Consider the following 576716-nt stretch of genomic DNA (forward strand, 5'->3'; position numbering starts at 1 on the left):
AGGTGCAGGTGGGTACAGAGGTTGCAGAACCCTATTGGCACGAGTGGAGATATCTGGGCATCACTTTGTGCTCTGCTGAACTCCAAAGGAAACTTTGTGCATAAGGCAGATGTGAGGATAATGTGTGGTGACTGATGGGTTCTTTGCTTTTATCTGCTCATGGGTGTCTGCAGACTTGCAACATGATGATATCACTGTTGTTGAAAAGGTTTGATTTAACTTTTTACTTTTGGCTTGGATTGTGCGCAGGGAATGAGGAATTCAGTGTTAGCAGCGTGAGCATTATCGGTTACTGGTGTTGTGGGAAATGAGGCACATCCCACTGTTTCTGTGCTATGTGTATCCAATCCCAGGTGTGTAAACTTAAAGCTGTCTTGTCTGACCTCTAGGAGCCCTTATTTGATAGGGACCCTGTGAGGCTTCAGCATGCATCTTCATCTAGTGGCTGAGTTAGCCGAAGGCATTAATTGCTGGTCCCCTGTGTGTCCTGACCACTAGGTGACATCGCACACTTAGCGTATTTTGCGAGCACTTCCAGTGGAAATGTTGCACGTGTAACCCACAAACTTGATTTTGCTCATGCAATGCACACATCTGCTTTTTAGACGTGTCTGTACTCGAGCTCTGTGTGATAATAGAAGGCAAACTAAAGAATATGGATTTAAGCACAGAGCAAGTGAATTTTCTTAAGACAGAGTGGCTTGTTCCAGTAAAAATTGAGCTCGCTCTGTTCTGTTGTCAGTCAAGCTTTTCTTTAGGTGCAGAACTCAGAAGTGCTGTATGAGTTTGGCTCTGTTGTGTTCTCAGACACTCTCCTGTATATCCTGTGACCAGTAAATCCCCTTTTTGTTGCGATGGCTGTAAGTTTGGCATTCTGAAGGCTGCCTGCTTTCATTGCAGAGTCTTACAGCTGCTCTTGTGATGTCAGAGTAGCAATAGGACTTTGAAATTCTTCGATTACAATAGCACAGGGCATGTTTGTTTGCCCTCATCTTCGGGCTTCAGCCTGTAGTTAGGAAAACGAAAGCAGATCCACCTTTAAAACAAGTGTCTCCAGAGGGCAGAGGGGCCACTCAGCTGTGAAAGGTGACAATGTGGGGTGAACTCAGCCTGGGGAAAGCATGTGCAGCTCTGCTGACTTATATGGACAGGCAGGGTCTGCTGTATCTTTTGTTTTACCCAACTGAAAAAAAATTGCTCCCTCGTTGGAAAATCCCCATGGATCAGCTTCTCAGTCAAGGTCACATCCCCATCTCTTGTACTTTTCTTGGCCATTATTTCAAGTGATAGATGCACTATTGACTGGCAGCAGTGACAGAGCTTGGAATGATGGGGGAACTGAGGCATATTCAACACACTGGCACACAGCTAACTCATGCTAATGTTCAATAATCCCATCCTGCTGCTACACTCTAATGGCTGTGGGCTTGATAGAGCCCCCTCATTGAACTGGTGTATTTCTTATGGGCCTGCCCACCCATCCTTCATGAATTTTTATTAAACAAAACTGTAAGCGGATTGATTTTGTACTCCTTTATTGCATTTTTATTTAATTCCTTTCAATGGTGGAGGCTCCATCATGTTATCTCGGTGTAAATCATGCTGGGGCAGCATGCCAAAAAAATAAAAAGACTACAGGATCATACTTGCATCCAGTGTAAATTTCACTCCTATAACCTTTTATTAGCGTAGATTCATTGATTTTATTTTATTTTTTAATTATTATTTTATTTTAATTTTTTTTTTCTCCCTCCTCAGCCCTCTCCTTCCTCCCCAGTGCCTCCTTTTAGTTCAGCTCAGGTCAGAACTTGACAGCTCTACTTTTAAATAAAGGAATAATAATAATGAATCACCTTTTGGTGTATCAGGACTGGGAGCTCCTCTGGTTTGAACTCACCCATGTGTCTTCTCACTCATATGCATCCAAAAAAGTATGAGCGGTGTTTGTAAGCACAACACCTAAATACTTGCTATCAAATGCGGTCAGTGGGTAAACAAGGCACCAGTAGGTGGCATGCAAGAATCTATTGCATGGCCCAGCTGTGCTCCAGGTGGGCTGTAAGCTGCAAACTTGGAGCCTAGAGATGGGCTTATGGCCCACAGTGTATTGTAGGTAAGGCAGCTGTGAAAACAGGGCACAAGCAGAAATTTCTTCTCCATTAACTTCTTGAAAACTCCTAATTTTTATGTCTTAGTTGTCCGCTGGTATCTATTAGCTTATTTTATCACTGAGCTGGTAATTGCTAGTGGTAGTTCCCATGGTGGGCTTGCTCAGAAACAAAACAGAAAGGCTATTCCTGCCCCCAAAGTGCAAATAGTTTAAATGTAAGGTAGGAAGAAGGTGATTCACTGACACAATAGCTGGTACTCATTAGCGAGTCTAACCATTGTTGTGGCTTTGTATGTCTCCCGGGGGGAAGGAAGGAGAAAAAGAGAGAAACAGAGAAAAAGAGAATAATTCAGTGCTGTTAGGACCAGACAGCTGACTTTCAGAAATAATAACATTCACTCAACAGAGAACTCTCTAACATTGCTAAAGTCGGGGCTAAAAGCATTTAGGCGCTTCCTCAATTCAGTTGTTAGCCCGTTAATGCTGCCATTTAATTTCCCATAGGAGCTTGACATGAGTATTCAAGGTAAAGAGGGGCTGAAATGGCATCTTGCTGTGTGTTAAGGATTGTCTGACAGGATGCTTGCAGGAGCCAAGAAAGGGGCTCCTTGGTTGCTGCTGGTCTTGTCCTGCCTAGTCCTTGCAAGGGATGCATTGCAAACAGATCAATTTGTGGCTGAATTCTGCAGGGGGTTATTCTTTTTAAAACCTAAAATGACCGATAGTTTGCAAATAGTTCTGGGTCGATTTATTGATGGGGAAAGAACAGAGGTAAAGCAGTTTTAAGGGGTGGAGCGGGAGCAGCTTCTTTTGGCTGATAATTGGTCCAGTACAAAGCCAGTCTGAGTGGGGTTAATACGTTGGTTGTTCACGGTGGTTGGGAAGTGTTTCTTACAGGAACCACGGTATTAATCAGCAAACAAAGATGGCGATCTAGAAAGCTAATGACATTCCAGTTGATTTGATTATAACATAATGATTGCTTAAAACTGTCACTTCTAATTTTGTTAGAAGAAATAATACGAGTTACATCTATTGGATGGAGGAATATTTGAGACATCAAGGAGAAAAGTCTCAGGCCATTAGAGATGCCCTGCATGGGGATGCTGGATGTCTTGCTCATGCTAAATTAACATAGAGGGACTCAGAGGTTCCTGACCTTTTCTTAACCTTGTATGCTTGAGTTTTAGAATGAAGTTGCTGTTTTTTTACCCTCTGAAGGGGGGAAAAATAAATTGCTGGCTTAGGGGGAAGAGGGAATACTTATCTTAAGTCAAAGTGGTGGCTGGAGAGAGAGGTGTGATAAGGTTGTTTTCTGCTGCCAGCTTGGTTTACCTTTAAGTCATATCATGTGTTCAAACACTTAATAATGAAAACACAAAAGGAACTGTTTTTGTCCCTCAGACTTGAGAGATTTACTTGTATATACTTTTGTAGTACTGAGGGCAATATACTGAACATAAACCAAGCTAGACTATCAGAATTGTTAAGGGATTATTTTGGGATGCAGACCTAATGCCCTGTGTGGGTCTACTGATGAAATTCTGCAGTTCTGGACATGTCTCCTCCTTCCTTGGAACTATGACCTTGACAGCAGGCTTGAAAGAGGCAGAAAGGTGAAGGCAGAGTGGCTGTTTCTGTAGAGGAAGAGCTGAGCTGTGCTGTATGTGAGGCTGCTTGCACCTTCCAGCACCTACCGGCTTCTCTGCTGCAGGTGAGACGCAGACATCCCAAAGCCCAGCCTGCTGTTAACATGGAAATCCCAATGGACTGACTTGAGTTCAGAGCTCTGTGCCTGCATCTTGCTTCTCTCCCTGTCTTAGTCTTTCTTGCCATGTAATCCCACAGTCTGGCAAGCTCCATAATAAGTGCAGATAGATGAGTGTGTGTACATCTCCATTAACATGACTGTGCAGGCTAATGATGGGGACCTCCTGCTGCTCTCCGCTTGTTTTCTGTTGATTGTTATGTAATGTTCGGCAGCGGGAGGTAAATTCCTCTCCAATTTTGAGACCCGTTGCAGCATGCAAACCCCACTGTGAGGAGTCACGGTGATTGAGCTTTCGAATCAAGTCCCATGCTGATAACTATAAATCAGGCCTATTATACACTCCGACCGACAGCCGGAAACCTTCCGTACTGCATGTGGCACAGCGGAGTCTTGGAGCTGCACTGGAGTTTGTTTTGTAACTGCAAACACTTGTGTCTTTGAAAGGCTGTGATTTAGGTTCGGTGGGATGTTTGTGTTCTCTCCGATGAAGGGTCGTGGGTGTGCTGGGTGCTGAAGGTCAAGTTGGTGCTTGGGGTGTCCCTTTGAAGGCTCGCTCCTGCCCTGCGTGCTGTGCTGTGGGATTGCAGGGCTGGAAATGAAAGATCTCTTTTGGTGGTGGGGTTTGTTCCAGCTGCTCCTCGGTCAGCGTTGCCAGGCAGGGCTGATCTGTGCTTTGGGATCCTGCTCCAAATTACCTTCTGTTTGCTTTTATTTGAGAGGCTGATGTGTGTCAATTTGGGTCAAGATTTTAGGTGTGCAAAAAGTAGGATGCCCAACTTGCAGGTCTCCATTTCTGCAGTACTTCAGTGCAGTGTATGAAAGGAGCTGGCCATGAGGTAGGCCCAAGTAGTTGAGTGATAGGGTCCCAGTATAAAATTTCTCTTTTATCCTTGTTTGATAGTCAAAGATTAGCAAGCATTCAAGTAGAGATATACGGTCTAGACAGCATGTGATGGCTAAATGATGAATGTGAGCATGGGAGAGGCTTCAGAATCACCTCACATGCATAAATATCACAGGTGGGTGACAAGGACGCTGAAGGTCACTGAATTGCATTTGTGCTCATTGATGGCCTTTATAAACTCCGTCCTATCACAGAATCACAGAATCACACAGAATCACAGAATTACCCGGGTTGGAAGGGACCTCAAGGATCATGTAGTTCCAACCCCCTGCCTGGCAGGGCCACCAAACATACACCTTTTCTAGATCAGGTTGCCCAGGGCCCCGTCCAACCTGGCCTTGAACACCTCCAAGGACGGGGCATCCACAACCTCCCTGGGCAGCCTGTTCCAGGACCTGACCACTCTTCTAGTAAAGAACTTTCCCCTAACATCCAAACCTAAATCTAAGTCCTACTGGAGCATGTTCCCTCTAGGATAAAAGGGAAGCATGGTCAGATGTTGTCATACCCAGAAACATTTTCCTTGTGACCTGTGGAACTCATGTCCTCATAGCACAAGCTTTACAAAGTTGGTAACCTGTGTTTATTTTGTGGATTATGTGGTATGTAATTAGGTATTTATAACGTTTTTTCTTCCTATCTTTTCCTTTCTTTTTTTTCCATAAACTTTCTAACTCTTCTCCCCATCCCACACTTTATCAGTAAAACTTTACTTAAAGTTGCAAGTAAAAGAGCTTTCAGATCACTCTGACTTCCTCTTTACATATGCTAATAACTTATTTTGTAGTGCATTTTCTAGTGTAATTGCAGGTTCTACACCCAGGCTTTACTTTTGAAGGCTTGTAAAATAAGTGTTCTAACCTTGAGAGTATTTTGACTTCCAATAATATCAGCTAATGAAAACAGGCAGGCAATGATAAAAACTTCAGCTCCTAACATAAAAACCTGCAAAGATTAGGGCTGCTTCCTTTGAAGCAATCTATCTTAAGTGGATTTCCTTGGTTTCTAATGTTACAGTGTTAACTGTAAAGGTTGTGAGTGCATTAATTATTAATGATAATTAACCTGGCATCTTTGGAGTGCTGGGGAGAGAAGCAATGGGATTAGCAGATAGGCCCAGGTTATGTGTAGCTGCTTCTAGTCTTGTCCTTAGATTTCTAAGCATGGATAATTAAAACCTTTCTACTCCGATCTCAAGCTTGGTTTACTTGGCTGTCATACTGTAAGCTGTTGTCAATTAGCATTGTTTTTCTCTGTGCTGTTTATTTCAGAAGCATAAGAATAACAATAAAAGCAAGTGTTGGCCTGTGAAGCATTTGAAGTGTTGGAAGGAGCCCCGACTGTTGCTTTCTGCTCTTTGATGTAGTGAGGCTTAGAGGGCAAGCACGTGTACTGCTGTTCCAGACGTAGCACACTTGTTTGTGTTGCTCCTTCCTGAGCCCCCACAATTTGGACGTTACACGTTCAATCTGAGGGCTGCCCAACAGAACACATTAAGCCTCCACGTAAAGTAAGAGGGTCCAAAAGCTTCTGGGAAATGAGTCAGCCATGTTCTCAGCACCTGAAAGAAGGGCTGCAATGGTTTGGCTGCTTTGGTTATGATTGAAACCATCATTATGTAGTAATATCCAGGCTTTTTATTTTTGGGGGGAGGAGAAGGTGTCCTTCCATCAGTTCCTGCTTTATCTTGTCACAGCTGTAATGAAATAAACATGATACTTGTTAGGTTGATTAGTACAAGAAAGGAAAGGACCCAGCTTTTTAAAGAAGGGTTCTCAAGAGTACCTGGAATCTTTTTGGCCTGTTTCAGATAGCCAAAGGTCGAATTTTCATCACCGTGTTAATCAGACATCAACTGATGTTCAGTTATCACTGCAGGCTGGGGGAGCCTTAAACTTCAGTATTCCTTCATTTGAGGAGGTAGCTTGGTACACATGAGCGTCTTAGATCTTGATAGATGTTTCACCTTAAATCAGTCGATGTTGATACATAGGAAATGCAAGATTTATGTTGTCCATGTGGAGCTGTGCATCTCTGTGAGCCTGTTAATGAGAGCTGTGAGTGTATTGGCAGTGTCTATGCTTGAAGTCCACGTGTAAGTAAACAACAGAATGGAGTGGGATATTGGTGGGAAGGTTCAACCTCTGCTGCCATCCCACCAACATCCAGCATCTGACATCATGGGCCAGCATAATGAACCAGGAGGCATTACTTTCAGAGCAGCTCTTGTATATATACTCTATAAGATCAAAGTTAGGGAGCTTTATCTCTTTACTGTGACTGTGCAGATAAAGGAGTTACAGAGATGCTAAAACAGCAAAGCCTGCAGCTCTTAAGTCTCTAAATCTCTTGATTGAACAGAGGTGCATGGTTTGGTTCCTTTCTTAACTGTAACTGTTGAGAATAACTCCTGTGTAGTTTTCAGTGCTTGAAGTATGCAGAGGATGCTTCAAAACTGAAGATAAATACAAGCCTGTTCCTAACTGGTGGGACTCCACCTCAATTCAGTTCTGTCATATCAGAATAAATTACCAAATTATTCCGCTAATATCTCATCTTGTGAAAGAAAAGTGCAATTTATTCTTTGCTGAATCATTTTTCTTCTTTTGAAATGGCATTTTGGTTTTACATGCATTGTTTTCACTAATATTTGAGTAGGATGCACTGACACAACGGTCAGGTTCTCTCAGTCTTTCTCAAGTACACAGAGAACTCGGGGTAATTTTAGGTGTTCTAGCTGTGCTCTGCATCATGCGTAGCCATTCTGTCATTTCAAAACCAAGCTCCCTTTGTTTGGCACAAGTTTCATTCACTTGGTCAGTTCCCTGATGGTTTAAATATTGGTGTATTTTATTGGTGCATATTGGTGCATATTTTATGCACCATCTAACGTACAGAATAATGCTGTTATGTTATGGGCTTAAGGCTATTAAGGCTGCTGAGCTTGAGGTATGGCCGTTTCCTTCAGCAGCTGAAATGAACTTGGCATCACACCAGTTCCTGCGGAAATTATAAGAATGTGCAGGACCATTTTGCTTCAGCCCCATGGATCAGAACAGAAGGTCATCACTCATTTACATTGCGGGTGAAAAGGCATTTCAGGAAACGTGAATGCTCTCAAAAGTTGCCACCTCCACCCTTCTGGCTGAAAAACACCCTATTTTGAAAGGTCTTCACACCAAATGTTCCCTGGCTGTATTTCAAATGCAGGAAAGCAGTGCTGTTTCTGGAGGAAAACCCTAAATAATAAAGATTTTGTCAGCAAAGTGATGTAGGCCAGAGAGAAGCTAAAGGTGAATCAGAACTGAAAAATAAACTGATTCATGCAGGAAAAAAAATGGTATTTTTATGGTTGAAAAACAGATTATATTTGGTTCCTTATACTATAATTAACACAGAATGTAACTTATGCTGTGAATTGCCAGGTTCAGCCCTAGTATCTGAGTGTGGACTGAAGAATGTCACATGATGACCAAAACATGGCTGTGTTGGGTATAGGGAGACTATGGCCTGAACGTTGCCCTACGTGCCACTAGTGGGGCTCTGCAAGGCTCCATTTTGGGGCTAATTCTCTTTCTCTTTTCACTGTTGATTCCAATGAAGATCTGGAAGTTACATTAAGTAAATTTGTGGATGATTCTAAACTGGAAGGAGTTGATTCCCATTAGGGTAGAGAGGCTCCCAAGGGTGGTGGGCATGGCACAGGCTGCCCAGGACAGTGGGCATGGCCCTGAGCTCCTGCAGCTGAAGGAATGTTTGTGGTTGGTGGTCCTTTGTGGAGCCAGGGGTTGATGATCCTTCTGGGTCCCTTCCAACTCGGGATGTTGTATGATTCTATGATATTCAAAACTAAGGCTAAGTTTGGCACTCTCCTATAACTGGATGCATGTCTCAATCTCTGGCTCACACACACGCACTGAATAGCTGCAGAAATGTGCCTGTTCAATTCAGAGCTGGATTTATCTGTTATTTTGGCAAGAGCAGTTTTTTCTCTTGCTCTAAAAAGCATTTTTTTTTCCCCAAAGTGAAACAAGCATAAATTATGTTGTATCTCATTTATCTGCATTCAAACTATGCCTTATGTAAGTGAAAATGTCTTGTGTTTCCCAGAGGTTTCCCAAAGTTACTCCAAATAAGAGTGAGAACTTTGTAACTTTTCTCATAGTACTAACAAGTAATGCCTTACTGAAATGGAGCATCTTGCTGTCTGAATAGGGAAGAGTTGACAACACCACTGAACAGCAGAAAAAACAAAACATAGCAGGTTGTAAACTGTGGTTTGTGAGTTGCTAAGTAGGGAAGAGAACCTGAAAGGCAATAGTTATCAGACTCAGATTTCCAAGTGAATTCCTTTCTGCTAAGTCTGAGCTTAGAATCATAGAATGGCTTGGGTTGGAAGGGATCCGGTTCCAAGGGCTCAGCCATAGTTATGGGCACTTCCAGGGATAGGGCACCCACCGCTCTGGGCAACAGTGCCAGGGCTTCATCACCCTCTGAGTATAGTATTTCCTCCTAATATCTGATCTAATTATCCTCTTATATAGTTTAAAACCATTCCTCCCTGTTCTATCATCACACACTTGTTCTGCTGTTGCCTACAGGAGTGCCCTAGTGAGCAAGTGTTGCACAATCAAGTCCTTCTGAGCTGCAGTAAAGGCTGAAAGGAAGATAAACACCTTTTCCTCTTCTGGGTGTTGCTGATGGTGTGTGATTGTGGCTGTAGGTTCTGGGAGCCATGCTGGAGGAAGCTTTATTTATTGCCATTGCTGGAGCTAGAACCAAACCTTTTGAAGGTGGTGGATTTTTTTTTTTCTTTAATGCATGATACTTGAGTTGAGCAGTTGTAGTGCAAAGTGTGCTTTGCTGAATTGGGACCTTCGTGCTGGAGAGGGAACTACTCCTAAGCTTTGGTACGTGAAGAGCATTTCCCATTAGATCATAAATTATATACATTCAGGTCTGGTGAAATCCCTCCTGATTTAGAGTGATGTATGGGAAAGTCAGACCTATAAAGTTAGTTTGAATAATTCTTCTGGTAGATCTGGAAATATTTAAACACATTCATTTTTTATAGTACTGTAAATTTGAAGAATTTAACTTTGGAAAAAAATGTTTCCGCTATGTCATATAACTTCACTGTCATGAAACAGCCCCATAAGCACCCACCTGAACATTTGTGATGCATGGAGCAATTGCACGGCATTTCTGATCATCCGAGACACATCAGAGTGCAAGTAAGTTCATTTCAGTCCCAGGCAGCTGTCTCATGCACTTGCAAGAAGCCCTCATTGTTTCTCCCATGAAGGCTTTGTGTGCCATTGGCAGGGATTTGGTATGGAAGTGCAGGCAAGGAGCAGCCTGGTGCTGTGCATGGCAGGGCCCTGCTCTCTCTGCTTGCAGCTCTGCAAGGAGGAGCAGTGCCTGCTCCCTCTGTATGAGCCATGCTGCAGATATACACTGCACCTCCAACAGGACAGGAGGTGTGAGTGTGATGGAAGAACTTGAAAGTAAATTGAAAGTAAAGGTTTTCTGGTTTTTGCTGGTTTTATATACGTAGACCAATGTTCTATTGGGTTTTGGGCATCAGTGTTGGTGTTTCTCTTGGGTTTTAAGGGCCTGTTATGCTTTGTAGATACTAGATAATTGGTGATGTAAAGGCTCTACCAAGAGCCAAAATATTCTCTGTTTCTTATAAAGCACCTCAAAAATGTCAATACTGGCATAGGGAGATAAATAATACAGTACATTTTGTCTAAAGGGTTCAAAGAGAAGAGCTCAGTTTAAAAAGAAAAAGAAAATTTAGAATTCAAAGAGGGACACCAAATGAAATGGTCTGGAATAACAGCACCTCAGTTATAGAATGAGGTGATGTAACAGGGACATTTTTCACTTAAAATGTGTTTTTTATCAGTGAACACTCTAACTGAAGTTAACAACTGGAAGCTGAAGAAGCTGATTTTAAATTGTTTCTGTGCATCTATTCAATTCAGAAGCATGTAAATGAGCTAACATTTACTGGACATTAGATACTGGTAATTGATCTTCTGCATGAATTATGTGCTTTGGGAAAGTGATTTAGGCCTCTAGATCACTCAAACAGCTTTGAAATCTGTTCCCTCTTTGTAGAGCTAAATGAGACGTGTCCTGCACATTCATTTAGTTTTTAAATCTTACAATTCTATTACAGCATCATGGAGAACCAGAGAAGGCTGAAGAGGTTTCAAATAGCCAGATAATCTGCAGCCCCTCATTTCTGAGCAGCGCTTTGCTGTGATCACTCCTCAGGTTCTGAGTGGCTGATCAGTAAAACTGACCCCCTTAAAAAGGGGAATCCAAGCTCCTACTCCTGGCAAGTTGCTCTGTGCTTTGGGCCCTTCTTCCTCTTAGGAAGGTGCTGAACTTCTCAAATAAAGAAGCAGAGGATGCTCGAGCACAAAATTTCCCCTTGACTCACCTTTCAGCCGCCCAAGTTCGGACCTCAGCTACTTCACATCCTCCAAATGACACAGATGGCAGGATGGAGCCAGTCGGAAGCACTCGATAATAAAATGGCAATTCATTTTGCAATTCCTTCAGCATTCATGCTAACAATACTGGTCCTGATGGGCTCCTTGGGTATGAATGTAGCTTTCAATATGCAATTCCACAGGAATTACACCACTGCTCAGCTCTCATTAAGTCTGCTTTATTGTAAAGTGTTGCTGAGAAATCCTCCTATTACTGATACAGGACAACTGCTTTGCTTCAAAGAACTGCCTGATTTCCTAAAGCTCCTGTGTGTGTGTGTCGGCAGGGTTTCATTTGATACTCTCTTTACAGTGCATTATCTCATTTTGTTTATATTTTGGACGCTAATGTGATGTGTTTAAGTATGTAAATTGCCATCATGCGAGGAAATGAGATGTTAAAAATAGCTATGGAGTGCTGAGGAGAGTGGCATGGGGTAAGGTGGCCAGTGTGGGAGGAAGCGCTTTTGGATCCAGAATGTCTCTCTCTGACCTTATAGGGAAAGTGAATGCCTCTCTGATGTCAAACCCCCCCAAAGAAAGCTGTTTGTGAGTGCTGCCTTCTGCAGCTAAAACAGGTATTTCACCTACTTACTGCAAGTGAAAACCTCACCTTTTTAGTAACACCCAGTGTCTGCGGTGTGGGACTTCAAGGCTAAGCCCCCACAGTGGTCTTGGGATCCACTTCCTAGTGTGTGCCTGGCATCCATTTGAGCTAGCCATGTGATATAGGCATAGAATTAAGAATCCTAACCTCATTCCCAAAGGCGGGTGCTTTTTCCCTGCTGGATACCTGCTGCTGATCCACTGTTGATGGTGTCATGTCTTTTAAAAAGCAACAAGGGGAAAAAAAACCAAAACACAGGAAGAATTGCTGAGCTGTGATTGAACTGCACACAGCATAGCTTGGAAGGGCTGGAACGCATGGTCACCGTCAACCTGTATCAATTGCAGGGGCTGTTTCTGTGCTTTCCATCCATTTCATGCAAATGCTCTGGGCAAAAAGGCATAAAAGGTGGCTGAAGTAGTGCAATACTTGTAGAAGATTTGCTAAGAACAACTCTTACCTTCTCACTGTTTGTTTATCTGTGCTTGCGTAGGTGGAGTCAGTTATTCCCCACACAGTTTGTCTACAGAGAAGATGCCCAAATAGCTGGAAAAAAGCACTCCACAAAACGAGTAAAGATCAATTCCCCATCTCACGTTTTTAGACAACATGTCCTCACTCTCCCAGCCATCGTTTCCATTACCTAAAATCCCAAGTCCATTAATGTCTATCTCATTAATCACTTTCTCTGCTGTTGCCTGTGGAAGTTGGAGATTTACTGTCTTTGTCACAAGCTGGAGCTCCTCTTTCCTCAGCTGATCTCCGACACCAACACAGGAACCAACCACCAGCTCCCTGCTTCCCTCTTGGCTCTCCTGGCTGGTGTGACCGATGGCAATGTGTTGGGACATGCTGTAGGAGTTCTGTCACTGCTGTCAACCGTAAGCCCTGCATGATGTTGCCTTCACCAGTGATGCTGATGGTGAGAGCAGAGCTCAGAGTGCCTTCACGCCTCATCATGAGGCCATTGCTGGCTCTGTAGTTGCCTTCTAGGATTGCACTGTAGAGGAACGAAGCAGTTCCCATAAGAAAAAGCCTCAAAGTCACAGCACTCGAGGGGGTGATGTTGAAGTGATTGATAGGTATTCAAGCTGGTAGGCTGCGTTCGGGCCGTGCGCTTGTTTGCGTAGCGCTGGGAAGCATCTATATCTGGCCTCCAGCCCCGGAGGATCCGTGTGAAAGCCCTGATAATCAAAACATGTTGCCTACTGGCAGCACGGTATTAAAATCAAGCCTAATGAAGGGTTCTCTGTCGTCTCTTGGGATTTGCCTGTCACACCGAACCCTCCTCCGTCCAGCTGGGAGGAAGCTTGGGGATGAATGTGGCGGTGACAATGAGGCCCCCATGGCCCGCTGCTGGGCTGCTGATTTCCATATTAATGTGAGGCGTCCCAACTGAATGCTGGGCAAAGGACAGTACATCTTTAATTGGAAATATAAAGGACTGCTCATGGCCCGGCTTGAACTGGGAGGATTTATGTCTCTCCCTCTAGATGGGATTGAAGGGAATGGTATGATTCACTGAGCGGCCTGCACGTCGCCTGATTTACTGCCCATCATTTACATTCCACTAAAGTCAATCAGTGCAGAAGGTCATTCTCAACCTGAATTTTTTCACGTTAAATCTTTTCTATCCCAGACTTAGTCAGGCCAAGCGAGGCACTTGGCAACCCAAGCTGTTTTTGAGGTTGTTAATTTTAATTCTTCGATTAGGAGAAAGGAGACTATAAAAAGAAAAGAAAAATAGAAAATGCTTGAGAGTCTGTTGACGGAGTCTGCATATGTGATAAACTCCAGCAGACGCAACAAATAGTTGCTTCCCTTCTATAAAATCTGTACTTGCACATTTGTTGTGAGGCTGATGAATTCCTTATGCTGTGGGTCAGAAAGGCTAGTTCTGCCAATGGTGCCTGAATCACAGACTTGTGCAGTCCTTTGCCTAACATCTTTGACCTGTCCCTGTTCAGAGGTGAAGGATGACATGGTTTGGATGCTTCTCTTTCTTCATAGTGGTGCTTTGCACACAGGTGACCCTAAAATATTAGTTAATACATCGAAACTATTCTCATGTTTTCATAATAAATTAGTAAGTTGTGAGTCTTCTTGCAGCATGCTGCCAGTTTGTAATAGAAAACTAGGACCAGAGACCTGTATTAGTTGTACAGTTTGGTTTCCAAAACAGTTTAACCTGCAGGCTTGGTAATGGCTTTTAAATGACTTAGTATGGAGATGTGAACTAACACAACCTAAAGTGTAGCTTGTTGATCCACTTGCACAATCTTGTAGTATCACATATGATGCTTGGTTTTGATGAGTTTCCATTTAAACTCTAATCCACACTCTATGTTTTATGAAGTGATGGCAATTGAGGGTGTTTTTGCAAAACTGAGTGAACAGGAGCGGAATTGAGATCTAAAGCTTATTTTTTATTTCTTGTAATCCAGCTTATTTTTTATTTCTTGTAATCCAGCTTTGAGCAAATAATGCAAAATAAGTACGAATGTCAGTCTGGATTAAAGTGAAATTTCAATTACCTTTGTGCAGTGTGTATTTAATAGGACCGTTGATGTGTCAATAATAACTCTAGAGACAGGTGTTTGTTATGGCAGAAGAGCAAGTAATTTGAAATTTATTCTTCATAAGGTATCTTGATACAGAAAGAGAAACTTCAGAAAAATCTGTTATGTTCTAATTCATCTGCTTTAGTTATTCTTTCTTATATTCTTTTCTCCGTGTTTTGAATTGTTGAGAAGTTGTTGAAAAAGTCTTTTGCTGGTGATTGTTCATTAAAGAAGACAGTTGGGTTGGGTGTTCCTTTAGCTGAAGTGGCCGGCATGGCTGTGTGCTGCAGATGCTGTGTGTTGCAGAGGGAAGTCCTGTAGCTGACCCATGAAATATCAGAACAAGCACCAGATTTGTGTACATTTGTTTGTGGTTTTGTTGGTGAATGCTTAAACAAATGGTTTGGTATCTTTGGGATTACAGGAGCGTGTTGTTTTGAAGAGCATAATTGGCTTTCTTCCTTGGGACAAACTGGTGAATAGCCTGTTGTCCTAATTAAGTAGCCTTCCTGATTAACTCACAAGAGCAGCTTATTGGTGACCTAAGCCACTTAAACACTTCAGGAGATTATTGCAGCTTAACTGTTTTAGGGTCTTTTTAAAGCTCTTGAAGTACTTACTAGCATCTCTAAGCCTTTCAGACTTACAGGAGCAGTAGTCATTCACTTGACAGTTAAGCAAGAATAAACCACAGTGTGTAGTTCCTCATGATAGCAGATTGCTTTTGGTATTGGAGTATCTGCACTGCAACACTGCAGATAGTCAAAGATAATCTTTAGTGCTCAAAAATAGAGTCAGTGAGTGGTGTGTGCTAGGCTTCCACCTCAAATTCATTGCATGATGTTGCTGCCATTGTGTGCAGGATTGTGAAGGTCCTTATCCAGGCCTTGCTCTCAGGTGACTTCTACCTTTATATTAGATTCATTCTCAAGGCCTCAAATCGCTGATAATTATAATTCTGTGGCCCAACTTTATGTGTATTTCATATGTAAAACATCACTGTTTGTGCTGTTTTAATACAGATATAATTATGCGTCTCGGCTGTGGGAAAGGTTGCCCTTTTTTTACTCATCGGTGCAAGGATTACTCACATTTACATAGAGTCTCTTAGCGATGAAAAAACTAATTCATCAGGCTTGTGTTCCATGCTACGCTAATGCAATTTGTCTTCTTGAGAAAACCATTCTCTGAGTGTTTTGGGTCACTAGAGATCTTGTACAGTTAATGTAAGTATCCATTCAGAACAAAACTCTAACATAGACCTTTTATTTTCCCCCCTGGGTTACCTATGAATATCTACTCTTCATTCATAAAACTAAAAAAATCCCGTGGCTTGAGGTTTACGTTTTGTGCACAGTGCCTGGATCCTACTAGTTCATGCGTTATTGCAACACATCCATACTAATGCATTGTCTGAGAACAATCTGCTTTTGTGAAAGACTGTGCTCTCCCATTTACTTGTGCATAGGAGAATGCCATTGCACTGCAGTCTTATTTGGGTAGCCATAACCTGTTTCTTCTCCACGTGTGTGTTTTTAAGGACCATCCAGGTACACCATTTGCATTACATATAGTTGCCCTGTCAAAGCCCTTAGTCTGTTTGGGCAATGACTGTCCAACCTGTGCCAAATGCTGATTTATTTTTCAACTTATTGTAATAAACCTACCCAAGGAATAAGGGAGTAGCAGTACTTTGGCAGGGAGCTGTGTGTGATTTACCTGAGTTCCGGTGTGTGGAACCTACCAGTCAAATAAACTAAGTTTTCTCTACTATTTTAAGAAATGGAATATTTAGTAATTGTATGTTAACATGTTAACATTTTCCCCTTACGATGACTGTGGGATTAAATACTTTCTTTTCTACTTACTAAAAGTGCTAAGAGTGTGTGATCTATTCTGGGATTGGCTGTGGATTAAAATTCAGAAGGATGGTTATTAGTTTTTGAGATTTTATTGGACGTTGATGTTGTTCTTGCCTTGTTCCTCTTCAAGGAAGGTTGTGGAGAATGCTGTGCTCAGCAGAATGATTAAAATAGAGCAAACACCTGTCTTCACATTGACTCTGTGAGTGGTACCAAAAAAAAAATCCTATCAGAATGCTCTTTAATGTGTCCGATGTACGTGTTTAACATAAAAAGCGCACACTATATCTGTGTATATTCCTCTTATATCAGGTTTCTGTTGTGAAACTCAAATTTCTCTTTGGGAAGCATTGGAAGATCACGAGTTCCAGAGGGATTTGGCAGCTCTTCACTACCTGTGTTCAATGAGGATGTCATACTGACTGCAGTAGGGGGATATTTTTAAGCAACTTTATGCTTAATGAGCACAGAGACCAAATGTATTATCTTAGAAGTGCTGTTCATCGTAAAGCACAAACATTTTGCTACTCACTGGGATTACTGCGTGTGAGTATTGGCTGTGCTTTTCATGTATGGCTCAAGACCACCAAGTGTGCTTCTGTTTAGTGAGGAATGAGTTACACAAGCATCCTTTCTAAAGGCTGCATTATATCGTGCTTTATCTATGTGCCATCACTTATGTTGCATAAATAGAATAATGAATTGCATCCCCTTTTTAGGGCAGTGGTAACACAGGATGCAAACAGTAAAGAATTGTTCCATGTCCAGCTCTAGGTGGGTCATGATGGCCATATTCATTGCACAATGACAACATTTTCCTTTGTTTGCTTTCCTTATGTCAGTCTCTCGTATTTCTCCATTTTCTTAGCGTTTCAGTAGACCAGTGTGAACAGCTGTAACCACAAGGAAATTGGTGTAGTTTAAAAGCTGTTTCTGACTGGTCGGCCCAAATCTTAGATCTTCCCCTGTTATTAATAATCTTCTGTTTTCTCTTTTCTTTCCTATGGAGGCTTATATCTCTACCAGATGTTTGAGCAGTCTTTCCTAACACAGCCTCCACTCAGATGCTGAATGATTTTGCTGGGTCTATTCTTTCTCTATCAGACAACTTTTTGTCACTGTTATTCCCATAATCTCATCTCATTGGCATTCCTATGTCCTCTTTAAACATGACTCGTTACATTTGACCATGCTGAACCTGTGTGTGCCAATTACCAGTCAAACTACTGATGTAGAATTGTCCTAATTACATCTAGGTGTGCAAATAAAGTTGCATGCTCTTGAATAAGCAGCACTGAGACTGAACTGCAGGCTTTTTTTTTTTCCCCTTGGTTAAGTCACTGTATCATTTTCTGTGATGCAGAATCATGCTGCAAACACACAAAAATAGTGGACTAATCCTCTTTGAGAGCTGTTTCCCTATACTCTGTTCTCATCCTTTCTTTATAGTTTCACTGCAGGAGTGTCAAATGGAAGAGTCCTTAATGCTGAAAAATCACTGCTTTGATTGGACTTGAATCATATAGATCAGCCGTCAGTATTCAATGAGGATGAGGTGTTGCAGTTCAATAAGCAGTGGAGGTATGAATGACCGTGGTATGGGATGTCTGTCCATCACTGGGTGATTGATGCTACACCCAGAGGTACCTTGTGGAGTTAAAGACCCCCGAATAAGGGGGGGGTCTGAATTTTTTACTGGGTGGCTTGAAACATAAGAGGCTTCTCTGCTACTTGCTGCTAAGCTGTGTTGAACAGAGCCAAGGCCATTCTCAGCAAAGAACCCAAGGATCTGGGAGGGTACAGAATTAGGACAGCTGACTTATGGCGGCCCAAAGGGATGAACTGGCCATATGACATCAAGCAGGAGTTTTCAAGGGGGGTGAGGGTTCACCTCTCTCTCTCTTCTGCTGCTTGGGGGATAGCTGGGCATCGGTCATGGGGATGGTGAACGAGTGCCTGTGCATCATTTGTTATATACACCTTTATATATATACATACAGATGTATATATATATATACACACACATATGTATTTGTCATAAATATTATCCTTTTCTCTATCAGTAGTTTATCTCAACCCCCAACCTTGTGTTTTTTTCCTGATTCTCTCCCCCATCTCATTGGGAAGCAGGGAGGTGTGAGTGAAGGACTGTGTGGTGTGTAGCTACCTGCCAGGTTAAACCACAGCAACATTACAATACTTGGCTACTTTAACCTTTAGTTATCGAACCTGAGAGTCCTTTTTGGTAAAATGCACCAGATATGTGGAAGTACAAAAGCTGTGTGATGGTTTATTTTATTTTTGGTATGAAGAAAGCAGAAATGGATAGAATTGATTGTCATGAACAAAGTCCAGTAAGAATGTGAGAGGTGGATAGCTTTGTAGAGACTGCATGTCTTAGTCTGTTTGTTTCCATGTCGGCTAAAGAAGGCAGCATTTCTCTCTGTGAAACTACAAAAGGCAAATTTCTTTCCTCAGGCTCTATCCCATCCTTATTTGTCTATTCAATCCGTATTTCAGACTAGCAATCAGATTCTCTCGGGGGCAAAATCTTTGCTATCGTTCCAATGTGATTTCAGTCAAAACACATTCTTTTGCTTTTGTTGGCAAGCAATGATCTTTTTGGCATGGTTCTATCTAGTGATATCTCTCAATAGTGCGAGTTAAGTTCATCCTTGGTGGACATACGCATCCTCTTGGTCTTGGAATTTAATTAGTGGAATTTAGTTGGTCAATTTGGCTTTTGCCAGATCTTCTGCTTTCAGTGTTAAAAGATCTGTGGGCAGCCCAAGTGGGTGAACATCAAACAGAGAAGTGAGCAGACAGAGGAGGTGCTGTGGGAGATTATTCTGTAGTAGTTTGGGCACATTTCAGTAGTTCAGAAGGCTGGTTCCAAGGTCTTGTCTTGTTTTCTTGGCCATAATGTCATGCCTTTGGGAACACTTCTTGCAGATAATAACTAGCAATTATAAACCTTTAAACATTGTGGGCATGAGGTTTTGGTGCTTTTTTTTGTTGTTGTTTTTTGCCTTTTTTCTTTTTTTTCCCCCTCCTTTATAATTTACTTACCCAGAAAAGCTCAGCTCAAATCACATTTACCATCTGGAAACCTGTGTGGTCCAGCTCTTCATTATTTTATTAAATCCAGGAGTCAATTCCTTGCAAATGGTGTCTGCATGGCTGATGTGAGGTTGCAGTCCTTGTACCCAGAAAAATTCTGTTGCCAACCAAACCAAACTTGCCTATGGGACACCAATCGTGTGAGCCATCCTCTAGGAAACTCATCTTCTCTCTCCTGCAAGTTCAGAGAACTTCAGAAGAGTAAAGCAGTCGAACTGTTTTGTAAGAAGGGCAGAGAGAGCCCCAGGGTCTCTAGGACACTAAGCTGAACTTAAGGTCTACATGGGAACTGCCCTTTTCTGTCTCCTAGGAGTAACAGAGCCTGCTGGAAATGATCCACTGCATGTCATCTGAGGACAGTCTCAAGCTGAAAGTCCTGCTATCCCCACATCTCCTTTGATCAAGCCCCTCACGCATTGGCTTGGATGAGCGAGGGGAGGAAGGCAGTTGCAGTGGAACTGACTGCATTTCTCTATATGTGTGCTCTCAGTAAATGGTCTGACCAGCACAGTATGCGGTTCATCTGCTTACCAGGGAGTTCATTCTAGCGTGTATTTCAGGTTCTTCCAGTTTTCTTGGTGCAAATAAGTTTGTCTAATGCTTTTTTCCTGTCCATTGCAGCTTTGCATGTCTGTGGAATGTGAGAGTTGAAAAGCACAACTTTCTTTTATGAGCAGGAAAGAGGTCATTGAAGTTCATGAAAGTCCAGTAATTAGCAATCTGTCCTCATATGAAGTGCAAATGAGAAATCCGCCTGTCAGTGACATATGACACATGCTTTTGGAACCAGTACGCTTGCAGGAATGTAAAGGAATAAACTCAGCTTTTCTTCCACCATGGCAGGTTGAGGAATGAACTGTGGCAGTCTGTCCACTCCCTCCTCCCCTTGGTTATTTCACCTTTCACAAACGCAGGTTTTTTTGCTTTAAGAAACAAAAAAAATCCCACCACACCTATGCTGACTTCTCAGGAGTGTGCTGTGCTTTGAGTGATGCCGTGAGCTGTAGAGCTGTTTTTGCGTGGCTATTGGATAAAGATCCATCACCAGCTGACTGATATGTGACCCACAGGTACCACATACGTTACCTAATGACCAGTCACTTAATTATGGACTGGGTGACATGTTTATAAGGGTGAACTTTAGAGTGCTATTAGAGAATGGACAGATGAACTATACCGGTGCCCTCCGGGTAGACTTCACCCAGACTCTTCTGCCTCTGTGGACCCATTACACAGTAATTAGGGTGATTTTTAAGTAGGATGCAAGGAGTTAAATGACTAACCTTATTATTGCTTCATTTGTCACTGTGCTAAGTGCTGCTTTGAGGGAGGTGGCATGGAAAGAAAGTGAAAGAGGACAAGAAAGAAAAGAGGTGTGAGTGTAAAGTGCCTTCTTCTCTAAGTCCAGACAAGGAGAGCAAGAAGATAAAGAGAATTTAAGACTGGAGAAAGCTTTGAACAACCTGATTTTTGTTTAACAATGGAAATGTCCATGAAATGATGACAGTTGCATGATGGTGTTCCATGACGGTGGTCTTTTCATGCTAGTAATTTCCTTCATAGTGCTAAGAACAAAGCATGCATCTTGTGGGCATAACTACTGATCTGAATGACTGGGATCTCTTCAGAAAATGGTCTGAACATGTTTCCATTAATTAATTAATTAATTAATTTATTTATTTATTTTGCCATAGTAGGAGGTGGATGCCAGACTGGGATTCAGTTTATCTTGATTTGGTCCTGAGCTCTGTCACAACCCAGAAGAGATGCTTTCAGCAGCTTCTCAGTCTCTACTGTTTTGTAGCTCCACTCACTACTAGGATTTGGGGTCAGATATTCATTAGGGACTTCTTCAAGATGTTCTTCTGATAAACTGAGGGAGTGATCCAAGTCTTTATATTGATATGAATAGACTGTGTGCCATAGAGGGCCAGATGCCAGATCCTTGCCTTTGCCCTTCTGCCATTACCACTGCAGTGGAGATGTATGCAGCTGAGTTCTGGTTCTCCCTTTTTACCTGAGTTAGAATGTGATTATATTGCAAAAGCAACTTTCTGGTTCCTCTGTCCCCACTAAGAGCAGTAGTAGCACTAGTGTCAGGAGGGAACAGCATGGAGCCGAGTCAGGGGAGGGCCAGGTGGGTGTGAGGAAAATGTTCTGCCCCAAAGGTTGGTGGGCAGAACCTGGAGCTGCTGGACCTAAGGGTGTGTTTGGACTCTGCACTCAGAGACAGCATTTGGGTTTGGGTGGTGCTGTTTGTGGCCAAGAGGTGGATTCGATGCTGCCTGTAGGTTCCCAGAGATTCTGTGCAGGGTAACTGCTTGAGAACAGATGCCCTGAGTTTTGTTATCTTCCTTAACTGAGACTTTTCCAGGTAGTAATAATAGCAAGAAAAAACTGCAGGGCAGGTTTGCCTTGTTCTTTAGGAGACAATAATTGCTGCAGGGTGTCTCTAATTGAGCAAATGGAGATAGACTTGAACTTCTCAACCTGTGCTTTGCACTTGCTGGCTGGGAGCCAGTTCTGATCCAGAGGCCATATAGGTATTTTAACCAGTGATGTACATGAGCTAATATGTCCTGCTAAGATATCTGATCAGGCTTGTAAATGAGCTGAATGTAAAGCAGTGGGGCTTTTTGTCATTGATTGCATATCAACAGCATCTGCATGTGGCTGGGTGCTCATTTCTGCATCTGGCCATGGGTTTGTATGGACCATCTGCATGCCCCAAGAGGCAAACAGGTGTGACCCTGCTGTGCAGGTTCTCTAGCGTGTCTTATATATATTTATATATATGTCTTATTAAATGGGCTGCCTGTTCCTCAGGACTCTTGCCTTTCAGAATTCATTCAAGACCTTTCAGGGTCAGCATTACGGCAGAATAAAACAATTATTGATACCCAAGCTCCTGGAAGTTGGCAGTATTTCTCTCCCTATTGCGACAGGTATTGCTGTAAGCACTTAGAGGGTTTAGAAGCCTTTGAAGAGTCTTTGCCCTTCCCTTCTTCTAATCTCTGTTTATGCAAATAGTAATGGGGATGAAATTAAAGATTGAAATAGGTTTAAGAAATTCTCCCCTCCTTGGGGGAAAAACAAAAAAAGGTGCAGAAATACCTGGAAGACATAAAACACATGGAGGTCTGAATCAGGTTTCTGTTCACCTGAAGGTCAAGGTGGATGTATGGATTTCTTTCTTTTCCCTTCTCATGTGCAGTTATTGGGTACAGCGTATTTTTCTTAAAAATGTGGCTTTTCAGGCCTTCTAAAGGAGCAGGGATATATTTTGGAACTGAAGCTTTTCAAAGTACCTGGAGATGACTGCCAAAAGACTGTTTGGTTCCAATTTACTTTCATCCTTTTTTTCCTGAGGATGTTTTAGAGTCGGATTTATACGCCTACCCGCACATACCTGCTGCTGTTCTTGCTGAGTGATGCTGGGCTGCCTTGCCTCTCTCTTCTGCACCAAAGCGCCGTGGGCTTGCGCTTAGTTCTATGTTGTCCTTCTGTACTGTGTGTGACTGTATATCCCAAACCCCATGAATTTTTTTGGTGAAATACCAGTAATAGGTATTTTATTCTACTCTGTCTCTTCGGGGCCTCATAGTTGAGCTTGATCTCTTTTCTATGACTGGTTTCCTCTACAGTGACCATCTTGCCATTCATTTCCTGGAGCAGTGTGGGATTGGGAGTTTCCAGGTAGCTGCTTTAGCTGCCTTTCACCTCGAAATATCAATATCAAATGCAGTTTCTGGCCGTGGCATGTGGGCCCACCACTGCACTGTGATTTCTGGACAGCAAGTTTGGTGACAAAATTCCACTATATATGGTGTATATAGTATATATAGGGCTCAGCTCCCTCTCAAGGCAGGGAAGGTGTTGGCTTCTGTGGCCAGGGCGTTTGGAGACAGATGGCATTGCACAGACAAACAAGCAAATGCTTATATCTGTTGATTTTCCTAGATTTCTGTATGTGAAGGAGGATCTGGGCTTTCCAGGCTCTCTGTGCGAGGTGCTTAGGAAGTTGTCCCATTGGCAGGTGCGGATCAAACAGCTCATATGAGATTCCTAATAAATATCTTGTCACGTGGCATGATTGATTCCCATTGTCATCTGTGATCAGGTGAGAGCTGGGAGCTCTTATGCAAGAGATACTTCAGTCTAAGGTGTATAACAGACTCTTCTTAGTGGGTGATAGCATAAAAGTATGTGTTTTTGTTCTTTTTTAATTACTAAAGTAACTTCAAGAGCGAATTAGTTATTTTCTCACAGCAAATAGTGATGATGCAGTAATTGGGTTCATAGGAAAACGTTTCCATCTGACTACAAATAAAAAAAACTGTTTTCAGTCACGGAGAAACACTAGAAAAAAATAAATCTAAATATTGGCCTGATGTTGTAAAATCATTGTTGTTCTGGAAGGGAATACATTGAATTCTCCAACAAACGACAGGCGGAAATCTTTCCAAAGACTTGCTTATTAAACAGTCAAAATACCAATTAGGACTTTTTGGGAAGATGTCCATCTTGAAATGAAAAACATGTTAAACTTAATGTCACACTTGATTTAATACGAACGAGTAATTGTAGGGAATAAGAGAAGAATTTGACTATTGAAACAAACCCTGATCTCTTTTACACTTGCAGCTTGCTTTGTTATGTTTAACAAAACAACAGGGAATTTCAGATTTCACCCATCAGATTGGACTCTTTACAGACCTTCAATATAAGATTCAAGATTTTCCATGGCAGAAGGTTTTGATTTTGTTTGGAATGTTTGCAGCTTCTTAAATTTTACCTATTGCTGCAAGCGTAGAGATTCAAGTGGGTGCCCAAACTCGGGCTGAAATCACCTGGAGTAATTGATACTTCTGCAGGCTGTGTTGGTGTACGTACATGGCAGCTAACTTCTGTTAATACACTTGGCGTGACAAATTAAGAACAAGTTTCCATGCTGAGTTTTTGCTGTTCTGTGTTCTGTGTACCCTGCAGCTGTTTGGAGCTCATCTGTGCGCCAAGAGGTGGCTTCCATTTTAAGAACTATAGAGCCTTAGCTTACTTCTGATATCTGCAAATGAATGGAAGTGGATATTTTCTTTGCCTTAGCAATACTCAATAAGGAGGAGAAGCAGAGTGTGTGCAGCTGGCAGGGCCCTGTGCTGGAGGTGCAGAGAAACCCGACCCACGTGGCAGCCCCAGGAAATTCCACGGCGGGGTTGGAAGCTGGTACCCAGGAACTCTGGGTTGGGAAATGAATTTCAGATGGCTCTGAAATTTGCCTCCTAGATAAATAGTCTGTGTATTCCAAAATGAGTGTGTAATTTAAAACAGTGTGGGGCATTCGGAGAATTAGAAGCCAAAAAATGTTGGGAGTGGGGTTGGGAGTGAAGAGAGAAAGAGACTGAAAAAAAAAAGGTAATTTGAAACTGTGATTTAATGAAGAAAATCCAAAACCGGAGTGTTGACAGGAAAATTCAGTCAGTTATCAAGTCCAAGGGTGTCAATGAAATAATTAAAAGCACACAGCTTGAAACTGCTCTGGCTGCTGTGATAGACGTGGGGTTGCCCTATGTAGTCTGTGGTCCTTTTATAGAATAACATCAATATTAGGGTTTGGGCTGAGCCAGAACTCACAGGAACTCTGTGTTGGCCCTTCTTTTATTATTTTAGCCAGAGCAATTCATTAGCGAGGCCTGCCTTTGCTAATGACCTGGGAAGGAAAGCCATGTTTAGCTTAGTGCTGATGCCTAATCAGAACAGAGATGCCCTGAAGAAGGAGATGAGCACATGTAGGAAGTCACAGCAGTTTCAGTAATATTCGTTTCTAATCTAACTACGAATTCTAAGAAACTAAAACTATAATTCCAGCTCATAGCCATTAAAAGAATGAGTGGAAGCATCTGGAGACCTTTGCTTTTCCTGAGGAAAGTAGGATGCGTAGCTTTAAGTTCTGCTCTAAATGGTGTCACCCCCTGAGTTTGGAACTTTTATCAATTTCTGACAATGAACTTCTGGTCTGTTCTGTATTGATCATCTTCCCCGAGTCAATAACAGCTGGAGTGGAGGGTTGAAACTGGATGTGCATTGTGGTCCTTTTCAACCCAGGCCATTCTATGTGCTGCTTCAGCGTTCAGCAGTGAGTTAGGAAGCTGGCTGCTCCTCTGGTTTGATCCTGTACCCTGGAAAAGCCACTCTGGTGGTGGTCAGGACAGTTTCAGGGTGCTGGTTTGCATCAGCTGCTGGTGATGGGGAGCTGGGTGTGCTGGGTGTGTGGGTCTGTCCTGGTCCTCCTATGTGAGCAGTGGGACTGAGGGCAGAAATCCCCATGTGCTGCTTATGGAACTACATGGCTACAAGTACTGCCAGGTTTTATGATGTATATTTTATAGCACAATATTTATCATATTGTTATAGATTACAGAACGCGTCCTATTATATATAATAGCACATTTATAATGCATTGTTTGTTTGCATGTCTATAGATGTCTATAAAAATGTGGCATACATCTTCATATAGATGTGCGGCTGCATGCATGCATATTCATCGATCTGCACATTACTATCCAAAGAGCCTTATGGTGGAGTGGGGTTGAGCCGAGGTTAGATTTCAGATAATCTGTGAAAGGAGTTAATTAATTGTGAATCGTTTCTCCTGGAAGTCCACGGTGGAGAGCCCTGTGGTAACAAACGGCACCCAAGCAAATCAATGTTTCATTAGCATGTCTATGGGAGATGTCTGTTCTGCTTTGCACATAAAATGAAGCAGGAGCTTTCATCTCCCTGCCCTCTGCCTTTGAGAGGCAGTAAGTGGCTTTGTTCATTAAACTCCAAACTTTCAGAGGTGTACATCCATCCCCCTGCGCTTTTTACTTGGCTCTAAAGCTCTCAATCAGTTGAAAAGGAGGCAACCTCCATTACTGAGGTCCTGCCAGGTAGATGTTTATTTTCACGATGCATTCATTAAAGCGTGCTGTAATTATTTTTGGTGTAAATGAGGGGGAAACATTGCTGCAAGGAAGGACTGCAGTGTACTGTCCGTATTGGTGTATGCAGTTTGTGCACGTGAATTTCTGCATGAAGGTCTTTGCTGAAAAGTGCCCAATTGCACTTCGGGCTTTGCAGCATCAAGAGACCACCGAAGGCACAGCTATGCAGTTATTTAGCTATGCAGTTATTTAGCTATGCAGTTATTTAGCTATGCAGTTATTTAGCTATGTAGTTATGTAGCTATTTAGTTTTGCATGAAGCCTGAATTTTGGTAGTGCAGCTTTCCAGGCCTAGCTGTGATAACTGTAAGGAGGTTACAGCAGTGTTTGCACTGGTCAGGGACTGGGCTGAGGACAACGGGCATGAAATGTGTCAAGTGTGTTCCTGACATAACAAGTTGCTGCAGGATCCGGCAGGGGGATGCTGTGTTTTTACCTTGCACCAGGTTTGTTCTGAAGCTTTTCCAAACGTAACTGGTAATGCAGTTGTTACAATACTTGTCCTACAACTTCCCCAGCTGATAGTTTTGTAGCAGCCTGACTCTGCCTCCTGACTGTGGGGGATGATAAAGCTGTAGGTATCAATAGCATCATTAACAAAATGTATACCAGCATATGCTTTGTTTAAAAACATACTGCCTGTAGTACTAGAATTTGGCTAAATCCACCATTGCTTAAGTAAACAGGACGTGATTCTGGGTTGCTTGCTGTAATTCCTACCAGCTATGTTATATAAGAAACGTTTCTTCCCTGTTCTGTTGTTTCCCCCTTTGCCCCCCCAATAATTGTTGTGTGCTTCAGCTCATTAACCAGTAATCATCCTGGGTCCATTAGCCAGATATTGATAATGTATGCACTGTTGCCACTTGTCATGACTTCAAATTTTGCATTACCTGTATATGTTCTTTAAACCCCAGTTTCTTTATTTGTGTTATTAATGAGCTTTTTTAGCTGTATCTTAAATTCCTGGCCCACAGGCTCTGAAATGTAGAAATGGAACTCTAAAGTACCATGGAAGGTTTAAAATATAGCAGGCAAAGAGAGGGAGTCCCAAATATCGTGGCTTTTAAGGTATAGCTCTGTTATTTTTGAATCCATTGCTGTGGCGATATTTTTCTTCTATCTTGAACAAATATCACATATCTGGGTTCGTATCTTGAATGCACCTTCTTTGTGTGACACAAGCTCACTGTGGTTAAGAAGATGAGTATGAAGGAAAGCTAAAACAGCATTTCCCCCACCTCTAACCTTCCCCACCCTTTCCCATATTCTTCTTTTGTGTAGCAAACAAAAATCCCATCTCTGGCCACTTGTTTGGCCAACACGCAGGCTTTTTATAGTGAGTTTTCAGCATCAGGCCTTGCGTGTTTCCCAGAGCAATTGCAGAAGAGTTTTATGCTTCAGGATGCTCCTGAAGGAGCCTTGCCATGCTAGGTTTCTTTTTGGGTTCTCGCACTTGGGCCCAGTTAAGCTTTAGGAGCAGCAGGGGAAGATGTTTCTCGCAGATGTGGTGGCACATTTGAGAGCAGCAGGTTGGAATGGCTTGGCACTGGTTCACTAAGAATGAGGGACCTCTGATCAGTTCATGTTTAGATGTCGGATGTGGCTTGAAGTGTGTAGCAGCAAAACTGGAAATTGACCTGTTATCGTGGTCACAGAATCATGGAATCATTAGGGTTAGAAAAGACCACAAAGATCATCTAGTCCAACCATCAACCCACCTCCGCCATGTTCACAGATAGGAATTTCCACAATGGAATTCAATCCCTTGCACCACAGCTCTTAGGACTTATAAACATGTCCCCATTTTTCCTGTGTATATTAGCCAATAACGTTACATTCTTCTGTAGCATCCTCTTGTTCTGCTCGTAGAGCACATGTGGTAGGAAACTGTGGACAATATCCTCAATAAATCTGGCTAAATAGGTTTAAATTGAGTAGTAGGGATCTCCATTTAACTGGTGTGATATTTACATGCAGTTATTTCACAGCCTGGTTTGTAGTTTGCTTTTTTTCACTGACTTTCCATCAGTGTAGCCACCATGTTGGGTAGCAATTCCTGATCCTGTGTGAATGACTTGTTTGGACTTATCAACAAGGGGCTGCACCTGAGGCTGTTTGTGATCCCGGAGCAATTCTTCCAGAGGAGTTTTCAGGCTGGGGAATAATGATTTTCTTTCCATCCCAACAGGCACTGGGGGGCTGATGATTAAGATAGAGAACTGAAGATCTTTGACATGGTTGCTTATCAGAATCTCAGTGCTGGGTTCTACTTTGCCTAACCCCAAAAAAGGCACGTGCTTATCAACTGCAGTGGTGCCTCAGTGTGATTGTAACTGTGTAAGTTCAGAAACAAGTATATAATTAGCTATGATTAAATTACTATATGTGTACATGTGTAATTAACAAAGCAGATATTTCTGTGTTTGTGACTCTGCTTATTTGTTCATGAAAACTCCCCAACATTTTCATCAGCATATTCAGGTTAATTAAAATTAATTCTGTTTGTATCGACTGCCTTTTCAGTTATGTGAAGTTTGTGTGTGGTTAGGGCCTTCTTCCCTATAAAATCCATAAAGTTTGCTTCAGAGCTGGGGGAAAGAGGAATCAGAATTGCAGGCTGTTTGAAATTTAAATCAGAGCAGTGCTGGTCAATAGGATCAAGGTCACAATGCCCTGGAAGACTTTGACTGGGCACTGCCAGGTGCAATCTGGGTGACAAGGGAATGAAAGGGTGAATGGAATTCTAGGAGTTATGTTCTTTTATTTTGGGTTGAATGCTGGAATTCCTGGCTGGAAAATCATGGGGAGCCATGAGGTAACTTTATACAGGTTTGTTGTGGGGATGATGCTCCACTTGTGTCGAGGGAGAGCACGAGACCACAGTGCTTTGTGAATATCAGGATTCCTGAGACAAGAACTTCTACAAGAGACAGGAACATATGAACCAGTGAATAAACACAAAGCATGATACAGATGTTGTCCTGACGAGTCTGCAGCCTTAATAAATGGGACTGATGCACGGTGTGAGAAGAACATATGCACATGAATGTGAGGTGATCCTCATGATGAACACACTGAGAGGGTGCTGCCTGATGGCAGATCTTGCAGCTATTGTTACAGACTGTCTGCAGGCTCAGGATTGTGCTTCCATGTGGCGTTACACTTGATTTACGTTCCCTTGGTTTATTCCCCAGGGAGGGAGGTCATAATTCTTTCAAATGTAAATCTGACCATAATTCTGCAACAAGGTTGGACTCTATGGCTAATCATACAGCTACAGGCCTTATATCTCTGCAAAGCTTGTAGCCGTTTCAGTAGAAATGTGCAGATCATCTTCAAGAGAATAAAATAGTGATGTCCTTTATCATCCAGTTCATTTTTCCATAAGCCCTTGTAAAGGTGAACATATTTTGGTTTGTTTATACAACAGTTCTGTCATTTAAAAAGTATATATATATGTATTTTTCCCATTAGAGCTGAATTTTAATCTGCTTCCTTGACAAATGATGCTGATGGGATTTTTCCATTCCTGTCTACTCCCAGTAAGACTGAACTGTGTGCTTCTGTCTGTCTTGGCTCTGGTCGTGTTTTTGTACTAACATAACATAATGCCATACAATTAGAAATTATATGTTAGCTGTTAGTCATAGCCCAGTGAGTTTACATTAGACAAAAGAAATTAAATGGGAGCTAGAGGAGACCTGGTAAGCGCAGTTTATTGGGTTGTTGTTTTTTTTAATACATATATTCAGAAACATCACATTTCTATTGATGAGCATCATTTCTGTCTGTATGGGGGAGACTAACTGTGCTACAGGCAAAAGAATTGCTGGTCATCTCTTCACATTCAAATCATGCATAGTTTGTAAATGCAAAGTTAAAATAGTTTTCCTTTGCCTGGGAATGGATGGGTTGCTTTAAATTTTATGCACTCACTTGTGATTCTCTGTAATACTAAATGATGCCCTGCAAATTGTTTTGTTCCAGGGACTGAGAATTCAGGGTTCACAGAGGCTTCATATGTGGTTGTCTTGAGCAGAGCCTCTCGCCTGGCTCTACTGTGTCAGAGCAGTGACACTGCTGTCCTAGCTCCTGTGTACCTGCTGGTGATCATCTGCTGGAACTGCCTTACTGCAGAGGAGCCTGAAGGACCTGCTGTATGGAAAGTTTTCATCTGTTTCATTAGAGATGTGCTTGAGCCCTCAAAACACCAACTAGGTATGTTTGCAGTTCTTCAGGTATCTTTCTCAACCCTACTGTTATTTGCTCCTTTTATTTAACCTTTAATACTTGCTTCCAGATTCTCATTTAACCATCCACTCTGGAGTGGAAATACTTGTAACCTCCAGAGCTTGGTTGAATTACTCTGTTGTATGAAATCCTTGTCTCCCTCATACATGGATGTCTTTATAATATGATTGCCTATGGAAGAAGGCTTGGAAGATTAGATTTCATTGGTCAGTAAACATATTCATAATGGTTCAAAAATAAAACAAATTGTCCTATCTTTTTGGCTGGGGTTTTCAAAGTTACTGGGAAGCCTTAGATTAGATTCACCCATTGCAACAGCGCACCAAAACTAATTTGGAGACTCTCTGCCCTTATGTTTATCTTGTTTCTTACTTCTGTGATGTTTATGTAATACAACTTTGGATTATTAGCAAGTGCTGACAGATCCTTCTGAGACTGAGAGGGTAAGAATGAGAGAGAAGTTTGGCTTTTTCTATATCTTTTTTTCTTGACATCATTTCCGGAGTTATGTGTATAGATATAGATAGACTATACCAGCCTGGTTTGAAAGTGTTCTTACAAGTCTGTAAAGGACAGGTAAACAGTGAGGCACATGCTTAGAGCAGACCAGAACTATGTATGTTTAAGATGTGCGTATATACTCATACACATTTACCCGTACATTTATCTTTTCAGCCTGTCTTCTGATGAGATGCTTCAGTCCAGTGGAACAAAAGAGGGAGTGCAGAAAATAAATGGACTGAAAGGTGAGACTTGATTTCAGTACATCGGTGGGAATTCAGAGCTAATGAATTGCAGCTCTGCTGTGTGGGATTCAGATGACTGTATTCATGAAGTGAAGGATGAGCTTCAGGACATCTGATGGAAAGGTGTGACCTAGCGGGCGGCTTTAGAAGCTGATACTTGAATCCAGTAATGCTTCCAATTTCACTGTCATCATGGAAAGAATATAGAAGTGGGGGGAGGTGATCCTCTTGGCCCTACTTGTTCCTGTTAAGCTCTAAAGTTCTATGGTCTTAACATTTATAAACACTTGCTCTCTGAGTCTCAGACTTCTGAGTGTATGACCACAAGTAAGAAAACAGCATCAACAGGACAGTTAAGACCAATTAGCCACAAAGCAGAATCACAGAGCAGCCATTCAGAAACATCAGACACTGCAGTGGCGTTACTAAGATGTACTTTGGGAAACCACTGTCAAGAGTATCAAATGTTACTTGTTCTTGTAATAACTTTAATGGGGTGTTAGATTGCTATTTTTAGGTCTGTAGAGCTTAAATGCCAGCTTAATTTTTTTATAATCTGAAAAAGAAACATAAGATGACACTCAGGAAAAAGAAGGATTAAGTCTAAACTTGGGGTCATTAATAATATTCATTCGCTTGTTATAGAACTGCTCTTAGAAACCCTTTTAAAAGTTGCCATGAAAACTTCCTTTTTTTTTCCCCTAAGAATTTAATTAAGATCGGTTTAATTCCGCCACAGAGTTAAGGCCTTTCACAAAATAAGCTTCACAAGATCTACCTATACATAATTTATCTGTCTCTGATGTATTACAAAGGGTCTTGTAAGTGATTTGTTGAAAAATGTATACTTTGATCTTGCTTTGCTGTGAGCTCTGATGAGAAGGCTGTTCTTCTGCCCGTTCGTATTGAAGGGCATCCGACAGCAGCCAAGTAACAGCAGCAACTGTTGTTCAGTGCTGGGTTGTGAGAGAAGAGATGGAATTACCAAGATTTCTGCTATTGACATGTCATTAAGTAGCCAGTAGTTGTTCTAAAACCTTTTCTTTAGCTTCTCATACTGCCTGCAGGCAGGTGGGAAACTCACCATGCCTGTTCACCATTGGATTGTTTGTAGTAGGTGAATTCTGAATGGCTCATTGGGGTGAGGGACAGATAGTTTTATAATTCTTCTGCTTCTCTTACATGTCATGTCATTACAGTCATCAGGCTGTTGCTGCCCTGATCTTCCGTCTATTCCCAAACAGGTGTGAAAGATCAGCAGTCAGTTTGTTTCGTCAGCACAGGGTGGGGGACACAACCCTGCATTTACTGCTTTAGCTCTTGGAAGTTGTTAGTATTGTAAACACTGAAGCCATTAGTTGGTTTTGTTATAGACTCTGCTGCATGTAACAGAATGCAAAAGGGTTTCCTCTTAGAACAAAAAAGCAATTTTGCTTATGAGGACGTGTGGAGGAAGAACTTTTTCTTTCCAGAAGGTAAGTGGTGTTGCAGAGCCCAATGTAGTCATTATCCCTTAAGGCTGCCACCTGTAAGCACTGACTGAAAACAAAAGAGCCTTTGTCCACACTGTAAAATGCCTCTTGATTGCAGCTTCAGCATTGGTACTTAGGAAGAGAGGATGCTTGCGATGCTGTCAGTTTTTGGGTCATGTAAAATGATTTTACATGGATCTTCTATCAAAAGGTATGGATTTTTCTCAGCCTCAGTATTTTTGTTTGAGAGATAAGGCTACTGTAGAGATGTTTATTCATTTCACCAGCTCTGTAAATGGATGGCGGTGCTGCAAATCAAGATGACAGAAAGGCATGGATGCAGCTTGGAGCTGCAGGGGGTCGTGCAGATGGAGAGCTAACGACTCTTTCTAGTGGTAGCTTCAGCTTGGTTTTCCATCTTCCCTTACCGCACAGTGCCTGGCTTTGACTTGACTTCAAGCCTGGTCAAAGATTGAGTCCAGGTTTGGTTTCAGCTCTGGGTGAGGGTTCAGGTTTGTTGTTTTCATCCAAAAATATAGTAATGGTTTGTTTTCAGGCCAAAAATTTCCTGTTAAACCTGAACTTCATTTTGACTCCTGACCCGAAGGAAATCCTTTGGGATCTAGCACGTGTTCCTTGCTTTTGTTCTCCACTTGTAAAAATCTTCCTCACTTTTTGCATAGATTTCAGTCTGACAGGGTGTGCTTCTTCTGGCTGGAACGTGCTGAACGTGCAAGAAAAGCTATTCTGGTTGCCTTGTTTTACTCAATAATCAGGACGTTTCACTGTCTCTCTTTGTGGCATTCATTTGTAAGTTATTCAACTACCTCTAGCATAAGGAGCCTTCTGAATAGGATCATTTGCATTCCCGTTTATATTATGTGTAAATGCGTGGCTTCTGTAGTTTGGTTGGTGAGATGCTGAAAACGTCAAGGCTGTTAGACTCTGCAGTGTGCCCGCTAGGATTTCAACACCCGATTTGCCTAACGATATGTCTGCAGTGGGGAGCACCTGCCAACCGATTTGCTTGCCTTCGTCCCGAATGCCTCATTCTCTGACCCAAAACGCTCTCTGGGTCTCGGTAAAGCACATGGCACGTTGGCTTCTGCTTTATCAGCCTTGTGTCTTTCAGCAGAACGCTGAACCGAGATCCCCTTGCAGGCAAAGAAAAGCAGAAGCAAAACAACCCCTTCCCACACTTTGACGCTGAATGAAAGTCTGCTGTGGATATGCTTTTAAGAGAAGGTATGAAAACAAGCTCCGGAGCCGAGTGCTAAAAGGGCTTTATGCCTTAAGTGGCAAATGCCACTCTGACAAAGGATTAGTCAAACTTTGAAGGTCGAAGTGGGGTTTGGAAGCTCTGTCTGAAGCTCCTTTTTCCATCTGAAAAAGGGACCTTCAAAGGCAAATTTCAATACTTGACGTGCAGCTTTTTCCCCCTCTGTTTCAGCCTTGCAAACAACGAAACAACCAATGACAACAGAGCAAGGAAAGACAACAAAAGCATGTAAAACAGCTTGCAAATCTCTTTCATTCACTGCTGAGCTGCTCCTCAGGGGTGGGGGCTTTCTTCTGTTTTATTATAATTTTATTTCTTTTGCATTTTTTTTTTCCTTTTCTGGCAGCTAAATACTCTTGTTTTCTGCAGAGAGCAGCTTGAAAACAGGATATCTGATATGGGACTCTGCAAATACGTGAACAGAGAGTCAGACTTTCACAAGTGGCCTGTGCTCGACAGGCTGAATATTCTCCTCTATGCAGCTGCCACATAGAAACTACCCAGCCAGCCGGGTGTAGTTTCTCTTTGCGTAATAAGAGCACTATAAGGATCCAGGAACGGGTGAAGTGGAATTGCCAGATTATTTAGAAATCTTTTCTGGCACTGGTCTCTGTGCAGGTTGAATATTTCTAGACACGCAGCCAATGCTGCTCTGCTGCTGGCCAAGAACATGTCAGATTTCACTAGGTAAGCAAGGCAGAGTATGGTCAGTACTTGGTTGGGAGACCTCCAAGGAAAACTCAGGTGCTGTAGGATGTGGTAATTACTAATTCAGTAAATTGACTCTCAGTCTGTGCAGCATGTGTGTCCTATCTAGAAGGATATTGGAGTGGTGCTAGCAAAAAGCACGAGGTGGATGTTGGCAGGATGCATTATGACCCCATTAAACATTTTGGGATTATATGTTCTGTATCATAATGACATGAAGACCTTTTATAATTTGTTACCCACCATGACCCCCAAAAAGGATTCCTCCATAGGTAGAGGTTATGCAGACCAATGTGTTCTCCTTGCCTTTGAGGGTCTGAAGTACAAGTTACCTCTCAGGTGTTTTTCCTTGTCCAAATAAATCTGGCCATAGTGAGGGCTGCTGTGGCACAGGTCTTCATTTCTTTCTTAATTTGATTTTTATCTTGAGTCAATAATTAGATTATGGGACTGGAGAAATTCTTAACACTTTCAACTGAAGTTTGACCTATAAAGTTTGAAATCATCAGCTTTGCGTAGGTATGGGGGTGTAGACACAGGCAAAGTGATTTTGAAATTAATGTCTTCTGAAATATACTGAGGGAGATCAATATTTCTGCTTCATTTTAATCCATTTTTTGGCATTTTCTTATGATCTTAGTAGTGCATATTGGCAAAGGCAGCAACAAGAAAGTTCCCTAACAGCCGGTCTTTGCTTGGTGAAATGTTTGAAATCACTCTAAATTGAAGTGCTGGCTGAAGTAGCCCCAGTGCTGACAAACCCTGACCATTTTTTGCTGTTAAATGTCTGAAATCTGACCAAAACATGGATGTATATAAGGAGAGAGAAAGTAGTTAAGAAAAACATAAACTTTCAATTTTTCCTGTTGATTTTCCAAACCATATCTCTACAACCTGCTGATGCCAAGTCAGTGTTAATTACCTTGTTTCTGTCTTTTTCTTTCTTTCTTTTTTTGAAGATACTCAGGAAGTTTTGCAAATCAGAGACAGGCTGGTAGGATGTGCGGATGTGAATGTTTGGCCGTGACCATTTACCTGTTTCAGCCTTGGATTATGTACATCCAAGGCTGTTTGTTTTTATTTTAAACTAAAAATAAATAGAGTACAATTTCAGTGAGTACAAAGGTTCATATGCAGAATAAAGGATAGCAAGAAGCTCTTCCTTACTGAAATATACTCATTGCCAAGTAGACTGAGAGGAATTCTGGGCTTCCTCTGTGTACCATGGTCTTCAGTAGAGTCCTTTCTGATAAAGCTGTTGTCTCTGATAATGGCATTAAGGGATTGAGAAGCAAGTGCCGTTTGTATCAGAATGAGATTCTTTCCATCTGTTTGACTGATACACTCTTAAATCATGTAATTTCTTCTGTTTCCCTCCCAATAGTTATCATTTTAGCTGCATGACATTTTAACCTCCGTGACTTCTTGACTTTGGCTTTTCTTACCTCTTTTTGGAGCTACACCCCCCTACCTCCCTCCCCACCTTTACAGGCTTGCATTGGCTTTAAGGTTTATGTCGTGGTGCTTACTCTGTGCTGCCTTGCTTTGCAGCACTCGTGTCTACAAGCGGCTGTTCTTAGATTTAGGAAAAAAAAAAAAAAAAGTCATGTTTGCAGAGTGGAAAAATCATATTTATGATTTCAGTGATCCCTCTGCAAAACTTCTTTTGAGTGCCTACAGAACAGAAACGTGCCTTGTGTCTGCTTTCCAAAATGAGCCTTTCTGGAGAGCTTTTGGTCTGATACAAAACACTTTAACAGGAGATGGAAGGAGGCTCCGGCATTTGGGAAGAAACCTGTGGGGTTGGATTTCTGGAACAGCCCATTCTGTCCAGGCTTTGTGGAAGAGAGTGGAAAAGCACACTCAGTCTCTGCTTTGTAATTCAGCACGGCTCTTTGAGATAGATTTGGGGAGTGAACCACTGAAAAATCTGCCAACTCCTTCCCCACCTGTGTATTTAGGCAGTCTCCATCACTGCTCTTTCGGCACTGTTTATTTATCCTAGGGAAACTGATGGGGGAGTTGGACAGGAGAGAGGTGACACACAGAGGTGAGGTTTGAGGAGGGAGGGAAGTGCAGATAAGGGAGGGTTTTAGGAGGAGGATGGGTCTGAATTGCTTGATAGTAGAATAAGCAAACATGCAGGTAGTACTTCCTTCAGTCTCCTTCAACTAACACAAAACCAGGCTGAGCAGCCACGTGAGTGACTGTTCTGGTGACACTCAAATCTGTTTTCACATTTACAAACCACCACTGATTTGAATGAGAAATCTTTGTTCGGAGTTTTTTTGTTTTTTTTTTAAGTCTTTCTGCCTTTCCTGCCAATATTTTTCTTTTTTGAAAAAATATTCCCTTTCTGCAGTTTGGCTTTTCATTATATATGGTATAGAAATGGCTACAGAAGATGCACTTACCGTTTCTGCTCCACAATAAGATGTTTGAAATGTATATTTTCCTTCCCGTCTTGAACTTCCTCTTCTCTTTTATATAAATATATGTAAGTTTGGCTTCTGGGGATGTTCTGTAGGTGTTGGAGACTTTGTGCTTTGCGTGGCTGATACAAAAAAAGGTATTACAAATGCTAGTGGAATATTCAGGTAAGTAGCTGAAATGAAGTTATGTTTGTAGATAAAAGCCGCTTTTGTTTCTTCCTAGTCCTGCTCACAGAGATGCCTGGCAATAAGGATTTTAACAGCGGAACTGATTTGTGCACTGAAATACCCAGGGAAGTTTAGAGCTCATATATGTTTTATATATTCTACTGGTGGAATGGGCACAGAGCCTCAGTCTCTAAAGCCCTCCATGATATTCTAGCATGCTGCCGCCAAGATGTTTCTGCAGTCTTCCCCTTAGCCCTGTGCATGAATAAGATAAATCCCTCATGGCATAGGTTGCCTTCTCTGCTCAGTTCTTTAGGTGCTTTGTCTGGGCTTTCCATCCCTGTAGTCACTTACAGAATCACAGCAGGATCTTTCTGGGATGGCCTCCAAGATGATCCTTTGAAAGATGAAATGTAGCCACCAACAGGCATCTCCATTTCTTTGTCCCCTGTCTCTGCCTCCCACCTTGGGCAGAAAGCTGTTTGGCTTTGTGTTTGCACTCACAATAAGGAGGAGGTGTGCTGTCTCTTTTATCAGAAATAAATAGGAAGGTGTGATGGCAAGGACATGGCCTGTGAAAATCCTCTTTTCCTTTTTCTCTGTTGGAGTACGTTCGTGTAACTTCAGACTCTAAAAATGTTTTTTTAATATATACTTATATATTTAATGTATTAAAAAAAAATGAGTGCAGGAATCTTTTTCCTGCCTAACACCTGGACCTCCCCAGAGGGATTTCCTGCCAGCTGCAGCCTTTGAGGTTGATCTTGGTTGGTTGGTTTGGTTTTGCTTTGAATCAGAGCCGCACCATTTGGGCACGTATGTCCCAAGTCCCAGGAGCAATTCCTAATGCCTTCCTATCTGTTAAACCATCCCAGTTGATTCCTTTGCTGTCCTGCTGGGGGAATATGCTGGAGGTGGAGAGCCATAAGGGCTGGGAATGCCAGGCATCCCCATCTGGGCTCCCGTGGGACTGCAGGCTGGCCCCAGGCGAAGCTGGGAGCCTCCTTGCAGGCGTCCCTGTCTCTGGCACAGCCCTGTCCTCACATCGCTCCCATCTCCACGCGTGCTGCTGCCTCTGCTGGGAGCGCAACAACAAAGCTCTTAAGAATACCCAGGCAGCCAAAAATAATAGCAATAAAAATAAAGACGTTATTAAAGCCAGATACTAGTGGATCTGAAGTCACAGCGAGTGTAACATGACTCAGTCAAATCCCCAGGACAGTTGGAGACAGAAAGGAAAGGAGAGAGGAAAATCTCTATCTGTTTAAAGTTCTGGGCCCCAAGCTCCTTACAAGTCGGCTTTGATAATTCATCAGACGACCACAAAAAAGAATGCCTCCCCCGCTCCAGATGCAACCGTGTCTTGTCCCAGCCTCTTTTTCCACAGCCTGTGAATCTCGCCACATCAAGGAGGAGAGAAAATGCGTTTAAAAGTTTTCCTTATTTAGGTTGGGTAGGTTTGAAATATCCTCCAAAGGCAAACGTGCATGTGTTACTGAAAGTGTGCGTGCGGGTGTGCACATGGAGAGCTGTACTCGGGAAAAGGGAGAAATTACTGGAAAAAGCAGCATTTGCAGTTCACACCCAATGCAATTAGAGGAAGAGGCAGCTGCAAGCTTCTTTATTGTGGTGTGTCTAAGCTAAGGAGAGGAAAAACCCGCAAGCCTCCACTGAAGAGTGGCCTAATGCCTCTAGGCTGGGATGGGTATGGGACCCTCAGCTGTCGGTTGCTTCACATGTAATTGGGGAATAACTCCTTGTGGATGCATCCATTTGTTGTTGGGACACTTGCTGGTAAAGCAGCTCTGTGTACCACTTTGCAGGAGGAGTGGAAGGGAGGCCTGGGATACAGCACTGCTTGTGATTCTCTGCCATCACAACCAATTTTTCAGGTTTATTGTGGCATTTAAGGATCCAAAGGGTGCCATAAGGAAGTATTTCACAAGTCATGTGGGGAGACTGTGACTAGGGCTGGGACTAATGGACTTGAAGCAAATGGTGGCAAGGGGGCCAGTCAAGAAAAGTTGGATCTGCTTTCAGCGTCACACTGTGTGTGTGTTTTGTTCTTGCATTTTAGCTGAGGCCAACTTCGATGTAAACAGATGGACTTCAAAGTAGTTGGTCTGAATAAAAGCTTACATGATATTCTAATGATTCAAGTCTTTGGGGACTGTAAAACTAGATTGGAGACCTCAGAAGATATTTATGTTTGTTTTTTGGGGGCCAGGCAGAGAGACAAGAAATATATCAAGTTCCAGCTTTTTTGGTAGATACTTTGTGTGGTTTTCAGCACCCTACGACTCCAAGATGCTTTTCCACTTCTTACAAGGGAGTAGCACCTCATTTTTTTAATTTTTTTTTTTTTCCAAGTGAAATTGTTGCCTTTTTTTCCCTCCTAATTTCATCAAAATTTGGAACTTCTTAGTCTTCCTGGAGGTCTGATACTTGTTTTGTTCTTTCTTTTTCTCTTGTTATCAAACAGAAAGGAATTGCATCTTGCTGATGTTTTTTCTCTTTGACAGGTTTTGTTACTATCATTTTTTACTTCATTTTATCCATTTTGAAAAATAAGGATGTTTGGGAAAGGTCATGTGGCAAAAATGAGACATAAAGAACAGAAACTCAAAGGAGAATTTTGGTGTCTGCAGTGTTTTAAGTGGGCAGAATTTTTCCTTCACCCTGACAGCTCTTTGCCTTATGAAATGTCTGCTTCTGATGTTATTTATTATTATTGTTATTATTTTTAAATGAAAGATTGATGAGAATTTCCATAGACCAGTGATGAGGACAAGAATTTTAACTTGTGGTAGACGCGCAGCTCTGCTCCTAGCTGGGGTCAGGCAGTGCCAGCTTTGCATGGGGCACAGACTTCACTGCTCTTTTGCAAGCCTTAAAAGACTTTTGAGTGATCTTTTGAGGGATGAAAGGATCTCATACTGGATATTTCAGTTTGGGGTATTTCACATCTTCTGAGTCCTTTAGCTTTGCAGAACACCCATTCCTAATGTGCAGATCCCAACTTATTTCAGGGCCAGCACAGATGGACCAGTTTAAATGTTATCCTGGATTTCAAGAGTAAACCCCAGAGCTGTTATTTGCAACCCTCGTTCTGATAAACAACAAACTTTGTGATTTGCCCGTGCTCTGTTCTCCAAGATGTAAGCTGGGACGTGGTCTGAGGGTTTCCTCTGTTTGTGAATCTAACTCAGCAAAGCTTGACTGCAAGATTCAATAAAGTTTGGGCGCTTTATTTATTAGTGCCTGTTACACAAGTTCCAGACAGGCAGTGTTACTTGACTAATACCACAGACAGTACAACCACAGTCTTTCAAAATGTATTTGATGTCCCTAATAGAGCTTTGCAAGCTCAGTACTGTATACCCAGGCTAAATACAGAAGTTTTAATTTAGAAAGGCTGCTGCTTGCAGTTGTGTCAATATTACTTTGAACAGTGTACAGGCAGAGGCTGGGGAGATGAGAGGGCAATTTTGGACCAAATTCCTGGGAACCAATGTGTCAAAATACAAAATCAAATCTTGTATCAAGGATTGTACACAGAATGGAAAAAGAAAGGTCTGAAGAATTTTTGTGTCAAACACGAGCTGGCATGGACAAATACCTGTCCCTGTCCAGCTGTTTCATGCCCTCATTGCTGTCACATCTGAACACCTTCTGGTCACTGATGTGATGTAGGTTTGTCTCATACATTTCATTTGCTACTTCCCTGGTGGATCAATATGTTTTGTTCATAGCTGTGTGGTGCCTATACTGGAAAAAGTTGGGCTGTGTTTGTGCAGAAGGCAGAGGCTGCAATGGGCCATGGCTGATTGTGTTTGTTCTCTGGGTGCTGGGGAGGATGAGACTCTGGGTAATATGGATTCAGGTGGCTGTTTACAAGATGAGGTGGTAGTTTTCCTTTTTTCCCCCCCTTTTTAAATGCTTTTAGGCTTCAAATCCAACTAAGTCTTTTATTTCGTTAGATATCTAGGAGTTACATGACCTGTTTCTGTGTAATATGGGTATATATTGATATGCAGCTGCCTTAGGCTACTAAAACTATTCCTGCCTACTTGTTAATTATTGCTGAAAAAATGTGTTGAGTAAAGTAATTGATATATTTCCATAGCACAGCTATGTCCAGTGAGCTCTGGAACTATCAGTCTGGACTTGCAGCTGGTCATTTCTGTGCATGTACATACATTGCCTCCACTTGTGTTATCTTTTGTGGTAAATTCATACACAGCCTCAGGTGGGGTTCAGACTTGGGCTTCCTATTTGTGAGGTCTCTCACTTTATAAACTGCTTATAGCTGTAGACTTGACGTGGAACTGAGCTTCTACATTTCTAAAATATGGTAATGGATCAGGCAATAATGAATTTCTAGTCCATGTTCTCTGAAAGTTAAACACCTATTTGGAACTGTATCTAAATACAGAGCCATATTTCTGACCTTAGAGCTGTGTTTTGTGCCGAGATCATTCCTTTCCCAAATGTCATTATCGGCTGCAATTTGTTAGGTACAACCAGCAGCTGTACCTAGAGGGGGAATTTCCCAGGATCAGTGACTCTTGGAAGGTGTTTTAGTGTCTTTTGTAGTCACCTGAATTACTGTAAGAGATGTCTGTCTTGTGTGATTTTCTTGAATGAAATTCTGGCTGTCTCCTCTTCCCTGTCACTTGAATGGCAACACAGACTCGAGGTGAAGCCTCACTTCTTCTTTGGTCCTGGTACTTCTAAGGCATTTTCCAAGCACTGAATTTGAGTGTGAGCCCATAACCAAACTTTGTCATGGAGGAAGTGGGACAGATCTGAGGGCAGCAAGGTGGTGTTTGCCCGAACCTCCCAAAGTTTAAGATTTAATTGGAAGGATATTGTTGGATTGTTGCAACATATTGCTTTTCCATATTTCCATATGTGATCCTAGCTTGGGGTCATTTGAGAGCAGTCCAAGTGATGACTTCAGCAAGTATCTTAAATAAATTAGAATCAGGCAGTGACGGAAGAATTCTGGTTGTGGTTGGTCTGTCTTTTGGAAACTAGAGCGTATTAGCGGAAACTGACAACAAATTCAGTATCATGAATCTATTGGGAAAGGAGAAAAACTTCCACATCGCAGCATCTCCCGCCTCAAAGTCAAGGATGTGAAATATCTCAGTTGGCCAACACATCGTGAAGGGCGATTTATTGCATCTGTTTAAAAACAATTCTTTGTTCTCTGGGGGCTTTGTCCTTCACTAGAAGAGCTTCGGACTCAATGATCTAATAGATCTTCCATCTCTAACTTCTGTGGCTTGCCATATGTAGAGATAAATATCTTTCTTTCCAATCAGCGTTGACGGACAGACTTGCAGGCATGGAAACGTTATTGTGTGTGGGACGGGGGGAGGGGAGTGAGGCCATTTGCTGAGTGTTATTGTCTGCAGGGCATAGGATTATTGGAAAATGATAAATAGCTGGGCAGGCAAAGGAAATATGAAAACCCTGTCGCAGAACAGAGTTGCCCAAGATTTCTGTTCATATTGCAGTGACCAAAAGAAATTTACATTGGAAAAACCCTCTTGCCTTCAGGGCTGAATCTTATGAACCTTCAAAGCTATTCCTTAAAAGAAAAGGGGCTGGGAATGAAAGGAGTGGGAGGGTTTGCCATGCTGTTTCTGCGGAGCAGGGGTCAGTGCAGAATAACATTCATCATCTTGTTGGTGCCTTTCTGAGAATGGGAACAAGGTGGGAGAGATAAAAGCAAGGTTGAGCTGCAATCTGGCATGTGATGCTTGTTCTCCAGTCCCATGGGATCTGTGAATGGACAAAGTCCAAGCTTTTCTTCTGGATTTCATTCAAGGATTGTTTAGCTGGCCTGCAGACTGGGTGCCTTTACTGTAATAATTTGTTTTTCTCTTGACTTGCTTGGACTTCAGCCTTCCATACAAATGTATTGGTCATAGGAGTACGTGTAATGAACAGATCTGCTAGTGTAAGTCAGCATGGATCTTTAACACTTGTAGATGGGATCTGAGAACTGATGTGCTGGCCATCCTTTGTGCCTCAAAAAAGTAAGGGCAGAAATAAATCCATCATTGACACGCAGTTACTTAAATTTGGGGTTGTATTCCATTATAAAAATATCACCAGATGACTCTCGTTTTAGTTTACCTTCCCCTCAGGTCCTGTCCTGTACCAGCTCTGTGACCGGGCAGGACAAGATGTTTGTGGTACCAGAGGTTTTCCTAAGGCAGTGTCCATTCCTTACATCTTTGAAGTCAGGGTAATGGATGAACTGGCTGCAGTAGGTGGTTTTTCACGTTTCTTGGGTGAGTTTCATGGTACCATGGGAGACACCTGAAGAAATAAGCAGAAATATATAGTAGGGCTTTGTTGCACAACAAATATGAGGTGTACTTGAAAATTACTGGTGTTTTTAGTAGAGTTACAGTAAAAATAACTTTTGATCATCAGGCAAACAGACGTGGAGCTTCATCTTTGATTCATTTATTGGGCAAAATAATTGACATCCAACTGGGAGGTCTTATTTCCAGAGTAACTGTGCACCCTTCATTTCCCAGTGGAAGTTTTGGGTTCTGAATAGGAGAAAGGCATTGCATTTATCCTCTGCCTTCGCCGTATCTGAAGCTGCCATGAACTGTGTTGTACTTTGATGGTGATGGAGGCAGTTCATCAGGCCTAACAGCACAGCTTCAGCAAACATTGTGTGCTGTGTTTCCTTTTTAATGTATATTTAGACACAGCAGCCATCTGAGGCATAGGTTCATCATTCCTGTGGCTGGGCTGGCAGGCCTTCACTGCTGCTCTGCCCTCACCAGCTTCTTCCTGGCACAGCTCTCATTGAAAGGAGCTCATTTGGCGGATCTGTCCAGTGGAGATGAACACTCTCATTTTATCTTCTAATCCCTGCGTAGCTATTTAATGTCCCTTTTCACCCAAGTGGTGTAATACTTTGGTACAGCAGGGTGAATGACAGCTGTGTCAAGGTTGAGATCTTCACATGAGATGTGTTCAGCACTTCCCAGTGAAGCTTGCTTGCAATTTTCCCTCTGAATGGTGAAGTGGATTATAGCTTTAGTGGCTGAGGCTGTACTGGGTTGTGCTGGGTGATCACAAGAGCTGATTGAACTTCAGTGTGCTCCTAAAGCGCTCCATGTCACATCCCCATTTTCTTTCTAGAGATTCAGCTTGTCTTTGGACTGCCTTTAAATCACTCACTGCCAGTGCTGAGTTATAAAACTCTCTGCCTGTGCTGTCCACCCAGGGCTGGATTTGTAGCATCATCTCAGGGGCTGATGAGAGATGAATTTTGCTGCATCAGGTATGTGCATCCACAGCTGGCCTCTTGAGGGATAAATATACATCTGAGCGTGCTTGAAAGCACAACCAAGGTTTCCCCTTTGAGAGTGTTACATAGGTTGTCCCAGAATGGGGTAATCTACCCAGAAAGAGTGCACAGCTTGGCAGTAAGCTGGATTTGAAGCTTGGCCTTGAGGCAGGTCTGACAACAGTGCTGACACATCCACTACAGCAACAAAACTGCGTTCCAAAAGATAATGATGTATTTTAGAAGCTGTAGACAAGGCATTGATGTGTCTAAAATAATTATTAGATACAATTCAAAATGCAGAAAAGAAGAAAGGCTGATAGACACTGCTGTGTGTACTTGAACACTGTGCTTGTCTTCTGAAAAACAACATGCTTTCTGAAGTTAATTGTTCATTTTTGAAGCATGACTTGCACTAGAGCAGGGAGATGCCTTGTTCCAAGTCTGTCTTCTCTCGGTGCTCACTGGAGCTTTAGGAACCAGTGTTACAGGATCAGCCCCATGGTGTGGGGGTCTTCGGAAGGGCTGACAATAGCAGGACACGGGGAAATGGTTTTAAGTTAAAAGAGAGAAGATTTAGGTTGGATGTTAGGGGGAAGTTCTTCACTAGGAGAGTGGTGAGGCCCTGGAACAGGCTGCCCAGGGAGGTTGTGGATGCCCCGTCCTTGGAGGTGTTCAAGGCCAGGTTGGACGGGGCCCTGGGCAACCTGATGTAGTAAATGTGTATGTTTGGTGGCCCTGCCAGGCAGGGGGTTGGAACTATGTGATCCTTGAGGTCCCTTCCAACCCAGGTCATTCTGTGATTCTGTGTGTGCAGCGCAGTGGTCAACACCAGGTGCTTCTTCAAGGGAGATTTGAGTGCCTGGGAAGGACAGCAATCTGGTAACTTCTTCCAATGCAAACCGGCTTATGCCGTGCAGTTCTGGAGCCTAATGGGGACTTGGGTAGAATATAAAGCAGTTTTTCTAGGATTTGTAGGAAATCTGGTTTAAAACTGCTTGGAGGCTTTGAGGAGATGTGGGACCTGTTGATTTTGTACTGAGGCACAGAGGACTCTTCTCCTGGGACTGTTTTCTTTCTTCAGTGCTTCTCAACCAACGTTTTCCATTTGACAACCAGTGATTGCACCGACCGCATGTTTAAACCAAATAAACAAACAAACCCCACAGTTTCTTCTTTCCCTATAATTTCTGACCTGAGATGACACAAGCCATGACTGGATCAAGTTACGGCTGCACATCACCCTGCAGCTCTCCCAGAGACGCTGTCTGACTGCAGGCAGCCCAAGCTGCTGCTGTTGTGCCTGGGCAGGATGCAGGGCACGGTGCTCCAAGCCACCAGGCCTGGCCATCATCCCATGTGTCACACTGTGAAGGTCTGGTGGGAGCACTGAGCCTTGCACAAGTGATGGCAGTTACACCAGTCAGGTCACAGTCTAACTGTTGCCAACTCATCCGCTTCTGCTGTTGCACAAACATAAGCCTTGCTTTGTATATGATTGGGATAATTTATAGTGTTTTGCTTACCTTTGTTTTCCCCTTTGTCCATAATCCCTTAAGACGCCTGCCCCAAGATGAACTGTCTCCCAGACCCTGCAGCGTGGTTGTCCCAGGACACAGAGACATGCAGGCATTTTCATATCAGATGTAAAAACTCAGACCACAAAAACTTGGATACTTCACCTCATGGTTCTCGCTTCTTTTTCAGACTATGCAGAATCTTTATCAGTGTTTCAGTTATTAATAGATTGTTTTGCTTTTCTCAGTATTTAAGGCCTTGTGTGACCCTACTAATAATTTACAAGGATTTTTGTATGTCTGCATTTTAATTCCACTGGCTTCTGTGTCAGCTGATGAGCTTAGATTGCTTAGGTTTACCTAATATATAACCAAAAAGAGACAGTAACTGAATGTGGTTTATTCAGATATGTAGTTTCTTTCTAGGCATGTGATTCATCGTCTGCAAAGAGAAACTGCAGCTGGAGAGCAGAAGCTTTGCAGGCATGGAGATGAAGCTCTCGTTGTCTCTTGACATCTCTCCCTATCTTACAACCTTTTCAAAAGTCTTAAGAAAACTGAAAATAGTAAATTTGACAAGATCACAAAGCAGTAACTGTAGAGGTTTTAGTATTGTTAGAAGACAGACAAATTGCTGTTGACTGTAACTCGGAAGAAGTGTCTTTTCTGAAGCCATTTCACAGCAGAAAGGGATATATTTAATGATTATATAAGCAGTGTCCAATCTTCTAACAGTTATGGCATAAAACACATAGTAGTAATGGATAAAAGTACGTAGAAGCCTTTAATTTCATAGCTAAAAATATAGCAGAAAGTGTTTAGCAATTCTGAATCTCCTAACTTTCTATGGAAGAGTCAGGTGTTGGCTGTCAGCTGGCTGTTGTTCCCGTTGCAGTGGACATCCTGACTGTGGGTACTTGAATTTGGGCGGTCCCATGTGGAGCCAGGAATTGGATTTGTGCAACTCTTCCTATTTGGGATGTTCTGTGGTTCTGTGATAGTGAACCAGAATCTTTTGCCATCATTCTAGGTGTCAGTTCTGATTGAAAACCCAACTTCTTGACCCTGCCTACGAGATCCAGGGATTGCCCAATGCTGCATCTAAGAGGGAGCCTTTCTTTCAGGAATCAGTGGAGTTATTTTAAGCATGTTTGTGTGTGTATGCATGGACACAAAGGTACATACATACAGGCACGCATTGTAGAAGAAATATTATGAGGCCTTTAGCAAATATTTTAAGCTGGAAATGAGACGTGACTTAAATAGCAAGGCTAATTAACTATAGGAGCAGCTTACCAAGGGAAGTGATAAATCCATCATCACTTGGAGTCTGATTAGTGATTGGTCAGCTGCAAGGTACTGAGCAACATCCTACTTACCTCTATAGGAGGCACAGCCTTCCTCTGCTCTGCTTCATGGGAATGCATGTAGTCCATGTCCACAGAGCTCTTTTCTGCCTTACAGCTCATTTCTCCCACCTCCTCCAATTTTAAAGAGCTTTCTTTGTAGAATGAGAAACAACAACAACAAAACAATGAAGAAAGAGCATTTGGACTGTGATGGCTCAGGAACATGAGATAGTCAGGTATAAGACAAAATTATACTGCTTGCTTTCTGGGTTCTCAGAAAAGCCTCCTAAACCCATGTGAGGAACCTAAGAATGGCCTCTGTCATCATCTCACTGAAGATTTCCCACCTTGCTTTGGTCAGAATTGATGGTTTTTTTACCCCTTTTAAGGTAAAATAATGCTACTAAGTAATTGTGGCGAGTCAATCTTGCTGGAATGTTGTTCCTGACAAATGGTGTTGTATCACAACGGAATCATTTTTGAGAAGTCTGTTTCTGTATGTCTGTAATCATGCTGCTGGTGTGCTTTGCCTTCAGTATTGTGAGTTAATTCCTTGTTTCAAGCAGAAATTAGTTCTTTATGAATATTTGCTCCCTAACTGGTTCTCTTCAGCAGAGAATAGAAGAAGACTTGCAGTTGTGTTACACGTTCCAATTGCTGTTGTGCAATCTAATGCACAGTAGGAATAAAGAGCTTTGTGGCTTCTATCAGCGTGGAAGGGCAGAAGCTCCATCCTGAAGCACCTCAGCTTTTGGTTGTTCAAATCAGTGCTTGAAATAATGTGATTTCTGGAGAGCAGGAGGTTGTGATTTCTGAGGTTTGTGTTCTTTCAGGATGTCTCAAGCCACACTCCCTAAGTGACTTTAAGTTGTGAAAAACCCAGCCTGTGTATGTCATTGGTATTTCTCTGCAGGTACAATGTTTTACTTTAGGGTAAAGCATTTCTTTGTGAGGAAGACAGATGATGCTTTCATCTCAGACAGAGGCAAGCATGTGGAATAATTCTGCTGGCTCCAGTATTTCATTTTTGTATTGAGGAAGTTGGTCTTTTTATGCTGCTTTCTTCTACTGCATTTGCAGGTTTACAAATGCATGATTGGGGAAGGCCTGCTTTTTGGCATCCAAGTAGGATGGATTACTAAGAACTTGGTATGTGAGAATGTGCTGCCTTTCTTACAAGGCAACAGGGCAAATGTGGATGCCACTGAATCAAGCTGTTCCTGGGTACAGCATCCCTTCCAGTACCTTGGTGCTTCTGCTTAATGCAGCTTGGTCCCTGCACTTGGATTGCTCCTCTGTTTGGGCTGAGAGCGTGCCTCAAGTCTGATCATTTACTGCAAGACTATAATTAAGGTCTTGTATGTATTCAAAAAGATCACAGGCAACAGGGGCAGGGGATGTCATAATTTCCATAACCTAAAGATATATATATTTTTTTGGTTGGGCCATATATTCTTATTATTTTGGGCTTTGGCAGAAAACCCCTTTCAAAAGTAGGCCACCGTGTCCTTTCCTATGTTAGTTATAAGTGGGCTGCAAGGAAAGCCCCAGACTGACAAGGCCTCTATTTTTGGTTTCCTTTTGCAGTATGAGGACCAGATTTCCTTCACATGCAGCTCTAGCCAGGGAACTCAGCCGAAGGGCTGCAGCGTATAATTTTAGTTAAAAAGGGAGAAAAAAGATTAATCTGTAGGGGCTCTTTGCCGTACGTATCTCAAAGGTTCGCCTAATAGAGCAGGCGCCAGGAGCAGCCACTCCGTGTTAATTCCTCATGACTCCAGTTTGCATTGAGCTCTACAACTTGTGCTTCATTTTTCTAATACTGAATGCTTTCTCTTCATTTCTTTCTACGAATGAAAATGCTGATGATGTTTGAGATGGGATTATATTGAAGTTATGCCCCATTTATGCCCTTAATGTTATGTCATGTAGGTTGTGCTACTTAGGGGATTGCTTCTTCCAAGTTATGCTGGTAGCTGCTTCAAAAGCAAGATGCTGCTCAGAGCCTCACACTTCCCATGTTGGCTTTGCTACATTTTGCATTAGGTTCTGAGCATAAAGCTTTTCTTCTAAAAAGGAAAAAGTATTTCTGCTGTGAAGATGGCTATCAAAATAGAAGCAGATGTGCTTTTGCGCTGTCAATCCAGTTTTGCAAGATACTGTCTCTGAGCTCACTTGCATCAGCAGTGTGTGGATGTTATGGCCTGAGACAATGCAAAAGCTGTACAGGGAAGTGCAGGAGCCTTCCTGCTCCATAAGGGCTCAAACACCAGAAGTTCTGTAGTAAAGTTTAAGAAACTTCTAGTAGCAAAGGCCTATAAATAGTCTCTTTGGAATGCATGTGAAAATCAGGCCTGGCTATGGGCTCCTGCCTTACAGCCCTGCTCCTGCCCTTGTTTAGCAGGTGGCTTTGAGGAACAGATTCATTTCTGTGTCCTCCATGCACCAGCAAGTCAGAGCAGCAGATGTGTGGTGGAGCTGCAGCCCGTCCGTCCCATGGCGACTTGTGAGGCCATATGGTTGGACTGCTGAAGGAGCAAGTGCTCTGTGGGAGGAACGTGCAATTAATCAAAGCAAGTAGTGATGTTTTTAGTTAATTTAAATCTATTCGGTGCAAAAAGTGTCCCTGCTTCAAAGAATGGGAAAAAAGTCTTCACGATTTCCCGCATGCTTCTTTTTTTGGTGGCTGTCACAATCCACGTATTTGTTTGGTGAGATCTGTTCCATCTTTGTGACACAGAAAACCGCAGCTTGAAAAGAACAAATCTGCATCTCTACTAATGTTTTCCCTTATTGGATGCAGCGCACCCGATGTGGACGCACCAATCATTTAGCTTTCATTATCCTCACTAAATGCAGAGAAGTTAATTTATTTTCTCTGCAAGTCTTAGAAATGATCATTCCGGACTAAATTCTGTCATCCTGTACATATCCCAGTGTTGCTCAGTATGTCCGAGGCTGAGTTCCCTGCCTTCAGCTAGGGCTCCTTCCCTCCCCTTGCCTTCAATATTAGCAGGGAGAAAGTGTCTTGTGTTCATGCAGATCTCTTGAAGCCTTTAGCTGCTATTATGCTCTGGATATAAAGAGCTGACATTGTAAGTACTTGCAGGGTAGCTGGGATTAGGCTTTGGATCCCTGCCTGTGATCCTGCTAAGGCTGAGCAGGCGTTAGTGCTATCTGCAGAAGGCAGCAGCAGGGCCAGCACCCCAGGCAGGCTCTCCCTTGCTGCAGCTTTGTATGCTTCCTGTAACATGGCACCCTCTGCTGCAGCCGATTCACCTTCTGTATGACATCTTACACAATCAGGACTAAGGCAGGGCAATTAAATGGGATTTCTTAAGTGGCAGTGAAAGAATGTTAATTGATGTGTGAAATATAATTATCCTCCTGGGCTCCTTGGCTTTCTTTTGTTCGTGACTGGTTTTGATTAACCAGCTCTGCTTGCTGGGCCTATTGTATCCATTCACCCACTCCTTTCTTCCTCGAAGCAGGCGATGCCTAAAAAAGGCTGCCTGGTTGTGCATCCCAAACATTTCCCAAGGCAGGAAAAAATGGGGAAGGGAAGTGCAGGCAAAAATCAGTCATCCTGCCTGGTATGCGGGTCCTTTGCTGAATGCTGTTTTTGGGTTGGAGCCCTGCATCTGGACTCCAGCTCATGCCAGCTGAAAAGGAAACTTCTGTTTTGTTTGCTTAAAAGGCAACAAGTCAATGTTTAAAGAGGCAACCTGAGGGGATTTTTCAGGGACTTGACCTGATTGATCTGGAAAATAAGTTAAATGAGGTGTGGCCAAGAACTTCTTAAAGCAATCAAGCAAATACTTTCTTACCAAGATGGTCAGGAAGCAGGAGGGTGGGATCCTATATGTTCTGCTAAGCATTGCCACTAAATCACTTCCCTTATTTTTGTCCTGGTGGGCTGTCATAATGCCCTCCATATGGGTGATTATAGCCAGCGTGGTATGCAGTAAGTTAGGTGTCTGGATATTTGTGGAGAACGTTTCTTCTGGGTGAACAAATGGCATTATGAGAATGGGAAGAGGAAACCAGAGCATACACTCTGCGATGGTGTTCTCCATCCCAGGTCTATGGGTTACTGTTTCTTTACTGGGTGATAGGATGCGGGGAGCAACAAAATCAATTTCCTTTCTCTTCCCCGACACCAAGAAAATTGTGTTTGTATCACAGTCAGGCTAGACGTTTTTAATATGAACGCTAATTTTTGGTTCCTGAAATTGAGTGTTGTTATACATATAGCCTACATTAAAGTCTGCTGTGCTGTTGGTACTGGTGAGCAGTTCGGCTTCCTAAATCCACACGTGTGTCCAGCAAACATAGAGCTGCAGAACGTCTTTATGCTGAGCAAGGGAAGGTGCTGGCACCTTCAGAAAAAGGGATAGGGCAGAGTTGCAGTCTTCAAATCCCTGTCATCCACTGAAATTCAGGTGTCCCATAGTTGACTTTCTTTGCCCTGCACATCAGTGGATACCTGGCTGTACTTCAGAAGGCAGGCGGGTATCTTGGATGCAATTATACCTGGCTTTGCTGCCAAAGCATGTGACATCCAGGGTAGATGATCCCCTTCCCGATGTACTCCCAGCTTCCCAGCTAATGCTTGTTATAGTCCGTGTGGGCCAACCTCATGAAACCTTATGTTTTTCAATAAGAATGTAGTAATATTTTTTATACTTTAGATTATTGCTTAGCAACTAGTTCCACTTTAAATACATGTGGGATGAAAAGATCCTTTCTGTTGTAGCTTGCAGCCTTCTGTCTGTTTCATTGGGTAATCCCTAGCTCTTGTCTGGCTGCAAGCAGTGAGTAACCATTTCTGAACAACTTTCCTCATATGGTTGATGGTTTTATAGTGTTTTTTTTTTCTTGCTTTTTCAGACATCTATTGTAATCCCTCCTTACTCATTCCCCTTTTTAGTTTGTCTCATCCTTCCCGTATATCTGCTCAACCTTGTTGCCTTTTGTTTTGGGCTTAGAATTGTGCCGTTGTGTTTTTTTTTCTGTTGAGGTAGCCAGAGCTGCATGTGATGCTGAATGTCTTAAGAGTTCGGTGTAATGCAACGTTATGCATTTATGTGGTTAACAGTAACTGGTTAACAACAGTAACTGGTTAACAGTTAACTTTGTAAAAACAAAGTTTCTTTTTGGATTTCCTAAATTGCTGGCTTTCTATTTGCTCCTCACGCGTAGCTTTAATCAGATGCTGATTGTTGACAAGAAATGTGAGGAATATTTCTGTGAGATGTGGTGGGTTGGTATTGAGCAGGTTTGGCTTGGATTCTGTTTTCCTGCATGTTTTCACTCTGCAGGCATCTGTTCCCAAACACGGACAGCTGATGACCATTTTGAAACATCAGTCAGAATTCAGTGGCAGGGGAGAGCCTCTGCAATGGGATGCTCTGAAAACTAAAGGTTGAAGCAGCAGGGTTTGTTTCTGAAGGGAACTTGAATCTGCACTCAAGCTCAAAATGCACAGACTGTCGGCTTATTCGAACATCCCATCTTAGTTCTTTTTTCCATTAAAACCCTTTGATTTCTTGTGCCCCAGTGCGACGTGAAAACATGTTTTGGAATGTTATAAATGTCTGGCAAATGATTTGGGTTTGGATTTTTGCCCACCTATGTTCCTGACCCGCATAGACACTTGTGCGAAGCTTGTGCTTGATCTGCTAAAGCATGAACATAATACAGTTGTGGCTTGAACCGTGCATGTGAAAGATGATAAAAAATGAAAGTGAATTGATTTAAAACCCTGAAAGGTCAGAGGCAGCTGAAGGATGGATGAGGGGGAGACAGGATGACAGCTGGCTGCAGGAGGGGCTGCGGATGCCAGAGGGCAGCAGCAGCTCTGGGTGGCACACCCAGCCCATGGGATAAGGCATGTTTGTGGCTGTTTCTTTTTTACCGGGGAGTGCTACCATGAGTGCTGTCCATCCCCAAATGCTGGAGATTTGGTAGGAAATTGCAGACGCTCTGCTTCTCTGTGAAGCTGAGGCTAACGAATTGGGAAATGACCAAAGTGCTCCCAGATTGGGAGCAGTGATAAATGGCATCTAAATGGAACTATAGACTTAGGGTGTGTAAAAACAGCTAGCAGGAGCTGGGGGTGGGTGGGCGTCAGGCTCCTTTTCTGGCACAGTCCTGGGCAGGGAAGAGGGGAATGGAGAAACCCTTCCTTAGTAGAACTGCTCGACAGAGACAGCCCCTCGATCCCCTGGTGCTGCAGCTCTCGTTCTAGCTCATTTAGCACCATGGCCCTCCATAAACCAAAGGGATGCAACATGCCTAATGTAGCGTGAGCAGCAAGGCACGGTGTGCTCAGCTGGGATTTATGGCTGTCTGATGGCCACAGGAGCAGCATCGCCTCGAGCATCAGCACCCATCACCCCTCTGCCTCTTGCACAGCCCTTCACGTGCACAAGTACATAAGCACACATAAGCTCTAGAGGATACACTTTTGAGTCTTCTGTTTTTCCTCATTAAAAGTGCCAAGATGCACGGCAGATGCCTGGAACAGTCTCCTCCTTTATAGTTTTATTATAGTACTATTATGACTTCTGTAACTTCTTTTTGTCTCTTTATGTGCACGTGTCTTCCTATTTAGGCTGCGCTTATGTCAAGGAAAGACAGTCTTTGTGTGAGCTGTGTCTGTGCAGAGCTTTATTCTTCAAGGGGTTCTTAAAGGGGCCTGAATATTTGCCTTTCCCACTTCTTCAGGCCCGTAAGTGACTTAATTATTATGAGCTGGGAACCAGCCCCCATGCTGAATACCTTGGTGCTTTCCTAAAGGTTACAGTTCTGTAGGGTTGCAGCAGCATCTATGTTTGCTCTCAGATTTACACAGCTGTATAATGTAGGCATAAATTAGCATTGTGTACAGTGATGTGTATATCATGTCAGCAAGACTGGCACCGTTCTTTAAAGAGGAGTATTTACTGACATATATTTAAGGTAGGAGGAATGATCGGTTCTTTCAACGTGTCCATTAATTTTTTTCTTACGTAACGGGAATGCAATTAAAAATGTTTATATTGGTGTGCATGCAGAGTAGATTGCAATTAGTGGAGCACTGAGTTGTCCTCAAGTGCTTTATGAAACTTCCCTCTAGCTCCTGCAGGAGTGAACTCAGCCTGTTTGAAGGCTGCACGTGGGCACAGATGGGGGTAAAACAAACACAGCAATAGCCAGTCTGACTTTGCTGCTCTGAGCCTTCCTCTTCCTGCCCTGCTGAGAATGCCTCCTTGTGAAGTGTCAGCCTTCCTCAGAGTTCTTCTGTGTGTCCGTCCCATGAGCGCTGCTGCTGGCATCCCTCTGTCTGCTCGGTCACATCCAATGGTTGTCAGTGGGACCATCTCCCTGGCAGTTTTCCCCACAGCTTTCTGCTTAGTGAATTTACTGATCCATCTCTGCATGTGCAGATAATCCTTATGTCTCTTAAGAACCCCTATGTCTCATAACACGTTTCTGAGCAAGCTAACATTTCGCATTTGGCTCTGAAAGGCATCTTGGAATACCGCTTGCAGGAAAATTGCGTAGCAAGCTGCAGTGCATTGTACTGTATTTCCTCCTGTACAGCAAAGCCAAATCAGTCCAGCAGCTCACATTTCCCTTCGAGCAGCTCTCACTGCTTTGGCACTAATTGTCAGTGCCAGACTGAAAGCTCTAAGAAGGAAATCTAGGCCGAACATTGCTGTGGGGCCGGGACCTTGGTTTGGTGACTCATCCAGTTGGAGAAAAACCTGCCTCAGAGACTGTCCCGTAGAAATGACACATAGGAGAGACTCAGCCAAAATACAAATCCTGTTTCCACTTGTCGTAGGAACAGCGGAAGCAGATCTGCCTCCAAGCAGAACGTGAAACTGGGGCAGGACATCGCAGTATCCTTTTTCCTCTACGTTTGCCTTTGCTCCTACTCTTGCCCTTCCTTTAGGACCATTCTAACCTTTCAAATGGGAAAAGCAAGTAGCTTCCTGCCCTGCTGTTTGTGGAGTGAAATGGTGTGGGGAGGTTGGAGGTTTCCTGGCTCTTGCTCAGCCCATGGTGTCCTGGCCTCTGTGCAAACAGTGCCCCTTTCCCCCTTGCACTGTTGCTGCAAGGCTGGTACAGCCTGCCAGGTGGATCCATCTACACTGTGTTGAGTTCCTTTGTTTTCTTCAAAACTCAGTGAGAAGAATTGCTTTTCAAATCTTGCAACAGGTAGCATTTAGATGCAGAAATGTGAAGAAAACTATACCTGACTGGAGGGTATTTGCTGTCATATAGAATAAACTGGGACCCTCTTAACCATCTCTGCTGTGGGTGGTAACTTTATGGCCTAGTTTACTTGCTCTAGATAAGTCCAAATACTTTGCAATGGAAGCGGAGGGGCTGAGGCATGCCTTTCTAACCCTGGTATTAAGCTGACAATCCATTGGGTTACTATAGGACTGCGATCTCTTGGGAGCAGCTCTCTGTCTCACAGCAGAACTGACACACAGTCTGAGGCAGCTGATTTCCCATGGACAGTCTTCAAATGTTGTAATCTCGGACTTTCTAAGTACAGGGCTGCTATGCATGGACACACTTCCTGCTAATCGAGAGGCATAAACACTCAGCGGCTCCAGACACTTGGAGAAATAAACACACTGACTCAGTATTAATATTTCATCACAACACGCTAAAGTTAAACCTCACTGATCCAGAGTGACCTGCAACCACTCAAGAAAATGTTTCTTTTCTTTCTTTCTTTCTTTTTTGTTTTTTGTTTTAATAATTTAACTTTTTATGGAGGTGGGAGGGGTAAGTAAGAGGAAATGGTCTCCTTCATGGCAAGCTTAACGTGGATCAGCAGAGCTGCTTCAGCTGAAAGCTGCCCGTGCGTGGAGCTGCTGTGTTGGGAAGGGTGGTGAGATCAGGGAGGGCAGGGTGATGGCTGTGTTGCCCTGTAAGGGCAATGTGCACTTGTAGGGCTGTGGAGTAATGGGACAAGGTGCAGCACAGCCAGGACAGCAGCTCCTGGACACTGATAGCTGCTGTGGGATGCCGTATAGCCTTGAGAAAACACATTTCACATCTCTACCATCAGAAAGCCCTGCGGTTTGGTTAGTGGCAAATGACCTCACTGCTAAAGCCGCCTGTGAACTAGTGCTGTTAAAGCAATAATCCTGTTCTTTTGCAGCCAGTGCCAAGGGAATTCCCAGGCACCACTGGCTCTGAAGGATCTGAGTTGAAGTACGCTGAGTTTGGTGGCAGAAGCACAGTAAGCTGGCTTCACAGCCAGGCAGGGCTTAGAGGACTGGTTGGCAATTTTAGGCACTTCAGTTTCTCAGCAGTTGTTTGCATGATTCCTAAAGTTTGGAAGCAAAAGTTGTGATATTTTCCATGAATTAAGCAGGTCGTTTGTGATCTGGGGGTGTTAGCTGACAGCAGCTAAACATAATGAGCCAGCAGTGTGCCCGGGTGGGCAAGAAGGCCAGCAGTGTCTTGATGTGTATCAGGAATAATGCAGACAGCAGCACAGGGAGGTGATCATCCTATGTACTCACAGTACATAGCACCGGTGAGGCTGCAACTCATGTGCTGTGCTCAGTGTTGGGTGCAAGGTTCTGAAGCGTGTCTGTGTCTGGAGCACAAGTCTTATGGAGAGCAGCTGAGGGAACTGGGATGGTTCAGACTGGAGAAGAGGGGGCTTAGGGGAGACCTTATTACTCTCTTCAGCTCACTGAGAGGAGGTTGTGGTGAGACGGGGGTCAGCCTCTGCTTCCAGGGAACAGCAATAGGAAGAGAGGTGAGGCCTCAAGTTGCACCAGGAGAGGTTCAGGTTGGAGATTAGGAAAGCATTCAGCTTGCAGCTTGGTTTCCTTGCTTCTCTGTTAGGATGGAACAGATGAATAAACCTAATAGCAGATTTATTTTTCTCTCTGTTTTGTTGTACTGAGTTTTATGTGTTAGATCTTAAATAATTATCTAATTTGCTTTGCTTTTCCATTTATGTTCCCAATGCATTTGATGTTAATGAGTGCTAAGCACTTTGAGGTGTGCACGTGAAAGGTATTACATGTGTCTGTCCCTGGTCCACCAAAACAGGGAAAGTACAAGGGAGGCAAAAGCTCTGACTCAATGAGGGGTAGTCAGACCCGAGGACTATCAGGAGCATTGGGAAAAATAGCGAGGTAAAAAAATAAGGTAAAACACCCCAGAATTTTATCAGATTTACAAGGGCCCCAGAAAATATTCGAGGAAAAAATGTAAAAACTCAAGTGCAGCAGCGTGAACAGCAGCATTCTGATAAACTCAGGATCAGCTGGCTTTGATCGCAGCACTGTTTGGTGCAGGAGCACCACTTCTGCATTACGAGTGGGGATCGCAGGAAGCTTAAAGCAGCTGTGCTTCTATATTTGCTCACTCTCTGTATTCAGACCTTGGCTTGAGAGCTCAAAGGAAATGAGATGTGTTTTGCATAACCCAGTTGCAATCAGTGGAAGCACCTCCTAAGCTGCTAGTGCAATTTCTGACCTTTTCATGATGATAACTTAGCAGAAAATGGAAATGTTTTAGAAAGAGCAGTGGATTTGTTTATTGGGAGGGGAGGGTTTGAGAGAATTTGAAATACATTAGTGAACAAATAGACACACACACGCAAAACTGTGAGAGTTTTATTTTCCTGGCCAAAGAACCTTAGGTGGCCAATGCAAGTGTCCATTTACAGACTGATCTCCAAGATTATTTTGTACGCTTTGCATATTGGAGAATGCCTGTAACAGTGTATATCCTGACAGTATTAAAAATGCATTCCATTGTGTCATGCTGGTGGTGATAGACTTGTTAAAGCGCGGTTCTTCCTCTAAGAAGTGGAAGTGTAAAATGAGGCCTGGGGTCCTGAAAAACGGAGTCTGGGGAAGACCTTGAAATGGTAGGCTTTAGTGTTGAGAACTTTGAATAAATCAGGGTCATTCATGGAAATCACTACTAAGTCCCAAATTACTCGGCTGCTTCAGTTCCAAGTGTTTGTTTAGTAAGGCGGCAGTACAAGAAATAAATCCTGAATTATAATGACTTTGTGTGCTTCCCCCTCCCCCAGAATTTTAGCATCCATCTGGGAATCAGATCTTCATTTTCTCTCTCATTTTCTGCCTTCTTCTTCCAGGGCTTAAATAATCAGGCAGATCTGCAGAAAACAAAGAATTCAGTGTATGCAGATTAATAATTGGATGTGAAAAATGAATATCAAATGTTGAGCAAAAAATCTGCCAGGGATTTGGAAGCCTGTTCTGCGTTAGCAGGTGCTGACTGTTGCCCGAGCTGTGCTGGAAGCTGCTCCCTTCCGCACTCTGAAGCACGGAGGCGTTTTGCTGCCTTTCATCTGCCAGAATGGAGCCAGTGCTGCTGCTTGCTTGTTTGGTGAGGATGCACAAAGCCCAACAAATGTCATGTTAATAATGACCTGTGGAGACCTCTGTGCAGGTCTGGGTTCTAGCTGTGGTTTCTAGCAAAATGCAAATGCTCTGGGGAAGTTATTTGCACGAGTCACAAGGGTGCAGACTCCATCTGTAAAGGACTGTAAGGGTGACAGTTTGTCATTGCCAGCCTTAATGCAGAAGAAGCTGTCTTCAAACCCGTGTGGTAGCAAGGAGAGCCCTTCTCTCCTCACTGTGGGCTGCCTTCGCACTCTTTCAGTCAGGGCTCAGTGCAGGTTTGCTCACATATGTTCCCGTCTCCTTTGTAAACACAAAATCCCTTAAACAAATAGTGGGCAGATCTTTTTTTTTCCCCCTCTTCTGTTTATTAGAAGGACTTAACTAATCCCTGTGTTTACGAGTAGTCGGGTGTGTCAACCTATGGGCCAAGGGAGTTAATGAAATTCATCTGTTCTCTGTTTTCCAGCAGGATTGAAGGAGGGGGAAGGCCCATCCAACCTGCAGCATAGCAAAGTATGACTAACACGGTATTTGCAGGCGCAGGCCCAAAGAGAAGAGCGGCTGGGAGGAGATGAATGGGAGAAATGAGGGCAAATACTCCCCCTTCATTTAGAGTAATTAAAAAGTAGTAAAAATAAACCACCCAAATGAGAGTGTGGCCAAAAAAAGTCTCAATGCACGCTTGTGGATTCAAAAGTTGCTGCAGCCCTGGTGTGTCTACCTCTGAGGTGCAGCAAATGCAGCAAACCTCACTGCAGGTGCCCAGCGCAGCCCTGGTTCAGCACATTGTGTATGAGGAAGAGCTGCTGTAAGTTTGGCTTGATCTACAAAGGGTGATAACCCCCCGCCCCCCTTGAGAAAGCAGTGGAGTCCCAGTTGCTGTCTCTCTCTGGATTGTAATCTTCAAAAACACTTTGCCTAATAATAAAGTTGTCCTTCCTAGGGCTGCCATGGAAAAGAGGTGAAATCAGTGGCATTAGATCTTTGTGACTGTTAAGGGCTAAGATATATAATTCTAAAGACATATAAAATGCTTGGCTTTATAAGCCATTATAAAGTCAAATTCCTATTTCCGCAGGCAGTGAGACAAATTGACCAGATTTCCAGGGGCACGGAGCTCCTGGGGCAGTGGCTGATGTCCATGTGTGGAGAGATGTTGTGCTGGTTTTGCATATAATAACATCCGTTCACTTTGATTTTTGGTGTTGAACTCTGAATTTTCAGTCATCTACAATAGGAAAAGTTAGGTGTTGGGGGAAGAATTGTCTCAAGCATTGCACAGCTTGCAGTAGATCTGTTACACCTCCAGTGAGTGTTACACAGATGTGTAGAGTCTGGTTCCAGTGTGCAGGAGATGTGGAGTTATTCAGCACGTGCAGGGCTGATAGCTCCAACATGGCCTTGTCAGGTATTGATTTTTAATAGAAGAAAAATCTACTGAAGTAGTAACTAAACTCTCAAGGATTGTCATATTACTCTTCTTTTATTTTTAAAATTGTTTTTCTCTTTCCCACCTGTTTTCTGTCCATCTTCTTGCTGAGGCTGAACTGTGAGGAGCTGAATTTGAGCGGCCACTTTTGCAGCCACTCAGAATCCTGACAGCTGCAGTTTAGATAGCTATGACAAAACACAACTGAGTAATGAGAAATACATTTCTGTACGCTGGCTGCGTTTGAGAAGCGCTGCTTTGTATGTGCGTATTTTACCAACAGTTAATAAGATAGAGCATGTGCTACTCCCACTCAGGCTGAGTGCTCAGGATTTCCTATCAGATGTCTGAAATGGGGGAGGGGGGGTCATGAATGTGCCATGAAACAAAATAGCAGCACAAGCCAATGTTGTCAGGAAGGGTACCAAATCTGGACCTTAAGTCTACATTCTCTTGGCTGAGATCAGATGAGTAAGCGTAGAAAATTAAGAACTTCACAAAAGTCTGTTGTATTGTCTCTTACTGAGCTGAGCCAGTGTGGAACTGCAGCATCAAGTCTTGTTTGGGTTGGGCTGCAAAGATGGGAACCTGACACTGTCTGTGGGTTGGCTGTTGTCTCATGATGCAACCAGGGCTTGAAAGCAGCAGATTTTCTTTCAGTACAAGTAGAAGCCATTTTTATGGGACTTTGGACTTCACAGAAGGTAATGTGCAATGAAAACACATGGATTTTGTTGCTCTGATAGCTGTTTTAGTCACAAAGCCCAGTGTTACAATCAACAGAACTGGCTTCTTGTGTATTCTTAGCCTGGGCTGAAGCCCCTCACCTCTGAGAAAGCAAGGTTCTGTTTATCCTTGCATGAGGGATTGAGGATGCAATACCATGGTCAAGCCAAGGATATAATGTAATGGCATCACTCTTAATTCAGAAAAAATGCAGATCGAGGCTCTCTAGGAAAGTTTGTGAAGCTAGTTGGTTTTATACATGCAGCACTGATGCCTTAATAGCCAGTCACTACAGCAGTAGTACAAGTTACTGCAAGATATGTTATTAGTATGGTGGCTATGGGTAAACTGATGAATTCCGCAGAATAAACAAACTTCTGTTGCTTTTTACGACTTGTACAGAGATGACCTCTTGCAGCTATGAAGTTGTGCTCATCTTACAACACTGACTTAAGTTTTTGAGCCAGCTTTCATGCCTGAGTGGTCTAGAAGGCCCTTGGCATGGTGCAGAGGCAAGGATCAGTTACTGGGGGGGAAGAGTGGTTCTGGTGCAGAGGATAAGGAATCCAGATTAAATCATAAGAGAGAAGAAGACGCTATGATATTTAAAAATGGCAAACTGAATAATATATAATTTACAGAAAATAACAGGGTAATGCTGGTACTATTTTTAAATCAACAGCAAATTAGAATTCAAACCTCTGATAGGTTTAACAGATGGTCTGGATCCTAGAATCCAAAACCCACACACTTTATTTCCCAGTGTGTTAAGAACAAAATAATGTTATGCAGCCTTTGCGGGATGTTTCTTGCTATTAAGCTATGCTGAAGATAAGTATTGACCTACAGGAACTGGGCTGGGAATGGAAAAACAGGGTAAGCTGGTTCAGTAGGAAAAAAAATAGGCCAAGTACAAGCATGACTCTGAGTGTGTTACAGGTTCTAGGTAATGCAGATTGGAAAATTTGGGAAGTTGTCATTTCTGAACAGCCCTATGCGGTCTAGTTCACTATTGAATAGGGAAAATGAGTGGGTTTACCCACCTTGACTTCTTCAGGTCTCAGAAAACATCCTCTCATGGTGTTGATGGATAATTGTTTTGATGTGAATGCATTCATCCTGGTAACATGCATGGAAATAACCTCAAAGCTCTCCATTGAGATGGAGAGAAGAGAGGCTGGAGTTCCCTGAGGAATGTCTAATTAGGAAGCAGCAAGCACATAGCTGGTATTTTCTGTGTTGTGTTAGTACTGCTATACTATTACTTCCACTCTTGGAGCCTGTGTGCCGTGTGCATGGAGAGGCCAAAAGAAGATAGTGTGTAGTGAGAAAGGACCAAGAGGCAGGCAACAATAATATATTTATTCTGGCTTTGTTTTTTCACTTGAAACAATAGTGTTTTGATAAGATGTGAAATACTCGTGTATTTCTTGGAAGGGAGAGGTTTCTGGTAGGGGAAGCTTTCTGTACAGTGGATGTGTGAGATACACATTTGATTTCTTCCTCTGCTTCAGGGAAAGCAATGTTATCTCTTATATCCAACCCTAACCACTGCCTGAGGGAAAGTTCTGTGTATCTCCCCACTGACACTGGGATTTTATTCATAGGGAGTGCAAAACTCATTCTTTAAAATAAGCTTAGGATGTTCATCTGGGAAGTGGGATGCCTTGACTGCCCTTCTGGTAAGGTAGAGTTTGTGCTAATGTGAGAACACGTCCCGTAAGAAAGACTGAGGGCTTTCCTCTTGTAGCGTAGGAGGCAGGGTACAGTCCTGGATGATGAGTGCTGTCAGCTCACCTTCTTTTAGTTGGACAGGCCAGATGTGTTTCTGATGAGCACCTTAACCAACAGGGCTTCTTGGGCACAGGCTGGTGGCACCATCTGTTCTTCTTATACCGTGTTTCTGAATGTAGCCCTAAAAAATATTCTGTGATATAACTTGTCATGAATTTATAAACAGCTTTGGATCTTTTCCATTTTTTATTTTACCAAATGTGGCAAATGCAAACAGTGACTTAAGTCTAAGATAGTCTCACATTTGGAGTTAACTGTTGTGTAATGTAACTGGGAGTCACTTTGGGGAAAAAAAAAAAGGTATCTTTTCTGTTACTTACTGACATTGGAAATGGAACTAATGGGAAGAGCCAGTGTGCGTTCAGCTCAACACTGGCTGTTCAGCTGGGACGTTCTGTGTTGCAGAAGGACTTGCCTTGCAGAGGAGCGCTGTCTGCATCAAGATTTATGTTATCTGTACCCAGGTGATAGCATTGCTGAGCAAAACCCAGCTCTCAGGATGAACCTTGAGCTGAACGCACAACATGTATTAAAAGTTACCACAAGTTATTTGCGCCCAGTGTTTGTTTAGTTGAACCATTCAGCAAATAAGAAGTGAGAAAAGGTAGAATTTTTAATCCAGAATGAGAGACAGGTAATAGCCTGATTGATAGGTGTTGAGTCATTCAGAACAAAGACACAACCCAAAGTCTCTGCATTCCTGAAAAATTCCCTGGCTGCCAATTGATGCACTATTTTTGACTGTAACTCTTATCTCTTACGAAATAAGTCTTTTTTGCACAACATGACCATAGTTTGGAGTATGGATTTTTCTTATCCATTTCTTGCAGAACATGAAAATTGTTTGCAGCCCATCCTAAGTTTTTTTCTTTCTTTTTCTTTTCTTTTCTTTTCTTTTTGTTTTTGTTTTGAGAGAGTGCCTTGACAGTCTTTGCCTGGAAATGAAAATGAGAAGCAAAGATATGGATAGTTTGCTATGGAGAAGGATGTGTGTAGGCTTTGTACATTCCTTAGGTGAATGGCCACAAATTCTTATTTATTATAACGTGTACAGAAGGTGCCAGGAGCCATAAATTGTATGCTGGACATAGCTACAGTAGCAGTACATGCCTTCCTCAGCTTCCTCCATGATACAACTACTGTGTTGTTGTTGTTTTATTTTTTGTTAGAAAGGAGTGCTTTGTTCACAGGGGAATGTCTAAAGCTTATTCACTGACATCTTTGCTCAAATTACCCCAGGTGCAAGCATTTCAGTGGCTGCCTGACTGGCACCACTATGCTATTTCACCTATTGCCCTCTGAATCAGTAAATAAGAAATTATGAGTCGCCTCAGCAAATGTGATCCATAAGCCTTGTAGTCCAATATCCTGCCTCCATCAGTAGCCAGCTCACTTCAGAAGAAACCCTACATGATACCCCATAACTGAGGAATTGCATTTTGCACGAGGTATTTTTATCTCAGGCGGTTAATACTTGGCACGTGCTCAACATATTTTTATCTTTTTGTTGTAACTTATTGTTTTGATTATCTATGCCAATGACTAATCCTTCTTGGACCTTTATAAATACTTATCTTGGTGTTATTTTATATGAAGCAATCAACTCCATAGCCTGGTTGTGGGCTGCATAGGGAAAAGAATTTCGTTTTATTGGTTTTGAATTTGTTTTCATTCATCTTTACCTGATGTTCCTTTGTTTCTGTGTTAGAAGGGTAAAAAAGAACACATGCGCTGTGCTCTCTGCTGCTCACTCTGCCTGATCTTCTCACTAAATCAAATCTTTTCACCAGTGTCATATGGAAGTCTTTCCCTCAATCTAAAACCTTTTCTTGTCCATTCTTAGGCTGCTTATTTCCGCTACATCTGGTTGGGAAATGGAGTTGAGGAGTGAACATAACCATCCAAGGAAGGGTGTGCCATCGATTTACTGAGCATTATTAATATTGTTACTTCCAGATTGTTACAAAAAATTTGCATACTTTCATAATAGCACTGAAGTAAGTGTGTTGGGAGCAGACTGAGAGTTTCTAATACTGTGAGATTAATTGGTCTGAGCGACCTCTGTTTGCATTGCACCTTAGCTTGGTATCACCAGGGAAATAGTCTGCTTTTCCCTAAGGGTGTGCTGGATGCAGGGATGTATGATGGCAGAAATTAGTCAGAAATAAGGGCAGAGACAAAAATAATTCTTTCTCTGCCTCTTAGAAGCAAAAAAAATCCCCGGACTGGATCCTCAGCTCTGTGCATTGCGGCTGGCGGGGCGCCATGTTGTGCTGCTGAGGTAATGGGCCCTTCACCTCAGCGGTCATGGCTGGGAGGAGCTCCAGTCACAGCCGGTGGTTTGGGCAGTGACAGAAACCTGGCTTCTCTTTAGGCCAGAGGGAATGTGGGATCTGTGAAACCTTAGGAGGGTTATGGCAAAAGTTGCCCTGAGATTGCTGATTCCATTCCTGCTTTTTGTTTTGTTTTAGTTGGCTTGCGAGGATTGTTTTCACTCTTTGCCAGGTGCAGAGTTGAATGGCAGGCCACACTCTAAAGCTCTTCTTTCACAAATCCACCCACGCTACAGATTTCTGTGTTCATCACGTTCTGTGACATGTAGCTCTTGGAAAGATGCAGCTTGGAAATAATGTCTTTGAATCTGAGTGTGCTTGGACTAGTAAAAAGATAGATTTCCAACTGTCCAGAGAGGGCAGAAAGAGAAAACCATCAGAAGATAATGAAGAATCTTAGATTCCCTTAGAGTAGGCCTGAACTGGAACATCAGATCCCAGTCCTGTGAATTTAGAAGATACAGAACAAAATACCTGAAACCACGCTCAAATTTGAAATAAAGATGAGACGTGGTGCCAAAATGGAGATATCTTCTGGTATGTCAGTCAGAATTTGAGTTCCTCACAACTATGTGTCTTGCTCCTGCCATTCAGTCTGTGTGCTTGCCCTTGGCTGGCTGGCTGCCTTTCCCTACAACCTCTCAGATTTGTGATGGATCTGCATCCAGTGATGTCTTTCTGCACTCAGCAGTCAAACCCAGCTCACAATATTCCAAGTGAAGTTCCTATCCTTGTTCATCAGAAACATGCACAGTGAACTGAGGTGCAAACAGCTGATTTTCTACCAAGGTAAGGGAAACAAACAAACAAAAGAGTTGAAGGTGTTCTATTTGGTTTAATAAAAGTCTGCCTTAACTGTCCATATTTGGGACACATCTCTGGAGCCCTATGGGCCCTGATCTTCTTTTTCACACTTAATTTCACTGTGTAGAGCTCATTGGCTTTGCAAGAGCTTGCTTAGAATTTCCTTTGATGGAGAAGAAAATGAGCAATTATTTTAGGAAAAAATAAGAAATTAAAGACAAAATTCATAAAACGGGAGGGGGGAGAGGGGAAGAGGGGTAAAAGTAGGAGTGATAGTTAAGAGGATTTCTTAGTGTTTGAAACAAGATCCATTCAGACTGTGATCATAAATTACTACCATTTAGGTACTACTACCATTAATCAAGATGAGAAAAATCAGCAGACATATACTGGAAACTGGATTGAATCCAGTGTGTTCTTATATTAAAAACAAAACAACAAAAAGAAATGCAGGAACCACAATTTACATGAGGCATGGTCCTCCATAGGTTATTTTGGCACAGATACTAATGCTGCCCTTACTTCTGTTTTATCTTCATGGTGACTGTCTCCAAATAACAGAAGAGACAGGCAAAGGAGGCAATGCTTTATTCAGCAGTGTTTATTTATGGCATTAACTATATATCCTACACTGTTAAGATTGTTCTGTTTCAGCCTGTTTTATAATCTACTAGAAAATTGCCTGGTAGGAGTCCTTTAATGTTACCCTTTTGACTGGAGCTCTCTGATTTTGATTATGCATTGCATTGAGGGTGAAATTTGGGTTAAAGATAATTGTAAATATGGTATTGATATTAAATGATGTTTTCCCAACATTGCAATAATGCTTGTTTTGTTTGCTAGAGAGTTTATTACTTTTTGATCAATAGCATGTGAGATTTGTGAGGGAAATTAGCATAGTGAGTAACAATTAGGAGAAAAATCAATGGCATTCAGACAAATAAGTGACTTGAAAAAGTCCCATAGGCACACATACACTCACACAGATTCTTTAAAGTGTAATACATCTCATTTTGCATTCTAGAAGAGGAGAGAGCTATTTGGACCAGAACTGAAACTGATGGCAGTATAATTGAACTACTGTGGGACTATTTGTTGCTATTTATTGTTTCTAATGGCTTGAATGTACGACTTTCATTCACTGGCTCTGCGAACTTTCTTTGACTTCTGTCATGTTTTTTCTCTGTTCTCTACTGGCCTTATTTCTTGCATCTCTCAATATACTTAGAGAACAATGCCATGGCTACCCACACTGTATTTCTTTGTGTTACATAATATGCTTGCTCTTCTCCTACAGGGAGTAGGTTCTGTCTCCCTTGTAAGAACCAGGAGGGCTTCAGATGAGATAGCAATGAAAAAGTTCAAGATAAACAGATGGAAGTTATTCTTTAAAAACGATTTAAGCTATGCAACTCTTTGCCATGGCATGCAAAGCTTTTAGATTATTTAATGGAGGAAAAATCCATCTAGGTCAGTGAAATTCAGTAAAGCCTTCCTGGCTTAGGAAGCCCTGGTACTGGACATAGGATCTCAGAAAGTATGTTATATGTGCATTCATGCTACATGTGTCTGAGCACGCCCTTCTCTTGCAGTTCTGTTCAGGAATCAATGTTTAGAATAATGACTCTGCTTTCCTCTGAATTGAGCTGGTTAATAACTATTGCTGGGGAAATCAATCAGATCTATGATATCTTATTACTTACACTAATTTAATCACAAGAAATGGGTCATTGCTTCAGTTCAGAGGGCAAAATGAGTGTGAGTGGATGTGAGATCGTATAGAAGTGGGAGCAGAGGAAGGGAAGACTTCATGATGTCTCACAAGGAATAGAAATGGAGCGGGCACTCCTAAGGCTGTAGGATGGACGATGCAGAGAAAAAACAAATCCGTTCTCTATTGCTTCTGGTAATCTGTAGATTATCCATCTGATCATGATGTTGTTTTCATGTTCCAAAGAACCTGCTAGGTGGAGATAAAGTGAGCTCTTCATTTTTTCATCTCTGTTTTGTCTCTCTCTGCCCAGGTTAAAAGAGGGTAATCGTCAAAAGAAACAAGCAAAAAGTGTGTGACTTCTATCAGGGAACTCGGAGCCCATTTCAAGTTATTGCACGCTGCAGAGAAAGGTAAATGCAAAGGAGCTGTTCATGTGATCAGTGTGTGAAATTCAAAAAGAAGGAAATGGCATCTAAGCAAGTTTAGTGTTCAACATGTGCAAATTCAGCCTTGCAAAGATTGTCATAACATTTTCAAGCTCTCGTCCAAATTCTGTTTGCTTTCCTGTATACATAATTATGTTACATAAAACCCTTCTTACACCCTCTTGTTTGTAGTTGGGAGTGCCATTTTTGTCACTCACCAGAGAAAGCAGATAAACAGAGATTTCTACACGTTAGATTGTATTGTACTGTAAATATTTTCTGAAAAGATCTTTCGTTCACAAGAAAATTGGAAGTATGTTTTCTAGTTGTTGAGTTCCAGAAGCTAAACAAATGCCAAATACATTAAATGTAGCTATTGTAGAAATTCATGTCTTGCATGATGTAGGCAGTTTTGATTAGGTACTTCTTTTAAGCATCTTGAGTTCTTGCCACATAGAGAGCTGTTGACTTTACTCAGATCCTGTTCGTTTTGTCTGGTTTCCCCTCCAGTACAGAGGAACTGAGAACCTAGATAAGACTATTTACAAACTCTGAAACCTAACAGCTTTCCTGGGTTGAAACCTTTCCAGTGTTGCAGTGTATTTTACAGAGCAGTCCATGCTGAAGGAAAGACAGTGAATACAAAGTGTCTAGCAAAATGTTAAATAGAATATAGCTTTGTGGGGACAAAACCAGATGCGTTTTTTAAACGGGTCATGCTGAATCCTTTAAGGAATTGCTTTCTCTGAGCTGGTGAAGTTGCTTTTAGAGTTGTTCCCTTCCTAGAGGGGAGTTAAAAAAGAATCATAAACTGACCCATCACATTAGACTAAATCCACCCTGCAAACAGCTCTACTTTCTTGACAAACAGATCTTGAACACTATTAGAAAAATAGAAAACACTAGTGCTAATTGCTGCACTAATGTTATCTAATTCACTTTATTAACTAGGTAATGAACTGAAGCCATCGTGGTCTAATTGAAATAAATAAATACATTAAAACTGTGAATTAAAGTAACTGCATTTTGATGGTTCTGGGTTATTCATATTGCTTCAAAATGTTATTTTTAATCCAAACACTACTGGGTGCATCTCCTTGTGCCCCAGGGATAGTACAAAGTGTGGTATTGGCCTCTATTTTTGTACCCCATTTACTTCACATTCACGCTGCTTCCAGATGATTTTTTTCCTAGCAAGATCTGATAACTTTCAAAAACAATACTAAAAAAAGAATGAGGGAAACTTCAAATGACATTAAAATGAGCACCAAAGTATAGGACTGTAGTGTTAGGCATCTCTAAAGTGCCTTTGATGTATGTCAGAAGGTTTTCAGAAATAGTTGTGCTTATCCAAACTCAGCTTCTACCGACTTTGATGGGGATTCTGCCACAAACTTAGGAACAATTTGGCTGATGCAGAATTCTTTTAACGTCTTTATTGTGAGCTTATTTTTCACCAGCTGCAGCATTTGATGCAGTAATATGAAATATAAAGGTAAACACGTTGCCCTAACCTTCAGTGCTACTCTTGTGCATCTGCTCCGTCCTGTTGCTTAGGGATTCCATGTTAACTTCAGGTTTGTTCTGTTCATTGTGCTGTGGCAGGCAGCTGAAAAATATACTAACTTTGATCTTCTGGGGGGTCAAATTCTACAGTTGCTACAGAGATGCTTTTTCATCAGGAAGAGGGCGGGAAGTGGCCTCAGTGGTTGTAAATGGGAGGAGAGCTCTTTCAAGGCTCTCTTTGTGAAGCTGTATTCTGAACTATGGCTCAGAACTGTCTCTGTGGTCTCTTTTTCTCTTCTAACGACATTATATGGCTTTACTTCTTCCCCTTCTTATTCAGCTAGTGATCGGCTGGGCAGGTACTAGTCATAACTTCTGTTCTGCACTCTCCTATTTTCATCTGAAAGTGCTGTTCTGCTTACAGCAGGATATGCAAGCACTCGTACTCTAGTCTTATTTTTGTTGGCACAGGTTGAAAGCAAAAGAAATTTAACTGTTCTGGGTTTACAGCCATTTATACAGGGTGTAACTTACCCCTCTACAAAGGTAAGTGGCTGTTTGCTGGTTTAAGCCTATAGTTATTGATAGCCGCCTGCTTCTGTGGAAGGAGTTACAGGGCACAAGACAGGATCTCTGCAGCACCTGGGGATGCTGTGCTGTACTTGGAAGGTGAAGGAGTAAGTTCCCACACTATGCAAATAGATTAATCTTGGTTTTAATTCCTTCTTTTCTCCTTTGGCTTGAAAACGAGGGCAGTTATGTGTTTGGCAATTTGCAGATAGCACTAGAGGAGAATAACCAAGTGATCAAAAATGGTATATAAAAAAGTAGGATCCTGGAATAAGTACGTTACTTCTGTGTGAAACAAAAACATAAAACTGCACCCCTGGGAAAGCCTTAGTCTGTAACCTACTACACTCCTGAGATATTCCAGTGCCTCTATTAAGTTTATTAACGAGGGCTGTGAGATCTTAACAGGAATGCTGGCACTGCCATTCTGTTCTGTTGCTTTACAGTTCAGGGGAAAGATTAATAATATAGATGATGAATTGTAGGGCAGGAGTCCATGGAAGTTTGAGAGCAGAGAACAGTTTCTTTTTTTTTTTTTTTTTTTCTTTTTCTTTTAATACATTCTAATTAATTCTGTATCACCTGTTATATAGCAGAGTCCTGATATCTGCAGTGTCAGAAATCAGGGCCTGATCCCACTTCCCACTGAAATCGATGTGAGTATTGTCATTGATGGAGCAGCCGAGCAAGTAACTTGCAAGAATTCATTTATTCAACAAATCTGGCTGCTGCTTCTGCTTATCTCTATTGATTGTACTCATGTCCAATCAGGTTTGCAGCATTAGCTGCATTACTTTACAATAACAGCGTAATTCACTTGGGGCATGTTCTTACCAAGTCCTAGAATCCACACACAGATCTACAAAAGGTGCATCCCATGCAGGTTTTTTCAGGGGCAGATGCCTTTTTGGGTATGACCCAAGAAAATGTGTTCCCTTTTTGCAGTTGCCACAATAAAAGCAGAATGGTGACTGGTGCAATTTTTGCTGGTGTGATACAAAGAAGGTGCAGCAATATATATCAACTTTGGGCTTGGGAAACCTAGTATGTTCCAGTTCCTCCCACAAGCTTCTCTGCTGTCTGTCTGTCCAATGGGCCTCAGGCAGCCATTCCTTACTGGATGCGATGCTGGTGCGCAGATTGACTGCAGGCAGCAGTGCTGTTTGGCGTTCTAGGAGAGGACTTGGGCAGGCAGCCTGCCCCATGTGCTGCTGCCACCTCATGCCTCTGACCACCAAGAGGAGAACTGAGAATAGGGCTGAGGCTGCTGTGGGCAGCCCTGCTCCCTGTGTGTGCCAGCCTGGTGGGATGCGTGCTCTGAGAAGGGGGAAGGAATGCGATTTTCCATTTTCTAAGTGGGTGTTGTAAGCCACAGACACTAAAAAAGCAAATATTTAAACATCTTCTGTAAAACCTTTTCAAAAACATGGAGTTCTGACCCGGACCTATGTGGGAGCTGAGCATGCCCAGAGAAGAGCCCAGCGCTGCTGCCTTTCCATGGGGACCAGGATGTGTCCCACCTCTGTCACCCGATGGGGACACAACAGCAGGCTGGTTATGTATGAGACATGAGCAGCTGGATGTGCTGCAGGGGCAGGAGATTTGTGAAATCAGTGCAGAACATGCTTTGCCCTGCTGTGGAGGTGCTCTCCAGACCCTTGTATGGATCCTTCTTAGAAGGAAGTGGTTTTAGAAGGACATGTATGACTGTAATTCTGGTTTGTAAATAAACCATCAAAGGGGAACTTTTCCAGGAGTGATTTAGCCAAGCTTAGCACAACACATCCTTCCTTTTGCTGCAGACTCTTGCCTTGATCGTGGGTCTGAAATCCTTGATGACTGTTGCTTGTTTTAATTTCCTTTCTATTTTGCCGATGCCCAGAAGCTTTGTTTCCTGAATTCCTTCTGCATTTTCTATAACTTCTGATCACAGACAGAGAGATCAGCTTACTTATTAACCACTTGTAAATGTGGTGTAAATATTAATCTCCTAGACATTTATTTTTCATGATGCTGTTCAGATTTTGCTCTGTTTAGAGTTTGTTTTATGCCCCAGCAACTTCTATGACAGACTGTAAGCATAATCCCTCTGCATCTTAGTGGAGAGATTGTGATTGTGGAACAGTTTGACATGTAAAGAAATGCAGGGTTCCCTCCAGGTGATGGTGTTCTTCACAGCAGTAACTGATCTGGGGGAGTTACCTCTGGGTACATCAAATATTTGAGTTCCGAGATGCAAATCTGTGTGAGGTGGTGAGAAAGCTAAGGCATGTTTAGGACCAGTCACATCTCTGTGGCTTCCTATTGTGTAAAGAACCTGAGTGCAAGATTTGGTTCAAGCTTCTTTCTGGTTGTGTATATCAACTAATTATGGAGGCCTCAGTCCTGCAAGGAGCTCTGTGTATAAGCCAATGAAGCACCAGAGTTCTGCAGAGAGTGTCACTTCTCCATTATCAGCAGAAAGATGGATGAGAATCATGGTGTAATGGGAGCAGGGCATCTCTGCTGCAGGCTACCATGCTCTGACACGTTTCCTGATGTCCCAGAGGGGAGCAATTGACAGCTCCACTTTCTGCCTGGTGCTCTTGCAGAAGTTTGTTAGATAAGCTGTAAGTGGCTGAACACTGACAAATAATGCTCAATTAATAATTATAGTTCAATTGCACTCATGAATAGGTAAATGGTGATGGAATAGGTCAGTCTTTGACTAGTAGTAGAAGCGGAATCCCCACCAAATCAGAATATATAGTAGGGGGGATTCTTCCTTCTTCTTTATTCTCCCCTCCTTTTTTAACTTCTCTCTCCATTCGCCCAATTCAGTTTCATTTCACGAGTTTTATTCGAGAGGAACTGAACAGATTAGATGAATTCTGCTGAGGTGGGAGTGCTGGTTTGGTGTGCGATTGCTAGTTCAGTGTGCCAATTATGAGCACATTTACAATATGAAGAGAGAGACTGGCTGGTAGACTGGAAGACCAGAACTGCTTTCAGATCAATAGATGAGCTGACATTGAGGCTAGAGGACTGATAGAAGCAGTGGAAAGGATAGACATATTTGGCAGGTTTCTGAAGGCATTCAATAGCAACACAGAGATGGAGCTGATAAATCAATAGCTCTTTGGGGAGATTAGATTGATATTTTAAATGTATATGGAACTGTCCTAGCCAGGAGGACTGAACAAGCACTGAAAGAACAGATAAGCAGAGAAACATTAATTAATATTTCTGTATTGTGTTTGTGTGTGTGTATTTTTTTAAGGAACTACATGCAATTTGAAGCTGCTTTCTTTTTTGCAGCTGTAGGCTGGATCAGATGTAAGCCCAAATTGCACTATTACTCTGGAATTCCTCAGGCTGGTGTGGGTTAAGTTAGCATTAATGAATAAATTATTGTTATAATGAAAAAGCACTTAACACAGAGGCTGTCGGTTGGCAGCAGGACAGGAGTGGGACAGATCTGCAGTGCTGCCAGGGCTGGAGGGGAGGTCAGCCTGGGCTCACCATGCATGTTATCAATGTGTGGGTGTTTTCAGGAGGTGGAGAATGCAAAGGAAAGCATTATAGCAACTTTCAAACCACGTGATCAACTTAGACTTAGAATCTAAATTATGCTTTATTGCAGACAAGGGCAGTGCTGTCAGTGATTTCAGTGGGAGCAAAGTTGTGCCCTTTGTGCTGGCTTTGTCCTGCTTTGGGGCAGTCAGGCTGTTTCTTCATGCCACCAATTATATCAGCCATCGTAAATTAGAGACAAAATGCTTTAAAGTGGTTTTAATCATTCTGGCATTCCTGGGGTGAACTGCAACTTCTGCTCTGTGCTGATCAGTGTTGGGTTCTCCCACAGTGCCCCTGTCTTCCCTAAAAACCTCGGAGAAGTTTGACTTGACGGGTTATTTTTGCATGTGGTACTGTTGTTGTGTTCACCAGATGTTGCGAAGCTAAATTAAAGGATATCATGAACTAATGGAATTTCTTAGAAGTGTACAAGTGAATTATTATGGCTGGAAAACTTGGGCTATTTAATATATATTTCCACAGAGGCACAAGGGGAGGACTAAGAATAAAGTAAACCTATAATGATAAAGGAAGGTGAAGGATGTCCTTGGTTTGCCTTCCCTTAGTTTGAATTTGATGGAAATTGGATCAACCCAAAGATAGCTCAGCTACTTTTGTTTGTCCCACTTATCTTGGTTTGCCTGGTGCTGCTTCATTGGACTCATTGGGCTGTCCTGACTAACAAGGATCTGTTATGTGCTGACGTATTTTTAGAATAATTTTATTTAAAGAAAAAAAAAATGATTGCTAAGAGAAAACCAGTTCCATGACAGCAGGGTTAGAGTGATCTTGTCTTTAGCAGCAAATACTACTTTATTATATTTGCATGTAAATAGATGCTAGATAAGTGTTTCAGATGAAGAGAACGTTTCAAAGTCATTTGCTTTCTGGAAAATAGAATAGCTCAGCAGGACTTGGAAGGCTCTGAACTTGAGATGCATTATGTTCAATGTTGATAAAATTGATCTTTGCAAGTTTATAACCCTTCACAGTTACCCTGGAACATGGCTGCCTTCTGCAAGGCCTCTTGCTGATTGCTGTTAAATTGCAGTATGGTGTAATTAAGAGGAATGGGGGAATGAGAGCTTACAAGGCTGACAAAATGGATTTCTTCACTCAGGAAATCAGTGCACTAGTAAAGAAACGGAGATATCACTTTCTCCACTAGATATTTGCAGTTGGACACTCGATCTTCCTCCTTTTGTCACAAATACTTGTTTCTCCATATATATACCATAATTGCTGAAATCATGATCGTGTACTAACATGAGACAGGGCTCTGGACCAGTTGATTACGTACCTGAATTATTCCCCAGGCACTCTCAAAAGCGCTGAGGCCAGCCAGGCTGTGCTGGCTCCACTGCACTGGGTTATGGACCTTCCCCTGCAGCTGGCAGAGGGTCGGGTCTGGTGCTGAAAGATCTGGGTGGACCTTTATGTGTACCTGTAAACTAGATGACTGTCAGTGCTATGTAATGTGTGCGCCTTGGGCTCCCAATGGCGTGAGCAATCAGCGTGATAGCTCACACCCAAAACAAAAAGCCCTGATAGGAAATGTTGGATTAGACCAGAGTGTTTTCAGGCCAGAATATTGGTATGTATAAAATAGTTATTTTCCTTGGTGATCTTGTCATTCCCAAGTGTGAAATATGAACCATCAACTGGCTTCAGTCTTCTCACAAAAAAATGCAAAAAGAATGTAAAAGTTAGGGGCAAATGTGAACCTAATCCAAAGAAGTTTGGAACCAGACCTGCTCAGATTAGGAAATCAAACACAAGCAAACAACAAAGCAACGCGACACCCACCCCCGAAACAAAAACACCCGAACACCACGAAGCATAAGTAAGTCTGGGGACAAAACACTGCAGTGCCGTAACCAAAGTGTTTTGTGTTGCTCCAGGGCAGAGTTGAAGTCAAGATACTTTAAATGTATGTCCAGCCGTAATTCGTCTGGATTTCTTTTTAGTCATTTTAATTTTCATAAGACTGACTTTTAGATGATTTCAGGATGTCGGTAATTACCCAATTTTTCATTTAAATTTAACTTTTCAGTAGGAATATGTGTGTGTGTACCTGTAGCATGCTCGAGCAGGTTGTGTGCACACGATGACATGCAGTGTGACCTCAGACCTGGGGGCTGTTCTTGCTTCTCCCCCTGCTGTGTCACTTTGCAAACATCCTTGCCTTCTGCATGCCCTCTTGTGCTTCTCTCTTGTGGTGGCCATAGCTTCTGGGGAAACCTTACCATTCTTTTCTATTCATGCATAGTTTTATTGAGTGCTGGGGGTAGTTGGTTGATGGAGGTGGTGACTTTTGGCACTGCCCAACACAGAGTGAGGGGGAACTTTAGGGAGCTTTCAGCTGCAGGCTTCTGTTAATAATTAGCAAACAATCCTGTTTGTGAGCACTGGAGTTAAAAAGACATCTGCATTGGCTTAAACTGATGCTGAAGTTTGACGGGACTAAATACACTCCTTGTGTGGTGCTCTTCTGGGCTGTGTGTTTGACCTTTCAGTATTTAAAGGAAGCTGATAAGCAGGAAGGGGAGCAGCTTTTTACATGGTCTTACAAGTGAGACTGTAAGGACAAGTGGGAATGGCTTTAAACAAAAAGAGTTGAATTTAGGTCAGATGTAAGGAAGAAATTCCTTACTCAGAGGCCCTGGCATTTCTGCCCAGAGCTGTGGGTGCTCCATCCCTGGAGATGTCCAAAGCCATGGATGGGATCTGGGCAGCCTGAGCTGGGAGTCAGCCAGCACATGGCAGGCGTTGGGACTGGGTGCTCTTTGAGGTCCCTTCCAACCCTACCATTCTGCAATTCTGTGATCTCTTCTGCAGTTTAGCCCCTGATGGCCTCATGCTGGGTGTCCCAGCCCTGGTCATTGCACCCTCCTCTTGCTCTGCTGCCCACCAATGTGCTGTGGAACAGCCCCATGGGTTTCATCACTTTTCCTAACAGTGACAGGTGACTACTGGCTTCTCATCACTTCAGCTTTCCTGATGTCTGAGGCAATAGGTGGATGCATTTGCCATAATTGCATGTTAATTGGAAAGCACGCTTCTTGCCCTGCAGTCCGTGCTGCTGTTCCCCAGGGGCAAGCTGAACTGCTTCCAGAGAGCTCAGCAGCTGTGCCCTGTCTGCCTGTTGAAAAGCAGTCTCCCTTAACAATGGGCTAAAAAACGCACACTACTGTATAGACATCACAGGCTTACCCTCACTGAGCAGTGTGTTTGTGTATCTCGTGGCTGCCACATACAGGACCTTAGTCATCCATCAATATCATCACTTTAAGAGGGGGAAAAAAACAGCAGAGACATGTTCCAAATGGTTTCACACTAAAAGGAAGCGTCAGACTTTGTGTTTGGCACAGCGTGCTGGAAGTTCCCATGCTGGGCAGCACCTCTCCCCGTGGATGGGCAGGACAAGTTGCCTTTGGGACGTAATGCCTTTGATTAAAATTGGCAATTCTGAAGCTCCTGCTGGCCCCAAGGCAGCTTGGTGACATGTGACTGCATGTGACAACACAAACGTAGAAGCCTGTCATTCAGCCTCCAGCCTGTTGTAGTGTCAATGGAAGCCTTGCCAAAAGTAGTACTCCCGGCAACACTTACAGTAAAATACCCTCTTGTCCTGCAGCCTTTGCATTAATTAAATGAAAATGGATTAAGCAAAATCAAAGGTTTTCTTTTGTTGATTAAACCATGATTTATTTGGCAAATATCTTCCATCTGTTTACAGAAAATCTTGGCTTCTGACTCATAATCGCGTGGACCAACTGCAACCACAGGCTGTGCTGGTGCTCCTAAAACCAGACCGAGTTTTGTGCCATGCTGCTGCATCCTCTCCCACACCTGCCACCCCCTGGGAAGCACCGAAACAGGGTGAGCTGCAGAGCAGAGTCTTATTGGAAATATAAAATGAATATCTAATAACAGGGCAATTTAATAGAGCAATTCCAAATGGCTGAAGCAGATTTATATCAGCACATTGATTAGTTGCTGGAGACATGCAGAATCCTGATGGGCCCTGGCCAGAGGAGCTCTCTGCTTGATGTAAAACTCCTCTTGAGTTTGACACAGATTTCTTTTAGCGCTCCCATTTCCTCTTGAAGAAAATGTATGTGTATCAAAAGTCTGAGTCCTGTGGTCATGGCCTATCTGGAATCCCTGGCATTTGAGATGTGTCTAGGAAATTCTAACTTAGGGAGGGCAAAGAAAAAAGAGGTGAGAGAGAGTGAAATTGCACTTCCCTGTTTAGGTTTTCCTTGTGAAGCCCAGATTCTAAGAAGACAAAGGTTATCAGGCTAAACCTAAAGAGTAACTAGAGGTGAAAAGTGTGAATGTCAGTGCAGACCTTCTAGTGCCCTCAGTTTTCTCTTTATAGGGATGTACTGGTGCGGAAACAGTGAGCCTAGCTTATAGTTGACTAAAAGTTGTTATTCCCAAAGATTGAGGCATACTGTTGGAAAAGATAGGGCTTTGGAAGTCAGAATAATAATAGGTATTTGCAGGTAAAGGCCACTGTACTGAAATTATTTCTCCTTTCAGTTTTCAGTCTTGATTGGAAAATGCTGGGCAGCTCTTAGATACCAGGAAGAGAATCAGACACCCCAGTGCACGGACTGCTTGCTTATAGCCCACACCAATATCTAAATATTACTTCTTTGTTTCATCTGCTCATACAGTGAATCTGGCTGAAGCTTTACAAAGCCCTTCCTGTGCAACAGTGTTGAATCCAGTCTCATACTAAATCAGAGTTCTTACAGGTATTTTGATTTTGTAGGAGCAAATGAGTTGTCTGATGTGGAACAGTAGAATGAATAAGTTTTCAGACTTTATCAACACTTTGATCAATGCCCAAACCCACTTTGAAGCACTTTTATCCTGCCCATCTCAAGGAGACCAGAGCTAGAATCCAACTAAAGGAGTTGCACAGAAATCTTGAAGGATAGGGTAAAGCAAGGTTTGGGAATGCAAAACTGAGGATAATCTTGGAATAGCCTTTGCTGATGTAATCATATGTGCACATTGAAGGGTGCAGGCAAAGCTGTTGCTTTTCCTCATGATTAAAACCATAGGCCGTGTTTTTCAGGCTTTCAAAGCTGTTCTTAAGGCTGGATTGTGAGTGCAGGCACCTGAACTTCCTGTGGGTTCAGACATGCAGGGATGTGTGCTGGCTTAAATCACATGGCAGGAATGGCTGTCTGCTTCCCTGGGCTTTCTGATAGCTTTGGGCTTCAGCTCTGGGCTGCAGCTGAATGAGTACCTCCAAGCAGTGTCCTTTGAGCATCACCGCTCCTGCTGTGTGGTACCACTGCACTTCCCTCCCCACCCAGCTGCTCAGCAGATCATGGTTCAGCTGCAACTGACATGTGGGGTGATAGAGCAGGAAAAAGATAGTAGTGTGCTCGGTGCATTCATGAGATGGTGGTACCACTGCAGGGAACTGTGGTCTCCAGATGTCACAGTCATCTTTGAAAATCCCAACCTCTGAGATGCTGGAATTTGGATCATAATATGCTTTTCAAGTCCCCCTCTTCCCCTGACCTGTGCTTAGCGTGCTGGTATCTTGGACTAAGCTGTATGGAGCAGCTTATCCCTCTGTGTATGGGATACACAATGTCATGTGTTTCTTGGTCCCCAGTGGTGTCTCCTGGGATAAAAAATAATTGCAGAAAGTAGCTGGAACTTTCTAACGCAGTGGCTTTGCTTTTGAACTGTAGTTAACTTGTTTTTTTGTCTTTCTCATTAGTACCACTCAAATTTCAGATTCTCTCACTCAGCTGTTGGATAAAACTTTGAAAAGCAAAGAGAAAAAAAAAAAGACCATAAAGATCACACAGAACCTTTTACTGTGAACTTATTTGACCTTTGACAAATAGATTCATAACTTTTCTGAAAAACATTTTCCATTTTTACTCTGTTCTCTTCCTGGTTCTGCCTGGGAACAAGAAGCAGGAAGCACCGTAAATCTTGTGAAGGAGCCTTCTGGCAAGATTCCTAGCCCGGCTCTGAGCACTGAGTTTTGGATCATTTGGATAAACTTCATGTAAGTAGCCAAGCTCATGTGCTTCTCCAGCCTGTATGCAAACTCCAAATCCCAAGAAGCCAGCACATTGCTTAGTCTAGGCAGGCTGCACTCTGCCCTTTCCTGCCCAGCTTTCTTTCGCATATAAAGCACAGTTTTAGAGCTGCTTTGTTGTTTTGGATGAACTTGGTGCTAATGTGACTTACAGTCTTACAGCCAACTACAACATATGTAGGCATCGTGCAGCCTTCCTTTCCACTGCTTTGCTAATACATCCTAATCCTGTCTGGTGATACCGTGTGCCGTTCAGAGCCTGTATTAATCCTAAGCAGAGCTTAGCAGTTGCACTAAAACATGGTTATGAGGATTAGTTTGAAGCTTGCAGCTTGTTCCTTGTGCAACAGAGCAATCAGGTTTGGACCCCAAAGAGAGAAGGATCTGGTGAGACTTGACCTGGGAGCAGATTTTCCAGTTCCTTCCCTTCTTATCTCAGGGTGGCACAGGGCCCTGCACCAGGACTGCTATAGAATCATGGAATTGTTAAGGTTGGAAAAGATCACTAGGATAATGTAGTTCAACCATTGACCCATACCCATCACGCCTTCTAACTGTGTTGCTCTGTGCCACACCTCCAGAGGTGACTCTCCTACCTTCCTGGTGAAAAAACATTTCCTAATTGCCAACCAGAACCTCCTCTGGTGCAACTTGAGGCTGTCACCTCTCATCCTATTGCTGTTACCTGGGAGCAGGTACCTACCTCACACAGCCTTCTTTCAGGGACTTGCAGACAGCAATAAGGTCTCCTCTGAGCTTCCTTTTCTCCAGGCAGAACCATCCCATTTCCCTCAGTTGCCCCCCATTGTGCTTCAGATCCTTCGCAGCTTCATTGCCCCTCTCTGGATATGCTTCAGGACCTCGGTGTCTTTCCTGCAGCAAAGGGGCTAGAAGGCTGAGGTGTGCTGGGACCAGGGCAGTGCCAGCAGGTAGGCATGTGTTTGATGTGGGCTCAGTGGGGTGCTGTTCTGGCAGGCATTGGGTCCCTTGTAGTCCAAAGAGCGTGGTGTGGGCAATAGCAGCATGGTGCTGGCTGTCAGCGGGGCCTGCTGCTGTCACACCTTGACTTGTTGAGCAGAACACAGCGTGGGGATCACAAAGCTGTCATTACAAAGTATTAGCATGAGAAAAGGAGCGCTCCTCATGTTTTGGCATGTCACACCCGAGTGACAGGGAGCACAAATACAGTCAGGCATGCAGAACAGTGCGAGTCAGCGTTGGCTTTGACAATGTTGGGCACCAAGGCTGTCACTCCTTTGACACAGCCCCTCCCTCCCCCTGCCCACGCTGCCATTCGCAACAGCAGCTCGCCCACTGCTTTTCTTTCTGCACAATGTGTCAATAATTACTTGTCAGGACTCTGCTTATAGACCTGGGATGGTGAATAAATGCTTATTATGCCTGAAAAATGTTGCAGGCTTTACCGTAAATCTTACGTTACAAATGCACACAATAGGGGCTATTGGCACAGAGGCAAACACTTGCATTAACATGGGAAGTCGTGCTGCCGAGAATGGAGTTTGACAAACTAACTTGCAGCAGAGGAGTCTGTTGACCTTTTCCTTGCCTCCCTGGCTATGGGAGTAGGTTTGTGTGTATTAAAATGTTGGATGAGTGGGAGATGAAAGGGGGGACCAAACATCTCCCTGTTATGGCTACAAGAAAGAGGATGCTCTGAATCTGGGAGCATTCAGAGCTGGTGTTATTGGCTATCATCCTTCCAACACAACGGAGCTAGACAAACATCTGAAAGCTAAATCTGACCATAATTGAATTCAGCAGCCCATAGACTTCTGACTGTGCTTGCTTACCCAGTAGAGGCCCAAAACAAAGCGTTATTTCAGGCTGGCATGTTCATGGCGTGGCCCTGCAAATTGCAGCTCTAGAGCTGTGTCACTGATCTGACTTTAAGATGGCTTCTTCTGTGGACTGCAGGTTTGATTTTGAGGTACTGGGATGCATTGTCTAATGGCATTCATCAAATGAGCAGGTGCTATAAATGGAGCACAAAGTAAGAATGTTTGACAGAGATTTTAGAGAAGTGATAATTAGGGCCTGAATTTAAATACAGAGTAACGGGAGGCTTGTAATGAAAATCTGCCCTCTCCATGTTGTTAGCAGGGACAGGTGAATTTCTCTAGAGCTGGGTTCTGCCTGTGGGTGATCTTAGCAAATCCCTGGAGCATCCCATTGCTTTGCTTTTATTTCTAAGGTTTTTCTTGGCTCTCTATCCATTGCGCCTTTAAAATGTTCTTGTTTAGTTTAAGCCTTTCTGTTCCTGCATCCAGTGCCTGAAGATATCCCATACCTGTTTAACCCTTTCATGTTTTCAATATTTTTCCCTCCTCACTTTATATATTTTATCTTTATAAGCCTCCTTCAACTTGCTTTTTTACTCATTGTGGCAATGAAAGCTTAATTTCCTTTTTGTCAGCCACTTTGTTGTAAGCCTTCAGTCTTAGATACTGGTCTGGATTTAGCGTTCAGAGTTTTGAAGTGGGAGAAAAGAATACTTTTAAAGAAACACTGTTTAAATCACAATATTACATGGAAAATAGGAACACATTTCCTTCTGTCGTAGCCTTTAGAAACAAAATCAGCTTATTTCGAAAACAACAACAACTTTTGGTTTGCTTTTAGGAAATTCTAAACCATGGAGTAAATTTGAGCTAAACTATTTAAGCAGTGAAAAAGCATTTTGGCAAACAAAAATGCATGTTGTCTGTGAAATGGGGATTTACACACCTGTTGTGTAAAGCCCCGTGCACCAACCACAATGGAAATTTGACATAATGAATGTTCATCCCTTTTACCTTACGTAGAAGTTGTTGGCTTTCTTTTAGGTTATGCTGATATCGGTTTGAGATAAATGCATTGCTGGATGCCCAAATTGCCACTGAGCTCACCTGGTGAAACTTTCGAACCACCTACCTGTATTTCAGTAAGCCTGATTTTGATACCTTCTGGTTTTTTGACCCATTGTGCCAGCCTCCAACTTTATGGAAAAGTGAGAAGATCTTAATAAGTTAATTACTTATTCATAGGCAGATGCATGGCCTTCTTTCTCTCTACTGCAGAAATAATAATAATAAAAAGCCCTGGAGAAGAGCATTGAAACTGTTCAAGTGAACGATGCTTCCAGTATTAAGGACGGGGAGGGAGCAGGATTTGATTTAACTCTAATTGCAGGGGAAACTTTAAGAGGCAGAACTTGATGGGAAATGATGGCACTTTGACCTGCATGGTAAAACCAAACCCATCTCTCAAATAAGTAAATAACCTCTCAGGTTTTTCCCAAACACAAGTGGCCCGGAATTTAGTCTCACATAGAAGGATTCCAACTGAAAGGCCTGCAGTTCTTGGGCTCTGCAAATGTTTATTTCTGCTGCGGGGATTGAGATGCTGACAATTTAAAGTGAGATGCGTTCATTCTCTACCTTTCTCCCTGAGGCTGGTTCCAAAGCGAATCTGCTACTGTGAGGGAAATTAGAAGAAACAGTGAAGAAATCCCAGAAACAGAGAAGATGAGCAGAGGATGGAGATGGGCTGGTTCATGATTTTGGGCCAGCTTAGCTGTTCCAGTGAGGCACTGAGTTACGAGTAGTTATACCAAGTTATACCACATTGCAGTTTTGTTATTGCTTACATGATGTGGCCTTTTCCACCCAAAATAAACATAGTATAAAAGCTCAGTAGTTGCCTAATAGCCTCTGTCTCCTGTAGAGGCTCCTGAGATTTTCTCGTGAATCTGTGAGTGGAAAATGGGCATGCCGGTAGTGCTGGTAATTGTGTGTGTAGTGGCATGCTTTGTCTATGGCTCCATGAAAAGTCTTTTGGAAACATTATACTTGAGGGTTGAATCTCAGCATTCACTTGGAGTTCCTGAGGGCCCCCAGTGTGCAGTCTGTAATAATCTGTGGAGAAATTGGGGGGGCTGATCCTCTTCTTTAGGGTTAACAAAAGAGGGACTGTAGAAAGGACCAACTCCATCTCTGAAAGTGATGATGTCTAAGGTTTGTTTGCAGCTCTGAAGGAAAATGCTTTGCTGGTACTGATGTTCAAACTCTGCTTTTAAAAAAGAACCACATCATTTAGTCTAAGCCTCATTTTGCCTTTTTACGTCTCTGGAAGCTAAGATTTGAAGGGGTATGTCACTTCTGTCTTCATAACAACCACAGCCTTCGTATTCAAACTGTTGCAAGATACCTTATTTTTTTTCTAAATCATGTCAGCATAGCCAGAAAATGTTATCCTGCCATCAGACCTGGCCTTTTGGTGCTGGGGCTCATATTCATTAATGGGAGATATTGAGATGGGGCAAAATAAAGTTCATTGACAGAACCTCGGTAACAGATATAGTCTGTGGAGGGACTGGCGCTTTGCTTCTGGAATACTGACATGAAATGCTTTGTCAGGATAGTGAGTGGTGTAGAAGCAGGTCTCCAATAACTGATAGGAGCTACTTAAGGCTGCTAGGCATCAGAGGCACAAGGAGATTAGCTTGGGGACAGTGTTTTGGGGTGGCTGGACAGCCCAATTAGCTGTCTTACTGTCTACTTTCGTTCATTTTGGAGCTTTGGTTTGCAGTGATTTGTTCACATCTGTTATCCCACCCTCATTACAGAGGCTGGCAATTCTGGCATTTCAGATCCATGTCTAGAATGGGTATGGAGATACCACCAGCTGAAGGCTGTGATTGAGATGCTGTGGTTCATGGTGCCCATGAACAATGGCATCATCCCACATAGGGCAAGTATCTGCCTGGAAATTCAGGAGGATACTGCAGTGTGTGGGGTCAGGTGTCCATAGTACGTACCGATGCAGTCTAGGTTTGGCCTTGCTTTCTTTATGCTCCCAGGAGTCTCTCCATGAATTAAAGCGGGTGACAGACTAAGTGTAGATGAAGACAGGAAGAAATCCGTGTTGTTATTTTTCATAAGCATGCCGTGAGTCAGCAGCACATGATGTGTCCTTCAAGGTTACGTCTGCGGTGAGGACAGCGAGCAGAGCGGGCGGCTGGGCTGGGCTGGGCGAGAGCTCACTTTCAGCAACATCCCTGCCCTTATCTCGGACTGATTAGGGCTCCTTAGGGAGGCTGATGACCTTCTGTCTCCCTTTCACAAAGGGTGGGTTTTGTTTTGAAAACATCCTTTTCTGTGGGGCTGTCAGCTGGGGACAATGTTATAAACCTTTCTTCTCAAAGTGTGCTACCAGCAGACAGTTGTTATTCTAACTTACAATAGTGACAAATCTGATAACTATGGAGTGTGTTAACCTCTCTGCTTCTGTGATGTTATGTATTTTGCTGTTTGTTTTCTGAATTTATTTCTCTGAACTAGATCTAACCACTGTGAAACTGAAAACCTCGGGTTTAAGCGCAGCCTGCTATGAACTGCTGTTTTCCAGTCCCTTGTACTTACATACCATGGCTGAAGGGCAAATGTACATGTGGTTACTTCTGATTACAGTTCTGTCCCTTTAACAGTTGAAGGCAAAATATATAGTTCTAACTGGTTTGTGCATACCAGACCTAATTCCTATGATTTCTGTTAGCAGTGGAAGCTATACTCCTTTTGTACTAAGTTCTCTGCTAATTCAGTCTCTCTGTAAATAAACTTTCCAACAGAATGCTTTTATCTCAGCCTTGTCTGATGCTTAGTTTGAAGCATCTCTCTTTCAAGAGTGGTCCTTAGATTTTATTGCACCTTCTCAGCATTCTGATACTGGAATGGGACAAAGTCTCACTGTAACGTGGTTTCTTTCCTTCTTTCTGAGAGTTGCTGTTATTTTTTTTTAGGGCTGGCTTTCTGGGTACTCTAACTTCAGAAATGCAGCTTGGAGTTCTTGCTTTGACAGCTGCCCTGTGCTTTACACTGTTTTGCAACGGTGGGTGATGGTTTTAAGTGTCTCGTCCTTGGTCTTTGAGTCTATAACCACTTGGTTTTGTGGGCTTGGATTGTTTCTGCATGAAAAAGAGCTTCAGCACACGTCTCCTAACTCATGGGTAAGTGCTTCTGAGTCTGGACTATGACATAAAAACAGGCTATTGATGTTACTAGTGCCTCCTCCCATGCCATGTGTTCGGTTAAACAGAGCTGTAGTTGTTTCTTTGCACTAACCACAGTGCTGTGGGTGCCTGTTTAAGAGCATCAAGGAGCAATTACTCTGTAGGGCTTCTTTTGGTGCTTTGGGCCTGCGGTGCCTGGTAACAGGTCCGGAACTGTTCAGGTAAGATAAGTGCATAGATGTTATTTGTGTGGACTGCTTTTTCAGCTGGATGCCAACATCCTGGTGTGAGTGAAAGTAAATATTGGCTCTCCAGTTTTTCGTTTATTCTTGGACATCCAGGACAGTGGGTTAGGAGAAACCAGTGATGTGATAGGCCCTAATTTAAGTAAGGCCTTTGACAGTGGATCTAAATGTCAGAGTAGAGAAAAGTGGTCAAGATTAAGTGATCGTAACATAGATATGCGGCTGTGGGTGTGGCAGATGTTATATTAATGATTTAACAAGGTGTGATGTCAGACTTGGAGGGCATTTCAAAGGGCGATTTTGTAGCTGACTGTTCTGCACTCACATATGGTCAACACTATTAGTGGGATCTTGGATTATGTGCTAAAAATATGAAGTATGAGGTTTGCAAATAGGAGCGAGCTGGGAAGGGCTGCAGATGTTCTTTAGCATGATGATGGAATTCAAAACTTTCTGATAAGTAGAAGAGAGATTCGAAAATGAAGAAGCTGAATTCCAGTGAAACCAAATGCAAAGCGTTGTGCTGAGACCTGGCAAGTCAATGAGAGGGAAGAAAAGGATGTGGAACTTGTAGAAGTTCCCAGGCCAAAATTGAGTCAAGTATGGTTACAAAGTGAACATCATCTTGTGGTACGTATTTGTGAGAGCACCATACACTTATCTTAGGAGTTGGTTACCTTTGCTTTCTGTAAGAACTTCTATAAGGAAGGCACTGATTTATTTTTTTCCTGTCAAAATGTGTTTGGATTCAATTACTGCGAAGTTGCACGTTGATTTATTTAACGTATTAGGAAAAATCAAATGATGAAAGTTATGAAGCACTGAAAGATGTACCCAAGGAGGCTTAGAATTTCCTTCACTATGCATTTTTAGCAACAAATTAGATTGAAATCATTCAGGAATAGTCCTGAAATATTTATCCAGCTTGCATAAGGGATAGAACTTGCTGACCTTTAGAGTTTTTCTGTGATAAAATGTCTCAATAATCAATTCCTGCTATTTTTGCCTACAAGAAATTCAACTTTTGAAATTCTTGTGTCCATTAAGTGGTTTTGTTACCATTTAAATCTGTTGTTTTTTTTTTAATCTTACATGTTTTGTTTGATTTTCACTTAACGCTTGTGGATGTGTGTTGGCTTTGAGACATGCACGGAGCTGGATGGAGAATGATGTTTTCATTCATTGAAAATATAAAGATTTTTAGAACATTTCTGTCTACTTGAAAGGAAGGAGAGCGTTTTTATCAAATACATTCCATAAAATGTAAAATATTCATTTTGGCATGTTTGACATGTTTTGATACCTACCCATAATAACACAGGGAGAGACTGATATGGAATTAAGAGGGAGGAGGAAAATGTGAATGTTATTTTTAGAAGTTCAGGTTCATGTCATCGATTCTGAACAAACACAACAAAGCTTCTACTCAGTGCAGAGCTGATCATTGCTCGGACAGCAGTGTAAGTGTGAGAGCTGAGGTTTGAGCACGCAGCTGGCATGTAGAAGCAGAGCAAACCACTTCAGGCCATGTTGCTGTTTGTGCCAGTGCCCCTGCTTTTGATGTGGCTGCCACATGTGCACAGCTTTGCCAGGACTGAATTAGGCAAACATTTCATTAGAAAGAAAATTGTCAACCGCTACTTTTACGTGATTCCAAGAACAAATCTTTCTCTCCACCCCACCCCCTCTCCCAGTCCGGTTATTTGGTGGGAGCAGAGCTTTCTGCTCTGGTTAGAAATCTGAACATTGCGTGATCATGTGAATAACTAGAAATGGCAAAATACATTTGAAATAGTTTTCCACCTTAACAACAGCAGCAAGGATAGTGAGATCAGGACTTCTTGAGACCCCAGTGAGAGTGTTGGGTTCTCATCTTCTGGACAGATAGGCAGGTTTCTTGGTATTTTGATAACGTCGTCAGAGCTTGGGATAGCTGTAGGACAAGAAAATAAATTAGTTCCTGACTTTGTGTGAGTCATTACTGGGTATCCATGTTAGAATTACACTTTCTCACCCTCCTAGCAGGATGCATGACCTCATGTGCCCACAGGAGACTATCTGTTGGATTTGTTCCATTTTGTGTAATTTTGAAATTCATGAAGGTTCATTGGAAGGATTAATTATGTATAAGGCATGTGTCTGCATGTTCTTTTCATCTGCGAATGTTATCCTGCATGCAGTTATTAAGGGCCTGATTGGACTGAACGTTTTGACAAGAATTCAGTGACAAAAGGGGCCCATTAGTCTTTGAAGTCATGGGCCAAGGAAGAGGAATGCAAGTAACATCAGTAATGACCTCATTTAACTCATGACAGAGTACAAGATAATCACGAAAGGTCACTGTAATAACTGTGGTGTACTCTGTGTGCTGCAGTGCCCGTATTTCAGCCAGTCTGTATTGCAGCTTTAATGCTTGCTGAAATCCTCTTATGTTCAAATACAGGAAGGATGGGCAGAACAAGATAAAAAGGGAAAGATCTTTCCCTCTCTTGCATACTTAAAAGTGAATTAGCAAAGAGAACCAATGAAAGACATTTTCTGTCTACTGAGTTTTTCATGGAAAATTGTTTTTGACTAAAAGAACTACCTTGCTTTACAAAAAAGGTTTGTATAGAAAGTGTGGTGTTTTTGTTGCTGTGGTGGATCGGCAATAACTCTGTAGGGCATGGGCAATAGAAGCAGTTTGCATCTTTATAGGCTGTTTTATTTCTTTTGTTTTCCTTCATAGCTGTGTCTTGTCAATGGTTAATTTGTGTGCTTTCACTGGGACTCTGTGGATACCTTCTGGTCTGGATGACTTGTCAGCCATACATCCAGGTCTCTGTTATATGAAATGTTTGGAATAGAGAACACTTTGCAGTCAACACAAGAACGGGTGCTAGTTCCTTTGTTTAGCCCTTGCTGGAACCTTTTTGGACAGATGCAGTCCATGAGGGCCTGATTTCCACAAACAGCTCTACGTTCTGCCATCAGCTTGTTCCCCTCCTGTACAAAACTGGCTTTGTGTTTGTGTTTTAATAAGCAAGCCTTCTAACAGCCAGAGTTGAGTGATACATGGAGTCAGTGATACATGGACAGTGAATCTAGATCTATGGAGACCTGGGGTTCATTGGAATTGGGGTACATCCCCATTGTGACTGTATCAAATCTACTAATTCCCACTGAAGAAATAAGTATGCCATCTCGTTATAGTCAAAGTATGCCGAGCTTAAGAAACCAGCCCAAACACAAAGATGTATGTGAAGCCTCGTTTGCACTTATGCACAGCTGTCGAAGTTATTTGGAAGTTGGTGTGCTTTTCTGATTTCTTCATGCTGTTTGATATGACTTAAAGTGCCAACGGCAGCAGAACCTTTGTGCTCAGTGCTCTCCATAGATCACATGTGCAGCAATGATTCAGCTTTGAGATCCTGCTTTGGGGTGCACTGATCACAGGGTAAAGCACAGCGTGGTCTTTTCAGGCTTATTCCTCCTGTTGGTGTTTCATTGCCCTCATCAAGAGTTTTTGAAAGGAATATTTCTCATCCTGACCCCTAAAATGTTAAGTAAAGCTACAAGTTCCAATTGCACAGGTCTGCTGGAATCTCCAAACAGTTGGCTTTGTTTCACAATAGCTGGGTGTTTGAAAACATTCAAGTGTGTAGAAATACAATTACACCATTTTCAGTGTCCACAGTCAGGCCTTGCAGTTGTTTTCTTGCAACACGTGTCTCACGGTGTTGTTTTTTACTGGAAGCCAAACAAGTGGGGCTAGTGGAAAACATGTGACTCTATCTGTTATTTACATCCCGTTCCACCGCGCCAGCCAACACAGCTCGAACATGAAAGTCACTGCAGAGAAGCAGCCTATAAATATTCAGAAAAATACAAGCAGGGCAGAAACATTGCAAAAACCTTTGCCTAACAGTTCACAGACCCTAAGAGCTGGGACTAACCACTGCTGGCCAGGGACACGGGCTGCAGTCAGACAAAGACTGATTGTAATTTTGTGGTTGGACATGAATGTTTTGCACAACACTGATTGAGGCCACTTTGAAAACTGGGCCAGGATTGTAAAATAACTTATTTACTGCAGTGTGCATTGTATTTGAAAACACAGCAAAGCCTTGCAGATTCTGACTGGGCTTGGTAAAGACCTTATGGCTGAAGGAACCTCTGCTGGCCATGAGGAGCCATGTGGGACCTTGTTGATTTTATTTGTTGCCTTTGATTTGGTGAGACAAAGTGGATTAAACACAAAGCAAGGCATTCAGTATCTTGTTTTAGTTCTAATTCCAGTTTTTCCATTGATTTCTCTCCATGGCCTTTGGCAAGTCACTTCAGCCCTTTGGTCATTTGATTTCTTACCCCAAGAACTGGCATTGGACTGTCCTACTGAGAGATTTTGGTGTGATGACTAACAAATTAATGATGGTGAATTAATAATTGTAAAGAAAATTGCAGACCCTGTTGCAGCCACTGCCCTGCAGATACTTCTCTTGGTTGTGTTGTGCTCAGAGGGAAAGCCTAATTAAAATAGTTGCTTCGGTAAGAAAAAAGCAAGTCTGGCTACGTTTTAGTGGCAAAAGCAAAAAGTAGGTAAAAAAATAGGTAGAGGGGAAGATGCAGGTCTTATAGGTAATTTACTATAACAAATCTGCTTTGAGATGTAACTTTGGCTTCTTTCTCACCTGTTTAGGGCCTAAGAGCTACAAATCTGCTCTGCTTGATTTGCCTCCATATATTTATATGTCGTCTGTGTGACTTCCACACAGAACAAGCCATGATAGAAATCTTTCATTTAATTAAAATTGATTTTAAAATTCCCTTGATCAATAATGAGTTAAAATTCATCCCAGCAGTGATGGGAACAGCAAACCTTCTGAGAAAAGCTTTCAGGCCAGTGGTTTTGGCTCTGGAGACTGGGTCTTGCCTGAAATTATCCCTTTCTTGGCTCCAGGCTCCGTGGTGCTTGGCACAGGATGGTTTACCCTATAGCCCAGCTTGTCAAACACCCATATGGAAAGCTGAGACATTCAGGCTAAAGGTCTCTTTCTTATTCTGCCTCTTTCAGTACAGATGCTTTCAACATCAAGTTCCTTATACTATCTATTGGTAGTACCTCCTATGCTTCAAAATGAAATGAGCATTTTGTGGAAAACTACCCAATATTTCTTCTTTGACTCCTACACCATAGTCTATGTGATCCTTCTGAAGTGGTCACTCAGAAGGCAACGTGTGCTAAGTTATTAGTGCAGCCATCATTAGCAGCTTCATTGAAAATACTGCAAAAGGGCCCTTCTGCACTAAGCTTTATTCCCAAGCAGAAGGAGTACCCAAGGCAAGTATGTATAATATAAAGTATCCCTGTGTGTGTAACCTTTTCTTACAGAAATTTGAGAGATTAATAGATTGGCTTCAAATGATGGTTATAGTCTGTTGTTCACACCCCAGGGTGCTTCCTCATTAATTGTCTCAAGCCTTCCCTGAGAGATACTGTAGCAAAAGTGCTGGGATCAAGGAAAATTAAGAGGCTGGAGTACTCACTTGGGGCTGCTCCTCTCCTGAGAGTTGGTCCCATACCAACATGTGATGAGAACTTCGTTGCTCATTGGACAATGGGATCACCCTGCTTGAGATCCTTTGAAACCTCATTGACTTGAAATAGCAAATTAACACAGAGGATCTGGTAGCAGGACTGGGACTGTTATTAGCTCTGGACTAGAGTAAATCGAGAAGGTAACACCAAAGGGTTTAAAAATTAAATTGATAAAGTGTCAACTCTTTAACTAATGCGGCAGTTCACATCAATAAACACAGAGGAAAACTGAGGTGCTGCAAAGAGTGCCTTGAAGGGAAGTAACAGAATGCTGGTCCAGGCAGATGCTGTTGTTCCAAAGACGAAGGAGAAGTAATGGCATGTGTACTAGAGAGGTCTGGTGTGATCTCTGACTTGATGAGTGTGTTGCCATTCTAGTCCCTAGTTAGGGAATATTGGTTATTGAATTGTTAGTTAATTTTGTATTGAAAATATTGTGAAAGGAATTGCTGTCCTTTTTTGTCTCTTAGAAATATACAATACCAAAAGATTCCACTATGATAAAATGTTTTTTGGAAGCAGAGACACAGGAACCACCCCCCAGGCACTGGGGAATGGATAGAATGTAATTATCACTCGAGTTATGTTAATTCTACAACATATCAAGTGTTGAGTGAAATTGACGCTGTGGTAGTGGAAGTCTTTCTGCTCCTTACAGGAAAATTTAGACAGCATCTTCATGTTAGTAGGAGAGGTAATAGTTTCTTTACATCCCTTGAGAGAGATAATGAATACCTTGAGAAAGTCTTCAGCTTATACGTCCATCTAGAGTCTGCCCTTGAATGATAAATAATAATATTTATTGCAGCCTATTACAGCCACTGAAGCACTTCTGTCAGAAGGTCTCAGTAGCACCCTGCAGTCATTCATTACTGGGGCCACACAGTCGCTCAGTACCCCAGTGGTGCAGCTCAGTGTGCTCATAGCACCTGTGTGACAGCAAAGTGACCCAAGCCCTATTGATGCTGAGCCACCTGTTCAGTGCTGCTGCAAGCTGATGGCACTGGGAACAACCTACCAGTCTCCTGACTCCTGTGCTTTCACCTGAGGACAGCACTGCTTGGTAATAGAATGAGATTCTTGATGCTTTTTCAGTCAAGCATGTTGTGAGCATCTCTCTGAGTTTCTCTGAGCATCGAGGATGCAGTGCAGGAAAATTCCCCTCTGCTCCACAGATGGGATTCCACCTTGCAGGTGAAATACAGGGCTACCTGTATTCCTGTTCTGTGCTGTGAGATGACTGGAACTCTTGCTTTATAGTTTCCTAATCTCCAATTTTCCCCCTTTTTCTCATCCCTGGAACCCTGAAAAATATGGCAAGTAATGCGATCTGACTATTGATTTCTTTTGTTCATCTGCTGGAATTAGCAGGAAGAGTCTCTGAAGCAATCAGTAGGATGAAACAGAAATGTCTTTTAATAAAATTCTGCAGTTGTCAAAATCATTGCTTTCCTGGGATGGTTCCTTTTAAGGGAGCACATTCTGATTGCTCAGTATGAGTACTCATTTCTTGTGGGTGGAAGAAAAGGATAGAAAAGGAAGAAGAACAGGAAGAAAAACTAATGAGTTTTTTGTCTTTCTCTTGATACAGAGGATTGCACAATGGAATTTATCGCTGTGAGATCCTTACTAATAGTGTAGTTCCAGTGACTGTGCAATGAGATGTCAAAATGTTAATATAGTCATCAGGCTCCATGCTGCCTCAGCTCCTTAAACCTCTTTTGGAAAGAGAGTTTAGCTCAAAGGAGCAGTTCCTTGCTTGGAGTTTAAGGGTGCTTTTGTTTCCATGAAGGCATTTTGGAGCCTCTACCTTCCTTCCTAAAGACGTAGCTGGGGGAACGTTTGCCAACTTAAACAACCCCCCTTTTCCCTCCGCTCCCATGCACCTACTCTTTGTTTCTCTGCTGTTCCATCCTTGTAATTGTATCATTGCATTCATTGCTCATTGCTGCAAGGGGAGAAGAGTGTGGAAAGCCAAGGTAGTTTAAGAGAAATGGCAAACTCATAAATAAAATTGCTCAGATACATACTGAAAACATGCATCCATCTATTTCAGGGTGAGGAATGGCCAGTGCCTGGATATCCTAATGTTGGGAAGAGCACGACGCAGAGCTTGGTGAGTCCCACTTGGCAGCAGCGACTTGTGAGAGAGCAGCAGCCCTTGGGGGAGAAGTGTGGTCCTGTTTACTTACAGCTGTAACTTCATCACGGAAGACAATTTTAAGCTTCCTAGGAAAGTTAATTGAAAGGTATGGGTTCTGTTCTAATGAAAACACAGTGTGTGTGAGCTGTGGAGAAATGGGGATTATTTTGTGCATTTACCTGTGTTTTGATTAGAGATGAAAGTGATAGTGCTTCCCAAAAGGTAATCTGACCAAGCACAGGACTGTACTGAAGACAATTTAGGGCTTATGCTTTGTGTTTTCTGCAACAATTATCTGTTATATGGAAAATTCAGCTTTCAGAAAGTCCACAAAATTGTCCAGAGAGAGAGATTCCAATGGTTTCAATCATCAAAAAGTTGTCTTAGATGGAGGACTTTGCTCTCCTTGTCTTATGAAGCCTTCCTCTGCCCTCTTACACATGAGCTCTATGTTTTATAGATCTGAAGGCAGCACAGATAGCTTGGCACATCCTTTTGTTTGGTGATTGTGGTGTGTCTGATGTGCTGGAATATGACTCACAGGGCTTACCTAACTTCTGAGGTAGGAAGTATAGGCAACAATTTAAGAAAGCTGGAGGAAAAATGGCAAAACAAATAGCAGCTGCTATTCTCATGCATCTTTTTCAGTGGTGTTAGTGGGTCCCTGGGACACACCTTGTGTGATCTGGTACCCTTTGGAGTTCTCCTGCAGTTGCCTTTTGTCTCTTCCTCTCAGGACCCTTTTGACCATCTGTGGCTTGTGGAGAATATGAAAGCTCTTTCCTGTGTCCAAGATCAATAGCTTTAAAAAGAGAGTACAAGAAGCCACTAATCATCTTTTCCACCAGGCATGATTAATTTCTGAAGTGCTTCAGCGAGTTCGCTTTGAAGTTCTGTTATTTATTTATTTTTAACAAGTGTCCAGAACACGAGGGCCCACCCACGTGTCCTGCAACAGGCAATGGCTCCTCCAGTGTTGTTTGGATGTGGGTGGGCCACAGCACTTTTTTGGGAAGCTCTCCCAAATCCTGGAAATAAGATTTCAAAAGCCAATTGAGGAGTCTCCCCATGCGCCCTGGCTTCAGTGGAAAGTGGTGCTGCTTTCCCATCTGAATCTTGGATTAAGAAAAGATGGAAAAAGGAGGGAGGGGGGGATGGGGTGGAACTCAATGGCCACTCTAAAGGCTTAAATGTGGCTCAGTTCCTCAGCTCTGCTGCAGCTGAACAGGAGACTGACTAAGAGAAGCTGTGCCCTTACAGCCTCCTCTTAACATGAGTAAATAAGACATTCCAGCACTGCAGGGGAAGGGCCAGTGGAAATATATATTTTTAAGTTTCTAAGTCATCTACACACCTACCTGGTCTCTCTTCCTGTTTCTGCTATACCCTATGGCAACACTGAGGGCTGCTACTACCACAGCATTACTTGCACAAGCAAGGATTACACGTACAGCATGGGAACGGTTCCTCTGGAACTCTGAAGCAATACAAACATTTGTCCATTGCAAACACAGGATAGAAAGTTGTACTGCAAAATGGGTGATGTGGTATTGGCTCACTCAGGGGTGAACCTGCCAACATACTGGAGTGGGTACATACATGAGCCTCGACATCGCTTCCAGTTGTATTTGGCCAGGATTGTCTAATCCATCCTTGGCACTCGGAGATGTGCACTTGTACACAAGCCACAGATGGCTGAACTGTAATTGGCTGCTGCTCAGCTTGTAGGTACAAATAAAAGCAACGTGCTTATGTTCTGTCCTTCGTACAGGTGCATTTCTAACAGTCAGGTGTTAAAAATGTGTTACTTTGTGTGTAGATATCAAATATATGCACCACCCCTGGAAGTTTGTCACTGAGTACTAGTTATGGAAGGCATCTATTGTTGGGAGATCCCTCTTTGAAAACAGAGCATGGCTATCCTTTATTTATACACTGGATCTGCTTGTTTTTTGTTCATGCACATCTCTGTCATACCCATTTCTGGCTGCCAAAGAAGTGCTGAGGCTCTGTGAGGAAGTCTATTTTCTTTGTTTTGCAGCTCTAGTTTGGGTGGAACCAAAGTATAACGAGGGAGCTTGAGCTGGCCAAGTTTCTTGCCCAAATGCATCAACATGGATTTCTGGGCATCTGCACTGAAAATGAAGCACCTGCTCATGTAAGGTGTGTTCTGTAAAGATTGGATGGTGGCCCAGTTGGAAAGGAAGAATTCCCACATTAGAGAAAAATTACCTGTTGAAGGCACAACAGTGACTGAGGAAATCTGAGGCTCTGCAGTATGGCAGAATAACAGAGCTGGGAATAAAACCATGTACAGCAAGGAGAGAGATGGACACAAGAAATGAGAAGGTTGTGTAGTGATTGCAGTAAACTGCTCGTGTGCAACACAGAGGAAAGAGGTTCCCTTTGTGTTTCTGGAAACACAAAATGCATTTGTCAAGGGAGAAGCACTTATAAAGCAGTGGAATTATGACAGTGGATTTCAGTGAAGCTAAAACTGAATAGGGACAGCTGTAGACATTTCCATAAAGGGAATATCCCAGGACGTGGTCTGTTAGGGAATCCAAGCTTTGTGTTAGTAAACACTAGATGCAGTGATGCTTAATCTTGCATGTGTTTTTCTTAAATTGAGTATAAAAATTATGCTCCCTTGATTCCATTCTCCTTTGTTTCTCTCTCGCCCTTCACATATATGGTTGTTTCTGTTCTATTTTTGAAGGCAGCTTTTCATCTACTGGTGTGGGATGAAGTCTGTTCTCTGGGCACTCAATGTCTCAGGGTTCCATAGCTGATGCTTGTGCCTCTGGTGTCTCCTTCGTTGTGTCTGGCCAATGGGACAGTGACCAATACCATGATTGGCTGTATACACACAAACTGTGGTTTTAAAGTCCTTGTAAGAGTTGGACAGATGGCAAAAGACAGCTTTGATTGAATTAAAATCAATATGGAAGCATTTCTAGAATTTTTCACATTGAAAAAAACCCCAAATCTTCTCATACTAGTTTCCTTGTGCAAACATTCATTGTGAAACAGTTCCTGACATGATGGCCCATTCTCTGCCCAGGGTTACACAGCTGATGTGATGTGCGTTTGGCTGAGATTTTAGAAAAAGAGACTTAAGGTGAAATTCTGGCCCAAGTGGCAGCATTGCTAAGTCAAGGCTTGGCCTGTCACTGAGGTTCCTTATGGGTTCATTGCTCAGGAGAAGATGATTCATAAATTAACTATTAGTACACCTCAGCACCATCAACTCCAACTACTTTGCCCTTTCCTATTTTCAACCCTAGCATGTGATTTTTCTGTTGTGATTTAGAAGTGAGGAAGATATTTGGTTTTGGGACCATGACCTTGTATTACCACCTAGTTTTCATTCTGATTCAGGTACATACAGATGAATTATAACCCTCTAAAGCCCACCAAGTCCCCCTTGTAAGGAACGCAGCTATTCAGTTATTGCAAGGGAGAGTAGAAGAGGCATGTTGTCCAATCTATTTACTCCCCACTTTGTTGTATGCAGTGCAACTATTCCTTAAGATATCTCCCACACAAAGGAATTTATTGTTAGGTTACTGCAAAGGTATTTTTGCACCTGTTGCAGCAGCTCCTGGCAAAGAAAATGGGGTACAAGTGCTTGTGCTGACCCCAGAAGTTGCTCTTATTGAAGTGTTTGGATGGGAAAATAATGCTAGAGAAATTTGCTGTGAAAAGCCATGAATGTGAATATGTAAGAGTTTTTCTCTATGCTTGTTTTGTGTCTTTATCTTGTGTCTGGCAATGCTGTTTTGGATGCATGTAGGAAATGGCTTTTTTTTTTTCCTTTTCCCTTAACAATATTTCCTTCTTGTTTGCAAAAAGGAAGGAGATAAAGGGAGAGCTACACCACTGCAAGGGGTAGATGTTGGAGTGCTAGTGCTGCCATATGTACAGCTCTGTCTTTTGTTTGTGGCTAACTGAAGTGCACTGGGTGCATATCTCTGCAATACAGCGTCTGCCTTGGCACAAGAGCTCCCTAATGTTGGTGGAACTTACAAAGCACATGAAGATAGATTCTTCTCCTCCTTTCTCCCCTTCTTTTGAAACCTGAAGGTGTTGACTGGTGGCTCGCTGTAGCACTTAGTAGTTCCCACCCATTCACACCTCTGCTTGTCTGCTGTCCCCACCTACTCTCACACTTTCATTGCTGCAATGACGTGTTGAAGAAATAACTGGTGCCTCACAATGCAAGTGTAGAAAGAACAAGGGGGTATTTAAAAGCTGAGAAACAGAGAACTAGGATGGAAAGGGAGAGGAAGGAATTGCTTTTGACAGGCTGAACTGTTAGCATATTGTGTAGCATATTACAATTCAAGCTAGATGCTCGCTGCTGCACCACAGCAATTATAACATTCATTTGAATGCTGGAAGTTAAATTCAGCAGGAAGGGATGGGGAAGCCCAGGGGTTGGGGTGCAGTTTAGCACTTGGGGGAATCTGGATTCCCTGTCTTGCTGTAGGGTCTGTAAGCAGAAGGAGTGTGGGTTGTGGCTACCTCTGAAATGCGAATCCTCAAAAATCCCACTCAGCACCTTGGAGATTTTTGTGTCAGAGGAGGGAGACTTTCTAACCGAGAGAATGGAGTTCTGTGTTTCAGCCTCAGTGCAGCTCTCCTGTAGCTCCGTGTCTCCTTAGGAACGTTTTGCCTCTTGACCCTTCTCTGAGGCTGTGCTTTGCATTCCTGGCACCATTGGCATTGTGCAGCTCTGCATTCCAGGTCAGAGCTCCTCAGAACCTGGTGCTGGAGACAGTGCAGAACTTCATTATTTTCTTTCCCTTTTCATTAAATTTCTGTGGGCTCAGGATTGGAAATGATGGCTTGCCCTTAAAGAGCCGGTTACACTTGACAAGTGTGTGGCAGTGCCTCATTAATTACCAGCAGCACAACCTCTGTTAGGTGGAATATTTGTTCAGCGCACATAATTATCTCACTGTCATTCTCTCTCTTGTATTGATTCATGTGGAAAAATATGATTAAAACATGAACATCTACAAATGATTCAGAATAACAAGAGAGGAAAGGCCGTTGGTTTTTTTTTGTTTCGGTTTTGTTTTTTTTTTTTTTGCTCTGACTATGGCAGATGACTGTAATTACAGCTGAATGGTGATGCACTTCTGCATGCCCCCACCAGGGCTGTTCAGATTGAGGGATGCTTCAAAGAAATCCCCTTCTAAGGATGTTTCCTTGACCCATTCAGAACCCATACCTTGGCACACGTGCATGTAAGCTCTGTTAGAGGGTCATGTGAGTGGGGGATAGGGAAAGAAGCACCGAGCCTTCAGACATCTGTTGTGGTGTTTGGGCCAGGAGCGGCGGGAGGCTGTGCCAGTTGGGCAGCCGCTCTGCAGCTTGCAGTCGGTTTGCTTTCGGTGCCAGCGTTAATAATGTGGGCTTCCTGCTGCGGGGTGGCACTGCCAGCTTCCTAATTAGAGCCCAGTGAAAGCAGCAGAAGGTGAAGTGGTCACTTCTTCCATCCTCGCGTCTTCGTCTCTTCTCCCTGGATTTATGCCACCTTCTTCATCCGTTCAGCCACAGAGTGCAGTGGGGAAGAGCAGGGCAGGGCCCTGTGTGCTCTTGCCTTGATCTCGAATAAAACAAGTGGAAATTGTGATCTGCAGAGCCCCTCAGGAAGGCCTGACTGGCTGTGCTGTGTGTGGAGATGACAGAACCAATTTCACACCTCATCCATTGCACACAGTGGGCTCACTCGCTGTTTGCTCGCACAGCTGCTGCAGGCTGCAGGGACAGGCACTGCCTCCCTCCTCAATTTGGGTAGGGGCTGCATTGGAAGAGCTGGTTGAGAGGCCAGGAACACTTTAAGTGCACCATATCAGCAGTTCTTGCTTCTTCTTAATGCTGTAAATACTCTTCCAGAGGTCTTGTTTGATCTCAGTAGCTTCAGGCCACATTTTGCTCAGTTCTGGATCAACTGACTGATTTGGGCATCCCCAGAAAGGTTTTGGCAGCTGTGGCAGGGAAACGATTGCAAGATCACCAGACTGTTGTCCTTTTGTCTCTGGTGTGGGTATCTGTGCCATGTCCTCTGGGCACAGGCAGGAGCAGCTCCAAGCACTGCAGTGTGCCACGAGGGAAGGATGGCCCTTGTGATGGAAACTGGAAGAGCAGTTTTCAGGATAAGGGCTGTTCTTCCTTCTATTTACTTTCCTTAAGCAGAGGCTTTATGGAAGTTTATTACAGGTCTGTTTCTTGGCTAATTGAGGAGGGAACGGGATTTGTTGTATGAAAAAACAAGCAGGCAAAATGCAACCTGCAGAGTTCAGCAGGATCCATAGACCTGAGCCTGAGGTCACTGTCACCACAGCCCTTGTGATCAACTTGCAGTACTTTTTTTCCTTGACAAGAAACAGGGCATTCAGCTTTTGCCTGCAAGGTTTAGAATTGCAGACCTGGAACGTGGGCTGCACGAAGTTGCTTATGAATCAAAACTGAGGAAAGGAGTCCCATGAACTCTTGCCAGCTGAAATTACTGACTTTTCCTTGGCTTTTCCTATAATTTGCTGTTAGAAAACCTGTGATCAGGTTTTAGCTCGTGAGCCAGAAGCAGCCAACTATCAGCAGCCTCTTTTACTACCTAATTAAAGGAAGTCCTTTAAACTGCTCTGCTTTTTGATCGGCAATGCAGTGCAATGTGTATCCCCATGACTGCACAATGCAAAGCAGCGAGGCTTCGGCCAGAGGTATTTAGCACAACTGCACTGCCCACTGCAAACAGCCCTTGCTGAGCTGACCTGCATGAGGGAAAGGATGTTCTCTTTCTTGATAACCACAAAATGCTTACCCTGAGCTGGTGAATGCCTTCTAGCTTCGTTGTGGCTGTTCTTTCCTATTTGAGTCCCATGAAACAAAGCAATGCCAGCAATCATTTTGGCTATCTACTAATAAGAACATGATATTTATAATAAATATTTAGGGAAATTGCTGTAACATATGTACAGATATGTTTGAGAAAGATTTGAAAAGCTGAAAAAGCTCCAGGTTCCAGGCAGGGTGAGGGAGAGAAGGGAAGAAATATTCTTCCCAGAGACAGCAAATGCGTATCTTTTTGTTTGGTAATATGGTATCCACGTAATGTCTCTGAAATGGCCACAGTTAAGGTTCATGCTACATTAGGAAAGCAAAGTGGTTTACATTGAAACTTAATAGAAGTCAATTGTGTTTGAAACATCTGATGCAGAAATAAAACACCTTATGTTTTATGGAAGCGAGGAGCTGCATACTTGGCACTCGCTCTCTCTAAACACGTGTGCTCCCTCTATCAGTTTGAGATGATCCAGGCCTGGCTGCTGCCCAGCTCTGCTCCTGCTCCCAACCAGAATTACGCAGGACGTGCTGTACTCCCTGCACACAGCCGCACGCCTTCCCTCCTGAACCACATATTAATGTGGGGAGCTGGCATCTTTGCAGCTCTTCATCTTTCCAAGAGAACGTCCTTACTGATGGGTATTGCTTTCTTTATCAATATGATCCTTTCTTTGCTTGAGAGAAGCTTGCCTTTTCCCCTATGTTTTTGTTCTTACGTGATTGAATATGGTTCTGGATGCAGGCTGCACATTCTTGCAGTTCTCAGCAGAGCACAGCCCATAGGATTGCTGTCAATGTGTGCTATCCACTTATATATGCAACAGGGGAGTGTGGGTTCACTGACCAAAGAGCTCTGTTTCATAGGCAGGCACAGTCATGAACTGATCCTCTGCTTGAACAAAGTTTTCATGTGAGCGTGTTCCAATGTCTGTTTCTGCTCCTTCTAAATTACGTGCTTATTTTCCTGTGCCTTATGCTTCTCCTTGACAAGCACAGATTTTATGTAGCATGGGATTCAAACTGAAATGTGAGCCTCTGTTCTTTGCTGGGTCAGGTGTATGCAGATGTTCACACACCCAGAGTGCAGGGGGCCTAAAGACAGGGAGCCACCCTGTGGAAGTGTAATCCAGAATTTACAAACACGAATCCATTTCTGCTCCTTCTTCCTCCCGAGGGTCTGCAGGTGCTCAGCTGCTGACTATGGAAGACTAGTTAGACTTTGGATCTTGTGATGAGATTGTTTTGTTCCTCCAAGGCCAAATCTGCAGCAAAACTGAACATCGTAGCCAGAACTACAGAGTATTGTGCTCTATGGTACTTAACACCTCTTCTCTTTGAGTACACAAAGGGAGCATGAAGCAGATTAAATGACATTATCCATTCACATTTTACATTCAGACTAAGTTACTCAATAACTTCAGCATGTTTTGTCCTTGACAGGTAAGCTGATCTGTGAAGATTTATAGGAAAAAAGCAAGAAAACGTGGGCTTGTTGGCCACAGTTAAGATTATATGCATTTAGTCTCTTTTGTTGTTGTTTTTTTCCAAGTAATTATTTACTTTTTGAGTATAAATCCAACATTTGATGCAAAATTAAACTGAAGCATTTTGTTCAATAAATTATGGTTTCTTGTTTACTGACAGAAGGTGAACCCTTCACTTGCATGTTAATCTGTTCTGTACACCTAGCGCTGCTTAGATGTACTGATAGTTTCTGTGCTTCCAGTAGAGTTTTGTTAGCTATTAGGAACAGAATTAGTGTAGGGCCTCTGAAATTCACATATTCTACATAATTATGTAGGATTAGTTTTGTTTCTGGTTAATCTTGTGTTATTGGAAACCAGGATTTGTCTGAAGATAGAGTTCTCATAGCTCATATACCAGTATGTTAAACTGTAATTCCTCAAACAGCTCTTTCTAGTGAATGGGGACTGGTCAGTTTTCTCTTATTCTATGTTAGGCCAGATTTGTAAGTAAGAGAACAATATGTTTCATGAAATAGCCTCAGATGTGTGGAAAATCCTCCCAGAGGAGGATGTGATAAAGCAGTGAACTTAGTGCCAAAATGTTTAACTCCGCTCCCACTTTGTCTTTCCCAAGGGATTAATTTCCATGGAGCTGATGCTGTAAGTCACCTTCCCTCACCACGCTTTGTTTGTGTTGGCACTCCTGCAGGTTTTCCTTTTTCTTTTGCAAACTTCTGGTGAGTGGTGTTGTGTGTTGGTGACGTGAAGGCAGTCTGGTTAGCTGTGCTGGAAGGAAAGGAAACCTGTTTGTAAGAAGGAACGGGCATTGTGCATCATTCTACTGACAGTAAGGACTGCTCCAGAAAGAATGGAGTGCTGAGCTCAGAAGTGGGAAGGAGCTCATGTGCAGAGCTGTGTTTTGAAGGTCAGATCTCTCTGAAGAAGACTCAAAGATGCAAAAATCTGTGCTATGAAATTGTTTGCTGGCTTTAGCTGTGGCTGCTCCAAACTTGGAGCATTTTTTTTTTCTTAATTTGTGTTTTTAATAGAAGGGTGATTTGATCTGAGGCATTTGTCTTTCCCCATTTCTGTCCTTACTTGCCCATCTCTTTGCATCTATTTTCTTCTGCAAGAACAACTCCAAAATAAACAGGGAAATGAAATGATAATGTCCCTCCCCCCGAGTTAGTGCAAGCTAAAAGCTATTTATTTCCAGAGGATGGGGCAGTAAAAGCAAGCTTTCCTGCATCAATTAACATTGTCCTAATAACCAGAAGGTGATGCAGCTAAGTGTTGGTCTGAACCTGTGTTTTATCAGTACTTTTGCTAAAGCCAGAGTTCTTGGCATTTTAGAATGAGGTGAATATTTGGTCCTCTCTGATAGAGGAAAACAAGCAGGAAGTTGATAAAAAATCACGGTTTAAAACAGAAAAAGAAGACATGTGACTGTTACTTTAAAACTGAGTGCTTTTCAGATGAGCTCCATCCTTGGAAGTCCTGAGTCCTGATTTTTGTATGCTGAGATTTAGCAATCCTGGAGGAATTTGAAGTGGAAAGGTGTGCCCCGTAGGAACCCAAACACCCCAATTCTGCATGCTGCTTAAGGTAAAAGGGAGAGTTAATGGTGACCTGTGCCAAAGCCAGAGGGAATGACGTTCCCTGGACAGCCTGTGCATTCCCCAGGGCAGGAATCCTTCCTCTCCATGCTGCTTGGCCATATGGCCAGCTTATGTCTCAGCCCATGTCCCTGGGGGGCTCTGGCTGGGGGGAGATGTGATGGCCCTGCAGCTGGCCAGCATCAGTGCTGCTGTCAGCAGCCACCAACCTGGAGCACACGCTGCTCCCACGTGCACATAGAGCCAAAGCCCTGCATGGGTCCCTGGCCCAATTTTCTGAAGGCAGCCGGCCTCTCCGAGCAGTGAGCTGTTGTCTCTGCTCTCCTTGATCATACTGACACGGCTGATAATTACAGATACATTTCATGTACGATGTCTGTGGAATCCATACAGCGGTGCAGACCTTAGTGTTTCCTGACTCAAAAAGTTCTCAGAATTAGCTTTGCATTCATTTAGAATCAGTCTATCTTTTCCCTTTTTCACTGCAGTTTCAGTGTGGTAGGAAATTCTCTCTTTTGGACTCAGTCAACACTGTCTCCTTCTTTTTCTCCTAGCCCCACACTTGAGCAATCCCGTTCCTTGATTGCTATCTGAATTGTCCTTATTATATGCCAAACACTGAAAGAGCTGCAAGGCATCATTTCCTGTGGGGCAGTGCCAGGCACATAACATATGCTAGACATCCACAGGCAGATGGGGTTGGTTAGGGCCAGTGAAGCATGAAGAAATGGGAGCTTTGGTAGGAAGAGGCTACAGCAGAACTCCACAAACTGGTTGGATGCCATATCCCAAACAACATTAACATTCCCTGCAGGGCTGGCAGGTCAGTACAGGAGGTCAAAAAAAATTAAGAGCTACTTTCTTAAGGAAACAGAAGGCAAAGAGGGTTAGATACATACAGCTGGTGTAGGACACAATGTATGGGTTGGTCTGAGAGAAGGCAAAGGGGAATGCTTCGTCTCAGTCTCTGCTTGCTTAACTAGGACCTGCCATCTGTCCATTTTCTACCTGGGACTCTCCCCATGCTGAGCTGAAACTTGCTTTATTATTCAAAAGCAAACTTGCCCAATGGCACAAGATGTTGGGAGGCAGCTGATTCGTGACCTAGCCAAAGACATCGGGAGGAGGGAGAGAGGTTTTCCTTTGAACCAGGCGCTGTAAGCATATGGTAGGCCTTGTACTTCAGGACGTGATCCATATGCTGCTCTTCAGTGCCCATATGCTTTCTATATTTTCTGTATTTATTTATTTTAATCAGGATTGAGTCTGTGATCTTGATTTTCCTTTTGCTGCTGGCTGTAATTACATTTGGTTGTGCTACCGGAGGTAAGGCAACGAGGTTAAAAATGAACACCAGTGCGTTCAGTTGTGTCCTTTTAACATTGTCTTGTTCCATGCATTTCGTGAAGAGAATTGTATTCTGGGTTAATGATCTGTAATGCTGTTAGTTTGCATTTCTTCTTTTCATTGCAGCTCAGAAGTAGAGTTTCATTGAATCAGGGTCAAAGGAGGTAGGGGCTCCAATGGTAAGCTCCTCCAGACATGAGCTGATGCTCACAGTTTCTTGTAGGGTTAGAAGCTTTAAATCAGTGTATTCTTATAAAAATGGCAAGAATTATAAAGCAGCTCTGGTCTTTGTCTATAACTCATGTGGCAGAATGTGATCCAAGATAGCCATGACTTATATGTACAAGAAAGTGCCATTGCTCTCTTATCCACTAATAAGACATGCCTTGGCTTCAGTAGGGCAGCATTTTGTTGGCAGCCTGAGGCATAGCCAGCCCCAGCCCAGGGGCTGAGGTGATGTGATGTGTGCAGCAGAAGTATGCAGAAAAATGTGAGCGTGTAGTCCAAAAGGAAGAGCTCCATTTCTCCAAATGTCTTCCTCAGCCTGTGAGAAGTCTTGTTTTCATGCTGCTGGAAGGCCAGAGCTGAAAACAGAAAGGCCTATCTCACAGCCAAAGGGCTTTGTGGCTCAATTATTTTAACCACGTGGTTTTTTATTCTCTCTTGAACACAATCTGATCTGAAATCTGATTTCTTTCCTTTCTTCTTTTTCTTTTTTTTTTTTTCTTTCTTTCTTTCTTTCTTTCTTTCTTTCTTTCTTTCTTTCTTTCTTTCTTTCTTTCTTTCTTTCTTTCTTTCTTTCTTTCTTTCTTTCTTTCTTTCTTTCTTTCTTTCTTTCTTTCTTTCTTTCTTTCTTTCCTTTCTTTTTTTTTTTTTTTTTTTTTTTTTTTTTTTTAAATCTTTATAGAAAAATAACTGCTGACAAAATAATTCCTGTTCTGATTCTGTGGGACCGGGACAGGGGGCATTGGGGTTTTGGTGTATGTTTTTTGTGGGATAGAGTGCTCTGTGCTATGGGTCTGGTGTTAACGAACCCATAGCCTTTTGAGGATTCACACCAATAATTAAATGCACATTCCTCAGTTTTTGTTGCATACAAATAGCAAATGAGCAGATTGGGTATTTCCTGCATGGATTGATAACATCTGCGTATTATTGGGGGATCAATGGGGAATACTTAAGCCCTTTTTCACTGTATAGTAACTCACATTAAGAGTATTTGGAATCAAGGACTGTTTTCTACAATCAAAAGCGATGTCCTGGCTTCTCCAAACCTTTGTCATTGATGTGTTTTAACACCACAAAACTCTTAGATGCTGAGATGATCTCGTAATGTCAAGGAACGGTGACAAGGCAGGGGCTTTCTTGTGAGAGCTGTCTCAAATCTTCATCTAGATCTGGTGCTGAGAAATTTTCAGGTAAAAAAAGTTAGCAATATTCATCCATAAATAGTTTTCAGTTTCGTATTTCTCCGAATGTTGTCTTTGGAGAATTGGAAGCATCAGAATGCTGCAAAGGGAATATGGATCTTCTGATCTCAAAGGAAGAGAGAATTTGCAGAGCCTCTTCCAGAATGAAGCTTTGGAAAAGCTGCTCAGGAGCTTCTGATGAAGATCTTTTGGTAGGAAACTGGGTTTTTCAAAATCAAAGCTTTTTGCAGGGAGGTGTAACCATGTTCCTTATAGGACAGGGGACCTGTGCAGCATCACACTCCATCTCTCGGGAGACATCACAGTGCTGGACTTCACTGTTGAATGGAAACTAAATTGGTTCTAACAGGGAGTATTGAAATACTTCTTATTAGCAAAACAAAGTATTTCTTTACCCTCCAGTAAAAGTTGTTTTGGAACTTCATGTTCTGCCCTTTCCTCCTGACGGATATTTCATTTTTGCCTCAATTAGGAAAGAAAATCAAATGAAGAAATACTGGAGTTTCCATAGCAAATGAATTCCAATGTTTAATAAACTCCAGTTAGGAAAGATAGCCTTTTAACAGAAAGCATGGGAAGGAATCTGAATTTCATATCTTCCAAGTTTCAGTCATTTTTTCCGCTTTAGAACTTTCACTTGTTAATAGGCATCTTTATTGATAGGAACAGTTCTTTATTCCTTGTAACACTTTTCTGAGGTGGAGAGTAGAAACCAGATCTTGTAGATTATCCTGAGTTCATTCACTTGGTGATTCCTTTCTGTCATAAGCAGCTGGGGAATGCCTCGACATTGAGTAGCTCTTCTAACCTGGGGAACTGGGCTCTGCTTTTTTAACCCTTACAAGCCTCAGGCTATTGTCAAACCAATTGCTAATCGTGATAGTAGTCATTGCTCTGAGCCTTAAGTGGCGATCTGCCTTATGGTTCTGGAATGAACGTTGTTACCTTGCAGAATACTGTGGGAAAATTCACATTTTAACTCTCCCGGAGAAGTCATGGAAAGCACCTGTGTTATTTCAGGGCAAGACTTGGATGGGATTTTCCAAGTGTGAGTAGATGATAGAAGGCAAAACCAGTCTTGGCTGAGTTTTGAGAAACCGTCTCAGGCAAGATGTGTCCTTGGTACAAAGGAGAAAATAAACAAGGTTGTGAATGTGTGCTTGAACGTGTTGCTCGCATGCTGAGAAAGCTCTCTTATTGGCCAGAAGTAAATCAGCACTGTGGGCTCCAGGCAAACTGACACAGAAACACCTGCATTGTGCAGCTTCAGGAAATCCATCTTCCTTGTCTGCCCTGAAGAGCCCAACTGGGTAAGATGTGGGGAAGGCCCAAGATCCAGACCCCATCTCTCAGGGAGGAAAATGCTGCCATTTTCTGTTTGGTCTCCTAGGGAAATTTCAGCGGTTCTGTCATTTTCTCTTCCTTCACCATTTAAATGATAAGAACCAAATGGATCTGAAAATGTCTCCTGCAACTTACAGCGCTGAGCTTTGATTCACACTTCCTTTAATTCACTGCTGTGAAAAATGGGCTGGCATCCTACTGTGGATTTAAACACTTCCAACCCAGGAATAAATGGATCCCATGGCTCATTTATCTTTCAGCTATTAATTAATAGTGGTTAATTGTAGTTATGAACTGCAGCATTCCAGTCTCCAGCATCCATACATTTTATTTAATATATTCTGGTTAAGGTGGAGTCAGCGAGTTGGAGAATAATTAAAACAGCTCCTTGCCGTCAGCTTCTTACAAAACTTCAGCTTCCTCAGGATTTCTTTCCTACAAGAGTTGTAACATAACTACATTCACCTCCCCAGGTGGTTGTTTAGTGACCATAGCACAAGTTCCATTGATAGATGCTGCCCTGGTGTCATACACCAACTTCTTATTACCTCTCCCAGCTCTGCAGCAGTAGAGAAACATTGCACGTCTTTACCCTTATACTAGAGCTGTGCTGTGATGTTTTCAACTTTTACTTTTGTTCCTTCGTCATTCAAAGAAATAATAGACAGTATGAATAGGGAAACCCAATGGCAGACTCAAAGATATGGTGATAATGTAATGACTTTCCTCTTTGTGATCTTTTTCTGAAACCTTTTGGTACCCTGGAAAGGACAGGTCATAGAGCAGAGCTAGGACAGTTGTTTGCTTGGTTGGACAGCATTTTCTGAAGTCACAATGCATATTTCCTTTTTCTGGAGATGTTTAAGTAATGTTTTGTGTTCAATTTTGTTTATTGGTATTACAGCAAATAGATTCTAAGCTGGCAACAATACAGAATGCCGTTTAGTTGTACATATTGGTGAGTGCTGGTTTCAGAGTTAGTCCCTGAAGTTTCACTTTGGGTGTGGACCTGTATTTGAGGCACTCTACGTAACTCCAGGCAGAGCGGGGACCATAAGACTGACAGGTGTTTGGGCACATATACTGCAGGCTGCAAGGGCTGCTTCCTGTGAGACTTCGTTCTGAAGGCAGCTAATGTTTGTTTAAGAGAAAGTCATATCCACTCTGTTCCCAATGGCATCCTGAAATGTACTCACAGCGCAGAAAAAACGATGACTCTAAAACTGATTTGATGATAAAGCTTCCCCCACCCCCCCAAACGCTTGAGGCTGAGCTCTGGCAGGGAGATGTCCTGTTGGAAACTGAACTTCGTTCATCTGTGCTCTGGTGGGAGCCCTGTGTTCAAGATAAACATGCTAGTGCTCTTTGAAGTCCTTTGCTCATCAAAAGAACAGTTACTTTGTTTGTATTATGTTTGATACTCCCGTGAGACGCAATTCAATTTATGGTATAAAATCTTGGCTGAAAGAAGGCAGTTTGGAGAGAAAAAAAAATCTACACTGCTGGGAAGGTGGGAATATTGCTCTTAGAGTCCATCATATCTTTCTTATCATATGATTTACAAATTTTACTTGTTCTTTTTCCGTCTCTCTACTGAAGTATCTTCGTAACTCCCCTCCCAGTGTCATCTCTCCAATACTTTTTAAAGTATTCTGATGATAAGTTGCACTGAAAATCTCTTGAGATTTTAAACTGGACCCAGAGACTGTGGCTCAGTGATAAGGAGCTCACTGCCTTTGTTTGGAGCCTTGTCAGCCATTGTTACAGGAGTTGGAACCCCTCTGTTGGAGCAATCCTCCTTTCTTTTCTCTGTATCCCGTAGGATAGAAGCTACTGACATATTTTTGACAGCACTTTTTAGGGTTTTATTTCCTTCTAGATCTGAAGATGTCCCTATACATGATTTCTGAGCTTATGCAGTGTGTGAAGGTGAAGTCACATTGCAATAAGAGCATCAAGGGGCACTACCAAAGCATTATGACAGGATGGCAGCATCCTTCCCTACATGTTTCATGACATACACAAATACTAATGACTGAAGGTATTTGAAATATATAGGTCAAACTCATGTGGTTCATTTCACTTTTTTGTGAAGATCAGAGAATGTTCCAACCTTCCGGAACTGAGTTTCAACTAAGTCTGTCCCTTACCTTTCTTGGTCTCATGGATCCAGTATGTTTTCACTGAGCTTGTGTTTTGGAAGCACAATATGCTGCACCTGTAACGTGCTTGTTCTCACATGCAGAGATTCCTTTCACTGGCTTATAGCTGCTGTTCTGTTTTCTTTTATTCTAGCTTACCTGGAGCCTTCTAGGAATGCTCTCCTGTAAGCTGCAATACCTGAATTGCAAGGACATTGTTTGCTGAGGCTGAGAATTTAAAGTTCACAGCTTCAATAGATTTGTGTGTTTTGTGCAGGTATGATCACATTGTCTGAGTGTGACAAATCTGCATCAGCCTTTTATAGCAAGAAGTATACCATATTCATACATAGGTTTGTAGATTTGCGTTAAAAATTAATATAAAGGAATTCTAAGCAGTCGTAGTTGAGTTGAGGCAAGTTTGTTGTGATTTGCTAAATGCTCAACAAGATAGGAAAAAAACAGGACTTTCTTAATGTTCTACTTATTCTTTGAGAGAGGAGTTAGATTTCTCTCTTTCTAGTCCAAGTTAATGGTAACGGATACTTCTGAAGAAGTACTGATAAATTAAATATAATTCTCAGCTTCTTCAGTGCCTCCAGGAATCCTGAAGTAATTTGCTTTTAGTGAAGAATTAAAGAAGAATGATGCTGTTATGAAAATGGCCATTGTCGTAACAATAATGATTTTTTTAAAGGTAGGAGAACTAAGTCACAGAATAGCAAAGCTCGGGGTTTTCAGAGCACTTTAAGGACATTTTTGTGGTTGCTTGCTTTGGGATTGCTTAATGTAGTCATCTAAAATTCAAGGCTCCTAAAATCACCCCATGGAATCACTGCATCACTATGTGGATTTTGCCCAAGATCACAGTGGGAGTCTGTAGTAATGCTGGGCCCAGAATCTTCATGCTGGTTCTGACCTTGCTTAAGTTAGTCTTAAATCTTCTGTAACTATTAATGTCAGTAGATTTACTTTTGATACAATATTACTGTCACTGAGATGAACATTCACATTTCCAGTCTTTTCATCCTGTGCTTTAGCTCAGCAGAAAATAATTCTTTCTCCGTGTGCTGTTTTTTTGGATAGGCCTTTAAAAAAGTAAAATTAAATGCTTATCTCAGTCTCGTCCCTTGGCAAAAGAGAGCTGGTAATCTCACTGAGAGTTTTCTCTTCTGGTTGTGTCAGGAGTGTTTCAGGGGCAGCATTTCAGTGCTACCCACTCTGCTCCCATTCACAGTGCCATCAAGCACTTAAGAAAAATATGTTCTTTGATTTGTTCACCAGTTATTTGATAACATTCGTGTTTTTAAAACAGTACTGCGTTTTAAAACTCCTGGAGTCGAGATCACAAATGATTTTAATGTTCTTTGTATATCTACCACTTAATGCCAAAGGTAGTGCTTTATTCATTAATTCATGATGCTGCTCCTGAGTTCACCCTCAGCCATTTGGTGGCCAGCATTTGTCATTACACATAGATATGTTTTGCCTTTATTTTATCTTCAATTTTGTGCTCATATCCAACAGTGATGCTACAAGGAGGTTGAGTTCAGCTGTGTTCAAATTTCAGGTTTTACCCGATTGTTCAGGAGACGATCCCTTTTCAGGCAGATGTGACTTACTGCTGACCCTAACCATGAATTACTCAGTTATCGTCTCCATCATTGCTTGAAACAGGCTTTAATGAAGAATGCCTCTTCTCCAGCACTCAGTTTTTGTCTGTGCCTCTTCATTCTGATCCAGTTTGAGGGAGCTGTGAGAATACTGCTTTTGCAAACAATCCTCACCAAGGATTTAAATGAAGTTGATACTTTAAGCTCCTTCCAAGGGAAGACTTTACATCTTCAACAAGGACTTCCCAAGACTTGCTTTATCCTTGGGTATTTATAACGACAGGCAACTGGCTATGAGAACAACATCATGCATTCTGCTAATGGGAGATGGTGATGGACAGCCTTGCTCATTCCTTGAGGTTATGTATGGCCTGATTTGTGCTTGGATCTCAGCTTATTTCATTTTGTGTGTCATCTTGGAGGGACTTGGCAATGAAATTAAGAGATGATGGGAAAAGGTTCACATAAAAGAACAAATGAATGTTTCCTATGTCTTGCCCATAAAGTCTGGTTTTGGACAGTGCATCTCCTGAAGTCTGTACCTTATGTAAGTACTCTTTTATGCGGATTGTTCTTTAGTGTCATAACCTGGACAACAAATACAGTGTTGTTGAGTAGATCTTTTTTTCCCCTTTCTTTTGGCCTGGTATTTCTCCATTTTGTTTTTATTTGCATGTGAACATCAAGCAGATCTTTCAGTCCTGTACCTTCAATGAAAATCAGGAGTCACCTTTGTATCAGTAAACACTGAGTTCAATCAGAAAGCAATAAGAGAAAAGCATTGCCTGTGATTGAGCAGCTTATAAACACAGCTGTGAGGGGCTTGGAGGCCTGCTATGGCCAAAGCAGGGATTTTGACCTAATTTGGCCCAAGGCCTGCCTGGTGCCCACAGTCCTGCCATTGAGGTCTGTCCTCCTGGCTCTCAGGCTGCAGCTTTGGGGTGCTTGGCTATTCCAATGCTGTGTAAATGGAGCAGAGAGGTGGAACTCACGGTCCTGCATTGTCCCCGGCTGTCCTGCCCTGCCTCCCTCTTTGCTGTCAGTTAATTTAGTTCATTTCTTCCATCCTAATTTGCTTCCTTCTGCCCTACAGCTTTCACAACTTGTTTGCAACCCCTCACGGTTGCTGTGGTTATGTATTCTTTTTTTGTATTAGGCTGTTTGTTTAGGCTGAAAGCTGCTATGGAAAGGTTTGCAACTGTGTTTTCCTGCTGTCTAGCACAAATAAAGCCTGACCACTGTTTATTTCCAAATGCACCGCAATAAAAATCATTGATGTTGCATGCATTAATCAAAGAAGTTACAAAACAGTTATAGCTGAGTCCCTTCCTTGGTTTGTTGCACCCCAGGACTCTGTGAATGCACAAGGGAACGTAAACATATTGACTGCAGCAACTTCAACACGTGGCATAGGAACTGCTGCCCCGAAGGGACCGCTTCACCTGATCATTGCTCTTCAATCCTTCCCACCAGCAGCTCCACTTAAAGCTTGGACTTGTGGCTCCAATCAAGCGAGCACCCAAATTCCTAGAGGTACCATTTTGCAGCAATGTGAGCCTAATTGTTTCTAGATTGAATATTTTCATGGGATATCAGTCTCAGTGTTCCTGGAATTAGCATGCTCACTGAAGGATTGAAGATGCTTATCGGGCCCGACAGCTTTAGTGTCAGCGGGATCGTCGACAGCTCTGCGAAACTTAGCTGGGCTGGCGACAATATTTATTTATGTGGAATGGAGACATATGGCCAGAATCATCCGCTCCCTTTCCTCAGTAATTAAAACATCTGGGAGCACAAAAGGGCTGTGAGAAGTAGAAAAAACCAGCCTCCTCTCTGCTAAATAAAACAGGAGCGTGGTGCCTTTACATAATTGCCAAGACTTTCTTTTGCCATCGTGGCGGGGTCTCTGGAGGACCAACCTTCTCTAATGTTTTTTGAATGTGTGACGGTCGATAGAAGCACAACTGAACTGAGCACAGCGCTCAAAGTTTTTTATTAATACTGTATCTTGCTTTATTTTCCAAAGGACAGATTTTAATGCTCCTGAGAGGAATTGGGGATTATTTAAAGAGTAGCAAAAGCATACTGAAGTCATCAGCTGTTTTACAGACCGTGATTACACATTGATAGCTCCTCTGTCTGGAGTATACTGTAGATATATCTCTGATAAAACACTATTTCACTGAGAGCTTTGAGGTTCAAATTCAGACCAGGACAGTACGATGACAGCTGTTATCATTTGATGGATATTCAGTTTATTGTGCAAAGCGTGTTTAATGCAGCTTTATGCAGTTTTCAGAGATTAGGTGTCCCAAACAGAGCCATCGCAAAATGAAGTAATTTTCTAACTTCACGGCCCTTTCCAAATCCCTGGTGGAGCTGTACCTTCTCAGACACTCAGGGTTGGATTTTAAAGGAGGGATCTTATTTTTGATATCTGATTCTTCTGAATCTGAAGATCTGTCATCTGCAGAGATGGGTGGATGTTTGGAGAGTTACTGCTGTTTTATGACACACAGGGCTCACACCATGCTGCCTTGCAGAGGCTTTACTTGTGTTGTTTGTCCTCTGATTATTTTGTTTTAAGCCAAGCAGGATCATGATGTGAGTGATCTTCATCTGCCTGCATAGCTTCCCATCCATGTTTTGCAGGCAGCAATAAATTTACCTCCGCAGAATCTCCTGTGGGAAGACTGAGAAACCGAGGCAAAGAAATGGGGTAGGATTTTCCCATGGTCATGTAAAAAAAGTCTGTGGCTAACCTGGAAATTGAATAGAGCTCCTCTGAGACCCCCACTGTCACAGCTCTCTGTTTTGAAGGCACAGCTAAGCTGAGCTCCCAGCAAGGAGCCTGCCTGGAGGGTCATAATGATTTTTTATGATCTGAAAATCTGTTGAAGTAAAATAAATAAATAAAAAATAGCTGCCATCTAGGAATGATACAACAGCACATTGCTGTGAAAAAGGCTCATTTGTCAGTCCCAATCTGTGAGGTCTGCACCTGTGTGTGTAAAACAGTTTGGGCTGAGAAAGGACTGGGTTGATAACAAAGTGATTAGTGCATTCACCTGCTGCAGGAGCTGGGCTTTATATCTCTTCCCTGCCTTTCCTAGACCTTAGGGTAGTTGCTCCTTGTTTATTTGTTATTGGGCATCTCCTGTATTCAGAAGCATTTTTGAAGATCTGTGGTACTTGGGTACGTTTGCTTCCAGTTCTTGGGGAAGGATTTAACAGTGTTGGAGCAGCAGCTTGTGACTTTGGCACCTGGAGAGCACTCTGAGGTAAGAACCTGTCTGCAGGCAGCTGTGGGACTGCAGCTTGGTACTCTATCTCCTGTGGTACTCTGTCTCTTGTCTCACTTCTGGTTGTGTTTGGCTGTGCCCAAAGGAACTTCAGCTTGCATGGACCTTATTTTTGTGAGGCAAGATAGGATGTGGCCCAGGGTTTGGGAAATGGGCTGTGCTGTAGGTTGATGATGGCTCTGGCTTTAAGGATTTGAGGAGTTTTAAGGAAGGACATAGAATTAAATGCTAATTTAGGGAGGTGGATAAAATGGTAGAAGAGGGGTGAAAAAAGCATGAAGTTCTTTATTGGAGATTCTGTAGAAAATGTGGGAGCCCAGTATCTAGGTGCTGCTGATTTGCTCCTGACAGTCACATTTCCAGTAGTACCCAGGCAAACTAAACTGAGGGCCATTGGCAGTGCTTTCCATGGTAGCTTTAATGTAGTGCTGGAAGCCTTTGCAGCACGGCACACCTGCACTAATTTAGCTCTTTGTCAATAAAATTAGCTCTCATGGAGTGCTGCAGAATTTCCAGTAACTGAATTGGCTTCTTGACCTGACTGGGTCAGGCCGTGCTGCATTGCGTTTTGGGCAGTGCTGCTTGACTCAGGAGTGAGGCAGATATCAGCAGGGCAAGGAAGGGATGTTCTCTATCCATCTCTTTGTCTTTTTACTCCTTCTCCAGATACTTTATGGGTTCCCCTAGCTGCACGTGGTTAGCCCTGCCTTATTAAGGACTTACGTTTACAGAATGCCTCAGGTATTGACAACAGAAGATTTCCTTCTAAAGAGAATTTATACTAATAGAGGTTGACTTTGATGTTTTTATATGACATTCAGTTGAAGTCTTGGAAATGTCTAGCTCAGAGATTCAATTAAACCCGGTCTTCTTACAGGTGTACTTCCTAATTAAGGTATTTGACATCCATGCAGATATGAATATTTATGGTTGCTAAAACCCATCCTGAACAGCAAAATAATTTATTCTGACAACATGGGGATCGTGAACACTCCCCGTGTGATGACTTTATTATCTGTACTAATAGCTGGAGGTTCAGCAGGTGTTGTTTTACAAACTGGAGGAAGCCATGGATGTGTTGGAAGAAGGCTGGAGCTGTGCAGGCTGTGCCTTGTGTCCAATTCTACCCAGTCTCTTTGGCTTAGAAATCTATGCTGTATTCTCAAAGACGCTGATGTTCCTCTCACCCTGCCCATGTGCCCTAAGGACCCCGACTGATTTTACTTTTGGGAGCTACATATGAGGATTTTGTCTTGGTAGTTCCATGTTGCTGCCTCTCCCATTGTGACCAATGCATGTTCTGCTTCCATGGCTTCCTAACAAACACATGAACTACCCGCTTCCTAATAAATTCCAGTGTTATCAACCCCAGTCTAGTACAGACAAGCACTTAACAAAATATTTAGGGGCTGTGTTTGCTGCTTGCTTTGGAAGATGTAGCTGCTGGCACGAGTGGAGTTCTTAATTTACAGCATTATTTAATTTGCCCTGGAGACTTGGGTTCCTAAACTGTCTTAATTCTGTGGTTTAGACCCTATCGAATGGCATGATGGGGGTGATGATGATTTAGTGTTGTTCTGGCTGCTGTAAACAAGGGATCTTGGATTCAGAAAGACCCCAGTGCTCAAACGCAAAACAAATCTCGGGAGGATTTGAAACGAATTTATATACAAGATTAGGAGTTTCTGCTTTGTGTCTTTATCAGCCTTTGTTTAACCCCTAATCTTCATTTTCCCTGGTGTCTTACTGCTAAAAATGGGAATGGGGAGGGGGAAAAAAAGGACAAACAGACAACTGAGTAGAAAGCAGGAGGTGTCCCATAGAACAGAAAGCATTCACAATAGTTTTATTTATTTAGCAGTGGGCATCTATTTTTTAAGGAGTCAATAATCATTCAGGTCCCTGCCTCCATACAGGGTCATAAATAGTGCAACAGAGTTGGTGCCAGGTGAACATCTACATAATTTTTCCATTTACCTCCTTTTATTATGGTGATTTTTCCAGGATCTCTGAGACCCAACTCTCTGTCCCCATCTGCCTTGGCTGCTCTGCAACAGGATTCCAACCTCGTGTCCACTGCTGGTTTCTTCAGTAAACCATGCATAGCCTGGGGCTGCGGCGGGTGCTGCTTGTGCATAGCCATGCAAGGGAACAGGGGAGGCTTTTCAGCTCTACATTTGCAAGAACGCAGTTAATAGACCCCTGTGGGGATGTTTATCAGAGTGTGAGTGGTAGGATGGAGAAACCCGCACAGGCTTACCGCAGACTGCATTTATAGGACTTGTTACTTGCGAGAGAAGCCCTATTTACACTCGGTGTCTGTGTAGCTGGTTAGTGTTAACATTGCTCCTGTGAGCATAGGGGGAATTGTAGTAAATCTTCCAAGAATGGAGAGCTAGTTTCATCTTGTTTGACACATTGTTTCCTGATAAGAGCTGCTGGGAAAATGCTTCAGTTTTCTTGTCAGACTGAGCTTGCTGAGTTGCCGGGAGAGGCTCAAAATCCATTGGGTCCTAAAAGAGAAATTCAAGCAGCTGGGCTCAGGGGGTGCAGGCAGTGAGCTGTGAAATGGCCGGGCACTGAAATACAGGCAGACGTGGCTGAGTGGGGAAGCTAAATGGCTTTGGCTCTGCCCCACAAAGAAAGATGGAACTTTTTCATTTTCTCTCTGGTTCCTGGTGGGTGCCTGTTCCCGGTTTCCCTGCTGTGCCCCTGCTCAGGCTGCAGTACATGTGTGGAGCTGAGCCACAAACCCCTGGGGAAGAATGGAGAGTCCTGGTGGCTCCAGTGATGCTGTGTAGGTCAAGGCCAGGAAGAAACAGGACACAAGCCCTCCATAGGGATCTTCTTCTGTTGGCTTCAGTAGCCTGTGTTCTCCAGAGCTTATTCCTGCTAAAAATCTGTTCCTGATGTTGCAGTTGGTGTTCCCATGCATCCCAGAGTCCCTCATAATCCCACTGATGCTTCTTGGAATCACAGTTTGCATTATAAATAACTGTGTGTTTTGAAAGAGCTTGTGCGCGTGTGCCAACAAACGTGGAGGGCTGTGTTCTGAAACCACGTGGCATGCCAAGTACAGATAAAAGATAAGCCTTTATTTATTTATTTTATGAAGTCAAACCTCAGCTTCGTTCTTGGTGGGGAAAACCCACGCTAGAATTTTATGTCGGCCTTATGTCTCAAACCACAGACTGTGCGTGGGCTCTGCATCATTTGATTGCTAGCTTTTGCCTAAGGTTTCTTCAGGCTTCAAATTCAAGGGTTGCAAGCTCACATAAAATAAAACAGACTTCCCCTGAACCACGGTGAATTGAAGCCACTTATTTTCAGCAAAACTCGCACTGGATTTTGTTCAGCCCTGAACTTCACTGACTCCAGCAGAGGCAGAACATTTGCTGTAAAACCATTGTGGATGTTTATTCTTAGCAGTGCTGAGAATCTATCTGCTCGCAAAGGTGTCTAGTGAGGATTTATTTGGCCACTTGAACTGAAAAGTATTTCTTGTATATCCAGCAAGGGAAAACAACAAAACAAGGATGCAAAGAGTGGAATATTGTACCCGTGTATCTGCTTAAATAGGAAATATAACTGCATACCTGCCTTTTTAAAATCCCTTTTTTCAGTCTGAAATTCTTGCAAGTAATCGCTTGTGGAAGAGCAGACCTGTGACAGACACACACAGTGACAAACGTTTAAAAAATAAATGCTCCTGATTTTCTGAGCAGCTGTTTAAAACTGGATACGTGTCAAAAATGACCCTGGTGATGTCAGCTCAGCCTTTTGCATTTTTCACCACTTTTCCCTGGGCAAACTCTGATCCCTCGCCTTGCAAAGGATGTATTCCTGCTACAAATTAAAGCAGTCAAAATGGGAGTTTGAATTAAAAGAAGTTTATAAATTAGCTATGAAGTTCTGTAAACAGGTTTGCTGCTTTTTTGACTTTTTTTTTTTTTCGTGGTATTTAATTGCAGCTCTAAATGTTTAATTTGGAGATTTCAAGAGCAGACCTAACTGAGTATTCTGATGGGGCTGCAGCAGCACGGCCTCCTGTCTGTAACATGGACAGTGCTCCCAGAAAGAGCAGCCCGGATTCCCCCAAAGACATCTGTGTCGAATTGATGATGAGCTTGGTTGGCATCTTAGAAAGATCTTGAGCTGACAAGATTAACCCTGAAATGCCGTGGGATGCAAAGGGCACGCCATTTGAAAAGAGGGGCACGCACACGACTTGGCAGCTGTAAAAGCTGCCAGACTCAGCTAAATGGAAGTCTTCTATCCCAAGTGGTAAGCTCAAAACGGGGGGAGAGGATGCAATTAATTCTGTTGGTTGTTTCTTTTTTTCCTTTGTGGGTGTATGTATTTGCTATGGCAGTGATCTCTGTGGAGGTTCTAACAGGAGTTATGGACTGTTGCATCTTTCTACACTGTGTGTTGGGATCATCTAATGAGGGCCTTGGTGCTTCTCTTCCCAATTGGAGAAATTATCCATACTAGATACTCGATGCTAATGCTGTATTGGTGGATACTGCGTGCATCTAGAAAATATACGTGCATGTCCTTGATGTTTTCCTGGAGAAAACCCATTAATGGGAATGGTGAGTGCCCTGAAAATGAAGGGAAAGCAGTTGGCTGCATGTGGGACTGTGCAGACTGCTGCTACCTGGTGCCAGCCATGAGCAAAACAGAATGGAAGGAGCCACTCCTTGCATGGCACGTGCTGTGGTCACTGCAGCAAGATTTATTTGTGCTGGAGGAAGAGCTGACCTTCATAAACTGTAAACAGTCCTTGACAGAAATATGTACCTATGGCCTTGTCAGCTCTCAGAGGTTTTGTCGGTGTTGTTCTCCTGGTGAATGTGTTGGCAAACTTCCTCTAGCAGAGCCAGCAGAATTTTGTCCTTCCTGGCCTCCTGTTCCAGCCCTCTCCATCACAGTGAGAGACTAAGGAGCCACCAGCCAAGAGATGGTTGCTTTATGGCTGTGTCTTTGGTGTAGTGATGTTGGTTAGAATTTGCAGGCCGCTGTGTTTGGGTGGTTGTGTTCTCTGCATGGGAATGACTTGGTGTACGTCACAACAACACCTTTGAAAGGTAATTGACTGTTCTGGTGAATCTAGCTTCTGTTCCCAATGTGTGCAAGCATTTCTAGAGCCATGACAAAAAGAATATGATGTTCTGACCTTAAATAGCTAACTTTTCTCTCTTTTAAGTGTACTTTTAGACCATGTAAATAAGTAGATTGAGGCAAAGTTTTGAGTTTTGTCTGATGATATTCCTGTGCCTTGGTGTGAGAAGAGTCCTTAGAACACAAGTGGAAACTGTGCAAATTGTGTCCTGCTAGTTGTGTTAATAAGGGCATTACAAGCCACCATGCTTTCCTCATTTTCTGGGAATTACTGTGTGCTCAAAATATTACAAGGGGTAAGAATAGCTACCTAATGGTGGATAAATACCGAAATGTTTGGTTTTGTTTTTTAATTCCAAAAAATGAGCAGTAAATTTTCTAGAAATAGTCACTGAAAATACAGAATAAATAAATAAAAAATTACTCTGTTCGACAGAAGCTGATGGACCTCAAGGCACTTTATAAACAGTTAAGGAATGTGGCTCCCACATACAGCTGTGATTGATATGAGTGCCTCTGTGTACTGATATGAAATACTAATGGAGGCTTCAGTGCAAGAGTTAGGGCTCTCCTGGGGATTTATCGTGTTGCTGTAGACTGGTGAGAGGCAGAAGTTAGCAGGAAGTTGCAAGGGCTGCTGCGTTTTCTTCTCTGCTGTATATTCTCATTTAAGAGACACCGATTCTATCGTAGGGAACGAAGAGGAGGAAATGGAGGCCAAAAATAATAGACTTTTATGGAAAAACACCCATTTGAAAAACTTGGAGGCCATCTGAAGGCCAGGTGGGGGCTTCTAAAAGTAGAAACCCACAAAGTTTACAAGTGCTGGTTGGGTTTGCAGGCTGAGATCAGGCTCCTTGACCCTGACAGAGGCTATCTGTTGGTTGGGGTGGTAATGCAACGTTGCTGCTGAGCCCTCCAGCATCACAGGTGGTGCTCAGGGGAACCATGGCCGTGATGGAGATCTGGGGATGAGCAGCAGCATTTAAGATAAATGCTTCCTATCAACCTATTTATTAGGATCATAAATATAGGTGATCAGCGTGTTAGCCTTTGATCTGATGCTGTGTGCAGACGTCCATCCTTGGTTTTGGCTGTCATTAATATCTTGAAGTTCTAAAGTGGCGCAGACTGGAGTGGTTTACAGCAAGTGAATTAGATCAATTAATTTCCAAAGCAAACCTAATGGGCATTTTAGAAGAGGATTTAATGTCTCATTTACTCTCTATAGCTATCTTGTTAAATGCCAATTAAGTATCTAAATATTTCTTACAACGTTAATGAATTACAGTATAATAAGTAATAAATGATCGCCAGTTCTTGCTAACACACTGAAGTCTGCTGTTAAATCCAGAAATTGAACATAACATTTATCTAGCACACTTGATTGTGCCAGGAAAACAATTAATTAATAATTAGGTAAGGTTTAAGTGACATAGTGGCTAACTGAATACAGACTTCTCTAGTGCAGTGGGGTACTGTCAAGAAGGAAAAGTCAGATGACCATCAAGGGTTATATATTTGGATAAGTTCTTTTGATCTCCTAAATTGTGCAAATGTTTCAGTATCATCCCGTTAGCTGCTTGTATAATTAACGCTGTTTTCACACATAATTGCACAGCTAAACTGGAAATCTGGCCCTGCATTTGTTCAAACTGAGGAAGACAGCCTTGTGGAATAAAGAGTGCAGGGGTACAGATTTCCTCCTCCAGATGTACTTGGTGTCCTCCAAAACCACCTGTGACTTTTTCATTTGCAGTGAACCACAACTGAATGTATATGAGCTTGCAGGCACAAATAAACTACTTGCAGGTGACTTTTTTCCCCTCTCTCTATATATATATATTTGGGTTCTATTCTTTCCTTCTATTATTTGTGATCCATATGCAAACATCAAGGAGGTGATTTTTAATCAGTCCTTTCCGTTATCTTCAAAGAGAAAGAGATTTTTCCTTGCTTTCTAGACAGGCAGGTTTATGTTAAGATAAAAGATACATGGAACTATAAGAAGATCATGCAAACAGGGTCAGGTAGGCTGATGCAAAGGATGATCCTTGCACATACCTGTGAGTCCTCAAGGTTCTAAGGGGCTGCTGCAGCCCCTGGCCATGGTGAGCTCCCTGTGTCGTGCTGTCTCTGCCAGCCAACAGGATGCTTGTGGGGTAATAGGTATTCAGATGGGCTTCCTTGCATCATTGTGGTCCTATGTGAGTGCTCTTGCAAAAGTTGGCTGGTGGGGTTTTCGTGTGCTTCATTCCCAGATTAGAGGTTCTTATGAGTATTCTTCAGGTATTATTTCCAAACTGCATCTCCTATGCTATATTATATGGAACACAAAGGTGTTCTAGGATTCTTTCTCCCTCTTTTTAAGCAGTGTTCTCCCTATTTGTTAGCAATTAGTTTACTCTTAAAAGAAGGGAGGAAAACAGAAAAGAAGCACACAGGCACTCAAACTGTGCTGCTCCCTGAGTGCTTTTCTTCCAATTTATGAAACAAACAAAACAAAAAAAAATACCCTCCGAAGTTAAACTAATATGAAACAGCCCCAGCATTTGAACTTGTCGCACGAAGCTGGTTTAAATTTTAATGTAAGCTCTGGAGTAGATTTGTGTAAGGCAAGGTAAAGCAAAGCCCATGAAATATTGATTCTGTACATTTTCTTATGAATTTTTATACTCCAATTTAGTAAATTTTTCATCTTGCCTGCACTTAGAGGTTGCCTATAAAGTCGTTACTACCAATTGTATTAACTGTTGTAAATAAATCATCTTGGTTTGGGCTATTTGTATGAACATGGGCCGACAGGACCCGGTTTTGTTTGAGCTGTGGCATTTCATGGCCTTAGTCTGAAAGGGCTAAAAAGGGATGATCAAAATTTAAAATCTGTCGTGGCACAGCAGAGGAGATGCAAAACGTGTGAGCAGCTGTCAGAGGAAACATCTTCCTCCTATGTTCCCACCTGTATCAGATAAAGAAACCTGGAGAACTCTTCACCAACAAGGCTGCTGTCTGTGTCATACCTGAGAAACAGGCAGCTGGCATTCCAGCTTGGTGTCCTTAGACTTGCAGTTCGATCCACTGGAGATGTGAATAAGAAAGAATGATTTGCTTCACTTGAGGCATAGCCTGGCTTTGAAATTTCTTTAAGATGCCGTCTGAAAAGGGAGATTGGAACATCTGATTTTGGGAAAAGTCCTGTAACTAAAGATTATTCACGTGACAATTTCAGATCTGTAAGTCACAGTTCTCACTTTTACCTGTAGTTTTGTCTTGTGCTCCAATTAATATCCACCACTGAACCTAGCTTAGATGTTAATGCTGCCTCCAGGTCTCTAATTATAAGCTATTGAGTATGTAGGCAAAGTTCAAGTACAGTGAGTTGTGGGCTCTCTACACTACTTTTAACTGCTGTGAAAAGTGTCTCAGAGCAACTTTTAAGATATTATATGAAGTTCTTCACCAAGAGAGTGGTGAAGTGCAGGCACAGGCTGGTTATCTGCATGTGCTTATATCCCTTGGTCCTGAGTGGTGCTCAAGTGAGTGCTTACAGCCAAATGTGCGCCTCAGTGTTGTGCTGAAGATGGATGACATGAGGGTGGCTTACTGTGCTTGATGTATAAATAAGAACAGATGGTTTTTCCAGATTCCAGTTAGTGATAATTAAACTCTTAATTTATTATTTTATTCAGAATAAATCTCCATTAATTTTCTGTTTCTGTAAATATTCTGAAACAATGATTTTTGAAAAGCTGTCGTGAGTAATTTGGCTGTGTTGAAGTTGGCCTGATGGTGATATGATCACAAAGCACGCTGGGTGCCCTTTTCCTGATCCTCTGTTGGTTATATGTAACTTCTCAATCAGTTTTTGGTTTGCTGATGAGCACAGATTGTAAGTTCCTTTCCATGATACTGTAGGCATAGTCACTTCAGGGATCAATCCTGTTTGTAAAAGTGCTTCTCAGGTGTTTGGCCATACCAGCAAGGCAGGTCACAACTGAAGGAAGTGCATTGAGAACAGTTAAAGGGACTCACAAATGTCCCAGTAGCACCCAACCTTCCTGTTCCAACTCTGTCCTGCTCAGAAACCAGCCGTGCTCTGTGTGTGTGTGTCGCTTACGAGTTGCTTTGTTCAGAATGTTCAACGCTTTGTGTGTGTGTTGTGATGATATAATAAACAGCAGTAGGATTGAAACAGAGTCTCCGATATTATTGAAACGGGCAGCACCTCATTGGTTAAATGGCTTCTTGCAGTAATCACCTCAGATTCAGTTTAATTTGCAGTGTTGCAGAAGCTGACCTTTCCGCTGTCTGTATATTTTAAATGTTTGTGTAAACAGAGAAGGATCCGGCTAATTACTGAGCCTTCCTCCCATTCAGCAGTGCGATGTCCGGCCTCCTCTGATTGTGAAAGCGATAGCAGGAGGGCACTTGGAGACAGGAAGGAGCTTACAGAAAGGGAAAACGGCGCCGGGAGCTCACGGAAATAAGGAAAAGTGACATGGAGGGGGACACAAGCATCAACTTGTGCTGGGAGCTCAGGAAGCTGTGAAGGGATATGTGTGATTGCAGAGCTGGTTTGGCTGTGCTGAGGTTGCTGGGCTGTGTCACTAATAGGTTCGGCTCTATAGGTTCTTGCTGGGAGCTGGGTTCAGGTTTGTGTTGGGGATGGACCCAGAACTTTTCTCCTAACTACCCACATTCTGCACCCCAGAGCCTTGCAGAGCTAAAAGCCAATAAAAAGCTGTGGCTCTGCTGCCCACACGCAGGTTGTCCTCTTGTTAAGGTCTCTGGAAGCTGCTGCTCCCTTACTTTGATGGCAAGTTGCTGTCAGTTTGATTTGGTAATCCAGTCCGTGATCTACTTGTAGAGAGCAGAACTTGGCTGGATGTGCCCATTCTCAAGGGATGCAGTAGGCTTGACAGCAACCCTTCAGGAGCTGGTTGGTATCTGCATTTCCTTGGCATGTGATGTCGAGACTGGAAAGGAAGATGAAATATAGAAGACAAAGATGCCTTTTTCTTTTATTCTTTGCATATTTACTTCTAATAACTTTATTTGGTGTTGATTATTGTAGTCAACTTTGCTATAGACACATTACTGGAGCAATGGTGATGGTGTTTTGCTGCTTTGGGGTGGGTGCTGCCTACCTAGAGGTATAACCTCTGTGGAAGTTCAGAGGCAGCTCTCCCCTGAACCTATATATTATTGATTCTTATTTATTTATTTATTATTTCAAAGGTGCAAGTGAAATCCCGCAGTTGGATTGGAACTGACAGTAATTCAATCAGTTACGTGTGAAAGCCTTTTGAGGGCAGCTAAAAACCAATATTACATGCATTTTAGTTATTTAGACATTAACGTATATAGCAAAAGTCACATATTCAGAGTTGTTTTGAAAGGCATTTGATCGCCATGATATTCTGAACCTAAAACTATTATTTGTAATAGCTGCTAAATGCATCACTTTGAAATACTGTATGCACAAACGACTGCAGTATAGATGTACCTTTTTAATCTGAAAGTAGTGTTGGAAGAGAAAGGGTAGTTGAATTCAGGGAGTAAACCTTGCACGTATTTGGTGCTGGATGTTGGAAGCTGTCAATAAAGCTGTAATGTTGCCCAGTTTAATAATACAAATTCACACTTACTATAAATGAAACACAGGTATTGCTCTGTGATCAGGTAAGGACCTATTGTATGGGCATTAGTTAGGCAGATAGCCTTATGCTTTTAATATTAATACAGTTTTTATCAGCAAGGGAGGCAGAAATATAGAAAACTTCGATAGGAAAAGGCTTTTTAAATGCACTTCATTTTGCATTTGGGATACAAGTGGAAGTGTGGATTTCTAACTATGGCTTTGTACTCATAAGTGAAATAGTGAACATTCAGATACAGACCTCCCCATGTAGGCATCAGGGTTGGCATGGATCTGCTTATTTGCTGAGCTCCCTTAGCACCTCATAACTCACCCTGAGCAGACTCGAATGTCGGGTGCTGGGAAGCTGAGCAGGGAGCAAGGTCAGCCCCAAGGGCCTGGCGTTTTAGGAAAGAAGAGCAAATTAAATTCACCCTTCAACCAGAATCTGCCACTTCTGTAAACCTGTAGCCCCCAGATGTCTGCCAAGCGGGACCCAGAAAAATTCAGTATATATTTCTCTGGGAAGCGGGCAGTGTCAAGAAATGCAATTTTGTTAGATGACCGCATTTGCCTTGAACTTTTCAGACAAGTCTAAATGAAGAGAGAGTTTATTCTGGCTTCCAGAAACTGATGGGAGCCCTGTGGGGCGTAGGTTCAAATTTTTAAATGTTCACATCAAATCAGATAATGGTATCCACCCCCTCCAAAGATCAACGGGTGGAGAAGAAAAGAACATACCAATAAGCACATGCAATCCTTCAGAGTTCATTATACAGCAAGCGTGTTTCAAAGGACCTTGAGAGCATGTTTCCAAGGGAGGGGCGAGGTCGATGCTCGGATGGGAGAAGCCAATTGAAATCAATGGGAATTGATTTAGACTCCGGGGGCACTGTGTTAAAATCTCCAGCCTTACGATGTAGCTTCATGAATATTAACAGGCGCAGGATCGATATGCAGCTGATTTTCAGATGTACAGCTGGCTCCTTTTCGTCTGTAGATTAAAGGAACGGCAATCTTTCTTTCTTTTAGATAAGATTGAGAATTCCAGAAGATGACTTGTGACTTTAAATCCCATTCTTCAGGACTATTTGATAAGCTCTACGATATTTTCCGGCTTCCTAAGTGTGCTTTTTCCTAATGGCATTTATCTCTGATGTCTGTTGCAAAGATTTCTTCCAAAGCAATGAAGTGTGAGTTTCTTTTGGGATGCTGACTCCTCGGCTGTGTAGGCAGCTCTTCGAATGTTCACGAATGCAGGATGGCTCTCCATGCCTCCCACCTGCCAGCAGATGGCTGCCACTCTCCTGCACAAGCGAGGGCTCTGCTGCACGTTATCTCAGTCTCAGGGCTTTGCAGAACGCTGTGCTTGTGATGTGACAGCCCTGCCTCCAGGCCAGCAAACCACCCACCTGAAAGCCCAGGTAGCTGACACCGTGGGAGAGCAGTGCTGGGCTCAGAGGCAGCAGCCTGCACTGTGTGCTGGTGCTGTCAGCCCCTCCTCCCCAGCCCCAGGTGCTGTGAAAGTGAAATCAGGCTCCGAGAAGTTCTGCAGGAACAGAGGATGCACATGATTTGAAACATCCTGAACGGCGTTGTTGGTTTGTTTTTTCAAAGAGCAGGTCAGGATCTGAGCTTGTCAGCTTGTCCTGACTTCCTCAAGGAGCAGAACAATGCCCTGGGTCCGGATGGTTTGCTGAACCTCACGGAGCGTTTCAGGCTCCTTTCTATAGCAAAGGTTTCTGTATATGTGTAGTAACATCTTGTTTGGTTGGTTTATACAAACAAGCAAACAAACAACCTCCAAACCCCCACATAAATTACACAAACCCACAAATCTTGATCTAATGGGGAGGGATTCTGGTTAGTTTTTGATACATTTGTCTTTGCAGTGTTTCTGTGCTCTGTCTCCCCAGGACTCAGCAGAGCAGTGCCCTGTTGAATTGCTTTCCAGTGCTGGCCATGCTTGAGGGGGTTTTGTGGACTCCTGGATTACAGGCACTGAGAAATGTGAGAGAGAAAGGGAGAAACCCTCCTGTCAAGGGAGATTTCAGGCAGTCCCAGTGTTATCTGGGATGTCTGCACTCAGGGGCAGCTGCTGTCAGCTCTGGCTGTGAAGGTGCACCGCAGCCCAAAAACTCCCATGGGGAATACTGCCATGGTACCAAAAGTTTTGCTTTGCCAAGGGTCTGTGGCAGATCAGGTGTTTTAGTTAAAGCTATAATAGTTAAGCCTGTGAGCTATTGAGGGTCTTCTGCAATGCAATGAAATTTTGTTATGTGTGCTGCTTAAATAGTGCTTGGGAGGCTGCCACGTCCCACCTGAGCCTTTATATGAGTGCCTGGGGTACCTGGGGCTGGTCTTGAAAGCTCTGCAGGGTGCCTGGGAGGTGACACTCACTGCTCTGCTCCAGGAGTTTAAATTTTGCCTTAACTGGGTTTCTAGGTATATTGTGAAATACTTGAGGAAAGCTGGCTGTGTCTGAGGACTACTAGATTTAGTGCTATTCCCTGTGACTTGAAGTAGGATCTGTCAAACAGTATATCAGAGCATCATTGGAAATGTTTGCTTTATTCCAGTTTTATTACTATGGCTAGTGGTAAGGATGTACACAAAGATGACAGGCGCGTGTTATCAGACATCAGATACTGGAGTGAGTTACTGGAGTTCAGCAGTTCATCACAGGGCCTGATGGTCTCATGCCCTTCAGTAACTTAACCCATGAATTCCCCACAACAAGGTTTGCTTCCTGCATCCCCGTGCTGAGCAATTCCTGGCTCCCCTAAAACCAACAGCTATTGCCAAGGAGCTGGGGCTGCCCCAGTGCTGAGGTCTAGTGGTTGCTTGTGCCTCTGGGGGCACCTGTGCCTTTGCACACTGATCCCTTTGACTTAAGGGAGAGCTGTTCTGCGGACAGCTTGCTTCCATTGCTTTATCACTAAATTCTGCACAACTGCACTTTGGAGGTTGAGCCAATGCTGGCACTGGAGGAAGAAAAAAGCCTGAAAGCTCAGAAATAACACTACAAAAATGCGTGTTCCTAAAGGCCCACACAGCAGCACTGCAGTGGGTTGCAGAGCAGTTTGTGACAAATAAAAAGTGGGGAAAAAAACAATGTGAACAATGTGATGCAAAACGGGGCAAACTTTTGAGGTTTTTTCCTATTTCTATACATTATTCATGGTGGCCGGTGAAAGGCAGCTTGGCTTCTCGCGTGCTTTCGGTGGCCAGTTGGAAGTGGTGAAAATGTTTGTAACTTCTATTGTGTTCTTTTCTAATTAGGCAAGGCAAATAGTTGGAGGAGCAGGGACGGAATTAATCACGGGCTCTTGCTCATCACAGCTGTGCTCTGAATGCCTGACAGAGCCACTTTATGGCATATAATTCAACGTATAGAAAAAAAGTACGACAAAGGATGTAGTTTTGAAAGCATTTTCAGCGGTGATCATGTGTTGTTGTTCCCTCCCTGTCCCCCCCAAAGTCCTGAGCACAAGTGATTACAATTGAACTCAATGGGAACTGAGATGCTTTGGAAAGGGAAATTCTTGCTGGCAGTTTCAGAGAGGAGATCTGAATCTGGATTACAGCTTTTTATGTAATTTGGATGTGATTTTCATGTCTAATTTGGTGGCTGTATAAGCATTTTGAGTGTTTTGTGCAGGCAGTTGGTTACCTAAGCACCCAACCATCTCAGCATAAAAACCTGGAAATCAGCTGATTCTGAGGGTACCTTAAAGCCACGAGGTTCAAGTCTTCCCAGTGTGTCAGTTTTAAAAGTAGAAGCTGTATTTATATTCTAAATGAACTACACGTATGTTTGATGAATGATTTGGTGACAGCAGCTGTCATGTGTAACATCTCTCACTAACTTCAAAATGTGTGTTGCTTCATGTTTGCTTTCTCAAGGAACATTAACCAGTTTGTTTATTGCTTTGATTTTTGTTTTCTTTAACAAAATCTGCTTTATTTATTTTTATTTTTCATGCCTTCCCACTTTCGCTTTGGTAAGAGGCTCCTGACTTAAGAATGAGGATGCTCTTTGAATTGAAAACTGCTAATTTAGGGGTGGAGGGTGCAGCTGAAAGTGGCTTCTCCACCCCTTACCTGAGCTTTAATAATGATTCCTATCTATTTTCACTTGCAAGTGGATGTTTGTCAACTTAGGACATGTCAACTTAGGATGTTTGTACTTCGGAGCACAGGACAAGCAATGGACAAGCACGACTCCTTCATAGACATACAGACCCCCTTCGTTTGCAGGGCCAGGTTGTGTCCGCACTTCAAAGCAATCTAAAACAGACCTGTAAGCATACTTACTGAGATGTAACTTTGAATGTAAATGTCAGTGTGAAAGGAAGGGTGTAGCTCCATTACATCAATGTTATATTGCAGTGATGATGTCTGTGATGTACGCTGCGATGTGAAAACTGAATTGATTGAGAAAGCGGCTCCTTTAGCTCTCCGTTTATCCTTTGTTAGAAAGAAATGTACAGCTTTCCTCTCTAGCTTGCTGAGATGCCTGGCTGTTATAAACTCCTGCCAACTCAGGCTGAAAAACCCAAAGCATTACAGCTACAGGGGTGAAGATTTCAGAGGGAATAGGTGAGGGGATGGCTGTGTAGGTGATCCATTAAAACAAACCCTCTTTATAATCTTCTGTGGTTGTCCCATACGATGCAGTGGTAGCATGTGGTGGTTGTTGGATCAGGACGTACTTCTGGCTATTGATTTGTAAAGCAGTGGGTTTTATGGAGAAAATTCTTCTTGGCTTGTTTGTTTGTATTATAACTTACAGTTTCTGGTGTGTTGCTAGCAGACAGATGGCTTTCTCTTCCAGTGCTTTGTATCACAGGCGCTTGTGTTGAGGAGGATTTGAGAGTTAGGAACAATTGCTCATGGAAAGCAACGTTCTGCTGTTTACTGGTAGCCTTACTTACTTCAATGCAGCAAATCAGAGTTTTACTGGGTTCAGAAATGCCAGAGTAGCACATTCTGTACTCCTCAAAGAAAAACACCAGCGTCTGGAAGTGAAGAACATCTGCATCCCAAGCAGGCCAATTAGGAAGAAGACATGAGTGATGCTGATGCTCTTGGTCTATTTTTGGTCACTCTCTACGTGATCAGAAAAAAATGGCGAATGCTATGACTTTGATTAACTCTTTCATGCCTTTTCCAAATCTTCTTATGTTCAGTGGGGGAAGGTTGATGAGCAAAGCTTGCTCATGTGAACTTACAAAAATGTCTAGGAATACTGAGCAAATAAAACATCACTGATAGTATTCTCGATATATAGCTCCAGTGGTCTGCAATCCATTGAGTATAAGGCACTGCACCCTGCCATACAGAAGCCAAGAAATAGCCAAGGTGTGATAAGCATGTGATGTTAGCGTGTCTCAAGCATGAATTTTCATGTCTGTAATTTTAATTTGACTCATGTTATCTTGCATGGTGTTGTCTTTTAAAACTGATATGACAGTAAAGAAAGAAGGTGTGAAGATCTGAAGATATGACAGATGAAAGAAGGTGTATATTCCAGAATAATTTGAAATCTTCAGTGGAAAAAAAGATTGCTTGGAGGTCAGTTTTCTAACGTTGTTCTCTTTTTTGGGAGCAATTGTGAATCTTTGCATTACTTGATGGTTTTCTATGTATAAATCAGTGACTGATGCTGTATCTGGGTGACTCGTAAAGACAGCAAAAGCCACTGCCCTTGTTTGTGAAACATGGATGGAGGTTGTGAAGGCTTGGCTTGAGAATCTATGTGACTTCACAGACAAGTGCAGGACATAAGGACCATCTTGCTGTGCTTGCCCTTTTTCTCCCTCCATATGCTGGATGTTTTCAGTGTGTGGTGACCAGCACAGCCTGACAGCTGGGCACCAATGGCCATATGCATATCCTGTCCCTGATGGCCTGATTCAGGCTGTTTGAAAGAAGGCAAAAACTCACATGGGTTTTGATAGAGCTCAGATGAAGCCTGGTGATGGTGAGGGCTGTGCACCTGCTCAAGCTGCAGTCTGGAGCCATACTTTTGTCTTTGAAGTCTATTTATTAATATTTTAGTGGTGTTTCCTCTACAGCATTTGGTGTCCCTGGTGTGGGTGTCTGTAAGCTTCTCATGCTGTGCCTGTGGAGCACTGATAATGGGACAGTTATCTCTTTGGGGTGGAGTGAAATCTGTGTTTACTCATATTTGCCATTTCAGTGGAATCCTTCCAATGCTTTTTATGAGACCTTGAATAGACCCTGAGATAACGAGCAGCACCGCTCACTGCAGCTCACCGGTAGCCATTCAGTTAATCCTTCACACTGGAGTCTTGTTGCTCCTATGGTGTAATAGCTGTGACCTTTTAAAGGGCACTTGTGATAGTTGGCTGAATATGAGCCAGTGGTGTGCCCAGGTGGCCAAGAAGGCCAATGGTGTCCTGGCAGCCAGGGTAGCTTTTCTTTGTTCTTTTGTTTAAGCGTTGACTTGCATCGTAGTACATTTTCTAGAGGTAGCCATTGGGTAACGCCAGAACTAAAATCACAGGTTTTTAACATTATCATATTGAAAGTGACATTCTTGAAGTTCCAGGCATGGTCAGCATTCCAGATTCTTGAAATTAATTATATTTAATGCTTATCTTGTAGATTATTAGGTTTTTCACTTAATGCAATTGACCAATAGGCTGTTTGTATGAGATTATACCTGTCTGTAACTAACACCAAGCCAGCGGTATTGTTTGAATTCCAATGGAAATGATGAACTCTACTGCTGAGACTTGGATTTAGGTCTTGAACATCCAGATGCTGATTAGACATCAGGGGATTCAAACACCTTCACTTTAGAACCGGTTCCTTTTACACGCATATCAAAATTTCTTCCAAAATTTGGATCAGCCCGAGGTTTTCCCCTTGCAAAAAGTGAATCCTGCCTTTTGCAGGTTTGAGTTGTTGATTCCAGAGAGCTGTGCCAGTTTGTGATTCCTCTTAAATGCTTGCTATTTCTGTACAATTCCCTCAAGTGTACGATGGTTTATTCTGTTTCATTAACATTTGGAAAGGATTTGAGGAATTGCACGGTTTGGTCACTACAGTAAAAAGATAATAATGCTCTTGGGAGAAGCTAAATGTGGAAATTGCATGTGAGAAGCTGCATGTCCATCCTTGGAGGCTGTAACAGCCTTTCTCTGTGGGGTGCTATAAAGTTTTAACTGCCCTCATCAGCAGGGATCATCACCACTGCTCACGGCAGAGGAATGGCTCTTCTGGACGATAATGCTGGGAGCCTGCAGTCCTTGGTGGCTGTGCCTGTGTATCATTTTCTAAGCATGAGACTGTGCCAAAGTCCAAACTCATCGTATGTTGAAATAGTTTGGAGGGAAGGCTGCCATGAGAGGAGCGCTGGTTGGACTCTGGCATTGAGTAGGGAAGGCTTGAATTCACGTTACGTGTTTCCTTGCATGCAAGTATAGAATCAGTCTGTGTTACAGGTATAGCTACAAAGCCACTTTCTTTATCTAGCTATATTCCACCAGCTTCATAATGCTGTGCAGCAGTGTCCTGTGGCCAGAGCAGACTCATTAATTGGTTTCCTTTAAAAAAGATAAATAAAAGTAATTAGCAGCTGGGCAGCAGGAGCTGTGGGCAGCTGTTCTATAACCTGCTGGCACCAGGACATGTATGGAGGCTGTGACAGCACCAGGACTGTGCGCTGTGCTTCTGCAAGGACTCTGTGGCACAGTGCATGAGAACTGGCTGATACATGCTGATACAGCTCCTGCATTTCAGCTGTGCATTACCCAAGGTGCTGGTGGAGCTTTGCAAGGTGTTTTGGCTAATTTGGCAGGGGTGGGACAGGACTTGTGTGCGCTTGACTACAGCATGCACCACATCACTCAGTTCTTCAGGTATGCTTATGCAAGACTTCAGAAGAGGCTGCAGCGATTCCTATGTCATAAGTTGCTGGCAGTGTTTTGCCCCAGAGACCTTTCATTGTTGCTTGCAGCCATGGGAAATTACAGTTAAGAGGTTGCTACTACTGCAGCCTGGGTTGACAGCAAGAATAAAACAGCAGACCCAGAACAAAACAGCGTGTGGCCTGCAGCGTGCAATGCGCTCAGCATCACTGCCTGCAGAGCAGCAGAAGTGCAGGAATGCTGCTGTGGGGATATTGAAGAGGTCTCTGCCTCTTTTGAATTTGGACTTGAGGGTCCCTATAGGTTAACACTGTCCTGCACGTGTTGTCTGGCATTTTGGGTTGAGAAAACATGATTTTCTCGCAAATCTTTGGAAACTCCACTTACTTCGCAATCTTAAATGTTGCTCGTGATGCAGCCTTTTCTTGGAAGCAGAGTTGCCCTGCTCCAAATAAATAAGAAATAAACGAAAAAAAAGCTTTTTTCTTTTAGAAACAAACTAATTGTGAGGGAGGCACGGTGATACTTAACAGCTTCTTGTCACTGTAGTCTAAGAATGGGAGCTTCATCCCTCCCTCCTCTCTGCCCTTCTCTCCCCACCCCACCTCCTCGCACTGCACCGTACATGTGTTTAATCTTAGACATGGATGTAAACCCATCTATTCCTTATTTTGCATCCTTCGAGTATTATTATAATCAGGCTGGTTTATTAAGAATTAATGCCCTGTTCGTGAACTGAGAATAATGGAATGGCCGCATTTCCTCTTGTGCTGGACTGTGATTTACTAATAGGAGCTTCTAGGGAAAGGATCATAAAAGAGTGAGGCCCCCACCTCTGGATTAATATTTAATCAGGTGTTAAGAGAGCTTGTGCTGGATCCCAGAGTCACTAGCAGTAACCTGCAGGGGAAATGAGAAGGTCCTACTTCTTAACGGGGCAATGCAGTTTTCACTAAAGCTTTGACCTGGAGCCCATGGATATAAATGAAAAGGTCCTGTTGATTTCAGGACCTTTGGATCTGGCCCAGAGGGAAACAAAAGTGATTGTTTTTGCATGTGAGACAGAATAAAACAGATGTTCCTGTTTGTTTGTTTGTTTAATTCCAAAGATATCAAACAAGATGATCGTGCAGGGGTCTAAATTCAGAATGAACATGATGGAAAAGGTCTGCTGAAGACATGCATTAAACTCACTGAGGGCCAAACGCTCCAAACTTTATGAGCAGTTGGAATATCATGTGGCTTATTTCTACCATTCGTGCATAAATGAGCTAAGCAGAGCAGTGTGACAGTTGAGTATTTCTAAGTCTTAAGCAGTTTGTAAATGATAGGTCAAGTACTTATTTTTAAGTAAGCACAGCTTGGTCCCCTCCAGTGTACAGACAGAACCTGCCTCCCTGCAGCAGGAGCAAGTCAGGGTCTTTATGGATGAGTGCATCACAGCCCCCAGAGCAGAAGGTGCTGGCAGCCCATCTGATGGTGTGTTTTGTGAAAGGAAGTTCTGTAACTGAGTGCCATCCTCAACTGCTGTGCCTAATGCCCTTATTGGTTATAGTAAATGTGCAAGCCTAGCTTTGCAATACCAGGGCTGGAAGCAATGTTATTGTCTTGGAGCAGTGCTGGGAGGTGTAGGGTTTTTAGTCTGTGTCTGCTGTGGCATAAACTTTGCCTCCTGCTGATGTGAGATCTCTGAGCATGAAGGAGGCAAAAAACAGGGCTGCACTGAGGTAAGAAGGGAAGTGGCTAAGGATAGGAGGATGTGGAACTTGACCATGGCAGGTTGCTTGTCTCCCTAAACAAAATATTTTGCTTTCTGGCAAGTTTGTGCCTTACGAGGCATCACCCAGCCAAGCTGATTTGTGATCTCATGTCATCCTTTTAAAACTGAGCCTTCAATCTGCTCTGCATGTGTGGCAGTGCGTGAAAGTTGCAGGAAGATGGCACACAGCTGCATGGTGTGGCTTAACAGGGACCTCTTCTATTTCAGTTCAGGCTGCCATGTCCTCAGTCGCTGTATCTCAATTGATCTGAGTTTGCATCCTCTCTGCTCCAATGGTGGTTTTGTGTCAGTGCTAAAGCACATTCAGGGCACTGATTGGGGCTGGTTTGCATCAGTAGTTATTCACCTGCTCCCTGGACACGCAGGCTGGGTGCCCTGTGCAGGCTAACTGTGCAATATAGCAACGAGTGGTAATGTGGCACATTAGATCTGGCTCACTTAGAAAATCTGCTGGCATTTCTATATTGATTTTTGGCTTTTTGTATTCAAAAAGATCCTAAAACAGAAGCAGACAGTTGAAATGCTTCCCTGAGTGGGAAATCCTATGAGAAGTCTTAGGTTGGATGCTTCGAATTGAGAACGCAACTGCAGAAGAATATTTCCACCTTGAATTTACACTGAAGAAAGGTGATCCAATTCTACCCTACAGTCTCCAAACATAAATACATGCAGGCAGTATGGGCTTTTTTCTTTTCTTTCTGTGGTTGTTTTAACATCTTGAGGTCTTTGCAATTACCTCGGGCTCCACAGAAGTCAAGATTTCTGGCTTTTTGTGTTTTGAAGCATTGCAGGGTGCTCAATATCTTTGAGGATCGATAGCGCAGGAATTAAGGGCACCTCAAAGCAGAGATGGATGCTGAACTGTGCTGCTGGATCATGGCTGGGTTCCTCAACCACAGGGCTAAACAGCTGCCTGATAACGATTGCTCCCAGAGAAAATACTCTCCCTAAAAATCTCTATCCAACACCACCTAATAGGCAGGGCTTATTTCTGAGTTTTATTCCAGCTCATTTAAGTTTAGGGACCTTCCGCGTTGCTCATTAATCTCAAGGAAAAATGCAGATGAGAGAGGTTCAGTGGGTGTGCAGCCACTCTAGATGAGCCTGGGAGAGGTCTTTTTGTTCCTCCTGCTGGCTGAAGGTCAGGAGCCAGGGCTGGATTAAAGCTCCTCAGCAGAGCAGTGCCCAATTACACCACATTCTGTATAGGCTGGATAGCACGAGACCATTACTGTTGGGTGGGAAGAGCTGGGCATGTCTGTAATTTGGTGGGATATGAGAAATGGATGGAGAGAACTGAGTAGTGTTTGAAATGGAATAGGGAAAAGGGAGCTTTTGCTTTTAATGAAGCAGTCATGGCTGCTTTGTGATTCAGCCTGCCTCCCTCTCTTGAAAATAGTACAGAATTGTCCATTAGTGGCACACAGCACTGCAATAAAACTTATGAAAATTATTTATTGCTACATCAAGCCGTATAATTCCTTCTTATAAAGCAAGATGTAGCAGAAATGGGGTAAAGGCCAAGCATTTAGCATTTAGTTCCCAAATACTGAGGCCTTACCTAATGTAAAATGTATCCCTTGCAATTAAGAGTAGAAGATAATGAAGTTTATGACAGTCCTTATTTTTTCTCCAGCTGTTTGGCAGCCTGGGGCTGTCCACAAAGCAAGTACTTTCGAATTCACACAGATTTCAGCTTTGCAGTGTATTTTCCTACTTTTCCTGTGGTCAGGCCATGAGGTGTCCTTGCCAGTAAGATCTGGGGCATGGAACTTGGTTTGCTGTCTATGGGCTGGCTGCACATAAGTTTCTTCCTGTAGGGAGTTTGTTGTCAGTGTGCAGGCAGAGAGCATCTCTCACCAGCCAGTCCTTGAGCCCTCCATGTGTGGGAGCATCAGGACAGGGGCTGATTCCACTTGGAAAGCTTCCTCTTGTTGTGGTCAGTGGGTGTTTTGCCGCTGATTGGTTACAGTCTGGATTACAGCCCTTGTGTTAGTGGAGAGATATTGATTATGAGAGGCGGAAAACATAACAAGGTGTTTTATCAGAAAAACAAGCACGAATGTGCAAATAAAAGCACAGAGATAATAAAGGTCAAAGCTGTTTAATGGACCTCCATAAAGTTATGTTCTACTTAAATCCTAATTATCTCCTGTTTGGGGCATTTCAGTGGGATTTAAGAAGTAGCTTGCAGAGAATCTCTGGGTTGAAATTCAACCTTCACAGAGAAAATAGGAGGAGGTTAGTTTACATCAGGCTTCTGTGTATTTTGTTCCCAAAGTAGCACTTAGGAAAATGGCCGCAAACAGCACATGCTGCGTTACAGCCAGCAATTTAATCCGCAGGCACAAGTATATAAAATCCATGATAGGATGGAGTGTATTGCTGTGAGTGCTGGGATGGGGTTGGATGGTATTGAACTGCAACAAGTGGTAGTTCAAACCTCTGAGTATGTCACAGCATCACGTATTTGACACGATGGATGTTTTTCTTAGGTTTCTTGTATTTCAGATGCTTTAATTGTTGTGGAAACGAGGAGGCTGCGTTAACATGGGTGGAGCTGAGTGGTGCTGTTAAAATGCAGGGGAAAAAAAATCAATTTATTCTGTGGCTTGCAATTTATTTCATGGTTGGTGAAATGTCATTTTATGTGATGATTATGTTACCAAGTATGCGGTGTACTGTCTCTGTGTCTAATATAAATAACTGCTGTATATGGGTTGCATGTGTGGTTCTAATGTGATCGTGTGGCATGGCTCTGAGATTGTATTGCATTGGTCACATTACTCACCAATTCAGACTTTCCTGTTGGTCAAAATGCCAATATCTGACCAGCTCATTGCAAATGAATGTGAGCAAAGCTCATACATGGCAAGTCTGTTGTCGTACATTCCATAGAGGGGACATATGGAACGGTCATGTTGGGGTGTCCACTGAGTCCTTAAAAGCACTTCTGGAATCCCACCTGGAAGGGTTGACTTTTTCATTGTCAAAAATCATATGGATGAAACAGGTGAAAAAAACCACAAAGTGACTTCTTTGTAAAGGAATGCTCTGGAGGTTCTTAATGCCTGGTGTTTCTCTGCTTCATCTCAAGATCTTTTTGCAATACAGATGTGAGCTGCTGATGCCTTCCTGAGAGCAGATGGGGAATTTGCTCTGTCTGGTAGCACATCTAGGCTGTGAGAGGCTGTACCACTGTCTGCACTAATCCTTCCATCCTTCTCATGTGTTTTTTGAGTCTGTACCACAAAAAATATACTTCTGGAATTGCAAACCTCAAAAGCAGAAGTGCTTCTACTCATTTCAGCCCTATTGCCAGGATCTTAGTGATGTGTTTGAAGCTGCAATGTCAAAGACAGGTACGGTGCCTCAGTGCCTACAGCAGAAGTGCCTCAAGTACTGGCTGCATTTCATGTGCTAACAAGGATTCCTGCCCCTGTCCTGGCATGGTGTCTGCTGGCCAGCAGGTAAAAGCTGGCCCTGATGGGAGCTCTGGGTTGGGTGTGCTGAGTAGCTCCATCATAGAGTCAGAGCAGCTGATGTTCAGTTCTTGGTTCATTGTGGGGGAAGGAGAAGGAATTGATAGGACAGCTGCTCCTTCCTGGCAGGCAGATAAGTTTGCTGTCTTGAGATGGCATTTCAGTCTTGCCTCTTAGAAGCTCTTTCCTCCTATTCCCTCCCCCATTCTCCCTTCAGCTTTAATATCTAGGTTTGTCTGATTTTTAAACTGGGTTATTTGAATGTCAAACTTTCAATAACACTTTAATAGAGGTGTCCATTAACCCATGCTAAATTACAGCAGAACATCTCTGGAAATACATGTGACATCCACATGAATACCAAATGAATTCATTAGGATCAGTGCTATTACAATGAATACCAAATGAAACCCACAATGATGGGGATATCATCTTTCTGTGAATAATCGACAGCGTTCCTTTGGCACTACTCAAACACATCAGCTGTTTGTTTCCACTGATGAGAGGTGGCAGCCTAGGTTTTGGTTAGATAAACAAATGATGACACCAATAATCACTTAGTTGGTGGCTGTAATGCCTGGTAATCACATCCCACTATCGTGCACGCGAGAAGCAGCGCTGCAGTTTTTATGCATAATGAATCCCAAACACTTCATAAAAGGTGATAACATTCTTTGACCACTGAATACATTATTTATAGAAGTGCTCCATTCCCTTCCCCCTCTCACTCTTGGAGATCTTCTAAATATATATATATTTTTATCATGTAGAATACACTGGTAGCTCTTCTTAGACTATGAGGTCTCTTCTTATACATAATTTATAAAACAATTTACAAGTGATTTATTTTTAGCAATAAGATAAAACATGGAGTGAAGGGTTTTGCCAACAGAGATGCAGACAGTTTGGGAGCGATGCTTGTGGAGGAGCCTGGGGTCAAGTGAAATTTATTTTTCTGTTTTCCCCAGAGGTGACCCTTAAGGAAAATGCTTTTGTGCTCATTTACAGCGTGTGCTCAGAGCGCGCTGCCTCCTAAAATCATGTGCAGCTGTATGGCACCATGTTCTCAGTGGCCTTGAAAAATATCCCTTAAATGAACATGCGGGCAAGTAGGGCTCATTGATGGATACAACAGGAGTGTTTCTTTCAGGTGCTGTCTGTCTGCGTGGGTTTCTGGCTGGCTCTTCCTGGCTGGAACCCTGGTGGGTGATGGAGCTGCCATAGGTGGACTCAGGTCCTGGTGTATGATGTGCACCTCGTTGGCAAGAGGAGGGGCTGTGCTGTGTGCTGGTTCCCAGGAGATGGCAGTGTTTAAGAGCAGTAGCAGAGCATCTGGCACATCGTTAACCTCCTGTCCTACACCAAGCTTGGTCCTCAGCATCAGTTATGCAGGAGTGTCCTGATGGTGGGCATGGGAGGAGAAATGGAGGCTGACCCGAGGATGACAGTGGGCTGTGTTACAGCAGAAGCTCTTATATCAGCTGTGGTGGTGCTTGGTAGGAGTTGGTTATTGTCTTGGGGTAGTGTGTAGCAAGATGTTCCCAGACATCTGAGCTCTCTTCTGTCCCAGCTGCCGCTCTGTGTTGGCTCTAACCAGAAAGCCCTCATGCTACATCTTGTTTTGCTTCAACTGATGTTTAAAAAAACAAAACAAAACAAAAAAACATTTCTTGGTGGACTTTCTCCTGGAGAGCTGGTAACCACCATAGCACAAACTGTAATCCACATCAGTGACCGTATCTGCTTATTCAATAACCACTGAATGAGGCTCTCGCCTTCTGCCTTTAAGATCCTTCAGAGGTGTCACAGCTGGTTCCCAGTGGCTGTGCAGGATCACGAGGCTGCCAGCTGGGCCATCAATGGGTGGTCTTTGGAGCTGAAGCTACAGGGATGTGCTGCCTGGTCAGCGTGCTGGAGCACTCAGAGCTCTGTAATGTTGTTTTGTATGTGTCTATGTAATACAGTGGAGAAGAAGGTTCCAAGTGTCTGGTCTCCATGTAATGAACTGAGCTGGTTCTGGCTGTTGGTGTTTGTGTGATGGAGCTGAGTTGGGGGGGAATGCATTGCTTCTGCAGGTTTTCATTGGGATCAAGGCATCAGCACCTATCATCCTCCTGGAAGGTCACCTGGGAGGGTAAGCACATTGCTGAAGTGAAAGTGTTTCCACTTCACTGGGAGCTTATCTGGAGTTAAGCTCAGCATCCAGACACTGGAACAGTTGTGACATAAGGTGAGAGTTCAGGGATTGAGGCTGTTTTGGGGTCAGGCTGAAAAAGCCTGAGCTGGAGGCTGGGTATCCAAGGCTGGTTTACTGTGACCTGCCATGCTGCAGGGTTCTGCTTGTGCTGTCTGCTCCTGGGCTATCGATGGGGTCTCTCTGTGCAATCCTGGCCTTGAAACCACTCAGCCTCTCAGCTCCTGGGGAGCTCATTCACCAGTAAACTGTTTGGTTTAATTTAATGTCTACAGAGTTGAGTCCATGAACAGCATGGACCTTGATTCAGTGGGACAGGGTACATACACCCTGGAAAACTGTAAGTGCGGGCGCTGCTTGCCTGTGTATCCAGAATGCAACAGAGCTGTCAGATAACACATGAGAGATGGTTAATAATAAATTAAAAACATCGCAGCCACAGGGAAACTGCATCTCTCCCCTCCCCCTGAACTCCCCCTCTCTTTTGCTTTTTTCTACCCCATGGGCTTAATCAGCATCAAAGAGTAACAAATCCAATAAAATGTTTCCCTGAGCCAGGAACCAGCCTGAACTGGATACACACACCAACCAGCTCCCCCCGACCGCCAGCCCCTTCTCGGAACAGCTGACAGCCGAGGTGAGGGAGAACAAAGAGGGATGCGAATGGCGAATCAGAGGCACCCCCATCCCTCGTTTGGTGTTGGCAAGCTCTGATAGTCTTCCTGTGCTTCTAGGCTTTCAGCTTTTCCCTCAACCAACTTGGTTTTTATCCCACTACGATCAGAGATTTACAGGGAGGGGAAAAGGGGAGAGCGCTTATTCACCTCCACTTATCCCTCCTTTCTCAAGTTGAATTCAAGCAAAAGAAGTCCTGTCAGATTGCAGTGGGATGGAGTGGTACGCCATGTGTGGCTGCCTTGCTCCCCACACACCTCAAGGGGGTTTGCATGGACAACAGTGAGCCATGCTCGGGGGGGATCCTCCCTGTGCTGTCCCTCAGGCTCTCCTGGCATGGGAGCATTGCTCCTCAGTGCTGGGGCAGATGGGTGTCCTGAGTAAAGTGAGGTGTCAGGCTGCATCATCAGAGTGAAGGCTGCTGTGGCTGTATCTGAAGTCAATGGGCTGATGTTGCATTTCCATAGCCAAAGGTTCAGCCTATCATCCGTGTGTGGATGCCCCAGTAATGCTGATGACACTGGGGGATTAGGGAGGAAAAAAATAATACATTTTAAATCAAATTGCCAGGAAGAAGTAAGGAGAACATAGTATCAGCAAGTTCTTCGTTCTGTGCTGCTCTGTGTGGATCAGTGCTCAGGGTATGCCTGTGGCCTTCCAGGCTGTAATATCTAAGTGCTTCCTACTTATTGATACTGGGAATGCATCATCTCCGTAGCCTTGGAGAGATGGTTGCCATCATTTCTGTCTTGGAGATGAAAACTGGAGCATAAAGGAAGACATGTGCATGCATAAAAGCCTGTGGCAGAGTTAAGAAGTGAATACCTATAAGTCAAAGTGTGCTCTGTCAGGCTGTAGCCAGAAGAACATCCTTGTCTTTGCCCTGTTCCTGTTCCATTTATATCACCTTAAGGACCCCTTGGCTTTTTTAGTAAGAACAGCTATTCCCAAATGCTTCTTGTTCTCCAACAGCTGTTATATACACTGTAGCATCTTGTCTCCAAAAAGACAGCTGGTATGTGAGTGACACTGGCTTGGTTTGGATGGGTTGGGTGTAGGATGGGTGAGGAACCTGTGGCTCCTGTGTTGCTACTATCACAACCGTAGTACAAACAGTGTTAGTCAGGAGAAGCACAGCAGGAGGTTGAGGTGGTGCTGCTGAAGTGATCCTACAGTGGCACCCGAAGCTGATTACCTGTCTGCAGAGCACAGCTTCTTGGGTGCGATTTCTCATCTAGAGGTGACGTCTCACTGTCAGGAGCTGGCTGTGTATGCAGTGTGAGCTCGTCAGGCTTTAATGAATGTATTCAGATGCTACCAAAGAATTCCTGTGGAAATACGAATGACATCCACGTTGCAGTCATAATTAATTAGCCAATCAATTATCATGATGAATGCTTTTTTAATGAATCGGTTGCAAATAATTTTCAGTTCCTATGGTTTTTATTGGGAGTGCATGAATCATGGCAGACTCTTTGGGTTGCTGAGGAATGTTGAATGCTAATCCGAGACCTGAGCATCTTTACCCGAGGTGAGCCAGGTCCTCAGCAATCAGATCCAGATGCAAGGATGGGGAGCTCTCCTGGAGCTCAGAAGCACTTCAGATTTGGAAGCAGCACCGGCACAGGATAATGGTTGGCCCAGAGAATGGAAGGAACAGATCTGAAATGGCCCAGGATGGGATTTGGAGCACTTCAAATACAGGTTTCACTGCTAATTCTGTATGTACTGGGGGAAAAAAAAAAAAAAAAAAAGGTAAAATAGTACATATAGTACATAGAACTGTTTGTGAAATGTTGGACCAGTGATTTGTGTTTTTTAGTTTTCTCTTTCTGATATTAGATTAGGATTTCTGTAGATGGGTATAAGCAGAGTTGACTGTTTCTCTGCCCAGGGTGCCTGAATGCATCTGTCTGAGACACTGAGGCTTAAGTCTGCAATGGCTGCTTCTGCATGTCTGCCCAGGCCTGGGTTTGGTGCTCATTTGTTCGTGTGCTTACATGGCTCTACCCTCTGAATGCTTCCAGAGGGATCGGTAGAAGCTCATTACTGAGCTCTCTGGGTGCTCCTGGGATCAGCCAGGGGGCGTTCTGAGTGTTACGGTGTCCTGTACAGTTACGGTAAAGCTCCCCGGAGCTGAAGCTGCAGCAGGGAAGTGCAAGGGATTCATTCCCATGCCCAGCTGTGCTGTGGAGCAGCAGTGGGAGCTTTTCTTCTGTGGGAAGCTGTGGATGCCTGATGTGGCCAGGGATTTTATTTTTTAATGAAGAGATAGCTTAAAAAGAAGTGGGGAGGATTGATGTGAATTCCTAGGGGAGGGGGGAAACCTGAACCAGTTTGAGGATGTCTACAGACTATTTGAGGGCATTGTACTTGAATGAAGAGAGTCAACATGGCAAAAAAAACAACAAAAAACCAACAAAAAACAAAGCAGTTAGAAAATGGTAAGTAATACACAATAGTGAACTTGAGCCTGAGGTAGTTTGATGGTATATGTAACCACATAAGCATCAGTGTAGGAATTTATCTGTGTCGTGTGCCTATTACAGATGGCTTATTCCACTTGCAGTTAAGAAATGCGTAGATGTCCTCATGCATCGCTGAGGGAACCTGCTTGTGATTGGTATATCTTACTGCAACATTCCTACCCGCTGCGTTAGTATAGCAGGTTGAAACACAGTGAGAAGAGATGGCTTTAAAGAGCTTTGTGCCACGGGTGGGAGAGATCAGTGGTAACCTTTTTTGTAAGCACAGCCATAACAGTTCAGGTAGTAAGGTTGCCTTTAAAGTTTTATTATATCTTGCGATCTTTGGCAAATGTGAGCCTGATATTTGCTTTCTGAAAGTATGAAAAGGTGCCTGTTGATATTCAGAAGCCCTGGCAATTTCTGTCTCCTGACAAGGGATGTGGGCACCCAGTTTGTGTAACCAATACAAAAGCTTGCGAGTAGTCCTGACGTGACTATATGAAAAAATGTGGGGAAATATTTGTGGGATATTCTTTGGAGTCTTTATGCTGTTTTACTGGCAATCACATGAATTTTATATCTGTCATGAAATCTCCTGACGTTTCCACCAATGTGTTGCAAGGAGGTCATTACAACAATTACTGAGATGTGGGAAAAGAAGTAGTATTCCGTAGCATCGTTTGCCAGCACTGCCATCTCTAAGCAATTAAAAACCATGAGAGCAAAAAAATTGACATTTTCTTGGACTTTGTATCAATAGGGTGCACCCGTGCTTTTCTTTGTGAGGTTTTCTGCATTGCTATACTTGTAGACTTATGTTCTTTGAAGGGGTAAAGCTGTTTGAGAGAATTGGAGTCAATTGGAAAAAAAAAAAAAAAAAAAGAACTCTGCAACTTTAAATACATCTAAATTTTTATAGGAATTATTTAATTTGAAGAACTTACCCTGTGAAATAAGTTGTGTTAGAAATCAGCTCACTTGATGGTGTTGCTATCACTTGTTTTGTCTTGGCTTGGCAGCGGTGGGCAAGGCTAGAGCCAAAGTCAGGTCAGAGCTGTAGTGACCAAGGCTGTTTTGCTCACTGCAGCCCTCTAGGAAGGAGTGTAGGCATCTGAGAGAGCGTAACTCATTGTGGAAATGACATATTTCAATATTGAAGCTGAATTTCAATTCCGTGACATAGAGCTGATTTCTGACTCCAGATGGAAAAAATTCCAGAACTCAAATAATTGAACGGAGCTGATATCTGGTTTCCTGACCAGCTCTATTTCTCATGCAGCAATAAGCTAAAAGTTCTTGAGAAAATCACCCAGCATTGAAAGAACTGCAGAGCGGGTGTACCGAGCTCGGCTGCCCTCCCACCATCAGGAAGGCACGTAGGGTTATTTCCCCAGGGGCTCCTGCAGAGCTTGCTGGCGGTGTGGCTGTTAATAAAATGGGGAAACTATTGGTGACTTTTGTCTGAGATCTGCTTTGAGTTTGTAGAAACACCTTTCAGTCTTCCTGGATCCACGTGCGTGATTTATTCCCTTTAAGTCCTACATAAAGCAGAAGACAAAGCAGACCTGACTTTCCTTATTCAAGCAAGGAATTTCAGTATGTTACACTGCTGGATCTGCTTTGTACCTCCCTTCATGGGCTGTACAACACGGATGAGTGCTCTGAGCAGCAAGAGCATATCATCATGGCCATACTCTTTGTTTGATATGTTTGCCCACCCTCTTAAACTCGTATTGGGAGCACCAGAACCGATGTTCTGTGCATATAACAAAACTGCATCTGGATCGCACGGTATGGGGTCTGCAGTGGGTCTTGGACCCATGCTCAAGTACAGTGGGATGTGTGGCATGAGGGCTCTGATGCACCTGCAGTCTGTAGAGTAAGTCCCTATGGACTGGTCCTTAGCATCCCACCGACCCGAGACTTCCTCTGCTGCTGGAGAGGTGATGGCTTGCACTTTCCCAAACAAAGCACAGTGATGTTTCCTGTAATTTGAAACAAAGAGACAACTTGCTGCTTTGTAATCCGTGGGTGGGGGAGGCACCGTTGAGTCAGGAAGCCCCCAGAGGGTGCTGGCTTTACTGGTTTCAGCTGTGAAATCAAAACATATGCATGACTCAGTCCAGTGGTTAAGTTCTGCTCACTTTGAGGCCCTGGCTTTGATTAAATTCATGTGTCATTTTCAAAGGTCCATGTTTAGCTTGGTTTTTAGATCATGCTTGCATAATTAGTTTATTTAAACTATGTCTCATGTTAAATCAGATTTTGCCTGTGGACTTAAGTACAACTATGTAATAAGATATACCTATTAAACAGATGTTTAATCTTAATGACTGTGTTCTTGACAATCAATTGAAATTGAACATCTAATAACTACACTGCAACTAGACGTATCTCTTTGCGTTTAATAAGATGCTATAGTAATATAATTATAGTAATGTAGGATATTATAAATAACATTCATGGCAGTACACCAATGTTTGTATAACGCACATAATATACATAAAGCCATGTGAGAAGTGGGGAGACTTTAGCTCAGCTCATCATTTCCCTGATGGGAGAGAACAAAAAACCCTAAATGTTATCCTCTTACAGAGGAAACAATTTGTGTTGGCACCACAGTGTGTCCTGCAGCAGAACTTTGTCTATGGGTCACCATCCCACAGAGCTCCTCGCCCACACCAAGTCATGAGCATAGCACTGAGCTTCCTCTGGAAGCCATAGAATGGCTTTGGTTGGAGAGGACCTTAAATATCATCTAGTTCCAACTGCTGGAAGGATGGGTGTTGTTTGTGTGTGCAGGGACTGTTGGGTATTTTTGTCAGACTCAATAGAAGAGAAGGGAATTAAGAAAAAAATACAAAGGAAAAGCAAATCAAGGTAGGGAAATATTGGTTGGGGGAAAAACCCAACCAACTCTGCGTGAATCCTTATTGCTTCTGTGTCACTTCTGCAGCTTCACACCCATGTCTCTGATATGTGGTTGTAACCGTACCAATACGTGAGCGATTTTACCACCACAGCCAACAGAACAGCTGATGACTGTCCCACCAATTCCATCTGATGTTCCTCACTTGAGAGCTTTGCGTTCTATTGTTAAGACAAGTACAAGTGATTTGGTTTCTGTCCTTTTATCTTCTTGTATCATAAATACATACTGATAGGCATTTAAATATAAAACCAAATAACAGGTTGATAACGTTCTTTCCAGAATTACCAAATGTATGTTGAATAGCTTATTGAAAAAATTGGGTATTTTGGTAGATCTACAGTATTTTAGGATTTTTTTCATTTAGGCCCTGGTTCAAGGAGGCGTTTAAGCCTTTCAGTAAATCTGTTGCACATGTGTTCAGTATTAAGTGCATGCTAACTAGAAATAAGCTGATTAGCTTTTGTCTTATGGTTGGACCTAGTATTCATTGGACTCTATAGAAAAATTTCCATCGAATCCAATGAGCCCTGAGCTAAGCAGTTAAAAAAAAGTGTGGGGGAAAGGCAGGAAGAGAGAGTGGGAAACAGGTTGCCTAAAATTAGACTTTGGATTAATTGGTGTCTTTTGGCCTATTAAACATGTGCAGAATGGAGCTCTTGTTGATGCAAATTACAAACATGTTTCAGAATCTGTTTTATAGGACACGTACAGTGAAGTGATGGACTGGTAACATCTGAAAGACGTATTGTTGATGGTAAACATTGGCTTAGTGTTCTGGTCTGCAGCGTTGCTCATTGAAATATCGAGGTCCCTTCGTTCAGGCTCCCAGATTCCTCTTTATAAATCAGTCTGGTTTCCATGGGCATCTCTTTGTAAGTGCAATATAATTTCTGGACAACTTTCTGTGTTAATATTTGTTAATCTTGTTGTTTCGAACTTAATACTAAAAACAAATGCATGAAGGAGAAAGAACCACGCACATGTGCTTGTGTTCACCCCTTTTCCTCCACTATGCCAAAGACCAGGCAAAAAACAACCCCCTCTCTGCCCAAAGCCAACACTTCAGAAATAAAATAAATGTTTTGTCTGTTACCCGTGCCAAGTTTGCAGTGTAAAGCTGGTGAATTCCCCAAAGCAAAGCTCTGATTTTGGCGGCTGCCTGGTGTTACTGAAGGAAGGCTCTAGATAGCGCCATGCAGGGAAAAATAAGAGCCAGAACTTTTCAAGAGATTATTTTTACTGCTAACTTTGTTACTTCTACTTTATCACCTATTTAGGCTGAGAGAAGGTCAGGCTCTGTGTTTTGTATTATGTCTTTCATTCTGTCTTGTATTTTTTTTTTCTATGCACCTTTTTCAAAGGCAGTGATTGCAAACACATTCGACTTGATATTCAACTCACACGTTAAGCTAACAAGTAGTTCAAAGATTAATTACCATGAAACTTGCAGTTCATAGATTCTATTATGATACAGCTCAAGCAAAGAGTACAGGGGAAAAATCCAGCTGATTAGCCCATGATTGTGTTAGCATGCGCTGATGGCATTTGATTGGTTGTCACTACATGATGCTGCACGGTTGTGTTTTCCCATCTGCATTAGTTTTCATGTAGTTGATGAGTTTCTAGGAGCTGGAAGTATTGTGGCAGTGTGTCTGGGTATTACAGTTTGAAAGTACTGCTGCCTTAATGGATGAGATGAATCCTCAGCGTGCTGGGGGAATGGGTAGAGGATGACCCCGTGTTGGCCCAACGTGAGCACAGCTGAGCAGTATCTACAGCATCTGGGCCCTGGGAGCACTGCTGGTGCTGGTGTCAGCACCTTGTCACACTGCAGCACCTGCAGAGAGGAGCTCAGCTCAGCTGGAATAGCCGTCCCAGCGTCTCTCTCTTGCAGCAGCTCCGTGTTTCAGATTTGCAGGGTGAGAGCTGTCAGAGATGTGATTAGAATTTGCTTGCCACTCTGTTCTCACCTCAAGCAACTGTTCCCCTCGTTTTAGAGTCAGTTGATTAGGACTAAATAAAAAGCACGGGGAGAACCTGCCTGTCACTTCTTGAACGTCTCAGCCTGTTTGAGGACTTTGCCTGAATCCCCGAGCAAGCAGGAGCTCCGTCTGGTGTGAATTCCCCACGTCTACAGTTTGCTGGCTAACAAGGGAGGGCAATGTACATAGGACAGAACAGGTTTCTATTCAGCCGTGGAGAAAGCACTTGTGAATGTTGCAGGAAATGAGATCTTAAGTCAGTGCATAAAACAATCTAATCCATCACAGCCCCCAGAATGGCCCCTCATAACTCAGGGGCTGTCATACCCCTTTGTGTGCACGAAGGAGGTTGTGGAAGAAGTGACGAACTGCGCACACATTCTGCTAAATCCGTTCTGGCAGCTGAGGTAATATATTTTCAATGCCAAGTCACATAATTTTGCTTTAGCTCATTTGACTCTAGGCTACAAAGCTATTCCAGAAAACAAAGGGATGGTGTTTGAATAATGAATAATAATGAATTTAATTCTGTGGGCCTTGTGCTGGGCTGAAGCCTTTAGGAGGTTAAATGCAGATAAAGTAAGGGAAGGCAGAAGTTTCACCTAACAAAAGCATTGTTTTGCTCTGGTCATCTTGACTTCATTAGACACTGGTACCTGTGGATTGATGCAGCTGGCATCTGAGTTTAGAACTGATCCATTCTCAAATATGATTTACAGACTTGCAACTACAAAATACTGTAAAATTGCTCTCAGCAGCTCTGTTTCTGCCTTTTTGCTTCTTGCTGTTATTGGTTGGTTACTTGTTTTCCTTGTCTTGTTTATTTCTCCTCTTGTTTTTGGCAGTTGCAGACCCTCAAGGTAATTGCAGGGAAACCTAAACAAGTCCTTGCACCTGTGGCAGTTATGGCTGTGCTCTTCTTCTGTGTCACTGAGCATCCTCAGCTGATAATTCAGCTGCTTTTCAGGAAGTCAGTGAGGCAGTGCAGTAGCCCTGGTGCTGTTTGATGCTTTTGCTATTAGTTTAACATGAATGACAGGTGGGCAGGGAAGGAGGGGGATTCCTCTTGCAGTGAAATCCTGGAAGGCAGCTTCTAGGAAGACTTTAGTATTGGTTAATTTGCCACAGGAAATTAAACATCATGGTGGCATTAAAGACTCCTCAGCTCTGGGTGCTTAATTCTACTTCATCCCTTTGAAAATCCCCCTTATTTAACACTTCGAGGGAGCATAAATTTGTTTAGTAACTGTTCTGCTTCTTCATGGAGTGGCTTCAGGCTCATAAACTCTTGCAGGCAGATTCAGGAATGCAGAAAAGTGCTCCAGGTGGTTGCGGGGAAGTCTTGCCCCGTGTGAAGAGGAAGCTGTTGGATGCACACGCCGGGCTGTACAAACCTTGGTGGCTTTTACATGTGTTTATGCTCAATGGAAGATGCTGGTCCAGCTCAACATCTTCAGGATGGATGTCCTCAGAGCCCTGAAAGGCCTGATCCTGCAAGGTCAGTACGTGTACAGGTTCTGCTCTGAGGGGAGACAGGTGAGGAGATCTAACCTTTCCTGTGCTCTTTCTTTGCAATGTGTGTTCAGGAATCAGAGAGTTGCTAAATATTGAATGTATCTTACTGACTCATGGTTGGTGAGAATCAGGTGAACAAGGAAAGGGAAGTCACCTTTAGAGACAATTTATAAGTAGTCAGCATTTAAAGGGAAGAAATCAAGAGGCTTGACAGGCAGAGGGTGGATTTACAGAGAGCTCTTCATGGGAAAGGAGTAGATAACTGAGTTTTCTGACCCTGTTAATGAAGAAAACCAATGTAATGAAGAGCTGTATGTGGGATGCATGTTCTTTGTCTGCAGTCAATGTGTGGCAGTGCTTTTTTATTTTGGAGAATGAGAAAATGATGCTGATTATAACCTAAAATAAGAGAGTTGATCAGGCACTGTGTGCACAGGACTTGGAGCAGTCTCCAGTTTAGTGCAGATTGTCCTTTGATATCCCTGTCTTAATTCTATACCAGTTCAGCCCCTTGGATCCAAGAAAGGAAACTTAATTAGACTGATGTAATTTACAGTTCTTAAAATTTGATTTTTATCTTTGAAGATGGAAGACTGTAAGTAAGGTATAGCGAGAAAAATCTCCAAGAGCTTCTACCATTATTGTTGGAGGCAATGTGAATTCTCCTATTTTGTCCCATTGTTCGTTAGAGCTTAAACTTCAGAAAAGGAGCAACTGTAAAGCCTTCTGAAGCTGCTTGGTGTTGATGTTCTGATTTCTGAAAGGTGTATGATACCTTTTAACACTGTGAGTAGAACCAGAAATGTTTAAGAAAAGGAATGGGCTTGGGGGCTGGGAACTGCCCTGATGCTCTCAAGTGCTGCAATGGTTCCTTGTGTATGTGTGTAAGCTGCTGTTTGTTTTTGTGCATTTGATCTCATTTCCCAAAAGTATTTCCCAAGCTGTCCTCATTCAAAGGCTATGGGAAGGAACCTTCTGACTGAAATGGAATCCCTCATTCAATAGGAAATAGAATTATTATTACTTTATTTTTTTGGTAAGCTGTTTCCTGGCAAGATTTCCCTGTGACATTTGCTGGGAGGGCAACCCATTAATTTGAATCCAGGCACCAGCAGGAGCTAATCTGGATGACACTAGATCATGCTTGGCATTTACTTCCGCACTGGTTAGGTGCCATGTGAAATATTTCCAGTGTTGACCCATGTTTCCAGCTTTGGAAGCAGTGCTGGAAAGTGCAGTTACATTAGAAGAGTTTGTCTGATTTATTTTTATTTTTTTACTTCTTTTTCATATTAATAGTCCAATGGAAATGTTAACTGTTCACAGAAAACTCAGGTGCAAGCACAGTTTCACACCTGTGTCAGTACTGAAAGGAGCTGGCACACGATTGCTTTCCATGTTATTTATGATGTTTATTGTGGAAGCATTTAACTCCCAGCTGAAGATGAGGATTGCAAGGTTATACTCACATCTGTATGCAGCTTAACCTGCTCTGGAACTTCCTGATGGCCATGACGTGCTCTGTGTCCGTGTGTGAGGGACTCCTGTGGGAGCCAAGCGAGCTGTGCTCTAAGGGAATTCTGCTGGCACTCCACATAGCATAACCAAGGTTTAAATACTGAGCAGGGAAATGCTGGATTGTTCCGTGTTCATGTCAGGAAAAAGCTCCTGCTTTGCTTCCCATGGGCAGTGCTGAGCTTATAATTCACTTCCAAACTGTTCTGATGTCTTGTGATGGGAGAAAGCTCACAAATCATAGAGTCGGAAGGGGCCTTTAAAGGCCATCTGGTGCGACTCCCCTGCAGTGAGCAGGGACACCACGGCTCCACCAGGTCACCCAGAGCTTCATCCAGCTTGGCCTTGAGTTATCTCCGGGGTTGAGGCATCAACCACATCTCTGTGCAACCTGTGCTCTTTTGTGATGAGAGCAATGGCACTGAGGAGGACTTGGGAGTGCACAGCACACTCAAAAATGAAGTGGGAACATAGGAGCAGCTGTGGGCTCCCTTTCTTATGAGTCCTTAATCTTTAGCTTCTGAGCTCCCTGGTGTTCCATGGTCCTGTCCTTTCAGAGAACCAAGTGAAGGTTCTTCACTATGGCTTGGGACTGAAGGAGAAAAGATGAGACTACAGAAAACTTCCCTGGAGCAGCGAGGCCAGAGAAGACCCTGGCATACAGTGGGCAATCATAAGTGCATTTTAAAGCTGCCATTTTCAGTCCCTGAATTTCTGTCCGTGTCACTATCAAACTTAAGGGGAGGTTTTCATTCCATTTCTTGAAGTACCATAAAGGAAATACTGGGATCCCACAGTATTCTTGCACCCCAGGATCATTTCTGGGGCAGGGTCTTAGGAGTGCCTGGCTGCCAGTGCAGGGTTTTGGGAGTTCAGCCCCCATGGCTTGAGATGCTCAGCCCAAAGTACGGTCAAGATTTTGAGTGACAAGGTGAGCTTAAAAATGTGCTGACTCTGCGCTTATTTCGTTTTGAAAAGCCCTGGAGTTTGTGTATAAAAGAATCTGCTTTTGCTCATAAAAAGAGAACCATGGAAACTGGTTTCCCCTGGAATTACTCCTGTTCCAAACTCAGCATTAGGTAAAGTCAGTCAAATGGTGATGCTGGCAACTCCTGTGGTTGTAAATCCAAACTTCCCCATGGTACTTTCTGCCAGTGTTGGTTATCTCAGACCTTCTCTAGCACCATTTGAGAATAGTGGGGACTTCTTGTCCCATGATGATAGTCATTGGATGTCATCAGTATCTAGTAATTTCACTGCAAGACATTTCACTCTGAGGAAATAATTTCAGCCTGTATTTATTTTCTGCTTTAACTTTAGGGAGCTTCTTTGTCTCTGTTGTCTGTGCCTCTTTGTGGTCAGCACAGCCCATTTGTAACTGCCTGCTACAAACAGGAGATCTGTGCGTTCTTATCTCCCTTTCTTTGTTTTTCTCCACCAAACTGGAAGCAAACCCCGAAGTTTGTTCAGATTGGGGATCAGATGTTGAGTTTCTGTTTCTTTCCTTGCAGATTCCTGGGGGTAGAAGGAAGGAAACAATATGCTAACACTGTTGCATCAAGCTTTCACATCTCAGCGCACATCAATAGGCGGCCATTCCTTGCTTTGTAGCTTTTGGGGTCAAGTTTCAGGTTTCAAACAGATGCGTGTAAAATCAGAGGTACTTCATAGGAAGTTCTCTGCACTTACATCACTTGCTCTGACTGGACCAGTCCATTAAAGCAATCCGGGATCAGCATTTAGATTTCCATTGACTATTAAGTTAGTTATTAGTTTAGTTAGGAATGGGGTGTTCCTAGCGTTCCTAGCTACTCCCAAGGGAAATCAAAACAGTTCTGTGACATTGTGTGCTGTCCTGTATAGATGGCTTTTCCTCTCTGGTAAACATATATGAAATAATATCAGCTATCTCACCAATTTAATACAGAATAAAATCCTTTCAAGCCAGAGTAATGTTCTCTGCTTTCTATTTGAAAATAAAATCCCCAACAAATGAATCCCATGATACACTGTGATTTGCAATAAGGCTGATCAATGCGATCTCCCTCCACAAACTGCAGAGCATACCCATCGCATTCTTTTGAGTAATACTGTGGTTTTGCCTTGAAGTGCACTGCTGTTGTTCCTGGTGTTAAGTATGGCTTCTTAAGGCTTTCTAATGGAAAGAAACTAAATGAAAATTGATTGATAAAAGCTCCATCAAGGTGTTTATTGTTTTTGCCCAGGGGTTAAGCAGAAACTTTTGAAAGCTGTGTCGTTTCTATTAGATACTGTTTTTCAAAGCGCACGGGCAATGGAGACATGAACATAAAGGTGGGAAATTGCTTTTAATCGTTAATAACTTGCACAGGGCACTTGTACTACAAGGCAGAGTGTCCACCTTCATGCTGGATAACGATGATTTGTTGCAACAAGCAGTGCAGCAAGGTGTAGTGGAACATTGAGCATGCAGTCCTAGTGCTGAGGTTGGCACCACGGTGGCTTTGAGCACACATAAATGACAGAGAAAATACCTGATTAACAACTGATGCTGCAGTGTGCTCCAGCCGTGTGAGAGCCCAGAGGGGATGTGGCATAGCGGTAGTTGGCTGCAGAGCCAGAACGGGGCTCTGGAGCCTGATGCAGTGGGATTGCTATGGGTACACAAGGATGTAGCTGAATTTTTCTCCTCGTTCTGCTCTGTTCTCACTGGTTGAGGGCACGCAGGTTTCTTGTTTGAAGGTTTTTGTTCCATTTTGCTTGTGTGATATAGACAGTTTGAGAATGGCACAGGTACTGACATTTCTTCTGAAGGCCCATTGAGACATAACCACCAGGGCTGGCTGAGAAGCATCACAGGTTTTTTCTTTATTTTTTTTCTGGGTGAAAAAATGAAGCATTTCCTATTGAATACCACATGCCTGGTGTTTTGTTTCTGTGTTTTTAGAATATTACCATTAGTAATCAGTTAAGTGATTTTATTTATTTATAATTTTTAAAAAGGCAGGAAGTTGAGATCTAGAAAGGGTACTTATAGTCAGAATGCAGCATAACAAATACAGTAATCTAGAAATGTTAGTGTGATTTCCATATATGATTTAAAATCCAGATATATAAATAGGTGTGCTGATTTTACACATAAAGAAGAAGCTTTTAAATTAGAGGAAGTTCAAACACAGTGATGACAAAATCTGTATCACTGTGTGTGTAGGTGGTGTGTGCATTTGTAATCTCCTTTTATTGGCTTTGCAACTTTTCAGTCTTGGCATTTCTTATTTGTTGATAGTTTCTATAGCCTTCACTGTGCATCTGTGCTTAAAAAGTAAAAAAGGCAGCAGGATGTACAATACTTGGTGGCTGTGTTGTACAGAACAACTTTCATGATGGTATATCAGGTAATTATTTGTGAAATAGAAGTTTGGAGGCATAATTGCTCAGTGTGTACAAACACATGTAGAGGCCACGCACAAATTAAGCAGGCAGAAATACACAGTTGAGATTAAACTCTTCCAAGGTCAGGCCCCACAAATACGTTGCATATCAGCTGTGCTAAGAGCTGGCAATGGGTCTTGAACTAAACATATGACAAACATATGGAAGATAGATTCCTTTGCTTTGTGTGCTTAAAAAATGGATCATACTCGACATGCTACTGCCTTTGAGGGCTGTAAGATAAAACGTGGCAGGGTTCAATGGCTTTGAGATGGGAATCCTGGGTACAGCCCAGATGGAGGCCTGATAGCAAACACTGCTCTTGTCTTTGAACATTAATGGCCCTGAAGAACTGAAATTCCTTTTAGGCTTTTCCCCCACCTCCTTTAGCTCAGTATGAGCACAAACAATTGCCACTTGTTTTTGTCTTTGCTCCAACCTGCAGTTTAAGCCATGAAGAAAATGTGTTTCAGGAGCAGCTGGCATTGGTTGAACACAGTGCGTGTATCCCTGTGTGATGATGAGCATCTCCAGGTTGGAAGTGTGGGACAGGCAGGGTATGAGGGGAAGGTGCTGGTCTTTGGCAGCTGTAGGAATTGTCCTCATGGTGAGGAGCGGCCACTCATACTACAGCCGAGGGGATGTAACAGCTGGCTGCAGCCTCCATAGGTGCAGAGAGGCTTTAAGCATAGCTTTTCCATTCCTTCTTGCAGTCTTGTGCCTAATAAGGAATAGATAAATTGGCTCAAAAAGCCTTTATTTTTTCCTGCTCGCTTTCTGTTATTTGTTGTTTTTTCTTTTAAAGTAGACTTCCAGGCCGAATGTGCTTTTCCTGTGGGAGTAAATGCTGTGCTCCGTCTGCGTTTTTTATCTCTGCAGTTGACAATAATAAAAATTCCAAACAACTTCCCCCGCATTCCCTGCTTTGCTGTTGTCATGTTTTCTGCTGGTTGACAAAGTCACCTCTGTGGCCTTAATATTTGGGTACATTTGTTTTGCAAAGTGCTGGGAGCTGCGTGGCTTGTTGATGTTTTCAAAAGCTTTCACAAAAGCAGTTGAAACGCTGCATGCTGCACTGTAAGAATTGAGGAATTTTCCACTCCTACTCCCCAACTGCTTTTCCGATGAGTGTTTGTGTTTTCTCTGAAGCACCCTGCAAACACCTCCTGTCAATGGGCTCTGGGAGAGTCATGCAATCTTCCTGTCAGTGCAATGCACTGTTAATGATCGTAGAGTCATTAAGGCTGGAAGAGACATCTTAGATCACCCAGTCCAACCCATTAACCCATGTCCACTCACCGTATCCCTCAGTGCCACTTGTGGCACCTTTTCTTGAACACCTCCAGGGATGGTGGTCCATCCATAGAAAGAATGGAGGATCTTGTTTGGAATTTGGATTTTCTTTTCCCTGCTTCAGCAAAGAAGGCTTAGAAGATGCAGACAGAAACTAACTGGTTTTCCTGGGCCGTGCCTTCTTTTGGAAACCACCTATTATTATTATAATTTATTCCCTACAAAACTACTGGATCAATTCTAGTCTTAAATCAGTTGGCACAAGGACTTCTCTCTTTCTACGCTATGTGTGGCTTTTGTATCTCTGAGTTTATCTGAATAATCACAAAAACCAACAGAAACCAATGACCCATAACAAGATTCACTTTGCTCTTTATGTTCTTACCCTGCGTACAATTTGGAAACGTCTGTTTTTCAATGGAGCTGTGATTGAAAGCCATTTAGGATGTTCAGGGGCACGCAGAATACGAGCAGAAAGCTGATGTTACTTCTTCATTTCCAGTGAAGTCAGCGTTTTTTCCTTGTATCTAAATGCCGCAGTTTCAAGTTTCCTTGGGCTGCACTGCTTGGGTTTTTACAGTAGAAGTAAATAAGGACAAATGTGTTATTTTAAATTAGGACTGGGACCTTACCTGCTTGGCCATGCCCTGCTGGGGGAGAGCTGGGAGGTGGGCTCTGCAAAGGGACAGAGCGTGAGCTCACAGCTTCCCTGTCCTCAGGGATTCTTTCTCTTCGTACATTTAGGCTCAGAAAAATCCCCAGTCGAATGTCAGCTCTGTTCCTGCTGCCTTGATTTGTGTTAATGAAGATGAATTAACAGGATGATGAAACAGATATTTAATTTTTCTCTTATGTTCTCTAAGCTTTTGCTCAGCTTCTATCAGTAAGAAAAGTCATTTGGTAAAACTCGTCTAATTTTTAAAATCATTTCATTTCAGAGCGGAATGCATTGATTCCATAAATGGATAGTTACACTAATTATTAGATGTTGGCTTAGTGCTTTAAGATTCCTGTAAGTGTGTGCCTGCCATATGCTGAAGGCAGGCTGGTTAGTATTATTTATTCCAGCCTGAATTTGTAGGAAGAATTTTGTGCGTGAATAATGACATCTATATTCGCACTGAGTAATTTTTCAGTTTCCCATCACTTTTTGGAACCTGCTTGGAAAAGCTGTGTTTGCTTGCTGTGCCTATAGTCGCTATTCATTGAGTTTAACACCCTGACTCCAGGAGCAGGGTTATCATCAGGTTGGTGGCCGTGGCCTTCAAGAGCAGCTCTTGGTCCTCTGAATGAGTCATACCATGCTCTGTAGCACAAGGAGTCGAGTGAGAAGGGTGTGTAGCAAGCAAGAACTGGAGGACAGGGCGTCTCAATAATGATTATCATTATCGAAGTGTAATTTATCCAATTAGTTGGTTCGATTAAACAGGTTCAGTGGCCTCTTTGTGCCCTTCCATGTTTTAAACTGTTTATGCCTTGAATGATTGAAAGATGTACTGTCTGACAAGACAGCTTTCTGTGTGTGTGGCCCCCTCTAATTTCAATCCAGTGACCGACAAAAGGTAGGAGCAGGTCTTTTTGACGTGGCACAGGGAATTAGTTCCTGATTTGACATCCTAATAAGGTGGGGATTTCTTATTATATTAAGGAATTTTCATCTTATACTCCTCAACAAAACAGCATTGGTTCATTGCAACAGGAGGATAAAAACATGAGAATGTGTAGATGAATGGAAGAACTGTTTAAGGTGATTTCCTGTGCTGTGATCATTGCACCCAGATGGCAGTTTTTTCCCCTTTTTTCCTCTTGTTACCTCCAACCCTCTGCCTCTGTTCTCTGAAGTGCCTTCAGAGCTGGTAAATGATAGGGGTAAGAGGGAAAAGCAGGGAAGGATGCTGCACAAAGAGACCTTCACCCTGCTTGGCTAAGCAATATCTGGCTTAGTAGCATCATGTCTTGCTGAGCTGGTTTGATGTTGGTGCTTGAACTGGCATGCTCAGGGAATTATGTCCTTAGCCTTGAAGGTGCAGTCCATGTACTTACTGCGGTGCAGCAGTGGTGGTCTGAGTGGGAGCTCACAGCAATGGCACCTTAACAGTTTGAGTAGGTGAAGTGAATTCATTATTTCTATTTTGCTTTAGGGAGAAAGTGGGGCTAGTGGAAGGAGTTGGGTATTTCATCATGTTTCTGTTGGTTCGAGCAATAGGCAATTTAGTGATGATGACACTGTTTGTTTTTAAAATGAAATGGTCTGTAGTTATCTCTAGAGATAATAATCCCCTGCTGCTTTAGTGCTTCCTTGATTTTGTTCAAATAAATCTGGAGAATGAGGCATTGCGTGGCTTCGTCAGCTCCCCCACACCGCCTCCAAGTAACACTGCTTCACAATGTGGTTTCTGAAATGATTCTGCAAGGTTTTGTTCCGTGCCAGTTTGGTTTGTTTGTTTGTTTTCCTGGAGTTTAATGTAGCAATTCTTCTGTCGTTGATTTTAGCTTTTTATTGAAAGCCAATTTCTTTTGACCCATCTGGTTATTGCCGGCACATGAGCCCCTCTGGCATGTCTGTGCATTGGGGTGTTTTAGCACAAGGGAGATCAGAATGGCTCCTGCCCTGTGCTGCCCAGCACCCCAATACTGAATGACCACTGTGCAAAATGGGTGTCAATGAATGGCAGGTGATTTCTTAGCTTTCCTTTGCAATTTGCCCAAATGCAGAAGGCCGCTTAAGACTACAGGATACGATTCAGGATCTGATGGGATCTGGGCAAAGCAGAACTGACCATTGTGCTTTTCAAGGAGTGGCTTGGCCTTGTATCTACTTCTTAAACAGGAAGGGGAATGGCTGTTTATGAGGGTGGATAGTGATATGGGAGCGGTCTTAAACTGAGACAGGGAAGGTTTAGGTTGGATCTTAGGAGGAAGTTTTTCACCCAAGGGGTGGTGACCCTCTGGAGTTGGATTTGTAGAGTCCAGTTGAACCCTCTTCTCCAAATGATGCCATTCCACATGGCAGCACTTCATTGGAACAAGCCTTTTCTGCAAATACCAAGTTAGATGAAGTGTGATGGGGGGGATGGACGTGAGGAGGCAACCTCCCAGGAGTTGAATGTGTGATCCTCCCAGAGTATGGCAGCCACTGAGGGGTTAATAGTCCCCAATGCATGTGAAATGACAACAAGCTCTTGGCAGCTTTCCCCGTTCTTTATATAACACTTCCAAGCGCTGAAGCTCGTATCCTCCTAGTAATGCTTTTAATTTGTGCTCTGTTGGGGAGAGGCCAAGATTTAATCGAAATCATTAGAATGTCTTTGCTTGAAGTAGCTGAGGGCTTGTAGTGAGCTGGAGGAGGTTACTGCAGAATAATTAAAAGAAATACATGAGGTCGTCGTTGGTGTCTGAGCAATTCCAGACACCAGGTTCAAGGGGGAAAGGTTGAGTTTAATGACAACTCCTCTTAACTTAAGTAGGATGCTTGCACGGCCGCAGAGTTTTAATAATTAAACTTTGCCTTTTTCTTTTCCCACACACCTACCCAAGTGGACTTCGTGTCTGCTGTTATGGCAGCACGGTGAAGCCGGGCTGAACCGAAGCCTGGGAGCCAGAATTGTGAGAGCTCTGGGGCATGGGGGCTCCGCCACATAGATCCAAATCTAAATGCTGTGGTTTACCTTTTATCTCTAAAAAGGAATGAATCCAAACGTGCCTATGAGTGTGTGTGTGTGAACAAGTGTGTGTATTTACAGCTCCCGTGGAGGTCTGAGCCTGAATTTGTAGGCTATTTGTTTAAATGAGAGCATGCTAAGTGCTGGTGCTGTTTTCTGTCTCACATTGATGCCTCTGTATGACTATAGTCCTGTATGGGCCTGACAGGCAATGCCATGCTGTAGGTGTGTGCCCAGGAAACTAAAACGCTCGGGTAATTTGGGGGTATGAAACATCTCCTAACTGCAGGCTGCAAATTACCACAGGCAGTTTTTCTCTTTGGCCATATGTTAAACAAAGTACTGAAAGAAAACTTCCAAAGTAATTAATTTCATATCTCTTGCCCTCTCCAGTCCTGGCAGCGTATAAACAGAGCAGGAGCAGACTGGCAAGTGATGAATTTTTGTGGGAAACTGTCTTTTTTTTTTTGAATGACTTTTTCTGCCTGCATTTGAATACAGCCTCTTACAGCAGAGTGGGTTCAAATAATGAACTAATGGTGAACGTTAAAGATTTAGGGAATTGGCTGTGAACTTTTGACCCTGGGAATATAAGGAGGTTTGCTTTTCAGGAGAATTAGTCTGGCTGGGCTAATGGGTGCCAATAAGGGCTGTAAGCAGTGTGTCAGGGACCAAATCTTTTAATTAACCGCTGAGTGAAAAGTAGTTTGGGAAATGCAATAAGTCAGATTCAGGTCAGATCAAGCAGAATAATATGTGGGCAATGATGAAATTAACATACTAGGAAATGCAAGCTGAAAATCTCCAAACTTTCCATATTAAACTGATAGAAAATGGTGTTTATGTTGCTTGCTTCAAGAAAACATTGCTCTCATTCTAGCAAAGGCTTCAACCATCCTGGCCAGTGCTGTCTGTAGATCTTGAGGTGCAGCAAGAAGTACAACACGGTCCTGTGTTACAAAGCCCTGCAGCCTGTATCACCAGCTGGCCCAGGAGCATCAGCTCCACTCACACTCCTGCTCAGGGCTCTGCTGTCTGCAGAGTTACAGCAAGGGTCAGGCTGGTGGTATGCTGCTGCCTCGGTCTTCCGTGACCATTGGTAGTGTCTCTGAGCTGTTGTTGTCAGCATCAGTGACCGCTGACACTGCATGGATATGCTGTATTGGTCTGGTAGGTGGAAGGGTTCAATTTCAGTTAGAACTCACTGGCAAAATCACTAGGATCATAACTGCATCTTGAGTGTTTAAAAGGTAAAAAACGGTGACTATCGCTGTATCATTATAGGGTAAGGTTTAAATTATTAATTTAGTTCACCTCTAATAGGATTTTATCCTATCCTGATTGTTCTCTGTGCACATAAAGTATGATTTTGAAGAAGGCCTATGCCCTACAGTTTGGTCCTGAGGGCTTTTAAATTAATGGGAGAAAACTCAAACCAAGCATAGTGGGCTTCAATCGGTTCTGCATCATTTGCATCAGCTCTGAGGCTTAAATATGATTTGGAAATCTTGATTGTGGGTTGACTGATTCCTAAGAATCACTATCAATGATATCAATCTGATATCTGGTCTAATAAACAACTTCTTCACGTTAACTTATAGTGCTGCAATACAGAGTAGTGTGGGGTTACAGAAGATCAGAAACAACTTCCGTACTCCCTGTTGCTTTTTCTCTTTGCTTTCCCACTGGCTTGATAGCTGCAGTATCTAGGTAGAACAATATTTTCTTCTTTCATGGTTGTTCCAAGATGCTGTTCTTGCCAAAACTGAAAGGGCTAACTTGGCATTCACTGACTTAAAATCAGTCCTGCTGTCAACTGCGACGCATGCTTAATTGTTCTCTCTGTACGCTGTTAGGCTGGAATGGTTTCAAACAATCTACGAATCACGAACACACACACGCACACAAAGTTCATTAGAAAATCAATTTTTGCTTAATTGAAGTTCCTTTTTCCAAATAGGAATGAAGTGAGATTTATAACCTCAGATTCACTGACTGTATGATGGTGGCACATGAGCTTGTCAAGCCCTGCGGTTGGTGGCTGTGTTATGGACAGTGTCTGCTTTATCCACCCACTGGAGGTGACAGTGTGGACACTGCAGTGCCCATGGGCAGCTATTTTACACAAGGCTTCCCAGTCTTGTGAGGCAATGAGAGATTTGCCCCCACCTTTAGTAGGGTCACATTTTCACTTCAGCTCTTTTAGAAACTTGGTACCTAATTGTTTTGTTTTGTTTAATGCTGCAAGTTGAGCAAATCTACCAAATGGTAACGTTCAGTTGTGGCAGGTGAGGAAAGCACAGGATAAAGGAGAACTGGGACAGGAACACCAGAATACTCAAGGTTATGGTTCCCCCCTTTCCTGGCTTCACCTGCTGTGCTGAGCAGATGCAGCACTGTTCTCCTCAAACTTCAGAAGAAGAAGATGGAGCCGCAATGTAAATATGAAGCAGCAGCTAAAAGTGAATTTACCAAAGTTCAATAAACATAAAAATGATGAATTTAGATGTCATGTAATTAACTCAGAATTACACGAGCAATAACCGAGTAATTACACCTTTAATAATGCATTAAACTTGTCAGGAATACTTAGTCATTCAACTAGAATATAACAAGGTAGCCTATGGCAAGTTACAGTAATTAGATATCACTACTGAAAACATTGACAGTTCCTAATTGATACCTTTTATTATAAAGTTAAATGCCAAACATTTCATTTGAGTGGATTAAGGAATAATTTTATCTGTGTTGAAGACTGTACTGCCTGCTCTTGTAAGCAACAAGCCGGTATAAGAAAGCAGTGACAACAAAACAGCGGGGAAAATAGTGCAGAGTGGCTTAAATCCATCAATCACACACATTTCATTCAGGTTCCTGCTCCTGGGATTTAAGTTGCAGCTAAAGAGCTTCTGCTCCCTGGCAGGTTTGGCAAGAGGGAAGGAAGTGGGAGAGAGAACTTAGTAAAACAGGTAAAGACAAAAGCAGTGGCAGCACCTGGAGTTGGTGAGTTGTCCATGTAAGGTGTGCTGCAGCCTCTCAGAGAGCGCAGGGAAAGTAAATGGGCTTAGGAGTTGGTAAATGAGGTACAGAAGCAGGACTTGGGCTTGCTAATGGCCATGTCAGATTGTTCAGATGAGGAGTTTTATATTGAGAAGAGATTATAGCTTTGGGACGGCGTGCTCACTCGTTGCTTCTAAAATCTGGGAAGTATTGCTGCATCTATTAAGCAAATATATGGCAAATATTTTTATTTGTGCTTTTGTAGCAACACCAAAAACTACGTTTAGTCTAGGAAAACTGGGGAAGAATGTTAACAATAAAAACAATTCTATTAATCCTCTGGGTCAACCTCAGATGTATTCCTTCTGAAATCAAATGTTCCATGTGATTGTGGGTTTTTTCTACTTATGTGTTTGGTCTGATTTCACAAATATTTTTGTTTTGCTAAACTGCATCTTTTTAGCAGATTTCTTGGGGCAGGAATTATGCAACCCTATTCCAACCATGTACTGGAATGCTTAGTGGGGCTGTCTGTGCTTTGAAACAAGGTGAATGAACAACAAGGTGCTGGCTTTATGAGGCAGTTCAGATCAGATGAAACAATGACATCTTTTGTCTTTTTTTCCCCATCTATACAATTACAAGTCTCATCAGGCTACTGAGCTACGTCTGTCAATAAGACCTCTGTTGATTGCAGTTTATATAAATACTTGGGTCAGTCTGTAGGATACAAGAATCTGAAGGGCTGTAGCTTGCTCCACAGATGAAAGCTCTCTGGCCTTTTTTGCTACTTAATGCCTAAAATGTGAGTGTTAATTCCCCATTAATCCCAGCCACTAAGTGGTTGATTCCCCCTGCACCTTTAGTGCTACTCTTCTGCTCTGTTGCATGGTGGCTCTGCCAAGCCCTTCTCTCCAGATGCATCAGATTATTCACAAAAATGGAACTCCTGCATTAATGTTTACATGATTTTCAGCCAGTTGCATGGCAACTGGAATTGCCTTTACTTTTATGCATATTAAAACTCAATAGATACCCTTTCAATAATTAATTGGTAACAAATGTAGAGGATGTCAAGTTCTGCTTAGGGCTTTATCCAGTGGTTACACTACAAGAGCCCTGTCTTTCTGCGTTGGGGCTGCTTTAATGGGAGATGCCGTGCACTGTTCAGCATCAGAACAACAAGGCTGTGGTTTGATATCACTCTGCAGGACTCGCTGCTCCAGTTGCTGATTGTAAAAGGGAGGACTTCCATTGCATGCTGAGAACTGAGTGTTTGTAAACATGGTAAATGCTTCTCTTCCTTCCCACTTTTTATCCTGGGCTGGTCCAGCAATGAAGTTGTCATCTTTAGACTTCCTCAGTTAACCCACATCGCTTTGGTTGGCAGAGCTGCTCTGTCCTGTGCCTTTGGGCTTCTTCTCATAATGAAATGGGATTCCAAAGCCTGCAGTGGCTGTGGCTGGCCACCATCTCTTCCTTACAGGGAATGTGAACAGGACTTATCCTAAGGGAAGCCAACCTGTGTTCTGAATGGTTTTTATATTTGTTTTAACACAAGATGGAGTAAGAGGTTTCATTAGTCTTCAAAAGTCAGTCTCCTTGAACTGGGTGGAAACAGATCCTCATGCTTTGCAAGAAAGCTGTGTAAAGCCTGTTTGGCCTTGCTGCTGTTAGCTCTAGCTTTGTGTGGATGCTCCTGCATCCATGTCCATCACTCAGAAGAATGCTGTGCTTCTTGTCCCCTTGCCTTCAGTGTATCTGGAGCTTAAATGTCTCTGTTCTGTCCCTACTGCATATCTGCTTATGGATATGCATGTGATGAGTGGATGCACAGCAGTGTTTGCCCTTATCCCAAATGCAGGAGCAGCATGTTTGAGGTATGTTTTTGATGCTTCTTTACTGTCCGCACTAATATAATAGACTGTCAGTCATGTTCTGTTTACATATGAATAAAAGCATATGTGTATTTATATACATACATACTTACATACTTACGATGTACCAAATGCATTTTGCTGCTATGGAGGCTGTGCAAGCAAGGAATTCTTAGCAGCTGTGATGGGCACTTGCCCATCACAGTTCCCAGTGGTTTGCATGGTTCCTCAGGTGAGTGCACGGTTACCATGGCTGCAAGATGCAATCACGGGAGGTCATATAGATGAAGGATCCTATTGATTGCTCATTTTTGCACACACCATTACATACACTCACTTTTGACAATAAGGCTCGAGGCATAATTGGTTGCCAATGGAGTTTCACCATGTTGGCTGCGTGCATTTGGTTCCCTTATATTTTGCATTTTAGAGAGGCAGTCGTACTGATTCTCAGTATCCTTCTAAGGCTTTGAATTTCCTTCTAGGTGTTTCTCTCTCAAATTGTTCTTATGGTATCTACAACAGATGGCACATGTAACCTTTCAGATACACTGGCTGTGTTCTGCTTTATCTGTCCAAAGGAGGGAATTGAGTATTTCTCAGAAGTCTTCCTAGGTTTGTTCCTGCAAACAAGAGTTTGGGTGTTTGCTGAAAGGATGAGATGAGAAGTGTGTGCAGCAGATCTGTCGAAGCAGTTGGTGATTGTACTGCTACACATGCTGCTGGCAAAAGTCAAGTGAATCCCTTGTGGAGATCTAAAGAGATTACCCTGTGTATGGAGGACTGTTAGTATTGATACCAAGGATGGGTGGGCACAAGATGGTACCAGGGTGGTACCTGGGCTGTCCACTGATGTGCTTGACCTTGCTGCTGAGCAGAGGAGGCACCTGTGTTCTTCCAGCCTGCCAACTAATGAAGTGACAATGGGGTGTGATAACTCACCAGCCAGTGCTGGATTATATAGTCACTGCAGCCCATTAACACTTCGTAAAACTCTTGTATGGCTTAGATTCACTGAACCTGAAAGGCATTAGAATAAAGACTGAAAAGCTGAAGCCCACATGAAATCAAGAATTCCTGGGATAGCAAAGCTAGAAGTTTTCAGAGGATTTTTATTTATTTATTTATTTATTTAGCCAGTTTGAGACCAGAGAAGCAGAGAATTTCTGAACAACTTTATGTACAAATGCCCAATGTGTTGTATATGGGGGTTTACGTGAAGGCAGAATCTCTGAGCTGCTGCATGGGTGTCATACAATCATTAAGTTTGGAAAAGACCTCTAAGGCCATCAAGTCCAACCGTCCGCCTACCAACAATATTACCCACTATGGCATTTCCCTAAACACCCCATTGCTGTGTTTTTTGAACACCTCCAGGGATGGTGACTCCACCACTTCCCTGGGCAGCCCGGTCTAGTGCCCAACTACTCCCTCAGAGAAGTTTGTCCTAATATCCAGTATGAATCTCCCCAGAACAACTTGAGGCCATTCTCTCTTCTCCAGTTGCTGTTACCCAGAAGTGTCCAACCTCTGTCTTACCACAGTCTCATTTCAGGGAGGTTGTAGAGAGCAGTAAGGCCTCTACCTGAGCCTCTTCTCCAGACTGTGAACAATCCATGCTCAGTCCTGCAAGGAACTGAGCCTCTTGTTCATTTCCACTGAACGTCCTGTAAATTTGTCTTTTTGGGTGACAGACTCAGGGTGCAATTGAAGACATGTGGATCTGATGTGTTTGCTGTTGCTGAAAGGAGAAATAGGATTGCACTGTACCTAAGGGTTTGGTTTCAGTCCATGACAGTTAGCTGCAAGAATTACAGGATCAACATCAGAAAGAAAACAAGGTGAAAAGTGTAAGAGATAAGTGGGAGATGAAGATGTCTTAAGACACTCTGCTATTTCTGTTATTGCAACCATGAAAATGGAATACAGAAGAGTTTATCCAGAGCTGCAGAAGTTACTTAGGTTGCGTTAGATACCCTTTGCTGTTGCTTGCAGTGGATGAGTTGTGGAGCATGGCAAAGCTTCCATAATCTTTTTGTCATATATTAACTGTATTCTAGCTGCTGCATAAATTACCCTTTAGTGGTGCGCACTGTATAATAACCTAGACAGATGGATACACCTTAACTATTATCTTTCCCAAATGGTGCAGGAGCACTGGAGCGGTGCATTGCACCATAACTGCTGGCAATCACTACGTAGATGTTTAGACTGGAAGGATCCACAGAATGTATTTCTCACACCGCCTACTTGCTGCAAAGCGTTCTCCAATGACTTATTTAAGACCTAATGAAAAAGACCCAAAGGCTGTAATACACTAGAAGAAGAGAGCAGAAGAAATCAAAGTCATCAGCAGTGTCCTGAGGTTTGGGGACAGCAGGTGACTTGCAGGAACTCCCAGGTAATTCTAAGACGAGTGTCAGTGTAGATGTGTAGGTGTGTCCTTCTTCACGTCCTGTTTCTAGCTACAGCCATGCTCAGTGAACAAGGGGAAAGCAGCAGAAATCCTCAGAGTCTTTTTATGCGTTAAAAATGGAAAAAGGGGTCTTTATCTTTGCAACAAACCAGTGGAAGCCCTGAAATATGGGATTAACACAATATGAGTAGCAGTTTGTCCTTACTGAGAGTATTAACAGTCTGTGACAGGAAGAGGGAAAATGAAGTTAGGACGACCTTGCTGTTTTATAACTAAGTACAGCTATCTCTGTTTCAGATAGCAGTGGGAGTTTTCAGTGTCCACCAAAATCTGAATTTCAGTCTTTGTCTTCTGAAAGCCCTGACACAGCACTTTGCCTCAGCGTCGTTTTGCTTTCAATTACATTATGCACAAACTGGCTTAAATGCTTTGGACTCTCCGGTCCGATTCCAAAGGAGATAGAAAATGGCAAAGTTTAGAACATGGAACCAAAAGGTGCAGTAATCCCCTAACGTCCTTAGTGCCAAGATGTGTTTCAAGTCTGGCTCATATGCAAAAGATCCTCTTCCCCTTTTATAGTTCACTTCATCTGGAGTGTTTTTGATAGAAACCAGCAAAATACCCTGGAATTACCTAACGTGCTCCAAGTGATTGTCCGATGGTTTGCATAGCGTTCCCATGCAGAGGTTATATAAAAATGTTCTGTTGCTATGTGAACCGGAGGTTTGTTTTGATGTAGCATCAATACCCAGGAGGGGAGAGAAGGGTGGGGGAGGGAAGAAAAAAAGACAAGACACTGGCAAAGTGCCAGCCTCTGGAGGTTTTTTTTTTTCTTTGCGATGATAAATGGTTCACAAGGAGTCAGCATGACCTGCCAAGTAAACCCAAATGCTCTCAAAGAGCCGTGAGCTTCAGATACTGCTGACAGACAAGTACTCCTTATCAGCTTCTTTGTTTAAACATGCATGCAGTGTGCGCACACGTAGGATATCTGCTATAGTGAGGGATGAGGCATGCCAGCAACGTGGGTTGTACAGGCAGATAATGTCTACCCAGATGTCCAGGTCTGATTTTTTTATTTTATTTTTTTTTCCTGTGATTTCTATAGAAATCTTCCATTCTGCTGGAAGTTTAGATTGTAGCAGATACCTTTTGCTGTTGCTTGCAACGGGTGAGCTGTGGAGAATGGTGAAGGCCTCATTGTTTTCTTAAGGGAGGAATTCCCATTCCAAAATGTTGACTGGTACAGAAGGACACGTTTCTGTTTCAGAGGTAGAGCTTCTCTTTGGTTGGTTTTTGTTTTGTCATAATTCGTCTTTTCCATTGTATTCTACTCAGGAGAAAACTTTGGGAACGATATTCTTGATACCTCTATTCTTTTATCCAGCTTTCCCTATAAAAGTGTCAGTCTTGTTCTGAGGGCAGGTTTCAATGTGAGTTTGATGGTGACTTGGGCAATGCTTGAGCACCACTTAGAAGTCCTGATGGGTTTTATGAAATCTGTCTGCAGCTCTTCCCCTATGGCATATCAAGCAGCCATTTGCTAGCAGAGGCTGTAATGCACACAAGCTGCAGGAAACAATTACAGGACAATCAAAGATATAACTAACTAAGAGTAAAGTATTGCCTAGCAGAGCAAGCTGAGGGAACTGACCAAGCTGAAGAAAAATGTTTCTCTACCATCACCCTCAGAGGGCAGTTTTGAAGCAATCATAAATCTTCAGGAAATATTCCTATATAAAAGGACATATTAGGAAGATCTTGTCTATAAACTGACATTCAAACCTAAAATAAATGAGAAAACAAAACCAAACCCAAACAAACAAAATAAAAACTAAACAAAAAGAGGGGGAGAAAAAGAGGAAACACACACACACACACACACTCAAAACACACACATAAAAATAAGCAGAAACCAATAGAGATTGAGGAATTAAAGATACAAACCAGAGAGAAAAGAAAAGGAATTGAATTGTGACTCTTCTTCTGTTTGGGTGAGCTGAATGAGCCATCTTCTCCTGTGTATACAAAGGGGAGGTGAGAATAACAAGGATGTTATGATGCATAAGTAGTCACAAGACATTTGAAAATGAAAATATTTTAGTAGTAGTAGCTGTGAGTGGAGTGGATTAAATTGGTGCTTTGGTGAATAGGTGGAGTTCAGTGATCTGCGAGTTTGGAGCTGTGAAGATGCCCATAGAAGGAGGTGCTGGTGGTGAGCAGGAGACAGCTCATAGTGGACTAAGGGGAGCAGAAGAAAACTGGAGAGATACTGTGCATGCTGTGCTCTTGTACAGCCCTGAGTGAGCTGGACAATACGTGCTGTGCAATTGGGAAGAAACAACGATGAGGGCTTCAGGAGCTTTGTGTCTGAGATTGAGAACTCACCGTGTTAGTGGGGCTGATTCACATGATGCTGCTCCAGCTGGTCTCTTTTTGCACAGGAATTAGCTTCTTTTGTGCTAGTGCAGGGTTTTCCGTGCTGCTCTTTGCTGAAAGGTGTTGTAGAGCCCTGAGAGTTTGACCTTGAACTTATTTGATCAAGCCGAATCCTCTGCGGTTCATATAAAGCACATGGAGTTTATGGAACAATATGTTGTGGTAAGCAGAATGCAGACATGAGAGGAAAGGCTTGCAGTCCATACCTGGCTTTCAGCTTGATCGACTTTGTCGTGACACTTTATCGCTTGGTGCATCAGTAAAATGAGAAGAGGTGGCAGGAGATATCACCTTTCTGTTATGATTGGAGAAAAATGGGAATCAGATGTTGAAATGGAGAGTCTGGGAGATAGCTTGACACCAGTGGGTGAGGCTCCCCGAGATAAGGAGATGGGTTGGCCGACATGGTAACTAATTGCTCCCCCTCTCATTTGTTATTGTAGCCATGAACACGGAGACCCAACATCTGCCATACACGTTTGATTGTGTGAGTGGGACTTATTAAGTGGACAGAAAATTAAAGCAGTGCCAAGAAGCGGCCTGTAGGCAGGCATATCCCAGGGCGAGGAGTTTCAGAAGGGGACCTGAGAATTCCCTGTGGCAAAGCTTCCTCGTCCTGCTGCTGTTGAATGCAGTATGGGCTGTTTTCCCTCAGGTTCCATGAGACCAAAGAAATAAAACATCGTTCTGTCGAAACCGAAGTGCCTCTGGGTAGCAGATGAGGAGGGGTTTGGAGTTGTATCTTTTTATTGTTTTAATTCATTAATTAATTTATTTTACTTTTTCCATTCCGTAGTTGCACTTTAAGAAACTGTCATTGAATGGGGGGGGGGATAATAATAAAAAAAGCCCCAAAAGGCAAACAAAAGTTGACTTTTGTTAAACGACTGAGACTTGGCAGTTGTGTGGAGGTCACGGTGCTCAGTCAGTGTCAGCCTCCATTCCCCAGAGTTGTATCCTGTAATGTATTTATTTATCATTACAGACGGCCAAATTTTTTTCTTCTTCCCCTTTCAGTTTGTTCTGTCCAAGGCCGCAGGGTTCCGACAGAGATCAACAGTGTTCCCGCAGTGATGAAGCAGCTCGTCAAAAGCTGAATTAGATGTTAAATCTTTCTGAAGTGGGGAGGAGGTAGAAGGAGGGGAATCACATTGTGCTAAGAATTTATCATGTGTTGTTTCCTGTGAGATAATGTATAGGAGAAGATTTGTTATGGTGCAAGTTTCAAACTGCTGTTTCAGGGCTACAGTGTCTGCCAAGCTTATGATGTATCTGATCTTTTTTGAAAGTCCTTCTTTCCCTTTCCTACCTTTTGGTAAGCAGTGCGTCTTGGAGGTAGGTGAATACTTAAGACACTCCACCTACTGACATATGTCCAGGTAGGCACCAGAATTTGCATGGATAAGAAGGAGCAGAAATCTGCTGGATTAGACTGTGAGATTCAGTGGGGTTCCAGCTTCCGGACAGAGGGCAAGGCGCTCAGTTTCCTCTCAGCTTTACCCTTGGGTATGTTAGACAAATTTTGTAGGCACATCATTTTGTAGAAGCCATAACAAATGTTGGTACAGACCTGGGAAGAAATTAGGTCTTACTTTTCAAGGGTGCTGCGTAACCCCTGCATTTCTTAGAGCCAAGCAATAGCTCTGGTTGCAGTTGCGATAGTGTTTGCTGAGGCCTTCTGCATCAGACATCGCCCTTTTCAGAGCAGGTCTTGAGCTTGCCCACTTGTGACCTGGTAGAAGTGCTGTTTGTGTTTACTTTTGTTCTTTCACTGTGCTCCTCTTTTCCTTCAGAAGAAGTAAAAATGGATCTCATTCACTTGTGCTTCCTGATAGGATTGTATTTAGTACCTGTTGTTGATCAGAGCTCATGGCCAACTCAACTCATGCACCTTCTTCATGGACTATAAAATGAACCTTTTTCAGCCTAATTGAGGGGGAGGAAGTGTCAGAACAATTTTCTCTCTCATCCACTGAGTAAATATGCTGGTAGAAGAACCTTCTGGATAAAATAGTCTTGTTCCCATTCTTTAATAAAATGTCAAATGCGGTGATAGATGAACTGGCAGTGCTGAAGTTTACTCAACGTTGTTTTGCTCTCAGTATCTAGGTCAAGATATTTCTGGTTTGCTTGGAATGGACAAATTTCCGCACATCTTAAATAACACTGTTAATATTAAAGTGGTTTGGTTATCAGGCAGGAAGGAAGCTTATTGATCAGCAGGATAAGTACTGTGGGCATATGAGCCATCTTTTCCTGCCTAGCTGTGATGAATCTGAAGACCAGCGGTGTGTGTGGGAAGGAAGCCAGAGTGCTGGGGCTTACAACAGACCTGTCTCTGCCTTACCTACCTGCATTAGTAGAGGCATCCAAATAAACTTTACTATAATTTTTCCTTAAAGTAATCTTGGAAGTAAGCACTCTGCAGATGAGGGAGTGAGGTTTGCTGGGAAGCTCTGTGCTGACTGCATTCAGTTCTCGTCTTTGGACTTGAACCCAATCTGCTTCTTGCTGAGTGTTAGCTTGGCCTCTGGTGTGAGCCAACGTGCTTGGCAGGTGCTGGTTCCCAGCTGAGTGTCCCTGTGGGGAAAAGACATGACTGGTTCAAGGCAGTAAGCTCAGAAATCAGATACCAAGCGTGTCATGGATGAGAGATGTCTTTGGCACTTCAGCTGCTAACTTCATCCAGGGTTTGGGACCTCAGTCAGCTACCCAGGTTGCTTGATCTTAGAGCAGGAGGCAGAGCTCAAATTCATCTCTTCCAGGGGGGAAGAAAGAAAGGTTTGCTTTCTCTGGGTCCTACTAAATGAAGCTTTTTGTCTGTCTTGCTTGAGCTAAAAGGTGCATCATTTGTAAAATCTTTCATAAGAATTGCTTACGTTTTTCACATTCAGCTGCAGAGAAGCAGCTCACAGACAGTAGTAGAAATCCCTAAATGTGCCCTGAATAAGATGAAAGATAAAATCAGCGTTTCTTTTCTGCCCATTCATTCAATGGAACTTGAAGGCTTTCTGTGAAGTAGCGAGAATTGACAAGTAGAGTGGAGAGCGCCTCCAAGAACAGTGGTAGCTACCAGGTAATGACAGCATCCTCACGGGCAATGAGAAGTGTTGGTTTGGACCCCTCTGGTTCAGTGGAGCTTCTGCAGGAGCTGCTGAGTGAAGCAGCAATGGCAGCTGCGTGGTGTGGGTTGGCTGCTGTGGAAGCACACCCTCAAGGGATTTGGGTAGAGGAAAGGCTGGTCTGTGGGTTCTGATGGGGCTGGACATGACCTTGGTGTGCAGCCCAGCCTCAGCAGATGCTGAGGTGTGTAGGGAGTGCTACTGCTGGAAACAAAGATGTAAAAAGAGCTTGGCATGAAGCACGCTGCCTCTTTGAATGCAGGCGCCTGAGGGGCAAGTTGCATAAGGTGGCTGATCTGATCTGACAGCTCTCTGCTGCCAAAAAGAGGGAAGTCTCTCCTTACCACCCAGCTCTTGTCAGCTCTTTGCTGAACCAGTTCCTCGGCTCGACTGCAGCAGCGGCGAGCTGTTGGATCAGCTCTCTCATGGGGCTTCATGTTGTCAGGTGTTTGCTGAAGTTCACAATGAAGCAGAAAATCGAATCCTTGCATCAGGGGCACTGTGCTAGCACCTCCTCTGCCAAGCAGTTTTACTTCCTGCGGGTTCCTGTTTACTTTTCCTGGACAGTCTGGAGGAAACAAGAAGAGCAGTGGTTCCAAGAGGGGGATGTGCTCAGAGGGGTGAGGTTTGCTACCACATTGCATCTCCCTGGCACAAAGGACATTGCTGGCAGTGTTCCCTGACTTTCTTGAGCTCTTTTGTTGTCTTCTAAGTGTGGATAAATGGAAGAATGAACACAGAATACCAAATAACATTTCAGTTTTCAATTATTTTTCTTTGTTAAAGGCCTAGATTTCAGGCTGGAAAAAAGCCCCAGCAGCTCATTTAGCTGGGAGTGCTGCTGAGGAGCTTTCCCTGCTTCCCTATTTACTCTGTGCTCCTTGGTGTTGCATGGAGTCTTCCAGACTGAGTTTCAGGGAGCACCTAATCCTCATTCTGACACTTCAGGTCACATAGCAAAGCTCCCTGGTAAAGCAATGTATCTGTCACAATAATCTGCTTCCAGTTCACAGAAAAGAAATCCAATAGAAAAGTGACACGATAAAAAATAAGCTGCGTTAAACAAAGACGTTTTCTGTGTATCACACCGAAATATGGTGTGTTTCATAACGTGGCAGAGCACACTTCATCGGAATTCTAGGGAAGAAGCAGACCTGCTAAAAGAATAACATTTTGGTGCCAGGGAAGTTATACGTTTAATAGATCTCTGCTGTATTTTGCAGAGAGATTTGCAGCTACATTCATCCTTGGCTAAAATGTAATGGCAACATGTTGTAGGAGCCAGTTCTCCTCGGGGCTCCGTACTGCAACAATGGAGCTATAAATGATGTTATTGGTGTGCTAAGTGTCAGAAGGCAAGCGGGATGTAATTTCAATTGGGAGGTGCTTTTGATTAATCAGCCTCTTTAAAAGCAGAGCTGTCCAGGAGAAAATAATCCGGTCAGGTTGCTCTGTAGGTACTTGGAGGGGAGGAAGTGTGTGCTGTTGCCTGGCTGCAGTGGATCCTGCTCCTTCCCCAGACCCACTATGGCTGGAGCAGGACCTCAGGGAGTGTTCATTTTCCTTCTTGCAGCCTCCCCTCAGCACTATGGCATGGAGCAGCGTGACGGCTGGCAGCTGCTGCTGTGACACGTGCCTCATGGAGCTGCAAAGTGGATGGGGAATGCTGGTCCTTTGCTCAAGCTGTCTTTGCTGGCCCTTCTTGCCCAAGGCACAGCTCAGCACACTGTTAAAACTGGAAAGTTTTCCTTGCATTTCTGTTTGTGGAAGAAATGAACGTGGTGTTTTGTGATAGGAGCACAAGTGTGTTTGCACAGAGGGTTTGGAAAACGATACGTATGGCATGTCAGAGAATGACTGTTGCTTGTAGCCTTTCTTTAGTGTTCTTTTCTGCAATATCTGAAGGAGCAGAGAGATGATCTTCAAGTTACTTTCATGTTTGCTTTAGAAGGGAGTTTTCCATAGCATCTCTGGGATCATCTCTGAGAGTGCAGGCTGTAATTGCAGATCTCTGTATGAGGAGAAAAGAAGTGCCTCCTGTTCCTACCCTGACTCCTCACACCTACCTATCCCCACTGCAAGAGCAGAGTGAGAGGACAGAGGCTGGCTGGGCAGGATGGCGAATGGAGCTCTTGGCTGGCACCAGGAGGCACAGTGCCAGCAGCCGGGTTGTTTTTTCTTCTCTTTCCCATTTCTGAGGTTGTAAACAACTGTCTTCTGACTGGCAGGAGAAACTCTTGGAGAGCAACTGCTCTGCAGCCTGCAAGGTTGAGAGGTGTCCCTGGCTGTATGTGCAGAGTGTGGAGGGGAGCACCAGGCAGTGGTGGGACGTGCGGAACAGCCTGCAGTGTCATCCATGTGCGTGGAGTGATGAGTGGAAGTTTTCACCATCAGCACTTAACACTGGCTCTGCAGGACCTGCGCTGTGCCTGTGGGCTCCAGGGGGAGGCTGAAATAGATTCTTGGCATGAGGTCTTGGATCGTGGATCCTCTCTGCTTAACAGAGAGCTCTGTCTCCCTAGTGATACCACTGCAGCTGCGAGCCACAGAGGCATTTTGGCTGAAGTCCTCTCGGTTTGAAGCAGAGAATACAGGATAGGTCTCCTCGGCAGCAGTATGAATGCTCTCTTTCCCTCCTGCCTGAGAGAGTCTAATTCTGCTGACCTGAGGGACACATCTCTTCATGTCCCAGGCTCTGGAGAAGAGTGAAATAGTGTGTGCGAAAGTTTTCAGTTTACACAGAAAGATTTGAGGTATCTGGCCGGAGTCTTTTTTGTGTGCCTTCTTTGGCTTTTGGAAGTTGCTGAGTTTATTTTTGTCTGTGTGAGTTGGCCTGTTTTTTTAATATATGGCAGAGGTGGCTCAGAATCCTGGATAGGCACTTTTTTATATTTCATATAAACCTAAACAAATACATTAAATAAAGGTCCTTTCACCTCTAGGTTGGTGGTTCAAATCCAGTCGTGCCTGGGAACAGAACTGTTCAAGCAGTAAAAATAAAACGTCTCCTGATTTATGGATAGAAGTGTCAAGTTTTGACTTGTTCTGATTACTGGCATCACGTTATTTGTGAACATTCGGACAACTGCCAGAAATTCATGAAACACGTTTGTGAATCCCAGAAGTTTCATAAACTTCAGCCTTGAGTGATTATTTGCTTTCTGGTGAAGAAGTGGGTTGGCTGAAGCAGTCTAAAAAGAACAGCGAAGTAATACTCAAGTCCTGTAATAATAATAATGAGATCCAAAAGCTCTGTTTCTTTTACTAAGAAAAGGGTGGCAGTTCTGCCTCCAGTTTACATCAATGAGGTGCCATCTGCTCTACTACTGCAAGGAACTGTTGGTACTGGTTTGAGGAGACCTAAGAAAGAAGAGTTTTCCTTTCAAATCCTACATTGTTTTCTGGGCCAGCAGTTGGAAGGATTTTTTGGGTTTTATTTAGAAGTCGAGTTGCTGTACTGGAGAAACCTTAGCAGCTACATTAATACTAGGGAGTGCTTATAGGGTATGGGAGGTGGGGGGAAAGTGAGGCTGACCCTGCCACAAACCTTTTCAGCATTCCAAAGCCTTTGTGAAATGAGACACTTGACTAAAAGTAATGGCAATCTGTGGCCTACAGTATTTCAGAGCTACTTTGGAACTACCTGTAAATGACTCTTCGTACACTTCTTACATCCTTTTCTTTCTTCTGTGTGACTCTTTGTATTCTCTCACTTCTTGCTCTCCATCTGCAGAAAGTAAAATCCAGAGAAGGCTTTTTTACAGCTGTGCTGTCCCAGCACACAGGGCTCATGTGGGTAGATAGCAGGGAGGAGAGAGCATGGCATGGTTTGCTTCTGCTGCCACTTTGCATCAGTGTGACTTCAGGATGTTGCTTGTAATTTCTGTTGGTATTATAAATAATAAATCAGGTCCACAAATTATTTGCTAAAGGTTCCAACAGATGCGATGTAATTAACAGACTGTAATCATTAAGTTTTGGAGGGAGGGCAACATATCAACTTTATAACTTCTTTGCAGCTTACAAATACATCCAAGTAGTGATGCCTCCAGAGGGATCCGTGCATGGGCGATTGTACTTTTTGCATGCCATTTTATATGCATTCTGCCTTTGCTTTCTAAGTATTAACATGTGTAAATCCCTTTGGCATGTGCAGATATATGCACGTGGGTTGTGCATCTGTAGCATTTATTTGTATGTGGAAGAAAGCATATGTAGAATTGTGTGCACTGTGCTATGCTTGCAGCAGAGTCCTGTGGACATCTGACCTTGCATGGGATCTCACATCTACAATTCAGCCATTCAGATCCCTTTGCCTTAAAAAGAACAGCAAGGTGGCCCTGAGTAGAGAGTGATCATGATGTTTTAAGAAAGAAACCTTTGAGATATATTACCCTTCTTTAATCTAGTAACATGTAAACCACAAAGATGGAGAAGCTGGTTTAGGTGAAAGAACACAGGTGCAGCTCAATGGAGAAGATACTGAGCTGATACCCAAGCCTGCAGTGAGCTCACCCCCTTATCACCAGTGTGGCTGCTCTTCCTATCTCCACAAAGAGCATAGCTGTGGCTGCAGCACAGTGCCATAACTGCTGTAGGTCACATCTGTTACACAGACTTGTCCAGCAAGTTGTGTTTAGCTCACGGGGCATTGGAGCAGGAGGAAAGCTGCAGTTCTGTGATGCTGCTTCCCTAGAGAAGTGTGGGTTGTGGCCTAAAGGGGTGAGACTTGGCAGGCTCAGGGCACTGACTGTAATTGCTGCTGGTAATACTAATATGCCCATGTGAGTTTGAGAGTGGTAGAAAAACGAAGAAAAGATCAGGCAGGAACTGTTTTCTCTCTAAATTTGGGGAGAACATCAAATGTTTTTGTCCATCAGCACCTAATTTCTGCAATTAATTATTTTGAGTGCATGAAGGTAACACGCACAGCGATGTCTGAAAGCACTTCCTTTCAGTGTTAAGTAAACCCCAGGAATTTCTGTCAGAGACAGAGATGAGAACCTCGTGGCAAGCTGTCAGGTTTCCTACCTCTAACTAGCTGCCTTTGACTGCTGGTTTAAAAAAAAGAAGAGGTGGTGAGAGGGGGATGAGGGTAACACCTGCTTTCCCCGCTCTGGCAAATGTGCTCACAGTGATTGATTGATTGATTCTCCTATTTTGGATAAATCAGGAGTTTCATTTTGGTAGGTTTTCTTTTTGTCTGCTCTCAGTTAAGCTTCCTACCACTTCACTTAGGGACAGTGCTGGAAATGGGAATCTGAACCGACTGCGTGGTGCTTAAGGAGGTGAATAATGACTTGGAGAAGACCTTGTGTGCATCTTTTGATCTCAGGGCTTCAGACACCCCTTCACCCGTAATTAACTTGTGTGTTGACTGATCACCCAAGTGATCAAGGGAGACTCAGTATGTCACTGGAAACCAGGAAACTATTATTCTATGGCAAGACAGCAATCAAGCCAACGCGGCTATGATACAAATCAGATACCTGTGAGAACAAGTCACGTAATGGTAAGCTGTACTGGAGATGGATGATATCCTAAATCATTATCTTCAATAACATCAATTATGTTTAAAGGGTGAGTAAGACCCCAGTGCCTTCATGGCAGCTGCCACGTCCAGGTAACAGCAACAGCAGCAACAAAAATGAAAATCAGAGCTTGAATTTCAGGAGGGGCAGTGTGATAGACTCAGCTGATAAATCAAGGCCGTCGGTGGATGAGATGGAGTGGAATGGTAATGGTTATCATTCTGTTGTATAAAATGTGCAGCTTAAGGTATATAGATCATTTAAAATATATATGAATTTAAAATCGGCCAAAATATATGGCAAGCATTTTTTCTTCTTAGAATTATGGTGTTTTTAAAATGTAAGTGCTTTTCAGGACGAATTTTAGCATGTTTTGCATTCAAATGACATCTAGTATATGGGCGAACCCTCTGCATTCGCTGCCTCTGAGAGCAGAGGGAATCATTGGATTTATAGGTTCTTCTGCACGCTCTGTCAAAGTTAGCCACTCTGCATAATGCAGGACATGAAATAGGAAAGGCTTTCAATGCACAGCTTTCCATAAGAGAGATGGTGTTTACTCTCTGACACATCACAGCATGTAAACAGACTCAAAATACGTCTGTATTCAGGAATAACAACAAAATAATAGAAAAAAAAGAAAGGAACTCCACCTGGGAAGGGATTAACTTAATAACATTTTCTGTAATCTCTTTATCAGCATTTCCGTGGCCAGTTTATGATGATAAACAGGCAAAAAAAAAAAGTCTTGTTTGAGAGGGAAGTAAATTTCAGACTGATCTGAGTGATGCACCTCGTAACCAGTTATAATTAGAAGGGAGGCTGCTTACACCACTGCTGCTCTATAAATCATAGCAGATATGACGCCAACTTGTGCAACAACTTTGAAATGGGAAACTCTTGAAGATCTTTATTTGACAGAAGTCGATGTAATTTTTTGAGAGCTTGCTTAAAAATGGGTAAACAGCCCCAGTGTCTTGGAAAAAAAACAAACCCATAAAGTAATCTATGGCTTCATACTGAGCAAAGCTTTATATGTAAGTCAGAAGTGTAAGGTGGTCACTAGCAAGGTGTGTGTTTTTCTTTCCTCTTCTGAGACAAAGTCAGCTTTGACATGGCCTTGTTCCCATCCAGTTAATTCCAGAGGAGACCTTGGAAAGGGGATGCAACCATACAGAAGGCCTTGCTGGCTTGATGTCTGAAAAGAAAGTGGAAAACAAATTGGAAGATTCCTTGAGTCTTTTTGTGTGTGTGTTACATTCTATTTCCTATGATATTTTATTATATTTTTGATTGGAAATGGATGGGCTTATTTACGAAGTGTGTTTGCTGATGAAAACCTACCAGCCTCTCAGGACTGTTGGTATGGTAGGGCTGTAGCTGCCTTTATTGATCCTAATTTAAAGCTGTAATTGCAAATAAAAACATCATTATATCCCCCAGCTACCTTAATTGAAAGGATTGATTCACAGGAGCAAAGCATGATAAGAACTTTCTACATGGGCCAACCGCTTATGGACAATTTAACACCTTCATTTCAGCACAGTGTGGGTTGGTTCGTGCACGGATGTGTGTTCTAGGCCTTGGGAGCTAGATAAGGTGTGGAAAACTGTTGTTGGAACCCTTACACTGGGTGTTATGAAAAGGTGCTTGGATCAACATGCGAGTTTATAGCATCTACTGACGGAACGGGCTGGAGATGTAACCTTGAATCTGAGTTTTTTCCATGGAGCAAAGTTGGGATGTGGCTCTTACCCTGCAGACAGGACTGTCTGCACACAATCCTAGAAAGCAAACAGACTTTCTCCTAAGAAAAATCTCAGTCTCTTTGTGTCTTTAAAGAGGGGAAATGTGTTGCGATAATACAGAACCATCATGTTTTCTCTGGTTACAGCTGAGTGCCGCTACATCAGCAGCAGGATACGTACAAATTAAACTGTAACAATGTACCAAGGAGAGGCACAGCAATATCATAAAAATTATCCACAGTACAATATGACTAATGTTGTGTGAAATGCATTCATTGGCAAAATGATGTCTAGGTGTATCTTAAGGAGTTATGCTGATGGAGATAATGGCTGTAGTACATAGATAAAGGAAGGAGAGACGAGTGAAAGACAAAAGGTTGCAGCAAGGGCAGGGAGGCTGTTTGGCTGGGGAGGCGGGTTTGAACATGGGAGAGCCAAGTCTCTGTGGAATGCAGGGCTGAGACGTAGCTCTTCTTGCACACCCTGCCTGAAGGTGAGCTCGCTGTTTCAGCTTTCCCTTGTGCTTTTTGCACTCATGCATTTCTTTGGCAAATAAGTCTGATTTTACTCTGTTCAACAGAGATTTGGAAAATACATACATATATATGCATATATATGTGTGTGTGCAGTGACCCATTGTGTTTACTGACAGATCTTTACCTGGTACGCAGATGTTTTTATGGGAACTGAGGGGTTACCCAAATAATTCTTCTCTTTTAATAGCAAGGTCCTCTTTCCCAGACAGACTGAGGTGCTTCCTGAGTGTCTCTTACAAACTTCTCTAAGTGCTTGTTTAAAACCAGACCATTGGACAGCAAAGGGAATGCGAACTGAAGTGGGTCTCTGTGTCTTGCATTGCTGGGGAACAGTCTGGTCTCTGCTATGGTCAGAAATCTTCACGTTACTAGAAGATGGAGGGAGTTTATAGCATTCTATATGTTATCATCTGGAGGTTAAGGACAAAATCATGTACGTTTCTTGTTTCTGATGTGTTACACCCATATTGGCTGTTTTATGTAGTTTTATTTTTCCTCATTTATGGATTTGTGCAAGAATGGGAGATAAGCCCAGCCAAGAAGGTTACAATCCAAATATTCTCAAATTCTTGAGATATCCAGAAGTAGGAGTTCATTTTTTCTCATTGCAAAGACAAAATCCCATGGGAATACTTCCATGAGAGGAAAAACTGTAGATGTTAGATGTGTTGGGCAGCGTGCTGCTGTTATACTCCACTTGAGGAGAAGATGCATTAAAATCAGTACCTTCAGTCCCAGGTCTGATTGGATTTGGGCGTTCTTTGTAGACCTCATAAACAGCTCTGCCTCCAACCAGCTGCCCCTGCTCACCACCAAGCACAAGCCAGGAGCTCCCTGTGAGGCTGCCATCAGCCTGCTCTGTGCTGGGCTTAGCCAGGCATACCCCACCAGCAGGGATTTTCTCCCTTTCCATGCCATAGTTTTCTGTTTTTAAAGGTTAGTGATGCTTCCACACAGACAAATTTATTTCTGTCCCTCTCTGTTTGGGAAATAAATGTCATCTGTTTTCTTTCTGCAAGGGAAAGCAGGCTTCTCCTTAGCTGTGACAGGAGGGTGTGCAGCAATACAGACAGCTCAACCTTGAAAAGGAGGAGAGGCACTCGGGGAGATGGGCTGGTTTATATCTCAGCTGATTCTCTTCTTTCTCTCTTCTGTATCCCCCTAATAGCTTGACAGGAGAAATATAGGGAAGATACAGCCATCTGATTAACAGTGCTGGGGCTGGGGGCCGGGGGGATGACAGGGAGAGGAGCTCAGGGTGGCTACCAGCCAACTTCCAGCGAGAAGCAGAATATCTGGCTGCCTCTAATCTCCAGAGGAAAATTAAGTTACAAAAACCTTTAGTGGAAACTTTGCATACGTTCAGTACCATTGCTGTTCCTAACAGGGAAAAAACACACACACACACACAAAAAAAAAAGCCAACAAAAAAAGCCAACAGAAATTGATCTATTATTTGGTTTATAAAGGCATAAGCGTCCCCACCAGGAATGAAGGAAAAATCACCTTAAAATCCAAAGACAAAACCCCATAAAAACCCCCCAGAATATTTGTGCTATCGGAGCTCTTGAGCAATTCTCCTTCTCTTGTTGATGGATGATGGTGTGTGAATTGCATGTCTGAACATCTTCCCATGGGGGAAGGTTGCTTTTTTGCCCTTGTCTAGGGAAAGCCCTTCGTGTTTTTGCAGCCACTTTATGTGGGAGCAACCCAGGGTTGGGGGGGCTCCAGGTTTGCTTTGGGAAGACCCCAGTGCCTGGAGAAGGGGTTCAGGATCCTCTGCCAGGGAGCCGAGGCTCTTACTTTACATGAGCCCTGCTTATCATGCTGTTCCTCAGGTACATGCATGCTACACAGGCAAGAGGGATTGCTCCCCTGCTTCAATGTCTATCATCATGCATTGATGGAAAATAAAATTTGATTAATAAATATTAGTAAAATAGCGTAAGTGTTAAGTGAGCAACGAGTCAGGGCCCATGCATCAGAGATCAATACCCTGTTTATTGGGTGTAACACCTAAAGCAGTCATGGTAACCACAAGGAATGTATTGGACTGTTTTCTTTTGAGAATCCGATGTCAGCTCCATGAGGTACGTGTGAAGGGAGATTTCTTTCATGTTGAAATACCAGTTAAAGGTCTGAGTGCACAGCGTGGTTCAGCAGCATGTGCTCCCCTGACTCTCTGCACTTTGCTGCTTGCTCAGGCTGGTAGGACATGGCCTGTTTGCTCAGGGAGGAGATAGAAGAGATGCATTTTGCAATGTTCTCCTGTCCCTGGTTGCAAGTATGCTTGCTTCCAACCTTTATGCCAGCAGACCTTTTCTGACATGATTTGTTCAGCAGCCTCATCTGAAGAAAACATTTCCCATGCAGGGCAATGTAAGAGCTGTATTTACATGCTATTTCTCCTCTAAGAGCTCTATTTCTCTTCAGGGACCTCAGCACCAGCCAGAACTCAATGTGGGGTTGAAATTGTATGCTGTCCATCCTGGCTGTCCCTGCAGCAGCTGAGGGTGTTTGTGTAAGCGTGTGTGCGCGCGTGTGGAAACAGATGTGTGCTGTCCAGAATAAATGAGGCTATTCACAGGGTCATGAAATTAACAATTTATGTACAGCCTCAGTAATTAGTCAGACCAAAGAAGTAAGGTGGGACAGCCTTAAAAACGCATGGTTTTGTTTACTTTAAAAAGAGCAATGGAGAGTCCCAGCTGATGGGCAAAGATTCTGAGAACAGATAATTAAAGAGAAACAACGTTTGATATTTGTCTGTTTGCTGTTTCTTCTCATTTTGTTGCACTCCCCTTTCCTCTGTCTTGGATAACAGAGCTGCTGTTTGCTTTTTGGGAGGGCAATGTGGGGGCAGCAGGAGCTCCATGCTGCTGCTTACTGCCAGGCTCTCACACCTTGCAGAGGGTTGAAGTCCTTGGTGCAGAAGTGCACAAATTACGAGCAACCCAAAGCTTTGGGATATCTGGAGGCAGGTTCTTTTGACCCTTTTAACTGCAGGTCTCTGGCATGGGTTGAGGGCAGCAGGTTCTGTGGGTCACCATAATGGCTGGATCCTCTGAACTGGTGTAAAAAGCAGGGAGGCCTTTTCTGACTTGTGCATCTTTGGTGTGAAGTTGGCTTACGAGTTCTTTCTTATGTGCGTATGAGGGTGAGAGATAGAAGGTGGGATGGAATGGTTAGTAGTACTTTAATGAATGTTCTAACAAAGCAAAAGATAGCATTGAAATATGTGGTTTGCTTCATTGCAAAATGTTGGCAGTAGATGGGGCCCTTACAGTAATAAAATGCTATGGAGTTGGGAAGCCTTTGGGAGATGGTGCTCATGATGCACTGGATTGGTGCTGCCTCTTGGAAGATGAGCTCCAAATCGACTCAGACACTTTCTTGTTTCTGTGTAACTGGCATAGAAAGAAGGGAAAAAAAGCAAGGCAAAGCAGTGTATGTTCCTCTGTGCCCACTTCTCACTCCACACAACCAGAGCCTCGGCCTTCTGCTGCCATGCTGCAGATCGAGCACTTCATTCACACAAATGCACATTTCCTGGCAGTGCTGGGGCTGGCTTGGAATCCAGACCTGGTCTGCTCAAGGTAGAACCATTATCCTAAAGTGCTTTTATTGATCTGTTGACTTTCTGTCTCCCTCCTCTTTCTCTCTTCACCCTGCCAGACTCCTAAAGACTCAGCTGTTGTCTCATACCACCCAGATATTTTAAGGGGTAAACAATGATTGTGAAGTCAGATTAGACAAATTATACTTGACTAGTGTGAAACCAAGTATCCTCTGAATGATGTCTCAAGTGGGACCTGTCTCCTTTTACAAGCAGTCCTTACCCCCCACCTCAGCTCTTTTCCCTCTCTGCTGCTCTGGTGATCTTGAAAAATATGGAAAAAAATCAGAGATTAATTTCAATGCCAATTATGCATCTTCTTTGCAGCACCCCATTCCTAACTGTAGCGATGCCACGTTGTTGTACTTGACTTTTGGTTGGTTAAAGAAAGCTGCAGTAATAAATCTATACACATGCTTTGAAATCTAGTGCTATTAAAGGCTGAGATTTACGGAGAGGCCCAAAAGACTTAGTAGGTGGTGCCCATAGAAATCCCCCCACTCCAAAACAAGCTGCCTGCCTAACTGGAAATTTCAGGCTAAGGGTGTGAGCATGCAGTATATTACAGTCACCCAAGCTACAAATCCATTTGACTTGAAGGTAAAGGGAGAAAGCAAAATACTGGAGAAGATGCCTGCAGTCTTGTGTATTAATGAACACTAGGAGAGATGGGTGGAAGTGGTTTGATTTATTTGGACTTGTTATTTCAGTGTTCACAGTTTCTCAGGTTTCTGGAGAATTGTCTTTCCTTCCTAATAACGTTGCTCATTAACTAATTAGACCATGCATGAGCGTTTGCTTAATGGTTTGAAAAGTATGCAGGTAAATACAGAGCAGTTAAAAAAGGCTAAATAGGAAGGCATTCAACTTTTTACATCTGAAATGTAAGGTGTTTCCTGTAGATGAATACATCGCCATTCATGAATGCAGTATTTGGCAGATGAAGAGGTTATCAGTCCATTATAGCCAAGTAAATATAAGCATGCAGAAAAGCTTTGACAGAGAATAGCTTTTTAAATGTTGAAGTGTGGAAACAACATAAATAAAACAAGATTGGAGGAGAAGGTGGGAATTTGACTTGTTGAGCACTGTGCAACTCCTGAGAGCTGTGGTACAGCAGATTGGGGATGGCAACTGGCACTTCAGTCAGTAATCAGTGGAAAGAGTTTGCAAGCAATCTGCTACTGAAAGGCGTTCCTATGGAGGTGTTTATCTAAGAGACTGGGAAACAAAAAGTCAAAGCCTGCTTACAAATTACTAAAGGGTTAAAAAAGAAATTGGTCATCAGCTTCTCAGCCCATGGGACGCCCTGTTGTGCATGGAAGACAAGGACCTTGATTGGTTTGTAATGAAAAGCAGTTAACAGTTCACTGCGTTGCAGATGATTTAGCTAATTGCAATACTATGTCAGTAACAGTAAACTTTCTCTCTGCAAGGGAATGGGAGTCCTGGGGATAGAGAATCTTGAGAGATTGAGGCTTGGCAAGCTCCCCTCAGTCATTTACTTTGTTGGAGAAACTGCAGCAGGACCGTGGCTTCAGCATCTGCGTGGCTTGGGAGGCGGCCTGTGAGCTTAGTTATCACACTGTATGAGCTGGTGGGTCAGAGCTATGGTTGTCTTTCCTGCCAGACAATCGTCCACAGTGATGCTGCTGATGAAGGAAACAGAATTCAGTGCATTTCAAGTTAGAGCCAAATGTGCAATTCTTTGTCAAAACCCACAAATTAGCACTCATGGGTTTTAAAGGCAGCATGTTTGGTCACTTCTGTGAAAATCTTGATCATAGCACAGCCAGTTTGTGAGCTGCTAACTTCTGCTGCTGGCTCGTGAATATGGGTAGACTGAGCAGTTTGATTCTATGTTTAAAAACCTAATTACTAAGTGAAACTACCTGAATAAACAGGTTTTGGGGCCAGAAAATGTTCTTAATCATGGCTCCTTGCTAAGAGATCTAATAAAGATGATGCTGATGATAATTATAACAAGCACATATGCCTTTATGCAGAGCAAGGACTGCTCTCCTGGAAGACGCTATCAGGAGAAGGTATGGAGTTGTATGTCTAAAGCAGATCAAGATGATTTTCTCAACATTGCACCCAAGTAAGGGCTGTAAGTAGTATTCAAGTTAGATAAAGCGTGCCAAAAATCACATTTCAAGACACAAAGGATGTCTGAGCAGAATTATGTAAAACTATCTCAAACGGTAATGCTGAGTATCAACAAGTGCATCTTGTGATGCAGCCCTGCTGAGCTTGAGCCAGCGTGGAGGCAGCCAGGCAGGGGAGCTGCTCTGCTCTGCAAAGCCCTGTATTGGCAGCAGTCCTCTCTTTTCTAAGCTCTAGCACTTCATGTCAAACATGTTTCCTGTATGTTAGGACACTGTGTTTGCTATTTTCACTTACACAGGATTAAAGACAGTCCCAGTGAAAGGGGTGATCTGCTAGTTGGATGAATGGAGCAGCCATACCCTTGGTCTGTGTGATAGGAAATAGGAGAAGGAAGGAAGGAAAACCTTGTCTGGTAATGTGGATAGAAGAGAGAGACAGGAGGTATCCCACATACTTCTTAGCTTGCCTTGAGAATAATTACCAGTGGAGTGGTTGTGAATTGCTAGGTGTGAATCCCACAGCAGCCTGCTGTAATTAAGCACCCTGCAATGAGAGAAAGGGTGAGTGCTGCAAGAAGCTCATCAGCAGCTCTGCAGTACCTCTCTGTGCACCCTGCAGATGCCCTTTGGAAATCTTCACATGTTTTGTGTTTGTTTCAGAGCCAGGAACATATGTTGGCAAATGCAGAGGTGTTAAGTGTTGGCCAACCAATCCCAACATGCCCTAAAAGGTACTGAAGGGAATATTATTCTTAAGTGGATGATGAGCTCACTTCAGAGGCTGTTATGTTAAAGCTTATTACCCTCATTAAGAGATGTGTGTAATGTGGTTTCGGGCTTCTGATACAGGAAAAACAACATTTTCCAAGTGTATTGTTGTCCCCCCTGTTATGCTTGGAAATGAATTCAGTTTCTATTTTCCGCTGGGTCAAATTTAGCTTGGAGATAAGATTTCTTCACAGAGTTTAGGGGCTGAGATTGCTTCTGTGAAGGCAGAGGGCTGATTCTGAGACAGTGTGCTTGGACAGAGGCAGGAACGCTTTCTGTGTGGACAGATGGAAAACAAGGAGTGGGGTACAGAGATGGGGTCAGGCAGTGGAGATTTACCAGGTATTGTTTGCTCTTCCTCAGGACTGGCCCTGCAGGACTGGACAAGTTTGCTTTAAGAGAAGTGAATGATTTTCCTTTATCTGGGGTACCACAGCTCCTCCTAATGATGGAGCATTGGCTCTCTAAGCTACTTTAATCTCTGCTTGTCTTTGGAAGGTCAGGTCAGGAGAGGTTTGAGGTCCTCAGACCTGAAGCGAAGCCCTCCCGGCTTCAGACAGGCCTGCAATTGAAACCAGCTGATCCCCAGTCCTTTGCAAACATTTCCATTTCAAACCACTGAAGTTTTATGTCTTTCTAGTAAATTTTTTTCTTAAGCCTTATAAATCTCATAAAGATCTGGAACAGCTAGTAAATTTGGCCATTCAGATACACGTTTTCCAGTAAAGAGGATAATGATTGAAGATTGTTTCTGATGCCACCTCCCCTCCCCACCCCCTGAGCTGTAGAAGTTCATCTCCCAGCAGCTAATTGCTGCTTGCACGCAAATTGGATCGTAATATGAAAGGCAACACACATGGGTCCCTTGTGCATCATTTGTGGTGCTGGGAGAATGGTAGTGGTCAGTGTTTTGGCAGGGATCAAGGAGTTGCTGCACTTCTGCTAGTTTTATCACTGTCTGTGTATATAACCTGAGCCAAATTATTTGTCCTCATCTCAAAATAGGAGAAACAGGTTGGTTTGGTTGGTCTAAAGGTTGGGAAATCTTGCTCAGTTCAGGCTAAACTGCTTTCACAAGAAGGATGATGGGAGGCTGCAAAACTCTGGGTTGGGGACTCCCCTTCCCAGGGCTGCCCCTCACATGTCAGACACAAGGAGTGTGTGATGCTGTGCCAGCAGGACCACTGCTTCAGCAGCTTCCACTGAGCAGTTCCAACCACCGTTTCTTGAGTTGGTGCCCAGGAGGACTGTGGGGCTGCAGTGGTCTCAGGTCCCTCACAATCCAGAGAGAAATCTGCATCTTCCCCATGGCATTGAAAGCAGGTCCAGCCTGGTCTCCAAAGCTTGAAAGAACATGAACCCAAGGGCAGTATAAACCTGAGACTTCTCAGACCCTCCTTGGAAATGCCAGGCAAAAGTGTTGAAGACACTTGGAAAAACATATCATAGAAAAAGAAAATTGTGAGCATATTTTCTCTTTTATTTGTTGTCTCCCAAATCCAAACAAGCTCGCTTCCCTTCCTGCAATGCTGTTTTTGATAATCTTATGCCAAAGGCACTGAATCTGTTCTCGTTGCTGTCAATAGCAAGATGCCTGTTGCTTTTAACGGCTCAGCTCTTAAAACACCACATCCCAGTTGTCTGGCTGTGAGCAATCCCAAGATACTGAAATGACAATATGGAACCTTTTTCCTCTCTGAATGTTTCTCTGCAAAGCTTGACCATTTTGGCTGGGGTAAAACATGTGTCTATCTGGGATCCTTTCCAAGGATGAGATTTTGACAGCTGTGCTCATGTTGGCAAAAATCCTGACATCTTGCGCTCCGTTGAAATAGCAGATTCTTAGTGGAGAGAGGGGTGGGAATCCAATTTCATAGATGAACACTTGTGAATTGGAGGCTGTGAGCCTGGCTTAGCTCTTTTCACTTGGGGGAAGAGGTTCTGCTGGGAACAGGGAGGAGCCTTTCTTTCTTCCCATCCCCACCTGTGGGCACAGATGGCTGCTGGGCAGTGGGGCTGATAGGAGCCCTCTGTGCCTCTGCCAACTCTGTGCAGCAGTTTGGGACATGCCTTGGACTACACCCATGGAAGTGGGTGTCAACCCATTTTGAGTGCATGCCTGGTGATTTTAATTCACATATTGGATGCTTGGCCATGGCTGGTGGGTGGTGGTAGAATGCTCTCAATGAAGATTCACCTTTGTGGTCGCGATCAAAGCTTGGCCCGTTGTTGATGCCAGGCAGTTCATGAATAAACAAGGCCTTGGTATGGCTTGGAATAGTCTCTGTTGTCTTCTGGTTTTTATTACTCCTGTCTCCCAGCAGCTCCAGCCAAGGATAGACCAGAGGAGCAGGTTTGGTGTGAGGGCAGTTAGTTCCTTGGTATATCAAGAAAAATAATTAAACAAACAAAAAATACATGCTAGGGTTTGAAACTGTCAGCCAAAACTTTCCATTGCTGGTGTTTCACTAAAAATAAGGGAAAATTGTTTTTTAAGACACAAACAGGTCAGTAAGTAACAAGAATACCCCAAGCAAAACATGCCCCCTGATGAATGTAATTTGAATAGCTCTGCTCAGGAAAAATCACACCAAATCAGGCCTTTATGGCTTTAGTCTGTGGCAAATGGGATGTCTTCTCTGTTACTTTAACTTTCAAGGAAGAACAGCTAAATAAGCTTAAATTACATACTTATGGGGCATTAAGTGATGTATACCTACGGCAGAAGTCACTTGGTGGCCTTTAGAATGCTTCTAAAACTTGAGTGAGTGGGATTAAAACTAACATGTCCATCTCTGTGCTGAGCAATGCCAGTTGCGCAGCTACCATAAATTAAAGTGAAATTCCAACTTTAAGTTGTCTTGTAGTTCTGCAGCATATGTTTACTTGGAAATAGCATAAGGCAGATGTCTTCATCTTTGCTGATTCTTAACAGGTCATGGGCCTTGACTTTAAATAACTGAAAGCCTTTAAAATAATTTTTAAACATGCTTATCCCCCTTGACAGACTTGGGTCAGGCTCTGTGCCCTGCCAAGGTAAAAGAGTTCTCATGGAGTCTGTTTTAGGGGTGTTTCTGTGGGTGAGGATAGGGGCATGTGTAGTGGAATGTATTCATTTGTTGTTTTCACTTAAACAAACTGAAATATTCTCTTTATAATAAGAGAAGGAGGAGGAGTGATAAGGTTTGTGCCGTAAAAATTGTTTGCTGGAAAAGTTGTCCTGTTTTCCATTAGTTGATTTCAGCTGGGAAGGGAAAAGCGTGAAAGCTGGGGAGAAAATAGCTACTTTCTTGGATGTACTTTTATGAGCACTAGAGATGATCCCTCTCTGGAGGAAGCAATTTAGCAGCATTTAAAGAAAGCAGAGGTAGGAATAGGCACTCCTCAGCATTCCTTAGCGCTCCTTTGAGGCTCAGAGGGACTCGTTTTGGTCGTTGTCCCTTGTATTTCTACACTGAATCTCACTGCTTCCCTCTGTAAAAGCGAATTCAGGTTCTGTCCCCATACTGCCATTGTGGAGTCCTACCAGCTTACATCCGATCCGGTGCATCCCATCTCAGTGGTGCTCCTGTCCCCATGGCATGTCCCTTTGCAGATGACCAGCTGTCAGCTAATACTCATTGTGGTTCTTGATCACTTCTTTCTTAAACACCACAGACATTGTTCCCATCCTGCCTGTCGCTCAGCCATGGATGTTTCCATTGGCTCAGATGTCTCTCTTGGTTCGTGCCTCCAGGCTGTGTCTAATTCTTGCCACTTGTTCCCACATAACCTCTCTAAATACTGCCATTTGTGTCCCCCCTTGTGGCTCACACGCTCGTTTCAGGCTGTCACTGCTGTGCGTCTCAATTCCTGTGACAACGTGGCTAATGCTGGCCTTGACAAATCCAATCTCACCCTCTTCACGCATGTTCTTTCTGCTGCAGAGAGCATTTGCCTCGCCTGCCTGCCACCCTTCTCTCTGCAGCTCTCTTGCAAGTCTGCATTTTGTCATACCGAGCATGATCTGCTTGTCTTCACTCCTAAGGTCTTTACGGCCTTTCTTCACACAATGTAATCTTTTCCTTTTGTGGTGAAGACATCAGTTATGGCCCCTGACATGTTCACTGTGCCACTCTCTGCTGCCTGGTTTTCAAACTTTCAAAGCACCCTCGCGGTGTTTCTCTGTGCCATTAAGGCAGTTCCACTGCACTCCATCCACTTTCAAGCTTTTCTCAGATGCCTGTAATACCTTTACAGCAGTGAAGCCATTATGCCAAGACCTGCAATGCCGGTGCTAACTTTGGTGGTTTCCTCCAGGCTCCCCTTGCATCTAATTCATCTGTTGGCTTTAAGGCTACCTGATTGGGAGCCATCTGCCTGTTCTGGCTTTGCACGCTGTCAGTTGCTGTGGGATGCTGTCCCACAAACAGAATCTACGCTGAAGTAATACAAAACTGTAAAAATAGACCAGAAAAAAAAAAAAAAAAGCAGATAGCACCATGTGTTTCTTGTCACCAGCCTGTCATTACCCTTGTGACATTGAACAAGCTCTGATCCTACCAAAAGTTGAAGGTTTTTAACTTGCTTACAGGGCAGTGTGGAGGAATGGAGTCTTGTCTCTATTCCGTGCCACTTGCAGAAGGCCCTTTTGGTCCATTCATGTGAGGGGGATTGGATTAAAAAGCAGGATGCCAGGGAGCAGTACCAGCAGCCCAGAAAATCAGATGGATGCTGAAATGTCAGGCTGCAGTGCCTGGCTGATGGATGATTTCAGTTATTTATTTATTTATTTGGGGTGAAAAGTAGGAACTCCGGTGAAAACCAAAGCAAGGCAGAATACGCAGCCCGGTGTCAGGAACAAAGGTCACTGCTTCTGCTGCAGCCAAGTGTGTAGCCCAAGGGCAGTCAACATCTTGAGCCTTCCACTGTGGCTCTGGGACCTCTTACAAAAGCTGGGCACGTTTCCAGCACCGAGCTGTATGAAGGACAGTTGACCCATTTTGCACCTGGGGCATCTCAGCTTTATTTCAGTTTCACATAAGGCTTTGTCTAGGTTTATTTTCTTTAATGGGCCAGTTTTTTGCTTTGTTTTTTTTTCCTGCTTTTACTGTCACAGGAAATTCTCACTGTTCTATTACTTTTTTCCTGTTGGAACCGGCCTTAAAATAAAATGAATAAATAAATACACATGCATACACATAAAAACATGCAGACAGGAAAGCTATTCAGATCTGGAGAGGCCTTGATAACGCTGCTGATGAGGTTGCCAGAGCTTCCCCTGAGTTGGAGCTCAAACAATTCCCCACCACCTCCCCAGCGCCTGGGAACTTGGGCTGTGGAAGCTGCGAAGCTTCTAATTCTGACTACAGGTGTTTGGTGTGAATGACACCGCCTGGCATGTTGTAATCTCATTTCGGAAGAAGCTAATTAAATAATAATACGGATGTGTTACAGCCCCAGTTCCTGAAATCTGAACCATCCATCGGTTTGAGTAGAGAATAAACCTCTATGGAGGGGTGCTTTCCATTCATCTTCTTAAATGTTATCTGGTATCACTGATTTAACTAAAGGGTGTTCCAGCTGCCAACAATTGTTCTAAACCATCTCTTCACAGCAGGAACGTTGTGTTTTCACACACACAGCGAGGTAGGAGTGCTTCATCTGCTGCTGCTGCTCCATATATCCAAATCTTCCAGCTAGTGTTTACTCGTTGTGTGTTGTGTTCTGTCATTCAGCCCTCAGCAGCGTTTCTTTAAAGTACTCTGTATTGTCAAAATCATGCCTGGGGTGCAAAGCAGTAGCTAGTCCTGGTCAGCTGGGTTGGAACAAATTGGGTAGTTGCTGGTCTTGCTCTCTGGACTCCTTAATGCAACAGCTATAAATGATATTCTGGACAAATTGGATGAAAAGCTTATTTTGATAAGGTGAGCTAGCTTGGTCATGGAGGGCTTGGGAATAGTGCTGATTGTAGTAACGATAACAATAAGCTGACTGCGAAATTCATCTGGTCTCAGTCTAGCTGAACACTGAATCCCATGCTCAGCTTTTAAAGCACGTGTGCGTTCCTGTTCACCAGGGTTAAGCGTATGCCATAGTTCCTTGCTTTGTAACCACTTGATTCCAGAGTGTGCTGTTATGATGTTTATTTGAGGTGTGCTGCTATTTCTGGTTTGGACTTGACAGAATAAGCCTTTGGAACTAGCAAGTGCTGAAGAATGGCTGGTGTGTTAATCATTCAGTATGATTCTGGGGCTTGCTGAGTGGTGTTAACCTGTTTGTTTACCATGTGTTTTGCAAGCTGGTTTGTCTGTATTTCCCACCATTTAACCCCTTTTTCACAGCACTGCATCACAGGGAGCAGTCTCAGCTTGTCTTTGTTGTGTGGTGGATGAGAATTTGGAACGTGACATAGATGCTATGGTCCGGCCTCCAAAATCAACAGAAGTTTAGTACTCCACGCTTACTGTTCTTTCATGACTTTCAAGTCATTTTAAGCCTTTTTGAGGCCTGAGTCACAGGCTTTGAGCACTGAGATGGAATTCCTTGAGATCCTGAAGACTAGTTTAGAGGGAGTCAGGGGTTTTTGTTGCACTCTTTAGAGAATTCTTCCTTCCTTGCTGTGTACTGAGCTTTATGATAACACCCCATGAGAAATGCTTTAAGGCTTTAAGGACCAGGGCATTTAAAATGTTAGTCAAAGAGCAGGAACTGCAACAAGTTTGGTGATCTTAAAGCACGTTCTACAGCTTCCACCTTGAGAATAAGCCCCAGTGCAGCACCCAGCCCCTTATGTGAAACATAAAATGGGTCAGAAGGGACCTTGAAGACCAGCCAGTCCCAATCAGACCTGGCTTTGAACACCTCCAGAGACGGGGTACCCACACTGGTGCTGGAGCCTCGCCACCCTCCAAGTAAAGAACTGCCTAATATGTAATCTTAATCTCCCCTCTTTTAGCTTAAAACCATTCCCCCTTGTCCTACCACAATCAGATTGTGTAAAAAGTTGCTCTCCCAGCAGTTTATAAGCTCCCATTAAGTAGCAGAAGGCCACATAAGGTCTCCCTTGAGCCTTCTTGTATCCAAGCTGAACAAGCCCAACTGCCTCAGCCTTTTATCATAGGAGAAGTGCTCCATCCCTCTGTGTACATGGCTAAAGCTGCAGGTCCAAGCCTCAGGCTGCCATAGTGTGAGAGCAGCAGGGAAGGCTGGGGTGCCACACAACCCCACAGACAGTGTAAAAGCAACAGCAAGCAGAAGTGCCCTATGTGCCTCTAACAGTATCAGCTTTCCATCTGGATTCAGTGGTTATTATTACATGCCAACAAAATGAGTGAGAATCCTGCCATTGTCTCAACTGGACTTTGAACTGGGAGCTCCTAAGCAGGGATACACTATTCTTCTTTTGTTCTATGTTCCCATGATGCTTTTTTAAGAAAAGAAACTGAAATATGGCAATGCTAGTTTTACCCTGAATGTCAGAAGTGGAAGGGACGCTTAGAGGAGATTAAAGTCCCAGGCTTTGCAGTTCCTATAGTAAGTTATGACTGTACATCAGCGGCAATGAGCAGAGCACAACACTCTAGCTAGACCACTGTTCTATTCAAGTGCCTGGGGCGCCAGTTGAAATTTAATAAGCAAATGTAAGATTTTAGTGCTTTGGAATGGAAACTTTATGGTAACCTCTTTCTGCAGATCCTTTTTAAAGGGTCTCTTACTTGCATGGTTTGTGCAGTGCACCTTAGATGCTGAATCCAGCCAGCTGTTGTGCCATGAGCACTTCCCTTTCCCAGGGTTGGACAGCATCTGTGCAGAGCTGTGCCTGGTTCTTGCAGAGGGATGGCACACCAGGCTGAAGGCAGGTGAATCTTCTGGTGCTAAATGCAATTCTGAGTGGGGATTTCTTCCCTGTAGCCCCTGTTCATGAGGTTTCTGATGCCTCACGTAAGACAAGTAGGGGAATCTGCATTGGAGATTTTTTTTAAACCATATTCAGGGATATTTATGTAGAGCAGATCCTGGCTTTGGTGATGGGACCAAAAGGGCATGACTTCTCCCAATGCTGGTTGTTCTTAATCCTTGAGTCATTCTCTAGTTCTCAAAATATAGAAGATTTCTATGAAATCCTCTGAATTTATGTCTGTCCCCCTCCCCAAGGCAAAAATTCATTTATTGCTCAAGGCGTTGCCTGTCACAGCATGTCTGAGTCACCAGTGAGGATGCAGAACTATTTAATGGGAAATCAGAGAAAAGATCCTAATTTTAAATATCCATTGCCCTTCTTTCCTGTGCAGCAGTAGGTGAGGAATGTGTGCTCTCGTCTGTTCGATGCTGGCTTGTCTCTCACTGTATCTGGTATTTAGAGTTTCTTCACTGCGATGGCTCATGGAGACTTGTCATAAGCTGTTCCTTGTCTCTCTCCAAGCATGAAAATCAAGTCTTGGGGGTTGTGCTAAGAATCAGATCGTATCAGTAGCTGTTGGCAGGAATTCACTGAGATGCCAAAGAGAGCTTTACTTTTTCCCCAGTTCCCTACCACTCTCTCCCATTGCTACCAGCTGGTACAGTGCATTTGTCTTGGATTTTTTCTATTTACTCATTACCTCCAACAACCCTTGCTGTCTTTAGGAGATGAGGAGGCTGACTTAAACATGATCTTAATGTTATACCTGGGTTATAAGGATAAGAGATGGTTGTGATTCATGCTCCTGGGGGACCTTGTGTGTACTTTTTCTAATTTGGAGCCCAACATGAGGCTGTCTCAATATGCATATTCAGGTACGGGTCCTGAGGACAGAAATGACATCTACTTTTTCAAGCTCTCTCCTCACACTTTCATTTATTTCAGTTTCCTCCTTTCTTTTTTTCAAATGGCAGATAAATCTTGTCAGTGTTTTTTTGGCTTTGCAGCGTTTTCTTTTATTTCTCCAGCAATGTGCAAATCTAATGGTTTGCTATTTCTGCTAAATGTATTTATTTCCAAGCTCTTTAATTCTTGTGCTTTTTTTGTTTGGTGAGAGAAGAGACAAATCTCCAGCAGTCAAAAAATAAACTGTCCTCAGTTCGAGCAAAATTGAACCCATTCTAATCATTGCTATAAAAAGTAGTTGTTGTGTGTGAGTTCATTGTCAAGATTGAAAGGCTGACCAGTAGGTCCCCAAGAAGCCTCTAGTGATGTGTCTGCTGGGTTGGAGTTGCATCACAGGTGAACAGAACAATACTACGTGAGCCCTTAAAGTGACACTTATTAATTCTCAGCCTGTTTGACTTCCAGTTGTTTCTGAGTCACTGTAGCTATTGCAGTGGGCAGTGCATATGGCCAGAACCACCTTGGGACGTTTCATATGGAAACTCCATGGTTTGTAACTGTGAGCTTTCACAAGATGACGGGATACACCGTGAACATAATTCATAGCTCAGTCTGGCACTGTGTTGTAACTGAAGTCTTGGTATGAAAACCTGCACGGCCACAGGGGATTTTCACCATTATCCAATAATCCACATCATAAATAATCTTTCCAGGCTCCTTGTTGAACCCTTCTGTGAAAAATAGTTTAAAGAGAGAAACTGGAGGAAGATTTCCCTCTTCAAAGAACAGTTAAACTATTAATTTTGTAGGATGCCTGGGTATTATACCATTTCAGTGTTCTCTGTTTCATCCAAGCAATGGCTTGGTGACATATACAACAGCCACTGCTGTGGACTGGGAAACACTGGACTAAAAAACTGGAGTTTCTGTTCTGCCAATTGCAACTGGGTGATATTTGTGCCTGCCCCTATGGGGTGGGTATTTTCCTGACTAAATAGTTGTGCTTTTCTGAAGTTAGGGCAGTATCTTTGCTTTCAGCATTGATACAGCATGACATGTACAGTAGGACCTGTCATAATCCATGATGTCAAATCTGTTTCAATGTTAATAAGTCCTTAATCAAGCTGTTTGTTTCCTCCAGGATGTCACATTTAGCAGCGGATTGTGAAATGCTTGAGAATGGGAATTATAGGGGCATTATTTAATGCTAAGTGTTATCCGCATCATATCTGAAGCTTGAACATGCCAGAAAAACATCCGTCACGTACTCCAAATAATCTATCCGAGCTTTCAGGATCAATCATGAATTGGCTGGGTATGTACACTATTTCTCTTTGTGTGGCATAATATTACACACCATATTCAGTAACTAATTCTCACACTGTTTGTTACCTGTTTTCTATGGCTGGTGCTTTTGCTTTATATAATGATACTGCACAGTGTTTGACCAATCACTTTAAATCAAGATTGGCACTTGAAATCCAACGGAAAATAACCGAAATTTAAAACCAATAGTACCTCATGCTGGTCTGTTTGTGCTATGTAAGGAAAAAGATGTTCAAGCCAAGCAGCTGCTGGTGGGTTTAAGTGAGAAGCTACCCAGAGAGACCAGGTTTATGATTCTCGTCTCCTGTTCTTGGTGCTGTCTTCAACAGGAACAGAATTAAGGACTAAAATTGTACCTTTAATTGTACCTTTAATTGTACCTTTAATTCCCAGAAGTCTTTTCCATTTCCAAAGAAGTAAATATCACCATAGTGAACTCATGGCAAATATTTTCCCAATGCATTTTCCTTCTGTATTTAAATGACATTTAACAATGTGCCACTTTCTCTTATGAATGTGTTTGTCTGCAAACAGACGTGATACATGCTGTCAGCAATGATTTATTAACAAAGAAAAAAGAAACTAGAAAAACAGCAACACAACCTTACCCAAGCACTACACACACTACGTGTGTTTCTGCAGAGCAATGTCATTTACTTTCTGCAGAGTGAAGCCTGGCAAAGTTGTGGGTTTTCTTCACTTAGGGAACAGTTTACATTCATATCGTAAAGCTGTCTTGTTGTTATGTCCTTCTTGTGAACCAGACTCCTAGCGGTAGGTTCTTTGTAGGCACAGGAGGGAGAGTCCAGGTTGCATCTGTGAGGACAATGTTTTTGTTGGGGTTTTCCCCAGTTTCTGTTGTGAAATAGTAAAGAAAGGTTGGGGGGAAGCGGTGAAGATTTCTCCAGATTGCATTTGTTTCCACAAGTTCTATCCAATTGAAAAGGCTCGGTTTCAACCAGTGGGTCAGAATTACTCGGCGTTTTGAGAATTGGTGTGTTCTCCTAAAAGCTGTTTTTCTCTATGAAATGCTTTCTTTGAGTTTAGTCCAAGTCATAATGAATGCTGGAGCAATTAAAGTATCAGCCACTGTAAGGAGTCTTGAGAGCAAAGGAGACAGACGGGATCAGGGCTTAAGCTATGGAAATACATTTGTGTGAAGCAAAGGGTTGATAAACCTCAATTTCAAACAAAATAGTTTGCATATGCTAAGCTCCCAATACTAAACACCTCCTTCTGCCCGCCCCCACTAAACAAAAGTTAAATCTTCAAACTTCATGTCTGAAGAAAGAAAGAAAATAGCATTTCTATTTTTCGGCAGGTGTTCATAAATTTACAGTAACAGAACACAGGTTAGTGGGAAAGGTGCTGTTTGGATTTAGAGTATGACTTTATAAACTTAATTATTACGCCTTCCGATTCCAGGCAGGTTTATGTTCATTTCCATGCGTCGTTATGTAGATGTTGTGGGCTTTTAAGCCAAAGTGTTTGTGTCTGGGACTGAATCATGCCTTCATATTCTGCAATCAATTAAGTTGTTTTCATTTCGTTCTTGTAATTGTTGCCTTCTTTTTTGGGGGCTGGGGTGGGGAGGTGGAGGGGATAAACAGAAAAGCCTTTTAAAGTATTTTTCATTAGCACATACTATTAAGTGGGTAAGCACCCTAAGTATATCTTAATTTAATTTAGATTTCACAGCAGCATTTTCCCTATGCTAATTACATGCCAGTTTGTTATTAAGAAAAATATTTAGTGAAGTTGAACTTGGTGATAGATACATATCTATCAGATCACTGTTAAACCTCATTAAATAGTGTTTTAATTGCAATTTGTTTTTAATTACTGCTCATTAAGCATATTATTAAATGTAAATTGCACACTTACGAAAGACTGGTTTACAAATATAAATGGCTAAGGCTCTTACTCATAGAATCATAGAATGGCTTGGGATGAGAGGAACCTTTAAGATGGAAGTCTTTAGAGGGACTCCAGGAGGCAAACTGTTAACCCAACAGCAAACCTGCACCTATCTGAGGAGCATATATGACTGTTGTATCTTTGCTGATCATTAGCAGCCCCAAATCTGTTATATTTGTTGCTTCAGTAAATGATTTATTTTCACTGTTTGTGAAAATGTCCCAGTGAAAGCCCTTGGATGGACTGTGGCTGGAAAACGCCACAAATATCAACGCCACAACCACGGAACAGCAAACCTCCACCTGTCTGTGCAGTCTGTGATGGCAGCGCAGGGTCACAGTCGCCCCGTGACCTCACAGTGGGCCGGGTGCCTACCCATAGCCAGCGGGCCCAGCCCGCATTGAGTCTTGCTGGCGACTCTCGAGGTGTGAACGTCTCCTGTGGGAGCACGAGACACTGAGACCTTGCCAGTGCGAGAGACATCAGAGTCCTGCGAGAGGACTGCGAGTGACTGAGGATCCCATTGGAGGATCCCCAGAGCTCAGAGCTCCTGCCGGTGGCACACGAGCTGTCTGCCACAGGTAGGACGCCTGACAGGCGCTGAGGCCCGGAGGCTGCCGACTGCTCTGCAAGAGGCAGCTTCATCCAGATCCATCCTTGGAGCCACACAGCGCCAGGGCAGCCGCAGCCATGAGCCGGGAGGCGGCTGCCAACAGGAGGAGGAGGGAGACGTGGACGTGGCCGGTGGAGGCCCGTGAGGAGCCGTGCCCCATCTGCCTGGGCCCCATGGAGGATGCCGTCCGCGCTCTGCCCTGCAGGCACATCTTCTGCAGGGAGTGCATCCAGCACTGGATGGCCAACACACCCAACTGCCCCCTGTGCCGGGGGTTAATCACCGGCATGCTGCGCCTCAGCTGGCGCCCCTCGGGTCGCCCCCCGACCCGCCGGCCCCGGGGAAGGCTGCAGCGCACCAGGGAGCGGCGGCAGACAAGATCAAGATCTGCCCATCGCTCCCGCAGCGTCCCAGCACGGCGCACGGAGCGCAGCCCCTCCAGGTCCCCCCGCCCGCTGGTGCGCAGCAGCTCCTGGCACGGGGACCCCAACCAGCGCAGCCGCTTCGAGGAGCCACCCCGGGAAGAAGAGGACGGGGAATGGCTGAGGCGGGTGGCCCAGGAGCGGCGGATGGCCGCCGGAGACCACGCGCGGCGCCACGACGGGCCCCAGGTGTGAGCGGGCGGCCCAACCTCAGCCGGGAACGGCAACGGGGACGGAAAGCGCGGCCGGGACAGAGGCTGAGACGCTGCACAGCTCTTGGCCTCAGCTCTCGCTCAGCATCACTGCCCTGCACCGCGCTGGACAACACACCGGCAGCTCCAGCTCATCCTTCTGCTCCCCGCTCATCAGCCTTGCTCAGCACACAGTGCCCAGGACAGGGCTGCCGGTACCACAGAGCTGCACACTGCACAGAGAACAGTCAACAGCGGCTGAGAGATGGAAGGACTGGAAGAAACCAGAGGACTTAATGTGATCCTTTGGTTGTCACTGAAAGGACATCATCCTTTCAGCAGCATCACAAGTTGCACTCTCATCCCATCTTGGAGGAAGAGCCCTTTACTGCATCCAGGTCTGGGGCCTCCAGCACAAGAAAGCCATGGGCCTTTTGGAAGGGTCCCAGAGGAGGCCTCAGAGATGCTGAGGGCTGGAGCACCTCTCTACAAAGACAGACTGAAGGAGCTGGGCTTGTTCGACCTGAAGAAGATCCATAGGAGACCTCGTTGTGGCTTTCCAATACTTAAGATGAACTTCTAAACAGGATGGAAATAGACCTTTTAAGCAGATGGTTGCTGATAAGATGAAGTTGAAGTCTGGACACAGGCTGCCCATAGAAGCTGCGTATGCTTCCTCATCCCTGGAGGTGCTCAAAGCAAGGTTGGATGGGGCTGTGTGCAGCCTGACCTTGAACCTGACTTACTGGTGGTCTTTGAGGACCCTCCTAAGCAAAGACATTCTGTGTTTCTATGAAGAGGAACAGCAGAGTCCAATATAATTACAAAACATCATTGTATTGCGCTGATATGACAGCGCTGCTGAACAGCACTTGTTGCTTTTCATTTACATAGCCATATTTCGACTTCAAAATTGGAGAAATAAAAACAACTCTAAAATGTTAATGCCAAGAGAGTTCTATGTCCTATTGTTTGCAAGGTTTGTTTTTCAGGGAGGAGGATAAATTCTGGAGTGTTAGGCGTAAAAATGCCCCATTTCTCAAGCTCTTCTTTCACATACAGAAAAGTCCTTCCAGTTGATGTTCATCTGGTGGCTCTGGAGCCCTGGCAGAGAGCTGTGACCAGCAGAGTTGGGGCTGCAGCAGCTGCCCTGACTGCTGGTTTGTTGGAATCACTCCTCACCTACACACTGCTTTCCCATACCTGTTTGCTTTGGCAATAGCTCTCTTCTGGCCTTCTGGGTTCGTCACCTGTGCAGGGAGATCAGTTTGCCCATCTATGTTAAAGGGAAGAAAATAGTAATTGCTTCCCTGGACGTCATCTTTTTTTCTCTGGACTAACAAATGCTTTATGTTTTCATCAGCACCGTTTCTGCAAGGCACAGCCCTGTACCCCAGGGATGCTCTGTGATGTCAGCAGTCTCCCAATGGCACCAACTGAAAGAAAAGCATAAGGTGCACGTAGCGAAAGAAAGAGAGGGGAGATGAGCCTTGGTTTCTTTGATGTGGTTGCCATGCTTTTATTTGATATCTCAAATTTAGAGAGCAAGGCAACAAAATCAATGATGCTCTATGAGCCTTTGAAATCACAGCCCTTCCTGCAGAACCAAGTGATTTTTTTTTGTACAGGAAAAATTTGATCCAGAGGATGTGTGGGAATGGGCAATTCTCATTGCTTCAGTGTTTGGATCAGGCCTAGGGAGATCTGAGTTCTGTGTGGTCCTGGGGGGATCCAGAAGTTGGGCTCAGTGATCCTTAACTGCTGCCTTACTTCTGGGCCCCCAGAATTTGAGGTGTGTAGGGTGAATGCTTGATCTATTCATATTGTTACCTACAACATACCATCCCTGCTTGCCTGCCAGCATCTCCCTTCTTTATTAAATAGAATTAAGATCATCTGAAGCAGTCAACAGATGTAGAAGGGAAATGAAGCATGAGAAATGTAGACAAAACTGAGCAAGGAAGGGCCAGCAGGGAGGAAACTGAAGCAAAGGGGAAACACAGGCAGGGAAAACAGAAATTAGACAGGGCATTGAAACCAGTGGTCTAAGTAAAAGGAGGTAGAGGATGGGAGCTGTGTGCCTGAAAGATGCAGAGGGATCTGAGTAATGGTTTGCAGAGATTTTTCTCTGTGGTTGATCCTGGTTGAGGTCTGTCACTTTTTTACCATCTGATGACAAGGTGGCAGCTATTCAGCAATGTGAGATGGTGATGTCAGTCCCTGAGATGCTCGGCTGCCATTAAGGGCAGGCCCAGGGATCAGGACAGAGATGTGCTGTTGGGTAGTTATGCCATATCAGCTCTCAAGCTACCACTAAAGAAAGCTCAGTACCTGTGTGACCTGCTACATCTTTTCTAGAGGCAGAGCTGCTCTGTAATGCAAGAATTGCCCCTCAGAGAAACAAATGTAGTTAAAGGATGCATGAACTTGCTTTTCTTAAGTCATATTTGCCTGTGAAAGCCCTTCTCTAGACATTTCAGTTCTTGTTTCAACACAAAGACCCAATTTAGTTATCTTTTTTGAAGGCTTTTTTCTTCTTATTTTCTTATTTATTTATTTGTTTATCTTCAAGAATGATAATATTTTGAAGCCTTTCATCTAGGAGTGAAGCACTCTGCCAGAAGGAAGGAAAGGTTGGGAAGAAGGGTTTGAGGATGCTCTTCTGATGAAGATCAGCTCATTGTGTATGACCAGTTAGTAAACTGGAGAGACGTTCCCAAGAGAAATAGAGACAGGGTGGTGGACAAAAGATATAATCCCTTATGGGGAGCAGTGTTGGTGTCCTGTAGATATGTAAAGACCAGGAAATAACCTGTGACCGTGCGGGGAATTAATGGGGATAGGGACTGTTGGGCAGTGCTGTCGTGATGATAAGGCATTTGTGTGTTGAAAACAGCTGAAGTTGCCTGAGCAGTGGCAGACTTTCCCATGGATTGGACAAGAAAATGAGATAAGGTTCTGTACACAGACACCCGTTGGCTCCGATTCTCCTTGCACTGACAATGGTTTTGTGCCAGGTTATCTCCACTGACTCCAATGGATTTTCTCCAGTACATAGTGTAGTTTAAATCAGATGCAGGACCACTACTTTCCAATTAATGAATCTCTTTCAAAACCTCCTGGACCAGATGTTACAATTGCAAACAGATCATCCTGGCAAACAAAAGTATCTTCTCATATGTTAATGTCTCTGTCGCAGTAGGCGAGGTCCTAGCATGAGTGCTTCTATCTGCCTCTGGATCTGCTCATAAAACATCAGTTATACAACGTTTTCTTTGGCAAATGGGTGTCTTCCATGAAGAAGCCATTCCAATACAACAGTGCTTTTATATGGACTGTTTCAGTCCATGTTGTGCAACCCTTTTGCACAATGATTCATTATGCTATCTAGCTTCTTGATATGCTGAATCATTGCATGATACTTTGCCAGCTTCTTTGTATGCCAACAATAACTTGCTCATGTTTCAAAGATATAGAAGGCTGCAAAAATCACTGCAGCACAGAGAGCCTGAGCATTTGGCTGAGAGGGCTCTCAGCAGGCTTTAAACTCTTCCACATGGGTGGGGACATTATCTTTCAGCTCCTGCTCTCTGGATGGCTGTAGGAAATTGCATATGGCTTCCACTTGTCACTAGAAAGCTGGAGAAGGCCCAAATTCCTGTTCCATTTACACTAGCAGCAATTAACTAGTTTTGCGTTGTGGCCCCTTAGAGTAAATCAGCTCTCTTGTGCATGGGGAGCCATCTGCGTTCACAGGCTTGACCTACTGGAACCATTCAGCCACAGAAAAGACTTAGGAAATAGCCCTATAGCCACTAATGGTGGCCACTGTGGGACTTCTTGATGTGTGCTGCCAGAGCCTCCCCATCTCTGTGGTGTTGATGTGAAGAGGGGAGGGTAAATTAAACCCTTTTTTTTACTACACTGTCTGTAACAGCGTGAATTTCTCCACGTGTTCTTTTGTGACTCTTGGGTTCGCTGGCTGCTGTGTTCCTTATGTACTACTGAGGTGCGCGACTTATTTTTCATAACTCAGGGATCTGGTAATGATTTCCAAGTTCTGTTTTATAAATTGAGTTTACTTTGTGTCACAGGTGCACAGGACTGGATTGTTGTAGAGACAAACGATTCTTTCCCTTGGTGATTCTAGAGGTCTTTCTGAGTTGCTTTGTTGCTGAGAGTTCTAATTAATTGAAAATATTTTTTGAATCAGAAAGAATTCAGAATTGACTGTATATATTCATAGCAATGCTAAACATAGGACAAGATTTTGATCTGAAGCACATCATGCTGCTTGAAAACAAGAGATTTTAGGCAGACGTGTTCTGGTACTTTTAAAGTATATTCTTCTTTCAATGCTATGTTGCGTTTCCCAGTGTAGCTCAGTTAAGCAGCATGGCATAGTACTGTGTACATTATGTGCTTTGGAGAAGCATGTGAGAACTGCTGTTTTTCCTATAAGTAGATGAACTTTGAATCCTAATGGAAAACCCTTGGTTTTGAAGGAGGTGTCCTGAAAGACCTTAAGAGCGCATTTTCACATCTGATTTTTAAGCGTAATGATGGCAGCCATTTCACATACAAAAGTATCTGCTGTTTGCAGGTATCATTACCTGCCTGGGACTTGTATGAGACAGGCAGCTAGAACACCTTTTCTTCCTGCCCTGTGCTAATTGCATGCTGAATTCTATAAGGATCTGTCCACGTGCAGTTAGGCTTTGACGTGAGATAATAATATCAGATTTTAAAGGCGAAGCATGTATGTACTTGTCTGATGTGTATTTATAGAAAAGGTCAGGGGACTTACTGTAAGTGGTTTTATTCCAAGTCCTGGCTGTGTGAAACATTCTTCACATGGATGCTATAGTTACCATAATATTTATAACTCTTGCTTTGTGTACATCTAGTTTGTCTCAGCCGTACTTATGTAGCGTCCTGCATTATTTTTCTGTATATTTTTGTGTTTGTTAGTTTAAGACATCATTCCTGATGCTGGCAGCTTGTGCCACCTTCTTGTCTCCCCGCTCCTCTTGTACCCAAACTCTTTTGCAGGGCTGCCCTGCCACAGAAATGGATCAGACAAGTTACAGGAGCCGTAGATTGGCTGGATGGGGATCCACCTAGCAACACCACCGCACTAATGCTGGATTGGGAAATTTGCCCTACAGGAGTTTGTCTTGATTAAAGGCTTCAGTCTGTCTTTGCAACACAAACACAGGAGCCCCCATGCTGCTCTCTGAAATTTACAGCGTATTTTCTTTTTACTCAAGCATATTGAAGCAGAACAGAAGAAAGGATCAAAGGTACCGTAATGTTTCTATAAACAAGTACTACTTAGTTGGGTTTTTTATTTTTTTATCTGGGGTTTATTTTTTTCCAAACAAATCTTCTAGGCACATTAGGCTCAGATTACATTTTATTGCCAAATCACCAGCTGGCAACAAAATCACATATGTCTGTGTAAATAAAGTAGATGAGAAGCTGAACAGGAGATTGGGAGATGATTCAAGCAGTCATATTGGCATCTACACCTTAAAATGTGAGTGTTTTATCTGTCTATTCAGCAATGTCCTATATGGACCCCTTTTCAGCATGAAACACAAAATTATCCCAAGCTGAGATTCTAGTTTGTGGTTTTCCTCCCTTTTAGTGAATTTACAGGAAAACAGATAATTCTCTGGGAGTATAATCCAAAACTTCATTTTTTGTTTGCTCATCAGGCGATGACTAATCTGCTCTCTGTTACTCAAATATAGGTGTAACTCTTGTGATGACTGATGTTATTATGAAGGATTTTCACTTTGAGGGCCAGATCATCCTTCCTTTGAAGGTAATACAGTTTTGCAATTGGCTTGAGGGTTCATTTACTGTCTCTTTTGTGTATTTGGATTCACTTGTCAGTGAAACCTCAAAAATGATTAATTTATCTTTAAGGCCATGTTGCTATTCCTTCTCCACTTCTTGATAGTCAACACATTCCCTTTAGTCTTCATGCCAGCATATTATTCCCAGGGAAAAAAAAAAAAAAAAAAAAGGTCCTGTTTTTTTTGAATGCAAACATATCAGGAAGTTAGTAATCGTCATCTGGCTTCTATGAGCCAATGAACTAGAACATCTTTTTAGATGTGGGTTATCATGAGACAGTTTTCCCTCCACAGTCATGAAAAATAGGTTCCTTTTGGCCAGGATTGTGCTCCTTTCAGGTCTTTGGTGAAAGAAAATTAGTATTTCTGCTAACTTCTGAAGATTAAGATATCTGGGTATAATTTTTTTGTTCAAATATCTCTAATCCAGGGGAGATTTGCTTAGCAGAGCTGAGAGATACAATTCCCTATGTTAGAGCAGTGGCACAGAAATGCCACAACAGCAGCTATCATGGGTCTGTTTGCAGAGGCACTTTTGCACTCAGTCAATAAACTCTGGGAGAACCTAATGAATGTGTGGGGAAAGAGCTCCATTCTCCTTGATGTGGAAGACAGAAATGAAAGGGTCAGTACCTATGCTATGTTTCTGGACAGCACTTTTTAGTCCTTACATTTTTCTTACCGTCCAAGAGATTTCAACCCCAACTGATTTGGAGCTCTAGTCCTTCCTAGAAGTGGTTTTGTTTTGTTTTGTTTTGTTTTGTTTTGTTTTCTGTCAAGACACCCAATTCTTTTCTTTCCTCCCTATTCTTCCACCATACAACGCACATTTTGGGGTGAGATGCTTCAGTTTGGGAAATATCGGTGTGTACTGACTAGCTGACTTTTTTTTTCTTCCCAAACTGGACAGAATGGAGAATACTTCCTGCCCTACTCAGAATCATCTCCATAGTAAGATAAAATGGGAGTTAACAAGGGTCAGGTTTATGACAGGGAAGGAAAGTTGCTAATGACCATTATCTATGCCACAGGTTTAACTTCATTACTTTTGCATTAAGTTCTTAATGCCCAAAGCAATAAGCAAACTGAGTCCTGTTGAACTGTAGTAACCTAATCTCTCCGAATGAAATAGAGGGGAAAGCAGAGCCATTTGACATGGCCTTTATTCCATCTTCTCTTTCCCCATCCCCCATCTACATCTCAGACATGTTGTGAGTTTCCTTTCCTTCCCACTGCCTTTTTCCCCCCCCGTCTTCTCTCCTGAGTCTTTTCTGGCTGTCCAAAACTGTATTTGAAGTAGGATTGACTTTGATGTGTTCAGGCCTCCCATAGTACTGCATGTGGGGTTCATCACATAGAGAAATCTATCCTGATAATTTTTTGAAGTATAGAGCTGTACAAACTATGTTCAGAATCACAAACTTTTAAATTTGGGAGGTAAGGTAACCTTGAGATGTCCATGGCATGGTGGATTGCATGAAGGCAGAGCCCAGATAAAGCAGAATGTATTTACTGAGTGCTTTTCAGTGTGTTGTGCCCATTCTCCAGTTATGCTGACACTTATGGCTCTGAGCGTGCCCTGCTTGATACTCAAAAATCCAAACAATTTAGGTGTAATGAATGAAGAACAAACACTACTAGAGAGAATTAAGTGTAATTCATGATTTAGCATGAGATCAGCTGTTTTCCCACTCACCCTCAACTGCATCAGAGAATACTGAAATACCTTCTTCTGGTGTGACCTGCAGACTTCTGATCTGTAGATGGAAAAACAAAAGCCACTGAATAAGAAATTTCCTAATATGAGCTGTTTCTGGGTCAGCAGCCTGAAATAAAATCTCTAGTACATCTTCTTCTGAGTTCCCAACATAATGAGTGGGAAAGAATCAGTGATGGCAGTTAACTAAGGAAACTGGTAAGTAAGAAATCCATTACTACTAGTAGAAAAATTAAGTGGTTGCTGCTTGAGAAATAGGATAGATTAGCTATATCTAGGAAAATAGTAGAAACTGAGGAGAATTATGCAACAAAAGTGAATATCTATGAAAAACAACTATCAGCAGTGCAATGCAATGTGTTACCGTAATCCAGTATTGTAAGGTAACCTCTGTATTAGCACCTTACTCTCTGAATAAATAAGAAGTGCCAAAGGCTGAGCATCTATCTTATGACCTGTTTCCTGTTCAGAGTGATCAGCCTTACCACATACTCAGGATGCTGAGAAAATTGTCCCTCCATAATAAAGTTTTTGTGCTGCGAAGCACAAGGAGTTTTAATTTCCTTGTCCTTCTCTGTCTTGCTTTCTGTAGCCAAGAAACTGTGGTGAGTATCTGCTCCAGTGAGGCTTGATACATCAGTCTGGCAGCCATCATCTGTTTTAAGCAGAGCTATCTTGTCTCTACAGACCAGTCTGCCTCCTGACGGCTTGGCTTGATGCTACTGATGTTTTTTCAGCTTGTAGTGCAGCAGGTTCTTCTTCAGATGGCTGATGTCTCTCTTCACCTTACTCCCAGAGGAGATTTTTCTTATATTCTTAAAATGAGAGGATCAGGTGAGCTACAGGGCATGTCAGTAGAAGCTGATGGGAATGCTGCAGGTAGGAAGGACTAAATGGTAGTCCTGCTTCAGGTATGTGTAAGTGCCTGCAAATTAAATGGTCTCTGCTGTATCTTTGGGATTGACTTGTAAGGAGGAGGAGGATTAGCCAAGTGCTTGTTTAAGAAGTTGGAAATCTATAAGTTTGCTCTTATCAGTCACTGAGCTGGTTTTGTTGGGGAACTGAACTTTACCTCCCCCTCTGTGGAAGGGAAAGGAATGTATTTGATCCTTGTGCTGAGGCATTTAAGGTTGCCAACCATCAAATTAAAATGGTTCTATGTTTGATAAGTTTCCAGCCTTGCTTCTCACTTTCTTCATGCTCTTTCCCATCATTAACATCTCTTGTATGACAACATCTCTTTATGGTTTTCAACTCACCAGAGAACCATAGAGGTCCCATGTTTACTAAGATACCATTACTCTGGTTCTGGGGAAAAACAAAACAACAATAACAACAAAAACCATCGTGAACCAAACTTTCTGCTCTGGTAAAATATTCTCCTCCTTCAATAACAGAATTGGGTGAAAATGCAGACTTTTAAAATTCAGATTGCAGTCTCAGAAATGGAAACAACTTCATTAGATGCCAAATTGGGTACTTAGGCACCAAGTGCTGATTTTTAGAACAAATAAGCTGCCGCAGTTCTGAAGTTCAGGGGGAAGAGGGCTAAGGGACAAGCAATTCTGTTTTCTTGGAAGGCAGAACAGATGAAGGGCTCCTGTGCAGTGAACTATGGCTGATTCAACACAGCCTGCAAAATTAAATTTTGTTCAGCTTAAGCATTTAATTGCTGCAGATGTTCAGGAGACACTCTGTGAAGCATCACCTACTGGGGCCCTTTGGACAGATGCTGTTTTCTTTGACACTCCATCTGTCACTTAGAAATAATCACTGAAGCTTTAACTGGCATTGCCCTGCAGGGCTGGTTCCATCAGGTCATGGCATGGAAGAGGTTAAAAATAAGGCCAAGGTCAGCGCATGTCATGCATGTTAGAAGGTCGGTGAGTGATGATTACCACTTCTTGCTCTCCATGATTTTCAGTGAAGAGCAGTGTGCATGTCATTAGAAACAGGCTTTTGCTTTCTGCAGTATCTGATATGAATGATGACGTCCCTACAGCTTGTATGAGCCTTGTATTATGAGCGTTATTTTGGAGAAGAGCAAGATAAAATAGGAATTAGGTGTGTTGCCTTGAAAAACATCTTCCTCTGGTCTTTTTCATCTCAGTGTTAGTTCTAAGTACAAATTCCATGGAAACTTTTGATTTTCTCTACTTAATGCTTTGTTCTAATGGCTGTATTATTTCCCTTGCCTGTATTACATTTCTGCAGTTTGTTAGTGTGGATTAATTATTTGACCAGTACTGTCTCTTCTCTTGGCTATTGGATTGTAGTGTCTGGGGCTTGTAATGAAACGTTCATCAACAATTCCCACTCACCAGCTGTATTTGGACAGTCAGACTCTTCCCTCACCTGAATTGCCCATAACAGTTTCATAAAGCTGAAAACTTTTTGAGGGCCGAAGTATGCATCACTATTAGTTAGGCTTGCCTCTAGAAAGTATGATTGACTTGATAATTAAACATAATGCTGTTCCCCCTATGTTTGTGGTGTGCTCATGCTGATGACTTGCTCCCAACCTTGAGGCTAATAGATTAACTTTTCATCCTGCTCTTCATAAGCAACAAGTTTTATTTGTCATTCATCTTTCTGGCGTGATTGTAGAGGATGTCAAATAATGTGCCATCCTGTTGTCCTATCAGGTTCATCAGGTAGGAAACATTCAGTATAGCTTTTTTCTAGGGTGGTGACTTGGTTATGGGTACTGCCATCTTTTCCACTCATTTTCTTCCAAGATGTGGGCTCTGTCTCAGTAGGTTACCAGCACTGATTGAAACATTCAGTCATGCAAATCATTCTGTGAGATCCAGTAATAGTAACTGCGTTAAATTAGTGCTCATTAATGCCTAATTTCATTTCCTCTTGTTTATTACTCAGGCTTTGGGCACTGGTATAGTACGGTAAAGTATAGTTGGTTAAATAATTTGTTCTTTCCATCCTCCCTTTGCATGCCATGTCTTCTTGACAATAGTCCTCAATGGAAATCCATCAGAGACTGTGTTTGGTGGTGCCACTGTGTGCAGGTGATGGCTGGGTGCTCTCCTCCCTTCCCAGTTCCTCCTTCCAGATGAGAACTGAGTACTGCAGCACAAGAAGCTGCCACCAGCTGTGCTTTTCCTGTCTTGTATATTAACTGAGAGCTGAGATTGAGATTAGGGGCTTCACTGAGGCTTTTCTTTTGTCATATACCATACAGTTCTGTCTTTTGAATTGGCATGCTATTGTGCATTGCCATTTTTTGGTCCATACTCCTTGTTGAGTTTGCTGGCCTCAAGGGACATGCTTTATATCATGAGATCAATCAGTCTTGTTTGGCGACCCTTCTGGAGATACCGTTCTCTTATATCCTGACTTACACTTCTGTGTCTGATTTCGGTTCTTGCTTGCCCTTCATACACATTTTGATCCCTTCTTCAGCTGAGGGAGAATATTTTTTCTCATTCAGTGTTGGCTGCATCTCCTCATCCCAAGATTTAAATAGACCAGCATTTTCTTCTGTTTTGCCAGCACTGAATTCACACAAGATAACAGAAAACCAAGCCCATACATTGTCAGCCAGTCATGCTCTCGTAGTGTGGTGACTCTCTGTCACGTACCACACTTCTCTTGCTCAGCTTACAGCTGTAAAACTGTTTTTTCCACTCTCTTCCAAGAACAGAGTCCAGAGGGCAGTCCTCAGTTTGATGCCTGTCTCAATTTGCAGAACATCCTCAGACGGAAATGACATTGATAACAGCAAGAGAAGAGTCCTCACGAAAGCAGCAGCAGCCTTTCATTGCCAGCTCCTCCACTGGGTCTGAGCTAATAACTGCCATGCCGCAAACATTATTTAATTTGTGTGGGCCTGTTCCACAGTCTTCCTATTGACTTCAGGGGCACTGGATCAGGCTGTATGGTAGCTACAGCTTTGCTTTATGACTCACTATCACTGCCTTGGAACACTCTCTGACAGATCAGTCAGATTTTCCATTAGAACGTCCTCTGAGGAGAGAAATGAGTGCTCAGCTGCCTGCTGACTACAATGTGGGATTTCTCACTGGTGTATTTATCCCAAATAACCTTCCTCCCTGCCATTAGGAGATTCTGGGTTTCAGGTGGGACACTTTGAGGGTGTCTTACAAAGAGTAGAGAACGCCTGCTTGAATCTTTGCCAGCCAGCCTCGCTTATTGTGTCTAAATGTTCCTTATGTCCTTTCAGTCTGTTTCCATGTTGTTACCTGAAATGAGAGGAAAATGCATTTTTCAGGAGTAAAATGTGCAGACTGTATGTTTCCAGTTAATCTATGATAGGAATTGCTACTGTGTGCCTGACTGACCTGTGACTTAATAACTATAATATTAAAATCACTTTAGCCCAGCATCATAAAAATCAAAACTAACACTCCCATTCCATAAGCAGTATTTGTTACATGCTGAGAATGTGCTCATCACAGAACAGAAGACAATTTGCATTGCCATCCTAGGGTATATATTTGCCTCTTACCATAGAAACTTTTCTAAAGATTACTTTTTTTGGCTTGTATTCTTTTTTTAATTAATTAATTGATTGATTAATTAATTATTTTTCCTGTGAGAATCAGACTTGAGTTTTGCAATCTGATTTGTGTTTTCTTTTGGTTGTTTTGTTGCTGGAAGTGATCAAGGATGTGGAGTCAATCTGCCTATGGAGCACACCTCATACTGCTCTGGGTTCTAGATTGGTCGTTGATCCATCCATACCACACTCAAGTCAGCTCAGACTCTGGGAGGAAGAGAATTCCTTTCTCTTCTTACAGAGTAGTTTGTTGGCCACAATTACTTTTCAGCCTCTATTCACATAGCAAACCATGGTGAGCAATGCAAAGTTGGGATGTGAGCAGAAAAATACTTTGGGCACCTCAGTGCTCAGAGGAAGAAAGGAAGTAAGCAAAAAATGATGAGCAGTTCAGAGTTTTGTTTCTGTCTGCTCCTCTTGTTGGTTTTCTTCTTCTCTGTTCTAGGAATTCTAAAGTAGTGCTATGAGGAATAATCAATTAATGCTTGGAAAGCAATTATAATGACTCCCAGTTTACACATGAATAGACAGAATATGGCTTAGGTGACTGAGTCACAATCATTTTCCGAGTCTGATAGGGCACGGACAGCAACAAAGAGCCTGCTCAGCACTTGTGCTCTAATTGCTATTTTGCCAGAAAAGTTGGGGCTGGAGATCAAAGAGGCAGCAATGAGTTATGATGCTCTCTGAATGTAAATTGCTGTGCACCGTGTTTAAAAACAAAAACAGAGAAGCGCTACATGCTGTAGTGATTTCACAAGTGCTACGCAACTCATGCAAGACTTGCTTGAGGTTTCACAGGGTGACCATGGGTCATACCAAGGGCAGGATCCAGGCATCGTGACTCTAGTGCTGAGCTTAACCACAAGACCATCTTTCCTCCTTCTGAGAACTTGGTATTTTATTGTTGAGTACCTTATCATAGAACTCAGTATGTGAAACTTCCCCTGTGTTTAGCCTGACACGGTGGTTAATGTTGAAATCTCTTTTTTACTTAGATCGTAACTCATAATGTCTTGCTTTTATTGAAAAATACACAGCTTCAGTTCAGATGAGTGGTCGGGTGCTGTAATTCCTCACTGATACTATTCACAGTTCTGCATGTCCAGTGAGTAAGTGCCTTCAGTGCTATAGTGGGTCAGACAGGAGAAGACATGTGAAAAGGATCATTTTTTTCTCTTTTCACCTCCAAGGATGAAGATTTTACCGTGATGTAAACCCAGGTGAGGATGTCCCCCTTCATGTCTAGGGACATATTTTTGCTGTTTGAAAACCCACAGTGACCATATAACTGCAGAAGAGCAAGCATGAGCCTTGCTATACCACTTCATATCCTATCAGCCAAAAGAGCAAGCCAGCTTTTGAGCCCTCTAGGGTCATTTTATTTTTAGGGCTGGTGCCTGAAGCAGGAAGAAAACAGCTTGATCTGTAGGCTCTGCTCTGAGCTTCCAGCACTGGCAGCAAAAACAACTTTTGACATGCAAGCTGCCTTTAACCAATGGAAAAAGCCGTATGGGCCAGTAAGTTGCAATATTTCGCGTCTTGCTGTTCAGAGCCACAGTACCGTTCCCTGTTTATCACAGAGCTGCTTTACTTTTGATCTCTTCGGTCTATATTTGACATTCCAGCTGTTTTTCTGCCTCTTTATTTAATTTCAGGCTTTTTCTCTCCATGCTCTTTCAGGTTTTTCATTTTTCCTTGTTTGTCTGAAATCCATCTTGGAGACACTTGTTGCCCTGTTCTCTGATCTGTTTTGTGCCTCTGCCAGCTGCTGCTGCCAGTGGATAAAATGACTGAATCACCACTTTGTGAATTCTGCATTTGCTTGTGGGGTGGCAGAGCCAAGGCCATCATGAACAAATCAAGCAACCACAATAAAGGCCCAAAACACAAACAGTGGAACTTAACCTCAAAGCATATGCTGGAGCCCTATGAGGTGACAGCCAGCAAAACACATACCAAAGGGCCTCAAAGCATTACTCAGTCTCAGTCCTACTTTAACCACATCAGAAGTATACACCTCACACAGCTCCGGATCAGGGAGAGGGTAGAAGGCAAAGGTAGCAGTGACCAAAGGATCTTCTTATTCCTTCTAGAATGAGAGTAGTGGTGGTGGAGGGATTTAATAACAAACAGGGGTTAATGAGCACAGCAAAGCGGCACTGAGTGCAAGAGGGAAGGTCCCGCTTGGCAAACTGGCTCCTTCTGTGCCCTATCTTATGAGGCTTTGGACTTCTGCCTTGCTTCATCTGGGCAGGTCGCTTCCTCAGAGTAGCACCATGTCCATAAAACAGTGGGAGGGCACAGCAGGTGGGCAGTGCTGCTATTGGCATGGTTGGATCTGTATCTGCTCTTATCAGGTTGTCCCAGAGCTGACTTGACACAGTAGTGGTGTTTCCCATGCTTTCTAAATGCCCTGCTTATTAGCCTAAGAAACATTATATCAGGAAATAGCGATTCTGGATGACCCCAAGGCCAGAAGGTGTTTGGGCTCTTCACACCTCCGTCTGCTGGGACAAGGGCTTGCCAAGAGGTAATTTGTACCTTATGTGCCAGCAGTGATTAAGTAAACACAGGGTCAATCAGCACTATGATGCTGAAGCTGGTGGATGTTTTGTTCTTTAATTTTAGCTCTGTCAGAGTCACCCTTGTGCTGCCAATAGAGGTGGATGGGCATTTCACATAACCCAGGCTCAGTGGTACCCCCAGGTTTGGTTGCTTTTGTTTGCCAGCGTGTTTTATTAGGGATGGACATGGAACAGGCTGAAAGGCACTCATCTGAACTGCAAGCATGGGACAGGGATGTATTAGTGTGTTTGAAGTATCCTGGTCTGTTCAGTTGGAAATAGCCCTATAGTAAAAAGATTTTTCACTCTTTGGCCCTGATGCAAAGGGGAAATGGGTTCCTATTTGCATTGTCCCCACAGTGTTTGTGTAATTAATGTATGTGGGGGTTCTCCCTCCCCCGCCCTCTCCCAAGGTAAAAAATGACCTTGTCAAAACTTAGATTACAAAATCTTAGTTACTAAGCAATGGGTAGGGCCCCACTGGGATGGCATCCCAGCTCCTGAAATGGTATGTATAGTAGAAACTAATAAAAATGGTGTCAGAGGCTTTCAGGCTTCCAAGTCCCCTGCTGTGTGACCCCCTGATCCCAATTTATTAGCTGAACCCAGGGAAGCAGACAAACCTCGCTGGCTCCAGACTGTAGGCTCCAAGAAAGGAAATAATGTGAGCTCCACAGCTGTGAGCAGGAGGGAAAGAAAGGAGGGAGGGTAGCCCTGGTAGAAAGCAGGGTGTGGAAAGTTGGGCTGGAGGGAACCGATGATAGGAGCCATTTGAGCAGGATGGGGAAGGAAAGCTCGTCTTGTTGAGCTGATGTTGATGTTGAGATGCTTTAAACATGTGGTAGAGGAAGAGAAAGAAGAGAATGGAAAGTGGGGTGGCAGCAAGTCAAAGTGGTTTCCTTCCATGTGCTAGCAGTGGGCTTCACTCTGAGATCACCTCGTGGTGGTGAGGATATCACAGCTGGGGGTGGCAGATGGAGTGGCAAAGAATATACCTGTGGGCCAGGGGGGATATGCCATCCCCTGCCATCTCCCGGATGCACAAGTTTTCTCTTTAAAGCATGAAAGGTGATGCAGCTCATCATGGTACAGTGCAGTCCCTGGATTTTCTCGTTGGTGTGTGATACACGTAGCGATTAACGCATGTTGCACAAGAGGAGTGCGATTCTTCTTTCTCTTTTTTTACTTTTCTTGAAGAGCTGCCAAAGCAAAGTGATATTGATGAGGATGACTTGCTTCGATTAGCAGATGCTGGCTGAGGAGCAGTCACCCCGGCCTGCCTCCCTCCCCCCCATTCTGCCTTGGACAAGAAACCTCTGTATTCTCTCTACTTCCAGCAGTTGTCTCTGGACTGTGCTTCTAATCAACACCCAAATCAGCTTAAGCAGGGGCAAGAAGCACAACAATAACAGTCCTTGTTTAATGCCAACCATTGCATTTGAAGTGTTTTGGCTTCCCAAGGGTGATCTTATCAGGAGAAGGCTGCACTTTTGTAAAGGCGATTAGGCAGTCAAACAGCTAATGATGAATATGAACGGATTAAGGCTATGTGGAAGGTAAGCATACAGCAATAGAGCCCGCCTGACCCATGTGCCAAGTCTTTGTACCTGTGTAATTTGCTGTTTGGAAATGTGTCTGGGGTTTCCTGAGGAGGGATCAGCCCAGTGGTTCTCCTGTCTCATGGCCTCAGTGTTTGTTTCTCAGCAGCCCAGGTGTGGCTGTACAGAGCAGGGCTGTGGTCATGCTCTGACTTACCTACAGCTATTTTGAAGTAACAACCCTGGATGTAAAACCAGTACAGATGAAAGATGTGAAGGCTGGCAGAGCCTGTGCATACAGGTGGGTTTTCTCCTATGTGCTATTAAGAAACAGTCCACAGCTCCATAAATCTGGGTTTTCCTGGCTCTGTGTTATTTCTTTTTAAATCACAACCAGGGTGATCATTTAAAATGACCACATTTGTGTTTTCCACAGTCAAATGTAGGAGTCCTTAAACATAGTCTGAAGAAAAGAAATGTAATATATTCCTCCTCTCTCCATCCATAACTCTGTGAATCTGATGGCTTCTAGTGGTCCTCAGTAGAAGATTAAGATGTGCTTTGTCCTATTTGGGCCCTGCAACCAAATGCATCATATACCTGCGTGTGGACTGGGCTCAGGTTTTGGTGTGGTTGAATAAGTGAACCTGGAGCAATGTTGCTGATCTGCAGCTCTGCCTCATGAGAGAAAGGTGGGTGATGCAGGGCAGCTGGGAAAGAATGCTATGCCAGCACCTGCTGGGGCTGAGGATGTGAGGATACAGTTGTGGCTGCTGCAGTTCATACCTCTGTGCTGTGTCTGTGGGGCTGGAAACAGAGGAGGGGCTATGCTCCCAAACAGGTAAGCTTGACTTCTGTAAGAACAGTCCCAACCCTGAGCTAACAGCATAATCACGCTGCTTCAGGACACGTGTTGGGCTTTCTGTTGTGGATGAATCACCTGGGTGCTGGTGTGGGGGCAGCTGCAGCCATACACTAAAGTGCTTCCTGAGACTGGGGAAGGCAGCTCCCCTGGATGAGTGCTCCTGCTGGGCTGTGGTAGGGCAATGGTCTGCTTGCCCACTTGGGTGCTGAGTAAGCAGAGGGCTGAGGTCAGAGTTCTTAACGTGCATCTCCTGTACCCTTGGGCAGGCTGCACTCACTGCGTGGCCCTTGCCATGAGTGGCTTACGTATCATTTTTCTTACGATCAGCTGAAATTGCTTGCATTGTTGGGTGATTTTTATCTTTCCATCACAGGCGCTGTGCACTTTAAGGGTGAAAGGAGCTGCTTTGCTTTATATCTTGGGCATGAGGAGGGATTATTTTGCAAGAGGTCATGGGAAAGCGAGAGAAGTTATGATCGAGTTGTGCCCTCTGGAATAAGCTGTGGGATGCAGATGTGGAGTGTGATACCTTCACTTTTCTTCCTTTCCCTTCTTTGTTGATGATTCAGAGCAGAAATGATCTGGGTCGTTTTCTGTTAGAAAAGATGCTGGGCTGATCTGAAACAAAGGGAGAAAAGCAAGTCACTGTTTCAAGTGAATTTGTGGTTCAGTTGAATGAAAGCCCAGTCTTGCCAACTCATGGCTTGATCATCAGTGCCGCAGTGCACAGTCCTTTCTTACAGCTCCAGCTCTTGAGTTATGGAAGATCTTAAAATAAATCCCTCCCTCCCCCCACACTCTGTAGGCTTTGTGATTACAAAGAAAATATAGGAAACGTGACCTCAGTGTACCCTGAGGACCGAGGAGCTGGAAGGCAATGGATTAAAAGCTGGCTCAGACTGGGAAGTGTGAAGGAGGATGATGTACAGTTCAAGTCTAAAGACAAAGGAAAAAAATAGGCATTTGGTATTGCTAGTCCATACTTTGAACAATATACATGAGAGGTTCCTCTGCTTGGGATCTGAATAGGAGCTTCAGATCACCTGTTTGTGGTCATTTAGAAGTGCTGTGGAGATGAGCTTTGCAGATGTGAAGGCAGGAGGTCAGCTTTTGTGCTGTGGTGTCGGTCACATTCATGGAAATCCAGAGGAATGTAACAGTCCTGTGTAAAATGATGATTCCTTCCCAAATTGTGGGCCAACCCAGAAGATGTGGAAGGGTGGTCCCCTTGTGCCTGCCTCTGACACAGAGTGAGACATGGGGTTTTTGAGGGAAAAGGGTTTAAATCTCTGCTCACAGTAGGATACTGAGGTATCGTTACTGGGACAAAGCAAGGTGCTCACTACGTACCAGCACCATTAGGCATTTGTGTCCGGAGCTGCTGTCCCTGCACAGTAAGTGCATGGATCAGTACAACAGTTACTGCTCTCAGAGGGCTGAAAGTGACACACAGATCTGTACTTATGGCAGACGCAGTCATAGGATGCCAGCAAACAAATTGATACTCCAAAGTGAAGGAAACACCTTCTCTTTCCATCCCCGACCTTGAAAGTAGGCTTGGGAGTGCAAAAGGTATTTTGTCCCTTTCTGCTGTGTCAGTTGGTTTAGTTAAGAGCTTTCTTTGTCAGGGAAAAAGATGTTGGGATGTTCTGGGCTGCAGGATGGCAGCAAAGGGCAAGCCCAGGTTGGACTGTGGCAGGGGTATTTGAGCTTGCTGATGGGGAGTGGAGCAGTCAGTAAGAACGCCAGGGAGCATTCACCTGGGCGTTTAAAGCAAGCTCAGTGACCTGAGATATGAAGTAGGCCAATGGAGCTGCAAAAGACATGAAAGCAGTGTGGGAGTTTCTCCCTCAGGTCAGTTTTTGGACACAGTAACCTGCTCCTGTCAGACTGTGTTAAAGTAAATAGGTTAATTACTGCTTTGTGTTTTCTCATTAATCCTACCTCTGCTTTCTACTTCAGTGTATTTTAGAGTTTGCCAGATAATGTCAGAGATGAATTCAGGCAGAGGAAAACCAAAGTTCAGCAGATCTGCTCTAATTTCAGTGCAGCTTAATGGATTATATGGACGCATTGCTACCACTGCCCAGAGAGATGATGCTGACCCATCAGACCTTGCCTGTGTGCAGGGCAGCAGCTGGGGGTTCAGGAGCAGATGAGTGCTGTGCTGCCATGCAGGTGGTAGCTCCCAAACCCTGCTGAGCCCAGGCTGCATCATATCGCTTTGCTATGAAATTCCCGGTGCCTGCTGTGCTGGTGTCTTGGCAAGGAATGAGAGAGATAGTTCTGAATTAACCCATATTCACCTTATGATTAAGGAATGATACTTTTAAAGAAGTGCTGCAATTTTTTGTTTTAAATATCGGTCTTGCTGTTTGAAGAGAGATTAAATTCCTTGGCTAAGTTGCTCAGCTTTTCTTAAACTGAGCCTTAGTTATGAGATCAGGATGCTGTGGACTAAGGGCCAGACAAGGGCAGAGCAGGGCTGAGGAACAGAGAACAGCATTTTTGGTATAACCATGCTATTTACACAAACACTGCACCCCGCCTTTCTAAAGTTTGAGGTGTGGAAGGCTAGAGAGATGAGAGGCACAAAAGCCAGGAAGGGTGCCTGAGTATGAGTTATATGGACATGAAGGGAAGGGAGCATGTTGTGAGTGGGGTATGGAGCCTGGCACCCACAATTAACAGCACTGGGTTTATTCCCTTTGGGCCCCATTGCCAAAAAAGACTACCTTGCCAGCCAGAGGTAGGCAAAGCATGGGTGGGACAAAGGATGTGCTGCTTTCCCAGGGCTAATCACAGCTGTGGGGATGGGGCACGGCATTGAAGGGGGGCTTCAAAAGGAACTTCTCAGGTGGACTGGCTGTCACTGAAGGGGATTTCCAGTAACTGTTTGTGGGCACAAAGTAATGTCTTTCTGCCGTGTATCTGGGAGAGCAAAAACAGCCTGGTCATGTGCTGGAAAAAAATGACTCATTTCATATTGGATCTAAGTGAAACTAATGTTATTACTCATTTTTATGCAACTCTAGTAAATTGTACTTATTAAAAAGGAGGGGGAGGGGTGGGGGAGGGACAATTACCTCAAGTTTAACCAACATGTACTAGAAAATTAATTTAGGAATACGGTTGACCTCAGCTTCCTTGTAATGAAAATCTGCTGACAAATCTTGTGATTTTGTTTCTCTTTTTAAAGCAGCCTTCGGGGTTGTTCGCAGTTCAGGCACTGGGACCAGCTACTGATTCCTATCTGGCTGGCTGATTTTGCCATTGCTGTTCCAAAGGAGCACAGTGGGGTCAGCTGGTTTCTGGGCTTTCTGCACTGCTTGTTGATACAGCATTTAAGCTCGTCCCCATTGCTGAGGACCACTGCTGGGCTGCATGCAGGGCTCAGTTGCTGGAATGCAGCAGTTGCTTGCTTTCCTGGTGGTACCAAATTTGTGTGAGGTGTCCAAAAACCAATGTACACTTGTGCCTTGCCCCCCTCCTCCCTTCCTATCTATCAGGTCTGCAGGGTGGGCTTGGAGCTGGTGACTCTGTCACTGGCACAATGGATGCCACAGCAGCTCCTTCGCTTGGCAGCAGCTGTGCCACAGGGACAGTGTGCTGGGAGGGATGGATGTGTGTCTGATGTGGAGTTTGGTGAGGGTTTGGCTTAGGATGGAACTAAGGATGCATTGTGGGAAAAAAAAATATATATATATATTTATTCAGGCCAAGGTGTGTTTAAATCACTCTTCTGGCTGTTTCTTTTAAACAAAAGAATATAAAGGACACTGGGGGAAGAAACAAAAGCTGCTGTAGGAATGGAGTGATTCTGGCTGGTGTAAGGGATGGACAGGTGCTTCTCTGGCACTGGGGAGGTCCATTCCTTGCCTTTCCTTCAAGTGAGCTGTGAAATGCACCGGATCCTTTGGAAACAAGTGCTGAATGCAAACCCCAGCAGAGCCCACGGACTCCTCCAACTCAAGGGGCTTTAACAGACTTGTCTTGGTGACTGTGCAGGATAGACCAGCGTTAAAGGGCACCTGGAAACTTATGTACTTTTCCCAGCTATTCTGATTGAGCACCTGAAAGATCTGATTTCTCCCCGAAAACATAGCTGGGCCTAGGTCATTGCTGAAGCAATACACCTGTGGTATCTGCAAGATGAAATGGACATGTATTTTCTTCCTGTTTGCCCCAGAGTTATCCCAGTTCTCAGAGGGCTGTGCAGTGTTGTGCTCTGTTACTTCTGTGCTAGTGATGGAAAGTTATTGTCCTCATTAACTTTTGTATTCAACTTTTTTGTTATTTAAGAAAAAGAAGGCTAAGATTTGTTAGAAGGAGAACTATGAATTTCCGAAGGCTTTGGCATGTAGCTTAGATCCCAACTGCAGCTTTGGAGATCTGGGCAAAGCAAACTCAGAGTTCAACACATTCACTGCTGCCGTATGAGGCTCCCATCCATGAGTCAGCAAAGTAAGATTCTCTCTCATCCGAAAACATTCCTCTTGGAGAAGTCTGCACCTTCAGTACATCTCGGCTGGTGTAGGGATGGGGTGAACAACTGCCCTTGATCCTTGCAGAGGTGCAAAGGGGTCATTGTGCCTCGTGGCTGCTATCTGCTGTGCACACCCAGGGCTGCAGCATAGACCGTGCTGAACCATTGCTTGTACTCACAAACAAGAGCAGCCATGGGTTTCCCATCAGTGTGGGTTTGTACTCTGGTCATGGCTAGGTTTGTACGAATGCAAAGAAAGCATAAAAATATATATTTATTTTTAAAATAAATGCTGTGAAATGACTCCAGGCATCTGACTGACTTTGTCATCCTTTCCTTGGCACAGCAGCCTCACCTCCCCAGCAGAGTGACTCAGGATGCTCATCTTGCTGGCTAAGGCTTTCTCTGTCTCCCTCCATGGCACTGTACACCCTTTCCCTCTCTCCTAGCTGCTGCTTCCTGTCCTTGTTAGCAGTGCAGCTTGTTGAGAAATAGAACCATCTTCAGTGTTGGTCTTTGACGTCTTCTGACCCATTTCTCTGATCAGAATCCCAGTTGAGTTCTTCCACCTGCTAATGCAGCGTTAGGATGATCAGCACTCAAATCCCTGAGACTCCTTCTTCTCCCCAGAGGTTAAAGAGAATCATTTTGGAAAGCATTAACTTTCTGCCAGGTTGCAAGGGAGGAGATGAATGGATCCGTGCAGTCCTGGAGGTTACTCCCAGCCTGCAGATATCATCCGGGCTGCTAAGCCCTTCCATCACTGCCTGCATCCATCCCACCTGGAAGGGTCTGGGGGAAATGGCACAGGTGGGAGATGCAGGGCTATCTCAGGTAGGTTTGGCAGGAACCATTTGGCAGGAAAGCAGGGACGTAGCCTGTGATTGTGCACAGCTCGAGCAGAGGACGTGCTGCCAGCAGCGTGCTGCCCCTGGGATTTATAGGGCTGCTTGGCTGCAGAGCGAGCCCATAATGATTTACACCAAAGTGTGAATAAGCAAGAAGAAAGAAATCAATTGGGCAAAGTGTTACCTGACCAGCAGCTGTGTCTCTGTAGGTGAAATGGCATGAAGACTTGGCAGTAGCAAGAGGAGAAGTGAGAGGAGCTGATGGTGTCACTGAATGCAGTGCTGTCCCATTGCAGCCTTGTTTCATTCTGTGTTGGCTCCAGGCACCCAGGAGCTGGGATTTGCACACACTCAGGAAGGATCCTGACACTGGAGAATTCATTTATTTTTCAGTTTCCAAAGCTAGAGAAAATGTCTGTATGGTCTTTAACATAAATTAGCCTGCAGGGAATCCACAGAGCACCAGCAAATTGTTCTGAGGGGTCAGGGCAGAGAGCTGGCCTCTCTCTGTTCATCTTGGCATCAGATTTGCAGAGGACTGTTATTGAAAAAAAGAAAACAAAAACAAGGATGAAAATACTTAACTGCAGTGAATGTTGACTAGATTTTTTTGCCCATCTATGTGAGTAAATGGTTTTTCTGGGTTTTTAGGCTCATGCTGGAGCAGGCAGTTGCCTTTGGTGATGTGAAACAGGCTGGATTTCTGGGTTTTCTCTTTGCTGGTTGTTTTGCTGTGTGGCCAATTGAGCCTGTTTTTATTTGATATCTGAAAAAGTTTTTCTATGTTGACATCTTAGTTTTTTTGCCCTTTACAGTATATCTGTCTGTTCACTGATTACATTTCTGAGAACATCAGAAACTCAGGGCTACCTGCCACCCCTGCAGGTCAGCCCCATGGGGCGGCAGGAATCTGAGAAAGAGCTTCATTGACCATACAGATGGATGCTGTGTCTTTTTGTTGCGTGGTAGAGAGGAGCTGCCTGCCTGGCTCCTGGCCACAGCTAGCAGGTGAGCTCAGGTACATACCATCACCACAGGGGTCATGCCTTCCCCTGGGCTCCCTCTGTGCCCTGGTGCATCAGCTGGACATCAGGTTGCATCAGGGTGGTGGAACAGGGAGCCTGATCCAGATGTGGATGTTACAGCTTTGTATCTGCATGTTGGGACTTGGGGAGAAGAATGGGGAAGGGGCTGCACAAAGGCAGCATGGGGCAGAAGCTGGGCTTCCCTAGGGCTTTATGGTCTGGGTGTCAGTGGGGACCCTCGCTGTGGCAACTTGTGGGAGTAAGGCAGCATGCAGCAAGGGGATGCAGCCGAGGAGATGGTGAGCTCATGTGCCTGTGTTACTCTCTTAAAGGCTATTTCTGTTAATGACAAATTCATTGTAAAAAAAAAAAAAAAAAAAAAAGACAAATGGCAGAGGCTAAATGTAGTTTAAGCTAGTCAATGGCAACAAAAATAGAGGGATTTATTTAAATTGAACTGCATTTGAAAGTCTATTTTAATCTAGTTCCAGTGCTCCATTCATCACGTTGCTGTCTGGGCATCATTTTCAGGGCTGCTGACCCCTGAGCACGTAGATGTGTATGTGGAGTTGGGAGTGCATTTCCACAGCAGCTATGCAGGCATTCATGTGAAAACCTTCCCTTAGGGGAAGGCAGTGAAGGGGACCGTGGAGCCTCACCGGGGGTGTTTGGTGTAATGCACGTGGTGTATGGTGGGGCTGTGCCTGGCTGCCAAGTCCTGTCCCCTCGGTCCTAGTTCTGATTTTTGGAGGGTCGAGCAGGGGACTCAAAGGCAGAAATCTGGTTTCTATTTCAGGCTGTGCCACTGTGACGTGTTTTTAAGAGGGATGGTGGATTATGTGTTTCCCACAACCAAAGGGAAATGTGCTCCAAAGGGAATATGAAAAGGAAGCCAAGGGAAAGAGGAAAGGGGTGATGTGATCCGATACCAGATGACCTCTCTTGTACAGGCATATCTCCCCTTCTCTTGGGTACCCTGAGAAACGTACCACTATCCACAGAACGGATATTCTCCAAGTATGCTCCCCCACACCCTTTTTCCCCTTCCTTTAGCCCTTGATGTGTTTAGAAATTCCCACTTGTTTGCCTCTCTGGTTTCCATAACCTCACTGACACCGGAGCGATGAGGGAAGCCTAGCGTTAGGAGTGAGCAGTGGAAGTTCAGCTCAGTCCAGCTGTGGGCAGCTCTGTGCTCACTCTTCTCTGTTTTAGTTTTTCCACTACCACGTCCATTTCTGCAGAAGCAGCTGACACCTTAGTCACAAGATCGGAGTCACAGATCTACCAAAGCTCATAATACCTACTTGTATGTTTGTGTGTGCATTTTCTTTTTCAGGGTAAGTACATATTTTAACGATGGAATAACAGCTTGTCCAAGAATCAACAGTCCACAGGGAACCAACTAGACGAGCAGCCAGGACTTGTGCTGCTTCCTTGAGGTTTGAGGGATGAGTTTCTTGCCTGTCCTCTTACATAAAAGCACAGAAAATTGTCAGAACAAACACATTTTTAAATATATGACACCATCAGTCAGAGCTTAAGAGAAGCTCATTGGCTGGAAAAGAGATCAAGGCAACCGGGAGTTTGGATGACCTGACTGTGAGGCGTTTAGACTCAAAGGCTCTTTTTCATTCACTGGAGCTAGTATTTTTTTATTATTATTTTTTACTTTGGGTAGTCAGCCAGGAAAGAAAGCAAATCTCCTTCCCCTTCTTGCAGGCTCTGAATCTGGAATCAAAATTCTATTGTGTTATTTAATCCTTCTTTATTTATTTATTTTTGCTCAGGACAGATTGCTACTGGGTTTGAATCCTTGCCTCAGAGCCTGCACAAAAAAAAGGAGCAAACTAAGGGGTGGCTCACTGCTCACCAAATCACAAGCCTGTTCTTCATTTAGGTTGAGTCTTATCACCTGGAGTCGATGGAGACACACCCTGGGTGTGAAGTTGGTTTTAACCAGCCCTACCCAAGGAGGGAGCTCTAGGAGGAAGAACTACACTGAGCAGAACAGGATGCTCTGCTATGCTTTCATTACCCTTGGGTGAGCTGTGTTATATTGATGTGGGAGGAGGGGTCCTGGTGGTTGCCCTTTCACATGAGGTGCCACCAGGTCCCTCCCAGGTTTAATTCTTGCTCTCTCAGCCCTGCCATGTAGGGCTGGGGGAGAGGTAAGGTGGGACTTCTTGTTTAGTTCTCTTTCCTCCCTCTGTATCCTCAGAGCCGCAGGGCACTGCCTGTGCTATAAACACAAATGAGTTGTCTACAGAATTTCATTAAATTTGCAGGCGGTGATCATTAATCCAGAGCGAGGAGAGGAGATGGAAAGAGGCTGATGTCCAGCTGGGATTGGCGAGACTAGTTCTTGGATTGTTTTCCCCACTGTGTGGTTGTCCTTATCTGCATCTGGAAACTGGAGTGTGTTGTATGTGTCTGTAAGAGCAAGCGGATGTGTGAAGTGTTCTGGCAAAGTCAGAAATCTCATTTTCCCTTCAATATAATACGGCCTGATTAGATTGTTATTGACATGCTGAGAACCTGCTAGGGTTGTTAAGTCTCTGTGGAAAGGCATCTGCCTCTTCCTTCCCTCCCTTCTGCCTGGAAGAAGCGCAGGGCTGGAAATGGGAAGGACCTTCCAGACTGCAGATTCCAGCTGTGAAATACATCTATTGGGAAAGCACAGCGCACCTGCCAGCTGACCGACAGCCTGAAAATGGGAGTGGAACTGTAAGCCAATTAACAGCAGAAAGGAACAATTAGTGATCTTCTAACAAGAAAGAAATAAAAGAAAGAGGAAAAAAATAATGAAGCAACAACCCACAGAAAGAACCTCAAAGCAAAACTGCTGAAGTTTGCTGGATGTTTTTCATCCCATAGATCACAGCTGGTGTGATTTACCGGCAGTGTTTGGGTGACCAGCTGGGAATAGTGAGGGCTGGATTCTTCCTTGTCTGTCTTGATTCCAACCTGTCAGAAATGTGTGGGTTCAGATGATCTTTTGTCACGTTAAAATGAATGGATGCACGCCGTCCATAGAAGACTGTGCAATATTACACAGGTACATCCAGGGCACTTGCTCCCGGTGCAGTACCTGCAGGTTTGTGGTGAGGATCTTTTATAGATGGCAAGGAGTTAATCAAGTAAACAAAGATCCTTCTAAAACTTTTGTTTTTAAAATAATTCAATCTGATAATGATTGCACTGACCCATCCTTGCTGCTCTTCTGATTAGAGATGGGTTGTAGAGGTTGAGTTACCACAACACTCTGTTACTGGCACTGTTAACTACTGTCCCTCATTACGGTAAATTAAAGGCAGCAGGGAGGGGAATCTTTTCAAGGTGTTCCTCAGCATGCATGTAATTATTTAAATTGACTTAAAAGGATGATTGTATTTTAATTCCTCAGAATGCCCTTGTCCTGAAAACGTAATTTCTTGTCCTTTAGTTTTAGAGGTTTTTTTTTTTCTTTTTCTTTCTATAAATGCACGCTTTGAGGAGAATTAATTTACTACTCAAAGATTTCTTTGAAAGTTACATTCAGCACCATTAGTGTTATACAGAGAACCTTCACAAAGAGCTGTTTGTCTGTGCAGGTATTGCTGTGGCCCTGTATTGCTCTGTGCACCAGGTGGCATTTGGTACTATGGAGCTTCCCTTCCATGACTGCAGGTCCCAGGAATTGCAGAGAGGAACAAAGCGAGAATCTCTTTTGCTTTCAGAAGAGCCTTGAGGGAGAGCACTGGGGTCAGTTCAGTCTCCTGCTTTCGGGTATCATCAGCGATATGGTTAAACCAGAACGTTCCCAGATTACCTCTGAGATTGTGGTGTAGACAACAGAAGGTGCCAAATACTTCCTAGCACTCTTGAAAGGAAGTGTTGTCTAAAAAAAAAAAAAATAAAAGAAAAGGCTACCACTGTGAGTCTGGAATCACATTTGTGAGCTGCTGAGGGAAGAAAGTGTGATACGAGATCATCTTGTTTCTTTTTTAAAGTCTGTCCTGACTTCATTTTGTGTCGAGTGCAGGTTTTCTCCTAAGCATAAGGCAAATGCCATGATACGTGTGCTTCATGCTGACGTATATCAGCTCTGCCATATGTTTCATGGGAAACAGCACATTAAGTTACTCCTCCTTGTAACTTGCTTTAAAATCGAGTACAAACTGCGTATCAGTCACCATAAATAAACAGAGAAACCTCTGAGATTGGAACCATCTGTGAACTTAAGGGTGAAAAAAATCCCATTGAATCCTACATCTGCCCGTGCCCCTTTGCTTTCACATGTTTTTATTTAGGGTTATTGCTGCCCAGAAATGTAGCCTGGTGCCGTGCTGGGTATCAACTTATTCAGTCTGTTGGCTGTTAGATCTGGGTTTCAAACATCCCTGTAGCGTTTTGCTGATTCCCTCAATGTTAATCTGTGATTACACTGGAATGGTCAAAGATGCAGTGGTCCCAGCGTGAGGACGAGGAAAGTAATGGGAGAGATGGCTACTATGCACCTCAGTGTACAGGCCACTGTTATAAAATGCTAATGTACCTATTGGTAAGGCTGATGCAGCAGTCTGAAGTATAGCAACTTGGTATGTATGTGCTCACAGCTATGCCTGGAACTTCTCCGAGATCTCGCTGTTAGGATTTCAGAGCCATTCGTTTCATGAGCAGCACTCATCTGGCCCTGTTGCACCTGCTTACAGCTCATGGCTCTATATCTGCTTGAGGGCCTCAGGCAATGGCTTGCTCAGATCTGGATTTGCCATCCAGCATATGTCTATCTTCACCTGGCCTAACCCATATGTGTGCACCTGCAGTGTGATAAGTGCCTGCCCTGACATAAAATCAAAGACAGGATCATTGTCTGTTGCATTCTGGAACTTAGAAGGGAGAGACATGGAATGATAGAGGTAGATACGGAAATGACTCTTTAGCAGTAGGGATGTGGTATCTTGCATTGCTGTTTTCCAGTCTGTCCGGTTTGTGTAAGGAAGCAGAAGGCCTGTTGCTGTGAGGGGCTGATGACTTGGTATGCTTCATCAGCCACTTAGTCTCTTAAAGTATGAAATATTGCAAATGCTTTGTCTGCAGAAGTCATGAGATGACTGGTTGGCCGGGCTGTTCTGAAGGTTTTGGATGGAGCCAAGGCAAAGGTGGTCTGAGATCTTCATTGCAAGCCTTTAGGTTCAGAACCACCTATGATCGATGTTGACGTTTAATGTGTGGGGGAGATAGGTTTGAGAGGGATTCCTTAATTCTCTTTAGACAGTGCTGTTCAGCTGCTGGCACTGAGTCTGTGTGGTTGTGACTCAGTCTCCCTGTATCAGCTGTGCTGCTTGTAGCTTAGCTGGAGGAGAAATGCAGGGAGAGCCTCTGACGTTGTTCTGTTACAAAGAATGCACTCAAAATGATATAAAATGTTGGTTCTTCCTGCTGTTCAACATCAAAATGACACAAGGTAAAAACATGACTCTGTAGATGATATGCTCTGTTGATGATGGGAGAAGCAGAATCGTACCTCTGCTTTGGGTTCGACTGGACATGGAACCAAATGTGAAGTTGTCTGAGTGGCTTTTGTTTTAGTTCACTTAAGATAATGGAAAATAGTGAGAAAGAGAAGTAATAAAATCTCTGCAGGACAGTTTGCTGTTACAGAATCAAGCAAGAAAATTCAGAAAGTCTTAGTAGTGGTAGATGCTTGGTCAGTACCTAGAAAATAAGACATTAGAGCATCTTACCCTTGTGACCTTCTGCCTCAGAAATGTCTGTGTTCTTGACTGCTTTTCTTCCTAGTAAAAGAAATGATGTGGACATATGATTTGAGCCCTGGGACTTAAAGAATGTAAGCATGTACATGAAATTAGATGTGTTTATGTTTTGCTGAGTAAGGGTGTCCTAGTCAGGTATTTAAATTTTAAATGCATTGAGACCTTCGCTCATAAAGTAAGCAAATTTCAACCTAGACAGCAGTGGAAGGTATAAATATTAAGCTCAAAACCATCTGTTACCAGAGTTACTCTTCGCACTACTTTGATGGGCAGAGCATCTTTGAAACCCTTTTGCAGTAGCTAAGAGCTTATACATTAGCTTTCATGAGAGACATTACAGACGTCTGTGAATATTATATAAACACAAGCCTGTTCGAAACAGTTTATAAACCTAAATATTTTATAAGAAAATACTGAACACTTAACTGGCCTTGTATTTTTTATGCAGCAATAAAAACACCATTTCTATCAAAAGATGCTGGAAAACCTGACTATATAATGTGACGCTTTGTTATAAGCAGGAAGAAAAGTTCACTGGCATAGAATTAATAAGATGTGTAATCTGCACAGTAATTTCTACGCCACACGTGGAAACAGCGAACTTCGTCTGTATTTGCTTTTGCATAAAGATGCATGTAATTTGTGAGGCCCTTCTCTGATGTATCTTTGTGTCTGTGGCTAAAGAGATTAGCAACACTTGAGGCTGTTACAGTGCTTGCAGTGGTGTCCAAGTGAAAGGGAAATGAAAGCACCATGTGTGCATGCAATTTGAGAGATACATGGCGTTTCTTGCCTTTGCCAAATGTCTTTCCTGCAAGGAAGCAGCGAATTTTATACCTAAAACTGTTCTCCCAGAACGTGTGCAGCAATTGAGACACAGTGTGGGCTCTGAGAAAGCTACAATGAGTTGCTTTAATCCAGAAGTCCCAGGTGGACTCTAGGAGGAGCATCTCCTCCAAAGACCGAAGTACAAAAAAGGCTTTTGGCTGTATTCCCGAAGGCACTTCATTCAGATTTTCACACAATATTGACACTTAGAGGTAGCACATCAAAGGATGTGCAGGCTGTAATGCAACAAACCTCAAAGGCTCATCTCCATAGTGGGGTTAACTGGAAAATCACCCATCCTGAGTGCTTGGGTTCAGATGATGCTGGGCAGGGAGCAGACTCAGCTCCAGGAAGGAGAGATTTTTTTGCCTTCTATCATGGAGGGCTCTCGGCATAACATATTTAAGGGCCTTCTGTGTTCTGCAGCTTGCCAGGACTTGGTAGTGGGGTTTTACATGAGAAAGAGTTGGTGCTATCTGAAAAGGAGCTGCACTCCTGCAGCACAAGGAGAAATTCCTTAATCTGTGAATGAGAGAGATTTAGGGTGTAGTCCTTGTTCTAGATGTTTGTCTTAGCATCTCAACTGAGAATGCAACAGCTCTGTCACCTCTAAGCAGAGCAATGGGGGCACTGACAAGCAGGTAGGCTTCTGGAGGAATTTAAGCCTGGGTGCACTAAGTGGCCATGTTTCTTTCAGAGACATCGGGCTTAGACAGCAGAGAAATGGAAGCGTTGAAAAATTACAGCTTGAAGGGCTGGTAAGGAGGAGGAAGCTTTTCAACTAAGCTTTCTTGAAGCCCTACAGTATTGTAGGGTCATAGTTTAAGTTTTTTTATGTCTCTGATGCTTGTTCTACTGATCTGACTGATTGGTTTCATTATTTTTACTACTTTTATTGCCAAAATATATTTATAAGGCTTGACCTTTAATGCTAGCAGTCAAATGGCTTTCAGTGGAAATTCAACTTCTAGTTGTGCAGACATTTAAAAAGTTGTTTCCTTTTTATACTAGAAGGATTGTAGCAGTGTCCCAAGATGCATCCAGCAAACCCTATGAGCCAAATTAGGAGAACACAGTGGTAGAAATGCTTGGCCCTCTACTCCACCTTTATTCACTGGCTGTATAAGGCCATCCCTAAATGACCAGCCTGCATGAGGTGTGAAGGAATTCTCTTGTGTCCCAGCCGGAGACCACAATGTTAACAGCAAAGATCCAGAGTTACCGGAAATCTGTACCTTTTAATTCTTCCAGGAATCGTGGAACTGGCTCTGTTTAATGGAAGATCATGTGTGTGGAAGGGGAAATTCCTTTCAGATCTGCACAGACATCAGGTCAAAAGTTTATACTGGCCAAAAATGTTAGTGTAGCTTAGATGAGTCTGAACAATGGTGGCCAAGAAAATGCATATACTGGAATAAATGATAAGGTTGTTGTGGCCACATCTCATACAAATATATGCCAGTACTGATTCCTTGGTGGCCTGCAGTTATTACCACTTTATGCTCACATAAACAATGCAGAAAAGAAGTTTAGCATTTGTGCCATCTACAGAGCAGCAAACTCCAATGCCAGCCTGAACAGAGCAACTATTCTCAGGTCTGTTCTCTTTCCCATAGATTGATCTGGAGTGTGGCTACCTTAAAGCACAACGCTGTCAGAAAATCTATCAACAGGTTTGTCCCTATAGCCTAAAGTGTTTTGCAAGCAGTTCATTTCTATAATTGTATTTCTTTGTTTCTGTTTTGAATAATTCAGGAAGCTATCCATTCTCCTTATCCAGTATATCAGGCCACTTGCAAGTCATGAGGCTGCCAAAAGGTGAGGAGAGCTCTTTTTTTTCTGGGCTCTACCCTCCCCACAATTTTTGTTTAAGTTTTATTTTTAACAAGGTTTATTATTTGATGAGTTGGAAGCTGAGACACCAAAACAGTAAATGACTTGGCCAAGGTCATGCAGGAAATCTGGGATGGAGAAGCAAACATATGATTGCTTCTGATTTCCGAGCCAGCACTCAAACCACTGGACATCCTTCTTAATTTCCAGTCTCTTCTGGCATTGCTGCCAGTGTTCTGAGCCAATTTCTCAACCACATTGTACCTCTTTTTCCCTGCTTTTATAAACAAAGCCAACCTTGCAAGGTAACACACCAAAGCAATCTATAAGTACATAGTAATTTCCTTAGCCAGTTTCACGTCAGTTTCAGTTCACAACTTGTCCACCAACCAATTTATTCCTTGCTTGAAGCATTGTACTGAATCATTCCCATTCAAAACTATCTGTTAGCACTCTGCGGATCCTCAGACTGAACATCTTTGATCCACCCATTTCAAGATTAGATGGGTGACAGAACCTTAACTTTAGATCCAAAAACATCCATGTTTTGGAGGTATATTCAGTGCCTGTGCCTGGATTTGGCTCTAAACACGGTTACTTTGATCTGGCTTCAGATCTAAATCTTGTGTCCTGTCCCATCTCTGTTTTTGGCACCAAATCTTGTGTTCCTATCTCTGTGAGAGCTCTTAGCTTTGATTAGTACCTCGGTGTGCGTGGTGTGGGAAAGGACACCCACTGATGCCCTCAGCCTTCATGCAGATAGAAATAGCTTGCACAGGCACTGGGTTTCTTTAATGGCTGTTTGTTACATACCTGAAAGCCTACAGGATTTAGCATTTGGACAGAAGTCTTTAAGAAACACCAGCCTTGTGTGTTCTCACGTTGTGTGCTCTCCCTGTTGCCTGTGTTCTATGCAGGATGTGCAGCTCCTTCCCACTTCCTCGAAATCAAATCACCACCGCTCCTCCCCGTTTCTTCCCCATCCCCACATGATGAGAACATTGCATGGTTTTCCCCTTTGGATGGGAAAGCCAGGGCAAACGTGGTCCTGTGGTCTTTTGCACTAACAGCACTTCAGCAGCAATTCACTCTTTCCAGGGAATTATTCTAGATTTATTCACCACAAAGCATCCAACCATAACAACTCAGTAATTTTAAGGCCTAAGGAAAAAATGTAACAAGATGTTCAAAATTTTTGGTTTGGGATAATTGGGAGTTGTTTATATCCCTGTGCTGCTGATTATGTTGTCGTATACCACCATTAATAGTGTCCTCAGGAACAGGATTATCTTTGCTTGGAAACAAAGCCGCTGCCTTAACCACTTAAGTGCTGGCTAGCGGAGCTGATAAATGGGAGGAAGAAGAAATTGCTGTTACTGAATTTAAAGGCTGTGCATAAAATGTGGTGACAGGGATGGAATATATGGATAGATGAGTAGATAAAATGTATACTCATTGTAGGTTTTAGGAGAAAGATATTGGGACATGGCTATTGTACCATGGCATAAGACTATGCCCCAGAACAGCAGAATACAGCTCTTGCTCTCTCTGAGTTTGAAAACAACTTTCAGTACATGCAGATTGTACCAGCCCCTTGAAGTTGTGTCTTGCTTGTGTTTTATACTGTCTTGTTGCTTGTGCGTGAATATAGAATTTGCAGAGCTGGCCCAATGCTTTTACCCTTTATAGGGAAGAACAGCCAGGGCTATCCATGAAGTCCTTCAGATGCTTACTTGGATGGAAATGTATCATGTACAGGGCTTGACAGTGCTGTTCCTCTGCAGGGTCCATGTAGCAGCTGGGACGGGCATCTCCTGCTTCTCCACTGGAAAGGGCTGAGCTGAATGCTTTTCCCCTTACTTTGACAATTTAGAAGAAGTTGAAACCAATAGAAATTACATTAGTGCTCTTGTTTTGTACCAACATCCAACACCTCTGAGGTTTTTAGCAGTGATTTTTGTCTGATTTCATGGCAGCTGGGATGTGGAAGGCAGCACGCTGGATGCACTTTGTCAAGAGAAACATTGTCTGCATCCACAATTTTCATAACATCTAATTTAATGTGCATCTTGAATTTTTTTGGAAAAAAAATAATCCTCAGTAACTGTAGAGAAGAAAAGGAGTTATTTCTTTAGCTTGAACCTGCGTGAATTAGTGGCGAAGTGTTGATGTCTAAGCATGCAGTTTCTGAACCATAAAAGCTGTTTATTTCGCCCTATAAAAGAACATTTGAACTTATATGGCTATTCAAGTTTAAAAGCTATCATAGAAATGGGTGGGGAGAAAAGAAGAGGTTTAAATCAGTAATCCAAGCTTGTAATACAATCTTCATCTGGAGCATAGCTTGCATAGAAATCCCCTTCAATGTGGGTTTTCTATGCTTGTAGCAGTCCCAACATACAGGAAATGTACAGTATGTATTTCCAACATTTTCCATAATTGTAGTAAAGCTTATAAAGCAACCCATTCCTTGTGCACTCCCGGTGATCTGCAATACTCCTAAGTATGCATTTAAAGAAGGAAGAAAAAAGAATATAACAAGAGCTGGCACATATAAGCATCTGCAGCAGCTCCCCCAAAGCTGGGGGGGAGGATTTTATTAATGTGCTCTGACTGCAGGAATAGCAACAGCTTTGAAACCTGCATGGCAAACTTACCCGCTTGTGTGGGTATTATTGTTTGTTTGTTTTTAGATACCTGAAGTTGATGTGGTTTTGTTTGTTACTTTTCCCCTTACAGATTCAAAGCACTGGAATTGATGTCAAGCTGAGGAAGAACCTCCTTGGGTGGGTAGAACAAAGTCACAGTGCCCATGGGAAGGCAGTGCCGCATGATGAAGAGTTGTGCCAGGGCTGGAGAAAGCCTGAGTCCTGCTGCATCCCGAAGGAAGCAGAGATGATCGGTTTGTGTGACTTCAAGCATAAGGTCAGTGTTCGTCCTTCATCCTTGGATGGAGCACAGGGAGAGAAGGCTTCTTGCACACGTGCTGTTTCCCCTGCCCATACATGCAGTTGGCCGTATGTGGGCAGCAGCCTTGCTACAGCAGTCACCTTCAGTGAAAGGCAAGGGAGGTTTTGATTCCCTTTCTGCAAAATTGATAGAAATTTGTCAGTGCTTTGAGAGGCTGCGCTTCACTTCAGCCCTCGCTATCCCTGAACTCGCAGTACCTTGCTAAAAATAGTTCAAAGCGTAACCATGAGTTCCCTGAACTGTGATCCTACCAGTTCTGCATTATTCGACTCACCATTCCTTTGAAAATATTCATCCTTTCCCTCGTAAAACTTAAATCAGCTTGTTCCCTGCTCCAAGAGTTGACATCATAATGATGTTACATCCTATGTAATGGTGTGAGACCTGGAAAAGCATTCAGGGCAAAACCACTTGGTGAATCGAATTTGCAGTGCCTCAGCCCTTACTTTGAGCCTAACCTCCCTCCCTGCCCCACTTATGCATTTAGAGCCCATGCAGTCCCTTGGAAATAGCCCCTGTAATACAGCAGTGTGCTGCTGAGGAGCTATCAAAGCTCTTCTTAGCATCCCTGTTTTTCTTTCTGTGACCTCATTTCTTTTCAAATGTTTGTGAGAGCAAAAGTAACTGTTTTACCAAATTAAGCTGGTTTTCTTGCCAGGAACGGTGGCACAGATCTCACTGACAGATTTGGAAAAGATTATTCTTTCGATATATTTTGAATGAATTTTTAAGGATGTCTGCCATAGACTGTTTCCAAGCTCAGTCTGCACTGAACTGTTCAGTATTACACAGTGACAGGGGCAGATTAGCACCTTCCATTTGCCTATGAAAATTAACACATCCTAAGACGACATTTCCTGAGCTACAGATCTCCTATTTAGTAATGAATGTAGTTCTGTTGAATTAAGAATCTTGGCCTGAATAAGGTGGATGAGGTTTTGTTTTGTTTTTTATTGATTCCAGAGGCCTTAAAATCTTACCCTTTTTCCTTAGGTGTGTTTAGAGTTACCTTTTCTCTCATTTGTCTTTTATGTGATGATTTTTCATTTCTGATGGAATGGTCTCTTCACAGCCTGCTCTGAACCCCACTGTCTCATCTCTTTGCTCCAGGGCTTCCTCAGGGCCATGAAAGGCTGTTTTTTTTCTCTCCTCCTTTCATGCATAACGTGGCCTCTGGGTTTGTTTGTTCTTCTGTCTTCCTCTGAAGCATCAGGAATTGGCCTCAGCTGGAAATGGGCTGTTGGATGGGGTACACAGATGCTTCTGGTGGTAGTGAGAAACTTCTCGGGCTCCTGGCTGGGGTGTATCGCTGCCGGTCACATAGGCAGGGATCATTGCAATTTGCTTGTTGTTTTGCTTCTGTCTAGTGAAGGATGAAGCTCCAGTCTGTGGTATTCATGGTATTTGGTCTTCTTTGCTAAAAGTCTGAAGCTTATTGAAAGGCATTGAGGTTCATGGATGCTTCATGGCGAGGCAGGTGCTGGAGTTGACCTTAGCTCTGTGATTGCTGGTGACTCTAGTTGCATGTTGTGGTGGTGTTAGCTGTGGTGCTGTACAGGGCTGGTATAGCTGGTGCATGAAATGAGTCTTTTGATTGTTGGTGCTCATTGAAGCTGCTGTGCAGCAGAGGAGCGTGAGGAGCAGTGTTCTATCTCCCAGTTTTGGTTGGTGCGCGTACATCAGGTTAACAGAAGGGAGCATAAGAATGCAAGTCAGTGTGTCTATTTGTTGCAGTTTTTTGTCTGAGAATATTAAGGCCAGGTTCTCATTTATGCTAAGCCCACTTGCAATATTCTGGCAACATAAAGATGCCTTAACAAGAATGTAAATTAAAGCCTCCTTATACTTTTAATAGCGTTTGTAGTTTCACTTGGCTGCAGTACAGGAATGACACATGTCTATACAAACTACATTTGCCATCCATTTAAGATGGCTGCTGATACTCTTCATGCCCCCTAACGAGCTCAACCACCAGACTGGTACAGTCCCAGCTTCCAACCTCCTTAATATGAGCCCTTTACATGAAACATCTAGACTAGAATTTAAGAAAAAAGTCATTATTTCACCTTTTTTTCCACTGTATATGACCTTATATATGCCCACATAAGCATATACTGAGTGCCCAGTTCCAAAATGCCCAGCCAGACTCTTCTTAACCTATATGTTGCTTGAATTGGAGAGGAAGGTCTTCTGCCTCAGTATGTCTTGTACAATGCAGGGCACTCTTCTATTTTCCTCATTAAGAAAATCTCTCGGAAGAAAGCCTGTGTTATGAGCTCCTGGAGCAAGATCTTATATTAAACCATCACAGCTTTTACACTTTAAGGTCCATTTTCATTTCTGGCTATTAAAGTAACGTGTACCAGTGGGAAGTATTACGCTGGCTAATCTCACAGGGGTGCAGTGAGAAGGAAGAACATTGAAAATCCCCACAATGAGGGACTTGATAGAGGAGCCACATGTGAACTACACAGACTTCTGAAAAAATGTCAATATCAGCATGCACTTAATATATTTCAGAGAAAATGCTGCTTTTGTACTGTCTGAAAGCATTTATAAACATTTTATTAGTTTCATGGTTGTATTCTGACTGTGAGTTACCACATGTCTAACAGTGCAGGGCTCAGAAGAGCTATAAAAAAAAAAGCCTCCAGAAGAATCCAAAAATGGGTTTTTTGTTGTTCAGGCTTTTGGCTTTATTTTGTTTTTTAAGATAAATGTATAGTAAGTGATGACTTCAAAGTGCATGGCCTTGAGATTGCCATAGAAAATATGTAATGCTGTTATCCCCTGTGGAAATCTAAAGCTCTCCAGGGTTTAGGCTTCCCATTCCTTCCTTTTCAAGGTCATGAGAACTTAGTCTAAAACCTGTTTGTGGTCTTGGACTGACTATTAGCTTGTCAGAGTCTCCATCCTTATCAATTTTAAAGAGAGAAAATTAAACATGGAGGGAATAGAAATGGCAGCGTTTGGAGCTGGTAGGGAGACTGGGAGCTTAAAATAACTTGCATAGGGGAGAAAGCTTACAGATCTCAGTGCAGGTGAAACAGCTTTATGAAATGAAGATCTGTAGGAAATATTGTTATTTTCTAAAAGAACTCCCACAAACTAGATGAACAGCATCTCCACATACAACGATGTTGTGGCAAACCTTCAGAGAACACATAATATGGGGTGCAACAGAATTTCTGCAGAAATGTGTAGAGAAAATACGCGAATTATATCTCCTCTCTGTTGTGACATGTCTGCTATATTCTTTCCATAGGTGGTGCACACCTTCATTGCTGTGCTTCCCATCCAGACCAGCTTTTCTCTACACTTTCGCTTCCCAGTCTCATCTGAAAGTCCGTATTTCTGCACTTCCTTATTCATTATTCATCCTGTGTTGGTGGGTGACTCTGAAGGAATCTTCTGAGTGACTGGTAAGATATAGTTTTGCTTTTTGGGAATAACTTGCATGAAGCATACCATGGGGCTGTCAGTATTGAATCTGTCCAGTTCTGCCACCGAAGCTCAGCTGACACAGGCAGTTTACTGATCACACTGCATCGCTGTTTGCTGAAGGATAAAATATTCCCAAACCAAACAAACTTATAACTCAAGAGGAAAGGCCTCTACAAAGCATCCCTCGCCCTCTGTGTGCTGGAGGGGACGGAGCTCCACGGAGTCCTTCGTCCTCTTAGATCGAGGCCTTTCCCGTTAGTCCATTGCTTATTGTGGTCTCGCAGTGCCCGGGCTGCTGAGCGCGAAGCTGATGACAGGAGAGATGATAGAGTGTCTGCTGAAGCTGTACGTGGCTGCGGGTCACTGCCTCAAAATGTGAAAACAAAATGGGTCCGAGCGTTAATGACTTTCAGGTGTGCACGCCAGGGCCTGTCAGGGCAGTCAAGGAATTAGTGCTTGGCACAAGGAGCAGACCTCTGGGCTGCCAAGTTAAACATAAATGGGGCCTCATGTAAATAAACAAGGGCAAAGTGAGCTTTAACTTGCAATGGATTGTATATCAATCTTGTGCTCATGCATGGAACCCATTGCTTTCGTGCACATGTGTACCCTTCCCTAGGGCAGTGAGGAAGGGCTGAGTATGACCAGGAGGCAGGGTGAGGTGGGTGCCCCAGCACCAGTTGGCATTTCCAAGCCAAGGGGATGAGGCCCTGCCTTGCTGGAGGCTGCTAGACCTGCTGGAACGCGGCTCTTTCCTTTGTTTCCTTCCATGCAGATGGCCAAGTGCCTACTGGCTGGGGGTCACCTGGGTTTTTACCTTGAAAAATTCCTCCCTTGTCTCTTGGGGATTCCCTTCTCAGCCCACCACCTCTCCTTTTACATTAGCAGCCCTCTCAGGTGCACTCAGAGATTAAACGTCTGCTTTGGCCTGGATTATGTTTTCCAGGCCGATATATTATGCTACCTCCACACTCCCCTCCCTGCCCCATCTGGCTTCCATCCTGCCCCCATAAAGATTATTAATATAGCCTGTTTGCAAGCGATTTATTAGCAGGGGCCAAAGTGGTGCCATTTCCCATTTCAGCAGAGCACCGAAAATAATCCTGAGGAGTGTGCCCAGCTATAAAATCGTACTTATGCTGTCATATTTGCAGTTTCAAACATACACCGCTTGATAGTCTCAAAAGTGCTGTTTAATTGGGTTTTATGGATTCTAATTAATTATGCCACGTAAAAAAAAAAAAAAAGAAAATTTACTTGTCCCATTACAACTCTCTGTGGTTTACTCTGAAGAACGATGTAATTTAGAGATGAATTGTCCTTCTGTATCCCCCTCACCCCCTTTTTCCATCAAGTTTTGGGAAGGTTTAATTCTCCTTAAACATAAGATAGAGGAACAAAGAAAACTGTGTTTCATTCAGGGGACGCAACTTTTTTCCTTATAACTATAAGCAGCTTGAAATGTGACTTGAAATGGTTCCATATTCCTTCTGCTGAGTCAGGCTGGTGAAATTATGAATAATCTCACAGCTTTCCAAAGCTCTGAGCTGTGGTGGCTGTGATTTTGAAAGGACTTGCACATGTTTGCAGCTTTGTGTTCCCCAGTTGCACTGAGGTGACAGGAAATGAAGCTGTGCATGCATGCACCTTTTCCACTGGGTGGAAATCTAGATTGAGGCTTGAAGAGAAATCATTTGAGCTACATGTCCCTTCACAACACTGCCTGAAAACAGTGTGTTAAACCATCAAAGGTCTTGATGGCGTTTTGATGGAACTGGAAGCCCAAGAAAGCTCTCATGTTGACTTTCTATCCTGTCTTGCAGAATCGCGACGTCTGGATTATTCAAGCAAATTCTGGGGCAGTCTTCTGACTTCTAAATGCTTCCTGGAATGACTTTGTGAAAAATGAGCAGCCAAGCAGGTACACTCATGGTTGTTTAAAATATACTCTTATGATTCATCCATCACTGTAATAAATTGGGTCTCGTGAAGCAAAGCATGAAATATAGTAGAGCTGAAGTAGAAAAACATTCTATCTTATGGTCTGTGACTTTATCTGGAAATCAAGGAGGCAGAATATTAATTAATGGGAAAAGACAAAGCAAAGAAGCCTCTTTAATCCTCCTCCTATAGACAAAATGTACTTATTTCAGAAATGTCACGTTGTGCTTCAAATAACGTAAAGCTTTTTGTATGACAGATACCCCAAAACAACACTGCCCAGCATTAGGAGGGAAACTAGGTGCAATGTCCCAGTTCACTGCTATTACCAGCCCCAGAAGGTTATGATTCTGAATGAGACTGCATAGATGAGCATTCCCTGGATCAAAAAGTTCATTAGTCATGCTTCACTGATTTGCTTATTTTTATAAGATAAATAACCAGCGTGTCAGTTGCTGGAAGCTTGGACCATCCTGGGTGTGCAGATGAGTCTGCTTCATGCGCTGGAGCAGGAGCAGTAAGAGCTGCCAAAAAATAAAAGCTACCACAGTCACACATATTACTCATCAATCTGAGAAGTACCAAGATGAATGCGAAGGACTGCGTTTTTATACAGTAATCCTTTACTGCAGTAAAAATTAATTAAAAAAAGAAATTACAGTATGTATCTGGCTGGTTAGGTTAATGATTACTAAAATCTGCAGTTTTTTTGTGGGATGGGTTAGCAAAACAGCACTCAAACCTGAGTAAATCTGAGTACCTCCATGCAGTGATTGGGTCAGCCCAAAGACACCTGAATATGTTGGTGTTTGTCTGGTGTTCGTTTGCTTTTCCTTTGCTTTTACTGCCTCAGAAAGCCATTTGTGGAGAGGAAGCAATGTGAAATCTGCTACTCTCATGCGATTTTCATCTTCCAGAGATTTAAATAAGTGGGATCTGCTCTTTTTATGTTATTCTGTCCCCATAAATTACTCCTGGAGGCATTAAAAGGGCCTGTGAAAAACAAAGCAATAAATATCCAGAGCTGAAATACAAATGTTGCAAACTGCTCACACTGCTGTGGCAGCAGCTCTGTTATTAATTTGAGTACAGCTGATGAGAGCCCTCCATACCAGTTTTAGCACTGTTGCACGCAGAGCCTTATTTTGCACTGCTGAAAACGATGCTAAAAGCCCCAGGGGAAGCTTTGGAGCTGCCTGGGAGCTGACAGTTACTCTGGTTATTCAGGAGGGGCAGGAGCATGAGGTTAAAGAGAGATGAAGGGACATTGTCTGTCTGCATAGGGATGGATGGTGGAGCTGGTGCCACCTGCGTGCTGTCACTCTGAGCAGTGAGCAAAGGCTTGAGCAACGGGGCTGCTCTGGCAGTGCCTTTCCCCTGACACATCCCAGACCACAAACATGGCCTCTACATCTGAGGGAGAGAAGCAGCAGGGGCAGGCGTGAGTCATGGGCCTCATGACAGGGGAATTCCTTGCTGGTTGCTGGCAGCGGTGTTGGGGCTGAGCGGTTTTCACTGCCCGACTGTTATGGAAAGAGCCGCCCTCGGCTGAATGCTTAATTCCAGTTTCCCATCTCCCTTCAAAATAGAAGATCCCGATGTATGGATTTTTGATCAAATGGTTCTCTGCATTTTCTCAGTAAATGGGGAGAGTCCAAGGTTCACAACAAGCCCCAGAGAAACCTTCCAAGTCATCTGCATCAAGTTGGTGCTGCACTCTGCTCACCCTCTTGATGAGGAAACACAAAAGAACAAACTATCAACCAGCAAAATGGCCCAAATTCCCATGTTTTGGTCACAAATAATGCCCGGTGAGCCCAAACCCTGGTTTTACCTCCTGAAAGCGCTCTGTGTCTGCCCACGAGTGCAGTTCCCTGTATTCTACTACAGTGGTATTTTAGAAATGGATGGAGATGTAGCTGCAGCTATAACTAAGGTTGCTTGAAACTTTCCAGGCTTCTTTGCTTCCTTGTAACTGTCAAACTGTAAAGACACGATGAAATTTCCCATGTTGGTATCAGCTCTGGTCAATTTATTTACAGTAACTTAAACCCATCATCAGTAAAATTTCAAGGGAAATTTGAAAGTTGGAGGCATGTGAGGAATAAATGTTCTCCCAGTTCAGAACAGAATAAAGGTATGAAATAAATGGATTTGCTGCACACTGGAAATTCAGAGTGCTGCCTCTATGTATTGCTAACTAAAACTAATGTGGGCCTGATTCAGCCAAGCACTTCTATCCCTGAGAAGGAAAAGACATGGGCAAAATGCTGAACTGGAAGCTGTAGGCAGGTTGGGATCGACTCTAATTTCAGCTTGAAAACTTTAATACTTTGGGTTTAGTATTCCGTGATAAGGCAGGTATTTTATTTCTCTAACCTTTTTCAGCTTTTGAAAATATCAGCTGATGTAAATCAGGAACAAGAGTATATATAAACTTCTATTATTTCTTTAATATAATAATGCTTATATCATATGTATTATACATATGGTGTGCATATATGCATTTTAGTATGTATATTTATATAACGGAGACAGCGTTCTCCTTGAAAAGCTTATTATTTAGGAAAGGATATTGGGAAATCGTGAAATTAAGGTTCCCATGCAGTGTTTATTTGGCTTCCGTTTGTATGCGCATTTCTCATAGTCTTAATTACATGGCTAGGTGCTATATTTAGTGCAGGACTCTGCTCTCATTCCATGCAGAAGGTGGAGCTGAGCAGGAGGTGAGTCACAGTTGCACAGAGAGGGAGGTTGGTGTCTAAAGGGCTCTGCCTGGTTTTGGTACAGATGTGTAGGAAGAGTAGTGCAAAGAAAATTGATAGTTGCCTGGGTAAGGCATCTGAACAGTGTAAAACTTATCTGGTGTGAGAGAAGCTTAAGCTAAACTGTTCACAATTGGCTCTTATTTTTACTTTCTGTGTTCCCGTTTGTAGAACACACCATTAGCAGTATTTCTCATGACATGTGATGTAGTATGTTAAGCGTTCTGCAAAATCAATTCACACACATCTCAGTTTGGGTATCCACTGCCCATATTTTGACCTGAATCTCTTTGTGTTTCAGTTTCCCATCTGCTAAACAGGAATAGTAATATCCTCTCATCTTAGGGGGTTAATTCAGAAGTTAATGTTTCTGAAGCATTCGTATGCCATATTGATAAGAGCTCTAGAAGAACTCATGAGAGATTAGCTGCTGTGTTTTCCAAGTAGGTTTTGAATACTATGTGGTAAATAAGACCTCAAGCCACACGCTGAATAACGATGCTGTAACAAGATATTGAATATCTGCTTATTAAGTGAGCACTGTCCATCCTGGGGTAGAATCTGGGGGAAAATAAGATATAATCTTATCCTTAAACAGTGAATCATAATGCATATGTATACGGTTTTATGGTCAACTTCTGACTTTCCTTCACTTGGTTTTATAAGTCTATGCATGGTTCATGTGCAAAAGGAAACCTGTGCCTGAAAAGAAAGAGAATCTGAGTTCCAAAGTGCTTGTTGTTTAATCAAATGTGCAGCATCATAATTCGTATCTTTGTAGATGGGATGCTTCTTAGTGTCTGGTGGGTTTTGGAGAGGATGATACATTGCAGCTTATGTCATTAGGAAAGCAGTTCTCAAGGAAAGGTTAAACTGTAGCTTGCTGCTTCTCTTTTTGTTTTTTAAAGGATGGGAGAAGCCTTCTAGCTGGGAATGATGGTAGTGGAAATGGTTTTGAAATTAGTACACAGATTCTTGCACACATCTGGATGGGCTCCTGCAAAATTTGCATGAAATATTACAGCTTGTTCTTGCATCAACACTTTTTCCTACAGCTTGGGGAAGAGGAAATTCCTGGGTTCTGTAGCAATCAAGTATATAGTTTGCACAGAGCTAGACAAACTACTTGTTAAAGATAAAAGAATATTTTGGCACAAGAACAAATGGATACTAATTGGCCATGAATATATTTAAGCTAGAAATGAAATGAATTTTTTCTTAAACTAGAACAGCAACGTGACTCTTGAGTGGCTTCCCAGTGGGAAGAAACATGGACTTCCCTCGTTCCTTCACTTGGTGTGGTGACTGATCAAAATAAACAGGAGGATTTCAGGTCTGAAGAGGTTAATATTAACTTTACCCATTTCACATGTGGAGAGTCTGACTCCTAGAAGGGTGAAAGGATAAATCCAGTCTCCTCAACCTCATTCATGTGGACTCTGTTAGCAGATCAAGAATTCCAAACGCATCTTTTCAAATGAAAGAGGTGTTTGTGCACCTCTACAAACCCTTCCTTGTTCTCTGAAGGACGGAGAGCATCCCTGGAACTAGAGTTGATAATCAAGCTGTCCTAAGGTGCTGTCTTCACCCCCAGTGTTTATTCTTCCTTATTCTTCACTACTTGCAACATAGGGCTGCCCTGGCTTTGCCAATAAAGGATCCTTTGCACACACAAAGAAGGAGGATTCCAGGCTACTTTGCAAGTCACAGGGGACAAAACATAGCTGCCCCTGCACCCTGTCCTTTGTGAGTGATGTAAGGCAGGTCTGATCACTCAGCCATCAGCAGGAGGCAGCTTCGGGTGAACCATTCCGGCTGGTTTGCCACTATTATGATCCAGCAGTACCTTGATGTTTCCTCACTGGCAATAATTTGCAGGATTAAATACTTCAGCCGCTCCAAAATTAGTTCCAGGAGGCATTTTGTGCTTTCACTTCAGAGCTCTCATGAGCCTTTCCTACTTTGTAAGACTGCTACAGCTAATTACCTGATGGTTACAGTGCTCTAGAAGATTTCAAATATCTGTCTTTTCCACTCACCTAACGACCCAAGTGGGGTTTCTGTGAAGAACTTGGACTGGGAGTGTTTGCCAAATGCTGTAACTAGCTCAGACAGCTTTGTGAGATGGGCAAATAAACCACTGCAGACAAAACTGCCTTTGTCCAGTGTCTCCATCTGAGATTCAGAGTGAGTTTATTCCTGAACCTTTGAACACATCTCAGAAACCCGTTGAAACAAGTGCTTTGGTGTGGAGAGAGCTACGTCTATCTGATCCATTAGAGAGGCTGGAGAATCACAGCAGACGTTTCCAATGGAACTGCCCTCAGTGCTGTGGTTTGAGAGTTTTATTTTATTTCGTTGCCTGTAACGTGTGGTGCTTCTGTTTGTCCAGTGCAAACTCTCACAAGCAGAATTAGTATAATCTGGGGGAAAGCGAGGAATCTTCTTGCATCAGTGAAGGAGCGAGGCACCAGAAGGAATGTGAGCACCAGGGTCAGGCTGACAGGCTTCTAGTTCCCTGGATTATACTTCTAACCCTTCTTGTAGATGGGCACAACCTTAGCAAGCCTCCAGTTGTCTGAGACTTCCCAGGCTGACCAGAGCTGCTGCTAAATGATGGGAAGCAGCTTGGGAATCGCTTGGACCAGCTCCCTGCACACTCTTGGGTGGATTCCATCAGTCCATGGGCTTGTGACAGTGCAGGTGAAGTAGCAGCTTGCTTCTGTATCCTAAATGATGTGGGGGCTTATTCTGCTCCCTACCCCTGCCTTCCAGATCAGAGGGCAGAATATCCTGAAGGTAACTGATCTGATTATTAGAGACAGAAGTAAAGAAGGCATTGGGAACCTTGATGTTCGAAAACTGTATTTTAAGACTGAGACCTAATTTCCTTTGTAGTCAGTGGGAATTTCAGCCTTGACTTCCAAAGCAGACAGGTAGGGCTCTTTGTTCCTTGTTCTAGTGCAGTTTGTGAGGAATTACCATGATCCATGTGTCAGGCTGGATTTTCTAGCTTCTACTTTCCAAACTGTGCTCCTTGTAAGAGTATCCTCTTCTTTGGTCTCTTTTAAACAAAATGCTGAAGGAGCATGGATAGAGGAAATCCGTTCAAACTAAGTAAACAACTAGTGAGGGTAGGCCAGCAGGATTCATTCATGCTCATTCAGCTCGGGCTGGCTGGTTTGATTCCAGTTGGAGCGCTCTCTTCATTACAGGCCCCCTGGGGAATGTTAATCTGTACAGTATAAACATTTATAAACATCTACTAAATCATTACACTTCAGCTGCCCCATAAACACTCATGAATGCTTTCCTTAGGCAGCATTGGTTGGGCAGCGTGTGGCTTTTAGGAATGAGTTAACGTGTGTTTGGCACTGGTAGAAATATGGGGAAAGGGCATGGGAGGTTAAATAGCATTGTTTAAACTCTGTGACTTATTTAGGATAAAGGCAGAAGCTGTTTGTGAGGGATGGAAATGGGGCTAAATGGTAGCTGTTGAGGAACAACTCAGATTGTAAAGGAACACAGGCAGCTCTTCAGCATTGTCCGCTGGGTCTGCAGTGGTGCCATTGGCATAACACCACAGAAGACATTACCTGTAGGCCACTTCACCATTTTGGCATTTCAGGACCCAGGCAATATATGGTGATTCACATAGGACTGCAACTTAATAATAATCAGGGTACGATCTGTCCCTGTGCCTGAAGATGGCAACATGAGTGAGCATTACTGGGGCTGAGTGTGCCGTGACCCCACAGCTGGCTCTTTGAGATGTAGGTGAGTATAAATATAGTTAGTAATAACAAAAAACCCTCATGATCTAGTCTCAAGTGGGTAAAGGATTTTTATCACTATTACTTTTTAGTTTGTTTGCGGAGGTTTTGAAATGATACAGAGTTATCATTAATTGCCATGAGGATTGTATATGAGTAATGTTACCTGAACAGAAGTGAAACACGTTGTATGTGAAAGGGATGTGCTTACTGACAGTCTGATGAACGGATAACAACTTGATTTTTAAAAAGCGCCTTAGAAAAAAAAAGCCCAAACATTTAATTGGCTATAATTATATCACATCCTACACTGGAGCAAATATGTGGTTGTACGTATCAGTGCTATGTGGCTGGAGGTAATATTCTAGTTCAGGGTAACAGACTTCAAGGGCTGTTAACATTTCTCTCTCTTACCCTCCTGTACATAACACAGAACCGCTGCCTTGAGCTGTAACCACACCTATTTCTGAAACCAGGGCAGAAGAAAACAAGATTTTTTTTCTAAAGTGGATTTGAATGCACAGTGCAGGCAAGGCAGGGGAAAGGAATCCTCCTGACAAACAGGGAGCCATGGCTGCAGCTCTCCTGCCCTGGCCCTGGGGCTGTTGTTGCTGAATTAATAGCTAGGCTGAGAACTGGCACACAGAAGTTCACCAATACCCTTTGCAAAGCCCAGAGGTGATGGGGCGGTGACCTGCAAGGTGTCCAGATGTTGGCACCAGGCCCAAGACCCGACCCAGTGCTCCTTGGTACCTTGTAAGAAAAGTGGCACTGAAAACTATACTCACATTTACTAAGCCCTCTTAAAAACCTAATGCAAAATAGGTGGGAATTGGTTTTAAAGTCTCTGCACTTCCCAGCTTGCAAATCAACTTGTGTACGTATCTGTAGTACAGGCTGCATTTTCCACAGATTTTGGTGGCATTTTGCCTGTAATGAGGTGGGTAATTTAAAATCTGCTCCACGTGGTCACAGATCCAGCTTGCAGAAAGTATTGCACGTTATTAGCTTCCATTGGTCTTTTAACGTTAGTCTTAAAGGGTCAATAAATGAGTTTGCCTCGAGGTAAGCCAGTTGTTATCATGCATAGGGTTAGGGTCGCAGCTGGAGGGCACTGGCAGGGACAGGCTGTCTGTCTGCCTTTGCCGGAGACGTCCGTCTGTAGCGCCGGTGTTCTATTAATTTTACAGTACCTTAAATTCATATTGTAACCATGAGAAATAGGCATGGAGAGAGAGATCTCCTTTTAATAGAAAATGGGTTTTACAAAAAATCTGGAGCCTATTACCCTGCCGAACCTGAATGGTATTGCATCTGGACTTTTATCTTTGTACACTACAAATGAATTCAGATGGAGGTAGCATAGGCAGAAGTTACCCAACTTGACAACAGGAACCTGTAGGCAGGACAAAGAAGAGCAGAGCAGAATAACTAGCGTGAATCTTTGGGAGTGTCAGATTTTGAATTCTATTTTTTACTTTTAAATATCTGAAATAAATGTTGGTATTTAATTCAAAACAAAACAAAACGAATAATTAGTGGTCTTGTGCAAGCCCCTAGTGGACGTCATTGATCCAGGTGACATCGCCATGTGTTTTAACATCATGAAGTCTGATTAGAAGCTGAAACTTGTCATATGCTTTGTTAGGAGGACTGGAAGACAGAGAAACTTTTAAGAGTGAAGGCTGATGTACACTGTTCCATTGCTGTCTGGGATGAAATGCAATGTAATAGAGCAGTTGCATATATGCAGAGCCCAAAGCTACCAAAGTGATGGAATTTACTGTTGGCTTGATGAACATTGACTGAATTGTGTTCAAAACCTAAAACAATGTTATTTGGGTACTTCATCTCTAGTTTGAAGTGTTGTGTAAGGGAACCACGTGTGGCATCTGATTGGTAGGCAAAGCTCTTCTGTTTTGAAGAACAAGCACGTGGTGAATCCCTGTACGTGCTCTCCTGGCTTCTGACGAGCAGCAGCCCGTGCTAACGTGTCTGGGGTTTCTCCTGGGACTTGGCTCATCAGAGCCCCCCAATTCAACTTCTCTGTTTTATTTCTAATTTCTTTATTTCTCAGAATCAGCTGCTTCTGAAATGAAATTTCTTGTGTAATGCTTCAAAAAGTGACGTCCATTAAAAGATTCTTACCTCTCAAAGCAGGCACTGTTCATATTCAACTGAAGAGAGCCTTACAGATTTGTTCCTGCTAAAAAGCTAGGTAGATTATGTAGCTTCCTATATGTGGTTTGACCCAGTGCATAAATGCGAATGCTGCAGCTAGCTCTAGAGATAAGCATAGATTTGGAGTTCCCTGGACAGTGTTTTCCAGCACTGATGTGCATTCCAACCCAGAGACTTCAAGCAAACGAGGGGAGATTTTGCTCTTCCGAGTTTCGCTTCCTCTCAGCAGTTTTGCTTTAAGAAGTTTAATGCTACCAGGGTGATTTTGATGCGCTGTTGTGCCTTTATGTCAACCGTCAGCAGATATTATGTAGCAAAATGAGAGCACGGCATCATGTCCAGCTCTATTGTGCCAATGATTTCAGCGGTAGCCATATATGTGCTTCATTGGTAAAATTACGCAAAAGAAGATAAGTCTGTCAAAATTACTTCCTTACAGGCAGCTTGTCCTTGTCACAAAATCTGTGATGTGCTTAGCCTGAGGTGGGATAATTTTGCAAAGATGAGTGGCCTCCTGGCTTCTCCAAAGCTTCAGTGGATGCAGTTGATGTGTTCTGAGAGAAGGACAAGGGGAAGGACACAGCGATCTGTTCCTTAGCTTTTTCCAAAGGTGTCAGTTCAAGACCATTCTTCAACAAGAGATCAGTAATGGATTTATCCAAAGACTTTATGTCTGTAGGAGTTTTGTCTGTTGACTGTACTGGGTTTTAGATTGTGCCCTAAACCCTACAGCTGCACCTATTAATAATTAAGTAAAAATGGTTGGCAAAGTTTTCCATTCACTGTAAACAAAAATGTTCCCACTATGAAGTGCGTTTAATGGAGTTTTGCAGCAGCGGTCTCCCGGGCAAGCACATTAGTCTCTGCTTTCCCTCTGTGTCCTAATGGCCACGGCTGGGAGGGGCTGTTTGAACTATGAAGGAGGCTGGTTTTTATCCACATTGAGTGGAGAGGCATAAATTGGCATTCCATATCATCATAAAAAAATTCCCAGCAATTATTAAAAGATTCTTATCTCTTGCTCCCTACATGGATAATGAGATCCCTCTCTGCTGGACTGAGACAGCCTGTCTCTCAGCTCACTTAATGAAATGGACCCGAGTTTGCAAATTAGCATAGCCCTGACTCCAAACATAACCTCTTGTTGTCTAGTTGTACATCAAGGCCCCTGGCTTATGTCTTTTCTTATTAACACCCCGTAATCATGTCAACTCTCTTTAGTTTTCATTTCCTGTTTCCTTTTACAAATTCACTGCTGAGCTTTGAGCACATTGTTGGATGCCTTTGGATGAGCTGGGACTTTATTTTTATCTCATTTTTAACATTATCGAAGCACAATCTGTGGGTGCTGGTTGGGATCAGGGGGAATCTGTTTTCTGTTCCATGTTTTTGCTGGTCTTTTGCCACACGATCCTAAAACAGCTGATTTCATGTCAGTGCTTATTTCCCTTACACTTTCTGATTTTATTTTTTTTTTCTTTTAATATTTGAGGGGCAGAGATTTTTGCCTTCGCTATTTATTTTGTTGGTGCCTGGCAGGGTGCATTTCTGGTTTCTATGAGGGTATCCGTGCAGTAGATGGTTATTAATAATAATAAGGAACAGTGATTTTGTACTCCAGCAAACAATATGCTAAAGGATTTCTAAGAAGCCTTGAAGACTGCTTTGAAACTCCTTCTCCTTCTGTGTCCCCTGATGTGAAACTTCATCACCGGACCTTCTGAGTAATAAATCAAAGCAGCTGAAAGTAGTGAATCATGATTTCGTTTGCCCATATGTAGCTGACCCAATCTATCTGTGTTAAGGCAGTGCCCTTCCACTTTACCCACCACCCTGCTAATTACCCCTTGCTTTCACGGGCACTGAAATCCACTGATGCATTAGAGTAATAATAATAAAGAAACAGGGAAGTGATTAGTTGTGTACAGTGTTGGCAGGGTAATAATATTTTCCCAAGATTTCTTTTTTTCTGGAATTCATTTTCTCTCACCTCCGTTGCAATAAAATTTACTTACAGTTTGTAACACAAAAGATAACTCTTCCATGCAAAGCTTTAGTGCGTGTCTTCAGGAGATTTATTCCTTTATCAAGTATTAATTTAAGAAGGGGTGCCTTGTAGGTAAGGCAGTGACATCAGTGGTAGACTACAGGGCAGCAGATTTATTAATTTAATAGGTTTATCCATTTTACAGCTTGGATAATCATATTTCACTAAACTGGTACGCAAGGAGTCTTCAGCCCATCTGACAGTTTTATTCTTGTGTAAGTTAACAAGCACATTTTGTACTCATGACCTTGTGAACTGTAAAAGTGCGAGGAGCTGGAGAGGAATGACAGACCCAATCCAAGAAATGTGTTAGCGTTTCAGTTTTTCCTGAGCTAGATTTATAAAGGGAGCAGAGAGGAATCTCAGCTGCGGAGACAACTTAAACAGTTGTTAAATTATTTGCTTCAAGAAAATATGCGGCTTTTGTTTTAAAAAAAATAATGACATGTTAACTTAAAAAAGTGGGAGCCTCACTTGGTTTTCAAAGATGGCGGTTTTACAACAGCTTCGCTCTTCTGACAGCGGATGAGCTGCTGTTGATCTGGGGCATCTAGGAAAGGACTGAGCCAGTTCAGTCTGAAGTGACAGCGTTTGGTACTTGTGCTTACTGTTGGTGACATTCCATGCTTGCTCTGGCCACTAAATTCCCTCTGTAAATGTTTAAAGTTCTTGAAGCTGGCTTAGAAATAATGAGATTAAACAAACAGTGGACAGAGGCTTTAAAAAATGCATCGTACAGTTAAAAGCCTTGTGTGTATATTTGTGGTTTCTAAGAATTTCTTGCTTATGATATAGAAGAAGAAATAGAGAGACTGTGTGCGCTCATTTAGGGTTCTTTTTATTCTTAATGTGAAACTTTTCCGAGATAAATGAAATGTTTTCCTATTTGTGTAAAAGCCATTACTTAAAATTGAACCCTTTCTGAAAACCATGTTTCGGTTTCTTGTGGAAATGATGACATATTCTAGAAGATATTGCCTGGGTAAAACAGCATTCAGTGCAGAGCTAACTTCTCTTTGGAAGACAGCATAAAATAGGGGCCAGTTCTCTCTGCCCCTTCAGTGAAAACAGAAGCTGAGCCACCTTCTCACTGTGTGCTCTTCAAATTTTTGATGGCAGATCAGGGCTGTTGAGCTCTAAGAGTTGGCTGTGGTGTCTGTTTTGGATGTCTGTGCTGTGCAGTGCTTACATTGGGATGTGCAAGTAGGGAGTTCTGTGAGCACAAAGCATTGCGCCTGGCACAAGCCAGTGGTATTTAAGCAACTGCAGCTTCATTAAGCTTCTTTTTGTGAACTTTGTGTCCAGCACTTGCTGCTCATGCTTCTGGTTTCATGCACAGAAATAGTCAGCATTTGGATTTAAAGCAGTCTTTGAAGATATTTATGTTTGCAAGAGAATTCATTTTTAAAGCAAATATTATAAATAGTGTTACGTTTTGAGCTGATGTACTCACAGCAGTGTCTGAACTTTTGCCCTAAAATATACAGGCATGGGAAAGTGTTTCTGTTGCTAGAAATGTAATGTTATTGCCTGGTCTGCACTAGACAAAGGCATTGCATGACCCTCCTGGATAGCCATTTTAAACATGCATGACCTGAAATTTTAATTTCATCTTGGCATTCACATTGTAGGTCTGCCTGTACTGTGCAGGTCTGGCAAGTGTCCCCTGTTAGATGCTGGTTGGTCTGTGCATCAGATGGTCGTGAGCTGGAGCAATGTTTCCAAGTCATCACAATGTAGGTGCAGCCCCCATTTCATTTCCTGCGGCATGCAGCATTCAGGATGGTTGCATCTAGTACAACATACTATGAGTGATCTTGTTGCAATATGGCAAAAAGCCTCTACTTGTTACATGTGAGGACATGGTCCCAGCAGGCTCCAGAGGCTTTGGTTGTCCCCATCTCTGTTCTTCAAAGTGGAGAACCTTGCTCCTGCAGCACGCTCGGTCATGGAGATGTTTTGTGGTTGGCTGTGGACATCTGATGGGTTGGGATCCCTAATTATTGTCAACCTGCAGATTGCCTTGAGTGTCTTATTAAGATTCCTGAAGAATGATTGATCATAATCAAAAAATTAATCACCAATCAGCCCTGGCAATTAACATTAGCAAGCCTATTTGCATATATCTAATAATTTATGCTGCTGCTGGAAGAAGGGACTTTTGCTAAACGTTATTGATTAGGGGAGGAAAGACAGATGCTTCTATCATTGGGACATCACACTTCATTAGATAGGGCTACTAATGTGCAAGAAATAGAAGGGCATCACTGCCACAACATAGCCATCTTCCAGTGGAAGATGGGTAAAGGATTTTCACATATGTATCCATTGAAACTTCTTAAATATCAAGATGCTGGATAGTGCACTTTATAGAAGTTCTGATTTTGGTTCTTATGTATGCTTTAAATATGTGTTACATAAAAAAAAAAAAAGCTGTATAATGTCAGGCTAGATTGGGGGATTTACATTAGAAGAACTTACTCAATAGCAATAATTATTTACTGTCACAACTAAAGGATTTGTAGGCTTGTGATTAATTTTACATATTACTGTGCCATTAAAATATGAAACAATACATAATAAAGTCCTGTAATCTTTCTTTGTAATTTCTTTTTTTAACCTCAGTTTTTCATTAATGTATTTTTAAGAGAGGTTTCTGCTCTGTACCATCAACTGTGCTTTTGTCTTAGAAATTGCCTTGCAGTTGTTTGTAGGTTACTGCATTTGTTTTAAATGCTAAAACCTTGGTCAAGTCTTCTGATATTTATATTCTTTTTAGCAGAGATGATTTTAGGTTTGCTTCAGCACCCTTCAATGTGTCTCATACCTGCTGCTGTAACTGCAGATACACGAAAGTGTGCAGTCTGCTATCATAAATTCTGATTTGGCTCTCATTTATAGCTGCTTAGAGATTAGGGACAAATTCATTTAAGCCAATAGGCAGAGTGATAACTGTTTATCATATCATCGTTAGCCATCTTAGCCCTAGAAATGATAGCAGAATTAAATCTGTGCCCGCTGACTGGAGATGGTCCACATCTTAAGTGACAGAGTTGTGCTGGAAGCAAAGGCCAAGTAAAACATTTCTCTCTCCAGGTTCTGAATGGAAAAGGTGGGTGAATTTGAAAGATGTTTTCATTTTGAAGACTGAGTTATTTTGATTCATTTTAGTGTTAAATTGACACTTCATTGTAAGCTAGAAATCTTCCTAATTCATATAGGATTTCAGGACAACCTTTTATACCGAATATCTGAAATGCTTCTGCTTTTAAAACTAAAAGGCTCTCTCTAAAAACATTGGTGAATTTTAGTGAAATCTACTCTTATCATAGCTAGATTTATTTATTCTCTGATGTTAGTTCTCTGCTTATCTCACTCTTTCCTATTTATCTGTTGCTGCGCACTAATCTGTTTTGCAGGCTGTGAATGCATGTTCCTAATGTAATTAATGTATTTTTGTGGGATCTTCTGACTTCATTTTCCTCCTATTAATGAATTCTGCATTTGATTACAAATGGGAACGGAATCAGTCCCCAGCTCCCATACAGTAATCAGACCTCAGCTCTAATGCAATAACAGCGTTAAAGAAGTCTGAGATGTTATTCACTTTTCTTTCGGTGAACATTAAGAGATCTGAAAGAAGATAATCAAATCTCAACTACATGGTTTTTGAGGGCTGGATTAACCAGTTAGAACGTCTGCTTTTCAGTGAAGTTAGTCAGTAACCATGAGATCTTGTCACTGCGAAGTTCAGAGGTTAATTGAAATCAGAGAGGCAGAACCCATTCAATTGTCCAGTTAATTACGTCCAGCTCCCTCCTCCAGTCTCCAGCCCTGGTTGCTCACTGCCTGGCTGTCACCTGGCGTGGTGGCTGTGATGTGCTGAAGGCTGAAGCTGATAACAGATGCCTTCACTGGGCAAGGGGTGCATCCCCGTATGTCATCCCTTAGCCCTGATGTTACAAGCTTTCAGCAAAAACTGTCTTTAGATTGATGGCAAATGGGCTTTACTCAGAGCGTGGCTTTAGCTGGGGTCCTGTGGGACTGATGGGGATTTCTGAGAGTGGTTTACAAGGGTGGCCTTTTTGCTGTGTTTTGCATTGGGTAATCATGTATTATGGTTGAAATATATAATTTTTTTCTTCCTGTTTCCTCTAAAGTAGTATGAACAGTAGAATCTTGCTAATGAGTATTAAATATCAGATATTTGTTGGGCTGGGGTAACTTTCTTCAGGGTTTCTGCAGTCAGCAGTTCTCTTCTATTTACCTTACAGCAATCAGGCAAGCAAAGCAGATTTCAGAACTGGAGGAACATTAAGGTACTAAAATAGGTCCGAGTCCTGAAACCCTACCCTGGCCTGGGAAAAAAAAAACCTCCATTGTCTTCAGTGGGAGCTGCCTGGGTAAGCAGAAAAACATATGCCCACTTGGGGTACTTTTGAAGTTTTGAGCTTAAAGGTGAAAAATAACATTGAGACACGATACTCATTGCTCGGTGGACTATGGGTATCTTAAAATCTGGTACTCGGATGAGTCTAAAAGTCCTGTTTTGCATGTTCATCCAAATAACCTGTATGATAACCTAATCTACCTGCAGGATAATGCATATATTGAGCCCAGGCTTGCAAAATGCATCCCTCTCCTTTCTTCTCACCCTTCCTGTTCTATCACAGCTGGGTTCCCAGGCACACTCAGCTTGCTCAGGGGTCCCCCTTCTTCCCTCCCCTCTGTATGACCTTTGTGCTGGGCCACCTGGGAAAGGCAGCCTGGAGTTAGGACCCAACTGTCATGTGTTGCACAAACCTGAGCCAAAACTACCCTGTATCTTGAAGTTCTATTCAGTGATTTTAATCTCCGATGTCTTTAATCTAGGTTCAAGTGAGTGTTCTCCTCCGTGCTACTTCTGCCTGTGGGTAGAAACAGAGAGCACTGCAGAATGAGGTCCTTGTTCCAATCAGAAGAAAGTATGTATAGATCACACAAATGATTCTTATGAATAATTCTCCAATATCTCGTTACTCATCCCCCAGACATAACAATGTAACAGTGCTAGTAGATATTTTCTTCTGTAAACACGTTAAAATGAAAATGAAACATCTTTGGATCTTCTCCTTTCAAAAAGGCAAAAGCAGAACTCAAACTGTTGAAATCTTGTTAATGAAAACTTCTTTGAGTTTCACAGCCCGTGTAAGCTTTCTAAGAACAAACAAAAACTCTTGAAAGTGCACTCGTTCTTTTTACAGCCAGCAGCATTTTGTTTGTTTAACTAAAAACTCATTGAAATTACTCAGTTCTGCTTTATTCTGATTCAGAGTTCTCATTTTGAAATGAGACTTCATTTCTGTTGAGCAACTGAAAGTGGCCATATCCTATTCCATATACACTTGGACCTATTACTTCATAAAAGCTTCTTTTCCTGATGGGGTGACAACTTGTACACTGCACAGAACCATGCCAGGCATCCTATATATAATTTATGTGCCTGTGCCATAGGCTGAGCCCATACACCACCGAGGAGGAGAAGCTAAATCAATCACGAGTGATTTCCTGTGAAAGCCATATCACATCTACCACCCATTTGCTCTTGGCTGGCTGAGAAATGGAGCAATTTAAAGCTATTGGGTCACGCTGAAATGGGGGCAAAATCTTATCAGAGTGCAGCACACAACAGAGCTTCATTTCGTCTTCATTTCCAGAGGTCCCTGGGCTACAGCAGTTCCACATAACCCAGCAGTACCTGGCATGTGTGCTGGCTTCTTGGCTGCTGGGCGGCCCCAGAGGTGGGAAAACTTGTTGGTAGAAGTGAAGGGGCTTGAACTTTTTACATCTGTCTAAAAATATTGAGGAAAATGCAATTAGTGTTTAGTTGTAATGTGGATGTGGAGATAAGCTTGAAAAACCCGAGTTTACTATGGAATATTTGATGGAAAATAAAAGTTTTCCATTCACTTCCTTAATATTTCATACAATCTTGGAAATGTTCCGTTGCCTGGACCTCATATTTTTCAGATTATTTTCAAACCTGTCTCAAAGCCATACCCTCCTCAAATGGACCGAGCAGCTGGTTTTTTAGTTAAAATAATAATAATAAAGTGTTCAAGCACCCAGGCGTGCTGAGCATCCCATAGCTTGTTCTAGTGCAGGAGGCTCAGATACCACCCCGTGCTTGCAGGCAGATGTAACACACGGCATGTGTTCGCTGTTGGATTTTCCTATTTCTTGTTGCTTCATATAAACATGAAATTCCATATGGCGCTTTTAATGGTTGCTTGGAAATGGGAAGTCCGTCACCCCAGAGGGATGCATTGGCATTCTGCACCTGATTGCATTTCTCCCTTCTCCCCCAGAGGACGAGTCAAAGGTTATGGTTCAGAGGGGAAGGAGTTTGTCGACAGCAGGTTCTCCTCAAGCTGAGAGGAGGATTTTTGCTTTAATAGCATGGGGTCGGTTGTGTGTGGATTTAAATTGATGTTTGAGTTTGCCTATGTGAATTTAGGAATCTGATCCAAAGTAAACTGACATGAACAAGAAAGTTAATACCGACTCCAAAATAAGTTGTCCTCATCCTAAACACTGGAAAGAGGAGTAAAGCAAAACAGAAATGAAGCAGTTCCGTGCTAGGCACTTTCTTCTATCCACATCTCTCTTTTCTTTTCAACACCTGGTTAAGGAAATTAAAAATGGCTCGTCTGAACTTTAATATTTCTGAATACCTTTTGGAAAACTGAAACAACTGAAACTTTGTCGGCATCTCTTGTAATTTTGTTCTCTGCAGCGTGACATTACCGCAGTGCCACTCTGTCAGCAGAGACTGATCCAGGCATGCAGTACAGCCAGCACACAGCCCTGCTGAGAGCCCACCACGTACTTCTCTGCCTTGCTTCACCACTTTGGTCCAAGCTCCTGAGCCAATGTCTCTGCCCCACATTCAGCTCCAAGCATTCTGAAGGTGAGTCTGTGCCACCTTGCTCAGTGTTGTGCCCTGACTGATGCTCTGTTGCATTCATTACATGTCCTGGTGGGTTGTACGATAACGCTGTGCAACTTAACAGTTTCACAGTTGCATAAATCAGGTGGAAGAGGCCAAAGACCAGAATCCCCATCATTCAGTTCTCCTAAGCAGCCTGGACCCATCTGCAGCAGGCAGGGTCACAGGGAGTGCTTTGTAGCCAGATCTCATATCTGAACACTCAGAAAGCTGATGCAGCGCCCTAGGGTGCTCTGGCCTTTCAGGGCCTGCAGTGATGCTTACACAGAATGTATGGGCAGGAGACTGAGTGCCAGCATCTGCTCTTGGATCTCAGTAACTAAAGTATGACTCTGCAAGTTATTTCAATAAATCAACTCTTTGAAATTTAATGAGGGAACTGAAATCTGCCCTTGGATCTGGATGATGCTGTGTGAAACAAGGATGGCTGGTTAGCGGCAGCATTTCCAGTCCAAGTATTTAGAAATCTTGAGTCAGTCTTTCCAAATCTTAGAAATAATGAAGTATGTTTTTGAAAAGAATATTCCAGGATATGTTCAATTTCTGCTTTCTTGACTTTTTGTGTGCAATTGCTTAACTTGTGGAGCTTTTTCAGCAGAAATGCATGGTTTTTAAGCTTGCTTCTAAAAGCTCAGCTCAGCTTCTGACATATTTCTGTGTTCTAGATCTAAGCTTTAACAGCAAGACCAAACATTCCCGGTGAATTTATACGTGCTAATAAATGCCAACTCCTTGCCAGATTTCATATCTCCTCCAATATGCAGTGAGTGGCAGAAGTGAAAAATAAATCTGTGACAATTCCTTCTTCTGTACTACAGGTTGGCAGAGTTTTAAGGCAAATGTAGATCATGTGCAAATTCTGTTACTCTGGTTTCATTCAAAGATAAATTTGCTGCTGTCAGCTATCCAGAAATGTCTGCTCTAGCCTTCAGAAGTGACCGCTAAAAATGCAGGATATGTAGGAAATAATAGATATAGTAATCTTTTTCTTCCTTTTCCTTTTCCCTTTCCTTCCCTTTTCCCTTTCCCTTTTCCCTTTCCTTTCCCTTTCCTTCTCCCTTTCTCTTTTCTTCCCTTTCCTTCCTTCTCTTTCCTTCTTCTTTTTCCTTCCTTTCTTTTCCTTTCTTACTTTCTCTCTTTCTTTTTTCTTTTTCTAATTTCACTCCTGTATTTCTGTGGGATTTACTTGACTATTTTTCCTCTGTTTTAAGTTTTCATATTTTCATTTGAATACCTTTTCCTTCAATGGTGACAGCTAAAACTTTGAAAAATGAAAGTTGAGATTCATAACAATCACCTAATGGCTGAGGCCAAGGCTGTAATGAAAGCATCAGTCATCTTGAGACCTGAGATATATCCACTAGAATTAATAAATGCACTAGAATTGGCAATGAAGAGAGGTTGCCTTGTAATCAAGTTGCTCTGGACTTACGTGATTTAATTGCAAGACTGCTTTTCGGTTCCCAAGGTCTTTAAAGACTGGCTCTCTGGTCTGATGGACTGTGCCTTGTTTTCCTTTTAAAATGTGCTGTTTAAAATATGTCTGCATGGGTGTTTGCACACAGATAGACCCAGTCCAGCTCAAAGCTGGCATTACTAACACAGGCACGAAGCCTTCATCTTGGAACTTGGTCTGGAGGAGGAAGCTTACTGCTGTGTAGTATTCCCTGAAAGGAGGTGGGTGTCAGCCTCTGCTCCCAGGTAACAGTAATAGGGCAAGAGGGAATGGCCTCAAGTTATGCCCGGAGAGGTTCAGGTTGGATATTAGCAAATGTTTCTACACAGAAAGAGTAGTGATGGTTTAGTCTGCCCAGGGAGGTGGTGGAGTCACTGTCCCTGGATGTGTTTAAAAGCCACGGTGATATGGTGTTGAGGGACATGGTCAGTGGGCATGGTGGGGTGGGTGACTAGATTGGACTTGATGATCTTAGAGGTCTCTTCCAACTTCAGTGATTCTGTGATTTGAGTCCTACTGCCCACATGTATGCAGGCAGAGGTTGGTCTGCAGTGCAGGCAGATTGCTCTAGTTCTGTTGTTGGCAAAGGTAAACCTCACTTGACGTCAGTTGTAGTTCTAACTCTTTCCAGATACTGAAATCCTAACTGCTTCTTGTGTATATGAGCTTCATGGAGTTTGGTGGGGTTTGCAGGAGTCTGTCTGTTCCAAGGACCTATGCCAGTGCTTGGGAAGATTATTTTTTTAAAATGTGTATTTCAATTGTTAACAATAATTGAGATAATACTGCAAAAATCTGCGTAGCTCATTGACCTGACAGGGTGTAAACAGCTTTTTGGAAGCCTCCTGATATGAAATATTCCGGTCCCTGTATTGTTCTTGTACACGAAGTACATTGAGAGAATAAGCAATAAAATACCAGATGGATTTCCTTTGAAACATAATTACTGTCCAGGTGCAGACTCTATTTTTCATAGTCAAAGATTTCCATCATTTTAATAGGGTTCTTTTAAGTCACAGCGTCAGCGTCCCCTGGCCTGAACTGTCAGCGTGCCTGCATACAGTAAGGATGAACAAAGAATGTGGTTCACCTCTCAGTCCTCTTTGGCCACTGATGGTTTATTGTGAGGATGGCAATGGGATGCTTCTTGGTGCCTGTCCTGGCAAAGGCATTTAACAGAGACACACCTGTACTGAGATTCATTTCTTCTTTTCACAGAGCCAAGCAAGAACGTTTATTTTAACTTATTCCCTCCCACCCCCACCACCTCTTTTCCTTGCAAGAGAGCAGAGCAATATAATAATAATAATAACAAAAGGCATAGCCAGTCTGCCCTCCCATTCTAACATGATGAGTGCCAAAACTCGGATCAAGTCTTTAAGGCAGAGTGGGAAGGCAATGAAAACAGGGGCTTCATTATAAGGCAGGGCTGTGAACTCTTTAACTCTCGCCCTGCTCCCGGATGTGACTCTTCACACTGTACACAGCTGCTGAGCGCTCCCAGTGACTGTGGGTGGTGGGTGAGGAAAGGGAAGAGGTGGGTTAGCTATGCACAATATTTCCCATAAGAAATAAAGCAATAGAGTCTCACCTCACTGCCTGTTTTTCCACATATATTGAGATGGGAATGTATTTATATAACCCTATTAAAAGCGAACACTCGGTAGCAAACTCAGTCTTTAAATAGCTACTGTTCTGCATACTCCAGTTTCCAAACTCCTCAATTTCAACTCACACCCACTTACATTCTTTTGACATATTCTTCAGGTTTTTTTTTTTGACTTTGGGGTCAAATCCAAAACTTAGTGAAAGTAGTGGAAAGGCGCTCTCTGAATTCATTGGAATTTGGATAATATTCTCAGAGCTCAGCCACCATGGTGATAAATGCAATAAATTACATGGAAGAAAAGTTGCCTGTTTTGGGTTAGCTCTTCTTCCATGGCCACGAATGGAACCGTTGCTGTTGACCGCCATAGGAATCAGTTTTCTCTCTTGCCTGGCACTAATTACCTTACAAACCAGGGGGATATCTCTAATTTACAGATGAATAAATAGAGGTGTGGAGCCGTGATTAAGGCTGTGTGTCAGGCAGGCTGTGTACAGAGTTAGAATCAGACCCAGCTATGAGTCCATGGACCACCCAGTGGAAAAGTGGAACAGCCTCGAGCTGTTGGCTGTCCCCAGGGCTCTCCTGTGGCTACCAGCTTCCACCAATGCCAAATGAGTGGAGGGCAACCAACGTCCTCCCGTAAATGCTTGAGTGCTAATAAGTGGAGCAGCTCTTCAGAAGCATTTTGTTTTTACCACCAGCATTATTTCATCCCCCCCTTTCCCCTCCTAGCATTCATATTTTCCCTTTGACTCCTGTTATTTTGGTTCCATTCAGCAAATACATTCTTGTGCTTTTTTTTCCCCCATGTCCCTCCAGCCTCCTTTAGGTTGCCTTTTTTTTTTTCTTTTCCCTTCTTTCCCTTAAAAACTTTTTTTCCTCATTCAGTGCACTAAGTGGATTTACGACCCATTTAGGCAGCTTACAGTGGCATTGCTTTTACAGTTCAGAGGCAAAAGGGCCATAAAAAGATTTACAGTTACAGCAAGAGTCGGTTGTATGGAGGTTCAAGATCCAAATTAGACAAAGGGAGCAGGGCTGTGTGAGTGGCCAGTAAAAGAAGCTCGGAAACAAAAACAACTGAAACTGCTGCTGGAGAAAGAAGGTTGGGGCAGGGGGAGAGAGGAGGAAAAGCTGCCTGTTAACTTCATGTTACTATTGCAACAGCTCTGTTAATTCTGTTATATAAAGCCCTTTTTCCTCCTTTTTTTTCCTCTCTCTCAATGTTGTTGTTGGACAGATTTCCTTTGCAAACACAGCTCTCAAACTGGAGAGCAGCAGCTTCACACAGTAGTTGAGATTCCAAGGCAGATATTCCCAGGATGCTGGCAGCTGCTTTTGCTGCTGCTGCTGAGACTCTGGGATGCAAACTCCAGAGATTAAACCTAATGGCTGAAGGGCTGGGGCCAGCCAGAGTGGAGGACTTGGGTTGCATTGCACAAGGTTAATCTGACTCTCAAACCAGAAATCAAGAAAAAGACATTATCCTGTTGTCGTTGTCCCCCCACCTTCCCCCATCATTGCAGTTTCCCTGCTGACTTCGAAAGAAACAAGACCAGGCTTGACCAAATCCATAACAAGCTGAAGCAAGGGGAGATTTGCCTCTGACATGGAGGATACGTGTCTGGGCACATAAAGGGAGGCTGAAGCTGGAGCCTGCTGAAGGCAGAGGCCCAGCTTTTATGAGACCCAGAGCTTACGTTGTGCAGTCAGAGACAGGGATGGAGACCACTTTGGAAAGAAACTTTGCTTTAAGGCAGCCTGAAGGGATGCCATGTTTGTTTGGGCCTGCAGGTGTTTGCAGCTGAGTGGGTACAGATGACCACATCTGCTCTTTGTGGGGCTCAGGTTTGGTGTAGGCCAGCTACAGTCTAGATGCCTTGTAGTCGTACCATTGCACTGCATCTGTGCCACTAAGGGTTTTTCTTTCCATGAACCTAAGTGATGAGGAATAACACCATACTGATGCAGCATTGGGCCTAGAAGCTGGTTAGGGTGCATTGGAGAAGCCCAGAGCTGTCTGCATTCACCCACAGAGAGAGTGCAGCAGGAAAACTGCTCCACCAATGCTTCCAGTAAGCCTGTGTTTGACTTATTTACTCTGCTTTGTTGGGATATTGCTGTCCTTAGGTCAGTCTATGGTGTGGAAACAAGTGTAAATAAACCATCCACATAAGAAAGCCAGTATTTCTCAGTTTACCTCTAAACGCTAATTTATTTTAGAGAGTTGGAAAGCAAGCTATTATTTTGTTTTTCTTCTCTTTGACACTGTTTTTATTCTGCTGCTCCCACTCCTAACCAGCTTCCTGTTCAAAATATCGCCTTTGGTTTCACACAGATATGGCTCTCTTCATTTCCTGAGCCCATCACGTAGCGATGCTATCAGATGGCCTTCTGGGCGCCGCTCGATCGATGCCTGTGTTTCAGAAGCTGGTGATCTGTCTATTAGTTGCTTCATTCTTGGTTTCTGTTGGCTGTCAGTGAGTTGTTCAGAGTAGCAGCTGGACTGGAGTTTGCATGTCCCAATTTCTGGTGTTTGAGCTGGTTTGAACTGGTGAAGTTCTTGATGTTGCTGGGTCCGCTGTGCCTTGTTTCCTTGTCTCCTTGTCCTTTGCTCACTCTATGCTGATGGCTCTTAGTGTTAGTTGCAGATTAGTGTTGTGGTGAGGAGGGTGCTGGGATCCTCTGGGTGAAAAAAAACCACTCCATATGGATCAACTTTTCATCCTTGTTCCTTGCTCCCACGTATTCTCACGCGGATGTTAATGCTCAGGTTTCAGATTATCTATAAGAGGAAAAAATTAATTGTGGCGCTTTCCCTTTCATCCATTTTAGAAGCAGTCTTTCCTTCCTCAGAAGAAAAATCTCATAAGAAGAGTGGTAGAACTTTAGAAAGATTTGGCTGGTGTTCTGCTTTTGAGTGGAGGAAGCAGCCAGCCTCAAAGTGAGACTTTGGTTGAATGTAGGAACAAAATATCACCCCAGCCCCTATTAAGATCTCACTGACAATAGCCCGATGATCATCCCTTACCCCTTTCCTCCTCCCAGCTCAATCCCTAGATGCAGCCATCCCCTTGCAAACCAGGGATTTGCTGGCTGCTGCTTGCAGCCTGTGGGGCTGAAGAAACCCCAAGTGAGCATTCGTGCACGACACTGATGGATTTTCATGGCCACACTGGAGATTTGCAATGGGACACAGAACTGCTGCGATCCTACTGTGTCTGTGCTGTTCCTCCCCTATGAACACGCCTGTGCTCTCGCTGCTTCCTCTCCCATTCTCCTTCTCCCATTCCTTTTTCAATGCGAAGGGCCTTGAACTTCTGGAGCGACTTGACGGATGAGAGAAAGCACTGAAATGGAGAAACGAGTGTATTTTATGAGCAGTGGTTGAAATGTATTCTTCAAGTCCTATTTTTTAAGGTGAATATAGACGTGTGGACAATACAGCAATTTCTATGAAAAATTGTTACAATGGCAAACTGCATCACTTGGGGGGGAAAAAAGATTGTGAATAAATAGGCTTTTTTGATACTTACCAGATCTGTATTTCTGGTTGATTTTTCTTGTTGTTTCCTCCTTTTGTTCTTTTCTTTTGACTTCTGTGTTTATACAATACATACATATATATATATATATATATATATGCATATATATATTCTTTTAGGAAACAGCCACAGAGTAGCATTTAGACTTCTTATGGTTCTCTTATTCTGCTCATTTTAAAACCAAATCGGTGTTTCCAATTTGATTGGGAAAAAAGCACTTTGGAAATATTAAATATATATATATATATATTAAAAAAGCATTACTGTTGGGATTCCTTACAGAACAGGATCTGCAGGGGGTGGGCAAACCACCTTCCTTCTCTGTAAAGCACAAAGAAAAGATTTCTGGGACTCCGTGTTAATGGTGTTACAGTTCAGTACAGCCAGCATCCACCGACAGGGCTCAGGTCGACAGAAAGGTGAAGTTACTTAATTTATCCGTTGCTGAAGATGTTCATTTTTCTTCCTCCTCTTGTTTTGCCTTCCACTCACCACTGAAAATGGGGACTGTGCACAGCAGCCAGACATGCTCCGTGTCATTCTGCCCCATCCCCAGGTGGTGCCCCTATGATGGCAGGGCTCAGGCTGCCCGAGTGAGCTGCCCATCAGAATGACTTCTACTTTACCCAGGAGGTTTTTGCATGCTCTTTAAGCTGTTTTCAACTCTGTCTTGGTGTGCATAATGTGCTCCATAAACAAATAGGCTGTGTTTTTGTAACTGGGTCAGTCCGAGTGGAGTTGTGGGACATGGGGAGGAAGCAATGGGACCAGGAGCAGGAGTGGAAGCAGAAGCAGCTTCAGACCCAGAGGTCTGCAGGGAAGCAAAGTATGGATTGCTGCCAGAACAAATGCAGAGCCCTTTGGGAAACAGCTCCAAGCGCTCAGGAAAGATTGGGGAAGAAAGAGAGAAGGGAAGCCACACATAATGTCAGATCTACAGGAAAGGTGTTTGTTAGGGTCAGGTAGCTCCAACCAGGGCTTGTGCGTGCTTCCACATTGCCTGTGAGCAATGGGGATGTCTGTGGATGTAAAGTAAAAGAGGTATAGTGGAAGAAAAAAGGGGGGGGAAAGGTATATTTGCTTGAAAATAGTAAATCTCCAAATGTGGTCCAACTTTTGGGGCTGGGATGAGGATCTTCAAAAAGGCATTTAATGTGGTTGAAGGTCCATGAGGCCTCATCAAGGCACGGTGTTGTGTTAGAGAGATCAATGTCTGGAAAATACCTGGGTCTGTTTCCTCCCAGATTGATCTGCCTGACGTTATGGCTCTTGGGCTTGTTTATTAAGTTTTACCTTTTCATTTAAGTCATCGCTAAAGAAGAAGAGGAAAAAAGGAATACACTCTGTCTACAAAAAAAAGAGATGAGAAAAAAAAGATCATGTTTTCACACTTTGATTTCTCCAGGAATTTCTGTCACTGGTCCTTTTTTTCTTCCAGAAATGACTGTGTTCAGCTTTGATTTAGAGCAGTTATTAGCAAGCTGCAGTTCCCAAACCTGCAGGCGGCACCCAAGAGCACTGAATGGGACCTCACGGCTACCTGTTTTCATCGGCCAGATTTTGACCTCAGTCACCTTAGGAAGCTTTGCTGGCTGATGTAGACGAGAATCTGGTCCTGTATTTTAGTAAAATGAAGAAATGAGCTTCTTTCTCCGTACAGTTGGCGATGTGATTTTTCAGTGGTCAGTGGAAGGATTTTTGGGTACTGCTTTAGGAGCAGGCATGGGTGTAGGACCAAAGGGGTGTAGGACTCAGGAGCTGCAATCTGCCCTCACTGCCAGCAGCAGGAAAAATGGCTCAGGGGTGAACTGAAGCAGAATGTGCAGTTCCGGGGATATAACAGTGATACAGTAGATAGGATATCCTGCCAAAATGCTGCCTAAGTAGCCATTAATGGACATCTGAGTTTTGTTAAATAATTAATGCGTCTCTTGTATTTTTTCCTTATAGATCTTTAAAGGAATTTAGTTTCTATTCCTTTGTGTTTAGTTTCTGTTCCCTGAAATGCTGCTTTTGATCCTATCTTATCAAGCATTTATAGATACTGTCTGTATGGCAGTTTTCTAATGGCAGCTCATGATTGTCACAGTCAGAAACCATTTATCCCGTCATGTAAGGAAGGAGATACCCCCGTTCTCTTGGTGGTGTTGGGACACCAAGGCATAACCTGCCAAAGTGGGTTTGCCAAAGGTGAGCCACGGGTCTGTATAATAGGCAAGAATAAGTCTTGTTCTTTGACCAGCAAAAAGAAAAGCTCAAACAGAGCTTTCAAAACTAGAGAATGAGCCATTCTGAGTAGTATAACTTAGTCTATCCATGAAAAATGCCTGTTCTGATATTGTCTGTCCCAAACCATCAGCAGGTCTCTCTTTGCAAAATGCTGCAGTGCAGAAATCTGAGGTAAGCAACGTGTCATGGAAGTACCAGTAAGAACCAATCCCCAGAACAGAACTGGTCCTCTTACAATTCTCCCTTGGTGTTTCTGCCACTGGGCTGGCTTCCCTGGATGACTGGCTCTCTAATTCCTCCCCACGCCTGAACACGTGTTGAATTTCACCACCTTCCTCCAAAGCCCCGGCTATCAGTGAGAGAGCACACTGGTTGCCGTACAGCAGCTTGCATCTCCTTATCACCAGCCATTTTCCCTGACCACTTTGGCTTCAGCCTGCGCTTCTCAAAGGGCAAGAAACCAATATAATCCTAGTATTAGTGGCTACATCAAACTCTTCCCAAAGGCCGGGGAGTAAGCAGAGCTGAGTTCTTGGTTTGGCCGTTGCTGGATGTGGTGGATAGTCACTGAGTGCAGCTGCAGATGTGGGTGGATCCAGGACATGGAGGAGACACAGGGTGCAGTGCTTGGTGCTCCTGTACACTGCAGGTGGGGCACGGGCAGAGGGGTGAGCTGAGCTCCAATGGCCTGTTCTCTGAACAAACCCAAACCTCTCTGCGTATCCGCTGAGGACAAGGTGTTTTTCCTCTTCTGAAGCACAAAGGAAGGAAATGTATCTTCAGGAAATGTTTATTTTACCGCTGGATTGTCCGAAGCAAAGTTCAACAATACCCGGAAAAAAAAAAATCGCCAGAAATTTAATATAAAAATAAGAGGGGCTATTGACAAAATGTCCCACTTTTATGAGTTAGTGTGCAGCGATGCTCTATAGCACTGCCAGCAGCTGAGTGTGCAGCCAGGACAACCTGACCCAGGGCAGCCAGGTCCCTGTCCTCATCCTCCCAGCTCTCCCCATGCCTCAGGGCAGCGTTAGCAAGCAGCACTGAGGCACTTCTCAAAGCAATTGCTGGTGTTGGAGGGAGAGATGCTTAACACCTCACCCAGAGCAGGAACCTAGCCCTAAACATGCACCAAGCCTCCTTCGTCCTGCAGGCCATGGGAGATGTGTTAGACATGCTTCTTTGGAATATTATGGCTGTACTCCCCCTACTTATTTCCCACCCTTATTTTTCTTAGGCTCAGGGAGCTGGGGAGGAAATCTCGCATGCAGCTGGACTGTGGAAATGAAACCTGTGAGATTTAATGCCTGGACTAAGGATGAAGGAGTTAAAATGAAAATAAAAAAGAAATATTTAATTTAGTTCTCTAAAACAGAGCTCTGCCCCATCCCCTCCTCCCACGCATGCCACACCGACACCCCACCACAGAACACAAAACCCTGGCTTATTGCACAAGCCCAGCCCAGCGTGTCCCTGCCGTCTGCCGCAGACCTATAACCCCCTGCTCCTCCAGGCTGGCTCCAGCCTGCTCTGCTCTGAGCCTGAGCTGGCTCAAAGAGGCATGGAGAGAGGCTTCCACAGAAACCTCTAAATGGGCTTTAATGTCTCCCCACCGTAGGATTCCCGGAATTAATTTGCGTCTGGCTTTTGAAATCAGGGACACTGTGTTAAAGAAGATGGATGCCCCTAAGAAGTATTGAAAAGAATGAAGGGATGATAGGGGTGGTTTGTTTAGTAAGCCCAGCTACGGATGTAGAGCAGTAAATGTGGCTGGCTGATTGAGATCAGATTTTTTTCTTCTTTTCCAGTGGCAACACCCACGTAGCTTATTTATTTATTTTCCCCTTTCACTTCAAGGCATCTCACAACAGCACAGTATTTTATAAATCGCTGTGATTATAAATCTAGAAGGATGGCATTCTTGGTTTCCTCAGAGGCCAGGATTCCATACCCGCAGGAGACGGGTGGGAGAGGTAGCCAGCAAGCTTTCTATATTATTGCACTGAATTGCAGGGACTGGTTTTGGCTTACGCTGCATGGGGGAACGCAAAGTCTGCACAGAGCATCTCCATTTACTGCTTCCTCTGCATGCAGCCAAGGCTGTATTGCTTACAGTCCCTGTGCAGTTACTGGAGAGGGAGAGATGCTGTGCCTGCTTTTGCAGCTATTTCCCCCTCCCTGCTGCTAGGATGTGGCCCAAAAAGTTTAGAAGCACTTTGTGTAACTGCAAAGCTGGTGTGAGCCTCAGGGCTGGGCCAGCTCCTTCCTCCCCTTGTAGTGCTGTGCCTTCAGCACCTGCACAAAGTGAAGCAGCCCCTTGCTTTCTCTTGAAAGGCAACAGTGGCTTTCGGAGACCCCTGGAGATGTAGACAGCGAGAAGAGATCACTGCAGCACAAGTCGGGTTGTGCTGCAGTTTGGAAGTGTTCTTCTACAGGGCAGAAGTGGAGTTTTAGAAGTCGGAGACTTAGATTGCATTCTTTCCGTGGGTCAGGAGGTCAGCTGTGAGGTAAGAGGTGGGTTTAGATTTAGAGTCATCTCTGAGCTTTGAAAGAAAAAATAAATAACTCAAGGTGTTTGATTTTGGTGCTTTGCTTCATCTCGCTGCCTCGGGAACAGTGGGAGGGCAGCCTGCGGTGTTGGGGCAGCCCCACACCATCTCTGGTCCATCCCTCCCCTTCCTATCACTCACCTCCTCCCCAGCCCGGCCAAAGTCAAATATAAACTTTCCTAAAACGAACACAAGATTCATTCCGCTTGACCAAGTCTGACTTCCCAGAAAACAAACAGCCATGGCAGAGCCGACCAGCCCCCTCCTTCCGCTGCTGCCCTCCTCCCGAGGGGCGATCAGTGGGCTGGGAGCGACGCTGTGCTCCTGCGATGGAGAGGCATTGCTGAGGGCAGGAAGCTGACCTAAGGGACTTCCCAGGGTCCACTGCAAAATAGCAGTGTTGCTGAAAACCTTCATTTTCTCAGCTCTGGTTTCTTTTTCGGTCTCTGTTGTGCCCTGGCTAGCCGGGCTCAGCTGTTTCCCTGCCCTGATGATGCATCAGAAGGAACCAGGTCAGTAGCACATGTCAGTGCTGTTCTGAGAAGAGGGTTCTTCAGAGATCAGCATTTAACTAACCCGAACGGGGCAATGGCTGATTCCCTTCTCTCATTTTTCTTGTTCCGATCACCCTTTGTTTTCTTTCTGTGCTTTTACCAAAAGAGTGCCAAGTCTGGGATGCTTCCTCCCTCGGTGCCTGGCACCGTGTTTGAGGCAGCTCTGTGGTGCAGCTGCCCTAAAGCCACAGCCGTGACCTCTTGCACTTGAAGTCCATTAGTTCTTCGTGCCTCCCAGCCCCACGGGCACTCCCTGCTCACCGGGTAATTCCTTGGACGTTTGTTCTGGGAGCACTGTGTGTGTGTGCAGGTGTTGCCTGCGGTGCTAAAACGATTCCCTCTCCATACCATGGGAAAGAAACAAGCGTAGACAAAATAATAAATACACCTGTACAGGGCTGACTCCTTTTCCTTACCAGGCAGTAGCTGTTTTGGGACTGAGGTCAGAGTTATCTGATACGTCCCGGATCCCCTTCTCCTGCACTTGTCATCTTCTCCTGCTCTTGATGTTTATCTGCCCCTCCTTCCCCAGGACAGGTATCTTTGATCTTGGCTGCTCTCAGTACTAAGCAGTCTCCCTTGCAATGGGAGAATGAGCTTCTGATCCCCTCTAATCCCAAAACATCCCGTGCAATTGCATGCGTCTCTCACTGTCTTCCTCCTACCAGCAGTACTTCTATGTCTTTTTTCTATTATATATATATATATATGTAAAAGAGGAAAAAAAAAAGCAAACATACCAAACCTGCTCTTACTGGGGAAAACCAGAGCAGTCCCCTATGCAGCGCTAACAGCTGGAGGTACACGGAGCTGAACTCAGCGCTGCAGCTCACGCTGCTTTGTCTGAGCTGATACACACAGGCATCTTGATGAGGACTAATGTAATTAATGAAGATCAGCCGCCACTTCTGTTAATTGAGAATCTGCTGCTAACGGTGACTTTTAAAAAGTTTAAAAAATGGAAAGTTAGGAGCAACACCTTTCCCTCCCCATCTGCTATTTTCCACTATAAGCATTATCTATTCTAGCCAGAACAGATAAATCGTCAGGCCCCTCTGTTTTTCCTTCTCACTGTTTTATCTCCTAAGCAACTTTATTTGGTACAAGACAAATAATCTGAATTCCTGAAGGCAGAAACAAGGAGTGGGAGTCCGGGAAACTGGCTGCTGATCTAATGCAGTTTTTTTTGCAAGTGTGGTTATGGTTAGAGGCTCTAAATATGGCCCCATGTTACTGTACACACGGCGACTGCACCCTGTGTGTCAATGTCTGAGTCACAGCCGTTTAATTTACTGACAAAAACATGTTTTACTACTCTCAGCTGTGAGAAGCCAATAGAGCTGGGAGTGAATGAGCTGAGCTGGCGGCACCGGTCTCTATCAACCCCAGCCTCGGGCTCGCTGCTCATCCAGAGCTTGCTGTCATCTTCTACCTTCGTCTCTGTGTTCTTTTTGACTTCTGAACAGACTAGGTCTTAACATTGCTGACAGAAGCTAAAAGATGAGGCCAATATAATGCTTCTCTCCTTTTTTTCCCCCCTCCAATCTCCAATATTCACAAAGGAGAGCATTCCTGCACTGTACACATTCATCCAAACCTTTTCTATTGACTGACTCACACAGCAAGAGTTATTAATGGAAAGTATTAAATGAATCTGGTTTAATATTTGGTAAATAGGAGGTGTCTTCTTTTCTTGGTGCTCGAGTTTGTGTTCCAGATGTCTGTGTTTGCGTTATTTATATTAATCTATTTCATGGGCTGCTTAATAATAGCAGCAATTAAGATAATAACAATAAATACTAATAATACCGAGCTCTCCTGCTTTTCATCAAAGGGAGGTCAAGGCTCAAGGGTGTACCTCTGGGAGTGCTATAATGTAGATCTGATCTCCTCCCGGTATTTCTTTTTGTGGGAAGTCAGGAGTATCATGCAAAGATCAAATCACCCGTGTTTTGGCCTCTGGAATGTCTCTTAGGCATTATAAATGCCAGCGAGAAACATAAAATTGGAAGGAAAACAAACACCAGGACATTGAAAAATGTAACCACAAATACTGACCTATTTGTTGATTGTTGGGTTTGTTGTTGTTGTTGTTTTTCCTCTTATTTAGCAGAATGCTATTAATATTATAATTAAAGCTACTTTGTAGCCCTGAGGACTGAGCGCCTGGCTCTTATTAGAGCTGGATCAGCAGTATATGGTGGAAAAAAAGGACAAGAGAGGGGATAGCCAAGAGGAGAACACAAGAGGGCACAGTGGCACCTGTGGTGCACTTGGTGCTCACCGGGCTTTGGAAACGCAGAAGGAAACTTAGGTCTATGTATGCGTGACGTAAGTAATTAAGGCCATCGTGTTCATTAGTTGGAATGATAAAAATGGGATTTTACCAGAACTATTTTTTGGTTAGTTATGAGGGTCAAAGGTTAAATGTGTTGACTGTGTCATGTGAGGGCAGAACTTGTGTGCTCTGTCTGACAGCATTAACCTGGGCAGCCTCCAGGACAGCAGCCTGCTGCTGCTTTTCTGACCCACTCTACTGTCTCATACTAAAGGAATGAGACAGTAGACTTAAGAAGTAAGGGGTATCGATGCCACTTCTCGCCTTCTGCTCAAGGAAGATATTTCTGCAAAGCATTGGACATGGTGGAGCGGCAGTGATGTGGGGAAAGGTAAGAGGTGTTGGTTGTTCAATCACTTCAGCAGCAGGTTGCAGACCAGCCCTTGGCTATGGGAACTGTGCTTGAACCCTCTGAATGCTGTAACGCATGACCCGATACTCCTTGACAATTACAAATGAACAGCCACCTTTCTTCCTTTTTTTTCCTCCCCCTACTCTTTTTTTGCAAAGAACTCCTCACTGTCAGGTCCCCAGCACACACATTAATAACACACACACTTCTCCCACCCCAACCTGCCCACAGTGGTCCCTGCCCTCCCAGATGTCCATCAGTCTGTCACTGTACAGAGCTGCGAGAGGAAGATGTGGATACTGCACTGCAAGTGAAAAAGTAAAGAAAGAAGATCATTAACATCTTAATATCCCATCCTGACATCTCACAAATTATTTTAGGCTTCGTAGCCAATGTAAACAGGTTTGTTTTCAACTCCCCTAATTGCCTGCTAATTGAGAGCAGATGCAGGCCTTAACTTTCAGCAGATAAAGAACAGCTTCTTCTCCAGGGTTCCTCATCTATCATGAGGTCTCTGATGTGTGCCTGTGAGCTCCCCAGGTTAGCAGTGCTGAGGCAGAGAGGGATCAGAGCTGCTCCTCTTGGAACTGCGGAGAGATGGGAGGGAAGGCAGAGCTGTGGGGTTCATCGGTAACATCATCATCATCATTATTGTTTCATTTTGTACTTCAGTGTGCTTCCTACAACAGCATAGGTTTCCTTCTTGGGTGCTGGGGGGAGTTCTCCGAATTATAGATGGGCTTCTTGTTACGATAGAAATCACTGGGTTTATGAAAAATGCATTGCTGTCATATTCCATTATCTACTTCCTCCTGTGCTGAGATTCTGTAGCTTGCGAGTCATTAGACTCTTTCTCAGAATTCCTTTGAAATAATCCTTTCAAAAAACACCATTCATTGGGTACGACCCCAGAGAGATACTGTCTGGAACTAAAGCTCTCTTTTAGTTCTGCGAGGGAGACCTGTAACAACAAGATAAGTGCACGTGTATTCCAAATAACGTCTGGAGTTCTCTCCCTCCGATTCAATACAACAGGAGCCTGCAGTTGAAAAGGTAGAATTTTGCTTTGTAAATGTAGGAGAAAATTTAGTTCAGATATGTAGGTAAATTTGCATTTGGTAGTGATTTAACGTTCCATGGTCTGTTTTAGTTCCAACTTAAATATTACATTAAAACCAGCAATAAAAAGAAGAAAAAAAAAGACCGTGCTAACTGCTGGGCTTGGAATGAGCGGAGATGATTTTGTTCTTGCTGTCAGCTGCCTTTTGCTCTCTCCTCTTCATTCAGCGAGTCAGCAGCGGTGACGAAGTGGCAGCCTGCAGGTCTTTCTTCGGGGCTGTTTTTGCAAATGAAAGCAGCTCCTGGTGTTCTCCATATCACTTACAAGGTGCCTGTGAATATGAAAGTTCACGTATCTGGCCCTGAAAATGCGGTGAGGGTTAGTGGTTCTGTGGGGGGGGAGAGGCCCTGTGTGTGGGGAGGCTGCGTGGGTTGGTGCCACCTGGGTTCAGAAGGTCAAAGAAAAAGGATAATTTAAATCTATTCTTTTTATTTTTTAAAGAGGCAATAAGAAACCAGCTCGATGGTTTGTGGATCATAAAGGAATAAGGATAAAAAAAAATGAAGAGGGAAGAATTCACATCCCAGCATCAGTCAGAAATACCTGAAAGCACCTGGCAACTGTGCTGCGAAAGGATGCTCTGCCCCACAGCCACAAAACCTTCAGCTTTCCACTGTGATCACTTTATGAAGCCCATCACAGCCACGAAGCCCACTTTCCCTCCTGAGGCCTCACTGTGGGCACAGAGTCACCCCACCATCACCATTGCTCCCTGGAATGCTGCCATAAAGCTGGTGAGTCCCGGCCTCATGGCGACACAGGCAGTTTAATAGGAGGGCAGGGGGCCTGCAGTCGGTAGCACGAGGCATAGCAGAGTAAAGCAGCGGTCCATTAAATCAGCGCACTGGGGCTGAGGCATTTACAGTCACACAGTCAGATGTTTCCAGTAATTATTTCCCCATAGCATTTTTATTAGGTGCTCCATAAATAACGTTCACTGCCATGATCCTCTCATGGTCTGTACAAAGAGAGAAGAAAAAAAAAAAAAAGTAAAAAATTAATAATAATGGAGGAGAGAAATATAATTCGCTTTGCCTTCAGCTGGATTTGGGGTTAATGTTGTCTTTCAGCCCTACTGAAACTGATGTGAGTTTGGAAAACAGCAGCAGATTCGTTCTTTGAAGACCAAATGTAATTCCCTGTCACCATCACGAGACTAACACAATGTGAGGTGAGTTCCTATTTGAGATTTGGATGGTGTTCTGGGCAGTTTGATCTGGTGCTTCATGTAGCAGTCAGTAGCTCTGCCCATGGCAGGGGGCTGGAAGTAGGTGACCTTTGAGGGCCTTTCCAACCCAAGCCATTCTGTGACTTAGACTGGTCTCCTGGCCCAAAGCTCCCCACTGTCACTGTGTGTTTTATCCAGTCTGGATGTGCAGCACCTATTGACAGATCTTGGCTTTCTGATGGAGGTTTTGTGCAAAGGCTTTCTCTAGACAGTGTCTTTGTGTGGCCTCAGTTGTTCTAAAGTCAGGCAGTAGAGCTTCCTGGCAATGGGGCTTCTGTTTTACTAAGGATGCTTTGATTTTCAACATAAATTTTCTAGCCAAATATTCTCCAAATAAACTCTAATACTTGGGGACTCATTGTTGCATTACTTGGCTGTGATACTGTGGCCACCTTCAAGCTGAATTCAGAGGAGCAAGAGTAAAGTTAGGTGTAGTCAGCAGTCATAGTTCAAGTTTGCTACTGCGTGGATCAACAGGTGTGTAATACTTGGGACTAAGCTTAAAATCCATGTATCAAGTGTAGATGTGCACAAGCTGCATAAAAATTGCTGTTAGTTTAGTGGAAAGCTCAAATTTTAAAGCAGAGAGTTTTAAATATGAAGGATTTTTGTTTTGTTTATTTATAGCAACTATCAGTGTCCCCTTGGGTTTGTGCCCTTGTTCCTTGATATGCCCCATCTGTGTACGTGAAGATACAGTGTCCCGTGGCCATATTCCAGAGGGAATACAGTACTTTAGTGGAGATAATTCTCAGTGGTCTACAGCTATCTTAGCAGCCCTGATTGCAAACTAAGGCATGTAATTTGTTCATCTGATATACAATCCAAGACTTGGGCCAGGCCCAATGCAGCTCTCAGACACAGACTAGAAGAACCACATGGGGGCGATTCCCCTGTTCCTGTTGGAGCAGGGTGCTGAAGGATGCTCTGCTGCTGGCCTGAGGCTTTAGGAATGCCACAGGGCCTAGGGTTAGTAGAAGAAGGTGAATTGCTTGTTTCTCAGCAGTTATCCACTCCAGATGATTTCTCGGTTCCTTTTGTTCTGATTTGTTTCTGCACTACTAAACTGTTGCTCTCCTCAGCTGGGGAAGTTGCATCTTGCAGTTGGATCTGAACCCATTCAACACAAACATATGAATCTGTGTAGTGGTATCAGAAGACATGGTTCAATGAAACCAGGCCACTGGCATTTTATCATTTCCTCTTGCTCCAGCAGGTTATGGATTAACCCATTGTTATTTCTCTCTGAGGGAGCAGAGGAAAAGATATACTCTGCAAAGACCGTGATTTTGGAAAATAAAACCCATTGGGTTTCTGAAGGAATATTTTATTGGAACCACAAGGTTTCTTTTTCTTTTTTTTTTTTTCGAGACAGAGAGAAAATTTGAAATCCGGAGTTTATTTTTCCTTCAGTGTCTTTCCTAAGAACCGACAGGAATTGAGATATTTTTTTTCTCTCTCTTGTGTTTGTGCCTACTTATTAAACGCACATGTGGCCTGGATTCCTCGTGTAGGTGCAAAGAGGTTTGAAAGAAAAAGAGGTGTAACCCAGTCCATTGACCTGTCTCTTTGCCCTTAGGACTCTTTCGAACAGCTGTGAGAAAAAGAAAAAGGAGGGGGAGAGAGAGGAAAAAAGGAGGCAGTTTAACAAGCCAAATCCAGATGTTCATTTCATACACACACCCCGAACAGCTTTTGCATGGTTTATTTCGTTTTCTGAAACCATTTTTCACCAGCCTGTTTTCTCAGCTGGGAAACTTCTGGTGTAGTGTTTTCAAAAAAATATTGCATTTGGCATTACAAGAAAACAGAGCCTTCAAGACATTAAAAGGACAATATCCTTGTTTGACTTGGCGCAAGGAAGCAGGGCTATAGGAATTTTAGATTTCTGTACCACCCAAAGAATAGGGAAAAGAAATTTTCCACTCTTAAACCCAGTTTACGTGGGAATTTGAGAGTTGATTTAGCTTGGTTGTTTCTTATTATATATATAATATATATACTATATATAATATATATATATTATATATATATATATATATTTGTTTTACAGACTTCTCTGAGGACTTTGTGTTGGAATAGTGGGACTCTATCAGCATGAAGGGGTAAGTAAACACACAGTGGATTTCACATCCACATTTTGACAAACTGTGGTCCGAAACTCCAATCGAAGCTGAGAGAACCTTGTTTCCATCTTGCAAGTGGTAGGTCTTGCTAGGCTTGCTCACACCAACACTCACACAGCATAGCCAGGTAGCAGGAAAAACTTGATGTGATTGAATCCTGATGCACCTTCACTTAAAAGAAGCTGATGGGGATGGTGAGAAGCCAACAGGATAGCACTGCACGGAGCTTTGGGGTATCCCAGTGGCTGGCAAGGGAGGAAAAAAAAGAGAGGAAAATTAAGTGCAAACAAGACCTGTGCTTTTGTCAGTTAGCTGATTTGAGGGTGTACTGCCCTTCAAAAAACAGCATGGAGCTGAAGGCAATGATTGTTTGCTGTTTGCTGTTGCAGCTTCAGAAGCTTTCCCACCTGTTTTTTGCCTATGAGATCCCACAAGTGCTGATTGCTGTTCCTTACTGTATTAGAGAGTTGATCCAAATTTATCTGTGTTTAAAAACAAAAGTGGTCTGGAATATATCTGAGCAGTGTTTCAGTGCTCCCATTGTTCGACTGCTGTAAAACAGGAAAAACTGGAGATATTCTTACCAGAAATCTTACCATCCTACATAGGTTTCAGGACGTCAACTAAGAAGTACAAACAGAAGATTGGAATTGTTAGTGAGAAAAGGTGGAAATCAGACAAATTCAAATATAGAATTTGAAGGCATGTCGTTATTAAATAGAGGACAAACAGAAAAAGAAAAAAAAAGTATTAAATTCTCCTAATTGGAAAAACTGCAGCATTACTTAATTAAATAGAAATGTTTCAGGTATTAAAATGTTCCACGCAGTGTTTTCCTTTCACTTTGCTACTGCTAAAATAAGGGCAAAGCATCAAGTTGCTCTCTTTTGACATTTCAGAGCATTAAGGATACGGTGTTTGTGCCTGTGGATGTGAGAGTCCTTAGGCCTTGGCAGTGCCATGCGGTGGAAATACTGGCGTTAGGTGTCAGAACACCACCAAGCGAGCTATAAATACTTGGCCCTTGAACTAATACGCTCTTCAAGCAGAAAAAATAAGAGTCAGAAAAATCTAATTAAGGCTTAAAATGCATTAGGCAGATTATTTGGCCAGTACAGAGCTAGAGTGGAAGGCTGCCAAGGAGTACTGGTGAGTTCTGTTGAGCGCTCCGGTAGTCTTTTAAAGCCACTGACTTGGTACACAATCTGTATAATCCTGGGGAAAGCTGATATTGCCTGTCCAGTTCAGGAGACCACAGATTTCTGATGTAAAGCACTACTCTGATGTGTAGTTGGTTTGTTTGTTTTTTTCCACTTCATTTTCTTGCAGTGTGCATGGCATATGTGCATGGATACATCTCTGTTTTTTGGGTGTTTTGAGTATTTACACAAATGTTATTGCACACACCTATACAAAAGCATGCGTTAATTGCTTGATCTAAAAAGACAGTCTGTTTGCAACAGCTCTCAGACCTAGGACTCTGGCAGCTTCACATTTAGCTTAGAGTAATAAGATCTCCCCATAGCCACACTCAAAGGAAGCTAAAACTGTGGACATCTACATGGATGTTATCAGGGCTCTACATTGGGAAACACTCTGGTCGGTAAGTGTACAATGCACGTGCCTTGGGAAATGCCATTTTGGGATTTCTTTAGAAGTCAAGGCGAGATTCTCACCTGCCATATCTGACTATCTGCAGTAGGGAAAGGACACTCATGTACTCCTCAGCCCTGCAGTGACTGACACCCTTCCAAACATCTGGGTGTTCTCTGAAAGTTGTGTCGTGCAGTACTTCCCTACCATGTCTTTGCCACCAAGGCTGCCAGCTCCTCTGTGCCGTCTTGCTTGCCAGAGAGAAGGGCTGCCCACTGGGCACAGGCAGTGCCTTCTGGCTCCTGTGCTGTGCCCTGTCCTCCAGCCCCTTCTTGTACAATATGTAATGCCAGTGCCATCAGTGTGGCTGCCATTTTAGAACCCTCACCATGTCACAGCTGTCACCTTGATCACTACTGCCCCATGCAATGCACTCACCTCTGAGAGCTCTGGCAGTTAACAGCCATTATCAAGAGTGAAGACAGCAAGGGGCAAAGATTGCCCTATTTTAAATGGGAAGAGGGAGCTTGGGTTCCCAGAAGCAAAGAGGAAGAGGGGGCCCAGCATTAACATCAAGCAGTGCAGAGGCAAGAGAGCCCGTTTCTGTCGCGCCTGGACTAGCCCTGTGACCACCACCGTGGAGCCCATGGAGGTGGATCCGCCTGTGGCACAGCTGGCCTGGCACCACACCAGGCATTGGCACCGTCCTCAGTTCCACCATCACTGGTCCAGGTGCTGGGCTCCTTACTCTCAGTGCAGCCCCTGCCTCCAGCATTAGCCAGGTAGCTTTATTTAATATCTGTGAACCTCCTCTGGAGCCATGTTCTGCAAGCTCCCCTTCCCATTTAAATGTTGCCGGAGTTTTATCTCAGTTCTTGTTTTTGTTGTTGATTTTAGTGTTTAATTTTACTGTTAGGCACAGGTTACTCTTGTCTTTTAGAGTTAGGCATCGGTTACTGTTCATGTTTTATTGTTAGGAGTAGTTTATTGATCCTATTTTAGAGTTAGGTGGGTTCCTACTACCAACTGGATGCAAACAGCGCTCACTTGGTAAGCACACGTCTGCTTTCTCATTTGAAGACATGAGTGTGACCACCATGAAAAAGGTGGTTTGCTGACATCTCCCACAGATTGAATTTACATCTTGTGACATTTCTGTGGCAGAATATCAACAAAGAGAGTCTGAGTGTCCATGAAATTAATTTGGGTCTCAGGAGAGCAGTCTGGAGCTGTGTCTGGAGCTTCCTGCGTGGCCATTGCAAGGTAGGTGTGCCTTACTGTAAGTGTGCACTGAAGCAGTGTTGGTTAAGCACAGCTCACTCCTGTCTTCAACAGATCAGCTTTCTGCACTCTTTATTTCTGTAGCTGGTGTTGTAGAGCACAGAAGCAGGAAGTCCATGAATGCATATACAAGGAACATGAAAATAACATTATTATTATTAGTTATTAATAAAACAGTCATCATGCATTGCGATCAACCTCAGGGATAAGTGTCATGGTCTATCATCTGGTTGTAATACAAAGTCAGTAAGGAGAGCCTGAGAGGAGAAAATGAGGGGGGAGAGGGGCTGTATGGGGCAGTTTGCAGCGCTGTTGCCTCGTACTGTCAGGCTAAATCCCACCAATTATGTACAGCGAAAATAGTAAATTTGGCAAAGTGTGAGTGCTTATTTTCAACAAAGCAATGACCCATCCTGCATAGCCTCCAGACGTACATTCTTTGTTTAGCTTATATTTATGCCCTGTAAGCATTCCCAATCACTTCATCTACGTGGCTTTTGATGGTTTTGATACCACCTCTTGTTGCTGTGGTTAAGGTTGTGCTATGTTGAGCTGTCCTCTCTATGGACCCTCTACCATTATGACTCTTGTAGCGAGAGCAGATGCATCAGGTTTTAAGAGTATTTCTTTTGTCAATATAGTTATGCTTTTTGTTTTGTTTTGTTTTTTCCCCCCTGGAGAAACAAAAGTAGCAAAGCTGCTTTTTGTCCACGGTGTGCATCCATGCCCCTGGCATGGAGACAGTTGAGGAAGGGAGTGATGTTTATTCACTTCCTGAGGTGACAGAGCAAGCAGCGTGCAGAAGTGGACTTGGGCATCCATAAACAGGGCTGTGTGTTTGTGTAGCTGTGTGGTTCCTAGTACAGCACTGCCTTCTTGACCTGTTTGTCCCAAAGAGATAAAATATGGGGAGAATGACAGTGTTTGCAGGGAATGGTAGGGCCTGCAATGAAGTCATAAATGGCAGGTGGTACAGATTGTATTTTCAGCTATGTTTTATTCTGTCTTCTATTTTACGAGAGTGAGAGTTTAAATCAGGATGGCACAGTTAGGATCCCCTCCTAACAGTCTCTTCTCCATGCTGAACAAATTCACCTCCATCATCTGTCTCAATAGCCCGCTTCTGGACTCACCCTGATTTGCCAATACCATTCTTGCACTGTGAAGAGGGAAAATGATCCCAAGGTGGAACTGTGTTTTAGTTGTGGCTTATACTTTCTATTAACTATCTCCTCTGTTAATATTGGATGCTCAGCCTTTGGCCATTGTTGTTACAGTGGCTCTCATGCAAATGTTGTGAACATCAGGGCGTACCTGAAGCCTTCTTGGAAGAGCCTGTTTCCTGAGCACATTGTACCCAGCACATCCTGTCCCATTCATTTGGCTCTCTATGACAGCAATACCGCTAATTGCCTCTTTTCCCCACTGCTGAACTGTCTGGATCATCCCGGAGGTGCTGTATTTGTTTTCTTCTTTGACCAAGTGGATGCACTTCTATTGATTTAACAAAGAAACCAGGAACATTTAGGACAAGAGGGAGTGGAAAGCCCTCAATTTTTTCTTTTCTATGAATAATGTAGTGCCAAGTTAACTGAAACACTTAAAAAAGATTTTTGATGCCTAGCTTCATTTGGCCAACCCTCTATACCCAAACATGTTATCCATCAGTGTCACCATCCAACGCTCGTCTTGTCCCAGTCACAGGAAAGGCCTTGTGGAAATAAAATGCAGGGAGAAGAAAAGCAGATTATTGTTACCATTATGCATGCCTGTGTGCGCACATGTGCTCTTTAAACTTACATTAAGGAAGAAAATGGATTCTATAAGAAAAAGAAGAATGAAACCCAAGCCATATTAACCTTCCAAACTGTATACTCCTTTCAGGGATACAGGCTGGACTCTGTCACACTATAAAGCACAGTACCACATTCCACCTCCCTTCTCTGGAGCAAGTGTTTTAATCAGAGTAGTGTATTCTCATCCACTGTGCTCTTAGCAGCAGGATAAGCGGGACCTTCTCGCCTGGCAGTGGTTTCTGCAGCTATTTCAGTGGGAAGGCCCTCCTCCATCTGGCGCTTGGCAGCAAGGAGAACTTTCCTCTCAGATGTTTTCCCTCTTTTTCTTGCCCTGTTTAAGGTATACCCTTTGGAAGTCTGCAGCTTCCAAGATTTATTTTTGCACGGGGCACATACTTTGTGTTACGTGGTCTGGCTTTCTTTTCTTTGAGCAGAATCCTGCCCCATGCCCTGCTTATCCTGGCAGGGGAAGAAGAATGCTGTTTGCTTTAACATTACCTTCGGTCTCAGTATGCAGCAGGTCAAAAGATGTGACAAGTACACATGCTAATCCCTTTCCCTTTCAGTTAATAGAATAACACAGATGGGAAAGTTTACATTGGGATCTGACGCTTGCTCCAAGCTAAAGTTAAGGGAGAGGCGGGTTGGGCAGAGTGGGTCCTACACAAACTCACCATCCTACTCTGCACAGAGGAGCTCCTGTCATCCTAAACCTTGCTTGCTCTGCTAAGAATTTTCCCCTTCCCCTTTACTCTCCTTTTGGGAGAGGTAGCTAGAACTGACTAACGTACTGAAAGCGATTGTAGAATGAAACATTCCCAAGGATCAGTGATGTTCAAATGAATAGAAGCCAACATTTTGCATTGAAATACCACCGTTTATTTTGAAATGGTGACTTTTAAACTTCTGACATTCCTGAGTACTGAAATACTGCGTAGGAAAATTGCCACTAAAATCACATATTTTCTTAGGAAACATAATACCAGTTTTGTTACGTACAATTGAACTATTTATTTTCCACTTGATTTTCTGTTTCTTTGTAAGCTCCAGAGATGTCCTTTGATATGACATATCCCATCGGTAGCTCTTGCATACCTTGCATACAGAGAGGAATAAGGCCTGGGATTACGCATCTGATGCTATAAGCTGAAGCACGACCTGAAAGGGTTGATCTATTGCCCACCAAAGATCACCTTCTGCTCACTAGGACATCGCTGGGACCTCACAGCATCCTCATACAATGAGAACCTTTGCTGGATTTCCACCTGGGAGCAAGGTTTGGATGTACCTTAAATTTATGATTTTGAGGGTGTCCCCAAGGAGATATTAAAGGTATCTTACTACCTATGATCTATTCTGATAGATACGGGCATCAGAATGCATATTTAAACACAGAGAAACTGTCTTCTACGATTGTTTATTATTTTTTAAAGTCCCAGTTTTTAAAAATGAAGCTCTGTGCTGATTAATGAAAGTAAGATCTGAAACGCAATTAAAATGTTCTGAGTTTTACTGACAAAGACACATATTTGCACTGAACTCGCTAGCAATGAAAATATTGATGTTAGCTTGTAGTAGGATCTGTGCCTATAAGGTTTGCATAACCACAGATGTACTGCTTGTGGGAAGCACTGCACTAGTGACCTGCTCTGTGATTAGAGAACTACCGCTTGTGTTTGAGAATGACTGCCTATCTTTTCCATCTCGTTTCTTTCAAAATGTGCTGTTTCGGTGCCTTTTTCACATTTCTTTAGGTATTTACATATGATTTCAGGGCTGGTTGTACCTCTTTCAGCCTGCTGCCTATTGATAACCTTGATAAATCCCTAATGCTTGTTTTACAAATCAAGTTTTGGCTTGTGTTTGGTTTGGTCTATTACAAGTTCTGGTAAAGATGTGTCTAATTAACAGGAAAACTACAGCTGAAGCCCTATGGAAAGGCAGTATAAAAGGAACAGGAATAAATACTACCAGTGATTTGACACACTAGGATTACTTGGCTTGGAAACATGGTGTAAGGGGAGAAGCAAAGCTGGCAGTCATACAACAAGGGACCCATACTGCTCTCCAGCTCTGACCTGACAACTGTGTGGCTGAAGCCTGAAGCTTCAAATCAGAAGGATCCATCTCAATCAGTGGAGAGATGCCTCCCCACAGTGAGCAACTTGAACTAGAGATTGATATTGCAGTGACTAGGATGAGTGGAGAGAGGTACTGCCATCAGCGCTGCTATACAAGGTGACTTGAATACATGGGCCAAGATATGCCTGTCCTCCCCTCCTTTGCAGACAAATTTGGAACAGCAACATTTTGACCATCACTGCAGTGATTAAATGTGGATCAGGTGTGTCCAGGTCCTGGTTGCTGCACAGGCACCGACATTCATATTGGTTGCAGTGGAAGATCAGGCTCCTTGTATGTAAGACAAAGAACCAAAGTGCTTCTGTCTGCCTGACCTTTACTCTCCATTGCAATTTCATTGCTGACTTCTTTGCTAAGAGCACTAACAAGGGGGAACAATTAGTGCTCATCACAAGGAAAGCTTTTATAACATGGGTGACTGCCCTCAAGAAACACTGTTGAGACCACCAACTGTTTTATTTGTTTTTGTTCCAGCTTTTGTTGATTGAGAAGCTCATGAGATACATCTCATTTCCCTGGAGGACCTCAAGGAAGCAGCGGTCAGACAATCCTTTCCTAGCCTGCCTTGGGCAACGCTGGTGGTACAGCACTGCTGGTACTGCATGTGGGCTGCTGTGCTGGTAGGTCTTTTAGAACAGGGAGGTTTTTATGTAGATTTTTAAAGTGTGCCCCAATGGGGTTTGAATCAATGCAGCTCCTCCTGGGAGCCACTGCCTGAGGCTTCTTAAAAATAGCCCCCACACATGCCAAGGTGCCACATGGAAGTTTCAGATCTTTACCTGGTCTGAAATGTCAGTTGCCTTTGTATCTCTCTGCATGAAGTTATGATCACAGCCATCTCCCAGGGCAGCAGGCAGCATGCAAACTGCATCACCCTTTGGCTAATTTGAGGAGGAAATTTGGTACCTCTTGGAATCACACTCCTCCCTGCGTCCTCCAGTTTGAGGGAGGCCAATATTTTGCTGCTGGTCATTAAACCTCAGGAGGTCTCTTTGCCTTCCTTTCTCCTACCCCACACAGCCTAAGCTGCTCTTGCCAGCAAGCTGAGCTGAGGTTGGCCTCATTTCCTCCTCCATAATTCCACTCCCTGCCTGGAAGAGAACAGTGGTGAGTGGATTAAATGCTCCCCTTCCTCTGTGGCCAGTCTATCTGTCCTTCCTGTGTATGGGAACATGGACTGAGTCACACTGAGTCTTGTAGTGACAGAGAAACAAAGCCTGCACTTTAACTGGACTTTGCATCCAAATATCTCACAGAACTTCAACAAATACAGTTCTATAGTGTAAATCAAATACGCCAGTACCTCCAGACCATCAGTCTATATTTAGGACTTGCCTCTACTGACATTATTTGGATTATTTCTACCAACTACAGCTGAGCTGGATGATCTGAGAGATCATCTAATGTTTCTTTGTCAACTCCTTCCATTCACTTTATTTTCATATATGGAAGCTCTTTCTTGCTAATGCAGATATAGAGCAGACCTGTAACCTCACAAACTAGAAACAGTTACAAGATCGTGTCCATAACCAGAAGTAAAACTGTCTTATAAAAACATCTCTTCTACCCAGAAGATGTATTTTCATAATGAGGATCAGGCACAGCATGAACACCAGTTCATTTAAAGCATACGATTAAATATGTGTGCGTGTGTGTATTATAAAATTGCTTGGGAGCCAAAGCCAGACGATAAATATCCTACAAGCTACTTGTATGTTAAGGTAACCTACACCTCTGAGTTTATTCTCAACTCAGAGATCACGTGAATGATCAAAATAAATTTATAACAAAACATTCAAAATATAGATTATTGTGTGTGTGTGTGTGTGTAAGAGAATGAAGCTTTTCCTTTGCCATGATGCTTGTAGAAAGGACTGTCTGTGCTGGGGAACATGATGTTCTGAGATTATGGCTTCCCATGGTTGTCTCGGAGATCTCTTATTTCTTGTTTGTTTGTCTCTGTCTCTCTCTTGCCCTGCATTTAGCTACTGGGCTCCTTGGGCAGAGCATGATTCAGCCTTCAGTGTTACAGAAATCCTTATTCCAAAGGAACCCACAATTTGGGACCGAACAGGGATGGTCACAGATACTGAATGTAAGTCACAAAGCAAGCTCCACGGCTGAGTTTGGATTTAAAAACACAACTGCATAAAAGGTTTATAAGAAAGCACGGATTTTTGTATAGTCATATCTAGTTCCTCTTCTTCTTTCCTTATGAATGACAGCCATGCATTTCAGGAAAGAGGTGGCCACACACATCGAGCTGAGTTTCCTCCTGGTGAAGCCCTCATAAGCACTTGGTCATCCCCAGAGATGGCAGAGAACATTGGGTTCTGGGTTTGTATTTCATGTGAATTTTGCTGTGAATCATATCTCTTCTTGTCACCAGAGCATCTCATCTAATCACTGTCTTTCTGAGGAGTTGGTTGACTCATCACTCCCCAGTTTTTTCCCTTGTTTTTTTCTCTTTCCCTTCATCTGATATCAGTCCTACCTTATTCCTTAGCACCTCTGTGATGCATGTATGCATTTCATTGTCATTTGCAGAGCCTGTCTGCTGTTTGAACACAGCCCTTGGTGATAGGGAAGAGTAGAGTGGCACCATTCCTGGAAAGGCAGCAGGAGATGGAAGATTTCTGTGAATTCAAGGCTGTTTTCAGGCAGCCCAAACTCTACCCATGTTCTCGTGCCTAATTTTATCCACAACATACTCTGGACCTTCAGGGTTGCCAAACTAATAGGAAACCAAAGCTGAACTAGGTGAATTAGATGGAATACAGCTGTTGCAGGGCACTTGAGTTGTGTCCTCTGTAATCACGGAACTTCCTAGCAAAGCTATGTGAGTAATGGACTATTTTTGTTTTCTGACAATTCTAAAAACATTCAGCAAAAATATTTGTAAAGGTTGTTTGAGTGTATCCAAAACAGTCCTTAGGACGTGTGTGAACTGAAAAGCTGTCTGGTCTGCCTTGCTTCTTTGGTCACACGAAAAATTTTACCTCCTTTTTATTTTTGCATGTAATTGTTTGCCTTAATTTAATATTTCTTTAACCTTTAAGTAAAAATCTTATAGAATTTGAAATAACTTTAAAGTGGTTAATGTAAAAAATACATATATATTGGTCACCAGCTGTTATTACAAGCCTTCCGTATTACTGCATGACCAGAGGAGGCCTTAGGCAGCCAAACAGGGGCTGTGTGGGTCCTAAATGCCCCTCCAAGTCTTGTAAAAGCAAGCCATGCTCTTGCCCTCTCATCTCTAATGCTACATGCAGAACGAAACATGCTACTATCTGGTCTGCTAACCATAGGTGCAAACCACTGCAGATCTTGAGGGTGTTTCGATGTAACTCCATTAAAAATGAACAACTGAATCAACAAAAAGAAAGTCAGAATCTACAGCACAAAACCTCATGACATAAAACCTACCCCATCCCCTTCTCTTTCCTGTGGGTATCAGCATGTATTGCTTTGAATCCATGACTATTGCAACTGTTAGGAGTGGCGGAATACTTTTACACATCTATTTATTTATCTTTAAGCCCTGCACATAGCTGGCTGTGGGCTTGTGAAAAAGAGTTATCAAAGCCTTGGCATGGTGTTGTTTTGTTCTGCTTTTCAATGCAATTTTATCCGTTCCTGCAGCTGGCTGTTCCTCTTTTTAACAGCCAGGCTCTTCAAACCAAGTGCTTAGAATAGCTTTTAAGTTGCCAGGCTGGTTAGAGATGATTGTGTCTGGCAGAATGTCTTTATGGTGCTGGTGGTAAGGAAAAAGCAGGCGTGGTGCTATTGACCGCTGCTGGAAATCTGAAATCTGGCTGGTGCCTCGTCCCATCCATGATGTGAGTGAAGGCAGATCTGCTCGATATCATTTTAAATTATTTTCCCCTAGAAGTCAGGGGTATCTAAAACAAACTAGGAGAATTTAAGACAGATGAGCTCTGGAGTTGTGTGTTGCCTCAAGAGTGTCAGGGACTTAAAGCACCTCTGGCCTGTTGTAGCACCAGCTGGTGAGATGTCTGCCTGTAGCTGCCAAGAAAGGGCAGTAAAAAGGTGAAGAAAGAGAGAATAAAGCATTGTTTAGATATACTGGAAGATGACGCAGAGCTGGGAGGGCTTGTTGTCAGCAGGAGCTGATAAGATGTTCCACGTGCTATCACTTGGATGCAAGTGGCAGTAAACCAGAGCCACCAGGGAGCCATGTTCATAGCAATAATTTGCTGGAGCATCCAGGTTCAGCACAGATAACCTCTGCCTTGCTCATCTGACACCCTTAAACTATTGAAGTAGCTCCTTCATTCCAAAACTACCCATTTCACCCACCGTTCTGACTCCACACAATGAATCAGTCAGATGGATATTCTGAGAGCACTTACATTTAATGCTGAGATATTAGGATGAGGTGTTTGCAACCATTTTCTGTTTACCCATTTCTTACCACAATGAATAAAGAATTCAGGATCTCAAAATACTTGGCAAACTGGGTACTTCAGCATCTTCTGACATATTGTAACCCAACCCTATCGAAAATTTGTCTTTGATCTTTATTCTCTGGGGTCTTTAGTGTTTGTGTATAAACAAATCCAGATCTTGAAGTGAAAAGTTGGTTATACAAAAAAAAAAAAAAAAAAAATTGCCCCAAACCTGAAAATGTTTCTGCAACTTTGAGATACTTGGTTTTTTTTCCTGATTTTTTTATTTTTTAGCAAGTGAATAAATTGCCAATTTAACACATCTCTGTGAAGAGTTTCAAAGTTGGTTTTTCCCAGTGGAAAAAATAAAGGAGCACAGTTTTCATCTCATTCTATTTGACCCAGCAAACCGAGCTGGGTTCCAGGAGTGACACACATCTGAAATGAGCTGTGAGGTGCACCCATGCTCTCCCTATCATTCAGGTACCTCTCTTTCACAGTTTCAGACTGGGGCTATGGTGCCTAGTACTGTTTGTTTGGTTTGTGACTCCATTATGCCTTTTTTCTTCCTCTCTTGGTTAGGAAGCCCACTGCCGGGGCACAGCTGTGGGGCAGGAGCTCATGCCCATGCCCAGCTGATGAAGTGAAGGGACCGTGTGCTGCTGGCTCTGAAGTGAAAACAATCACTCTGAAATCTCAGAGCTTCCTCAGAAATGTAAAAAAATGGGGTGGGAGCACAAGTTAATTGTGCTTTTACACACTGTTATACTTGTCACTGTGCCAGACTCTACATTTCTTCCAAGGGTGAAATGAAAACTCCAAATTCATGTGGTTATGAAACAATTTCAGTATGAGCACTCAGTGAAGAATTATAAAGTGGGAAAGACACAGTCCTGTGTCTCAGCTGGTTGAGAAGGCTCTGAATTGATCAAGGCTTCTTCCATCTTTAAGGAGTTTTCTGGAGTGTATTGAAACCATTCTGCATCTGCATATTGAATGCATATACTGCACTGCAGAAAAGCCGATGTGTTATTACTTCGAGTGGGAGATGAGGCAACTGGCAGAAGGCATCACTGTTGTTCCAAGAAATCTCATTTCTCTGCATCTAGAATTTAGGAAATGAGTCTGATTTGCCTGGTTTACACCAGAATAGACTCCTGCATTGCAAATATAGCAATAACTCACTGGCACTACTCCTGGAGATGAGATGGTGGTGGGAGATCTGGATGAGCAAGGACTTGACACCTTTTTCGCTGCCTACAGTAATGCAGCTGAGATATATGAAGGTATTTGTTGGTTTAGCTGGAGTCAGCCCTACTCTCAATTAGTCGTGAGACTAATGAAGTGCAGTGCCAATTTAAAATCAGGTTAACCCTTGTGCTTCCATCCTCTGTGCTTCGTTGACGCTGGAAGTATAAGGTCAATCCTGATTAGCATCACCATGAAAGGAGAACCAGTCCAAACTAACAGTCACATTGGATAAGTAGTATTTTGCTTATTTTTGTTATTAGAGATGAGTCAAAGGGTTAAAATACCCCAAGGCTAAATCAAAACTGGAACCAATCCACATGAAAAAACTTGAGTGTGCCTGAAGTTGGCACATACTGATCTAGTCTTGTATAAATTCATACCCTTAAGATACTTGGTAGTCTCACTCCTACTTGGGTGCTCAGCTCCAATTGATAATGCCATGTGCTAATTCAGGCACCCAGGCTTCCATGTGATGTTCTTACTGTGAAGAACAGTTGGTCTTGAGGGAAAACATTTACATAGATGACACTATTTTCATCTGAATGAAAAGTAATGGGTGAAAAAGGAAGTTTTGACACTGTGTGAGGTGTAGGGTTTACACACAGTAGTTTTTGTTGCATGTATATAAACGGGTGATTTACCATATTTAAATAAAATAAATTCACACACCATTTGTAAGCGTCCAATTTATGTGTTTGTAGAGAAAATGGAAACCTTGGTTTGAAGAGCAGTTTGCATAACATCTGGTACGTCAACAGTATAACCTTCCAATTTACTCGTTGGTGAAAATGTCAATAGAACGAACCTGTACCCAGCATTGGTTTACACAGATTTCCTGGCAGACAAAGCAGTAATGATTTGCATGTCAGTGTAAGTGACGTGCCCTCCAGTTCTGAGGAGTTTACACAGCTCAGAGGTATAAAAAGAATGGAGCACATGGTTGGTTCCTTGCAGACATATGCTGGCAACACAAAGCCCTCGTATTTGTGAAGTGTGAAACACTATCTCAGTTTGACTTCCAAGTTATCCAGAGTGGCTTTTGATTTCGCACTGAAACCGATTCTTTGGTCTTTTGGGGTTTTGTGGACACAGGAAAAAAGGTAAGAGTAAGATTATAGACCCATAGGTGGCTTAAATTCTGGTAGTATGCGGTGCATGAGAATATTTTTTCAGTTACTTGTATGTACTTTCTATATGCAGATACACTGTACTGGGACATGAAAGAGGAACATACTGAATTCTTTATTGTTATTAATAATATGACAGCAGAGATGACAGCATTAGGATGCTACTTACACCTTGTATATTGCCTGTACCAGATACGTCATATAAATCACTGCTGTTTCTCATTGTTCATAGAATCATATCATAGAATCACAGAATGGTCTGGGTTGAAAAGGACCACAGTGATCATCAAGTTTCAACCCCCCTGCTATGTTCAGGGTCACCAACCACCAGACCAGGCTGCCCAGAGCCACATCCAGACTGGCCTTGAATGATTCAAATATACATTCAAATACCAGAAGGTGACAATGAGGGCTCTCCAGATCCTTCTCCAGGCTGAACAAGACCAGTTCCCTCAACCTTTCCCCATAGGAGAGGAGCTTCAGCCCTCTGATCAGCTCCAAGTCCTTCCTGTGCTGGGGGCCCCAGGCCTGGACACAGCACTGCAAATGGGGCCTGAACAGAGGAGGACCAATCAGTGCAGCACTCTTGCCCTGCAATCTAAGCAGGTCCCAACATGCTCTTGGATATCCCAGTATTGGTGAGTCTGATTTCTTTTTTAATCACTTCTTTAAGAATCACATTAGCTGGGCAAGCTGTTTCGGTTATCAGAAGTTAAAGGAAAAGTCATTATTGAGGCAGGTCATGCTTAAAGTGGATGTGTCTGTAGCAGAAATGCCGAGTCACAGCTTGAAGCAGTGATTGAGCACCTGGTGGGAGGGCAGGGCCAACCCAGGGGAGCTCAGCTGTGTGCAGTGTACAGGAGTAACTGGAGGGGGTGGAGCCAGGATCCATTTAAGGGTTGTAAGACCTTGTTTAAGGGTTGATAGTGGATGATATCTTGCTGCCTTTATAACTGCAGCCTTCTGAGGGTAAGCAGCATCTTTCCTTTGTTTTTGTGGTGGTTGTATTTGTGCCAATCTATACTTGTTACGTCTTAGGACCTTGCTGCTCTGCTGTCATTGCTGGGCTTTCCATGGTGCTACAATGTCAAATGAACATGCTCAGTGCTTTATCTAGCAGATAAGATGTGAGTGAAACTGCCTGGGAGAAAGCCACATTAAAACTCACGCACAGGAAAAGGGAGGAAGTGGTAGAGAATATTGAATAGGAGCAAGCAAGGCAGGATGGGAGAGAGCAGATGAGCAATCAATGTATTTCTAGAGAGGCAGTCACAGACTGCTGTAGGTTGGAGGTCATCTTGTCCAACCCTGCAATGCTAATATATAACTGGTACTGGTTGCATGGAGGAAATATAGCTGTGGACCTTAGTGGCTGTTGTTAATTTTTTTAATGCACCTAACCATTAGTAACAAAACCACTACAAATATGCGAAGGCACTGAGGTTTATTTACTTACTGGCTGCACAGTGTGGGGTTCCTGGAGAGCTTTCCCTCCAGCTGTGATGGCTCTGGACCCTGATGTCGGAGCTCTGAAATGCTGTGTACAACACAGAGCATTACCGGAGTCCTGGGCATGCTGCCCAATGCATTAAAATCCAATTAAGCTCACACAGGTCAAGCTGCTGGTCTAGTTGGTACCTTTCAGGGTCTTTCCTCTTTCTCCTCCTTTTGCAGGGTGTTTGCTCTTTTCCTTCGTGTGCTTTGGAGAATGAGGTCACATCTGAGTTGGAGCGCAATGGGATTACATTGAGTTTCTTTGCTCTGTAGCCAAGACATGCTCAGCTCTCTTTCTCTCTACTGTATTTTCCCTGCAATGTCAGCTTGCTTTGCTCCTTGTTTACACAGATGGAGGCTACACGTTTAACTGTGAAAACAAAAGCACATAACTGCATCTGCATAACTTCGGCACGAGCGTGCGGCCTCCTCTCATGACCTCTGCTTTGTAAATGTTAGGCCAGATTTCAGCTTTGTGGCTTTGGACTCCTGGAAAGCTGTGAAACCTTTCAGCGTGCACTTGACCATTCTCTTTTATTTTAATGCTTGTTTATCTTCACTGCTTTTCATATCTCTCCTTTGAAGACAGGCTGTGAATTGGCCTTGTTCAGCCTGGAGATGAGAAGGTTCTGGAGAGACCGCACTGCAGCCTTCCAGTACCTGAAGGGAGCTTATAAAGGTAGCAGAGTGACTGTTTGCATGGATAGATGGTAATTATACAAGGGGAAATAGCTTTAAACTAAAAGAGGAGAGATTTAGGTTAGATGTGAGGCCCTGGCGCTTCGGCTCCATCCCTTGGGGTGCTCAAGGCCAGGTTGGATGGGCCCTGGGCAGCATGAGCTGGTTGGGGCAGCCAGCCCATAGTAGGGGCTAGGACTGGATGGGTGGTAGGATCCATTCCAGCCCAACCAGTCTGTGATTCTATGGTACTCATCATCAGGGAACACAGCTCCTTTTTATTCTCAGAAATGCACAAGGGCTGGAAGCAAAGCTTCTGCTCAATGTGCATGTGGAAGGAGAAGCTTGCAGCTGTCTCCATGTCCTCAGGAAGTTTCTCTGAAAGCACAAACTGCAGGTTCTTATAGCAGGGTTTGCTCTGAGATGGGGAAGAGAATAATAGAAGGAGGAAAACTAGAGTAGGGCAACAGGTAGCTCAGAGGGGAGGTTGGCATGGCCTTGAGTTTCACTTTAAGCTTCTGATTTATCTGTGCTGAAGATGGCATCAGCTGGAATTCAGAATGAAAGTAGGACACAAACTTAATTGCAAAACCAGCTGAAACCACAGGACTCTGTCATAGATACTTCTCACTTGTTTAAGGCTGGCATAGGGTTTCACTCTGAGCTTCAGCCGGAGTTTTTGGAGCCCCCAAAGCAGTTTCAGAGGGTTGAAATTCAACTATTTTCCCAGGTTTACCACTGGATGAGGAGAAGCATTGACGGGGATGATTATGGAGCATCTGGATGAGCAGCAGTGACGTCTGACTGGCACTCTGCTTTTCCACCTAACAGTGAAATGCGTAGGGGATGTTTCATAACTGTTACTGTAAACACATCTGGTAATCTTAAATACCTCCATTCAGTGCCGTGACAATGAGTGGCACCGAATAGCCTAAGGTCAACAGCTGTTTCTCTTGCAAAAAATATAATGAACCAAGAACCTCAGACCTACTGAGACTGGCCAGCCACAGTGCTGAGGCTGTTCTCCTGTCAGCTGGTGATGGCTGATTCCTGGAAATAACCAGAGAGAGAGAGGTCTGTGCCTAACGTGATCAGACTTGTGGTTGCTTTGACAAAGCCAAAACAACAGCTTAAAACGAGTCATTCCTGCAGTACTGCTCCCTCGCCTGTCGCTCTGCTGCTCCCTAAGAGAATATCTTCTGCTAAAGACATTTATCCCACTTTGGATTTCTGCTCTCCTGCCACTATCCTGTGGGTTTGTTTGTGCTTTGGGTTTGTTTTTTGCCAAAAAGCTGGGCTTTTGCTGACTCTCAAAAGCCCAGTATATGCTTTTTCTCTACTTTCAGCTGTTGTCTTAACTCCCTTATTACCACAGGGGCAAAGACCTGCAGGAGAAAAGCTGTAGAGTTTTTGCTTCTTTGTGGTGTCTGGCAAAGCTGAAAACGTGTGAGGTTAAGAGACTTGTTGCCTTCAGTTCTAAACTTTGTGTGCTGGGGGAAACCAAGCCCCTGTGTGTAAGGGAAGTGGGTGCTGCTGAGCTGAGTCAGGCCTTTGGTAGTGCATTGCCTGCAAGCAGCTTAAGCGTGCAGATATTTATGAAGCATACAGATGTTTGTGAAGGGTGCAGAGTTTTATGGTGCCTTGTATGTTTCGAGTGTATGGGAGTGAAACTGGACTTCTCACTTCTGCTTTTCATGTGCATATTTAGTGTGTTGTGTATATGGTGTGGGGTTTTGTAATCAGTAGATTTCCTCATTAGGGTTGGCTCGTTTCTCTGAGTTTACTAGGGCTAAATGGGGCATTGCTTATGGGCAACAGAATGGAAAATCCCACGGACTCCAGGCAGGGATACAGCAGAAACAGGGGTGTTGAGCATCCATCACCTTACAATGGCTTGAGTGGTGGGACCTTAGTCCCTACCACACAGAGGTCCAGGGGAAATGATAAAATAGTTGTTAGGTTATAATGAATACTTAAGATCCAAACCTCCTGAAGTGCTGTTTACATCTGGGCTGTGTTGGTGATGCTTGTGATGGTGTTTGCAGGTTTGAGCCTTGTTGACACCTGCAGGGCTGCTGTGGGTAGCCGGCCTCAGCACTTCTCTCTTTCAGCCCATCTGCCTTCATCAGGGAAGAAATACTGTCTGTTTGTTTAGGTGAGATATGAGTCTGCCCTCAGAGCTCCAGGTCACTGTAAATGTAACACAAGCCCTATTTCCTGTTAGGAAAGGGGAAAAAAATATGCCTGTGAATTGTCTCTGATGTGCTGCCAATTGTCAGAGAAAATTCAATTTGGTGGAGAATTACTGTGCTCTTAAAGAGCTGCGCTGGTGTCAGAGATTTAGGGCATCTACTCCTTCCAGAGAGGGGAGGTTTGTCTTTGATTTCCATAAAGCTGGGGTGGTGACTGGTGGACAGTTACCCCTGTGCATTGCTGCGAGAGGAGTGAAGCTGCCATTGCAGTTAATGGGACTCCATTGGATGGGGCATGATGAAAAACTTAGGGCTACTTAGGTGCTGGGGCAAAGCTTTGACATGGGAAAGGAGAAGTGGAGTGTTCTTGCCACCTAGTCCATAAGCCCGAGTGAAAGAGACAAGAAGCTGCTCAGTGTGTGTGTGTGACGCAAAAATGTGTTCACTGATAATCCAATAAAGCAAATATTTGACCTGTGAAATGACCCAGAGCTGCTACAATAAATACTGGTGTAGATCACTCATGTATTTTCCTTTCTTTCTGCGTTTCCTGAATCAAGGCCAATCTTGGCTGTCTTCTAAGTGGGGTATGTCTTTCACCAATGCGAGGGCAGGCAAGATTTTCCTCCTTTGAAACCATGCAGATACATCCTATGCTCTGGTCCAGGCAACGTTGTGGAGCTTTCCCAAATTCTCTGGAGCTGCTTTTATAATTCATCAGGGTTCCCCCCAGCATGCTGGAGCTCAGCGTGATGGGACCTGAGTGGATCTGGTGCTGGATTTTAGTGTAGTGATGCACAGCACTGCTGGGGAGGGATGTTCTGGTGCTTTGGTTTCCTTGTGTACTAGGAGCATGGTGACTTCTTTTAGAAACCCTTACCTCTGTCCTTTTTTTCTTTGTGTCTCTGTGTCAGAGTAAAGCTGTTGCGTGGGGCTGGGGGGTACTTTCAGATGTTTGCCAACTCCATCCTCAGGTTTTGAAGGAGATGCTCAGCTGACAATTTCTCTCTTGTTCCCCCAACATTGTGCTGGCTGCTTCCTAGACTTGGATTGGGCTCCTCATGCTTTCTCTTACTGCATTTCTGCTGTATGTAAACACACACACAAATACTGGGGGAAGCAAGTGATTGGATGTCAGATTTGCACTTTGCCTACATCCTAAAATCTCCTTATAGAGCTTGCTCTTTCTTTCCAGTCACTTTAAATCCCATTGTTGTCTTAGTCAACTGGAAAAATATGCCATTGTTCCTCAAGGTAGTTCTAGAGATCCCCTTTGAAAGGGTAAAACGGACTTAATCTATTTCTCGTATGATAAATCCATTTTAAGCTTCTCGGTCTGTCTGCACCAAAGATGTCAAAATTTAATGCTTTGAAATCAATGTAAGTGATAGATCTTTTAATATATTTTTCAGCCTAACATTCTAAAATATCATCTGACAGTTGAAAAACAGATGTTCGCAGTAGAACAGATCTGTCTATATGTAGGTGGGCATATATGAAATACCCAGGGAAAAAGTATCTGCTGCAAGTGTCATGAACTGTTGGGAGCGATAGCTATTACCACATCTAGGATCCCATTCCTGGGGAGAAGATAATTTCTCCTGAAGACGCCCGCAGGGTAAAGTTTATTCCCCTTCTGTCAGCCTGAGTAGCAAAGTAAAGATGCTGTAATAAATGATGGCAGGGGCTGAAAAAGATGTAAGAGGATGGAAAAGAAATCATTAATCCACTGCATCAACTCCGCTGCACCTGGCAGCAGCCAGCAGATAGTGGGCTGCCAGCACATCTCTTTTATCCACAGGTTCATCTCCTGAGTACTGCTTCTTTTCCTTAGCTTTGGTGGAGGGGTTTTTTTGTGTGTTTTTATTTGTTTCTCCAACAGCTCTGCATCTTGTACCTTGAAGACTGACATGTATGGCAGCACACATCCCTGTTTGGCTGTGATCTCAGCATCTTCATATCCTGCATGAGTATTTCCTGACAGTCTGTCCCTGCTCCTTCCCTGCATGTTCTGCTGCAGCTCCGTAGGCAGCTCATGGACAACAGCTTAACAAGGTTACCACGCTGTTAAGCCAAAAGTAGCCAGCAACTCTTTTCAGTTTATTGTTCATGCTGTTAAGTACAACCTGGAAATTTGTATTGTTGTATAACCAGATGTCACTTCTTTAGTGCCTACAAAGCAACTCCTTTTTTCCCCTTCCTCTCCTTTGCCGGCTATCCAAAGAAATGAAAAGCCTGCAACACGAGTTCATGCTGCTAACAAGATGAGTACTGTCAGCAATACACAAACTGTGGTTTTTTCCTTTCTGCATCCTGAAAGTGAAGAAAAAGGACCTTTGATATATGCTAAGCTCTGTTATTCTTTTTTCTTCTTTGAGCTAATAGAAGGTATCATTATATTATCACACTTGTGTCCCTTCCATGTTTGTTCTGGCCCTTACTCTGCTCTGCAACAACAAGCACATAAAACATCCCATGAGAAACCTTAGGTTAAGTTTATTTGACTTGATTTTTTTTTAACCTATGTTGTAATCAGAATTGTTTTGCTAACTTAGTGCACTGAGGTAGTTTTTGGTAAAGGCAAAGATTTGCTTGTGGCCAAAGAGGAAAATACGTATGACTGGTTTATGCCTTGCCACCCTGAATTGTAATGCTTTGTTTATTATGACTTTGGGCATGTTTTATTGGTGAGCGGAGAGGTCACAGCCTCACATATAGAACCTGTATTTGTGCTTTACGGGTTCTGGGATTTGAAACCACAGGCAGTCACTGAACTTTTGGATGCCTTAGGTAACGGTGTGCTGTGACCGAGTGCTGGACGAGGTCTCTGCTCTGTGCTCTACTTGATGGGATAGAAGTGTGACACTGGTCTGGAACCCAAGGCTTCTGAAAGAAGAGGCAAAATAGGTACTGAAAGCCACATAGTGTGCTCCGCTTTCTCTGCCCTCTCTCCCAGTCTCTTGCCCTTGTAGTGTTCTTAAATTTGGAGCTTCCTAGTCAAGCTTTGAATGAATCTTTGTGTTTTTGTAACTCATCTGAACAATATTTTAAAGGCAGCCCAACTTCTGCAGGGGTGGATCCCACAGCAAGAACTCAGTAGAAAAGAGTTTTTTCTCTACAGAAGGAAACATTGAGTTTGGATGAGCCCAAACCTTGAATTTCCCCAGGAATCAATGACAGAACCAGGGCAGTGCCTGACAATGGAAGAAGCTTGGAAAGACTTAGGGTGGATTTGCTTTAAATCTGTTCAAACAGAGGTGTAAGAATTCCCCACGTAAGGCACTTAGTGATGTGAGGGATGTTAAGGTGTATGGAGAACAGCCACGTGCTAATTGTTATGCTGTTTAATTTAAAAGATGAGCAATTATAATATAACACAAACACATATTTACTGCAATCAGTGGAATTGCAGGGTTCCACCCTGGACGCTAAGTGTTCAGGTGTTTTCCTGCCATGTGTTTCATGCACAACCTGAGTCTGGGATATTCAAAATGAGCTCATTTATTTATTTATTTTGATGTTCTGACAGCAGTAATGCTGGTTCGTTCCCATCTCAATCAGCGATCATACTGAAGCTGCTACAGTCAGTCCTCATTGGCCAGCATTTGCTCCGGCTTCTCCTTCAGATACTTCCAGATATTCAGCATGCTGTGTTTCCTCCCTCCATTGGAAGACCACATCTGTTAAGTATCTATAAGGACAGATATGGATGTGCTCGCTGGTGTTGGGATCAGTGCGGGAAGTAGGAACCTCCAAAAGGTTCTTCAGGTTTTTGGTGCTTATACAGCTGGTTTCACAAGCTCCTGAGAACTGAACAGTGTAAAGTCACATGGAAAATTAAATAATAATGTATAAATAGAATCGTTTGAGTTGGGAGGGGCCTTTAAAGGCCATCTAGTCCAACTCCCCTATGATAAACGGGGACATCCACAGCTTGATAGGTTGCTCAGTTTGCCAGTGTACAGACATCAGAGTGGGCAAGAGACAACCTGGAGGAGAACAGGCATAAACTCTTTTGTCTCCGAAGAAGACTTTGGATATGAACGAAATACGGTGCAGTACAGCGGGGAGTTGCAGTACTATGGAGCAGCAAAAGGCTTTTTATTTTTTTTTGGTACAGATTAGGATATTTTTACATTTGCCCCAGTTCTCGCTGCCTGATAGTGGTCTTTTGCCCATCAACCCACAGTGGGAAAGCTCTTTCCACCAGTCAGTGTACATTGGCAGTGATTCTGCTTTCCACTTTGAGAACATCCCACTTTCATTTGTTTTTCTTACCCCCTGCGAGGAGATCGTTCCCAAAACTGCTTATAACTGATTCTCACTTCAGGTATATGTTCCTTTCGTGGCTTCTCGAGTTGTGGTCTGTGGAGTAGGAATAGCACATGAGGTCATTCCTGCTGATACCCACAATGAAACACTAGAAAAGCATATGCGAAAATTGGTATGTCAGTGGGGAAGGACTAATGTGCCACGTTATCTTTTCCTCATCAAACTGGGTTGTTGAGAATTGCTCTGGTAATTGTTTATTTGCAGATCAATATCGCTGTTCTTTGGGGTTTTTTTTTGTTGTTGGTTGGTTTGCTTGTCCCTTCCTTATTTGTACATATATTTTATTCCATTTTTTTTAATTCCTTTTTGGGCCCAGTTCAGTGAGCAGCAGCCGGCATCATTGTGTAACCAACTCTCCCATGTCCTTTGTGCTTCCTGACAAAGCAGCATCAGCTCAGGTCCCAGCTGACCTCTCGTTTCTCACTGCTGCAGGGCAATGCTTGGAGATGCGCACAGTGCAGGGGATGGCAACTTGCTGACCTGGGCAGGGATCAAGTGTGTGTGTCCTGCACGTTAAGTGGGAACTTTCATTATTTACCAACTAGTTGAAACGATTTTGCTATTGACAGAGGCTTCATTATGTCAGCCATTCCATTCTTTGAAAACATGAACAAAACAGTGAGAAGGACGGTGGTAGGGAGGGGGGAAATTCCATTTCTTCCTAAATTGAGTGGAAATATCTTCAGGAAAATTAAAGGAAAAACCCAAGAGGAGGAGAAGAGCAAAAGAAATAACTGTAGCCAAAGCCACTTTCCTTTTTCAATCTACCTTCCAACATGCTCCTGGTAAAATCATTACAAAGGCCGTTTATTTTTAAAATTGAAAGATTGGGGAGAGTCATAATGAGATATTATGTGTAAAAGTTGCACATAAATTTCCTTCTGTCATATTTTGGGCTCGCCTAACGCATCCCCTTGGCAGGCCTGAGGGAAGCTGATCACTTTAGTATAGATTGTGTGTGCTTCAATAATATTGCCCAAGGACAGAGCTACTGGGTGGCTGAGTTGGCTACATGCTGATTTAAAAATTAGCTGGGCTTTTATTGGCCACAGTAAACTGTTCTCAAACAGAAGAAAGAAGTTTTATACGAAATGAAGAGACGTTCGGAGCAGGACTTCTCTCCTTTGCCCTTTTGGGAATATAATTTTTTTACTCAATAAGGAGATTTTTGAATTCTTTCTCACCTTTATGGCGAGCTACGGAAGAAAGGTGTTGTGATTGTGGTGTGTAATAGCAAAAAGTCCTACCTGGAGTTCTGGGTCTATGGAGTTTTCCGTCATGTGTCTCCCCACAAAGACCATAAGGATGTGGTTACAGCATCGTACTAGAGCCCGGTCTCAATCTCAGGTCAGAGAGAAGAAGAGCTTTGCCTTCCTTATTTAAAGCATAAGGACACGAGCTGCCGTGTATTCATTGCAGAAGGATCCGAAACTCATTTTTGTTGCTGTGTTTGGGAAGTATTGTGAAATTTGCTGTCACCTATGCAATCCAGGATGTTTCCCTTCTTTCAGATGTGGGTTTGTCCTTGAGACCATCTGAGTCATTCAGACTTTTCTTTTTTTTTAAGTTTAATTTTTATTTTACTTTGTATTTTTGTCATTATTACCCTCATCTCTCTGTTTTTGAGGTTTAACGCTTCCAGGATCTCAGCAGAGTGAGGGATTTCTGCAGCTGCCAAGAGCTTGGGCACTTCCTTTGCTTTTCCTTTCTTGGTCTAAACCGGAATCTGGTCTTCAAGGAGGACAAAGACCATCAAAGTGCTTAAGAATAAATAGTAATTCATAGTGGTCTTTACTAATGTGCTTGATTTAGAGCTCTGGAGTCCAAGTCCTAGCCACATCTCCTCTGTATTCCATTTTTAAGGAGCAGTTGACCTATTTATTCACTTTTTGACCTAACAGAGGAAGAAATAGAGGATGGAAAAGACACAACCAAAATGAGAGGTTTAAATAAATAGCTTTAAGTGTGGGAGAAGGCCAAATTTGTTGTAACTGTAAACATGTTTTTTTGACGTTAGCCAGATCTGAGCACCCATATACTTTGGGCAAATTTGAGTGAATCTGAGCTTTGCAACCAGTTTGTGCCTCAGTCCTGTGCCAAACTCAAATCTAAACTGGAACTTGGGAAGCGAATACTGCAGCTCAGTTGGTTCAGATAATCATCCTCTGAGCAAACCTCCCAAACTCGTCCCGTTGGGAGTTACAGTTAATTAAATTAAGATTTCACTCCTCTTCACCGATATCTTCATCTCTGTGTAGAGCCTTGGGCGAAGTTGAAAGTGAAACTTGCTTCCTGTGCTTCAAGGCAGCTTTGTCTAAAACTGACTCCAGAATCAAAAGCGCCGTGCGCAGCTATTAACACGCCCTCACCAGAAGCTGCTCTGCCAGCATTTCTGAATACCCGGTTCCTACAGGTAACCCAGGGTGCTTTCATCTTGTCTGAATTGTAAAAGTAGGCACTGGGGTTTATTAAAGAGTTTGTGTTGCTAACGTGTCATACATCATGCCATTAATTAAGAGAAATTCTTTTTTTTCCCCAGTTGGGTGGCTGCATAACGCTGCCAGCATGTATATATTATCCATCTCTCCCCACCCCGGCCTAACCCAGATGCTGCATGACTGATTGTACCCCAGAGAAGCTCCAGCCTCTTCAGGTAATTCAATTGCTGAGTCTCCAAAACCAATGAATTAAAAAAACCCCTCTGCATTGGGCTCTGGTCCCTTTGTAATTAGTAGCAGAGCAGGGAACAAAGTGGGGTGCGGCGGGTCCATGTGTTCCCAATCACAGCCCACACAATGAAAATGTTTTCTTTCTGGGACAAACTGAAGAAACCTCACGGGGATTTGGGGCTTTTATATATATGTGTATGTAATAATAATAATTATCCTCATTAGAAAGCTAACTCCAAAGCTCGGCAGTGTGCTTTAGGAGTTGGTGGGAGAGCTGGCTGATGCACCAGGCACTGACAGCCTACGCAGGACCTCTCACTTTGCTTGGGGTGCTTGGGGCCGAGGCTCTGGGGATGGGCACAGCCATTGTCCTTCTGTTTTCCAACCATGTGCAGTGTGTGGAAAGCAGTTTCTTTTAAACCATTTTCCCATCCTGCTTTGATCACAGGGTTTTATTTATCCAGGGTGGTCAGAGGAGCACCCAGGCACCCAGCTCAGTGTGCTGCCCCTGCAGTACCCTGGGGACCAGGGATGCACTGTGGGACCTGGGCTGTTACTGTACCGAGGGTAGCAATAATTCTCCCTTGGACTGAGCCCTAGGGTATAATTAGAGCTGTTCAGGATTTTTGTCATTAAAAGTCTTTTGGTTGGAAAATGCTAGTTCTTTGAGGAAGGGGAAAAAAAAAAACAACACAACACTTTTTTAGAGTTAAAGGGAAAAATTTCTCATGTCAAAGTGGGACAAACTGTGGAATAACCACCAGCCTTGGGTTAAAGCGATGTGTGCAAGTCTCAGCTCCAGTGAAAGTGTAGATTACTTGTATATAAAAACAAGCACAGTAAAATAGGAGGGAATAATTCTGTGCTCACCCAGTGCATGGAAAACTGTGAAGCAAGGCTTTCAGCAAGACCCTCCCTGTGTAAGCAAGGAGTCTATTGTCAGCCTGTTTCCCAGTTCTCAGGATACAGAGCCAGACTTAAGGACTCGCTGTGTGGCAAGTGAGAGTGGGTTTTGAAAAGTGATGTTGAAAACTCGTGCAGGGAGGGACAGCCCTTCCCCATGTGCCCTCACCACAGGGACTGTACTGCTGGCAAAGGCAGAGCTGTTGTCAGTGGGAGAACCAAAACACTCCAGTCACAGACAGACTGGGATACCAAAGCCATCCAGCAAACAATTAATAACAGCCTGGTGCTGTCATTGTGTTGCTAACTCAGTTTCTGCACATTAACACAAATCCCACACACCACTAACAAACAATAACAATTCACTCCATCATGGAGATAAAACTGCTCCACTGGGGGTGGGACGCCTGACCTAATAAGCCACTAGCCTACATACTGCAAATAATAGCTTGCAGGCGAGCATCACTCTGTACCCAGCACTCATCACAGTGATCTAATCCTGCCTGAATGTGGCACTCCCAGGAGGTACTCTGGCATAGTGCTGCAGGTATCCTCCAGAAACATTATTCCCTAGGTCACAACATGTCCTGGGCTGCATGAGAAAGAAAGATGCTGGGAAAGCTGCTTGCAAGGCAAGTGAGGTTTCCAACCTCTGCATTTATAGTAGATTAAAAAGTAACTGGGGTAGGCAGCCATGCAGCAGATATCATTATGTTCACTGAGCTCACTCCCTGATCTATACATGAAGAAAAGACTTTAATGAGGTTTGTTTGCTGCTGGTGAAGGACTGTGATATTACACATTGCGTTCTCAGTGAAATCTGGCCAGGTCCTCTGGCCGTAATGAATTCTCAGATTTGGAGGAGTTCTGGAAGAAATCAGAGCTTTGTTTCTTATCTGAAGGTGATTTTATCATTTGGAATGTGAACAGTGTTTGTGTTTTTGGTTATTTTAGATAGGAAATAATAGTCAAATACTGAAATAGAAATTGTCTGCATTTCTCTCTTCTCTCTTGACTGAATATCTTCCTTATATTATTTACAGCTAATATTGCTTTGTGTTTTTTTGTTTTTCTGGTTTTTTGTTTTTGTTTTTTTTTTTTTTAAGAAACATCTGTTGAGATAAATGTTTCCAAAATTTCAAGGTCTTGCATGAAAATCTTTAACCTTTTCTTTCAGGTATCATTTGCTCAAATGGCATTTATGTTCTTTTTGCGTTTGGCTGAGTTTCACATTCTAAGGCTTTTATTTTGCATAAAAAAACCTCAATCTTATAAACTAATGAGGTGGCCACCGAGGATTTGTGCTACTGGCACACATTGCTAGGAGCTGCAGATCCAAGAAATCAAACAGGAAATCTACTCCTAGAACTTCAGTTTTAAGGAAAGTCCAGAAATTGAAAGAGAGTGAGCAGATCTGAGTCAATATTGCACATGGTGTCAAATGGGATAGAAAATGAACTTGGGCTTCAGGGCCAGCTTAGTGCAGACAGCAGTAGGTGGAAAGATGAGAGTACCGAGGCACAAAGAAGAAGGAAAGAAGCAAGTGTTGTTCTTCCGTTGATTTGAGTTTGTGTCAGCGCTGTCCAAGTAAACTGGGAGGCTGCGCTAATTCACCAGGAGGTCAAACAGCAATGCCTGCTTTGGTATTGGTTAATTTTAACTCCTAAATTCTGCGTATTAGAAACTCACTTAAAATAATGAAATAGAGGAGGCTTGTTTATATGGCTTAAATTTTACCATAAGCTTTTGTGTACAGGAAGTGTTACTTCTAAGTCAAAATTCCAAGTGTGTGAATTCTTCATATTTGCAAGTGTGTCACCGTATATCAAGACCAAATTGTACTGGGGAAAGAATTACCTTCTTTTTTTTTTTTTTTTTTTTTTTCCCAAATCCTTAATGTTTGCTTTAATCTGTCACTTTAAAATTTGGGGGAAAAATATCATCCGAGTTGTAATTTGATGGATGTAAAAAATGAGTCATTTCATGCATGTAGTGATATTTTCAGAAGCATTGTATGCATTTGACTGCCCTGTTCTGTGAGGTCTTCTGCAGGAAGGGCTTTGCAGATGGCCAGATATGCAGTGAATAGTTGCTCTGGGAACATATTAGCTGCTACTGAGCGTGTGGATTTGGTGCACTTCTTGTGTGCACGATTAACCACTCCAAAATGTTGATGACAAAGGGATCATTATGTTTCCAAAAATGTTTATTGTATAAATATTGTCCTTTCTGGTTCAGCAGTGTATTATTCTCATTCCTTTTGTATGGCCATAAAACTGCCCCTGTTCTTGCTTTTCCAAACTGGTATAACTGGCATGAGGAATGCAACAGCTGGTTAACTCTGCAATGATCCAAGAGCAGCAGAAGACAAGGAGTGCAGAGGGGGCTGCCTTCATCTGCCAAGTGTAAATGTAAGCAGCTGCTTTATATTTTCACATGAACAAAAATGTTTTGTTAACTGCTTCCCCGCCATAGGCAGTATGATGTGCCTACAATGGGGTATGGCTGCTGGACTACAGGGGTTGCTGGGCATCAACAGGCTTAGTAAGGCTTCTTTTTTTCCAAGCACTGGCCAATAGCATCCAGGAAAAGTGCTTCTATCATAGCAGGAATGCCTGTAGGACAGTATTCAAATGGCTTTATTTTCTCTTTAGTGTACGAAGCATCCCCATATGTACCAAAAAGAAAAGCCATAAAAGAACATTCTTAAGACTGTGAATGCTTAAAAGCTGGGAAATGCCACTGGAGAAATATGCTTTCTGCTCATCTTTAATTACATATAATAATAGACTCATAAAAGGATAGGGGTGTAATAGACATTAATATGTCAACTAATTCTCCCCAACTCAAGCAGAATGGGCTCTGTCATCTAACAGTTGTCAAACCTGTCTTTCAGTATCTCAAGTCCTTAAGTTTTGGGTGGTTTTCTTTTCTAACTAAGTGTGGCTTTTGGGGATCCTGGGGAGGTTGCATTAAACCTTCCCAGAACTGAAGATCTTCATCTTATTATACAAATGAAAAGGTGGATGAGGAAACTACTGTTAATTAAAAGTGAGATTTCTTTTTTTAGAATCAGGGTATCGGAAGTGAGACTGAGAAGAAGGTGTTTCGCCTGTCAAAGGACATACAGCCTGAAGAACTGTCTAGAGGTATGAATTACAAAGGGCAGAAATTGAGCCCAATGTTATATATTTGCATCTTCCTTTCTTTTTTACTAGTGTGCTGGTGAGTGGGTGCTGTGAAAAGGTAATTAAGAAGAGGATAATCAGGAGTCCTAAGTTGATGTGTGTGATGTGTAAATGAAAGAGATTATGTATAGAAAGCAACCTCAGAAAGAGGATCTAGAGCAAGTGAAAAAGGCGTGCTGCAAATGTTCATGGTCCAGGCTCTAGCTAGAAATGGGGGGTAGGTTCATGAGACTGTAGTGACAGAAACGAGTTTAACACCAGTCAGGGTGGTGAACAGACAACTTGTGTGGCTGTGGGCATGGCACAACTGCTGATCTGCTGGTGATTGCTCTCCCCAACAGCTGTAAAACTGGGAGAGGAGTCCCTGGTGGGACACAGCATTGAAGCCTAGAAGTATGGAGCGCAAGCCCATGGTCACTGTACTCATGAAATGTAGCAGTGAACTGGATGGGCCTCCCACCTAATTGGGCTGTGAAATGCATTACACGTAGTTTAGAGTGGGCTGGGTGCTGACAGCAAGATGTGCAGAACCAGAAGGTTGCAGATAGGGAGGAAACCTGCTTGCAATGTAATCTGAGGAAACAGGACAGCCTTCAGCCCTGGGGGCATGCAGCAGGGAATCCACATTCTAAGAGCATGAAACCTCAGTCTTTAAGCTAAGCATTTATCTGCAAACTTTCCTGTGCCCAGTCTGATGTGCAGAACAAGGCTTGCTGAATTGCAAAGGCAAGACAATTAGAGAGTGATCTAAACTGAGCACCAAATGCTTGTGCTTTATTTTCCATTTATTCATAGCCCTCTGTTTAAAGTCAGCTTCGAGTTTAACTTGCCAAACAACCCATTCCTACTTAAGAGACTTTCAGTTTTGAAGGGCGGAGGAGACTGACAAGAAGGTTGAACAATTTCTAGGAAGACGATGGATGTCTTCATAGAGATTGCGGTGTCTTGTGGAGCATCTACCCAAGATGTGCTCAGGGAAAGCAGGGGATGGAGAGCATTGGCAGCCAGACTGAAATGGATCAGTGTAGGGGCTATCAAGGCAGTGCCTCCTTGGCAGGCATGCAGAGGGAGTAAAGAGGGTAGATAGTGGAGGAGTGAGCTGGGTGACTCTATATTAGGTGTGAAAATGTGAATGAAAAAGAGCCCCAATCACACAAAAAGTTGGAAATTCTGGGTAGCGTGATTTCCAGAGTTTGGTACAAGTGCTTCTGTTGAACACTGTGAGATTCACGTGTTCAAACACACCAGTCCTGGTTCATTTCAGTTCTCACAGCTCTGAGGAAGAAGATGCTTTCTCATCTCCTGACACGCCAAAACTAATCTCTTAAGTAGTACTGAGAATGTTACCACGTTGAGAAAAGCAGTAAAGCACTAACTGAGCAATGCCAAACAAGCAGCATGGCTTGGGATAAATTTAAGTAATTAACTTGGAAGCATTGGTGAATCTTCATGTATTTCTAAGAACTTGGCCCTCAGGTGGCCACTCCAAGCATCCCCCACAGCAGAAGGGACTTACCACTTTCAAATGAAGTTCTGGCTCAAATATGGTATTTAGTTTATCTTTCAGAGCATCGTGTGTGTTTGAAGCAGCCTTCTAGACACCTGGAGCTGTGGATACCCAGTGCAGATATGTCTCAGTCATGCATCACTAGCTTCTTTTGTGACATGGCTTCAGGAAAAAGCAGGGAAATGATATTGAAATGTACATTTTTTTAAAAAAACAAATTTTAGTTTTAAGAAAAGCTTGATAAATTATGAGTTGAATCTCCTTCAGCCATTATTTACAGGACATTTTTACAGATTATCTATTTATTTATTGCCCTCTGAGACCACTAGAGAGGAAGGAAAATGCAGTTAGTCCATCACTTCCCTGGATAAAGAGAGATGCAAACTCTTAATAAAGTATCGATGGCACCCGAAGGGGACAGAGAGAGATTTGCATCCCAGTGGTCCAGCTGACAGACCACATAAGTTACCGCAGCAGCAGCGAGGTCCTGTCAGAGACAGGAGCAAGATGAGAGAAGAGGGAGCAAAACGCGATTTGTACTGGCATGCAGCGAACAAGCTAAGCTGTGTAAAAATGAACACATGAAATTAAAAGGATTAATGGGACAAGTTAGCGCAGGGTAACAGGGAAAGTCCCCTGTCTAGGTATCTCTGCCAGGTTCCACCCAGGCAGGTTGTTGTTATTTTTTTTAAACCTTCTTTCTTTTGTTAGTGAAATTTCATCTGCTCAGCTCTTCATGAGCAACATTCAATTCCTCCCCCTCAGCTCTACCTGGAGGAGTCCTGTGAGCTTGAAAAATTTGCTTTTATTTAAGAAGTCATGTCTGTTTTCACGAAAGCCTGAGATGTTGGCGCTGTCCAAGGAAAGCTAATGGCATGCTGGCCATCCAAAATCATCTAGCAAGTTCATTTGCATCGACTGCTCCTCTTAACCTTGTGCTGTAAATCACTGGTAAATAGCTGTGCCATGCACCCTGGGCTGGCTGCCGTTCAGAACCGAGAAGAATCATTTCTACTTATGCCACAAAAGCCTTTGGAATCACTTGTGATAAACGTGTAGAGATGTAAGGTTTTACTATTTAAATGACAAAGCAATGCCTAATATTTTTCTACAATAGCGTTTTTCTCTGAGCGGTCTGTTTTAAGCCTATTCCTTCTCACTTCTGAAGTTAAACAAAGCTATGTATATGTAACCAGTATTTGTTCCATTAGGTGGTGGGGGTTTTTGCTTTTGTTTTTCAGTTTTTTGGTTTATTACTACTTTACCTGGTTTCCAGCTCACAAAAGGCAATCACGGGATGACAGTCATTTTCTGCAACAGAAGGCTGACTAGTTGAGGGAAAGGGATGATATTTGGGAGTGAAAAACAAAGCTGTGACATGTAAAATTCCATATAAAGTGTTTGATTCTCTTTTTTACTTCATAAAATTCTCACCAAGTGAACTCCAGATGTCAGCATTTAAACACTGTCAGGTATTACTTGTGTTACTGTGGCATCTATGCAGGTGTTGCTCACACCTAACCTGAGGGGCATGGTGTGCACTGAAATACTTGTGGTTTAGGTAGGCAAGTCAGAAAAACTGAACATCAGGAAACGTTGGCACTGTCTTATTTCAGTTTGTTTCTCCTTTGAAAAGTAATGGTGACCGGTTGCATATAACATAGATTAATCAGAGTTTAAGATGATGTGGAGATTGGTGCCATGGTTCCACTGATCATTTTCAGTCAGAATTTGTTATTTCTATGTGCAGCTGTAATAGTTTGGGTTACTTCACTATGAAGGGTGAAGTGGCTTCTCTGCTCGTTGGGGAAAGAAGCAGCTTGAAAGTATCGCTGCAAGTCTGGCTTTGACCTTTTCATGGAGGTTTTTGCATCTGCTTTCCCTTGTTTGTCATTTGTCTTGTTCTGCAAGAAAACTTGAGTTAGTTTTGGAGGTCTAACTGCTTGTTGTGTCTTCAGAACAAAGCAGTTAGTATCTACTAATGGAGGTTTATTTGTTGCATCTAACTGCTTGAGGATTTATAAGCCATTCCCTGTATTATCATAGAATGGTTTAAGACCCTTAAGATTATTTAGTTGCACACCCTGCTATAGGCAGGGACACCTCCCTCTAGACCAGGTTGCTCAAAGTCCCATCCAGTCTGGCCTTCCTGGGTATTCCTGGAATCTTGTCCCAGGATGCTTCATAATAAAATAAAAATCCATGGATCCATTCTAGCCTTTCTCCATGCCCATACGCCCTGGTGGGAGCACACAGTAGCAAGTACTTACACATCATTGTTGGAAGACAGGAGCCGGCATAAATCCTTTGCCTTTGTCAGAGGAGAATGCTTTGTCTGAATGTAAAAATACACTTATATGTTTAGTGAGTAAGCAAACATAGCAAATATTAACACAGAAGCCTTTCTGCTGAGGAGAGTTAAGCCTAAGTGGGGCTTGGCCAAAAGGGTAATGAGAGTCAGAGCTGGAAATAAAAAAGAGTTATACTTCAAAAATAATGTTTTGCTTAGATTGTTGAATTGTGGTCAAGGGAATGAAAAAGGGGATAGGGCCGTTGCTGGGAGTTTTGCTGCAGTAGGGCACGTGTGTGTAGGAACATCTGGTACGTTTGGTTCTAACACTCCAGGTCTTTTACTAGTTCCTGCCCAGGACTGCTGAAGTAAACCAGGTGTAAGTGGTTTGTGCAGAACAGCCAAAACCACATCTTACTCTCCAAAACCGTGTCTTGAACATGAAGGCTTTGTTCTTTAGGGCCAGAGCTCCTCTTTCCCCACTGGTAGTCCGTGAAAGTGTTTACAGAGGCCAGCAGCCCAAAGGAATTGAATTCGGGACCTTGAAAGCTTCGGCCTTCACAAAATAAACCTTCAAAGGAGATTCAGAACTATCAGCAACAAAATACTTTCTATTCTCATCCATGGCAGCCCCCTGCATTCCTGTCTTGTGTTTATTTAACAATTTAAAAAATAAATCCATTGCTTTGAGCTCAGGGCATTAATTTTTTAAGGTCTGTGGGGTCTTTTTTCCATGCACATTTCCCATAAAATTCTGTTTTCTTTTTCCTTTTGTTTCTTTACTTCAACCATCGTTTGTTCTCATTGATGATTACAGCTCTTGCTGTCCCCTGTTGGTTATAGGATAGGTGAAGTGAGGAAATGCTGATGACAAAAGGTCCTGTACTCCTCCTCTTTCTTTACCTGAGATGTCCAAGTTGGCTCTTCCTTTCTACATGGGAGATTTGACTTAAAATAGATCTAGAAAAGAATATTTTCAAATATCTGCGCTTAACGCCGTTATGCCATGTCTGTTCCTTGTGCTGTTAGCACTGAAATTAACATCAGTCTCACAAAGAGTGTAGTCAGGAGGCTGTTTAAGTTACACTAAAAGAAAAAACGAAAATAAATGAAACCCAAATCCCTAGGATCTACTTAATTGCCCCAAAAACTGGACAAACACCAGAGCTAATTTGAACTATTTGCTCCAAATTACTGTTGTGAGTTTAGCTCTTTGCTTGGTTACTGCGTAGTTCAGAAGTCAAACCAAATACATGAAGCAGACCTGCAATTTTAGAAGAAGAAAATTAGGAGGATTTTTCACTTCATCCAAGTAGCTGGATTTGGTTATTATTGCCTGATGAGACTGATTGCATGTATCAAATTATGTGTTGCTTTTCCCTCCTTGTGTGGCTGAATGGGGGGGAAATGGAAAACCCAAAAGCAATTTGAAGTGAACAAAAAATCCATAGTGAATTTTTTTCATATTTTTAAAGGGAGTTCCTTTCCAACTGCATCTCCTGTTCAACAAATTATGTTAGTTCTTCTGTATTTTCTCTCTCTCTTTTTGGTGTTTTTTTTGTTTTTTGTTTGTTTGTTTTGGTGAATATGTAATAGAAAGGCCCTTGTCTCACCCAAGTTTTCTTCCGTTCCCATGAATGCTTTATGGGAGCTGCAAACATTACACCAGAGCACCTTAAAAGTGGAAACCAAGACAGAAATGCTACCAATTCCTGTATTATCTGGCTGGATCTCATGTTCAAATGCCAGTCAGGATGCAGTGGAGATGTTTCTCAGCAGCAGCCTAGCGACATGAAAAAAGATGAATGAAGTCTTTGGCCATCATAATCTTTAGGGCTTAGCCTACTGTACTCATTCAACAATGACAGGCTGTTGATCATGTGTTTGTAGTCCAGCTCCATGCATAATATAGGTGGGATTTCAACCTGTAGCAGTTCTATCAGGGCAAGCTTCTCTGAGAGTATACCCTATAACTGGGAGCATCTTCTGCTGTTTTTCAGTGCAGACTGCAGAGGCAGAAGACACTGGAAGGCAATGCGGTGGTGAAAGGAAACTTCTTGTTCTCAACTGGCAAATGTAGGTAAGGATTTGAAGGAAATGATATGCTTTGGGTCAGTTGATAGGAGATAAGTGGCACTTGAAATATTAATCTAGAAGATGTTTGAGGACGCATCAAGAGTTCAACAGCCTTCCGTGCTCACAGAGCAGCGTGGTGCTCCTGGAGGCCTCAATGTGTCACGCAGGGCAGCCGATTCTTGAACCAGTTCAGCATGCCATTGCTTGTGCAAGTCACGTGTCCAGCCACCAGACTTGCATAAATTGGCTCTAAATAGTTAATTAAATGCATTTGTACCCCACCACCTGATTTGCATACAGAATTGTCAAAACAGTGTGCTAAGATTAGACACAATGTACTCTCTGAACACAATTGTGCGACTGAAACACTCTGAAAATCTGGCGCATTGAGTTAAATTTTCACATTGTGCCTTCTTGTGTAATAACAATAATCTCCTCTGCCTTGGAGTATAATCGCAATAAAGAGCTTTTTGTGATTCATTCAGTGTTTATTCACTCAGTAAACAGCCCTTTATTGCTTTTTATACTACAAAGCAAATGAGATTATTGCTTAAATTGTCCGGTAGCAGCTAGCTTCTGTCCTCTGGCTTGCTTGTTCAGTTTGTTTTTGTGTTGTGGTTTTGGAAAAGAAAACTTGTTTAAAATTAGCTCCCCAATAAATCACAGTAACAATGAAGTGAGAGTTTCTGCACTGTGACAGATTTGTAGCTTTTTATGTTTGTAATGATGATGATATGTTTTCTAGCTTATTTATTCCCTTCTGCCTTTATTCTCCTCAACTCTGAAGTCTGTTGCAGTGAAGAAAGCCCTAAGAAGCTGAATTTTGGGAAGGGAGAGCCTCTACTCTAGTTCTTATCCTACTCTGTTCCTAAAAGCTTCAGCCATTTTCTTCACTTGTCCTTGCCTGTACAATTAGATTGATGATGTTATCTCCTTTTGAAAGTGCCCCAAGGTCTTTGGATGGCTAGAAATAAATATTTTTGTTATTCACAGAATCTCCCAGTGCTTCCTAAGAGCAGCTGTTTTTACATATCATTGCCCCATGAAGATGTACAGTGAAGGAACTCTGCAGGCCTCAAAACAGAAAGGCCGGGAACACAGTAGTAGTCATCAAATGGAGAACAACAGGTCAGCTGTAGCCAACATTTGTTCATGCAGTTCTTCCCTGAGCATGAAATGGAGCAGCCTACTATTAGTCCTCATCTTAAGGCTACGTGGTATCTGCACCATAAGGACAGGAAAGGCTAATTCTCTTGTTGAGGCAGTAGTGCATAAATGGCATTTCTTATTTCAGTCTTGCCAGCATTCAGACGTTAGCAAAGCATTTCACTGATAATTATTGATCTTCTGTATTTATAGAAAGCTAGGACCTAGTACAATTCAATATTCAGGAGATGCCAATTTTCTATGAATACCTGAGAATGACTTGGTCATTTTCCATTTGTGTAATTGCTTCTGTATTGCTGGGGCGTGAATTGCATTCTTTAAAATCAACCTAGAAATGGAACATGAAGCTGAGACTGTATTTCTTTCTTCTTACTGAAGCCAGCTAAGCTCTTTTCAATTTGGGCACTTCCAGTATTGCTTTATGTCCAACTTCACTTACTCACACCTCATGTCAGCTTCCACACTCAAACAGATACCTTAAGTTAATTAATCAGGAATCGCTATTTGGGGCTTTCAAGCTGTTAAATACATAATTGGTCCTGTGTTTTCTCTGATGGACTGTTTTCTACAGAAATCTTTGCTGTTACCTAGTCTGAAAACTTTTGAGTTACCAGATTTCTCCTTTGAGTAATAGTGCTTCCAATATTGAGCTTTTCTTCTGTGTTATATTCAGCTGTCTTAAGAGTTTTTATGCTAATTTAGGCAATGACATGGTTCTAGAACACAGTAAGTTGAGTCCTAGCTCTATTCAAGGCAAAACTTCAGCTCATTGGCACCAGAAATGAGATGGTGCCTTGATATTGGAATATCATTCAACATTCCTGACCCAAAGGACCTAGTTATGCCCTGTCTAGTGCTGAGGGACAAGTCTGATGTGAGCTACCACCTTTTGCATGCCCACCTTTGCTTACAGTGCTAACTAAACAGCTAGAGGGCATGCTGCAGGCATCGAGTTCATTGTTGTGTGGTCACTGGGATATCTCCCAGTGCTTGAAAGATAAATCGAGGCCTGGAGTACCGTAATTTCAGAGTTTGACAGCAAAGCTTCCGGAGGTTCCTCTTTGGGAGCTACGGTGTAAGAGCTGTTGTGGTCCTGGGTAAAAAAAATCTTTAAACAAGTTCATACTTGTATATATTAAAGTGGAGATTTTCAGAGCCTGTATTGGAAGCAGTGTCCTCTTTTTCCCTTTGAGATGCCTGCCAGTTCTGGCCCTGGTTCCTTTATGAATGTGACATGTTTGGTTTTAGTGGATAGGAATCTATATTTTCATATACTTCATAGTTTCCATGCATACAAAACTTGGTAAGTGCCCAGTCTTATCTATGCTTAGATTTTTGTTTCACAGGATAACAGTGACTCGAAGCATATTTTCACATGGTAACCAGAAGATGTTTCCATTTAATGATCAGACAGTGTACTTTCTTTATCAAAACTGCTTTATTGTTTTAAGAATGCATTCTCACAGGAGACCTGTTGCTTTAACTACATTTCATTTTGAAGAGGCTCTGCTCTGGTCCACAGAAGTTTTCGGATTGAAAGATGAAGCGTGTGGTTTGTTAGAATAAGGTGAGGAAATGTGAACTGATGGCCAGTGTGCCAAACAGGAACTTAGGAGACTTTTCTTCACTTACCAGCCCTTACACTGGGTTTTGGGATGCCGTTGAGCATGTCATTTCACCTCCACAAGTGTTCTGCTCATTTCACCTTGGGGTCTGGAACTTCTCATCTCTTCTGACTGCAGTCCCATGGTCACAGCTTTTGCAGGATGCCCAGCACAATGAGGGTGCACAGACCCAGCTGTCATGAGAAATATTAATTAATCATTGCTCCCTAACAGAGCTCTTCACAGATGCTCTCTGTGGACCCTCAGTGCAGCCTTGGAGCTGCTGGAGATGCTCTGTTCTTTGCGAACACGGCCCATGGATATGATTAAAAGAACCGCCTCAAATCATCCCAACTTTCTCACTGTTAAACATCAGCCACCAGCTATGGCTCCTTCTCTTTTTGATTTTCTTTTCTTCCTATTATTTTTTTTGAACCTGGCAGCCTCAGTCAATAAGCCATAAGCTCCTAGCTAAGAAGAACTGCTGTCATCAGACAAAAAGGCCTCCAAGTCCACATCCCTAACAACCTATTTTAATAACAAGAGCAATAACGGGATTTATTATGCATGCGGCTTTCTGCAATCATTTCTGAAGAGAAAATTAGTTTGAAGCCCTGGGCGACAGTTGAACTCTCAGAGGCGTCTAAAATAAAATAAGGAGGAGGGGGCCAGGGGTGCCGAAAAAAATAATAACTGGGGAAAAAAGTGTGGTGGGAAAAGTTGCTGGAGTGAGGATGCCAGTAAACTTTACCTGCGAGTTGCTCTTGTCCTCCAGAGGGAGGAAGAAAAGTGAATGGGAATAAAAGAGGAAGGAGGATAAGGCTGCTGATTTCCCTCCTGTGGGGTGAACCTCACCAATGGCCAATCCAGGGCCAGGTGTCACTACACCAAACTGTCGTCTTCTCCATCCTCTCCCACCCTGAGTTTGCTTCCCCTGTCCTTGACCAAGACAAAATAAAGGAGAGGGCTGTGCTTGTTTATTGGGTGACCGCTGGAAAAAGACAAGGCCAATGGCTTTTCTGTATGTCTGATTGAGTGCTGTATTTAATTCTTTGGGATTCAACATTATTTTTCCTTCCTGATGCAATATATGAACCTAACTGCTGGAAATGCTGTGGGCCCAGCTGATTGAGACCAATGATCTCAAACCTGCTATTAGATGCTCCCTGCTTTTGGGGTTCTGGTTTGAGGACACATTGCTTTACTTCAGCTCTGCAGTTCAAGGCTGCCCCTTTTGAAATGTGAGGGGTGGCCAAAGAAAATAACATGTGGTTATTGTTCAAAAAGTCATCGTACCAGAAAAGTATATGATCGCTTAAAGGCAGCATCAGAGAGCAGGGTCTTCTGCTGGCTTCATCCAGGGCCTTGGCTAACCAAGTAATTCCATAGTGATATTTATGGCCTGTATATAAAAAAGAAAATGGTCTGAAATCCTGTGGCTGTTTGGTACCCATGTCTTTAATGTCTAACTGCTTATTCGTTCTAAAAAGTGGGATTTAATAAGACAGTTATTGTATGTTATTTAAATACCAATTGATTATTAAAAACAGTTATTTATAACTACAAATTATAAAGTACATGGGGAAGCGCAGCCAATCAAATCAGCAGCTTGCCTGATGAATATCCTTTCCTAACCCCATCATTTTATATATAGAAAGGAGGTTGACTTATGCAGTGGGAATAAAACTAACTTAACTGCCTTTCTGGGTCATTTCTTTCTTTGATGAATACTTGTAACTCCCCTTAATGGTAATAGGACCTTTGCTTTCCAACTGAGCAGAAAATAAACAGACCTCACTGTAGGGGTTCTATTGCCTTTTGGGGGGCTCTGAGCAAGGTTAAGCAGAGGCAGATAAAATGGCCTCTGCTTTAATAAAGCACACCTAAAATACTCCTGAATAAGATCCTCTTTCTCTCTTTCTTGACCAAGGCTGCCCAGAGGGTCCTGCTTTCTGCCCAAGAGATGGTGCATCTCTGGGATGAAAGCAAAGCCAAAGTAACAAAAAAACTGGCAAGTCAGAGCCCATTTTGTAGTGGCAGAGTCCCACTCCTTGGCGGAGTCCCGCTACCTTTCTTTTATCTCTCCCTCTCCCCACTCCTTTTTCCCTGGTTAGATTATGTTTTTAATGAAAGCTAGGAAAAAAAACTAAAATAAAAAATCAACCAGGTAGTCCTTTCCTGACTCCTTTCCCAAAAGCCAAGTGCAGCTGCTGTTGCAGGTACAGGTTCTACTGCTCCAACAAGCTTTCATGGCATCGCCAGCCTAACTTGAAGCCAAAAGAGAGAAAATCTGATCCAGTATTTATGTATCTGTTTAGGGAAATGAACCCAAAACAAAGTGGTAGCTGAAAAGAAGACAATGAAGGAGGGGAGTGAGAACTTGTTCTTTTAGAAAGCAAATCCTGTTAAGGTAGGCTGGCAGATAAATGAGAAACACTTGGAAATCCTATATCCTGGTGTGGCTTTATGAATTAACTGTGCAAAGGAAATAGCCTGCTTTTCCTTCGTGAGACTCATTAACGTCTGCAGGTTACACACTGAGGTGTCATATCACCAGCAGATATCAATCAGCACAACTCCCCTGAAATCAGCGTAACTGCACCAATTTACACAAGATCCATGTCCAGGAAAAACAGACACATCCCAGGGTGATGTATTAAAGTCAAGGAAAGCAGCAGACCTTACTGCACCAAAGTGCTTTTCTTTTCACAGGTCTCTCATTTAAACTTAATGTTCTTATAACTGAGGTTCTCTTTAGTTTTAACGATGTTATTTGATAAAAGGTGTTTTGATTCACTATTACAGGATATTTGCAATTAACAGATGTGGTGATTCAGCCCTGTTTGATTGTATCTTTTTTTTCCCCCTTTTAGTGTAGTGGAAAGAAAATCCTAAACAAGAGCTTTAAAAAGATCTTCATTACATTTTAATATCACTCTCGATTTAGTCGAAGGAAAATACTTCTGTTTATACATTAACCCAGGTTAGTTCCACTGAAGAAACTCTTTGTTTTGCCACACAAGAACAAATACTTTGAAATTGAATTTTCTATGGGCTGAAGCCCTGCTGTTACTGAACTGAGGGCTGTAAAACTGATTCGGAGCGAAAGCAACAGTGGGCCAAGCCTTGCAGTTTTTATGGAAACCTCTGTGTGCCTCCAAGTATTTCTAAGCCACCCATTCACACCAGCATCTGCGATGAATCATTTCTTATGAATACATTGGCTGATAGATCTCCTTTTCTCTGCCTAGAGTTAGTGAAAAGGAATAATAATAAAAATCTGTGATTTCCTTGCTGCTTCCCCAAAGTTTTGTGCTAACAAATTTCACTCTCCGAGTCGTTATACTTTGTGAAGCATAATGTGAGGTTGGTGAGATGATAGATCATTAATGTATTTGCCTGACTGTGTCACTACACGGAACCACCGGAGTGCCACAAGGAATGCTTTAGAACAGGAGGGGTGCTCACAGCAGGGGACCCCCCAGGCCACCTCAGGTCTCTACAGGTCTGTCTTTTTTTGGAGCCAAATGAGCCACAGTGTCTTGGTCCGGAAACTGGTCTGATCATTAACGCAGGGTTTGCCCTCATAGTGAGCCTAACTTGTTGCTTTTATCCTCATTTTGCTGAGAGCAGAAGGTGGAAGAACATGCTGGAGCAGAGCTGGCTGGACATCATGCCAGTTATATGGCAGCTTTAGCAGATCCCCAGAAAAAGCCAGTGGTACTGGGAAGCAGAGCCTTTGTTTCAGTGAGGTTGTTGCTTCTCTAAGATCCAACAAGGGTCAGGGCCTGAGTCGGGTTTGGACCTTGACCAAGCCCCTAAATCTGGCTGGGCTGAACTTAAGCATTGCTGGAGGAGGGCAGGATTTAGAGCTGGATTTTATCACTCTGGTTTAATTTCAGGCTTGCATGTGAAGAAGGGTCTGTGCTGATTTATGTCGCTCTGGCTTGAGCCTCAGTGCTGTGTTGCAAGACCTCTGCACAGATGCACTGTGCAAAGCCAGCTGACGTTCCAGCCAGTTCGCAGCCCAGGAAAGCCACCAGGCTGCCAGAGCACACATTCAGAGCTGCAATTCTGGACAACTATCACACACTTAAATACCATTTACACTCTTCAGTGGCATCACAGTGACATCTGGTACAGGAACTCTGGAGGATTACGTGAAGAGTGAAATAACTTCACCAAAAGGCAAATGCTGAAGTGTTCCCTTTTGTGTATTGAACATTCCTATAGGCTCTGTACTTGCTCTTTTCAGACAATGCTTTCTTGGCTGGTTGGATTATTGTATATCACCTCTCTAACCTGCTGTATTAATTTCCATTGACTGTGAAAAGAACTTGTCAAATACGGAGGGAAGAGGAGGGGGGAGTCTTTTAATCCATAAGAAGGCACAGTTCTTAAAAGCACCTTGTTGTGTAGTAGCTGCATACAAGTGAAGAATTTGTCAAGAATACAGGGCTGCTGCTAATTGTCTGAATAAATTACAGCTTTGGAGCCTGGAAGCCACAAATCATGTCACTGCAGCACTAAGCCGTTCCTTTATGGAATTGGTCTTTTACAATCTGGAGAAAAACTTTTCAGAAGGCTTCCCTATGGGAGAAATTAGACTCTGTGTGTGTGTGTGTGTGTTGTGTGCAGGTGTAGCATGGGGTGGTGAACAGGGATGGCTCTGTAGTCTCCAAACTTCTGTCTTTGACATGAGGGCTCCCAGTCTGCTCATGACTTAACACTGACACCAGCCAACGTACCACATGTGGAGCAGCAACTCCATGGGTGAAGCCAGTTAAGGTGCAAGAGAAATGAACAGGATTAAGAGAAAACTTTTGGCTTCAGGGGGGTGGTAAGTTCAGCAGTGCAGACCCTTGCTTGTTCCTCCTTGCACCAAAAGGGCAAGCCAGCTTCAAAAGAAAACAGTGTGTAATGAAGCACAGATTCACTTTGCTGCAGAGGACTTGCACAAAGCACTACTGATGATTTAATCCTTTAAGATAACTATTTTTTTCACAAACACAGAACAGCAGATACTTGGTACCCTTGTTGTGCTGTCACTTGCCCATTTTTTCTACCTGCTTTAGCTGTGTGTAAAGGAAAGAGAGTTGTGTTTCCTTCTGAAGAACTTGGTTCAGGACTGTGGGCTGAGTTCTGCTCTCTCTGTTGTCATTTGAAAGGCTCCTACTGAGCTCAGCAGCCTTTGGATGGAGGCGAGTCCATGTGCAGTAATCCAGTGAGGCACATTCTTTAAAAGGGAGTTTAGCTCTGTGTAGAGAATGGCACTTCAAGATAATTTCCAGTTCATACTATGAACTAGACAATAAAGTGGAAAGTGCTCACTGGAATTTCCTTAAGGCAACCTGAAGCTGTGCTCAGGCTTTCTCTGAGTTTATTAGCAGTGTTTGGCAAAGTACTTCAGGCTTCTTTGCAGACCACAGTAATTGGTTACCAGACATTAGAGGACAAGCTGCCTGATAAAATTCAGAGTCTGTAGTGAGGCAGACAGGCACGATAACACAGCAATAAATCACAGCCGTTAGGGTATATTCCTGAGACGGCTGGCAGAGAGGTTCCAATCAGAAGTCACGAAGAACCTGTAGCTCCATGTTACACTCCCCTGCGTGGTCAAATATCTCCCTGGATCCTCTCCAGGTGTTGGGTCAGACACAGCAGAGGCCCACCCTAAAGGGAAGGTAACTGCAGCTGAAATACCAGACAGGGGATGTGCTCAGCCTTGTTCTTCATAGGCTACACTAGAAAGAATACTTCATATACCCTGCAGGAAATTTAGTTCATAGACCAACTGCCCATTAGTGTGTTGCACAAATAATGCAAGACCTGGTGACTGCCTGGGATCATTCTCTGCACCAACCCAAAGTGAAACACCACTGACTCAGAACGTTTCTAAAAAGCTCAGAAAAAAAACGGCACCAAATCATTCAACATCTGCTTGGGACAAGCAGCATGAGGACAGAGTTTATTGCACCAATAGGAGAATAGGAGCTATCTTTTCACCCCTGCAAACCTCTTCCCTACTTTATCAGTATCTATAGGCTGGCTAGTCCGTGTGCTAAAGGTAAGGAATAAGAACAAAGCCTTTCTTCCACCAAAACAACAGTAAATCTTTAAAGCGTAACCATTTGTTGAGTCATTTATCTCTTGACTGAGACACGTCCCGTTTTTCACTGCTATCCAGAGCTTCCAAAACCCACAATTTTATCACTGTTCTGCCACCCAATTGAATGAATCAATGTAATCTGTCACATTCTTCCTACATACTTTCTAGTTTTGCACTGCAGAAGGAACGGATGAGTATCATATTGCCTTGTGCCTGTCCCTGCTTATAGACACGTTAGGAAGCTTAGAGCAGACCCTGGAGATCCCAGGTGCCAATTCCTTGGTTCAATTTTATCACTGGAATTACAGGATGAGTTCAGCCCAGCCTCTAATGATACCAGTATTGATTAATGTTCTGCATTTTGGATTTACCTGAAAGTGCTTGGTAGTCCTTACAACCTTTTGTGTGTTTTATGTGGTGTTCAGTATTTTCTTGATGGATATCGTCACAGTTGTAACACAAGGTATGTATAGAGAAGTAGGTGTAAGTGTAAACTTGAAGGTAAATATACATCTCTAAGGGTTAGCTTCCCACGCATCTGACACTGATACTGGGGGATGAAGAAGCAGCTGCTGTTTGGCCCCTATCTCTGAGTGGCAGCATCATTTCAAGCTCTCTATGCCATCCTCAATGAATTTAGGTCTCTTGATACTCTGCACCCCAAAATGAGTTTCTCTGATACCATAAAGGAACACTGCTGTAGTACTGGCCCCACACAGCACACCTGCTCCTTTATGCACACTGATCCCCATTGCACAACTCTGATGCATCAAGCCTGGTTTAGTCCCTGCACTGCCATTTGGATGGGTGGCCATGTTTCTATCCTTCTTCCTTGCACAAACTGCCTCTGTAGATGTACTTGCCTCTTCTAATTGGAATGTTTGTTGTAGGATGCAGTCAGCCCTATATATCTGATTTCGACTTGGTGCACAGCAAATGAATTTATTTGGCAGATTTTTCTCCTGTCAGTGGGGCTCCTCTGGTACGTTATCAATGCGCCTCGTCCTGATGATGCATAACACTAATCTATCATTAGAGCAAGAGTGTGTTCTGATGATGGATGAAAATAATTTATCATAAGAACAAGGAGCTATAATGTAACACTGTCAAAAGATGGCACCATGAGGAGATGAACTGATCAACGAGGAAATTCAGTAATGCTCATTGAATCAAGTGGTTCTGCTGCCAAAAGGCTCTTCTGCTGCAAAAGTTTGGCAGCCTACAAAAATATCATTATTCTCCTTGCTGAAACAACTCTTTGCAGTAATGGCAATGATTTAAAGGTTTTCTTTTCTTGAACAACAAAGGGAACCTCCTGTTGCTAACCTCCTCCTTGGGAAGAAATATTCCAGGTATGATCACAGATCTCTTTTTTGCTTTACACAAGACTTAATTTTTAGGACCTCTCACATAATGAGATGCAAATACAACACCTATCTAAACCATCCGTCCAAAGTAGGTTTGTTGCAGCGTGGTTAAGTGACTGAGAAAGAGGATTTAAAGCTCAGGAGACATGGTTATAGCCTTAGCTTTCTTTTGGAAGCACTACATCTGTAATTCAGCACTTCATTCCTGTCTAGTGCACATTTGCTTAACTGTGGCCATATGTTTATGTAGATTCTTCAGAACTCTGTTAAAATAAGGATTAACTGAAACACCTATTTAAGTGCCTTCCTGGACATAGGTTTATAAATTTGGAATAAAAGCAAATATTGTACAAAAGGTTTAAGAAAAGCTCAGGAGTTTCTAATTCAGTGCCCACGGACAGCTATATTTTGAGTTGCCTCTAAGAAATGAATTGTCAAAGGTCCTCTCTTAGGTGAAATACAATAGAAAATGGATCTGCTGAAACAACAGGTCCAATAATCCATGGACTCATAAAATATATCAGGTTGGAAGGGGCCTCGGGATGTTGTTCACTATTCTTCTACCCAGAAACTAAATCGTGTATGGATAACTGTAAAAGACAAATAGTAAAAATCAGAGGGATCTTAATTCTTCCCTGTGATTCCAGAGTGTGTGCATCTAACTAAAAAGGCACTCCATAGGATGAATAAAAGTACCACTGTGCAACATTGATTTTCCAGTCTGAGTGACAGTGGTTGCCAGTCTTCCTATTACTGTAATTGCTGGCTAAATGAACTATAATTGTATTAAGTGGTAACTCTGAAATATGTATGTACTGTAGGAAGGAGCTGAAGCATTGCAGGCATAAGAATTTTATTGGAATATTTGGAAGAGGTGAGGTTTGGTTCTATGGGTACTCATGCAGAAAAGCATCGTAGCTCAGTGTGGCCCACAGGCACAGTGTTTACAATAGGAAGTTCTTTGGGTCAATGCTGTTGTCACATATGATTTACAAAGCACCCCATGCTCTCTGCCCCAGTTCACCATTCCACCCACCCCAAATGGTTCCTTCCTAATGTAATAAGAAAATAGTGATGCTTGACATGGTGCTTAGGACTTTGCTGCCTTTTTCTGTTTCCTTTGACTGTTGTCACTCTTCTTAATAATGAGAGAATTATGGTATTTTCAATATGACTTTTTATCTTGACATGAAGACTAATGATAGGAATATTTTTAACAGTAAAATTGAACTGTTTTGACTTATCCAAACCAGTTGCTGCAGCATTTTAGTTCGCTAAAATTTGACATTTCAGAATCATTTCTTTTTGTTCTAATTTCAGATAGGGAAAATTGTTTCCTTCCTAAGCAATTTAGGATATATTTGGGAATATTTGTGGATGCTGTGCTTTGGAATGTGACTGAAAAGAGCTTTAGCAATGCTGAAAACATAACAGAGAATGATGAAAAAGCCGCCCATGAAAAGGCTGTTGTGAAACCCCATAAAATGGAAATCATAGCGTTACAAAAAGTGTTGTGTGTTTTTTTTTTTTCCTGAGTAAACCCCCATAAAATATCATCTCTCCCTTCTGTTAGCCTGATGCAATAGTGGGTAACCACATTCTTACCCTGGAGGATTTGCTGCTAGTTTTAGCAACAGTACTGCAACAATACATTTTGTTTCCAGAGTGGAAAGACAAATGGACCTTTGTGGAGAAATGGCAGCAGAATTCCAGCAACCATTGAAAGGAAGGGCAGCCTTGCCATTGTTTTCAGTGCTTTTGGTTGAGTTCCTGACAAAGTTGCTGAAAGTGTTGCAGTAACATTATTGTACGCAGCAGGGAAATAATCTACCCTCAAAATCTTGCACGCAGTTCCTATTTAACCAGAAGCAAATTGACTGCTTGGCAGGGGAAAGCCCCCTATTTCCTGGCTGGGAATGCTGCAAAGAGCTCTCAGCACCGCCAGCACAGGAGGCTGCACCAGGTCCGTACTGACAGCACCCAGTACTGTCTCTGCCTGGCTGAGCCAAGGCAGAGGCATGCTTGCTTTGCAGCCAGACATTCTTAAGACATGGCAGCTTTGTGCCTGGGAAACAGCCCATTATGACCAATGAAGCAGAGATGCCAATTAAAGCAGTCCTTGGGGCAACCTCAGCCTCCCTGGCAAACAGCAGCCCTGCACCCTGCTACCAGTCTAAAGGAGGAAGGGATGGACCAGCCTTTGGGATGCTTGAAGGACCTGCAGAGGCTGAGACTATACCTGTAGGCTGCCATAGTAAAGACATTTCCCCATTGTCATAACATCTACTTTATCTGAATGTGGGAGAAAATTCATTTCAGCACGCTCATCTATACTGGGATGTCAAATGTTTTTGCTAAATCCACCATAGGGATTATGCAGGATCCACCATTAATCCCTCAGCAGGAGAGAGGCTGGACATGCTTTTCCATTTGTGCTTCAGTACTAGGCTTGTTTCTCCAAACATCCTGTCCAGGCAATGCTACTCATGCAACTTGCTTGCTTGGATGGATGGATGGATGGATGAATGGGTGAAAGGATGGAGGGATGGAGAGCAGGATTTTCAGGAGGAACAAAAAAAGCAACAATTCAAAATAAACTATAGGCAAGGATTTAAGTGCAGTCCCTCCTCCCCTCCCTCCCTTCCCCCTGTATCCTCTTAGTGTTTAATTGAGTCATCTGTAAGCATTTTGGTAGGTCAGGAATGCAATTAAATAGCCTGTCTATCGTAAAATATTTGAGCAGTAATACCTGATAAAATCATCATTATCTTGGAGTAATTGACCACATCAGATAATTAAGGTTCCTGAGGCAAAGCTTCACCCCCCAAAGGAAGTTCACTGATATTAGAGCAGGGCTGCGGTAGTCAAGACTGTGTTAGCATTTCCATTGTAAGCCTAATGTTTTAGAGGCATTTCACTCTGGGAGCTTATTCATAATGTGACCTCCAGTTTTTTTGTTACTGACTAAGGAAGATACAAAGTATTTTTGTCCAAGAGACTGAAAAATTCCTACTGAAAATGAAGTTTGAATAAGGCTTTACCTTAAAATAGAGGGGGGGGGGGGGGGGGGGGGATAAAGCACAGATTGACAGGATTGCACCTTAACAAAAGCCTGGTGAATTTGCAGCCTGAGAAGGGTGTAACAATTAGCCTATCATCTCTCCTATGCTGTGAATGCTTTCATAGCTTGACAGCAGGGAGACTGGTGCCCTTGATTACTCTGCAGTTCAAGGTATATAAACTTAAGATATAATTTTCTCAAGTTAAAAACAGTGAAGAAACTGCTATAGGTTGTAAATGAGCTCTGATATTTGGGTTGTGAGATAACTGACATTTAGATGTTTTTAGATTCAATTCAGTTATGCTGAGTTTAGAGAAATAAAGCATAACAGGACACGAACCTCTGGTCTCTGGAGTAGAAGAGGGGCAAGTATTTCCCCTTCTCTCAGATGTGACGTAAGCAGCAGTTTTGTCACAGAATTAGTAGTAAATGAGACATAGCCCAGGCTTTAAATACAGAAATGCTGGATCAAAGCAAGGTGCATGCATGGACACAATGCATGGGGAAAAGTATACAAGGAGGGCACATGGGAAATCACATCTTCTCAGAGTCTGGTAGTCAACAGTTTAGGGCTTTCTTCTGCTGAGATGCTTTTGCATCAGTAGGTTTCTGATGGCCAAGCCGTTCCTCTTTAAGTTTTCTCTCATTACGTGCTGGGAGTTCAGAGCAGGCTGTTGTGTCTATTGAAGCCCCCACGTTTTCTGCAGTCTGTGGTGGTGTTGCTGTTCTGTGCTTTGCATGGGTTTTTTTTCTCTGGAGTCACACTCAGAACTCTTTGATTTATTATTTTTATCTCAGTATCCTATAGGATTTGTATTTTTTTTTTTTGCTGTATTTGCATTCTGATCTTTTTTTTTCCCCCTGCAAAGTGTCCTAATGAAAAATATGTACCAGAATGCTCCATGTGAGTATCCTCCAATGCTGAAGATCAATAACAGTTTATTTGATCACTGACAGCAAATGCTCTTTCAATTAAGCGAGTCACATAAATAACTTTCTGGTTTCAACGTTATTTGGAAAGGTTGAGTATGAAATAAATGTGATTGGGTTGGCAGTAGAAGTTCCTCAAAAGGACTGGAGTAAAAAGCTACTTTACGTCCTTGGGTGGTAATCCTTGCTTTATCAGGGTGGCCAAAGACAACTGAACTGCATTTAGAAATCTTGGTAGAGAACATTTTCATAGACATTCAGCACTTAGAAGTTATTAAGAAAGCTGAAGGTTTCCAAACTCTTCATAGAATCATGGAATCCTTAGAGTTGGAAGGGACCTCTGGAGGTCACCTAGTTCAGCTCCACTGCATTGAACTGGGACATCCACAGCTACATCAGGTTGCTCAGGGCTTGTTTCAGCCTCATCTTGACAGTCTCCAGGGATGGGGCATCAACCACATGTTGTGCTCACATTTCATACTGTACTTGCATTTTTGGGTTTGTTCCAGCCGAATGCAAAGTAGAGAATACCCCTAAATTAAAACACGTGCTTTCATGGATGTCTTTACCACCTTTTATCACTCCACAAATGTCTCATTGTGCCTCTGGTTGAGGGTTCAGCCCAGTGTTGTTCCATCCCTACAGGCTTCTCTCATTCTTATGGCCACGCTCACCTGTGATGCCCAGCCCAGGGAAGGGTTCATGTTCACAGCAATGTAACCTCTCCACGTGCAGCTATGGGTACAGACTGAAATGCAGGTCCAGGTATGGGATGAAGTCACCGTGTTCACTGAAATCAAACTGCCTTGTGACAGGTGAGGGTAGCATCCTTGTAACAAAAAGGTACAGAACAACGCACGGAAAACCTACTGAATAAAAGCAGAAAGCTACAAACAACCCTCCATTTTTCAGAGCTTAGATAAAGACTGCACACAAGAAATAATTAATCTCAATTTCACAGTAGGGACTTGAAGCAAACAGTGGGGATTAATGAGCTTCAGGAGTGTCCAATATTCAAATCAAAATATAGAGGAAGCTTTCACAGTTGTGCTTAATCCAGAAATATTTTACAAGCCCCAAATCTGATGAAAGCTGTTTGGGATACCTGATTGCTCACAAAGCATTAGGAATAGCCCTTGTTTCAGCCGAGGTTGGCTCTGCAAATGGTGCTGCTGTCCTTTCCCCTTTAATTTTTCCAGTACCTTGTTTCTGTAGAGCAAGTTGTGGGGGAAGAAACAGATTTTGCAGCTACTGAGAAAAAGATCAGAGGCACCAACCTTGTTTAAAAATTCCACAATCAATTTAGGAAAAAAACAGTAAAACCCCAGGAAACTCCCCAACTTCACTAAGAAGTCCTCAGTTCAAAGATAGCTGTACTGGGAGGAATCCACAGGATCTGCCTGTCAATAGGTTTCTCAGAGGAAGAAACACTGGGTAGTGTTGGTTTGTTTTTTTCCCCTTTCTCTGCCATTGAGATACTGCTTTATAACTGCAGAGCAAGGTGAAACTGCTAACAGAGGGGCAGTGGGTAGGAAAGGAGTTCATGTCCTGAGGATGGCTTCCCTCTGTACGCTGCTGCTGAAGGTGAGATGGAAATAGCAACCTTCCATATCGCTGGTCTGAGCAGCCCCAGGTCACACCACGCAGCTTGCTGCGTTCTGGACCCTGAACTCTTGGTTGGTGTAAGACAGCTTTAGCACTATCCCGAGGGGTGTTAAATGTGTGTAACTATTTGAAGTTAGAGCACTTAGAGGCAGCGAGCAGTGGGTTTCCAATGCAGTCCATGAAAAAGCTCCATAAGCCATCTGAGTTAGTATACCATATGACTGGTTTCTTTTTTCTTCTTAAGCAAAACAAAACCAAACAATATAATGTTATAAACAACAGCAATAACAACAAACGGCCCACCTCACTAATACAGCATCTACAGATCGAAATCTCCTAAATGGCTGTGGTGGGGCTTGAATGCCTCACCCACAGGGACTGGGGTGAACTCCAGGCTGCGTGCTTAGCTCTGCCATACTTCACTGAACCAAAGGTGTGACATGCCCAGGGTTCACTCACACAGCTGAGGTTGGATGGTAAGGACAAGGCAGTCCATGGGTGCTGCTCTCCTCAGCGTGCCCTCTCTGCTTCATCTGCAGCTAGTGACGGGAATTAATAGTCCTTGCTGCCTTCTTCTTCTGGAATTGAAGCTGCTTTCTGAACCAGCTTGTACTTTTGGCCCCTGCAGTGTCCTGTGGACGTGAGTTCCACCCTTTGATTGTAGACTGTCTGAACCCAAGTTACTTTTTTTCCTATTTTTTTTTTCTCTTGCAGAATGAGTAAGAGTGAGTAATCTGACTATGACTACGAATCATTGCTATCTCAGGATTGCTTGGAATATGAGGAAACCAGCTTTGAATCTTTTTCAAATGCCACTTATCCCAGAAGGCTGTTATCACTCATGAAATACCAGTGCTGAATGGCAACACACAGAGATTTTCCATCACAGGAGCATGATCTTCCTTGCACAAATGCACGTGGGATGAGCACTGAATAGAAGCAAAATGAGCATGCAGATATGCCCCATGCACTACTTGATACTTCAGTGCCTGCAGAGCTGAGTGTTCACACAGGATCTCTCTTGCCTGCTTGTCTCTGGGCAGTTTAAATGCCAAAACTGGCTCCCTTTTGCACACACACCTCCTGAGGATCCACCTGATGTGCTGAATAATGCACTTGGCTGTGAGTCAAGAGGCGTGAGATTGGCCGTAGCTCACTTTTTTCTGGCAGCAGTCTTCGCCTCAGTTTCCCCTCTTCCTTTTTGCTTCTCTTTTTGCTACTTAGACTGTAAATTGTTCTGAGCTGGAGTAATCTCTATGTGCTCAGCACTATGGGGATGAGATCTTGGGAAGGAGGAGGAAAGGAATATATTGCCCTAATCCAAACCATAATGGCAATAATTGTATGATATGGATGGACTTCTCTGAAATTTCCCTATCACTAACTTTTATGCTACCCATCACAGCTGCACGTCCCTAAAGTGACAGCACCTACTGGCCTAACATTATTATGCATAATAATAATTTAACTAAAATAGCAACAGAAAATGTGCATTACACCAAATGAATTTAAATTGATTTTTTCCTCTTTCTCGAAGCTTATTACTAATTGGTATTTTTAGAGCAGAGATTCATTTTCATACACTAAAATTAATGGGCCATATCAGCGGGCGTGAATCAGGATAGCTCCATTGAATTCAATGGGTCCTATATCATTTACTCCAGTGGAGAATCTCACCTACTATTCCAAAGAGCATTTTCTTCTTTTAACTCACCAAGTAATTGCATTTTCAGTCTTATGTATGTCCTGATCCTGCAAATAATTGTGCAAGACATTAACTTTATGTAGATAAGAAGCACTGCTGATGCCATTGCAGTTGCTCACATGAGGGAAGTTAAGGTTTTGCAGGATCAGACCTTAAAATGCAAATGAAATCATGGCAAAATCTAATGTGTTCACAGTAATAACTTAGGAATGGCAATACTTAATATCTATGCTGTCCGAATACTTAAAATTTCTGCAAATTATATTGTACAGTAAAATAGCAGAAATAGGATTATTTAGGTTGCTTAATGCTTTTTATTTATTATTAGAAATTGCGCTTTTATTTTATTTTATTTTATTATTTTTTTTTTTTCCCCTGGAAGCTCTATCTCCCGCATAGTCTGCAGCAAATCTGAAATTCAGGAGGGAGATAACCTTTGGATTAAAGATGTGCTTTCTTCCTTTAGCCCCCAAGAAATTCCAACTCTGGTTTTGCTGAGATAAAGCATTTTGAAATAGCCAATTCGCTTCTTGCTAGAAAATTTGGCAATAAGTACTGATTGAAACAGGAATTTATAAGACTTGATTTTCTCTACCCCTCCTCTTTCCAAGAAAAGACAAAAAAAATATATGCTTTGCTTCTAGTGCCCTGGGTCTCAAAATAGTGGGCTGATGTGCTAACAGTGCGAGGTTAAAGCCTGCTGATGGTGCACAAAGGATGGGGTTACTAAGTTCTTTACATAACAGAGAAACAAGCAGGATGGGGTTACCGTGTTCTTTACACAACAGAGGAACAACTCTTCTAAGGAATGAAAAGAGAAAAGAAAAAACAAGAAAAGATTATAAAATTAGGCAATCACAGTTTAAGAAATATTAGATTTTCAGGATTTTGTATCCTTTATCCACCTTAACAATACAGTCCACAATAGCAGGCTCACATACCCTTTTTCTTCCCACTACTGAAATATTCAGTGCGTACGATGAGCACAATTAACATGCAATGGGCTTGACTTTACTATGGAGATAACACTTTTTTTCCCCTCTGTTTTTGTATGTAATATATACATTACCGTGTACTTTGAGTTTGTTTCTGCTTTGAGGCAAATTGAGTTTGACATTTATACAAGAAGCAATAAAACTGATGCAGTCAAAGTATATTCCTAAAACAAGTTCAGTAATGTCTCTTCCAAACTACATTTGAGTTAGTGGAATAAATGCCTTTTCATGTTTGCAGTTGAAGTACTGGCCAATTCTGCCAAATGGTTTTTGGAAAATTGCCTTCAGAATTGACTTTCCCTGGGGAAGATTTGCTTCTATGGAAAACAGAGATACTGGGAGAATTTGAAAGACAGAGAAAGCAAGAGGGAAGGCAGAGTGAATAGGTTAAAGGGTAACTTTAAACAGGTGGCTTTTATTTCTCTTTGCCCAAATTGTTCTGTAATTTCTTACCCTAAAACTTTCTGGTTAACTACAGCAAATTTCTTTTCAGCAAGAGCAGCTCCATGCTAATCCAGCTTTGTTGTTACCTTGGCTCAGACTGGCTGTTTCTCTCCCTTCAGGCTTCCCATTTCCTGGGAGCAGACACATGGTGGGGAGTTTTGTCCTTACCATACAGATTCCAGCTTATCTATCTGGGAGTCCTGAGTAATTCTGGATCCCATGGGTTTGCTTCATTTCAGTTGAGGAAGGGAATGATGTGAACATTTTTATGAAGCCATTCGTGTGTTACTTGTCTTGAATAGGGATGCAAGTTTGAAATCCCATTAGTCACCTTGTTTCCCTCCCTGACCTGAAAATGTGCAAAATGAGTCTCCTTTCCTCCAGACTGGTTAATCTGTTTTGCTACCTGAAGAAAAATATCTACACAAGATGCTGCAATTGCTATTGAAGTCTGGTTTTGTTCACATATATCCTTTCTGGGCTACTTTACAAGTCAGCATGCTTTGGGAATCAGCAAGCAGTCACCATACAGAGAAGGAATCTTCTCTATCTCACACGTGTTAAATGGTATTTCCTAGTCCAACTGTGGATGACCTGACAAAATACTGCAAGTGTGTCAAACACCTTTCTTAATACAGTTTTCCACTTTGCATTTTGGAGGTAAGCAGGATGGTTTTGCAGAGGTGCACAGAGGTACAAATCAGCTCTAGCAATATGATGTCTTCAGCTTGATGGCAGAGCTGCAGGAAAAAAAAAGGGTTCCAGCAAGGATTCATGGTATAACGGTGTTCTCATCACGATTTCTGATCATACTGGGGCCACTCCTTAATGTTGCCCAGCTCTGAGACTCAATTATCATTTACCGCTTAAGGCTCCTGAATCCCCAAGGCTGCCATGACTTTGGCATAAAACTCTTTGACGTTTCCTGCTGGCACAGCAATCTTATGCCCCTCAGACAGCACAGAGGGGACCTTGAGTGTCTGGTACATCGCTCTGTACATCTTGGTTTTGTGATGGCACCCACGAAACTGATACGAGCAGCAAGGAAAGGAGGAGGGAGTTTATTTTTAGCTTGCACCAGGAAAACAGCTGCAGCATTTTCTCGGTGTAGAAGATGTCTCACAAGGCTGAGGGAGGCCTGTCTCATTGCCTCCGAACTTTCCCTCTGAGGAGTTTCAACCTTTCAAGGCTCCCCCTGCACAAACCTCCAGCTCATGTGCGCTGATGAATGTAATTCTAGAGCTTGGTGGAGGAAACCAGAACTATTTTTATTTTTGGTTGAGTAAACCTTTAGCATTTAACAGTCAGGTGTTTATTTCACTTCCCAAACTGCCTCTGGCTCCAATAATGCTTAGCATGATCCTTTTCTAGGGAGGGGGAAAAGGAAAGGGGATTGAGTTAAATGCTCTCAAAATGGTGAGATCTGAGGAATCACAAACTCGTACCCACTGCCACACATCCTACCTCAGCCCCCTCCTCCCTCTCCTTGGTCCTCCTTGGAAGGGAACCTGACAGGAAATATCTTAGAGGTAGGGAATTTTCAATGAAAATATTATTTCTCCATCTGCCCACTTTTCCGCCCTCGCAGGTTGTATGGCTAAGTGACGTTTAGGAATGTGTATCCTGCAGGCCGCGCGGTCGCCTGGCTCCTCACACGTTGCTTTCCCATCGGAAGCACATCATGGCACCAGGCCCTGCTGTCTCCCAAATCTCACAGGACACACTCGACCTTTCAGAGCACACCGTGGCCTTGCAGAGTCATTTCAAACCTCTGCAGCTCCTCTAGGAGAGGAGGCAGACCCCCTTCCAGCAAGCTTTCCTGTGGCCTTCCTGGGAGGCAGAAGGAGGGTGGGTCCTCCAAAGCTCCGGGATAAAAAAAGCCAACAACCATGAAACCTACAGAAAGTTGGCTGATACTGCATGCACACAGCTATTCAAACCAGATGCTCGCATGCCTTCCTGCCCACGCTACCTTACCCACACTGATCTGCTCCTCGCCCAACAGGAAGTTTCAGTTTTTTGTACCTTGAGCCATTTTCAACAAAAGCCAGAACAGGAGAAGGACGCACATGTGCTGTGATGGCCTAACAAGAGGCTGCGGTCAGCAAAGTACAAACTTGCTCCTTCCAGAAGTTGCCATGTTGCTCTCTTTTTCCTTGGTCAGGCTCCATTTATTCTGGGCTGTTAGGAAGTGTTAAGGCAACATGGCTTGACGAATAACGTGTGTCTGAGAGAGGGAAGAGGAACATGACTGACGTTAATTTGTGTTGGGGGTTAACACTGGGGGAAAATGAGTAATATCTGGACATGTTTTGGCCTTCACACCACCTACTTCTCAAATTAGTTTTAAAAGAAATTCTCCTGCCTAGGCCTAATTCTGTTTTGCTCTTCAGCAATGTCTCCCCATGTCACCCCATAGCAGAAATGCTGAGTCATAGCCTGAAGCAGTGATTGAGCACCTGGTGGGAAGGCAAGGCCAACCCAGGAGAGCTCAGCTGTATGCAATACACCTTAGTGACTGGAAGGGCTGGAGCCAGGATTCACCCCTTCCCAGACCTCATTTAAGGGTTGGCAGTGTAGGTGAGGGTATCTTGCTGGAGATCCTTGCCTTCTGAAGGCCTTCTAAAGGTAAGCAGTTTTTCTTCCTTTGTTTCTGTGTCTATAGCTGCTGCATTTAGGCTTATTCTTGTCTGCTGTAGCCTGGGATTCCACTGTTATCGTTGTACTTTGCATCACGTTATAGCATTATGCAACCCAACTACCTGTTTTGTCCTAAATTCCATGTGCCTGATGTCCTCATTCCTAAATGTTGATGGTAAAACTGTACCTTCGGTGTTACTTCTAAATCTGAGTCAAATATTACCAGTAATGCTAATTGAGGTGCATTTGTTTTAACTCACTCCATTTGCGACAGCGTAGGCTTCTTCAAGCATTGACCATTGATGAAGCTATTGTAGATCTGGGGGAGTTTTATGCCAGGAACCCAACTGAATCCATCCAGCTTTAGCAAGGAGGCAAGGCCTAGAAGTTCTTTTTTTTTTTTTTTTTTTTTTTTCTTCTTCAGTGTGGTTAGGGTAAGGACAAGAGTCAATGTTAGAACTTCAAGGAGAGATTCACTGCAGGGTCTGGATTTCTACCGAAGTTGAATATATTAATCCGTATATCAGCATGTAGGTTGACTTTTGGTGTTCTGAACATAACTTGAAATTAGTGAAACCTGCAGCATTTAGCTATAAACTATAAATCTGCGGGTCACGTTCCAGTAAGTCAAGCACACCAATGGATCTCAATGAGGCAGAGAATTTAGGCTACCATTATGAAGGAAGGCAAGAATTACTCAGTGCAGACTTGCTAAACAGTAACTACTTTGCCAAAGTTTCTGTTTATTTTTTTTTCTTCTAATTTCACATCTTAGCCATTTATTCTTGTTTCTCCCTTATTCTCCCTAAGTCCCTTGGTGATATCTGTATTTCTGTCTAAGCTTGGTTATATTCACACTTTATTGATAAAAGAGGGGTGTGGAAACTGCTAATAGAGGAGGTTTTAAAGCATGAAAAAGTTTAACGTGACTCGCTCCTCAGATGACCAGGCATATTAGCCTGAAATCTATAGCCCTATGTTATCATAGTTCCATGGGATCTCAGTTGTCAGATAAGCTAGTGAGATCAGAGTTAATCTTTCCTACCCAGAGGTTGTGTTTACGTGACAGCTTTCCATCAGTAGTGAATCTGACACTTCTCATTCCTGTCCTGGCTGTGACATTGATGCTATGTTGTGCACTGGACTTAGGAAGTGATTTTTGGCAGGAGGAACCACATGAAAGGTGGTTTGTTTGCATCCACCCTATGTGTTAGTGCAGGCTGTGGTACAGGAGTGAGACCCAAGGGCTGGTGCTGACCCCGCATCACCTGCAGCTGAGTGATGGTGCTTTGCCATTATGCTTGGCCCTTTTGCATCCAAACCCCACTAGCTGCTGTAATTAAAGACATAAGAAAGACATATGTTAGCAATTTCCTTATTGCAAACTTATCAGGCCTTTATTTGTTACTTCTTACTCCCTGTGAAATGCAATTACTCATTGGCATAAGTCTGAAGCTGGATGGATTTCTGCAGTGAGCAAGAAGAGAAGAAACTCTTTTAGCTTGTTACACAAGATCATCAGGAAGGTGATCAACCACACAAATACATATAACCCCCCCCTTCCCATACCTATGGTTAGCTCACGACTGTGTGTATACAGGCTTTGTGAGCTGAATAACCCATTTATCTCCATGTGGAAAATCAATGAATTGAAAATAATTAGCTGGGTATGAGAAGAAGCAAAGAATCAGAGAACTGTTACTTAAAGCAAGGCTTAGGCATGTAGAAACAAGGTAAAACAGGAGAGGAGAGACTGGAGGAAGGATGTGAAAGAGAATGATGAATCCAAAGGCACTGAAATGTGTTTTTATATAACCTATCCTAAGCTACTCCACGCAAGAGATATTTCCTTATCAATAGTTTGTTTTCAAGTAGGCAGATGCCAGGATGAGCAGCACAGATCAGAGAAGCAGCAGCATGGGCAGAAGAATGGGCTGTTCATGGTAGCTATCCACTATAGCCACAGCAATGGAGAGACAAATCAGGCAAAAATGTGGTCCTGTCCTCCCTCCTGCTTCATGTCATATTTACTTGGTGACAACTGTTAAATAAAAACAAATTCAGTGAATGAGAAGAACGTGCCTCACCATCTGGGAGAAGAAAACAGCTCAGCAATGCTCCAAACTGCTTGTAGCTTGGACACGATGGATGGTCTCACAAGGGAAAGATCTAGCTGAGCTCTGGAGTGTGTTACTTGTTTGTTTTTAAACTCATGTCCTTGCCCAGAACAAGGATTCTGGGTTCAGCTTTAAGTTCAAGAGCACCAGAGGTTTCTGAAGTTACTTTGTGTTTTGTTTATAGGGAATGTTTCAGGTCTCTATTATCACAAAGAAAACACCCCACAGAACATGAATGAGAAGACTGCTATGCAGACAGTAGATCCCAGGCAAAATGGTTCAGGAGAGATTCCATGTGGAGATGGAGACTGTGCACAAAGAGAGTTTAAAGCAGAAGCACTATAGGCCATAGCCAGGGTTTCCATTCGGGGAAGGCTGTATGTTAACTGGAATGTGTTTATTTAATGATTAATCTAGTGTAAAATTCATATCTTTAGATTTGACATAATGATGAGGGGGAGAGGCTACAATGGTGAAGTTCAGATCCAAGTTCAAATTCAGGGGTGCTGGGATGTTGGTTTTCAACCACTGCAGCCACTCAGGTTGGGAGAGAAATTAACCTAAACCAGCCTAAACAGTTTTGTGGGCTAATGCTTTTTTTTCCTGGCGTGTTTGGGCTCCTTTAGATAGACAGCAGTGAGGAAAGAGTTATTCATCTTGTCCACTTTCTGTATGACATTTCCCAGAATTTCTTGGTTTATTAGGTAGGATGGCAATTCTTTCTGCCTTTCTTTTGATATCTGTAGCTAATACGTTTGCCCTTCTCACTTAGTCAGAAGTTCATACACCTGTACTTTTGTTAAGGGAACAGAAAAATGTTAAACACTTTACATTGAAAAGGCTGCTTCTGATAGTTCCTGTGGATCTATTTGATTGTGTCTACAGAGAACATGACAAAAAAAAAATGAGTTACAATAGGAAATAAAAGAACTTATCAGTGAAGAAGAGGAGAAAGAGGCTCGCTGAATTACATGGGCAGAGGTTATGCCAGTTCTCAGCTTGGGCTCTGTGCTGCAGGAGATTGGTGAAAGCACACAAAGAAGTCTAACAGGCTTCAGAGTGCAAATAAACCTGACAGAACTATGAGAAACTCATCAAACGCTTAAAAAAAACACACAAAAAACCCTCAGAAAAGAAGGGGTTGCAGTGATGACTGGGATGAGTCAGGCATGTACGGCAATGTCAGCAAAGGTTGTATCAGACTGAGGAGGAACCCCAGCCAACTCTGGTCAAGCAGATAGTTGTTTCTCAGCCTTCCTCCCATCTGATGAGATCCTGTTCTGGGGGCCAGGGCAGGTCTGGGGCTGGGAAGGCTCTGGTGTTTCTGCTTGAAGCAATAGCTGCCCTTGGAATTATCCTTCTACTGTATTGTTACTGCACTGTCACTTTAAGCCACTTAGCAAGAGGAAAGCACAAGTATATTATATGGGAGGGGGAGGGTGTGTGTGAAGAAAATACATATAAATGGTTGGGAGCAAAGCTCTAGACTTTTGCAAAACATCAAACTTCTCCCCAGTACAGGTCTGTCTGGGTGACAAAGCCCAGGATGCTTTTGCAAGCGCAAGTCTGAACATCTTTGCCAGGCTGGGGGAGCATCAGCTGCATTGCTCTCCCTCCCCATCAATTTCTCAGTGTCAAGCTGTTAGCAAATGCACCCTGCTCCTATGCTCCAGCCCCTGGGCAGCAGCACGGCTGCATGTAGAGACTTGTGGTAGAGGGAAGAGGGAGACGAGTGAGCTCCCAGACCGCCAAGCAGGTTTTGTGGTTTTGTTTAAGGTGCTGAATCAGAGTTTCACCTGGAGGGGAGGCAGGAGGGGATGGATCATGGTTGGCAGGTGTCTGAAGGAATACTCCAGTGCATGTATCTTGAAGGCTGGCAGACTGCACTGCTTGGCTGGTGCGGCTGTTTCTGCTGTTCCAAAGGCAGTTAACGTCATTGTCAGACAGGAACGTGCTGGTTCTTGTCGGGTGGCCCTACCAACAAGAGAAAACTCCTTTGAACAAATATGCAGCAATTTGAAGGGATAATGAAATTCAGCATCCACCCAGGCTGATAAATGCACTGCGTTATGAAAGGTTCAGAGCTCAGTTTTGTCCTGCTGGATTGTCTTCTTTGCCCCCAAGAGCAGCTTCTCTGCATTGACTGCACTTATCCTGCACTGCAGGCAATTGCTTTGGGGAGTGATCTGCTGTTCTGTTTAACCACAAGGGGCACAAACGTGAGCAGCAGGCATTGATCTTTGAACGGGAGGTAAAGGGGTATGACAGGAGCCTGCTACCAGCTCAGAAGCTGCTGTGGCCATAACCACAGAAAGCATTGAACACCCAGCATGGGGATGGGCAAGCTTTTCATCAGAAGTACATTGATATTCTCCCAACTGCTGTAAGCACCAGTGAACCTCTCAGCATTTGGCAGTGCTTAGATTATTGACTCCAGTAAGCCGTTCTCTTAATTTTCTGTTCTGCCCTGGATTGCTCTCATCTGCCCGATCTTGTTGCGCTGACACAGATGTGTACTTAGCTGTGCTGCTGTGCTGGGTCACTAGATGGTGTACAGCTGTGCTGGTGCAGAGCAATTCCTACTGAGGAGAAGGCTGGGAAGAGGAAGTGGAAATAAGATGTTTCAGCTCAAGCAGAAAAAGGTTATAGCATTAACATTGCCTTCAGGTCAAGATTAGGTGCATGAGTAGAGTTGGTTGGAAAAAGCTTTCGTAGCCCCCAGTGACCCTATTATGCCAAGTTTAGAACAGTCTTTTTGTGCCCTCGCTTCCATGTGTATTAAAATTCACCAGGAAGATAAATACTTACTTCATTGCCATCTGTTTTTATTCTGCTAGATAATGTAATCAAGACTATTTTGTTCATGAGACGTATTGCTTAACTAAATATCATCCAAAACAACCTACGGATTTTTGAAAGTCACCAGTATTTGTTGGCATTCAAGACCGAAGCAGCTGGATCAAGACAAGGCAGGCTATAAACCAGGCCTTTCTCTGCCCCTTTGCTATTGCTTGAAAACTTCCAGCAAAGATTTATCCAAAAGAAAGAAGTGGTTGCTGAAGCAGAAATTTCTTTTCTGGATTTTCTTTGAGTTTTAATTTAAGGATGATTTATTTTTCCATGTTTGATTTCAGGAAACTAAAACAGAAAAAGGAGGAAAAAAAAAATTATGTTTCCATGTGGGATAAGATGCTATTTTTCATATAATCTCTTCTCCCTACCAAAAAAACATAGAAGTATGGCTCCAAGTAGCTTTTTCATTGGCTGAAACTTTCATTCGAAACAAATGAGCCCATAAATGAACACGCTATCAATCAAATTCTGTGACTTGCCCAAAGCCACAAGGACAAAACAACAAAGCACGGCACCATGTACTTAAATCTGAGTGCCACGCTCTGCTCCGGCCACTGGGCCTTGGAGTTTGCAATTAGCAACAAGATCCGCCAGAGATAAGCGGGCTCAGCTCAGTCTCTGACTCTGCTAAGTTTGCCTGAAAGCGGTTATGTGGGTGGTGCAGAATTTGTCAGACAAGATGTTCACAAAGATCTCCCTAAGCGCAGCTGAGGAGAAAAAAAAACACAACGAAGACAGCCCTACCATAAAGTGACACATAATTCAGCTGAAGTGAAACATACTGATGCAACAGAGGAGAATAACTCATTCCCCTTAGGCGAAACTCATCCAAAAAGCTAATAATGAAAACTGAAGGACTCCAAACCATTATTTCTACTTTCCAGGCCAGCAGCAGGAATAGCTTATGTGGTTAGCAGCTGACTCCCGAGTTGTGTTCTTGTTTCCACCGCTAGCTCGCTCTATGATCTTGCAGCATCACTGCTCAGGCCCTCAGTTTATTTATCGGTGTGATGTGCATGCAGCTTGATTGCAGAACATTTAATTGATATGGGTGAAATATTCTGAATGAGTGTGGATGGGGCTGGGTGTTGAGGCAAGTGCATCCTTTGGGGGGGGCTTTTTTTTCCTGTTGTTTTGGCCTGAAGTTTAGTGGAGAGTATGAGGGAGAAGTCCAGGGTGTGCTTATTTAGGCTGGGTGGAAAGGAGAGAAAGAAGAGACAGATGAGTGATTGATGCTGCTGTTCATATTCTAGATAATGTGAGGTATTGGGACCACAAGCTGGCTGGGCTGTGTGGGCAGCAGTTCCTAGAGGATGGCTTTGAGTATTGTGAAGGATCATACCAACACTGGTCAAGGAACCATGTAGGCCTGAAGTGAAGGCTGCTTGTACTTGCACTCCTGCCAAAAATTAATGCTTAAGCTACCAGTGTAACATGGCTATATTCTCTGGCCAGACCTCTACATCTGTAAAACACTCGGTCCTGGGAAGTCAGAGCAGTTTACACCCAGTCCCTGGATCTCACGGGAGCTGCCCTTCAAGGTACTCTTTGAGGACTTCATCTTGGCATCCATTCCCAGCTGTTGGCTTCCATTCCAAACTTCCTCTGCTTAGTGACTCCTTCAGTTTAGTATGGGAGTGTTGAATGGAACCCATGCTTCTGTATCTGTTATCCAGATTCCTGTAACTTATCAACAGTGTTTCAAGCTTCTGCAAGGAAAAAGAGAGGACATATCTAGATCACCAGCAGCTATGTGGGACACAGAGCTCATACTTGCTATTGTCAATGATAAGGACATGGAAAGAGGTCGATCTCTGAACAATAGCTCTTTTTAACCCTTGCCTCCTGAAAGACACTCCTGTAGATTTAGCTGGAACCTGCTTTATCAAGGCAAACAGAGGTGAGGGAGAAAATAGCATTCTCCAAGTTTGGGTCCAGAGGGATCTGGCAAACCTGTTCTCCTCTCAGAGATGTGAATGCTTTTAATATAGAAACTTTCATGGGTGGTAAGTAAATGGGATGAGAACTCAGAATGACTTCATCCTTTTTTCCCATTATTACCAGGTATTCTGTAATAGCACTGGCAGGCTGTAACCAAGACTGGGACCTGCTGTTCTAGCACTTGTATGGACAAGCACGTAGGCACTGTTGTTGCCCCAAAAGGTTTAGAGATCTTGAAAGAAAGATGATTTTGGCTGTAAGAATGGCATGACAGGCAAAGAGCAGCAGAAGAGGGAATTGAAATGACTTGTTCAGTGTTAGGAATAGCTTGAAAGACTTCTGCTTCTTGTTCTGGCCATTTAGATGCTCATGGGCTATGCCACAGGAACATTGCCACAGAGTGGAATCACTCTAGAATGAGAAGCTTAAGCTGCTGTGTTCCCTCACAGCTGATAGGGCTCCTAGAGATCAGCCACAGCTCCTCACTATTCACATACCTGTAGCTCTTTAGGGCTGATTTTTACTTACCATCTCCCTGTTTACCCACGATGCCACTTGTGGAGAAATCAGACATTTGGAAAAGTGTAATCTAAGTAGCAACAGTTACTCCATAACCTGAAGTGATTTTTTTGATGTATCTGCATCTTTTTTCAGTTTCCCCCTCTGTCTCAGTCGTGTTATCTCAGAGCATTTGCAAATCAGTTGAAAGCATCATCCCATATCTGATACGAACAACAGTTTTCCTTCTCGCCCATCCCCATCCATGCCTCCACTTCCTCCTGAAAAATCTGCCTGAGGAACCTGGGTGAATAGCCAGCCTTGCTGGATGCTTTGGAGGGCGATAGAGTTTAATTGTGCCAAAGCATTAGGGAAAGCAAGTAGTTATTTAAGCTGAAGGTCCTGATTAGGAAATGCCTTCATGCATGAAGGTGTATGTCAGTCCCACCTGCACACACAAAGAGTTCAGAGCAGTTAGATGCAAGATTGCAGCTGATCTCAACATCTGCAGAGATGAAAGGAGATGCAGCATCCAAACCATGCTAGGCTTTATTCAGAGAGATCCAAACTGGGAATTTGGATTCCATTGCAACTAGAAACAAACTGGTAACCAGTTCAGCCTGCCAAGCAATGCAGCAATTAGTGAAAGTTCCCATAACGTCTCTGCTAGCTTCTGCCAGCAGCACAGTTTGCTCTGTGTTTAGTTTGCTGGGGTTTCCTTCTGGAAACTAAAATAACACCAGCTTGATGGAGTTTCCCTCCAGAGATTCAGCAAAAGTAAATTACATTCCTCTAACAAGTAATACTTTGAGTTGCAAGCACCAACTCCAGGTGTTTCAACTAGAAAATGCTTTAGGTGTCAGAGTGGAGGGAGACACAGAAGCAACCCTGGAAAGCCATCCTTTAATGCGCTGCTGTGCTGTTATGTAGGACATCCCCTTTCTCTTTACCTTGGCAAGGAATGGAAGCTCTGACTGGGTATCTCACAGTGGATCTCTGCATGATCCCACCAGATCCCTCTCACTCTGCTCTGCCATCCCCACCATTGAGCTTCTACAGCTCATTTGTTTGGAGCAGCTGGAATGCTCAGTTTTTCACTGATTACATTCCCAAATAACAGGACCATTTCACTTGAAGTATGCTGAAGTTAACCTCCATGTTTAACACATTCTATGTCCTTTGACTGCTCGGTCCACTGTTTGAATGACCATACTGAAATAATCTCTACACTTTTCAAGCACTGACATCCTTTGACATTCCATATAACGTGTGATTCTCATCTGTGCACCTATCATAGCCCTCTGTGTTCTCTCATCCTGCAGTTCTTGACTCAGTAAATTCTGAAGTCAGAGGCTGATTCTGGTTCCTGTGTCAGAGCCATGCAGGCTGAGCCAAAATAGCAAGTACCTCATTGCAGTTGGCCATGGGGGTTACCCTGACTGCAAACTTCCTAACAAAAAATGTCTGTTGTTTTGGGCAGGACATCAGGAAAGGAAAAAGAAATTTCTCCTTCTCATCCCACTCACTCCTATGAAGGGATTTGCTCTGTGTTTTTTTGACGTCCTGAAGGATTTAGTAATCTTTTTCTTTATTATCATTTTAGACTGAGAATTTCTCTTAATTCCTCTCTATTTGTTTCAACAGATTTCTTCCTGTTTACATAAATTAAGGATCGGGTCCCTGGTTTCCAGTCCAGCCAAGGAGGACTCGAGCACAAAGAGAGAGATTGTCCTCTCAGGGTTTCTAGCTGAGTAGAACCCAAAGTGCCAGAAATCCTGTGGGAAGGGCTGTTTTCAGGGAAATTCCACCCCACATTTTCCATACATGGCATATAAGTAATGTCACCCCGGATAACCGACTTTCTGAAATCCTCCTGCTTCACTCAGCCATTTTGGAAATGTATATGCATATATGTTCTTTATTTTTTTAAGTGCCTTGCTTAAAATGAAGCGATGACACCATTGTTTTATTTCTCATTCCCTCTGAGAGTGTAGAAGGTCTGCATTTACCTGGAGAGTGCTGTCCTTAGCTGGTGTAAGAGTGCTGCTGAACCCCATTGTAGTTGTGCCATGTGGTGTAGGTAGGGCCAAGTGAGATATTGGGGCTTACAGGGCACCCTCTGAAGTCGAAGCTCTGACACAGCAGAGGAGCAGGAAGCTGGAGGTTTCATTTCTGAGTACATCCTCACTGCAAACTCTGAGCAATCAGTGATAATTCTGATCAGATGAATTCCTCGTCTCCTATCAGGAAGAAAGGCAACGTATGGCGGTACTTTAATTTCATTTCAATTTGCTTTAGCAGAGATTTATAATTATTATAAGGAACAATTTTATAATGTAATTCTGTGTTGTCAGAGTAGGTTAGCTTTATGACCTGCTTTAAAAAATAAATGCAGCTTTAATTAAAACAAAACCAAGGAGAGAAGTACGGTCTTGTACCAACATGTTGCTGTCAGCGCCCTGCTAACTGTCTGCACTGAACTGTAAGCCTCTGCTCCGAGATACCAGTGCCAGAAACAGAGCTCGTGGCACATTTAAAGGTACCGGTGGCTTATTTTTAATTTCTAACTCAACTTTGTGTTGCTGGAGGTTTTCTAATAACAATTATGATGACTGTCAGAAATCAGACAGTAATGAATAGCAGCCCTTAGTAGGCTGTCAGGTTGTACAGAAGCGTAGCTGCGTGCATTAATAAACTCACTCCCTTTTTGCTTAACAGCAGTGCATTTCCATTACCTGAAATAGAGTCACTTTTGGTTTAGCCTGGTACAAGATCAGAATCAGACTCATTAAATTTAGCCTTCAAGCTGCCGTCTTTCATGAGGTAAGATGATTTTGCTTCTACATAATGGATGTCACAGAGCTCATCTTCAGTACATGCTCACACGACTCGTAATTTTCTGTATTTGCATTACCTGACATGTGAGACAATATTAATGCTATATCACACTGAAGTCTCTTTGACATCAGCAAACAGAACCACCATGCAAACCAGAAGCTTTCTAGTATGCATGCACCACGCATAGCCCCATTTTTGCCTCACTGTCTCCTTCACAAGGTCAGTGATATTAAGCTGACATCTTTAACCATTCCAGTATCACTTTGTCAGAATTCTTCACATCTTAGTGTCCATCATACATCAGTATCTGAGGAGCTGTTGCACAGCTGGCACTGCATAGCTTGGTTAGGTCAAAACACAATATTTTGGGCAGTAAAATCTGGCTCTCTGGATGTGAATGGAGATTTTGGTTTTGATGCTGTCAGCTTCAATATTAATAATCCTACTGTTTTCCTTCTCATTAACTTGGGAATAAGAGAGCTGTCTAGTCCTCTAACTACATTTTGAGGTAAGCACTCATTTTTTTGATGAATTTTACTCTGACTTGTTAAAATGCTTCAGAAAGTTCATCCTTTCCTATTAGATGGTGAACAAAAATGAATGATACAATTAATTCTGAATTACTAGTAAATGATATATGCTCAGCAGTCAGCATTTTCTATGTGAAGATCCAGATGTAGAAACAAAACAGTGAGGGGCAGATTGCATCCATTCTGTCCAACCCTTCTCTGTGGTATGTTCACCTGGACACTGAGATCCATATAGGAGTCCATTATCATTGAGTTTCCCAGTGGGGGAACACAAGAAAGGAGTCTGCAGTAGCTGTCGATATTGAAGAATCAAAGCCATGTATGATAATGGAAAGCCAAAAATTTGAGGGATGAATTATAGAAAACAGATTCTCTTCTCTGGTATATAATTTTCCCAAATCCTTCTATAGAACAGGTAGTGAAATAGGGAAAAATAGTAATAAATAAGTAAATAAAGAGCTAACAGTTTAGGATTTAATTCCCTGGTAGCTATCTTAGGAATAAAACTGTACTTTCAGAAAAGACATATTTTCAAATAAGCTTGTCTAGTCTGGCATTAATACAAGCAACATATTATAATAGCTCCTTTAAAATCAATATACTGAAACTGAACTTTTTTCTTCTAAGATGGATGCCAATAGAATTTTCTTGGTCTTGGTGTGACGTGGCCAGCACTCACTTCTGTGCCAGATCAGAGTTTAATATGAAGAGACTCATGTCCTAAATGTTCTGCTCCATTAGAGAGGTGATAGATCACTCCTTCTAAATATCTTAACATAATTCTAGTCTGGCCAAGACATCCCCTGGCTGAATATCCTAAGAATCTTTTCAGAATACACATAGTAGATAATAAAATCTATTTCTCCCTGTTATTAGTGCATACCTGGTCACATTTAGAATAGTTTTCCTTTTTCAAAAGGCCAGATTTTGGAGAGAGCTCTGAGTAAAGTGTTTAACTCTCACATTCCTCGTGGCTTTGGACACCTCTTGGACAGGAGCCATCTATCTGTCCTGTGTTATCCTGTTGAGCGCTGATTCACAACTATATTTCAGGCACTATCATGCAGTAAATAGTAATGATCATTAGCAACTTTACATATCACCTGAGGCACTGAAACTAGTCAGGAGAGATACAAAGGTTAGTTCAAATAAATTCTGAAACATCTCTCAACTACTTTTTTGAATGCTATGTGTCTTCAATAGCTTGTAATGATGAAATCAGCACCCATCTGGGTTGGCTTTGCACTCCAGTTAGGGAGAAATCTTTTCTGCTGCATCTGACCCAAGAATGTGTCTGGTCTTCCTCCCTCTCGTCATTTTACTAAAATGTCAATATTATATATATAAAAAAAAACATTCTGTGATAGGAACTCATTGTCTGGAGTTAGGCTTGGCTCTGTAAGACTTGACAAATGTCTAAGCTGTAAGATACTAACCTTGATATTGTACTTGTATGGTAGTGTCAGCATGGGCCAGAGGGAGCATATGGTATGGATGTGTCAAGGATGAAGGGAAGCGTCCTGAAGCTGATGTTTGAGTAACAGCTTGGACACAGTTCCCCATTTAATATTATATTCCCCTTTCTCACTTATCTCATATAAATACATGTTTTCCTTTCACGTTCTTCCATGTTCTAATATAAGTGTACATAGGACCTTAGGGTAGCTATGGATGGACATTAATATAGCTGCATACTGTTTAGGTAGATAGTTGTTTTCTTGCTTGGCTCCTCTAGCAAAGTACTCAGTGGTGTTTCAGTGAGTTATCTTGGTCTCATCTGCTTCCCTGCAGACTGTCCTCAAATGTTGGAGCTTCCAGTGATGCTTTTCCTTTTGGGCCACAGAGTTGTCCTACTGGTACTGAGATCTGAGGGTAAAGAACAAAATGAGCTCAGTTATATTCTAGTCCTTATAGAAAAATCTGAGATGTATACATGAAAAAAGTATCTTTAGACCCTGTACTAGCAGTAGCATGAAGAAACATTTTGAAGCTCTGTCTTCATGTTGATTTAAGCTGGATTTGATTTTCTGTAAACATGCTCAAAAGTGGTAGTACTATTTTTAAGGGTCTTCCTCTCACTGCTGTGGTTTGGGAATGAACAGGTTTGGGAATGGTGTTGGGAGAAAGAGGAGTAAAAAGCCTTTTGGTGTCTTGTAAATATTCCTTCATTTTTCATGTCTTGGATTTTTTTGTTTAAGATGTAGCAATTGAAATGCCTACATTTCCAAATGTCAGCCAAATGAACTTCTCCCAGTTAAATGAAGTCACTGTAACAATCTCTTTGTGTTTGCAAAGCTATGAGGAAGAAAAGGAAGTATTTATAGTTGTGTTTAAATTTAAGTGAGAGTGATGTCTTCTGATTATTTCATTGGGTAAATTTAACATGAAGTATTGAAGAAATTCCTCCACAGAGCTCTGTGCCTCTGTATATAATGAAATACAAAGGAAAGCAGCAGCCAACACAAGAAGACTTTGTACTGCGTGAAAGACTTATCCTATATTAGCAAAGCAGACTACTAATATGAGATGATGGGACATTACTAATGCAGCAGAGTGTAGCTAATGCAAACAAAATACATTGGAATGCCTAGTTGAACTGAACGGAGAATTCGTTTGTCTAGAACTCAGATTCTGAAAATCAAAATAAATCCCCCAGAAATAAGGATAATTCAGTAAAAAGCTCGAGCCCATTAGTTGCACCAAAATGTGTGTGGGCATTGCTGGTACAGACAGATCCAGGGAGCCAGTTTGCATGCTGACTTCTGAAAGGAATTGGGTGCTTGGCTGTCCTTGGCGCTTTGGATAATCTCTTCTTGCATAAATAAGAAATGACAATAATTTGCATTGACAAAATTACTAAGTCTATGTGATTAGCAGTTAAGGCCATAAAACTGCATTTCAAGCCTTTGAGAGCATTGCTGTCATTGAATTCAGGGCTGCGTGTTCACAGCAAATTCACCCCCTGTAAACAGCTGGCTGTAATGTTCTCTTTAAAGTGCAGTGGTGATTTTTTTTTTTGCCTCCTTCCCCCTCCTCCTCTTCTCAGCCCTTAATGACGATATTGTCTGCTGTAAATGGATAGGTTTGTGCAAATTAGAGAACCCTATCCCTAGTTTCAGCTGAGAGTAATATCTCCCACAGCAAAGGGTCTGCATAGACTTTGATGCATTTCACTCGAAAGACCATCTAATAAATTGAATACTTGTGTACTCTCCCGCAACCTCGAGGGCTGTGTGCTTCAGTGGGAGCTGCTTTGCAGCCAGTAGCAACTAGTCGCAATTTGTTATTAAAACTGCAGCTCCCCACTGCTTGCTGCTGCTGACTACCGTGAGGTTGGAGTCTGCTCAAGAAATGCAGAGAAAGCAGAAACTGAGAATATTCCCAAGCTCACCTTTTAATGAAGGCATATGGCATTCAGGATATTGTTATTCATGTAGTAATTGGCAGCGGCCTACACGTATTTATGGTACCGCTCATCATGCTTGGAAAATTTTGGAATTGCTCCATTTTTATGGGCCATAAAAGCAAACTTAAAGTATATAGCGAATACAAAGAAGCATGAATAAGTCCTCATAATTACACCCTAATATTTATGTACGCACACAGAGCCATCAGGCAAGGAGACATTTTTTTTCGTAGCTATTAATGAAGTAGAGAGCAAACTGCATCTATGTTGTGTTAAGTCCGAATTAGTGATTGTGAGTTTTTAATGTGAAGGGAAAAATCAAATGTATGGTCCTGAGACCTTTCCTGGGTATTCTTGGCTGTGTGTGAACTGGAAAGAAACATGATGAACCGGAGTATCCTCAGTCAGCTGCCAAGCTTGATTCAAACAGTTGAATTTAAGCTGGGACTCCACAAAAAGAACCAGATCAGGGAGTCAGGACATCTTCATACAGGCTTTTTTTTTTTCTCTATGGAGAACTTTGAAAATCCTTTTTTTTCCCTCTTTTTCTCCTTTTTTTTATTGAATGGAGAACCTGCAGTTTTCTCTGTCTAGTGATCCTCTCAGAGCGATGTGGGTGTGTGATTTATGTTATTACTGAATAAAGTTTCTGTTTTAATCTGTAATTGTGGAATTAAACTTCTGCTTCTGTAGCTATAGAGTTACCCATATTGATATTCTAATTTTGTTTTATATTAATGAAACATATATATATATATATATATATATATATATATATATATTTTTATTTTTTTTTTTCCAGTAGGTTGATTTAAGCTGGAAATAAGAGCATTTATGCCCGAGTAAGGATTTCACATGGAAAGGTAAGAGACAATTGTGATTTAAGGCCACAGATTTCAATTTCTTCTATTGAGAGGTTTCATTGGTTTGAGACTTGCTGAAAGTAAAGGACAGTGCTGAGAGGAGGATATACAAATAAATGTCATATGCCAATACTGGAACCTGCATCTGTGAGAACTGACAAGATCTAGAACTGAAATAAGAAAGTACATTTCTTTGTGATCCAAATTCACCAAAACTCACACGATTTTTTTTTAAATTTTATTTTATTTTTTCATGCAGACATTTTGGATGCTTCTCAGTTGTACGAGGGGTGCTCAGCTGGGCTCACATCAGTTCCCACATTCTGTATGTGGGAGCTGAAGACCTAAATACTGGTTTTGATAATGATCTGCAGATGCTGACCTTGTAATTCTCATATTCGGTGTTTAAAAATGAGTATCTGAGACTCATCTCCTTCTTTCCCCCAACCAGAAATTGCAGCATTCCTGTTCTGTCTTAATATTCGAAATACAGTGCTTGCAAAGACCACCCCAGTGAGGCAGGATTTTGTACTTCTCTATTGGAGTCTTTCTCATTCCAATTTGACAGCTGGTGTTGCAGGTAGGATTCTTTGGCTCACAGCATCTGGGCTGAGAAATGTTTTTTCTCCTTGGAGTCTCAGGCACTTCAGAATAATCCTTCAGAAACCATTTATCAGACTGAACACTGAAATGTTTGGTAAAATTTACAGCAAACCACCCTCTTTTTTAACCCACATGGTTGCCCCAGCCTCACAGCAGAGCAGTTGTTAGCAAATTGGTTAATTGCCAGCACTTTGCTGATGTTTGCTATTCCGAGCCAGGGCTAGTCAACTCCATTCCTACTGATATGGAAATGACCTTAAACCCTTCTTTGGAATTAAAATGGGATTTGTTCTGAAGTTTACAAATTTCTCAGGCAATTATATTTTTTTTCCTTGTAACTGACTCTCAGCATTTGTGCTGCTGCTTTCTGCTGGCTGAAGGAGGAAGAGGAGAGTTGTATTGGTTAAATACTGGCTGGCAGAGCCAGATGTGCTTCAGCCCCTGGCTCTGTCACAAATCCCAGTTGTGGAACAAGGCAAGTTCTTTCATCTCCCCAGGAGAACAGAGTGATGGTGCTTCACTTCTTGATTTTTAAGACGCATTCATTTAGATTGGAAGGGTTGTGGGTTTTTTTGAGAAAGATTGCTTCTGTAGGATTAGATTGAACCTAAACTTATTGGCATCAAGAAAGCACAGGCTGACAAGATAATATTCAGAAAGGTGGGTAATGGATGTGATAGGGAGATATCAAGCGAAAGGGTGCTCTTGCAACACTTCTGTCCCTAGAATGAAACCAGAAACTTCAAAAATCTTGTGAAACCACTTGTTCACCAGAGCTTATTACTTGAACTTTTTTGGACCAGTGGTATTTCAATTGTTTGGGTAAAGCTGGAGCGATATCAAAACTTTTGGGTGCAGAGTGGAGACCTCCAAACTGTCTGAGGTTTCTCTACCATTGACATAACCATGGTCTGTGGCTTTCAACAATAACATTTGTGCTGATTTTAGCAATTCAAATCCAGATGCAGCAACTGTGCCTGGCAAGACAGATGAGCCGCAGACCGCTTCTATCTATCTGAATGTGGAATCTCTTTTGGTAACCAGTTTTCTGCCAGCACACACACCAAATTCTCATACAGCTTCCCTGGTGTGCTGGAGCACAGTCAGAACTATGAAAGTCTGCATGGATATAAACAAGCTTTTCTTTCAAGTACCTTACTTGCATATCTGGCTGATATGAATGATTGCAACGTGCAGCTGAGTGTGCTTTTGCAGGTTTTATGGCACTCATTTTCTACAAGGAAGGAGCGTCTGACTTGAAAATGGAAAGTGCAACAAGGAAAAGGATCGTCTTCCAAAGCTGTATGTAGGAAAGCATTTCATAGAGTGATGGCAAATGTGATATTTTGGAGGTATACAAGTATGTAGGCTCACACTGGGGAGCCTTGGACTACTCTGAGGTGAGGTGCCCCCTGCATCTGCAAGGACTTTGTGCTGACCAATGTCAGCCTCTAATACCCATCGAAGGCCTCATCCTCCCATGGTCTAAGGGTCAGCAATTGGCAGCAGGGCTGTTTGGGCGGGCAGAAGGTAAATCTCATTGGCATATCAGTGACTGCCTACAGTCCTGGGATGTGAGAGGATATTGAGGGCTGCCGGGGAAAGTAAAGCAATAATAGACTTAACTGAAGTTTTGATTCAACTTTATGAACAGGAGAGAGGCAATTCACATTGCTAACCCAGAAGCAGTGTTCACACTGGGGACTTGAAGGGAAATATTCAATTAGAAGTATCACTTCACAAGGGAAAATTCTACCTGGAGTGAGAAATGAAATGTGAAAATTCAGTGGGAGCTGGATTCTCTTTGGGGAGGCTCAGTGGAGAGTTTGTTTTGGTAGCCAAGCTCCTAATGGAAAGATAACTTCATCCTTAAATCTCAAGTGATTTCTGCCAATTCATAACAATTTACACCTACAGGGCATCAGCAAATTAAGTCCAACTACATCACTGTCATGCAGCAAAGTATTGAGTACACTGAAGCATGGAAAGACTGGCTTACAGAATGACATATGTTAAGGAAAAGAAATAAAATTCAAGAGTTCCAACTCCCAGTTGCCTGCTGTAATCACTGTATCTTGTTTTTTAATCCTCTTCCACTGCTGGAAATAAATGAATTATTTAGGTACTGCATGACCATTTTTCTCTCTCCTTTTTAGCATTTTATGCCTCGGCTTTAATTCATTCTCAGTATTTTTTCCATTTTAGTTTCTAGCAATAACATTATTAAATTTCATGTCTGCTTCCGTTTTTATTTCCATCTTTCACCAAAAAGACATAAAGTGAAATGAATCCAAATGAGAGAGCTTTTCTCTTCAAACCGCTCTCAGTATCATCGTTTCCTTAATTAAGTAATTGAAGCTCTCCCAACACACACAACGTCATTCAATCTACTGCGGTCTCTCGTATTTGCTGGCACTTAAGATTTGTTCCTATAGGGGACTATTTTTCCAGTCCATCAGTCTCTTCTGCATCTTCCTTCTAACATGCATCTTTCTTCTAATAACCTCTAAGGCCTGGTCCTCCTGCTACCCCATGGCATACGTGCAGCATAGCTTTCAAACAAGGGAGCAACATAAATACAAGAATACTTCAGTGTTATTCATAAGGCTGTCTGTCCTAAGACTCACGTGGGACCAAACTTGATAGATCTGACTTCCTTTCTTGCATTTCTGGCTGAGAAGTCATCTTGCTTGCCTTATTTTCATGTTTGTGCCCTTAGTTTCTTTGAGGTGAGGGATTTTACATTATTAATCACCAGTTTCCTCCCCTGATCTCTTAGACCGTTCAGACCTCTCTTGTCACCTCTTTGCTGAGTACTCGCTGTCCTCACTGGATTTTGGAATGACATATTTCTGTGCTGAGAATCCTGCCCAGGAGAGTTTCCAGACCAGAAGTACATTTCCAAAGGATAAACAACACATAACCAATGCAAAAAGTTGGCAAATTCCTCTCCTCGTGACAAAATCTAATTGTAGGCCCCAGTACGTTAGATAGATCCTCAATGCATCCAGTATGATGTAGCACTGGCTGTAGCTGTCTGGATGTTCAGAACAACATTTTTTTTTTCTGTTGAATGTTTCTCAGTGGAAGATTGTTTCACTATATTTTTTAGGAAAAGTGGTTCTATCATTCTAGATTGGAGCCAGGGAGGATTGAGGAGCAGCTCCTCTATGCTCCTCCTCCTCCTCTGGGGATATGGAATCAATTCTCCCTCTCCTTCCACTCATATCCTTGTGATGCCAAATCTGGTAAGGGATGAAGGAGTTAATTTCAGCAACTTACATTTTCCCTGTGAATTTAGAAAGATTAAAGAGAGGAGATCCTATTGCAAATGTGTTTCAGGTTTGGCTGGAGGTGTAAAGAAGCCCAGGAGAAGGCAGTGAATGGGACCATACTGCGGATATGACAACAGTGGAGCTAAGCAATGGCTGCTGCTGATTTTGGGCTTTGGCCACACACAGAATTAGAGGTAATTGCACAGATGCAAGAGAAGGAAATAAAAGGAATGAACTGAAATGTGAGCTTTGAGAAGAAATGCAGGTAAGAGTTGCATTTATACTGAAGAACTGCAGAAGCACTAAACAGGCTCCCATATGCTTAAAAACTTAACTCACACCAAATGGAACAACATAACTTTTCAGACTCCTTAATCTCAGGTCCTGATTGTGAAAATGAGAAGGCCTGATGTACACACTCTTTCTTTTTTATTTGTGAGTTTCTCTCTCTGCTTCTCACTGAAGTCTTCACTCTCTTGAATAGAGCAAACTCCAGCTTTATGTCTGAATCATTCCCATCCCACAGTTTCCATCAAATTACAGTTGTGACGATGTGATAGTAAGGAGATGATCCAGATCCACCAGAAAGAACTAATTCCAAACAGAATTATTTAGTGCGTGTGTTTGGGTGATATTAGCAAGAATTCATTCTGGTCTTCCCTTGCCAACAGTTTCTCAGCATGGACCTGTGTGACGTCTTTTGCAGACTGAGCATCTGTAAACCCAACCTGTGACAGTTCGGCTCATTGTGCATCTGGTGAATGAGAGACCTCCCGCCTTAAAGCCACTAAAGCAGAGGAATTTCACCATCGATCTGGAGAAGCACTTGAGAGAATGGGAGTAACAGGGCAATAAAGATTGCAATATATCATCAGACTCAGCTGCTGGCCCGTATAGATCAGAGCTGCATTAAGATCATTACAGCCTGCCTGAAGTGATATAAAGAGCAAGCCAGCTCTGAGGAGGGAAAGGGGAAGAGCTGCTGATAAAGAAACAAAACCAAACTGAAGAGGAAAGAGAAAAATCAACCCCACAATTTCTTTTTTGCCAGTCCAGACAAATGCCTTGAATTTCCACTTTTCTGGAAGCTGCTGTTGGTGAAACACATGCACAGGTTAAAGCAAATTGTTAGGGCCCCACTCCCCTAAGGAGCATCCATTTCCTCAAATGAATGAATTACACAAAAAGAAAGGAGGAAACAGGCAGAAAATAGGGAAGAAACAAAAATGAAGAATCTATTTCCTCTGTGACTCGACATACCAGCAAGATGCTTCAGCTTGAAGCTCAGGGGTAGTGCTGCTCACCAGGCTGGGAGCTGGGGTTGTGCTTTCCAGTCCCATTTGCTCTGCTCAGCCCACTGACAAGTGTCCCATGCCGGCCTGACCCCATAGCTCTGCCTTGCCATGTGGGCTGTGCCGGGAGCCTGCCCAGCTGCACCTGGAGCACACAGCTGGATCTGGTGATGGGCCCAGATGCTCTGCCAGAGAAAGCTGTGCTCTGAGCTGAAAAATGCAAGTGCAGGAGTAAATCCCAACAGGCTACATCTGCCTATGCTTACTGCAGTGGAATTGGAACCATTTCTACCAGCTGATGATTGGTCCTGCAGGTATTCAGCTTTCAGGGTGCATGTTTGTCCCATGGGCATTTTCTGCTTTCCATGTCCCTGCAGATCACCTGAACTCTCTGAGGCTGTAAAGGCGTCAAACTCAGAGCAAGAGTGACTGTAAAAAGCCAGTCACACTTGGGACTTTTTGTCACTGCAGATAAAGATAAGAACAAATTCCCTCTTCTGGCCCCACCTCATTAATTGCCTGGAAGGAAATGTGCTTTATTTGTCACCTTCGTACAGAAGAGATAACAGTGATTTCACACTTTGTGAAGAATTAAAAATCTTCCATTCATAGAGGAGGAATGTGAGACTTCTACTCCTTTGTCCTCATGCTCCCCCAAAATGTTTAATTTCCTGTGGGTTTGCCTGTAGGACTACAATACCTCCAACAAACTGCCCACTTAAGTATATACTCACAGTGCATTGAGCCAGGTGTGCTAAGCCATTGAAACACATTTTTTATCAGCAGGTGAGGGCTTCTAGTCAAACTGGAGAAACCTTAATCCTCCCAAACAGAGCGAAACCTCCCTGCAGATAAAAGACTTGTCTGGCTCGTTCCAGAGGGAGTTGGTGACATGGCTGCGCTCTCACCTCCTTCTCCCTTAGGAAAATATGGCCCTGCGGGAAGAGTGGAGAGGGAAGATCAAAGGGAGTTGCAATCTAGCTGCCTGCTTCCAGCAACAGAAAGGCTAACCCGTCATTATGATGAGCAGCCTATTAGAGGTGAACTGCAAGTGGAAGGGATGCATGCTTGGGATCACTGGCAGACAGGGGAATTGGGGCAACGCAACTGCGTAGGAGAGATTTGGGCTTGGGAGGGGACCTTGTTTCTTCCCACTCCTTTGGCAAGGTAAAGCCCAGGTGTGTCCCTGGGAATCCCTAGCATTTTAACTCATTTAGGAGTATTAATGAGTGGATGGTGGTTTTCACCTGCACAGCTCGTAGTTAATTCTGGGCTGGATTTCCTGCTGCACCGTGCCTCTACAAAACCTCTCATTCTCAATTTCGTCCCTGCCCCAGAGAACAAAAAGCAAATGTCCTCTTTGAGGAGGCTGTCTTGGGAGGAGGGCAAAAGGGTGAACTTCCTCGAAGGTGTAAAGCAGGGCTAGGAAAGTGAAATGATTCTGCAGAAAGTGAGTGCAGCAGTGCTGGAGTGGGAGCAGGCTGGGCAAGTTCTGCACTTTCTCCTCTGACTAAGTGCTGGCTGCCGTGGGATGAGGTCCAGCTAATTATCTGCTTGCATGAGTTGTGGAGGTTGGGTAAATAGTCTTAGTGAGACATTGAAGGGTGTTGGTAAAAGCATATTTTTCAGCTGGCTTTTTGAGATAAGCTAAATGGAGATTATCTGCTCAACAGCTCACCCGCATGAACTCACAGCATTAGCTTCACAGTATCCACTTTACCCATTCTCTCGCTATAGTCATCAGCTTACATCTTTCCAGCACAGATTTGTATTCTTAGACTCAAAGATCAGGCACGGGGAGCCAAAGATGAGCTGTGGAGCAATCAAAGCTTAATTAATTAGTGAACCTGCAGACTGTTGGTGTGGAGAAGGCTGTATGGATGTGGAGACAATGTAAGGAGTGGGGTTACCTTCACCCTATGGATGGACCTGCCCCTAGGATATGTGTATCTAGGTTGGCCTGAGACTGAAAATATAATTTCTGGATAAAGACAGTGCATAGCCCTGGGTGGCACCACTGCTGCATTTAGAAAAGGAGCAAAGCACAATGCCCAACAGCTGGTCGAACTGCTGGAGGGGCTGAATGTATCAGGCAGGCCCCTACCAACCCCCTAAGAGACACTGGGTATGCATTTCCCAGCAGGAAACCAGTTTTTCTGGGCACAGTGGAGCAGGACATGGGCCATGGTTTCTCCAACTCCTTTGCCCAGTGTTACTGCAGCATCCATCCTGGAGCCAGTATTGCAGTGAATACCAGAAATGGGGGGGATATGCTATGGTCTTTTGGGAAGATTTGGTGTGTCAGGCCGTCCAGACCACAGTGAGAGATATCCAGGCTCTTGTTTTAGATAACGTTGTCATCATCTGCCTATTAGCATTCTGTGCATCCTGTAGTTTGTCTGACTTTTATCCAACTTGCTGCACAGGAAACTGATATATATATATATTTATTTTTATTTTTAATCTCAGACTAGAAGCTCCAAACAGGGAATTTCCATCTAGCAGGCAAGTAGTTATTAATAATAAATAAAAGCAACCTCTTACATGGATGGAGCACCTCTCGTTGAAAGAAATAGATCCCAAGGTGTTACACTGACATGTTTCTACTTTTAGGAATCATCTTCATATGGATTTACAGCACAGAGACATTTTGCCTTGTACCAAAGCAAAATCACTTTATCCAGTACTAACAGCAGCAGTCCCAGGGGTTGAATGAAAGCTGTATTTGCTGGAATTAGCAGCTAATAGCAACTATGACTTGTTTGACATATTTTTATGAATATCCTTTAATCTCATCTGATACTTAGAAACTCTGCCTTTCTGCTTGTCGTGATGAGATCTGTGCCCTCACCTTGGTTTGAGCCCAGAGCTCACTTTTGCTGAAGCAATCCAGCACGAACAACCTCTCAACCTTCACCAGCAAGAATATTTGCTTTCTGATAGGCTGAATTTACATACTTCTCTTTTTTATGTGAGCGTGCGTGTGTTAGGATGAGAAGTTTTAAAACAAACAGAGTTATCCCCAGCTGCTAAGTTCTGACATGCACTTTAAATAGGTAACCCCAGAGATGTGGTGAGCTGCGAAGGAGGCGAGAGCTAAACTGGCTTAAGCAATGCACTGATCACAGAATTATCATCTGCTATCACACAGTTTGCCATTAGACCCAGCTGCTGCCAACCTGACCAGTGCATTTCTTCAAGCTAAGCTAACAAAGCACTTATTTGTTATCCAGGGAACTACCTCTAATAGACTTCCAGTGAAATAATATTTGCTTTCCAACCCTACTTTGAATCCCACTCACTTTGTTAAAAAGATTGCCTCTGGCTGTCTCTGCTGGTCTAATCTAATAGTTTCTAGTTTGTACAAGCAAAGCGCTTTCAGCCAACTATATAAATAACTTAGAGAGAAGAAGACACTTTTACAGCGCTCTGTGCCGGGTGCTATAGAACATGACAGATTAGTAAATGACGCCTCAGTGGAGCTCATCTGGGAACCTCTGTCAGTTGAATATGAGCAATTACAATATTGTATTTGGGCTGAAAGGGTTGTCTGTCTTCTTACAAAAAGGCTAACAAGAAAAATAATTCCTGTCTTATTTCTCCTGTGCATGAAACTGATCTAAGTGGCTCTAGCCCCTTTCCTCTTCCCCTCCCATTTCAGGAGCGGGAGGGGAAGGAGTGGGGGGGAGAAAAGCAAGCAAGGAGAGAAAAGAGGGTTATTTTCTTTCTGTTTTCACTTTTGGTTTGAATTGAAAATGAAGAAAGAATAATATTAGGAGACGGGGCTCCCTGAGGTTTCAGAGTGGATGTTATATCAATATATCAAAGAGCGCTTTCTGCCACCCGCCTCTTCTCCTCCAGCAGTCCGGTGTGCTGCTAAAGGCACGAGTGCCCCACGCCTGTTGGAGCCGCTCGATTTATCTCAGCTCACCTGCTAAGAGCACCGAAGGCCTGGAGGTTCAAAGCGTTGTCCGAGGTTTACCCGTGCTGGGTTTTTTGTTGTTGTTGTTAAAAATGCTGAGGCAGAGCATCATCCAACAGAAAATATACCGTGCGAGCTGGGATTTCCAAAGAGAAAAAAAAAATCACATCCTATTGAAACTGCCTGCAGGACTAGAGGGCTGATCCCACATGTGCTCCTCTTGTACTACTCAAATTACACCACATAATCTTCCTTTGTGATAGTCTGACATTGGATTTTGCCTTTATTTTCCTTTCTGTTATCACAATTATTTTTTTCTGATGAACCACCTCCATACCATGAGTTTATTTTGTCTTCATCTTCTCACTGCAGCCAGTTAGTGGGGCTTTTTTCAGACCTGCAAATAATTGCATGCAATTGCAAGCATTTGAATATACAATTATACAGGAGCAGAAAATTATGCTCCTATTAAGCATGGTCCTGCTCCTACAGAGAGGAAAACTGTCTTTTCCTCTCCATCCTGCTATTAAACACTGTGTGCCATGTCTTGACCAGGCTGTACTTGCTGTTATTTAGGGAAGTCTGGAACATGAAGCCAGAGGAGTCTGAGCATGAGCCTGCTCCTTGCTGTGCTGCACAGACTCTGTCATTTCTGGGCTGGCAATCAGTTTCTGTAGCCCAGTAGCTTCTGTAGAAGGACACAGAGATGTGATGAGAGGTGACCAAGCAGCTGCCATTCACTGGAGCCATGCGGATCTAAAGTCTGCTTTTGGTTATGCTCAGGCTGTTGTATCTGATGCCTACGCATGCTGTGTGCTAGCAGCACTGGGCAGAATCTGACCCACGGATTTCTCCCATGCCAGACAATCATGCTGTGCTAATATTCAAAATATATCTGAAAACAGAGATGTGAAACTTAGATCATTTCAAGCAAATGAGCCAGTTTTCATCCTGAAACATACATGATGCCATGGGCCCCATTCATGGCAGCTGGAAGTGATGGCAAGCCCTATGAGATGAGGGGAGCAGATTGCCAGCTCCTGATGCTTGAGAGGTGTGTAACAGCATTTTGATATCTGATTTCCTCCTCATTTTGCTTTGTTGGTTCCCAGGTGATTTAACTGGAGATTGTCTATTACCCTGTAGAATGTACCCATGCAATAAAACAGTGGTGCTGGATGTAAGGTTACCCCTTCAAAAATAAGGCCTGGGGAGAAAATTAAAGATGTCAACATAGATGTTTGCATGAGCGGGCAGCTGTTCTGAACCAGGGGCCTGGGCTCCATTCATTGCTTTGCCCACTAAGTCCGTGTTTGATCTGAGACATGTTACATCACATTTGGTGCATCTGCGCTGTGAGCTCCATCAGGCAGGCTGCACTCTGCAGCTGTGCAATATGCAGAATGTGAAAAACAGTTCTGTTCTGCACTTGGATTTGCGTTTAGAAAATGAATTCAACCTCTTCAATTTATATAAAAAGCAGACAATATCTTCCCCGGGTTTTCAGTACTTCGTCTCAGAGTTCTAAAACATAAGAGTTTATTAGCCTGATTTCAGTCTTGATCACTTACTTCAGCCTCGAGCACTGTATTCTTACAGACAGGTGACTGCAACTTTCTGAAGCTCTGCTAAACGCATCTTAGAAAGAAAAGTTTGCAGGAAGTCTGCCTGTTTGTGGGGCAGAAACAGGCAGCATTTGGCAGTCTTGGCAGAGTTAGGGTTGTGCTGCAGGGGTCGGTGTGTTTTGGACCAGATGCCTTAAGCTCTTGGCAGCAGCTGGAGAGGGACCACGGTGGCAGGACAGGGACTGCCTGCACTTAGCAATAACAAGTCCCCAGCAGTGAGCTTTAGTCTGGTTATCTCCACTAAAGTCCCTGCCAGCCACACGCCACCAAAAGCTCAGCCCATGTACTGTCCTTAGAGGGCCAGGCATGGGACAAGCAGCCTGTAAGACCTGTGTTACTCAGACTCCAGGTGGGAGGAAAGTCAACATCTATATATCTTTCACATCCGTAATTGTAAAGTTGTTAACCTTGCATTCAGTGCTTGAATGCTACTGTGATAGGCACTGGAGATAAACCTGAGAGCCAGACATTGGAATAATATTGTGAATGTGTTGGTTTGGGTTTTTTTAACACACAGAACTATTACTGACAGGACGTCAGCTGCTGATGAAGGGCTCTGAAATATTTTATGGGATGTGACAGCTAATAAAACAGGTTGTTGTTTTTAATTGTTTGGCAAGTAGCAGGGAATTGTGACCAGATGTGAACCAGGGGCAGGGGAGGCTGCAGGTTTCCCTGAATTTCTTCCATGTTTTGCTGTCACCACTAACACCAAATGTGAATAATGTTAGTCCCCTGCCCCCCGTGCCTTTCTGTTTTGCTCATGTTTGAAAACCATGCGACCATAAGGCTCTGCAAAATGCCCAGGTTAGAAAGCATCCACACTACACTATGGATGTGCATGCACACTGCAGGGCAAGAAGGGACCTCCGTGTCTTTGCATCTCACTCTGCAAAGCTCTGCTTCCCAGAGCTGCTGTGGGTACAGAACTTACTCTTGGTTTCAGCCCCATGCTTGGCTCCTGCAGCCTGCTGCATAATGAGCTCCTAACACTTTCCATAGTGTGATGTGCTTTTGGGAGGCTCCAAAGAGCTTATTATATCTCTGTTTAAGAGATCCAGAGGGACCGTGCAGGGCTTGCATTGTATGAAATGAAAGATGTCTCATCAGGTTACACCTCTTAGCTCCTATCTGTATAAGCATTCTGATAAGTGGTGCATTTCTTTCTCCATCCCCCCACTCCCTTTCTCTCTAATGTAATCTCCGCCAGATCTAGTCAAAGCAGAATAGCTGCAGGGGATTCATTAATCCTAGTCTGGAGCTCACCACCACAACCACCATCAAATCATAAAAATAAAAGTTTAAAGCACCTCAATTTATTATTCATATAGTGTTTGTCCCACTGCCTGCTGCATCCCCTCCACTGAGAGACCCCTCTCATTGCTCCATCCTCTCCTTCTGCTGTCCTGTTGAATAGTTATCAATTCCCCAAGCAGACTTTGGGATAAAACGATGCTCCTCCCATGTGCCGAAAGCTGCCAGAGCTGTGTACACTGGCTCAAGTACAACAGAAACTAAGCCTTGGCCTGGAGCAATGTAACACCCAGATAAACAAGTCTGCCAGAAAGAAGCCGGGTTGAGGCACTGGGCCTGCAGCGCTCAGGGAGAGGCTGATACCAACACCACAGATAGCTGTGAGCTGGGGTGGGTCCAGGAAAGGCAACTACTGGAGAAGAAAGGAGGCTGCATCTCACTTGGCACCCTGTGACTGTCTCCCGTATCTCAGCTGCCAGACCGAGAGGTGGTCCCAAATGATGCAGAGCAAAGGCTCCAGCAGTCTCTCATGGAGGCTGCACAGGGGAATCCTGCTTAGAAGAAGAACAAAAAGTCCCTTTGCTCTTCTGCATCCTGAGAGCGGTTCTGCTGCAAAGCCATGGACAGCCCTTCATGGAGGGGCCAGAAGAAGAGGCACAGCTATGGGGCATCCTCCTCCTCCTCCTTTTGGGACCTGGCTCTTCCTGTGCATGCTAAGGAGAAACTGGCTTTGAGATGACATGGGCACTTGCCCATCCTCATTTATCAGCACAAAACAGATTGGTTTGAAGGAGGATCGTGTTGATCACACACCTGAGTGCCAACCCATTTCCTGCTCCTATCCACGGGCAGCAAAAGAAGGCAGCCCCCAACTTATCCTCCCTCCTCACTGAAGTGTTCAGGCCATTTCAACAAAGCCCAGAGTGAAGGGCCACGGGGTGCCTTGTACACTGCCTATGCTAAAGGGAATAATTGTTGCAAAAGTGTGCAGGGTGTTTGTCCCCACTGCAGAAAACTCCAGTTTCATTACGAATCATACCAGCGATATGCAGTAACTAGAAACGACCAAGCTGGTTTTCCTACCAAGCTTTTTCTTAGGCTTTCCAACTGGGAAGGATGCCTAAGTATTAAGCTTAGAAGGCCGCTGGAAATCAGAAAGCATGGTACACAGCAGCTTGGCTTCATTTAGGGGGATTTAGGGCTGATGAGCAACTCAGGAAAAAAACTTTCCATGAAATGAGACTCCAACTTCATCAGCTGTGGGACAGAACACCAGCAGCCCTGCAGCAAACTCTGGCTGGAGCAATTGAATGCTGCAGATATGAGGCGGAGGTGAGCTGCTGTGAAACTGGGGGATAATTGATACCTAATAAGTTTAAGTGCTATCAGTGGTATTGTTAAATATAGTTAAATGCAGTTTATCCACCTCTAATTCAGTATTGATCCACTTCTCCCGCGCAACAAGGAGGCTGAGTGTACTTGATTTTAGTGCTTCGCTTCAGCATCGTTAACTGCCCTGGAACCACGGCACCGTTTGGAAACTGTGGTTGACCTCAGTGATACCCACTCTGATTAGCTTAATGAAAACCCTGTGATAACGACAGTTTTATTAGTAGTAAGGCTCCAGCTACGTGAGTCATGCAACCCTATGAAGAATTCTTTTTCTCTTTTCTTTCAACATATATAACCTCCGGCACGGCTCAAAATCCTAAGCTTCAGAATCTCAAGACATCCAATGAAAATACATTTTAAAAAAATATAAATAAAAATAGAAATAAATAATTTAAAAAGGCTTTGACAATTATTTATCTGTAAACCTACAGGCTTTCAGTGAAACTCGTTGCCTTTTTGCAGCCTGACTCACGTGCCGCAATTGCCTGAGGCCAGCAGTGCTGCTTCCTCCTGCCTTCTGCAGCTGCGGTGCTGTGCAGAGGAGAAGGACTGAAGATGCTGCAGGTTGCCAGCCCCAAGCAGTGCCTGCAGCCTAGGATAGGGATGGAGCAGTTTAGAGTTGGATCGGGGATCTCATGTTGCAAAAGCTTTGACGCTGCCAGGGCTTTATCTGCTGCAGGATTGAAGTGCTGGCTTCATGCTGGCAATGGACCAAGCTGCCTCTGCTTCTCCTCTTTGTGCTTTGAAACTTTTCTCCTGTGGAACCCCCATCAGTCCTGCTGACCCCCCTGATACATTGGATCACTTGAAGAGACCTCCCTGAGGACAGCATCTTGCTCATGGCTTCCTTGTACGCTCACACCTTTCTGCCTATGTTTTGGAAGCTGTGCATCAAACCAGAGCAGGAGAGCAGAGAATGTACAAGGATCCATCCTGCAGCCTGTCAAGCACCTTCCGGCTCTCCGTGGCTTCCATTTTCAGCACCTTGCAGGATGAGGCCCTTTCTTATGAACTGACAAGTCATTATCGTCTTTCCCTGTTTGGCATTTAACGTCTCTTGGCAAAAGATTAATGAATTGACTGGCTTTCAACAGGTTTTATGAAGCAAGACAAGAGCATGCCAGCACAGACAGAATATTAAACGCTTTCAGCAGGGAAGCCTCTCCTGCTTGTTTTGTGTCTGTGCAGCAAGTGTGTGTGCAGGCATGAAGGGCTCTGAGGGAGCTGTTGGCTCAGGATGGCAAGCAAGGGGGAAAGCTGCCATAAAAGCAACATGTGGCCTTTAGCTTACGGCCTTACCTCGAATGAACCTCCATTAACACTGCTTTCAGCCTGCTGATTTCACACAGCCCTCCTTCCGTACCTTAAAGATGGTCGTTATCCATGCCCACAGTGGAAATGTATGATTTAGAGACTGGAGAACTTAAAGCATCACTCATATTTCTGCGATCAGCTCAGCCCAGTGGGAGTCCCCTTCCAGCCATGCCATCGGTGTTTGGGGGCTGTGAACAGAGCCTGGGTGCTTGATACAGGAGTCATTCAGCCAAAGGGTTCTGGTGGCATCAGAAACCATCAGAGCAGGGACCGCAAACCAGGTTTCATGCTGTGGTACACGTGTTTCAGTCGTTGTGTTTTTAAAATATATGGATTGAGTGTTGGTTTAGGTCTTTAAAACAAATGAACCATTTCATTCAAGGAATAGCTGTGTTAGCAGGAACTGAAACTATTACAAATGCTTATTTGCACATGAGGGTAAAGTAATAGAATTTCAGGATTGATGAGATCAAGCCAAAATGCTCTGGATTGTTAGAGAAATTTCAGTCCTGGTCTTAACTTCCAACTCCTCAACTCACATCCCAGATCCAGGTGTTTCATTCTCTTTAGTCACTGGAGATAATGGAGGGAACAGTCTGGTTTTGGAGAGCCTAACAAGAGAAAGCTGTTGCCTGTTGTCCTTGTTGTTAGAAGGTTCTCATACTGTGAAGTACTGACAGTTTGAAGGGACTCCTGATTCTCTTTACATACATTTTCCTTCAGAACCAGAGCTAGCCTTGGAGGAATGGAGATAGCTGGCTCCTAAAGCCAGCTGTATCATATTGAATGTGATTATCTTGCATCTTTCAGCAAAAACATCTTCCTTGGCAGTCTAGTAAGATGTAAGTTGGATGTAAGTTGGAGCAGAGGTTGAAATACACTCTTTTTTCATCCATGTGGCTTGTCCTGGAATGTGACTGTCTCATAACATGAAGGTCCCCTCCCTTTATGCAGACAGGTATGGGACTGTAGGATGCTGCATGGTTATGCAAATGCTGCAAATACATACAAACCATTATGTTCCTTTGCCCAGGGTTCATCTGACAGTCATTTTGCAAGCGGTTTCCTTTGATACGACATCACGATCAGCGTGTTCCAACTAGAATGGTGACATCGTTCCACACCTTGAACCACCCACATGTATATCCCCACAGCCTCACCAGATGCAATACCCTTGTACAGGCAGGAATTTCCCAGGAGAAAAAAAAATAATAAAATGATTGAGCCTACTTAAGGAGCTTGCAACACTAAGTTTTCTATTGTGCCTTTGACGTCTTTTGCCAGTACTGCTATGACCCAAAATGGAGGCATTTAATGGCACAGGAGCAATGAATTGCAGGAACGCAAGAGCTTGGGCAAGCTTTGCAACTGAGCTGCAATAGAAGCAGGTGGGAATGTCATAAGTAACAGTTTTTCTAACATTCTGTTTATCCAGGTACAAATTCATCACAATTGTCCTAAAGCTGTATTTTTACCTATACTCATTTAGGACTGTATTAGTGCAGCTGCAGTTTTCGTGCTGACACCAGCCCTGAGGTGTACTAACATTCACTCTGCCTTCTAAGAATTTGGAGTGAGCCTGTGTTTTCTAGAGTTTCAAGACCAGAGAGCATTCTGTGCACAAGAATGGAAGACACTGACACAACATGTTTAATTGCAGCTTGGATTTTTGCTCACTTATTTATTTGTTATAAGTTCACTTCTTGGAGGCTCTTTAGCAGCAGGGCTGGTGGTCAGAGCTTGCACATTTCACGAAGTGGCAGTGACCACATTGCTTGGTGCCATCGAAGCACACTTTTGATAGCTAGGAAGCCTGGGTTGCTTTCTGCATGGGGGAGAAATATGCAGGCACTAATTTACATGCAAAATCCACTCTGCTATTTGCTGGGGGGAATTAAGGGGCAAACCAAACCAAGCCTTCAGAACATTTCCTTCCAATTCCATCACTCAGGTCCGAGAGCAGCAGGGGCTATTGCTCAGGCCTGGCTGTGCTCCCCCCAAGCTCCCCCATCTCCCTGCCCAGCTGTGGCCACTTGTGCTCCCCTGGGTTGAGCACACAGGAGGAGCCACAATGCAAATAGGTGTTCAGTCAAAAGCAGAGGGGAAGAAACTTAATTCCCCGACATACCCATACACATCTGAAGTATGTCTGTGTTTCAAAAGCACAGTTTAAGGGCACATGTGATCTCCACTGTAAAATGAATGGCTCTTCTCAGCCAAGGAGGATAAGCAAACCTGCACGAGTGACAGATTTATGTGCCATTGCATTAACGGATAAACCAACAGTTTAAATACAGTTTACGTACTTTGCATGAAGCATTTCTAAAGCCTGGTTCACACCCATCCATGAAGGGTTAACCAACAGTAAAGGAGATGTCTGCATGCGTTCACAGCCTCCTCTATAGCACACCAGCCTCAGCTGGTGTCAGGGTTGCTCAGAGCTCAGATGACACTGCTTACATACTTGCTGTAGAGAAGTCTCCATAGCTCTGTATGAAGTGAACTCATCCTACTCCTTCCTGAAATGCAAAGGTGCTGCACAATCTTTGTGCAAAGCAAGATCCAAAACAATCTTTTAGGTTTCTGAGAAATCCAGCTAACTTCAGGACTGGGAGGTGATTGTAGCCAAAGGACTGTTTGGACTGATTTCAACAGTATTTCTTGAAAACACAAGAAGGAGCAGGAGTGTATGACCGCATGTGCACATACATATACATCTCTTTCCACTAACAGCTTTTCCTGCTCATCCTCTCCCTTAATTGAGATTTTAGCTCCAACAGTGGATCACAGCAATAATTATTTTCTTGATCTCTTGCCACACGCTCTCTTTCATCTAAACTGTTTCACCCACTCATTTTTGTGCAACCAAATGAGACACAGCAAACATGTGAGTAGTGCATTCATGCTGCAGAGGGAATAGGAAAACCCAGACTGGGGTAGCAGGGCTGTCTCCAGGTTTGAAGAACTCCATGGAAAGTGCCTTTTGGGCCTTACAGAATTTCTTCTCCAACTGCAATTTATTTTTCCCCTATTCAAAAACCTGTATTTCCAACCTGCATCGTGCCAGAACAGTTCATGACATTTAGAAATGAGCACAGATACTCCTTTCAAAACACAAGGAAAAGCTCAGAGGAGCTGCCAACCTCTCGAGCCTGATACGGGCATCTCTTGGCATTTTTCTTGCTCCTTTAGCCTGAGTAGTCTGTCCAAAATAACTGTCATTGATTCATTCCTGTTTTCAGTGCAACAGTGTTTTGATTCTTTCTGGTGGAAAAATGTTTTGTCAGAAATATTTTGACTATATTTCCAAATTGTAAAGCACTTACTCGCTTTTTTTTCTGTAATTATTATGCATTTTTCACATGTCAGGGAGAACACTGAAATGAAAGGGATGCATTGCTCTTGGCAAACCTCATCTTTCCCCATTGTTTCTTTTCTGTAGCTGAGGGAGGAATACATCATTTTGTTCAAGAAGGGAGAATTCTTGCTATTCTCAGTGCTGTGAACTCTGGGAGTTCAATGACATGCAATTGCTGTTCTTGCCAATGCAACAGGACACCAGCTCAGCTGCATTTTTGGCTCAGCCCCGTGCTTTCTAGGAAGCACAGCAGCTCCATCACTGATTAGGAGCACGACTGTTGGGGCAGGATCCTCCTCCTGTCCCATCACCCTGTCCCTTTCTTACAGGTGCACTGAAGCAGACTTCTGAAAAGCAATGGAACAGTGCCAAAGAAAGGGAGTGCATTGCTGCAAACTTCCTTCATAGTGGGGTGGTTGCAGAAATCCTGCTTGTGCTCCCTGCCCCTCAGCTCCCTGGCTTTGCTCATGCATGTTGAAGCTGGCACTTTGGCTCTCCAGCTGCTGACACCTGTGCATGCTAACACTTGTGCTTTCTCTCTAAGCAGCTCAACACCTGCAGCATGCTCTGACATCGCGGCTTGCCCTTTCAAAACCCCTCCAGGGGTCATCTGTACTTGTTAAACGTTTTTCTTCCTCTGTTCCATTTTGTGTCCCCAGTGAGTGACAGTGACAAAATCCAGAACGCAGTTCTAACCTCCATTATTCCTTGTGTGTGCTTTTCAGCTGCGGTTTTCTTAAATGTGAACAACAGTAAGCAAAACAATTTCTGCAAACCTACTGCCGGACCTCATGAGCAGGAACTCTATTATAACATGGGATATTTTTACCAACTGTTTTGTTTTAAAGGAAGACACAAAATGGTGCTTGTAGTGGGAAAGCTGCAGAAGAAGAGAAGGGAAAGGGAGGGGGGAGGGGGGGGAGAATGGAAGGGGAAGGGGAAGGGGAAGGGGAAGGGGAAGGGGAAGGGGAAGGGGAAGGGGAAGGGGAAGGGGAAGGGGAGGGGAGGGAAGGGAAGGGAAGGGAAGGGAAGGGAAGGGAAGGGAAGGGAAGGGAAGGGAAGGGAAGGGAAGGGAAGGGAAGGGAAGGGAAGGGAAGGGAAGGGAAGGGAAGGGAAGGGAAGGGAAGGGAAGGGAAGGGAAGGGAAGGGAAACTGACAGTTAAGAGAATGAAAATGCCTTCAACTTCATACAAGTATTGTTAGTGTCACTTGCAGACTCAGGAGTTGTCACTCTTGTTGTTCTTTGGGATTTTCTCTGTTTCATTCAATTATAAGCTTGTCCATATAAACTCACAGGAAAATTATGTCTGGGAATCAAAGGATTCTCAGGGAATACTGTGGGAGGAAAGTCAAGGTAGGCTACTGAAGCCACAACTGACTACTGAACTCAGAATTTGACTGTTTCAAGTTTTGTTTAGTATCGTAAGTTGAATTCTACAGAACCATAATGAGAAGCCAGTACTCAGACAATACTGGCAAGTGTGTCATGGGCAGCGTGGGCAGTCTATGAGAATCCATAAGGGCTTGTGGAAACTGCTTCCTGCAAAAGGAATGAAATTAGGGGAGTGAAACCAGGTGAGGTTCTCTAGGCTGAGTTCTGGCAGCCTGGCATGGCTAAGGGAATGTAATTGCCCTTCAGTAGAGTCATAATGTACTAAATAAGTTATTAAGTAAAAAAGGAAATTAGCTGTATTAGTAAGTCTTCTTTGTTATGATAAAAGCACACTGTATATTAGTATTACCTTCCTGAGAAAGTAAAACACCTTCCATAGCAATACAAGACCATCAGTATCAAGACAGGGCAAAAATAAGAGCTGAGAGACCATGGTTATTTCACCCTGTGTGGCTTTCCTCCCACCAGCTTCAGCTCCTTGACACCAAACTGGATGTTAAACTCCATGTTCAGAAAAGAAGCAAAATAAGAGAATGTTGCTAAAGCTGCAAAAAGGATGTGAGCACACTTTCTGAAAGAATAAAATAAAATAAAAATCTTTAAATGTGGAGTTTCTTGGGATGAGTTAAACTGATGGAGAGCCACAGTAGCCCAAGTGATCCTTAGCAAAACTGTCAACTGAATAAAACTCAACGTCTGCCCTTCACACTGAGCTGTGAAGGCAGACAGGAGGAGTTGCCCCTCTGAAAAACATCAGACTTCCTGAGACCAGATGCTTAAGCTGTGATGAAGGCATCTGCTCAGAAGTTACCTTACACCATGTGAGCTCAGTGTATGCATATAGGAACGTGTGGGTTTTGCTCCCTGACCCAGAATCATGCTGTTATATAAAGCCTGGGATTATCAATAACCTCACATTACAAACCAGCTTCTGTTCAGCTCATTAAAGGATTGTGTCTCTGCCTGTTCTGACTCATTTAGCCTCTTTGTCATTCTTTCTGTTAATGAAGATAGCAATTCATTCCTCTTCACTAGATGAAACACCCATAGGTTAATGCATTTTTCCCTTCAGAAACAATTGCTTTACAATGGCATTGCAGCAGCTTGCTTTGTGCTGGCAAAATAGGTGCCAAGCCAGCCAACAACCAGATATTCCAACCTCAAACGCTTGCTCCTGAAATTATGGCTAGATGTATCCAAAGAATCCAGACCTGGGTTAAACCAGCACACTTCCAGAGCTCTCGGTGCATGCTTGGTTCCCTGGCTTTATCACGTACTACATTACATCACCGCCATACAATGAAACATATAATCAAAAACCCAGAAGCTGACTCTCTCTAGGGGTTTTGGAAGAACCAGTTTTAAGGAATAAGAAGCTCAGATGTGACTTGGTTTCTTTAAGATTTAGACTGAATTGAAACTACACATCCATATGTTCACACTTTCATTCTTTTCTTCTTTAAAGACTGTTTGAACAGGCCAAAGGGCTTAGTAAAAATTCTGGAAGACTCCTTCCTTGGGAATCCAGGAGTTGGCTGCTCTGGTTCTTCTGATTCTCAGCTCTTGTGCAACCTGCTGCCTTGCTTAGGCCTATGCCCTTATCCCTCCTTACAGATCTTTTTGCACAATGCATGGAAATGCTGAAATCCTGCTGTGCAGACTAGAAGACTCCTCTAATTTCTTACCTTCTTTTTTTTTTTTCTTACTAGCCTTAATGGACTTTGAGGGAAAAGCCTTTTACTGGGTGAATAATCATCAATCTAAACAGGTGAATTTCCAGGTCCAACACCAAAGTAAAGCAACTGGAACTAAGCAGAATCCTCTGGAAGTCATTCAGAGTTAGAGAAGATGATGGGTGGAATTTGAGCAGAACAAAGAAAAACAGATAAACAGAAAAATGGAAGAAAAAAGAAAAAAAAAAGAAAAAGAAAGAAAAAAAAAACAGGTAATAATAAAATGATTTCCAATTTTATTTATGTATTTATTTCTTTTTACAAAGCTACTTGACTGCAGGAGAAACCAGTGAAAATTATGTTGCTTTTCCTGTGGAAAAAAAAATAAGAAATTCAGATTGAGAGTGTGTTCTGATCTGTCTGAGTTTGGCATTTTAACGGGGCTGGCTTCTCCAAGGCAGCCCATTACAGCCCCATTCAGTAGTTCTAACCATTGTGGAAAAGTGCCATGTGCCAACAGCTATTTTCCACAATTTTCTTCAGAAATCTGAAAGAAATGCAGAAAATTGATTTGCAGTCCTGGCAGAGAGATAGAGAAACAGTAGCACAAGGCTGCAGGCCAGTAATTTATGTTTCGAATATCACTGAGTGCTTTGCCTATAATTTCAAGGGAGGATGATAATAATTAAAAGCACAAACTCTCCAGTCATCTCTTATAGGGAACAAGCTGGAAGTTGTAAGTGTAGGGATTTCTTTTGAGTGCTTAACTTTTCCAGTGGAGTTTCAAAAATTAAATATAGTAATAATATCTGTCATCCAAAAATTATCCCAAAGTACTTTCCAGTGCAGACAGGGGAAGAACTTCAGGCACCACTAGGATGCAGTGGATGAGACGTGGCAGCTGTGTGATAGCAGGCAATCACACCATGGTCCCCAGACCACAGCAGGGAGGGCTAGGGTGCTCTGGCATGTCCCTACCCAGCAGTGGAAAGAGTCAAGAGACACCTGAGCCATTCAAGAACGATGGTTGTAGACTGTGGATAGCCATACTGGACATGACATCCCATATCAGTTCTGGCTGATTTGGGTGTAGTTTGGTGTACTCTTGCACAGTGCTGTACTGTGCCATAGGATGAGTTCCTCATGAGGAAGCAGCCTGTAGTTAGTCTGAAAGTTCAGAGCCTTTGTCGAGACAAGAATGCATGGCAAGGAGTCCAAGAGTGACAAGCTCTGTTTCTCACTTGAAGATCCCGACATGAAAAGATGGCCTCTGTATAAAACACTGGTTCCAATTTAATGCTGGTAGTATTTGCTAGGAGCATGTCTTCACTGTGCAGAAGACAGTTATGGAATATTTATGTCTAATCCAAGCCCAGCCATCTCCTGCCTGGCTCTGCAGCTAACTGTGGTACTAACTGGGTCTCAGGCTCCATTTCAGCTCAAGTTGCAGCCTTCTTGCTTATCTATAGAACTACAGGGTGAGAATCACTGCATTAATATTGCTGCATATATTCACATTTCTGCAGCAGCATATCCATCAGACAGTGACTCAGATCAATTATAAACAAGATGAGAACTAGGACAGAGTGTGGTAAATTTGTATATAATTTTCTTCCTCCAGATTCTAAATCCTCATTAAAAATAAGAAATAATCTGACAGCTGATCTATTCCTCCTTGAGTTTGAAAGGAGCCTGAAGAGAGGTATAAACATTTAAACTCTGTGCTTGTTTCAGTCAGGTATTAACTCACTTTGTTTCACAGCAGTATGTGTAAGAAAGCTGAATGTGATCCCATAAAGCACTGTGCTGACTTGTTACTCAGAAATTTCCTTCAAAAACATTCAGAGGGAAAATCATCCCTAGGGATCATGCTTTAAAGTTCCCAGCAGCTTGCCTGGATGCATTTAGCCTCCTGGAGGGGTAATGACAGCAAAAGGCCCAGTGGAAAGTAACAACCATGGAAAAGATTATCTGAATCACCATCCTACATGTTATTAGCATGATGATGTGCCTTGCTGGACATGATAATCCCATCTCAGACTCATACTTTGCAGAAAGCAGACGATCCTACCCGAGCCAAGGTACGCTGTGCACTTTTGGAACTGGTACATCCCTGAGAAGTGGCCTTCAGTACCGGTTTTTATTTTTATCAGCATGATTACACACATTGCTGATTTAACAGAGGGCAGAATTGGACCCTCAAGCCTCATCAGACTAACACATTGTCAGAGATGCCTTGACCACTGGGTCTATGCTCCAGGCCCCATTATGTTATGCAATCATTTAATAAATATGTGATTAATGATTACTTAGCATCATTTAATGAAAGGTTTTCTTGCCTTTTATATTTTATATTACTGCATAGAAGTTGAACCATGGATAATTAAATGCCACGTAAAATATTCTGATACTAGCAATCCTGGGAGCATCTTTTTGAACACTTGGCAACCTTGTAATTGCTTGTCATTAACAAGCATACCCTAATGTGACATTCCATTTCAGCATTCTCTCTGAGAAGGTCTTTTTTTCTCCATTGCAGCAAGGAGATGAAGACTGGGTTATCCAGAAGAAGCAGGTGTTGCAGCGTTGCTCCCTGTGGAGGCTATTTCAATACCCAGACGTCATTAGCACTGAGATACAGTACGTTGTAGTACAGTAAATGCGTCACGTTGCACTGGCTTCCATGGCACTCTAGTGCATCCTGCAATGTATCATTGCAGGTTTCTGTCAGCAAAGGTTGTTTGAAAGGGAGGGACTTGGCTCCATAAGCAGGAACTGCAGAGCAAAGGGGAAGATGTTAATCTTTTATTTCTCTTTTTTTCTGCCCCCTTTCTCTTGTCTCTTCTTCACAAGTTTGGCACTGAAATAAGTGAAAAATATTCCAAACTCAGGAATCACTGTAAGCAGTTTAGTAATTGTATAAACAGCAATATTCAATGAATGAGCATTATAAGGAAGTGTAAGAGCACACTGAGCTACGGCTATGATGGTGCATCACTGCCTTGCAACCAGCCAATGGTACTATTTCTGCACATGTAACATTTGACTGGGGTGGAGGTAGAGAGAATATGGATGCTCCAGTTTTACAGCAGAAGTACCCACCTCAGGATGACAGCATAATTCAGTGAAGAAGGACCTCAGGAGGTAGGTCACATGAGATAGCTTAAGATTTGACTGTTGGCATTTAAAATAACTGCTCTATTATTTAACTCCCTATGTCCAGCTGACTCCTTCATCAAAGAACATAATTTCATTCAGTTTTACAACTGAATAACATCATGTTAAGTCTCAACTGAAAGGAAACTGTAAAGCCCTCTGCTGAATTAGGTAGGGTTTTTGCAGCTTTGCTACGCTGCTATGTAAAATTTGCTATCAGCAACACAGGAGGTACTGAATAATCTGACTGTGTGGCAGGGCAGAGCAGTGCTGTGAATATAGCAAGGAGCAAGACACAAGTCTCTGGTATACAGAGTAGAAACATGGAAGACCAAAGAGAGCGAAGCTCAGATGGAGAAATATGAATTACTCCAACTATCATCTGTTTTGGTGTGCAGAACTTGTCTCACTGTTTTTAGCACAAGTTGCAGTTTACACAGCACAAAAAATGTTTCAGTTTTCTAATAAGGTTTTCTAAAGAAGAGGATAATTTTATCTGAACCGATTTACCTGTCCCTAGCTATTAACCCAACAGGTCTCAGATGCCAACTGAAGACTCTTTAGTGGCTCTGCCTGCACATTTGCCTTAGCAATTTCTTTGTCACTAGAGAATGAGAAAAAATCTGACTTGGAGAAGGGAGAAGCATGCCCCCTGTGTCTTAATAAAACAAATTCCTCTGGGTTTGGCCTAGTGGTTATGTTTCCATCGCTGTGCAAGAGCCCCAGATTAATTCCTGCTACAGTGCTTTGCTGGGAGAGCCAGCAGCAGCAGAACAAGGCAGTGCAGCTGCTTCAGGTTGGTGATGTCCATCCCAGACCCTCAATGACTGTGGGGCAGAATGCTGGGTGGGCAAACCCAGAGGGAAGAAGAAATGCTGGGCTCTTTTGGGGGCATCTGAGTGGTCTTCAGGTTTAACAAGCAAAAGGCATCTGAAGTGACACACCCCTCTGCCATAGCTGGGTAAAATGCAGGAAATACAACAACATATTATTTGCTGGAAATGAAATATATATTTTTTAAATGTGGCTCTCAGTAAAAACCAAGTTTATAAAATTTCAAGCAATGTATGTTTTGTGGTTGTTGGGACCCAGCGCAGCGCTCCTCGCGGAGCTTTAAATCATTTTGTATGAATGCAAAAGCCCTCTCTGCTTTGCTGAATCGAGAGATCTCCAGAAAAGCCTGAATGTGAAAAGAAAAGTAACAGCTGAAAATTCCAGCCAGAGACTTCGAGTTTTCCAAGGCCTGTTTGCTTTGGCCTGCCTCTGCCATTCCTTTCTCTCTTTCTTTAGAAGTGTGAAACGGGTTGGTTGCTGGTATTTGCTCTGCGGTCTGTGCTAACTGTTCCATCTGTGTAAACTCTGACTTGCCAGCCTGGGAGTTTAACAACACTTTCCCTTCAGCTGGAAGGAAAATGAAAGCCCCCGTTAAGTGGCACTTTGAAGCTTTGCAAAACATGCTGCGTGGAGTTTGAACAAAGAGCGCGAAGGCCGAGGCCTGCGCCTGCCCAAGGCCCTGCGGGGCTGTCAGCACAGCTAAGCCTCACCTGTGGGGCTGCAGGCCCAGAGCACCCCCGGGATGCTTAATTTCTTATGCTAGATGTTCAAATTAGTCCCCAAGTGAGTCCAGTTTGTCTCTGCACATCCAGCTCAGCTGTGCCCAGGTTTTGTCACCTCTGATTCTTAGCACTGTGATTGCTTCTGTATTTGGACTGTTGCTTAGGTTGCTACAGTCCTTCATACTGTTGATTGCCAAACTGAGCTTTAAATGTGATGCCATCCACTGGACATCTTGACATCATTGCCAGGTTTTGGCGAGTATAGGAATAACCAGCTCTGGACAGCAGACAGACTTACTCTGTCCCATTGCATCAGGTTCCAAGGAAGACCGAGCTCATCCTAGCAAGGCTCTGAGTTAATATCCAGTACTGTTGGACCAGCTCTAACGTAGAGTTAAGCCTAGATCATCTATTATTTAAAAAATAAATAAAAAATTAAATAAAATCCCTTGAGTTGAATGATGAACAATGTCACTTTATTTCCACAGTGACAAGTGAAATGCTGTTTTGCCCCCTCTTTTCACATTACTTTTCTTCTGATCTGTTTTGTATGTTTGTACTTCTTAGGAATCATCGTCCCTGCCTTGAATGTACTCAATAGCCTCAATAGCTTATGACTACACTCTCCCCTTCCTCTTTTTTTTTTTCTCTTTGTTTTTGTGTGTGTGTGTTTGTGTGTTGTTTTCTTTTGTTTCCTGACAGTGTGCTTAGTAAGGGCTCATTTTCAAATGTTCAGCTGCCTGAATGTAGCTAACAGAGAAAACAGAAGCTGTAAAGCTTACACATAAGTAAGACTTCGAAAATGTGTAGTAAAACTCAGAATCTATTAATATCAGCATAGAAGAGGGGTAAATTTGCTCAGAAAATCTTTGTTGCTGAGAAAGCAGAATTCATCAGATTCTCCAAAAATAATATTTCAGAACATTCATGTGAGCTTCCAGCAGCTGATAAGTTCAATTGTGTTTACTTCTAATTAAAAAAACAACAAAACTGATTCTTTTTCATAGTAAATGTGTAGCAGAGGTGATTGCAAATGTATCAAAGAAAAAAACTACAAATAACAGTGGAAGTAAATGTATTTTGGAAGACCACTTTCAATAAATATCTCCAATTCACTGAGAATTATTTTTCCCTGACAATCACACAAAACAATCACTTTATTTTTTATTTTTTATTTTATTTTGCCTTTCCATCACTGCCTTTTCCTGTTTTAAAACTCATTATTTTCAATCATTTTTTACTTTGGCTGCAATACCTTACTTCTGCAGAAATACATTTCTATTCAAAAAGTCCAACCAGCTTTTCTCTGTGGTGATTCAGATCTCCTCCAGAAATATTAGTAAAACGTCTTGTCTCTTTGCTCCTGCTGTAGGTAACAAGACATATTTGTTCTCTGAAGAAATCTCCATTGCATAATGCAGACACCTTCAATTTTCTGCAGTTGAGCTCAAAAGCCAACTCACTTTAACTAAAGAAAGGTCACTTGTGTGTTTGCATAATATAAAATATATTTGCATAAATCAAGCTGTGACTTACACTGATCTTGAACGCATATTCTGTTTTTCATGGTGACATGGAATAAGACGTGTCAAGAACCACTTGTAACAGTGCCTCGTTTAAGCACAGTCCCACACTGGAGTGAACATAGATCACTCCCTGAGATTATCTGAATGCCCACTGATATCAGTGAGATCACAGCAGACAGTTCTGCTTCTGCTCACCTCGCTATCAGATGAGAGAGAATTTATTTTGCATTTTTTCCCCCCTGATTTTGCTGTGTTGTGTACTCTGCTGAAGTCATGGGAACAAATCTATAGGTGTGCAGATATCCACAGAGAATGAGAGTTGGGATTAAAGTGGTCAAAGTTAAGATTTGCCAAAATCATCAGTAAATGAATGCACCTGAAATTTTCTTACAATACTCCGACTTGATGAGGATGGAAGGGAAAACTGAGACTCTCCTGACTCTTGGAACTTGAGCTTTCATATGAATTTCATCTTCCAGGAACTATCTAATAAAGTCACTCCAGCAGGCATGGTATGAATTGCCAATATATTCAAAAGCACTGCATAGGTGCCAAAGTGAGGATATGCCAGGCCAGTCTCTGCTGCTGCTCCAAAGCAACTATAGCACCAAGTCATGCATTTGGAAGCCAAGGGGCAAGTCATGCTTTCTGGGGTGACCTTTGCCAAAGCTTCTTAAGAAGCCCTCTAAGCAGGTCCAGTCTGACTCTTTACATAAACTGCGTGATTAATTTCACTCTCTAATCCACTTACACATGAGAATTACGAAAGATGGATCTTAAAGACACTTTATTTTATTTTTATTTTTGAAGAGTGTATGGTAACTGTTGAGTCACAGCCTGAACCACTGACTGAGCACCTGGGAAAGGGACCGAGTCTGCCTTGGAAACACATATATGCCTACCTGTTTTTCTCTCAGAGAAATAACTGCTGTCAGCTCTGCTTGTCAGAGTAGAAAATGAATTTCTCACCCAGTCCTCTTGCTTCTTGAATATAGCTGATGTTCACTCTAACAAGTGTGATGCACAATGGTGCCCATAGCATTAAACCACCCCAGTGGCACATGTCACCAGACAACTCAGTACACTAAAACAATGCCAAGAACGGGCTAGCAGGACCTCATGCTAATTATCAGCACATGAGGAGTTAATACTCTGATTACACCTATTTAATCTGTGCAAGGTGGGCTCATGAGGCAGGTGATAATCATTAGGAGATGCTAGAAAAATACAAGAAGAATTATTGGGAGCTGGCAAGGCTTTTCTGGGGAATAGTGGGGAAAAGATTTAGTTTTTTTCTTATTTATTTGTCTCTCTCTTTCCTACATGCTTCTTGTGCCCCCTAATATTTTATTTTTCTTTTTTTTAGATCAATGCTTAGGCTGAAAACTAGCCATTTGCTATTACAGCACATGCACTCCAAAGCATGGGAATTACCAGGGCAAAGACAAACGGTCATCACAAGACAGTCCTTGCAGCCAGTGCTGTTTTTGGATACGGCAGCTGGGTGACTTCATGGAGGTAGCCAGGCTGTAGCTCTCCCTTGTGCCTGGCTGTGACATGCTGTGTGACAGCCTGGGCATCCCCTCCTGCTACTGCTTTCTCCTCTGCCTGGCCACATGCTGCCTCAGGGGCTGTCTGGTCAGTGGTCAGCTTCAGCTCATTAAAAGGTTTTGCAGAAGTACAGGGCTGTGATGGTTCTGGCATGCCAAATAAAAGCAAAACACCTACTGTCTTAGGCACAAAGCTGTTCATTGCTTGCAGTTGTTCCAGGCTTCAGGGGACACTGCTTGGTGGTTAGCTGCGCAGGTCACTGAGTTGAGGAGAGGAGAAAAGTAGACACTGTGTGCTACGTTTTGACCCTCTGATCAGACTGGAGCTTAACAGGAGAAGTCCTAGCTGAACAACACAGAATTTAGCTTCCTGTTTCTAGAAGCACTGCTCTAGCAGGAGTGAGCTGCTGGCAGTCCTGCATCTGCACAAAGCAGTGTTGAGAGCTACCCTGTCTTCCACTGATAGGACAGCAATAAGCAATGGAGCTGTAAGGAGGAGACAGATCATAAAGTCAAACATTTTATGGTATTGAGGCACATTTCCACTCTAATATTGAACTGACACTTTTGGACTGGACATGGGGAAAATCCTTGCTGGTACTAGCTGAAGGCATGCTGTAATCCAACCAAATCAACCACATGGTTTTGTTGTTGTAGTTGAAATCTCATGGTAGTAACAGTGACCTGAGAGTGGGGTCTTTTCTGAGTGCTAAAGATCCGCAGGATGCTGATTGTTCTGAGGCAGCCATTAAACCCATGGGGTTTTTAAGAGGATCCATTGCTGCCTGCTGAAGCTCAGATGGAACAGTCCCAGAAGACACAAGCATGGCCTCCATCACCCCCATGCATCACTCCCCAGGCAAAACTGGTTTCTTCTGGCACTTTTAGCAGCATCCTTGTTCTCACTGAATTTTTCTTCCGCTGTGGTTTTGTAGAATGTTGCCTTCCATGCTGGTAGGGCCAACATAAGGGGAAGTAGGTGGGGAAATGCCACTCCTGTTCCTCTGCCAAAAGCTGAGATGAATTCTGCCTTCTATCTTTAGCATGAGGGGAGCAGCATTCCCTCCTGCTTCCTTTTCCTGTGTGCTCAGTGAGAGCCTCCAGCTCTGGCTAGTTCTAGCTGGAGGATGGGGAATGGTGGCCCTTGGGCAACTCAAGGGCATTCTGAACTTCTCCTTCTGTATGCCTGCCCTTGCTGAAGTCTCAGGAGGTTTGCATTGCAGTGCATGCAATAAGAATCAGGCCAGGGGTAATGCACAGACACTTACAACTTCATTTAATAAAAAAACCCTGCCTTTGCACAATTATTAAAAAGGAAAAGCCATTTTAAACACGCTTTCAGGATTCTGAAGGCATCAGGAACGTTTTGGCACTTCTGTTGTCCATAGTATGTTGTCCTGGCATATTACTTGAGTCACAATGGTGATGTTTTAGCTCCTGGCTAGATACTTATCAGACAAATATCCCATAATGCAGAAATAGCAAATCATTAACAGAACTTGGAAGAAAAAAGTAAAGCCAAACTAAATACAAAATAAAGCAATATCCTATGAACAAGTGATCTATCTGACACCAATTTTCTGCTGGAGGCATCTCCATTAAGCTCCAGTGACAACAGATGGAAGATGGGACACAGAGAGGCCTCTAGGAAAGATGCTTTGAGCCTGTGCTAAACTTGCTTTTAACTACAATTAGAAAGTCATTTTGGTACTAATGAAACAACAAATGATTGATACTTAATGTGCTTGGTAGGCAAGCCAGCCCAGTAAATACAGCTGAATTAAAAAGAGGCAATTCAAAGTTAAAATATGTCAGAAGTTTGCAAGTGTGTGTGTGTGTGCAGAAATGTATGTGTATATGTTTTCCAAGTGTTTCTGTTTGGAGCTGCAATTGAAAACACCTTTAACAGCAGAATTTACACTTCCACTGGTTCCGTGCAACCTGACATGGGTGTGTGCTGCCATGTCCAGCTCCACGTGGTCCATGTCCCTAATGCATTCAGAGCACCGCAGTCCAGACTGGATCACAGGTGGTCTTTTAGCCTCTTCTCCAGGTAGAATTGTGTGCTCACTGTTCCCTCACTGCAGATGCAGAGTAACTCCACTGGACACAGCCAAGCTCTTTCTGCTCCTGTAACATGTGATGTGCTCAGCTTGTCACTGGAACATCTGTGCCACTCCCTGAGGTGACAATGTGAAGATGCAAGATCAGTAGCTATTACCTTTGGCCCTGGACATGTACACAGTCACTACCTGGAGTTTAATCCTGCTTATTACTTCCCACCTAAGGGTCTCAATGTGATTTAAATGCAGACTCATCTCAGAGCCAACCAATTCATAGAGGTCTTGCATCTGGAAGTGATGCTTGAAATAACATATGTGATCATTGTGGGTACTGTCATGGGAACAGACTGAAATGTTTCCTTATGGCTGCTTGCTTGTAGCATCCTTTTGCTCATCACAAGAGTCTTTTTTTCTTACTCAGACACACAAAGCCTGCATCTTACATATGTTACAGGCTTAAGATGCTGTATGGGAAATCACAGCTTGAACCTCTGATTAATCAGCTGAGGCAAGTGTTGGGTCAGCTGCGGGAGCACAGGTGAGAGTAATGTAGCTGTGCTCCCGGAAGGGGTGGACCTTGACTCCACCTCCTCTGAGACCTCATTTAAGAGCTGACCACCACTGAGGCAGCATCTCTTGGAGATTGCTCCCCAGTGGAGACTGCTTCAGCTTTCTGGTCAAGGCATTGACATTGGTGAGTTTTCCTTTGCTAATAACCTTTGACTATCTTCCATCATCTTTGTTAACATCTTTATATTAGCCACCCTTACAAGCTGCCCTGAAAACACACCACCTTGTTACTCCTGGGACCCACCAGCTGGGTTTCTCTCACAATGCATTTGGTCTGTCTCTAGGGAGGTTGCTGTAAAATGATTGCTGAACCCATCTCTACTTTGCTCCTGCTAATTAAACACCTCTGGTTCAGTGCTCTCTCTTTCTGTCGTCTTCTTTGGATGGATCCAAGAGGATATTATTTTTAGCTCTGGAGGGTTAAAGGGGAAGGGAATTGTGCCAGAATCAGGTTGTTAGGAGATGGAGAGAGAGAGGAAAAATTGCTGGGGGTGGGGAAGATCTGTAATGTAATGATTAAAATTCCAACTAATAATAAGACAAAAAGCTCTGGTGCACAGGCCCAGCCTAAATTAAGCTCTTGAATTAGGAGCGCTTTCCAAAAATCCCTCTTTAGACAATTTAATTGGGCGACAGGTATTTCCGGAGTCACACGGTCGGTGGTTCCATTTGGCAGTAAATAAAGACTCCAAGAATTTTTACCCTCGAATCCAATGAAGCAAACAAAACATTCAGCAGGAGACAGAGTGGTGTGTTGGGAAGCTGGCCTGGCTCAGCACCACGGCAGTATCCCCAACTCATCTCTGGTAATAAATGGTGTAGTGAAACAATCCCCGTGAGGGGGGCTAGGAGGTTGATCTTGAGAGGATGCTGATTGCTCTGCATGCCACAGCCTATTGATAACTGTGGGGCTACTAGGGATAGAGTTTGGGAGGGATTATGGTGTTCAATCAGCTTTATGTTTCAAACTCCTGCAGTCCCATTCCTGCTCTGGTGCAGCTGTGAAGGATGCAGTGACCACACTGACAGGTTCAATAAGAAGTGAGGCCAGTGTGCTGGATGTCTGTAAGAGGGGAAGAAGGGCTGGAAATGTGACAAAATCCACTTGCTTACTCAAACCATCAAACCACTTATCATTAATTTATATTAATAATGATTATTTATTGTAACAATAGAGTAGAACCAATGAAGACAATGGCTTCATTTTATGGCGAAAAAGATTTTTTTGGGGGCCTTGAAAGCAAGACTTATGCTTCTCTCTCCAAAAGATGCACGCATACCTGACTACATTGAAGAGCGCATAGTGACGCAATACAATAGATATATTATTATCATCTGGAAGGTATCACTGTTTGCTCAGATGTGAAGATGGCTATAATATCATAAGCCACATGCAGATAGGAAAATAGTCCCTTCAGCTATATGGATTCTTTTTTCTGAGCTTCCTTGATTCCACTACCATTTTTTTTGGAGACTCTACGTACGTGAGCATATTCTCTAGACTTTCTTGGAGTGATAAGGACAGAAATTAAACAGGAATGTTCAGAGGACTGTCTGAATTACTCAGCTTATACAGAAAACTGTTCAGTGTGACATCATGAAGCGATTTCAGAAGTCCCTGCTGGAGCATAATGTTTTCACCAGTAGTCTTTCAGATACCAAGGACCGAATGGACAGATGGGCTGAACAAACCTGACTCCGAGTTAAGCAGAATGAGTGGAAATGTTGAGAATTCTGGTATCACTAATTCTTAAGAATTTTATGTGCAGGAGTCAGCTCAGTGCTCATAGGAAGTGCCCTTGTTTCTCATCTGGGTGTTCAAGCACAATTTCTAGTAACTATTAGTTATTGCCAGGAAGAATTGTCTAAAGTGTCAGGAAATGGCATGGGTATGTATGCCTTCAGCCAGGCAACTTGGCCTTTATATCTCACCCCTTGAGAAGGCATCTGAGTGTCCAGATGAGGAGGATGCTGGGGTTAGAGCATCAAGTCTTGCACCAAATGAACAAACAGTATTTCAATTCATTTCTGCTTGTAGGCAACTTTGAAATTATTCAAAGGCATCTCTGTTCCCATTTAACATATAATAATGATTTAAAACAAACAAACAAACAAACAAAAAAAAACCTGGAGGGATACCTCTAGAGGCAAGAGTTATTACCCCACATTAATTAAACATCCACTGATCTCTAAAACAAGAGAAAAACACTCATGCTTATTGAGATTTTACTGTGATATTCAATATAACATGGATCTATTGTATGGTTTAATCCTCTGCAAATTTGCATTTAATAAAGGATAGTTAATATACAACAAAAGATTCATTAAGCAAATGTAATCAGATGGAAGAAATCATTGGAAGTGGGGAAAAAGGCAAATTGATGGTAAGCTGAAAATCAGACTAGACAAAGCTCTAGCCACTGGGTTCAAAGGTACTTTTGTCACTGAACTCATGTGGAGCAGTTCCAGCTCCATACCTCTGCACAGAAAACCATGTTGTGCTGCTTGTGGGATGTTGTGGTGACCCTTACAGGTCATGCTACTGTGAAGCTTCTTTAAATTGCTTTGAGCAATAAAACAGCTCCTTTGAGCAACCTGCAGCACATGGTCCTCCCAGTGCTTTGTGTGAAGTTAGCTCATTTAACACTAAGGGAGACCTAGCCCAAGACAACGAGTCAAGTACAAGCCTCTGCCTTGATGAACTTGATTTTCTTCTGTACTTCCAGCCCTGAGATATGAACGGAAGTGGTCATTTTCTGCAGCCTTTTCTTATACCTGCAACTGATATAAAATTGGAGGTAATTAAAAAACATAGTTAAGAACACAGAGTTCTTTTTATGTGATAGATTTATTTTTTTCCTCATTGGCCAGTATATAATTGAAAATACTAAAAAAAAAAATATTTTTAATCTAACTTGTTTTTCATTTTTGTCGACAAGGGAAACACTGAGGTCTCATGTATTTATACAGCTAAAACATTTTAAAGTACCATTTGGAACAGTTGCTAAGTCTAAGAGTCCAGACTGGAAAGCTTTAGTCCAGAAACTCTGCTTAATATGCGCTTGATGATATGTACTAAGAAATCATTGCCTGGAAAGAAAAAGAAAAAAGAGAAAAAGAAACAAAGACAAACACTGAGAGGGAAAAGAAGAAAAAAAAACACCTCTCAGCTCTCACTTACCTGAATTACAGCTTCAAAATTCTTCCCCTGTATTCGTAGCATGCGTTACTGTTCAACCAAGTGTTCTGTTTCCCATGGTGCTGCCAATCTGGAAAGTAAAATATTAAGGCATGTAAAAAACAATGAATCCTCCACATTAATTGTTTATTTTTTCATTTGGTTCCAGCCTAACACGACATCTTCCATCTGAGAAAGACATTAGCACTAGGAAGACAGGCACTGAATAAGCATTTTGCTGGAAGTGGGACGTGTTTGCTTTCTTTGGAAGGTGAAAGCAGTGGAAGAAATAGAATTTGACAATAGAGTGAAACTGCAAAAACAAAAAAAGAAGAAAGAGGAGGGGGAGGACAAGCACATGTTTCTTACCATAGAGGCCTCTGCTCAGAACTCCATGCATATACAGATCTCTACATCTCAGCAGCTGCGTTGAAGTAGCTCTGTCATAGCATGCTGTGGATTCAGAGTCTGTGAGCTTTTATTCCGTATATATGACTCTATCATATTGTTGGCTTTAATGGAAGTTGGAAAAGAATAGCTGATCAGAAAGCCCCAGGGTTCCCTATGTGTAGGCAGGTGATGTGCCCTGTCCCACATGGCTCAGCCAGAGCCCCTCAGCCTTACTCCTCAATGCTTTATTTGCTATTTCCACCTAATTCTGGTCGTGTCTTTCAGATTAGCCAGACTCGCATCCCCTTAGACCTTGGAGATACTGCAGAAAATTTTTACTAAACTCACACCTCACTGCAGACCTCTTTTGGATATGTTTGATTTGCATGATCCGTCCTCGTTCTTTTTCTCTGCGTTGTGCTATGCAAATATTTGAGGCAATTGAGTGTCACTTGTGTGGAAGGATAAACTTCAAGTGGCTGCTTTCAGAAGTCACTTTGCTAATTATCCTCCCTTCAGGAGAGTCACAGAAGATGGAAGCCAAGAATAAATTGCCTTTAGGTTCTGGGCAAGGAGAGCTTGTGATGCTTTTTATTATATAAAGAATCTCTCCCCTCAAAAAAAGAAAAAAGAAAAAAAAAAGACTGGAAAGAAGCTCTTGAGATTGTCTGGACCGTGGGCTGGCTGCAAAGCAGGACTTCTCAGTGGGTGTCTCCTGGCAGATGGTTGTTTAACCTGCTCCTAACAGTTTCCAGCAGTGGACATTTAGCATCAGAACATCTCCATGTGCTGCAGAAGGGGAACACGTCCCTCCTGTGACCTCGGCTTGTGCCCATGTTTCCTGCACTGGATGCAATGCTCATGGGGAATGGGTGAGGTGTGAAATTCCTCAGAGCAGGATGAGCACTGAGATGACACTTTAGGACACTTTGTCTCAGTCTCTCCTTTAATCACAATTCTTTTTTTCCCTTTTTTTTTTTTTTTTTAAATTATTTTTTATACTGATTTTTTTTCCACCAGGAAGTAAAAAATTTGATCTTGGCTTTTAGTAACAGCAAAGAGGAATCCTTTCCACTGTGGCTCAGAACAAGCTGGTCAGACAGCACAAAGGTAAATCCAAGGTCTCGCTGTACCCTTGTTGTTCCCTCTTATTATGCTCAGTTTCCACTTGGCATTTGTTACAGATTCAAGACTAGTTAGACCTTACAAAAATAAAAGAACTTCTTGGCCATCTGCTTTAGGATACTGTCTGAGATAGGCAGGGAAAGAAAAACAAATATAACCCACTGCACCCAGCCAGCAGGTCTCGGGAGGGCCAATTTTTCCTCTAAGATGCTCCAAATTTAAAACTCCTTTACCCGGTGTATCAGGGTCATCTCCCTTTGTACCCTCAACCAGTTGATACTCTTCAGACTTTCCTCCTGACTTGCAAGATTTGTAGCTGTCCACTCTTAAGGAGAAAAGATGCCTTGTGAGCCATGTGAGCAAGCTATTAACTAAATCAGACCTTATTTTGAATACAAAGTCGCATATCCTCTCAGAGAACTGTTTATAATCAGTCAATATTATTTATTTTTGAAATGGCAAAAGATACCATTGAGTAAGTCTGAATAAGAAGTAAATTTGTAGAAATTGCAATCAGCCTGTGAACATTTTGCAACCAAAAGGAAAAAAGAAATAGAGCAAATTAATTGATTAAATTATTTGCTGCAAGAAACTCTCATTATGATCCACTTTTAAGTCCCTTCAGTATTTTGGTAGCCTCATACCTCAAGCCTGACCTGAATCAAACTCTGCTGTTCCAATCAGGGCTATTTCTTTAATGGAAATTGCCATATTCAATTGAGTGAAGATTTTGCATGGTTGGCAAATGATTGTGAAGGGAGCAGGCAGATAACATAGGCTTCATTTTCACTTGCAAACAAAGTCAAATCTTTAGAAGCAATGCAGACTGATGTGTTTGTCATTTTTGCCTTGCTTTTTGTTGGCTTCCCACTCCCTGGACGGTGATACAATTCTCAGGAAGGTGATTACCACACACAGTTGCTAAGTTTCTAGTTTTCCACCTACTGAAGAAGTGCAAGTAACATCTGATCAACTGTAGCTTAACATCCAGGGACTCTGCTCACAAGGAGATTCTTGAGGATGATAACAGATGGGGGCTTCCATCTGGACCAGAATAGCACTGAAGGTTGGAAGACTCGTTGGTCTCAGCATGGTACATCCCACACTGCAAAGCATTCACCAAGATGCTCAGCAGATTGAACTTTATGTGCAAGGGGCCCCATCCACTGAAATAGCTTCTTGATTAGTGCTTTTGAGCTCAGCTTATCTGCCAGGAATCCCCAGGAAGGAAGGAAGGAAAGAAGAATATCCTCTTGCTCCTCTGTACCTCCTCGTATTACAACTCAACACTGTGCTTTGATGCTTTGCTCTAAGTAATCCTTAGTCCACAGCTAGAAGATATCAGGTAAGATTTATGTCTAGTCTCTTGCCTCCGTTCTCCTTTTCAGCTCTTCTGGATGAGGAGCTTCTGGATCTTTCTGATTCCTGCCTGTTACAATTGACAACTTGAATTTCCAGATGAGTTCCTGACCACTTCAGTAAGGGGCTGAAAGAGACAGTCTGTAAGGGAGTATGATGCTGGGATTTCTGAGCCCGACATCTGCACACACACAGCAGCAGAAATATTGTCGTGCAAATAAAGGAACACAGCGGCATCTGTCAGTTCTCTGACCCTGGCAGAAAGAAAGCAGTTTGAGAAAGCAATGGGAAGAGGGTCAAGCTGGAAGTTCAAATACAAAAAGAGGAATAGAACCAGTTCTTGCAGATAGGGTGCACCAGATGTGCTCTCTACTTCCCTCCTCCTTCTGAGTAGGGAAAAGATCAGCAGTAAGGCTGCTGGAGGCTGAAGAGGTGGTTTGATTTGGTTCGTTGAGCCAGTGAACCTCAGAAAGAGTGAATTATGGGCAGTTTTGCGTAAACCACTTCGGGTGGAGAAGGAGGCGGTTGTGATTGATGCCAAGAACTTACTGAGCTGAGGTGAAAAGTGTTTGCCTATTTCAATGTAGCGTGACATATAAGCCCTTCCCGTTACAAGGTGCTACCTAGCGTAACCGTAGCACAGGCGTTGCCTTTTCATAATGCTAACCTGTGACGATGAAAATTTCAGTCCGATGTAAAGTCAGAACTGACATTTTTTGCTCAATTTCCCAGCAGAGTTCTGTTCCTCCATGCTGGAATGTGAAAACTGCGATAAAAAGCCATCGTCTGTCTTCACTTTTGTGTAGGCTTAGCATTTACTGCAAAAGACTGCAGTGGCTTTTCCAAGTCTTGCTTCTTCCAAAATGTCTTTCTGCACCTACCCCTACACACATTAGCAGTTCCATTGCCCAGGTCCTCCCAAACTGCTTTGCTGCAGGCGGCACAGAGGTCAGTCTTCAGCCAGCACAGCACTCAGGCACTGATGTTCCCAACAGTAATCTTCTGCTGGGAAGAAAACTAACTGAACTTGGTGGAAAAACAAAATGCCCAGAAAAGGAACCTGCCCTTTCTCTTATTCTGAAAACAAGAAAGCTGTGGATTTGTTTCATCAGCATAACCCAAAAACAGCTGACATCATATCTTTGAATACCAAGGCCGAGGGGCAGATGATTCTATACAAAGGAGGAACAGCTCAGGGAACACATTAGCAAAGGACACAACAACTTGTATTTTCTTACTGTCATGTTGCTATTTCCCAAACAAATTGTCTTTCTAGCATTTTAAAAGCTAAAGACTGCAATATGAAAGGTTACAAAGCAGTAAATAGTAAAGGTACAGAAAAATTTCTTTGACAATCCTGCACACAACGTTCTGGCTAACTCTGCTTAGGTGATGAATCCAGTCTGATATATTCAAACTTACGGACTTCTGTTAACTCCTGGGAGATGCAACCATTTCAACCTTCTTTAGCCATCTAAAAAGTGAGCAAGAAATTCAGCTCCAGCCTGGAATGCAGAAGACCGATTTCCTTGGAAGCCAAGTCTCCTCTCCAAATGCAGCCCATAAAATTACTTTTTTGCATTTTTGCGACCAAGTTCATCACATATTACTTCATGCTCTGAAAGCATATTCATGTTTCAGAAACACACGGGAGTATATTTGCCCATGCAGCAGTGATAGACCACTTAAAGCTCTTTGTCTTTTTTTTTCTTCTTTAAAATATCACTGTTCAAGCTCTTTCTACCTTGATTTTACCACTTGTTACCTTTTTCTTTTTTGTTTCATAGATATAAATGCAGTTGTCACTGGTCGATCTTTACTTTGGGATGCATACAATGGAAAAAGTAAGATTTTTTCCCAAAAGGACTGATCCAATAAGAAGAAAGCATCGCCATCACTGTTCATCTGAGGAGGCTATGCCAGGAAAGACAGTTCTAGTTTGCTTAAAAGCTCCCTTCAGCATAAACAAATGAAGAAACACAAATAGGGCTCCATTATATCTCCAGGCCTTTTGTGCCTTATGCCTGCCTCACTTACATCCACGTATTCATTTTCACTGTGCTGCTGGTCAGGGTGTCTGCTGCTCCTATCAGTCATGAAGACTTGCACGCCTGCACAGCATTACTCTGAGATTGAACAAGGCATGTGAGTACACAATATAAAAACATGGATTTTCAATCGTCTACAAAGGCATCTGTGGTAATCATGCACAGAATTAAGTGAGGCATAAATTAAGATGACTATTGGATATCAATGCCACTTTTTAAAGTGTATCTGTCCCCAAAAGGGGAAAGTATACCTATTTGATCTCTTATGATATTTTCATTGTACTTTGCTGAGCAGCACTGGTGGAACTCATGCATGTGATTAAAATAAACTTTAATGACAAAGTGCTTAATACAAAAGCACTCTTTTTAAAATATATAGACTTCTACCATAAAAAGCAGAGTGAAAGAACTTTTCTTAATATTTGATTTGGAGATTTTGAATTCATGAATGTATGAAAAGAGGACACAAGCCCCTTGCAGACTAATCGGAGCTAGAGGTCATGCCATAAGTTATTGAAAAGAGTTTTCTAGAGGTGTAATATGGTTTTGAATTTGACCTATGGCTTCTGAGTTGTTACCCATGACCCCAAATAATCCAACTTCAGCTTCTTGAAGGCTATTAGGAGTTGAAGGTCATGCCATATGTTTCCACATTTACAAGGTAAAGTGTCAGGCCAAGTAACAGACCACTCAGAAAATCTGTAGAAATTAACCCGGTGAACAAAGTATTGCTTGATGCTTCCTGCCTAATTGGATGTGATTTCAGACCAGCTTGTGCTTGAGAAAGCCTCTAGCAAACTCTGCTTCCTTATTTGTTTTAGCGAGAAGGATATGATAATTAGCTGCTAAATGTCTTCATATTTTTTAAAGTCAGATATCTGTTTTCTTTTTCTTTAAATCTGTAGAGCATGTTCTATGCTCATATAAATGCCCAGATTTTGTATTTTGCCAGTTATCTAGGAAAAAAATAATGAAATTTGCTTTGTTCAGGCTTTTACTGCAGATTCTGATGTTGTAGCTACGTACATTTCTCCATGTGAGCTGGCTGTGTAGGTTCTCCTACAGACTATGGAGAGCAGTCAACAGTTCTGAAGCTCAGTTCATCTCATTTTGATGTGCTTGACTAAAATTGGTCATTAATCATGATTCAGAAATCTCTGTTTCTCTCCATTGACTCAACCATAAATGAATCATGGATGGCAGTATCCAACACAGTTGTCCACACTGTAGTTGTCTGGAGGCAGGCAAGATGAATCCTTGCCCAGGTTTCTAAGGAGATCCATGCCAAAGACAGATGTCCTGTCTGGAGGAAGTTAATTCAAAGCTGGATGAAATTCATGTTTCCCTCAACTTCATAGGGAGGTCTGGGACAGGAAGACTGTTACTCACTTTGTTAACTGAATGTATTGTGATTCTCTCCAGCAGTGACTGCAAAGTTATGCTAAACCCCTCTCAGAACAAGCTGATTTGGAGATCTAATAATTGATAGAATAATTTGCTTTCTAGCAACTGAAGAATTTCTGACTTGAATGCCTACAATAAATTGCAGTTATTGGCTGTGAGGCTTTTAAGGTTATAGATCAGGAGGGACTTGTTGCACCCCTTCATACACTGGGGCTGAATTCAGGTCACAACCTGGGGCATCTGTGAGACACCCTGTGTCAGGTTCCAGCTCCTCTCAACCTATGTGAACCCAGAGAGACTGCAGGTACAAGAACATCTTCCAGCACATACACTGGTGTGTCTGTAGGCCAAATTTGGCATCTATTTGCTGGTTTATTTTTCAGGCAGATATTGCTGAGGTCGCATTAAAATATATTGAGATTGTCTGAAGCACAAAAAAAAAAAACAACCAGGACCTTCAAAACATACTGAAAGATTTGGAGATTTTAATATGAAAATAATTAATATCAAAATTCTCTTATCCCATTTCCCAGGAGTCTAAATACGGAGTTTAACAAAAGCAATCATTGCTTTCATCTATGTTTCCTCCAGCCAAGACCCTTCAGATACAATGCTCTTAGTGAAGCTCTGCTGCTGGTAAGTAAAGGTGTATGTGAGATGAAATTGTGCCTGGCCCTCCGCGTGATTTCTGATGAACAGAGATGTGAAACTCATGAGGAAAGGGGAAAAGAAAGGCAGTTCTAATGCTGAATGAGTGGACGTGTTGCCTCATCCTTGCTCTTTTTTTTTCTTCCATCTGATGACTCAGCATCACAAGGGGAACAGTGACTCTGCCATTCTTGTAAACCCTGCCTAGTAACTCCTTCCACAAATCAAGGGGTGGGGGGTTCTTCTAAGTACAGGAAAGTGGCTGAAATGGGTTTGACATCTTACTTTGAATTCTGCTGATGTCGCTGCCCTTGGCTTGAGCTTTTCTCCTGCAATATGGAATGGTGGAAGACACTAAAATGTGGATATCTTTTTATTTTTCTAGATGCTCAGAAAAAAAAATATATATATATACAGAAATTATTGTTTCTTTTGTTACCCTCCAGTTGTTAATGGTGTAAGTAAGAAAAACACAATGAGCCACACCATGCTGAGGAACAGCTTTGTGTTGTGTTGCTGGATGTGCCTGCCCAAGAAGAAAAAAGAGTCCAGTGCTAAGGAAGGGAAGTTCAGCCAGTTTGAATACACGGTGCAGCTCTGGCATGATGAGTTCCTTGTAACTCCTGCCAACAGTCAGCAGAAATGGTGTACAACCAGAATACTCTTCCCCTCAGCTTCAGAGTTGAAGCATGTTACTCAATTGTGCATTATGGAAAGCATTTTGTTATGTTATCAGTTTTCAGCATTGCCAGCAGAATTGTCAGTCCGTGTGTGAGACAGAGCTTGGAAATGTTGCACAGTGACATGGAGAATGCAGACAGTGCTGCTGTCTGACAAATATCACTGCAGAGATGTTTTAAGCCATCAGTAACAGGACATCCCCTAAAGCAGTGCCAAGTAATGGACACTAAGCTTTTCAATCAGCTCCTGGTGCTACTCTTTTATTTTCCTATAGAGAAGAACTTGAGAACTTTCTGTGCAAAAACACCTTTTTTCATCCATTGTATGAAAGCCCTTCAGTTATGTCTGTTCTCTGGTAAGATGTTCTCCTGCAGGCTGCTGACCAACCAAACTAGGAAACTAAGTGTGATCCTTTTGCAGAAGGAGACTGCAGCTGAGCTTATGTCTGAGCAAAGAAGAGGAAAAGTGGGGACATATATCCAAGGTAAATACACACACACAAAGTGGTCCCAGAGAAGCACTACACTGAAATAGAGAGGGAAGGTTCTTGTGCTCTGATCCTGTGGATGCTTTTGAAGTTACTCTCCATTCGCTACCAGATTTCCCTTCCAAAGTGGGTGTCCTGTCTTGCCTCGACTGCATGATAAAACAGGGCTCTGCTGACTGCTTCCTCTTTCTGCAAATGTGCCTTTGGTATTCAAGGCCTAATTTTTAATTTGATCCCAAACCCATGACAGATAAGAAGTCATTCTGCATAATTGGTCTTGTGCTTCTTTATAGTGTAAGTAAAATGAGAGCATTAAGAAGATCAGGAGTTCCAGTTGTCCCAGTTTCTAACTGGAAGCCCAGCTTCTCTCAGCACAAAAACAGTGAGACAAAGAAGCACAAACACAGCACAGTACCTCTCATATCATTTTGGCCATACCCAAATTGTGTATCTTCTATGCAGTGGGATCCAGCTGATAAAGACTTCAGCAAGCAAAGGAGGCTTAGAGCTCTGCTGAGAAATGAAGAGAATAGTGGGAAAATGCCAAGAGATTATTAGCTTAGCCAAAGATTACACACTTGCACTAGTAATTAAAGTCTTTTGCATTGGATACAGGCTTTGGCAAGTACCACTGACAAAACATTTCACACATGCATGCATGCGTGCAAGTACACAGCTCTCTCACACACACAGGCAAGCAGAGAGAATGAAATAAGCCATTAAGAAATATTTCCGCATAATGCAATTATTACAGCTGTATAATTGAATGGGGAAACCATTGATCTGTAGTAGAAAGGAAATTGCTCTTTTCATTGTGTTCCTATGAATATGTGAACATTAATCTCAATCTATAATCAACGTTCATTTCAAATCTGATTGCGTGCCACTAAACACCCGTAGCTATGCTAACATTATGTTAATACGGTTCAACATCATAGCTCCCAGCTTCACAGCACAAATATTTTTCTTTGGCAATCAATAGTAATTTCAGCTGAGTGGATGGAAGTCACGTTTTAATGGTAATCTTTCCTCCAAGCCTCCAAGTGGAAACTCGACTGGTACCTTAACACGGCTGCGGTGCATTGCATGTAATCAGATAAATTAACCTAAAAGAGAGAGGGAGAGAGAAAGAGAGAGAGAGAGAGAAAACACAGAAATAAAAAGCAGTGCCAAGAAGCTCTACATTTGCCTGATAGATTAAAGTGCTCATTACCATGAGAGAGGGAGAGGATTTCAAGAGGGGGAACCAAATTCCTTGGCTGAGAGCCTGGGCAGTGCTCAGTGCCCAGGGATGCTGCAAAGAGTGGGAGCAAAGCAGCTCAGGGGCACTGCTGAGTGTCCAAGCATTGGGGGACCCCATGTTTTATGGTAGGGTGCGCTGCAAAAGTAGCATTTATTCTGCTTGTGCATCACTTCTTTGAGTTTGCAAAAAGGAGACAATAGTTCTTTGCTGTTCCTTGGGGATGCTGTGAAGATTTTGAAGTGATTGGTTCCTGGGAATGGGAGCTCCTGAGCTGTGTTGCATTACTTGGATCTCTCTTGGCTTTGCTGTCTCTCAGAAGTAAAGCGAAGTGACTTTTATGCCTGTGGACCACGTTATATCAAACTGCTTTATTTCCTTACTGGAATCTATTTTTAGGTTCTTCCAAAGCTTTTTATCATATTTTATTTTAGCATATTTTATTTTATAGGGGAACAGGCTACTGGATTGAGTTCCTTAAAATCTCACTTCTTCAGCAGAGAAAACAGTGGTCTCTTATTTGTAAAACCCAAACAAAAAAAAAAAGACAGATATGAACCAGCATAATCTCCATAGTTATTGGAGGCTCCTAAAGCTGTTACCTCTATAAAGGTATGCAGACATAGGAACATAAAGCTAAAAGAACATCTGCACTGATTTTCATTGATGCCTCTTTAGTCAGAAATCTTTAACGTGGCCAGGAAGGAGAAGCCCACAGAGTGCAGGGGAAATCATTGGGCATTAGACATGCTTCCCCACAGCTCTGTCCCGGGATCTGGTGGCCTGTGGTTCAGCTATTGCTTTTATGCAATCATCATCAGCAATAGGTGATGATATTGGAGGTCCCTTCCAATCCAAGCCATTGTATTTTTTTTTTTAATTATTCTTTTTTTTCTTGTTGGTGAATATATATCTCTTATTTATTTATTTATTGGTCCAGCCCCTTTTTGAATACTTTCAAGCCTTTTGCTTCCTCCAGCAAAAGCATCCTGAGCTTAACTACTTGCCATGTACAGAAGGGAATTACTTTGAATTCCACAGATCTTAAAGCAAGATTTTTCACGAGCAAATATAAACTATGGATTTCAGCTGTAGTACTTACTTTATTTCACTTTTTTGTTGTTGTTCTCTGCCTTGAGGCAGCTTTAAAAAAAAAACTGATCTGTAAATTTCTTATCTGTAAATCTGGCTTTCTTTTAAATCTAGTCACTTCTGGCTTCTTTCACAGACTGAGGTGTCTGCATTTGTGAACCCCAAAAAACTCTCCATGCAGTGAAACAACTTAAAAAATCTCACCTCTGTTCTTCCACTTAGTGCTGGACAAATTCCCAGTGTCCCATTAAGTCAGGGTTAGCTGCAGTGGTGTTCCCTATGGGAGGCAATCTCAGATTCCAAAGTCCTCTGGCTTCTAGTCGAGGTTTTGGAGACATCACTCCAACCCAGAAAACCTCTCAGCTTTAGTGGATATGCTTTAGAGGAACAACATCCCCCTAAATCACTGCCATTTCTGATTTTCATTCTATTAATATGAGATTTTTTCCTTTTTTTTAGTTCCCCTGAGGGCTTCTAGAAACCTGCTCAGATTTACCAATGAGGAAAGCAGAAGCAATTAGAAAGACAAGCTCTGAAACATGGACAGGCTCCACACGAACAGTCCCTGTTGTGGGAATACCAACTTTCATTGCTTTGGGTAAGATCAGGAATCCCTCAAACTGTTTTACCTTTCCGACTGAACCATTTCTATTTTTCACTCTATATAAAACCAGAAATTCTTGGTAGCGATACCACTATTGATTTTAAAGGTTTTCCTGGTTCTGCTTTGTCTCCATTCCCATGTCCCTCCTTTCACATCCCTCCATTTTCTACATAAGAAAAGTTTAACCACTCGGAAGCTCATATTGCTGAAGGCGCCCAGCCAAAGTGCATTTAATACACACAGCAGCGCTTTTCCACTTCCTGGAAATGGGAATTAAGTTCAGATTGGTGGACTTCAGTATATCTAAAGTAGGTTCTTAAGAAAGATGCCATCTCAAAATTAACAAACACATGTGCACACACATAAGGAGATGGCAGCAACAAGCAGAACCAGCCTTTCTCTAAGCTGAGACAGAATTTCAGGCAGACACCGAGTCTCCCCAAGATGACAAAGTTGAAAATGTGCCCAAAATCCAACTCTTTCCCTTCTTCTATTTGATGTGGGCCTGACCCCAGGACCTCTTGGCACTGCAGATGGGTGTTGTGCTGCCCAAGTGGCTCCAGTACAGTGCATAATTGGAAATGCATCATTTGTGGATGTGATGACTCGCAGAACAGATGGGTGTTCAGAAACAGTGACTCAGTGTCTTCTTTGTGTGTTTCTCATAAAAGCAGAACCAATATCTCCTGCCTTCTGCAGGTTATTCAAGTCCTCCAGTTAATGGGCTAGATTCCACTGACGTAAGCTGGGTTGGCTCTGCTCATGCCAATGGAGCTGCTCCACATGCTGGCTGAGGATTTCTCCTGTTATCTTGGAGCACAAATGGGATAAAGGAGATGCTGCAGCATTACCATTAAAGTCCTTCTCACGCTGTAGATGATAATCCAGGCCATTCCCTGCCCTTTTGGCGCTCAGTAAAGATGTCTCAAGATTATGAGCCTTAGATGTTTAGAGCAATTTTGACTGGATCAGAGGTTATAGCCTCTGCTTTTTAACATTCTGCTTTTATTTGCAGGCTATGAAGTGTAATAGTTCACCATTTTGGTTTAAGTATCACAATAAAAGTCAGTGAGATGGAACAGGCAATAAGCAGCCGTTACATCAGTGCTGCTGAGACTGAGTGCTTAAGTCTTCATTAACCTACGGAGGAGGGAGTTACAGAAAAGACACTTGAAATAAAATACCAGGGATGGGGCTCAAATCTCTTCTGGAACAGCTCAGGCAGCACTTAGGAAGGCTGTTGTGGATATGAATGTCTCTGAGTGCTCATGGCGCTATGTGAGCAGGCTGTGTGGTGCGGTTTTGATAGCTCAGAGATGGTATTTCTGGATGGTACATTTTGCAACACCTTTTGGTTGTTCTCTAGGGCCTGTAGTGGCATTAATCATAGAATCACAAAATTATAGAATGGCTTGGATTGGAAGGGACCTCCAATATCATCCAGTTTCAACCCCACTGCCACGGGGGTGGATTAAGACCCACCAAATCTCGCTTTGATGCATGGTACTCCACTAATGGTCCAGGTGTGCTTCATATATTCCAGGAGAAGGTGGGGAATACATTGGTTGGTGGACACACTTCACATTTCTATGTACCAAGCAGCACACAATAGGGACAATGCCAGTTATCTCAGGGCATGTTGCTCAGGCTCCTGAAATATGTATTATTTCTCCACTTTCGACTTATTTACTGTTTTCCTAACAAGTATTTATGAAACTTACACAATTTTTTCATAACAATCCACAGAAGGTAATGCATTAGAGGTGAGCTACTGAGGAACAGAACACTGATATCTAAGGTTTGTTGGAGGGTTAGGTGAAATTCTCTCTAATACGCACTGAGGAAGAGCACAGCTCATCACTCTTCAAAGCATGGCCATATTTTGACTGTATTTGATGACAGAAGATCTAGGCCAGCTATGAAATATTAAAAATATTATTAATAATAATAAAAATCTCTCATTCTCTAAGCAAGCTCCACCAGCAAGAACAGAGCATAATGCTGCTGACACCGGCATTCAGTCTTGGCTGAAATCCCTTTCTCTTCCTCCAGACTGGGGTGGAAGAAACCTATGGCCCCATTTCCTGGGCTTAAGTGTATCCATATGGATAATGGGCCCAGAGAGTGGCTGTGGTGTGGGACTGGGGAGGGTACATGTGTGGTGTTGGGCTCAGAGGGCTGTGCACATGGCACTGACCTAAAGCCATGCTGGAGAACACAGTCACTTCTGTACTACCCTGGTGAGCATCCTCAATGCAATAACATCAGCGAGTGGCCTCTCCTGTCTACCACCAGGAAGCCAAATGTAAAGCAGAGCTGCATGTCTGTGGCTGAAGGCAGGAGTGCCCATGTCATGGGGAAGGGCTCACAAGCCCCCAGCCTTGCCAGTAAAGCATTTTGATACACTTCACACCAAGACATGTGGATGGTGCCTCATGTTAGACTTCAGACCCATTTCATGGTGGACAAACCATGTTTTACCTGCACTGCAGAATCAGTAGAGCCCAGAGCAGCTGAAAAGATTGACTGCCTTGTGCAACAGGGTCCTGGGTGTCCAGCATCCAAGACTAGTCCATTCACTCCTTACTTTGCTTCTTCAAAAGTTCTCACCAGGATTGCCCCTATTTGCTTTTCAGTATAATTCAGGTTGTTTCCCCTTATCTGATGGAATATCGCAAAGTAGAAATTCTGCAAACATACAGTTCTGGTTTACTGCTTAAAAGAGATTCTGGCACTTACTGTGCCACACATTTATCTCCTCCTTGTCCTGTGTTTTGCAATGTGTGAGTACTTACAACATCTCCTGCAATCTGTGCAGGATCTCTCTGTCTGCTGGGCTTCTGTTTGGAATCCATCTATTGCACACTGTCCAAAAACACAGTCTCTGTCTGTGACGTGATTCACTTTCCCCCCATTCTCATTCTAAATTTGCTCTTTTTCCAGGGAATTTAAACACCTCCTCCTGAATGCCAGAGAGTGACAATGTGCTTTTCTTTCCCCTAATATCAAACTGGGAAGAAACAACCTCTGTATTAAAATAGACAGATATACCTGTCTGCTTCATTTATTTTACTGCATGAAAACAACAATGACAACAAAAACAACAAAATTAATCATCTGTAGAGTGAAGGACTGTTAGAGTCTATTCAGGCTTTAGCTTTCTTTATGGGCTTCTTAAGTCACTTATGAGGAGAAATTCAAAGATATCAACATGTTATAGAAAGGCTTCATTTTCTATAGTGTGGAAGGCTGCCTACAAGTAATTTTGCCTTTAAGGGAAATTAGATACATTTGTCTTCTGTAATACATCTGCTGTGCTGATCTGCATGGCCAAATGGAGGTTCCTAGGTAGGTGTAATGGAGTGAAAGCATTTGCAGTGGTGGAGAACAACTTGGGATGCTCACCTACATAGGGTGGCTTCACCATTCAAACCACCTTTTCAAGTCCTGCGTCTTGCATGAGGACAGAGAAGCTCCATATTTTGTGATAATGAAGTTTCAACATAAATACCTTAAAGACTATGAAGTGTTTTGATGCTATAGCAGTGAATACAAGTAAAAAAGAGAAACAGATATTTAGGAATAAGTAACAAAACATGTCTAAGATCAAATGAATGTAGAAACTGAGGACTTGAAATACTGGCAAGAAATATTTAACTCAACCTTTGATCACACAGCTACCAATGGAGGTAAATTCCACAAAGCTGTATCTAAAAAAATCAAAGATACATCTTATATCTGAAAGGAAAAAAATATATATCCAAAAGTTTTCAAGGGCCAGGAGTAACCAGAATGCAGTGGTACCCAGTGAGCAGTGGCAGCTCAGGCCACCCCCTCCTCCTGACTTCAGCACAGATTGATGCTACCTGATTGGGCTTCCCTGGCTTCTCATCACGAATCTAATTCTGCCTGATTTGGGGGAGCACCAAAACAAATGTGAGAAGCAGAGTGAATCCCAGAGGTCTTCCTTGATTTGATGTTTGTGTGCATAGATCTCTGAACTCCTGCGTGCGGCCCTTCCCTAGGACTGGGTGTGCTAAAGCCATGCTGGAGCCTGCAGGGCTCAGGGCTCTTGGTGGCTTGGATTTTTTATTTTCTCCTTCAAATAGCTGTAAATCTTTGGGCTTTCCCCTTGTCCACTGACTCTGCTGGAGGCAAGTGAACAGCAACGCACACAAATCCCAGCCCTAGTGAGAGAAAAAAATGCTGCAATAAGCCTTATCACACACACTCCCTCCTCCCATTTACTCTCCTCTCTCTACGCCGCCGTGCCAGTTCCATGACTTGTCAGCACAGGCAGGGATTTATCTCATGCCTCTTTAGTTCCCTGCTATTTGCTTGCAGGACTCAGACAAGTGAGAATGTTATGACTGGCTGCTCAAGGATGGAGAGAGAACTGCTGTTATCCCTCTCTCTGAAAGCAGCATCCATCAGCCTGCACAGTTCTGCCTCTCACTGAATCTTTTTCTTTCTCCCTGTATTTTTTTCAACTATACTGAAGAAACATAATCCCTAAGAGACGTAACACTGCCCCAACCTGGCACCACCCAGTTTCCCCATGGGGTTTCCCTGTAGAAGCAGTGACACGTGGCACTCATTGCCAGCTCTGTGTCACTGCGATGCTGCTGTTCTGCCACCCGAGGTTGTGGCTCAGACATCTGCTCTGTGCTGTTCTGCTTACAGCCCACCTATACGAGTACAGGAACTGCTGTTTAAACAGAAACAGACAGCAAATGAATGGACTTTTAAATCTGGGTCCACACTGCTTGGCTGTTTGTTTGGTGACAAGGTTTCTCTCTGTGTCAAAGGGATTTTAAGCACTCCCTCTTAAGGAAACGCATGATCAGATAAAATTAGGATGTTGCCTTTAACCTCATGTGACTTCTTCTATATAAAGTGCAATGCAAGGAGGAAACTTGAAAAGGATTAACAACTGATATTTCTACGAGCCACCAAGGCCTACAATTCTACAGCTGCTCCAATTTTTGGCATTTAACAGCTGGGAAACTGGGGTCTGGGTCCTGGAGATGGGTTAAACACACAGCAGGGCTGGTGCAGGGGAGACTCCATACAGTCTCGAATGCAGTGGTACACTGATGAAAAATCCCCCAAGCTGTAGACGTTAATCACCCATTAGATGGTTGGTAGCATCCTGAGATGGAGCAGTGAGTACAGCCAGAACGCTGCAGTATTTCTCTGAGCTCTCCTGTGCCTTTAACTGTGGTGACAGTTCCTTAGCTGCTGTGCCCCTCACCAGAGGTTCATTTTCTTCCCCTGGGACATCACTCAGAGTAATTGTCCCCAGTAATAATCGATAAATCCAAATTATCTTGAATAAAGCCAGATTTATTTAACGCAGTGTAACAAATAGAAAACCAGAAAGAAAATCCATGTAAATGCAATTTAAAGAGAACAGACTTGTCTGAGACTATAGACTACGCAGTAAGCACTGCAGCTGGCCAAGATATTTTGCAGCATTGTGTAGGGACTGGCGTGTTAACTCTTTCTATTTTGGATAGTAGATTTCTGGCTTGGGAAACCTTCAGGTTACACAGGGGCTCCTTCTCTTTAAGACCTTCTCTTAAGCACAGTGATGCAGTTCTCTGTTTATTAACCCGCCTGGTGAATAAGAAGCACTAAAAATGGAGGCAATTCTCTAACTGGAAAGTCATTTTGGATAATGCCACTCTGGCATTTCTCATGGAAATGCCTTGAAGGCTTTTTCTTTTTCTTCCCTCAGACTGGAGCCCATCAGAATATTCTCTGAAATCATCTATTGGCACTTCAGCCTTTGGGCCTCAGCAACTCAAGGAACAAATTCATACCCAATGATTTTTGACATCAGATTTCCTCCCCACAGCTTAGAAAACAGAGTGTCATTCTCATTTTTCCATCAGCTGCCTTTCTTTTATATATATATATATATCTGTTCCTAGAAGAGTGTTTCTCAGAGGCTGTGATTTCAAAATGCCATTTTCCTGGGACTGCTGCCTTCCAGGGCTGCTTCTTTTTGCAGTGACAAAAGTTTCTCCTTGAGCAGTACTGCCGCTGAGGCTTCCTTCCCCCAGCTGAATAACAGTTATCATTTACAGTCAGTGTATCCGTGCTCTTCTCTTTGCCTCTGTCACTGAGCACACATGCTTAGTGGTGCCAGTGGGACTTCTCACCCTGGACCACTCCTTCAGACCCTCTTCCCTATTTATTCAGCTTTGATTCTTCTCTATAAAGTGCAATGAGAGCTTACATCGTCCAGAAGCTTCAAATAGATTTCAGTGGGAGTTTTTGGGTGTATTTATACTTCCTTTAACCTTTTTCTTGCATTAGGTCTTTCAAGGCTAATGTGCAAAGCCACCCATGTAAGGTGATGGAACTGTGACGCCATCCTCCAAGCACCCGCCATTGGAGCCCCATGGAGGGATGTGGCGTTTTGATTGAAAAGAAAGCTTGATGCTTTGGTTGTTTAAATGCAAAGTGTTTCTTTTAGCTTGCTGCAGTGATCAAGCAAGCCATTCCATGAACCGTGCAGCTTCGGAAACCTGATCATTTCTATGTGCTCATGCCTCCAAGCTGAGGTCCCACGCAGCTTCTGCATGAAGGTATCAGTTACACTTTCCCTCTCCTCACAAAACATTTAGAACTTTAATAATTTGGAGGCCCATTCCTCTGCCAAATGCAGTTAAAACCATCCAACTGTTTCAAAACTTCAGCGTGCTTACACGCGTGCCCAGAGCGTGAGTGTGCAAGCCTCAGTTCCTTAGAGAGCAGAGCTATAAGGAAATTGGCCTCCGTGATCAAAACTGATAAAAGCATTCAGGGTTTTTAACAGAGCAGATCAAGGCTGTTCTTATCTGGTTCTTGATTTTTTGCAGAAAAAAATTGCAGTGACCCCTATCTTCATATTTGTTTATGTCACTAAATGCAAGATTGCCATAAGTGAAAAAGTATGCTGTGATGAAGCATAACCCAAAATAGCTGCGGATGCAAATAATTCCCCGTCTGAAAACATCATTTGACGATGTTATTGTGCACTTCTCACAGTGTGTTTATTTAGAATTTGCGGGCAGCTTTTAGCATGCACACAATTCTCTACAGACACATTCCTTCTCACGCCTGACCTCCGTTTTACATGATTTTAAGCTGTTTTCCTCTTAACGTGAAGCTATTCCCAGTGCATTTCAACAACATATTTAGCATGCCATTAATTTATATTTATATATATATATATTTTAACTTCAAATCTCATTCCATCTGATAGCCTGGCAGCTCTGAATACAACCAGTTTCCTTTTCATTACCAGTCTTTGAAAAGAGGATGAAGGCATCTTGGAGCTTTTGCTGCCTTTTTTCTTTATCGTTGTGAATTTCCCACTTTGTAAAAAATAAGAAAAAAAAGAAACAAACCCACAGAGGTTGTTGTGTGCAGTGCACAGTCAGAGTGAAAAACAGTGTAACTATAATGCTCAGATTGAACCAAATGCTGTCATTACATTGCAAATAACTGAGCAGATTTGTAGGTATCCTCTGTGTAATTATTTTGTTGTTTTCTTTCGTTAAGTCATTTCTGCAGGTTGTTTTTTCTTTTTCCTACTTGCTTTGTTGTTTCACTGTTACTTTTGATTTGCCCCTCTCCTCTCCTCTCCTCTCCTCTCCTCTCCTCTCCTCTCCTCTCCTCTCCTCTCCTCTCCTCTCCTCTCCTCTCCTCTCCTCTCCTCTCCTCTCCTCTCCTCTCCTCTCCTCTCCTCTCCTCTCCTCTCCTCTCCTCTCCTCTCCTCTCCTCTCCTCTCCTCTCCTCTCCTCTCCTCTCCTCTCCTCTCCTCTCCTCTCCTCTCCTCTCCTCTCCTCTCCTCTCCTCTCCTCTCCTCTCCTCTCCTCTTCTCTCCTCTCTCCTTTTACTAGGTTCTTGCAAGGCAGGCCAGGCCTATCTCTACCCCGAGATTCCTGTAGGTGTTAGTAACAGCAGAGACTTCAACGATCACTTTTGCTGCTTGTTTAGCTTCCCTGAGAAGTGGTGCATTTCAGTAGAGTGTCTCTGGGAGAGCAGATGCACTGAGCACAGCTGAGACCCACTGAGAAATGTGTCTTCCACAGGAGGCGTTGAATCATCAAAATCAAACTTTCCTAAATGAGAGGGTGAGTTTGACTTTAAATGGTTACTTTTTAAGTGTTCTGCCCTTTCTTCTGAAGTCACTCCTTGTATTTTTAAAGTCGACTTTTGCTTTTAGCAGAAGACTTTACATGTTCATTGGCCAGATCTTGCATTGGAGGAAACTTCTGTTTGTTAAAGCACTTGAAGAGGGTTGTTTTCATACTGTCGTCCTACTTTTGGATAGGAAAATATTTCAAAGCTCATAATCTGGTGGCGTGGAAAACACTTTCCTTCCACTTTGCTTTTTTCAATGGCTGCCTCTGTTGAAATACTATTCTGTTTCTTTTTCCTACTACCCACCAGTAATTCATTACGTTATTAGGAAATGGATGAAGGTTGAATAAATCATTTAATATAGTATTTTCCAAATTCATATCAATGCGAGCTCAGGTGTGTGGGATAGAGAAGGTGATTACCATTTTCAACAAGTAACAGAAGTAGAACTTAACAAAATGCCCTACAATCAATATATCTGTAGACATGCAGCTTCCAGCTCCCTGGATGTGGCGCTACCTACATCACTACAAATCATAAATGGTAGCTGTGTGTGGCTGGGATGTGTTTTTCTATAGGATTTAAAGACCGTCCAGGAGTATTGTCTGCTTTTTTTCTCTGAAGCATGAAATGAAATACATCATCACCTAAAGGAAGGCAGTTTATGCTGCTGAGACCTTTCAGCTCACAAATACGGAGCCGTTCTTTTAACAGCTGCTGGCTGGCTGGATCCCCAGTGTGGAACGGCAGCTCCTGAAACCCTACAGTCAGTGTTGTTCATCAGCTGAGCAAAAACTGCACATGCTGAAATGCTTTGCTGGCAGGGAAATACAGACTGAAACAGTTTGCAGCCTGTGGAGACCTACACTGGGACTTGAACATAAAAACCACCACCATAACAACCCCTCAGTTAATTTCCCCACCTTCCAATCTGTGCAAAGAATGCAAAGCCTCCTGGACGTGCCCAGCCAGCTCTGCCAGATATCAGCAGGAGCAGCGAGCGAGTAGATGGGACCTCACTGAAGTTTGGCTGCTGACCTGAGGACATTTCTATAATGTGGGGCTAAGGGACAAAGAGTTTTATTTAGCTTCTCTACTGGAGACACTGGTAAAGCATGTAATCTACCTTAAATGTTTAAAATATGAAGCTTATACTGTGATCGTGCCCACTGGTGTCTTTAAAACACGGTCATGGAAGTCCGTTTCTGCTTGATTTTTAGGAACGTGGAATGGTAATTGCATGAAAAAAACAACTATATTCTTTCCATGCTCTTTCTCCAGCTCTTACTTTATGCTACTGGTATTAATGAGGATTAGTGCAGGCTTGAATGAATAAAATATAAAAATGTAAAAGAAACCCCTAAAAGTCTTCATGCAAGCTCAGAGCTGGAGGGGTGGAGAAGCCCAAAGAGCAGCAGAGAGGTGAGAGCCTGACAGGACCCAGCTGGCAGCAGGAGCTGCAGGCTCTCACTCAGCAGATCTGTTCTTAATTACCTGCCTGTAAATCAGGATTCATTTCATAACTCTGTGGAGCTGGGTGGCATGAAGGCTGCAGTGGCTGCGAACTGCGCTTCTCCTCCTCTGCGTGTGTTTCAGCTGCAATTACTATCACTTTCTCTCACTAATTCTACATTTTACTTCACAATCTAGAACTGAAACATTCTCCATGCAAAGACGCCAGCTCCCAGCTGCAGCACAGTGCTGCTCGGAGGTGCCTGGTGCTGAGCTCCACCTTCCAGCACCAAATGAGAAGGAATGCAGTGCTGTGCTGGTTTGCTTCTATTAGAAATATGAATGAGGACTGGATGAAAATTAAAATTAAGCCCAAACATAACAGATGTATGTTTGAAAAAAAGGCTTTTGCCAGTTTTGAGCTTTACACAGTAAAAGCCACTGCAGAAGTGGCTCAGAGACACACAATGCTGATCCTTTTCTGAGCTGAAAACTCATGTGTCGACTGTTCTCTTTTTTCAGGGTTGTAGGCTGGTATCTTTTATTTTAGAGGTGCTGGATTTTGAGGTCCTGTTTTGGTGCCCTTGGAAGTGTGTTCAGATCAGAAAATTCACCCCATTCAGAACCCTCCCAGAAGTAATTTAGGCAACTTTTCATTATAGGGTTTATCTAACTTTAGCTTGTTGTATCCTCCAGCAGCATCCCTTTGGTTCCTGTATGGTGTGAGTGACTGGCTGTCTATCACAAAAAAAAGCCAACAGTGAGCCTCTTCCATCAACCACCCTTTCATTTCTAATTTACATCCACTGACACCAGCAGATATATTCCTTATTTTTGGCTCCTAAGACAGAAAATTTTCATACATTCATCATTAAGCAGAGTGAATCAGTCCGTCAAACACAAGAGAACTGGGTGCAGGCAGGAGCAAGGTCTAAGTCCACACCTTTGGGTTCTAATTTCAGTTCAGTGGTGTTGAAAAAGATCATCCTCTGTGAAACAAGGTCAATGCAACAGCAGCAGCTCGGCCTACAGAGCACTCTCATATGCCTAGCTATTAATCATCCCATTTCTCAAGTTGTACCAACCAGCCTAACTCTGGAAATATCATTAACAAGTGGCTAAGTGTTAAATTGCCAGGCATTTCCAGAATAAGGAGGGAAAGGGAAGAAGAATGAAAAGAGCAACTTTTTTTTTTTTTTTTCTAAGTCTTTATTTTTTTGTACTCCAGCCAGATGGAATTAGGGCAATTGTTCACTTGCAAATACTATGGAGATTAATGAGGTCCAGAGGCAGAGCCACGGGAAAATAGAAATGTAAAAAAGCAGAGTTTCCAAAAATACAGCCACCACGATACCATAGGGATGGATTGGTTGGAATGTTTCATCTCAGAGCTGGCTTTGCAGGCTGACTCGCGTTCTTTGCTTATTAAAAACCTGAACCCTTTTCTCCTTCTCCCAGGCCCAGCACTGTGCAATCAGAGCTCATGCTTACAGACACACTCCTCTGCCCAAAGAGTCATGGGCAGAACTTGGCCAAGTGCTTAAGAATACACGTAAACTCATCTAAATGCTGTAGGTTTTTTTGCATTTCTTTGGTGAGTTCTCTTTGCATTAATTTATGTTGCTCTGTTGAAATGTTTTCTAAGGTTTATGGGAGAGGCAGAGAGCACAAGGAGGTGGTGGTGATTGAGCTGGAGGCCCAGGCGTGGATTTGGGTGCTCATGTGCACCATTAACTCATTCTGCTGCTAGCAGAGGCTCTTCAGTCAGGAGCTGGATATGGGTTGACATATGTACAACTCCGAAGACTGAAACTCTCTTCCTCTCCAAGGTCAAAAGGAAATTTCCACTCAATTGCAAACTGTGAATGCCCAGATTGCACCCTCAGACTTAATTCCTGCCCACGATGGGAAGTGCAGAGACTCTTCAGCTTCCCACACCACATGAGGACGAAAAGCTGCCTTACAAAGAGCTTTTATTACTTCTGCTTGTGAAGTGCTTTCACAGCAGTAAAGACAATGCCTAAAAGAAAACGGGAGTGATACACCTGCTCATCCTTACCTCTCCTTTGAAAGAATGAAGACAACATAGCTGGCAATTACTGCCCACTTGAAATTGGCACGTGATTAGCATGTCTAGCTACGGACACAACATCTGCAAATGAGACACCCAGTTTGTGAGCCCAGCTTTCTTGTGTGCCCATGGTCATGATAGTTCCTTCATTTCAAAGTCCTATATGGAGAAGAAATGGGGGCTTAGACATTTTTTTCTTCTTTTTTGCCATGTATCTTTTGGGTGTTGTTTTAAACAGTTTCAATAGTAAATCTAAATCAGTCTTTCCTAAGGCAGTAAATACTGTTCAATAGCTTTGCTTTAAACCATTAGATGCGATCAGAACCTTGTTGTGTTAACAGAGCATAGAGAAAAAAAACACAAGGCAACTACTGAAAAAATTCAATACTCAGTGCACGGGACAGTCACATTTAAAGCAGCTTAAATAACTCTCTTGTTCTACCTGCTGTCGTGCCACACACAGGTCTTGTCACTTTAAATCTTCATTTGGCAATTTTCTGTTCTGTAACTGTAGGGCATATACTTGGATCCAGAGAAGTACTCGTATAATATTCCGACAGCTGTTTCCTTTGCTAGCAGTTTATTTAAGCACATTATTTGGTGCAATTTAGACCTCATTCAAAACTGCTTCAAAAACTTAAAAAGCCTCATTTCTCCCCCCACATGTCTGTCTGTCTGATACCACTCCAGTCTTCAGAGCTCTCACTTCACAGTATCATTTCTGCCATAGTTAATCAAACTCCAATAGGAAAGGCAAATGCTTTCAGGCAAGATTTAACCTTTATATGGATGCCAGAAAATCTTTGGACATAGAAAGAAATAAGAAGAAATTTCTTCTGTTGAGAGAAGCAAGAGGAGTGTACTGTTTTTATTTGCAAGAGCTGCTGCAGAACTCAGCTTATACAGAACAAATCAACTCATTTATATGAGAGATGATTTAGGTTTAAAATTATAAGGAAAATTCTTTTTCTTTACGCTTTAGCCTCTGGAGACCGGACACTTATCTTAGATAATCCTCAGATACCCAATGCCTGTTGAAAACAGCAGGAATTAGGTTCTTCAGCACGGTGAGAACAGAGGTTTTCTGGAGTGAAATGATTTTAGAGAAGCAGATGGAGAGAGGGGTGTTATCTACCAGCCCCTTAGGGGTGTGTGTGATGGCAGAGATGGCAGATCCCCCCCTCCCTGTACTTTCTGCCCAAAACCCGGTGCCTAACATGAGCTCTCAATATGATACAGCACCCAGTGATGAGGAAGGCAAAGCCAGCTTTGCCGTGGCACTATATGTCTTGAAATCAGAGTTTCTGACCCAGTTTCCTGAGTCCCACCAAAGGCAGATCCATGCATCCTGTCTTGTGCCCGCTGCCTCCTGCCTGGACCTGTGTGAGCTGCAGGAGGGGCTGGCATCACCCTTCCTGCTGGGGCTCGGCTGCCAGATTGCCATCTCCCAGCAGTAATTACGCTAACCAGCATTGCACAGACAGGCACTGCATCCTTTGTTTTTCCTGGGGGGGGGGAGCAGGGAGGGGAAGGTGGCTGCTCTGGCAAAGATGTGAAGCATGTCAGACCTGCTGCACATCCCCCAGTTCTGAATAGGTCCCCCCAGGTTGGTGCTGCCCCTGCCCTCCCACTGCTATCGTGCTGCATCTGATGTGGCAACACTTCCTGGGCTGTAAAGCAATTTGTAGCAGGCATTGGAGCACTTGGTGGTTAGCAGTTGAGGGCAGGCAGTGCTGCACCCATCTGGCCCTCACAGCTCAGCCTGGCAGATTAACCCACCTGCCAACATCTCAATGAGTTCATTTTAAGTAAATCTAGTCTGCAACTCGGGCACAATACTTGTGCATGCCATCATTTAGCCAGCACCGCATCCTTCTCCAACCCATTTGCCATAGGGAGACTGATAGGTGGGACAAAGTGCCTACGATTTCACCAGTGCGCCAAGCACCTGGGCAAGTCACTCTAAAAACTCGGTGACTCATTTTATCCATCTTTGTAATGGGACATTCCCTTTGTCTTGGCACTGTTGAAAGGCTTAATAAGATCTAGCAGAGACATGGGGCAGAGCCAGGATGCATTCAGCGTCTCTTAGGGTTTGGTCATGAGGTCTTGTTGAAGCCAACCTTGCTCATGAAAGGAGAGGCAGAAACTTTCAAGAGTCTGACAGGACTGCCCAGATCAGGAAGTGCTTTCAGCTGGAGAATTTGGTTTGCAAAGTGCTTTGATGCTCTTTGGAGAGAAGTGGCTACGACATGAAAATTCTTGCCCTTGCCCATTTTAATGAAATATAACCAAGTTTATTTTACTGGGTTTTACTTCAGAATATCCCTTCGTGTTTGAAGAAAACAAAGTGGCTTTGTCTGTTTTGCTTGTGAGATAACAGAAGCATTACTTGTAAAAAAGTAATCCTCATGGCATATTTGTCCACTCACCAAGATCCCCGCTTGGCCGTAGGTGTGATCAATTCACAAATATCACTTCATCACGTCATGTTGCTTTGTTAAAATGGAGTCAAAACAGTAGTGCATGGAATGGCAACATGAAATCCCTGTTGAAGAAAAGATTCAAGACAGCCCTCAGTGGGTAAAGTGATGTGTACTTGCTTTTGGGATAAGAAAAGGGGTGATCCTTCTGGATTTCTTGGAACCCAGACAAACCATCAACTCTGGCCACTACAGCACGATGCTGAGCTGATAGTTCAGTCAAGTCAGAGAATACAGCCCTTCTCTTCAACACAATAACACCAGGCCCCACACCAGTCTGAAGACAGTGGAGTACCTTGCCAATCTTGGCCAGACAGTCCCACCTCACCCACTGTATAGTATGGATTTAGTGCCTTCTGACTTCCATCTGTTCAGGCTGATGAAAGATGTGCTGCACGGGCAACATTTTCCTAGCAGTGATGCTGGCATAGCAGCTGTCAATGCACCTCCACTGGTACAGATTTTTATGAGTGCAGCATTCAGCTCTTGTTCACTGCTGGCAAAAATTCACAGCTAATGGCAGTGAGTGCGCTGAAAAATAGCATTTTGTAACTCAGAATTTGCTCTGTGAAACAGTGTTATTGTGCTTTTTCTATCTGTTGTAGCTTCCATGGAAATAAACCTAAATACATATATACATATGCATGTATGTATGTACGTATGTTAACTGTTGAGTCACAGCTGAAGCACTGATTGAGCACCTGGGGAAAGGACCCAGTCTGCCCTGGGAGCACAGGTGAAAGCAATTCTACTGTGGGACCAGAAGGGGTGGAGCCTGTCTGCACCTCTGTTAGATCCCCATTTAAGGCCCGACTGTCACTATGGAAAGACATCTGATTGGAGATTTCTCTTCTGAGGAGTTTTCCTTATAAGCCTCAATCTTCAGAGATGGGTAAGTGCTTTTCCTTTGTAATGCGTTTTAAGTCCCTTTGTCATTATGCCTCCTATATCACCACTTCACTGCATTGTTTTTTCTGATTGTTACATATATATGTGTGTGTATAAAATAAGTATTTTAAGTTAGTTCTGCATCTTGATCATTTCTGTTCCTCAGAAATTCTAAAATACAGGGGACCCTGGGGTAAAGGGCTCCTGTTTGTCCCCTCTCTTTCCTATGAAGTACATAGACCAGGCTGTCTTGTAGACTTTCTTTTATCCTTGTGGAAGCTAATAGTAGCTGCTATACTTTAGAAAGAAATCTGCAGGCATCTCTTGTTTTGCTCCTGGGTTTGTTTGCTTACAACCAAGTAAAACTAAAGTTTGGAAATCCTTGTGACTTTTGTCTTCCTGATTTTTCTTTGTGCATATGATTGTTTTTGGAGGCATTTTGTTTTCGTAGTGATCTCACAAGCCACTTTCTTTCTGATATTGTGCAGTCTGAAAAGGATTCCCAAATCAGCAGTACAGAAGTACAGCTCTGCAGTTCCAGTGCATGGGCTTTATGTTTGGTTGGGAAGCAAAAAAGTAGCTTTTCACATAGCTCACTTCCTAACTGTAATGTAAAAGATCATTTTTTCAGCATCTGTAAGAGCATGGTGTTGCCTGGCACCATGTTTTGGATTGTCTCTTTCTGTACTGTGTGTCCAAGTACTATGCAAGCAAGTGAACCTGTACGTGCAGTTGGCCATCAATGTTGGGTTCTCAATTTCTTCCAGCCTTTCTGGTTCAAGTGTACCAGCGAGTTAGCAAGCAGTGATTTAATGATGAATAAGCCCCCTTCTTCACTTTACGTATCTGCATGTCCCCTGTGCTCACGCTGTTGCTGAAGCATGATTCAGGTTCTGTTACAAATTGCTTATTTTATCTTGTTATGTTATGGACCACCTTGTATGGCTGGGATTAATCTGCTGCACAGGCAGAGTACTGGAGGGGAAAACCAGAACTCAGCTTCTGAATGGGAAGGTGACTGGGGCAGAGACTATGTGAGCTTACTGAGTGTTACTGTCATAAAACATCTGTGCAGTGTAGTGCAGATAACGAGAAAGAAATGTCTCTCCTAGAATGATGGGAAGAAAAGTATGAGATATTTCTATATCTTTCAGACTCAAGGCATCATATCTCAACCACTGATTTATCTTTGAGGATTTCCCTTCCGTACCATAATATCAAAGCTAAAAATAGGTCAGAGAAAAACCCACCTCTTTTAAAATGAGGTCTATTTTGGGGATTGAGAGAAAGCCACTGAAAAATCCCAGATCATTCTGCCAAGCCTATGAATTGCAAATAGCAGTTATGCTGGCCCAAGAAAATCCCTATATGCCAAATGCTTACTGTTATCTTCTCTGTGATGTTGTTTGAAGGTGTCAAGCTGTGGTGAGCTTAGCAGACACTGGTTATTTTCTTGGACAAGGTAATAACTTTCCTGAGAGACATCTTTACACCAGAGACAGCGGGAAACTAATTTGTGTGCTGTGTCTTTTTTGGTGTAACTCCTCTTTCCAAGAAAGCTCAGGGAATGATACCATGCTCAGATTATTTTCTTGTTGAAGGCAGGAGAAGGATTGTAACATAGTATTTTCCCCTCTGAGGGACTTCATCCCTCTTTATCCTGAGCAGAGTCACCCTCTCAGATGGCCAGTGGGCTGTGTCCTGATGCTGAGAGGGATTTGGTCCTTATTTCAGAAAGATCTCTGCCCTTGTTTTTGCAGTGTGTGACTCCAAGCAGAATCAGCTTCTGCTCGCTTATGATGGACTGAGAAGGTTGGTGAGGAACGAGTGGGGATTCTGCAGGTGAAGAGCAGTTTTCAGAAGTACTTATTTCTACATCTGTAAAAATTACAGATATTACTATGCAGATGGATAACACTCTGCTCTTTCAGGTGTTTCAGCTGGCTTATAGGTCTTTTTTCCACCTAATCTGGGTTTCTTTAGCCCAAGTGTTCTGCTCTTGGAGTTGCTGATGGCCATGGTTATCTGGCTTACACATCCCCTCAGCTCTGCTGCAGTGTGTTCTCCTGCAGGGAGTGCTGATGCCAGCAGCTTCAGAGTGGGACTTCCTACAAGAACTCTTGCACTTAAAATTCTGCTGTTAACAACATTCAAAATATGATCCGTTAATCAAAAGCATATTGCTAAGAATACTCCCAGTGCTTCTTGTGTTAATTCCAATAAAGAATAAACTTTCAGGGCAATATGTAACTTGAGTAAGTTTTCAGTAAAAAATATACACAAAGAAAAGAAAATCTATAACTTTTAAGTAATTTAATCGAAAGGATACTTTTACAACCTGCCAAGTATATTTTGGGAATGTTGTTAAACTAATGAATTCTGAGGAATGACACCATTTAGATTCAATCTGATAATAAGCACGGAGACATCCCTTGTTGATCTCAATTTCTTCCCACTGGGAGCCTTATTAAACCTGGTAGTGAGTCTCAGAAAGTTTTTGCTAGGAATGGGCTGTTAAGACCAAAGGAATGCTATGCCATTAGAGGTGGAAACAGGCAAAATATTGGTGATAAGCAAGAACAATTTGAGGGAGTTGGGAAATCTTAAAAAGACCAAGTTCCTTTTGAAGGGCAAATCAGAGGAATTCTCAGCAGTAAAACAAGTCTTTGTTTCACATTCTGTTCAGCCTGTTTAACAGAGAAACATGATAACTTCAGTGACCGGTTGCACATCTCAGAAGAGCTCTTCAGCACAGTCCTGCTGTGATCATGTCCTGACCAATGGTGCACAGCTTGTGCCATCTCCTTACTGGAATGTCTACTCATGAAAGGTGGAAACATTAAAAAAAAAAATCAAGTAAATGAAAAATGATTGTGTTCATGTATAACTTGTGAGTTAAAAGAGACACTTCTCCATAGAAAAAGTCCACAATGAATAATTCAACTTGCTATACTAGTTACCGTGAGCCCTGCCCTAGTTATCCAGCTGCAGAATGATGAGTTAATGAATGCTATTGCTCTGACAGAGTGGGAGGAAGAGTATGATTTCAGTAGACTTCGTACATGTCTTTCTGTAGTTTAAATGTCATTAAATGCAGTTATTAAAGCTGGAAAAGCACATTCTTAGTGTGCAGTACATGAGGTTTCCAATTAATCCAGTTGTTGTTCCCTGTGTGTAGAGTTCAGCAAGTTTTTTTTTTTGATTTGTTAAACCCAGTCTTTGCTTCCTTGAACTGGAAGTTACCTTTGCATATGGACTCCCCAAACAGTCAAAAAACGATAAAGGAAAAACCCCTAAAATTAGTAAGAGCTTGACCTGAAGGTCTGCATTGCATTCGTAGTAATGAGGCTTTGGTCATCAATGAGATTCTGGCTGAAGCCTGGGAAGATGTAATTTCCTTGGAGGCTGATCCACAGTGTTGTCTCTTCAGATAACCCAGTTCTGTGCTCTGTTGGGATGTGTCAAATTACTATGTTTCTTGTGCATACAGGGAAGAAGAGTTTGCAAGCTTTTTAAGCGTAGGATGCATAAAAAATAAGGAAAAAATATTTTCCTTCTCTGAATGCACAGCTAAAGAAAAATGTCCAAAACAGACAAAGGGTAGAGACAAGTCAGGTATGACACAAGTGAAACAGATCTGGCACTTCAGGAAAACAAGACTGGGGAATGCGGTGCAATACGATGACTTCTTTCACCCACCTTTTCTCATGCACCTCCACAAGCAGTGGCAATGAGGCATCACAGTCTTGCACTGTCACCCCAGGTCAGTGGTCTGCCAGGGTGTGTGTTATGTCCCAGTAGTGTGGTGTGATGAATGTTCAGTGTGAGCTTGGAGGGCTTTGCTGTACTTGAAGGTTTTGACCATTCCTAAGCAGTGGTTGTTAGGAGCAGGTTGGTTTTGGACAGAGGTTTGTAGTGGTAAAAATGAAATCACATCTGTATGTGTCCTAATGTAGTCCTTACTACTGCCACCATCAATTTCTTCTGCTTTACATTTTGACATGAGCAATATTCCATTTGTTGATTTTGTGTTCAGTTGGACTTCAAACTCTTGAGCTAGGAAACTTGTATTTCATATCTGCAGCTACTTATATGTTAGAAGCATCTAGGGGGAATTTCAGAGCTCAGCTCCAGCCATTATGCAGCCTTGAAAGTTCTACTAATCATGGGTGGGAGAAGTGTGGCAGCTCTTAGTGCTTCCAAATCTCTCCTCTACCAAGTGATAATACAACTTTCACTGTCAGTGACCAAACAGGGTTTGCTTTCTCACCTTTCAGAAGTTGGTGAGCTTTTCTATTTACTCAGTCCAGGACTAAAGAGTTGAATTTATGAAGGTCTGAACTTTGGCTCCTGTTCTCACTGCACAGGCAGAGCTTCCCTGCTGTAAATTCTGTGCTTTCAGTGTGTGCTGGCTCATCTCAGTCTGCTGAGCAGTGTTTGCAGCAGCTTGTGGCTTGAGACCTGTCCCTTAAGGTCAAATCGGAGGTCACTTTTCCAACTGCTAGTTGAAAAATCACTACAGCTGGGCAAATACTGCAGAAAGCATTTATCTATGAGAGGCCACGTGTTTGCCTCAGTGATACTCGCTTTCTGCAAACATTCACATAAGCAACCTTTTGTTTGCACAGTAAAACAAAGTATTGCAAAGGCCATACACTTGCTACTTTCACTTGGCTATTTGAAAGGACCTTCAAAGGCCTGGACATACGGACTAACAGAATAGAATTATTTGATTATCATGAAATTTTGTTGTCCCTCAGGAATGGAAAAGAAAATCTCAAAGTATGGAGGATTTGGGACAGAATTCTGACATCTGATAATGAGATTTAATATCTTTATCTCAAAGATCAAAAAGCATAATCTTTCCTTAATTCAAAAGGGCATATACAAGGAAGAAATCATTGAAAACAGTAATGTTTTCAGCTGTTGAACTGGTGAAAGCTATGGAGTAGGATACAGATTATAATCCTGATCAGTTAATGGACACATCCTTCTCTTTCTAGGTGAACTCCTCATAGAATAGAAGTGGGAAATTTAAAAGAAATTAGGTTTGCCACTGATGAACTTCAGTGCTGATGTCTGGAACAACAGGGAAACCTGCTTTATAACACCCACAGTCACATCTTCCTACCCCCTCAAATTTGTACCCTCTTCTACCTATGGGGGACTTTTCTACTGCCACCTCATATCCTATTCTCAATCATTGTTCCACAGAAAAGAACCAATTCCACTTGTCCTTTTCCTGCATGTTCTGCACTTTGCCTTTCACAGCAACCACTGTCTGTTCCCTGCCTATTTCTCACTCCATCCCTACACTCTGGCCTCCCTCTCCTTCACCCACAGCTTTGTGCCCCCTGGTGAGGTGCTCGCAGCCCTGCTATGTTGTGGTGCATGGCCAAGCCCCCACCTCTGCTCCAGGTAGCGCTTCTCTCTCACTGATCCCCCCCCCATCTGTATCCATTTATCACCACTTTCCAACTTGTCTAACCTTGCTTACCAAGTCATTCTTTTTTGCAGCCAATTGAGAATTTTGCTATCAATGCCAGGCTTATTAACCCTAAGTCTTTTATATGGTTCTGTATGGGGAAAGACAAAAAAAGAAGAAAAAAGCCTCGTGGAAGTCCAAGTCAATTATGTCTGCTGCCTCAGCCTGTCAGCTCTCATCATCACCTCCACTCCAAGGAGTTAATCATATTTGCTGAGGATGACCTACTCTTTGTAAATGGATCCTGCTGACTGCCCTTGTGTAGCTTGCCACTGTAAGAGCTTGTGTGGCATCTGTAATCTTTTCCAATGCCAGGGGATATAGGAGAATATTTCCCTAATTTTGTCTTTCCTCCAGGCAACTGCCTCCTTATACCATTACTTTGTCACCCCTAGGAAGATGAGAGTGGTTTTTTTCTTTCCCCCTAAAGGCCTCTGCACAAATGACAGTCCCTATAGCAGGCACAAACACACAGAGCATAGTGATGGCTGATGAGCTGCTTAGCTCCAGAGGGAAGATGTGGGAAACCCAGCATGAGCCAGAAGAGGTCCCTGGCTGGGGACTGTGCCATGAGCCAGCAGCGGGGCTGGAAACAGAACTGGGGTTTCTACGGTCTCAGTCCTTCCTCTGATCTTATTTATCTGGTGAAAGTCCAGTTAGTCCTTTTGTCATGGTGTCCTCCAATAGATGAGCAAAAGGTACACAGCTACATTTATTTGGTGGGGAATTTATGTTCAAAAAAGGCTAATCAAGCAGCAGCTTGGAAGAGCAAAGCTGACACGAGTGATGAATGTCCGATGGGGCAGAGGGTGATTGTAAGTAATGAAATATGTCAATTCAAGTCATAATAAAAACAAGGAACTGAGGAACTGACAGGGAGGGTGGAATCCATCCTGGCTAATATGATCTGCCTGTGCCAGCTCCCATAGGCTGTGCTGTGTCCCTCACTGTGGGGGGATGCACAACCTGTCACAGGCACCACGTTTAAGGTGTCTTTTCCTTTTTGGTGAAGAAGCCGCCTCAGCAGCAGATTTCTAGAGCTCTAATATGAGTTGATGGCAGAAAGGCTTTACTAATTATGGGTTTTGTATAGTAAAATGCTCCATTGGTTTTCTAAGAACAGTTAAGTTCTTAGAAACTTAGCCTTTTCTTGTCTACCCTGTAGCACCGTGTAGAACATGAGCCTACCTCCAAGAGTCCAAAATAGAAGAAGACAATGTTGTCTCTGGACTATTATACTAGGGATTCTGCCAGGTAGAGCCTTGTGTTGTCCCTCCCAGCTTACCAAAATGGCCTCAGGGAGCAGAGAAGCTCCGTACCTGCTGATCTCAATCATTCAGCAACCACTGCAGCCAACCTGTACCACAGCTCTCAGAATTACTGCCTCTGAATCATAGTAACTGAATATATGGAGCTTATGGTGTGAGGAAAGATGGTGCTGGAAAGATAGGAGGATATATATATGTATATATATATATATATATAAATGATGTAGAGGTTTTTGGTGTTTCTTTCTGGGCTACAGATCAGCATTCAAAATCAGCTCACAGAGCAGTCAGCAACAGCAGAGGAGTCCTGAGCATCAAGTGAAATCAAGCTTAGCCAAAAGAAAAGGAGAAAAGAAAATCAGTCCTAAATGTAATCCCTGTGGTGTAGGTTTGCACATCTTTGTCTCCAGTGGGAAGCATTTTTATATCAAAACAGTCATTTTGACAAAAGGGACTGTTAAGTGTCACTTCTCGCTAGTTAGCCATGAAATTGTCCTTAATATGTGCAGATATTTCAAGTACCACATAAATGTCACTCCACTAGCACTTGTATATCTGGACCTGGATCTAATTGTTGCATGATGTGAGGAGCTGCATAATGATGAGATTCCCATTGTAAAATGAGGAGTATTTCACTGCAATTCACAGGATCGGATCCAAATAAGCGCTGCTCCAATTTTATTGAGAGGGGCACGGATCCACCTGTTCCATGTTAACTAAAAATCTGAGATCTCAACTGATCTTTATGGGGCATCTGATATTCAGGCTTTGCGGGCTTTGCTGTATCTATTTATACGAATTAGGAGGTTTTGTGTGGAAAAAGGTTTGTGTTGTGTTTGGATGTACACCAAAGTCAACATCTCATCTCCCCTGTTCCCTAAAACCAACTTTGAAAACCAACTTTTTCCTTTTTCTTTTCCCCCCCCCCCTCATTCTTCCATCTGTATGTAGTTAAATGTAGAAGCCCTGTGAAGCCTGTGTTGCCTTCCTCTGTTTTCACAGCAGACTGTTATTGTAAGGGATGTTCCATGAAGTCACACAGAGCGTGCACTGTGTTAGCATCTGAGCAGGCAGTGTAAAAAATCAGATCTGATTCCGCCTGTGGAAGATAAATGAGCTGGGGTCCCCAATGCACGAGATTTGGTCATCTCTTTATGAGTTCTGAAGTACCTATTAGTGGCTTTGATGAGTGCTAGGGGAGATGGAGTCTACCTTGAACAATGTTAGAAAGCTGAATCAAATCACTCGAAATATCCTAGAGGGAGAGACAGCTTGAGCTGCTTATAGACACCGTATCCTTCTCCTCTATTGCCTGTGAGGTTTTATATGAACATTCCAAGGGGGGGGCTGAAGGTGTGGAGGATAAAGGAAGCATTTTTCTTAGTGAGATCTCCCAAGATGTTTCTCATGTCTCCAACAGTTACTTCGCCAGCAATTTTATGTATGTAGTTAGACAGTTTTGATGAAGCTTTTATCCCCACTCTTACTTCCACAAAGTGGTGCCACCTGCTAAGATGAAGCTGGTGCAAAGTCCGCTGTAGAGACCCTTTGCCTCTGCTGAGGGCACATCAAGGCAGCCCCAAGGAGGTACTTTGGAAAAGCACTATGTATTTTCAAAGAACTATTATCAGTTTCTGCCTGTGTGCCCTCCCATGCTGGCATATGGATTGTCAGGCACTGCAGAGTGTGGCCAAACAGTTAACACTGAGTTACTGTGGTTTAGGAAGTTGCCATGTGTCAGTGAAGTCACAGCAACTGCTCTTGGTTTTGTTTCCAGCAAAGCAGGATCACATAATGTGCCCCTGTAGGTTCAGCTGGGTGCTTGCCTGTTCCAAGTTAGGAACGAGTTTGTCTTCTTTGCCAAAGTACCTGGGAGGTTATAAGCTGTGCCCCAAATTGCTTGGTACAGGGCACTTCAGAATTGGGCTCAAACACTCCTAAGGTCTGGCAGTTTGCTGCCTGTGTTTGGCAATGTCACGGGCAGTGGTGGAGGAGGGGAGGTGATGCAGAGGGACAGGAGCTGTGTACCCTGTGTTGTGCTGTGTCTCCTCCCGTGCTGCTGGGAGCCAGTGCAGGGTGCTGGGGCCTTATGATGAGGTTGTATCTGTTTCACTGCAGGGCTGGAAGCTGCACCAGAGGAAAGGCTCCCTCCAGAAGAAAGAAACGAGAGAGGAAAAAGCTGCTGCCTCCTTTCTGGGGATTGAAATGGAGCCATGGTGGTCCTATGGTCTGACCGTAGGAAGCCTACAGTACAGCCAGTATTTTACCATCCCAGAAGCTGAAGTGAGTTCAGAGGATAGATATTGCTTCCTTCTGCCAACAGTTGTGCTGCAAAGAGGGCTGTCCCCATGCTTATCCTGACAGAAACATCAAATTGAGAGAGTTTGGAGAAGCTGAAATTTTTATGGTTGTGAAGCATTCTGGTATCCATGCCCTCATTCTGTTTAAATCAGGACACTCCAACTCTAGCCTCTTTGCTAACAGACCATAACCTTCTCATCCCCAAGCTCTGTATCTTGCAGAGCCACTCAAGGCCTTTCTCAAAACAAATCTTGCTCAGGGATTAGGCCCTGAAATCCAGTTGAGCACAGTTCATTTTCTTTTAAATGCATTCAGTGGATATTCCAAAGCAGGTTTTGATGGTAGACATCTGTGCTGCTCACACACACCCAGGACAGCTCAGAGCAGGATTGTCTGTGCTCAGAACTGATGGTTGGTAGCAACTCTCAAAGCCCTGAACACTGCATAGCAGCAGAGGCTGTCACTGCCAGCACTTTCTTCACTGCAGGGAGCTCTGTAAGTAACATTCAGCCTAATTTAGAAGAAAAATGAGTTGAATTTGCAGCAAGAGTGACTTTTCTATAGTAGCCAATGAAGTGGTGCTCCAGGCAGTGCTAAGATCTCACCCGGGGCTGTGTGCAGTGACTGTGGGGACTGGGATGGAAATTGTTGGACATAAAGGACAGGCTCAGAGTTGGTGATGGAAACACAGCACAGTGGATCACTTGCCAGGAAATCAAGTGTTGCTTTATCCCTCTGGAGTCAGGACTGGCTTCTTTTCTGATATATTTACTAATTTATTTAACTTTACTAATTCATTTATTGCCAGGTACAGAACAGTCCTTGTCTAAAAGTTCTTGTGTTTGAAGTGTCTTTAGGCTTCTCCACTGTTTTATGCCTTCATAACAGGTGCTTTCTATTGCCCTCCCTGTAAGCCACTGTGGGACCTGTGACAAGTGCATGCTGATGCTGTAATACTGCAAGTCTTTTTTGATTTGAAGCAGAAGAATCAGACAGTGTAAAGAGATTTCAGCATCAGAACACTGTAACTCTACTCTCTGTCTTATTTTCCTCAGCAGAGTGGAGCAAACAGTGAGCACTGTCTTGAATTTTAAGCCCAAACCACGAATTTCAGGGATATAAAATGATTTGATATGAAGGGATCCTTACAGCCCTGCTCCTGCTGTGGGAACAAAAGAACCTCAGAATCACAAAGGGAAGCCAGAAAAGCTTAGTTAAGCCCTAATGATTGCTGAAGGAAACCAGTAAAACTAAAAGGGGAAACGAGCCCCACTATAAAGCCACCCACCCGCTCCCACCTGATGGGGCTGCTCTGTGGCCTGTGGTTTTGAGTGCCCCATCCTGCCCCTCCCGAGGGGATGCAGTGGCAGAGGTTTTGCTGTTTTTTGCAGGGCAGAGGGACCTCTTGGCAGGAAATGAATTTTCCCAGTCGGCATTAACTGGGGAGAAAAACTGGTCATGGAGTTTCCCACAGCTGCACCGAAGCAAAATAAGTCATGCAAACACATGGAAGTGTTCAGAACTGTGGGCCTTTCATGGCACCTTCTGACTGCACAGGATGTCCTTCTGAACCAGTGTCTCACCTCTTCTTCACCAGCCTGGTGTCCAGGCATCCCACCATCCGCTGCTTTTGCATATATATGGTTGTTCCTTTGAGTTTCTCAGCCCTGCAGCTGGGATTGTCATTAACTGGTGTGCTCTACTTGTCTCCTGTCAGAATATTCCTCCTTTTCAAGTCATTTAGAAGACACCTTCATTGTGGAGGCACATAACACCAGTCTGTCTTTTCCATTTGTGGCTGTTGCATCATTTGGGGTCCATGCAGGACAGTGCAGTGACAAGTAGCTGTTGCTCAACATCCACCAGCAAACCTTCCTGAGATCATGGCATAGCAACAAGTACAGGCAGGTCTCCTTCATCTTGTGCTACTGTGTCTCTTCAGGGTATTATCTAAGCTTTGTTACCAGTAAAGTAATGCTGCTGATTTTGTGATAGGCGGTGCCATAGGGACAAGGCCAGCAGCAAAATGATTTTAGTAATGTTAAGAAGCAAGAATCTAACATTGTTATTGCCTGCTCTGAGAAATGGTTCCAACCCTTGGGCTCCTAAGGCACAGCAGCTGAGTGCTCTGCTGGGATTTTACACCTGGGTCTCCCTATGAAAGAGGAATTAGTGGAATAAATGTGACTTATCTGACATTCAGAGACACAAATTATTTGAGTGCTACATCATTAAGTATACATATGCTTATACTTACAGCTTACTAATATTAACTGATAGCCTGAACAACAGGCCAAAAAAATCTTGCTAATTTTTGTCTTCTCTTTGTCTTTCTCCCCTTTCTGCTTCCTTTCCTTTTCTTTTTTTCTTCCTTTCTTTTTCTTTTTTCTTTTCTCTTTTGTCCTCTCCCTTCAGGCTGAACAGTCAGTGCACTGTCAAGGGGCCTGCACTAATCCCCTGAAATCCCCAAGGACTACTAGGGCTGTGTTAAGTGGGCTTCAAAGGCAGAAGGTAGAATGAGGTGTGATAGGAAACCAGCTCTTACTAACTGGTTCACTTCAGGCTAGCTTTAAATAAATTGCAGCTCTGAGTTGGTTGGACATTGACAAGAGTGCTGTGATATTTGTGGCTGCACTACAGGGAACTTCAGTTTTTAAAAGGAGGAATGGGAGAAGCTGAAAGGACTCCAAGCTGTGAAATTGTAAAGCAAAAACAAAACAAGCCTCACAGCATGGAGGATACCTAGAATTGCCCTAGGTTGTGCCTCTGGTAGGCAAAATTTACCTGGCTGTTAAGAAAACGTATGCTGTATTCCTTGATTATTTCAGCTTGGGTTTGGCTTTGGGAGCAGCTGAGCTCTTTGACAGAGGCTTTGATAAGAGCTGTAGAACCAGATATTTTAGGAAGAATAATAGAATTTGAGTTCCAGAAAAGAGGGAAAAAAACTATTTGGCATCAATTTGGCGTCACCAGCTGCTGAATCTTGGGGTGCAGGAGAGGTGGTGTGGATCTGATCCCCACATTAGGTTTTGTGAAGGGAAAATCCAAGCCCTGGACTTCAGGTCTGCCAAAGCAGTATGTAGGGTTAGCTACAACTTCAGTTAGGTCTCTTTATCACCTCACATTTCCACCATAGGTATGTCTGGGTGTCAAATCGCACCTTTTTTGCCAGAGCCAGTAATTGTGTGGAAGATCAGGATGGAGGTTTGATGATATCTGTAGCCTCCCTCTTGGTTCATACAGACTAAATCAAATATTAAGTGCAGCTTACTCCCAGCAGGCTCCTAAGAGCATTGATCAGGCTCCTACTCTACAGTTTCTTAGTCATAGTTTGAGTACTATATTCTTTCTCCCTTTCTCCAGGCGATTTTTCTACCCTTAATCACCGCCAATAGAGATGCAGATTGCTATTGATGTTGCCATAATAGAAGACCACTGACATAAATCAACACAGAGAGCAATGGGATAATGCAGATTTATATCAGAGGAGGCTACATTATGCTTTTAAAGGCAAAGTCTTGAAAAGCTGAGGTGACTAGACAGAATTTTAAGTCATCAACACCTACTTCAAGTGAGGAGGCCTGGAATGGAGGCATCATTTTATTTCCTTAAATAATGGTTAAGCTTACAGGTCTCCTGACTGGAACATCTTCATTTCACAGAGATGTTGATGGTGGTGAAGAGCTGTTCTGCACTTAAAGATGGCTGACCTGTCATTCAGCTGGGTGAGGAGTGTCTAAGGAACATGGGCTGTGGGGATCCCTAGGGATCAGCTACGTCCTCATCTGTTCCAGCAACTCCCTGTCTGTCCACACTTGATGCAGATGTAATCTCACCTTCCATCACCACCAATATTCCAAATTACAACCACTGCTTGCAAGGCAGGAATATGGTTTTAGCTACAAGGATGCTTTTTATTGCTCTGGTAATGTAAAGTGGCCATAGGGTGAATACAGTCACTATTTCTGCCTGCCCTAAGATTGTTTTGCATTCAAAGGGGTGTAAAGAAGCAGTCGGGTGATTGAGAATCCAGTTTCTGCATGCTGAGGAGCACTACATCATCTGTGCACGCTCATTTTTCCAACCACAACCGTTCTTCAATTTGACTGTCCCATTGGAGAGGACACTCTAAACTAGCAATTTTTAGATGAAATGCCTGCAAACACGGAGCCTGGGCAGGAGGGGAAGTCCAAGCAATATAGCAGTAAACTAAATAAACACTATGGAAAAAAAATGCAAACCTCACTATGGGCATTCCTGCTGTGTTTTCAGTAGAGGCAGTGCTGTGTACAGCACATCCACCACACTTCCCATCATGGCTTGTTCCTCTCACATACAGGCCTTTGTTAGCAAGGCCATGAGTCAAAGCGGCCATAAATGATGTGAAGCCACAAGAGAGTTCAATCAGAAGCCAGCAGGAATTAGGGAAAATAAGGGGAGCTGGTTACATGGGGAGCAGCAGGGCAAGCAAAGCATGAGAGGCCATGGGATGCTCGGGGGGAATGGGTAGGCTTCTGCTCTAATGCAGGGCTGGCACTTCTCTGCTACTGCCTCCCTGCTGTTCTACCTGGCCTTGCCAGGCTGCCAGTTGTGAATTACAGCTTGTTCAGCAGCACCCATCACTTGCTCCTGGGCAAGATGGGGCAGGCAGACACCCTGCTGGCAGCCCTGGCCAAGGGGACAAGGCTGAGTTCAGTCATGTGCCACTTGCAGTGCCTCGGAGGCTCATAGCACAAGCAGCAGCAGCCGCCAGTTCCTGGCCTTCATCATTTCCATCAGGCCTTCTCCTAAGGAAACGGCAGCTTGCCAGAAGAGTCAGCACAATCAGCTTGGCATGTCTGGGATCCTGCTGCACGTACCAGGTGTAATCAGGGAGGCTCACATTGGTAACACACCCAAATGGGTCATAGGAGAGGTGTGCAGGAGATCCAGACCTATGGAGAGGGAAGGTTTGCAGGTGAAGCAGCCACTGAATCTGCAGCTTAAAGGAGAAGTTGAGTCTGCAGTAATGCTGCCCAATGACCCACCGCCATGCCCTCCTGGGATGAGTGAAGCCAAGGAGAAAGTCAGAACTATGGGTCAATGCTCGCAGGGTGGGGATGGCCAAAGGGATGGGTCCTGACCCTGCAAGTCACAGTCATGCCCTATTCTGTTCCTGGGGAAATGCTGCTCTGTGTCACCTCTTTCAGGTCAAACAGCAAGGCACAACCAATCCCAAAGGCTGTGAACTTCCCAAGGCTGTACCTTTCTAATTGTCTGCCCTTAAAATGCTGTGTAATTCCTGTGCCATGAGAGTACGAATGCTAATGACAAAGAAAAGCAAAGTCACTGAGCTGTTAGACCTCACTGTGTTATCAATGCGGATGTATTCTTCCTGCCTGCATGCTGCCAGGTGTCTTCCCTGCCAGCTGGCAGAGCTCCATCCACCAGGGATGGCCTCGTGACTGTGCACAAGATAGATATATCTGTCTGCTGGCCCAGCTGAAAGCTCTGAAGACGGTAGTTGACCAAGACAGAGAGAGGAAAACTGGCCCTCATGTAGAGCCTTTGGTGAGATTCCCACTGACTTCGCACTAGCAGTTCCAAGTTTTCAATATCTTATGAAAAAATGCAACAGTAAAATACTTTTAGGATGAGTGGGTGGAAATTCAATATGCTAAATGCCTCATCAACATTTAAAATACTGCTTGATCTCATCCAAGCATGCACACTTAGGGGTGCAAAGGGTGACAAATGTACACCTGATGATATCTGCATACGATATCCACAATGCAGGGTACGATGCCCAACAGTATCTATCTCCATACAGCATGGACATAAAACATGCCCAGACCAGTTCAGGGCAATAGCAAATGGATCATAGAATTTGTGCTTTTTAGCCCTAAGACAGCTTGTCTCCTGAAATCAAGTCATTGAAGAAAACATTTCTGAAAGCTGTAAAATGCAACGTAAAATTTGGGTTTGAATACAGGCTGATTCAGTCCCCTGCTGTCAGTCTCACTCACTCTCCTATAAGCAGGTTGCTTAGATGGACTTCTACCTAAGATCTATGCTTTGGTCCCTCTGGCTTAATCTAGTGCACGATGAATAACATCAAGCTGTGAGTTAGTGATCAAGCCTTCCTGCCTGGTGAAGCATGCTGTAGTAAGAGAAGAAAGCCTGTCTAGCATTTGGTTGTTAAACAATTACTGTATTTTTCTGCCCCAGCATTTAATCTCACACTGGGAGAGGGATCCTGCTGATAGCAGAAGTCTACAACTAGTCAGTAACAGTTTTGTCCTGGTCTTGAATGAAGCCTAAGTCAGGACCAGAGTTAACTTAAAATTAAAGGCCCCCCAGATAAAGTTGCAAGAGAGAAAGAACAAGAGTAGGAAATAGAAAAGAAGGGACAGTGCATTAGCTGGACTTTTGCTGAGCAGCTTTGTTTCACTCTTCTGAAACACTATGAGCTTTATTTTGTGCAAACCACCAGTGGTTTCCCCATTGGACACACAAAATTTTTTAGACAACCCCTTAAAACAGATTCAAAATTGACCGCAGAGGTCTCCCTCCACTCACAGTAAATCCATCTTTATTAAAAGTGAAGTGGTAGAGAAGACAAACTTCCTATGTCCATTTCCAGTTGTTCAGTTACTGACCCAGTCAGTGACAACTGGTGAGTTTAAGATTTATGACATAACAAAAATTAAACACATCCTTTCCTCAGATTATTCTAGAGAGGGTAATTACACAACTACAGTCTGCGCTTATTATCCCTCTTTTCTTGCGCTATCTCCCCTGCTCCTCTTCCTTTCTGCACTACTACATTTCCTACATGTGTTCAGCAAAGTTGAAATGATATTTTGATAATGGACACAATGAATGCTTAAGAGGGCTGCTTGACAATGTGAGACTCTGTTAAGGAAGAGAGGATACAATGAAAAGATATGAGAGTCATTAATGAAGGGGCTTTTTTTCCAGAGAAGGGCTACATTTTAATGCTGCTTAGGTTTCCTTCTTTATTTAGACAACAACACAGTAGAGGTCAAATCTATTGTCAGGTCTTCCCTGATGATGTATAATGAAACTGTGTGTGAGACAGATTCCACCATTGTTTTGGTGGTTGATGCTTTCCTATGTCAGCATGGAAAAATGCAGCTTCAGCCACCTCTGAGGTACCTGGAAGCTGTTGGGAAAATTAGTGGCTGGGTTTGCTTTATCCTCTCCCCTTCCACATTTAGCTGCTGTATAAAACCCTTGCCCAAGTGGCCGTGTGATGGATGCACTGTGTGTTTGCCTGCCATGAAGGAGCAAACTGTGAACAAAATAAGTATTAATTTTCCCACTGAGTGCTGGAGTACTGCAAGCCCAATGAGCAGGTGCAGGTTGAGAGCAAAGCTGGTGGCAAGGCAGGGTGAGGAAGAGAGGGAAAGTCTTCTCCTTTAGCCACAGTAACATAGTGGTAGCATTCTGCCTTACTGCTGAATTGCTTTTCACTAGCACGTGGAGGAAACCCACGCTTCAGTACCTCCATTTCCTTAATGATAGAGAAATCCTGAGATGAGTTATTCAATGTCCACATCCTTCCTATTGTAAGCATCCTGTCTGCAGCTTCTTAGTGAAATAAGTAGGTTTTTTTCCTTCCTTTTCTCATTCCCACCCTCCCCTCCTCGTGCCCCCTCTCCCTCTGCACTGCACACTGTTACTCATTATTTCTCACCATTACTGCTATTGGGCAGAATGGACTGAATTTCAGCCTCATTTTCCCTTGGATAAGTAGAGATTCATTGATTTCAGAGGAGGTCTGTGGTGCTGTAGAGTTGTGCTATGTGCTCTCTTTCAGTTCTTCCCCCCCCCCCCCCCCCCACTTCCTCTCCATATTTAGTTAACATCATCTTTCTTATGATACGACTATTCAAAGTGGTCAGTAAATAACATGAGATGTCTCCTCACGGGGAGGTTACAAACACCCTCCTGGTTCAGTCCCTTTCTGCTCTCCTTTTACCCAGGGTCTTTCTGTTATATGCTTACCTGTCTTTACTTTGAGCATAGAATTAATCAGCACAGTTTTTGCTGTTGCTATAATCAGGGCTACTGAAAACACATTCCAACTTCCACTACTGTTACTTTCCCTTTCAGGGCACAGGAAAAATCAATGATCTATGAAGTGCTCAGTTGATTTTACCTGCTAAATGCTGCCAGAACATTTTCAATATGGTAGCAATTCTCTACTAGACTTCTGGGGGCAGAAACTGCCCCATTGACACAAATGGCAGTAAGACCAGCATATACTCCATAGGGAAGTGAGAAGAAGTTTCTAATTTTGTTTAAAAGATGTCAGGTTTGGAATGGTTTCCATGACAAAGTGACTACCTGAAGACCAGAGCTACTGAGAGCTTTTAATAAGATAAAAGCCTCTGCATCTATTTAAACAACCTCAAAGGTTGAGATCAGTTACAATAATCAATCACCACATGAATGAATTATGCCAAAAAATACAAGTTTATTTTTAATGTAGTGCTACGTTACCACATATGGTTACATGTACAGTGTTGGGGGGCTAGCTCTGTAAACAGTCCTTTTACTGGCTTTTAATGGCACCAGATTTCTGTGTGGTAAGAAGGAAGAAAGGACTGCAATCAAAATGGGAATTGGGCCCTGTGGACTAGTTGAGCCTTAGAGCTGTAGAAAAGCCTCTTCCCTTCCTACAGCATCACCTCCAGAATTAACTCACATATGTAAGTGGAAGATACTCTGGGTTTTCAGACACCACCATTTCCTCACAATCTGCTTGAGGCAAGGCTAACAGTTACACCACTGCTGCTTATGCCAACACTGAGTCTTAAGTCATTGCACAAACAATGTAGCAAAGCCATTCTGATTTCTGTTGTCATTGGTCTTTTTCTAGGGAACAGCCAAACCAACACTTTGCTGTTTTATGTCAGCAAGAGACACCAGCTGGACCCGAGAGCTAAAGTGCAACACCATTCTTATGATCCCATTGGGCCACAGGCAGAAACCATGGTAGAATCATAGAATCAATTATTTAGGTTGGTAGACTTCTAAGATCCCCCAGTCCAATCACCAACCCAATTGTTTTTTTTAGTTACATGTACCTTGCTCAGAAGAATTAGGAGCTAAACTCATTTTAAATAGACACTAAAATCTCAATCACAACATTCAACAAACACCAAACCTGAAACATCACCACTTCAGAAAGCTGTAGGAGTTGTGTCTGTCCCACAGCACCTACTCTCTGCCCCTACAGGAAGAAAGGTAACAGGGCTGCACAGTGATCAATACATTGGTAAACTAAGACTGCACAAGGAGAAATACACAACAGAAAGCACAACAAGACAGCAAAGCAGCAGAATCTCAGGCTGCAACAGGTGAGGATCTGCTCAGACACAACAGCAGCAGGTACAAAAATAAACTAAAGATGCTACTTACATTCAGAAGGCCTGTAAGATCCTCAGGTAGTCAGGTAGTCTGACTAGCTCCACTGCCAGCCCTAAAATGAGGTCTGGGAAGGGGTCCATTCCTTCCCATCATGTAGGTGCATTGCTTGCACCTGAGCTCCCCTGGGTTGGCCCTGCCTTCCACCAGGTGCTCAATCACTGGTTCAAACCATGACTTTAGCATTTCCACTATAGTTACTGTGCATTTTTATCTCATCCTTTGTAGAAGGATGTGTGTTGGAAACCTCTGGTACCCAACACATGTGGAATGCTGCGCACTGGTTGCACTCTGGGTCACAAGACAAAGGACAATAATTGTGCTGCACTGCTTCCATCAGAGAGGGAAAGGTGGACAAGTACCATAAAATTCTGTGCACTCACTTCTATTGAGACAGTCTGTATGTGCCTGAATCACTGACGAACAAGTAACTGCAAACTTTTTTTTTCTCATACTTTCTAAGATCTTTCAACCTGCTCCCTCCAGTGCAGAAAAATAACTTGTAGCTACTTGGGAAGCCAGCGCTCACCCTGCCAGGGACTTCTTGGGCGAAGGACAAAGCACAATGGCATCCAGTGTGTGGATGGAAACAGGCTGGTGTAAGCCATGTGTAAAATACGTACACAAAGCTTTTGCAGAAGGACAGGCAGGACTTAGAACAAAAATAGATGGAGATGTTGCTGGATGCTTAATTCCCCCTTTGCTTTTTCAGGATTCCCTTCTCATTCCCTGTACCACTCCTCCTTCCTGAATTTAAACTGCAAAGAGAACAGATTGTGGAGAGCAGAACAGGGGTGATGCTCAGTCTCTCCGTATCCCTGTCATATTGAGCCATGGGCTTTTTGGCCTAGGGGACAAGCCAGGAACATCCACCAGAACCTTCTGTTTTTGCTCCCATGCTCTGCTTTTCTGTGAAGGTCTAAAAAGCAAATACCTTTGGGAACCACTATTTAGTTTTGTTTTTTGGAAAGAAAAAAAAAAAGAAAGGGAAAAAAGAAGAATGATGAGGACTCTTCTGTGCTTTTTCAGATCGTGCACTTTTTATCCCCCAGCACAGTTCGTAAACAACAGACTATAAAATAGAGAAGAGCAGTCCTCAGATGTAATAAATAGAATATGGATTCGATCCAGCATTTTAAGAAAAGATAGTTCCACTTACTGCAATAGAGAACAACGATGCCAGGACGAGATACAAATAGCCGTAATATTTTTTGTGTTTTTAAGACTTTTGCAGAGAATAATCATAAATCAGGCTTTGGAAAATTCAGTATTTTTACCCACAGAAAGCTATTGCCAGTCCGCAGCAGCAAGTCGACCTGAAGGGAGATCACACGGCTGGGAATTCATTTATAGAGTGACTGTCAAATTTGAGTCTACATCTTCTAACACATACCATCTGCAATCACATCTCCTCCAGCCCTTCTCTTCACTCTGTGTTTAAGGGAACAACTGCATAGAAGTATTGTAACCTGTCCCTATTGTGTGGAGAGGTACACCTGCCACTTTATCTCATTTGCTTTGACACCAGATCCTCTCAGCTTGTCACTGCCTTGAGGAAGGCTCATCCCCAGCCGTATATTTTTTAGAGCCAATTCACATCTGAGGAAGGAGGCAGAGCTGTGGCTCTCTGTGGCCCTGCAGCTGGTTTAGTCATTTCCACCAGTGCAAAATGGATGCTAACAGGCAGAGCGGTGAATGGTTATACAAGGTGCATTGGCAATGGAGAGCAAGACACTGGGAGTATTGATTTAGCAGACCGTGAGTGAGTTCTCCTTGTTTCTTTTAGAAATGTTCACAAAGTTCAGTGCCAAGAGCAAAGATAAACAAATTTATCATCCAACGGTGGAAGGGGAAAAAAATCACCACTCTGGAAATTCAGTTCTACAAGCTTTTGTAACACTAAACATAAAGGGATAGCAGAGGCTATATTCATTTCATTCCTTGCTGTGGTGGTGGACATATATTAGCTACTGGAAGCCTCAAAGCACTACTTAAGTGATTACAAACTCTGTGCATGCTGTTCAGTAGTCACTAAGCTATGGCCACCACCTCTGGACTGAAGCAATGCAGTCATTAGTTCGACCTGGGACACTGGGGGGATATTATGGCAATTATTTCAAATAGGAAAATGCCAGCTGATTGAAAACACAGGTGGTGATCTGAATGTCAAAGCCGGGGTCTTTGCATAGTTTGCTTGGAGGACAGGGGGAAGAGAATCAAACCAGAATAATATTTTTGCTGTTGAATCTACTGTGATTTCCATTAAAGTGGAAATGTTTTGAAATTAAAAGAAAATACTTAAAATTTATACGCCAAAAATATTATGAAGGGATGCTCATAAAAATGATTTGTTTGTATGATCTGAATCCTTTTAAGTTTCAGATCTCTACCTTTCACTCTGTATCTGGGTAGGAAAACTCCAGACTGAGAGTTGTTTGTGGGTTGGAAAAACTGCTTCCTGCCCACCTCTCTTGGCAAACCACTGTGTTTCTGTTTTGCTGCTGAAACTTCAAAAAGCAATAGGGAATGGTTGGATCAGAGGTTGGTCTTCTGCATGAGAAACCCTCCCAGGATGTACGTTTCTTCAGAAGCATGTTCATGGCCATGGGAATGTTTTGAAAGGTGAGGTTTCTCTAATAACTCCTGTGGCTTCCTCACCGTGGGAAGGTAAGCAAGCAATAAATATGCCCTCCTAGACCTCTTCCACGTTTGTTTTTGCTCTTCTCCAGGATGAAAACATTTGTCTGACTGGTTTTCAGATGGGAAACAGCCATGTCCTTGCAGCCAGGCATCCACAACATAAATGGAGGCACATGCTGGGCACTGTAGTTTTGAAAGCCTCTATGATGCCTCAAATCTATCTTTGCCTTCTTTCCCTACAAGGAAGGCTTGAGGTTCAAAATAGAGACCATATCCACGCATGTTTCCTTTGAGCTCTTACTTCTGTCCCTTTTCCTTATTACAGTCCCTGGGTAAAACACCACCACAGAGCAGCTTGGATGCCTTCTTATTTCAGTTCCAGCTCTGAACTTCTCTCTGGAACCTCTGAAAATAAACATTACTGAGGTTTATTTCAAACTGGCAGTAGCCTCCTGGCCATTTCCTTCATTTAAGGAACTGGAGAAACCATACGTAAATTAAAGCCCAAAACCAAACCAAAACACCTTTGCTGACAAAGTCTGGGGAAGCCACGGAAAACTGTATTCAAACAAGGTGACCTCAAAGCAGAACTCTGTCTCCACTCTGCAGGAGAAGCCTGAACTCAAATGTCTGGATTGGTGAAGAGAAAGCTGAAGCAAAGTTATTATTTCTAACCCCAGGGCAACTTGAATATGAAAGCCTGGATGGTCTGAATGAGGATCGTCACATTATCTACTCATCAGAGTACAACTGGGATGGTCCTTGTTAGTACAGCATCAGTATGCTTCACAGCTCCCAGTCATGAAAAGAGAGCAAAGACTCAACACCTGCAGCATCCACCGCTGCAATAAACAAAGACCATAATCAACTTGGGAAAGGTACTTTGGTCCAAAAGTAACGCCTCCTATTTATTTCTATGCAAATTACAACTGATACAAAGGGTACAATAACACTATTTGAGAGAACAAGTTCTCAGCTACAAAACTGGCAGGGCAGAGTCTCAGGCGCTGAGTTTGCCAGTGTTTGCAGGACAGCGGGGAGTCGGGGATCAGCAGAGAGCAGAGAAAGCTGAGTGAGGAAAGGCTCCCTTCTTGAAATGAAAATGGCATAGCAACCTGTCTGGCTTGGAAATCAGGGCCAGTTTGCTAGTTCTCTTGTCTGGCTGCATGCAGAATGAAAGCAAGCATCGTGCTATCAGGTGCTTTCATGTCTTGTTACCCAGCATCAATTCATGCACGTCTTTGTTCTCCCTCTGCTCCTGCAAGTGCAGAAAGGAACAATCCCAGAAATATTTTGACAGGAAATGGGGTGTTTTTCTGTCTCTCTTGCCATGCCAGGCTCTCAGACCGGGAGGGGACACAGGGTGTCAACAATGATAAGCAGAAGGGGGGAAGACTCTTGGCACTGGGAGAGTTCAGGCTGGGACAGTTTGATCTCTCCCAGAGCATTTGCAGTGCTTGAAGATCACTGCTTTTGACACGTTTCTCCGGCTGCTGAATGAGAGGATTTACTTGGGTGAAATTTAGGCCCGAGGGGGACATGAAAATCATATTCATAATTTGAAGTGACATGTGATTCAGGATTAAAAAGCTGGCTGGCAGAGAAAAGAGCTGAGGTTATCCTTTTGAGCTGTGCTAATGCAGAAAACTGTGTTTTTAATCCTGTTTTAAAAAGGCCTAGAAGGTTTCCAGCTGGGGCAGTTAGAACATAAAGGAGAGGTAAAGATGAGGAATCCCTTTTTCAAAAGGGGAAAGGAAAACAACAAAACAAAAGCAAAAGATCAAGTCTTGCTTTTGTTTTTCCTCTGATAGCGAACTGCAAGCTAACACAGGACATGTTTCTAACCTCTCTGCCTTTGTCTGACTTCTTGCCACTGAGAGCAGTCAGTGGGGCAAAGCACAGTGAGAAAGAAGCACTGGTGCTAAGGGCCGTGCTCATGGAGCTGTGGGTATCAGTGCCTCTAGTTGGTGTGCTTTCCCACCAATGGGTTCCAACTGCGGCTCCCATCACTGCCCAAGAGCTGCTCATCCACTGTGCTGTGAGCACAGGGCAGAGAGGTACCCCCAGCCCACTTAGCTTAGCTTTATGCAATTAGCCTCTGCTCCCTTTCATGTCACTTCTCCTGAGAGGCTCTTCATTATAGCAAGACGCTGCACAGGCATCACTGCTTACTGTGCCTTTTATGCTCGTTTTAAGCTCTTGGCTGATCTTCCTCTTGATCCTTATTTTTGTTTTTTTCGCTCTGCCTTTTAACTCTCACTGGACTGCAGAGAGCTGAAAGGTTTTGAAGAAGAGGGGATGCAGGGGAGAGTGTAAGGAGGGGAAAAGAGGAAAAGGGCAAAAACAAGTAATGTGCAGACTGAACAACAAATCTCACAATCAGAAATTAACGTTAAGAATGTTTTGCTTTATTTGCATCAATGGTTTCTGGAAAGCTTAGGTTATTTCTTCTGTAATTCTGCAAAGTAGCATCTCACAATGGAAATGGCAGCTTTAGATGAAAAGTTCTGTTATAAATACAGGAGTTGTTTGGGTGAGATTTTTTTTTCCCCTACCTTTTACTGCATCACATAAAATCCATTTCAAAAAGTAGTCTTGAATTAAATGAAAACACAAAGTCATTGAATCTGAAAAATGTGACATTTTCCTGTTTTTCAGAGCAGACTTCCATTAGGTGAATACCCTCTCCTCTTCTCTCCTCTCCTCTCCTCTCCTCTCCTCTCCTCTCCTCTCCTCTCCTCTCCTCTCCTCTCCTCTCCTCTCCTCTCCTCTCCTCTCCTCTCCTCTCCTCTCCTCTCCTCTCCTCTCCTCTCCTCTCCTCTCCTCTCCTCTCCTCTCCTCTCCAAAGCTCTTTTTAGTCAAAATAGTATTTTCTAATAAAAATCAGCACTGCAAAAAAGAAGACCTTTGCCCAGCTTTGTTCAAAGTCTGTGACTGGAACAAACCACGTGAGATCAAGATTTCAGCTTCTCTGTCCCCTGAGATATCATTCCTTCCCCTCCTCTGGAAAACTCCTCAGGTGGGACAAAAAAGAAATGACCCAAAGGTAGAGAAGGTCAATGAGAGCCCTTCCATGTACCGACTTTGGGTTTGGGAATCGCTCTGGATCAATAGGTTGCTAGTGTTTCTCTAATAGCCAGTACACAGAATTTAAGGATGCCATCATACGTGCTTTTAAAAACATCCTGTGGAATTCAGCAGAAGTTTATTCAGTCCTCCTGTCATGACTAAAAATGAATCCTTTCTATTTTAATCTTGAAAGAGCAAGCTCTGCTCCACGCTCCCAAACACCTTCTAGCAGCCAGGGAGAGGAAAACCACACCGAAGTCTGAACAACCTCTGTCCCCAGAACTGTTTTCCCTCATAGGCTGAGCACAGCTGATACTGGATCATTAAGAGACTATAAACATGAAAGCCAATGATGCTGTTTTTCACAGAGACACTTTTCAGGGTAGAATTGCACTTTCAGCATGACAGCTTTGGCTGCTGGCCAGCCAACGACACAACCCTCCCGGGAGTTCTCTTACAATTGCTGGGTACACTAAGAGTACATGCTGCATATTATATGTAATCAGGGAAGCAACTTCTCCCTTGGGTTCTTAATAGAGTTTCCTGCCCTAACAGCTCCATTGGTGATTTTTGTTTGGGTTTTTTTTCTTTTTTTGTGCTTCAAGCGATGGCATATCACATACGAGATGTATTTGCCAATCGCTATCTGCACTGCTGTCTCCAAAAGACACTATCTGGGAGGACTGAGTGGAAATGACTTATTAGGGTGTGGAGTCTGATTCTGTGTCAAAGACTGTGTGCTGCACAGTGCTAAGGAGCCGTGCTGGGGGCGTTTAGCCAACAAGGGGCAGCTGAAAATGTTTTTTGAAGGACAGTGCGGGAAGTGCCATCTTCCAGTTTGGATGTCTAATTGATTGCTTGCATGTATGATTGCCACAGTGTGGTCGCAATTACGATAATTATATGGGCAGGTGAGACGTGCAATTGCATGTGCCCTGTGCTAGAAATCTGGATGCAGGTAATTGCCAAAGACCACAGCGAGGTGGCTCAGAAAGGAGATGCAATGCTGTCCCTAAGTTGGAGGATGCGCTTCCCTCCTGCCTGCTGCCTCAGCTTTTCCAACCCCTCACTCAGAGGAAAGGAGGCTGAATCCTGTCCTGAGCACCTCCTCCTGAACCTGTGTGCCCAGCAAAAGTTTCTGAATTGTTTTCGAAATCCAAAATGATGAGGTGAGGCCAGCTTCTTTGGACATGGTTTTATAGAACTGCACAGGGAAGACACTACAAATAGGAGCATCACATGTTATTAACTGCATTCCCCGAGGAACTGAAAACCAACTGAGATCATCTTTATTCATAGGAAAAAGTCCTCAGACTATTTGTAAAGTGTTTGTGTTACTCTGGCCAGTACTACCTACCAGTTGTCTCACTGTGTGTACTGACTTTTTATCCAGCAGCTTTTTATCCAGTTTTAACTGGAAGTTTCACAGAACTCAGAATTTCAGGAATGAAACCTTGTAAAATATGCTCGCAGTTCCACTGTTGAGAATACATTGCGGCATTTCATTTTATCATTAATGCTGTGAACTTTAAAAGTTGCATTAAATGTGATTAAAAGACCCTTCCTATGTTGTGCTACCATTTCAAGTCGGAGAGTAATCACAAAATCATTGCAAAAGACATCTCACAGGCACACACACACCATTATAGATGTATTCAAAGACAACCAGGAATCTGTTTTCTGTGTGCTGTTTAAGGTATCTGTGTTGATCAGGGCACAATACAGCATCATAAAAGACCAGAGAAAAATGCTGAAATAAATCATATATCCCTTTTATAAGCAGTTATGAGAAAGACGGACCATTTTCTCTGAGTATGTGATTTTTATTCTGTCTCTTTAATTTGCATGAATAATTAAAGTGGGCTCAAACAATCCTATGCTCGTATGGTTTTCCAGGATTAGAAGAAAATGTGCTCTAAGAAAAAGACTAATGAATGAAATGCTGCAAATTATAATGGGGAGCCTCATTTGGGAGACATGATTAGCCTGATTTTCAAACAACTATTGAAGAAGATACCTGAATGTTCATTTATTTTTCATCTCCAACTTTGAGTAATACAAACATTTGACTTAAATCCATGGTGAGCAGAAAGAATACGATGGGTGAGTGCCCAAGAAATTCATGTTTAAATCCTAATAATTGAGCTGAGCTTTCAGAGCCAATAAAGGTTTCAAAGTGGATGTTTTTAAACAAGATTAGCTAAATACTGTGTGCTTCATGAAATATCTCACAGAGATACCTAAAAATGTAGCAATATGAATTATGTAGATTTATACCGAATTTAATTAGACTAATGAATTGATACTTGATGTGGCCATGAGCCATCTGGTATTGTACTCCAGCAGAGGCTTCCAGGAAAGCATTTTACCTCCTATTGCTCATTTCTCCATCCACTTGTGCTCCCCTGGCCAGCAGCATGAGAAAACATTTTGCATTCTCTTCTGGGCTCGAGGAATAGCATGTAGAGAGCTTTTGCAAAGGTCCATAATGGAAAATAACTGGAATAACATGCACTTAGCATGCTTGGTCCCATCAAACAGCAGACTGTCAGGCTGGGCCCCTGCTCTCCAGGGTGCTCCAGCCTGGGTGCCTTCGTCTCACCTTATTTACAGATCTTTTTCTATGCTTTAGGAAGCCTAGGCTTCTTCTAGAAAAGCTCCATCCAAAAAGGATGCTTCCCAACTTTCTCAGGCTGAATCATGCTTTGGATGTGATGACCCTGTCCTGTAAGTTTGTAAGAACACTGACTAATGTCAAATAACTTGCAGACAGAGAAGTTAGAGGAGTTAAGAACCCTGCCTGGGGACAGTCTCTTCTGTCTGCACACCACCCACTGCAGCAGCAGCCAGGATCCCCATCAGAGACCTGGGCAGGGGACCACCTTCACCATCAGCTCTCCAGTGCTGTCATACAAAACTGAACTGAGCCCCTTTATTCAGTATTAGGATCTGGCCTGTTTTTTGGCACATGGCTCCTTTGTCATGCAGGAGTTATGAGTCACAAGCTAAGCCCTGAAGTTACTAACACAGCTCCATGTTCAATCAAGTTGCATATTTTGCAGAGTATTCTCCTTTGGGGTTTGGCAATGCAAAGTGTCTCAGTCGCAGCCAGAGCAGGAATTTTGATGAGCTTTTCCCAGCTGGACTTCTTGTAATCATCACAGGGATAAAGAGTTCTTCGAGGCTCCAGATCTTTCCCTGTCAGGCTCTAAGCCCATCTCCAGCTCTATTGAACTTGTCAGGGCTTTTTATTTACAAGTCTCAGCTAAAAATCTGCCCTGCTAGACTGAGCTAGGCTGTGTCTGATCATTCCCTGATCTCCAGCCTGCCTCCCTGCACATGTTAGGGGACAATTTGTTTAAGGCCTGAGGCAGGCGTAATTACAAAATTTAGGCAGAACCCTGAATTGACCCCAAAGGTCTTCCTCCTCAGACAGAAATCATTTGTCACAATGAGCCTGGTAGTAACCTGCTGACCCCGGGAGCTCAATTAATTTCACGCAGAAAAAGTGTTCACAGCCTCTGGACCTCGCTGCAATGGGATTTGCACAGTGACATCTCCCACTCATACAAGCCCATATGGGCAAACAGGCTTAGAAATTTCTCTGGAGAGAACAATGAACATTTAGCTAGCCTGGGTGAGTCTGCAGCAGAACAGGCGTACTCCTATAGGCAGAGATGGGGCTGTTCTGTGTGACACTGCCTTTTGAGTCAAGCAAACTCAGAAAGCATTTTGGGGCCGACCCTCACTAACTGATGCTGAACTGCCTGGATTTGAGCTCTTGTTCTTACTCAGCTGCTGGGGCTTTATTGCTTTGCCTAAGTGACACACAAACTCGATCTTATGTTTGCTTTCTGTTTTTACTTCAAAGCAATGACTGTACTTCAGCAAATACAATTAAAATTTGTCTAAACTGCCTAAAATTAGCTGTTTTATGCAAGATGGGAATAGAGAACAGGGAACAGATTAAAAAGGGGTTCAGAACACTTGGGTTGGTGGATAATCAGTCTGATCCCATAGCAGGTTGTCCCTTTGGTTATATGGTAGGATTGCACTGCACCCATTTGTATTGGAAGAGCCAGAACAGTAAAAATCTGGCTTCTTCTATCTCTTGGCACAGTTCAGCCATCCTATTTAATTAGGATGAAAAGCAGAGTCAAGAAGATAATTCAATAGACATCAGTCATCGTAGGCAATATGGGGCATTGGTTTTTTGTATCAAATCATTCAACCTGCTTAGGAATTCACAGGAATGCCACTGTCTGGACTGGATAACCCAGGAGGATCTTTCCAAAAACCATAACCACTTGCATTTACAAAGAGCCTTTTGGCCAAAGATCCCAATGTCTATAAATCTTTAGGCTCATTGGTAAGAGTTCAGTAATGAACCTGAGAGCCATGTGATACATTGTGTGTACTATGCACTTTCATTATACAATACTCATAACGAACTGGCACTGGGCTATGCAAACTGTGTTGTGAACTCAGCTGCTTTTGCCCAAAGCACCCAGAATGCTACTGCAGGGAAATACCCAGATGGCACAGAATTGTTCTTTGCCACCCAGCCTCTTGGGACAGGAGAAGGTAGTGGGGTGAAGCACTGTACAGTTATTCACATGGAGCTCAGTCACAGCAGGCACTATCATCTGATATCCCTTTCTTTTAGAAATTCAATCAAAACCCTCCAACGTTAGCAACAACAGGCTTTAAATCCTATTGACCTCAGTAGGAGCAAAAAGATGGCAGTTAATTGCCTCCCCACCCTCTTCTTCCCTTTTTGCACAGCGAATAAACTCACCATTTAGGACAGAGCCCAAGAATTATGCAGAGCATAATAAATAATGCATGTACATGACAACTTCACCACAGACCACTTTCCCCAGCTTGATGTATGCCCACTATTTAGACTGTTTAACTGATGCTACAATTTGTCCCCTGGTTTGTGCACAGCCTACACACTGTTGTCTCAAGTGCTTTCACTCCTGAGGATCATAGAAGATAAAAATAATGCACACTGAGTGTGTGTTTAAGTGTGTGTATATATGATACATGATTGCTGAACGCTTATGACATTAATCTTCACTCACAAAGACAGAAGAGATAACTCATGAGTTATCCCTCTGCTCAACCATGAATATAAACGTCAGGCTCCTAAAGGAGATGTTGTCTAATGAAATACCGTGAATTATAGAATCTCCTGAGCCATGTGCAGATTTCCCTTCTTCTTCCCTTTTGGGTTTAAACTGAGTATTGTTGAGGTGATGCTATCGACACTGTGATAAAGAGCAGATGGAAAGATTCTCAGTGGAGCATTAAAGATCTAAACTCCATAGTGTGAGATGCCTGGGAGGTGCTGGCTGCCCACTCTCATGGTATTCCGAATTATATGCCTTAAAATCCATTTATAAGATCAAGTATTTTGGAGAGTTCTTCCCCTAAGTACCCAACTCAGAGGGGAAGGTAGGGGAGTCTGAGGCCTGTAGGAGGCAACAATATAGTCTACAAATTACAGTGGTGTAATTAAATCAATGTAAAGTGGATCAGGTTACTTGGGTGCCAACTCCACACACTTAAAGTGGTTTAAGCCCCGTTTAAATAGGTATAGTTTCATTTAGTAAATTAGTATAGATAAGCCAAAATTTCTCTGCAAATTGCCATTGCTTCTGGCCTCATCAGCTTGTACATCACACTGACTTATATCATCTAGAGACATACTTAACTACATGCACTTTACCACCTTTCTTTCACTACACACCATGAAGTCATGGATTCATGAAGGGAACAGTTTACTTGCAGAAAGTTCATGCAGAAGAGTTGTGAGGGCTGCTGGTCATTAACAGCAAAACCCTTCCTGTAAGCTCACATTATAGTCCCAGGTTTGTTTCAGTCTGAATTGCATTTGTTTTGCTACTAAGGTTGGAGATTCATGTTAACTCTATGCCCTGGAACTGAAAGAAGTCCAAGTGCCATCCCACAACAAGCTCTGCTGGCAGATCTCTGCTCACTTTAGCTCACCTCCCTTCTTCCTTGTTCTTTCTTTGTCTGCTGGCAGACATTAATTCTACTGAGACCCATCAACTCCTGCAGGGGTGATCTCTTCTCTTTTACTGAGGACTGTAACTTGCCGCACTGTGCAGAATGTCTCGCTATGTGTAAAAGCCATGTCACATAAAGCTGAAGATTCAGCTTCGCTTAACAACGCACAAATTAGCAGTGGGATGAACATTCAGGTTGCTGTGCAGTTTGTGGGTAGTGCAGTCCATCCAGCCCACCAATGCACTGTGTAATGGTTGTGCTGATACCATCATGCTTATCCCCACATTTGTCCTATGATGTAGAGATGTGTTATTATCCCCATTTACAGCTGCAGCACAAAGGATGAGGGCAGAATAAATGCCTTGCCAGAAGGTGGATGGGGAGTCTGTGGTACAGAAGATTAAAGGAACCAGGTGACCTGTTCTTGGTTTGGCTCTATGCCCAGAAAATCTCCTTTTCTTCCTGTATTTATCATCCCTTCATTTTGCAAAATGGAAACCTCTATTGAAACCTCTGGCCATTTAAGGTTACAAACAAATAAATAAATAAACAATCTTATTACTGAGTTTAAAAAGATACAAAAGAAGCCTTCACTGACCCTGTAGGCCTGAGCATATTGCATGATTGTACTATATTTAAGAAATGACCCACTATGAGTAATGGACGTATTGTGATGTGGTGCCTTTTTGGCCAGCTCTCTACCACTGGCCTCTTTTTTTCCGTTCACATGAGTCAGTTCAGTACTGTGCATCCAGGACACTGATGATGCCTGTGGGAGCTGATCCCAATTATCTGGAGAGACACGGTAGACTGGGAATGCTGTTGGTGTATGGCATTGCCTGTGTGGCATGGCTGCTCTGCTGCAGAGATTTTAAGGACAGGGCTCTGGTACACCAAGTGTGACCTCCATCACATCACCATCATCCACTGACACAGGGTCTGCACTGGGCTGCTAAATTCCTTAAGTATTTATTGAAGGCAGCAGTGCCTCAGGCTCCCCCTGCTCCTCTGCATACCTAGCTGAAAATTACTGCCAGCCTCTGCCACTGACCCTTACAGGAAGCATTGAACCGATCCCCCCTGACAAACACAGAGCAATGGCTCGGCCTTGCCGAGTGACCCCACTGAGGTCGATGTGACACTGTAGGCAAGGATTGATTGCAGGTAGCAGGTGAGACCCTTTCAGTCGACTGCCTCTGGGACGTGGCCAAAGGCGCTGTGCTGCAGGCAAGGCACGCCCTGCATAGGGACAGCAGCCTGAGCCGCCTTTATTGGGGCTGTCTGGCTGCCCCCGATGTGCTTTTTTAGTCTTATAATTGCAGGGTGTGTGGATGCTTTCCCTTGCATTGGGGAGCACAAGTGCTTCATGCTTCCCCAGGCAGAAATGGAAATAAGCACTGTCTCTGCACTTGACATCCCCTCCTCCAGACCTCCTCCATTGATCTGCAGTGAAGATACCTCCCATTTCCAGCACCGTCCAGAAAGAGAATTTGATTTGAGGTAATTGTTGTCCGATGCAGTCGATGGGGCCTCCATCCAGCGCTTTATGGGAGCAATATTACAGCGGGAGTGATTTTGCTGTTGCAGTGGATTGCATCAATATACTCTGGAACTGATGTGTTAGGATCAGGAAAGTGACATTTACTGCAGAGAAGGGAGTATGTGTTTGGCCCCAAATTTAGCTGGGAGTCAAGAGACATAATTCTATCTTCAGCTGGAATCATTTATCCCAGCTCTAGATCTTGCCAAGACAAATAAGCGCTTCTTCATGCTCACATGCTAATGCTGTTGTGATGAGCAAAGGATTCATGTATTTTATAATCGCTTCTCAAATTAAGCTGTTAAAATCAGGGAGAAACCAACATTCTAGGGAAGTGGGCATGCATGATATAGGGCTTTATCTGAATGATGTAGGTTAATATTTTGGGGCGGAGGGTGGTGGTGGTGGAGGGGGGTTAAATTTCTAACTAATTTGTATTAAAATTAGACAGAGGACAAAGAAAAAGAAAGAAAATGCCTGGTCTAAATCTGGTCTCAGTTCTGAATCCCAAATCAAAGGAGCGAGGCATCCTCTGCGATAAATGTTTTATGAGGAGCACACACAGCATGGTAATGCCCACAGAAATCTGACAGTTTTCTCTGCTTTCCCTCTCTCTGCTCTAGTTTCCCATCTGTGCCTCAGGTCATACAATTGAGCCTTGTTGCTCCTGTCCTTGCCTGTGGTCCCTGATTCATCACTTTTCAGACATCACTTTGCTGTGTCTGGAAGAAGCGAGCAGCAGAGACATGACTTTCCCTGAGTTTCCTCAGCTCCATTTGTACTTCTGCTTCCGAGTTATTCGCTGTTCCTTTTCTCTTCTTTTTGCACTTTCTCCCTTTTTGTGATTCTTTTCTCACTACCGTGTGTGGTTTGATGTCACCTGGGTGGAAAACAACTCTGCAGTGTTGGGGAGAAGTCCTCATGCTGCTGACCTGGTTGGACCAAAATGTCCAATATATCCTGAATGCCTCTTAATAATAGAATCAGGAGCAATCCTGCATGTGTTGTTCCTAATGGTGTGACTTTCCAAAGGGAACAGCTTTCAGGGAGCTTCAGCATATTGTTATCCAGTGATCTCTCTCTGTTGAGGCACATGCTTCCTTAAGGTATAAGATATTTTCTGAGAAACTGCCCACTTTTTTCCCCCTTATTTTTACTGTAAAGGATACCTAAGGATGAAGAATCTCCCTCATCCTTTGGTAGGTGGTCCCTGTGAAGCATCGCTTTCCTGTCAGAAATGTTCTACTGGTTTCCTGCTGGAGTAGGTTTAGTCATACTCATTATTTTTAATTCAGTGTTGTAGGAACATTTTCATCACAACTAATTCAAAAATATGAGAACTCTCTTCCAAGCTTTTTTTTTTCCCCCTCTGCCTATTCCAATGCAATGCAAAGTGATGGAGAGGGTTCTCCATTGCATTTCTACTGAGCTTTGCTTTAGCCCCCTTCCTTTCCTTATATCAGAGAATAAAGCCCACACAAGAGACTACATTGTGCATAAATTCCTTTGTAACAGATGTAGTTCTGCCACTAGGCCAGGAAATGGCATGTTATTATGAAAACTTATTTTCAACACATGGGCAAGGTCTGGGGCAGCCTGTCCTAACGATTTATTGATGGGTCAACATTTCCCAAGCCAGCAATGCAGAGTGAAGGATTCTCAGGCTATTGAATATTTTATATACACTTGATGAAGTAGCTTTTGCATGAATTAGACCAAAAGGATCAACCAAGAATTGTTTGGGTTAGGTTCTCAGCTCTGCCATAAAATCTGTTCTGTGAGAAATTTAAGCACTCTGCTTCTCAGCTCCCCTTTCCCAAGATGAGGCATTGATTTTTCCTTTCCTCCTTATTTTGTCTTACCTGTCCAGAATGGTCTGGGCTTTTATTTTACTGTGCTCTGCTGGAGTACCAGAAAAGTGCTGTCTAATTTTTGGTTTTGACTTCCAAACAAAACTATGAGAAAATACAATTATAACTATGGGGCATTTTTTGATACCTGAAGGGTGTCGGGTTTTTTAACTTTTTGTTTGTGTTGCTCATTATTCCTTATAGGAAATCAGTGCCTTATCTAACAGAGAATTTACAAAGCTTTTCACTCCTAACACTGTTATTGCTAATAAAAGGAGTCATTAACTGAGCAGTGCTCCTGAGTAAATCTGGTCACACATTCATAGTGTGGGTTCATGGACTGAAGAAGCTCATAGGCTGGGCTATACAAATGGAGGAATATGAAACATGGGAAGTGGAAGGAAAGTGGTGGTTGCTGAGATGAGATGACAAATTTGTGTCCATCCTTTGCACCAAGACAGCCCAAGCTATTTGCAGACTCAGAAGGGCTTAGCAGTCTGCCAGCAAAATGACCAGAAGATCCTTGCAACCACTATAGACAGCAAGTCCTCAGAGAGGATTAGGGTTGAACACTGAAAGCACAAAAGAAAGCCAAGAGGTAAAGTCTGTAGATGTTGCACCTGGAAGAGGTGGTTTTTAAAGTCACAATGTGCAAGAGAGTAAAGTGAATGTTACAACAGATAGGGCGAGGGAAGAAGAGCAGGAAGTGTGTGATGTCAGGTATTCAGGAGGTGGGAATGGAGGAGATACAATTGCCCAGGGAGAGCAGATACTAGGAAAAAGAAATATCTTAATACAAAGCACAAAAAGGAAAAAGAAATCACAGGGAAATTGGGGAGAGAGTGACAAAGCCTGTAAAAAGGTTTGATGGTATTTTGACCTAAATAGAAAGGGATAAGGCAGAGGTCTGAAGAGAGACATGAGCCACCCTAATTCTTATCTCTGTCCTTGGGCTGGTGCAGCAGACTGGCTGCAGACAGGTTCCTACAACATGTAGGTATTGGTTGTATCTGGAATTTATGAGATTTTTGACTTACTGTCAGAGCACAATTTCCCTGTGCTTTTTATATTTATTTATTTATTTTACCTTTCCTCAGAGCTGAATGGGTGCATGAAGGGCACATAAAGGTTTATTGAGTAAAAGCCCTAAAAGCTTGCAAACTTTTACTATTCTTCGAAGGCCTATAAATATTTTTCTCAGTCCCTCTCTTCAAGGCAATAAAAAATTAGTTTAGAGCTTAGCTGTGGGACACTTGACATGAGCTTGGCTCTAAGCTCAGGCTGAGGTTAAGGAAAGAAGTAGAACTGAAGCAGCCCAAATTGCTGAAGTACTGATACAGACAGAAGCATGTTCCTCTCTACGGGCATTACATATCTATGACACAGTGAGTTCTACAAGTGTTGAAGAGATCAAGTGTACGCATATTAGATAGACATTATTATTATAAAGCCTTTCACCTCTGTATGAGTGATTAATGTGATGGGTATCAACACAGCATCCTGTAGCTGTCACTGCACTAATTCTGTTAGAATTAAGCAAATGCATTAACACATGTTGACTGATGATTATTTAAAATACACTCTCTGTACAACAGTAGTTATCTTTGTCTTCCATTTTTCTTCCATCTCAATTCTATCTCTCCTCCACCTGCAGCCCTGTGCTAGAAGAGGAATCGTCTTTTCTGGCTTGGTAGCGGAGATCCAGCAAGTGCAGTGGTGATTGCCACCATGCATGGGGCCAGGAGCTGTCTGTTCCTCAGGTGCCCCAAAGGGTGCAAGCTGTGCATGAGACAGTGTCAGAAGGGAGCTCAGTTTCCCCCTGCTGTGTAAGTCAGCACGTACAACACCCACACAGGAAGTAGAGCTCTTCAGCAAAGCAGCCGTGTGAAACTCAGCAGTTTTGGTTTGCTAGGGTACATATGAAAATATTTTCGGTGTCAGTTTTCCTGGATGATTCCAGCTTGTGAAAATTTAAGGCAAGCACTAACTTTCCTGTTCCGGAGCAGTTGTTGGTAGAATATTGAAGCTTCTCATTTTGTCAGCATTTCATTAAAATGCTCTGAAAACAGAAGAATTTCATGGGAACGATCCCTGGAGGTGGTAGGAGGTTTGCAATAACACATTCGCTCATTTAAAAGATTGTTTTGGAGGTGAAGCCATTTCCTACGTGGATGTCTATGCTGAGACAAAAAGGGGAGAAAAGTGCCTACATCACAAGATTATTTTTTTCAATATAAAAAAGTCCAGTTTTAGTGAGAAAAACTCTATTATCTTTGAGGATTAAGCACATGGCTAGGAAAGTTGATGCAAACATATACAGCTGTTAAAGATTTAATGATATCCCCACCAGTGTGTGTTGTGCATTTATCTAGTGAGATCACATTGGTTGTCCTCTCAGCATGTCCTCCCTAGCTGAAATCAGGCACCTTCTCCATTCCAATAAGGCCCCCAGATTAATATTGCCTTGACGTAATTGTTCATTCAACACGACTGCTAATTTGTCAGTGGAGCTATCCCAGGGTCTTGCTCTGAGAGATATGAAAACAATAACCTTGTGACCAAGAGACAGCCCTAATGTTTTCACTGCTAAACTGTTGAAAGGGTTTTGTGTGAAGGAGAAGGGAATGAGTCATCAAGCAAGAGGGTACTGGGGTAGAAGTTTTGAAAAGAAAGAAAAGGGGGAAAAAACCAGTACACCTCACAACACATAAAGTTATCCTTTCCCAGTACAAAACAGAAAATTGATAGGGGAGAAAAAATAAAAAGCAAATATATACGAAGTACGAGAAAGGAATGCGTCAATCTGCAAACCAAACAAGTTCTGGGCATTTATTTAACCTTTATGCACTCACAAACACACATGTGAACACGCTTTGTCTTGCACACATATGCACCACTAAAGCTCTGATGTGCAGCTTCCAAATTGTCGACTTCTAGTAACAAAAATGTGCCCTGCTCCAGCAACGACAACTGCAGAGCTGACCGCTGATAACAACAAAAATCATATTTCAAAGCAGTACTGACAGTGAGCCTGTGGCGGTCACTGTGCCTCTATGACTCCTGCTGGGTGATACAATGTCCTGGCTTAACGCAGCCTGCCCTCTGAACTCACCAGACAGTATCTGGCTCCTGGAAATAGTCATTCTCACTCTCTGGCACTTTTTCAGAACTGCATGAATTCCATGCAATGTGAAATACCCTCTTCTTTCTCTGCCCTGTCTGCCTGTGGCACATTGGTATGCCCCAGTCTCCTCGTTGTTATAAAGGCCCTTGGAGCCTTTTGTGAATGTATTCCTTTCAACATCTGCAAAAGAAATCATTTCTCTTAGAAACAGTGTAAGGGTTGGGGAGTACACACAATAGCTGGAAATACTGTTTAAGGCCCAGAGGGGAGACCTTTTTTTGTGCTATGAAAATATTCTATTGAGATGCAATACTACATTCAAACTCAACCCCTTTTCCTCCTACACCCCCAACCAAGAATTAAAAGAATAAATAAATGCACAAGGTGGAACAAACTCATCTAAAGCAAAATCCACTCGAGAGAGCAGATGTGGCAAAACAAAGCCCGTGGCTTTCCATGAAGATCTGCCAACAACAACACTGGCTCTGCAGCCATGTGATCTTAGAGAAGTTCACCTCTTGAATGAGTCAGAATGGTGGTTCCGCTTTTACCTCTTCAGTGAACAGGAAATACATTCTCCCAGAGCACCACATTCTCCTGCAGTGTCCCAGTTACGATGGATTGTATCAGCAGGCTGTGCAGGTGCTGAAATAAAATGGAAAGTGTGTAATGGTTTCCTCTAGTCTGAGAAGTGGTGCTTAAATAAGACAAAATCCAAAAGGTCGTCCAGAAGTGCATGTAAAAGCAAATCCCCCTGTATGCTGAAATGAAATGAGGAGATAAATGAGTGGGAGGTCCTCAAAACTATATCCTTCAATAAAGAAAATATTAAGCTGCCTAATTGATATGTTATTCCAGGATAGAGAGGTTGCAAACTTCATGGAAGGAAGTGTGTGATGTGGCTGATATCTCCAAGTCAGCACATGTCCTCCAGCTCATTGTTTGTTCACCGCTGAAAATGCTTTCTATTTGTTTAGTTTTGCTTGCTGCTGTTTGTTTGTTGGTTTAATTTCTGCTCGTTTCAGGTTCTGTTTCCCAGAGAAAAGGAATGGTCTTAGAAAGTTTCCTTTTTTCAGTATGTTGGAATTTCAAATACAGAAGATTTCCCTTTTTCCAATGGTTAGAACCTCTGTCTATTTTTAAGATATTAACCAATGAGATTTGGCATTTTATCAAGATTACTTTTTTTTTTTTTTTTTTTTTTTTTCATGAGAAAACAAGCCAGCATAAAGTTGGATCTCTGAACATTCCTACCCATACCAAAGCTGTGAGTGTTTATGTCAGGTAGCTGTGGTCTACCTGGATTTCTCATTCACGTTCACTCTTTTCCTTAGAAAAATAAAACTATATTCTTTTACTGGCTGCCTGGTATAACAAGATGTAGTCATCTTCTATTTCCTAACAAGATGTAGTCATCTTCTATTTCTTCCATCTTATGCATTAACCAAGTCCTGTTTTAGCCAAAGTCTTTCCTTACCATGTGGTCCCTTTTTCAAAGGCAAACAACCTATTTCTTCACGTCCTTCATGTATTGTAAGAATATATTAACGTGCACAAAGAGATTTGGAAAGGTAAAATGTAAATTACCGTGGTCTGTTTTGCATTTTAGAAGTGGAATCTACATCTATTTTTCAGTTGCTGAAATTTTATTGTGAACAAATGAAATGGATTTTGATTTCTGTGTCTCCTGAGGAGTGTGCAGGATTTTTGCCTCTGTATATCATCCTTTGGCCTGTAAGAAGTGAAGCTGGATCTGATAAGAATGATAAGTAAGAGTCACACAGTGGATACTTTTTCTTTAATAACTGCATTTCAGTGAGAAAAACAGAGTGAGTTACTTGAAAATCTGTTGCTCTCAAATGTGTTCCATATCATCAGGAAGAATCATTTCAGTTTTGCAGTAACTGAGCATATGATATCTTGGCCCCCCTGAGGTAATTCTACATGAACTACAATCATCTTATTTACATTTCCTGTTCAATTGTTTCAAGATTTTCTGTGACATATGCAGGAGAAGGATCCTGATATTCCCAAAGACTGCTGCCAACCTTGTCTAGCGCAGCACCAGAACGAGTGGAAATAAGTCCAGCTGTAGGGTTCATTGATTGCAAGCCTGGTAGATATCCAACCAGGAACAAACACTGGGAGCTGGGAAGTGTTGGTCAGCTGGGAATATTACCCCTCATCAATTGGGAAAAGAGAAAAAGTCTTAGAGGTTTTTTGGATGCAAGTACTGAAAGTAGCAAAGTAATGGATCACAGACCAACTCCAGAAAACACGGTCTTTCATCAGACATCTGAAGTCATGTGGTTGGTGCTGGAGATTTCAATAACTTGAGTTGAAATCCATTGCCAAGTGGTGGGGAGAGGAGTTCAGTGGCTTTAATGGAGCCCAATTTTCCCAGAGTTTGGGTATTCGGTAGTTTCTAAAAATCATGCCAAGAGCTTTTGAAATTGAGAAAACAGAGTTGACCATTCATGACTGGAAAATGTGGTCAACATAAGGCTGTAGGTACTCACGTCTTCAGAAAGTCTGTCCAAGCTTCCCTCATGTTAGAAATCCGAATTTTCCAGAATGAGAAGTCTCTCCGGAAAATGTTAGCCTTAATCTCTGTTTTAGCTTTTCTTGCTATTAGCATGGGAATAAAAATATTGTACAATGACTAAATATAATTATTATGTGGTGGCTCACTGAACTGAGAAAGGGGAATAATGTCTGAAAAATAACAGCGTTGTGCTAGAGGTGAGGCATAGTTCATTTGTGAAAAGGCAGTGACAAAGCTAACACCGTTGTTGTAATTCGAGGCAGCTTCTTGATACAAGAACAATTAGTTGTTCTGTGACACTGTGATTTTTCATCTCCTTATTGTAAGGCTTGTGTTACTCTTTTGTTATTTAAACATAGCTTTTTGCACCATACAAGGCAATGTACTATAAGAGACAGAAGAAATCAGAATGCAACCATTATTTCCAAGGTTCATTCTTGTCCACAAAATTCTGTTTGAACTTAATTTCTTCTAATATCCTTTTTAATATTTTTATACTGACTTCACTGTTAAAAAAGACCATTTCTTCCAATATCTGATAGATATTTTTGTTTCTTATTTCATATCTAAACAACACGTTCTCTTCATTTTGATCAAGCAGCTGAACAACATTAAGTCTATCCTAACAGTGCAACTCCGATATCACAAAACACCAATTTTCCATAGTTTATACTGTTTTGTTTTTAAGCACTGGTTCCATTTCCCTTTCCATCCAGCTCTGCACAGGCAGTTTCTCTGTTTGACCACTACAGAGTGGATACATCCCAGATCTTTTGACTGACTTTAACCTCCAAGAAAACAGAGGTAAGACAGAGACAGTCACCAGGGTTTTGGGGCTTCTTAGAAAGTGTGTGTCCAAACATCTTCCTCTTGACCATGATCCTCTACTTACATAAGGAAATACAATTGGAATACATATATATATACACGTACATGCATATATATATATATACACATATACATATAGAGAGAGAGACAGACAGACAGAATTTGATGACAAGGTAATTCATCAAGTGCCTGATTTCTCCACTTTTGGTTTAAAGTTAAAACATAAAGTCCCTGAGTTTTGCAAACACAAATTGGTGTTGTAATAAATTCCTTTACATTGCATGGCTGCTGAGATATTTTTAAACTACATTAATATTATTATGCAATGTTCTTACACATAATGACTGAGTCTTCACCGGTGCCTAAGTATATAACTGAACACTTGGCTGGCATCAGCTGATTGCTGATACACTTGAACTCTTACTAACATTTTTGCTTGTTTTTAAGATGGGTCATCTTGTTTTATGCCAGAGTTCTGGTTCACCTCATATTTAGAGGCAACACAGCTTTTTTATAAGTTGATTCTTCTTTGTTCTACCCTATAAAAGAGGATTCTTCGTGCAAATAATTTTCTCTTACATTTTATTGGACTAAATCCTAGGAACTTCAAGGCCATATTATTTCAAATAAGTGAATTAAGATATAACTGAGATGTATCTTGGAAAAACAAACTCCTGAAGGTCTGTTATCCTAACAGAGTTTGTAATACTGTAATACTTATATTCCCAGGTCTGATGTGAGGCTCTGTCTCTAGTCAAAGGTTTCACTGAATTTTATTATTATTGGTCTCTGTAGATCTTTGAAAGCTCTGAGTTTTAACAGAGCCATGCAAGCTAGAGACGTCCTCAAAGCACAGGCTGATCACCAGCATCTGTACCTTTTGTACAATGCTGCTCTGGTTGAGCACAGTAGATCCCAACGATTACTGGCTGTTTTCTAAGGACCTACTTTAAATTCACATTCTTTTTTTTCCAGAAAGTATCACTCTGAGGTCAGTATATCTGACAATACCGATATTGAGTATCCAAATATACCATTTTTACATTTAGAAGGTGTTGAAGAACCGCTTATCTCTCCTCTCCTAATCAAATGCTCAGCCAGAGCCCACCTAACAATGGATGGCAGATGAACTCCTGGGTAGCCAGAAGGAACCACATTCCTGAAAAATGATGAAACCAAGGATTCATTTTTCATTCCCACCGCTCTCATTAGCAGATAGTAGTCCCTCTTATCACTCTGAATACATTAGTCTGAAGGCTCTTGCCACATCAGGGCTTGCAGACTCTCAATCTGTGTGTTCCTTCTGTGAAGAGGACAAGAAAATCATTACATCCTTGCTTCAGGTACCTCCCCATTCCTAAGCTACCCTCTCCACTCCCTGTGTGCACTCCTGTTAATCATGCCATGGATCTTGGCAACTGGTGGAGATTTTATAAACACTGGTCTGATGCACATTGATAAGAGAGACACACAAACCAAAACAATGAGCAGAAAACCTCTCTTCCTCTTCAAACCCTCTCCCCATTTCTTCACAAAGGAAGTCTCTCAATGGTTCAATTGCCATTCAAGCTCCAGCATAGAAGTTTTCAGCCCCACCATGAAAAAAGAAGACCCCTGGCAATGTTAGCCCCATAGATTCAACCATCATGAGTCAAGCTGCAGAAGATCAGGAGATGTATTACTACTATTAAAAACATGAAAGACCTGAGATATTTCAATCTTTTCCTTTAAAGGTTTGAGGCTGAAGTGACATTAGGCACACCATGGTGGGGTTGGAGAGTTGAGAGGGAGGAATGCCTTTTAACAGTAAAGCTGAGTATGTGTTTAAGTAATTACATCTCAGGGAGCCAAGGTTAATCCCAACTTGCAGGTTAATGTCAGGCATATCCTCAACCTGAAAGGGTTGCTGTATGAGCTCCTCATGCAAGAAAAAACCCATCTGCCTGTAGCAAATTTGCCTTTTTTAAATGGAGAAGGCCTGACTTGCTCTACATCAACTGCTAAAAATCAGCCGCCTACTGCAGTCACCCTTTTATATCCCTTCTGTGGGAGGAGACAGACTCAGACATGTTCTGGGAGGAGCGGGCAGCTGTCTGCCTCCAACACCTCCCTGAAATACAGAGCTTCAAGAAGCACCTATGCTGGAGGGCATGGCTGGTTTTCCCAATTCAGCCAGCACGTTCTAGGAACACCCCACCCCACCCACAGTCTTAGGCTCTTCCAGCACCCGTTGGTGCCACCTGAGTAATTGCCATCCCAGCGATAAGCTGTGCCATATCTCCATATCCAGGCTCCTTGCACACGCACAGGTTTATGGGGCAGGGTGATGCCTGTTCAAAGTCTTGTCTGTACTAGAAAATGAGCTTCTTGTGCATTTTGTTGGTGCTTCATTTTGAAAGGCAGATGTTTGTATTTCCAGAGGGCGATGACAATGCAGTGGGCACTGAGGAGGCCCAGGCTTGTTTCATCACTCCAAAAGGGAGTTCTTGGGTGACCATGAAGTGGCACAATTCCTCTGCACCCCAAGTTTCTGCCTCTAAAATGAGTAACACTCATGAAGTGTTTGAATTCCACAGTAGGGAAGGAAGGTGAGCATAGATGCACATTTGATGACAGATTTTCATTTCCTTTACCGTTCTGTGTATGAGCTGTTCTTAGCACCATGTTTCATCTATTCACCCCAAGATTAAACATTCAGTGGGTGCATCAAAGAAACTAGATTCTTTCAGAATCAGAGTGAGATGGCATGCAAATCCCTTAATAGCCCGGCTTAGGGTGATATTGTTCTTCTTGATGGATAGGGCAAAAAATCAAGTGGAACGAGTTTGGATGACACCAAGCTACAATATGAACAATACTGGCATGTGTGGTGGTGTCATTAAACAAAATGACAGGACTACCCCAGAAATTCCACCTGGGGTACTTACACTATGGGAAGAGAAGAGAAGGAATGAATCAAAGGTACCTAAACTCACAACTGCTTCATATCTCTGGAGCATTCTAGCTGCTGGGTTATAGTTAGATGAGAATAAGTGACTTTTAATTAAGCCAACAAGAAATGAAAGCAAAAAAAATGGACACAGAATGAAAATCTTGGAGCTTTGCCGACACAGATTTTAGGAGGCTTTGGAAGAATTTAAATTCTCACAAGGAGGCCAGAAGGCAAAGATGAGATATAAGTGATAGAATCAGATTTTACAGATACAAAATGACTCCTTCGAAAAACAGAAATGTCCCATTCCCCATGTCAGCTTTGCTGTGATGCATCCTGACAGAGGCCCGGAAGCATCCTCAGCACAAGGCAGATCAGAACAGAAGAGCACTTGGCCAGGAGGACAGAATATTTTTTCCTTGATTTCAGTGTGAGCCGCATCCACTTGCAGCCAAATCCATCTGGTCATGTGCGATTCGGCTCGTACGCCTGGGTCTGCCTGTTGTTCTTGCACACACACCTACACACACAAACACAGACATTCTCTGCTGACTCACCCGCTTCCCGGCAATCGGTTCTCCCCTTTGCTAGTTCAAACATGCAGCTGATACTCTCTCAGCCCTGTGGATTAACCCCTGTCTCCTTTATACACAATCACCTATCACTCGACAACAGAAAATAGGCTCTGATTTGGGCCTGATGGGCACTCTTAGTGGTGATGCGGGGAGACAGGCGGATTTTTTTATGAGCTCACTTGACCCTGCTGGGTAAAAAGTGGAAATACTTGTTGTGTAGTAAATTGAGCAAACACGACATAGACGGTAAGAGGGAGAGACAAGGAGAGAAGGCACAGCTAACTGTGAGGGCTTTGTTTATTCCCATGTAGTGTGAGGCTGGGAGGGCACTAAAGGAAAAGAGCCTATATTGGGTCTCCTAGAGCTGAGTTTCTATCTGCAAAGCTTACCCAGAGATATGAACAAAGACAGCTGGTAATCCAAAAGAAGACAAACCCCAGTCCAGCTGATTTCTGGACATTCAAGGGTTAAAAAGAACTGGCTTTTACCTCTGGGAAAAGCACTTGGGTATGTTGTCATGATTTTTTATTTTCCTATTTGAGGGTAGGGAGAACAATAAACACATTTCATTGTTCTTTTAAAGTTAAAAGATCCTCCCAAACCCATTTTCCTAGATTATGAGAACCTGCAAAGTTGCAACACATGCTGGGACACAACAGTGCAACAGACCACTACTACTGAGCAAAAGCAAAAGTAGATCATTGAAATAAATGATGGATGTGGGATTGGAACTTTGAGAATCCTCCGAGTTGTAACAAAATCACTCTCTATATCCTTTTTATCTTACAGATAAAATGTTTGATTATCTTACTTCATTTTACACTGAAAGCTGCTTTTGCAAATAGGTCAAAGTTATGAATTCAGTATAGGAAGAAATGTGCAGAGCACTTTGGTCTGTAGAAAAAGCACTTTGACATGTCTGGGGTATGAATACTTCTGTCTTTTCTTCCCTTGAGGCTACAAAGTATGTAGAGCTTTGCCTAGCAAATTAATTTTACAAAAATAGGTGCTATTTCATCCTGTTGCCTCATGAAGAATCAGTAGCTAAGACCGATTTGAAGTTACTCTATCCAAATCTTCCATTACCACATAGTTGCTCCCTCTGGAACATCTTCCATTTAATAGCTGGCTTAAGATATGAAGAAGTTGGTGCCACCTTGATGTCGGCCTGTTGCAAGTCTATGGGACTTCATCCATCAGGATACAAATAGACCAAAGTTGAATTGGCTTTCTTGGTAGTTTCACAGGAATGGTTTGCTGCTGTCTTGGAAATATCTCAGTGAAAAGTTGGTTTAGTGTAGTGTTTCTTCAGTAAGCATCAGATTTTATTGCCCTTTCTTGAGCAGGAGGTGTTTACACCTCTGGAAATAGGTTATTTCTGGAAATATTGAGAAGATAAAGGCCGCAGTCCTCCATTGTGCAAGGAGAAGGAGAGTGGCTCTGTGGGCATGGAAAGGAAATTACCAAACTCGTCAAGGCTTGGCACTTGAAGATACTTTTGAACCCAAGTCTACAGGAGGTGAGAGGTTAGTGATTTAATCCACCAGCATCATTTCAGGCTGGAAGATGAAAAGCTTGAAATGAGCAGGACAAAATAAGTTGGTTATTTCATTCTCATTGAATACCAGTTTCCAACATCCAGAGACAAAAGACGTGGAAAATTATCCTAATGTAAACCAGCACGGGGGCCAGAGCACAAGCAGTTAACATTAATTATGCATTACCCAAGCACTGCAGATAGCACCAAACAGGAAGGGTGAAAACTCATAGCACTATTAATAATGAACATGAAATTTGTAAACTCTCTATGAGGAATAATTTGCATAGCAATATAAACATAGTATCTGATGCTAAAAAGCTGGGAACAGTACTCTGGATAACAAAATAGTCATTATTTCCTATGTTTAAAACTACTGTTCTGTTTATTTATTTATAAGCACGCAGTATGGACTCTAATTCACAGGTTCCTGACTGGAACAAAAGCACTTTGCTACTGTGGATAAGTGCATTTGTTGGGCACATGTGATAGCAGATCTGGAGCATTTGCTTTGCAGCACTCCTGGATGAATAGTGAGTACCAGGCATACCTGCACATCTTTGGAGGAGCAGAAGGGATAAGAAAGCCATTTTATCGGAGTCTTTCTATTATAGTCCATCCTTGTGTTTTAATTGTTTCTTGTGAGAAGACACTGCGTTGTGTTGTAGGAGTTCTGGGTTCAGTTTTTGCCTTAGCAAAGAAGATAGGCATCTGTTAGAATCTGCCCTTGGTGTAAAAGAGAAATACTAATGGTGACTGTCATCTTTGTGCTCTGCTCAAAGAGCTGACATGGCTGGTTCTGGTGGCATGGCACCCCAAGACTCTCTGGGTTGACTCTAATCCTTGGCCATTTTGGAAGAAACAAAGATTTATTCATTGCTTGTGGACACATAGGATAATGTTGATGGGGACACAGTATCTAAACAAGGTCTATGGGTTAAAATCATACCAGTTACTGGAGGGCAGGCATTGTCCCAACTGAGGTGTGCAGAACATCTTTGCAATGAGCACCACACTGGTTTTCTCATTACCATTACACCTAACCTCAGGCTGTTCCATTTTAGCAAGGGAAAAAGAAGCCACATCACATTTATTCTAATTAGAACAGTTCCAAAATATTCAGAATTACTTAAAACATGTAAAATCAAAAGCAATTTATTACACAGTCTTCAAGGGTACATCAGGCTTCTCTGGAGCTGCTGAGGTTAATCCATGGCAACATTTGTCAAATCCAGGAAAACGTGGGCAAACTTGCGTCCAGTGGCATCAGCAGAGAAACCTCTTCTTATCACCAGGCTCTGAGAAGCAAAGTGCACATCAAGCAAGCTGCAGGCTGTGTGCTCAGCAGGGTGGGAGGAAGGACATGCCTCATTCTGTGCCTTTACTGCAGATGCTTCCCACTGGCAGGGCCAAGTTCTTCAGAGCTGGAGGTTGCTTTTGCATCTATCACAGACACCTCTCAGTGAATTGGGACTTGATTTGGCAGAGAGGCCCCCTGGGATGATATCTCAGGAACAGGGCATGAGGGAGGACAGGGAAGGATGTGGTCGTATGCTTGATCAGAAAAGCAATAATGAAAAGTGGATGGAGAAGGGGAGAGAGCAGTGGGAGTTTTCTCATCAATCCTGGGTCCTGTTGGGCCAGCAGCTCCTCTGGTATGTTTAGGGATGCTGTGTGCCTTAACAACCTCCATTTACTAATGCAGTAATGACCTGCTGGAGGAGGATTTGGCTGCTATGCTAATTGCATTCCTCCACTGCACAATAACTTAACACGTTATTAAGATTCCAGAGAAGAGGGTCAGGGAATTCATCTCCCTCCAGTGCTCTCCTGACCCCAACACCATCTCACATACACATACACTACTCCTTCCCTAATTCCAACTGAATGCTTTCAGAAGCTGGAAAGTAAATAATCAATTAGTTGTAATACTTGTACTGTCGAAATTTTTTCTTATTCAGTGCTTTATGCCTTATTTTGAATAAGCACGAGCTCCAGATCTCTTGCTTTACAGTGTTCTTTCAAAGCAAAAAGATTTAGATCCTTTACAGAAACAATTTGTGTTGTTACACCCAGGATGTAAAGGATCTTACTGGAGAGTTAGTGCCCTCCCCTCCATTTCAGTTCCCACAACAAAATAAGGGTGAGCAAGAACTGATATGAAGAGCCAAATTACCTTTGTACAGCAAAGAACAAGTCAGTCTCAAGGAACAGACTTTGGGAATGGAGACCTCCATCAGCTTGTGATCTGGAGGTTTGTTTTGGAAAATATCTGAGATCTGGCTGCAAGGGAGTGATGAATGGGATTTTTCAAGAGAGGGGGCAAGAGGTCTAGCCTGGGGCCACCCTTCTTCCATCGCAGAACAAGTAGAAGAGTGGACACTGCTCTTACAATTCCATCACCTCCCCTAGTCCCTTTTTATCTCTGGAAAAAAAGATTTGGGCCCTTTGGTTTGCTGTTGCGCTTCCTGAGAAAATAATTCCTGCCTTTTTTTTTCCATTTAGTGTGATGGCATCTCTGGGCTTCCAGACATCATCAGCTTGTTTTGGTGCTGTTGTGGAGCAAGCTGGCAACGGTTTCAGTTGTTGCAAGTCATATATTTTGAAGGTAAGACCTCCTCTACCACTGCTCAGGTTTTTGCAAGCTCATCCAGCTCTGAGGGATGGACTGAAGCACAACAGAGGGATGGTTTTCCCAAGGTTTTTTGTTTTGTTTTGTTTTGTGGTTGTATATTTCACAGCCTGACCCAGTACTGTTCACTCCTTGGATAAATAGCTGTTAGAAAAGTATGTAAGGAGGCAATAATGAACCCCAGTGTGTACATATTGCTACTTTGCCAAGACAACACACATCTTGACTCCAAGAAAAGTGGAGGGTTAAAACCCAACAATTTCCCCTTTCTTTATCTTTATTTTCAGGTTGTCTCTCCTATACTCCTGCCAAAAGATGAGAGACCCAATTGCACCTTCATCAGATGTGATGTTTCTTTTGCGCAACATCAAGGTGAGGGGGGTTGGATCCACCACACTGGATGCCAATGAAACCTGCTCTCAGCCCTGACCTCCCCTACCTCACCTCGCCACCCTGTTCACAACTGCACACATTCAGCCTGCTTATTCACCTGCAGCAGCTCTCCTGTTAATGTATGCCAGCATCCCCAAAGTTCTCCCATTGGAAATTGTCTTAAAGGTTTCCTCTGTGCTACATAATGCTCAGGCTGTAACAATTTTATCAGCTTGTGCTAGATCTGGTTTCTACCCTGCCACTTCTGGTACAGTGGATTTGGAGGGGAAAAGATTGTTTATTGCTTTGACTTGTCAGAATATCACATACGCTCAGCTCACTAAGTTAATTAATAGTAGTAAAATTTAGTAGTCAAGATAATAAAAATTAACACTGTGTCCCAGCTCAATGCCACCCAGTGAGGTCACAGCACCATTGATCCCATGGGCTGCATCCAGCCTGGCATGGGGGAGCTCTTGGAAAGGGTTGCTGTTGTGAATAAGGTGCTCTTAGACCATCAAAGTGAAGTCAGTTTTTTAAAATGCTTATGTATTTGTCATTAAAAACAACACATTTTAAGGCTGTTTAATTTTTGCCCCCTCTGCTAGCAACAGGCTGTTCGGTATGCTGCAATTCGCTGCTCTAGTATGATCATGCTCAGGTGCAGAACAAGTTGGTTTTGGATTTTCCCCAGCTAAGCTCATTAATGTATTAGTCACAAACAGACTTCAAGGACACTTGACCTCAGTGTCTCCACTTTCCTCTGATCATCTTCCAGCTTCTGCTTCAGCAACAGAAAACTACAAAGAAAAGAAATGGCAGAGTCAACGAAACGAAGGAAAGGCAGAGATCTGGTCTGTGGTTGGCTGTCAGCTCAGCTGAGAGCAGCCTGTGCCATGCTCTATAAGTATTGCCAGGTTACTCCCAGGCTGGGAAGCCAGGTTCTTACCTAAGGAGGGATGCTGAGCTTTCAGTTGAATTATTTTCTACGTCATCATTCTTCTTGCAGAGTTGTCAAAAGTTGCATTTAAAAGCAAAACACATATATCTTAAGTGATGAGTATTCTTTTAACTGATAATTAACACAGCTGTGACAAGTCTGATAAGTAAACAGTGAAGAAGGACATGATAAAGGAACAGACAATGTAAGAGAAAGCAGAGGGACTTCTGAGTTTTCTTTCTTTTTCTTTTTTTAACAAAGAGCTTTTCTTCTGACTTCCCAGCCCTGCCATTCCCCAATTGCATTAAAGTGGTTGGCAAGATGAATAATATTTTTAGATGAAATCTACTGGCAGAACAACAGGAACTGCAGCCCCTTTACTGTTCTGCTGGAAATTTCTCCTGCTGTTTCTGGTAAATATGGCTGGTAGCAGGACCTGGCTTGTAGCTTTAACCACATGTGGGAAGTTCACCGGGCAAAGATGCCAAGTCTAAAATTAACCCTCTTGAAAATAAAAAAAAAAAAGATTTAAAAAAAACCAACAGCCTGAGGCAGGGTGAGAGCGTTTAGGTCATTATTTTTAGTCTTTATTTCCATTAAGACATGTATAGATTTGGATTAATTAAGGATTTAAAAAAAAAAAAAAGAAAAACAACAACAAAACACCTCATTGTTTTCTGGATTGAAATGAGGAGAGCATTCGCAAGACATACCATAGCTTCACATCATTAGGTGGTTGCACTCAGGGCAAAGGCTTTCTGCAGCTCCAGTGTTGGTGAGGAGTGGAGAGCTCAAGTGGTGCCACATCTCCCTTCAAGCAATGCATTTATCTCAGCTCTACTGCTGGCACCACAGCAACTTTTGCAAAGACCCCAAATCTGTTTGCGAAACAGAGTGTGGGTCATCCATGGTCTTGTGGGAAAGAACTCACAGGTGCAATGCGAAAAGGATCCAACTCTATGAGGTGGACAAAAGGTGGAGCAACAGATGAGTGCATCTTCATTTTTATGTATTTATTTTTATTTGTTTCTGAACTTTTTGAACACATGTCCTTGTTGTAACGCTGATCTAACATTTTTAAATGTTTGCATTAATATAAACAATAAATCAAGGTGAGTCTCATAAAAGAGATCTGCTTCATCTTTTACCACGTGCAATACATTGCAATTCATCTCTGCTTTGGAAATGAGAATGTAACCATCCAGACTCCATGCCTTGTTGAGTTTTCTGTTCCTTGCTTTGAGAGTCCATTGAAATGATTACTAAAGGTTCTGTTGCTTCTCCTACTCTGTCCTTTGGCATAGAAACCTTCCAGGAACAGCTATTGGGGTCTGTGCTAATAAGAAAGTGAGGAACAGCAGAGCTCTGTGCTAATAAGAAACTGATACGGAGCTAGCTAAGTACATTGTATTGCAAGTAAATGGAACTACTGAGCAGTCAGTATTTATCAGATCCTTCAAGAATTCCCATCAGAAAAAGGGAAACATCAGATACTTTGCCATGCCCCACTGCATATATTCTACCCTTCATGGCTCAGCCTTCCGTGTTACTCACCTTATGACTTTTCATGCTTTACTCAAAATAACTATGCTAATAACAATTGTGTTGGTGATGGTGTGGTTGGTGTTGTTTTTAATTAATGAGCCGCCACTGATTGTTTTCTTCTGCTAGCAGGAATGGGCACTACTGTACAAAGTATGATATATAAATCTTATTAGAAACAGCCCTTGCTACCAGATGTTTATGGACTATACTAATAACACAAAAGAATCTCATTATTTTGGCTAATGTACAAAAATGCCACTTCAAACACAGACATATCCTGAACACTGTGTAAGAAACTTGTACAGCTTATGGTCCGAATACAGCTTTCTGAAATCCTTGCTCACAACTCAGCACCTGTTTGCAGGTAACAGACACAGGTGAGGAGAGTGGTATAAAGGAAACAAATCCAACAGTCACCTAGAACATGTGATATAGGAATCGTGTGCAGAGAATATTGTCCCTCGCAGTCTCCCTTGGAGATGTGGGTAATAGCAATCAGTTGCACCAGGGGAGGTTTCAACTGGTTATTAGGAAAAATTTCTTCTCCAAGAGAGTGGTGATGCAGTGGGACAGGCTGCCCAGGGAGGTGGGGGAGTCATTGTCCCTGGAGGTGTTCAAGATCCATGTAGATGTTGTACTAAAGGACGTGGTTTAGTGTGGAAATATTGGTGGTAGAAGGACACCACCAGCATTGGAGGTCTTTTCCTATCTTGGTGATGCTATGATTCTATGATTTGTGACTGAATGATTCTTCTAGCAAAAGAATTGTTAGAGAAATAATCCTCTTTCTGGGCTGGGAGTTCCTGCTGTTATTGAATAAGAAAAATCATACTGGTGGTGAATTCCTGTAATAAGACAATGCTGATCAATAAGGAATTCCCAGTTGTTCCTAGAGAAGGTTTCAGAGCTATGGCAGACAGGACAGAAGTGTTCTCAGGACCATTACTGAAAGCAAAACTTTAGGTCTGAAAGCTAAAACGAAACAAAGCGAGCATTCAATTAACTTCTCAAAGTGCTTGCAGCTCCCAGGTCAGGGCAGATGAGAAGATAAATATTGAACAAAGGGTGTTATTCTCTTTCTAAAGCATCTTAATGAATACAAAAAATATATATATATACAATGTATTCAAGGTGTGCTTTTGCCTCATATTAAGTGTATCTTTCTCCAAGCCAATGGTGAGATCGTGGCCTCTTAAGGGTTATTAGTTCTTAAAAGGGATATGGGATGATTTATGGCATACCCAGAGGCAAGGTGGAGTTCCCCCCTTAGCTCTGGAAAACCAACATTGTCACTGATCAGAGAGGGAAAATTTCTCCTTAGGAAAGCTGTAGTTGTCAGAGAAAATAAAGAAAATTCCATTGCTAGATGTTTCTTATGACTTTAGCTACTGACTTCTGTGACGTGAAGACGATACAAGTCCTCCCTAACTAAATCCTCTTGCCCTCTGTAGAAGGGTGGCAAACCTCTGCCTAACTGGTGTGAGGAATGCAGAGTTACTGCAAGCGTTAATGTGGGCGTTGTATTGGGCACAATAATAGTTAGCAATGTTGCCGCTCGTTGATTGCAATCATTATTCTCACCTATGGTCCCATCTTGACTACTCAGGCAAAAAACCAAAATCGATTGCTGAGCAGGTTGCTGCTGCAAAACCAAGTGATCACATTTTTCAGAGTCCAAATGAGACCTCTCCAGCTTCCCCAAAGGTTATCTGCTTTCTGTCTATATCTGGAGGTGTAACAACCTCGGGAAGAACATACGAGGGTTTGAGGGAGTGGGATTAGGTGCTCATAAATAACATTTGAGGCTTCTGCTCTGTCTGAGGTCCAGTTTCTGAGGAATAGCTGCAAGCAGCCCCAATTTTTGCAGGTCCCAGGGGTTTAAGGAATCCCTTAGGTTTTGCTTTAGTAAATTATTCAAGGATAGATTAATCTTGTTGTATGGATTCAGTAAGCACATTTGCAATGTATCTGTGATATATTCAGATCTAGCGCTACAAGCACTTAACTGCTGCAGGACGGAGTCATACCAGTTCAAATGGGAGAATCAGATTTTTGTGGATCTGAGCCAGAAGCTTATTGGCACCAACAGGGAACCTTTCTACTGATTTCAGTGAACTGCTGCTAAGATTCCATAAATGCAAGAAAGCTTTTTTTATGGCTGGTCCTGCAAAAGCAGTGATTCTTAGGAGAGAGCCAGAAGGAGCACAGCTCTGTCCCTGCAGCATCAACTGCTTGCAGAGCAGTCACAGAAACTCCGAACAACTGATTGGGGCTTGAGATCTCCAGAGGTTAAATAAACATGAAACCCTTTAACTATCCACAGAAATGTTTTAATTTGCAGTCATTGTTTATTCCTTCCTAATGACCAAACACACAAACCCAGTATTTTCCCTTAATGTATTCAAAGCTTCAAAAGACATCCAAATTGCAAATAGGCCGTGGCACTGAGATGCCGTGGGCTGAAATACTGAAGCTACTCGAGTTTTACTACTGACTGCATCGGGTTAGAATTTCACCCAATGATGATTAATTACCACAACTTTCAATCTCCATAAATGCTGGTCTGTAATATTGAATTGTCTAAGACAGCTCCTGCACATGAAGTAAGAGGAATAAAAATTTGAGGAAGTGAAAACAGAAATAGTTGGAGAGGAGAAGATGAGAGTAACACTTTTACAGCTTTAATTTTAGGGCAGTCCTCTGAGACCTGATGTCTGTGGGACAGTTTCACGTGTGGTGACAGCACAGTTTTACCAACAGCACTCAAAACCAATCAGATTTTTTGTCATCTTTCTGCAGCAAAGTGTCCCAAGCGCAGCCATAATGAAGATATGACACATTGACCACAAAAAGAGAAAGAATGACTCCGCATTTTCCTCTCACGCCCAGCCTGTTCCTTTTCTCTCTCACTGTAACTGTTTCATTAAGAATTGAAAATGAAATCTCACGTTGGTTTCGTACTTTGGTCCCCTCAGTGTGCATGTGGAAGATGTAGGGGTGAGGGAATGCATAAAGAAGTAAATTGGGAACTGTGCACTGTTCTTCCTTTTACTTCTTTTCCTTTATTTTCTTCTTTTGCTTAATGGTGAATGTTTCATGCATTGCTCCAGTGAGTGAGAGTGAAAAAGAGAAAACGGGAAGGACATCAAGATCACTTGTAAAGTAACTCAGAATGAACAAGAACTGCAATCATAAAAGAGACAGAGAGAGGGAAAGAAAGAAGGAAAGACGGAAAGAAATGAAACAAGGAAGGAAGGAAGGAAAGAAATGAAAGAGAGAAAGGGAAAAAACTAAAGGAAAAACAACACAAACCAACTTGCAGCCTTGTGTTCACGCACTGTACAGATTGCAAAGTGGACCTCCGGAGCAGTGCTGGCTCCACTCCTCACTGTTGGCAGCATGGCTCCTGTTTTCCACCCTACAGCAGAGAGAGAATCTTATTTACAACAACCAAACCCGATGTCTGGATGCTCAAACATAAGCCAACACTGTCAGGCTATCCAAACCCCATTTAAGTCAACAGGAACACTTTGTCTTAAGGACCCTTCTAACTAGCTTTCTAACCAGCCTTTGCTGCACTGAGCTCATTTTCTTGTCTCCTTTTCACTCAGTCTCATCTGGATGCATGTTGTGTGCTGGAGTTGCCTGCACAGAGAGCACAGGTTCTCCTTTTCTCTCCTCAGTAGCAGCCTGTCAGTGCAGATCCCCAGCTCTTTAATCTTCCTGTTTCATAGGGAAGAATTAACTCCTTTCATTCTACATGATGCTCTGCCCACTAAGTGATGCCACGGCCAAAGGAGCAGCCCATGTGATTGCATTCCTGGTGTTCCAGCTACCTCTCCTGCTGCCAATGGAGTGGCAGGGATTAGAGATGTAAATTTCCTAATCACATAGGTTACAAAAAGTTCATGGACTGTGCAGGAGTAGAAAAAAAAGACCATCTTTTCCATAAAGGGCAAACACAAAACAACAGTATCTGCACAGGATTTAAAACAGCAACATTCCCTCCACTGGGCCACTCCAAATAGTGTCACACAGAACAAATTGTGAGGAACCTGACCAAATAATAAGACCAATGTAGTGAATCAGAGAACACCTCAAAGAGAGCATTCTGCAGCTCATCCCAGAGCCTTCTGGCAGTTATCCTCTTTCAGACCCTGGTACCTGTCAGCATGCAGAATCTGGGAGAGGGAGGCTGACAGCAATAATTGATCAGAAATGAGACTATCAGTTGACTCCAGTGGCTACGTGATTAATTGTCAGGGTCCAAAAATGCCATTAAAAGCTGCAAATGATGTGAAAATTTGAAGTGAATTTTAAACAAGTATACATTTCCTGACTCAAAGGCACTTTAGCCCTATAGCACTGCAGCTTAGAGATATCTATCTGGCTTTCTTCCGTCAATCAATACCATTAAAGACCTAAAAAAACTCCTTTCTCTATATAGTTATAAAATATCAATTACATGCATTTTCATTAGCTGAATGCAGTGATCAGGGCTGATTCATTGGTTGTTTGTTTCTCAGTTAGACATTGCTGGCACCCTCCCAGCCACAGCCTCACCCGGTGGGAGCATCCTCTGATCACAGCAGTGGGGACCCACACTGGGCACCACGTGTACACAGCAGCTGAACGCCTACAGCTGTCAGTGAGCACAAAACTGGGGATCTGGGCTTTAGTTTCTACTGCCTGTCACCCCTGCAGTGCATGAACTACCAGTGTTTGCAAAGGGTGTTCTGCTGCAGGATTTAAAGCTCCAAGCAGACACTAATGAGTTATGCTAAACTCACTGACGCTCTTCTGTGGGAAGTACTTTCGCCTCTGTTTCACTGATATAGACATTCAGATAGAGAAAAGATAAGTCACTTGCCTGAGGGCATGCACTGATTGAGTATCAGAGACCAAATTAAACCCTGACATTTCTTGGTCCTCAGTTCCCTGTTGTGGAGGTTCTGTCTGCTGAAGAAAATGTTGAAGGAGGGACTTAATCACATCATCCCTACTTTAAACATGCCACCTACTGTGCTCTGCCATCCCTCCACTTTAAATAGGGCCATGTCAGCACTAGCACACAGATCTCTCTGTTGATGACAGCACACCTTCCTCCTCCTCCTTTTCAGCTCAGCTCTCTCCCAGGTCCACCAGCACTCATTACCATCTACCTCACGTTCCATCTCACATTCAGGTGGGACAAAACACAGCTCGAGGTCTTCTCTCAGAAAGGCAGGAGCTGAACATGTCTGGCAGTGTATTTTCAAACCAATCCAAAACACACACATCCAAACTGAGTGTGGGCTTTGAAAATGCAGCTTTCTGTTTTCATTCATAGATTTCCATAGGTTGGAAAAGACCTCCAAGTTCATCCCGTCCAACCATCCACCTATCACCAGTATTTCTTACCAAATCATGTCCCTCTGTACAACATTTAAGTGTTTCTTGAACACCTCCAGGACTCCCCCACCTCCCTGGGCAGCCCATTTCAGTGCCTGGTCTGCACTTCTTCTCAGAAACAACCCAAGAGGAAGGGAAGGCAGTGGATGAAGGCTAGATTTGTTCTTTGGAAGGAACATGTGAAATGATAGCATTAATTATTGCTAGGTTTTGTTCTCAGGAAAACAAACACACTAACAAGAAGCCAACAACAGAAGAAATGGTGCCTCTTGCACAACCTACTGGAACTGATGGCTCTGCTTCTCAGAAGTTCTCTTCAACAGAAACTATCAGCCATTTCCTGGATATTTTCTAACCAAAGGAACATATATCCCTGAAGAACTTAAATGGGGCTAGAAAACATTAGTGTCTGTATCAATTCAGTGAGCTCTAAACCTGATTTTCTTTCCCTTTCATTTCAGATTGATAGGCTCTTGACTTCCATTCCCCTCATTTGATAATCTTTGGCTTTGGAGGACTATCAGGTTATCTCGGGTTATCAGAACAAGCAGGTGCAGCACATCTTGCCCTGCATTTCTTGTTCTCAGCCACCACCGCTCCTCCATGGCAGCAGATGCTGACACCAGAGCTTCTATGCCAGGTGCTACAAAACAGCTTCTCCTAGCAGATTTCCTGCTAGAGAACTGGGCCTTATTCCACCGTTAAGGGTGCCTTATGCGAACCTCTAATCCTTAAATACATGTAAGCACTCATAAGAGCATGTGAAGTTCTCCTTTCCAATGATAATAATCTCACTGGCATTCTTGCTGGTGACTTACCTTGGAATAAGAGGTCCCTCTAACTCCCAGGGCCATCCTACATGGGTTTGGAACTGGGAATTGCAGCTGAAATCCTATATGGGGAGGGAGGAGAGAATTAGCAAAACAACATAAAGAGAAATAGAAGGGTTTTTACTGCCGCTATGTGGGACACAGAAAAGATCATTAAAATCATCCCCCTCTGCACAACATTTGAGTGTGCCCAAACTAAAAATATGTTTTTATTGTAAGAAGAAAAATCCATTTATTTCTTTTTCCAGTTTTCAGCAACTGAAGAAGCTGTCCTGCTGGACATGGCCTGAAATATCTGCCTGACAGACTGCAAACTTTCCCTTTACAGATGTCAAAAAATTAGATAAATGTTTCACTTATTGGCAAACTGAACACTTTCAACTATTACAAGATTTTATTTCTTCAGAAGTAATTAAAAATCTGACATTATTTCTTGAAATTTCTTTCCATTTTAATGATGGAAAAAATATTTTTAATGCTCAATTTCAGCTAGCTCTTCTTCAGAGCTCCCTGTAGCTTCTCTACAGATGAAATGCATCTCAAATAGACTCAAGAACTGTACTTCTATAGAGGTTTTACAAGGCCACACAGCCTGTTACATCATTAGCATGTGTGTTTGAGATGTGGAGGCTCAACTCTGGGAGGACTAAAGTCATTGCAACCCCAGCAGTCTCCCAGTATACAGCTACCCCACCATGCTGGGAAATGCTGCAGGGACAGCTCATGTGGCTCTTCCACACCACACACATGATCAGATAAGATCTTCCCCCAGTAAATCCATCACTTCTAGTAGTTAGATCAGAGACTCTGTGCCTGCCAAAGCCAGACCTGTTCACACCACTGCTCAGACACCACTGAGGTCTGCACTGCTCAGTTCCAGAAGAAGAGAACACAGTTTAGGGTTCCTCTGTCTCTTGGCTTCTGCTCTACATCTGCCAGGAACTGCACATGCTGGAGTTACATCCACACAGGGATCTGCGTTTATAGGCAAGCCCACTGCCTACAGCCATAAAGGAACTGAGTCAGCTTGGTCCGCTGGATCAAGCCCTCCAAGGCTTGCAAGTTCTTCCAAGCCCGTGTCTCACCGGAGTCTTTTTGGCCAGATGGGAAGAAGGGAGATGTTTAGTGGTAAAAATGACACCACTTTTGATTAAGAGAAACAGTGAAGTTTCTCTCAGGGGCAAAAAAATTGTAAATTCCCATGAAAATATATCTTCCCTGTGAGGAACGCCTAAGAGAAAGAAGAGCTTTATGGGGCTCTTGTTTGCCAAGAAACTGTGCAGATGTGACTCATTTGCTCTCCCCTGGCCAAAAGTTTCCTGGTGTGTAGAAAGAGGCTTGAGTCTCCCTACAGTCTCACTGAGACTCTCCACCTGGAGCAGCACACCCAGGCCAGGTTCCAATTAAGAGAAACCCTCTTCACCCCTTCCTTGGTCTGTTTGAGTAGCACCAGGGCTAGTATGGGAAGGGGGCTGCCTTAAAAGCTCACTGCACCTCCAACAGAGTTATAAGCACCTCCAACAGAGGTATAACACCTTCCTCCTGCCTGGTATGTGTCTCTTGGAAATACAGTTTATGCCTTTCAGGAAATAAATCTTATTATGAGGATTGAAAGAGACCAAATACTTATGGCCAACTACTATGTTTTCTTCTCTCTGCTTTCTAAATGGTGGTTACATTCAAGACAGATCTGATAGAAGGAAGAGGCCTTGAAGACATCATATTCCTTCAAGATTTGTGAAGCTTGCTCCTTTTTTTGTTTGTTTAATTATTTGAATAAAGAAAGAGGGAAAAGTATTTGGTGAGGTATCTGCACAGGCTGCCCAGGGAAGTGGTGGGGTCACCATCCCTGAAGGTGTTCAAGAACCATGGAGACGTGGCACTGAGGGACATGGTCAGTGGGCATGGTGGGATGGATTGGGTTGGACTTGGTGATCTTAGAGGTCTTTTTCAACTGTGATTCTATGGTACTCATAGTGGGGGTTCACCTTCTACTACCATCATCCCAAAGAGGGAGGCAGCAGATGCCTTGGGTACCCTGTATACCCAGGTGAGGGCCAAAGGTATGGAAAAGAGATGCCCTAAAAAGACACAGACACACACATTGAAATCAGAGCCTTGCAGCCATTTTTACAAGCAAATTAACTCTAGACCTTACCTATTCTTAACACTTAACATTCTAATAATGGGTATTATTTTATGAGCAAGAACACATGCTTCATAAACATTCAGTCTTCTCTAGGAACAATAAAATGGATTTTTCACCACACATATTTTATAGCTAACTTTTTAGGTGTACAATCCTGATTCATATTAATGTTACCATTAAGAAAGTGATTAATATCAATTCCTAATAATTTTTCATGCTCTATTTTTTTCTCTAGTTTGTTGTTTTTTTCTTTGGTTTTTTTTTTTTGTGTGTGTTTGTTTTTTTTGTACTTTGCTATTTACCTTCTCTAAAATAATTCTGGGAAGCTTTAGACAACAGAATTTGTTTTCTTCTTGAGATGAATTTGATGAATTTTATGTTTATTAAAAACAAAACACTTTTTTTCCTACATGGAGAAACTTGGATTTCTGTTACCTTGGCCATTGGCACATATATTTAATTTCTATTATAAGTGACAGCAACGAAACTGCTGTTGAAAGTGTGCAATCCATTGCAATTATGCAATCCAATACTACCGAGCTTTGCTTGCTCCCCTTGTAAGAATAGGGGTTATTTACTTATTTTCTTTAAACAGTGATGAGGGTCGTAGTACAAAGGCATTTTAATCTCAAGTGACAAGAAGTCTGACATCCTTCTTGTTGCCAACAATGATGATTTCTTTTCTCTAGAGCCTTATTACTGTTGAAAGTATTTAATGTTTTGGCTCTGAAAGTGGATGTGATCAGGCATCTGAGGGCTTTAGCTCATTACCAGCTTTGCATGCAGTTTAGATGTCTGACAATGATGCTCTTCCAGTGTGAAGAAGTGAAGGTGTCTTGTGCTCAGGTCCCCACTCTGGTTGGCCACTATGGATCAGGAGATCTCAGATTTGTAGTTCAATGTGATCTTCGTAGTCGAGATGAAGGGAGATGTAGACAGTGCATTCGGTGTTTAACACATTGGCATGTTCAGCACTTTCTGGAGCACAAAGAACCATTGGTGCAATCCTACAGACTGCATAAAACTGTGTATGGTCTCCCCTGTTCTTCCAAGGAGAGTTTTGCAGTCTGGATGCCTTGAGATGGGGATTTTTGCCAACTGTGACTCAGGAAAAGAATTTAAACGTGATGGCCTCAGCCTATTCCTCAATGGAATATTTGTCCACATCATAAAACCACCGGACACAATATGGAAATGCAATCGACATTAAACCAAATGATATAATCCCATCTAATGGTATTATAACGATTCCCAAGTGAACTAAAAATGATTGGGCAAGTATTTCAAAGTGTTGCAGACAGAGTTTTTATAGAGTAAAGGACTGTGTTTGCCAACCAGTGGCCAGACACATAGAACAGACTCAAATGAGTTAGCCAATTCCCACCCTGTAAACCTGTGGCTGATTCTTAAAGAAACATCTTTTTTTAATTAGTGATTTTTCTTTTCTTTTTTATTTGAGAAATTGAAAGGAGTTTTCTGGAGTGCTTTTTATTTTTTTAAATACATTGCTCCTATTCCAATTAGCTCCTTCTGGTCTGCAGTAAAATCCCCTGATGAGTACATAGGGATTAAATTTCTGTAAATCTACCATTTATGAACTTGTGAGTTGCTAAATGATAGCGGCCTTTCACCTAACTGCTGGTTGTACTCGCTGCGTCTCTATAGATTGCTGTGCTATCGCTCTGCTCCAGTGTTATTCTTTTTACTAATTTTGCATAAGGTGCATTCTGGCATAGTTCTAAAAATCTGATCCAAATGGTTCATGAGCATGGCTGACCGTCTGCTCAATTGAATGCCTTCCAAGTGAAATTTTCAGCTCTTCCTTTCCTCTGAAGAAGTGGAGTGGGAAGAGAGAGATCTTTCCCTTCACTCTAGGATATTATCTTCATTTTTGACCAGCTGGAGAAGCTTAGTCCCCACAGAGAGAAAGATCATCTCCTAGAGTGATAATACTCAGGGTCCTGACATTCTTGAATGGGCGAGCTGTCCCTGAAGACTCTCTAGGCTACAAGAGATAACTAATAGTGCTCATGCACACACACACAAAAATTATGTCTGGTAGCTTGTGATGTTTTACACGTAAGCCTGAAATAAATGTAAAAGATTTTATTTGCATTCAGCAACAAAAAGCACTTGTTTCGCATTTTCTCTTTCTTGATCTGAATAGGTGCACAGTATTTAACTTGACAGAACATGGTGCTCCGCAAAGCCACTCTTAGGCAGTGTCCATTATACTTGCTAATAACTGTTAAACATCACGCTTTGTTTGAAGACACTGCTTGTCCAGGAGATCAGGCCAACAGACACAATGAGTTACTCTGATTATGTGACACTCATGCAGTACCTCCCACTAATGGCCATCTCAGCTTTAGGTGAGCTAAGTTCCATTTTCTTTCAAATGGAGTCAAGAGCATTGCCTCCATTCAGGCTCCGGGGCAGACAATGGTTCACCAGGGTATTTCAGTTTTACTTAATTCCCATTCAGAGCTCTTCTCTGCACATGTCAGTGCTGTGTAAAGGCAAGGCAGATGAAAGCTATTGTAGTGAGAGCTATGTATGACCTAACCTAATTTAGGTAGGGCTATGCAAAGGTCACCATATCCTCAAAAGTTGCTTTTATGAGCTAAGTGTGGTACGACCAAATGCATTCATTTCAAACAGCCTGTCACAGGCAATATTTGCTGCCTGCTTCCCTCCACTGAAGGTGGCTCCTCCAGAAGGGGTGCTTTGGACACCCATAGTTCACACTTCAAACAGAAGGATGGCATGAATTTTACTCTCTAGATGTAAACTTAGGTACAACATCAGAGCACAACCTAATGCTCCACCACAGGGCTGTAGGTGAGTTGCCTCAGGAGGAGCTTAAGTCTTTACATGCAGCTTCACAGGTGGAACCAACTGCTGCTGCTTGTATCTGGCTCTGAAACAGAGGAAAAATATTGCCAAAAAAAGGGGACTGCCCTCTGTGTACTTTAAGATCTGTGTTGCATGAGAGGTTGTTAAACATCATCCCATTTGAACAGAAGGGCAAGTTCAAGATTCGCTCTGAAAATACACTATGGGCTCAGTTACCTAGCTGAAGTTCGCTGATGGTAGGCAATCTTTCCATCACACACCCATGACCCCCAGCGCCCTGCTTTCACCAGGCCAGTCTACTCAGCCCCAGGGTTTAAGAAGATTAACACCTAAAAACTCAGTGATCTAAATTGCCCCTGTTGGTCTTGAACTACAATAAAATTTTGGTAATCTCAATGCCTTTGTAGCTTGTGATGGGTGAATGATGCCTCCAGCACACACAGCAGCAGGAAGCTTGAAGTCATCAACAGAACTTGCATAACCGGTTGGTTCCTACACCAGTGTAATGTCTTCACTTGAGACTACTGGAAATCATTTGAGTGCTGCAGCTATTTATACCTAATGAGGATTTCCCCAGAAAAAGGGGACAGAAAACATGATCTTTTCCCAAATGCCTGAGTTCAACAGAAACTGAGCAGTGAACATTTTCTCTGGAAAACAAAGGATTTGCAATCATTGCAATCCATTGGGGTCCCTTTCAAGTTTTCTTCATAACACATTCAGAATACTTTGAGTCATGCATTCTATCATGCTTTCAAATGCTGTGGTGACACAAGCAGTAAGACAAAAACAGATTGATAAACATATCAGCCTTGAAAGTAAAATTCATCCCTCATCATTCTGCTTGCAAATTTAGCTACACCTGAGGATATTTAAACTCAAGCAACCGAGAACACAGATCTCACATAATGTGAGACCAAGTCAAATTTTAAGAACTGAGGCCTGAATTTCTTCTGTTTAAGGAAAAAAAATTAAAGGACATTTTTTCCCAATTTTTTTGATTTCAGTGATTCAGTGGACTTCTGCTTTATCCTTTAGAGGTTAACAGAGTGTGACTACTCACACACACACACATATATATATGTATAAAACGAACCCCAAATGTTTGCTATCGCCATAAGAGTATTGACTGTCCCATGGTTTTCAACTGTGCCTTACTGATTAGTGAGTCTGCATATGGAAGGGAATGAGAGCAGCCAACTATCACACAGCAGCAAATAATAAAAAATAAGACATTCTGCCAGAGAGGAAAATAATAAGCCAGGAGTGGGCAACAGTCAGATGGTTTTAGCTTTTTCTTGGGTAAAGTGCTGTAGACACAGATTGACTTTGTTCAATATTTACTACACTTTCCTTTTACTTGCTCTGAAGCGAGGACTGGGAGCACTTTGCTAAATGGATTGAAATTATCCTGGCTTCACATCCTGCCTTGTAAGTGCCCTGGTACTGTCTTTGGCTATGATGTTTTGAATCGACACAGAGCTATACCCTTTCAGGGGTTTCCATAGATTCCCCTGCCCCTGCTATGGCAACAGCACACTCAGCTCTGTTCCTCCCCAGCACTAACAGTCTGTTTGCATGAGAAAGATGCAGCTCCTTGGGGAACCAGCTATCCCAATGGGTCTGAAAGCTCAGAGCTGCCCAGGGTCAGAATCCACAGCTGGTTCATGCAATCCTACATCCACCTCAATCTAAATTCCAGGCACAGATATTTTGTCCAGACTTATATTTCCAACAACTTTCAGATTTCCTTCTGGGTCTAAGACTTTTAAATACGGTCTACTTGCAAAGCAAATGGTCTGTTACCTCCTCCACCCACCTATACTGGCAACAACTCCCATGACAGCCTCTCTGTAGGAATTACTGGCAAAGCATTGCTGATGTGTTCTTCAACACGGGAGATTGGAAGATATCTAAGGGAAGAGCTTGCCTACCTGTATGCTGCTCTGCATATCAAACAAATACAGTGCTTAGAAGTGCAAGTTTACAGGAAACCAGTAGCCATGCAGCTGGGCATAGACCTGAGATGGCCAAACTTGTATGCATTCTCTTTCCCCAAGCTGCCCTGAGTTTGCTACTGTCCACGCATCCCTGATGGCAAATATCAGGCTGAATGCTGGGGGCATCATGCTGTGGTTGTGCTCCTGGCCCTCTCTACAGCAACTAAACACTGTGATAGCATGGTGTTAGCCTGCTGATATTTGACCTAGTATAAGATGCTTTTCCAAAGTAAATTACTGGGGTTTTTTGATTACTATAATGAAAACTCAAGATCTTAATAAAGGAGATGCAGTGGAGTATGGTGATTTCATACCAGAAGCTGAGATCATTTTGTAGTTGTGAACGAAAAGCAAACAAGAAAAAAGTTATGCCACGGATTTACTTTTCTATAGCTTTTAAGACTTCACTTTATGTGCCTACAGCAATAACATTTCAGGAGATACTTTATATCTCTGTCTCTCAATTCTCATTTTTGTAGATAATGATCACCAAACTCTCCAGTTTGCTAACCACTGCCAAAGCAAAGTACTCACTGAAACGTGCAAGTGACACTTGCACTCAGCAAAAAGATGCACCAGACAAAGCAACAAACAGCTTTTACTTCTGCTCCATTACTTCACTCCTTCTCCCTGTTCCTCTCGTTACAGTGCCAGGTACCATCTGCATGGCAAGAAACAGGAACAAGTCCCTAAAGTTTACATGCAAGAAACATCTCCCTTCCCTCCTGCTCAGTGGAGCATCATCTCGCTGCTGGGCAGCTCGTGGGATGCCACGTATCCCCCAGGCTGGAGCCTGTTTGCTTCCAGCCACTGCCTGCCCTGCAGCATGCCTGCTGCCATGACCCAGCAGCCTCCACTTTTTCCAGGTTTGAACTCGTTTGAGTAGGGTGGTTATGGAAGAAGGCACAAACATCAGCCCAGGCATTTCCATGCCAGCAAATCATCTTTGTTCCTACAGACCTGAGCAAGGCTGTGAAATTCCACAGCAGCAAAGTGAATAACTAGAGGGTTTGGGGAGCAGGAACCTGACCCCTGGGCAACAGAGGAGTCCCCAGTGACCACTGCAGGAACAGATGTCAATCTGTGCAACTCAGCTTTATTCTGATTTTCAAACAGCTGCAGCCTGTCCACTTAATCACAAGCAGATATGTTTCATGTTTTCAGGATACCTGTTGTCAGTTTCTCTATTTGGCTGCATCAATATGCAGATTAATATAGAACAAACACGTATCTTTGTGAACCATCTACCAAAAGGTTAAAAGGTTACGTTATCTGAATCCCTGCAATGAATAATTCAACCCTCCATCACTATATCTGCATTTAAATACAGTTACCACTCTTACCCCTGCCTTCTGTCAGCATTAAGCTATTAAAAATAGAAACAACGTATAGCAGTTTGAGTCAACTTTGTATTTACCTGTTTATAGTTTATAAGAGATGCCTTTTGGATATTTTTTGGCAGTCAAGAGCTGCATTGAATACCTGTCTCCTTCATTAACAATCACCAAAGACCACTGGCGCGTTGGCCTGAGTCATGAACAGAATACACTCACCCTGTGATGAACACTGCTGTGTGATATTGAGCACTGGGTTTTTAAGCTGTTGCTGCTGTGAAGTCATCGCTCTAGTCTCTGACAGCTCTGTGCAAAGCACGGATTACCTGCCGGTGTTTGGTGATGCACGGTGCTGTCTCCCTTTTAAAACCTGATATGTGCCAACGTTGCTGACCACTGAGAAGCCAAAGCCTGCTGTGAAAGCTGGTACTGTGGAGAACAAGAACTGTTCATTAGCTGCACTGGATAGTGGTAGAAAGACCATTCCATGGAAGTGCTTTGTGTTGGTATTTATACATGGGAAATGACAGAGCACTGTGCACGGATCTCCCAGATACCAGTGGTGAGACTTTTCTGGCTCTGTCAAGGAAAAACAGCAGGATGATACCTGGAAAGCCACTGGACACCAAGATGAGATTTCATAGGACCCTCTAGGGATTTCTCTGAGGATACAAGCATCTCCTTAAGCACATCTCACAGTGTTCCCCAAGACAAGGAGCTGAGGTGAGGTCTGCAGCTCTGATGCTCTCAGTTTACTGTGCTCCATGACTAAAGCATTTCGCTTCCTCAGAGTTCAGTTATGCAACCTAAGAGAGACACTTACCAGAAACCTGCCAGAACTTAGCTGCCACACACATTTAATTGAAGTGCTGATGCAGAGAATGATGCATAATCCTATGGCTGATATACAAATAGGCTTGAGCTAACTGCAAGCCCCTCTGTGCAATAGTTTCTGGTAAACCCTGTTCCTGAAGCCTCTGCAGGTCTCTCCCAAGTAGCTGACTAGAAAACAGCACCATGGAAATACACAGGTCTGCTCTGCAAAGCATGATGATAGTCACTGTAGCAAAGGCTGACAGAGAGGAGTCTCAAACACTTACTGATATTGGAAAAATTACAAGTAGACATAGAAATACTAGTAACTTTTCTATAAAAAATAAAAACAAAACATGATAGCTTCAAAATACACATAGAAACAGAGGATTCTCCCTCAAAAAAGATCCATTTTCTGTACTAAACTCACTTCCGTGTCTGCTATTCACTCTGCTAAGCATGCACAGCTCACCAGCAAGCAGTGGATGGCTGAGTCCCTGTGCCTCCTGCAGAAAGACTGGGAGTACATCCTTTGCCATCCTCCTAGTGTTATTTCCCAACAGCTAAAACATGCACTGAGCATTTTACTCTAATTAACCAAAGGCCAGTTTCCCCATTAACAACTTCCCATGACACTGAATGAAGTGAACAAATTGTGAAGCCTTTCCAGGTGTAGACCAAGAACAAACGCAGAGGTGCAGAAGGTTCCTTGCTCCTTGCAATATTGATCATGTAGCTTTTCAGAGGGAACATTTCCATTTTAACCCCCCCCCACCCCTCCATCCCCACAAATAATTAAAGTATAATATTTTACAGCCTGATAAAATTTACAGGGACCCTTGGCAAGTAATTATAGTGCTTCTTTAAAAGAGACCCCATAAAAGATGCATGATTAGAAAGTTAAGGGTCTGGATAGAATTACAATGATGTGACAAATAATTTAGAAGTGATAAACCACCCCAAGGAAGGGGGGAGGGCAATTAAAAGAAAAAGGGGGGGGTAAAAAAACAAACATTAAACTAACCAGTGATGAAGTCTCATGATGAAAATAATAAATTTCCCCCCAATGTTTAGCATTAAGCTTTTCGTAACTACAAGTTGCTGTGCTTTGGCTAGGGAAGAGATTTCGGCTAGAGAAGCTCTAACTTAATGGCGATGTGAGGTATTTTTTCCATCAGCAGTTGTTCTGAATCTGGTGCAATAGCTTTCATTTTATCACATACGTTAGATAAATACTCTGTATAGATGTTTTGCAGCACTAATGATCCCTAAGGCTGTGGAACAGTAGCTTGCAGGATTTTAATCTGCCTCCAGATGTTGTCTGAACTCAGTCTTTATGGAGTACACTTATTAGGTTTCAGCTGGAAAAGAAAAAGAAGAAAAGAAACAGAGTGATGGATTCCTGCTCAAAAGACCCTCAGATTTGAGGGAAATGCATGTTTAAGTGTAGGTTTGAAATTTGCTGGTAGGGCCCAAATATACAGAAGTCAAAGGGTATCTGCAGCAGAACGATTAAGGAACATGAAAAAGTCCTTGTCACCTTAATAATTCCTTCTTATAAAAAGATCAACACTAAGGTCACCAAGTCCAAATTTGACACTGATTTGATGGCAGTGTTTTGCTGTTTTCTCCTGCAGTCAGTGACAGAATCAAACACATTAATCAGATCAATTTGCGCACATCTGCTTTTCAAAAACCAGATGTTGACAGGATGGAAAGGATAGGCAACGTATCTTACCCCAGCTGGTGTTAACTGGGAGGCAAGGTGTCTGGATTAGATGTCCATGGCCATGAGAGAAGAACGGTAGAAGTGGCTGCGTATTTCACAAGATATTCATTGTTGGGCTCACTATTTTATTAATGCATTCTTCCCAATCTCCCCAGCTTCTGTACCTTATTGGGAGCAGAAAGGGAATTGAAGTTTGTGAAATTCTTGGCGAGAGCTCACCACCTCTTCTCATATCCTACAGTGGCAAAATCAGAAAGTCTGTTGTAAACTCCTTCTGAGCATATCAGATAATTCCTCTTTAAAGCTCTTTGTTGGGGCAGGCTCTAATTTATTCACAAGTAACAGCAGATTAGCAGGAACTGGAATAAAGTGGATTTTTGTGAATAAAAGTCAGAAGGACTCTACTCCTGTGGAACAGGCAAAACGCTGTGGGCTTAACGCCTCCTGAAGATGAACTGAGGAAATGGTTTCGAGGCCACAGTTGTCACTTGCAATATCAATCAGGCTTTACCTTCCCCATGGTCTGAGTGTAGCAGTCGGTGAACAAAACAGGAAAGAGAGAAACTACAGAAGAAAATACGGAGATTTCCCAAAGAAACACCTCTTCAGCTTCTCTCATTCTCGCCCTAGGAATCAGACGTTGTAACCCTGCTGCCATATTCTTGCGGTTTGTTGAGTGGAAAATGCACATGTGTTCAAACAGCTGTACTGTTAGAGGCTCCATCCGAAACACAGTGGAACATCTGTAGGACAAGGCAGAGGTGTCAAGTGAAGTGTGTACACCTCGAGCGAACGATACGGTGCTGTGTTGACAGAGCCTTCTGTTGGAGCTGGGTTTTCTCAGCACAGTAGCAGGCAGCTCAGCTTTTCCCAGACAGGGATTTCTCAGGGATTTCTCCAGCTTGACTGCCCATGCTTGAGAAGCAGAGGGCCTCAGAAGTAGGTCCCTGTGGGCACACTGCAGTAGCACATTGCAAGATCTCATCTTTTGGGGATGGTTTGTTAGCACTGTGTCACTGGAGCAGCTTGCAAATGGAATTTTGTTACTCTTCAGTCCTTCCGTTCCAAGAAAGAGCCATGCAGGGGTAGCCCGGTGTCTTCAGCAAGAGCTGTGTGTCCAGAGCTTCCGGAATAATACAATTGTGCACAAAAGCCAAAAAGCTTCTTGTGCATACAATATGGAAGTTCCTAAGAGTCTGCTTTTCCAACTGAAACGTAGACAGACTCACACACACCTTTTTTACTTGCCAGTACTGAGAAGATGCAGTTGCAGATCTAAGAATGCACTTGTTAAATGTCAGTTTTACAAGAAAAGAAAGAGCAAGCTAGCATATGGGTAGTATTTCATCTCCAGAAACCTGTGCTTGAGATGACCTCAGCATCAAAGATGAGCTCTGAACTTCCCCATATTCTGGGAATGCCCTAATCCAGAGTTTGGCTCTGATCATTGTATAAGCAAGAGCCATGTGTTAAGCTCAGATCCAGAATGGAGTCTTCCCAAAATCTGAGGAAGTTCAGATCCAGGGTTTTGGCTTTAGCCCACAACTAATTCAAACCAAATTGTCATCAAGATTCCAAGTGGAAATGAGTCAGACAGCCCCATCTCAGCAGCTGACGAGATGTCCACACTGCATAATCACTGCACGCAATTTGGCAGCCAGCAAGCACCCAGCCTGGGAGCAGAGCACAGCTGCACCTGCAGCTCACAGAGCTCACAGTGCTCCCCAGGGCCCCTTCTGCTCAGCACCCAACTCCCCAAAGGGCACAGCCAGATCCTCTGCAACACCTGGACCTTATCCAGAAGGTGAGCAATGAGCTGTACTATGTACAGATGAGGACTCTGTGAAATACAACTACCTCCAGTTTGGGATGGATGCTCAGAGCAACAAATGAATGTTGGTTGCTGTGTATCTCCATTCTTTATTGGCTCTACTTTCTTGCTGCTGAGAGTCCCCAGTCAGGAGCTGCTGTCATCCCTTGGGATACACCTATATTGCAATTCAGAACCCCCTGCATGGCAGCAGGGAGCTTCATTGTGCCATTCCCCAGGCAGATGCCAGGGGGGTGCCTGCCTTGTCCTGTGGCCCTTGTCCTTTTTCCAATGCAGCACAGAGCTCATAAAGAATTTCATGCCCATTTCCCACATGCTTTGAAATGGCAATGGTCAGTAGAAATGTCTTGCTCTCGTTACTAGCAATACTTATATCAGTTCTCTAGAAATTCAGTCAGACCTTCACTGTGCTAAGTGCTTCACAAACATGCAGGAATGCAATTTTACAAGCTACTCGCTCCAGTGTCCAGAGCTGCAGTGGTGACAAACTTGAGCTGGGCAGCTTCCTCCCAGCAGCTCAGGGAAGAGAGGACCACTTCTCCTCTGTCTCAGCCTCTTCAATGGAAGCACACGTGAGCTCAATGGAGAAACTTAAGAGATCTTTCTTTCTTTTCTATGCATTTGTTTTAGAAAAACTTGTTGCATCTTAAGCATCGTCACTCCCTTTGCACAGCTGTAACACATACATATACATTTAGGGAAGGCAAAGTAGCTAAAGCGTGACATGAAGTTGGTGCTGGGTTCTACTTGTGCACAGCACCATACTGGAGGAATGGAGGAATAATTACTTTAATGCAACTGAAAAAGCAGCATAGTTTCCTTGCACAGCTCTGACCAAAGACACAGTTGTGCTCTGCTTTCTGAACCTGTAGCTCAACTGGGGCAGAGAAACCCCTCTCTGGAGGGTGTGAGACGTGGGCAAAAGCCTGGAGTTACCCACAGACAGAGGATGAAATAGCAGCGTTTCTTTCAGTGTTTTGCCTCTCAGGAAAGAGTTAATGAAAAGTAGCTAGACATAGCGTGGTGTTTCTTATGGAACCACGTGTTGTGAGAATAATGCAAGTGAACAGCTTTCGCAATGATGCTGAGGTCATTTGACCACAAGTCTCCAGCTCTATTATTTGCAAGGCAGAGATTCTGGGACAGAGTTGTGGGCAAAAGTTCTCATTCATGGGAATTTTGCCAAATCTCTACAGACCTTAGAGACACCTGGAAGGAGATAAACATGACAATTATTTGCTAAAATAAGGGGCACTTCTCTCAGCCACCTCCACCCCATAGCAAGTCAGCAGCCTGTTGTGGTTTTGTCCCACGTGATGGCTCCAAGAGAGACAAAGAAGCACAGTGTCCTATCGGAGTGAATCACATAACTTGAAAATGACCTGATTCACACATTTTTCCATTCTCCATAGCTGATGTGAGTGTTTAAAGAAGATATAATAGGTTCTGGTGTTTAGTCTGCAAGTTGTTGAAGCCTATGCTCTATTTTCCAGCTCAAGTTCAAACACAGGAAAATACTGTCTTTTTAATGAAGAGCCTTCTTGTTAGACATGGCCAAATGCCTGCACAGGGCCTGCTCAAAGACCTTGGAGGGCTCAGAAGAGCAAAAAGCAGCATTGATACCAATGTGGTTCCAGGATGTGCTCAGACAACCCTGGTTGCCACTGAAAGAGCAGAGCATGTTGTGGTCTAAGTAAAGAAATATCTCACAGATTAATAATAGATAAAAGTAATCAAGCTGCATATTTCTATATCTAACAGCAAAGGGAAATCTAATTGATTTTTAACTGCATCAAGAAATCTCCCTGGCTGTGGCACTAAAAGCTGAATGCTGTAACTTGGGCCTGACAAATTGAGGACCAAACACTGCTTTTCGTAAACAGCTGAAAACCTCCTAATGACTAAAAGCAGGACTCAGGCCCCCTGCAACTAAAATAAAGTTGCTCAAGAACCTCATTAGAGGAGTCAGCCTGATACAGGAACTGGACACAAGATCTAGAGAACACGCAGCATGTATGCCAGCCACTGCCTTTGTTTATCTTGGTTTCAGTGGTTTGCTTTATGTTCCAGTTGGAATGGTACATGTATATCTTATATATTCAGCAAATACAATTTTCAGAATAATCTGTAGCACCACAACTGGCATCTGCCCAGATCCAGCATGCCAACAACCACCAGGCTTCTCCTTTAATGGATTCTTGCAGTCAGTGACACATGGGTGGGCAACCTGTCTCTGAAGGGTCTTCCCCCCACACACCCCAAAAGGAGAAGTTGTTTTCCACGTTCACTTCTGCCCGATCAATCTTTCATTCTCAGTGTTGACCCAGGTCAATATGGATAATAAAATCACCAGGCAATTGCTACAGCCAAGCTTGGAAACTAGCTGGCTGAATAGATGAGAGATGGACAGAGAGAGGTTAAAGGGTTTGTCCCGTCTGAAAGGGAAATGGGTACAACCAAAAAGACATTAATATCTTGGGTATTATGACCTACAGCCCAGTGGTCTCAGTGTGCTCTTTCCAACCCAAACAGTCATCTTACATCACTGGCAGCCAGGATGTCCCAGTAGATCCCATCTCTCCCAGGGCACCACTGTAAATAAGACTCAGTTTGCAATGAAACATTGACATTGCAGGGGTAAAACCGAGGTCAGAATGTGGGCCAAATTTTCAATATTATCCTAAACTGGACATTTATATTTTGAAGGACTAGAGAGTATAAGCTCTCTGTTCTGTAATAAGTGGATAATTTCTGCTTTAAAATCAGGAGTTCTTGTGTTGATGGATTCTCAGGTCTTCACGCATGTGTGAAGTACTCAGTGCAGCACACAAAGCACCACTGAACTTCATGCCATCCTCCAGGCAAGCTCCTCCAGGGAGCTATGGTCTCAACAGCTAGTTAACAACTAGTTAAAGGGAACAACAAAACTCCTTCAACTTCCCCTTGAGAACAGTGTTAAACAAGGACAAGTGACCCAGCAACATGTTCAGAGACATGGGGTACCACCAAGAAAGGGGTGGGTGTGCATCCTTCCTGCTCTGACAGACTGCGGTGAGTGTGGCTCTGGGGATTTATATTTTCATTCCAGGTATTTGTGTTTACTTTTTATTTGCTCTTTAAATCACTTGAGGAGCCTTTTGTGGGGCTGAAATAACATCACACCAGACCTTCTCACGGTTCTCCAGTTCCCTAGGAGTCAAAACATAGTGGGAAAAAAAAAACCAAACAGATCTCGCATTATTTTTGGCCACACAAATTGCACCCAGGGGAAGGAAGAGTAGAAGACCATTAAAAAACATAGTCATAAATAATGGAATATTGAGGTTTGGGGGAGTTACTGTGGAGCCTGAACACAGGTTAAGGATCAAAGATTGATTACAATTGCTTTCCTGGTTCCATAGATCCTACCTGCTGTTCCTCAGACATCGCACTGCGTGGCTAAGATCATCCTTCACCTCAGCATAACACCATACCAACACAAAGCCAGATCTCACTTACACGTTAACCCATGTGAAGCTGCGTGTCACTGGGTGGCTCAAGGATATGTCCCAGCTGTTAGAAAGATGCAGGCTCACAGCTGATCCCATCATTCCATTATTCACACATGAACAGAAACACAGAGGAGTGCTCAGCATGATGTTATTGGCAGTAGGCAGACTGCTCTTCTCTCCTATAGAATAGTGAGCTGCCACTCTGGGTACATCCAGAGGATGTCTCCAAAATCCAGTGTCTTTTCACCTAATAACCTCATACCTACAGCTTGAGGGATGTATTTCTGTGTCCAAGCTAGTGTCCTTCTAAGGGTAGTTGGGGTGCAATACATCCCATTAGGCTTTAGATATTTGCTGATGAGATTACTGCCCTGGGTACTGCTACAACACAAGGGAAAAAGATGAGCATTTCTGAATGCTCTTATGAATAAGGGAGGCGAGAAGAGCCATTCAGCAATACTCTCCCTTGCCCACCAACAACAAAACCACACCAGCTGCCTAGCTCAGGCACATCATCTACACAGAGGCTTACTCAGGTTGCTCAGATATAGAGATACCTGAAGTAGTGAAAGATATTTCCCATACTATATAACAGAACACACAACATGCTTAAAACCACGGTTAACTTGCAGCGTAGCCATACCCTGAGCAGCCCATTCCTTTCTGCTCCCTCCTGGTTCAGAGGAGAGCTTCCTGTCCCCCCACAGGTGCACCTGTTCTTCTCAGGGGGAACCCAGTTGGTAGATGAGGATTGGGAGAAGCACAGGCACAGCCTGGTTCCTCTTTTCCACATCCCTGTTAGGAGCTCACTAAGCACAGCACTGACCTCTAAATACAGCACTGCTATTTTGGACATGCCATGTGGCCTGGGAGGCAGCTCCTGCCACATCCTGCCTTCACACGGCATTCAGCATGGATGGAAGCACTCTTCATTCATACCCAATTCCCATTTTGAGCATGGATAACCATAAAATACTCTCTCTGGCCTCTGTGTTCACTCTAACAGGCCTTGGTTTCACACCAGGAACCTACTCTCAGCATCCTGAGCTTCATTAATGTTGTTTACACCCTAAAAGCACATTGAAAGGTGTTAATTGAGTAACGTACTTCCAGTAAAAGCATATGTACAGGGAAGATGTAATGAAACCCTATGGCTGACAGGGCTACTGAGGAGCAGTTTTAATGTACATCTCTAAGAAAAGTCATAACTTGTTCATCTTAGCTTAAAAGGAGGGCTGCAATGATTTCTAACTTCTGCTAAAAGAAAAGAGATTCAGGTTTGCCATGTTTCCAGCCCTTTTAAGGATTTTTTGCTGGATAAATGCAGAAGGTGAGGCTGTGAGATGCTTCTGCATTTCAGGTGCTTTCACAGTTGCACAAGCCTTAAAATAAACAGAGCAGAAAGGGGGTCTTAATACAATACAAATCACAGCAATGACAGAAGAGCTGCAAGGCCCCAGGCACAGAAATAAAGGAAATAATCTGCTTACCTTCAGAAGGCCTCCAGAATGCAATGATCTCCAACAAATTACTCTTACTACCACCACCAACTCTTAAATGAGAGCTGGGGAGGGGTGGATCCTGGCTCCACACCTTCTGGTCACTCAGGTACATTGCATGCAGCTGAGCTCCCTTGGGTTGGCCCTGCCTTCCTAACAGGTTCTCCATCACTGCTTACAGACCATGACTAAGCGTTTCCAATATAGATGGTTTCCATGTGACAGAGCTCAAATCTGGTAGTAAATGTTAAAGATAATGCTATGTGCACAGATCCATTGCACTAGGAAAACAGAGGCTGAACCAATACTGAGCGCTTTATGCTGTGGTGTCTCCATACATCTCTTAAAGTGGAACAGCTGGAGCAGGGATAGGTGATAGAAGAGGCAAATTGGGGAAAAAAGGAAAAAGGAGAGCTATTACAATATATATATATACTATTAAAAAAAGAAAACAACAACAACAACAACAAAAAGACAGTCATGCAGTTACTGGAATTAAAAACATTTGTGATTCAGGTGCTTTTACAGAAAGTGAGTAGGGAATCTGAAAAAGCACAAGGAAATAAATATGAAGAGACTGATGATAAGGGTTTGGAAGGAAATCATGGCAGGGAAAGGAAATTTCAGGACATGAACTGAAGCTATAACTTGCTTCATATCAGCTCACTGAGGAGACATCTTCTAATGCTTTTGGCCTTTAATGACCTGTGGCACAGCCAAGATGAGGAATGAGAAGAGGTCTGACTGGTGGTTGGATCATGCTGTGAAGCCACCCAGTTCTCACTTCTTCATGTTGTGACATTCCAAGCCACTAAATTTTTACAACACTTCCATAGGAAACAAAAAGCAAAAGCACCACAGAAGCTAAAAAATATCTCAAACACTTCTGCTGGGCAGCAGCGTGCTCTGTCCTTGTGCTCTGGTCTCCACAGAGAGCACAAAGCCATGCCATGCTGATGGGCAGTGTGATAGAGGAAAACCTGGGGTGAAACTGCTGCACTTAGGAACATGGGTGATTTCATTCAAAAGGGAATCGTGATCAAAAGGGAATCAGAAAATGCCTTTCCATCTGTTGTATTAATAGCTGGTTAACAATGTGATCTAAGTAAGATGAGCAAAGGAAGCGGTCCTATTAAGAAATACACAGAAGTCTGATCTGGCTTTCATACCTAATGAAAAAGACTGCCTTCTTTAAATTACAAAGGCATGTGTGACACAGCCTCATTCAACCCAATCAGGTTATGAATATAAGTGTGAATAATCATCCAAGTCATGCTAACATTACCTTGATTATATTCTTTGCGTGCAGAAATGATTGTTTCATGGCCCCATTCAAACTACAAGTACTACAAGTACAATAAGTGCTAGCTTAGTTGTTTTCCTAGCAAAAGATAGAAAATAGTTTGGTCTCTTCCCTGGTAACTGAAACAAGTGTTTCCATGGGCAAGAGAACTAATGAATTTTGATTTCTCATGATTTGTACCATGTGGATTCCTGACTTACTTGAAATCTAGGAGAGCTGCAGCATTGATGCTTTCCTCATTAAGTGTGTATGTGAGAAGAGTTTTAAAGTGCTTTAAACATAGGAGATAATCCTTTGGATACCTATCAGGGATAGAAACGTTCACTAAGGAGAGGAGTTTCAGTTGTCCAGGATTGAGACTGAGCCAAGACTGAAGCTCTTGACATCAGCATAGGCACTATGAGTTTTTTTCCTTCCTCTACCCTCTCCCCACACTACTACAAAAACTGTATGAACTCAAATCCTCTTAGAGCCCTACTGTTTTATCAAAGTCAGTTCCAATACACCAAAAAGTTTAGGTGTCATTAAAGATGGCTGACTGGCACAGAGCAAAGATCTCATATCCTTAGGGATGTAGGTAGCAAATAAGCCTGATGTTTTCAAACATCTCTGGAGGGAGCTGGATTCCCTTTTCCTGGAGAAATAAGCCCTCAACTTACTTTGAACAACTCTAGAGATCCCAATTGGAACGCAACAGCCACAGCGTTGCACAGGAAGTGACACACTTGCCCATTGCCACGGCACCGAAAATGGAAATTATTCACTACAGCCTCTTGTGTCATTACACACTCAGTGCAGCAGCAAAGTGTTCGCAATGCCTTCTCAGATATGTGGATCAAAGCTGAAGGTCAGTGTGGTCAGCAAGCAGCCTTAGTTACCACCACACCCAGCCCAAGCATTCTTCCTTCTCCTCTGCTGACAGCCAGGGCTGACTCCCTGCATGTGACTCCCCCACCATCCCCTCCCCACCACAGGTTTCTGGTCTTGCACAACCGAGGCTACAAATTGCATGGGCAAATTTGTCACACTGCAGGCCAAGAGTGCCAGGCTGCATTTCCCCTTTTCCCCATCCTCTCTCTGCCTCTCCCCCCAGCACACACGCACCCAACCCACTCCTCGTTGGTTCAAGCAGTTTGTCTGTGTTCTCCACAGCTGCACAGAAGGCATGTTAGGAGAGGCTTTGCAAAGTTAAGGAGTTGAAGGATACCCTCCTAGACTTGTCACGAGCAAAGAAAAACAAATGCATTTCTCCAGGGGAATCTTGAAAGCTGTGATGAGGTTATCTATAATTTAAAGAAAAAGAAACTCAGTAAGAAGCAAACAGCTCTTTGGAAAGTCCTCGAACACAGTAGATATCAACAGAATGTTTCTACCACTCTCAGGAAGTACTGCCAGCCCACATCTTTCTGCTAACTCCTAATGGGTCCATTAACTACTCCTAAATAATGATGGAAACCATATGGGTGCACAGGTGGTCTCTCAATAAATACCAAATGAATTCAGTATGATCACCATTAACACAATTAATACCCAGCCAATCTACAATGATGGAACTATTAAAATTAAGCGTTACTATATTTCCTCAGTCCCATGGCAATTTTACAATGGAAACAAACAAAAGCTTAGAATTAACTTTTTTATTATTATTTTTTTATTGCAGTTATTTGATTTTATTTACTTACAGGCAGGTTTCTGTGTACTCTGTGGTGTCTTTGCTCTGCTCTGTGCATCCGGAGGTATTTTGACACTGAGAATAAATAACTTGGAGAAAAAATAATTAAAAACATCTAATTAAAGCAAATGGTTTTTACTTTGGGGAGTGGGGAGGGGGGGTTAAATGTATGAGTCTGGATGTGGATGCTCCCTACTTTCTACAGAAGGCTGTAAACTTGGGCAATGAATATGAGATTGCCACAGCTGCTCTTTTTATCATCTACACCACAAGTTCATCCCTGTTCCCTGATGGAACTATTAGCATGGTTGGGGTTTCATTTTAATTTTTTTTGGATCAGGTCAGTACTATTCCAGTGTATGTGGTGGTCCATTTAATTGTCAAAGGAAGAGGAACACATTCAGAAGTGACCTTCTGTAATGAAATGCCTGACATCATCTCATCTTCAGCCCACATGGTTGTTACGATATTTTGGCTTTCAAACTAGAAAAAATTAAGTTTTTAGTTTGTAGAACCAGACCAGTGATCCAGGTTCAGGTTCAGTTTCCATTTCATGTTTCCCTTGAAATCAATAGCAAAGCTCGCCTGAGGTGGATGAAGCAGTATCAGTTCCAAAGTCTGTGTGGTCGAGTGCAGGTCAAATTGAAGGTCCTGGCTTTTATCCATCTTCTCAGCAGATGAAAAAGGGGTGCTTTAAATTTTGCATAATGTTGTCCATTTTGCTCCAGAGACTACTTAATATGAATCACTGCAGTCTTGACTGAGAGAGATTTGGACATAAGGATTTGGGACCCTTTAAGCCCTAACAAACTTGGTCCTGCTCTGCAGGGCACTGGGGTCAGAGGGACATTGTTGATGCAGCAGAAACTGAGTATGGCAAAAACATTACTTGAAATCAGTGCATTTCACCACTGGGGCTTTGGTTGGAAAACTCATGTCTCATCAGTTTCACAGGGTACTTGCTTGGATTGATGGCAGTTTCAGGCTTGCTGCAGCTTGTGCCAAGTTAAGGGAGAGATTTCTCAATGCATGGGTGCAAACTATATTCTGAAAAGAACAGAGAACTCCTCGTTGAGACTGCAGTGAATGAGATGCATCCTTTATTTTATGGCTGGAGAGATCCCAGTGCATCTTGAGTTTCAGGACAAACTTTTGGATCTGCTCCTTTCTGCCAGACCATGATTTCAGCCTCCAGATGTCCCTGCAGTTTTTGATTTTCACAGCTTCTCAGATTGAACCTATCTGGCAAAACCAAACAGACACATGCAGCCAGGAACTGCCCGCGATTATGTCGTGTTTTCATATCATTTGTGTCCTTAAACAATCCACTCACTTCTATCCAGTACAACATCTTTATACCCAATAAATATGCTACTGAGAACAATCTGTGTGAGGCTTGGGTGAAGCTGCATTTGAAAGTTCCCTAAACAGTGGTTCTATGAAACATGTTGCATGTGCAGCACAAAGCTCATTTCACAATTCCTTGCTAACTTTTCATATAAGCTGCCTTGCACATAGACTGCTCTCAAGTGTTTCTGATTATCTCCAAGTATCAGTGCTCTTGAATAGAAGTCTGTGTTCCTAATTTTAATACCGTAATTTTGCAGTGTGCTAAGGTAAACAGGGACAATGCACTCTTTGTTTCAGAACTCGAATGCCCACGAAGTTATTCATCAATCTCTTTTTCATTTAAATTCACACTTTACCTTAATTTGTGTTTCAAATGCAGATGAGGTCTTAATTAAATAAAAATTCAGCAGATGGTTTCACATTCTCTGTTCAATTTACATTTCTTGTACCTTTCTAAATGCTGGACTTTATCTCCGGATCCAGAAGTATTACCATTAGACCTCTTCTTTTAAACAAATACATAATAATTGGTAGGCTGAAGTGGGCTACACAGGAATAAATTAAATATTGATTACCAAATCTTAAAAGCCTCAAGTTTGTGCATACATTTGGAATAAATATCCAAAACTTTGCATGAACCTTCAGAAATGAATCAAAATTTGAACATGTACCAAAGGTTTCATTTTCTTTCAGTTTAACAGCAAAAAGAGTTGACAGGAAGAGGCAGCCTTTTCTCTTAGGTTTTGTGACATCTTTATCTCATCACCCAGGGGTCTGAGAGGTTAATTTGACAAGAAAACAAACAATCAACAAACAACCAAATGGGGGGGAATTTTCAGTAATCAGTGTTGATCTACAGGAAAATCAACAGTGTAGTTGTACCCAGACTCAGAGCAGGAGCTGAGGGGCTCCAAGTGTCTTTTGTTCCACTCCTGTTGGTCATCAGCTGAGATACAGCACGAGTGATATGCAAAATGACAAGATAAAAAACAAACACTAAAACTTTTTCTATTATGTCTGATTCTGCCTAGTAGATGAGTAAATATATCCCACCATTCTCAGAGGGATTGTTGACATTTATTTGTTGTCTCCTTCAGAGGAAATTAAGAAGCAAAGAACTCTGTCCACTTCAGTTCCATTTGAAGTAATTCCATATGCACAGAGTACAAAAAGCAGCCTCATGTTGCCCATTCCCTTTATGCTATGCATCCACTATTGCCCACATCCTTACAGGGTACACACTGATAAAATTAGGCTGCTTCTCTTCTGCTCATGTTAGTTTCCTGTTCAGCACTTATTTGTAAGCCCACGTGAATCTACTTTGTCCTACAGGCTCTTCTACCTCTGCATTACTAACCATATCACTGCATTACTCGCAGCAAACTCATAAATTGTTTCCTTTCAACTTCCTTCCTTTGTGTGTTGTGCAAGTGGAGCGGCCCTGCAGCATGTTGCTGGATGGGGATTCCAATTGCACACCCCGCAGCTGTAGGTCTCCATCACCTCCCAACCTGCCTGGGGGTTTCACTTATTTATTTGGAAGTAGCCTCAGCAAATGTGACGATATTGGTGTAGTTCAGCAGCCTGAAGGAAAAGAAATCTATTCAGCTTCTCTTTTAAAGAGATATTCCCTACTGGCTAATAAAAACTTTAATAAAAATTCTGTTGATGCTTTGCAGATGTCCCCAAGAGCTGAGTGCTGGGTGGGCATGGTGCAGCCAGCAGGTACAAAGAGACAGAATTCAGGCCCAAGAAGCAGTTGGATGGCTGCTAGAATTTATGGTAAGTGAGAAGAGTGGAAGACAGATCCAGGTGGGGTTTGTGGTCAGGAAAGTTGCAGCACTTCAGTGAGGGGCTGAAGTGGGGCTGTGCTTTATGTTTGCAGTTACTAAAATGCCCTTATTTGTTCCAACTGAAGAAATATTCCTTCTGAACAGTGGAAATGTCATCAGCTTGGACATCTTCGTGAGGTTTCTAGCATCTGTGGGTATGTACGAAAAAATACTTCACAAAGCAAGTTCCTCTTTGGGGATCATGGGATTCAAAGCGCTTTCTGGGGCTCTTGATGTTCACATCTGTTGGTTGTATGTTTGAAGTTCCAGTTTGGACCTGCTCTGGGCTCAGATAAAAGAGGAAGAACATGATGTTGTCCTAAAGGAGGGTGCTGGCATGAAACCACAAGCGGTCACTTGCGGCAGCAAGCTTTGCTTTGTCCCTGTCAGAAATGGGAGGAGAAGAAAAGCACGTCTGGGGAGCTGCAGAACTCCAGGTTGCTCAGACGACTCCTTCCCAAGCAACTGTGCATAGAACAGTATCATCATGGGTTTGGTGATGGAGGTTGGTATTATCGAGTCTTGGTGGCACATTGATAAATACGCATTAAACTGCACAGGCTCAAAATCTTCCACTCTCTACCACGTTTCTGTTGGGTTTGTGCTTTTTTGGAGATAAAATGTTTTCTCTCTCAGTTAGGGCTGTAAGATCCCTACTCGGGGTCTGGTGCTTTGCTCTCTGGGCTGAGTCCCTCTGCACAGCAGTGCTGCTGCTCACCCAGTAGCCACATTCACTGGACTTGGGCACAGCCTCATCCCTTCTGCCATCAAAGTGAAAAATGGATAGGAAAAACTGAACATAAACTGACTGATACTTTTGCCCAGTACAAGCTGGCTCAATTTTGGAAACAGAGGCACAACAGCACTACAGCTCTTGTGATGCCAAAAAAGCCTTTCTGAAGGGAAAATACATCCTTCATTTGTCCACTGTGTTTTTTAATCATGATTCCTCCACAGATGAAAATGTCAATGTTAGATAAAAATGAGAGCAAGTCACTTGGTTGACTCTTAAAGATGCACTCAGTGCAGCCACGGTTAGGTTTGCAGGACAGTAAGAGTCTTCAGGAGAGCCATTGATCCATCAAGAAGGGGGAAGTAGGGGCATTCACTGCTGGATAAAAATAAGCTACTTGAGCAAGAGATGGCACAAACTGCTGTGGTTTGCTTTCACGTGACACCTTGAAGAGGAAATAGAGGAGATGACTTAGACGGACATTGAGATGACTTAGGTAGGGCAGTGCCCCTCAGAATGATTCATATAACTTCAAAGTAGCCTCTCTTTCTCACATGCAAATTTTCCATTTGGCACAGTTGACATGGGTATAGAGGAAGAAAGGGATTGTCCTTGTGCAGTTCTCCTGCGTGTAGGAACAATGATTGAAAAAAAACCTGATTTCACATGGCCACCCTTAAGCATTACCTCGTCTGATTCAAATATTAACACAGAGTCCCCACTATGTATGTGTGTATATATATATATGTATACATATATGTACACAAAACTCTTGCTTACCATCCCCTTACTGCTCACAGTTACACATGAAGGAGAGAGGTTCCGGATGTGGATTCAGTGGGGTAGAAAAGTAAAGCTTTCCCAATTTAAGGAAATAATAAGTTAAGGGAACAGAGAGATGAAAAGATAAAATTAGCACTTGGAGAGATTAAACTTAAGTGCCCATAACTAGAAGCCAACTTCCAGCTAACAGTGCAGGGCAGATGGATCCCGAGCTGGTAAAAGAGCATCTCAGTAAAGTTCGAGTTTCAGTTTCTTCTACCAAGGCAACATCAGAAGTATTTCAGATTTCTGATTTTCTGTTGTTTGCTCTCCCTCCCGCCCTCCCCCACATTCAACCGGGAAGGAGGAGTATATTCTCTTTGAAAGTGTTTTTCAAACAGACTTAGTCCAGCGGGTGATTAGTCCACATGTCTGTGGTTTGTGTATGTGTATGCATTCAAATACACAGGAGGCAGAGAAGAAAAGAGGACTGGAGGCAAAGTGGATCCAAAGTATGAGCTATCTCCTTATTAAAGACATACCACAGCCTGCATGTAACTCCCAGTGAACTCTTAGATCACCACATGACCTATTTATCTCCATTAGAAGCGACAAGATGTAACCCAGTGCCCTTATCCTGATCCCGTGAACTTAGAAGCTCATAGTGGTTCACAGCAAACTGCTGCCTTCAGAAGGGTGGCATACATAAGGCTTTGCCCGGATGGGAAGCATCTTATCCAGGGTTCTCCTGACTCTGAGTCAGCTTTCCTGCAGGGCTGTCAGGCTGGCATTCATTAGGAGGCCTGCAAATGACATTGCTGAAAAGCCATAAGGCAAATCCAAGATGGCAGATGGAGTGGTTTGTTGGGTGAACAGTGCTCACCTCAAAGTTGCTGGACAAACAATTTCATGGTGTCCTGCTGTTTTCAGTATCCCATTTGTCCCTTGGAGGGCTGTTTGCTTCCTTCCCTTGGGCATGATGTTATGCACAGCTGCATCCATGCTGGCTCACTGAAGAGATGAGAAGAAGATTTGATGCTGTAGGACTTGTTCTGTGCCTCTTTACTTTGGAAAGCAGCATCAGAACCAACCTTTCAAATATCACAAGATAATGAGACTAGTTTCAAAAGTACAGAGGATATTTTTGTGTGTGTGTGTCCAGTTTTAAATAAATAAATAAATAAATAAATGGAAAGAAGAAATGTTCTGTTTATTTGCTTATCATTTTGGGAATCCACGCAATGAGTATTTTGAAGTTCCTCTCTGTAGCCAAAACGCACTCCTAACTTAATTGTTGGGGGAAAAAAAATGAATGCTGAGCTTCTTGTGGGGCTGCAGGAGCTGGGGACAATCTAAAAATGCACCAAACCTTCCAGCTGCTCCAATTCCTACCTTACCCACTCCCAGGTGTCACTCCTGATTTGCTCTGCACCAATGCAATTCTTCGTGCTGGTGTTGCTCTGCATACAGCACTGCTGAAAATTGTCTTCACCCTTATCCCTTCTTCTTCCTTTTTTTTTTCTCCCCCACAAAGAAAAACTTGCCAGGTCTGCATCTTTTTCCCTCAACTGTTTCCTCTTTTTAATGTTAAAAGCATGTGCTATACAGCCTATTTTCATGCTGAGATGTTAACTGTTTCTCAATATTAGTTTTCATGCAGCTGTATTCAGTGGTAGCAACAGCCCAAAGGGCACAGTGGGGTTGTGTGGCATGGAAAGTGCATCTGCAAGTAGCAGGACAGCACTGCTCTTACCAGGTGAAACCTGAGGCTACATTGCATATTCTCCCAGACAGCCCAGCACAATATCACCTGCAGGAAAAGTCACAGCACAAGTTCCCTCCGCACAGGCGGAGGCATCCTTTAGTATGAGCAAAACACAGTTGTGACAGCACCTATATTTATTTATGGTCAACATATTTGCAGTGGCACCCATCAACCAGTTGGCTGGGCTGGAGCTGGGCACCTGCACAAGTGAAGTTAGCTGCAGGCTTCCAGCATGGAGTGATCCACCTTTAGAAGAAGCACTAAAGCTATACTGGAAATCGCTTTTCTTTCTCAAATAGAAGCTTGAAGACATTATTACTTTTTTTTTTCACCTCAATTAGGATGAAAAGAGAAAGGTTGAAATTCCTTTGCAAATAAATGTGTTAAATATGAGGGCCGATGCGTAATTGGGATGATTTTTTTCATGCTTTTTAAATGACTATGGACTAACGTGAATTTCAAACACAAGACTCATTGACTTGTTTTATACAGAAAATGGACATTTTACTTTTTGAGACTATAAAAACCACACCTATTGTTTTTTTCTAAATGTCTTTCTAAGGCAGGAATCAGAAATGAGCCGTTTCCCACAAAAAGGTCTTATTTTCACTGAATTTGCATTTTTGACTGAAAGCCTTGTTTCAAAGTCTTGAAACTAGATCACTGTGCAGCAGCTTTTACATCTAATTGGCCTCAAGGAAGAAGCAAACTCTGTGGGTGGGATTCATCTTGCCTACTTATAGGTGTTTAGTCTGAATTAGTCACTGGTAGTCAATGGCACCTCCAAGGGGCTCTTCTCCCTGTGTCAGTCATAGACTGCCTAAAGGAGTAGCTTGCACTTGATACCCACTTTTTGGTGGCTAAAATTAGGAGAGAGAATTCCTGTCCTTTCAGCTCACAGTGCTGGCAGGGGAGACAAGAGGAGCATCCTGGCTTTGGTGGTTTCAGGCTGAGGCTTGTTGGAAGAAGGAAAAGGAGCCAGGCTCTTCATCAGCTGGACAAAAATAGTAACATATTCTTAGGTGACAGAAAAAAAGAAGGGGAAGGAATCATCTGAAAGAAGGTTGGTCATTGCCATTATTTCCAAGCTCAGGTTAAATGCCAACAGTCTGATCTTCCCCACCCCCCCCCAGCCCCCCATCTAAATAAATTTGTGCTTTATGTTTGTTTGTTTTCAATTAATTTACAATTAATTTGCAGTTTTTCTGTGGTTATAGAAGGATTCTGTCTCATTTTCAGAGCATTATCTGCTTATGTGACTGGGCTAAACCTTTTCCCCTTTTAATCCCAGTAAAACAGTCATAATGCTGCATGTAAGGCAGGTAATAAGGGTTGTAAAATCCTCCATTAATTGCCAGAGTTGTACATGTGATCGAAGTAACTTGGTATGGAAATCAAATGTGAGCCCAACTGTGCACACAGTTTACTTTTTTAAATTGCTATTTAAAGGAATATTCTTTTTATTGTGGTTACACTCATCCCTTTTTGCAGGAGGATTTGGCTCCTGTAGTGTTTGTGCTCACAGAGTGATTTGCAAGGGGTAGAGCTGTAAAGATATTAGTCCTTTAATTTGAGCTACAAGTCCAATTTATAAGCAAAAACCTGCAGATTTCATTTTCAAGCATTGCACTGGATGAAACTGCGGCCTTTCACTAGAACATTATGGAAAGCATATGTAGAAAGTGAACACAGCAGACTGTGCGAGGAGCAGACGTCGCTTCATGTGACAACACTTCAGTCACTGAATATAAAGATGAAAACACAGAAGGAGCCCATTCACCAACCCCTGATTACTCTGATGAGCAATTTTCCTTTGAAATTTGTAGGGACAAATACATAAAGAACAATGTTATGTGACTGCTTTTGCACACGTTTGACCAAATAAGTAACTGGTGAAAGCAAATCTGATGCTATGGGGTTTTCTGTATGCTGAGGGTATAATGAGAACAATTCTGAGGATTCCTTTTTCATAATTAGAGTCTATTTTTCATTAAGAGTTTGTATGTTGTGAAGAGTTTCTGAAGGAAAAAAAAAAAAAGACTATGGGATTGAACTCAGTTATACTGATATGCTTCCTGGACAGATTATTCTTGAGTGCCTCTCTGTGACAAGGAGACAAATGGTTTCTTGGGAAGAAGCCTAAAGCCAATTCTGTGTTAGGTCAGAATCATAATACCCATTATCATTAATGGGAAAAAATCCCACAGTTCAAAGGAAGAATATACCCATTAAAAACCTAGAATACTGTTTTAGACCCCTAGATCTCCTAGAGAGTGAGTGCGTAATGAGCCAGTTGATGTCACAGCTGTTTGCTGTTGGTTTATTAGTTCTCTGACTGTCCCTCAGCATAGATCTTGCCATGGTCTGAGACTGTGGTGGTGTTTGACATTGTTTTGTACTGACCTATGTGAGGGCTGGTTGGTTTTCTTCCATAAAGTTGCCTCAATAATCAGGAACTTGAGGGATCAAATCTGCTGAAACCAGAGCTGCCTTGTAGAGGAGAGCTCAACTGAAGATAAAGGAAAAGTTACTTGAGTTTGAGACCTGGCATGACCTACTTACCAGGCAGAGTTATGAGAATCCATGTTAGGACAGTTTGTTTTTCAGCCTGGTTTCTCATGGGAACAAGGCTTATGCAATCTGTGTCCGTGCATCTGTGTCTACATCCTCCTCCCCTCCTCAATAACTTTTCAACTCATTGCTCAATTTCAGCCTACTTTGACAGGGGGGGGTAGAAGCTCCAGGGACAGTCCTGTTCCTACCAATGTTATAAGAATCAGCAGAGGAGATTTGGTCTACAGGTGTCCATCCACCAGGAGCTGCAGCAGCACAAGATAGAGCTTACAGAGGATGAGGAGCAGAGGGACAGAGCAGAGGATTCCTCTGCCATCAGTAAGTACGCGTGGTGTGATGCTGCTGACTTAGAATATAGAAACATAACATATTCCCAGTTGGAAGGGAGCCATAAGTATCATTGAGTCCAACTCCTGGCTCCTCCTTGTGCCATCACAGTAGCACAAACCCAGCACAGCTAGACTTCAGGTACCAGCATAAACAAGGGCCTCTTGCAGATCTTGTATGGGCTCTTATTACCTCCCTGCCTTCTAGACGGTACTTTGCCAGAGCTGCTGTATGAACTCAGTTAATTACAGGGGAGGAAATTATGGCCCCATAGACTTCACGGAGAATATACAGTATCAGTAAAGCATTTAACGATATGCAATTAAAACACCATATATCCAGCTCCTAAGAAATGGTGGGTTTAGAGAGGTACTACTTAAGAGTGAGCAGGTGATAATGAACTCCCTAGGTTGCAAAGGCACTGTTTCAAAACTAGAGAGCAAGCTTACTACACACGCTATGGTAGACAAATGTTATTATATGAACATACCAAGAAAGACAGTAGATCAGGAAAATCCCTTGGATTTTGGTCGCATGTTATGCACATAACAACCCTTTTTGGCTCATAAGTAACAACAGAAGAACACACATTAATATTGTGAGCCATTTGTGATCTCATGCCCATAAATTCTCATTTTGGGGAAAAAATGTCTCGCATGACTGCTAAACAGATGAGAAGACTGAATGTTTCCACTTATTTCATTAGAGTTTCACAAAAAAAAAAAAAAAAAAAACCAAAAAAATCAACAACACCAAAAGTCCATGAGGAACCAGTATAGACCAGGAAACATTTAAACATCACATATCCAGATAAAGAAAGAATGATCAATTAATGGGTTCTTTGGAGTTAGTCAAAGAAGAAAAGACCATTCTAGGATGTAATTTAGGATACTGCTGATTTCTATGAAGGTGGGAGCCAGCATAGATTGGGAAAGGACAATCTCAGATTGCTGTTTTCCTCTGCAGCAGATTTTGGGCTGTGAGGGTTCTCAGAAGAAGAATGCTTGCATCTCCCAGGTCACTCTGTTGTACATGTGTGTGTGTTTCTGTCTTCAGAAATTACAGCTAAAGGTTCAATCTCATCTCTTTTGGGCTGATGAGGTCCTTGGTGGAGGCTACATCACCTGTAGGTGCTTCTTCCCTTTGTTTAAACTATTTTATAGCAAAAATATTCCCTTTTTGGAGAAGTGTTAGAGTTGTATTAGTGGCTCTCTCCCCTTCCTAAGTTCTGCAGATTGGTATAGTGCACTCCAGACTGTTTGCTCTCCTTCTCAATTGGTGCATCTCCTTTGAAGTCAAAGGAGCTACTGTGATTTTAGACCCGTTGAGACTCTTGCTGTGGAAGAAGTATATAAAAGACTACTGCTCACAGGGTGGGAGCTGCTGGTTTCCAGTTTCTCATTAATTTTTCACTTGTCTTTTATTTCAGTGGGTCTACACTATGCTCCACCTTTGGCACAGACACAAATGCTATTTTTTATGTGGTTCAGTGGGAGGAATGGTTTTGATCATTAAAAGCAAAGCAAAAATTATTTTAAGCAGAATTCCAGAACCTCTTCTGCATCCATTTATCTTTCCATGGCTTCCTTAAAGCGCTGCCTATTTACTCTCTGGGGATACGTGCTCCAACTGTGTTTCACCACATTTATAGGAGCAGTCACATATGACCAAGGCTAAAATTTTACCTTAATTGCCCACAGGATGCTTCCATTGAACCCTGGTGGCGTGTATGAATTTCAGAGTGCTGAAATGAGCCCAGTAAAAAAATAAAAATAAATCAGCAAGACAAAAACATATTTAATTATGAATTACCCTTAAATATATTAATATGCTATAATGTAAGATATGAAGGCTCACATCCCTTGAAGGAATGTGTAATTTCCTGTAGTCATCTCCTTAAAATATTCCTGACTGGGACTTCGAAGCAGTCAAAGAGAGTGGCCTCTGGAGAGACCACCAGTGCTCCTTGCTGAGACAGAGCTTTGGAAAGTGAATCACTGCTGTGTGACTGGATCCTTGCCATATGCGAAGGATCAATAAAGTTTTATGTACCTCACTCGCAAGCCTCAGGTTTTTGATTCCAGGTGTTCACATTAATCTGGGACGCAACAGAAGGAAGAAGTTGCTATGGTTGCACGGAGATGGCAGCACAATCTGGACCGACTGCAGTCAGCAAGTGCAAGGAGTTTAATGATCTAAAATAACTGCATTCCTTGAAGCCTTTTTTTGCTATTTGCTTAAATCTATTATCATTGATACCATACAATATCTCCAGACACCTGAGTGTCTGTCACATTCAGTGGTCATGGACATTTTGTCCCAGGAGAAACTCTTTGTGCCTCGCCCCACTATCCCACCATCAGACAACAGTCAATGAAATGAGCAACCTGTTCACAGAACTGTTAAGGGGAAGCATGTGAGCTCCTTGTACATATGAATGAAATATGAAGAATAAACTATCCCTCAAGCTCCTCAGAACAAATCCTCTGAAGGACTGAAGAATTTCCATGTTCTTGCCAGCTTATGGCACTGTTTTACCCCCCAGCTTCTGGAAACTCTCCTTAATGGCACCTGCAACCATTAGAAGTGATTACAGCCCTCAGACTGTTCTCACTGGGGACCACAGCTTTGCTCTATGGAGCTGCACTTCCCAACCAGAACTCTTCTATCAAAGGTTACTGAGAGCCACCTCCCATCTCCCTGATAATATCCCTCTCTGTAATGCATCCCTTTTTTGTTTCATCTGACATTTCTCTCACCTTTAAGAAGCCTCATGGAGATAAGGCCGTGAGGTTTGGATGTAATTGGCATATGGATGGAGCTTAGGTTTTTTAATACACAGTTTTTATAAGACTGCTTTTATGTTTGCCTTTGCTCTTTGATCTCCACTTGAAAAACGTTTTTCATGGAGTTTGTTTGAAAGCACAAATAATCACTTACCACAACTAAGGGCTAGCAAATAGTTCTAGAAAAGAAAGAAAACCAAAGAGAATCCATGAGCTGACGGAGATGCCTTGAAAGATGTTTTAGAAACAGCTTGTAACGGCACATTTGCAGGACTGTTCATCAAGTTAATTCTCCTGTTGCACTGGCATTCTTGGCTATGGTAATAAGAACAAGGAAGCATGTAATGGATTTCTAAAATGGGAGTGTTTTAATAGATTTTAGTAAATTACATCGTATTCGATATTGCAGTGTTGTGACACAGCACACTACAATGAAAGATAAAGGCACTTGCAGACATAATCCGCGGTTCAAGAATAAATATGATGATACCCATGAATGATGAGATTTAACTAATTATGGCCCTGAGAAGGAAGAAGCCCTGAAAGTGGTGAAGAAAAGCCTGATATAAAAGGGGAGCAGCCACAGCAGCACAGTAGATGGAGAGAACTGTCTGAGCTCTTTGCAGTGCTCTTGTGGCAAAAGCTGCTCTTGCCATTTGATAATAAACTGAGATCCTCTAATGAAGAAAAGTCAAGTCAGGGTGACTCAGCAAGACTCCAGGTTTCACATGCTTTGAAGCCATCCACACATGGGGAGAAAGCTGTACTTACTGTCTTGTGCTGATCCTGTGGATCTCCACACTAAGAGCTCAGGGTGTAGGTGTACCAGTAAGGAAACATTTCAGACTGGCACTGCAAAATCTTTCTATTCCCTAAGAATTCCCCCTGGCAAAGACAAACCCAAAATGAGAGTTTTTTGGAGGTGTTAAAAGTCACTTTTAAAAGTTCTTTCTTTCTGTCACTAACATTAAAGTGCCGTAACGTAGACTGGTTAATGATGGCACTTTGTGAAATAAGACATTAATCTCCACTTGTAATGCACAAGCCATGCAACTTGCTTCAGCTTTAATCTTTTATGAGTTATGGACTCTTCTGTGATTCATAAAACAAATAAATCACACCTCTAAGGCTATCATCTATTTATTACTGCTTTTTAAATGCTCAAGATCGCATAAAGTGTCTCTCTTGCTTGCCAAAGATCATCAGCTACAGAGGAAGTCTGGATTCTGCACTCAGCTGGACATAGGTTTCTCTTTCTTGCTGAGGACAACCAGCTCCATAGAAGCGCACATGGAGTACAGGCTCCATCCCTTGCATTCAGGTTATGGCTTGAGTGTGGGAGCCAGAAAAGAGCTCCTGGCCTCCCTACTTATAGAGGAGCAACAACAGTAAAATGAAAAATGAAAATCAGAAGAGAGGACTTGTCAGGTTATGAAACTTCATGGGAAGGATATGGGAAAAGAATAATGTGCAACAGCAAAAAAAAATGGGAAGAACAAATGGTCACATTATTGGGGGATCTATTCAAGCCATAAATCACCCTTTCACTGGCACTTCAAAGTCACCCTTAACATACTTTGTGCTCAGTTTTCATGTTATTCTCTTAATACGAGAGAAGTCATAAGTCCAGGGTCTGCATAAGAAAGCTGTCAGTAAAGCAAACTTAAGAGGGTATGCAGGCTGGCAAAAGGAATTGTACAAATGCAGACCTCCCTGGGCATGTCCTATAAGCTGCAATAACAGCCTGGTTTGTTCTAGCTACAACTCTTGCATGGATGGTATTACTTCAGACCTCACTCTGCAGACTCTAGGAGTTCAGTAATTGCATTCTCTTCCCAAGAATATTAAAGCCCATTTAAATACGAACCTATTGCAGACTAATGTTGTTTCTCTCATCATATGTCACATATCCTATTAGACACCATGCAGGTCTTGTGTCTTGTTTGGATGGTTTCCTTCTGTGAAAGGCAGGTGGAACTGGGAAACTGGAGGTCAAGCAACCAAATGATGTAATCAATATTTTCTTCTCCTTTTTTTTTTTTTTTTTTTTTGGGGGGGGGGGGGTGGGAATTATATAAGAGAATAAAAGAAAATTGAGGCACAACTGTAAACAGTCCCATCCCAAGAGAAAAACAGGATTCAGCAGTGTAATAAACACTAATAAATCTCAGGTTGAATAACTGACTGTTGCTAATTTAATTATTATTATTTTAAAAATTGAATTTATTCATATGTAACAGTGATTGGAATCCCAATTCCAATTAGTTTTTCCCTTAGAGATGACTCCTGATTCCAAGTAGATATGAAGCTCCCTGGGGGAAATTTCCACTATAGGTGCTTCTGAGACGTGCTTATAGAATAAACAACAGTAAGCAACGCTCAAGTTAAAGCAGCTACTTAGATTCTAAGGTTTCGGGATTAGGAGAGGAATAATAGTGCAGCTCCTTGTTTTCAAAGGAGCAAAATGAACAAGTGGAAAAAATCTGGTCTTCAATGACAGCAAAGCTCCCTATGAGTGATCACTGCAGCATACCTCAGGTTTCTAAAGCAGCTGTTGATAAATGACACCAGAAGGTGTCTTTTGGCTAGGAAAGCTGCCCATTTTCATCAAGATTATGTTCTGAAACCCCTGCAATTATATTATACTGCTCTTGCACCACTCTGTGGAATTTTGCTTTTTATTTCCTCCAGCTTCATGCAGACTCGAGCAGTTTGGCCTCTTTATTAAACATAAGCATCAATCTGCAAAAAGCCTCTTGATTGTCTAGACAAGTAGTTGTGAAAGTCAGCTTTGTTTCGTTGACTCTGAGTCTCTGGGGATACGGACACTGTTCCTTCTGTTCTCATCTGTCAATACTTCTGGGCCAGAATTTTGGATCTCTTTTTCTTTTTTTTTTTCTTTTTTTTTCTTTTTTTTCCCCTTTCCCCCCATATCTGCCAATTATTCTTGTTTTGGAGTCCAACAGAAAAAACATTTCAGTGCTGCTTCTTCATACTTTTTCTATTTTAATAAATAAATGCCAGCAGCCTGGAGCTTATGAGCAGTTCTACAGTAATAAAAGGATGTACACAGCAGGCAGTACTCAATTTGCAAAAGAAAAACAGATTAACATTTCAGGTTTCTGAGGGCTTTTTGTCAACAACAGTGCATTTAAAAACATCAATCTCGTAGTAATTGCATTATCAGTGCATTCTCGGCTGATTCCCTTAATATCATGGAATGAAAAAGTAGCTTTGGGAAGGCTTTTTAATATATATAAGAAGTGATAGCGTTGTAACAGGATCACATTGATTTGACTGCTGATCATTCCTGGGACTGAAAAGAAGTGAACACACAAGTAATGGCATGGGAGCGAGCACTTCCAGCTACAAATACAGGTGCCAGGATAGATAACAGGCAGAGATACCTGGGTCTGTTTGTCCCCTTGCAGCAGCTTCATTTGCTACAGATACTTCCCTTGGATTACACAGCAGTGCAGAGATGCTGGTGCCACACCATGCTGGGCCAAGAGTTGGGTATTTCCTCGCTTCCTTCTTTGACAGTTCCCCATGATGCTGGATTTTCAGCGATGCTCATTCTTCTCTCATCTTTCTCTCACCTGACAAAGAATAGATGCTCAATTTAAAGATTCAGCTACTTTTATACTATAAGAAAATAAGCCTGGATCTGATTTTACAGTAATTGAAGTAGACACTTCTGATAATCTTGTCTTATGTATATTTATTAGGATTTTTTTTTCCTTCTACCATCATTGGATTTGTTTTGAACACAAAGGTCAGTTCCTACACCAATATAAATCAATGTAACTACATTGATTTCAAGGATCGCAGCATCTTTCATTAATTTCAATTGCCAGAGATACTGCAGCTTCTCTCAGTAAGAAAACATGTATATATTAGGTACATATATACACACATTTTAATTTAAATCACATTAAAAAATAGAAAAAAAATCTATGCTATTAACTATGCAATTCAGTCCTACTGGTGCTAAATGATGGACAGAACACAATCCCAGCCACACATCCCCAAAGATTGCTTTAAGTTCTTCCCCTGTGTAGTTTCTACTCTATATAAAGGAGAGTCCCGGTTCTTGCATAAAAGACCCAACCATCTTAAGGTGAAACCATCCAGCTGAGTGTCTCTTTCAGATTCAGACTCTCCAAAATAAATTCCAAATGCTCATCTGATTGTATTTATTTGTTTTTATTGCTCTGTTCACAACAAGGGTGGCTGCATGCTTCCTCTGAGCTGCAAACTTACACAGATAGGAAAAAAGAGCATTAAAACAACGCATAGTGTTATGACGTTAAATGAGAAATTGCCTTTAAAAACCATTCCTGGCACAAAGGTGTATCTGTGGTTGCACAGACATCTCCTCCCACTTTCCAAGTAGTTCCCAGTGTATACAGCTCTGTGCATGCAAAAAGCAACTTCATATGTAACTGATAATTCTCTCCAGAGAAAGAGAAGCATTGCCTTCAGCCAGAATGAGTTTTATTAAAAACAGAATCTTCCTTGTCAGGCTACATCGTTCCTGATGGACTTGAGGGATGCCAAACAACAATGCCAAGGTTGCCACATGCTGATAATGACATCCATGCCTTGTGAACAGATAGAGCAGTGAGAGCACCTGGACAGCATCTTCCTCTGCAAACCAATGTTTTAGCTCAATTTTATGTGCTAAGGAGGCACCCATTTTGGTGGCAGAAAAATGCTGAAGAAAATGAGGTGCCACACATGATAACAACAGCCACTAACAGGTCTGCGGGCTGTGTGTGTGGTGGAGAGGAAGTCCAGAACCTTAAGAGATGTTTTACCCCAAGCCAGTATTTAATTTTTCTTTAGTGCCTTTAACCTCTGGATCATAATTAGAACCATAATGTGGACATTAATTGTCACAACACACATAAAGTTCTAAATAGCCTCATTAAGCAGATGCATTTTACAGCACGCCTCGTACAGGTACTGAAAGAAGGGTAGCAGGGCATCTCCCTGGACATTCTGTGCCTGCCATTCAATGGTTTCCCCACCCCCATACTGGGTATTTTCAGCAGTCCTCTGGCAACTTTGAAATCTTTACAGGTGCTGTTATTGAGATATCAGTTGTAATGGAAAAGACTACAATATTTCATGACACAAAAAAAAAGCCCCATAATCATCTCAGATGGTTGATAATATTGCTGTTAGGCATAGCTGAACTCTTCTCCCCATCACTGGAGACTAAGGCTTTCCCCCTGCTCCATGCAGCCCCAGTATAATCCCTTCTGATTAGAGCCTTTTCTCTTTGATGCCCCCCTTTGTCATCCACACACTGGGAAAATTGCTCAGTATTGAGTTACACGCTCTGTGCAGGCTGCGTGGTTGTCTTCTTTAACCTGGAAGCTGAGCTGTCTGTGCCTGAGTAGCGATTGGATTCTGACTTCTAGTAAATCTTTGATTAATGAAGCTCAGGTAAACAGATTAGTCATTAACCTTTGCTTCCCATGTTAAGATTACTTATTGATGTGGAGTAGTGGTGCTGCTCCCGTGCTGCCAGGGGTGGGAACCTTACTTTCCTTCAGACTTCAAGAAACTCCCCGTCATCTAATGAGTCCTCCCTTTTAGCTCTGGGGTTCTGAGAGCTGCTACTCATGCAGGGAGCCATCTGTTTCCTATGGGATCACACTGCATCCAGGGCTTTTCAATGCAAACATCAGTAGGCAGTGCAATACTCATGTCTCCCACTCTGCACAGTTGCTAAACAGCAGTCAGTGAGGGCAATTCAGCTGAGACAGAGGGAAAATAAACACAAAGCCAGCCAAGTTTTCCAAATCGCTGTACACTGTGAAGCCACTGCTGCGCAATAAGTTTGTGGGACAAGTGCCTCAGCCCTTGACAAAGGCCAAACCTTTGGTGACAGACCAGGAGCTCCCAGCATTATATCTATGCCTGGAGATAGAAAGGAGGCTGCTACGAATCCATTTAAAACTGCCTTAATTCTGAGCTTTCAAATTAGACACTGATCTAATTCTTCATCTGTAATATAGTGGACACCTTTTAAATCTGCTGACACTTGCACTGCAGTTTTGAATGCAGAGTTACAAAAGGAACAGAGAGGTGAAGCTTCACGTTTTCTCACAAACCGAGCTTCATGTGTGCTGAGTTAGATTTGCTTCTTTACACCCCTGTCTTCGCTCCTGTTTTCAGCCCCATGATCCCCTGTGCACACAGCTATTAGCAGATGGAAATCTAGCAACCTGATCCATAGGCTCAGTTGGGTAATCAAACATTTAATTGCTAACAATTATCCATTAACGCTTATAAATTAGGTTGCCAAACTGCTTCTCCAGACTACAAATATTTGCATCCAGGCTTGTCTGTAAAAAAAATGGAAGATGTGTGTAAAAAGCTTTAGCAGAATGACCAGTGCAGACACTTTCATTTGAAACAGAATACGCAAACATTCGCAGCATCAGAAAAGTAACTAGAAAATTAGAAATGAATTTGGGGGAACCATAAAAATGCAGTCTTAAGTCAAATCCCAGGTGAGATTGTTTTCTCCTTCAGCCTCTTCCTCCTTTTCATCCTTCTGTCTTACTTCTTCTAGACTGCCTTGCACCTTGATCAAACATTCGCCTAATCCTAGGAATGTATATTGGTTAAGAGGGCTTATCTTATTCTGAATTACTTCCTGGTATTAATCATGATATTTTATGACCTGTCATGCATCTAGGAATGCTTGCTTGTTAGAATAAAGCATAACAACATGATTTCAGTTAACAGTTCAGAGATAAACATGTGCTTTCTACTAACATTCCCAACTGGAGAGACTGTAATCCACTCCAGCAAGAACAAACTACTGTGTTATGTAGAAAATGTAAACCTACTTTATAAAAGGGTTCCAGTTACCATCCTGTTAAGTCAGTTTTGCCTTTTTATAATTGCTTGCTTTTTACAGTCTACTTTATTAAATTGATGTGGTTATGTCCATATGACCTCTCTCTTTGCTTGCAAAGGAAATGTTGGAGTGGCATTCCAGACACAGGGATTTCAAGGCTGCATTTAAGTTAGTAAACTCAAACATATCTGGAAGCATTCCCAGGACTGAAATAAAACTGTTTATACAGTGCTAAGCTGCTCCCTGGCACAAGCTTGGCCCACTTCATCTCCTCTCCCTGCATGGTCCTTGGGCACAGCATGACTGGGGTCTGGTCCTGTGGGCAGCACACAGCTAGTTCCCACTTCACTGGAGGATAAATCAAGTTACTCACAAATATATCAACTGATCTCCATCAGATGGATTTGGTATTCATTCCTGAGTGTGTTTTATTTACTTTATGAGGCAGAACTTGACCTTAGGACCCAAGCAAATGACTTTCTATGCAGAATCATATAGATTTGAGGAAAACTTTGCAGATGACGGGGCTACAATCAGCTACTGTCAAGTTGCAACAATCAGAAAGATCAGTGTGGTGGAATAGCAATTGAAGAGATGAAATAACAAAGGGACTAGCATGAATGGAAAGGCATTACAAAAGTGCTCACCCATCTCTGAAGAGCCAAGCTTGCAAGGGAAACTCCACAAAGAAGGGATTTCCAACCAGAGATCATTCCTTGGTGGCAGTCAGCCCTTAAATGGGGTCTAAGAGAGATGCAGCCAGGCTCCACACCTTCTGGTCCCACATCTGAATTACCTTCACCTGTGCTCCCAGGGCTGACCCAGACCTTTCCCCAGGTGCTCAATCAGTGGATCAGGCCCATGACTCAACAGTTACCATACACAAGAATAGTGAAAAGCAGTGAATAAGCTTGCATTTACAATCCTGTCTGCTTTACCTGTTGGATCATCTGAGTGGTGCAAAGGCTGAGCATAGCCCAGACAGGGGAAGCAATGCCCATAGCTGAGATCTATTGTCTCTTACTGCACTAGCAGGCTCAGAAAGTGCCAGAGGAACTGTAGAAAGAAGAGGGTGTGACAGTTTAATGGGGTTTTAGTAAAATATGATATATATATTTTAATTTCCCTGAGTGTTTTATTCTTTTTAAGTAACTCTGAAGGGATCATCTAATTCTAAAGATAAGCCATGTTTAGTCACCAGCCCAACACACTTGCCAAATTAATAGAAAAAGCTGCTGAACACAACACTGAAAATGCAGAGGGGTCTCTCCCCTCATTTTCATTTTTCTTTTCTCTTCCTTGATGCTCAGGATGGTTCCATTAGTCCTGCAAATATTAATTCTCTGTGCAAACAGAGTCAGGTAGAAGAGGATGTCAATGGAAAATTAATTGAGAAGCAGCGTGTAGACTCGTGTTACAGTGTCCTCAAGCAGAAGCAAGTCATTGACTTGTTGCCCCTCCAAAGCCCTCTTACACACTGAACGTGGTGCTGGGCTGCTGGAGACAGAAGCCACGCACACCAGTTCTTTGAGCTTTACCTAATAAACAATTATTCTGTTTTTCTTATTGCAGGTTTGCTGTTACAGAGTTGGGGTCCTGGTGTGAATGTTCTGTGGTGGCAGTTTTTTGATGACATGGTGATGTGGAGTTGCTGGGTTTTTTTACTCAATCATTAGAAGAGATTTAGATTTCTGCACTATTATATTTGTAGGTAAGAATTTAGAATTTGGTTTCAGTGAATAGACTTTCAGTCCAGAAGAGAAAAAGGATCACTCAGTCTGCCTCATTAAATGGCACAGGCGAGAGGTTTTGGGTAGTTCTTTCCCCCATACTGTGCTATGTGAGTATTTGATAAAGCTGTATCTCCTAGAAAATTATTCAGTCTTTTTCAAGCCATACAGAATTCTCTTGCTTTCAATAAAATAAAAAATATTTTTAAAAAAAACAGATGTTCCCATGACTTTCCTCTCATTAAAATAATTTGCTACAGTATTCCTGGGAATCTAATAGAAGTGGCTGAGAACAAGAGCAGAATTTGTAATGAATTTTTATGTGCCTTCTAATATTTTCTCAGCAAATGTTTCAAACTTACCACAGAACATTTGGGTTGCTGCTACCCACCAATAGCCTGATCTGTTATACCTGGTTTAATGGCATCATCTGTCTAGATAATTTCTTAGGTAAATGGACAAAAATAAGCTATCTCAGGTGGACTGCATTTTCCAGGGCTGGTCTGTATCCTGACTGTAATTGAGGGATAGGACAAGCAGTGTTTGCCTCTGTTATCTCAAATAGATGTTTAAATTTAAGTGGGAAATATCCTGGATTTATTTGCTCATCCATAGGTTATCAGAGAGAATAAATGGGGCACAGTGCTGGACCGTGCAAGTGAAATTTGTCCCCTTTTATATCTCAAGCAGTACTTACTGGTCTTTTCTGACAGTCCTGAGGTTTGTTTTAAGAACACATCAGGTTAGGACTTGTTTCCACTCCTCTTGAAATGATGCTAACTCTCCTTCTTGGCCTTATTGTCAGCGCCCGGATTCTCTTTTGATTCACCTGAGAAAGGAAGAGGTCATGTCTGTGATACGCATGGTATTAATTTTCTAAATCCTACATTATTTCAGGATTTACTTGACTAGATCAAGGGTTCCCCTATTTATTCTGGATATAGCCACATTCAGATATTGTGGCTATAGAATTTCTGGAGAAAAGAACAGCTGATTAGGACTTGCTTTTTTCTCTCACTTTCCCCACCCCACCACCATCAACAGACTTTCCGAGATGGCTCCTCTTGCTTTTACATTTCCATTTTCACTCTTCCACTCAACACAATCTCTCCACACTCAGCAGCCTGCAAGCACTGCTGTAAAGTCTTCCAGTAAATGTCTCATTTAAAGAGCGAGGAAGCCTGAATTAAACAGGGCAGGAACTCTTGCTGGCCTGAGCTAATGGAGATGTCTTTTAGTGAGATGTCAGCTCTGGGCAGCTCAGCTCTGCCAGCATCGTGACAAAACTTCCCCCACAATTTAACTGTATGTGAGTGGTGATCAAAAGCTCTGTGATGGCCATTGGGCTCAGCTGTGGCTCATTTCTAGGTGTTGTTTTTTTCTCTCAGTGCAGGGCCACAGTTATGATTTCACATAGGGTGAATGGGAACAGCAAGGAAACACCATCCTGGAACGTGGAATGGCTCAAAAAGCCCAAAGCAGACTAGAAGCCCTATCTATTTGGCCTAGCCTTGTTAATAAATCATATTAAATCCTCTAACCACTGGAAAATATGAATGTGTTTGCATGATAGCTGTGAAAGACAATTTGATGTCTGAAATATGAAACAATTTCAATTGATGTAACCGAAGTCTGATTTTGGTACACTGTTTTCCAGTAGCTGGAAATTTCATTATCGTAATACTGGTCCTCTCTAGTCTTTAGAGAAGAGCATCTAGATCTGGGAGATGATGTGCTGATAGTGATGCATTGCAGTTATAATGTCGGAGCTTTTAGAAATGAACACTGGTCTTGGAGATTCCAAAAGAGGTGCCAGCTTTTACTGTGGAGCGATCATTATGGGAATTAACAATTTTTCTCAGGTGGTGTCTGCCATCATTAGACAATCTGGTAAATGGGAACATTTCAGAAGTGACAAAACGTAAAATAATAATTAAAAAAAAAAAAAAGAGTTAATTAAGGCTTCTTTCCTGGAGTGCATACTCTCAAACCATCAGCATACACTAAAAGCATTACTTCTAATGCTCTTTTTTGGTGCAGCAAACCCTCTTCTCTTTTTACACATGCACCCAACAACAATTTTGTTCCAAGTTTTGTTCTTTGTCTTGCAATTCTGGGGCCAGGTTAGAATTTCATTGCTCTTTTGCAGGAGAGGAGACAGGGCAGTCATGCAGCCACTTCCCATTGCATGATACGGAGCAAATGGCAGAAGGGCAGAGCTGATGGGGAAGCAGCAGTGCCCTTTGCTTCCCTGCCCCTGCCCTCCACTTCTCACTTACTCCCTGATTCTGACCTCTTGCACCAGGAAACCTGCAGGTTGCTCTGCTGCTATCTTGTCCAAGAAACAAACAAATAAATAAACAAATGGAAACTCCTATCTGGACATTAATGTATAACTCAGAGGCTCGGGAAAACTAGGGAGGGTGTAAGCAAGGGCAAGAGCATGTTTGCTGTGTGCTCAGGTTGCATTGCCCAACATTGAGGGAAGTAAAACATGAAAGTTACACTTCCTCCAGACAACATGGGTGACAAAAAGAGGTTTAAAGGTGACACTTGCTCTACGTCACCTGCCTCTCTGTTTTCCCCTGGATGCTTTACTCTGGTTCAGTAAATGGGTTACAACTAAATCTCCCAAATTTGGAAAAGATTGCTGCATTTCTACATTTCTCAAAATTAAAGAAGAAAAGAATTACCAAATGAAAAATGAGAATGGCATTGCAAAGGATGTGCACAGAGGAGAAAGAGCTTTCCAGCCTGGGCTGGGCATGGGGTTGGTCCCAGTCCATGTCCCACCACCTGCAGATGGTCTGGGAGTTTTCTCTTGGAGGCAATGGCTGTGCACAGAGCAATGCACAGAGTAACGTAGCTCTCAGGATCTACCTCAGCAGGCTTGACTGGAGAAGCAGGATTAACCCACATCACCATCCATCACCACGTTCCTGAAAAGAGTGGGTTAATAGTTCAGAAAAATCAATACACAATTCCTGTGATGGGAGAGCAATCCTGGAATAACGCAGCATATTTTCCTGCCAGCAATACTCTCACATTTACCAGGAGAGCAACAACTGCAATATCTAATTCTGACACAAAACTCAACGTTCTCCACCTCCTCTGCTAGTTACCAAGTGCTTGATTTTCTGTTGATGGTGCAGCTGATGGTGATGCTGAAGCAAACAGGGCTGGGCTGATGTCCTGGGCAGCACTTGCAGCAGTTTGTGCTCACTAGCTGAATGTCCCATCCTCAACCCTGCAGTTGCTTGCTGCAGAGCCCAGAGTGGTGAAATGCAGTGAGTGTCCCAGGGATGACCCTTTCCACAACCTGGCTTGTCACCCCTCATCTCCTACTGCCCGTTTTTTCCCCTCTCATTGTCTTACCGGAATATACAGTGACCAATACCCTTGGGATCCATTAGGAGGGCTGTAGAAATGCTTTATATCCTCACTTTCCTGCTTAGGAAATGGGTAGAATCTGATTTGCAGGACTCTCAGCTCAGCATCCCGCAGGTGGCAGAACTCCTGCAGAATTCTGCCTGGTCAGTCACTTGGGAACTGAATGAACTTGTGCAGTTAGAGCAAAGAATATTACTAAGAACAGAAGGGAGGATCAAGATCCGACATTTTACTTTAAGCTGAACCCAGACACATTTACACAGGATCACCCCCTGTGATCCCTTCCAGCCCTCAGTTCCAGCCCTGCTTTCTCCGGTGCACACAGTGGCTTTGCTCATGGGCAGTGACCACTAAACCATTATGTCTTATTAGTGGTGATGCAGAGGCACATCTGCCCATGGGGTGGTGGGGTCACCGTCCCTGGAGGTGTTCCAGAACCATGGAAATGTGGCACTGAGGGACGTGGTCAGTGGGCACAGCGGGGTGGGATGGGATTTGACTTGGGGATCTTAAGAGATCTTTTCTAACCCTAATGATTCAGTGATTAACAACACATAAGCAAATATAACATTTGGGCTATCCCGCTCTGTCCATCTGTTTTTACCATACTAATAATCTCATCCCCATTTGCATTAAGAATGTGTTTTAATTAACCCAGGAGCAAAACACTGAGCTTAGGTGGTTTGACCATTTATAACTTTATTTTCCTGAATGAAAACAATGCTGGCCAAATTCACTGTACACCATCACCTTAATTACCTGTCCCAGACAGCCCCTTTCCTACTTAGTTGCAGTTTATCACAGTATAACACAAAAACTCTTCCTCTAAAAAAAAAAACTTTAAATGCTTCTGAGATTCAAACCGTAGATTGCTTGTGCAGCTATAATCTTAAAAAACATCTGCTACATTTGTGTGGTAAAGGAAGTCTCTTTAGAATACAGCCTTTGATTTCTATAAAAGACAAATCAGGCCACATGTTTTTGTTTTGAATGCTTCTCATCACAAGAGGAAATTTTCTGCAGCTTGGAATTTTGAAGGCAAGAAAAATGTATTTATTTTTTTAAACAAAGAGCGAACAGAAGAACATCAACAAAACTCCTCGGAAGTGTTAAAAACTGTTCCTCTATCATCTTTAAAGAAACATTGACGGCTGCCTGACCCAATTTTTGATCTACCTTTCTGTCTTCGATTTATCTGGGTCATATCACGTCCTTGATCCAGGCACGTAACTCCCACTGACATCTCAGACCTTTGGAGGTTCACCCATCATTAGCTCTCAAGCCGCTAACAGTGCAGAGCTGGAGGTTTCACTGGGCTTTTCTTTATTTGTCTCTTAGAGAAAGTGTGTTGATAGCAGTGGTTTGACAAACTGGGTTTGACACCGGTGAGAATTGAAGGTAGGAATCGATGCTGCCTCGTGGCCCGCTGAGTCCAGAACAGGATTTTTGCCTGATTTCTGAAATAGCTATTTTTTAAGAAACCATTACAAAGTGAAAGCTGCCACTTTTTCATGGGGAACACTTCATTTTGGATTTTAAAGCTGTGCTTTGTTCTTCCACCTGTATCTGCTCTCTGTTCTTCATTGTGATTCCAGATTTACCTTTGCCATCTCTTTTTGGAGGATCTTCTCACCAGCCACCCCAATGCTTCCTGCTCTGGATCTCTTCTCTTCCTCCTTCCCTCCAGAAACCTATGAAAAGCTTTCAGCCAAAATGAGTCATAGAAACATAAGATGGCTTGGGTTGGAAGGGACCTCAAAGATCATCAAGCTTTAACCCCCTACCGCAGTCAGGGCCATCCAGGCCATCCACGCAATCTATAGCACGCAGGTCTGAAGCACAATCTGAATTGTCCTTTCCTGATGGAATATGAGCCAAATGAGCCATCAGTATCTCTCCCTTAATGAACTTCTGATTACCAAGATTATTTCTGTGTTTGCATTCTAGACACATAGTTTTACCATGGTTTGAAATGCAAGAGCCGGTGTTCTGCAAAATGCTATAGGTAAATAACTGTGATTAACTTTTGATAACTCATGCTACCAACCTCATAGCAAATCCCTTAAATTTTTGGAGGTCTGTCAAGCAGGTCTGACTCAAAAGCATCCTGCTGATAGCAGCTGTGACCTGGAGGACATCCTTTCAAGTGATAACTGCTGTCAGTGAGGAGGGAAGCAAAGACAGCAGAAAGGCACTTCAGCCTTCTGAAAGGACAGGGGCCTCTGGTTCATCTAAAGGTTTACCATGGCAGGGGATTATTATCTTTTTGTGTGTGGAATGAAAAAAGTTCACAGAGTTACACTTTGGAAGGTGGAGAAGCTCTGTCATGTGTTTCAGTCATGCTTAGTTCTGACAGAGGTATACCAGCCTCTGAGCACAGGGTACAGTGGGTCAGAGCCCTCCGTGAACTCCCTGCACCCTGTTTTTCCCTGTAGAAATTGCTTATCCAACAGACTAAGTTCCTCCACTCCATGTTCCCCATGTGTCTGTAAGAAAAAGAGCAGTGCAAATACGGGTAAAGAATGGCAGATGCTTTCATTACAGCAAAGAAGCCTCTTGTGCAATTAGAGAGAGATTAAGAAAAATAATAATAATGCACAGAATCACTGCATATTTGCATAGTTGTGAAACTGCTTTTCTGATAAAGAATCAGATTTGCAAAATGCCCTGTGCAGTTCTTTCTCTGTAATCATGTCTTCCCCTTGCTTCCAATTGCTGTATTCCTCCTTGTACACAACCACTCCTCTCCTTTGTACCCCACAGAGAAGAGATCCCGAACTTCTCATTCAAACCCTTGTCTGAAGTCTATGGGAAAGCATGGAAGGAGTCCCAAAGACTTCAGTGCATTTTGGGTACCTCAGTCTGGGTGCACTGAGGATTCTCTGTTTTGCCAGGTTTTATCTTCAATTAATGAATGTGCAATTTAGCAAAGATTCACTAAACCTTTTGAGGGCTTCAGATCTCATTTCTGACCAAAGTTTATGTTGAGTTTCACAGATTTCTGGTGAAGCACCACATCAGTAAGACTTCTAGCTCTCCTTATTAGTTGCAACACTGAGTGATACGGTATTTCTCCTTTTTTGAATATAAATAATCTTGTTTCTCAACCATAAAACACACACATGTGAGAGTGAGTTGACTGCCCAGATATTTTGACCTGCTTAAAAAGAGGGAGGAAGGTTTCCACAGTCCCCTACGTCTGATTTTTTGCCTTCTTCATTCAAAGATGGAGAGGACAAGAGCTGCTCTTCCGAGGAGCTCAGCTCCCGGCAGTTCCATTGCAACACCGTGACTCAGCACCTGGCATATGATCTCAGTCCGCGACACAAGCAGGGTGAAGAAAAAATGAAATATCCAGTGACCCTTTGAGCAACGTGTTGTGCTGACGGTTCATCTGCCAACAATGCTCAGTGGCTTTGTATATTAATTAAGCAGTGAATTAATTCATTAATGATGTTGACTCACATAGAGCAAAACCTACCTTCATTTTGTAACATCTCACTCCATTATCAACCAGCCAAGTTCAGCCCACAGCTTACCTACATGATAACACTGCTGACTTCTACAGATGCCATACAAAGGAGACACAGGGGCACTTTGGGGCTGGGTGTGTTCCACTGTGCTGCAGGCACCGTGGGGCTTTTCCATTCCTCTAAGGACACTTTCCTTCAAGAAGTCAGCAAAGTGAAACTCAGACACTTTTGGGCTCTTTGCCCAAGTTGAGAATAAGGAGCACAGAAAAAAGGTTTATTTTTCTCACCAGCTACATATCTGATTGACAAGAAGGGCTGGTCCTATTAAGCTGAGATCTGGCTTGAGTTCAGTGCATTTGGAAGCCTTGTTACAAATGCATTAAAACAACTTTAACAGAGATTTTGTCAATCTACCAAAGACAAATCAAGAATGATTTCCCCGACTCCTCTGCTGAATTGGGTAAATTTCATTTATTGACTTCAAGTGCTGCGTGCTGGTAATTTTTCTCTGTCTTTTCCTCCAGAGGAATTTGACGCAATCAAATCCACTCTGATGTTTCATAATCACATTTTCTTTCCCTTTCCTCTCTCTTCCTTTACGTGGTGCTTTGAGCATTGCTACCAGGTATTCACTATGCTTATGTGTGCATATGCCAGAGGCAAAAGATGGGCCAGATGGAGAAGCTCACTTAATGGAGGAGAACCTCCTTCATTTTAGCTCGTCCTGCTCTTTCTTTGGTGTGTGTCACGAGTCCCCCTGAGCAGCATTGCCTACATGAAACAAGCTATTAAACACAGCTTTTAGTGGGACCTGGAAGGACTAAACCTGTTCAGCTTGATGCACTGCAAGTTAATGGGAAGGAGAGGAAAAGGACAGAATCCGGAGCATAGCATGGAAGGAGGTGTGCCTGTGTTGGTATAAATGTCCCTTTCAGACAACAACTGTCAGCTTATGGAGAAAAGCTGCTGCACACAAAGCCTACCAAAAATCCTTGACCAGTTTGCTGGGGCTTGCAGGAGAAAGGCTCAGTGTGACTGACACAGCTTGGCACATTCCATGGAGTTTGCAGTCACATCTGCTAGAATTCTGAGTGAAGCCATGCAAGCTGGTTTCTGCTCCACACTGATGCTGCTACCAATGCAACCTTCAGCCTGTAATGCTGACAGAGACACTGTCCCACACAGGACAGGGACAGAACCCCTTCCATACAGTAAACTCTAAGGTCCTCCTGCACGTGCAGCACAGAAGCACATGTCCCAGCAGAAGCAAAAGGACAACAGGTTCAAAGTGCCCAGAGGCACGCCAGGCTGCAAATTGGTGCCACCCTCACAGGCATCAGTGACCTGGAATGCAGTGCTGCCTTGGATGTACTCAGAGAGCATCCTCCTGAGTGCACATCCCTGTCCCTGAGCCTGTGTGTCTGTATGGAGCAGGGACAGCCAAGTGCTGTCTGTCCCCTGGGAGTGCAGCTGCCCTGGGACAGTGCCTCTGCTTAGCCTGGTGCACACGTACTCTGTTATCTCCCCTTCCTGGAGGAGAAACTCAAAGCTAAGCAAGATTAAAGTGCTGTGCTCAAAGTCAGACTGTGATTCAGTGATCAGCTGAGAACAGACGTGCTGGGTTAGACACTGTTCCTGTTCCTTACAAGTTAAAATGGATGGATTTATTCAATGAGTACTTATTTCGGGGTTTCTTCTTCATGACATTTCCTCAGTGCCTTGACTTGCAGTTTTTATTTTGCAAGATTTGATTACAGAACCAGGCAAAATCATGGAGCAAGGCATGCTTCCCTCTGAACCCTCCATCTGGAGGATTGCACTGAGAGAGGATTGATTCTGACCTTGCCAAGTGACTTAATCACAAGAAATACCGTGATCTTCCTTGGATCCACTGAGAATATCTCACACACTTAAGATACCTGCTGATGTCTTTTTTTACCTCCCAGCTTCCCTACATACCATATCGTGAAGCAGCATGGGAATGAGGAGACACTGCTTCTGGATCCAGATAACACGAGCTGCTTTGTCCTTTGCTTTCTGCCTCTTCCTCAGCACATGCCAGTACAAACATTCCCTGATCAGAGCAGGGTGTGTATGATGCAGAGATTCTCACAATGTCAGAACGTAGCATTCTGGCCTGGAGCAACTCTTCAATTTTTCACATTTATGTGACACTCTGAAAGTAAGTAAAAGCCATGATTTTATCTTGTGCCCCAGCAGCTAGCATTTACATCAACTTATGGAGGTCTTGAAATCACAAATGCAAAGTGAAGCATTGCATGTCATTAAAATAAACCACTGTCACAGAAGCCTAAAACTTAAATAAAAGCTTGCTTTTTATAATCAGTCTCCACATGCAATGTAACCAACAGTTTTGCATTGCATATTCTATGGATCGTGTAAGTTGCATCAATATCTATTTTTATTCTACAATATCGGGCTTAATATCATAGAGTCCCCTCCCTTTGCTGTGTTTAATTTGGCTTTGTTTGTTTATTTTCTCTGTCGTGTCATCTTTTCCTCTTGTTGTTAGTTTTGTTTGGCACATGTATAATAACACTTCAGAAACATTAACTAATTAACCTTCCTAATACTCCTGGGAGGTACTGCAGGCTACGTAAGCCTTATCCTTCCTCCCACTTTGTGATGAAATAAGCAGGAGTTGTCTGATTTGCATAAGGATGAGCAGAAGATCTGCACCTGAGCCAAGATTCAAGTCTGTGGATCCCAGTTTGGATTTGTGCCTATCTCTTTGATACTGGGACTATTTGGCACATAGGTCAGATGAATAAGGGAAATGGACAAAGGAAGGGGCTGTTCCCCCTTCCCTGTCAGTGTTAGCTCCTTAACACTTGGTGCAGGTGTTTGGGGTACCCCACAGTGAACACACAGGCTGCTGCTCCCACCTTATATAATTACTCCTGCACCTAGGCCAAAGTTAACACCTCTATGGCCGATCCTTTTGCATCTGTGTAACAGCAGTGTCCAGGGATGCAGAAGAAAGTAAGTCCCTTTTAGTTGGAGACTGTGCAAATCTCTATACAAAAGGGTTCTTCTCTTCAGCAGCTCACAAACTTCCAAACATGCATCTTCTGGCTGGGTATTGAAGCTGCTTCTAGCAATGATTCACATAGAGCTTCCTCAGAGAGACTGAATTAGAAAAGTAATCTCTCCAGAGGGGAGCTGGAAGGGTGACTGCCTTCATCATTTATATCTAGGCTGTGAAAGAGATAGGTGACTGTTATCAGAGGGAGGGATTAGAGCAGGGTGAGGTAAGTTGGCTCAGCCCTGGGGATGAAGTCTGCCCTAGGAAGTCTGATCATGTGAAGCAGGAAGGCTGGGGGATGCCTTGGGAAGTTGGAGGGATGGCTTGTGTGATAGGGAATAGGAGAGCGGTGAGAAGAGTGAGGCCTGGGGTAACTTTGAGCCTCTGAGCATCCTGAGCCTCTCCTAAGGATGGCCTTCCTCCTTTGCAAAGCCTCCCAGTGAACCTGTGTGTAAGCGTGCACAGGTGTTTCAGGAGCATCCCTTAGGCACCAAGCCCTCAGACCTGTGTGTCCTCTTCAGCATTACCCTTCTGCTAGCAGTACCTCAGGGCAGGCGGTGAGAAACCTGAGTGCCCTCATGCAAGGCCTGGAGAAGTCACATCTGAGAGCAGGAAGGCTGAGAGGAGCAGCAGCACAGATTCAGCACATTACTGAGGCCAGGATGAGCCCTCCAGCAATGAGTCATGGCAAGAACCCCACGTGTGCCGAAGCACTGCTGCCTCCTGTGCCAGCACACACTGCTCAACCAATTGCAGGGATGAACTGGGGAGAGCAGAGGATGAGAAGGGTTTTTATGGAATATACACTTGTGCTTAAGTGGAACATGCAGCTGCATCACGGAAAAGCAGGGTTAGTGCAATAGGCCGGTGGTGGGCTGACATGTCAGCACTTCTTTCCATTTTATGTGGTAGTAGAATAAGATTAAATTCCTCTTAACTGCCATAGTGGCTTCTGCCTTATTACAATAATCTCTCATAACATTTTTCAAGCATTGTGTGGAATCCACTCCAACAAATCCCCATGAAATGAAGAGATCTGTTAGAACAGTCATGCTGCTGAGCAGGCTTTGCTGAGCACTGCAAGGTCTCACTGTGTGTTGTAAAGGCAGAGCAGTTCTGGCTGCCCAGCTATTCAGATTTAAGTATCTCACAAGGCGCTGAGGCTCTTACAACAATATTGTATCATATTGATAATTCAGCAAGGAAAGAAAGGGCTTTGAATAATTAAAATCAATTAAAAGGTTAAAGGATGGGGATTCATTTTGTCTTCTGACAACATTTTGCGGCGGTGGGTGAACGTTTCCTTGCCATCCCAGGTAGCTCTCCCTCAGCACACCTACACACAGTGTGCAGGTGCAGCCTCCACTCATGTAGGCTGCAGGGTATGCAGGCTGCTTGGCTCCAACCAGAGTGCTGCTGAGGTCTGAGATCAGCTCTTACAGCTCTGTGCTTTGAAGTCCTTCTTGAGACGCGTGGCTTCTGGCTGGATTGGTCTGAAAGTATCAATAAAAAATAAATAAAATCCTAAAAACACGAGGTCCTTCATCTGCTCGTCCAGCTGATGCCTTCTGTGACTCAGGGCATCTCCACCTGAACGCCCACTGGTAGCTGCAGTTCCTGGTAGTGATGCAGTGCTGTGGAGCAACGCACCCATTGCATCACGTTCAGAGATGATGCAAGCAGTGTAAGCCCTCAGAAGCTTTCTGCCTCTTCATCACAATACACACACTGCTCTCCTGCAGCTCCTGACACCCCAGCTGGTCAGTTTTCTTTGCAAACATTCAGGTTTGGGTCAGCTTCAGAATACAGGTGTTTCTTTCTGCTGTGAAAGGGAGAACAGATATCTCTACATTGACAAAGAGCACGCGGCAGGGTTTGTGTTGCAGTGAAGAATGCACTTGGCTTTGGCAAAGCCATCTCCTGCCATGTCACTGCCCAAGGGGAAGAGTGGCCCTGCCCCATCGTCCGACTTCTCCAGAAAATTATTACAGGGCTTTAACTGTGAGCTTGTGACAGCTCCTGCTCCCCATCAGAGTGATGACACATTGGCACAGGCTGCCCAGATAGGTGGGAGAGTCACTGTCCCTGGAGGTGCTCAGAACTGTAGAGACATGGCATTGCATGACTTGGAGGACTGCACACGAGCACAGTGAAAGGCAGATTGCTGCGCATGGCACCCACAGCTCACCCAAAGGCACATCGTCAGCAGGAGCTGGCAGCCAGCTTTCTGCACTACCCTAAGACCTTTCAGCACATGACCCAGAGCTGCCCTGTGTGCTGTTGTTCTTTTGGAAACACATCTGCGCTCTCTTTTCCTGATATTTTTAGCTCAGCTCCCTTAAGAAACGACGAGTGATGCCACCTCCCTCCTCTCTGGGTTCTTGGATAGCAACAGCGCAGAGGAGTTTTCTGTGGTTCAGATGTGTTTCAAACATGGGACAACTGCCAGAATTTCATTAAGCGAACAACATGTGAATATAACCACACAGAGCTCTGCTTATACACATACAGCGCGGAGCGCCTTTGCATGAAAGCAGATGTTATGGAAACAGCCCAAGTCAAATAAGCAAGGGAAGATTACCTTCGTAATGAGCTAAAAATTAGTTCCGTGCCCTCTTTAAGGGATGGCAAAAGGGCTCCCATGTTGTCATAAAACAAACCACGCAGCAGCAGCAGCCCAGGTACCGGCAGGTGCCAAAGGTTTGCTCTCTCAGTACCCATCCATAAGCACTTTAAGGACAAATTCAGACACAAGCCTAAATATATCCAAGTGAATCTGAGTGGGTATAAATTACTTCTCCCGGCATACGAATCGGACTGAATAAAAATCTCTCAGATTTCTTTGCTTCTCAGACCCTGATTTATTATGTGACTACGGGGAAGCGCTGTCATCACTGAGATGTTTGGGCAGATTAACAGGAACTAATTGCAGCCTATAAAACGATTAAGGTTGAAATATCATTATTGTACATATTTGTTATGGTTTCTTAAAAGTCTTTGAGATACACAGAGCAGGGGGTATTCCCTCCAGTTTTGACAGGGAAATCTTGCCTACACAGGGTATTCCTTCCAGTTTTCATTAGGATAACCTCCCCAGCACACAGTTTTCCCTTCCCTCTGCATTTCACCGTGCATTGCTCTGAACCAGGCGGTGCTGCCCTGCTTGCTGCCACTGTTGATGGGATCAGTTCCGTTTTTCAGTAGGGAAAATGAAGAGGTTTGTTTGGAAGAAGTACAGCCAAAACGAGATCAGTGTTGCTGGGCAAGAAGCACGGGGCTTCCCCTACTTTCTCCCATGCTGAGTGCTGTGCAAAGCCCTCATCCCGAACAGCCCAGCAGCGCTCCCTGCTCTTCCTGCTTCCCCTTTTATTCTCCAGGGAGGGGAGAAATGCAGAACCTGAGCAAAGAGATTTTTATTGCAGCTCTCTGATACTTCAAGATGAGCACTTTTCTTTCCAATTTCAGCATATTTTTACCTATTTATAATAATTATTATTCTTTTTAACGAGACATTGAATGAAAGGAGTACTTTACCCATTTTTTTGTCTGAAGAGTTCTGAGGGTGGGGGTATCATTCAACTCTCTGACGGGATGCATGAATTTTCCGATTCTGCAGTTTTGCTCTCATTGAGTAACAGTTATTTGTCTGCATCAAATTAATGTTGATGGATTTCTTTCAGAGTTGTTCCTCGCTCTGAATAAGACTCACTGAATGTAGCTTTTAAACGTCATTACATGCGAGGAGCTAATTCACATCTGCATTTTTCTGCTGGGAGGGGTAACCTATTTTCTGCTCCTAATCTCCCCAGTAGAGCTGACGTCTTCCAAGGGCTACCGCTGCCATTCTCTGCTTTCAAAGAGCCCTGATTGGCTTCAGTGGGAGTTAAAAGCACTTCAGGGCTTTAAAAAAAGAGGTCTGATCAGTTTTGAAAGTATTCAGAGCTGAATGGATTTAACTATTACCCGCAAGTTGTCAGAAGTTTCTATCGGTGACAGTACGATCCTTGGTGCACTTAGTATGGGGTTGAATTAATTAATTAATTAATTTAGGAGGATTTTGTATATTGCAACAAAGCCCACAGAGCGAATGCTGCCTTTAAGAAGATAAAAATCAGCTGTTCCTGCATCAGGCAGTCACGGTCCATCGATCCTACAGGATGTGACACCTGGAGACAGCCAAGTGTGCCGGCTCATGGGCACCGCTCAGAACCTAATGACAAATGGATGTCTGCTCCAAGCATGCCTTCCCCAGGGAGCAGTGTGGTCCCTTGAGGCAGCCCTGATGGCACAACCCAGCCAAAATGCTTGGAAGATAGGAAGAATGACCAGCAAAGCACTTCGGATTTATTTTGTGTTATTTTATTATTATATTGCTTTTTTTTTTTCTTTTGCTCTTTTATCCTCTTTGATTTTATCCTCTTTTTATTCTAATTTGATTTTGTTTCATTGCCTAAGGGAAGCCCAACCTCTTCTACATCCCTGCAGAGCCCATGCGATACAACGCAGCACTGTGCACAGCATTAGGACCCATGTAAGGCACAGTGCTCAGCCAGGGGCTCCATAGGAATGGGGCAGCCAGAGGAGGAAAAGTGTACTGAGTCCAACACTTTGCTAATAGAATTTGGGTAGAGCTGCTACCCCAGTTAACACCAGCAGAGAGCTGGAGGTTTGGGGTCCCATCCCAGAACTCAGCAGTCCTAACTCTGATGGTTCAAATCCTCTCAGCTTTGCCATTTCCCTCACCATAGCAAAGTGCTCATAAAGGGAAACACTAGACATTGTGACTTTCATACACTCTTATCTAAAAGGTTTATATCTATCAAGTTTACATTCATGTCTTGCTGGTTGTTTTTTGTTGTTGTTGTTTGTTTGTTTTAAAATATTATTATCCACCAGAAGAAAAAAAAAAGAAAGCAATCATAGCCATGTTGATTTGTGGCAGAATTATGCAGGTAGGGGGGTTGCACACGAGGCTGATCGATACGTGTCATTAGTGTCTACATACATAATTGTAATGGCTCTTTTCGATAGAGCTTGCTTTGTGTTTTATTTTGAGCTTGCTAATGAGAGATAGCTATTTATTCAGAGGTCAGCATCAAGCTTGTTGTGATGAAATATGGGTTTTGCTTTCTTTGTTCTTGGTAAGAATAGTGCACGTGCATTTCTCACTTCAGCAGCCTAAGATTTAAGGTTCCCACTGCTGTTAACACCTCAGCTTTTCAGTGCTGATTGTTGTAGGTAGTCTGAGAGGCAGATGTTGCTATTGCTCAACGGAGAGTTTTCAAGTACTTACACTTTGGAATGTTCTAGGTGATTTTTCAGTGCTTCTCTCTGTGCTTCTTTTCCATCTCCCTCTATTTGTTGCTTTTCCCCTTTCATTCATGTAAGGCAAACAGCAGAGCTGGCAGGTGCACCACATTACAACCAGTGCTAACACCTCACCCGGCCCGGAGTCTTCCCCAGCAGTGTCAGCAAAGCTTTTACAAGAAAATCACGCTGTCCTCTTGCAACAGCCTTCTTGCAAGCTTTCAACAGCGTATCAACCTGCTGCAAAGTCTGCTCAGGCCCCGCACAGCTCTGCTGCCACCCAGCCCACAGTGTGATGCCCACTGCAGCTGCACGTCCCCTGTGATTCGAGCTCTTGTGATTTTCTATATATTTCTCTGTTTCTTTCGTAGCCATAGATTCCAGTGGCAGCTCTTGGGCCCCAAGTGCCTTTGCAAACCCGCTGTTAATTACTGGGTTTAGGCACCTTCCAGGTTCTCTGGTTTGCTCTTAAGGAAATAGCAACAAGAAAATGGTAAAAGGAACAACCCGCTCTGCTCCCATCTTAGCACTGAAATTTATTTTCTTTTATAATTTCCATAATTGCCTGAGTACTCAGGTGCTACCCATGAGATCACACCCTGTCATTACAGCTATGATCCTCCAGCAATTATCCATCCAGTTCTTCCTCGAGCTCTTTGTGGGGGCATAATGTTCAGGGAGTGATAGGCTGTATCAGTTTAATCCCTCTGTCTTTTGCTTTCGTGCTTTGGTGCATTCAGTACTTTTGTCAAGTGTAATTACACCTGGATAATGAGGAGATGAGTTCTGAGCCCAAGTTAAATAGTTACAAGGTGTGTGAGCCTGTCCCACACGCAGAAGCAGGAATTACAGGCTGAGAATAAAGCATTTCTCCCTGTCAGTGTGATGGGAGAGGTGTCAGAGGAGCAGCCACCAGGCACAGAAGCCAGGCCTGGTTCCTCTGAAGGCAGAAGGCAGAAACTGCCTGGATCCCAACATTAAAAACAAAAAGAAAGAAAGAAAGAAGCAATAAAGTGCATATATTCATGGAATGATAGAATCAGTAAGGTTGGAAAAGATCTAAGATCATCAAGTTCAACCCCAGGGCCTCAGTGTCTTTCTCATAGTGAGACAGCCATTCAAATCTATATAGCAAAGCCCCAGCTCAGTGAATATCTATATCCAATGTACCAGGTAATGCCCACAAGCTTAGTGGGGGCTCAAACCATCTCTTGTCTGAGTGCCACAGTTCCCTCCCTTGCCTCAGAAGTGTCCCCAGATCTCCAGCCATGCACCAAGGCTGCATCCTCCCTCTGCAGAGCTGCACTGTGAGTGCAAGGCTGGTGTTATAACAGCTGGGTTTTTTTTTAATCCTCTGGTTTTGTGTGAGTTGTGCTGAAGGGGAAAGGGTGTGGAGGAGTCAGCGTCGAGCTCCTAAAGGTGTAGCATCCTACAGCTGCTCAGGAAATCTCTGAAATCCCCACGTCACCACACTGGGAAGGACAGGGGAGTGAAGGGAAATACAAAAGCTGCTACCTATTCACTGCAGCCAAAGGTGTTTCCTTTTGCTCCTCTGTTCTCACTGAGCAAGGGGTGGAAAGAGGTGGAGGAGCAGCGCAAAGAAGCCAAAACCCCCGAGTAGGCAGAGCAATGCTAATGTCAGGAGAAAAGAGATTAACCCTTGGGCTGGCAGGGTGCATGCAGGCAGCCGCAGTGATTATGAGGACAGCAACATCTCTGCTGCTGGGGGGGCACACAGCTCTGTCTTCCCTCTGCCTCGAGGGTTGGGGGGGGGGGTCCAGGCACTGCAGCTGTGCATATTTCAATATCAATAATCTCTCTGAGTTGCCCAGGCTGTGTGGAAACATGCTGGTGCTGAGGTGGAAGAAAGCTTTGTGAAAATACTGTTTTTTCCCATCTGGTTTCACCAGATCTGGGCAGAGCTCCTCACCAACACCTCTTGGCTTTCTGCCTGTAGAAAGACTCCAAAACGTCCCTGGGTGGGGACCAGGGGCTTTTCCTTCCCACCACAGCCCCACCACAGCAGATCCCAGATGCCTTTTTTTTAACTCTGAAGGCACTCCAGCTGATGACATAAGGACTGTGGGAGTGATGCCATGCAGGGCACCTGGTGACATTGTCCTTGGGGATCCTGCCAGCATCAGGCATGTCCCCAGCTTTGCGCCCTACTCTGTGCTGCAGGCACACCCACCCATTCCCCACTTCCTGCCCTGCACAGCTGGCAGTTCTGGCTTCTTCTTCGTGTTTCTACCAGGATGCATAGCTGGGAAGCTCTGCAGCAGGGTATGCTGAGGTCATCTGCAGCACTGCACGAGCCAGCACATGTGGCTGCTGGGGCCTGGGGTCTGAGTTGGGTGCTTTGATCCTGTTTGATTCTGCAGGGATGTCTTATGGCTGGTCCAGGAGGCAGTGCTGGGCTGAGAAAGCTGCTGCAGCCTCGGTGTGCTTGTTAATGTGCCAGGGACATCTCTGGTGCCTGTGTGACAGAGTGACCCTGCCTGGTGCATGCAGTTCCCATAAGGATCAGGTTGGGGTGGGGCATCCTGGGCCTCCGGCTTCCAGTATGGCACTGTGCTCCAGAGCAGAGTGTTATATCCTTGTTATATCATTTTGTTGGAAATGTTTCTGGGAACATTTGAGGTAAGGAAAGCCCTCCAACATGGAGTGCTGCTTTCTGCCACATGGGCCCACTGCTTGAAGAAAATTTGACGAGGATGTGAAAAACAGTGTGGGAAAGTATTTTAACTGCTTCAGTAAACATAAATGTATTTCAGTTGGTCCCAAAAGTTTGCAGTGCTGGCCAGGCTTAATATACCCTTGGAGTCTTAGGGATGTGGCAAAAGCACCCCAGAAACACCAACACACACACCTGCAGCTCCAACACCACCAAGTATTGTGGTCCTCTCACACACCTTGAACCATAAGAAGATGCTGGAGAACACACACTGTGTAACTGTGACCTTTGATGAGCACGTTGGCAGCTTTTCATCATGCTCTGACTTAAAACGGTCTATGCTTCAATGGCACTGAGATTCTGGGAGCCTGGGAAGGGTTTTCTGCATGGCCAGAGTGCTTTGCTTCAATACTTCTCACTGCTTCTTCTTCCTACCTCTGCAGCCGCATGTACAAAGGCTGGGTCTCTCCATTGTGGGTGTGTTGCTCACTCCTTGCATCACTGCCTGTTCTCTGCCCACCCCCAGCCATCAGAAATAAAGGACAGACAGTTTATATAGGAACACAGAGTTCAAAGAGGATGCTGGCCTCATTCCCAGGTGTGATGAAGCCAGGGAGGTCACCTCCCATCCCTGTACTGGGTTTGGTAAGAACCTGGATGAACACAGGCTGAAGCGTGCTCCCTCTTGCTCGCTGCCCGCTCCAATTCAGCAGTGAGGTGATGCAGGGGAGGGAGGATATGGGAGAGGATGTGACAGTCATTTTGCCTCTTGGCATTCTGCCTAAAAAGAGGAGAATTTAAGAATAAAAAATAAAAAATAATAAAAAAATAGAAGCACCAGAACTAGCACTTTTAGGACAAACTGCCTGCCAACAGCTCTAAAGAGGGAAGAAAAACCCAAATGGCTCATTATGTGACCAATTTTGAAATCACATCAAAAGAGGCGGTGAGACCCCAGTCCCAGGTAGGACCAATGGAGCGGCCCATTCCTCCAGAGGAATAAACTCAGAGTAACGCTGAGTGCACAAGGAGAAGCGTGCAGATTCTGGTTGGGGCAGGAAGGTGTCTGCAGGAAGCGACTCCTCTGGGAGGGGCTGGAGATCATGGAGTCAGCCCAGGGCATGCAAGAGCACCTCTGAGACACCACACTGCTCCTCCTCCTCCTCACTCAGCACCCAAGGAGTATTTCTGTCTTCCCGGTGTGCTCAGAAACCAATGCAGTGCCCACATCACAGCAACTACACTGGATACTTTTAAGGGCAGTCGGTGCCAAAACCCACACGTTTTGGGGCTAGCCATGAATGACTTTTTGCTTTATCTTTTTTGCTTTCACCTGTAGAAGCCAAAAGCATTAATAACCCCCAGCAAAGTGCAGGGCAAGCTCGTTCTTGGGCAAATGCTGATGTCTGAGCTTGCACAAATTGTCTCACCCAGTTAGCAAAGAAGTCAGGCAATCCTGCATCAAAACACCACAAAAAAGCCAACATCCTTCACTGGCGCTTTGCATGGAAACTACAGGTACACAGCAATGCCCCTGGTCAGGATAGGGAGTTTTGTATAATGAGATCTGACTGGGAGATTAAAACACATCGTACTGACTGTTGTGTTGGTATCAAAACATCGTGGAAAGGGAAATCGTTGGCCTACAGGTTGTAAAAGCTGTTAGGAAACGGTGGCAAAATAATTAAATAAATGTTGGAAGAAAGAATTTCAGTCTGAGGTCTATGACATAGTCAGAATTATTGGTTAATATTATGCTAATCAAACCATTACAAAGAGTCACAATTTCATACAGAGATATAGCAGGGAAAACACACTTAACTGCAGGCTGGTCCAGGGCACTGATTTCTAGGTGTAAGGGCATACTGACATTCATAGAACCATAAAATCCTTTGACCTGGAAGGGATCCATAGAGGTCATGAGATCCAACTGCCCAGAGCCCCATCCAGCCTGACCTTGAATTTTCCAAAGATTGAGCATTCAGAGTGTTTCTGTTCCCTAGACTGCAAAGCCTGTATGAGATGCTTTAGAGGGATTGCTGATGGTAGTATCATAGCTTTTCAATACTGGCTGGAGTTACAGCACCCAGGAAACCCTTTGAGGATTGCTCCGGCATTCTGTTGCTGATGCTTGGCAGCACCAAGAGACAAACCTGATTCCTCCTGGGACCCGGGGCCTGCAAGGGGAGGGCATTTCCAAGGGCTTCACCATCTTATAGCTCAATGGAACCCTATTGGGAACACTCATAGACTTCTTACAACCAGACTGGGAAAAGTGCAAGCCCGCCATTTGTCCCATCGACCCTCCCATGTCTCTCACTATTTACCCACGGCGCTGCTGGGGAGTCCTGGCAAGCCCACGAGACGTCTGGAGGCTCGCAGGGAGTGGGATTGTGTAATGTAATAAAAGCCGTCCTAGAACAGCGTATGTCCGATCCACCTGGATTGGTTTGCAAAACAGGTGTGTCTTCGGCTGGGCAGGGTGGATCTGGGTGTTCCGAGCACATCGGGTGGCATCAAAGGAGGCCCAGGGTTGGAAGTGGGTGAAGGAGACAAAAGGCAGGGCTGGGATACAAGCTTGGGTGGAGAAGGAGAAGCGGGAGAGGTGGTGGGTAAGAGGCTGCAGTGTGGGCAGCGGTAGATTACACCGTGCTCTGCCTGAGGAATTAACTCGAGTGAGAATGGAGAAAAGACAGGAGCTGTGCCAAAACACAAGCCCTTATCAGATGCACCCCACCAATGTGCCATCTGTGAGCTGGCTGCACCCAGCCACCCGGGAGCCCCAGCACCCAAAGCCTGCCTGGCTCCTCCGACTACAAACCCTTCCCAAAATCTCATTTTCCACCTTTCTTCCCCAGGTTCCCTTTCCTTGACCATGCTCTCTGGGAAAGGCAACATCCCTCTCTCCTACCCAAGGTGATGGGCAGACCAAGCAGGCAGGGACACGGGGGGATGTCAGGGCTGGCAGGAGGCACACAGAGCAGCCCAAGGTTTGGCACTGCCTGCTCCCACCCAGAGCCGAATCAGCTCCTCCATGCAGCCGTCACTGACTTGTCTGGGCCAGTCAGCTACTTGTCTGCAGCAATTAAACTTCCCCAAAATGGTAAAGCCAGTCTCTATAAATCCAGATCCAAACCAAGTATATTTTTTTTATGATAGAGGCCACAGCTTAATGTAATTAGCTGTGACTTACATGCTGGTTACTCCGGTGTGATGTCAGCTTCTCCACACTGTTTATTTTAATTAAAACAGAAATTGTAGGTCTTGAGTGCTGGTAATTACAGCCCGTGGACTCAATTTGCCAAAGCCCCTAATTAACCTGCTATGTGTCTACCTGACTTGAGGTGTTAGTTGAAACATGACTGGTGCAGTGGCATTATGTTGTCTGCAGTGATGGAAATACAGTAGGAAGACATGACAGGCTCTGTGATGGAGGATCCATATTTTAAGCTATTCTGCATGACATTCTTTTCACTTTTATGTAGATTATCTGTTTCCTACCTGAGACTCTGTAAGTGATAGACTAGCTGGGAAAATGGATTTGATGAGAAGTGTCCTCTTTTCAGAATAATTGCCTCCTGTCTGTGCTCAGCAGGGTTTGTGATTCTGGTGCCTCTGTGGCAGCAGACCACAGCAGGTGGACAGGTTGGTCACCCATTAGGATATCTCTGCCTCCAGAGAAAAGCTGCCAGCTTCCCACCGACAATTCTGCCCCAGCAGGGCATTGCCCCCTCCCTCTGCCTCCAAGCACTGTACAGTGCAAACACTTCTCTCCCAATTCAGCCACAAACTCATGTCATTTTAGTCCCATTCCTGCTGTCACAATTCAAACACTCCTTCATCTACATCCTCCTGTTCCCATACCTCCATAGCTACTCCAGTTTCTCAGTTCTTGGTTCCAGATATCCCACCACCCAAGTAAAAGGAATTTTGCCACTGTCTGTAGTGGTCCCCACCTGGCCCCTCACCTAGACCTAGCCTTGCTTTTTCCATAGCTGAAAAAACACACCCCTTATAAAATCATAGAATCATTAAGGTTGGAAAAGACCACTCTTTTCCACATTTTGGAGAGAGGGGATTTTTTTCACAGCTCATCATCATTCAGGTAAGTTACTCAGAGATAAATCTTCTCTAAGAAGAGCAAAGAGGCAGAAGAACAAACAGCAAGCCTTCCCCAGGTGCAACATATCCCCCAGGTGCAATATATCCCCCAGGTCCCATGAAAATTGCCCCCATTTCCCTGTGTGCCACTAGGACTAAATCCATCCTAAGGACCATCTCACCCAATGCTGATGAGGAAAGAGCAAAGAGAAAAATGGGTGTGGAGCTTTCTGGGGCTGGAGGAACAAGCCATGAGAGCGTGTTGCCTGGTGTGATCTTGTGCTTGCTTTCTCTCTTCCTCTCTTCCAGAGGTCGGATGCCAGTGACCTCACATCACCCAGCAAACAGCCGGTGCCTCAGATGTCCACTCAGATTTTGGAAGCACCATCTGCTTCCCCAGCACTGGGGCTGTTTCAAGAGCAGGGTCTGATTTGGAACTCGCTGTCCCCATGCCTCCCTCCCCACCAGCTTCACCTCCATCTCACTTTGACTTACCCAAGCAGTGGCAAAAGTAGAACTGACAGTTTTGCAACAAGACCCCCGGAGCCTGGTGGGAGGCTGCACCAACACATCTGAGCAAAGCCTGGGCTGTGTGTCCTGTGCTCTGCCACCCCGAGTCTGTACAGCCAGCAAGGGCAGCCTCATCCAGAAGGAAAACCCAGAGGTAGAGGGAGGTGAAGCTTGTGTCAGCAACAAACTCTGGGCTGTTTGGAATGGGGATGAGCCTCATGCAGGAGTGGAGTCTTTTTTTTCTCCTTTGGGAGACAGTGACCAAATTCCCACCCAGTTGCTCCAGGATTTTGGCCTTAACTCCTTCATGCTTTCGAAATGAATTTGGATAATTATATTGCCATTAAGTCAATGGATTGATAGAAATGCTAACACTGGGGATTTTTATTGTTATGATCCCTGACCATATCAAGGTTTCCATTAGAACAGGAAGCTCACAGTGTCTTGCATTGACATAAATGTTAGAAAAATCCACGGGCTCTCAGCTTTATGGCTTGAAGAAATATCCAGGAAACCAAGCAATGTAATTAGCAGGATGTTGTTAAGCTATTTATAACAGAAAGCCCCTTAGATTTGTTAAACCAACTAGTTCCAACTGTTCGCAATGCATAGGGTTAATGGGAAGATTTCTCCTGCAGTGCTCTGAGAGGCTGCTTGACAGAATGGTATGTTAATCTTCACATAATATGCATGGAAATCACTGGGCAGGTCTTCATGAACTGGATCAATCAGAGCAGCATTGGAGCTGGCTGCCTGATTTGGCTGCCATTCATATCTATGCATGCCAGGGAGAAATTACTTTGTCCTAAGCTATGTATCAATGCATCGACTTGTAGACATGTGCTAGACAGCTTGAGGAAGAGAGTGCCATGAATCAACCATATAAAAGGGTTTGTTTTCTAAATGGAAGCAGACTGCTCCAGACTCAGATTTGAGCCTCAGGTTCCTGTTGATGAAAAAATTTTTTCCCATGTATCTGCAAGACCCACTTCTTTCCCACAGATCTCCCCACCTCTGTGTGCAAGTACCTTTGCTGACACCTCCTCCTGGTTGGGCAATTTGGGTCAGTAGCACCAGTTGCTCAACTGCAAAGCCCCGCTGCACTCTGACATACAGCTGTGTGAGCATTGGGATCCCCGGAGCCAGGAGGCTCGAGCACCTCTGGGCTTCAGGGCAGCAGTCCCAGCAGCAGGGAACATTGCTTTGTTCTGTGTTTGGATAGTGTCCTGCCTGTGGGGCTGTACCTCCTGGTTAGGGCCCTTCAATGCCACACTAGTACAGAGAAATTAAATAATAGAATAGCAGCAATAACCGTAGCAATTAGCACTTGCTTTGACTTGCTACCACAGACCCACCAACCACAAACATTACTCAGGGTTTACGATCACATCTTCCAAACTGCAAATGCTTGCAAAACACCCACTGTCTCTTCACACATGAAGAAGGGGGGAAAGGCACAGCACCAATTGCCTGCAACAGATTGTCAGGCAGATTCCTCTGGGTTGCCAGAATTTTCCTCCAGTTCCCCATTCCAGCTCCATTAGGTGCATGGGCACTCCTCCCCATCAGGTAAGGTCCTACACTGCATCTCCAGTGGGGAAGCAAAAGAGTGATGATGCTCAGCTGGATTTCTTCTGTCTGTCATTGGGTATCAGCCACAGCATGAGTTAAAATAGGGGCATAATAGGATAAATGAAAGGGAGTGATTGAGAAGATGTGGGCGACGTGACAGACAAGCAAGCTCCTTGCATGTTGATGAGAATGGCATTATCCAGACGATGGTTGATTTCTTTTTGTGTCTTGTTTAAAGGGGCAGCATCTCTGAGCAGCCTGGGATGCTTGAAGGGTAATGATTACATAGCAGTAAAATCCAGTGCCTTCCCTGTGAATGAGTTCTATATTCATTTAACCCAAAAAGCCCACAGAGTAAATTGAAACAAACAATTTGAAACACAATTCAGCATGGGACAGGAACCTCTGAATGAGTTGTCAGCCTCACAGCTTAAGATACAAAGAATGGGTCTGTGAATAATGGTAACCCATTGTGAAACAGGCTGATATTTGAGTGAGTATTTAATAAACCAGAGCATCAAAACAATAGAAAGTCTGCCAGCCCTCACAAACTACATATGTGAAAGCCTCCTGCAGCCTGTGTTCATCCATAAAGAGATGCTCGCTGACACAGTCATAACGACTCTCCTCTTATTTTATATGCTTTATATGATACATGTATTATTCTAAGTCATTTACCAAGGCCCTGCAATTTGGAGGAGTACAGAACACAGAGCTCTGCAGAAGAAAAATGTGTAGATGGATTCGAAAGCAGCTCTTGCTGAAGGAGCCTTAAGGCCAAGGTGTGTTTACAGCTTTGACAAAGTTACAGAAAGATGAAAGGGGCAGGAAAACATATAATTAAAGTAGCGTGATGTCTCTGTGTGCTTATAAACACAGAATGAATATGGAGTACTTCCACCATAAGAGATGCTGCTCTGCTGTCACTGACTTTCAGATATAGAGATGGTTCTGGCATGCAGAGCCAGAATCAGACATCAAGACTGTGTCTGTGCATGGCACATCTTGAAGAGGAACCCCATGAGATCCAGCAAGCAGGGAAGGGTAGCTTTGAGAGAGCAGCAAGAACAAACAGTTTGGTTATGAAACAGAACACTCTGGAGGCAGCTTGAAGAGGCAGTCCAGGTCAGAGATGTTGTGATGGGAGAGAACTTTTTAATTCCTCAGGGTTTAAGGGTACCCGATGTTCCTTGTGAATGAAGAGTTACTTCCAGCTGGAGATGGGCCAGCTTGGGATCCATAAACAGATACAGAGGCAAATTCAAATTGCAGGGGAGGATATGAATTGGAAACTGGAATCAGACTTCTTGTGCAGGTTTATCTGTTATCTTGACAGTGACAGCAACTCAAACCAGGTAACTCTGAGATAGATAAAGGGGGCCCTTCCACGGACATTTGGGATTAATTCCTTGATCTGAGGCTCTAGTTGTGAATTGTAGCAACAATCAGTGAAGGGAAACAATGTTAACCAGAGTGATACTCACAAGGCTGTACTGTCATACAGCTCCAGCCACCAGTGCCAGGGCTTGCTTTGCAGCGCGCTGCTTTCCAAAGGAGTCCAGCACGTATACTGGTGTACTACAGTGAGACTGCTGGGATTTGGTTCTCATAAGCCAAGAGCAGCAACAGTGCAGCTCAGTGCCTATGTGGGAGGAAAGGAAAAATGTCCACCCTGACATCAGTGTGTGTCAGCCCCACGTGTGACCTCTCAACTCCTCATCTGATGGCCATGCATAGACATCTCCAGCTATGTTGCCCTGCATAACCCATACCCTAACAGAGCACACAGCCTCATGCTAAAGCCCTCACCCAGAGCCCCACTGCCCTGGCAGCCTCTGGGAATCAACTGCTTTTGCCAGCTCTTAGCTTTCCCTATGTAGGTTCTTGACCCAGAATGATACTCTGGATGGTTCCCAGCAGTGACAGCAAACCACTGAGATTCATGTGACTGACCAGTGAAAGTCCCTTGCCTAGTTCTCAGCTGCAGCACTTCCACCCTTGCAGCCTCCTCATCCAACCCCGGAAACCACTGCAGCATAAGGTCCTGGAGTCAGCTGTGGGAGCATTGCTGCAGCCCCAGCACAAAGGAGTGATGTGCTCCACAGCACAGAGAACTTTTTTATGGTCATGTCCATGTGTGCTTCAAAGACCAGCCTTATAACCTGGCACAGAGACTACAGGAATTAGGGCTCCAAGGAATGTTTTGCCAGACAGTCGCTACAATGAGCCTGAGAGATGCTAGTCACTGTGCAGGATGCCCAGACCCCAAAGAGGTGCTCACACAGGACAAAATGACAGTTGAAAGAAAGAAATAGATGAGACAAAAGGGAGAGGAGAAGCTGAGGTTGCAGGATGGCAACAGAAGGGCAACAGTGGGACCAGAAATCGGAACCTCAGCCTCCCCAGGGCTGTGCCATCCACCCAGCACTGGTTCAGACCTCTGCCAAAAGGCTTTTTGTCCATACCAATGGTCTCATTCATGCCCTAAATTACACAGCAATTTCCTGTGTCTGTGGAGGTTCTGATGGTATCTTTTTTGCTGGGTGGAGTCCAGGGTATTCTCTTGTCTCAGATGCCATCCAGAAACATCAAGGGGTAGGAGCATCACCGCCGCTGAGTGGCCTTAGCTGTCATCAGTGATGCTATGACTGCTCCTTGTATGAGCAGGTTACAGCTAAGGCAAGATGAGGTGTGAGAGCTGTGTTTATTTCACTGTATTTTAATGAAGAAATTGGAGCTGCTGTCATCACTACCCGTGGGTGCACCAGCTACAAATCAGCACTTAAATAAATGAACTAAATGACACGATGTCAGCCTCATATACACAGAAAACTATGTGGTCAGAACAAGGACCGAGCATTTTGCAGTGCATTTTGGAGATAGGGTCATCTCCAAAATAACCCCTCAGGTAAAAGCCTGAAAGTAAGTGTCCTGCTCTGAAAGACAAGGAGCTCAGGGGACACAAATGCTAATTTTTAGTAACACCAAAACCAACCAACACTGGGAATGTCTATGAAAATCTAAATCCAGCATTCTCTCCACTTGCCTTGGCAGTATGAAAGCTTCCTTGGTGCACACTGTGCCCATGCCCAGGGTGCAGTCCAAGGGGACCCCAGCAGTGGGAAGGGTTGATGGGCACTGGTCCCAGTGAAGGAGCAGGCATGGGGAGGTGGGTGACTCAAAAGCTTCAAGTCCTCCCAGTGCTGAGGAGTGACAGCCGGTGCCATCACAGCACACGGGTGACTCAGGCACTGACGTAGGTGCCTGTGAGAAGCGCTGCAGGCTCTTGGCTCCCATCACCATTCTTTGCACATGCTGGGATGGGTCAGTCTCTCAAGCAATGCTGAGTGTCCCGATTTCTCAGTCTGTCCCCAAGCACCCAGGAGTGCTGGCTCTGTCACTTCAGTGCGCCATGCTTTGCCATTTGGCTAGGAGCACAATTTCTCCTGGACCTTTCCCATAACTCAACTGTGCATTGCTTCCCAGCTATGCAAAGAAGGTACCCTACTTCTCATTGCCCCCCATGACTCATGGAGAGCCTGATGGTCTCACAAAGCACCATGACTTGTTGTGCAGGTTCCCAGCTATGAAACACCTAGAACTTTACTGCTGAACATTAACAAATTTTCTCTAAAAAATAGCACTAATTTTGCCTCTTTGGCCTTCAGTTTAACCACTCATGTTGCTTATTAGGGAGGTGACAGATGCTTTGATCTGCTTCAGTAAAGGTGGATAGAAAGCTTGAAGCTTGCAGCAGGGCAGCTGCTTTCTGGCAAGCTCTTGTGGGTAGAAGAAGCATTCAAACATAGGTGACGCTTCACAAGATATTAATTAGTAGAGGGAAACACCTTGATTGGTGTATTTTTTGACTGTCTCAGCCAGTTAATATCACATCTGTATTTTCACACAGCCATCAATGCAACTGTCTTTCTGCAGTTTGCTGGGGTCTGGAAAAAAACTGGTCTGGTCTGGGTGGTGAAGGGCTGAAAAATACAGGACCCTTCAGCTGCATCTGCATGTGATGGGGATCCTGCTGAATTTGTACCGTCCCTTTCATTTCTACAGCCCCTACCCAATAAGAAGAGGAGTTCCATGGAGGAGTTCCATGGAGTTCGTGTAACGCTGCCAGCTGTAATTAAGTGCTACTTGGCTAAATGATTTTGTGCAATATATATGTGATATTTTCCTGGAAGGCTATTAAATGCATGCTATTTTCCTAAGATAGAATCATAAGAAGACTACTAAGATCACCAAGTCCAACCATCAACCTACCCTTATCATGTCCAGTGCCACATTTCCACAGTTCTTGAACACCCCTTGATGGTGACTCCACCACCTCCCTGGGCAGCTGTGCCATTGCATTACCACTAGACTAGAGGCCATCACCTCTCATGCTATTAAAGACAGAGAATTTTGAAGCTATTGCACACTCTCATATGCATTCAGATGTTTGCAATACATAGGAGGGAGAACTCTTCTGTGAGTGCCATGTGAAGCTATCAGAGGCAGATGGAGATTTCTCAGCACTGTTAGCTTTGGTGGCTGGGTTTGTTCCTCTCACATGGATTTTGCAGAAGCCGAATGGCTTTAGATACAGCCTTGTGCAAAATTGGTCTAAGTAACACAGACCCTTAGCACCAGGCAATCAGGGGTTTTCCATAAGTCCATGTGACATGAGAAATGCTGCTCTGAGATGACCCCTCTTCCTCTTACATGACTCCACATTACATGATCTGTAGTGTTTTCAGGTATTGCACACTCCTCATTGAGAGCGACTCTTTTCCCCAGGCCATCCATGCAAATCCATGCTGAGGTGAGGAATGCTCAGAAACCTTGTGGCAGTAAAGAGAGCTCAGGACATCAGAAGGACTGATGGTGGGAAGGCTCAGCTACTCATAGATGTCCTCTGTTGAAGGCTTCCCCAGTTCTTGTAGTACTTACAGCACAGGTAAGCATCAACCAGACATAGAAGAATGAATCAAGATGGAGAGCAAATGGATCGGGGTGCTGCAAATGTTCTTCTGGTAAAATTAGTGAAGAAATTGGACAAGACTATGGCCAAAGATGAAGCAGTCAGTTACCTCAGAAAGAAAAGAAGCCATTGAGTGATGGCAGCCCGACTTACTGTCTTAAGGGAGAACATGAAGTTCTCTTGTGTATTTAGAGACTGAAGGAGCAGCTGTCATAGGAACTTGCAGACCAGATGATTTCTCTGTGCAAAAATGCAGTACAGGTTTGAACCATTAAATGCAGCTTTAAAACAATGATGGACTTGGGGGACTAAAATGCACGTGAAATGGGCCCCCTGGCTCTAAAGCACACACATAACCCATATCCAGGCATCCCTAAATTTCACTGTGGGAAGAGCTCATTCCAAAAGCTACGTAAGGTCTACAATGATTTTTTATTATCTGAAAACCATCTCATTTGCAGAGCATACATCCCCAGCTGAGGGATGCTTTTACATGAGAGTCTGTCACCAAACACCGAGGAGGGATTGGACAACTCAGGAGAAGCCCTGTAAGGACTGGCAGATTGCCACCTCCTTTGCCAGCACACAAACGACTGCAGATTCTCACATGCACATACATAGTTCAGACTTGCCCTGTGCAGTGACACCCAACCGCATGTAATTCCTGTGCATACCATCTCCCTTTGCCAGCTGCCTTTCTGATGCTTTTTTCCTTGTTCTTAACAAACACGGCTCTAAATTCAGTCCCCGAGTTTCCATTAAGGATGAGCAAAGCAGAGCTTTGAAGCTGTTTTAACCCGTTTGCTCCTGCATCAGAAAAAAAGAAGTGCCCTGGTTTGTTCCAACAGCTCAGCACAGAAAATTAAAGAAGAAAAGAATTAAAAAGGGAATTATTTTTTACTAGGGTGGGGCAGTGTTTCTCTCTGGTGCGGTTTTACCAGCAGAGATTGGAGTTGAAGAAGTGATGGTGAATACAATCTTAAGAACTGATCTGAGCTTTCTGTGCATATTCCTTTGCAGAGCACACTGGCATATTCATATCTGTACTTGTGGTTGGTGGTTCAAGGTCACATTAAACAGACTGACAGCACAGCACAGATCCTGCAGCACCTGCTCGTAGCGCTGATCATCCTTCAGCAGAAAAAAATTTACATAAATAACTGTAGAAAAAAAGGTTCCTGAAAGTCCATGTGGTTTCACCATTGCTGCTCATGATAAGAAATAGGCACCAGCTTGCAAACTGGATGCACTCAGCACCACAGAGGTGATCAGAATCCCCTCTGCTGCTGCTGAGCACCCACACTGTCCATGGTCATAGCATCTGCATTGTCCACAATCAGAGCACCCACACTCCCATGACAAAACGTGCTGCTCTTCCTATGGCTGCAGCCAAGGTGCCCAGGGCTGTGCTCACAAAGAGTCTGCACGCTGGTTTGGTTGGTGTTTGAAAACACAGAGCTCGTCCATCAGCAGTTCCTGACCCCTACAGCATCTCAACACACTCAGTGCTTTTTGGAAGCTCTGACATAAGTGCCTGTTTTCTAGGATTTAAAATTGCTCTGGAAGAAAGAATTCAATGGGCTGATACTTGGCAGCTTGAGGCCTGTCTGGGGAGTCGGTTCCTCTGACTGTGCCAAGTTCTGGCATCTTCAAAGGGAGAATTTCTGTTTCCTTGTGGCAGAAACTGGTAAGAGTCATTGGCAGAAAGGAGGAAAAAGCCCAACTATGAATTTCAGATCAGGCTTGTTTTAAATTGAGCAATAGCACCCTGTGTATACATAAAGGAAATACGCATTTCCACAACTGAGAATTAGTTATTGATAATTCCACAGTGTCGTGTAGCAATATCTTTTAATGTTCTGTACGATAAGAGCGAGTATTTAATCAGCTGGGAGAAAGAGATGAAGTGGATACCATCTAATGAGCATTATTCTTGTAGAGGTGCCAGATCCAACCCAACAATTTCCAACTGAAGCTTGCTGGTGGCTCATTACCTGCGGTGGGGCCCTGCATGCTCTGCTCCTGCTCCTCCAGCCCAGGTGCTCCCAGGGCTCACCTCCACCTGGGAGATGTAGTAGCACCTTTTGATCTTTTGATTGTGGCCTTTTGAAGACACGATCAACTGACACAAGAGCTGCCTGCCCTGTCAAGACTTTGCTTCTCTCCTGCAACAAGAAATGTCTCAAAGACCTGCCCAAAGTTTGCTCTGCTGCAATTATACTACTGCATAAGTTTTGCTGAAGCTCTGAAAAGTGCTGGTGCTGGCAAGGCCTGAGATACCTGGGTTCAGACCAACAAAAAGCATGGGGAAAGCAGAATATTTTGCTGCACAAACACAGCATCCAGAGTCAAGGTTTGCACCTGTGCAATTACTTTGATGTAGTTATACTGGAGCAAGGAGACAAAAAAAGCAATGTAGACGAAGCTTTCAGCTGACAGAGAAAATAAAAACACAGCTTGTGGTTGTGTGAACTGATCTGTGATAAAAATGTTTGCATAAAATTACATGCAAATGACTGGGAAGTACAAACATACCCACAAGAAAGTCTGCTCCAGTCAGGATCAGAAGCAGAAGTGCTGGAAATATAGGAAGCAAACCTGACCTCAAGAAAGTTACAGCATGAGGGTGTGAGCCACTTGCAGCTGAAATTGGTGATAATGCTCCCAGTTATCTCTCTGGGCATGGGATCACCCCCTGGTTTTGCAAACAAAGGAATTCTGTCTAGCTCAGATAAGATTTCAGTGAGCACCCAAATTGCTGTTGTTTTACAGATCTTACAGGTAGCAAAGAAATGCATTTGGTGGGGCGCATTACAATGAGACCCCATCTGCCTTTTGGAGGGTGTTGGTTGGGATGGGCACCCAGGGTGCAACAGAGGAGGCATTTCCATCCCTCTGTCCCACTCATTCTGGGACTCAGAAATCATAACTCCTTTGGGGCACAGTGCAAGCCCTGTTTCTACTAATGTAAGTTCCCTATCAATGTTCTCTTGAAGACAGTCACTCACATTGGCGTTTCATGAAGGAATTATAGGATCAATAAAGCTGGAAAAGACCACTGAAATCATCTAGTCCAACCCCAGCCCATCCCACCATGCCCACTGACCACGTTCCTCAGTGCCACATCCCCATGGCTCTTGAACACCTCCATGGACAGTGACTTCACTACCTCCCTATACACAGACACACACTTTCTGAAGGCTCCGATAGGTCGAAGATATATACATGTATACATATGTAAGTGTGCGTAGATGAAAAATGAGTTTTCACCATCACTTTAACCAAAGACACGAAAAGTAATAATTACAACTTAAATATCACAGATGCAAAATCACAGCCGTGTTCTGCTTATCTGATCGCATCTTCCCTTTGATGGTCGGGGTTGCACAATGATTACAGCTAACTCCACAGAGGCTGAGATAGCATAACATTGCTCATATAGATCATCACATTGCTGCTTCTCATCACCGCTGCGTTGCTGTTAATAACCCAGGCTTGAGTTTAAACAGGAATAGCTATCTATAATATATACTTCCCGCTCCCATATATTTCAGGGAAAAGTCTTGGATTTATTGGATGAACACACTCTCCCAAGATGCCACAGACATACAAAAATCCAGATGTTTCCAGCACCAACCTTTTTCTTTTCCCTTTCTTTGGGTCTGTTTTCCTGCCAGGCCTACAGGAAAGCACACACGAGGGGTAGCTCTGAGGAGTGAACTCTACAAACAAGTAAAAACAAACACAGCCGAAATCAAACCTTTTCCTCCTTTGTCATTTTGTAGCTGTGGGTGCCCGGCTCGTACCTGTTTGAGTGTTTTTCTTCTTTCTTCTGAATTCCCCGCTTGTGTGACCCAGGGTCTCTTGAGGCAGGAACTGGGGGGACGTGGGTGTCTCAGCTCACAGATCCTTCCTGAAGGACAGAGAGCAGCGATGACCGTGTATTGATCTCGGACTGCGGGTGGCGGTGCAGATAAAGAGCTGTTTGTTGTCCACCCGCCACGGCCGCGACCTCCTTATCTCTGCCACAAATCGGGGGGCGATTCGGCTCCAGTGGGTTCTGGGGGAGGGAAAAGACCTTGTGCTAAGGGCTAAGGAATTTCCCTTATTATCTGCTTAATCTCTAGGACTTCCCTGCCTTCCTTCCCCTGGTCTGACAATCACGATGCACATTGGCTTGGAGGACTCCCGGGACTTGGAAGGACGCGTTGATTTATTCATGGTCTTAGTGTTGTGTTAATGAAGGGCACCGAGCTTTCCAACCCGGTGGCTTCTCTAGACGTGATGAAACTTGCATGAAAACACAGGGAGGATTCCTCTCCCGTGCTTCTGCTATTCCACTTCATCAAATAGTTGCTGCATTAGGTGCTCAGCAGAATATTAGTGCAATTAGTGATATACATTTATAACAATTTGACAGTGAGCTGTGATAAGAGAATGATACCAGGACATCTTGCTGATGCCACTTTTCTTCTCAGAGTGTTATTTCCCAATATCTTATTCCATCCTGACCCAGCAGTGACGAAGTCAATGAAAAATCTCCTTTTGATGTGAGAGGGAACAGGAAAAAACTCACCCTTAGTGTCTTTACACAACCTGGCTCTCATTAAAATGGCTGGAAGTAAATAGATGTGTCCAGTCAGTACAGAGAAATTGTGTTGACTGTCCCTTCTGGCTGTAACAACAACAAAAAAGAGAAAATAATTTAGGAAGAGCACAAGTCCAACAAAGAATATTTTTCCAATGCAATAAGGAAGTACTGTGTACTCCATAGTTGTGTTGCTGCTCACCAGATGAATTCATTTTCAATGGAGGATAGCAGAATTAATCCAATTCTGTTTTCTTTTGCTTACTAAGAGAGTTGAAAGACGAGCACTTATTAATTGCACATACACAATGTGCAGGCAGGACTCAGTTTGATTCTCAAAGATACACAGATTCCAAGGAAACTGGTTAAAATTAAGGTGAGAGAAAGGAAAGGGAAAGCTCCCTTGTTCTTATTTTCTTTTATTTCCTCCAATATTTTTCAGACTATGGTGGAAAATCTGAATTTTGACAAGTCTCCTGCAGTTATCTCATATAAATCTGGGATTGCCTCCTGCACGGAGCTGCTCTGGCCCATCACCTGCACTAGCAGCACCTCCCAGGACCTGGCTGCTCAGCTGAGATTCTTCTGAAAGAGCCCAGACTGGTTGTCTTCACACCTCTAGCAGCTGCCCAGCCAGAGAAAGGCAGCAGTTGTTGTGCATGATCAAATGCACTCATCCTGCCATGAGGATTTGCCCCGTCTTCATGGCAAACACCACAGTTTGCTCCCTTCAAAGTGGCTGGAAGCAAGAACAGACCTCTGTGTTTCTGCTCTGAACCAGCAGCAAAGGAAAGGCATTTGCCAGCCCTGAGTCACCCCCTGCTCAGCAGCCACTAGCAGGTGCCCCTATGTGCTTTGCCCCTCAGATCAGCTCTGGAGCTGCTGCAAGCAGAGTGGCTGGCCATCTTAGTCACCCTCAGTTAGAGTCCTGCTCCCACATCATCGCTGACAGACTTGATCCTTTGCTTTTTTTACAACAGGAACACCTCTCTCATCGCTTCCCAACATGCTGCAGCAGAACAGAGCTATGACCCATCCACTCATATTTGCCCTTCTGAGCCACAGAAGACTTCCAAAGTCTCATCTGGGACTTCTTTCATAAAGCACTCCATCCAAGAGCAATCTCTTGTTCTCCCTTTGCTGACTCATTACAGTAGATCTCACTTCTCTCAGACATGGTTATACAGGACCTACATCTTCCCTGAGCATTATCTTCTGCAGATGACTCTCAGAACTCTCAACCAGCTGCATGACATCCCCCTTTTGTTTTTAACAGGTGTGCTGACATGCTCAGAGACATTGACAGGCTCTGACTCATTTCAAGAGTCAACCGATGGTATTTGGGGATGGTTGGTAGCGGTTACTGAGGCGGACTGTCAGAAGGCTGGTGAGATCAGCAGGAACTAGATTAGAAAGAACAAAGTTCTGATTAACTGGGAGATTCCTGGAGAACAAGGAACTGCTGGCATCTTACGGAAGAGCACATAACAATTTTAGGTGCTTGATTTCTGAGTGATTCACATCAACATGCAAAAGAAGCAGCACCCACAGAGGCTGGAACTCAACCTCATTAAGCATTTAACACTGCAGTTAAACTGAAGAGACTGTTACTCAAGAGACTGGCTTCTGCATGTGCATCGAAGCTTCTGGTGGATGTATTTACCTTCAGCAATGCACACCTTCACAGACAGACAGACCCCTTTTTCCTTCTGACTCAGACATTTTCCGTCCAGCTCAGAAGAGCTTTACACTCAGTCCTGAGGTGTAGTAAATGGAGGAGGGAAACCCACTGCAATTCTGCAAAGCTTGCTGAAACTCCCCCAGGGACCAATTTGTATCTTCTTCTCGTTGCCAAGAAATTCTGATCAGAAAAATGAGTTGCCCACTCGTTTGGCTGACCAAGACTTAGCTCGTCCATAGAGGCAACATCCATGATTAACTGGATATGAGAAAGAGAATAACACCTCCCACACAACCAGAGACCACACTCTGACCTGGTGAGAGAACAGCAAATACGGGCACTTGGGAGAGCTGTATGGGACCACTTCAGCCAGAGGCAGAATGAGAGTCACACCGTGGGTGGGAGCAGGAACACACAACGGAGGGGGAGGGAGAAGAACACAGCAGGAAGAGGGTGTGAAAGGTTCATAAAATCATTAAAGGAGCCTTCTTATTCTCTTCTTGTTGACTGCTAGTGCTGTAGACTGGATGCAGGCAACTGTCCAGGTTCTGCCTCTGGGATGCACACAACTAGGTTCTACCCCATGTATTGCACACACTGCAGTTCTTCCACCCACAAAACATCTCCAAGGCTCTCTTTGCATTTATTTCAGCTTGGAAAACCACCACGCCTCTGATATCATCTCCCACTGGGGCCTGAATTTTTTTCAAGTTGACTGATCCAGTCCCAAAACTTCCTTATGTATATACAAGGTATATTGATGGTTCATAAAACAATACACAGGACTGAAGTGGTAGGAGATTTAGTGATTAACCAATGCCAACTATTTATACAATGGGTTCAGAAAAGGGATTTTATTGATTGAACGCATCATTTTTCCCCATTATACTTCTGGGGCTACTTAAATCAACTCTGCTCCACAGAGTGAGGCTCCACACATTGCATGAACTCAAGCATGCAGGCTGGAAAGAAAACTAATACCCAAGCTAATTAATAGATACAGTCTCATTTTTATTAGATGTCTTTTGAAACTACTGCTTGTTACCTTTAAAAAGAGACTCAAGGCTCAATCATACAAGCACTCCTTCTGCAAACCTGCTCACACTCACAGACTGGGAGTGAATTATTACCTTCACATGCATGAAAGCTCTGCAGAGGCATTTGCTTCATGGAGACTGGTGGAACATTTCAGCATCTATTTTATCATCAAAAAGAAAGAATCCAAGAACACTTAAATGACCACAAGAGCCTTCGTCAATGAGAAGTGAATATTTCATCCCAGCAATGATCGAGACCTCCTGTATAGTTCTTGTCTTGGACTGGGCTTTGAACTTTGAAAGTAACCAGTGCAGATAAACAGAAAGCAATAGATTACGGTTTATAACTCACATGAAATTGTTCTCTTGGCTTTTTGTTGTTTTTATGTTTTAGGCAGGGACAAATATAACATTTCATCAAAGATGAGTTCACAATTTAATTATTTATTGGGGGTATTTTGCACTTTGCAATGCAAACTGCTGCGACTAAAAGAAACATGTGCTGGCACCAAAAGGGGAGGAGGAGTGAACGCTATAATGGAAGAAATGTTACCCAATAATTAAAATTCAGTGGTACTGTAAATCCTAATGGAAACAACAATGCGTCTTTGTGTACAATTAACTCTGGGCTCCAGTTCATGATAAAAATTCTAGCTTGTAAAAAGCCCTGACCTCAATACCAACAGCTCAACAGAGGTTTACAGATCTGGCTCAAAAAAAAACACAACCTTCACAGAGTGGGAACAAATAATAGCTGGACTCGGTCCCCTAAATATGCTCCAATTATTCAGGATGGTTGAAGATAAGCTACAGGAGAAGTAGCGAGAGGAAAATAGTCCCACAGCTCAAAGAAAAGTACAACATGTTGTTTGATGTCTAGAGAGAAAATCTGCCCTCCCCCTCTTGTTATCCCAGTCACGCTTTCCACAGGGCACCCTGTGTGCTAACAGCAAAGTCCTGGAACATCTTTATTATTATTAGTTTAACACTTTTTTTATTGTTAACAAAGCAGACAAAACGAGTTGCTCATTACAGTGAGTGACTGACAGGGAAACATGGAGGACTATTCATTAAGTAATTACTACTTTTAGGCAGAAAAAGTTACCGTGCTTAAAAGAGGGAAAAAACAGTACAAAATCAAATTGTCTATTCTTTTTTTTTTTTTTTTGGTGGGTGTGTGTGGAGGGAGTCATGTCTTGTGGAAAAGACAGTTCTACAAATGTCAATCAGTTTGACAAGCAATTATCAACTTTCAGATAAGGACAGAGACGGTGGGTAGAGCATCTTGGAACAGACTGCTCAGTTGCCGCTCTGTGATGGTGACGAGAGGGACCTGCCCAAAGAGTGAACCCAGGGCTCATGTGCAGACCTGGGGAGAGGAGACCAAACCTCTGCACTTCTTCTAACCATCATCATTCTAAAGAAGGAGGGAAAGTGTTGCTCCACATGGAAGGGTACTGAATCCAGAAGGGTTATATTGGAAATATTCCCTGTCAGATCTCAGAATTGTTGGATTCCTGGTTGGGCTGAGAGTGGTTTTCTGTGACAGCAAATTCAGCACTTGTAGCAGATGCTTCCTCCAGATAAGGTGAGAAATAGGATTATCAAAAACATTTCAGTGTCTGAAGCCCTCAAATTCCAGCTGTAACATTTTCTTCCAAATCCCTTAGGTTCTCCAGTAGATCTTCCCCCCACCCCAGCACACACACCTAAATTCTCTACAAGCATTACAAAGGTCTGGGAATTCAGAAATGCCCACTTCACTTTCCTTCTTACCCTGGAAGGCAGGAGGAAGCTTTCCAGTCGCCTGGCACCATGCAAAGGTAATGCAGCACCCAGAAAAGTGAGCTGGGAGTGGGTACTGAGTGTCCCTTTGGTTTCAGTAAGAGCTGTGAGTGTTCGGATGCTTTGACTGCAAGGCTGTGAATTAGATGCTCAAAATACAGACTAGAAGAGATGAGATCTCTACACACGAGAGCCCATGGAAATGTATAAAAAGAATCAATTCTACATTTCAACCACTATCTTTTGATCCTTAAACATAGGGAGATTTAGGAAGGAAATTGCTTGTGTATGCTGCAGCATGTTAGCTCTTAGAGCTTACAGAGGGAGTAGAGCAGCCTCTATCAAGTGCAGATCTTGGGGGCAAAAAGCTACAAAGCTGAGTATGACTGTCTGTGTGAAAAAATAGCACTTTCATGCAAATATTCCTTGTGGTGAAGGGCTCCATCTGCTTTGACCCTGTGCACGTGAGCCCACTTTGTGCTGCAGTGGGATGTGCACCCATGCAGATCCCCTAGAAAAATGCTTAAAAACAAAAACTGCTACGCGTACCTTCAGTGTGTTGCTTAACTCCATTCTCACACGAGCCATGAAAAACCATGGAAAGTGTGGGGATTCCTCAGGATAATCATTTCCAAGGAGCTGGCAGTTGGTCCATTTGATGCGGAACAGGGACACGTGCCCACACGTCCCGGGCAGTTGCGCATGCTGAGAGCTGATGCCAATAGTGACAACCAATAGCATAACTCTTACTGATCCCAGTGGGGCAAGAGCAAGGCTTTAATCCCCGTGTTGTTTCCAAGCTTCCTGTTTTGAAATTGCCATAATTAAATTCTATAGACTGAGAAAGCGCCATACACGTTGCCAAGTTTATGTCAAGCTTTATCAGGTGATCTCATCATAATCCGGTAAATAGCATATCATGAACACCAAATCTAATTAAATCCTCTTGAGATACGAGCTAAAAAACAGACACAAACAAGAATCAAACGTTTTAAATCTGCCGTGGTACAATCAGAATTAATCCCTTGGGAGAAGTAAATTTCCTTGAGATCTGGACAAAAAGCCTTCTGTGTTCTCCTTTCCCTGATGGCTCGTGCTCTCTCCAGCACACTCAGTCAGAAGGCAAATGCAGTTGCTTGGTTTCCAGTTTCAGTATAGGCTGCAACACATGAACCTCCAGTTTCCTCCTTCTGGATGAGACAGCAGCTCAAAGGAGAGCTTTTTCTCCGGTTAATTTCTTTTTCTCCGATATCCTCTGCATTGCTTTTGTTGCAACTTGTAGGTGAAAAAGAACCCCAAAACCTTCAGCTGTGGAAGCGCAATGAAAAAAAGCTCTAATGCAAACTGGAAAAGGCAGCAGGAGTTTGTTATTCTTGCAACAGTCAGTTGATCAGCATATTATCTGCCAGGCAACTTTCGAAATGTTTCTCAAATGCACCATAGGTGTCTGTATGTGTGCATAAGCCCTTAGGGCTACACCTATGCTGCTAGTAAATTAAACAGTGGCAGGTAATATTCCCAGGCATTGGAATTTGATAGTCTATACTGTTAAATTCCTAGAACCTGCCCTGGCGCATTTTTGGCCTGGATCAATTAGCATTCTCCCACACATGTCCCAGGAATTTAGGAGTTAGCAGAGCCAGCAACCATTCCCAAGGGACGCTGTGCCTGCGCCTTCATTTGCCCTGGATGGTAGAAGAGCTTAATGGATATGGCACATTCCAGGTCAGTTGGCCTCATCGTCAGAGCACAGCTCTAACGACACTTAATCTTCTAATAAGAGCTGTCACCTATATGCCCATGTCATAGCCTGTACCTGTTGTATAGTTAATCCAGGTACTGCATAAGAGCGCTCTACCCTGAAGTCAGATCACATCAGGGCTTTGTGAAAGGGCAGGTCAGGACTTTGTTCATTGTATGATTTTATGAGGTACAGCTTTTCTACACCTGGGCATGAGTTGCTCTCAAATCCAGCCTTTCAAATACATTGCATTAGCTTGCAGTCGAGCTGAACACAGTCAATGGATTTCTCGGTTCCCATCTTTCTTTCTTGATAGGTACAACTTCAACCCTAATCCCTCTGAAAATCACGAACAATCTGATGTTTGCATCCCTTCCAATCCTTGAATCAACTGATTCAGAAGACCGAGATTTCATACCAAACAATATCATTTCAGCCCAGCATAAAAGCAGCAGTCCTTTCCCTTTCAGAATTGAGATAAAAATCAAAGCTCTGAATGGATTTGCCTCAGGTGAATGTAACAGCTCCTATCATGTGGATTCACCCTGCCTAGCTTTAGCTCCCCTAAAAGAAATGCTGCTCTCCCAAGGCTATCCCTGCAGCCAAGGGAATGAGGCACCAAACAGTAATTCAGCCCACCTCAGACCTTACTTCTGCCTCCCAGTACAGAGAGTATGGGCCAGCAATGGGCATCATTTTGACATTTCCAACTATTCCTTTTATCTGAAAACCTGCAGTGCTCCGTGATCTGTCTGCTTTTGACAGTGGCTTTCAAGTCTTCTGCAGGGCTTACCAACTTTGGTCTGTATTCTCACAGGAAAACAAAAAGAAAATTAACTAGCTCTGTCCCAGCTGCCAGCTCTAATAGCAAAAATGACTGGCAGAGAACCAGGTCAAACCTGATTCAATATGAAGTTTCTGTTCTTCTTGCTCTCAAACCCTGAAACAAAAAAAAAAAAAAAAAACCCCAAAAAACAAAAAAACAACTACTGTAACATGTATCATCACCAGGATGCTGGACTAGGAAGTTGCTTGTATTTCATTGCTATGTGTGTTGTGAATATGTATTATGTATGTTTCAAAATCTTACAATAAAGCTGGAAGGAGAGCTCAGCTCTTGCTGCTTCTGCAGCACAATAACCACCACTGCCACCTCCCCCCCATCCAAGTGCTGGCTGTGTGGCACACACTGCTTCCAGCTGCCCACAGAATGCACCTCAGACACTCGTTGTGCAGTGTTACAGTCCATTAAAATACTGTAAATGCATATTAAGAGAGAATCACTTTGCTGGTGTTTGCGGATCTCTGAAGGTAAGGAAGAAGCAGGAAAAAAAAAAAAAAAAAAAAAGAAAAGAAAACCCAAAAACCACAACTATTTCAATTGAGAGAACTGCAGTTTGTACCTGTATTGGAAAAATGCTGAAAACGGGTTTTTTCTTCCCTGTTAACTGACTCCGTTCCTTCAAAGTAAATTGATTTTTGTTGCAGGATCTGAATTTCACTGCTTTTTTTTCTCTCTCTCTTTGGAAATGCTTCAGAACAGGATGTCATTCAAAAGTGGCAATTTGTGATACTTTGCAACTTTGCAGCACCATGATTTCCCTGGTTCCCACCTGTTCTACCTCTCTCTCCATGCGCCTAACAGCGCTCTGTGTTTCTTCAGACCGTGGCCTAGAAAACCACCCATCACTCTCAGTGCATCCATTAGTAGAGTGCGTCTTCAGTTCACCCTCTTTTCCCTGAGGTCTGAAGTTCAGTATGCAAAGGCAGCTTCCAAATCAGACAATGGCAAGCTTATTTACAGAGAGCTAATGACAGAGAAATGATGCCAACGAGAAGAAAAAAAAAAAAAAAAAGAAAAAAAAAAAAAGGAAAAAGAAAAAAGAAAGATAGAAAGGAAGAGAAAGAAAAAATCAATTCACCCGGTCATTTGGCAAGAGTGGAATACCCATTTCCCTTCATTCCAATGTTTTCCTTTTGTTCCAGAGGGGAAGGTTTACTGTATTCAATGCAAATAGTACTGCTTATGTTGAGCACCAGAAGATACAGAGGAGCCGGGGATCCATGATGTCTTTTAAGCTAGATAACATTCAATTGCTTTAAAAGAAAGGAAATTTTCATCTTTGAAGATGAGAGGTAACCACAGCAAAATATATTATCTGCCAGCACTACTATAAATAGTGATAAGGAACAATAACACCTTGATAAATGCAGTTTGAAGCTCAGCTGATGATTGGCTTTAGCTGATCAGTTTTTTACTAGTTTGCACTTATGACCTCAGGACTCAGCCTACAGGTTAGTTAATGTAAATTCAGTTATCAGTGGCGCATCCATAGCTGCGCCATTCTCAGTCCTCCTCATTTTAATACCAAGACAAACACACAGGATGAACCTCAACACTTTGTTCTTTGTCACAGATTTGAAGCTGGGATAGTGGTTCTGACCTCGAGCTTCTTTTGCTCAAATACATCCTCCTTCTTCATTCCAATGGTGGCTTCATACATGGATATATCTCTGATACATAATGTATACGTCCCAAGAACCTCCATGTCTTTTTAATGATTTTTGTTACAAGCCATTGCCGGTGATGAAGTTTCTCTGTTCAGTGTACAGGATGCTTTACAGCTTTACAGTAACAGAAAGACAGAATGGCTTAGTTTGGAGGGGACCTTACAGATCATCTAGTTTCAATCCCCATCGGCTCCAGATGGGGCCTGATGGAGGCAGGGCAGAGGGGGACAATCACTTCCCTCACCCTGCTGGACATTCCTCTTTTGATGCAGCCTGGGGTACTGTTGGCCTTCTGGGTTGCAAGAGTACATTGCTGCACTTATTAGTGTATTTCAATTCCTGCCTAAAATGCTGGAGAGTCTCCAGATTTTGGACACAAAAATCAAGGCTGAAGATTTATGTGCACTGAAAATTTCTTCTTTGGGATCCAGAGTTGATGCTCCTTCTCAGATGCACTTGTTGAAACTCATTCTTACATCTAATTTAGAAGTATATTTAGATATCCTATGCAAGACATTCCCACAACTCTAGTAAGGATTCACTGTGCAGCTAATTTGCTTGGCAAAAGCAAACTCAGTGTGGTATATGAGGCCATGTTTATTTCCCTTTCACTTGCTTACCTGTGGAGGTATCTTAGGGGCTGGCTGTGGGTGATCCAGCTCACAATAGATTCTGGATGACAGATCCTGGATGTATCCTCTGCTGCTTTGCCCAGGCACTCAGTGCTATACCTCACAGTGTCTCATATGACCAATGTAGGGCAGACACAATGGCCTTGGGCTCTACTTACCAGGGACAAAGTACCATTTCCAACACAGCCATATAGGATTTTCCATCTCATAGGTCTTAGACTGAGTTCTGGCTCCTTTAAAGCAAATATCAACATGAGGTGCTTGGCTTCAAGCTATTGTTCAGGCAGTCTATCTTAGTTAGGTGTAGGCATAGCCTTTGGCCCAGGGTTAAGCAGCATTTGATTCTCTTGGATATTTTGGATATACTCACAGGAGAAAGAGAGAAACATGCCAGAGAATGTTTGCTCACCTCTCGTGCCTGTCTATAGGTTGTGCACCTGTGATGAATTGGCATTAAAAAAGTCTTCCCTATAAATACAAAAAAAAAAAAAAAAAAGGAAAAATACCACTCTTCATTAAGTCCAGAACACTTCAGCTTAGCTTCAATCCTTCTGTAGCCAAAATATAAGAGCTTTCATGACCAGTAATTTGTCCTCTGCATTGAAAAGCTCCTACCTGGTTTAACTGGGTTATTCATTTCTGATCGAGTGAAGTTCAGTAAGGGGCAGAAAAAAAAGGTGAAAGGACAGCTCCTCCAAAGCAGTTTGTAGTCAATAGAAAGCTCAAGGCTATAAAATCATTTTTCTCTGCACAGAGAGAATGCAGAGAATATGAAAGTCCTGGTACTTCAACTCTTTGAAAACACTTCTGAGCTCTTTATGTCTATCTCATTCTTCATTCATGTGTCTCAGTAACTGACAAATTACCTTTCTAATGCTACATACTTCAGATCTAATTTGTATTTCCTTTGGTTAGCGCTTCTTCCTTGATCTCTATTCCCTATCCTCCCTCTCCCTTCTATCTGCTTATATTCTGGTTTTGCTGTTCTAGGCACTTCATCCCCTCTCTGATGCCAGCAGCCACCACACTGAGTGCTCTGGGTCCTCTTTTCCCAAGGAATGACACGTTACCATGCAAACTTGTTCTTCAGCACTGAAGTATTGCAGAAGGCAGCTTTGCAGACCAGTCAGCTTTCCAGCAATCCAGGGCTGCAAAACAGTGGCATTTCTCCAGTACAGTTTCCATTAAGGCCACTGTTAGCAGCTGATCCCAAAACCCCTTTAGGATAGAGGCATTAATCTCATTAATGACAAGAAGTCATTATCCCAGGACTAAAAAGGAAAGAGAAAAAGAAGGAAAAATATATAACTTACTTTGTTTAGAGGAGGACATAGGTTAAGAAACAGAGACTGTATCATTCAGTCCCTCTGATCCTTCACAATTCTGTCTGCGAGTGCCTAACTCCGACACAGCCATATATGTTATCTGGGTTTCCTAATAACCCCAGGCAATTATGGGAGAGTCCTGGCTAGTCCAGCTTCCAGCTGCATTTCTATGACTGTCCACATCAGGAGCAGCTATAGTGAACTGGGATAATAAGGAAAAATGGCAACAAACAATTCTTCCTTGTAGCATTTAGATGACAAGGTTGCCTGAATCATAGTCCAACAGCCTAGTACTAAAAAATGTGTGTTTACTTACTAGATGACCAAGGAAAGACATATAGATCTAGGTAACAGAGTCCCACACAGACTTTACTTCAGCCTCACAAGCTGAAGTTCCAAAGACTCAGTAAAGATATTTTAAGTAGAACTGCAGGGGACTGCTGATTGCTGCACAGAAAATTATATATATGGATGGCCAGCTTTGGACATAATGAGGTTGGTTACCAGAAGCTATTACATCTTGTTATCTGGCTTCTTCTCTGTTGCATCCCATGACCATCAAAAACTCCACAAGGGTTTCAAAGATCACACATAGACTGTCCTGCTCTAAGAGCAGATGTTCTACTTGAGTTGAACACTCATGATTAATGGCTGTCTAGGCATGACCCAGGGGTACATGTGGGTGATGGTGGCAGTAGATGGCAGTAGTGTACACCACCTCTAGTGCTCTCGAAACTGAGGCAGCCCTGCTCGATGTAGGGCCATTTCCCAGTAGCCTAAGGAATAAGACCAACAGCAACTTGCTCATTCTGCAGAGGCCCAGGAAACACCAATTTGAAATATGTTTGTTTTCCATTAATATTCCCCAAAACTTCATGTAGCATCCTTTTCTTCAGTTTTTAGCACTTCTGGTAAAAACTGAGGTTTGGGGTGTGTGTCAGTGATCACAGCAGTGGATACAACCTCTGCAGTCGGATTTTCCCACCGTGTGTACATGATGCAGAGCACACGGGGACTCATTTTGGTGGCTGCCTGGAGAACTGAGCTTTTCCATCTTCAATGAAATGGCAATAGCCAGGAAACTACCGAGGGCTACCAATGTAAATGCAATGATAGCTCCGGGCTGAAGAACAAAGGACAGGAAAATGAAAGGCAAAGCTGATGAGCCATCCTCAATATTAGCCCTTGTCACTCATTTCACCCTCCCAGGAAGATGTGAGGCTTCCGTGACATCTGTCAATCTCCCCTCCCCTCCCTGTCGTTGGTTTAAGTTAACTCTACAGTTGGAGGATGGCGGAGGATGGCAAGATGGATTTTCTTTTGTTTTTTAAGTAATAAAAGAAGCTCGTGTGTCTTTAACCTTCAGCATAACCTTGTTTCAGTCTGGTTCACATTGCTGGACTGCTCCTTGATGAGCTTTTTATGCCTGATTAATTAGTACACTGAGGGGGGCCACGGGGGCTGCTCTGTTCAGCAGCTTGTGCCTCCTCTGATCTAATCCACCAGCAGCTTCATAGGGTCTGCAGATACCTCCCCTATGACTCTGCTGCAGAGTATCATTACTTCTTTACACTTTTTGACTGTATTCCTTCCTATCGATTTGACCACATTTATTGAGAGCTGGCTGGAGACTACATTGATTTGAGTTTGTAGGCTTTATTTCTCCACTATCACAAAACTTTTCAAAGAGAAAGAAAATTTAAATGCAGAAGTGAATGATTCAGATTTATGGAGTATTATCTTCCAAAGAGCTGCTTTTGCAGTGTCATTGATGATAAGAAATCATATTTTTTTAGGAAGATACCTTTGCATATGCCCTTACTGTTAGTGCATACAATCCAGAAAACATATTATACTTTAAGAAATATGCATCCATAATGATAGCACTGATGCTAAAATATATTTGTCCCTATTTTCCAAGAGGGATGGTAAGGAAATACTGACCCTCTTGATAGATCACTTTCAACCTTTCAAAGGTAGGTCTTTGCTCATATAGCTTTAGAAAAAGGCAAACTACAAATCAGATACAAATGTACAAATGAAGTCAATGGCTATTAGAGTTTGGAAAAAATGGTGGCTTCACTGTCACTTCATCACTTTGTAGAAGCTATGAGACATACAGGTCCAGACTGAGAAGGAGAAGTAATAGCCTGTGAGTCCCCAGGACAGCCTGTGCACAGCCCTGGCTATACAGTGCAGGACCAGCCATGGGGCTGCATTGCCTTCTTGCCTTTCTTCCTTTGCAGGTCAGGTGAGGGCTCTGCAATTGATCCAGCCAGAGTTAATGACCTGGTGTAGACATACCTGGGTGAGGTTCTCCAGCCTCTACAAGGGGGTAGACAAGGTGAGCATATTAGTCCCTCCTGATCTGAAAAGCCTGTGAGTCAATGAGCTTAATGCTAGCCTGAGGGTTAGTGCTGGTGTATTTCTCGGTTGTTAACAGAAAAGGAAAAAAACTGTGCTCTGTGTTGGAAAAAAATAAAAATAAAAATAAACCTTGTTCATGGGAGGGTTCAGAGATGTAGCAGGACTGCCTTCAGCTTGCTGACAGCAGAGCTGGGTATCATCCAGTAGAGTTTGGAGGCTGTTTCTGAATTTTAGTAATGCTGTTTTTGTCACCAGTGGGAGAGATTTGCTGGAGGTGAAAGGTGGCATTGCAGTATTCTGAAGAAGATCTCCACAGCACCATCCTCCATGGCCATAGTGCTTCACTGAACGTATGCTGTCATGTGTTGAATTTGGAAGTGTTCAAAGAGCCAGTTTCCCTTTCCTGCAACAACTTCAGTCTCAGAGCTGTGGCAAATATTCTGGAAGGAACCTGGAGAGGTCACGTAGTTCACACTGGTTCCCTAACACTGGGTCAGGTCATCTGCCTAACCTGTTCTCAGTAACATAGAGATACAAACCCACACCCTCCCTGGGCAAGCTCTGTGCTTTGCCTGAGCTTTGACTCAGAGTATGGTGAACTCCCCCAACCTGGTGCAAGGAGAGGGTAAATTCTGAAGTGAAAATGTGCCTTATATGGAAGATATGGTTGAAAAAAAAAAATTGGAGATACTACATGCGTATCTCACCTGTCTGGTATTCAGACGCTTGGTGACCCTGTATAACCTCCATGCAGCAGGTTAGCTGTAAATAACTTCACAAAGTAATGAGAAATCAGCCTCTTTGTTTTGAAAACATCACAATATTGCTTAGCAAGCTTGCTTTGACAGGTTGCATTTCAAAATAATGTCTTACCGGTGTGGTGTCACAAGTAAGCCCTATTTTGCCAGAGAGTAGTTCAGTGCCTGGCATGGTTAACCCAGCTGGGGAAGCATTAAACTTTGTTTTCTATGTCATTGCCTTCCCAGGCTTGGCTGTGCCTTAGCCTAGCAAAATAGGGGCCATTTTCAAGAGAAAGTGAGAGCAAGCTGTGGAAGGGCTTGCATACAAAAATATGACACAGAAGTGGTGACCAACTCAGTGAACCGGTGGTCTCTCCATCGTCTACATCTCTAAATGCTGTGTGGGTTTCCGCCCACTGCAGGTGGTCCAAGGACCCTTGCTTTCATGCACCACAGCCATACAGACTCAGGATCTAGGGAGCTCTCAACACAAAAAGCCAGAAAGAGCTAAAAATTATTTGCTTTTTGGCAGTAATATTAAAATAGAAGCAGTGAGTAGGTGCCCATGAGGTGCTTCACAGTCTTCCTCAGGTCATGTCAGTGATGGCAGCAAAGTTTCTTTTGCAATATATTTACTTGTCAAATACTGAAGATCTTGCACTAAGCAGAAGAATATGTACAGATTGAGACAGATCTTTCCACGCCTTTCAAAATGGGGTCAAATACTAAGTTCAGTTCACAAGGATGGAGCAGGTTTCTGCTAAGGGTTGTTTCACAGTATTCATCTTCAGGCAAGAAAACACTTTGGTGGGCTTTTGCTGCTTTCTGAGGCTCCTAACTGCTTGCACAGAGCTCAATGGACTTTTCCGTCTGCATCCATGATGCAAGTGTCCCAGTGGATGTCCCTTGCCACCACCCATGTCCTCAGGTCTGGCCATGCCCACTGACACGTATGGCTTACAGCAGCAAAACTACCCATGCAGCAACCAGGATAAGTGCAGCAAAATATATATGGCCGTGTATGCAATGAAGAAGGGGGAGATTTGGTTTGCATTACACTGAATTTCCCCTACCTCCCAGCAACCATACTGGAAAATGAATTATTCACTGAGGCAGATTCCTAAAGCCAGTCCCACAGGACAGCAGGCCCAGGCCGCATCTCAAGGTGAATTCCTGCTAGGCCTCAGATGATGGCAAAGCAAACGTTTTGCTATCAAGAGGAAACAATTTAATTTTCCTCTTCTGAAACTGGGAGAGCCTTGCATTAGGCCATGCATAAAATAAGGGGGTCCCCAAAGAGATTACAGAGAGCAGTAAATATCCCAAGTCATTGCCTGCTGAGAGCTGAAGGAAATGGAGACTGGTATAAGGAGGAAATATGTCTCTATTCCCCCTTGAAACAGAACGTTTTATTAAAACGCAGTCCCTTGGAGGCTAAATGTGGCTATCTGTGAGCTGGGGATGGCTTCTCAGTGCTGGGGAGAGACAAGCAGGGAGCTGGAAGGGCAGCTGAAGCTGCACCTTAACAGAGCAATCCAGTCTCTTTTCCCTGTTGGGGTCATCATCATTAAAAAGGGCCACAATACTCTCCCATCAAACACAACACCCTGGTGCCAGCTCTTACTGCTGGGTCCTGGGGAGCCACCAGGCACACCAGTGCCATATTCTTAGAGGGATGAGAGAGAAAGCTGGAGCTCAGAGTGAGCAGTTTGCTCAGGGAGCAACATTGCTGCAAGTCCCCCGCTGTAGCCTAAGACGTATTTGGTAACAGCTTTTGTTCGGGAAAAAATATTATGGAAAAAAAAGGAATGAAGGAGGCTGGTGGAGGCTGGTTTCATCTGAGTAAATATCTCCTTACAAGAGGATGTTTATGATCAGCTTTGCAAAATTAATGCTCTGTTAGTGGCGAGGTAAGATCTGACAAAACAACTTTTTCTTCTCTCATTTGCACTCTTAAAGCACTTAATTTCTAGCATAAGTCAATGAAATGAAATTAAATAGAGGAAAAGTATGAGGCTTGGTTTTCTGCAGTTTGGGTCATGGCTAATAAAGCAATCAGAGCAAAAAAGCAGAAGGCCCAGGAAAAGTGAAAGGACAAGCAGTGCTCTGCGAGCGTTAGGAGACAGCTGAGTGCCGAAGCAAAGGAACAAAGCGAGAACCAGACAGTGAATCATCGTCACTGGTGTGTGTAAAACCCGACTGGGAATTCAGGCAGGTCCTCTTGTTTTGCTTTGCCCGTCCCTTTTATCCTTTTTGTGAGTTATTAATGCTTTTACTCAACAACTACTGGAGGTATCCCAGAAGTCAGATTCCTCTCCTACAAGCCTACCAACAGCCAGATTTTTCCCCAAAAGCTTCCCCTGTCTCCCCTCCTCTCAAAGAACTTCTTGCCCTGGCAATGCAAGGCAAGGTGCAGCCAACCTGCCCAGTTCAAAAAATGGAGTTCAGTGTTTAAGAACATACTTTAAAAAATGTAAGTGGTGAGATAAGAGGGGAAGATTAAAACTCAGTGAGTCCCTTACAAATTGGGATATTCTGTGATTCCATTATTGTGGTAGATTATTAAAACAAGGTCATTCCTAAGAGATGTTCCATGCCTATAATAGATCTTTTACTCTAGATCTTAGAGTAAAAGATATTGCCGTGGTGGCTGGCAGAAAGAAGAGCAGATTTATAAAACCCTTTGGGTAACACAAGAGAGGCAAGATCTTTCCACCCTTTCTGTTTCAACCAGCTAATGACAGATTGCAAGGAAGGTTTGTGCTTTCCTGATCATGCTTGCAGCCATTCTGCAAAAACAGCTTTGCTGGGAGTTAAATCTTGGTAAATCAAAAGCCACTGAGCCCAGAGAGACACAAGGACCCTGCTCTTCAGGATGGGTCAGGGTTGGATTTGTGGTGATGGCAAGCAAGCAATAGGAAGGCTCAGTGCTGTACGAACCCTAGTCACCATCCCAGCACTTGCCCTGCTGAGTGCCAGCAGTGTTCCACTGTCTGTTTGCTGGGATCCCCAGCACTCAGGGTCCCATCACATCCTGTTCTGCTGCTGTCAGCACATCCTCTGCCTGCACACTCACTCACGGCATGCTGATGGCCTGGGGTTTGCTCTCCACTCCTGGACTTTGGTGGCAGAAATTGGATGGCAGCAAAAGGGATGAGTCCCACAGGTATCAGATGTGGGGTAAGTTTAGTTTCCCCATTGGCTCAAGCTTATGGTTCAAAAGATGAGAGTCTTACAGTTGCATTAACAAGTCCAAAATGGAAACAAATGGGCTCTGATCCCTGGGCACACTGACCCCACACTGCTTGTGAGAGGAAAGATGGAAATACGAGAAGAATATGTACTCCTGTCTCACCGTGTCCCAGCTGGCACTGAGAACCAGCACAGATTGGCACAGAGTCCCACTTCCACCAGCAATTATAGCACATCTTCAGAGCATTTAAAAGCACTTAGTGGGCACACCCGATGTCATAGGTATTTGTTCCATTGGTTCCTGACTCTTTGTGTCATTGCATCATGATGGTAGGAGATACAGCACTGGGAGTACTGAGCAGTGAGCCTGTCCCACGCACAGAGGCCAGTGGTGGGACTTGCAGGTGGAGGCACTGCTCACTCAAAGCAGTTTGTACAGCTATTCTCAGGAATGGCTCAAATGATTTAAGTTAAAATCCCACACCATTTTTTTCTAATGAAGAACTTAATGCTTTACGTTCTTAAATCTCTGGATGGGAATCATCCTTATTCCTTTCAGGGCTGGGTACCTCAAAGCCTGTGACGACACTGGCAGGTGTCTGCACATGAACTTCTACCAAGGCTCCATTTTTGGCAGTTTTAGGCTTAATCTCCATCTCCCTGTATAAACAACTTCTCTATGGGAGAATACAATGAGGATGAAACAATACCCAGGAGAAAACAAAGAAAATACAAAAGAAAAAAAAAAAAAAAATAGAAAGAAAATTCTTTTTCCCTTAAAACTTCAGTTTGAAAGTGTTGTTTTGGAGTAAAGAAGCACTGAAACCACAGAGGTTTGATGGGATTTGAGGGAGTGGGGCTGCTGGAGCAGTTTCAGGGGTGGGTGTTTTCCCTGCGCTCCATTGGCGCTGATTGACTCCCAGCATGTGCGGGCATGGGGTGGGGAATGCAGGGGGGAGATTTGAGTGACTGCTCCTCCACAATGCGCTGCATTGTCCTGGGTTCACTTACAGCTGTTTTTGTGAGTGTGGGTTTTGAGGGACTGTGCGTGTGGTTTTTGTGTGTAAGGAGATGGCAAATAAAAACAACAGAACCAACCAACGCACAAAGGAGATTTAAAGGGCTGCGTTCGGGGGAAAGCTAAACTCAGCCTCCACGTTTGCATGCTTCAGATTACACACCTAGCTGCTGGCCCACTCACTTTGTGTTGGCTGCAGTTCTGCTCAGGGAAACACTCACATGGGAGCGCTCAGACTGTGCACGTGCAAATTGGAGGATTAGCTCCCTAACAATCAGTCCAAAAACAGAACCGGCCATTTACAGGCTCAGTCAAAATAACAGGTCACACTCTTTGACAGAGGAACTTGGCATCATATTACTGAAGTCAAAGGAGCTTTGCAGATTTACACCAGCTAAGGATTTGGGCATAGGTGTTTCCTGAGTGAGAAAATCCAAAGGGAAAGAACTACTCCATTCAGTTTATTTTTACAGAGCAGAGTCTACAGAAAGCAGTGGCTTTGCCAAAGCAGCAGGGATCACCTCTCGGCTGTTTGTGCTTGAGCAATAACATCTACAGGGAATTCACAAATTTGTGCTGTGACAAAATTCTACCGCTCCTGCCAAGAAACAGGAACCGCTGCAGTTTAATGTCCTTTTGCTTTTCCTAAACAGCAGTATTAATGACATTTTTGTACTTGGAAACCTCAGGCGCATACTTTCGCTGTACTAATTGCAACTGCACTCACAGTTGTGGTGGATGGCCACGTCCCTCCTAATTGCACATGAACCTACACGCCAACTGCACGCACTTTTCCCCAGCACTGGGGTGTCACCTGCCTACCACAGTGTGCTTCCTACGTGCTCCGCTTGCTCTATTCCCTTTCTTTCTTAACTCGTCACCAAATGTTGCAACCGTAATGCAGCCTCTGGGGCCACCACATTCATCCAGGTCTGCCGCCGTGGTGTCTCCTCTTGCCTCGTGCTTTCCACCCTGCTTGGATAACTTGTAGGTACAGGACAGGCTTCTGGGATGGAAATGGTTCAGCAAACCACGTGACTGCTGGAATCTAGGACCTGCATCTTAAATGTGTCTATAGCGTTACTGTTCCTCGTTGCTCTGCCTCATCACTGTGTATATGCCATTTTCCCTTAACGAGGAGCTGTTAGAAGGAGAGTTCATTCACCCTAGCTAGGTGTTGGAAGATCAAACCACACGGGGTGACAAGATTGCAAACACTTTGCTGGAGGGTTGAAAATACTCTGGAACAGGATAAGAGGCTTAACGTGCTCACAGGGCTGCAGTGTGCCAGCGAGTGGAAGGTGTTATCATTCCAGAAAGCACAGGAAGCATTCACTGGGCAATGAGAAGATGTGCAAGTTACAGGAAATATTCAAAACCAGCTAAATCTGCTCTGACACCCAAGGCCCAAATAAAGCTTCTAGGGATGGATTAATTATTCAGGCAGAAATCCGCACCCACCCCAGCTTGCTGCCTGTAAGCCTGCCAAGCCCAACCCAGCATTGCGCCTGCAGAGTCACAGCCGCCCTTTAAGCATTTGTATTCTAACCATGCCGTTCTGCGATGGGGGATTGCAATGGGATGTTGCAATGGGAACACCCCTGCAAGTAAATCACTGCTTTGGCAGACGATAATGAGGAGCTGTGTGGTACAAGCTCATGAGAACACCAGCAGAGGAACTGGCACATGGGAAGATGAGCAGCCCCAAAGATACCAGAGCGGAGGGAGCAGAAAATAAGTCAGCTTCACTAACAGCAGACACACTGTTCTGGGAGAGTGACTACAAGGAGAAGTGGGTCTTTGCATTCAGGTGCATAGGGCATTCTTGCAACCCCAGCATCTCTTGGATATTCACTTCTTCAAATGCAAAAGAGAAAACTGTATGCAACAACAAGTAATAAAAGTTTCCTTGGATGTTTTCTGTGTTCTTGCTTCATTCACACCAATGTTTCTGTGTACATGTGCAAGGTTAAATTGGCCCCTTCTTTTAGAGACACGAAGAAATTTTCTCTAGGGCCAGAGGAGAAGACCTTATTTGCAGGTATTTACCTTTTTTTTTGTAGCATGACCAGATGTTTATTTTGGTCACTTAAGCTAAAAACTGACTGCTCCTCAAGAGAAGTAGAGCACTAATGAGACCCGTCACCATCTTCTGCTCTTTTTCAAGAGCATATTACTGGCTTTTACTGAAAACCTCATGAAGGGCACTGAGAACTTCAGGAGCATGATTAAGACTGTGGACAGAGGTGGTGGAATCAAAGCGCGCATCTCCCTGGTGCTTCCTCATCTTGCCATAATATGCAGAATTAGATCCAGGCTCCCCAGAGTTTGTGGCACAGGTTTTTTGTTCTGGCCTTGATCTGATCTCAGATAAGGAGGCTGAGCTGCCCTAAATGGTCTCACAGTGATTTGCGGTAGGAACATGATCGGTTGTTTTCTTACAACAACACAAGAACCATGACAACCCCGAAAGGGGAACTCGCAGCGTCTGCACACAGAGGAGATTTCAACATCAGGCACAACCAAAGTCTGGTGAGGGGTGGAAGCCAGGGGGGCTGGAGGTCACAGCCTTGTGCAAAAGAGGTGAGAGGGATGAGGAAAGGTGGAAGTGGCTTTCTGAGCAAAGAAAGGCTTAGAGGAGCTGAGATGGCAGGGAGCAAAGATGAGAAGGAGGGAGTGGGAGACTTCAGAATGACTTTGCCTCAAACTGCAGTATAAAAAACATGTGAGGAACAAAATAAGAGGAAGCGTTACCCAAGCTCTAGGGAAAAATAAAGCAGAGCTCCCCAGCACAGGCTTAACCTCTGCATTCCCAGCAGAACGACCCACAGCTCTGCACCAGCTCAGGGTAGGCGCGGCACTGAGGGATGTGGTTAGTGGGCACAGTGGGGACAGGTTGGGGTTGGGGTTTGGTGATCGTAGTGGTCTTTTCCAACCTTAATGATTCTGCAGTTCTATGATGAACTCGAATGTACCTTTGCCCTCCGGCCTGTTTCTTTTGGAGGGGAATAAAAACAAAGAACAAACCAATAAGAGGAACGTGCAGCGAATCATCCCAGCAGAATTAGAGGGTTGACATCTCCTGTCACTTGTTGATGAGAAGGACATTTCCCAGTCAGAAGGCCTAAACGAAGAGACTCCAAAGGCCTTCAGAAAAAGAAATGATGTGCACAAAAGCAAAGCTGGAGAATTGAGCCCTAAGAGGAACGTAAATCGATCAAGCAATAACATGTAAAGACGAGGAAGCATTTAAGCAGCAGTGACCATGTTCTAGGGACATTTGCTGGCAAAAGAAAAGGAGAAAAAAGTGATGGGATAATGAAAAGGGAAACATTTATACAGTGAATATACTTAAAGCATCTAATAATTTAATGAATACTGAATGTTAGGAAGAACTGGATGGCCTAAAATCAGAGCAGAGAAGAACAAAGCAAAGAGGTTATGCCTGTTTCACGGAGATAAACAGAACACTAAAAAGAAGAGATCATGAAGGTATCTACGCAGCCACAGAAAATCATCATGCCAAGCAGTGCTTGTGGCAAGAGCAGGGAAAGTAGCTGTGTGTGTAGGAGTGCTTGAGGGAGGTGAATCATGCTCAGGAATAGACCCATGAGGAGCAGAGCCGGCGTAGCCCTCGGATGTATAGCTCAATAGGCTGAGTCGCTTTTCTGATGTCTCATGGGAGATGAGCTCACACAGCAGCTTCAGTAGAAGCACTGACAAAATCACTTTCCTGAACACAGGCACCTACTTTTGCAAAACTCATAGGCACGTAACGTCTCTGGCCACGCTAAGAAATGGGTTGAAACTGGGTGACAGGTCCAAGAGCTTGTAGGGAGAAACAGACAACCATGCATTGAGCCACAAGCAGCCACGTGCATGGGATTGCAGTGCAGAACCAGGCTTGGAAAGTGTACTCCTACATGCTGCAGTGGGATGTTTTAATTCAGTTATTAAGGCACAAGGAAATAGTGACAAACCAGAGCCCAGGCTGAAATGCTATTATTTTATTAAATACACTTTCTTGTGAGTTGTATGGATTTATTATTATTATTTTTTAAGTATGTATCTGTTAGCCTACTATGAGCGTGTTGAAGATGATGGGTTTGCTGCAGGTTGCCCCACAATGAGCATTGAGAGCCCAGGTGCATGGCTGCAAAGTCCCAGCAGGCTGTGATGGGGAGGCACCAGCAGCTCCACCTCCAGTAAAATGACAATTAAGAGACTCCAGGAGGTTTTATTACCTGGCATACATGAAACACTTTCGGATGCATTACTGAAAGCACCAATTGAAGTTTTACCAGTATTAATTACGTTTTCAGGCACTTCAGTGCTTCCTGCTTTTCAGCAAGGGCCAGAAGGAAAAGGATCTGAGGATTGTACCATCGTTCTTGTCCCCAGAACAGAACCACCAGTGGCAATCAGGAAGCCCTGCTATGAAAATTAAGTCTCTTTCATGATAAATACTTGTATTTCTAGGTTTGAGCACTTTGAGTCAATCTTGGACTTCTAACTGGGGCTGCTGGCCATTGTAAGCAAAGCTCAACAATCCAGGTTTTTGAAGTGCTTTTACACGGGGCTTTCACAAGCCAATGAACCAAGGTCAGTGTACTGCCATGTCCTGAGAGATGACCAAGAAAAATGTCACTACAAACTTCTAGAAAATAAAAAAGAAAGCCATTAAGTGCCGTGCCTGAGCCCTAAAGAAATTACTCTCAGAAGAGACCGAAAATTAGAGCTCTGCATAGATTTGCCAAGCAATTATTCTATGAAATTGAATGGGGAAACTCAAATAGCCCTTGGACTTAAATACACATTTTCAAATCCATTATCATAAATTACCTGTGTTACATACCCCAAACACAGAGGGTGCTGAGCAATTGCAAAAGGAGGCAAAAAAATCCCTTGTTCTGAGAAGCTGAAAAACCAATGCAAATATAAGAAGGAGGAAAGAAGGAAAAGAGGCAGGAAAAGAAGCATGACAGTAAGAGAGCTGGCAAAGCTGGATAGAAAGAGATTTCTCCTCCTGCAAAATGCTTGAGAATTTTACAATGTTCCCAAACCACGCTCAGCTGAAGCCAAGCCTTTTCAATGCGCTTTGCTGAAACCATTAAAATAAAGCAAATATCTAAATAGCTTGGTTTTCAGCAACATCAAAAAATAATCCCCAAACTGAAAGAATAATTTGAAAGCGCTGGAAATAGCTGGAAGCTGGATGCTTTCTGCTTGGGGTTTTGTTTGTTTTTAAGTGAGCAGCTGGAAAGTTTCTTCAAAAAGAATGGAAAAAGTGAAAATGTTGCATTTCTTTCCAAAACACTTTGTGGGGAAATAGTTGTGATTTTCTGCTTACTGTACTTGAGAAGCTGCAGTGTCATGCTTAAGGAGATCACAGGACCAATACGTTGGAAAAAGCCTGTAAGGCCAACAAGTCCAACCATCCACCCACCACCAGTACTGCCCACATCCATCAGTGCCACCTCCTCACTGTTCTTCATCATCTCCAAGGGACAGTGGCTCCACCATTTCCCAGGGCAGCCATGCCACTGCATCATCACCCTTTCAGAGAAGTTTGTCTAGCAGCTTTGCTATTACTTGGTACTTGCCCAGCAAGCATCAGCACACACCTCCATCTGCTGTGCTCACCAACAACAGGCAACTGCAGTTGCTCTGCACTTATAGAGACCAACCTTCTGGGTAACAGCTGCAGAGAAACTTTGTATGTAGAAGGAAACTGCTCCTGAGAGCAGCACATGAGTGCTGCTGATGGGGCATATGTACTCCCAGAACATGGCTTTCAGCATCCTTTTGCCTTGGCAATTCTTGCTGCATCCAGTTCCCCACCATACATCAGCAATTTTGACCACCCTAGGCCAAGCATAGTGCAATGTCCTGTATTTAAAGCCAGCTTTGAAGCTCCATGCCAAGTTTCAAGCAAAGCTTGAAGGGCCCAGTGCCTCTAAGCACTCCGCTTCCAGCACAGAGACAAGCAGAGACAGGCACAGAACATGCAGGGGCACAGGCAAGCAGACACCCAATGAAGCTGAGCTGATGTATTTATCATTAGCTGGGGGTTGGTAGCTGAGCAGAGTCAGGAAAACCACCCAGGTTTTTTTATTTATTTATTTTCGTTTTAAAGTTAAAACTGCCTTAAGAACCCCATATTCCTGCATTTTTACCTTCTCATGCAGCCCTTTTTAATCAGTTCTGCACATCACTTGCAGAAAGAGTCAGGGCCAGGCCTTGAGAAAATGAAGGTGATAGATCACCAAGCTCCAGAACAGAGCACAGGAGCACTGCCCTTCACTTGCAGGCAGCATGGTTCCAGGGCTTCATTCCTGGAAAGCCAGGGCTGTCTCAGCATCTTCCACTAAGGCTGTAGGACACTCAACACGATACCCAGGGCTCAGAGCACTCCAGCCTCATCCTGGTAGTACAGTGCTGGTTGGTGATGCAACTAAAGGCTATGAACACTGACACCAACAATTCAGCTTTAAGTATTTTTTATGATACCTCATAGTACAATGGCACATACTTCCAGGCAATGACGGTAATGTCATCCTTTGTTAAGGTAACCAAATGTTTTGATGTTGGGTTTTTGTGTGTGTGTTAAGGAGCCCATTCTCAGCAAATTATAGTATTACCAAAACTAAAATATTCAGGCTTTCAGTCTTGATCATCTGCCAGCATGGAAAGCTCAATGAATCAACTTTTTCTGAGCAAAAATTCCCATACATCCCAGACATGAACCCAGATTAGGAATAGAATGATGCTGTGAGCACCAACCCTCTATCTGTGAAGTTTTGCAGGACAGAGGAACTTGCTGGCTGGTTTGGGATCAGTGTGCTGGTTTGACTTGTTTAACAGCTTCTCCTCTACCACTGTTAATGGATAACAGAAGGATGTCCGCAGCATGACTCCAACTGACAAGGAATATTTCTTCCATTCCTGCACTGCTTTCAGCCATGTCAGCTGCTGCTGAACTATCTCTAAAACCTAGGAAAACAGCCAGAGGCATTTCATTGACAATTGTAGCTACGTTATGGCATTATTGATCTACCCTCAAGAATTTTAAAGAGAAACTTTGCCATCAGGAGAAACATCTAGAGCAGTTCCAAACTGAAACAATAAGTATTCAACTCTGTTGCCAAAATCTCCTCCCAGCCCATGAGAAACATCTGTGATGGGCACAGAGAATCCATTTGCCTTCCACAGCTGGTCAAAAGAACACGACCTCTTCATTTAACTAATATTTAGAAATAGTTACATTTGTACAAGGCAATATTGGTTTCTCAGCTGCAGATCTCGCACAGACCAACTCCTGTGTTTAACTTTCTAGATGGTAAATAGGTCCAATTGACTTTCATGAGCCTTCAAGTAAGTAAAGATAACTTAGAGGATCAAAGCCCTATAAACTGTGTCATTAAAATTTAAGAAGTCAGAAGCTGCACATTCTCTTCCCAGGCTTTACCGGCATCTCCCATGAGTGCTAATGAGACCAGTTCCCATGTCACTGTTCTCTGGACATCAGAAGAAACAGACTTGATTGTCATCTTGATTGCACAGATGAAAATAATCAGTAAGTCATGAAAATCAGCGTTTATACACACAGTAGTCAAATGATAGCTGACAAAGTTTGTGTTCACTTTGAATAGAGAGTTGAACCTAATACCTTCAGGTCTGTGGAGCTCATTAGAATCAGTTCAGGTAACCACCAATAATTCTATGAGGGGGGAAAAAAAAAGGACTAAACCAAAACTAATAGATTACACTCAGGAAAGTCTGGCTAAAACCAGAGTCTTCCTTCCCAAAATGAAGGGCTCCTTGTCACCTTGTAGGAGGGTTTTCCTGAAAGTCAGGCAGGGTTTTGCTGACAAGGAGGTTCCAGGAAAAAGGAAGTGAGAAATGGGTAGTGGGGCGGACTTTGTCCCTCAAGAAACATCTAAACCAGCACAGAGATGCGAGGAACAAAGGGAACGCATCATCCCAATCTTATTTTTATGCATTCTTTTTAAAACTACCTACTATTGTTTTGAAGAAGTCACTGAAGAACCTCCAGAACAACGACCCGTTTCAGCTGTTTGCTATACCTGAAGTGCAGAACCAAGGAAAATGTCTCAGTTCTTGAATCTGATGAATCCAGAAGTGGATGAGACTTTCTTCCCCTGCTTTTTCCCACCTGCTCCTGACTCAGATTTTCACAGCCAAGAAACTTCAGCTGCAAGGGAGCCCAATGGACGCCTTTTCCATCACTGCTAATGCTGGAGGCTGAGGGACCAGGGAACACTTCTGCCCTGCAGCACCTCCGTGGTTCAGAGTACATGAAAAACGCCCCATGTGGGACTTCTTGCCTCACTCTTTGGCTCTTCTTGAGCTTTTGCAAGGTTTTCTTCCAGAGAACCAGCTGCTGCAAGTCACTTCATCAGGGTTTGGCTGGCACAGCCCGCAAATACAGGCTTTTCTTTGGAGTCTGAGCATGCAACTTTGAAAGACAGTTTTATCCAAACACAGACAACAGAATTAGAAGAAAGATAGATGAGAAAGTCAGTAGTCATTGGAACAAATTCCTGCCATCATGCAGAAAATGCTGCTGCTCAGTATAAGACAGAGCAGCATCTGGCACAAGTTCCAGTTAGCACCAAAACCACAGGGGATGCCTTTCATTGGGGAAAACATCACTAAAAAGGTAGATGGTAAAACAAGCATATCCTGGGCAGGGGAGACCAATAAATCATTCATGAAAAGAATAGGAAGCATCAGAGCCAGGGCAAAGAGAATGCTAATTTGCTTTGCAACCTGATCAAATGGAACGACTGGCCTTGAGGGATGCAGCCATTTTGGGGGTTGATTGCCAGAGTTAATACAGAGCATTAACTTTGCAGCTTTGCTCCAGGCAGAACTTGTCCCAAGTGATCTAAAACTTTCAATGCACTTATTCTATCAGAAGATTTGTGCGAGTGTGACTGCCTAATTAATGAGGCTCTTTTCAATATTAACATGCAGAAAAGTTTACTGCCTTAAAGGTGTGTCAATATATACATTTTTCTGGTTAAAGAAGTTTGCTTTGGCTAGTCTAAAATATAAAAGCTATTAATTAAAGCATAAGCTGCTTTGGAAAAGAAAAAGAAAAAAATGAAGAAATCAAATTGTTGAAGTCCTTGGGGATAATTGCTACAGAATTTATGCCAGACACCTCAATAAACTGATATGCTAAAATGAACAACCTGAAGTGTTTAGTGCAGATTTTTCACAAGGCTTCACCTTCTCTTACCCACCCATCAAAGAACACTGTCAAGTGATTTCAGCCCAAGTGGAATCAAGAAAAACTAAACACACAAACACCTCCCAGACCTGTTGAGTTTCTCCTTAAGGACCTACAGAGACCAGTAATGCACAGAGCTCCTGTTGGGCAAGATCTCACCCCAACACCACCAGCTTTGCTGGTTAGGGATGCATCACAGCTCCTCTTGGAGCCAGCAGCCCTATAGCCAGCCCCATTGTCTGCATGGGGGCTGCCCAGACCCTGCCATGCAGAAGCAAGGTCCAGCAAGGCATGGAAGATGGCACATACAGACTTAACCCAGATCTCATTCTTCATTGAAAAGTGCAGCCCCATCCTCAGAGGTGCTCCCTGCTTTGTGACTGGGAAAAGACAGGTGAGTGGAAGTAATACTATTGCTATCCTGCCTGTATAGAGGAAACTGAGATGTGAACATGTGACAAAACTCCAGAGCTATTTCCTCATGATTTTACTTATCTAAAGGATGTCAAAAAATAACATCTACAAATCAATTTGTCATCAGCTACATGGAAAGCCTATGTAAAAGCCAGAGGTCAACTTCTACATATAAGGCCAGTATTTTAATAGCATGGCTACCCTCTCTCCCTGGTAGATGCCTGTGTAAAGTGATCACCAAAAATTATCCCTCCCTTCTTAAGTTTCCCAGAGGACAACACACCCTTTCTCACCTGACAAAGTCTACCATAATCCTCCGCCAGGAACTGCTTAATATGCTGATTGCAGCCTCATCTCCAAGTCTTGCAAGAAAAGAAACTCTCCAAAGGACCTTTGCAGACTATCCTCACCTCAAGGCACAGCCCACAAATGCTACAGCATGCAAACAATAAAAAGAAAGAGAGAAAAATCCTTCATTTTATTCTGCCTACTGGGTGAATACAGCTGATGCCCATGGAGCAATGCTGGAGGAAACAATGAGCAGCAGTGCCCAAGCAAGCTGGGATGCCCATACATACACCAACTTAGAGTGAGAAGCTTAGGAGAGTTGGGTAGTTTTCTTGATCTTCTAGTCAAAAAGCTAATACATTTGAAAGCTAGTGCTAGGGTTTTTTGAAGGGCTTTGGTAAGGCTGGTTACTGCAATGGGATAGAATTATTAAGGTTGGAAAAGATCACGGAGATCCCCAAGTCCAACCTATCCCTCCATGCCAATAACTGTGTCTCTCAGTGCTACATCTGTACAGTTCTTGAATACCTTCAGGGACATTCCCCAACCTCCCTGGGCATCACCACTCTTTGGGAGAAGAAATTTTTGCTGATATCCAACCTGAACCTCCCCTGGTGCAACTTGAAGCCATTATAGCACAGGCAGACATAAACCTTACTTTCTTAGCCCTGTGTTACTGTGAGGAAGGTCTCCATAGTGTGAGGTAAGCAGCTGGTCAATGTAGGATGAGTAGTTTAAAAAAGAAAGGCTATATGCTTTATAGATGTTATTTGATCTCTGGCAAATAGACTGAATATGGGATGTTTGCATGCTGCTTTGATCTCAGTGAAGTGCATTTCAACTGGGCTGCTGACACCCCTATAATGAGTGGTGTTAGAGGCCCTGTGTAACGATTGGCGTGTAAAGGTGGGGAGGAAGAATGTAAACTGTGACATCCCTGCTCCAAAGTAGGTCAGGCTCTGCAGGTCTGGCTGCAAGGGCTTCCCAATGGCACAGCCAGCATCTTTGTGTGCTGCAGGATGGATCTGTGTGCTCCAATGGAGGGTCACAGCCTGGGAGAAGGTTTTCCCTGAGAGCATCTCCTGATGCCAGCTCTAATAGAGTCCTAATTCACACTAATTCACAGCTATGGTGCTGCAGCCGTATTACTGATAAACCAGCTAAAACTGGAAAAGAGGCCTATACCTGCTGCCAGCTCCTGTAATAACGTGTCCTAAGTGTGCTTTCTTCTTGCTCTTTCAAGTCATGCAGGCACAAGTTGCTTTACAAAGTGGTCTCTTGTCTGAGCCTCACAAACTTGTTTTACTTACAACAAGCCTTAGATTCTAGCAAGGACCGCCAGAGGGGAAGCAGCGCTGCGCTGCATTGCACCACAGAAACCACCCAACTTAAGTGGATTACTCTTTTTGCCATGGGCTGACTTGCTTATGCAGGTTTACTTTGTTATCAAACGTCTGTTACGACACAGGAAAATGTACTGAGCTGAGCAAGGCCTGTTCTGTGATCTGGATTATCCACTCGGCTTCCCTGTGGGAGCGGTAAGGAAAGGCTCTTCTGGATTGACCCAAAAATCCTTCGACTGAAATCCTGGCCATGGGAGGAGAGATTGGCAGCGCTGCCATTACCATGAGCTTGTTGGTAACTTGGAACATAAAATCATAGAATTGTCAAGGTTGGAAAAGACCACTAAGATCCCCAAGTCCAACCCCAACCCACCCCTCTATGCCCACTGACCACATCACTGAGTGCCACATCTCCATGGTTCTTCAACACCTCAAGGGATGGTGACCCACCACCTCCCTGGGCAGCTGTGCCACTGCATCACCACAGATGCTCTCAAGTGATGCTCATAGTCATTAGTTTGGTAAAGCCCCAGATCTGATAAATTTGGGTGCTGACCTGCAGTTGCAAGAATCCCTACAATTCCTTTCTTCTCAGCTGAGTTGGTGACAATATTTTTGTTCTGTTTCATTTCTTGCTCTAGGATTTTATTTTTAGATTAAAATTAGTGCACCAAGACCTTTCACAGTCAGTCTGCGAGAGACAGACTGGGATTCAAGGAAACCCCTTTTATTCCTGTCTCCTGGGAATCGGTCTTCCCCAAATCTCATTTCATATTGTAAATTTGAATGGCCTCTGACTCCAATTAGCCTAACAGAATCAAAACAGAAAGTTGAGTTTCTAAGGATGTGTTTCAGTGGAGGAATTATCATAGCTTAATGTTGGGCCAAGGGGCTCTGCCATCTTGTCTCCACACTTCCCTGCTCCTCCAGGAATTGGGATTTTAGCTCCAAAAACATTGTTTTGAGTTTGAGGCTCTTCTCTTCTGCTCCCCAAGTTCATGCTTTTCAGGCTTTCCTCCATCTATGCAGTCTGGAAAGCTCTCCATTAATGCTGAGACTGCATTATACACGACTCCAAGGTCTAAAGTTTTAAGAAAAATACCAAGTACCATGAGACTGCTCATAAAATCAAGACAGTTAGCTAGCTAAATACACAAAGAGCAGTCCTGTTCCTTTTTTCTCTTAAGTTACTTCCATTTCAGAATAAGGAATCCTAGAAAGAAAAAGAGCAAAGTGCCCACAAAAGATCTTTGTGTCATGCAGCAATATTCCTAGAATAGAGCTGCCAGCCCTGTTCCCCTGAAGTGAGGCAGCCTTTGAAGATGCAGTCCAGCAGACAATAGATCAGTTCGTTAAGGTATTGGAAACTCTTCTTGGAAAGGCCAGGAGCTGCAAGCTGAAAACCAAGGTTGTAAAATGGGAAGGATCAAAATACATTAAGTTGAAAGTACTCTCTCCTCCACTATAGACAAATAAAGGAACTCTTTAAAAGAGAAGGCAAAATCAAATGAGGAATCCAGGCTGTGACTGGTTGTCCTCCAGTAATTTTGAAATGTGGTTAAATTTCAAAAAAGAGGCCCTGAAACTTCTGAATAGAGCTGGTGCTTGTACCTTGAAATGATGCTGAAAGTTTCTTCATTCATTACAAGGCAGAATATTCAGGTTTCTTCAGCCCTGATGTCTCAAGGAATTTAAAAGAAATGTGATTTTGCCAGCTCTAAAATGATGGCAGAGGTGGAGGCTGCACCTGCTGGAGAGCAGCTTGGTGCCTGAGCAAACAAGAAGCAGGACAGGGTCATAGAATCTGTTTGAGTTGGAAAGGACCTTTACAAATTACCTGGCCCAACCCCCCTGCACTGAACAGGGACACACACATCTCCACCAGTGCTCACAGCCCCATCCATCCTGACTTTGGATGTCTGCAGGGACAGGACACCACCACCTCTCTACGCAACCTCTGCCAATGCTTCACCTACACTTATTTAAATAACTTTTTCCTTATATCCAATCTAAATCTCCCCTTTTGTAGTGTGAAACCCGTTTTTTAGTTTGAGGTTCCTCCTATTCCTTTTAGTTTGGGCCCTCCTATTCCTTTCAATTTCCAAGACTAACCTCCTCCACTGACCAAATATTCTTGGTCAATGGATGATCTTCAAGTTCCCTTCCAACCCAAGCCATTCTAAGATGGCTTTTTTCCTTTGCTTCTATGATCTGTGATTCTACGCTCCTATGATTCTATGCTCAGAGTGCTGTTAAATTGTCTTTCTTTGGTTCTCATTGACAATAACCATCTTCTTCACATCACAGACATGTGTGGCCAGTTTAATCCAGGTAATGCTCCTCCTCTTGCTGGGCCCAGTCCCGAGCTGATGCACTGTGAGGCCAGCCCTGTCTTGCAAGGTGCCTTTATAACGAAAAGAGCTGTTAACCCAAATTACTTGGCAGTGCTTAGAAGCTCCAGCAGGTAATTGTTACAGGGCAGCCAGTCATGCTCAGCCCCCATAGCTGCACCGGTTGCTCTGAAAAAGTGCAGTAGTTCTGATCACAAATTACCGTGATTTGTCAGCTGTAATACAAGCCCAGCGAGCGTTTTGATGCTCTTGCCAGCAACATGTGAAATGAACTATTTGAGTGAAGCAGTCTAAACCAGGCTGTGTTTAAAATGGGAGTGGGGGGAAAGCCAACCCGACCTGCCCAGATTTATTTCACGTGGAGGTGGAACCAGCCCACTGCCTGGATTTAAGATCAGATGATACATTTAATCTGTTTGAATCACTCCTGACGGGTGTTGGGCTTCTTTCCTCTGGAAATCATCATCCAATCCTGCATACCATGTAAATAATTTAATAACATACAGTAATCTCTCTCTTCTTGGAACAATTACACACAACAGTGGAAACAAAAGCATGTCTCTGACTACAAAAGCATCCTCTGACAAGAACTGCTACAGTCTGAGCAGTGAATTTTCACTGCTGAGGAACAAAGCCATACCGTGTTGGGTGGGAAGCCGACATTCTACCCTTGTTCCCTCCTCAAGTTACTGCTGGGAAACCCCCAGTCACATTTCCTACATCCAAATTGGAGTTTTCAAAGTCCATCGAGCTGACCTCATGAAAAATCTTAGGTAGCTGCAAACACAACTGTAGTTACTTTTGTTATGACTGCATGTATAACTGTAGATTTATACATGTATATATAATTAAATTAGCTAGTTGTTTATGTAGTTATAAACAAGTATTCAAAACCTTGTGACTTCTGTCAATGTCCAAGCCTTGTGGTGAGGCCTGGGAGAAGAACATTCACCCCATGCCTCAAAAGAGCCTATGGCAGAACTGGGCCCAGTTTCTGCATGATCTCCTTTATAAACCTGTGTCCTCTAGTAGGATTCGGAAAGGACAGTGCTTCAGTGTGCATTCATCTGAGCTTTGCTTTCTCCTGAATCTGCATACACTGCGTGACAAGGAAGAACGCTGAAGGTTAATTGTTACTCTAGGATATTATGTTCCTTCTCTCTTGTTAATTCTGGGGGCAGGGTGGGAAAAGGAAATCCCTGGTACTTGATACTTGCTGGAAGTATTGGGATGGCTGCTTAAAGGAAACGTTTACTTACAAGCAACAGTCCAAATGTATTTCTCTTTTTAAGCAAAATGTGTGTGAAAAGCCACAGATTTTACCTGCTGCTGTCAGTACTCCTGTAGCCATGAGAGGAGTTCTGAGGGAGGAACATCCATGGCATTTTGTCTGGATGTTTAAACATCAGCAGAAGCCTTATTTCTTTACCCTCCGCCAATGTCAGAGTCTCTCTGCGGCTTACACCTCTGGTTAACAAGATCTGAATTAGCTTGCTTAACTCCAAGGACATGAGGGAAATGAGTGAACAGAACAGGTGTTTCATCTTCCAGATCTGCTGTTTAGTTCTCCTGGGTAGAGGAGAAGCCCTCACTCTGCATGGAGCCTGCATAGAGAAAGAAAGGGAAGGGAAGGGAAGGGAAGGGAAGGGAAGGGAAGGGAAGGGAAGGGAAGGGAAGGGAAGGGAAGGGAAGGGAAGGGAAGGGAAGGGAAGGGAAGGGAAGGGAAGGGAAGGGAAGGGAAGGGAAGGGAAGGGAAGGGAAGGGAAGGGAAGGGAAGGGAAGGGAAGGGAAGGGAAGGGAAGGGGGGCCCTTGCTGACTCCTCCATCAGTTCCAAGAGGCCTGGTTGATTCAGCAGCCTGAGGCTTTATTTGGAGATTTCTGAGCAGAAGATGCAGGAGAGGATCTCCTTTCAGTCCAGCTTAGGAAGATCAGTGAGATGAGTGCTTCCAGTCTCCTGAGTCCAGCTGAGGCAATGTGTGGTGCTGCTGAAAAGGAACCATTAGGACCCAGAGCCATTAGATTCATGCTCACTGATGGATGAGCTGTGATGAGTGCCTGCCGGCTTCACTTCCAATCCCATCCTTTTAATTCAAGCTCCACTTTCTCCCACACAACCCACCAGGGAGTGAGTTCATGAGGGTTTCTACCCAATTACACCTCCTTTTAACAGCATTAGGAAAGTGGGGAGCTGCTCGATACCTCGCTGAGGTAGAGGGAATATTAGCATCTAAGAAAATTTATGTCCATGACCTTCTGGATGTAAGGTGGCAGAGCAGCCCATGCTGTGCTACGTCTAATATGCATATTCATGGCTCGTTTATTCATGAAAGAAATGACTGGATTAGCAATAGTTTGAAGGACACTGATCACAGGGTTGAAATGCACTCATACACTCAAGTTGCTCACAAATTATAACTCCATCATCTTTGTGATAAATTGGTAACCATTGTAAATCCTTGCGTATCAGTGTTATTATTGGAAAAACTATGTTGTATTTTATTGGATTGGGAACAT

General features: G+C 43.1%; 4 long non-coding RNA genes across 5 annotated transcripts; all 4 read left to right on the plus strand.

Moving 5' to 3' along the window:
- The first annotated feature begins 28621 nt into the window (after positions 1-28621).
- Positions 28622-79749, plus strand: LOC146757825 (uncharacterized). Its single transcript, XR_014935939.1, has 5 exons — positions 28622-28764; positions 30415-30645; positions 31354-31424; positions 68195-68294; positions 77680-79749. It is a non-coding gene; the product is annotated as an uncharacterized LOC146757825 (long non-coding RNA).
- A 137-nt stretch (positions 79750-79886) lies between these two features.
- Positions 79887-291321, plus strand: LOC107322899 (uncharacterized). Its single transcript, XR_014935940.1, has 20 exons — positions 79887-79989; positions 93909-94101; positions 197772-197945; positions 235703-235888; positions 239199-239355; positions 241201-241298; positions 256359-256487; positions 256957-257048; positions 258860-259033; positions 275266-275558; positions 275895-275995; positions 278106-278157; positions 280936-281034; positions 283893-284180; positions 284760-285086; positions 285465-285610; positions 286976-287085; positions 287216-287327; positions 287538-289885; positions 289985-291321. It is a non-coding gene; the product is annotated as an uncharacterized LOC107322899 (long non-coding RNA).
- A 6167-nt stretch (positions 291322-297488) lies between these two features.
- On the plus strand, positions 297489-355566 carry LOC107322900 (uncharacterized). 2 transcript variants are annotated; one of them, XR_014935941.1, is made up of 9 exons: positions 297489-302889; positions 303016-303129; positions 306287-306459; positions 307119-307197; positions 313034-313113; positions 314103-314237; positions 349722-349782; positions 353728-353854; positions 354367-355566. It is a non-coding gene; the product is annotated as an uncharacterized LOC107322900 (long non-coding RNA). The 2 variants fall into 2 exon arrangements; XR_014935942.1 differs by lacking the exons at positions 297489-302889; positions 303016-303129; positions 314103-314237 and having other exon boundaries at positions 303136-306459; positions 313039-313109.
- Positions 355567-483137: 127571 nt separating this feature from the next.
- Positions 483138-491895, plus strand: LOC107322904 (uncharacterized). The gene is made up of 4 exons (XR_014935759.1): positions 483138-483231; positions 491175-491277; positions 491381-491482; positions 491592-491895. It is a non-coding gene; the product is annotated as an uncharacterized LOC107322904 (long non-coding RNA).
- Positions 491896-576716: the final 84821 nt, after the last annotated feature.

This window comes from Coturnix japonica, chromosome 19 (assembly GCF_054131305.1).
Source record: "Coturnix japonica strain WE chromosome 19, WE-NBRP24, whole genome shotgun sequence".
NCBI classification, from domain to species: domain Eukaryota; kingdom Metazoa; phylum Chordata; class Aves; order Galliformes; family Phasianidae; genus Coturnix; species Coturnix japonica.